The sequence below is a fragment of the Aristolochia californica genome, unplaced genomic scaffold (genome assembly GCF_029961685.1).
Source record: "Aristolochia californica isolate CCGP_79_NKW_82.1479 unplaced genomic scaffold, dmAriCali1.0.hap1 SCAF_6, whole genome shotgun sequence".
Lineage (NCBI taxonomy): Eukaryota > Viridiplantae > Streptophyta > Magnoliopsida > Piperales > Aristolochiaceae > Aristolochia > Aristolochia californica.
Window position 1 is genome coordinate 40,987,747 of NW_027182257.1, and position 560,582 is coordinate 41,548,328.

The window sequence follows — 560,582 nt, forward strand, 5'->3', positions numbered from 1 at the left end:
AAGCAGAGAGTGCTTGACTGATCAAGCTACTCTTTATTTCTCTTTTATAGGAAGCGTCAAAGAAAAAAGTAAAAAAAGGGAAACAAATGTGATTCGTAAGAGTACATTTTATAACCCAACTCCAGTGTTGATCTTAAAACCACCTGTCCTGATGATAAATTTGTTAGGTTTCTCTGGGTTGAGAAGAAGACGGAAGAAGGAACTGAGAGACCGAGACCGACGAGTCCTTTAATTTTTCTAATTTTTCATTCTGACTCTTAGTTTAGGGTTACATAATCTGTATAAACTCTTAGTTTAGGGTTACATAATTTGTATAAATAAGATAAGTGGCCCACTGGACCACACAATAATTTGGATCAAACATAACAATCTCCACCTTGAGCCAAATTGCATCTAAAGCAAACATAACCTAAACAAAGGTAAACATAAAGATACACTAACAACATACTACTAACAAACTGACGTCAAACTTGAGTAAAACTTGAATTTTGTAATTGGAAGACGCTTTGTGAGTATATCGGCTGGATTCGACTCGGTACCAATCTTCTTCACGACAACCTTGCCATCTGAGATCACATCTTAAACAAAATGATACCGAATGTCAATATGCTTTGTCTTCTCATGGTATATGCGGTCCTTTGTCAAATGAATGATGTTTTGGTTGTCACAATGCACCGTAATAGGACCCTCGATAGAAGACATCTCACCAACAAACGCCTTGAGACAAATAACTTCTTTGATAACCTCTGTAATTGCCATGTATTCGGCTTTGGTACTTGAGAGTGCAATGGTGGCTTGAAGTGTAGACTCCAACTAATTACACAATCTCCAAGGGTGAAAACATACCCCGTCAAAGAACGTCTCTTATCTAAATCACCCGCAAAATCCGCATCCACAAAACCCATTAGTGCCTTGTTACCATTTCCAAACTCCAAACGAGCATCAATGGTACCTCGCAAATAGTGAAAAATCTACTTCAGCGCTGCCAAGTGCCCTTTCCCGGGACAAGAGAGATATCTATTTACCACACTAACGGCTTGAATAATGTCGGGTCAAGTACACACCATCCCGATCGTACTCGAATATGGAACCTTTCTCCATATATTTTGACCACAATACCCCTAGATACATATTTCAACTACCAATATAAAACATATTAGTAGTTACCGTTACACGGTGCCTACCATTTATTATGTATTATTCTTTAAAAGTTGAATTTTATATTTGCAATGATATTAATTGCCCATTGTCATTTTAGGGGTATAGACCTGACCTTGCGGATGTCCCTTGCATCACAACTCACTACCACTTGTTCTCTTTTTCATTTTTAAAAAAAATTTCAATGTCAACCTTTTCTGAATGCAATACAGAGTTCTCTTAATGTTTTCCTGTTGTCAACTTGTTAAACTGTATATATCAATTTAATTGAATCAAACGTCCCATTGGCTGCAAACCTCTTGCGTAGTTTATATCACGATTATAGAATCAGTAGAAGCTGTAAATATCTCTTCTTTTTCCAAGCCTGGGCTTTTGGAGAATTCAGAGAGACTCTGGGTGACCCTAGTTACAAAACCAAAACTTGAAACATTCTTTATCTTATTATTGAGTTAGAAAAACACAGAGCTTGCCTCCATCTGAATGGAGTTTTCTTTGATTTCAATACAATCATACACAGTAGTCATTTTTTGCACATCAGCCATTATGTAAAAATTTGTGTTAGTAGACAGTGGATATGGAGCTTCCATGAACAGTGATTGTATGATGATATAACAACAATTCATTTGGGTAGCTCATGTTGTTTCTGTTCTCTTGCAGATTGTGTTGAATAAATTTCATATACACAACAACCAAATTGCTATTCTATTTAGTTCTCGTACTGAATACAAACTTCACAGTGGGCAAATACACATCCACAAAACATAAATACACAGATAGGGTCCACAGATATAGTATTAAACAGAAATCAAACTTGAGAGAAAAATGAACCTCCTTGCTGCGCACAACGACACTATTCAGTAGCAGCGTCGCTTCTCACGCTCTCTATCCAGCAATGACAACGTTGGCTTCTAACCCTGACCTCTTCTGACAACAATCCCGAGTCCCGAGCTTCGGCTCCGGCAACAATAGCAAGAGCCTCCCGGACTCCTCTTTCGTCAACAACGAGAGTCTCTCCAACTCTTCCTCTTCCGGCTACAACGAGAACCTCCCCAGCTCTCTCTCTTATGGCTACAACAAAAACCTCCCCAACTCTCTCTCTTTCGTCAACAAAAGCCTCCCGAGCTCTCTCTCCTTTCTCCCCGATTTTCCCTTTTCTGTTTCTGCTCTCACACCATGCCGCACTGTGCGTCTACGGCTTAAACACACACACAAAAAAAAAGTTGGGCCCATACAGGTTGGGCCCGCTGGTGTTGATTTTCAACACTCCCCCCTCAACACCAGATCTCATGCCAAGATCATGTATTATCAACACGGTCACGCCTCGTGACCTCCTTCTCTTCTGGCTTCCTTTCCCTTGATTTTCTGTCAAACGCATCATCAGAGCCACTATTTTCATGGCCATCAAATAAGTTGGGCTTCTCACTTTTTCTGCCTCTAGTAGCAAATGAAGAATGCCCCCTCTTATCTTGTCTGTCAGAATCCCTACCATCTCCATGTGTCATGGATTTATCTTCCTTGTTATCTTTTTCCCATTCCCTTTTCTGGTTGCTTCGGTCTTCTCTACCATTAGAAGACTTCTCAGTTGCTGCCTCTCTTTCTTGTCTCCCAGCCTTCGAACTCCCATATTGAAGGGGTTTTATTGGATCTAAGTCCCTTAATTTTTCTCCTGGTTTAACAACTTGATTTTTCTCTATCTCCTTAAGATCTCTCACTTCTTTCATGGAGCCTTTATCCCCTTTACCGATGTCTTTTTCCATCTTCTTAACGTTTCTATTTTCCTTACTGTTATCATGGTGTCCAGTAGTCAATTCAGATTTCACAAGGGCTCCTCTAATAGCAGCATCTGAAATAGATTTAAGAGCATTTAATGAGATTTTACCTTGGGAATCTTTACTTGTCTCATCCTCATCCTTCATCTGGCAGTCATCGTAAACTCTAGAGACCCACCTTTATGAGCAAATGGTCCTGCCTCTCCATTATTTACTCTTGATTTTTGGTTTTGTAGGATTCCATTATGACTAACATTGCTTCTCTCACCATTCTCAGACATGTGACTTCCATTAGTCTCCTTGTTCAATGCCTTAGACACATCATCCTTTCTTTGCTCAGTAAACTGAAGTACTCTAGAGCTATGAACCTCATCATCAAATTCATCATTATCTGATGCATAATTCCCAAGACCCAATACATCACCAGGAGAGCTAGAAACAGAATTTCCTTTTGAAGTTTCATCTTCAATAGCATCCTTCACTTACTTAACAGCTGTGACTGAGACTAAAAGCTTTGCTGAAGCCTTTTGTGTGGGGACTGCAGGGGATGATTGAGATGTCGTATGATTTTGATGAAAAACTGTGTTATCAACTTCAATCTCTAGGTCATCCTCTTCATCCCTCTCAAATTCCTCCTCTTCCCCCTTTCTTCAACATAACATCACTTATCTGTTCAATAGTTGTAATAGTGAGGGCTAATTCTTCTTCCCCCATAACCAAGTGTCATTCTTCTTCTTCCATAACAAAATGTGCTTCAATATCCCACTCCTCTTCAATCTTCTCCTGAGATATGTAAGTGGCAGTGTTGCCTTTAACAGACTGTTTCTGGGACCAACAATTTCTCGCTATGTGGCCCATCCTCCCGCAGTTGTAACACTTGACATCAAATTTTCTACTATTTTCATGATTCTTCGAAGCTCCCCCTTAATGAGAGCTACCCTTTTCTTGGTAACTCTTCTAATGAGAGTTTCCCTCTTCTTGATGACTTTTCACCTTGTCACCATCCTTTCTAGACCGTTTGACATTACCTCTACTCTTGCTAATGTAGAGCGCTTTTGCCTCTCCCTTCAACGAGACTTCTCCCATTTGTTTAGCCAAGGTTTCCTGACCAACGAGTAAATTTTCAAACTCAACAAGTGATGGTGGAGTCGGCCATCCCTGTATAGCAGCAATGAATCCTCGATATTCGGGTCTCAGACCATGAGTGATTATCCTCTTCATCCTGGGTTCCCCAATGGGAGCTTTTGGGTCTAATTTTGAAATTTCCCGACATATCAACTTCATCTTGTGAAAATACTCAACAATGGTCATGTCATGTTGTGTCGTTGATAGCAGCTCGTTCTCAAGCAGTTGCAATCTTACATCATTCTTCTTTGAGAACAATGCAGCGTAAGTGTCCCATGCTTCCTTCGGTGTTTTTACATCCTGAATGTGCTCCAATATTTCTTCTTCAACTGTGGTCTTTAAGGCAAGTATTGTTTTGCTTGCTTTAATTTTCCATTTTCGCAAGATCCCATTGGCATCCTCTACCACTGGTTGTGTAGTTTCACTGCCACCAACGACCTCCCACAGGTCTTGACCTTGTAGGTAAGAATCATTACATGTTGACCACGTATTATAGTTTTTGTGGTTGAACTTCTTAACTCCTCCACCCACATAAAGGTCATTTATCATACTGGCACAACTTCACTCTACCCAACAACCTCAGATAGCAGTAACCTTGCAGAGTACCTTACTGCTCACACCTCAAGATAGTTTCACCTAAAAATAACAGTCCTTGATTGTCCCGCTCTGATACCAATTGTTGAATAAATTTCACATACATAACAACCAAATTGCTATTCTATTAAATTCTCGTACTAAATACAAACTTCACAGTAGGCAAATACACATCCATAAAACATAAATACACAAATAGGGTCCACAGATACAGTATTAAGCAGAAATCAAACTTGAGAGAAAAAGGAACCTCTTTGTTGTGCACATTGGTACTATTCAACAGCAACGTCACTTTTCACGCTCTCTGTCCAGCAATGACAACGTTGGCTTCCAACTCTGACCTCTTCCGACAACAATCCCGAGTCCCGAGCTCCGGCTCTGGCAACAACAGCAAGAGCCTTCCGGACTCCTCCTCTTCCGTCAACAGCGAGAGTCTCTCAGCTCTTCCTCTTCTGGCTACAACGAGAACCTCCCCAGCTCTCTCTCTCTTCCGGCAACAGAAGCCTCCCGAGCTCTCTCTCTTTTCTCCCCGATTTTCCCTTTTTTGTTTCTGCTCTCACACCATTCCGCATTGCGTGTCTACGGCTTAAACACAAAAAAAAAAGAAAAAAAAAGTTGGGCCCACTGGTTTTGATTTTCATCCGATTGTGTTCGTGTTGTATCGGTGGCTGTTATGTGACACTGGCCAGCTCTTGGATCAGATTTCTTATCTTTCATTACAATCTGCATTGATTACAGGGGAGGGTGCCTCAAATCTGCGGGACTCCACTCAAGCAGCCATTCGTACTTAAAAAAAAATCAACCAATGACGAAATTTTGCGTTTGAGCGATCTTTTCAAAGTTCAGAAGGGCTTGAAAACAATGGGTATTTGTCCTGTGTGAGCGCTTTGATGGAGCTTTGTGAAGGCATTATTTGCCCAAATAAGAACATGTGCAGCAAATGGTCGATCTCTGTACTCTTGGAACTGTGTCAAGGGCAAGAGCAATTCATTGTAAGAATGAAAAATAAAAATTAAAAAAAATCATTTAAAATTCTCCTTTTGTCCACGTTCAGTGAACTCTCTCGTATCCCACGACTCTCCCGCCTCATGAAGTCATTGACGTGTCGGGTAGCTTTGGCACAGAATCATGCAAAAATCTCAAACATCAATCCGACGGCCAATCAAATTGCCACATTTGACAACCCAAATCATTATTTATTAATTTAAATTCCTCGTCACTGCATTAAACAATAATCACCCAAGTACTCTCTCCTTATCAAGATAATGAATGATTAGCCGCTTAATGCACGATGATGTGTCAGTTTTTACTGCACGGCGAACGGAGGCGGCCGAGGGAGGTGGGGTCCGCCACCCATCGTTATCGGTTTTATACGTATCGGGTGTGCATGCACCACGTGATGCTTTTGAGTTTAATTGCACCTGTGTGCCCTCAGTTAAAAAATTCGGCGCATATTGAGAATTAACTTTCTTAATGGAAATCCTTTTCCGTGTCAAAATCCTCAATAAATTCCGAGAGCGACCACTAACTGGATTTTCTTAGCCGAAAATGTCGCGCGTGGTCCGATTGACCCATATCCCAAGGGTCCAATCTTTTCCACTTGTGGTGCTCCTTGGATATGGATATTCCCTCCCGACACGGAACCCAACCGCTTGGGACCATCTTGACTCATCTCGATCTGAGGTGGGGCCTTTCGATATCTTTAATGGTTAGATGAGTCCATCCACTGAAAGAGAGTGTCGACCTGTGGTTAATTTCTATTGGGTCCATATTACAGAGCTCATCCTAATCCTGTACGGCTTGACCAAAAAGTTGCGGGGTCAATCAATACTCGCAAACACGAGAGGGCCCACACGACTCGCGACCGCGTCAGCACACCACACTCGGTCGTCTGACTCCAAACAAGAAAAACACAGGCGCTTTCCTCTCACCCGCAAAGGAGCTGCCCCGAAGGAGGCGCCACCGAGTTTCCGGACTCGTGCGGGATCCACTTTAAGGACCGTACACGTGTGAGATGGAAATTAGGAAGTCACTGATGGCCAAAGGAAAAAGCGGGGAGATTTCTTAAATGGAATTCCTTGTGAAGGTTCGAGGTCAGGGCAAGTGGTCAACAGTCGGTGGGTGGGATTCTTTTATAATTTTATTCTTTTCTTGGATCTCTCAGTGGCGAGAAAGAAAAGACAAGGAATTCAATTCCTCTTATATTGACAGCTTTTACCTAATGGTTTTGATGGCCAACGATTTGGTCTCATCTCAACGGTCAAGATAAGTGTTCTCCTTCACACATTGACAGATGAGAATATTTCACCCTAAAAGGGCCCCACGTCAGGTCTCTTCCCGTCTTCCCTTCCTTTGAATATTTCTCGTTTTTTCAGGTTGATAATCTTTGTTGTTTTATACAATAATTGTTTTTTTGCCATTTCCACCCTTTCTTTTCTCTTTTTAGAGTCCAGCCCACCGAGCTGCCTATAAATATCAGACCCGTCTCAGCTCTCCTCCCTTCAAAGTACAAAAAGCGCTTCAGCAGCTGGGCGTCTCGTCTTCTTCCTCTAGCTATCCTCTACCTCTGTCTGATCTTCTTGTCTGACATGGGGTTTCCTTCAATTTCTTACGGGGTTATAGTGCCTAAACCGCTGGTAAAACTTGCCGATTTTTGGATCCATATCAAGCTCATGGTCAGGCTGGCTTTCTTCTATCTGGGTCTGTTCGATCCGACTGATGTCAGCACGAATTGGGAAGATCATGGGAGTCGTCGCTCGACGGTTGATACCCACTCGCCTTCTGTATCTATCACGCCCCAGGAGATCAAGAAGAGGCTTCCTATTGTAGAGTTTGCAGATTTTGTTAGATGGTCTGGGGCAGGAGAGTGCGAGGAGGCGGTATGTGCCGTCTGCTTGAGCTGCGTGGAGGAGAGGCACGAGATCAGGGAGCTCGGAAATTGCTCCCATGTTTTCCATGTCGGGTGCTTGGATAAGTGGGTGGATCAGGGCCAGGTTACGTGCCCCATGTGCAGATCTATGTTGCTGCCGCGAGAACATGAGAAGAAGAGAGGTGGGGATTCTTGGGTCGTGGAGAGGATTTCTTATCTATTTGGTGAAGATTTGGTGAGATATTGAGAATGGGGGAATCCTCCGCAGCCATTTGTAACCGGTTTGCCAATAAGAAGAAAACAGGGGAAAGAAGGGGAAAAAGATTACATTAGATAAACATGCCTGATGTACATAGGTTTTTATTCTTTTTTGACAGATTTGCAGCATAAGTGCTTGCAATGTACAAAAACATAACGCTTTCTTCATCGTCTCTTTCGTTTTGTTTGTTCTGCTTGTTACGAACGTGAACGAATGCAAGAAAATTCAAAAGGGGCAACACATAGCAGGCAGCCATTATCCGACAACTCGCTTTGAAAAAGTGGAGACATCTCAGATGAGAAAATTCCAATGCCTGTGATGATTTATAACGGTTATATCTACAGCCAGTGCTGGGTCCTTGTTCATTAAAAGGGGGGATTCTGAGCTGCAAGAACCGTTTGCTATTAATAGAATTGGAAAACTGCAAAAGGAGGTTCAAAGACTAAACCAGATTCTAAAAATGACTGCTTGACTTGAAGAATCTATGCAAATTTGAGTTCAAAATAATTGTTTAGATGTCATATCAGTACAAAATTGAGTTCAAGACAGTTGAGCTTTTCGTTGAATTAAAAAAAGTTTTGACTTTCATATCTTAAATATTATATTATGCGCAGAGAAGGAAGAAAAAACAGAAAAACCCAACGATCATCTGGGGATTTGATTACATATTAAAAGATGAGTATTTAAGAATCTTCTTCTTCAGGTTTGTAGCTATAATATCACCCGAGCATGAAGATTGACTCGAGTAAAATTTGACATTGTCTAGTCTTCAGTGGCTTGCTAATAGAATCAAAAACACTCAACAGCGCTCAAAATTATCCTATGAGGAAGCCTTTGCCTTGGCTAGTTGTTAACGGAAAATCTTTAGGTGCCAGTTCGTTGTCTTTTAGTATTCTCTTGATTATGATGAGGTTCTTGAAGTCGTTTATTCTTGTTTCCCTGTAACGATTTGCTTCTAAAGTATCATTCTGAGAACCAAATCAGGCACAACTTAAGAACCCTAAAATTTCTATATAAATTCTATCACCATTGACGACCTTAGTTTAAGGTCTCATTAACACGAAACCCACATCGAGATAACTCTTTCTCAGGCACCTAGAATTTTACGAAATAAATTAACTATTAAAAATTGTATGATTTTCCACCCAAGGGGATGTAGCTCAGATGGTAGAGCGCTCGCTTAGCATGCGAGAGGTACGGGGATCGATACCCCGCATTTCCAATGCCCATGTTTTTTTAGTTTTGTTTTTTCTGCGGCTGCAAGTAAACGTGTTAGTTTCATTTCCTGTAACGTTTTTTATTTTTTCCTTCCCCAAAATCCCATGTGTTTCTTGGTCACTTGGTGGTGATGTTTCCATGTGGTCCAAACTAGTGTTAGAACACTTAAGCCTCCATGCGGATTTACAAATGATTTTAATGATTTAAAACATAATGATAGTGGTGACTTCACTAATTTGTTTGGATTAGATGGATGAATATGAGGAAAATCTTATTTAACAATATACATAAGAGAAGACTACCACATGCAAATAGAATTATCAAGAGAAAGAGAGAGAAAGAAAAAGGATTAGGAATTAATGAGTATAACATAAAAAAAAATTATCAAATAGATAATTCGGAATAAGCGAACCTTTCTCGTAGAAACCTCACTTTTAGTCGTAGAAGAACTAATCACAATAAAAATAAAAATTGTATGTGCATTCAAAAGATTACTATATTATTTTGCTCAATCATAAAATTTCAGCTATTATTTGAATAAAAAATATTTGAAATTAATCAAAAATAGAAAGGAGAGAGATATTTGTAATGTGTAGATACCTAACATCCCATTATTCAAAAAGTATTATCAGTAAATAGCTATTATACATATTTCATCTGTTTCATTTTGGAAACAATATTAATCACAGTGAAATGGAAAAACGATAAAGCAAGTTGTCATGTTAGATATAAGTATTTCAAACAAAAAAAAAAAACCCTATAGAGAAGATGTACAAAGATGAACATGTTCATATAAGAACTATTAAGGTCTTATTGTACCTCTTTGTTTATGTAGTAACTTCTTTTAAAATGTATATGGTGTAGTCATTCATTTATCTTCTTGCCCCCTTGATATCCTGGTAATGAAAAAATAGTTCTATAAAATGTTGAATTACAATATATTGTAGAGTCATTTTTTATGAAGTTTAAGATTTGCATACCTCAAAATCTACTTTGGAGTTGTTAACATTGAAAATATTTCCTAATAAAACTATTTTCTATTGGGTTTGTTAGCAAGTAATTTATTTAAAATGACAGTGCACATCCGAGCAAGGCATTATTATCACATAACTTAGTCTACTCTTTTTTTTTATTTTTTTATGTTTATTCCTTTTTTTCTATTTATTTTGTCCATTTTATCTTAACAATCGTAAAGGACCAAGAGTTCTTACTGAAGAATATTAAAATACCTTACAAAAGCTTAAAATTATGTTAGTTACTCTCACGACTACTATTGCAACTATAGGTACACCCTCTTTTCTTTCATACTGTTGCTCTCCACCCTGAATTATTGACTTAGATGCTTTTAGAATATATGACCGAAAATATCAGTAAATTAACTAGATTACTCTATGCTTTATAGATAACTTGTAATTATACCAAGTATGTAGTGATTGATTACTTGCAGCGATTCCATCCTTGACAAACAAGTAACAATTGGATGTGCACCAAGTAATAAGCTCGATCTGAGTAATAAATTACCAATAATAAGTTGAACCAAGTGTTGTTGGATTCAAGAGCTACTTCAAGGACTTCTCAAAAGAAGGTAAGATGTCTAACTGCTAGCAGTATGATAATACTCTTCTAATGTAATCAAGAACTCAAATCGAGTTACAAGGTCTATTGCTTCCCCTCGGCAGTTCAAGGAGTTAACCAATGACATTGGTTAAATCCAAAGAGAATTCAGGAGAGCTAAAACACAAACATATATTGAGCGAAGACATCATACTAAGAGCTACAACCCGAGAGCTAGCTATATTAATTTAATTGATTAGAAGCCAATGATATCATGAGAGAAATCAACAGCTGCTTGAGATAGTCTAGATTGCGAAGAAATTTATGCGGCAAAAAAATACACAGGACTATAGCAAGGCACGCCCATAATGTATTCAATTCATGATTAGAGATACCAAAGATATTGATAACCTGAGGTATTAACAAGGCAAACCCATAATATCTTCAATTCATGATTAGCAACGTGACATGTTGCTGATTCACTAGCTAGATACAACAAACCACAAGTAATTAGTTCCAGTTGTTGGAACTTTGCTGAATAATCAGTAATGTGATGGAGTCTCTAGAGGACACACGTAGTAGGTACCAGAACAACAAAGGCACGTAGATGGATTCATATCATCTTCATCATGTTGCCATTAAAAACTCATGTTGATTCACCAGTTAGATAAAAACATCAAGAACAACAACATCACCAAATATATCTCAGTACCAAGTGTATATTTCAATTAAAACAATAGTCATTAATGAAATCACCAAGTGCTAGAGAAGTTTCAACAACATGAAGAGTCATCCTCAATGTGCTGGAATTCAAGAGAGAGCAGAAGGCAACACCTGCTTCTCTTGTCAAAGCTGATTGATAGATTCTGCATTTCTGCTACTAAGATAATTTAAATTGAAACTCTCTTACTCTGTTGCTCCTCTTAGGAATTAGACGCCTTAATTCTAAACTAACGAGAGCAATAATAATAAACGCAGAAGAAGGAAAAAGAGCAAGCACGAGAACAAATACAACAAGACTTATACAAGTCCACCTCAAGGTGAGACTACTTCCTGTCTTCCGCCGTTGTAGTAATCTACTATGAAGATAAAAATAGTTTACAAAAGAAATCGCACACACTTATAGGTGTTTTTTTGTAACATCTCTCGGGCCACAACTCTAAATCCTTCTCCATGATGATGATAAAACCCTAATAGTGGCACCACCCCCAAATAGAAAAGAAAAATTAGGGTAACCTCAATACAATAGTAAAATTCCCAAATTGCCCTTAATGAAATAACAATTAATATATCGTGGACCTTTCGGATGAACCCGCCCCCTTCCAACCCCACGACGACCTTACCACGAAGGTCGATCTGCGTATTAACTTAGCGTAAGCCATTGATTAGGCTCCACAACATAACAACTCTAATGGTTACTGGAAACCAAAGGAAAATAACCGAGAAGAAACCAACTGTTGTTGCTGAAAGAAAAAGATAATCTCTTGATCTCTGTTACTGCCCTTACGTCTCGAAAGAAAAAAGAGAAGAGAACAAGTTCTGTAATTATGGAAGATAAAAAAGATAGCAACATATGTCCAGGTAAAGTTCTCGATTCCAAAACCCAAAAATCTACTGCAACATTACAAGTTATCAAATAATCAATTTGTTTCAAATCTTCCAGTCTCCTCTCTTTTTTATTACTGTATGGTTAGCCTGCAAATATTCTACAAGAGAAACGAAAGAGAGGCAAATCGAGAAGACTTACTAGAGAAGTACACCAAGTGCGGCTCCAACATGTTGTTAATATGTTGTAAGGATTTCTCATAACCAAAGAAGAAACACACATTTTTAATCTGATCCTATATCAGAATCTTGTTATATAGATACTTCTGTAATTTGCAACATTAAATCAAGTAACTAATTTTTTTGGGAAGTTACCATAATTCAGAATAGAAACACTTATTCTCTTTGACAAATAAATCATGAAAAATTTCTAAAAATAAGATGATCTTCTAAAGATTTTTTTTTTCAGATATTGTTAGTTAACAATCAAAAACTTTCCAAGGGTAAATCTTGAGATACTTTCCTGACATTGTTGATCAATAAAAACAACTCAAAAAATGAAGCACAAATTCGGCTTAAATTTGGATCTCTGCCTACAGTAGGATACCTGCATAACTTTTGATTTTTCCAATGCAAAAATCTCCTTCTATATATATATATAACATAGTCCTTGCACACATGGAGTATGAATGATAAAGACAGTCCTTGCTTTCTACCCGTGATAAGTTGCACTATTTCTTCATTCACATGATCAAACTTTATGGCATTAGAATAAATGGACCTCCACCACTCTAGCTTAAGACCATTTATGAAACGACCTACTCAAGTTCTTTCAGACCAATCAACTTGATTTATGAAATTTTGAACTTGTCGTATCAACATGAACTATACTTGTTTGTCGGATGTAAATTTCTATGATTCCATTAGATACAAGTTAAGAAAATGGTAAGAATAGACTTATGATATATGAAGAAGAGAAGAAGAAGGGAAGAAGAGAGAAATTTATTTGATTATTTTAATTGTTTTGTTTCTATATGCATATTTTCATATATAGGAGAATAAATAGAATATAAAAAAATATAAGAGAAATTTTAGAACAAAAAATGTAATTTATTTTAAATTTAGAAGGTACATAAAGTAAGTACTAAAAATTAAGAAAATACAAAAAACCCATAAATTTACTAAATCTTAAATGTACAAAGATATATAATATGTAAAAAAAAGGTGTATAGGCCTTGTATAAATATTTTATATTTTAATAACATCAACTTATTTTAAAATAAATAAAAATTAAATTAAATTCATATATACACAAATAATATAAATTGTAAAAATACATAGATATTTAAATTTTATATAATTTAAAATACTATTTAACAATAGAATGGAGAGGTAAGAGATACCACTTTGTGTGCCATGAAAGTTACTTTATTTGAATATAATTAAGATTAATTAAAGACATCAATTACTAGTTTAAATAAATTAGATTAATTGTATCACTTTGAATCTGCTTCCGTTGTCATCTATGGTGTATTGATATATAAATTTCACAAATGATGCTAGACATAGCTAATCATAACCGCCGTTGAATTAATTAACTTTTTTAATCTCCTAACTGTAACAACGTCCAGGTTGCAGCTTATTTAAAGTGCGCTTGGTTTGATTGTAATTTTCATCATCCTCTCAGAACACTTGGCCGTCTTCCTCCACTACGCAGAGGCGCGCAGGAGGCTGTTCATAAACATCATTACTCCTTTGTTGTAACGTTCATGCAGTAAATGAAGTCGCCGTTGGAGACAAGATACGCTGTATCGACTCCAGCCCACACAGTCGAAGAGTTGCGGAAATTGATGACAATCCAGCGTATACCGTCAAACAGTTTGGTGGCAGGCTCAGAAGCTCTTTAACATGTGGCATAGAACAATAACCTGACGTTAGAGAAGGGAGACAGAGCGGCGGATTTTTCCTTGTTCTTCCTCCTTTTTCCCCTTCCCTTCGACTTCAACGAGAGACACCAAAATCTCCAGGTACGTTTCGGTGACCAACTTCCATTCTCTAGGTCGTTTAGTCAATTTCATTCATGCTCTCGGTTCGGTCGACACCAAAGGTCGAATTAGATTGATCTTTGGGAGGATGAGAATGAGATAGATAATTTATATATGAGAATCTGTTAATATCTTTTGTCTCTCTGTATCTGCTAGTCCTTTGGTGTGTTTCCTTTGAAATTTTAGCTATTCAGTTTGCAGTAAGCGGATACCTGCAGCATACTGAATGGAACCGAACAGGAACGCGAACCCCAATATGAATGCCTCGAACAACAATCCTGACGTAGACCCCAACCCGGATCCCAATGATTGGAGGACTCTTTTCCCTGTCGAAGACAGACAAAGAACAGTCAACGCAGTGTTAGTACATATATTTTAAGTATTATTCATTTCTAGTTTATCTGGTTTTGATGGGGTTCCGTGAGAAAATGTTAGGTTCGAGTATCTAAGAAACTTTTGTGAAGTTTCGTTGGCAGGGGCATGCAGATGTGTACTGTGTGGGACTGTGATCTGGTGTATGTTACTGATCATAGTCCAAAAAACAAAAAAAGATATAGATATAAAATGTTAGAGAAAGCCAAAAATGTTCTTGTTGGAAACATAATTAATTTAGTGCTAACCTCCAAGTGTATCCATAATTTTTGCTATATTTTTAACATAGCCTATTGGATGTAAAATCTTTTGATGATAACTAGACTCGAATGGACACATAACATATTTTAACTTTGGTGTTTCGTTCATGTGATATAACTATGCCGCTCTTATCTAGGTATTGAAAAATAAACAAATTTAAAAAGAAAAATTTACCTATTCTCATAGTCTTATTGCATGGAAGGAAGCCAGGTGCCTACCTCCTTCTCCTTTTCTCTTGTTGCAAATGAAGTTTTGTCTTACTGTGAGAAAGCTAAAAGGAGGTGTTTGCTACACCTTTTTTCACGCAGAAAAAGGAAGGGTGGGCCCACCCCCTCCTTCAAGTATTCCATAAAGTGGAAGAGGCGGAAGTGTCTTCATCCCATCTCCTTTACTTTGTACGTCATACTAAAGAGTAAGGGGAGAAGGGAGAGAGAAATGTCGCTCCTCTTCTCCCACCAAAGACCAACAGGGTGGCAGGGAGGGTTCATCTCTTCTCCAGTTTGCCTTCTATGTCACCTGGAAGAGAAAGGAAAGAAGAGGGAGGTCTTGCTCACTTCCTCCCTTTAAATACTGGGAAGTGGATGTGTTCCCTTTTTCTCCAGTTTCAGAGATGAATGAGAGAGGGAGGTGGCCCTCCATTTTGTATTGGTAGCATGTTTAAATTGAATGAAGAGGTGAAACATGATTATACCGTTGTAGATGGCTTGCTAGGGTTTTCATGGGTATATTTAGAGTGTTGACATATTTCAATGTGTGAAAACTTCTGTAATATTTGGATTAGGTTAAATCATAGGACCATATTTGAGTATTATCATTGATAATGAGAAAGTTGCTTTTCTAAAAAAAAATTATCATTGATAATTAGTCGTTTAACAACGTGCAGGAGATAACAAAATTAATGAAGATTCGTCTTGGAAGTTAAATGAATTTCACTTACAATTCAATGGGTCTATTCTTGGTTGTTCTTCTGTTGTTAGTTTTCTTTTTTATTGATTTTTTTAAGGTATCAGTGAGATCTTGGATGCTCACATCATGAGAGTTCTTTCACAAGAACTTGTGGTGATTGTACTGTTTTTTTGTTTTTAGATTCTTTATCAGTACATGTATTATTTCTATTTTATTTATTATCTATCATTTTTTTTGTTCTTACATCTTAGCCTCATCTTAGCCCCATAACAACTTTTTTATCTCACCATTTTAACAAGAAAGAATAAAGAAAAATGACTGCCACATTTGAGAAAGGTTCTGTGATTGTTACAGGCTTATGTTAAAGTTGAATCATGAGGTATTACTTCTTCTCATGAACCAAAGTTGGTGCCATTTATTTTTGAGATCAGTTAATTCATTTGGGGTGTTATTTCATATTAATCTTTCCTGTTTGTCCATGTGTGTAGATTGGACGCTTATAAAAGCCGCTTGTTCTTCCCTGAGAATGAATTCTCAGGTGACTACTTGTTCAAATATAAGAGGAGCATTGTAGAATTCGAATCTGCAGCTTTTATGGAAGCAGCCAATGAGGCATGTCCTTGACTTTCAATTACTTTGATTTTTGGTAGCTTGTATTTCTGTTTTTTGACTTAATTTACATCAAGTACCTTCTATTTTTAGTTCCTGCTACTTGTAGTATGTGGCTTTCGATATTAATTCATTATAACTCTGTTACTTCAATTGTGCCACATATCTACTTTCAATTATAATGCTGGGACGTTGATGCTTGCACTTCTAGTTTTTCTAAATGGTCACCCATTTCATTGTCACCTCTCAGTGTATTGCAGAATCGCAGTATCGTACTATCTTGAACATTGTGAGCTTAAACAAAGCCCTGTACTGTAACATAGCACAGTCTAGAAGCTATAGGTGGATTGTGATTTAATTCGGGAAACAAAAATAAAAATAAAAATAAAGTGCGAACTGTATTTCAATCTTCAACCTAAGTTACAACAATCTTCTTCAATTTCATATCTAAAATCACCTCCTAGAATTGAGTTTCCTTTTAAAATGCCGCCATAGATGTTAACTAAAGTAACTTTGCTAGCATAAGAGTTTCCTTGGACTTAAATAACTATTTAAAATTTAACTAGGAGTTTTTAACTATCCATCTCATGAATTCCTGTAGCTGGTAGGAAAGAACTTGCTAAAAACAACTTTTCTCATTTTACACTTTCTCCAGACAAACAACTTTTAGAATTTGCCAACCATAACTGATCGGTCTTAATAAGTAGATTCCTCCTCCTGCGGGATCAATTAAACCCAACTTTGATGGAAGTACTTGGGGTTGACTATGGCCTGTTGGGTGTTTCGAGATCATGCTGGCAGTAAGCTTATCCCTTATGCTGGACCTATGGGCATGTCTGATTCTCTTTCTGCTGAGATGCATTGTCTCCTTCATGGTATTCGTATTGCCAAAGCTGAGGTCAACCTGCCGCTAATTGTTGAGGGAGACTGATGTACTGTTGTTTCTTGGTGCAAGAATTGTACTGACCGTTCTTGGAGGCTTGTTCCTCACTTAGAGGAAATTTTCGGTTTGGTGCAGCAGCTAACTATATTGTGGAATCTACCTTGAGATCGGCCAACTCTCTAGCTGATAGTCTCACTCAGGAGGGTTTTTTTCTTAGAATCTGGAAATTAGAAATAAGCTTTTCTCTTGTTGTATGCTGTCTTTATTTTTCTGGAATTTTTTCTTTATAAAGATGTAATTTTTTCATTTTTTAGATGCCACCCCCCTTTGGATTGGCTTCGATGTACTACCCCCCTTCGTATGTTAATGAAACTCCCATTCGCCTTCTCAAAAAGATAAATGAGTCTCCTAAAAAAGACAAGTGCTGACTTGAGAGTGGTGATTGCTGATTTGCCGACTTGCTGTCTTGCCCATTGTTTGACTTCTGACTGATATATACCAATAATAGGCGATCTAAAAGTGATGTTTCTGAGCTGGTTTCTTTCCTTTTCTTAAATATGTTTTCTCATAAAATTATCTCTTCTACATGCTCTACACCAGAATATTAGAGTTTCGAAATACTGGCGTGAAGCCTACTTTTATTGCAGCAGATAGCAATTTCGATGTTGGAATCATCTCCGATTTTAGAAAATCTTAAACACCTTTGAATTCTACTCTCTTATGGGAGACATAAAATAGGTCGTGTTGTTGATAACAATAAGTTTGCATCTCATTATTCCAATTAAAGAACTCCTGAGGTGTTTTTTTATTTGTAATTTTGCCTTTTGTGTCCTGGTCAGATGTCCTGGTCAGATATCTTCTTAGATTGTCCATTTGTTGATCCTATTGGCAAAAGTGAAAAAATTCTTTGAGCCATTAAGAGGAGTGCTTTCACTTTTACTTTTGCTTTTAAAACTTGGAGGTGACCCCTAATATCATTATTTGGGTTATGGAAATGCCAAGGGCTTTTATTAGAGTGATGAGGTTGGTGTGGAGTAGAGTGAACTGGATTTTTATTAACTTCTGCTTAGAGGGAGCTAACAAGTGGTTTGGAGTCAGTTGGATACTCCACTTCCTAGACTCATCTCCTCATATGAAAGTACACATGCATGCGCTACAACTGCCTTTGATCATCTCAAACTCAAACTTGCACATATTACAGGTCTGTTACCCTTTTTTTGATAAAGCAGGTCTGTTACCCTTACCTGCTACCACTTCAACTCACTACTTTTAACTTGTTGAACAACATTCTTCCTTATGTGGAACATGGATACCGATAATGTTAAGAATGGATAAATCATTTTAAAAAACTCTTATATCACACATGCACACCCTTTGCGAGCATACCTTCTAGTAGTGTGGACTAGATGTATAATATGCAAAATTCACTTGAAGCTTCCTTCTCTTGACCAAAAGTAAGTCAATTTCTCTTTTTGAAATGCCTATCAGTCAATTTTGGTATGCTTGGTTTGGTTGTGGTGGAATGGGTTATTTTGAATGCCAACTTCCTTATTCTTTGATGCCATATTTTGATTTGAAGAATAATGAAGTTGAAAGCTTTCTATGAAGTGTTGATAACCTAAAGTTTAGCAAACGACTAGAAAACTCAATCTGAACTCAAAGTTTGATGGATAAAAACTTCAAAGGCAAAATGTAGAATTTGTGTAGCTCTTAAGAAAAATTATGAAGGAAAAAAAAGGAAAATTTTAATTTCACCACAACAGGAATAAATTTCCATCAATAAACAAAAAAATTACTATAAAAATAACTGATGATGTTTTCTCCTTATGTATTTAGGCCTTTCGTTGGCATATAACTAACCAATTTAGGAAATTTCTCTGCTGCTTTATCTTAGGAAATAAACTTTAACAAGTTGTTGTGAAATATATTTCTTACTTTTTATATAAGAAATTGAAAACAGGAAATAACTTCTAGTTTGTAGATTTACTACTTTTAGACTTCACTAGAACTTGCGACTTTTAATAGGAAAGAGAATTACAACTTGCAGTGGACTAAAATGGGCAAGTTATATGTTTTTAATGGTGAAAATTTAACTAAACAGCAAGGTGCTACTATTTTAGATTTATATTTTAGAAATTAAAATTAAAATAGGAAGTTGCAACTTATGAGTCTTTCTAAATTAGTTATTTCTATTCTAAAAATTTAGACCTCAAATAGGAAAGTCAGCTCTCTATAACTTGAAAAACCTTCTTTCATAAACATGAAAGGTTTTTGAGCACTTTCGTGTCTATAGGTTTTGCATCAATCCTTCAATATCATGTCACTATATCATTACAATGGTCAACCTGAAGGGACGTTAGTTTTGTCTCCTAGATGATGAACTAGCAGTCAAATTCAAATAAATTTGTTTGCTTCTTTATCACCACCCTGAGCTTTGGTTATTGCATGAATTGTTTGCTTCTTAGCTGTGCCTAGGGATGAGGTTACCACTTGGGAAGTTTCAATATCCACTTGTACACCTCCTGTTATCTATTACTGCCTGCCTAAGCATTTGAAATGCCTCGTATTCTTAAGTCCTTTCCTGTAGACATATCTTCAAATACCTTTGAAACCTTCTCCATTGGCCATGAATTTGGCATCCTACCTCTGCATAAATTGGCTTATTACCTGTTCATAAATGCAATATTTGCTCTAGTTGAAGAGGGGTGGAGAGAGAGAAATTTGCCCCCTAACCTTTGATTCCTCTGTTGATCTTAAGATAGATCTCGTTTGAATGTTTTCTCTTCCTACTAAGAAAATAGTTGTTTGTTTTCACCCTAACTTTCAGTTTGCAAGTAGGTTAAGAATATCCTTCCTTTAACAAAAATAAATGGCTTTCATAGACTGATTCGTTTAAGTTATAAATAAATAAATTATTTAAGCTCCTTGACTTTAAATTAGTTAGACAAGCTTTCACCTATTTTTTTTTTTTTTTTTGCTTATAGATCTAGAAGATAGTAGTGTTCCTCTCAAAAGAACACATTTACTTTTGCCATTTTCTATTTTTACTGTAAGCTCTCTTGGTTTTCTTGTTTTGTGGTTTACACGTGCTAGCACAACCACTATTTCAACCTACTCAAGCATTGCCTTTCAACGTGTTAAAAAGTCAAGATAATTATGAGTTTATCAAACAGGTGCTTGTCTAGTGGGAATGTTAATGACAAAGCTAAAGCAACTTGGGAAGATATTGATGACAAGAATGTTATCATACTTTGAACAGAAGGCGAGGCTCTTCATAATGGGAAAGGCCTGCTATAACTCAATTGCCATGTTTAGAGCCATCTCTGGGCCATAAGAGTAGAGCTAAATTGACTTACATTGTGTCTATTAGTGCTAATAAGGAAAATAAGGGGACTCAGGCAGAGGAAACCAATGAGATAAATATCTCTCTAACAAAAATGCCATATCATGAATCTAATGAAAAGAAAAGGAAAGTAGTTGACCTCAAGGGTAAGAAAATCTCTTTTCTTCTTCAATTGCTTGGAGTAGTTGAACCACTAATTGAGCAACATAATTTATATATTAAGTAAAGCAACGAGGGTCGAGAGAAAATTGGTGTTCACTAAGTTGGCAACTCCTCTCACCCCCTCAAACTCGGGAGAGAGGAAATGAAGGAGCGAGGAAATACGGGAGAGAAGCTCATATGGCTCATCATCTAATCCCCCCATCTTTCTTCTATCTCACTTTCACTACGACTAGGGTTTCCGCTATCATTTTGTCTTTCTCTCGCTTCCGTTTCTCAGCCATTTAAGGTTTTTCTTTTCGGTTTAGGGCTTATTGTGCCATTGTGATTCAGTAAAAACTCAGGGGAAGCATCATACTTTCAGATGCATTAGCCGTTGGCGGCGTTTCACAATGTAAGAAGAGATGGACCATGAATGGAGATCCAACATAGATCTTGCACTCTGGGTTTGGATTTATTAGAAAAAGTCAAAAGCGAGTCTTGAGCCAAGAAGTGTGTGATGGATTCAGAGTAAAGGTCCCAAAGAGCTACATGGCTCCTACAGTCACCGATAGTGAGGGGGATGTGTAAGGTTGAGGGATCATGGGAGAGGATATCACAGGGGCTAGGCTAAGGGGCCCAATGCAAGGAAGTAACAACAAGTTGCTTTGACACTTTAGTCAGCACCGTAGGTGAGGAGGCCATGGATGCTGCAGTCAGCAACACTGCCATTGTAACAACTTGGAGGTTCTGATAGCATGCAGTCCCATGCCTGCTGGCCCCCTCTCAGGACAGACATTTTCTCTTGTTGTTCGCTGAAATACCCAGAAAAATGGAAATGGAGGGGAACAGACTTCGTAGAAGCATGTCGACCTACAACTTTGTTATAAGGTATTAGCTTGAGGGGATTGGTGTTCTGACTAATACAGGTACAAAGTCAACTCTCGCGCACTGGGTGGGTGTTGGGTAGCAACGAAACAAGTCCAAAGATTTATTTCAAGACATTCATCTTTGAAGAGATGGGAGCATGAGACGTGAAGATTTTGTATTTTAATTTGATGAGAAGTTCTTGATGGGCTTCAAGGGCAAGACTTTCCAAATTTGTTTTCATAAAAGATGATTTTTTGTGGACTAAAACATTAAGATTCATTTGGAGGGAGTTGGAAACCGTGTTTAGAATTCTAATTGGCTCTTTCATGATGTTATTCAGTACGAGATCAGGTTGCAGGATAGAATAGTATGTGAGAGGAAATGAAATTGTGTCTAGTATGACTTTCCTGACCTTTTACCATCAATTTATTATTAATAATTACGATGATTTCCCAGTTTAAGTAGAAAATAACAACAATAATTAACATAACTAAAACATCATGAATGGGGGCTTTTCTTTTTGTATTTTAGTCAAAATTTCCTTTCTAGTCAAATTCCCTTTTATACCTCAAATTGGTACTTAAAGATCATAAAGCCTGCTTGCGATAGTTGGATGCCCACACTTACAGAGCACAAATACCTAACTTCCATAGATAGATGGCAATGGGGGTTAATGCTAAAGCTTTGTAAATATACTTGAAGTTGAATATATGATGATATCTATTGAGTGCAGTTGACTTTGTCCTGTACTATCTCACAAAAAAATTCTTGGAAAAGATTCCAAGAAATAGAAATTCTTGGAAAAGATGCCAAGAAATAGAGATTCCTAGAAAAGATTCCTGGTTGTGTATCACTACCTGAATGTCTACAGGCTTTGCAACTGTCAAACAAGTTCTTTGTCTAGATTCATCAATGCCCCTTATATTGTTAACTTCTCAAGTTGGGGTTTACATAACATCGAGTCATTACTTTAAACCATAACATTATAGATAGTTTCATATTCGACTTCGGTTTATCAAAAAATATTATTCAACTTCGATGCTTCTTGTTCTCAGCATTATGACATAGTATTTAATTGAAGAAATTGCTTAAAACTTTGATGACAGACTAAGTCATCCTAAACCATTGAAGGCAATAACTTACTTCTTAGGAAAGTACTCTTTTTTAGTACTTTCTATCAAGGGAAAGTCAGCAAGTTTCTTGCTTTATTAGTTTCCTAGTTTGTCAACAAGTTCCAATTAGGAGAGTTTTCTTTGGGACAGTTTTTGATTTGTAGTTTCCTTTATTAGTAGTCGAATTTAGGAAAGTGTTGAAGTTTTAAATCCATTAGTGGTAGTTTCTATCTAAGTTAGTTGCTGAAATTCTTTACTATCAAGTGTTTTTCAATTTAGTAACTCACAATTCAGTTGTGATTGGGAGGTTTAGTCCTAGGAAAGTTTGACTTTGATTGGCTTCAAGTGTTTTTGTGGGTTCTAGTGTGCATGCATGGCTTGGACATTGGTGGTGAGATGCACTTGATAGCTGGAATCAAGGTTGCTGTGTTAGGGAGAGGTGGCTGCAGGGACTGTTCTTAGAAGAGTGGGAACATGTAGGGGTGACCCCTGTTCCTTTGTCTACACCTGAAGAAGATAATGACAGAGGAGCAATGAATGGTGGGAACTGCTTGTCCTCTTTTCTACTAACAGCAATGTTGGATAATGTTCCTTGTCGTCTTTGCCCTGCTGTTGGACCTGCTCGAGTTTCAGATGTCTGTTCATTTTGATTGTTCTTTATTAAGTCCTAGCTCATCTCCGTAATTGAAGAGTTTTTGTACATAAGAAAACTTGGTGTTGTTGAGTTGTTCATGGCTCTGTCTCCACTTGTATTTGCCAGCTCGTATTTGAATTTTATCAGTATTAGGAGTCCTCTGAATTTTTTTGGGAAACCTGTCTTCTGTGTCCAACTACAAGTCTGAAAACTCACCAAGCTCAGCTTTTGTCTGTCCTTGTTTCAGTCTGTTATGGAATAGTCCCACATGGATTAGTGAGAAAAAATATGTTGAGTTTATTAGTTGGGAAAGAGGTTTCCTAAGATGGCTAGTCATTTTGGGATAGGACTTGGACCCAACTTCACATGGTATTAGAACAAGTACTCGTATGTGGGCATTCCACCCAAATTATCCATGTGCCTACATGTGAGAACCTCCACCCAAATTATCCACGTGCCTACATGTAAGGGGGAATGTTAAAGGAATAGTCCTACATGGATTAGTGAGAAAAAATATGTTGAGTTTATTAGTTGGGAAAGAGGTTTCTGATAGACCCCAAATTAGGCATTAGGCTACTTACTTTACACGGGTAAACAGAAGGATAATTAGAGGGTGATCAATGGGTCAGGGGCATTTTGGGAATTTGACAATGTTACGTGGTTTCGGGAGGGAATTTAGAGAGGGAGCCGAGGGAGAGGAAGGGGCGTCGTTTAGAGTATTCAGAGGAGCGTGGCTCAGGGAGAGTACTGGTCTCTCGAATACCAGGGTTATCGGTGACTATTTCCGGCGAGTCTTACATCGATTTCGACAGAGGAGTTCCCGTTTCTTGTCGTGGTTCGTATTCGCATCAGGAGTTGTATCTATCGGGGGATCTTCTTGTCGGTTTGGGTGAATTCAGCAAGGGAAGGTTCGTCATTCCTTCTTTTATTTTGTTTTGCTTGAGAATCTTTGTTTCTGTTTTGGGGTATTTCATCTAGTATTAGAGCGAGGTTGGGTTCGCATCTGGAGTTCAGTAGTGAAATAAAGTTTCCATTTTTCGATTTCGATTGCATTCAAGGCATTGTCTTACTGAATCGGAAGTATATCAGATGTTTTGGGAGCAACGTCTGCTCGAAGGTGGTTTCTGTACGATTTTGGCAGTAAGGATATCGGAGCGTCTTCTGTCGGGAGTCGAGGGTGAGTTTCGACTTCGACGATTGGTAGAGAAGAAGAGTAAAAAAAAAAAAAAAAAATCTCATGGTGACTACCAGAATGGAGTCGAGCGTGGAATCGGTGGAATGAATCGTGAGCTTTGTAAGGGAGGGAGTGAGCTCGATGAAAGAAGAGGTTTGGAAGATTCCGGCCATGGAACAAGGGTTGACGGCTCTGATTGGGCGGGTTGAACAACTCCTGCGTACCCAGGAGGAACTCAATCGAAATCTGAATGCACAGAGCGATAACTCGATCCAAAGAGGTATCAGACATGGAAGAGACGGTGGCGAGGTTGATCGGAATAGGCAGAGTCGATATGAAGTGCGACCCAGAAAGTTAGAGTTGCCAATTTTTTAGGGAGAAGACCCAGATGACTGGATTTACAGAGCTGAGCGCTATTTCTTGCTTAACCGGGTATCTCACGGTGAAAAACTGGAAGCTGCCGTAGTATGTCTGGAAGGGGAGGCATTAAAATGGTAAGTATGAAAATAACAGGAGGGAGATCATGAACTGGGAAGAATTTTAGTCCTTATTTCTAAAACGATTCCGAAGTTCCGAGGAAGACTCTCCTTATGAGAAATTTCTAGCATTGCGGCAGGAGACCACCTTGAGAGATTACAGAAGGCGATTTGAGGATTTGACTTCCACGTTGGAAGATATTTTGGAAAAGGTGTTGGAGTCCAACTTTGTTAATGGGCTCAAGCCCAAAATTCGGGCCGAGGTGAGGGTGTTGGAGCCCAATGGGTTGGGAAGGACCATGGAGTTGGCCCAAAAGTTGGAAGAAAAAAATAAAGTTATTAAGCAGACTCGGTTTGGGCTAGGTACTCCAAACCCAGCGGGGACCATAGTTGGGAGTAATGGCAGCACTACAGCCATGTCAGAAACGACGAAACATGGGATGGAGAAGAGCATGCCATTCAGGAAACTCACGGAAGCCGAAATCCAATACCGGAGAGAGCAGGGTTTGTGCTACCGTTGTGATGAAAAATTCTCAGTTGGGCATAGATGTAAAAACAAAGACTTACAAGTGCTGATTTTACAGGAGTTGGAAGATGAAGTTCTGGAGGATAGCGATGACGGCAAGTGTGAACAGTAGGAGGATGAGGTTAGAGAGGCTGCTCAAATAGTGGAGGTGTCGTTGAATTCAGTAGTTGGATTAACACTTCTGCAGACTATCAAGATGGCAAGTTATATTTTTTTAATGGTGAAAATTTAAACTAAACAAGGTACTACTATTTTAAATTTATATTTTAAAATTTAAAATTAAAATAGGAAGTTGCAACTTATGAGTCTTTCTAAATTAGTTATTTTTATTCTAAAAATTTAGGCCTCAAATAGGAAAGTCAGCTCTCTATAACTTGAAACCTTCTTTCATAAACATGAAAGGTCTTTGAGCACTTTCGTGTCTATAGGTTTTGTATCAATCCTTCAATATCTTGTCACTATATCATTACAATGGTCAACCTGAAGGGACCTTAGTTTTGTCTCCTAGATCATAAACTAGCAGTCAAATTCAAATAAATTTGTTTGCTTCTTTATCACCACCCTGAGCTCTAGTTATTGCATGAATTGATTGCTTCTTAGTTGTGCCTATGGATGAGGTTACCACTTGGAAAGTTTTAATAACCACTTGTAGACTTCCTGTTATCTATTACTGCCTGCCTAAGCATTTGAAGTGCCTCGTATTCTTAAGTCCTTTCCCATAGACATATCTTCAAATAACTTTGAAACTTCTCCATTTCCCATGAATTTGGCATCCTGCTTTTGCATAAAATGGCTTACTTCCTGTTCATAAATGCTATAATTGGTCTAGTTGAAGAGGGGAAGAGAGACAAAAATTGGCTCCCTAACCTTTGATTCCTCTGTTGGTCTTAAGATAGATCTCCTTTGAATGTTTTCTTTTCCTAATAAGAAAATAGCTATTTGTTTCCCCCCTAGCATTCAATCTGCAAGTAGGTTAAGAATGTGCTTCCTTTAACAAAAATAGATGGCTTTCTTAGACTAATCCATTTAAGTTCTAAATAAATAAAGTATTTAAGCTCCTTGACTTTAAATTTGTTAGTCAAGAATTCACCTATTTTTTTTTCTTGTAGATCTAGAAGAGAGTAGCGTTCCTGTCAAAAGAACACATTTACTTTTCCCATTTTCTATTTTTACTGTAAGCTCTCTTGGTTTTCTTGTTTTGTGGGTCACACATCGTAGCACTACCACTATATCAACCTACTCAAGCATTGCCTTTCAACGTGTTAAAAAGGCAAGATAATTATGAGTTTATCAAACAAGTGCTTCCTAGTGGGAAAGTTAATTATTCTACATTGAACAGAAGGCAATGCTCTTCATAATGGGAAGGACTGCTAAACTCAATTGTCATGTTTAGAGCTATCTCAGGGCCATAAGAGTAGAATAAGGCAAATATTAGCCAATAAGGAAAATAAGGGGACTCAGTCAGAGGAAACCAATGAGATAAATATCTCTCTAAAAAAATGCCATGTCATGAATCTAATGAAAAGAAATGGAAAGTAGCTGACCTCAAGGGCAATAAAACAATCATCAATTGAGCAATATAATTTATATATTAAGCAAAGCAATGAGGGTCAAGAGTAAATTGGTGTTCACTAAGTTGGCAACTCTTCTCACCCACTCAAACTCTAAGCAAAAGGGAGAGAGAAATTCGGGAGAGAAGCTCATATGGCTCATCATCTAATCCCCCCTTCTCTCTTCTATCTCACTTTCACTACGCCTAGGATTTCCCCTATCATTTTGTTTTTCTCTCACTTATGATTCTCAGTGGTTTAGGGTTTTTCTTTTTTGTCCAGGGCTTATTGTGCCATTGTGATTTAGTAAAAACTCAGGGGAGGCATCATACATACAAATGCATTAGTCGTTGGCGGTGTTCCACAATGTAAGAAGCGATGGACCATGAATGGAGATCCAACAAAAATGTTGCACCTTGGGTTTGGATTTGTTAGAAAAAGTCAAAAGCGAATCTTGAGCCAAGAAGTGTGTGATGGATTTGGAGTGAAGGTCCCAAAGGGGTACATGGCTCTTGTAGTCTCCGATAGTGAGGGGGATGTGTAAGATTGAGGGATCATGGGAGAGGAGATCACAGGGGGATGGGCTAAGGGGCCCAATGCAAGGAATTACCAACAAGTTGCATTGACACTTTAGTCAGCATCATAGCCGAGGAGGCCGTGGGTGCTGCAGTCAGCAACACTGCCATTGTAACAGCTTGGAGTTTCCGATAGCATGCAGTCACATGCCTGAGGAGGCCCTCTTAGGACAGACATTTTCACTTGTTGTTTGATGAAATACCCAGATCAAAATGGAAATGGAGGTGAACAGACTTCCTGAAAGAATGCGACCTACAACATTGTTATAAGATATTAGTTGGAGGGGATTGGGGTTCGGACTAATGCAGGCACAAAGGCAGCTCTCGCACACGCATGGATGGGTGAGTGTTGGGTAGCAACAAACAAGTCCAAAGATTCCTTTGAAGACATTCACCTTTGAAGAGATGGGCGGATGAGAAGTCAAATTTTTGTATTTTAATTTGACGAGAAGATATTGAATGGCTTCAGGGTCTAGACTTTCCAAATTTGTTTTCATAAAAGATGATTTGTTGTGGAATAAAACATTAAGATTCACTTGGAGGGAGTTGGAAACCGTGTTTAGAGTTATAATTGGCTCTTTCATGATGTTATTCAGTACAAAATCAAGTTGTAGGATAGAATAGTATGAGAGAGGAAAGGAAATTGTGTCGAATATGATTTTCCTTACCGTTCACCATCTATTTATTATCAATAATTACAATGCATTCCCAGTTTAAGTAGAAAACGACAACAATAATTAACATAAATAAAACGTCATGAATGAGAACTTTTTCTTTTTGTATTTTAGTCAAAATTTCCTTTCCAGTCAAATTTTCTTTTATATCTCTAATTGGCACTTAAAGATCATAAATGCCTGCTTGCCATAGTTGGATGCCCACACTTACAGAGCACAGATGCCTAACTTCCATAGATAGATGGCAATGGGGGTTAATCTTAAAGCTTTGTAAATATACTTGAAGTCAAATATATGATGATATCTATTGAGTGCAGATGACTTTGTCCTGTACTCTATCTCAGAAAAAAATTCTTGGAAAAGATGCCAGGAAACAGAGATTGCTGGTTGTGTATCGCTGTCTGAATGTCTACAGGGTGTACAACCGTCAAAGAAGTTCTTTGTCTTGATTCATCAATGCCCCTTATACTGTTAACTTCTCAAGTTGGGGTTACATAACGTCGAGTCATTACTTTAAACCATAACGTTATAAATAGTTTCATATTCGACTTCTGTTTATCGAAAATATTATTCAACTTCTATGCTTCTTGTTCTCAGCGTTATGACATAGTATTTAATTGAAGAAATTGCTTAAAACATTGACGAAAGACTAAGTCATCCTAAACCATTGAAGGTTATGAAAGAAGGAAGCAGAAAAGGAAAGAGAGCCTGAAAGGCAATAACTTACTTTTTAGAAAAGTACTCTCTTTTAGTACTTTCTATCGAGGGAAAGTCAGCAAGTTTCTTGTTTTATTAGTTTCCTAGTCTGTCAACACGTTCCAATTAGGAGAGTTTTCTATAGGACAGTTTTTGGTTTGTAGTTTCCTTTATTAGTTGTCAAATTTAGGAAAGTCTGGAAGTTTTAAATCCATTAGTGGTAGTTTCTGTCTAAGTTAGTTTCTGAAATTCTTTACTATCAAGTGATTTCCAATTTTGTAACTCACAATTCAGTTGTAACTGGGAGGTTTAGTCCTAGGAAAGTTTGACTTTGATTGTCTTCAAGTGTTGTTGGAGATTCTAGTGTGCATGCATGGCCTGGACATTGGTGGTGAGATGCACTTGATAGCTGGAATCAAGGTTGCTGTGTTAGGGAGAGGTGGGTGCTGGGACTGTTCTTAGAAGAGTGGGAACACGTAGGGGTGACCCCTTTTCCTTTGTCCACACTTGAAGAAGAAAATGACAGAGGAGCAATGAATGGAAGGAACTGCTTGTCCTCTTTTCTACTAGCAGCGATGTTGGTTAACGTTCCTTGTCCTCTTTGCCCTGCTGCAGGACCTGCTCGAGTTTCAGAAGTCTGTTCAATTTGATTGTTCTTTATTAAGTCCTAGCCCGTCTCCATAATTGAAGAGTTTCTGTACATAAGAAAACTTGGTGTTGTTGAGTTGTTCATGGCTTTGTCTCCAGCTAGTATTTGCCTGCTCGTATTTGAATTTTATCAGTATTAGGAGTCCTCTGAATTTTGTTGGGAAACCTGTTTTCTGTGTCCAACTGCAAGTCTGAAAAGTCACCAAGCTCAGCTTTTGTCTGTCCTTGTTTCAGTCAGCTACTCGTCCAGCCCATGGATGTCTATGTTCAGGTAGAACTTTGGATTAGAAATCTTTATTTCTTCTACATCTTTAATTCCTAACAATTGGTCAGCCTCCATCCCCATTTTGACTCATGTGCCAGCTGTTGGGTATACGACCAAAAGTCCCACATTGGTTAGAAGTGGGGAGGATCTTGGATATATAAGTGTGGACACTATCTCCATTGGAGTGAGGCCTTTTGGGGTAAAGCCTAAAATCAAATCCATGAGGGCTTAGGCCCAAAGTGGACAATATCATACCAATGTGGAGATAAGTTGTGTCCATAGTCCTTACAAGTGGTATCAGAGCTATGCCCCAGAGTTAGCCATGGTGGATGAATCCTTTGAATGCTGAACGAAGGTGGTGGGCCTCAAATTAAATCGTAAAGGGATCCGTGGATGTGCTCTATTGGACAGGTGGTGTGCTCCGGATTCTTCATGGACGTGTCCTGGTCCCAACATGGTGAAGAGGAGTTTATTTGGATAGAGCATGCTCTCGAGACAGGTGGTACTCCATATAAGGCGTGTGCTTCCAACGCATTGGAGTGGAAAATCGGGGTTGGTAGAGAGTGTACAGTTGGATGATTGTTTGAGGGGAGGCTCGGTGGTCCTTTGTTCAAGGGGAGGATTGTTGGGTATACGACCAAAAGTCCCACATTGGTTAGAAGTGGGGAGGATCTTGGATATATAAGTGTGGACACTATCTCCATTGGAGTGAGGCCTTTTGGGGTAAAGCCCAAAATCAAATCCATGAGGGCTTAGGCCCAAAGTGGACAATATCATACCAATGTAGAGATAGGTTGTGTCCATAGTTGTTACACCAGCCACAACAACCATTGTCTTTTTCTTCCTACAGTCCTAGTTGTTTGAACCATAATTTGTTCTTTCTTCAATGTGTGTGGTGGCTACTGGATGTCTAGCTTTCCAGACAGCTGCTGCCTTTGTTGTGGTGGTTTCTGTCTTCCATGGGTTTGTCCCTTCTGCTAGAAAAACAAGGCACTCTTACACTTGTCAATATACGCCTATCTACCAATCTTTTCTAACTCTTTGTTGAACACAATTCCTCTCCTAAAAAAAAAAAAACCACCACAGATTGTTATGCACTTCTGGTTTGTTAGTTTAGATCCTCCCATGAGTTTTTTTTTAAACCTTCTTCCATACTATCTTAGAATTGTGAAGTAGATTCTCTCTTATTTGGTAAAATCAATTCCTTTGGAACTCGTTGTTTTTCTGTGTGAAATATTAAAATACTTTGTGTTGCGAATTTTATACTCAGAAAAATTTTCTTGTGATTTGGGAATTAATTATGCCAATCCTTTTCTTTGAGTTCCTTCGTTGATCTTCTTATTTTAGTATATATGGGCAAATTTTGTCTTTAGTGACTTATTCTCATCTTTAGGGGGTTTTATTATTGCCCTTAGTAATTTCTTGCTTAGTGATTGTTAGCACTATTTTGTGTTAAAATTCATATTGTGTATCGATTTTGAATTTTTTTTAATTATATCACCCTTTTTGTCAAAAAACATTTCTTCATTGTGCCCTCTAATGAGGGTTGGGAGAGTCCTTGTCTTTATTGTTTTTTCTTTTAAGTATTTTATCCACTTGGGTATGTCAAAATGGTCTTTATTTAGAGGGAGAGGGAAGAAGTTGAATGTTGGTGGATCTAGAGTTTCTCATATGTTTGAGGTGGGTTCTTTGTTTCATTGTTCACCTGCTTGAGGGAGATTAATAAAATGGACTAGTGATAATGTTGGTGAAGCCTACAGTGTTGCCAGGTGTTGGCCCATTTTGATGTCTATCCAAGAATTTTCAAGTATAGTTATTAATTAGAGTTATAGAATAGAGTCGAGTTTTCTAAGGCATCAAAGGGGGAGAATGGAAAATGCAATTTGTATTTTGAATCAACAATGAATAGTGGCTGATTGCAAGGCAAGTTGAATTGAGACAAGATGCTGCATCTATGAACTGAGTGAAGAATAATTTTTTTACTTGTAAGATAAGTTACAACCTCCAGTTTGAGGGGGAGTGCTCAAGAATACATATGAGGAAGACTCCAAGAAAGACTCAAAGGGTTATATGTGTGCTTCTTCAGCTAGGTCATATACATATTCAAGAAAGTCATGGAAGTTTCAAAGTCTCACTTGTTGATGAGTGAAGCACACTCTTATTCTTCTTTCTAGGCATGAGTCTAGTTGCTGTTTTTAGAAAGTGTCTGTTTATTGGTCTTTTTAGTGATAGGGAACAAGGTTGGAACATAGAGTTTAGTTGAGAGTTGAAGTCTTTATATGAATTGTATTTGGAAACTTTATTGTAAACAAAACGTGCAGGCTTGAGGGAGAGTAGAAAGTTCCTTTCTCCTCCTCTCCCTTTGTTGTTAGTCTTCTTCTCTCCTACATGTTTCGGTTTATCAATTTTCACAGTACAGTCAGAATTAAAGAGTATATTTAAAACAGAGGAAATTAGAAGAATTGGAAGCCAAGTATTGTATGCATGAAGTATTTGTTGCACATAGTGGAGGATCCAGCAACAAATTGATCATTTATTTCTCATTTGCCTACTGGCCTCACAACTTTATCTCTTTAATCAAGGACTAGGTTGTAATGTATTTCTGGTTGTAATGAATCTGCTGTATTGAATAAGTCCTTCAAGTTCAATACAAATTTTCTCTTTTTGGTTTTGGAGCACCATTGCATCTCTTTTTTTTTCTTCTTAAAATAGTTTCTTTGTGGATTTTCTCTTGTGGTTGTTATTGTTGGTTATAAAACAGCACCTGAAAATTTTAAAGGTCTTCCTTGGAACTTGAAAACCAGAACTTCCTAGAGTTGAGATGGTAGTGGTGGAGTATTTTATATTTCAGACTTATCTATCAACTATATTTTATTAGTATTGCAGCATTAATGAGGCCCAAATGTTGATGGCAACAAAATCAGGGTTGAACTAATAACATGACTTCTTGATATTATGGACATTTCCACTACCTCTTGTACTTGGTCCGATGTTCTTAGGATCAGCCAATTCGGCTGCTGATTTGTGTGCTAAATTGGGTCCCTCCCTGCAATCTCTTGTTGTTGGGGGAGGCCTCACTTGATGTATTATTTATCTTTTCTTCGTAATAAAATCATCACCGTTTACAAAAACTAATAACATGACTTCTGAGTCTTGCTTTTAGAGAATGGGAAAAATGGGGAACTGTTTATCAAGCTATTAAAGTGGTAATTAATTTTCATGATTGTTCTTGTAGGATAGCAATAATAAGATGAGAAGACAAGAAGTACAAAATAGAAACAGAAATTAGAGGCGGAGCTCTGTGGGATAGGTTTGCCTACTTCTGGAGAGGGGAAATTAGAGGGTGACCTCTCCTGGTTTTATAATTCAGTTAACCACATGATAGTATTGCCTTTGGTGGATTTGGGCATTGGCTCAATGACCACATGGGGGGATTTCTACCTATGTGGAAGGGTTTATAAAATTGGTAGCAGGTTAATTTGCCTAAGCTTCTCCATGTAGTAGTTGGGCACCGTCAGTATCTCCATGTTAAGCTTCCTTTATATTCTAATCCATAATCAAGTTTAACCTGGCATTTATATCCTTATTCAAGTTTGTTGCTGTGCTATAAAATTGGTAGCAGGTTAATTTGCCTAAGGTTTTCTACACTGCACAATGTGTGTATTGATGTAATGACAGACTTGTGTATCAATAGATGTGCTACTCATCCGTATAATGGATATGTTTAATTAATGATTTTTAAATCAAAATACCTTAACAGATCCAGTATAAATTTTGATTTTTTACAGTTGCTATTTTTCGCCAACATGGCAAAACACTTTTTAGAGATTAATGTATGAAAGCTATTTTACACCTAATTGCTTTCTTCAGTTAGTGGTTATTACATATTAGTTCTTGTTCAGTAAACTGTTGCTTTAATTAGTGCTTTACATTGTGAGTCTATGGTTCAATACTTTTTTTTGTGATGATTTATACTTTCTGGTTTACCGTTTCTGTTGCTACATGCTTCTTGTATGTTGTTCACTAGTTCCTCAGATTTGTTTGTTTTTAACTGTTCAATTCAGTGTTGGCAACATGTTGGAATCCTTGTTTCCTAAACATTTTAATTTTTTTTTCCCAGAAGGAGTACCTGTGGGGAATATGTTGTAGGATGGATGCGATCATAACAAAACCTTTGTCTGCTACTAGTTCTAGTAACTCCAAACCATCCAATTGTAATGATGGGAAGCAACACCCAGGAGGGGCAGGTAACGAATTAAATGATAGTGATCGTTCGTCTACTTCTGTAATTTATGCTTAATAGGCTGGTGATAGTGCACTGAAAAATGAACTACTTGTGGAAGCAGTAGAAATTACGGGAGAAATGCAGACACTACAGATAATCATTTGGTTTCTTGAAAAGAAAGAAACTACCGATGTATTCCTTCTACCTTATGAAGAAGCTAAAGGAAGATGAAACTTTTGAGCAGTCTCTATTGATTGAGAGAAAAAAAAAACATATACAAGTGTTCCTAATTTTGAAAGTATTAGGAGGAAAGAATGTTATAACTATATCCGAATCTTCGATGGGGTCAGGAAGGATTACCTTTTGGCCTTCTTTATTTTTCACTTATCACGGATTGCCTTGATGCAAGTGACAGTACTGTGGCATATGTCAAGTGACTAATGTAGGGATGATATGAACTTCCCAACAATATGGATGGAGTTTCTGCAAAACAGGATTTCGAAGTACGTTCATCCTAGATGGAAATACTAGACGTAAACTTTAGATGTTTCTCCACCTCTCACAAATTTAGGCCAATTTACTTAACTCATGCCATTCACTAGGGGAGATTTGAGATTGTACTTGTATGACGTCAAATGTGTAAAGTAGCTTATGGAGTGCTTTTGTGGTAGCAAAAAAGATGCAATCTCTTGTTCTTCTTCTTCCTCTTCTTCTTCCACTTTCGAGGGGATTTGAACCAAGAGCTCAAACATAATATTGGTGGCCTGGCTTGGGTAGAACACACAAATTGCTCGAATGCCTCATTCTTCTCTAGATTTGACATGTCTTAAATATATTCATGTTGAGAGGGAAAAAATCCCATAATGAAAAATGATAAGAAATGTTAATGGGTTATATGGTAGAGCAATAAGCTGTTATCGTATATAAGGGACAAAATTGTAAATATCTAATTTTCTAAGGGTATTAGTGTAATTTCTGTTTTAAATCTCTATACCTATGTATCGAACAGAAAATCGAAGGGTTGCTTTGATTCTTCGTTTTCGGAAAATAAACGTGGATTTCGGAAAGATTGTCATAAGCCTCCTAAGTGGCTAGGCATTTTGGGATGGAACCGGTTCAACCAAAAACTCCACATGATATCAAAATAGGTTGTATGTGTGGGCTAAGATCCAGTTTATGCTCTTCAGGTAATTTGTGTCGTTAGCTCTATGAGTTAGGAGTTTGTATGTTGTGGGCTCCATGAGGTACGAGTTTGTATTGTGGGCTCCATGAGGTATGAGCTTGTGTTTTAGGCTCTATGAAGGAGTCTGTCTGTACCATTAGAGGGTTTGTACCCATATCTCAGGCCCGTTATATGTAAGCCTAGACGTGAGGGGAAGTGGCTAGTCATTTTGGGATATAATTGGGCTTTACCCAAAAAACTCAACAATTCAAATGCTACCTACCTACACTTTTCTTTCAGTTTTGGTCCTTTCTTTCTAGTCTCAAGTGAATAATTACATTCCTAGCAAGATTTCTGGACAACCTAGTTAGAGGGCAGTGAAAATTTCACTCTCTATGAAGGCACCTTTTGTCTAAGCTCAACCATTTAAGAAAAAATGGATCAGGCAAAAAAGCCATTTTTGACATATGCTCAATGGTCATATGGGGTTTTCTTTATGTGAGGTCTTGAGCTCAAGCTTCATGAGGTGCTGGATATATTGGGGGTGCTTGTAACTTAATAATTAAAAAAATAGTCTTATATTTGGTGTACAACTGTATCAAAATGTGTGCTTCAATCTCCAAATCGGCTACATCAGGACCTTTTCGGAACCATTGAGATGGTTATGGGGATATGCCTTCCTAAGTTGGGCAAGATAATTCTCTTGGCATGCCTTGCGCATGTCCGATGGTGTATATGACTCGAGCGAAACAACCGGAGATTCAACTCCAAGGCTAGCAACCCGGATAATATAGCTTCTCGGGCAGTGGGCCTTATCTCAAGTTGGCTACATTCTAGGAAGGAGTTTGCTTCTCTATCAGGCATCTCCCTTCGAGAAAATTGGGGCTTGATTGCGCACATGGCGGGCCCCTATAGGAATCCGGTTATGGCCACCTGGGATCCTCCCCCTTCCGACTACACCAAACTCAATTTTGATGGCAATGTTTTAGGCTATCCTGGGCCGGCTGGAGCTGGTGGTGTTTTCAGAGACAACAGTGGAAACCCTATTCTATCCTATGCAGGGCCGGTGGGTATTGCTGATTCAAATACTGCTTAAGTGAGTGCTCTCTATTCGGCCTCCAAATCTTTAAAGAGCGGCTTCGTGGCAAGCTGATTATCCAAGGCGACTCAAAGACTGTCATCAGCTGGTCCTTTGCGTCACTGGCCAATCACTGATTGTATTGCTGACATTGTGTCATCCATTCATTGTAATTGGAACCTCGTTCCTAGATCATCCAATTTTTTGGTTGATAAATTGGCTAAATTCGGAACTTCCCAGCAATCTTTCATTATTTGGGAAGGCTTCCCCTCTTGTAATCTGCTCGTTTGAACTCTCATAATAAAATTCAGTATCATTTAAAAAAAAAAAAACATGTGTGCTTGAATTGTATTGCTTTTATATGTTGGTATATTATGAAGTTTTCAGATAGGAAGTGGAATGAAGTACTGCAGTTATTGGTAATCACTGATAAACAATTGCTAGTCACTGGTCACCATTTAGTAATGTACTGCTAATGTTTATGAGCCATTGGTATTTGATAATATAGACCCGTTTTAAAATGTGATTATTGATTTGTGATTTTGTTGATCAGTACCATTTTTTATTCCCTTTTTGACGTGTTTTGTGATTGATGCAATTGGTAAGGTGCAGGAGGCAAATGATCGTGCAGACCATGCTAAGCAAGTGGAGGCAGCGAGTGGATAGTGATTAAGAAGGTCATTTCGCTTGCCAGGATTGTGTCTATGACATGACTTTTTATAAGGATCATTTCTGTTTTTCTTGTGTTTTGTTTGCTTACTTTGTGAGTCTGTCTTGAGTCATTACTGATGATAGATGTGTTTGGATGGTTTAATCGTGTGAATACTCTTTTTCGCTTTAGGGGTTTTATATGAAGGATGGTTCTGACAATATAGTAGTATGATCCAATATAGCACATGATCATTGCTGCTTCAAATGGTAACTTGGAAATTTAAGTAGCACGATTTTTTTAAAATTATGGTGAAGAGTGGCCGACCACCCCCTAGGAAATGGGTGTGGTGTTAAACATGTAATAGTTGCACTTCATTGGAAAAATTTATAGAATTTTAATACATTTATCATAGAGTTCACTCTAAATGGCCAAACATTCCAATATGAAAAAGATGGGTCCATCAAATTATCTTGCAAGGCATCTAGAGGATTTAGTTTCTTCACAACTGTGTTTTATCTTCTAGACCTTTGTATTCAACTCTCCTTTCTCCCTTTTTGTAGGCAAACTCTTGACTTGTTCCATTCACTTATCTGACTTGTTTTCTTGCCCATCTCTTTGTATCCTGTATGGTTCCTCACTCTATCCTCTACCTTAAAAAATAAAGGACATGATAACCTAAATAATAAACAATTATTTTATCTATTCTGTTGGTTCTTCTACATGGTGTATTCTAGTGAAAAATCTTGATAGGCTGACAATGCATTTTTGTTAAAATTCTAATAAATGCAAAAAGAGAGTATGAATCACCTGATTTTTTGTGGTAGGGAGTCCCATAAATTGCCTTGACTACCTTGAATCCTTGCTATCTCAATCACTTGAGGCCCAAGATTTCCCTCCTCGTTAGCTTAATCCTTCTCTTTTTTTCAAGTATCTACCAAAAAATGGTGCTTATTTGATTGGGTCTCCTCTAGGTTGATTGAGTATCATTCAATTTCCACTTTCCCATTGAATCTTAGGGAAACTCTACCTAATTTGTTATACTTCTCCTTCTTGTCCTCCAAAAACAGGAACCTATTGACTCCCATCACACTGTTTTGCTGCTGTAACCCATCATTTCTATCTCCTTCTTGGCTATTGCCCCTTCCCATCCAATCCTCTTTGGGTCTCCTCAACTTGATTCAAGGAAGATCTTTGGACTTCACTTCTACCCTTTGGTGATAACCTAGACTCTTACCATGGCACCCTAGAGTTCACACTTCATCAATTGGTCATTTTTGAAGTGTATGCACCTTTCCCAAATTGTTGGCTACTTTGTGCTTCACTATCCACATCACCATTGTGCCACCATCGACAAGATCTTGACAACCACCTCATACATCGACAACAAACTACAATGAGAGGGTTCTCAAAGCTCACATTCTCCACATCTATCAATACTCTTGGCATCTCATCCGTAAACACATCCACTTCCATTTTTTCTAGGGCATAAGGCTGAAATGTAGGAAACTATTTGGGTGACATATTCAATACATATACATAATGTTTGGCAAGAAAAAATTCATGACCAAGTTGTTGGCCCAGGTGACTTCTCAAGAGGGGGTGAACAGGGTTGGGAGCCTATTTATAAGTGTTCCAACAAAACTAGCCATTTTTTTCCCGTTTCCATAAATATGTAAAAAACATTGATTGATCACTGAAAATGTATGACCAATCAACCATGTATAACAACTTTGTTTTTTATGTTCTTTAAGCCTATTGATCGATTAACCCATTTCAATTGATCCATCATGCTATATAGCTATATGATCGACCATGTAATAGAGTAAGATCGATCATGCTTTACAATCTCATCTAGTAGCATTCTATATGATCAATCATGCCCGAACGATCTATCATGTTTTATAAATTATGGTATTTTGCATTTTGGATGATCAATCGAACCCATGTAGGTTGAATCATCAAACAGATTGATTGATCATGCCATATGCCAAATGACTATTTTGGCATTTAAGAATGACATAGGCTTTCTAAGGGATTTACCATTGTAAGATATTTATATACATTATGTTAAAACATTGTTTTGAAATATTTCATGCCCTAAAACTCAATAACATATTTGTGTTTAAAGGTCTAAGTTTGGCTGACTATCTACTTACATAGCTAGAGTTCTTGATATTTTTATATTTGAACTTCGACTTTAAGTCTTCAAGTCTTCAAGATTCTTCTTTAGTAAGTTCTTCTTCACAACAACAATCTTTGATGAGTTTTTACTTTGGATATTGACTTAGCAACTTGATTGATCGTTATTTTGTCTTAAGCTTTTGCATAGACTTCATAATGTTTGTGTTGGAAGATATCTAAAATACAATAATAACACCATTAATACTATAATTTTAAGCTACCTATTTTGTTATCATCAAAATAATAAAAGAGCAAATGATTTAATCATTGGCCCAACACAAGTAAGAGAGGAGAACTTTAATGGAGGGTCATCAAGGGTGAGATTTCCAACTAACAAAGTACTTCACACATGTTGGCCACATTATATTTGCTCCTTATTAGTTATAGAACCTATTAATTACCTACTAAAAGAATTATACGAAAATTTGATATTAAAGAAGGTACCATACACGTCTATGACTCTAACTTCCTTTATGATTTCAGGAGTCAAATATACAAATTTTAGAATTAAATTTCCTGATTTTGAATTCTAAAATGAGAGAGGGAGTATGTCTTCCATTTTGGCTCCCTAATCTATTAAGAGAAAAAGGAAGCTCCACAAAAAAAAAAAAAAAAAAAATTCGATGAGATATCTTGGCGAGACGTTGCCTCGCAATGAGGCGTTGTCTCCTTTTTACATTGCGGGGGCATACCAAGGAAATCGATTAAGTGTTTGTTTTCTTTTTATAATACCTAAAATACCCTTATAACATTTTTACTGTTCTCTTTTTAATTCCAAACTTATCTCTTTCATAACATATTAAAGTAAAAAATATACCCTCTATTATGATTGTGCAATATCTGTGTTGATGGAGTTAAGTAAGAAGTTCTTATCAGTCAATTATTGTTTCTAACCACTAGAAGTTCAATGGTTAGTTCAATTGACTATGAGATTATTATATGTAAGTTCAATTAATTTATGATAGTCCATCTTTCCATTCATGTCGAATAATTGATGAATCAACCTATAGAGTCTTATTAGTCTATTTTACTTTTTTTATTATTTGGAATCTAATAGTCAATTAAATTGATTGTTAGGCTCTTATCAAATACTTGTTAAGAGACACCCATGTGTGTAGGGTTGTCATGACTAGTTACTAAAGAGAACTTTCATATAAATGACATAAAATTGTAATTATGCAAATTGGTATATGTCCTTTTATGTCATTTTTCTTTTGAAGCATGCAGCCCTAAATGTATTGTAGTAATTGTAAACACTTTCACACAACTATAAATATAACCTCAAGGCATGGGGTTGAACATTCAAGCCTCTTCCTCTGGGCTCAAATTCGTCCATACACCTCTTTCTTTTCCTCTTCCTTCTCTCTCTTTGTTTCTTCTTTTTTCTCTCCCAAGAGCTAAAATTCATTTCTTCTATCCTTTTTGTGTTTATATCTTGTCCCTATAAATCAATAATACCCGATTAATTGATAATAAGCTATATTTGTAAACTCATGTCTAGTGGGTATCAATTAATAGATGCAATCTTAACAGTCAATTATACATTGTTTCACTACTAGTTGTCCTTAGTCAATTGGATAACCCTTTAGGTTTCTATTGAATAATTTAATAAATTGATAGTAATCTATTTATCAAATCCAGTCTAGTAGGTAATTGAGTTAACAATGGAGTCCAAACTACACATTAGTGCACTCCTAAGTGTTCAATAGTTAGATGAAATAACTATTACCTCAAGTTTGAATTCATAGACATGTTAATATAGATATTTTATTATATACAACATATAAATTATTTTAAAATTAACGCACTAAAATTAAATTAAATACTTGATTAGGTGCAATTAAAAATATTATTTAATTTATTTTAAAAAGTGCCTTTGTACCCCTTTATAATAAAATTAAAATATACCCTTATAAAGTAAAATAATGTAATAGAGCCTTACTGCTTCAATGTTTTTACCTATATAATTTTTTCTAGGATAAAACCACTTCATATATTTGAATTACGAATTTCTTAAATTTAATAAAATTATTAAGATACCCTTACATATAAATTTACCTAATAAATAATCTTATTGGCACAATATTCACAAATAATTTTTTTTGAGTTAAAAAGAATTCATGTGGTCCAATTAAAATTCTTTTTAATGTATTTTCTTTATAATCAAATTACATTTATATATAAATTACATAAATATCTTGATTGTTCAACTTTTGTTAATATAAATGTATATAGTCTAATTACATAAAATAACATCATTAGTTCAATTTTTACTAATATACATGTATATAGTAAATAGATTGAGTTTAGCCTGAGTTGCTAAGTTAGGTCAAGATTCACCACCTTTACATATATAGGGGTGTAAATGGTAACAAACAAAACACGTAATGGGTATTCCATTGCTCATTTCTTTACCCGACACTTATTATGTTACCTATTTCGCCTAAAATGGGAGAAATTATTTCTCTATGTATTTTAAAATTATCAAATTACCCTTTAATAGTTTTAACTAAATTAATTTGATTTTTTTAAAATTTTGTTTGTTTCTATATGCATATTTTCATATATAGGAGAATAAATAAAATATAATTTTTTTTTTAAATATAAAGATAAATTTTATAACGGAAAATCTAATTTAAATTAAATTCTGAAGATAAATTAAGAAAATACAAACAACGTCCAGGCTACAGCTTATTTAAAGTGGATTTGGTTTTATCATAATTTTCATCACCCTCTAGGAACACTTGGCCGTCTTCCTCCACTTCGCAGAGGCGCAGGAGGCTGTTGATAAACATCATCACTCCTTCGTTATAACGTTCATGCAGTAAATGGAGTCGCCGCTAGTGACAAGATACGCTGTGTCGACTCCAGTCCACAGAGTCGAAGAGTTACCGAAATTGATCCTCCACTTCGCAGAGGCGCAGGAGGCTGTTGTTAAACATCATTACTCCTTAGTTGTAACGTTCATGCAGTAAATGGAGTCGCGGCTAGAGAAAAGATACGCTGTGTCAACTCCATCCCTCAGAGTCGAAGAGTTACCGAAATTGATGACAATCCAGCGTATACCGTCAAACTGTTTGGTGGCAGGCTCGGAAGCTCTTTAACATGTGGCAGAGAACGATAATCTGACGGTAGAAAAGGGCGAAAGAGTGGCGGATTTTTCCTTGTTCTTCTTCCTTTTTCCCCTTCCCTTCGACTTCAACGAGAGACACGAAAATCTCCAGGTACGTTTCGGTGACCAACTTCCATTCTCTAGGTCGTTTAGTCAATTTCATTCATGCTCTCGGTTCGGTCGACACCAAAGGTCGAATTAGATTGATCTTTGAGAAGATGAGAATGCGATAGATGATTTATATATGAGAATCTTTTAATATCTTATGTCTCTCTGTATCTGCTAGTCCTTTGGTGTGTTTCCTTTGAAATTTTAGCTATTCAGTTTGCAGTAAGCGGATACCTGCAGCCTACTGAATGGAACCGAACAGGAACGCGAACCCCAATATGAATGCCTCGAACAAGAATTCTGACGTAGACCACCCCAACCTGGACCCCAATGATTGGAGGGCTCTTTTCCCTGTCGAAGACAGACAAAGAACAGTCAAAGCAGTGTTAGTAAATATATTTTAAGTATTATTCATTTCTAGTTTATCTGGTTTTGATGGGGTTCCGTGAGAAAATGTTAGGTTTGAGTATCTAAGAAACTTTTGTGAAGTTTCGCTGGCAGAGGCGTGCAGATGTGTAGTGTGTGGGACTGTGATCTGGTGTATGTTACTGATCATAGTCCAAAAAAAAAAAGATATAGATATAAATGTTAAAGAAAGCCAAAAATGTTCTTGTTGGAAACATAATTAATTTAGTGCTAACCTTCAAGTGTATCCATAAATTTTGCTATATTTTAAACATAGCCTATTGGTTGTAATATCTTTTGATGCTGCATAACTAGACTCGAATGGACACATAACACATTTAACTTTGGTGTTTTGTTCATGTGATATAACTATTCCACTCTTATCTAGGCATTGAAAAATAAACAAATTTAAAAGGAAAATTTTACCTACTTTCATAGTTTTCTTGTATGGAAAGAAGCCAGGAGCCTACCTCCTTCTCCTTTTCTCTTATTGCAATACCATAAGAGAAGCTAAATGGAAGTGTTTACTACCCTTTTTTCACGCAGAAAAAGGAAGGGTGGGCCTATCCCTCTCCTTCAAACATTCCATAAAGTGGAAGAGGCGGAAGTGTCTTCATCCATCTCCTTTGCTTTGTACCTCATACGAAAGAGTAAGGGGAGAAGGGAGAGAGAAAGGAAAGAAGAAGGGAGGTCTTCTCCACTTTGGCTTTTATGTCACATGGAAGAGAAAGGAAAGATGGGGGAGGTCTTGCCCCACTTCCTCCCTCTAAAAACTGAGAAATGGATGTGATCCATTTTCTTCTTGTTTTGGAGATGAATGAGAGAGGGAGGTGGGCCTCCATTTTGTATTGGTGGCATGTTTAAATTGAATGAAGAGATGAAACATGATTATACCATTGTAGATGGCTTGCTAGGGTTTCCATGGCTATATTTAGAGTTTTGACATATTTCAATGTGTGAAAACTTGTGTAATATTTGGATTAAGTTACATCATAGGACCATGTTTGAGTATTATCACTGATAATGAGAAAGTGGCTTTTCTAAAAAAAAAATTATCATTGATAATTAGAGGTTTAACAAAATGCAGGAGAAAGCAAAATTGAGATCAAAATTAATGAAGATTTATCTTGGTGGTTAAATGAATTTCACTTTCAATTCAATGGGCCTATTCTTGGTATTTCTTCTGTTGTAAGTTTTCTTTTTTATTGATTTTTTCAATGCATCTGTGAGATCCTAGATGCCCACATCATGAGAGTACTCTCACAACAACTTGTGGTGATTTTATTGTTCGTTTGTTTTTAGATTCTTTATCATTACATGCATTATTTATGTTTTATTTATTATCTATCATTTTGTTTGTTCTTACATCTTAGTCTCATCTTAGTCCCGTAACAACTTTTTTATCTCTCCATTTTAACAAGAAAGAATAAAGAAAAATGACTGCCACATTTGAGATAAGGTTCTGTGGTTGTACAGGCTTATGTTAAAGTTGAATCATGAGGTATTACTTCTTCTCATGAACCAAAGTTGGTGCCATTATTTTTGAGATCAGTTAATTTATTTGGGGTGTTATTTCATATTAATCTTTCCGGTTTGTTCATGTGTGTAGATTGGATGCTTATAAAAGCCTCTTGTACTTCCCTGAGAATGAGTTCTCGGGTGACTACCTGTACAGATATAAGAGGAGCATCTTAGAATTCGAATCTGCAGCTTTTGTGGAAGCAGCCAATGAGGCATGTCCCTGACTTTCAATTATTTCTATTTTTAGTAGCTTTTATTTCTAGTTTTTGACTTAATTTACATCGAGTACCTTCTATTTTTAGTTTCTGCCAGTTGTAGTATGTGGCTTTCAGTATTAATTCATTATAACTCTGTTACTTCAATTGTGCCACTTATCTTCTTTCGATTAGAATGCTGGGATGTTTATGCTTGCACTTCTAGTTTGTCTAAATGGTTGCCCATTTCATTGTTACCTCTCAGTGTATTGCAGAATCTCAGTATCATACTATCTTGAACATTGTGAGCTTAAACAAAGCCCTGTGCTGGAGCATAGCACAGTCTAGAAGCTATAGGTGGATTGTGATTGAATTCGGCAAACAAAAAAAAAGAAGAAAATAAAGTGCGAACTATATTTCAATCTTCAACCTAAGTTACAACAATCTTCTTCAATCTTACATCTAAAATCACCTCCTAGAACCGAGTTTCCTTTTAAAATACCGCCATAGATGTTAGCTAAAGTAACTTTGCTAGCATAAGAGTTTCCTTGGACTTAACTAACTATTTCAAATTTAACTAGGAATTTTTTAACTATCCATCTCATGAATTCATGTAGCTGGTAGGAAAGAACTTGCTAACAACAGCTTTACTCATTTTACACTTTCTCCGGACAAACAATTTTTTAGAACTTGCTAACCATAACTGATCAGTCTTAATAAGTAGATTCCTCCTCTTACGAAATCAACTAAACTCAACCTCGATGGAAGTGCTTGTGGTTGTCTACGGCCTGCTGGGTGTTTCGAGTTCATGATGGCAGTAAGCTTATCTCTTATGCTGGACCTCTGGGCATGTCTGATTCTCTTTCTGCTGTGATGCATTGTCTCATTCATGGTATTAGTATTGCCAAAGCTGAGGTCAACCTGCTAATTGTTAAGGGAGACTGATGTACTGTTGTTTCTTGGTGCAAGAATTGTACTGACCGTTCTTGGAGGCTTGTTTGGTGCAGCAGCAAACTATATTGTGGAACCTACCTCGAGATCGGCCAACTCTCTAGCTGATAGTCTTACTCAGGAGGGTTTCTTTCTTAGAGATCTGGAAATTAGAAATCAGCTTTTCTCTTGTTATATGCTGTCTTTATTTTTCTGTGTTTTTTTCCTTATAAAGATGTAATTTTTATTTTTTAGATGCCACCCCTCTTTGGATTGGCGTTGGTGTACTACCCTCCTTCATATGTTAAGGAAACTCCCATTCACCTTCTCAAAAAGTAAAAATGACTCTCCTAAAAAAGACAACTGCTGACTTGAGAGTGGGTGGTTGCTGTGTTGCCCATTGTTTGACTTTTTGACTGATACATACCAATGATAGGCGATCTAAAAGTGATGTTTCTGAGCTGGTTTATTTCCTTTTCTTAAATAAGTTTTCTCATAAAAATATATCTTCTACATGCTCCACTCCAGAATATCAGAGTTCCGAAATGCTGGCTTGAAACTTACTTTCGTTGCAGCAGATAGCAATTTCGAAGTTGGAATCATCTCCAATTTTAGAAAATCTTAAACACCGTTGAATTCTATTCTCTTATGGGAAACAAAAAATAGGTCATGCTGTTGATAACATTAAGTTTACATCTCATAATTCCAATTAAAGAACTCCTGAGGAGTTTCTTTCTTTTTTAATTATGCTCTTGCAATCCCTTGAATCCTCAAAATTTTGCTTTTTGTGTCATGGTCAGATATCTTCTTAGATTGCCCATTAGTTGATCCTATTGCCTAAAGTGAAAAAATTATTTGGGCCATTAAGAGTAGTGCTTTCACTTTTACTTTTGCTTTCTAAACCTGGAGGTGACCCTTAATATCATTATTTGGGTTATGGAAATGTCAAAGGCTGGAATAGAGTGAACTGGATTTTTATTAACACCTGCTTAGAGGGAGCTAACAAGTGGTTTGGAGTCAATTGGATACTCCACTTCCTAGACTCATCTCCTCATATGAAAGTACACATGCATGCGCTACAACTTCCTTTGACCCTCTCAAACTCAATCTCACACATATTACAGGTCTGTTACCCCTACCTGCTACCACTTCAACCCACTACTTTTAACTTGTTGGACAACATTCTTCCTTATGTGGAACACGGATACCAATAATGTTCAGAATGGATAAATCATTTTAAAAAACTCTTATATCACACTTGCACACCCTTTGGGAGCATAGCTTCTATCGAATGTGGACTAGATGTATATTATGCAAAATTCACTTGAAGCTTCCTTATCTTGACCAAAAGCGAGTCAATTTCTCTTTTTGAAATGCATGTTAGTCAATTTTGGTATGCTTGGCTTGGTCGTGATGGATTAGGTTATTTGTGATACCAACTTCCTTATTCAATGATGCCACATTTTGATTTGAAGAATTTTGAAGTTAAAAGTTTCCTACGAAGTGTTGATAACCTAAAGTTTAGCAAACGACTAGAAAACTACAATCGGAACTCAAAGTTTGATGGATAAAAACTTCAAGGGCAAAAAGTAGAATCTGTGTAGGTCTTAAGAAAAATTATGAAGGGAAGAAAAGGAAAATTTTAATTTCTCCACTATTGGAATAAATTTCCATGAATAAAAAAATTATTATAAAAATATCCAAAGATTTTTTCTTCTTATGTATTTAGGCCTTTCGTTGGCATATAACTCACCAATATAGGAAATTTCTCCGCTCCTTTATCTTAGGAAATAAACTTTTACAAGTTGTTGTGAAATATATTTCCTACTTTTTATATAAGAAATTGAAAACAGGAAATAACTTCTAATTTATAGACTTGCTACTTTTGGACTTCACTAGAACTTGAGAATTTTAGTAGGAAAGGGAATTACAACTTTCATTGGACTAAAATGGGCAAGTTATATTTTTTAATGGTGATAATTTAAACTAAACAACAAGGTGCTACTATTTTAAATTTATATTTTAAAATTTTAAATTAAAATAGGAAGTAGCAACTTATGAGTCTTTCTAAATTAGTTATTTCTATTCTAAAAATTTAAGCCTCAAATAGGAAAGTCAGCTCTCTATAACTTGAGACCTCCTTTCATAAACATGAAAGGTCTTCGGGCACTTTCGTGTCTATAGGTTTTGCATCAATCCTTCAATATTATGTAACACTATATCATTACACTGGTCAACCTGAAGGGACCTTAGCTTTGTATCCTAGATCATGAACGAGCAGTGAAATTCAAATTTTTTTTTTTTGCTTCTTTGTCTTCACCCTGAGCTCTGATTATTGCACTAATCGATTGCTTCTTAGTTGTGCCTAGGGATGAGGTTACCACTTGGGCAGTTTCAATATCCACTTGTAGACCTCTTGTTATCTATTACATCTTTCCTAGGCATTTGAAATGCATCGTATTCTTAAGTCCTTTCCCGTAGACATATCTTAAAATACTTTTGAAACTTCTCCATTGCCCATGAATTTGGCATCCTGCTTCTGCATAACATGACTTACTACCTGTTCATAAATGCAATATTTGGTCAAGTTGAAGAGGGGGTGGAGAGACAAAAATTGGCCCCCTAACCTTTCATTCCTCTTCTGGTCTTAAGATGCATTTCCTTCAAATGTTTTCTTTTCCTACTAAGAAAATATCTATTTGTTTTCCCCCTAACATTCAATCTGCAAGTAGGTTAAGAATGTGCTTCCTTTAACAAAAATAGATGGCTTTCTTAGACTGATTTGTTTAAGTTCTAAATAAATGAAGTATATCTCCTTGACTTTAAATTTGTTAGTCAAGATTTCGCCTAATTTATTTTGCTCATCGATCTAGAAGAGAGTAATGTTCCTCTGAAAAGAACACATTTACTTTTGCCATTTTCTATTTTTACTGTAAGCTCTCTTAGTTTTCTTGTTTTGTGGGTCACACGTGCTAGCACAACCACTATTTCAAACTACTCACGCATTGCCTTTCAACGTGTTAAAAAGGCAAGATAATTATGAGTTTATCAAACAAGTGCTTGTCTAGTGGGAAGGTTAATGACTAGCTAAAGCAACTTGGGAAGATATTGATGACAAGAATTTTATTCTACATTGAAGAAAAGGCATTGTTCTTCATAATGGGAAGGGGCTTCTATAACTCAATTGCCATGTTTAGAGCCATCTCAGGGCCATAAGAGTAGAATAAGGCAAATACTAGGTAAATTGACTCACATTGTGTCTATTAGTGCTAATATGGAAAATAAGGGGACTCTGTCAGGGGAAACCAATGAGATAAATATCTCTGTAACAAAAATGCCATATCATGAATCTAATGAAATGAAAAGGAAAGTAGCTAACCTCAAAGGCAAAAAACAATCATCAATCTCTTTTCTTCTTCATTTGCTCGGATAAGTTGAACCACTAATTGATCAACATAATTTATATATCAAGCAAAGTAACGAGGGTCAAGAGAAAATTGGTGTTCACTAAGTTGGCAACTCCTCTCGCCCCCTCAAACTCTAAGCAAAAGGGAGAGGAGGGAAATTATGGAAAGAAGCTCATATGGCTCATCATCTAATCCCCCCTTCTCTCTTCTAGCTCCCTTTCACTACGCCTAGGGTTTCCACTATCATTTTGTTTTTCTCTCGCTTTTGATTCTCAACGATTTAGGGTTTTTCTTTTCAGTCCAGGGCTTATTGTGCCATTGTGATTTAGTAAAAACTCAGGGGAGGCATCATACATACAAATGCATTAGCCGTTGGCGGTGTTCCTCAATGTATGAAGTGATGGACCATGAATGGAGATCCAACACAAATCTTGCACCTTGGGTTTGGATTTGTTAGAAAAAGTCAAAAGCGAATCTTGAGCCAAGAAGTGTGTGATGGATTTGGAGTGAAGGTCCCAAAGGGGTACATGGTTCTTGCAGTCACCGATAGTGAGGGGGATGTGCAAGATTGAGGGATCATGGGAGAGGAGATCACAGGGGATGGACTAAGGGGCCCAATGCAAGGAAGTACCAACAAGTTGCATTGACACTTCAGTCAGCACCGTAGGCGCGGAGGCCATGGGTGCTGCAGTCAGCAACACTGCCATTGTAACAACTTAGAGTTCTGATAGCATGCAGTACCATGCTTGCGGGCCCATTCTTAGGATAGACATTTTCGCTTGTTGTTCAATGAAATACCCAGATCAAAATGGAAATGGAGGAGAACAGACTTCCGAATGCATGTCGACCTTCAACTTTGTTATAAGATATTAGCTTGAGGGATTGGGGTTCTGACTAATGCAGGCACAATGGCAACTCTCGCGCACGCATGGATGGGTGGGTGTTGGGTAGCAACAAAACAAGTCCAAAGATTCCTTTCAAGACATTCACCTTTGAAGAGATGGGAGCACGACAAGTGAAGATTTTGTATTTTAATTTGATGAGAAGTTATTGAATGGCTTCAAAGGCTAGACTTTCCAATTTTTGTCTTCATAAAAGATGATTTGTTATGGAGTAAAACATTGAGATTCACTTGGAGGGAGTTGGAAACCGTGTTTAGAGTTATAATTGGCTCTTTCATGATGTTATTCAGTACGAAATCAGGTTATAGGATAGAATTGTATGAGAGAGGAAAGGAAATTGTGTCGAGTATGCTTTTCCTGACCTTTCACCATCTATTTATTATCAATAATTATGATGCTTTGCCAGTTTAAGTAGAACATGACAACAATAATTAACTGAACTAAAACATCATGAATGGGAACTTTTTCTTTTTGTATTTTTGTCAAATTTCCTTTCCAGTCAAATTCCCTTTTATACCTCAAATTAGCACTTAAAGATCATAAATTTCTGATTGCCAAAGTTGAATGCTCACGCTTACAGAGCACAGATTCTTAACTTCCGTAGATAGATGGCAACGGGGGTTAATGCTAAAGCTTTGTAAATATACTTGAAGTCGAATATATGATGATATCTACTGAGTGCAGATGATTTTGTCCTGTACTCTATCTCACAAAAAAATTGTTGGAAAAGATGCCAAGAAATAGAGATTGCTGGTTGTGTATCGCTACCTGAATGTCTACAGGGTTTGCAACTGTCAAAGAAGTTCTTTGTCCAGATTCATCAATGCCCCTTATACTGTTAACTTCTCAAGTTGGGGTTACATAACATCGAGTCATTACTTTAAACCGTAACATTATTAATAGTTTCATATTCTACTTGTGTTTATCAAAAATACTATTCAACTTCTATGCTTCTTGTTCTCAGCATTATGACATAGTATTTAATTGAAGAAATTGCTTAAAACATTGACGACAGACTAAGTCATCCTAAACCATTGAAGGTTATGAAAGAAGGAAGCAGAAAAGGAAAGAGAGCCTGAAAAGGCAATAACTTACTTTTTCAGAAAGTACTTGTTTTTAGTACTTTCTATCAACGGAAAGTCAGCAAGTTTCTTGTTTTATTAGTTTCCTAGTCTGTCAACAAGTTCCAATTAGGAGAGTTTTCTTTAGGACAGTTTTTGGTTTGTAGTTTCTTTTATTAGTAGTCAATTCAGGAAAGTCTGGAGGTTTTAAATCCATTAGTCGTAGTTTCTGTCTAACTTAGTTTCAGAAATTCTTTATTATCAAGCGATTTCCAATTTAGTGACTGACAATTCAGTTGTAATTGGGAGATTTAGTCCTAGGAAAGTTTGACTTTGATTGTCTTCAATTGTTGTTGGAGGTTCTAGTGTGCATGCATGGCTTGGACATTGGTGGTGAGATACACTTGATAGCTGGAATCAAGGTTGCTGTGTTAGGGAGAGGTGGGTGCTGGGACTGTTCTTAGAAGAGTGGGAACACGTAGGGGTGACCCCTGTTCCTTTGTCCACACCTGAAGAAGAAAATGACAGAAGAACAATGTATGGAAGGAACTGCTTGTCCTCTTTTCTACTAGCAGCAATGTTGGATAATGTTCCTTGTCCTCTTTGCCCTGCTGCAGGACCTGCTCGAGTTTCAGAAGTCTGTTCAATTTGATTGTTCTTTATTAAGTCCTAGCCCTTCTCCATAATTGAAGAGTTTCTGTACATGAGAAAACTTGGTGTTGTTGAGTTGTTTGTGGCTCTGTCTCCAGCTCGTATTTGCCAGATTGTATTGCCTTTGGTGGATTTGGGCATTGGCTCAATGACCACATGGGGGGATTTTTATCTATGTGGAAGGGTTTATATTTGGTGGTGTCTTTGGTTCATGCCTCACTAGGGGTATTATGTGTAGTGTTGTGTGTATAATCAGCATTCAGAAAGCAAAAAGTATTGCCTTTATGCTACAATGTGAAGAGAATGACTTCAGCTAATGTCCATTTAAAAAAAAAAAGACTTCTGCTAATGTTTTTATTAAAATATCTCCTAACCAGTCTTTAAATCATTGGAAGTAATGTCTTCCCACTCACTGCCACATCTCTGACAAAAATGGGTGACCAGCTGTTAGAATAATACTAGTAAAAAGATGGTTATCTGGTAAGTACATCCCATCTTTGTTGTGTGGTCAACAGATATACCAAAATATTGTACTAGAGACTTTTAACCACATTATCTCATATGTAATGGAGTAGTAGCTCTATACTTTTCCTGTGGACTAGCTCTAACATTATTGTTAATTTGTTTCTTTATTCCTCCACAGTCAGATTTCCTTCAACAAACGTACAGTACCCAAATATAGATATTGGTTCAGTTTGAGATCCAGCATAACATACTAGTTATACCCATTATATCCAATTGTCATATACTTGTATACCAAACCATCTCATGAGCACTCTTTAATTAGTTCACTATATGGTGTACAGCATCTAATGTACTTGTCTAAGCTTCTCCATGTAGTAGTTAGTTGAACACTCTTTAATTAGTTCACTATATCCAATTGTCTAAGCTGCCTTTATATTTTAATCTTTAATCAAGTGTAAGCTGGCATTTATATCCTTATTCAAGTTAGTTCCTGTGCTAAAAAATTGTTTGCAGGTTAATTTGCCTGAAGGTTTTCTACGCTGCACAATGCGTGTATTGATGTAATGACAGACTTGTGTATCAATAGATGTGCTACTCATCCGTATCATGGATATGTTTAATTAATGATTTTTTAAAGCAAAATACCTTAACAGGTCCAATGTAAAATTTGATTTTTTACATTTGCCGATTTTCGTCAACATGGCAAAACACTTCCCAGAGATTGATGTATGAAATCTATTTCACATCTAATTGATTTCTTCAGTTAATGGTAATTACATATTAGTTCTTGTTCATTAATCTGTTGCTTTAATTTGTGCTTTACATTGTGAGTGTATGGTTCAATACTATTTTTGTGATTTATCTTTCTGTTGCTACATGTTTCTTGTATGTTGTTCACTAGTTCCTCAGATTTGTTTGTTTTCAACTGTTCAATTCAGTGTTGGCAACATGTTGGAATCCTAGTTTCCTAACCATTTTAATTTTTTTTTTCCAGATGGACTACCTGTGCGGAATATGTTGGAGGATGGATGAGATGATGACAAAATCTTCGTCTGCTGCTAGTTCTAGTAACTCCAAACCATTCAATGGTAATGATGGGAAGCAACACCCAGGAGGGGCAGGTAATGAAATAAATGATAGCGATCCTTCGTCTTCTTCTGTAATTTATAATTAATAGGCCCAAACAGATGGACTAAAAGCATGATGATACTGCACTGAAAAATGAACTACTTGTGGAAGCAGTAGAATTTACGGGAGAAATGGAGACAAGTAGTGGTGCATCACCACTGTATAAGAAATCATTTGGTTTCTTGAAAAGAGAGAAACTACTGATGTTTCTTTCTACCTTATGAAGAAGCTAAAGTAAGATGAAACTTTTGAGCAATCACTATTGATTGAGAGAGAAAAAAACATATACAAGTGTTAAGAGCCCTAATTTGGTGAGTATTAGGAGAAAAGAATGTTATAACTATATGCGAATCTTCGATGGGGTTAGGAAGGATTACCTTTTGGCCTTATTTATTTTGCAATTATCATGGATTGCCTTGATGCAAGTGACAGTCCTGTGGCATATGTCAAGTGACTAATGTAGGGATGATATGAACCTCCCAACAATATGGATGGAGATGTTACAAAAAAGGATTTCAAAGTATATTGATCCTAGATGGAAATATTAGATGTAAACTTTAGATGTTTCTCTACCCATCACAGGCCAATTTACTTAACTCATGGCTTTCACTAGGGGAGATTTGAGATTGTACTTGTATGACATCAAATGTGTTAAGTAGCTTATGGAGTGCTTTTGTGATAGCAAAAAAGATGCAATCTCTTGTTCTTGTTCTTGTTCTTGTTCTTCTTCTTCCTCTTCCGAGGGGATTTGAACCAAGAGCTCAAACTTAATATTGGTGGTCTGGCTTGGGTAGAACTCACGAATTGCTTGAAGGCCTCATTCTTCTCTATATTTGACATGTTCGAGCCCTAAATCTGGCATGAATTAAATGTATTCATGTTGAGAGGGAAAAGATCCCATAATGAAAAATGATAAGAAAAGTTCATATGTTATAAAGTAGAGCAGTAGGCATCCTAAGTGGCTAGTCATTTTGGGATGGGACCGGTTCAGCCAAAAACTCCACATGGTATCAGAACCGGTTGTATGTGTGGGCTAAGATCCAGTTTATGCTCTTCATGTAATTTGTGTTGTGGACTCCATGAGGTAGGAATCTGTATGTTGTGGGCTCCATGAGGTAGGAGTTTGTGTGTTGTAGGCTTCATGAAGGAGTCTGTCTGTACCATTAGAGAGTTTGTACCTAAGTCTCAGGCCTGTTATGTGTAAGCCTAGATGTCAGGAGAAGTGTTGTGTTGGAAAATATCTCATATTAAAAAATGAGAAGAAAAGTTAATGGGGTATAAGGTTAAGCAATAGGTCTCCTAAGTGACTAGTTATTTGGGGATATAATTGGGCTCTACCCAAAAAACTCAACAATTCAAAGGCTACCTACATACACTCTTCTTTCAGTTCTGGTCATTTCTTTCTCGTCTCAAGTGAATATTGCATTGCTGGCCAGATTTCTGGACGACTTGAGGGCAGTGAAAACTTCACTCTCTATGAAGATAAACAATTACTAGTCACTGGTCACCATTTAGTAATATACTGCTAATGTTTATGAGCCATTGGTATTTGATAATATAGATCCATTTTAAAATGTGATTATTGATTTGTGAATTTGTTGATCAGTACCATTTTTGTGATTGATGCAATTGGTATAGTGCAGGAGGCAAATGATCGTGCAGACCATGCTAAGCAAGGATAGTGATTAAGAAGGATCGAGTTTGGTAGGGTTGAGTGAAAAGCCAGGTCATTTCGCTTGCCAGGATTGTGTCTATGACATGATTTTTATAAGGATAATTTCTGTTTTTCTTGTGTTTTGTTTGCTTACTTTGTGAGTCTGTCTTGTGTCATTACTGATGATGGATGTGTTTGGATGGTTTAGTTGTTTGAATACTCTTTTTCGCTTTAGGGGTTTTATATGAAGACAATTTAGTAGTATGTTCCAATATAGCACATAATCATTGCTGCTTCAAATGGTAGCCTGGAAATTTAAGTAGCACGATTCAAACGTGGAACATGATTCTAAGAGGTAGTAACCTTGTTATGATAAGCAATGATCTTATTACAAAAGTGTCTGAGCCACTTTGCCAGACTAGAAGGTCCGAAAAGCCTTGAAACGACCACCAGAGAGCATCCCTTCTTACTATAATCGAAGAGCAGTAAAATGCAGAATTTATAATCAAAGAGCTTGATGAAGAGTCTTAAACTCAGCATCTAGGATAGCTCTACCGAAGCTAAGAGACCAAAGCCTTGCGTCAGAATTATCCGCCATGGAATGTGAAACAGAAATACATTGATCTCTCACAAGTTTACTACCAGCCTGTGAAACTATATGAACCGAGTCTGAGTAATCAAGTAATTCTTGGGAAGAGATTTTCATAAGATAAAAACCTCTATGACCTTCGCTCTAATTTCTTTTACTGTACAATGAGTTAATAAAACTCTTAACTGAACATATTGGTGAAATGGATGCAGTATGGCAAGAGACTATGAGGTATAATCCTTTGACCGAAGAAGTTTGGGACACTAAAAGATAGAGTCATGAGCTACAAATGGATCATTCTTACACTCTTTTGGGCTCTGAAATCCAGTCATCGAGGGCTCGAGGTCGTGCCTTAGTGCTCACCTTTCCTTTGAGGACACATGTGCACGGTAATGGTGGTCAATGTTTTTACCTATATAATTTTTTCTAGATAAAACCACTTCATATGTTTGAATTTCAAATTTCTTAAATTGAATAAAATTATTAGTATACCCTTACATATAAATTTACCTAATAAATAATCTTATTGGCACAATTTTCACAAATACCTTTTTTTTGGGTTAAAAAGAATTCATGTGGTCCAATTAAAATTCTTTTTAATGTATTTTCTTTATAATCAAATTACCTTTATATAATAAATTACATAAATTTCTTGATTGTTCGTTTTTTTGTTAATATATATGAATATAGTTTAATTAAAATATACATGTGTATAGTAAATAGATTGAGTTTAGCTACGGTTGCTAAGTTATGTCAAGATTTGCCACCTTTACCGATATGGGAGTGTAAATGGTAACAAACAAAACAAGTAAGGGGTAGTCCATTGCTCATCTCTTTACCCGACAATTATTATATTACCCATTTCACCAAAAATGGGAGAAACTATTTCTCTATATATTTTAAAATTATCAAATTACCCTTTAATAGTTTTAACTAAATTAATTTTATTTTTTTAAATTTTCTTTGTTTCTATATGCATACTTTCATATATAGGAGAATAAAAAATAAATAAATAAATAAATATATATATATATATAAAGATAAATTTTATAACGGAAAATCTAATTTAAATTAAATTCTGAAGGTAAATTAAGAAAATACAAACAACCTCCGGGCTACAGCTTATTGAAAGTGGGTTTGGTTTTATCGTAATTTGCATCACCCTCTCAGAACAGTTGGCCATCTTCCTCCACTTCGCAGAGGCGCAGGAGGCTGTTGATAAACATCATCACTCCTTCGTTGTAACGTTCATGCAGTAAATGGAGTCGCCGCTAGAGACAAGATACGCTGTGTCGACTCCAGCCCACAGAGTCGAAGAGTTACCGAAATTGATCCTCCACTTCGCAGAGGCGCAGGAGGCTGTTGATAAACATCATTACTCCTTAGTTGTAACGTTCATGCAGTAAATGGAGTCGCGGCTAGAGACAAGATACGTTGTGTCGACTCCAGCCCTCAGAGTCGAAAAGTTACCGAAATTGATGACAATCCAGCGTATACCGTCAAACTGTTTGGTGGCAGGCTCGGAAGCTCTTTAACATGTGGCAGAGAACAATAATCTGACGGTAGAGAAGGGAGAAAGAGCGGCGGATTTTTCCTTGTTCTTCTTCCTTTTTCCCCTTCCCTTCGACTTCAACGAGAGACACGAACATCTCCAGGTACGTTTCGGTGACCTTCTTCCATTCTCTTGGTCGTGTAGTCAATTTCATTCATACTCTCGGTTCGATCGATACCAAAGGTCGAATTAGATTGGTCTTTGGGAGGATGAGAATGAGATAGATAATTTAGATAGGAGAATCTGTTAATATCTTATGTTTCTCTGTATCTATTAATCCTTTGGTGTGTTTCCTTTTGAAATTTCAGCTATTCAGTTTACAGGAAGCGGATACCTGCAGCCTACAGAATGGAACCGAACAGGAACCCGAACCCCAATATGAATGCCTCGAACAAGAATCCTGACGCAGACCCCAAACCGGACCCCAATGATTGGAGGACTCTTTTCCCAGTCGAAGACAGACAAAGAGCAGTCAATGCAGTGTTAGTACAGATATTTGAAGTATTATTCATTTCTAGTTTATCTGGTTTTGATGGCGTTCCGTGAGAAAATTTTAGGTTCGTGGATCTAAGAAACTTTTGTGAAGTTTCGCAGGCAGGGGCGTGCAGATGTGTAGTGTGTGGGACTGTGATCTGGTGTATGTTACTGATCATAGTCCCAAAAAAAAGATATAGATATAAATGTTAGAGAAAGCCAAAATGTTCTTGTTGGAAACATAATTAATTTAGTGCTAACCTCCAAGTGTATCCATAAATTTTGCTATATTTTAAACATAACCTATTGGATGTAATATCTTTTGATGCTGCATAACAAGACTCGAATGGACACATAACACATTTTAACTTTGGTGTTTCGTTCTTGTGATATAACTATACCGCTCTTATCTAGGCATTGAAAAATAAACAAATTTAAAAGGAAAAATTTACCTAGTCTCATAGTTTTCTTTTATGGAAAGAAGACAGGAGCCTACCTCCTTCTCCTTTTCTCTTGTTGCAAATGGAGATTTGTCTTACCATGAGAGAAGGTAAAAGGAAGTGTTTGCTACGCTTTTTTCACGCAGAAAAATGAAGGGTGGGCCTACCAACCCCCCCCCCCCCCCCCTTCAAACATTCCATAAAGTGGAAGAGGCAGAAGTGTCTTCATCCCATCTCCTTTACTTTGTACCTCATACAAAAGAGTAAGAGGAGAAGGGAGAGAGAAAGGAAAGAAGAAGGGAGGTGTTCTCCACTTTGGCTTCTATGTCACATGGAAGAGAAAGGAAAGATGGGGAAGGTCTTGCCCCACTTCCTCCCTCTAAAAACTGAGAAGTGGATGTGATCCATTTTCTTCTTGTTTTGGAGATGAATGAGAGAGGGAGGTGGCCCTCCATTTTGTATTGGTGGCATGTTTAAATTGAATGAAGAGATGAAACATGATTATACCATTGTAGATGGCTTGCTAGGGTTTCCATGGGTATATTTAGAGTTTTGACATATTTCAATGTGTGAAAACTTGTGTAATATTTGGATTAGGTTACATCATAGGACCATGTTTGAGTATTATCATTGATAATGAGAAAGTGACTTTTCTAAAAAAAAAATTATCATTGATAATTAGAGGTTTAGCAAAATGCAGGAGATAGCAAAATTGAGATCAAAATTAATGAAGATTCATCTTGGTGGTTAAATAAATTTCACTTTCAATTCAATGGGTATATTCTTTGTTTTTCTTCTGTTGTTAGTTTTCTTTTTTATTGATTTTTTCAATGTATCAGTGTGATCTTAGATGCCCACATCATGAGAGTTGTTTCACAACAACTTGTGGTGATTGTATTGTTTGTTTGTTTTTAGATTCTTTATCAGTACATGCATTATTTTTGTTTTATTTATTATCTATCATTTTGTTTGTTCTTACATCTTAGCCTCATCTTAGCCCTATAACAACTTTTTTATCTCACCATTTTTTTTTTTTTTTGAAATGATGCTGAATTTTATTATGAGAGCTCAAACGAGCAGATTACAAAAGGGGAAACCTTCCCAAACAATAAGAGATTGCTGGGAGGTTACGAATTTAGCCAATTTATCAGCCTAAGAATTGGTTGATCTATGAACGAGGTTCCAATTACAATGAATAAATGACACATTGTCAGCAATATAATCAGTGATTGGCTAGTGGCGTCAAGGAGTGGAGCTATCTTTCGAACACCAGCTGATGACAGTCTTTGAGTCGCCTTCGATAACCAGCTTGCCTTGAAGCCGCTCTTTAAAGATTTGGAGGCCGAATAGAAGAGCACTTACTTCAGCAGTATTTGAATCAACAATACCCACCGACCCTGCATAGGATAGAAAAGGGCCTCCACTGCTGTCTCTGAAAACACCACCAGCTCCAGCCGGCCCAGGACAGCCTAAAGCACTACCTTCAAAATTGAGTTTGGTACAGTCGTAAGGGGAGGATCCTAGGTGGCCATAACCGGATTCCTACGGGGGCCTACCATGTGCGCTATCAAACCCCAATTTTCTCGAAGGGAGACGACCGATAGATAAGCAAACTCCTTTCTAGAATGTAGCCAACTTGAGATAAGGCCCACTGCCCGAGAATCTATATTATCCGGGTTGCTAGCCTTGAAGTTGAATCTTTGGTTGTTTCTCTTGAGCCATATACACCAAGGGACATGCGCAAGGCATGCCAATAGAATTATCTTGCCCAACTTAGGAAGCCATATCCCCATAACCATCTCAACGGTTCCGAAAAGGTCCTGATGCAGCCCCATTTGGAGACCAATCTTTTGAAATATCTTCATCCACACTTACCAAGAAAAGTCACAATGTAAGAGAACATGTTGGACTGTCTCGTCGCACACACCACAAAGGGGACAAGTGAGATCAGGGGCTGTGTAACCTCTTTTATGGAGGTTGTCAGAGGTGAGGATCTGTTCCCTGATGGCCGTCCACATGAAGAATTTGATTTTACTAGGCACTGAGAGCCTCTGTGCCAGGTTTGCCTTGTGCTCATGCATGCTGTAATCTTGTTTTCTAATGTGAGAGTAGGCGGATGCAACTGTGAATCGGCCATTAATGCTGGACTTCCATATCAGTTTATCAACTGCATGCTCACGAATAGAAGTGTTGCTGAGTCTGGAGAGGAGAGAGCAAAAAATCATAGTTTCCTCATCATTTAATCCCCGGTGAAATGTGAGACTCCATGAGCGATCTCTCCAAGAATCAGCCACTGAGCAAGAGAGATCCCTCGCGACCCTAGAGAGCCCTGGGAAATCCTTGGAGAGGGGGCGGGGGCCACACCATTCATCCGACCAAAAGAGGAGGGTCTTTCCGTTGCCTGTGTGAAAGGAAGTTACATCTCTGAATATTGGTATGAACTTCTGAATTGATTTCCATATCGGGGATAGGAGGCGAGTAGCGACATCCTCCCTCCACCAGGCACCCGAAGGTTGAGGATAGAACTTGACCATATCGCCCCATAGGCTGTTATGCTTGATGTTGAAGTTTCATATCCATTTGAGCAAAAGGGCATTGTTCATCTCCATCGTAGGCTGAATGCCTAAACCACCCCAACTGCGGGGCATGCAAATATCCTTCCAACTCACCAAATGATATCTGAATGTGCCCTCTAATCCTCTCTTGAGGAAACGTCGACGGATAGCGTTAATCTTGTTGCAAACGGAGGCCGGACAGTGCATGAATGATAATAAATAGTTTGGCAGTTCTGCCAAACAAGACTTGAAGAGAATGAGTCTCCCAGCAGTAGATAAAAGCTTGCCCCTCCAAGTAGCTAGCCTCTTCTCAACTTTCTCAATGAGGGGGGACCAAAGCGTCGCCGAAGGCCGAGAGTCAAAGAGTGGTAGTCCAAGATATGTAGCTGGCAAATTTTCCATTGAGCACCCCAAATAGTCGGCCATACCTTGAAGCACCGGTGAGTCGATATGATAGCCTAGGAGGGTGGTTTCTTCCAGTTAATATTCTGACTAGAAGCCAGTTCAAATAGTCCCAATACAACACACAGTTTTTGGACCTGATCCATAGTACCAACCCCAAAGCAAATTGTATCGTCTGCAAATTGAAGGATCGACATGTCAAAGGCTGCACAGCCCGTCGTGGGCAGGAGCCAACCCATATTTTTGGTCGAATAGATCAAAGATGATAAGTATTCCACCACCACATTGAAGAGTAAAGGGGAAAGGGGGTTTCCCTGTCTTATCCCCATGGATCCCTTAAAATAACCGCATGCCGTGTCATTGAGAAGAATGAAGTAGCTTGCAGAGGAGATGCAACTTTGAATCCAAAAGCGCCATTTTTTCCCCAAATCCCATCTTTCCCAAAAGAGTGTCCAAAAGCTTCCATTTAACTCTGTCAAAGGCTTTCTCAAAATTAAGCTGTAGGATGAATCTGGGAAGCTTTAAAGCCTTGAAATGGTGGATGAACTTGTGACATGCCATGGCCGAGTCTAATATATTTCTTCCCTTGATAAAAACACTCTTGCCATGATGAATGGCAATAGGGAGAACCGCCCTGAAGCGATTGGCAAGGAGGCGCGCAAGCACCTTGTAGGCACTAGTGGTGAGGCTGATTGGCCGAAAGTCAAAGGGAATTTTTGTCCTTTCTTTTTTAGGGATGAGTGCAATAAACGAAGCTCTGATGCTCCTATATCTGATGCCATGTTGATAGAACGAGTGGACCATGCAGGCAATATCGTCTCTGATGAAGGGCTAGCATCGGCGATAGAATTCCCCATTGAAACCATTTGGGCCCGGAGCACGATCCAAAGGAAGACCCAATGCTGCTTTTTCAATTTCCTTACTGGAGAAAGAGAGCTCAATGAGTCTAGCTACGGCCGAAGGAATAGCCTGGAGATGAACCCTTTCAAAAAAAGGGCGAACTAGCTGGCCATCAGAGTATAATTCTTCAAAAAAGTTCACTAGCGAGTCTGAAATAAGGGAGCAATCTGAGGTACTCACCATTGACGTTGAGCGTGGTGATGCGGTTGACTCTTCTCACCACCACTATCCTCTTCCAGAAGGACTGGATAAAGGAGTCAAAAGAGGGGTCCGCCATCCAAGCATTGTTGAATCTGAAAGGAGGAGGGGGGGTTGGCAACTGCCGAAGTGGGTATCTACCATAATCGGCCAATGATCGGAAACAACTCTATTGAGGACTTTGCCTATGGCATTGCTGTATAACTGAAGCCAATCGTTGTTAGCTAAGAAACGATCAAGCTTGGAGAGGACGGGGAGCTGTCTGCCGTTTGACCAAGTGAAGGTCTTCCTAGATAGGGTAACCAAAGAGGTAGCTGGAATAGAGTCAGCGTTAGTTGTAGGACTAGCTGGTTCAGGATGCCTCTTCTGGGGAGAAGAGGTCGGGGTTGCTACTCTCAATGTGTAGACAGGCTGTGGAGAATCTCTGGATTTAGTTGTAGGACTCGAGGTCACATTGCATATCTGCCAACTCGATACGAAATCCAGAATCGGGCATTATCCATCATGATGCATCGAAAGTAGCGTCCTTCGTAAGGATGAATAGGATTGATGAGGATCCGGGCCTCATCTAGGCGATGCCAGTGCTCAGTAAGGGGGTCCAGAGCAATTATGTCACCAAACTCCGAGATGATGCTCATGAAGACCTCATTGTGCCATAGTTCCGCCGAGAGGCCGGTGACTGTAGCCCATTGCCCAAATTGACTAGAAGGAGTCGAGGGGAGCCATTCTGATATCCCAATGATGCCCAAGGGGGTGTGGGATGTGAGAGCAAGGGCCATAGAAGACTCTTGCTAGGTTTCAAAGTGAACAGGCCAGGAATGGGGGTTGAGATAAGAAATTCTGGGTGTGTAGGGGAGGTGAAGCTCATCAGTCAGCCATTGAAGGATGCTGGATTTGACGATATTGGGGGAGGTGTGGACTAGGATAGAGCGGGTCAGAGATTGTCGCCCTTTATCGAGTAAGTTCGGATGGATTTGGATTTTTCTGAAGGAAGAAGGTGTGTAGGAATATGGTGATCTGAATTCTGCATGGCTGGGTTAAGGGGGTTAGGGAATTTTGAAGGAAGGGGAGGGCTGGTTGGGGGGAGAAATGGGCTTAGAGGAGTGTTTTGTCATTGGTGGGGCTCAGATAAGAGAGGGAGGGGGGGGGGGGGGGGGGGGGGGGGGGGGGGGGTGCTGCTGGATCTGGGGACTCCCCCTGCTAGAGTTTGCGCCGGAGAGAGGCTCTAGATGGCTTCTTCGAACTCCTTCCAGCCAAATCCCGAGTTTGTGGCCTCGGGAATATAGATCTTGGCGAGCACTGTTGAGCCATGCCGATGGACGACACGACACTCTCTTTGTCCCCGAAAGGAGCTCACCGACAGGAAGAAAATCGAATCTTGTGTCCAAAGTTCACGGGTTTGGTTAGCTTCGTTCTTGACTTGTTGGAACTGAAGAGCAAAGCTTGAAGTGGCTTCCATCGGAACACAGATGAAGGACATATTCGATCTGAGATGCGAATCACCTGTCCAGAGCTCCGGGCGTCTTTCTCCACTGTAAATCTGTTTTTTCCGTAGCTGAAACAGAAAGGGGGGTTCCTTTTCTTTCGCTAGGAGATCGTTTTCCAAGTGGCTTTGAAATCTTCCGTAGGAGGTTCTGTTGGCTCGTCGGAGGGAAGATTCAAGGTTTCCGAACGTCTTGCTTGACGTTTTTTTGGTTCAGAATTCTCGGAAAGTCAACCTCTTTCTGTCGATTGGTGTCAGAGAAGGAGTCGGCATCCTTGCCAGAAGTCTGCCGTCGAGGGTTCCGGTCACCGGCCACGGGGATGGCGGTCGGAGAAAGATCTCGGCTCATTTTCGAACAACAGCGCACGATAGCACATTTGAAGCTAACGGTGCACGTTACGCGTAACATTGATTTCTCTCCGAAATCGCTCTTATCTCACCATTTTAACAAGAAATAATAAAGAAAAATGACAGCCACATTTGAGATAAGGTTCTGTGGTTGTACAGGCTTATGTTAAAGTTGAATCATGAGGTATTACTTCTTCTCATGAACCAAAGTTGTTGCCATTTATTTTTTAGATCAGTTAATTTATTTGGGGTGTTATTTCATATTAATCTTTCCTGTTTGTTCATGTGTGTAGATTGGATGCTTATAAAAGCGTCTTGTACTTCCCTGAGAATGAGTTCTCGGGTGACTACCTGTACAGATATAAGAAGAGCATCGTAGAATTCGAATCTGCAGCTTTCATGGAAGCAGCCAATGAGGCATGTCACTGACTTTCAATTACTTCTATTTTTAGTAGCTTTTATTTCTGGTTTTTGACGTAATTTACATCGAGTACCTTCTATTTTTAGTTTCTGCTAGTTGTAGTATGCGGCTTTCGGTATTAATTCATTATAACTCTGTTACTTCAATTGTGCCACTTATCTACTTTCAATTAGAATGCTGGGATGTTTATGATTGCACTTCAAGTTTGTCTAAATGGTTGCCCATTTCATTGTCACCTCTCAGTGTATTGCAGAATCTCAGTATTGTACTATCTTGAACATTGTGAGCTTAAACAAAGCCTTGTGCTGGAACAAAGCACAGTCTAGAAGATATAGGTGGATTGTGATTGAATTTGGCAAACAAAAAAAACGAAGAAAATAAAGTGCGAACTATCTTCAACCTGAGTTACAACAATCTTCTTCAATCTTACATCTAAAATCACCTCCTAGAACTGAGTTTCCTTTTAAAATACTGCCATAGATGTTAGCTAAAGTAACTTTGCTAGCATAAAGTTTCCTTGGACTTAACTAACTATTTAAAATTTAACTAGGAGTTTTTAACTATCCATCTCATGAATTTCTGTAGCTGGTAGGAAAGAACTTGCTAACAACAGCTTTACTCATTTTACACTTTCTCCGGACAAACAACTTTTTAGAACTTGCTAACCGTAACTGATCAGTCTTAATAAGTAGATTCCTCCTCTTACGGAATCAACTAAACTCAACCTCGATGGAAGTGCTTGTGGTGTTCTACGGCCTGCTGGGTGTTTTGAGTTCATGATGGCAGTAAGCTTATCTCTTATGCTGGACCCATGGGCATGTCTGATTCTCTTTCTGCTGTGACGCATTGTCTCATTCACGGTATTAGTAATACCAAAGCTGAGGTCAACTTGCTAATTGTTAAGGGAGACTGATGTACTGTTGTTTCTTGGTGCAAGAATTGTACTGACCGTTCTTGGAGGCTTGTTCCTCACTTAAGAGGAAATTTTCGGTTTGGTGCAGCAGCAAACTATATTGTGGAACCTACCTTGAGATCGGCCAACTCTCTAGCTGATAGTCTCACTCGGGAGGGTTTCTTTCTTAGAGATCTGGAAATTAGAAATCAGCTTTTATCTTGTTGTTTGCTGTCTTTATTTTTCTGGGCATTTTCGTTATAAAGATGTAATTTTTATTTTTTAGATGCCGCCCCTCTTTGGATTGGCTTCATTGTACTATCCCCCTTCATATGTTAAGGAAACTCCCATTCACCTTCTCAAAAAGTAAAAATGACTCTCCTAAAAAAGACAACTGCTGACTTGAGAGTGGGTGGTTGCTGTGTTGCCCTTTGTTTGACTTTCTCACTGATACATACCAATAATAGGCAATCTAAAAGTGATGTTTCTGAGCTGGTTTATTTCCTTTTCTTAAATAAGTTTTCTCATAAAAATATATCTTCTACATGCTCTACACCAGACTATCAGAGTTCCGAAATGCTGGCTTGAAGCCTACTTTCGTTGCAGCAGATAGCAATTTCAAAGTTGGAATCATCTCCAATTTTAGAAAATCTTAAACACCGTTGAATTCTACTCTCTTATGGAAGACAAAAAATAGGTCGTGTTGTTGATAACATTAAGTTTACATCTCATGATTCCAATTAAAGAACTCCTGAGGAGTTTCTTTCTTTTTCAATTATGGTCTTGCAATCCCTTGAATCCTCAAAATTTTGCTTTTTGTGTCGTGGTCAGATATCTTCTTAGATTGTCCATTAGTTCATCCCATTGCCTAAAGTGAAAAACTTCTTTGGGCCATTAAGAGGAGTGTTTTCACTTTTACTTTTGCTTTCTAAACCTGGAGGTGACCCTTAATATCGTTATTTGGGTTATGGAAATGTCAAAGGCTTTTATTAGAGTGAAGAGGTTGGTGTGGAATAGAGTGAACTAGATTTTTATTAACTTCTGCTTAGAGGGAGCTTACAAGTGGTTTGGAGTCAGTTGGATATTCCACTACCTAGACTCATCTCCTCATATGAAAGTACACATGCATGCACTACAACTTCCTTTGACCCTCTCAAACTCAAACTCACACATATTACAGGTTTGTTACCCCTACCCGCTACGACTTCAAGCCGCTACTTTTAACTTGTTGGGCAATATTCTTCCTGATGTGGAACACAGATACCAATAATGTTAAGAACGGATAAATCATTTTAAAAAACTCTTTTTTTTTTAGGAAAAGTGTGAAATATATTACTGAGAGAGAGAGATACAAACCTAACTAAACATGACCTTTCTCCACAAAAAGATGTTGGAGAAAAACACCTGATTTTTTAAACAGGACCTGATTTTTTGCATTTTAAAAAACTCTTATATCACACATGCACACCCTTTGGGAGCATAGCTTCTAGCGAATGTGGACTAGATGTATAATATGCAAAATTCACTTGAAGCTTCCTTATCTTGACCAAATGCGAGTCAATTTCTCTTTTTGAAATGCATGTCAGTCAATTTTGGTATGCTTGGTTTGGTCGTGGTGGATTAGGTTATTTGTGATACCAACTACCTTATTCAATGATGCCACATTTTGATTTGAAGAATATTGAAGTTGAAAGCTTCCTACGAAGTGTTGATAACCTAAAGTTTAGCAAATGACTAGAAACCTACAATCGGAACTCAAAGTTTGATGGATAAAAACTTCAAGGGCAAAAAGTAGAATTTGTTTAGGTTTAGGAAAATTTTAATTTCACCACAACTGGAATAAATTTCCATCAATAAAAAAAATTATTATAAAAATAACAGAAGATGTTTTCTTCTTATGTACTTAGGCCTTTCGTTGGCATATAAGTCACCAATTTAGGAATTTCTCCGCTCCTTTATCGTAGGAAATAAACTTTAACAAGTTGTTGCGAAATATATTTCCTACTTTTTATATAAGAAATTGAAAACAGGAAATAACTTCTAATTTGTAGATTTGCTACTTTTGAACTTCACTAGAACTTGAGACTTTTGGTTGGAAAGGGAATTACAACTTTCATTGGACTAAAATGGGCAAGTTATATTTTTTAAGGGTGATAATTTAAACTAAACAACAAGTTGCTACTATTTTAAATTTATATTTTAAAATTTTAAATTAAAATAGGAAGTAGCAACTTATGAGTCTTCTAAATTAGTTATTTCTATTCTAAAAATTTAAGCCTCAATTAGGAAAGTCAGCTCTCTATAACTTGAAACCTCCTTTCATAAACATGAAAGGTCTTCGGGCTCTTTCGTGTCTATAGGTTTTGCATCAATCCTTCAATATTATGTAACACTATATCATTACATTGGTCAACCTGAAGGGACCTTAGTTTTGTATCCTAGATCATGAACTAGCAATCAAATTCAAATAAATTTTTTTGCTTCTTTGTCATCACCTTGAGCTCTGGTTATTGGACTAATCGATTGCTTCTTAGTTGTGCCTAGGGATGAGGTTCCCACTTGGGTAGTTTCAATATCCACTTGTAGACCTCTTGTTATCTATTACTTCCTTCCTAAGCATTTGAAATGCCTTGTATTCTTAAGTACTTTCCCGTAGACATATCTTCAAATACCTTTGAAACTTCTCCATTGCCCATGAATTTGGTATCCTGCTTCTGCATAGCATGGCTTAGTACCTGTTCATAAATGCAATATTTGGTCTAGTTGAAGAGGGGTGGAGAGACAGAAATTGGCCCCCTAACCTCTCATTCCTCTTCTGGTCTTAAGATAGATCTCCTTCGAATGTTTTCTTTTCCTACTAAGAAAATAGCTATTTGTTTTCCCCCTAACATTCAGTCTGCAAGTATGTTAAGAATGTGTTTTCTTTAACAAAAATAGATGGCTTTCTTAGACTGATTCGTTTAAGTTCTAAATAAATGAAGTATATGAGCTCCTTGACTTTAAATTTGATAGTCAAGATTTCGCCTAATTTATCTTACTTATAGATCTAGAAGAGAGTAGTGTTCCTCTTAAAAGAACACATTTACTTTTGCCAGTTTCTATTTTCACTGTAAGCTCTCTTGGTTTTCTTGTTTTGTGGGTCACACGTGCTAGCACAACCACTATTTCAAACTACTCAAGCATTGCCTTACAACTTGTTAAAAAGGCAAGATAATTATGAGTTTATCAAACAAGTGCTTGTCTAGTGGGAAGGTTAATGACAAGCTAAAGCAACTTGGGAGGATATTCATGACAAGAATTTTATTCTACATTGAACAGAAGGCATTGTTCTTCATAATGGGAAGGGGCTTCTATAACTCAATTGCCATGTTTAGAGCCATCTCAGGGCCATAAGAGTAGAATAAGGCCAATACTAGGTAAATTGACTTACATTGGGTCTATTAGTGCTAATAAGGAAAATAAGGGGACTCTGTCAGGGGTAACCAATGAGATAAATATCTCTGTAACAAAAATGCCATATCATGAATCTAATGAAATGAAAAGGAATGTAGCTAACCTTAAAGGCAAGAAAACAATCATTAATCTCTTTTCTTTTTCAATTGCTCGGAGAAGTTGTACCACTAATTGAGCAACATAATTTATACATTAAGCAAAGTAACGAGGGTCAAGAGAAAATTGGTGTTCACTAAGTTGGCAAATCCTTTCGCCCCCTCAAACTCTAAGCAAAAGGGAGAGGAGGGAAATTCTGGAAAGAAGCTCATATGGCTCATCATCTAATTCCCTCTTCTCTCTTCTAGCTCACTTTCACTATGCCTACGGTTTCCACTATCATTTTTTTTTCTCTCGCTTCTTATTCTCAACGATTTAGGGTTTTTCTTTTCAATCCAGGGCTTATTGTGCCATAGTGATTTAGTAAAAACTCAAGGGATGCCTCATACATGCAGATGCATTAGCTGTTGGCGGTGTTCCACAATGTAAGAAGAGATGGCCCATGAATGGAGATCCATCATAGATCTTGCACCCTGGGTTTGGATTTGTTAGAAAAAGTCAAAAGCGAATCCTAAGCCAAGAAGTGTGTGATGGATTTGGAGTGAAAGTCCCAAAGGGGTACATGGTTCTTGCAGTCGCCGATAGTGAGGGGGATGTGTTAGATTGAGGGATCATGGGAGAGGAGATCACAGGTGATGGGCTGAGGGGCCCAATGCAAGGAAGTACCAACAAGTTGCATTGACACTTCAGTCAGCACCGTAGGCACAGAGGCCATGGGTGCTGCAGTCAGCAACACTGCCATTGTAACAACTTGGAGGTTCTGATAGCATGCAGTCCCATGCTTGCGGGCCCTTCTTAGGATAGACATTTTCTCTTGTTGTTCACCATCTATTTATTATCAATAATTATGATGCTTTCCCTATTTAAGTAGAACACGACAACAATAATTAACTGAACTAAAACATCATGAATGGGAAATTTTTCTTTTTGTATTTTAGTCAAAATTTCCTTTCCAGTCAAATTCCCTTTTATACCTCAAATTAGCACTTAAAGATCATAAATGCCTGATTGCCATAGTTGGATGCCCACGCTTACAGAGCACAGATGCCTAACTTCCGTAGATAGATGACAATGGGGGTTAATGCTAAAGCTTTGTAAATATACTTGAAGTCGAATATATGATGATATCTATTGAATGCAGATGATTTTGTCCTGTACTCTATCCCACAAAAAAATTCTTGGAAAAGATGCCAAGAAATAGAGATTGCTGGTTGTGTATCACTACCTGAATGTCTACAGGGTTTGCAACTGTCAAAGAAGTTCTTTGTCCAGATTCATCAATGCCCCTTATACTGTTAACTTCTCAAGTTGGGGTTACATAACATCGAGTCATTACTTTAAACCATAACATTATTGATAGTTTCATATTCTACTTGTGTTTATCGAAAATATTATTCAACTTCTATGCTTCTTGTCCTCAGCATTATGACATAGTATTTAATTGAAGAAATTGCTTAAAACATTGATGACAGACTAAGTCATCCTAAACCATTGAAGGTTATGAAAGAAGGAAGCAGAAAAGGAAAGAGAGCCTGAAAAGGCAATAACTTACTTTTTCCGAAAGTACTCTTTTTTAGTACTTTCTATCAAGGGAAAGTCAGCAGGTGTCTTGTTTTATTAGTTTCCTAGTTTGTTAACAAGTTCAAATTAGGAGAGTTTTCTTTAGGACAGTTTTTGGTTTGTAGTTTCTTTTATTAGTAGTCAATTTAGGAAAGTCTGGAAGTTTTAAATCCATTATTGGTAGTTTCTGTCTAAGTTAGTTTCTGAAATTCTTTACTATCAAGTGATTTCCAATTTAGTGACTCACAATTCAGTTGTAATTGGGAGCTTTAGTCCTAGGAAAGTTTGACTTTGATTGTCTTCAATTGTTGTTGGAGGTTCTAGTGTGCATGCATGGCTTGGACATTGGTGGTGAGATGCACTTGATAGGAGGAATCAAGGTTGCTGTGTTAGGGAGAGATGGGTGCTGGACTGTTCTTAGAAGAGTGGGAACACGTAGGGGTGACCCCTGTTCCTTTTTCCAGACCTGAAGAAGAAAATGACAGAAGAACAATGAATGAAGGAACTGCTTGTCCTCTTTTCTACTGGCAGCAATGTTGGATAATGTTCCTTGTCCTCTTTGCCCTGCTGCAGGACCTGCTCGAGTTTCAGAAGTCTGTTCAATTTGATTGTTCATTATTAAGTCCTTGCCCTTCTCCATAATTGAAAAGTTTCTGTACAAAAGAAAACTTGGTGTTGTTGAGTTGTTTGTGGCTCTGTCTGCAGCTCGTATTTGCCAGATTGTATTGCCTTTTGTGGATTTGGGCATTGGCTCAATGGCCACATGGGGGGATTTTTATCTATGTGGAAGGGTTTATATTTGGTGGTGTCTTTGGTTCATGCCTCACCAGGGGTATTAGGAGTAGTGTTGTGTGTATAATAAGCGTTCAGAAAGCAAAAAGTATTGCCTTTATGCTACAATGTGAAGAGAATGACTACAGCTAATGTCCATTTAAAAAAAAATGACTTTTGCTAATGTTTTTATTAAAATTCCTCCTAACCAGTCTTTAAATCATTGGAAGTATGTCTTTCCACTCAGTGCCACATCTCTGACAAAAATAGGTGGCCAACTTTAAGAATGATACTAGTAAAAAGATGGTTATCTGGTAAGTACATCCCATCTTTGTTGTGTGGTCTACAGATATACCAAAATATTGTACTAGAGACTTTTAACCACATTACCTCATATGTAATGGAGTAGTAGCTCTATACTTTTCCTGTGGACTAGCTCTAACATTATTGTTAATTTTTTTCTTTATTCTTCCACATAGTCAGATTTCTTTCAACAAATGTACAGTACCCAAATATAGATATTGGTTCAGTTTGAGATCCAGCATAACATACTAGTTATACCCATTATATCCAATTGTCATATAATTGTATAACAAACCGTCTCATGAGCACTCTTTAATTAGTTCACTATATAGTGTACAGCGTCTAATGTACTTGTCTAAGCTTCTCCATGTAGTAGTTACTTGAGCACTCTTTAATTAGTTCACTATATCCAATTGTCTAAGCTGCCTTTATATTTTAATCCGTAATCAAGTTTAACCTGGCATTTATATCCTTATTCAAGTTAGTTCCTGTGCTAAAAAATTGTTAGCAGGTTAATTTGCCTGAAGGTTTTCTACGCTGCACAATGCGTGTATTGATGTAATGACCGATTTGTGTATCAATAGATGTGCTACTCATCCGTATCATGGATATGTTTAATTAATGATTTTTTAAAGCAAAATACCTTATCAGGTCCAATTTAAATTTTGATTTTTTACATTTGCCGATTTTTGTCAACATGGCAAAAGACTTCCCAGAGATTGATGTATGAAATCTATTTCACATCTAATTGCTTTCTTCAGTTAATGGTAATTACATATTAGTTCTTGTTCAGTAATCCGTTGTTTTAATTTGTGCTTTACATTGTGAGTGTATGGTTCAATACTATTTTTTGTGATGATTTATACTTTCAAGTTTATCTTTCTGTTGCTACATGTTTCTTGTATGTTGTTCACTAGTTCCTCAGATTTGTTTGTTTTCAACTGTTCAATTCAGTGTTGGCAACATGTTGGAATCCTAGTTTCCTAACCATTTTAATTTTTTTTTTCCAGATGGACTACCTGTGCGGAATATGTTGGAGGATGGATGCGATGTTGACAAAATCTTCATCTGCTGCTAGTTCTAGTAACTCCAAACCGTCCAATGGTAATGATGGGGAGCAACACCCAGGAGGGGCAGGTAATGAAATAAATGATAGTGATCCTTCGTCTTCTTTTGTAATTTATACTTAATAGGCCCAAACAGATGGACTAAAAGCATGATGATACTGCACTGAAAAATGAATTACTTGTGGAAGTAGTGGAATTTACGGGAGAAATGGAGACAAGTAGTGGTGCATCACCACTGTATAAGAAATCATTTGGTTTCTTGAAAAGAGAGAAACTACCGATGTATTCTTTCTACCATATGAAGAAGCTAAAGTAAGATGAAACTTTTGAGCAGTCACTATTGATTGAGAGAGAAAAAAATATATACAAGTGTTAAGAGCCCTAATTTGGTGAGTATTAGGAGGAAAGAATGTTATAACTATATGCGAATCTTCGATGGGGTTAGGAAGGATTACCTTTTGGTCTTCTTTATTTTGCACTTATCATGGATTGCCTTGATGCAAGTGACAGTCCTGTGACATATGTCAAGTGACTAATGTAGGGATGATATGAACTTCCCAACAATATGGATGGAGCTTTTGCATAAAAGGATTTTGAAGTACATTGATCCTAGATGGAAATATTAGGCATAAACTTTAGATGTTTCTCTTCCTCTCACAAATTTAGGCCAATTTACTTAACTCATGACTTTCACTAGGGGAGATTTGAAATTGTACTTGTATGATGTCAAATGTGTTAAGTAGCTTATGGAGTGCTTTTGTGATAGCAAAAAAGATGCAATCTCTTGTTCTTGTTCTTCCTCTTCTTCTCCCTCTTCCGAGGGGATTTGAACCAAGAGCTCAAACTTAATATCGGTAGTCTAGCTTGGGTAGAACACACGAATTGCTTGAAGGACTCATTCTTCTCTATATTTGACATGTCTGTGCCCTAAATCTGGCATGACTTAAATGTATTCATGTTGAGAGGGAAAAGATCCCTTAATGAAAACTGATAAGAAAATTTAATGGGTTATAAGGTAGAGCAATAGGCATCCTAAGTGGCTATTCATTTTGGGATGGAACCGATTCAACCAAAAACTCCACATGGTATCAGAACCGGTTGTATGTGTAGGCTAAGATCCAGTTTATGCTCTTCATTGTAATTTGTGTTGTGGGATCCATGAGGTAGGAGTCTCTGTATGTTGTGGGCGTCATGAGGTAGGAGTTTGTGTGTTGTATGCTCCATGAAGGAGTCTATCTGTACCATTAGAGAGTTTGTACCTAAGTCTCAGGCCCGTTATGTGTAAACCTAGACGTCAGGAGAAGTGTTGTGTGGGAAAATATCCCACATTAAAAAATGATATGAAAATTTAATGGGTTATAAGGTTAAGCAATAGGTCTCCTAAGTGACTAGTCATTTGGGGATATAATTGGGCTCTACCCAAAAAACTCAACAATTCAAATGCTATCTACATGCACTCTTCCCTCAGTTCTGGTCATTTCTTTCTTGTCTCAAGTGAATATTGCATTCCTGGCCAGATTTCTGGACGACTTAGTCAGAGGGCAGTGAAAACTTCACTCTCTATGAAGACACCAAAAGCCAATTTTGACATATGCTCAATGGTCATATGGGGTTTTCTTTATGTGAGGTCTTGAGCTCAAGCTTCACGAGGTGGTGGACATATTGGGGGTGCATGTAACTTATAATTAAAAAAAACAAATGCTGTCTTATATTTGGTGTACAACTGTATCAACATGTGTGCTTGTATTGTATTGCTTTTATATGTTGGTATAATTATGAAATTTTCAGATAGGAAGTGGAATGAAGTACTGAAGTTATTGCTAGTCACTGGTCACCATTTAGTAATATACTGCTAATGTTGATGAGCCTTTGGTATTTGATAATATAGATCCATTTTAAAATGTGATTATTGATTTGTGAATTTGTTGATCAGTACCATTTTTGTGATTGATGCAATTGGTAAGGTGCAGGAGGCAAATGATCGTGCAGACCATGCTAAGCAAGGATAGTGATTAAGAAGGATCGAGTTTGGTAGGGTAGAGTGAAAAGCCAGGTCTTTTCACTTGGTAGGATTGTGTCTATGACATGACTTTTATAAGGATCATTTCTGTTCTTCATGTGTTTTTTTTGCTTACTTTGTGAGTCTGTCTTGTGTCATTACTGATGATAGACGTGTTTGGATGGTTTAGTCGTATGAATACTCTTTTTCGCTTTAGGGGTTTTATATGAAGGATGGTTCAGACAATTTAGTAGTATGTTCCAATATAGCACATCATCATTGCTGCTTCAAATGATAACCTGGAAATTTAAGTAGCACGATTGATCCGTTAAATAATTGGGAAAACGTGGAACATGATTCTAAGAGGTATGATAAGCAATGATCTTATTACAAAAGTGTCTGAGCCACTTTGCCAGACTAGAAGGTCCGAAAAGCCTTGAAACGACCACCAGAGAGCATCCCTTCTTACTATAATCGAAGAGCAGTAAAATGCAGAATTTATAATCAAAGAGCTTGAAGAAGAGCAGCATCTAGGATAGCTCTACCGAAGCTAAGAGACCAAAGCCTTGGGTCAGAATTCTCCGCCATGAAATGTGAAACAGAAAAACATTGATCTCTCACAAGTTTACTTCCAGCCTGTGAAACTATATGAACCGAGTCTGAGTAATCAAGTAATTCTTGGGAAGAGATTTTCATAAGATAAAAACCTCTATGACCTTTGCTCTAATTTCTTTTACTTTACAATGAGTTACTAAAACTCTTAACTGAACATATTGGTGAAATGGATGCAATATGGCAAGAGACTATGAGGTATAATCCTTTGACTGAAGAAGTTTGGGATACTAAAAGATAGTGTCAAGAGCTATAAATGGCTCGTTCTTATACTCTTTTGGGCCTGAAATCAAGGCATCGAGGGCTTGACTTCGTGCCTTTGTGCTAACCTTTCCTTTTGAGTCCACATGTGCCCATCGTCGAAACTAAAGTAGGAACAAGAAATCAAAGTTATGGTGTTTGCTTTAAACGCAAATGCTAAATTGGGATTAGAGAAGGAAACGGAGGTAGGGGGCATGGTAATTTCATGGCTCTCCTATTGATAAGTGGGTAACCGATTCAGTGATATATGTCCACCATATAGGTAATCCTATATTATTTTTATCCCTTGATAATCTCCTTTTATCTCATCTCTGGTCTTGGCTTATGATCAGTCTTTGTCACCCATTGGAGTCCAAGGAGTACTTACCACTCCACCCATGTCTTTATCATTTGATCTATTATATTCCCTAGTTTTAGTAAGTTTACCATATGAAAAAATTTAATTAGCTTCTATCCTTCATATTGCATTCTTAGGGAACAGGGAACTTAAGACAGAAGATGATTGATGGAGGATATCAGCTTGGAGGCCTATTCAACATGGAAAGTGTTTATGGAGAAACACTTGCGGCAATGAAGAGTTCTTTCACCTTACCAATGGCATTTGAGGCTTAGTCATCCTTCATCAGATGTGCACCATGAGCTCTTTTTTGCTTTGTGTCGATCTTTGTTATGGTTATAATGCGAAACTTGTGAATTGGGAAAGGCCTGTTACTCATCTCCTTTTTAGTTACTCCATTCTATTGTTTGATCTTTGTAGGGTTTCTAATATATTTGAGTTTGAATACTTTGTTTCTTTTTGTGATGGATTTAGAGTATTTGTTTGAGTTTAGATACTTTTCTTTTCATGATGATTTCAATTAGACCATGTAGGTGCATGGTTTTTTATCCAATGGGCGACTTGCAACTTGGCCAGGTTGAACCAGATTTTTAAGGGGTCGAGTCGGATTGGATGGTCAGATAGACTACTTAGATCCTATGGATTTTCAACCCAGTAGGTCAAGCAGTGACTCAACCAGGTCGACTTGGATTTTAAGGGGGTGGAGAGGTTCAAATGGTTGAACGTGCCCTTTCTATTTCAGGTAACTCTTTTTAAACTCACAAATTGGGAGGATATCATTCCCAAAATATTGTTTTCACTAAGTTTTGATGATAACAAACAAATTTGTTTCTTACCGAGTGTTTTCAGTGCAGTTTGGACAAGTTTCTGTTAGGAATTAAACACCCTAATTCCAAACTAGCGAAAAAAATAATAATAAACGCAGAAGAGGGAAAAAACAAGCATGAAAATAACACAAGATTTATATAGGTTCACCTAAAGGTGAAACTTAGTTCTGTCTTCTGTCGCTGCAGTTCCACTATAATGATGAAATAATTTACATGAGAAAGTACTTCTCTAACATCTCTCAACCGCAACAAATGATTCTCCTTGATAATCTTATTCCGAGTGATAAAAACCCTAACAACGGCTCCCCCAAATATAAAGAGAAAATTAGGGCTACTGGATTACAAGTATGAAATCCCTAAACTACCCTTAATAAAACAGTAGTTAATATATCGTAGCAAAATTAGGTCGATCTGCAACAGAGTGTAAGGTGTTAATTAGGCTCCACTACTTACCACTTTCATGCCTTACAAACTTAGAGCATTAAATAAAATAAGTAAATCATTGCAAAAAGTCCCAAAGGGCAGAATTTGAAAGCTGGATGTTATTTGGAAGAAGTATGTTCTAACAAATTATGTCAAGAAGAAAATTCTAGATAAAATTTACTTTAATAAAAATTTACGTTCCAACACATTTTGACAATGGAAAAGGTTTTGGAGCAAAAATATCTGAACAAATCCTTCTATGCAAACAAAATTTTGTCACAAATGGCGATTGAAGTAAAATTTGTTGAAAAAAAAGCAGAGTAGGTGTCCTTGAAGCAAAACTTTGTTTGATTTTTCTAGCAATGCATAAAAGCAGATTTGGGATTCAATCTCAATAGGTCTCCAAAATTTTCAAATGAGCTATTGATGTAATTAACAACAGAAGTTGCACGTTGTAAGTATTTTTTTTTTATGATTTTTATCAAGTATTTAGGGATTTCAAAAAGCACAAAAAGTCACTTCATAAACATATTGGCTCTATTTTGGGACAACAAAGTCTTTCTTAAATTTTTTTTTACCTCATTTCATGATTTAAGTTTACCATAGTGAACACAACCCTTTTCAAAAGCATTTCATACTTTGGAATGAAATTCGGGAGTTTATAAATTCAATCCATGACTTTTTCAAAAGGTTAAGTACTTAAGATTTATTTTAAAAAAATTTATATGTCAATCTAAATTCATGCTAGAATTGATTCCAGCAATTGTTAAATCATATTCCATTTTCTAGCAAATCTAGTTGAGCTATGACTTTCAAGTTTATAATAATTGAGCTGATTTTTATGTGTTTAAGTAACATAAAACCTTTATTTTTAGATCATTAGTTGCTTTGCTTTTAGTTTGTGATAGAATTAATATTTTTAGATTGTAAAAACATTTGTAGTTATCTAAAAAAAACTTTTGTTTTAAAACTTCATATCTCTATTTGATTGAACTACTGTAGAAGAATCAAAATACTATAGAACTCTTAATTTCAAATTTTTATGAGTACTTGAGTGATTTCCAAGTCGATCATGTGCCTAGGGTTTTAAAATTATTAGCATACTTCACAAATTACTACGAACTATTCTTTTGAAAATGGATATTTGCTTTGGTTTAGTTTCTAAATTGAGCTTTTACTTGAAATCTTAATTTGGGTTTGCAAATTATAATTGAACTTTGGAATCAATGAATTGCTTATTACTTTGTGGCTCATTTAGGAGGGTGTAATTTTTGTTATGAATTTGTATTGTAAAATCAACCTAATTGAGAAGCATTGTATATATAAAAGTTGAATTTTAAACAAGTAACCCTTGCATGAAATAGCAAAAGTCTTGACTCAAACCAAGTAAAAAGTCTTACTGGTGGAGGTTGAGTTAGTGAGGAAACCCTTTACGGATCTATGATTGCGTAACGTAGTTTTGCTCTTATAAAAATCCATTTTTGTGTTTATGCATATGTAGCCTATTGTACATTTATAGAGTTCTTTTGTAGGCAAAGTTATCATTGGCTTTGGGGGGCCTTCTTAGTGGATTTAACTCCTGAGTGTAGAGACACTTTGAGAGTAGATGTAGCAACCTAAGCTTGGGTTACAAATCATTATAAATCTAAGTGTGTTAATTGTGTTGATTGCTCTTATTAATATTGAATATTAGTTTCAAATCTCGTGTTGATTGCTCTTAATTGTATTCAACCTAAGTTTGAAATCAAATTGCAAAAAAAATAAAAAAAGTAAAAAAATCTCATCTGAAATGAAGATCATACATTGCCCAACAAAAGAATAAAATATTTGGTATAGATTAGAAACCTAAAACTTATTCACCCATTCTAAATTTGTACCTCAATGGACCTAACTTCTCCATGTCTAACTTTGTACTCTAGGTCACTTGACCTTACCAAATTCACTTGAATTTTAAATGAAGCAGCAAAGGTCAAGCGAAAAAATGCCTCAAATTCCTAAATGGTTTGTACCAATATTTTTGAGGATATATTGAGAATTATATCTCAAAAGAAAGCTTTGTGAGTCTAATTCTATTCCCATATACCGTTTCTCAATCTAATATTTCTAGAGAGAGATATCCACATTGGAAGAATCAAATGTCATGCTGGTATCGTGTTGCATCCGAAAATCCAAATTTAAGCCGAAATGTTTGCTATTGTTTTTTAGTTGCTACTTTTGGTTGAGTTTCCTATTTGTTTTCAAAATCTAGTCATGATTTTACCAACTTGAGTATCTTTCCTTCCTTAAAAGTTTCTTTTGTTTGATCTCTCATTACATTACTTTCTTGAAGAGAAGATTTTCTCATTATGAGTTTAATTTTATTTTGTTAAAGTCTGATAATTTTGAATTAAAAGCCTTGTTTGGTCAGTCTAAATTCCAAATTTTAGTGTCCTAAAACCTCTCTTATTCTAGAATTTATCTTTTGAATATTTTCTTTGCAAATTAGTGAAGTTGTGTTAAAAAGCAAATGCCTTATTAGAGAAGTCTATTTTTAGAAAGTTTCCATTATTAAAAACTTTCTTATTAAAGATTTTTTTAAAGTTTCCTCAATCATCAACTTCATAGAAGAGTTTATTTATTTGTTATCTCCCACTTGAGTCAAACTTGGTCACTTTTGATCCATCTATTGGTCTAAAAGCGTCTCCTTCTTACTTGGATGTATGAAGAATTCCATTATGTGTTTCCTACCATTTGAAGTATGAGAGTTGCTATCTTTTTATTCACACCTTTAATTCCTCAAAATATTTTCTTAAATTTTTATTTTTTAAAATCACTTCAGAGCAATGCCTATAGACCTACTGCCTAAAAGTATAGGAGTGTGCCCAATATCCAACTTGAGTCGAGTCTTATATTCCCACCCAAAGGGTGATTTGTGTTTTAGTTACCCATAAAAAATGAATAGTCTCTTTGTTGTTCTCTAAAGTTGGGTTATTTTTTCGCCTTTGAAATTGACCGGAGTGTGTTTCAGACTATGATCCATTATCTCGTGCAAGTTGGATCTCTTGGTAAAGAACAAAGAGATCCCTAACTTGAGGAGGAGAAGTAAAAGAAAAAGTACAAGATAGAGGTAACCAACAATGAAGAATTTCACATGTTGTGGTAATCAACTTTTATGAGGCTAGAATATTGAAGTAAGGGGGAGACAATATGAGAACAAAATGAAGATTACTAGCAAGATATGAACAAAAACAAAATGACTCAGAGCAAGACAATCAAAATTTCTTTTTCAAATACACAAGTTTCTTGGTCAAGATTATTTGCAAGTGAAGTTACAAACACCAACTTGAGAGGGAGTGTTAAGAGACACCCATGTGTGTAGGGGTGGTATGTCTAGTAAATATGGAGAACTTTCATAGAAATGACATAAAATTGTAATTATGCAAATTGGTGTATATCCCCTTATATTTTTTTTCTTTTTAAAGCATGTAGCCCTAAGGGCATTGTAGTCATTGTAAATACCTTCACATAACTATAAATATAGCCTCAATGCATGGGGTAGATTATTCAAGCCTCTTCCTTTTGGCTCAAATTCGTCTACACACCCCCTCTTTTTCTTCTTTTTACTTCTTTCCCTTGGTTTCTTCTTTCTTCTCTCCCAAGAGCTAGAATTCCTCTCTTCTATCTTTCCCTTGAGATCTGTTGTGTTTATATCTTGTCCCTAAAAATTAATAATACCTAATTAATTGATAACAATCTATATTTGCAAACTCATGTCTAGTAGGTAATTCAGTTAACAGATGCAATCTTAACAGTCAATCATACATTATTTCACTACTAGTTGTCTAATAATCAAATGGATTACCCTGTAGGTTTTTATTAAATAATTTAATAAATTGATAGTAATCTATCTATCAAACCCAGTTTAGTAGGTAAATGAGTTAACAATGGAGTCCAAACTACACATTAGTGCACTACTAAGTGTTCGATAGTTAGATGAATTAACTATTACCTCAAGTTTGAATTCATATACCTGGTAATATAGACATTTTATTATATATACCATATAAATTATTTTAAAATTGACGCACAAAAATTAAATTAAATACATGATCAGGTCCAATTACAATTTATTTTTAATTATTAATAAAAGTGCCTTAGTACCCTTATATTATAAAATTACAATATAACCTTGTGAAGTAAAATTATGTAATAGAGCCTTACTGCTTCAATATTTTACCTATATATATTTTTTCTAGGATAAAAGCACTTCAAATGTTTGAATTACAAATTTATGAAATCTAATAAAAATATTAAGATACCCTTACATATAAATTTACCTAATAAATAATCTTATTGGCCCAACTTTCAGAAATACTTATTTTTGGGTTAAAAAGAATTCATGTGGTCCAATTAAAATTCTTTTGAATGTATTTTCTAAATAATCAGATTACCTTTATATAATAATTTTCATAAATATCTTGATTGTTCAATTTTTTTTAATAAACATGTATATAGTCTAATTACATAAAATAACATCAATAATTCAATTTTTTACTAATATACATGTAGATAGTAAATAGATTGAGTTTAGCTAGGGTTGCTAAGTTAGGCCAAGATTCGACACCTTTACAGATATAGGGGTGTAAATGGTATCAAACAAAACAAGCAATGGGTATTCCATTGGACATTTCTTTACCCGACACTTATTATGTTACCCATTTAGCCTCAAATGGGAGAAACTATTTCTCTATGTATTTTTAAATTATCAAATTTTCCTTTAATAGTTTGAGTAGTCATGTTATACAAAAAAATTATGTTTTAGCGATTTCTTTTAACATTCACATAACTAAATTTATTTGATTATTTTAAATTTTGTTTGTTTCTATAAGCATATTTCATATATAGGAGAATAAATAGAATATAAAATTAAAAAAATTAAAAGATAAATCTTTTAACTAAAAATCTAATTAAAATTAAAATTTGAAGGTACATAAAGTAAGCACTAAAAATTAAGAAAATACAAACAACATCGAGGCTACAGCTTATTTAAAGTGGGCTTGGTTTTATTGTAATTTTCAATCATCCTCTCGGAACACTTGGCCGTCTTCCTCCACTTTCGCAGAGGCACGGGTGGCTGTTCATAAACATCATCACTCCTTCGTTGTAACGTTCATGCAATAAATGGAGTCGCCGCTAGAGACAAGATACGCCGTATCGATTCCAGCCCACAGTGTTGAAGAGTTACCGAAATTGATCCTTCACTTCGCAGAGCCGCAGGAGGCTGTTGATAAATATCATTACTCCTTCGTTGTAACGTTCATGCAGTAAATGGAGACGCCGCTAGAGACAAGATACGCACGCTGTGTCGACTCCAGCCCACAGAGTCGAAGAGTTACCGAAATTTATGACAATCCAGCGTATACCGTCAAACAGTTTGGTGGCAGGCTCGGAAGCTCTTTAACATGTGGCAAAGAACAATAATCTGACGGTAGAGAAGGGTGACAGCGGCGGAATTTTCCTTGTTCTTCTTCCTTTTTCCCCTTCCCTTCGACTTCAACGAGAGACACCAAAATCTCCAGGTACGTTTCGGTGACCTTCTTCCATTCTCTTGGTCGTTTAGTCAATTTCATTCACACTCTCGGTTCGGTCGACACCAAAGGTTGAATTAGATTGATCTTTGGGAGGATGAGAATGAGATAGATTGTTTAGATAGGAGAATCTGTTAATATCTTATGTTTCTCTGTATCTGCTAATCCTTTGGTGTGTTTCCTTTGAAATTTTAGCTATTCAGTTTGCAGTAAGCGGATACCTGCAGCCTACTGAATGGAACCGAACAAGAACCCGAACCCCAATATGAATGCCTCGAACAAGAATACTGACGTAGACCCCAACCCGCACCCCAATGATTGGAGGACTCTTTTCCCGGTCGTAGACAGACAAAGAACAATCATCGCAGTGTTAGTACATATATTTCAAGTATTATTCATTTTAGTTTATCTGGTTTTGATGGCGTTCCGTGAGAAAATTTTAGGTTCGAGAATCTAAGAATCTTTTGTGAAGTTTCGCAGGCAGGGGCGTGCAGATGTGTAGTGTGTGGGACTGTGATCTGGTGTATGTTACTGATCATAGTCCCAAAAAAGAGATATAGACATAAATGTTAGAGAAAGTCAAAAATATTCTTGTTGGAAACATAATTAATTTAGTGCTAACCTCCAAGTGTATCCATAAATTTTGCTATATTTTAAACATAGCCTATTGGATGTAATGTCTTTCGATGCTGCATAACTAGACTCGTATGGACACATAACACATTTTAACTTTGGTGTTTCGTTCATGTCATATAACTATACCGCTCTTATCTAGGCATTGAAAAATAAACAAATTTAAAGGAAAAAATTTACCTACTCTCATAGTTTTCTTGCATGGAAAGAAGCCAGGAGCCTAGCTCCTCCTCCTTTTCTCTTGTTGCAAATGCAGTTTTGTCTTACCGTGAGAGAAGCTAAAAGGAGGTGTTTGCTAGGCATTTTTTCACGCAGAAAAAGGAAGGGTGGACCCACCCTCCTCCTTCAAACATTCCATAAAGTGGAAGAGGCGGAAGTGTCTTCATCCCATCTGCTTTACTTAATACCTCATATGAAAGAGTAAGGGGAGAAGGGAGAGAGAAATGTCGCTCCACTTCTCCCACCAAAGACCAAGAGGGTGGCAGGAGGGTTCATCTCTTCTCCACTTTGGCTTCTATGTCACATGGAAGAGAAAGGAAGGAAGGGGGAGGTCTTGCCCCACTTCCTCCCTCTAAATACTGAGAAGTGGATGTGATCCATTATCTTCCAGTTTTGGAGATGAATGAGAGATGGAGGTGGCCCTCCATTTTGTATTGGTGGCATGTTTAAATTGAATGAAGCGATGAAACAAGAATATACCATTGTAGATGGCTTGCTAGGGTTTTCATGGGTATATTTAGAGTTTTGACATATTTCAATGTGTGAAAACTTGTGTAATTTTTGGATTAGGTTACATCATAGGACCATGTTTGAGTATTATCATTGATAACGAGAAAGTGGCTTTTCTAAAAAAAATTATCATTGATAATTAGTGTTTTAGCAAAATGCAGGAGATAACAAAATTGAGATCAAAATTAATGAAGATTCATCTTGGTGGTTAAATGAATTTCACTTTCAATTCAATGGTCCTATTCTTGGTTTTTCTTCTGTTGTTAGTTTTCTTTTTTATTGTTTTTTTCAATGGATTGGTGAGATCTTAAATGCCCACATCATGAGAGTTCTTTCACAACAACTTGTGGTGATTGTACTGTTTGTTTGTTTTTAGATTCTTTATCAGTACATGTATTATTTCTGTTTTATTTATTATCAATCATTTTGTTTGTTCTTACATCTTAGCCTCATCTTAGCCCCATAACAACTTTTTTATCTCACCATTTTAACAAGAAAGAATAAAGAAAAATGACTGCCACATTTGAGATAAGGTTCTGTGATTGTACAGGCTTATGTTAAAGTTGAATCATGAGGTATTACTTCTTCTCATGAACCAAAGTTGGTGCCATTTATTTTTTACATCAGTTAATTTATTTGGGGTGTTATTTCATATTAATCTTTCCTTTTTGTTCATATGTGTAGATTGTACGCTTATAAAGGCCTCTTGCGCTTCCCTGATAATAAGTTGTCGAGTGACTACTGGTTCAAATATAAGAGGAGCGTTGTAGAATTCGAATCTGCAGCTTTTAAGGAAGCAGCCAATGAGGCATGTCCCTGACATTCAATTACTTTGATTTTTAGTAGCTTTTATTTCTGTTTTTTTACTTAATTTACATCAAGTACCTTCTATTTTTAGTTTCTGCTAGTTGTAGTATGTGGCTTTCAATATTAATTCATTATAACTCTGTTACTTAAATTGTGCCACTTATCTACTTTCAATTAGAATGCTGGGATGTTGATGCTTGCACTTCTAGTTTGTCAAAACTGTCACCCATTTCATTGTCACCTCTCAGTGTATTGCAGAATCTCAGTATCGTACTATCTTGAACATTGTGAGCTTAAACAAAGCCCTGTGCTGGAACAGAGCACAGTCTAGATGATATAAGTGGATAGTGATTGAATTCGGCAAACCAAAAAAAAAGAAGAAAATAAAGTGTGAACTATATTTCAATCTTCATCCTAAGATACAACAATCTTCTTCAATCTCATATCTAAAATCACCTCCTAGAACTGAGTTTCCTTTTGAAATGCAGCCATAGATGTTAACTAAAGTAACTTTGCTAGCATAAGAGTTTCCTTGGACTTAACTAACTATTTAAAATTTAACTAGGAGTTTTTAACTATCCATCTCATGAATTCCTATTGCTGGTAGGAAAGAACTTGCTAACAACAGCTTTACTCATTTTACACTTTCTCGGAGAAACAACTTTTAGAACTTGCTAACCATAACTAATCAGTCTTAATCAGTAGATTACTCCTCTTGTGGGATCAACTAAACTCAACTTTGATAGAAGTGTTTGTGGTTGTCTACGGCCTGCTGGGTGTTTCGAGATCATGATGGCAGTAAGCTTATCTCTTATGCTGGACCTATGGGCATGTCTGATTCTCTTTCTGCTGTGATGCATTGTCTCATTCACGGTATTCGTATTGCCAAAGCTGAGGTCAACCTGCCGCTAATTGTTGAAGGATACTGATGTACTGTTATTTCTTGGTGCAAGAATTGTACTGACCATTGTTGGAGGCTTGTTCCTCATTTAGAGGAAATTTTCGGTTTTGGTGCAGCAGCTAACTATATTGTGGAACCTACCTTGATATCAGCCAACTCTCTAGCTGATAGTCTCACTCAGGAGGGTTTCTTTCTTAGTGATCTGGAAATTAGAAATCAGCTTTTCTCTTGTTGTATGCTGTCTTTATTTTTCAGGGATTTTTTCTTTATAAAGATGTAATTTTTGTTTTTTAGATGCCACCCTCCTTTGGATTGGCTTCGATGTACTACTCCCCTTCGTATGTTAAGGAAACTCCCATTCACCTTCTCAAAAAGAATAAAATGACTCTCCTAAAAAAGACAACTGCTGACTTGAAAGTGGGTGGTTGCTGTCTTGCCCATTGTTTGACTTTCTGATTGATACATACCAATAATAGGCGATCTAAAAGTTTCTGAGCTGGTTTATTTCCTTTTCTTAAATAAGTTTTCTCATAAAAATATCGTCTACATGCTCTACACTAGAATACCAGAGTTCCGAAATGCTGGCGTGAAACCTACTTTTGTTGCAGCAGATAGCAATTTCGATGTTGGAATCATCTCCAATTTTAGAAAATCTTAAACACCGTTGAATTCTACTCTCTTATGGGAGACAAAAAATAGGTCATGCTGTTGATAGATCAACATTAAGTTTACATCTCATAATTCCAATTAAAAAACTCCTGAGGAGTTTCTTTCTTTTTTTGCTCTTGCAATCCCTTGGATCCTCAAAATTTTGCTTTTTGTGTCGTGGTCAGATATCTTCTTAGATTGTCCATTAGTTGATCCTAGTGTCTAAAGTGAAAAAAAAATTCTTTGAGCCATTACTAGGAGTGCTTTTACTTTTACTTTTGCTTTCTAAAGCTGGAGGTGACCCTTAATATCGTTATTTGGGTTATGGAAATGCCAAAGGCTTTTATTAGAGTGAAGAGGTTGGTGTAGAGTAGAGTGAGCTGGATTTTTATTAACTTCTGCTTTGAGGGAGCTAACAAGTGGTTTGGAGTCAATTGGATACTCCACTTCCTATACTCATCTCCTCATATGAAAGTACACATGCATCCCCTACAACTTCCTTTGACCCTGTCAAACTCACACATATTACAGGTCTGTTACCCCCACCTGCTACCACTTCAACCCACTACTATTAACTTGTTGGACAACATTCTTCCTTATGTGGAACACGGATACCAATAATGTTAAGAATGGATAAATCATTTTAAAAAACTCTTATATCACGCATGCACACCCTTTACGAGCATACCTTGTAGCCAATGTGGACTAGATGTATAATGTGCAAAATTCACTTGGAGCTTCCTTATCTTGACCAAAAGTGAGTCAATTTCTCTTTTTGAAATGCCAGTCTGTCAATTTTGGTACGCTTGGCTTGGTCGTGGTGGATTGGGTTATTTGTGATGCCAACTACCTTATTCTTTGATGCCACATTTTGATTTGAAGAATAATGAAGTTGAAAGCTTCCTAGGAAGTGTTTTTTTTTTTTTTTTTTGATAACCTAATTTAGCAAACGACTAGAAAACTACAATCGGAAGTCAACGTTTGATGGATAAAAACTTCTAATTTGTAGATTTGCTACTTTTGGACTTCACTAGAACTTGCAACTTTTAATAGGAAAGGGAATTACAACTTTCATTGGACTACATGCGCAAGTTATATTTTTTTAATGGTGAAAATTTAATCTTAACAACAAGATGCTACTATTTTAGATTTATATTTTAAAAGTTTAAATTAAAATAGGAAGTTGCAACTTATGAGTCTTTCTAAATTTGTTATTTCTATTCTAAAAATTTAGGCCTCCATGGCAAGCTAATTATTGAAGGCGATTCAAAGACTGTCATCAGCTGGTGTTCAAAAGAAAGCTCCCCTCCTTGGCGCCACTGGCCAATCATTGATTGTATTGCTGATATTGTGTCATCCATTTATTGTAATTGGAACCTCGTTCCTAGATCAGCCAATTCTTTGGCTGATAAATTGGCAAAATTCGAAACCTCCCAGCAATCTCTCATTGTTTGGGAAGGCTCCCCCTCGTGTAATTAGCTCGTTTGAGCTCTCATAATAAAATTCAGCGTCATTTAAAAAAAATTAAAAAAAAATTAGGCCTCGAATAGGAAAGTCAGCTCTCTATAGCTTGAAACCTCCTTTCATAAACATGAAAGATCTTCGGGCACTTTTGTGTCTATAGGTTTTGCTTCAATCTTTCAATAACATGTAACACTATATCATTACAATGGTCAACCTGAAGGGACCTTAGTTTTGTCTCCTAGATCATGAACTAGCAGTCAAATTCAAATAAATTTGTTTGCTTCTTTGTCATCACCCTGAGCTCTGGTTATTGAATGAATCAATTGCTTCTTAACTATGCCTAGGGATGAGGTTACCACTTGGGTATTTTCAATATCCACTTGTAGTCCTCTTGTTATCTATTACTTCTTGCCTAAGCATTTGAAATTCCTCGTATTCTTAAGTCCTTTCCCATAGACATATCTTCAAATACCTTTGAAACTTCTCCATTGCCCATGAAATCTTGACTTTAAATTAGTTAGTCAAGATTTCGTCTTTTTTTTCTTATAGAGCTAGAAGAGAGTTGTGTTCCTCTCAAAAGAACACATTTAATTTTCCCATTTTCTATTTTTACTGTAAGCTCTCTTGGTTTTTTTTTTTTTTTGTGGGTCACACGTTGTAGCACTACCACTATTTCAGCTTACACAAGCATTGCCTTTCAACATGTTAAAAAGGCAAGATAATTATGAGTTTATCAAAAAAGTGTTTGTCTAGTGGGAAGGTTAATGACAAGCTAAAGCAATTTGGGATGATATTGATGACAAGAATTTTATTCTACATTGAACAAAAGGCAATGTTCTTCATAATGGGAAGGGGCTTCTATAACTCAATTGTCATGTTTAAAGCCATCTCAGGGCCATAAGAGTTAAATAAGGCAAATACTAGCTAAATTGACTTACATTGTGTCTATTAGTGCTAATAAGGAAAATAAGAGGACTCAGTCAAAGGAAACCAATGAGATAAATATCTCTCTAACAAAAATGTCATATCATGAATCTAATGAAAAGAAAAGGAAACTAGCTGACCTCAAGGGCAAGAAAACAATCATCAATCTCTTTTCTTCTTCAATTGCTCGGAGTAGCTGAACCACTAATTGAGCAACATAATTTATATATTAACCAATGCAACGAGGGTCAAGAGAAAATTGGTGTTCACTAAGTTGGCAACTCCTCTTGCCCCCTCAAACTCTAAGCAAAAAGGAAAAGAGAGAAATTCGGGAGAGAAGCTCATATGGCTCATCATCTAATTCCCCCTTCTCTCTTCTATCTCGCTTTCACTACGCTAGGGTTTCCACTATCATTTTGTTTTTCTCTCGCTACCGATTCTCAGCGATTTAGGGTTTTTCTTTTCGGTCTAGGGCTTATTGTGTCATTGTGATTTAGTAAAAACTCTGGGGAGGCATCATACATCCAGATGCATTAGCCGTTGGCGGTGTTCCACAATGTAAGAAGAGATGGACCATGAATAGAGATCCAACACCGATCTTGCATCATGGGTTTGGATTTGTTAGAAAAAGTCAAAAGCGAGTCCTGAGCCAAGAAGTGTGTGATGGATTTGGAGTGAAGGTCCCAAAGGAGTACATGGCTCTTGCAGTCCGATAGTGAGGGGGATGTGTAAGATTGAGGAATCATGGGAGAGGAGTTCACAGTTGATGGGCTTAGGGGCCCAATGCAAGAAAGTACCATCAAGTTGCATTGACACTTTAGTCAGCACCATTGGCGAGGAGGCCATGGGTGCTGCAATCAGCAACACTGCCATTGTAACAGCTTGGAGGTTCCGATAGCATGCAGTCCCATGTTTGTGGGCCCCTTCTCAGGACAGACATTTTCTCTTGTTGTTCACTGAAATACCCAAATCAAAATGGAAATGGAGGAGAACAGACTTCCTAGAAGCATGTCGACCTACAACTTTGTTATAAGATATTAGCTTGAGGGGATTGGGGTTCTGATTAATGCAGGCACGAAGGCAACTCTCACGCACGCATGAATGGGTGGGTGTTGGATAGCAACAAAACAAGTCCAAAGATTCCTTTCAAGACGAATCCTTTGAAGAGATGGGAGCATGAGAAGTGAAGATTTTGTATTTTAATTTGATGAGAAGTTATGGAATGGCTTCATGGGCAAGACTTTCCAATTTTTTTTTTCATAAAAGATGATTTGTTGTGGAGTAAAATATTAAGATTCACTTGGAGGGAGTTGGAAACCATGTTTAGAGTTATAATTGGCTCTTTCATGACGTTATTTAGTACGAAATCAGGTTGAAGGATAGAGTAGTATGAGAGAGGAAAGGAAATTGTGTCGAGTATGATTTCCTGACCTTTCTCCATCTATTTATTATCAATAATTACGATTCTTTCCCAGTTTAAGTAGAAAACGACAATAATAGTTAACATAACTAAAACATCATGAATGAGAACTTTTTCTTTTTGTATTATAGTCAAAATTTCCTTTCCAGTCTGTTAAGATATTTATATCGGGCCAGTCCTTGTATAAGATCCGTGCGGTTGCTTTCCTAATAGGTTCGAGCCTTTTAGCGCACTGGTTTCAACATGGTATTAGAGCAAGTTGGTCCCGAGTTCGAATCCAGCTCCCGCCGCATTTCCACGGTTGTCCCCGTGCGCTTTCTACGGGTCCCGAATTTCCACGGGTTTCCCCGTGCGGGAGAGTGTTGAGATATTTATATCGGGCCAGTCCTCGTATAAGATCCGTGCGGTTGCTTTCCTAATAGGTTCGAGCCTTTTAGCGCACTGGTTTCAACACAGTCAAATTCCCTTTTATACCTCAATTTGGCACTTCAAGATCATAAATGCCTGCTTGCCCTAGTTGGATGCCCATGCTTATAGAGCACATTGCATATGCCTAACTTCCATAGATAGATGGCAATGGGGGTTAATGCTAAAGCTTTGTAAATATACTTGAAGTCGAATATATGATGATATCTATTGAGTGGAGATGACTTTGTCCTGTACTCTATATCACAAAAAAATTCTTGGAAAAGATGCCAAGAAATAGAGATTGCTGGTTGTGTATGGCTACCTGAATGTCTACAGGGTTTGCATCTGTCAAAGAAGTTCTTTGTCCAGATTCATCAATGCCCCTTAATACTGTTAACTTCTCAAGTTGGGGTTACATAACATCGAGTCATTGCTTTCAACCATAACATTATAGATAGTTTCATATTCGACTTCTGTTTATCGAAAATATTATTCAACTGCTATGCTTCCTGTTCTCAGCATAGTATTTAATTGAAGAAATTGCTTAAAACTTTGATGACATACTAAGTCATCCTAAACCATTGAAAGTTATGAAAGAAAAAAACAGAAAAGGAAAGAGAACCTGAAAAGGCAATAACTTACTTTTTTGGAAAGTACTCTTTTTTAGTACTTTCTATCAAGGGAAAGTCAGCGAGTTTCTTGTTTTATTAGTTTCCTAGTTTGTCAAAAAGTTTCAATTAGGAGTGTTTTCTTTAGGACAGTTTTTGGTTTGTAGTTTCCTTTATTAGTAGTCAAATTTAGGAATGTCTGGAAGTTTTAAATCCATTAGTGGTAGTTTCTATCTAAGTTAGTTGCTGAAATTCTTTACTATCAAGTGATTTTCAATTTAGTAACTCACAATTCAGTTGTGATTGGGAGGTTTAGTCCTAGGAAAGTTTGACTTTGATTGGCTTCAAGTGTTGTTGGAGGTTCTAGTATGCATGCATGACTTGGACATTGGTGGTGAGATGCACTTGATAGCTGGAATCAAGGTTGCTGTGTTAGGGAGAGGTGGGTGCTGGCAGTGTTCTTAGAAGAGTGGGAACACGTAGGGGTGACCCTTGTTCCTTTGTCCACACCTGAAGAAGAAAATGACAGAGGAGCGATGACTGGAAGAAACTTCTTGTCCTCTTTTCTACTAACAGCAATGTTGGTTAATGTTCCTTGTCTTCTTTGCCCTGCTGCAGGACCTGCTCGAGTTTCAGAAGTCTTTTCAATTTGATTGTTCTTTATTAAGTCCTATCACATCTCTATAATTTAAGAGTTTCTTTACATAAGAAAACTTGGTGTTGTTGAGTTGTTCATGGCTCTGTCTCCACTTGTATTTGCCAGCTCGTATTTGAATTTTATCAGTATTAGGAGTCCTCTGAATTTTGCTGGGAAACCTGTCTTCTGTATCCAACTACTAGTCTGAAAAGTCACCAAGCTCAGCTTGTCTGTCCTTGTTTCAGTCAGCTACTCGTCCAGCCCATGAATGTTTACGTTCAGGTAGAATTTGGATTAGAAATCTTTATTTCTTCTACATCTTCAATTCCTAACAATTTGTCACCTTCCATCCCCATTTTGACTCCACTGCCAGCCAAAACAACCAGTGTCTTTTTCTTCCTAGAGTCCCAGTTGTTTGAACCATAATTAGTTCTTTCTTCAATGTGTGTGGTGGCTACTGGATGTCTAGATTTCCAGGCTGCTGCTGGCTTTGTTGTGGTGGTTGCTGTCTTCCTTGGGTTTGTCCCTTCTGCTAGAACAACAAGGCACTCTTACACTTGTCAATTTGTGCCTATGTACCAATCTTTTCTAGCTCTTTGTCGAACACAATTCCTCTCCTAAAAATAAAAACAAACACCACAGATTGTTATGCACTTCTGGTTAGTTAGTTTACATCCTCCCATGAGTTTTTTTTTAAACCTTCTTCCATACTATCTTAGAATTGTGAAGTGGACTCTCTCTCTTATTTGGTAAAATCAACTCCTTATATTTTCTTTAAAACTCGTTGTTTTTCTGTGTGAAATATTAAAATACTTTATGTGCTGCGAATTTTATACTAGGAAATTTTTTCTTGTGCTTTGGGAATTAATTATGTCAATCCTTTTGTTTGAGTTCCATCGTTGATCTTCTTATTTTAGTATATATGGGTAAATTTTGTCCTTAGTGACTTATTCTCGCCTTTAGGAGTTTTATTATTGCCCATAGTAACTGGTTTTTCTTGCTTAGTGATTGTTAGCACTATTTTGTGTTAGAATTCATATTGTGTGTCGATTTTGAATTTTTTTTATCTATATCTCCCATTTTTGTCAAAAAGAATTCTTCATTGTGCTCTCTAGTTAGGGTTGGGTGAGTCCTTGTCTTTATTGTTTTTTCTTTTGAGTGTTTTATCCCATTTGAGTATGTCAAAGTGGTCTTTATTTAGAAGGAGAGGGAAGAAGTTGAGTGTCAAAGGATCTAGAGTTTCTCATATGTTTGAGGTGGGTTCTTTGTTTCATGGTTCACCTGCTGGAGGGGGAGTAGTAAAATGGACTAGTGATGATGTTGGTGAAGCCTACAGTGTTGCCAGGTGTTGGCCCATTTTTTATGCATATCCAAGAATTTTCAAGTATAGTTATTAATTAGAGTTATAGAATAGAGTCAAGTTTTTTGAGACATCAAAAGGGGAGAATGGAAAATGCAATTTGTATTTCGAATCAACAATGAATAGCGGCTGATTGCGAGGCAAGTTGAATTGAGACAAGATGCTGCATCTATGAACTGAGTGAAGAATAAATTATTTGTTTTTACTTGTAAGCTGAAGTTACAACCTCCAGTTTGAGGGGGAGGAGAGTTCAAGAATACATGTGAGGAAGACTCCAAGAAAGACTCAAAAGTGTTATGTGTGTTTCTCCAGCTAGGTCATACACATATTCAAGAAAGTCATGGAAGTTTCCATGTCTCACTTGTTGATGAGTGAAGCACACTCTTTTTCTTCTTTCTAGGCATGAGTCTAGTTGCTGTTTTTAGAAAGTGGCTGTTTTTTGTTATTTTTAGTGATAGGGAACAAGGTTGGAACATAGAGTTTAGTTGAGAGTTGAAGTCTTAATATGAATTGTAGTTGGAAACTTTATTATAAACAAAACGTGCAGGCTTGAGGGAGAGTAGAAAGCTCCTTTCTCTCCTCTCCCTTTGTTGTTAGTCTTCTTCTCTCCTACATGTTTCGGTTTATCAATTTTCACAGTACAGTCAGAATTAAAGAGTATATTTAAAGCAGAGGAAATTAGAAGAATAGGAAGCCAAGTATTGTATGCATGAGTCATTTGTTGCACATAGTGGAGGATCCAGCACCAAATTGATCATTTATTTCTCATTTGCCTATTGGCTCACAACTTTATCTCTTTAATCAAGGACTAGGTTGTAATGTATTTCTGGTTGTAATGAATCTGCAAGTAGTCTCATGTTCAATACAAATTTTCTCTTTTGGTTGCTGGAGCACCAGTGTATCTCTTTTTTTTTTTTTTTTTCATAAAATAGTTTCTTATTGGATTTTCTCTTGTGCTTGTTATTGTTGGTTATAAAACAGCACCTGAAAATTTTAATGTTCTTCCTTGGAACTTGAAAACCAGAACTTCCTAGAGTTGAGAAGGTAGTGGTTGAGTATTTTATATTCCAGCCTTGTATATCAACTATATTTATTAGTATTGCAGCATTAATGAGGCCCAAAAGTTGATGGCAACAAAATCGGGGTTGAACTAATAACATGACTTCTTGATATTATGGATATTGTTTCCACTACCTCTTGTAGTTGGTCCTATGTTCTTAGATCAGCCAATTCGGCTGCTGATTTGTGTGCTAAATTGAGTCCCTCCTTGCAATCTCTTTTTGTTAGGGGAGGCCTCCCTTGATGTATTCTTTTGCTTTTCTTCGTAATAAAATCATCACCGTTTCAAAAAAACTAATAACATGACTTCTGAGTCTTGCTTTTAGAGAATGGGAAAAATGGCAAACTGTTTATCAAACATTTAAAGTGGTACTTAATTTTCATGATGGTTCTTGTAGGATAACAATAATAAGATGAAAAGACAAGAAGTACAAAATAGAAATAGAAATTAGAGGCAGAGCTCTGTGGGAGATGTTTGCCTACTTCTGGAGAGAGGAAATTAGAGAGTGACCTCTCCTGGTTTTATAATTCAGTTAACCTCATAATAGAACAAACTAAAACTATGCCCTGAAGTTTCAAACACAAATAAAATACTTTGAATCATCAGATAGCCTTTGATGGATTTGGGCATTGGCTCAATGACCACATGGGGGGATTTTTATCTATGTGGAAGGGTTTATATCAGGTGGTGTCTTTGGTTCATGCCTCACTAGGAGTATTAGGTGTAGTGTTATGTGTATAATCAGCATTCAGAAAACAATAAGCATTGCCTTTATGCTACAATGTGAAGAGATGACTTCAGCTAATGTCCGTTTAAAAAAAAATGATTTCAGCTATTGTTTTTTATGAAAATACCTACTAACCAATCTTTAAATATTTGGAAGTAATGTCTTTCCACTCACTACCACATCTCTGACAAAAATGGGTGGCCTACTTTTAAGAATAATACTAATAAAAAAGATGGTTATCTGGTAAGTACATCCCATCTTTGTTGGGTGGTCAACAGATAAACCAAAAAATTGTACTAGAGACTTTTAACCACATTACCTCATATGTGGCGGAGTAGTAGCTCTATACTTTTTCTGTGGACTAGATCTAACATTATTGTTAATTTGTTTCTTTATTCTTCCACATAGTCAGATTTCTTTCAACAAATGTACAGTACCCAAATATAGATACTGGTTCAGTCTGAGATCCAGTATAACCTACTAGTTATACTCATTATATCCAATTGTCATATACTTGTATACCAAACCATATCATGTGCTCTCTTTAATTAGTTCACTATATGGAGTATAGCATCTAATGTACTTGTCTAAGCTTCTCTATGTAGTAGTTGGGCACCATTAGTATCTCCATGTTAAGCTGCCTTTATATTTTAATCCATAATCAAGTTTAATCTGGCATTTATATCCTTAATCAAGTTAGTTCCAGTGCTATAAAATTGGTAGCAGGTTAATTTTCCTGAAGGTTTTCTATGCTGCACAATGCGTGTATTGATGTAATGGCAGACTTGTGTATCAATAGATGTGCTACTCATCCGTATCATGGATATTTTTAATTAATGATTTTTAAAGCAAAATACCTTAACAGGTCCAATGTAAATTTTGATTTTTTACATTTTCTATTTTTCGTCAAAATGGAAAAACACTTCCTAGAGATTGATGTATGAAAGCTATTTCACATCTAATTGCTTTCTTCTGTTAATGGTAATTACATATTAGTTCTTGTTCAGTAATCTGTTGCTTTAATTAGTGCTTTACTTTGTGAGTCTATGGTCCAATACTATTTTTTGTGAGGATTTATACTTTCTGGTTTATCTTTTTGTTGCTACATGCTTCTTGTTCGTTGTTCACTAGTTCTACAGATTTGTTTGTTTTTAACTGTTCAATTCAGTGTTGGCAACATGTTGGAATCCTTGTTTCCTAAACATTTTAATTTTTTTTTCCAGACGGACTACCTGTCCGGAATATTTCGGAGGATGGATGCGATGATGACAAAATATTTGTCTGCTGCTAGATCTAGTAACTCCAAACCATCCAAAGGTAATGATGGAAGCAACACCCAGGAGGGGCAGGTAATGAAATAAATGATAGTGATCCTTCGTCTACTTTTGTAATTTATGCTTAATAGGCTAGTGATACTGCACTGAAAAATGAACTACTTGTGGAAGCAGTAGAAATTACGGGAGAAATGGAGACAAGTAGTGGTGCATCACCACTGTATAAGAAACCATTTGGTTTCTTGAAAAGAGAGAAACTACAGATGTATTCTTTCTACCTTATGATGAAGCTAAAGGAAGATGAAACTTTTGAGCAGTCTCTTTTGGTTGAGAGAAAAAAACATATAGAAGTGTTTTTGTGAGTATTAGGAGGAAAGAATGTTATAACTATATGCGAATCTTCGATGAGGTTAGGAAGGATTACTTTTTGGCCTTCTTTATTTTGCACTTATCATGGATTGCCTTGATGCAAGTGACTAATGTAGGAATGATAGGAACTTCCCTAACAATATGGAAGGAACTTCTGCAAAAAAAGGATTCTGAAGTACGTTGATCCTAGATGGAAATACTAGGCGTAAACTTTAGATGTCTCTTTACCTCTTAGAAATTTAGGTCAATTTACTTAACTCATGCCATTCACTAGGGGATGTGTAATGTAGCTTATGGAGTGCTTTTGTGGTAGCAAAAAAGATGCAATCTCTTGCTCTCCTTCTTCCTCTTCTTCTTCCACTTTCGAGGGGATTTGAACCAAGAGCTCAAACTTAATATTGGTGGCTTGGCTTGGGTAGAACACACGAATTGCGTGAAGGGCTCTTTCTTCTCTAGATTTGACATGTCTTAAATGTATTCTTTTTGAGAGGGAAAAAATCCCATAAAGAAAAATGTTAAGAAAAGTTAATGGGTTATAAGTTAGAGCAATAGGCCTCCTAAGTGGCTAGTCATTTTGGGATGGAACTGGTTCAACCAAAAACTCCACATGATATCAGAACAGGTTGTATGTGTGGGCTAAGATCCAGTTTATTCTCTTCAGGTAATTTGTGTTGTGGGCTTTATGAGGTAAGAGTCTGTATGTTGTGGGCTCCATGAGGTACGAGTTTGTGTTGTGGGCTCCATGAGGTACAAGTTTGTGTATAGGCTCCATGAACGAGTTTGTCTGTACCATTAGAGGGTTTGTACCCATGTCTTAGGCCTGTTATATGTAAGCCTAGACATGAGGGGAAGTGGCTAGTCATTTTGGGATATAATTGGGCTTTACCCAAAAAACTCCACAATTAAAATGCTACCTACCTACACTCTTCTTTCAGTTTTGGTCATTTCTTTCTTGTCTCAAGTGAATATTTGCATTCCTGGCCAGATTTCTGGATGACCGAGTCAGAGGGCAGTGAAAACTTCACTCTCTATGAAGGCTCCTTTTGACTGAGCTCAACCATTTAAGAAAAATTGGATCTGGCAAAAAAGCCAATTTTGGCATATGCTCAATGGTCATATGGGGTTTTCTTTATGTGAGGTCTTGAGCTTAAGCTTCCTGAAGTGCTGGATATATTGGGGGTCCATGTAACTTTGGTGAATTCCCTACTTCTACTTGTTTCACATAAGTCATTAACTTTGATCAATTTGAATTTGATGAAGAATGTGACCTAAGAGCTAACGCTCAAACCGGTTTCTTCATTACGAATTCCCACATTATATATGACTATATATTCATCATAAATCTCAAATATGGTTCATCAAACTAAGTTTATATTCATTCTAGCTTCCACTATAGAAAACACATTTCAATCAATCTTATTTTTACCCTTGGTTCCAAAAATGAAGCAACAATCATCAACAAATTGCATTTAGCCGAATACTTCTCAAATTTACTTTTCATTTTACTAACTATTGTATGAATGAAAACATTTTCGTTCATAGAATGAAAATTCAAAACTTCGTTTACCCTATATATCTCATTGAGGTACAAATTAGAAGTAAGGTAGTCACTCCCAAAAATGATATTAGTGACTGCATTAAAAACTTCTAGAATCTCACACACCGTTTCAACCCTTTTCCCATTCATCAAGACTTGGCAAAAAATTATAAGTTGATTCTCTATTTTGAAATCTAGGAGATACATGTTTGGATTTTAATGTACAAGATAACATGTCATACGTAGAGCTCCAACGAGTTAGGCAATAAATGACCAACCTATTTGCACCTAGTTGTAATTACTGGACAATTTCAAAAAAAACATAAAGTCTTGCCTCAAACTGATTAATAAATTTGACACTTTCACACACATTCTCAATGATATCCTTAATTTCAAAAGACCATCTTGGACTAATAAATTTAGAATATGAACACAAAAATGTACATAAAACAACTTCCCACCACAAAGCAATTTCCTATTTTTTGAAAAATCATTTTTCAGATTTCTCAAACAAACATCATTATACGTAGTATTATCAACTGAGATACTAAATACTTTATTTCCAACTTCCAAAATTTTCAAACACTTGTAAATAATATCTACTACATTAACATTACAACGAGGAGGAGGAACGTGCACAAAATTCAAGATTCATTTTTGTAGCTTCCAATTACAATCAATGAAATGTTTAGTAGTGACCATGTATTCGATTTTTTTATTTTGAGACTTTCAAAGATTTGTGGTAAGGTTAATCTTTTTATTCTTTTTTAATAAAATTTCAATTTCTTTTTCTCTACCTCATACACATCCACACACACCTTTTTAATGTCTATATGGAATACTTTTCCATAATTCACATTTGTCATCTTTGTTAAAAAATTAAATCCTTCCTCTTCTACTAATGCATAAGAATCCAATGAGCAATCAGTATTGTCATTCTAGCTTGATTATATTTACCTCCAACATCCATAAAAGGAAGGGCAAATGAACTATGATCAACATTAGATCCCACTAGTTGAAAATTTATGGTTTTTTACTTTCGTATTCTCACTTTTCTACTAAGACAACGTTTCAAATGTCGACTCATATATGAAGTCACTCTACTACTACTAATATTTAAATTGGTTTTATAATGAACACATTGAGCCTTTTTTGCACCACCTAGAAGTGAGATTTCGTTGGATTCCAACCACACATGAGACTTTTTTTGTCTTTTTGTACTCTTGATAAAATCAACTTCTTCCTCATTTAGGTAACTTCATCTAGGCTCCCTTCCATTGCATTAGTAGTTTGAGGGGGACAAGACTTTGGTAGAGTTGTGTTATGGTCTTGGGTTAAGTATTTGGCTTTCCGCTACCAAACAGGCCAGTTTTTTTGTATGTATTGGCTAGGTGTTTAACATTTGGTATCAGAGCAGGCGCTACATCGCGAGTTCGACTCCCGGCGTGGGTGATCGCGTCGACCCAAATTTCGTCAACCATGTAACAGTAGACCGTGTTGCAAGTGTTAAGCTATTGTGGTCATCGGCTCGTGAAGGTGGGTGTGATGTTATGGTCCTGGGTTAAGTACTTGGCTTTCCAGTACCAAACAGGCCGGTTTTTTGGTATGTATTGGCTAGGTGCTTAACAAATTGACTCATTATTTACGGCCACACTAGAACTAGTGTTAGCTACAGATGTCAAATAATCACAAGATGTTGACATTCCTACTGGCTACTTCCACAAAAAATAAAATAAAAATAAAAATAGCAATCCTAACAACAAAGACAAATCCAAAAAAAAAAAAAAAGATGAATAAATAGAGGGACCTGACACTATTTGATAAGAGGTACTTATTAGCGAAATGTATCAATATTGCCCCCAACATATCTGTAAAGTTGGGTCCAAGGCCTATCCCAAAATGACTAGTCAACTTAGAAAACCTCTTTACCAACTAATAAACTCAAGATCTTTGTACTCACTAATCTATGTGGGACTATTCCTTAACACTCCCCCTCACGTATAGACCCTCTTTTGTGACTCTACAAGTGGATAATTTAGGAGTAGGCAGTTTAGGTGTAGGCCCTCTTTTGTGGCTCTACAAGTGGATAGTTTTAGGTGCAAGCCCTTTTTTGTGGCTCTACAAGTAGATAGTTTAGGTGCAGGCCCACATATGAGTACCCGCTCTGATACCATGTAAAGTTGGGTCCAAGGCCTATCCTAAAATGACTAGTCAACTTAGGAAACCTCTTTACCAACTAATAAACTCAAGATCTTTGTACTTACTAATCTATGTGGGACTATTCCTTAACAATATCTAGTTTTTGCACTAAATTAGGTGTTACCCTAAGTAACTAAGATCTGAAAAGAAATAAAGTAAATCGAAGCATATTGAACAACACTAATATATCCCACCTAGTGTGTGAAATAATATACCCACCATGAAAATCTAGTTTCTACCCTCATTGTGGGGGTTCCTGACCATCTAGAGTTAAATCTCTACAAAAATACATGTTACTTGTATTGAAATTTATCTGCTTTATCAGTATATTGGTGTTACAACAAGCGTTAAATTAAAAAAATATTGTACTTTTCAATAACAAATACAGTATGATAAATAGTCATTCAATAAGAAAATTAGGGCACTTTTTTGTCTTATCATTGTAACTATACAACTCAATCAAAAGAATCACGAATAAGTGATCAGTAAGCATTGAGACATATATTTTTTTCCAACTTTTAAATAAATAATACATGAGTGCACTCCCATTTTCTTGGATACTCAAAACTTCAACAATTTTAATTAGAAGTGGTTTTATTTTGAAATATTTTACTTGTTTGACAGTAAAATGTCCAAATGCTAACAAACAAAGTTTTTAATTCAGATAACATGTACAGGATGAATGTCAGAGACAGCACAAACATAATAAGACATGCACCAATTGAAGTGGTGTTGTTAATTTTTCTCTCTTCACTTTCATCCCCCATAAAAAAAAAATATCTTGGCAGAATCCATGAGATCAAAATAGTTAAAACACCACTTTAATTGGGATAGTATATTTAACTTAGCAGCAATTCACAATATAATAATATGTTAGAAAATATGGAATCTTTATCTCTGAAGATGATGCTTTCAAAAGAATGATCATTTACAAGAACATGCAAAGTATTGTCCAATGAGAAATGCTTAACAACATCATAGTAAAAAAATTTAAAAATTGGAGACAGAATCACAGCTCAACATGTAAGAACTTGGAGAAGTCCCAAAATACCAAACAATTTTCACAATTTTTTTATAGATTTAAGTCAAAATTCTTAGGCAATATGGAGAAGGAAATTTAAATCTTAATCAGAAAGGGGACCCTTACTTCCTTGAACATTGATCTTTGACACCTTCAATAAATTCTTGCGAAGTTTTGTCAATAAAAAGTAGACAATAAATATTAGAAAAAAAAGTTATCTTAACTTTTGTTCGAATCCAACTTAACTGAAAATATAACAAAACCACAAAAGAAAAGCAGATAGAATGGAAGATGAAAAGAACGTGACTAGGAAAACTAATCAGCATTCAGAAAACAATAAGCATTGCCTTTATGCTACAATGTGAAGAGATGACTTCACCTAACGTCCGTTTAAAAAAAATGATTTCAGCTATTGTTTTTTTATGAAAATACCTCCTAACCTGTCTTTAAATCTTTGGAAGTAATGTCTTTCCACTCACTGCCACATCTCTGACAAAAATGGGTGGCCTACTTTTAAGAATAATACTAATAAAAAAGATGGTTATCTGGTAAGTACATCCCATCTTTGTTGGGTGGTCAACAGATAAACCAAAAAATTGTACTAAAGACTTTTAATGACATTACCTCATATGTAGAGGAGTAGTAGCTCAATACTTTTCCTGTGGACTAGATCTAACATTATTGTTAATTTGTTTCTTTATTCTTCCACATAGTCAGATTTCTTTCAACAAATGTACAGTACCCAAATATAGATATTGGTTCAGTCTGAGATCCAGCATAACCTTACTAGTTATACCCATTATATCCAATTGTCATATACTTGTATACCAAACCTTTTCATAATCACTTTTTAATTAGTTCACTATATGGAGTATAGCATCTAATGTACTTGTCTAAGCTACTCCATGTGGTAGTTGGGCACTGTTAGTATCTCCATGTTAAGCTGCCTTTATATTTTAATCCTTAATCAAGTTTAACCTGGCATTTATATCCTTAATCAAGTTAATTCCAGTGCTATAAAATTGGTAGCAGGTTAATTTTCCTGAAGGTTTTCTATGCTGCACAATGCGTGTATTGATGTAATGGCAGACTTGTGTATCAATAGATGTGCTACTCATCCGTATCATGGATATGTTTAATTAATGATTTTTAAAGCAAAATACCTTAACAGGTCCAATGTAAATTTTGATTTTTTACATTTCCTATTTTTCGTCAAAATGGAAAAACACTTCCTAGAGATTGATGTATGAAAGCTATTTCACATCTAATTGCTTTCTTCAGTTAATGGTAATTACATATTAGTTCTTGTTCAGTAATCTGTTGCTTTAATTAGTGCTTTACATTGTGAGTCTATGGTCCAATGCTATTTTTTTGTGATGATTTATACTTTCTGGTTTATCTTTTTGTTGCTACATGCTTCTTGTTTGTTGTTCACTAGTTCTTCAGATTTGTTTGTTTTTAACTGTTCAATTCAGTGTTGGCAACATGTTGGAATCCTTGTTTCCTAAACATTTTAATTTTTTTTTTTTCCAGACGGTCTTCCTGTCCAGAATATTTCGGTGGATGGATGCGATGATGACAAAACATTTGTCTGCTGCTAGATCTAGTAACTCCAAACCATCCAATGGTAATGATGGAAGCAACACCCAGGAGGGGCAGGTAATGAAATAAATGATAGTGATCCTTCGTCTACTTTTGTAATTTATGCTTAATAGGCTGGTGATACTGCACTGAAAAATGAACTACTTGTGGAAGCAGTAGAAATTACGGGAGAAATGGAGACGAGTAGTGGTGCATCACCACTGTATAAGAAACCATTTGGTTTCTTGAAAAGAGAGAAACTACAGATGTATTCTTTCTACCTTATGAAGAAGCTAAGGAAGATGAAACTTTTGAGCAGTCTCTTTTGGTTGAGAGAAAAAAACATATAGAAGTGTTTTTATGTGAGTATTAAGAGGAAAGAATGTTATAACTATATGCGAATCTTCAATGAGGTTAGGAAGGATTACCTTTTGGCCTTCTTTATTTTGCACTTATCATGGATTGCCTTGATGCAAGTAACTAATGTAGGAATGATATGAACTTCCCTAACAATATGGATGGAATTTCTGCAAAAAAAGGATTTTGAAGTACGTTGATCCTAGATGGAAATACTAGGCGTAAACTTTAGATGTTTCTCTACCTCTTACAAATTTAGGTCAATTTACTTAACTCATGCCATTCACTAGGGGATGTGTAAAGCAGTTCATGGAGTGCTTTTGTGGTAGCAAAAAAGATGCAATCTCTTGTTCTTCTTCTTCCTCTTCTTCTTCCACTTTCGAGGGGATTTGAACCAAGAGCTCAAACTTAATATTGGTGGCTTCGCTTGGGTAGAACACACGAATTCTTGAAGGGCTCATTCTTCTCTAGATATGACATGTCTTAAATGTATTCTTGTTGAGAGGGGGAAAATCCCATAATGAAAAATGTTAAGAAAAGTTAAATGGGTTATAAGTTAGAGCAATAGGCCTCCTAAGTAGCTAGTCATTTTGGGATGGAAACCGGTTCAACCAAAAACTCCACATGATATCAGAACAGGTTGTATGTGTGGGCTAAGATCCAGTTTATTCTCTTCAGGTAATTTGTGTCGTGGGCTCTATGAAGTAAGAGTCTGTATGTTGTGGGCTCCATGAGGTACGAGTTTGTGTTGTGGCTCCATGAAGGAGTTTGTTTGTACCATTAGAGGGTTTGTATCCATGTCTTAGGCCTGTTATATGTAAGACTTGATATAATTGGGATTTACCCAAAAAACTCAACAATTCAAATGCTACCTACCTACACTCTTGATTCAGTTCTGGTCATTTCTTTCTCGTCTCAAGTGAATAATTGCATTCCTGGCCAGATTTCAGGACGACCTAGTTAGAAGGCAGTGAAAACTTCACTCTCTATGAAGGCACCTTTTGTCTGAGCTCAACCATTTAAGCAAAATTGGATCCGGCAAGAAAGCCAATTTTGACATATGCTCAATGGTCATTATGGGGTTTTCTTTATGTGAGGTCTTGAGCTGAAGCTTCATGAGGTGCTGGATATATTGGGGGTGCATGTAACTTAATAATTAAAAAAAATGTTGTCTTACATTTGGTATACAACTGTATCAACATGTGTGCTTGAATTGTATTGCTTTTATATGTTGGTATAATTATGAAATTTTCAGATAGGAAGTGGAATGAAGTACTGCAGTTATTGGTAATCACTGAGAAACATTTACTAGTCACTGGTCACCATTTAGTAATATACTGCTAATGTTTATGAGCCATTGGTATTTGATAATATAGATCCATTTTAAAATGTGATAATTGATTTGTGAATATGTTGGTCAGTACCATTTTTTATTCCCTTTTTGACGTGTTTTGTGATTGATACAATTGGTAAGGTGCAGGAGGCAAATGATCGTGGAGACCATGCTAAAGACCATGCTAAGCAAGTGGAGGCAAATGACCTTGGAGACCATGCTAAGCAAGTGGAGGCAAATGACCTTGGAGACCATGCTAAGCAAGTGGAGGCAAATGACCTTGGAGACCATGCTAAGCAAGTGGAGGCAAATGACCTTGGAGACCATGCTAAGCAAGTGGAGGCAAATGACCGTGGAGACCATGCTAAGCAAGTGGAGGCAAATGACCTTGGAGACCATGCTAAGCAAGTGGAGGCAAATGACCTTGCAAATGACCTTGGAGACCATGCTAAGCAAGTGGAGGCAAATGACCGTGGAGACCATGCTAAGCAAGTGGAGGCAAATGACCTTGCAAATGACCTTGGAGACCATGCTAAGCAAGTGGAGGCAAATGACCGTGGAGACCATGCTAAGCAAGTGGAGGCAAATGACCTTGGAGACCATGCTAAGCAAGTGGAGGCAAATGACCGTGGAGACCATGCTAAGCAAGTGGAGGCAAATGACCGTGGAGACCATGCTAAGCAAGTGGAGGCAAATGACCTTGCAAATGACCTTGGAGACCATGCTAAGCAAGTGGAGGCAAATGACCGTGGAGACCATGCTAAGCAAGTGGAGGCAAATGACCTTGCAAATGACCTTGGAGACCATGCTAAGCAAGTGGAGGCAAATGACCTTGGAGACCATGCTAAGCAAGTGGAGGCAAATGACCGTGGAGACCATGCTAAGCAAGTGGAGGCAAATGATCGTGGAGACCATGCTAAGCAAGTGGAGGCCTCGAGTGATTAAGAAGGTCATTTCGCTCGCCAGGATTGTGTCTATGACATGACTTTTATAAGGATCATTTCTGTTTTTCTTGTGTTTTGTTTGCTTACTTTGTTAGTCTGTCTTGAGTCATTACTGATGATAGATGTGTTTGGATGGTTTAATCGTGTGAATACTCTTTTTCGCTGTAGGGGTTTTATATGAAGGATGATTCAGACAATTTAGTAGTATGTTCCCATATAGCACATGATCATTGCTGCTTCAAATGGTAACTTGGAAATTTAACTAGCACGATTTTTTTAAAATTATGGTGAAGAGAACTCCCACGAAAATACATGAACATAAAGCTCCAGACTTGGCTAATTGATCCGTTAAATGATTGGGAAAACGTGGAACATGATTCTGGGAAGTACATGTGCCAAAGCTATGGTGTTTGCTTTAAACAAAAATGTTAAATTGGGATTAGAGAAGGAAATGGAGGTAGGGGGCACGGTAATGGTGGTCGTGACCAAGGAAGTGGCTATCAGAAGTGTGTCTACCAGAAGCTATTTGCTTAGTTTTATAGCCGTCCCAAGGTATCATTTCCATTTCCATTTCTGATAGATGTTGGGATAAATTTGACAAACTTATATAAACTTAACAAAATATCTCAGAGAACATTCAAATAACTGAAAATGAAGCAGAAGAAGACATGTTAAAGTTAATGCAAAAATTTGGAACTACTTTCTAAGATACAACTTGGCCTTGTAGTTAGCCTAGCTTGTCCTCTACAAGTGCTACTCTCTTACTACGATACAATATAATTTCATGGCTCTCCTATTGATAAGTGGGTAACTGATTCAGAGGTAAGGTAATCCCATATTGTTTTTATCCCTTGATAATCTCCTTTTATCTCATCTCTCGCCTTGGCTTATGATCAGTCTTTGTCACCCATTGGAGTCCAAGGAGTACTTACCAGTTACCACTCCATCCATTGATTGAACTACTTCAGAGGAATCCAAATACTATAGAACTCTTATTTTCAATTTTTTATGAGTACTAAAAGAGTGATTTCCAAGTTGATCATGTGCCTAGGGTTTTAAAATTATGAGCATAGTTCACAAATTGTTCCCTAGAAACACTGTAAAAAAATGGACTTATGCCAATAAAATTTTCACTAACAGAAGTCCCAACTTTCGTTGGAAATTTTCCCAATGAAAATTCACTGCTAGAATTTGTTTGCGTCTTTCCATTGGTAGTATTAATTCACATTTATTTAGATATCTATTCCGTCCCTTTGCCAATTTTATCTTTTAAAGAAGTTTTTAATGTGAAATTTATTTATGTAGCTATCTGGTTAGTTCCATTTGCAATTTACATTTGTACCGGGAAATTCACGAGGCATGTATGGTAATCCCACAGCAAAGCTTCCGGGGAGTCTTTCCATTGTGAAGATCATTTTCTGTTTGATTAACAAAGTTGTAATTGGATGAAAATTCGAAGATGTTTAGTTTACCATCAATCATCTGTTCATATTCAGTTCATTCAGCCATATTTCCCTCTGTTCTTCCATTCGACGATGCTTTCCTCAGATAATTGTCGTGTCCCCTTTACGTAGAAGTCGCCGTCCCTCTTCACCGGACTTCATCTCTCTCTCTCTCTCTCGTTCTGGGTCACCTCGTGCTGCAACCTTTTTCCCAGTCTCTTCTTCTTGACTTGTAAATTTCATATCCGTTTCTCACAATTCAGTCCAAGAACTCGAATGGGTTGAGATTCACTTTCATTACAGCCTCTTCTGCTATGCGGCCCTGCCACGCGTTAACCATCAATGCGTTTCCAGAAAGGACGCCGTGAGATGAAAACAGGAAACATGGACGACATCGACCTTCATCAAATATCTGACCGGACATTACTTATTTAAATAAAAAAGGATATGAGCTACGATCTTAGCCACTGACACGGGCAAGCGCCTACTTACTTCCACTGTTTCCCGTTACAGAGACGCAACAGCTCCTTCTCATCCGTCAACTCTGTTTCTCCTGGTTTCTTTGTCTCTTCTTAGAATCGTCACTGTTTTCCGAGTAATGGGTTCAGTGAGCAAGGGGGGAACCATCGCCCTGTCAGTGGTATCCGGCGTCACCCTCGTCGCGGTCGTGTTGGAGCTGCTTTACCTGTTATGGTCGAGACGGTGGCGGAATGACGACGACGGCGGGTCTCGGTCCCAGAAGCGCTCCGCCGAGGAGATGGAAGCGGAGCTCACGTGGCGAAGGAGCACTACCACGCACTGGGGTCTCCTTGGGGTGCTGTTTGCCATCAAGGAAGAGAGCGGAGACGAGTTGGCGGAGTCGGACGATGGCAAGGGAAGGGGAGACAGGCAACAGAGAAGTCGTCAGTTCTCCGGTGAAGGGAGTCAGGACTCCGGTGGAGGGATACCCTCCACCGGGACAACACCTTTTATTACCCCTCCCGCGTCGCCGCCTCCAGGGTCGCCCCCGACCGTGGCCGGAGACAAGGTATGATAAAAAAAAAACAAAAAATAAAAAAAATGCAGTAACCACCCCCACTTTTTCCTGCTCACGGGAGCAGAGTTGATACAGATGAGCAGATGGCGATGTCGCAGGTCACCTCCACATCAGAGGTGGCTTCGATGGCAGAAGAAAGAACGGATGAACTGAAATGCAGTAACCACCTCACTTTTTCCTGCTCACGGGGGCAGAGTTGATACAGATGAGCAGATGGCGATGTCGCAGGTCACCTCCACCTCAGAGGTGGCTCCGATGGCAGAAGAAAGAACGGATGAACTGTTGTTTTGTTTTTGTTTCAGCTTTCAATCACACTGAAACGCCTGTGATTATACATGCAGATATGAATTTAAAACTACTTTTCAATCAAAGCATGTTCTGGAGCAGTCTCTTTCCGCATGTGATTAATCTTGGCTTTAACAATGAGGCATAATATTGAGCCTTGTAACTCAAACTTAGTTTTTTTGCGGAGATTACTCTTTGCTGCAGAGGCTCCCAATCGTAAATGACTCCTTTCACCTACGTATGAGAGATCTTCAACTTCATTTTTTGAAAAATTTTGAAGTTTTTCCATGGCGGGTGAATTCACCACTTCCACTTGTTTCACATAAGTCATTAGGTTTTATCAATTTGAATTTGATGAAGAATGTGACCTCAAGAGTTAACACTCAAATTGGTTTCTTCATTACGAATTCCCACATTATATATGACTATATATTTATCATAAATCTCAAACAAGGTTCATCTAACTAAGTTTATATTCATTCTAGTTTCCACTTTGGAAAACACATTTCAATCAATCTTAATTTTACCCTTTGGTTCTAAAAATGAAGCAACAATCATCAACAAATTGTATTTAGCTGAATACTTCTCAAATTTACTTTTCATTTGACTAACTATTGCATTAATGAAAACATTTTCGTTCATAAAATGAAAATTCAAAACTTCGTTTACCCTATATATATATCTCACTGAGGTACAAATTAAAAGTAAGGTAATCATTCCCAGAAATTATATTAATAATTACATTAAAAACTTCTAGAATCTCTCTATTTTGAAATCTAGGAAATACGTGTTTGGATTTTAATGTACAAGATAACATGTCATACGTAGTGTTCCAATGAGTTAGGCAATAAATGGCCAACCTTTTTGCACCTAGTTGTAATTACAGAACAATTTAAAAAAAAAACCGTAAAGTATTGTCTCAAACTGATTAATAAATTTGACACTTTTACACACATTCTCAATGATATCCTTAATTTTGAAATATCATCTTAGACTAATAAATTTAGAATATGAGTACAAAAATGTACATAAAACAACTTCCCACCACAAAGCAATTTCCTATTTTTTGAAAAATCATTTTTCATTACCCTCAAACAACATCATTATACGCAGTATCACCAACTAAGATACTAAATACTTTATTTATAATTTCCAAATCTTTCAAACACTTACAAATAATATCTACTATATTAACACTACAACGAGGAGGAATGTGCACAAAATTCAAGATTCATTTTTGTAGCTTCTAATTATAATCAATGAAATGCTCAGTAGGGACCATATATTCGATTTTTTTATTGTGAGACTTTCAAAGATTTGTGGTAAGGTTAATCTTTTTATTCTCTTTTAAAAAAAAATTCAATTTCCTTTTCTCTACCTAATACACATCCACACACCTTCTTAATGTCTATATGAAATATTTTTCCATAATTCACATTTGTCATCTTTGTTAAAAGATTAAATCGCTCCTCTTCTACTAATACATAAGAATCCAATGAACAATAAGAATTGTCATTCCATAAAATGAAGGGCAAATGAACTATGATCAACATTAGATTCCACTAGTTGAAAATTTATGGTTTTTTATTTTCGTATTCTCACTTTTCTACTAAGACAATGTTTCAAATATTGACTCATATATGAAGTCACTCTACTACTACTAATATTTAAATTGGTTTTATAATGAACACATTGAGCCTTTTTTGCACCACCTAGAAGTGAGATTTCTTTGGATTCCAACCACACATGAGACTTTTTTTTATCTTATTGTACTCTAGATAAAGTCAATTCTTCCATATTTGGTGAACTTCATCTAGGCTCCCTTCCATTGCATTAGTACTTTGAGGGAGACAAAACTTTGGTAGAGTTGAGTCATTATTTATAGCCACACTAGAACTAATGTTAGCTACAGATATCAAATAATCAAAATATGTTGACCTACTAGCTACTTCCACAAAAAAACAAAAGATGAATAAATAAAGGTACTTATTAGCAAAATGTATCAATATTGACCATTATATCTAGTTTTTGCACTAAATTAGGTGTCACAGTAAGTAACTAAGATCTGAAAAGAAATAAAGTAAATCGAAGCATATTGAACAATACTAATATATCCCACCTAGTGTGTGAAATAATATACGCACCATGAAAATCTAGTTTCTACCCTCAATGTGGGGATTCCTGACCATCTAGAGTTAAATCTCTACAAAAATACATGTAACTTGTTTTGAAATTTATCTACTTTATCAGTATATTGATGTTACAACAAGCATTAAATTAAAAAAAAATGTACTTTTAAATAAAAAAATATAGTATGATAAATAGTTATTCAATAAGAAAATTAGGGCACTTTTTTGCCTTATCATTGTAACTATACAACTCAATCAAAGAATCACGAACAAGTGATCAGTAAGCATTGAGACAACATTTCCTTTAGAATATCGACCATTGAAGTTCGACCACGACCAAGAACAGATTCGGATAATTGAATCTTATAGTCCACATCCTGATTACAGATTTCTTCATGTGCAAAACCTACCACTCACATCGCATTACACGGCTCTCCTTTTCTGATCCATTCAAGCCTCCGATACCCTTTGTTTAGGATTCGGGAGCACCACCAGTCCATCTTCCTCCCCTTGAACCAAATGCCACAGCGCGATGTTTCCGGTCATCAACAACATCTCCTCCAGTTCTTCCACCCCGTTTCCTGATATCTTCTTCCTCGCCGCTCTTTCTCTCCATCTCCTCATCAAGACTCCCTCTTCGACGCGCCGCTGCCGCCTCTTCCTTCGGAACACCACCCCCGTCACTTCCGCTTCCATGGCCTCCAGAGGCTCCAAGCCCCTTCACTTTCCCTCCCCGAAGTCTCTCTCCGACTGGTTGAAACCCCGTCTCCCCTCCGATTCGCTTTCTGCCTGGGGTCTTTCTCCCGGCACCAAAAACCTCCACAACCTCTGGCTGGAGCTCTCACAGGGTGAGACTTCCCTCAATGACTCTTCCCCTCCCATTCGCACCGTTCACGTCGCCACTATCCGCATCCTCTCTCCCACCAACGCCACCGAGATTCTTATTGAGTCTCACCAGGAGCTCTCCGATGGCTCCGTCCGCCAGCGCCGCCGGCCCCTCTCCGAGAAGATGAAGCCGGGAGAGGGGATTGAGGAAGCCGCCCGACGCGCCGTCCGGGAAGAGCTTGGATCCCTCGTGCCGGATAATGATGAAAGCGTCAGGATTCTGCCCGGATCGTATTGGGAGAGGGTGGAGGAAAGGGTCTCCGCCTCCTACCCAGGTCTGCCGGCGCGCTACGTTTTGCACTCGGTGGATGCCTGGGTTGATGGGTTGCCCCATGGGGAATTCTCCACGGAAGAGCGCGGCGAATATGAGGATACTGAAGACGTGAGAGTTGCAGACAGGGCTGTTTTCGTGAAGAAGCATTACTGGAAGTGGGTGACAGCCGATGATTCTGCTGTTTGATTACTTGTTGATTTGAGTCTGGAGATCTCGGACTTGCCTCACCCATATGGGATTTTTGTTTCGATTTCTTTCACTCTTCTTTTTCTTTTTTGTCAATGTCTATTCCGCGGCAATTATTGTGAGCAGAGACCAGAGATCTTAGCTCCGTGTCCTTGTAATTGAGATCATATGAAATGAATGAATACAAATACAAACTAAATTATTTGCTTTGTACCTTTTGTTCTATAGAAAACTGAGAATAAACCTCTATCAAGAGCTCTATTCAAAAGACTGCTCCCTTTGTGAAGCTTGAAACTTGAACAACCTGCTGGCATTTCTGTGCATCCATGACCTTGGGCCAGATAGAAGATAGTTACCACTTTAGAGGGGAACTTCTTTCGTAGCACCATTCTCTAATTACTAAACAAGCAATCATCATTAGGAAGGATGAAACAGATCACAGAACACACCAAGCTTTTCTTTCGAGTTCAAACAACATGAAGTTAGAAAAGTGCATAATCTATTAAGTTGTTTCATTGAATAATCTGAGAATGTACAGCAATGAATTCAATGCATATACTACTTACAGGTATTATATTACAGTAAACAGGTCAGGTAGATCCTCAAATCTCAATGAAACCATTCTATGCTGTTTCTTTTGACAAAAAAACTCTCACTATAATTCCATGGCTGATTGACAGGTGCAGGAAGCTAGCTAATCAAATTGGTAGTTGTGCTTCCAAACCTCACAGGGGCAGAACCTGTGACTCCAAAATCTTTTTTTAAAATCCACCAACATGAACTCCCTCATTCATGAACTCCTGATAAACATCATGGCCTTGCCTCTCCATGAACTAAGATATTAATTTCCATGGACAGTTGACAATAAAGAGTTCCTTGTTTTTGTGAGATCAACTAATTCGAAAGTAAACCTTAGATGTTGCAGTTTGTACAGCAATGTAATGAGATATCTTGCATTCTCCTGACAATAAACTGCAAAAAGTTCGACAAAAATGACATAAAAATTGTGGCAGAGGTAAGTTTTGGAAGAAAAGGAACTAAGAGAAGAAAGAATTGCAACAAGATACTTGACTTGTCACTGTCAAACTCAAATCTTAGTGAAAGCATTCGAATTTAATTTTACACTCAATTCAGGTTGCAAGATAGTCTGCATGGAAGCACATTCTGAAAGAGAGGACCATTGAATCAGCCACAGAAAGAGACTTCCTTGTGCTAGATATTGAGTGTTTAAACCAGATTAAGAAGTACTGGCAGGACTCCAACAGTGGCCTCTGTGAAAATTTTAGGCAACCCAAATCCTAGACTACTTAAGTTTAAAAAATAAAGAAAGAAAATCCTAGGAGTACTTGACTGCATACTTAATTCACTCAAACACTCATTCTTAAACAAAAAGTAGCATATTGAATAATCAATGAAACTGGATGGAAGTCTTACTTTAGCATTACTATGACCTCTGAATGACTACCTACTTCCAAATGGTTGAAAAGCATTACTGCTTAATACTCTCCTTTGCCTCCAATTACGATCAAAGCCTGAGGATAGGGATCAATTTGTAATTGCAAGTGATCAAATCAAAATTTCATACATCTCTACTGCTCATGAGCCCTGTGGAGCATTTGATTCGAAACAAATTCTGCTTCTTTCTGAAAATTCTGTTTTTCATATGATTCAAAAGCAACTTTCAAATCTTTCAAGCAACTTAAAGGAGGTTGGAGTCCTCTTTCTGTCATCAAGTAGAACAGAGAGAAGGCTTCAGCAGCCTTGCTGGTTTCACAAAGGCCTGTAGTGATCGTGCTACAAAGTTGCTAGTCCAGATCTTGATCATCTGCCAAAATAAACAGCAAAATTTCTTGTGCCTCTGTAAATTTTCGTTTATCATAAAGAAAATATATTGATTTTTTCCATTTTCCATGAATACCCATTACTGTAAATCTACCTAACAATCTCAAATGAATTATCCTTTAGGCCAAGCTTGAAAAGAAGTATAACTGTCTCGGTGGAGACATTGATATTTTGACGAACTTTCTTCTGTAACATCAGTGTTAGAAGGCTTGCAGCATCCAGAGCACCACTATGTTTTATTAGCCCATCCAGAATGGAGTGAAATAGAGTGGTTTTGGGTGTATGAAGGCTCTTCAACATCTTTTCCAAAGTTTACAAGCAAAAGCTGGGTTTTTCTCATGCAAAAACCCATCAACAAAAGAACTACATGCCTCTATATCTGGGACGAACTCTCTCCTCAACATTAATACCAGAATCTCAAACCGATCTCGAAATATGCTTTCTCTACCGTGCCCCTTGATCAGGGTCTTGAATGCTGTTGGATCCTGTGTGCCTCTCTTCATGAGATGTCCAAACACTTTCTCGGCCTTTTTGGTCTTCCCTTGATTGCAGAAGTAGTCAGTAGTCAAGCATCGGATTATAAGCTCCAACAAGGGGGGACATTCCCCTCCCTGAGAAGAAGGATCTGCTTCTTAGCGAGCTCATAAAAAAGTAACTCTGCCCTCTCAAATTCCCCTATTCTTTACAGACTTCTAATAAGGAGACTATAGGTTGCAGCATCGAGTTCCACTTCCAGCTCTGAAATTTTGTCAAATATAGTCATGGCTTCATCTAAATTTCCAGTATTGCAAAGAGAGTATTGAAAGTGCAAGCATCCGGTTTGATTTCTCCACAGCCCAGAAAAATCTCCTTAATCTTATCCACCATTCCAGCCTCACAGAGACCTTGAATGAGATTATTATATGTAATCTTATTCGATTTTAGCCCACAAGCAACCTTTTCTTCAAAGAGATCCAAAGCATTCGAACCAGCAGTTTCTCACAGTATCCTCTGATCGAAGTAGTGTCTACTTCAAGTCTGCTGTTTCTTAAACATACCCTTTACAGGATTGTGCGCAATCTTCACCTTCCCAACTCTAGAAAGACCATCCACGACTGTGTGGTAAGTAATTATATCTGGAGAACAGATGAATCGTGACGTTTCCTTGAAAAACCAGAATCCTTCGTCCACCATTGAGTTAAGACAAAATCTCTGATCAGAGTACTGAACATATACGCATATCCGGTGAATCACACATGTCGTATAATAGATCCTTCGTCATGTTAGTCCGTCCTCGGCTGAGGAGGATAGAGATGCGAGAATTGAACGAGTAGATGGAGAACGACACAACGTGGCCCTTCAGGCTCTTGAACAACGTAATAGACACGTTCACCTAGCCAGTGCGGCCATAGGCGCGGACGAGAGAATTGAAGAAGCTGTCATGGAGGGCGACGGCGCCGCAGGAGAATTTGGGTATGGAGGGAAGGAAATTGCGGGTGCGGGTCAGGATAATGACCCATTCCCGCCTTGCCCGTCCCCGGAAATCCGCTCCATAAGATAATGACCCATTAAAAATTTATAAACCTATTAAATAAAAAATTTACAAAAATTTCAATAGTGCATACAAATCTCACAATATCAATTTATTCGCGCATCTCCCACCCTCGGGGTGAAAGGTAAAACCCATCCCCGCGTTTTCAGGTAAGATCCGGTCGAATTCCCTATGAAACTAGACCCGATGCCCACCTCTATTCGTAATTGGTGGATACAATTTTTGCTGCTGGAAAGCTAGATCAGAGAAGGGAAGATCAGATTGGGCACTTGACTCCCCCATCTCAATCATGGTGCAATTTTTTTCAGCTTCAGAAACAGGAGGGGCAGTCACACCTTTTCTCTCTAACGAAGCCTGTTCTCTGGGTTTGCTACCTCCTAACATGTTCTAAACGAGCAGACCGTGGTTCATGAAATGCTTAAGATGGTGGCTGTGGCAGGGAAAGAAGAAGACAGATCTCAAGCAGAATGTTGAAATGTATAGCTATATAGCGTGATCGGAGGAAACTGTATAGCGTGATTGTTTCCTCCGATCCCGTGATTATATTCTTGATTCTATTCCTTGATTTTAGGATCTAAATTGATCCTAAAATCAACTTGTAATGTATTATAAATACCTCCTAAACGAAGAAGAATAAATCATCGGAAAACCATTCGTTCAACCTCTGTTCTTATTTTTCGGTTCTCTGTTTTACATGGTATCAGAGCAGGAGAATTTTCCTCTCTTTTCCGTCGCAGAAATTCGAAGCTAAGTGCTCCTGTAATCGCCGAAGGAGGAAGCCAGAGGAATGAAAAATCCGTCGGAGTTGCAGAACTCTGTTTTTCCTGCAACTCCATATTCCGGCTGTCCCGACGCCAAAAGAACGTCGCCAACGCCGACGACGGCACCACCACACTGTTACGACTGAAGCCGACGCTCCACTGCCGTTTCCGAAGACGAAGGCTGCCGTTGCCGACGACGAAGACTGCCGTTGCCGAAGACGAAGGCTGTCGTTGCCGAAGACGGAGCGTTTTACGTAGTCGGAATCACGTCGCCGACAAGTTCCGACGATCGCCGACGAGCTCCAACGACGGCATCACCACCCTTTTTCCGACTAAAGCTGACGCTCCGCTGCCGTTGCCGAAGACGACGGTATTTTTTTTTAAACTTAGGTACTGTTGATTTATTTTTTCTGTTGACCCAGACCGGCGGGTCGACCGAATCGGACCGAACCGGTCTAAACTCGAACCGGATCGGACCAGAATTGAATCCGCCCAGATCGTACCGAACCGGACCAGATCGAACCGGATCGGACTGAACCGAACCGGACCGGATTAAAAAAAAAAAAATCAGATCGATGGCCACCCCTACAGGCGCATCTACCGACCTTATCCCATCACCACAGATTATAGTCCACCAAGATAATTCTCCGTTTCCAACTGGAATTATCCTCGATGAGACCAATTGTTCATTATGGTCCCAACTCATGGAGATGCGAATTGGCGCACGCAACAAAGCTGGATACCTCACCGGCGAAACAAAAAAGCCAGCATCTGGTGATGCGAATCTTGGAGCATGGATTACTGAAAATCAAAGAGTTAAAAGTTGGCTTATTGACTCCATGAGTCCATTGCTCATGCAGCGATTTATTCGCCTCTCCACTGCCAAGGAGATATGGGAAGCAGTATCAAAAACATTCTATGATGGATCCGATGAAACTTGTATATTTGAGCTGAACCAGAGATCTTTTTCTACCAAACAAAATGGTAGACCGTTATCCACATACTACAATGAACTGGTTGCTATTTTCCAAGAGATTGATCATAGAACTATATCTCAGGAAGGAACAGTCGAAGGGCTAATCCAGTTGCACTCTGCAATGGCTAGACTTCGGGTTCATATTTTTCTCAGTGGGCTTGACTCCGAATTTGATCAAGTTCGTGGAGAAATTTTGCGAAAAGATCCCAAACTTGATTTGGAAAGTACATATGCTTATGTCAGACGCGAATATCAACAGAGACAGACAATGGGGAGCTATCGCCCAGTCTCCGAGAACTCGGCGATGTTGGTCAACCAAAGCCGACAAGGATCATCAAACAGTCGGCACCCTCAATCCTCTGGCAAAGGTAACAATCGTGTATGTATTCACTGCGGGAAAAAAGGACATTCACAACACCGGTGTTATGAGATTATTGGCTATCCGGAGTGGTGGGATTTCTCGAAAAATCCCCGTAACAAGACTGCTGGGAAAGCTATGGTGACATCCATGGAAGAGAATCGGGAGCTACCTACTGCAAATGTTGCCCATCCAGGTATTCTCGATAATGCATTAGTATTTTCTGTATATTCTAAGAATAGACCTTGGATTATTGATACAGGTGCATCCGATCACATGACAAGGGATCCCAGTCAGTTACAATCCATCCTACCTTCTCCACAATCTGTTATTTCAACAGCCAATGGTAGTACCTCTCCTATTACTGGGGAAAGATCTGTTATCTTATCCAATAATCTGACATTAGATACTGTCCTTGTGGTTCCCTCTCTTGAATATAACTTTTTGTCTGTTAGCCAAATTACTTCCACTCTTGCTTGTACTGTAACTTTTTGGCCCTCATTTTGTGTCTTTCAGGACATTCTAACCCAGAAGATTCTTGGTTATGGTGTTAGACGGGGCAAACTCAACTATTTGGAGTTGACAGAAAACGGGGGATCGACAATCAGTCAGACAAATCAAGCTAGCAGTGAAGATAATGCTCAAACAACTGTATGGTTATGGCACCGACGATTAGGCCACCTTTCCTTTGGTTATCTTAAGAAATTGCGGCCTCAACTTTTTTCAGGTTTGACTGATGTGCATTTTCATTGTGACACATGTGAATTGGCTAAAAGCCACCGTATTGCTTATTTCCCGAGTTTGAATAAAAGTTTCGAACCTTTTGCGGTTATTCATTCTGATGTTTGGGGTCCAGCCAAGATTCCCTCTATTTCTAGAGCTCGTTACTTTGCGACTTTTATTGATGAATGCACTAGAATGACTTGGGTCTCTCTGCTTATCCACAAAAGTGATGTGAGTCTAGCATTTCAGAAATTTCATACCATGATACATACTCAATACCAAAAGCAGATTCGTGTTTTGCAATCTAACAATGGTACTGAGTTTGTTAATGCTTCTCTCGAAACTTTTCTGACCACTCATGGAATTCGTCACCAGACTTCTTGCACCTATACTCCCCAACAGAATGGATTGGCAGAAAGAAAGAATAGACAACTTTTGGAAATAGTACGTGCCTCTCTCTTTGGCATGAACATGCCTCGATTTTATTGGGGTGAAGCTATCACATCTGCTGCCTACCTCATCAATCGAACACCTTCTAAAGTACTGGATTTTCAAACTCCTCTACATAAGCTCCAATCCCTGATTTCAATTCCCCATCTTCCAAATCTTGAACCCCGAATTTTTGGGTGTACCGCTTATGTTCATATCCCAAAGATCTTGCGAAATAAACTTGATCCATGTGCCAAGCGATGTGTATTTGTTGGCTACTCTGATCTTCAAAAAGGATATTGGTGTTATGATCCACACACCAACAAGCTCCATGTGACTTTAGATGTCTCATTCCATGAATCAGTCCCTTATTATTCAGGGGGAGTTTCTTGGACATCTCTTCAGGGGGAGAGTTCAAATGAAGAGAATGTTCCACATGAAGCTAACAGAGATGTTGAAAGAGGTGCCAAATTTATTGAGTTAGAAGCGGTGAATGAATTTTTTAAGTGTCATGATGTGCAACAAGACTGTGATTCAGTAATTTCACCTGAAGAACCCCCAGAGTTGCCCCCGTCTGCACCAACAACTGAAGAATCAACCCAGAATGTTCCTCCTCAGGTAAATACGAATCCTATGTTTGATGAGTCTACTAAAACATGTCTTCCTACAGAAAACATAACCTCTAGATATCCACAAAGATTGAATAGGGGAGCTTCAAAAAAACAGTATGAACCTGATCTTGAAGCAAAGACCAAATACTCAATCAATAACTATGTGTCCTCCCATAGGTTGACTAAATCATATGCATTTACTATTGATCAATTATCCAGGGTTTCTATTCCTAGTAATGTGCAGGATGCATTAGCTTATCCAAAATGGAAAAAAGCGATGAACGAAGAGATGGAAGCTCTACAAAAAAATGCCACTTGGGTACTTGTTCCCCAACCTAAAGGAGTAAAAACAATTGGATGTCGATGGGTGTTCACATTGAAACTCAAACCGGATGGAAGCATTGACAGATATAAAGTTCGGCTAGTTGCAAAAGGATATACGCAAAGGTATGGGATAGACTATCAGGATACTTTTGCACCAGTAGCTAAGATCAATACAATTCGTATTCTTATATCTATAGCAGCAAATCGAGACTGGCCTCTGCAACAATTTGACGTTAAAAATGTTTTCCTCAATGGAGACTTAGAAGAAGAAGTCTACATGGAACTACCACCAGGTGTAAAAAGTGGTTCTTTGTCTCAAGGTAAAGTTTGTAAATTGCAGAAGTCATTGTATGGGCTGAAACAGTCACCTAGAGCATGGTTTGGGAGATTCTCGGCTACAATGAAGGAGTTTGGGTATAAACAAAGTAACTCAGATCATACTTTGTTTATAAAATACAAAGAAGGAAAGGTAACAACATTAATTGTATATGTTGATGATATGGTCGTGACAGGAGATGACACAGGAGAAATGCAAGCTTTACAGGAGTATTTAGCTACTAAATTCGAAATGAAGGATCTCGGACAACTTAAATATTTTATGGGTATTGAAGTTGCAAGATCGAAACATGGAGTCTTCCTTTCACAGCGAAAATATGTGTTGGATCTTCTAGCCGAAACCGGAATGCTTGACTGTAAACCAATAGAGACACCGATGGAAATGCATCATAAACTCGGAATTTTTCCAGATCAAATTCCAGCAAACAAAGGGCATTATCAGCGATTAGTTGGAAGATTAATCTACCTATCCCACACAAGGCCCGATGTAGCATATGCAGTAAGCGTTGTGAGCCAGTTCATGCATGCGCCAAGTGAAGAACATATGGAAGCCGTCTATCGGATCTTGAGATACTTAAAGAGTGCTCCAGGAAAAGGTTTGTTATTCTTAAAAAATGGTATCTCTAGTATTGAAGGGTATACAGACTCTGATTGGGCAGGTGATCAGACAACCAGAAGATCCACGTCGGGTTACTTTACTTTTGTGGAAGGGAATCTTGTCACTTGGAAAAGCAAAAAACAGAAGGTAGTATCAAGTTCAAGTGCTGAAGCTGAATTTTGAGGTATGGCTCATGGTGTATGCGAGTTGTTATGGATACGGAATATACTGAGAGACTTAGGGATTGAATACGACAAACCTATGAATCTTCACTGTGATAACAAGGCAGCTATCGCAATTGCACACAATCCAGTTCAACATGATCGCACTAAACATGTTGAAGTTGATCGTCATTTCATCAAAGAGAACCTCGATGCAAAGATTATACAATTCCCCTTTATTCAATCTGCGAGTCAAATGGCTGATATGCTCACGAAGGCAGTATTAGGGAAAGCATTTCATGGTATAATTGACAAGTTGGGTTTGACTGATATCTATGCACCAACTTGAGGGGGAGTGTTGAAATATATAGCTGTATAGCGTGATCGGAGGAAACTGTATAGCGTGATTGTTTCCTCCGATCCCGTGATTATATTCTTGATTTTATTCCTTGATTTTAGGATCTAAATTGATCCTAAAATCAACTTGTAATGTATTATAAATACCTCCTAAACGGAGAAGAATAAATCATTGGAAAACCATTCGTTCAACCTCTGTTCTTATTTTTCGGTTCTCTGTTTTACACAGAAAGGGCCCCGCGATGGCCAGAAAAAGACCAGGTGTTTCTCTTAGATGAATAATTAAAGGGACGAGTAACATGGAAATACGAAGATCCCTTACTCAGAGATGAAAGCAACTGCACTCCCCAGTCCCCGCTCTTTATTTTTCTTCATAACAGGAATCTCATCATCAACTCCTTTCTCCACAGAACCAAAGTAAGAAACGTCTCATCCTCACTTTCAAATTCAAATATACGAATTTAGATACAGTCGCACCATACGTTCTCAGCTCAAACGTATCACTCAAAAAGGAAGAAGAGAGAAGAAAGGTAGAAACACTTTTAAGTGAAGTTGCACAATCACCTTTCTGCACTCTTTATTCTTACAAGAACTTTGGTCACAATCTCATAATTAAAATACAAAGAGAAGCAGCAAGAGCAATGCCCACTTTCTTTTATCTCCCTGGTTATACAGTACTGCCAACTGAACTCAATCGATTGTAAACTGCAAATCACCAATCAAAATTCAAAGCAGACTTGCTAGACACTGATGGGCAGCGAGGGATTATTCATCACAGATCAATAGAACACTGGACTCCTTGCTTGGAAGAAGAACTAGTCAGGGAAGCAGAGACTGCGTTGGGACCAAGAGCCATGGCTGCCAGGCAATCGACATTGAAATGGTAGTGACCGGAGACCCAACTGCCCACGTTCCACCGAAGCTGGCCGTTCAGCTTCAGATTCAAAATCATTCTCCCTTCCAGTTGATCCCTGCTCACTTCGTCACCGAAAGACGGAGCTACAGGGACCAAGTTGCCGGACAAAAGAGCACTTAAAATATTGCTCTCTTCGTGGCCTTGATGGAAAGGAGGAAGAGGAGCGTCAAGTGTTATCTTCTGCCCTTTATAAGAAGCATAAACTTGAAGCCGGTCATAATAGATCCCTACTCTCCGGTTCGGGTTCTTGGAGACCAAAGTGATTTGAATCGTGGAGTTCAGAAGATGGGGACCGGAGAGGTTGAGCTGGTAGAGATCGGACTCTTTGAGATAGAAGTGAGGCTTGGAGAGAGGGTGGACGAGCCATACAACAAACACCAGGGAGAGGAGGGAGAGAACCAAAGTGGAGATGATGTAGAACAGCTTTTTGTAAAATTTCTCTACATTCAATCCTTGTTTGGCGCAGTGTTTCGGAGATCTTATGGGGAGCTGAGACATTTGCAGTAGGGGAAGGAGTCTGAAGAAACAGAGCAGAAGGGAGTCGAGGGGGAGGAGGGAATACAAGGCCGAGAAGAAGGCTGATGGGTTTAATAAAAATATATAAAAAAAGGCTCCATGAACAAAGCAGCAATTATTTCTGCAGAGGAGCTAGCTTTTGACCGGCAACCATGAATGGAGTGATTAGTAGTCCTAAAGCGGCTTCATTAGCCATTGATCAGTCTTGATTTTTTTCTGGTAAACCGCCTTAATCAAGCTGAAACCACTAATCTATCTACTCATACTTCTACCCTATTGTATGCAGTTGACTCTTCAAATGCCCACCTTCCTAAATATATAAACCACCCCAAGCAGAAAGAATTTTTGGAAATGTTAAGCAACTTCAGCTTAATTGTTTTGGGATAAATTTAAAACCAACTTTAATATATCTTCAGAGTAACAAAAGCATCATGGACTCAGCTTCACTCCACTTAGATGTCCATTTGTTCATAAGAAAACATATTTAGAGCCACATTAAAAACAAATGTGAAATTTTATAGTCCACTAATTTTGGTGATGAAGTTCCCAGGTCGCTCCTCTGGGTATTTAAGTTTCTTTTGGAGGAAGAGATCAGGAGCAGATACTATAGAGATTCGTCAAAGTTTATACCAAGATATACAAGGGATATCTGAGGCGGAGCAAGGTCAGGGAGGACAGCTTTTGGAATAATTGAGTAGCATGGCTAGCCTTTACAGAGATTGGAGAAAAATGGAGCAGAAAAGCAAGAAACAGTTGGCATCTGAAGGGATGGCTCTTAACTCGCTCCATAAGCTTCTAGACCTTAATTTAGTGATTTTAATAACGAGAACAGAATCAACAGAAATCCCTTTACTACTGTTCTATTTATTACAAGATGCGGGTCCTCTTCAGCTTATTGTTATTGTCAGTAGAAGAAGCGAAAAGATGAAGAATCTCCACGGTTCTGCCGCCGAGACCAAGATCTTGTAGTCTTCAAATGTTAGTTTTTGTTTCTTTGCCTCTCCCCGTCTGGCTGCTGCGGATGTTCAGGTTTTCAGTAAAGCTGCGGATGTCCAGGTTTTAATGTCCGTGTTAGGAGAATACGCAAGTATACCCATATGTACTAATGATAGTGTATAAAGGAAATTGGAAAGGTAGAATGAGTAGGTTATTACTCTTGTGTTGGATGAGACCTTTGATTAATGTTCTATACAAGATGATATGGACTTCACTTGGGACAAGTGGGCAATCAAGATCACTTACGGGATGCTAATTGAGGGTTGTGGACTAGCCAATATTATGTTTATGGATCCATTGAGTCCAACTCTAGAACATCTGTAGGAATGAATAAGGACCTTATTGTGATAACCAATAAGGGTATGTGTGTATGTGTAGAACAATCACTACATGAGGAATAAGGACCCTATTGGAAAACCGATATGGGAATGTGTAAGTGGAACTGCTATTACACAAGAAATAAGGACCTTATTGGGGAAACCAATAAGGGTATATATGTGTGTGTGTAAAATAATCACTACATGAGAAATAAATGACCATATTGAAAAATCGATATGGGTATGTATGTAGAAGGCAACCATAAGGACCTTGTTGGGAGACCAACAAGGGTGTGTGTGAGGCATCCATAAGGACCTTCTTGGGGGGCCAACAAGGATATGTGTGTGTAAGGCAACCATAATGACCTCATTGGGAGACCAACAAGGGTATGTGTGATTAAGGCAACTCGAAGGACCTAGTTGGATGATCAACAAGGACAGAACAAATGACATGTCATGCCTGAATTTTTAGACTCGCTTATCTATGAGGCTTTAATTATGTGATTTTCATCCAGTTAATTTGTTTATATCGTTCTTGAACCAAAAATTCTTTTTCAATTGAATCCTACTAATATTGCCTTGGGCGAGCTAAGCAAATCTTCAATCCTGCTGAATTAATGCACTAACAACTTATGATCTTTTACCTTTGCCTAACGAAAAAAAAGAACAAAGAGTATCCCCACCCACCCTTTCAACTGATGTTCCTAGGGGTTTCAATTCTCTTCCATTTGTATGAATATTTTGATGATTGTACTTATTTTTAGGGGTGGCATGGAACCAAGCCAATTCACAAATAGTTCGAGCTCGGTTCGGTCTCATTTGCATCAACAGCATTTTGTTATCTTCCATTTACTTATTTTCTACTTCTTGGTAAGCTTTAGATCTAAAGAGCATGTTGGCTGATTTTCTTTCCATAATTCCCAATGAATAGTATGTATGTAAACTGGTATGTCAGCATGCTTATTGTTTTTTATGAATTCTGAAAAGGATTATACCGATGCATTTGTCTTAGTAGATGCAATTGAGCTCTCATTTCAAGACCCAATTATGTTGAAGTCTACATGTGAGCTGCCATATATCAATTTGCTTCTAAGTTCATTCCAGAAGCTCTGATGCAATGCAGTGGGAAACTCCATAAACTGGAATTGCTGCTCATTGAAATCTATCATCTTTTTTGGGATTAGGTGGTCTGGTATGGAGAATACCCCTATGATGTCTTGAATGAATTCCACCTGATCTTTATCCCACACAATTACCATTCCACCTACTGAGCCTATGGTATTTTACACTGTCCATTTTGCGTTTCTTTTATACCAGATGTTCTTAAACTCTGTCACAAACTGAACTTTCTTTTCCTTCTGTAATACTACTATGATTGTATGCTTTTCGAGATGCTCTCTAATTATTGCTCTTTACGGGGAGATCTTGTCTGTTGCATTTCATGACATGAGATTCAAGGACATGGCTCACTTGTGGTGAACATGGAAATAAGACTAGTTTGGTGTGTAATTTGTGAATTGCTTCTTTGGAGCACCTGATGGCGGCTCCCAAGTTGGCCAGCCATCGTAGTAAGTTTCTTACAAGTATTCTAAATTGGGTTTGAGACTTGCTCTTTTGATTCTTGGTTAGGCAAGTGTTGTAGTTAACAGGTTGAGGAGGTTGCATCAAGCCCTTAAGAGATCTGTTGGAAGATTTGCTTTTTCAGGCAAACAAAAACTGACCAAAGCTTTGAATTCTCTCAGTCTGGAGGTTTTAAAGACTTTGGATTTTCCATTTCAGCAGGGTTGAAGTTTGGGAGCATGGTTCTTTTGTTGAGGGCTAGTGAAAGCCCATTCTTCTACAACCCTTCTTTTTGGATTTTCACATCATTGTGCCATGTTTCCCAATGGTTTTGGCTATTACTCTAGTAGCTTGGTACTCAAAACAATATACCTTCAAGGAGAGAGGAATTTAATGGGCATGATGGACAATTGAATCAGGTTTTGAGCTCTGCTGGCTGGGTTCTAAGGCTTGCTTGTTTGCTTTCGTCCATCTTCACATAGCATGATTGAAGTCACCCCATTGGTTTGTTGCCTCATTGTCAATTGTTTCTCCAAAAATATTTTCAAATAAATCTGAAAATTTCCTTGCACCATAGATGTAGAGGAATGCCACGAATAGTTATCCAACAGTTTTCTTCGTTCCTTTTTTCTCTGGGTGCAATTCCAGAATTTCAGAGAGGTATGGGCCCAATGCTGTCTTCTATGTTTTTCCTTCACTGTAGCAAGGAGATGAGCCAAGAGTTCAGGCCTAGATGGGGTGTACCACAAGTTTTTCTACTGTTTTTCAATACTCAAGAGTGTTGGTTTTCAACACAGTCCAATTCCATGTCTTCCGGCTAGCCTCCTCATCAGTGACATTCAACTATTAAAAACTCATGCTATCCCCCCGAAAAGGGAGAGATTAATCACAGATACGGATAGGTCAACTACTGATTTTTTAGACATGGATCATCTCTCCCACCAGGATTTAGGATCATTCAATTGGTCACCCTTATGTTGGAGCATGCAACCCAAACCATGAAATTAATGCCTAATCTTTCTACTAAAAGTTTTTCTTACAATTCCAGAAATTGATCTTAATTTTTTTTGTAACATTAATGCATGTTCTACTCTTAAGTTCTGGTTGCTATTTTTTATTTATGTTTTTATTTTATTTTTTAGAAGTTAGTAGAAATATTAACATCTTCTACTCATTTGACGTCCATAGCTAAGACTAGTTTTGGTATAGCCATAGATAATGACTCAAGTCCATCAAAGTCTTGTCCCCCTCAAATGACTAATGTGATGGAAGGAAATCAAGACAAAGGTGCCCCAAATGAGGAACAAGTTGACCAGAGTACAAAAAGACAAATAGGGTCCCATGTGTGGTTGGAATTCAAAACAAAATCACTTCTAGATGGTGCAAAAAATGCTCTGTGTGCTAATTGTAAAACCAATTTGAGTATTATTAATAGTAGAGTGACCTCACATATAAGTTGACATTTGAAATATTGTCCTGGTAGAAAAGTGACAATACGAAAGCAAAAAAACATAAACTTTTAACCAGTGGGGTCAAATGTTGATCATAGTTCATCTGGCCTTCCTTTGATAGATTTTGGAGGCAAATATGATCAAGCTAAAATGAGAATGTTTATTTCTTATTGGATTCTTATGCATGAGCATCTGTTCATAATATTAGAAGAGGAGGGATTTAATTTTGTAATAAAGATGGAAAATATAAATTATGAAAAAATATCTTATAAGACCATTAAAAAGGAGTGTATGGAGGTGTATAAGGTAGAGAAAAAAAATAAAACTTTACGACAACAGATTAAGAAGATTAGTCATACCACGGATCTTTGGAAGTCCCAAAGTCAAAATATCGAATTCAAGATTATTACTGGACATTTTATTGATAGTAATTAGAAACTAAAAAAATGAGTCTTGAATTTTGTGCATGTTCCTCCTCCTTGTCACGGTGTTGACATAGTAGATGTTATTTAAAAGTATTTGAGATATTTTAAAACAAAAAATAAATTATTTGGTATGTTAGTTGATAATATTGCATATAATGATGTTTGCTTGAGAGTTTTGAAAGATGATTTTTCAAGAAATAGGAAATTAGTTTGTGGTGGGAAGTTATTTCATGTGCATTGTTATGCTAATATTCTAAACTTATTAGTCCAAAATAGTTTTGTTGAAATTAAGGATATCATTGAGAATGTGAGTGAGAGTGTCGAATTCATTAATCAATTTGAAGCTAGACTTCACACATTTTCTAAAATTGTGCAACAACTACAACTAGGAGCAAAAAGGTTGGTTATTGATTGTCCAATTTGTTAGAATTCTACTAATGATCTGTTATCTTCTGCATTAAAATTCAAAGATGAATTTCCTAGATTTCGAGATAGAGAGCCAACTTATGATTGTTTGTCAAGTCTTGATGAATGAAAAAAATTGAAATAGTGTGTGAGATTCTAAAAGTATTTAATGCAGTTCCAAATATCATTTTTGGGAGTAACTACCCTACTTCTAGTTTGTACTTTAGTGAGGTATATAGGGTAAAAAAAAAATTAAATCTTTATTCTACAAATGAAAATGTTTTCATTAGGATAATGGTTGGTAAAATGAAATAGAAATTTGACAAAGACAGGGGTGAATGCAAATTTTTTTATAGTTGTTGGTTCAGTTTTTTATCCAAGGTTCAAATTAAGATTAATTGAAATGTGTTTTCCATAGATATATTTTGAGGTGGAAGCTAGAATGAACATAAACTTAGTTCGACGGACCTTATTTGAGATCTATGATGAATATATAGCCATGCGTAATGTGGAAACTAGTAATGAAGAAATTGTTTCAAGTATTAACTCTACGGGTGTTTCTACAAGTTGTAGTTCACATTCCTCATCAAGTTCAGGTTGATCAAAATTAATAACTTATTTAAAATAAGTGGAAGTAGTGAGTTTACCAAAGTTAGAATTGGAAAATTATTTTGAAGACAGTGTATATATTTGTAAGGCAATTTCACAATATGATTTTGATGTTTTAGAATGGTAAAAAGTGAATAAATTAAAATTTTGGGTATTATCTAAGCTGGCAGTAGACATCCTTGTAATTCTCATATCTACAGTAATCTCAGAGTCTCCCTTGGATGCTAGTGGTAGAGTAATAGACCCATATCGTTCTTCCTAGGCACCAAATACATTTCAAGCTTTGATTTGTGGCGGTGATTGGGTTCAGGTTCTTCATGGTGTCAAGAAAAATCAAAAGGTGAACTACTTTTGATTAATTATTTATTATGATATTTTTAGTAAAAAGATAGTTTTATTTATTAATTTTTTGTTTGATGATTGTAGCCTATGGAGATAATGCAACTATTTACTTGATTTTTCATGTTTTTCTCATCTTGGTAATTTTAATATTTTGTACTACATTAAGTAATTGGTAATGGAAGAGTATTTTTTATCAGACAATAATAAGTTTTATTCTTTTATTTTTAGCATAGGTAGAGATTTTGCTCATACAAGTGGGGACTTAGCATATTGTTTCCTATCACAAAGAGCAAGAGTTGGAGTTTATAAATTTATACTGGATTTATATTTTGTGTTTGGGTGATTGTAAATTTGACAGAGATATTTCATTTAAATTTTTTTGTTTGGTAATTGAACGAAGTTTATGCATAATATTATGCAGTGCTTATGAACAATTTTATGCAGAGTGTATAGACAATTTTATATAGAGTTTATGTATAATATTTATGTAAAATTTTATGTAGATGTCATGCACAATTTTAAGTAAAATTTATGCATAATTGTATGTATAGTTTATTTGACATGTATTTTATGCAAATTTTTAAATATAGGTTGGAGCACAAACTCGGCTGGAGCTCAAGCTTAAACTTGGTTAAAATTTATAAGCTCGAGCTCAATTTAAACTTTAGGTTTGAGGGTGAGCACGAGTTCAAAGTATTCGGATGAAGCCCAGTTCAAACATATAAGCTCGGCTAGACTCGATGCCACCCCTACTAATTTTATAAGAATATTTTATTTTATCCATTTATTTACTTGTTTACCCAATTATTTACGAATAATCTGATAAACAAATGGATATTTTATTTCGGTCAAAACGAGTAATAGGATAAATATAAGAGAAATGGAACTAAGTAGCACAATATTCCTTACCCTTTTTCATTATTGACCATTTACAACCCTAGCTGTCCGTTATCCATTCAAAAAATCACTAGTGCGCATGTCCCACTGTTCATAAAATTCTCCTCGCCATTAATTTAATCACTCAAACCTTGGACAGACCCTTCCTCCGATCCTATTATACTCACTGTAATTGACTGAATTAGTTTATAAATTGGACGATCTTTGAAAATAGATCTACCTGTTTTCTATTCCTTTCTTCACAGAAAATGCGGAAGAATAGATACTGCTTTCTCTTTTCCTTTTTTTCGTGCTTCGGCCTTTAAAGCCTACTGTTGGATCGATAAGGAACCAGGCTTTTTCTTAGACCCACTTTCCTCGCGACCAAATTCTTCAAGTGGCTGTGAAGTTTTCATTTGTTCTCTTTGATTTAACCGCTGGAACTGGTTCTAATTACAGACCACAGTAGCGAACAAAAATGAAACAACCGAAACATGTGGCTTATTCCTGAAGGAAACGTGGATTCTTCACGAAGAAACTTCCAATTATTTTTTATGTTCGAAGTTGACACCTTACATCAGTTCGTCGGCAGCGTATTGCAAAGGTGGAAGAAACGTAAACAGGAGATGAACAGCAAGAACAAGAGGGACCTCTTCTCTTTGCTGAATTCTTCATTTATACTATATGTACTCCCTTACATGCCTTTTGATTGTTCTTCTCTTCAAAGAGAGTATTTGAAACAAGAAAGAAGAAAGAAGAAAAGAAGATCACCATGATGTGAAATGTTTACAAACTGTTTAAACCCTATGAAAAAAGAAAAAGAACAAAGAAAATTAATCACAGAGAAAAACTCAAACATCGACACTGCAATCTGGAGCTCCAAGCAAGGGGGCTTGGCCTGCAATCCCTTTTTTCAACCCTAGCATCATATCACATTTCACGTAAAGCCCATATCGCCCGGTTTTGATAGCTCCCGCCTTCCATCTCAACCGCCCCAGGAAAACCAGCCTCAGTCCCATCACCCCATACGCCTCGTCAGTCACCAGTCCATTCGCCACATGCTGTGCCACCGGCACCGCCGACCCACTCAGCATGGGCGACATCGATACCGTCGCCCGGTGCCCTAGAACCAGCGGCGGCAGCGGCAGGGGAGGCGTGATGGCCTGGTTCTTGTAGGAGACGAAGACAGTGAGGCGGTCGTAGTAGATGGTGACCCGGTCGTTCGGATTATGGACGAGGACGGTGAACTGCATGGTGGTGGAGATGACGACGGGGGAAGACGTGTTCAGGTCGTAGATGGCGGCTCCCACCACGCTGAAGTGAGGACGGTGAGGACGGTAAATGAGCCAGACGACGAGAACAGTGATCCCGGCGAGGAGGAGGAAGATGGTGAGGGAAATTAGAAGCATGCGGCGACGGCTGTGGTAGTGTTCAGTCATGGCTTTGTGTATATGATGCTCTCTGGGAGGGGAGGTCTCGGTCATCTTACTAGGCTATTATTCTTCTGCCACAGGAGAAGCTGTGAGAGAAGTGGTAAGGCTTATATGGAGGATGGAGAGGGAAAAGGTGTCCAGTAAAGGGAAGAGGTTGGTGGAGGGATGGAAAAATGGCTGAAGAAGAGAATCTGTTCGACATTTGGAAGAGGTAGAGGAAAAAGGAGAGGAGAGAAGAATCGAGCGTATAAAGTTAGTTTTGTGAGACGGAATTGGGTTTCTCTTTTCTTTTTCTTTTTGTGAGTTCATACTTTCTTTCTGTTTTTCTAAATGTAGCTCAAGGATATGGGACAAAACCACTACCCTTCATTTACAGTTTCACTTACAGTCTTCATTGTGAAGTTTTATCACTCAGGCTGACTTAAAGAGTCATTCATGCCATCTAGGTTTAGATGTTTTTTTACTAAGCACTTACGCGTACATCCCCCCAGGGCAGAATTTTTCCAATTTTGGTAAAATCGCCGAGTGTTCTTCATCAAAGAAAGAAACGAACGAGGATAAACACAGAAAGAGAAGAATCTCTGACAAATCTCCGTCCCATGGACAAGGAGTTCCATTGGAGACTGTAGAAGAAGCTTTTGAGGGTGTGAGAGACTGTAGGAGAAGCTGCTTTTTCTTCTTTATAAACAGAGGAAAGTTGAAAAAAGTCATTTGGATTTTAAACGGGGTGGCGATGAGCTTTGGAGAAAAAGAGAGGAGCTCGCCGACAAACGGATAAGAACTTTGACTCGTGCATGCATGGAAAAACGACGTGGGAAGCTTTGAGAATGGCCTCTGCTTCGTTGTCGCCCAGTCAGAATGTTGGAGAGGGGGCCCCACGAAGTTTGGATTATCTGCTTTTGTTCTTCCTGTTTTATTGTCTTCATTGCCCATTATATAAGTCTATTCCTTAACAATTACCTATATTTTTTCTATTTTTTCTCTTCCCTCCTCCTTACATCCTCGGCCTGAATGCATTCATTGGTTCAGCCATCTACAGTCGCCAAAAATCATGACAAGAATCCATGTTGCAGACTGAGAGACCAAAATCAGAATCACATAACAGTATTAAATTTCAAAAATCTCATTTCTCTCTATTCGGATTGGGGTACAGGCCGGAGTGGAGAGTTGGGATTTATCAGAAGTATCTCAGCTTCCAGTACTACAAACAAATAATTCCAAGGTGAAAAACAACCTGGACATTATAGGCTTTTAACGCCGTAATGACACTCCTGCAGATGTATATTCACATACAGAAAAAATTAACAATGGATCCTTGAATTTGGTAGATATACATGTATCAACAGTTAGCCGATAACAACAGGTTAATAGTGCCTCCAACATATCAAGGGTAACTCTTCTGAGATCCTTCCGTCTCTATTGACTGCTCTTGGCAGAGCAGTGGGTTAAAGAACTCCTGTCTACTATCTCAGGTACTCCACTGTAAGTCAGTTCGTTTCAACAATGTCCTTGATTTTGAATTTGAACCAATATAAACACCAGTGTCCCAAAAATTCACATGTCAAGAATCAGACTGTACTTGACGAACAAACTGCCCTTTCACTCGAGGCCTTTGCTCTGCAAGTCTTTTCCTGCTCTGATATCGAACCTGTCATGCAATTCTACATTAAAACCATACATTCCAACAACTACAACTACTACAAAAACAACAGCACTATAACAAGAAGAATTAACTATAATAATAACAAGAAGAATAATACGAAGGAGAAGAAAAGCAACAAGCATTTTCTGCCACTTTAAGGCATGAAATCCCTGAATCTAGGTGAGGTGATGACAGGGAACAGCAACTACTATTTTGCTTCTCAACTTGACCAGACAATCGCAAAACTTGTGCTATCCAGCACATGAAAACAATCACTGTTTACCAAAAGAGAGGCACTTATCCTGCATGTATTTTTTTTTTTTTTCTGGCACAGTTTAAAGAAGAAACAAGTCCTTATTTATAGCAATGTCAATACCTTCTTTTCAAAGCAGCGATCCTTCCTCTTCAACCGGAACTTGATTAAGGCTGCCTCCCTTTGGGAAGACCTGTAATCAACAACCCTGAATCCATCATTTGTGAATGGACCTTCATCAGTCCCACTTTCCACGACTGTTGCATGAGTTATATTCCTGTTACTGCCATTACATTCACTCCCAAATGCACTACTATTGATATAGCTTTTACTCCCATTGCATATTCCACTACTCCCGCTCTGAGCATTGAAGGAAGCACCATGTCTCGTACCATCTGATTCTAATTGATCATGCCTGGGCACAGGCTTGTAGATAGATTTACAGGTGTTTTGATCATGTAGATAATGACTCTCCTCAGCATGGTGGGCTTCTTGATCAGATTGATTTGAATTCTCATGAAACCCTTCCGACTGGTTGACAGGATTTGCAGACCATAAGGGTGGGCGTGGATGTCCATAAAACACAGGTTGTAGTAAAGCACCATACCCTGCATTTAATCCATCATAACCTGTGCCTCTGATTGGAACAGGAACAAGAGTCACCCCAACTCTAGGACAATCAGTGGCATCGAGAGGATCTTTGTTGAACAAGGGACTGTGAGGCCCACAGCTGGATTCTCTTGGTTCACTGTTGTAATTGGTTGTTTGGACTTGCTTGAGCATAGTCCGGTTATGTGGCCGTGTTATCTTATTGTTGTACCTGTAGAATAACATATGATTCAAACTATCTTCAGGAAAAATGGCAATAAACCTTTCAGAACAACATAATGTATAATTCTTCTACAGAGGATGGTTTGGAAGGCTCACCATGAAAAAGCTGAGGCATTTGAATGGTTCCAGAAAGCTCCTCCAGTAGCAGGATGCTTTCTCTCAACCTCATTGTTTCCCGATGCACATGGCTGAGGCCGCATAAGAGAAAGTTCAAGAAATGGCAAAGAAGTTGACTTGGAACAAAAGTTCTTTGCTTCTGAAAAATGTTCTTCATTCACACAATTCTGCACATTGTCATCTTCTCGGACATAAGTTGGCTCAAAATGCATATAATTGCATTGTGATCGATTATCTATTGCTCCAATGAAGTCAATGGCTTCTCTACATGGTTCAGAAATTTTTCTTAGGTCCTCATCAGAAGCACCCTTATCCAATGGTTTTCCTTCTATGCTCATCTCAATTGAACCCATCACTTGATTGCAAGAAGCTGCTTCGGATGTCAACTTCACTGATATATTTGAAATAAAAACAACTTTTTGTAAGAACCTATTAAGATATATATGCCAACTGCCATGGAAAGAATAGCATGATGAGACAGAGTATCAAGTGTTGCTCACCTTTAGCCTTCTCAGATATTGATAATGTGCTATTCAACTTCCCACATTCTTCGAAATTATGCCCTTCTTTGACAGGAGCAAGGGGCACTAGATCCTCCCGCATATTCTGCGTGTATGGACTTTCAACGTCTGCGTCCGGCTTTGCACACGAGCTCTGCACAAGTGATGTGTAAAAGTTCATGCAATTGTTGTCAGCAACTTGTGTCATGCAGTGACTTCTATAAAAGATTTGTCAGCTATCATTTTATGAGGTGTTTTTCCCATAGGAAGTCCAGATATGTTTGTAAGAGGATGCTCCAAAATTTGTCTTGATCTTGGGAGACAGAATTCTACTTAAAAAATCCATTCACTCTGATACTCGGAAAAATTTGAAGTTTATCACAAAATCAAACAAGTTCAGTTAATCCAACTCTCCAAAAGAGCGGATTTCCAAAAAGAAATAAAACATTATAACAAAATAAAGAATTGACCCCCCAATCAACAATCCGCTGAATATTGTATGAAAACCTACATATCTCTACTGTTATATTCTATTTTCTTTTCTTTGTTAGAATATTGATTACACCTCAAGCCTCAGTGAGGACCAACCCAAGACATCACATTACGAAACCCCCATGCAGCAATTGACCCACAGGATCAATCCACTAAATTATGTTCTCTAACTCTAGCTTTGCATATAGCTTTGCATAAAAAGACCAAAATAGCCTTACAAAATGTTATTGTGATTTTTGGAACTACACATGACTTATTTAAGATGGGGTCACTCTAATGATTTAAGACCGACTTAGAAACCATGTATTGGAATAACCACAGCCGTTGATATAGATTTTTAGGTGAGTCCTATATAAGTTGTGTCAATGCACAATCATGAGTGATTCACCTGCAATATACAATAGTACTTTGGGGGAAATATTTTTGCCTTTTTTATACCACAAATAGAGTAAACTAACAAAATCTAATAGAAGAAAAAACCACATATTTTTTTAATGATGTAGAAGATATAAGTATTACTCGGAAATAAGGGATTTATGCAATATCTCAGAGGTGCATAAGTAATTAGCCCTTAATCAAAAACAGAGAGACAATTCCCAAAAGGCAAGATAATGGGGAGACAGTAAGAATACTTACTTGACTGTCACTCCTTGTGTCACTGGATTCCATTTTCTTCTTTGTACAGACCACATTATCACTTGAGTGGTTACTTGCAGCATTATTTTCGGAAACAGCATCCAACTTCTTCTGTGGAGGAAAGTTCCCATCTTCTTGTTCTTTTAGAACACCAGTTGACTGTAGACAAAAGTACATGTTTGGTTTAAACTCAAAAAGATGGATAATGAGATAATCATTTATCTGGATGATTTAAGAAACACTATGATCAAGCAACCCAAATTAAACTAACATATTTTTTTCAGGAAGTACATAAACATACAGATTGCCTCCTCCAAACGTGCTGCCACAAGTTCCTGAGCTCATTTCTTCTAATAGGCTTGACAAGGAAGTCTGCAGCACCTCTCATCATGCAATTGAGTACCATACTAATGCAATCTTGTGAGGACATCACTGCAGGAATGACACAGTATGGTATGGCTGGTAAGACAAAATATGGATCTCCGGAAGTTCTTTCAAAAACAGGGAAAAGATTTCCTCACAATAAAACATACTTATGACAGGTATATCTTTGCATGCCTCATGTTCCATTATCATGGTGAGAAGGCAAAATCCAGTGACTGAGGGAAGTTCAACTTCAGTCAAGACAAGATCAATCTGACAAGCTTTCTCCTGCAGTGTTTCCCAAGCTTTTAAACCATCAGCCACTGCCACCACTGCTCAAATATTTCAAGAAGACCTTGTCAGTTTAAATTTATAACATTATGAGTTACAGAAACTGTCATCTATTAATATTATATGCTAGTTTCATCATTTCAGATAAATTAAAGAGGGCATTATGCGGGCACTTTGCCAAATACTTTGTCAATGGCTGGGTAGGCGAACAAAATAAAAGTAAACTGAACTCAAGTAGTCTGGACATATATGTTATAAGTCCAGATACAGTAGAACAAGTGGAAGAAAATTTCTAATGCATAACAACTGCAAGTCAATAATATATATCCCTTATCCAAAAATAATCATACTGAATATATGTTTCTCTTCATTAATTTTATCAATCCATTTTGCCTCAGTTACCATAATTTAGTGTGTCAGCTACTGTAATTTAATGTTTCCGCTCTAAATACACTTAAATCAACAGTCTAAAATTTGGAGAAGCACCTTTAGTTGAGTGAGAGCTTGTACATCCAAATAGGTCTCTGCTGTTTCTCTTCTCATAGATTAGAGATCATATTGTGAAAAGGAGACCATTGTAGCAATTCATCAAAAAGTCATTTTTGCTGTTTTGTTCATCCACGACATAGACCAATTGACTAGTCAGCACACACTCGCCCAGGATAGACCCAGTTGTTTTGCTTCTGAATCTATCAGATGAATCCTAGGTGCACATTGCACCCAGAATTCTCCACCACTACGACCCAATTATTTTTCTCATACACCATTAATGACCAATTTTCTCGCGTTAATTTTACTTTCTTTTTTTTTTTTTTTTTTTTTTGAGAAAGTTATTTTTACTGTAATTGGGTCTTATAATTTTGTTTGTTTTTTGCATGATCAACCAATTCAGTAGTTGTATTGTCCCTCATACACAGGCATCCTCTAAGACTATATAGCCAGCTGAACAAAACTGAAACCTAAAGTTGTTTTTGTATTTAAAATTCAAATATTGGTGTAAATTTTACTTAGACACAACCAACAATTGCTTTACTACAAAAGCCACTAACATAAAAAGCACAACTTGGACAAGCCCCTTATCAGAATTCTTTTACAGAAGAGAATAAACCACCAGATTATCTCCTTTTACACAAGAATGAAAGAGTGACGAAGCTGCAATTATACGAGGATGAATTTACTGCATAGTAGTGGATGCATTTCTGACTTTTCCTGGATTAAATTTTTAGAAAAAATGATAGAGATACTAGCAAAAAATCAGTTAAAAGTGAGTTTTCCAATACTTCGAATCCCGACACCTCCTCTTCCGCAAAGGCACTGACCGATCACCATAGAAGAGGCTCAGACGTCAATTCCAGTAACCAACCTCCCAGCTCCGCTACCTAAGGTACTATCGGAAAAATCCAAGTGTGCACAGCCCCAAAAGAAAACTGTAGACATTGCCAAACTAGTCCAACAGTTGAAAGCTTTCTGAAATCGCAAGCATCGGACCACCCATAGTCCGTTCTCAACAAAAGCAGAAATCTATGAAAAACGAAAACTGCAAGAAGAAGAAGAAGAAGAAGAAAAGGAGAAAAAAACATCTATTTCCTGCATGGCTAGAATTTTGACAAATACAGTCAAACCCCCACCAGAAAAAAAAACAGAAATCAATACCACGCAAAATAAGAAAATAGGAAAACAAAAGACACGAGCTCACCTTTGTAATTACATTTCCTCAACAACGCAGAAATGATCTGCCTAGTGGAATCGTCACCTTCAATCAAAAGAACTCGAAGAAACATGTGACGCATAAAGTTCTCCAACCTCACCGCCGGCATCTCGAATGGTCGGCCTCCTTCCACTTCCTTAACACCATCCGCGCTCGCAGCCACTTCGCCCATTTTTTTCTCCCCCTTCTAAAAGCCCTCCAGACGTCCAAGGAAACGAGCCAAGAACATCCTTCAGCTCGACCTCAGCTACTCTCTCTTCAATCCAATTTCCAATGTCTCCCCCACTTTCTCTCCCTCTCTCCACTCAAAATATCTACTCCGCTAAAATGCGCTGCGAGCACGAATATCTTACGACGGCGAGGGATCTTGGCTCGCGCCAAACGAGAGGTCACCGTCCGCGCTTCGCAAGGGCAGCGCGAAGCCACCAACCAAAACATCTAGAAGACAAAACCTTCGGCTTACAACCCCCGCGAATAAGTTAGTGGGCCCCGCTAGAGTTTACTGACGTGTCGCTCCACCCGTCCACTGGTTTGGATATTTTTGGGGGGCGAGGAAGCTCGCCCATCCAGTGCGGTTCTTCTGGGGCCCACAATGGAAAACGTGTTTGCTGCTGCGGCGAGTTCGGTTAGATATTTTCCCGAATCCGCTGTCAAGTTCCTGGATATGCGTTCCGGGATTTTCCACGTGTCACGTTTTGGAAGGTTATTCGTACTTTTTTTATTCTTTTGCCCATTATTTCGCCGGGGCCGGGACTCGAGGAGAGAAATGAAATTCAATTCTATCACATTCTGATGACGTGGCACAGTTTCTTCTCCACTTGTACGCAAGTCAAAAACATTGACCAAAATCATGACCACAGTTGATCGGAGTAAATCAATGGACAGGAATCATCAAGGGCGGGCCCAGGGAAAACGTGGCGGACAGAGGAACCTTGTATGAAGGAAAGAAATGGCGGAGGAACGAGGAGTGACGCAGCAGTAGGGAAGATATCACGTGAGGACGTTGGAAGACCGTGGGCTTGCCACGTGGTGGGTCATCCATCTCAGGTGATTTTTTTATGAAAGAAAAGAAAGATATTTTACCTAGCTGGGTGGTCGTGCTTTCTATGATAAAAAATAAGATAATAGTAATGTTGTAAATAAGCAAGCCACATTATGTGATAATTTGTAAACACCTTCACTTTTATTTTTATTTTTTCTTATTTTAATTTTGAAATAATTTTATTATTAATTTAATTTTGAAATTATATTACTTTTTATTTAAAATATAATATTAATTTTATGTTAATTTAATTACTATGGTTATTAAAAAAATTGATCACTATATTAAAATAAAATAAAAAAATTTCCTTTAAATTAAAAAAATTCTAATTAATGTAGTTATATTTAAATATTAATTTGATATTTAGATTATAAAATTATAAATAAAAATTAATTATAATTAAGACTATAGATATAAATCACTAATGTTCAACATTTTAACTAGGATTTCCTTTCTAAAACTTGAGTTGTTTGAAGAAATTCTTTGATCATTGATTGACTCTTCACTCCAATTGTTCTCATTAATTCACTTTTTAATTGGTTGATAGTTATTTTTATTTACCTCAAAACCTCAAAGATGATCGATCGTTCAGTTCTTTTGAATCCATCAACATATAATATTATTGTTTAAATACTATTGATGGAGTTGTTTGCTCTTTTTTTCAAGTCTATTAAGCTGGTTATTATACATTAGTATGTTCCATTGTAAAATATTAAACTCCTATGTGATAACTTGAAGTTAAATGGTACCGAGTTCATCACAATATTTTCTTTATTTTTTATATTTTTTATATTTTTTATATTTTTTTTATAGTTTTAAATTTAGGTTGAAACTCGAACTCTAATTTGAGATCGAACATATGTAGGTTCAAGCTTAGCTCAGATCCATGCCAACCCTAGTCTAGTATTAAAAATGACAAAAAATTTATAATAATTTTCATTGCTGGGGTTGTAGAAACCCTTCCCACCTTGAACCGGTACAGGGACTTTTCCCACGCCTGCCCCCTACTATGAGAGGTAAGAGGAGGGTTACCCTGTCCTTACGTCGGATCAAATTGGATCACGTTCCCAACTTTCAGACTTGCTGGAAAAATATTACACGAGTACCTGGGGAATCAGACCGCAAATGCCCAAGGCTGCAATTCTCCCTTCATCTCACGCCTCCAGACTCTTAACTGTATCCACCACGACTGAAAGCCTCTCGAATCTCATCTCTAGTCTCAACACCTGCATCTCTTCTATCCATCTCCGATGTTTCCATGCTAAAATTCTGAAGACCCGTTACTCAGCTGATGTCTTTCTCCTTACTCGCCTTGCCCACGCCTATCTCCGTTCCAATGAACTCTCTTCTGCAACGCGAATTCTCACTAAAGTCCTCCAAAGGCCACCACTTTTCCTGTGGAACGAAGTCATTAAAGCTTACCAGCACAATGGACTGTTTAACGATTCAATTGATCTTTATGATGCTATGACCGGGAGTGGAGTAAGACCCAACGAGTTCACATTCACGTTTGTGTTGCCAGCATGTGCGGCTGCGAGGTCGGTTTGGCATGGAAGAAGAATTCACGAAGACGTGCGGAGGAGGAGCTGCGAGAGAAATGTTTTCGTAGCGACGGCTCTCATCGATATGTATGGGAAATGCGGGGAACTTGGTCTAGCCAGGGAGGTGTTCGATGGGATGCCTGAGAGAGGAACCGCGAGCTTCAATGCAATGATTTCAGGGTAAGAAAGTGGAAGAGATGAACAATGAATTGCACAAGGAATATTTTTGTTTGTTCATTAGTTGCTACATATTGGAGATGTCTGGCAGTCAGGAGTCCGTGATTTTGCTTCACTGTGAGATCTGGCTGGTTGTTTGATCTCCTGCTGAAAGGGTAGCCTGAAGAAGTGTCAAGGCGATGCCCTTTCCCAATATTGAACAAATATACTACTACTATGAATGATATATTCATCAAATTGTGTAAATTAAAGTCTCTAGTTTTACAGGTATGTGATGAATGGTGAATGTGATGATGCAGTGTCCATCTTTAACCAGATGCAAAAATCTGGAATCCAACCAGATAAGATGACAATGGTGAGTGTCCTGCAAGCTTGTGCTTCTCTAGGAGCTCTGCAACAGGGAAGGTGGCTCCATGAACAAATGGTGCGGAGTCAGATGGAAATTAATGTCTACATAGGTGCTGCTCTTATCAACATGTATGCGAGGTGTGGAAGTATGGAGGAAGCCCAAAGAGTTTTCGACCAAATGCCTCAAAAGGATTTAATCTCTTGGACTTCAATCATCTCTGGCTATGGAATGCACGGACTCGTTGAAGCTGCAGAGTCATTGTTCACTCGCATGGTGGATTCGGGTGTTAGACCTGATGCAGTGACATTTGTTGGTGTCTTGTCTGGTTTCAGCCATGGAGGGAAGGTTGACAAGGGCTGGGAGTATTTCAACAAAATGATAAAGGAATTCAAGCTGAAGCCTACCTTAGAGCATTATAGTTGTATGGTGGACATGCTTGGCAGAGCAGGGAGGCTAGAAGATGCGGAAAAACTCATAAGGACAATGGCAATCTCACCAGATTCTGGTGTCTGGGGTGGGCTGCTTAATGCTTGCAAGATTCATAAAAATGTTTTGATTGGTGAAAGAGTTATTAAGGAGTTACTGAAACTAGAACCCACTAATGCTGGATGGTATGTGCTCATGTCAAATATCTATGCTTCAGCTAAGATGTGGGACGGGGTGTCGAGAATGCGTTTGATGATGAAAGAAAAGAAGGTTCCAAAACCTCCAGCGTGGAGTTCAATTGAAATTGGTGGTCAAGTTCATAGTTTTGTCGCGTTTGATCGAACTCATCTGAGATCAGATGCAATATATAAACTTTTGAAAGATTTGGAGGAGAGAATGAGATTGGAAGGGTATGTAGCAGAAACAAGCTGCGTATTGGGAAATCTGGATGATGATATGAAGGAAGAGATGCTGTGTGGGCACAGTGAGAGATTGGCAATTGCTCTTGGGCTACTTAGCACAGGAGAAGGAGAGGTTTTGAGGGTGATGAAAAACTTGAGAGTGTGTTTGGATTGCCATAATGCTACCAAATTGATTTCTAAAATTACACAGAGAGAGATTATTGTCAGGGACTCTAATAGATTCCATCACTTCAGAGAAGGTGTTTGCTCTTGTGGAGATTATTGGTGAAGCCACACACCCTGGGAATGATTTCCCAGCAACTAATCCATGGACTACAGAAGACAAAAACAGCCAACAATATGGGGAAGGAGATGGTTGCCCAAGAACACAAGGTCCTGTGTGAACCAAAAGCTGAGTTTCATTGAATGCAAGGAGAGAACAGGTTGAACTACAACTTCTTTTGCAGTTTCTTTTACCATTTTGTCAGCCAATTACATGCCATAAAACTGATATTCTGAAAGTACGAGTAAGATATACTACACATATAGCATCCACTTCCAAGTCTTATCTACTCTACAGAAGATGTTTCTTTTGATAAATCCACCACTACTTGTTCGACCTTTTCCACTTTGCCATCACTCTTAGGAATTATCAGTCCATAGCCTCCTCCTTTTCTCTTATACAGGATATTTATCTCACCTGCAATAACGAGGATATAGAAACCTCGGTGAAAGAATGTATTGTTTGTGCAAATTTAATTGAAAGAAACTAAAAGAGAGTTAGGTCTTTTACCAGTTTCATCATTTCTAAAGCCATAGAAGTCATGATGAACATTCTCTATCTGCTCAAGTGCTTCATTGACAGTCAATGGTGGCATGTCGAAGTACTTTGTTCGAACAATCTAAAGAAGTCCAGTACATTGGATGAGAACTTCCACTGAATAACTAAGAATCATCAAACAGTTGAGAGAGAGAGAGAGAGAGAGAGAGAGAGAGAGAGAGAGAGATGAACAAGAATGCACTACTTGGTATTTTACTGCATAAGCATGAAAACATACAAACACAATCTTCAGAAAAGTGAAAAGGGATCCCAAGCATTGACAGACATGATTCCATTGGAAAAATATGGTATGTTGCCTAGAATGAACTGTCTCGCTAGTTGCAGTGACATTTGGCTGTATAAATCAAAATTAAATACTAGTTGTCCATAGTGAAATCTGCTAGATGGAAATGAAGTGAGAGAAACAACTTCAAGAGATGCACTATAATGAAGAAGATCCGGAACCAAGTTACAGAGAAGAACAACTATAGAGAGGGAGTGGTTGACACAGAAATCAGTACCCATACGTTGAAAACTAGGATAAAAAAATTCCAAGAGACAGACCTCATCCACAATATCTCTATCTCCTGCTTCAGAAACCGGCTCTGGCTCCTGATCTTTTGGTGCCGCTTCAACTGGTACCTCTGGTTCTCGAACCTTGAGCCGATTGAAACCTTTCATGTGCCGCCCGTGGTCGGAATCCTTCTCCTTAATTTTTCGCAATTTTCTCTGTACAATCGAAGAAACCATGTCTATGCTCTCATAGAGTGTGTCAGCTTCTTCTTCTGCACGAACAATCCCATGCTTTTTGGTAAAAAGAGTCACCTACACAGCAGAGCACTTCACATTTACCAAAAACAGATACATTTGCAGAGAAATAAGAATCGAATAAGAAGAAGAAGTGGTCCAGACGCAAAAGAAATAAAACTTAGGGGCTCTGTTCCACCTCACATCTACGAAGATTAGGACCTTTTAGCCCAAACTCGCCGCCACGAGCAGATAATCTAACATCAACTTCCCGCACTAGATGACTGTGCTTCTGTATTGCCTTCCCAAGCTTATCCTCAACGTGCTTCTTCACCGTGTCCGTCAGCTGTAATCATAAGAGAAGAGATTAATATGATAAAAGGCACCAACAATTGACTGAGTTCCACAATGGCATCCTTACATATAGGTTTTTCCCCTGAATTGCCAGTCGAACGGACGACAGAGCACCATCCCAGGACATTCGGACAAGACACTTGTTCTTTGGGGCATCTTTAGGTCTGGTTGGAAAGGACAGGTAGAGGGACACCGACTGACCGAGAAAATTAGAACGATATGAAGGAAGTATAGAACGCCCTAGGGTTTTGGCAGCCCAAACATGCTGAAATGAGGACGCAGAAGAATGTTGGGAAGAAGAAGACGACGACGTAGAGGAGCAGGAGGAGCAAGCGAGATGAGGATGAAGGAGGGCTTGCCCAGCAGCCCATGAAACCGCTGTAACCATTTTCAAAAGAGATTGGAGATAGAGATTTCTGGGGTTTAAAGAAATTTGAGGTCGCTTGTAGGATCAATGTGGGGAGATTTCTAGCTCTATGGTTTTCACTAACGTAGAGGATAATGGTGGGAACCGGGAACGATGAAGATCTCAGAGACGAGGGGGAGATTATTATCTGAGGAGAATTTTATAAATTATTTTGCAATGTCTGGCTGCTGGCGTGGCACCTCATCCATATCCTGCAATTTCAGACAGCGATATCAAGTGAGAGTGAACGAATATGGCGAAAACGGAAAACGTCAACTACAGACGAGAGGAGCCCCGACCATCGCCATTCCTCTCCCTTTCAGGAAGGACTGGAAGAAGGGTGCCACCCCCTTTATTTGGAAGGCTCTACTGCCTTACATAGCTTAAATCGACCTTTGCGGAGTAAAAGAAATCCTGTTTCTGAAACTTCCAACTATGAAAACGATGTGGTCGAATGGGAAAACTGCTACATCCATCTTAGATTTGTAGAGAGATTGGTCATTGCCAAACGTAAATCTTTATTACCAGACGTTTGTGTTCACGAACTTCTTGGGGATCCATAAAAGCCGTAAACAGATGCACTGATGAAATTCCATAGCTGTTACATAAATTGCTATAGGACAATAGAATTCATTATACTATTAAATCATCAGTACAGTGGAAAAGCTAATAAATCTGATCATTTTGCATCAAAAGACATTCTAAAGTCTTGCCTCAGTTCCTTCGACAATTGAGGGAGCTTCTCCCTCGGAGACACCATAACAGCAACGAACAGTTCCATAAAACACTGTAACCCAAGGGTTTTTGGTCCCCAACAACTTAAACGGCATGAGGAAATCCATGGAATACAAAACACCAACGAAGACAAAGTTAAGCCTATTTGAAAAGATCAGCATTCAACCAATCCCTGAAAACGTTGCAGATATAAAAAAATATATATAAGAATCTGATGGCTTTTCAGCAAATGAATGGAAAGTAGAAGCAAATAATAAAACTCACTTGCTAATGTCATCAAGGTGATCATCAAAGTCGACTATATCTTGCCATTTCTCTGTTGAGATATAGTCTAACAAGACCACATTTGCTGAGGGCTCTTTCAAGGTCAACTGACTACTTGAATCGGATCCGATTTGCCGCCAACTTTTAGATGCATCCCTTGTGTGAAGCTGTTCCATATCGAGGAAGCATGATTAGTATATGATGTAGTCAAATCTCCAGGAAGACACATCCGAACATGTCCCAAATATAAGGCCACATGCTCACTGGTTGTGGATACAAATTCATTATTTCCTGTGTTGTCTAAATCGGGGCATTGGAGAACACTATCAAACTTGTGCATGTTTCCACTACAAACTACCACAAAGTCCCAGGGTTCTGGACTGCCAAGATTTCATCATGTCATCTCAAGATAGTAATTTCAGAAACAGTTATCATGTTCCAACCTTTTGGGTAAATTAATCAGTAGCTAGAAATCATTTGTTCACAACTCACACAAAAAACCTGTCAAACATCAACAAATTTCATACATATTGAAATTTGGGGAGGGGGTTTGTATATTTACTTAGTCGGTATGCAAGAGTACTGCAGCATCAATCAACCAATTAGAAGAACATAAAACTTTGCAACAGCATGCAGGAACATAATGGACAACAACCGTGACAAGCATTTTATGACTTCTATTCCATTTTCTATAGTTGGCATAAATTCCGCCTTAGAATCTGCATTCATGGCTCCGGAACTTTGATAGAGCTATTTACTCAAATTCTCCTACATAGAAGAGGCCCTGGTAGTTTTACAATCTCTCTGGAGCATATTTAACTTGGGTGTAAAGTAATTGAGAGACAAAAATATTTACTGATACCGCACTGATGGTACTCACAGCAGGCAACAAACCGCTTTGGAGTCCAACAATCATGCTGCCTAAAAGCTATCTAGTCTTGAGCTATGTAGTATGCATTACTAAATTTTGAAAATCCTGTGCTCAGTAAAATGATGCTATCGGCATGTGTCAGTTTTGACACATGGGGGATTTGGAATGAACGGAATAGGAGGCGGTTCAAGGCTAAATTTGAATCTGAGAAAAATGTAGTGGACAAAGTGATGGGCCAAATATCCACCTGGCTCCTAACAAAAAAACCTTTTTGCTCTTTCAAGTGCACTTTTATTCGTGAAAACTGGAGCAATCTAGCAAGGATGCATTTGGGGACCAAGATTCAAGTTATGAAAGAGTGGGCGCCCCCAGAGGTTGGATACTTAAAATTGAATTTTGATGGTTCTTCTCTCGGTAATCCGGGGATCGCAGGTTTCGGAGGTGTGATTTCAGACTCATTAGGCAATCAGTAGTTTTCTTATGCGGGTCCATTAGGCATCTCTGACTCAACGTCTGCAGAGCTTCATGGTCTTCTCAACAGGCTCCGGATTTTCAAAGATAAATGTAGTGGCCCAATTCACATTGAAGGGGATTCCAAGGTAGTCATTGGATGGGGCCGTGGCACTTCCTTTCCGCCATGGAGGCATTGGGAAATTTTCCAGGAGATTTTAGAGATTACCTCATTATTTTCTTGTATTTGGTCTCACACTCCGAGATCTGCAAATTCGGCAGCAGATGTGCTTGCCAAACAGGGAGCATCTCTTCAACATCTTGTTGTTAGGGATCTGCTCCCTATCTCTTTGTAATTTTTTGCCTTTTTAATGGATTACATCTTTATCAAAAAAACAAAAAAAACTAAATTTTGAAAATCCCCATTTTAGAAAAAATTTTCATGTCTTCAATAATGGCGCAAAAAAGGATGACAAAAAACAGACTAGAAAAAGAAAGCTGGAGGCAATCCGAACAAATGAGAGCAAATGTCCTTGCCATCCCCAGATACAAAAAATAAGCCTATTCAATAGTGACCTTGAACCTGTCTTCAAACAATATAGTGACCTTGAACTCCACTGATAGTGTTTTACAACCTTTTTCTGATTTGATCTAGTACAAGTGGTGTACTACACCATCTTATCTGGCCCATCTGGAAAGTGTTAATCACAAAGGAGAAAAGTTAATCACTAGCAAAACAGGCTCCTCGAGAAAATAGCAAGACTGCTATATTGTTAAGAACTTGCTTTTCTTTTCTCTGTCTCTGTTTCTCCCTCTCTCTCTATTTAAACAAGAAAGAACACCATGGTGACCTGAAAGAGGTGCCTTAGGATTTGACTTGTCCTTCTTGAAAAGAAACACAACCGGTTATATAGTTTAAGATGATAAATTAATGGCAAAAATAATCTAAAGTTGAGAGTATCTTGATCTTTAAACTAGGGTTAAGATTACTGTTTCATTAGACCAATAAGATGACAGCCATGATCAGAAGATGTTTTAAGAAAGCTACAAACTTTTCTTTTGATTGGTTTTTCTTTTCTTCTAAAATAAGCTACAAACTGGATTTGCAGAGGTCATAACTCCAAAAACCATTTAAACATCCAAAGAAACACAATGATGACAACAGTGAAGGAGAGCAATTTAATGTGGTTCTGACCATGATGCAATGACTTGCCGAGTCAACTTGCAACTTGGGCAAGTTGTCTCGAAAAATCACAATGAGGTTTGGGTTTTGGAGGTGGCATGGCCCCTCCTATTTTTGGTGATTCCCCCCCCCCCCCCCACCCTAATTGCCCAGAGTCTAACTTGAACTCTTGTAACCCATCCCAACTCGGGCTGGTCTGATTTGGATTTCCAAATTATTGAATTGGTTCATGAGTCCAAGTGGTACAACCACAGTTCAGGTAACACATGGGAAGACCCCAATGTTTGACTAGGCTTTGTTACAAACTTCCTATGCACAGAGGAAGGAACCAGATTTCCATTCATATCAAGTACAAGAATTTCGGAAGGCAAATTAGTGTAGGATGTGAATGGGTGGGATATGCACAGGACAAAGACTTGGACATATCCAAACTACTCTCCAACTACTCTTTGAATGATTCAGGTACGAACCATAGACAGTTGATTGCAGCATCACCACTATCTGAATTATTACAGGAATAGCTCAATACTAGTTCATGCTATTATACATTTGCTTTACCCAAGCATACTTGTTCTAGTTCATATTTGCATTTAAGACTGTTGAACGAGTATGATCATCTTCAATGATTCAGGATAAAGAAGATAACTTTTAGAAACTTCTCCAGCATTTTTTTTTCTTTCTTTTAATGGTTTCACATTTACATATCTTTACTTGCAAGGAAGAGACAAAATTCATTTGAATCAAAAGATTTTGGTATGTATCCCATCCGTTACCAATTATTGCTTGATAAAAACATGATCCCTCAAGAACATACTTTTCAAAGAACACTACAAAAGATAGTTACTGAGAACTTCACGGTAAATGCACCAGCTGGTAAGCAGAGGGCAACAGATCTACAGTCATTGACATCTAGCATTTAAACTGAAATGCTTTTCAATCTTATCTCAGATTTGAACTACAAACAGAAAATATGATCTGAAAATACTGATGTAATGGTTTACTTTCTCCAGCTCATATTCATACATTACAGTGCAACATAAAAGAGGCATGCTATGAAACAGTAAATGAAGCATGAACTCGCTGGTTGTTGTCATACATAGAGTAGAACGAAGCAGCAAACTGACAACAAAAGTTCATTGTGAATAAGTCAAAACTAAGTCAGCATGATCAATGACATAAGCAAACTTAACTGAAAATTTTGACCTAATAATCACAAAAACTGGCATAGAACATAAGTTGGTCCTACCAATTTCTCCTGGTAATGTCTCTCCACGACCAGAAAAGCTCTTCTCAGGCAAAAGTGCAAAATTTCCTAGGACTTGCCATTTTGCTAAAGTTTCTCCTTTATCTAGTTTTTTTGCACTAATTAACTAAGCATTTCCAGTGACAACCTCTGCATCTTTCGAAGCTGTGATACAACACTAGCGTAAAGCAAGCGCAATCTTAGTTTTGAAATTAATAATACACAGCATCGGATAGCAGTACACCTCCCAAGAAGAGACCACAGGATAATAAAACGGCCACTGAATTCTTTACTTCCTAATCTTCAGGCGGGGAAAAGGCTACGACTAAGAAACAACGGCCAATTAAACAAAATACACAATAAATTGAGGAATAGAAGTACTGACCTGTACAACAGGATTCCTGTCATTTCGTTTCTGCAAGGCTTCGAGCTTTTTGTTGTCTAACTGCACAAAAGTGAGATTTTTATTAGACTAACAAAATCAAATAATTAGATTAAAAATTAAGAGTTTAATTAAGAGCGATTAAGAAACTAACCAAAAGGATAGCGGCCTGTGGGAAGTAACGGAAAATTTGATCTCCGATCTTCTTCGGGACGTTGCCGAGCTCCGAGTCGTCGTATCTTTCATTAGCATGATAGTACCCGACGACGATCAGACCCTCAGACTTGAAATACTCCTCCACCTGGTTCACTTCAGACAATGGTTAGAGAAGAAGTTTAAAGCATATTTAACCTAATTAAGGGGGAAGAGAAGAAGAGACAGACCTGAAGAAGAGAGATTTCAAGAGTAGGAAGAAGAGGGACTAGGGTATGAGAGAGAGGGACGGCATCTGAGATCTCGACCAAGTTGTCATTGAGAAGACGACCGATGAGGATGCCGTTGACGGAAGAAGCCTTATGCTTGAGCGCATGAAGGACGAGCTTTACGTAAGCGCTCTGACGAATCTCGTACTGGCACTCGCTGCCCATCGGAGACTGTCGAATCTCGAACTGGCACAAGCTACGCTTTTTCTCTCGCAGAAGAGGAGGACGGAGAGACGGGAACTACGCGTCGCCAATCACAAAAGACAGCTTACTGTCCACTAATGCTTATATTGAAATAGTTAATCAAATTATTATTTTTAATATCTAAATTTTCACTCCTAGTAATTAAATATAATATTAATCATCAAATGAATGAATTCTTTATTAGCCTCCGGCGTCCCCTACAGATTGCTCATGGGAAGTAACAATGAAGGCCAGCCAGCTGCTGATCGACAAAGGAGAAATTTTAGGTTTGAAGCTAAAGAAACAGGTACCCTCCGTCAAACCAAAACTTTATTTTACAAGGGAGCTTTTAAAACGAACCAGATTAATTTCCCTTGACACCATTTATTTTCTTGCAAGGCAATTGAATTTGCTCTACACTTCCTTACCCCTTCATAAGAGTGATATATCAATCAATGGATATCAGAATTTACAGAATTCAGCAATCGCCTGCAGCCGCCTCTTTCACTATCAGATTTATACCGCGAACCCAGAGATCCAAACCAGCAGCGCAGCTTACTTCAAAATGTACTTCTCTTCCTGTCACAGGCACCACGCTGAAAATAATGCCTTCTCCCTTGTTGCTCTTTCTCCTATTTCTGCAGAAACTAGCACTAGGCCCCATTACTGCTTCCCTGCAAACCACATTCCTCCTCTTTGACTTACCCCAAGTCAGTATTCCAGATTTGAGCATCTGTACCATCTTCGGGTGAGGCTTACCTCGTCCCCCACGCGTATGCTTGCTTATCTTCTCTCCTGATAACACATGGGACCGAGCCAAGAAATCAAGTATGATTCCTTCAGCAGCCTTGAACTTGAGGTTTCTCCTAGCCAAAGACAATGCTGTCTCTCCTCGCCCGTTGTATTGTCCGCAGTTAGCCCCTCCTTGTCGTAATAAAAGCTTACAAGCATCGGCATGGCCTTCTCTGGCTGCAAGCATGAGGGGAGAATAGCCATCTTCATCTAGAAAATTAACTTGGACTCCCATTTTCAAAAGCCGGGCTATAGCACACAAATCTCCACTCTTAGCTGCAAAGTGAAGTGCTTTAAAGTGTGAGTAATCTGCGAGTACATTAGCTAACACGGCATCAAGTAAGATTTGTTCGAGTTCATCTCTATCACTATCTGAAGCTTGGAACTTCAAGATGGAATGTACTGTTTCTCCATCTCGACCTTTTACACCAATATCCGCTCCAGCCATGACAAGAAGCTTGAAAGTTTTGGTGTTACCAGCTTTTGCTGCAAGAATTACAGGTGTAGAACCAGATGCATCTTGCTTATTTAGACAAGTATACACTTCTTTTTTCTGGAGAAGTATTTGTAGAGGTTCAGCAGTATTCATGCTGGAAGCAAAATGTAATGGGGAGAAAACATCAAGATTGCTGGAGAAAATGTCTTTCCTAAAAATAATGGCCTTGGAAAGAATATCATCAAGATCAGACTGAAAACAACTTTTTGCCAATTGGATAGCATTGTCCCCAGAGCTATTGATGAGACCCAAGTCAGCACCTGCAGAAACTAGTGCAAGAAAACAATCAGGCTTGCCAGCTCTAGCAGTCATCATCACTGCAGTCTCACCAGATTCATTTCTTGCATCAATTTCACATCCATGCAGAATCAATTGTTGTAGAGCAGGAAGACAACCCAGTCTAGCAGCCAAGTGAATAGGAAGACATTCATGGCCTTCATTGGTCTTTATGGGGAAGTTTGCATTAGCACCATTATAAAGTAGAATATGCACTGCTTCAGAGTTGTGACAGAGAATGGCATGGCAGAGAAGGGTTCGCCCACAACGTTGGACTTTAACAAGAGAGGGTTGATGCTGAATCAAGAGTTTTAAGATCTCACCACTTGATTCATAGTACTCAACTGCACACCATGCTTCTGTGTAAGGCTCTCCCATGCATGGGCCTACTCTTAATTCTTCACCCGATACCATATCCCAGGACCAGGCCCCCAATTGAACCTGGAACCCTGTCTTAGCACCACTCTGCAATCAGACTTAATCTGATTGACATCAGTTGACAAATCACCAAAAAAAAAACATACAAATCATATATATATACACTGCACATGCTCAATTACCCACTGAAACCATACGGGATGTGAATAAATCTGCAAAGCATATGATGCAGATTAGGAAGTGCATCTGCATGGGCTAATGAATTTCAGGTTCATGAAACATTTACAAAAACAAAAATGAAGAAGAAGAAGAAGAATGTAGCAGTCGAGCATTGGTGAGAACAGAAGTTTTCCATAACAATTATACAGCATAATACTTCAAATCTACACCATCACGCCTGGTTAAAATTTCAAAATAAAAATAAAATTTGATCTGGCAATTAACATGAATTGATGGTGCCTGTTTCTTTAGATTCAAAGCTAAAATTAGGGTTTATGTAGCATTTACGTAAATATATTTTTTTTAAAAGAAAAAGAAGAAGAAACAGCAATCAAGACATAGAAGAACTTTTCAAGAAAAATGTACTTCACAAGATTTTCTCTTTCCTCGATATTCAGAAGTGAACCTTGTGAGGAACTCATACCAGATCAGAATCAGATTTAAAGAATGCCCACAAAAGGAGTAGCACCCCGAACATTGGAAATAAATGTGTTTCCGTAAAAAAACCATTCTGTTTTCTGCTTTATATATTTTATTCTTTTCTTCTTTTAGTAAACCTGGACTTGGAACAAATAAAAAGTAATCGATTGAAAACATAAATATCAGGCATATGCAAAGTACTTGAGACAAATTTTGATGCTTCGAGCATCAGAACGAAAGTTTCTCCACAAACTCTGACGTACATTATTATTTATAGTAATGAAAACACGTTTCACATGCTCATGAAAAAAATGTAAATAATCACCTCCAGCAAAGTCTTGACAACAGCAAGTTGGCGGCTGACAATTGATGCAACCAAAGGTGTGCAATCCACATTTGCATGTAACATTGGCTTCACTGAGTCCAAGAGAACCCTGTCCTTACAATTTACATCTACCCCACTCTGAAAGATATTAAGATTTCCGTAAACAATTGAAGATTAATGCTATGTACTTTCATACAATTGAAGATGAATGAAATAACAAACCTTAATTAAGGTGGTGACTACATCAACAAAGCCTCGGCAACTTGCATACATGAGTGCGTGCACTGACGCATCAGGCCTTATCATTTCGGAATAGGTAAGAAGTTCTACAGCTTCAGCTTGACCACAAAGGCTAGCTTCAAGCAAAGCTTCTTCACAAGCAGATTGAGATGCACAAGCTTTCAGAAGCATGCCAAGGACACCAATGTTGCCTCCACTAGCAGCAGCAGTTATTGCATAGCCCCGAAATAGTTCCTGGTTAACATCAGCTCCTGCTGACTGATGAAAAGGTGAAAAGTTAAAAATGATGTAGAGAGATTCTGTGGTTGCTTTACAGAAACCTTAACAAGTAATTATGTGTACCTTGTAGAGTATGGCCATTGCAACAGACGTTTTTGGAAGTTAAGTCATGAGAAAGTTCACAGAATTAACACCTAAAATTTACATGAATTAGCATTTTAAATGTGAATTAAGGCCATTTGGATCTTGCTTCAGTAACTATTTCAAATTTTGAAGTAGAATCACATTAAGAGACAAAAATATGTAAGTTAAATGATTAGAGGATACTACTTAGGAGATAAGTTTGGCCCTGGCTTTATCGTCTAGCAGAATACCATGAGGCCCTTCCCTGCCCAGCCAACAAAATTTGAACTGTAAATGAATCTAACTACTTCTGATAACCCGGTTATTCAACTGATAACAATATGACAGTCAAAGCAGAACAATAAGAGGTCCAATTTGCTGGACATCGCGGATCCAATAAACAGGAGTTTTGCTTGATAGGCTTTCCGTAGTGCTTCAATCAGTACATAAAAGGCATAAAGGGACAAAGAATTAAGAATCTTCTTCTCTCCCATGGCTTTGTATCAGTCAAGTGTTTTGCACTTAATAATCAACTTTCAGAATCAGAGACCAATAGTCAATAAATAACCAACCCACTTTCGGATTCACAAAAATTATGCAAGCAACAATGAGTCTATGACGAACCAATTCAAAGTTCAAAGAAAATAGCAATATCAACCAAAACAACGACAAACAGAATCCATTGAAGTGGTTACCACTTACCAGCAACTTCCGAGCAATTTCAAAGCTGCCGGTATGCGCTGCAGCGAAAAGAGCAGTCACATCCATTCTGAACTCTTGGTGCTCGATCTTCACTTCATTCGCTTCCTCTTCGTGAAGAACAATTTCCGAGCGTTTCAACCTCAAATTTGCAACACCAACGTAATTCACATCCACCGAACTGTCTCTCAACATCTCCCCCACCCGGCGTGGATCGCCATCAAGCACCGCATCAATGAGCCCCTGCGAAGCCAATGCGAGCCCATCACTGGTACGCCAAGCCATTGTAAAACCCTAGGAATTCCACTTCTCGACGAACCCAATTCAGAACTGGAGCTCCGGAGCTCGAAAAATGGGTTCATGTACGTGCAAAGACTATTAAGACAAAGACAGAGGCGACGTAATAGCAGAGGAATCCGAGGGCGGACGCAGAATGAACAATGAACAGCTTCATAAAGAAATGCAGACTGCCCACTGTTCACTTGATGAGGTGACGCGGATGAAGCAACGCTAATTGCGCAACGGTCTGATAATCCGCTCCCTCCAACGGCATTACCAGGAAATTAGTAAAAGAATGGGGACGAAAGCTACTCCTCCCTTTCCACGGTAGTCCACACGTAAGAGGGGAAAAGAGCAGTAAGAGAAAATTCACTGTACCTGTAAAAGTTGTTGAGATTAAAAGAGGGGCAGTGAAGTGGGATCGTGGGATCGGGATGGCGATAAGCAGGACACGAGTGCGGATCTACGAGGAAGGCGGTCAATCAATGAGAGATCTAGATAGTATGATTGGTTTTGGCTATTTAACCATTGGATGGACGTTGAGTGGAAGGGTATTACGCTGCAGCGCCTGTTACGCCGTAATTACTTGAACAAAGTTAGCTTTATCTGAGAACTTCATTAGATTGTATATCTAATATAAAATTTAAAATATCATGTTGGACTAGTTAAATATTTTCAAAGGCAGCTAGATCACAATAAGTTTCGTTTTCATTAAAATAATGATGATGAGTATGAATGGCAAATAGAGTAAAATAAAATTTCATCGGTTCCTTTCTCTACAAACAGTTAGTATTATAAAACCTGAACCTGATCAGTTGATCGAACTGCTTTCAATTGAAACTGGTCTGTACCGGACTGATCCAACCAGGTGGTGGTGCGGTGGCGGCGAACGGAGGAAGTGTGAAAGAAACGGCAAAAATATTCTTTTTTTAGTTACTTTTCCGCTTCAGCAGTGCTGTCGCCGTACTTAAGATGTTGGAGTATTCAATTCTCGCCATTTTTTAATGAGTCTTCCGAGTGGGTGGCATCTAGCCGAGCCCGAACCTACCTATGTTCGAGTCGAGCTTGATTTAAATATTTCGAGCCGAGCTTCGAGCCGAGCCTCGTCTCAAGCCTAAAATTGTTATCGAGCTCGAGCCCAACGAGTTCGAGCCGAGCTTCGAGCCGAGCTCGAGCCTCAACATACATTTCAAACTTTTTAAAAAATATATATCGAATAAAATATATATAAAATTATGCATACATTTTATATAAAATTGGGCATGACCTCTACATAAAATTGGGCATAACTTATATATATAATATGTGTATAAGATTGGGCATAATCTCTACTTAAAATTGAGCATAATCTATATATATAATACTTGTATAAAATTTGGCATGACCTTTACTTAAAATTGGGCATAATCAATATACATAATACCTTCATAAACACTCCATAAACACTCCATAAAATTGTTTATGCATTCCATAAACACTTCATGAAATTGTTTTATACACTCCATAAAATAATCTAAACACTCCATACACTGCATAACATTATAAATAAACTCCATACAATAAACAAACACAACAAAATTAAATAAAATATCATTATCAATTTACAATTACTCAAATAAAAACTATAAATTCTTTAAATAAAATCATATTACTATTACATACTTACTAGAAAATTACAAGAAATATTTTAAATTTTTCTTAGGAAAATTAAATGGACCCCTTATTGCCTTTTCTAAGGAAATAAATAAAAATTAATAATTAATCTAATATATTATTATACTTATCGATAAAATTTTAATCACATAAAATATTAAACACAAAATTACTATGAAAATTGCCTCATGCTCAAAGTATTATATCATCAACTGTCAAATACTTATTCAAAATTTTTCTATATGGTTTTCTAAACCATCTTGGCAAAAAAATCTTACTTGAAAAATTATAGGATTTTTTAAAAAGAATTTATAATTAGGAAAATATTTTGAAAAAATACGAGGCACTAATGGTCCCTATATTTCTATTAAAAATGTTTTTTCAACATTTATTGAAAAAAACTAGTCTCTGGAAACGTATTTCTACTAAAATATCTTTTCAATTTATTTAAGAGCCATGAGGAAGGGACAAAGAGTTTTTTTTTCCTTGTTTATGATCTCGCACGTAGGGGTGGCTTTGAATAAATTATATATAAAATTATGCATACATTTTTAAAAAATATAATGATAGGGGAGGATCAGGATTGAATTTCAATAATGGATTAAAATGCACCAATATTAATATTTTTTACTCTAATTGTTGTCTAGCTTGTTTTGTAATTTTTGAATTTGGCCATAATTTATTATGGCCTCCTTAGTGCCCCTAGATAAAAATTTATATTCTAGGAAAAACTAAAAATATTTTTCCTATGATACATATTCCCAAAAAAACCTTTAAATAAAATCTTATTACTATTAGTGACTTATTAGAAAATTATAGGAAATATTTTAAAATTTTCTTAGGAAAGTTAAATTGACCTTTTATTGTCTCTTCTAGGGAAATAAATAAAAATTAATAATCAATCTAATATATTATTATACTTATCGATAAATTTTTAATTAAATAAAATATCAAACACAAAATTGCAATGAAAATTATTTCATGCTAAAAGTATTACAGCATCAACTGTTAAATACTTATTCAAAAATTTTCTATACAGTTTTCTACCCCGTCTTGGTACAAAAAATCTTACTTTGAAAATTATATGATTTTTAATAAAAACTTTCAATTAGAAAAGTGTTTAAAAAAACATGAGACACTAATAGTTTATAGAAAATTATTTCTATAAAATTTATTTTTAATTTTTTCCAGAGGAAAAAGTTTTTTTTTTTATTTTATGATCTCGCACGTGCTAAATCGCACGTGCGAGATCATCTTCTCGCGAGGAAGGGGGAGATTATTTCTCCCCTGTTCTGGTTTTCCGCCGAGACGACCCCGAGGGAAGGGGCTTACGGCGCCGGGGAGGATTTATCGTCGGAGATGACGGCCACGACGGAATCGGCGGCGACGGAATCGGCGGTGACGGAAGCGGCGGCGACGGAAACAGAGGCGACGGCGAGGAGAGGAAGAAATCGAACGGACGGACACAGAGGCGGCCGGCGAGCTGCTGCGACGGCGGTATAGACGCCGGAGAACAGCTACGACGGCGGTAGAGGCGGCGACAACAACCGATGGGAGGGGTCGGCGGTGACGAGGGGGGAGGAAAAATTTTTCCCCCTCTCGTTCTCGCTCCCGCTCCCGCTCCCCCGCTCGCTCGCAATCCCGTACCGATTCATGCCGATCCGACTCATTTCGAGCCGGCTCGCGAGCCAACGAACCGAACCTAGCTTCGGTTGAGCTCGGCTCGTTAAGGTAAACGAGCCGATTTCGGTGTTCGAGCTCGGCTCGAGCTCGAAAAATGACGAATCGAACCGAGCCGATACCGAGCCGAACCGAACCGGCTCGCGAACCGGCTCGGCTCGAAGCCACCCCTACTTCTTACCCTGCCAATTTGTTAAGGCAGCCCCGTCCATTCAAACGAAACAGCCCATGTGAATCGCTTGGGTTTTTCTATAATTGTCTACATATGCGTCACAAGTCGTCGAAAGCGTATAATTTTCATTTTGATAATTGTCGAAGAAGTTACATAAATGATTAAATGTACAATTGCGGGTCTCCTTTATAAGAAAATGGTTCTTCTCCAAAAAATCTCGTCAATATTGTCTGCAATGGTTTTATTCAGACAAATGAAGCACATCGGAAGCTCTGCCTGTTATGAATTGTAGCTGATAGACTCGTAATGAAGATTCTCCACCAACCCAGAAGCGCAAACGCTCGCAATCTCTCGACGCATCATTGCTGGACCACAAACCAGGACTCCTGTACTAGATCCTTCGAACTGGAGCAGCATCTCTGTAGGGTTACAAAGCATTTAAGCAAGTTAGTTTCTAAATGAGAAATAAAGACGTTTTATATTCATGCGACAAGATGTGGAAATGGAAAACTTACTTTCGAGATTTGGCCTTTCTCCGTAGTGAACCTTCGTTCGTTCTACAATGGATTGGTCAGGGAGGCTCTCCAGCTCTCTATCGGGGTTCTGGAGCCACGCACTTGGTGAGCCTGTGGAGTTCGCAAGCTCAATGCTTTGGACGCGACTAGCTTGCTGAGAATATCTTCTCTTGTTGAAGAGAACCGCCATTGTTGCGGTGATGATTATAGAGACACAGAAGAACAGCGCGTTGAGAGCAGCTCTGTTCGTCCATGAGTAGACCATATTAGTTCCCTTGTCTTTAGGATATATGTAGAAATGGCCGAGGAGTCCGCTGAAGATGAGAAACATTACGAAGGAGCTTATGATTATAGCCCCAAGCCAGATCCAACCGTAGGAACCTAACGCGGCCGAGAAGGGCTCGTCTGATGGGTGAGTTTTAAACCAAATTGTTTTGATATTGTTATTCTGCTCAATCGAAGCAGGGCCTTTCTCTCTGGTAACAAACGCTTCAATCTCGATGTCGAGTTGGGTAATATCCAGTGACGTTCCTGTGACTGGGAGGATGAGATTGAGCAAGGAGAGGTCTACAGAGTTTTTGAAGGCGCATATAAGAACGACTCGAGGCGTTGGACATCCAACTTTCGTCTTCCTGAAGATGAGTTCCCGAATGATAGTGATCATAGGTGCAATGCCACTGCCCCCTGCTACCAGTACTAACGTTTCATACCTGCAATCATCACAATCCTTCCGTTAATAATCGAGACTTGAACTGATCTCATGTAAAAAATCAATGGGGTTACCATTACAGACCTTAAAAAGTCGGTTGAAGCGGGTCCATAAGGTCCTTCCATGGAAACTTCCAAACGATCTGGTGGAGACGAAGAGGCAAGTTTCTCCACCAGCTTTCGCGACCAACTTCCATCCCTCTTGACGATAACACTAATCCTATCGGGCTCCAGGCTGCTATTGGAGCTGACGGTGAAAGGGTGCCATTGCATTGAAGAAATTGAAGGCACGTTGATGCTCACGAAGCTTGTGGTAGTGTATTCCAATGCTGTCAAAAACAATCAAATGTTATGTTTTTAGTTCATCATCAACAGCCATCGGCTGATAGTCTTTCGAGTGAAAATTTATTATCAGTTTGGCGGATCAACCAGAAGATAGCTTACCCAAGCTCTTAGAGAAGTTGAGCTCAACGGTTTCGCATGGCAAAATACGAGCAGAAACTAGTCGGACCCTTTGACGAGATTGTAAGAACCTCAAGTACCGATCGATCAAGAAGAGGTAAAAGCCAGGGAAAACCATGAAGATGAAGTAGAATCCAGTGTGGAGCATGTAGAAGAACATGAAGGGAATGTAGAGCTGATGTGTGTAGAAGAAGAGCTCAAACATTTTGCGTCTTATCCGAGGATGCACTGTAACCCATATAGCAAGTCCGAAGAGAATAGCGATCTCCCCAGGTACGTTTGAGTTTGAGTTATGATCCCATATCAGCATCTGAAAAATCGTAGCAAATATTTTAAAGTTTAGAAGGATTCATCTTTGATAAGGTACGAAGAAAAGACTAGTGAGAATTCATGAAGATACCTCTTTCAGATCATTGACGATAGCCCAATACACGACGAACATTAAACTATGCATGGTGAAGAAGAACATCACTATGTGGCCAATCCAGGTATGGTATTTGATGCTCCCCTCGGCGTTAAGCCCCAGAAGCGCCAGAATCGACGACCCTCTTGTCACTGGGTAGAAGAGGAACGAACAGCAGAAGTTCCCGGCAATCGACATGAAGAAAGCTGTGCTACGCAGATTCTTCTGCCACCTGCGACCAAAAGCAGAAATCTGTTAGGGGAAGATGATACGGAGAAGCTTTTATAACGCGATGATTGATTAACCGAGTGAAGATTCCTTACATTTTATCATTTGCGTGTCTGCTGTTTTGGCGGGCGTTCATGTTACCCACGACTGGGGTTGCGACGTTGCCGTGGACGAAGATCCAGACAATAAGTGCAATAAACAAGAAGAATAAGATGAGCTCCATGGATGAAACCACTCCGAGGGGTCCTCTTATCAGCATCGGCCTTCTCAATCTAGCTATTGGACCATTACTTCTCGTTCTGTTAAAAAATTAAAACCTAGATTAGTTTACTGCATGTAATTTACTAGTAGAAAGAGAAACTGAACTGGATCCAAAGACCAAGTATATGGGACTCGTACTTGGCTGAATAATTGCGAGCATTCCTCGTCAGATGAAGATAAACACAACCAAGAACAGCGATGAGAAGAATCGGGACTGTATAAAGCAACATGAATGTTCCTGCGAGGACAAACGTAAGGTTAATTCGTAAGCCGTAAGAAAACATGAATATGACTAAATTTTAACAGGAATAAAATTCAGAGAACTGCTTCACACCTTGTGTTCCAAATGCCTTGGTATTAGTCTCCATCAACATCGTAAAGAGCCATGAATTCATCCACACCTTCAATGGAAGAATAATCCAGGTCACCATATACCCAAGAAAGATCAGGGCGGCTAGCAGCAATATCGCTCTTGGAAGCAGCATTTTGATCATCCTCTCCTTCTCTGCTTCTCTGCTTCTCTGCTTCTCTCCGTTCAACCAACTTCAGCGAAAGCGAGTCCGCTTGCAGTATCTGATGAATGGGGTCTGCGGTTCGTGCGAGGAGATTTATAGCCGGAAGCTCAATAATTCCGTTTCCTCATTGCTTTGACTTGACCCATCAGGTTTGAGTGCGCGCGCCCACCTTGACCTTTCGTCAGAGAAGGGAAATGTTCAATATTACGGAGGAAGGAGGGAGCCTCTTTCTGGCAGGTGGTAGCAACGCGGAAATGAATTGAAATTCAAAATCTACTACTTCCACTAGATTTCCAACCAGTTTTAACTGCTTAGTTCAGGAAAGAGAGGAGGTAAATGTCGCCGAAAGACCAGACTGAGCAGTAATCTAAAGAGTAAATCGTCTCTTCATAGGAAGCATGGGCTAGTTTTCTCATCCGCGGATAGGGTGATGGCGGAGGAATCAGCCCACTGGCAGGTCAACTTCATAAATGTACCTTGCGTATGTGGCAGAGCACTCCACCGCCATATTATTTCGAGCTGCGACTACATCGTGGAGATGCTGGAGCTTGTCGGCCCTGGTCAAGTTGAGTGGTCGAGATTCCACGCCGTCTCTCACGCAACTACTACATATGCCACTAACGGTTGAGACCGATTAATTCAGAATTAAGAGACCTGATCCACTACATATTAGTCTGACCGGGTAAATGGGTAAATAAGTAAAAATTATCTAATAAATGGCAGAGGAAAAACCGGTCCAGTCAAGCTCTGTTGGCTGGATCACTGCTACGACACATGCAGAAATGCGACTGAGAGCATAATTCAGGGAAAAACGAGAATCTGAGCAGTCATAAAAAAAACTGTAGGTGGGAACTGTTAAATTATACAAAATTCGTGAAAGTCTGAATGAGGCGGCGGTCAGAGATGGAATCGAATATATGCTGAGAAACTTTCGCGTGATGAATTACGTTTATTTAAAAGAAAACAAAAGAAGCTCAGCGGAAACGACACTAATCTACTATGAACCAGACAAAAAGGATAAGATTTCTTCTGTTTATATTGTTTTTTTAGTATACAAGACTCCAGACTCGTGTCTGCTTCAATTCATTATCCTTATTTTATTGTTGTCTTTGTTCTATTTGGTGGTTCAGAAAGACGGAAAAAATTATAAATTTGATAAGGATATGCTACTGACATCCTCAAGAAATCTTCTCACTGTAGGGAAAGATTGATTTACCTGCTTTGGTAGTGTGATGTTCATAAATTATAGAATGGTGGAAGACTAATCTACCTTATGGTAAGCTTTGAATCTTGGCAAAATTAAAATTTTGTTTCAGGTCAAGTATTTTCTTCTCTACGGCTACCATAAGCATCCTTCTCTTCTCTATCAACTTAAGCTACCATGGCAGAAGAATCGAGATCATCTGAAAATTGGCAATCGCAGTAAGAAAATAGTGAGAAGATCTAATACCCGTCAATAGAAGCTTTGTGAACTGTATTGTGATTGTAGTTAAGATGATGATAAGTATGTACATCTTGTTGAGAATGTTGGGTCTTGATTCTTATTAAGATAATTTTGATGATAACAAACATAACGATGTGCATTAAGTATATTGTGAAGCTCAATAAGTGCCAAAAGGAGATTTTTAGCAGCATATCCGTTTGAACCATTTGTTTCATCTCAATGGTCCACACGAGAAGGGAACAAGTAATTTATGTCAGAAAGCACACCATCCAAACTACCTAATAATACTATTTTCCCAAATAAGCGGAAGAAGAACCATTTTTACAAAAGAAAGAAGCAAGCTAACCAATAAAAGACAAGAAGAGTAAAACAAGTAAATGAAAAAAGTCAAATGAAGTGCCAAAGACTGAAGGAGACAAACTCATTCATAGAAGTCAAACACATTAATGAAAATTAAGTCTTGAAGTGAAAAGACAAAATGAGGAAAAGGTATGGTAAAAAAGAAGCAAAAGGAGTTAACCCCTATTAAAGGATTTGAACTTTTATCTTGACAAAGAGAGTAATAGGATAACGTGCAGAAAAATAGAAAGTTAAAAAAAAAAAAGAGGTGTAAAACCCTTGCAAAGAGTAGATTCCAGTAAGAGGTGTAAAAGCCACTAGGAAGATTAGAGACCATTTGAGCAAGGGGATTCAAACCCATTTGGGTGAAAAATAACAAAAAGAATGTGAATCCTAGTTATAAAAACTTTTGAAATTAAAAATGGATTTGAACCCCATAGGTAGGATTCAAATCCTTAGTTTAGGATTTGAGCCCTGTTTGTAGAAATTCAAGTATGTTATATTTTGGATTCAATTTCGGGTATTATAAGTCTCCAAATTTTGTAAGTGAACTGTTGTTGTGTTCAACACATCAAAAATAGTATTTAATGAATATTATTTTTGACTTATCTGGCCTATTTTTACTAGAAGACAAAAACATCACTTCTAGTTTTAACAACTTGTTTTTTACCACCAAAATGCCTTCTATTTAAGCCAAACTTTCCTCAAATGAATTTCTTTCTTGACCAAAACATTTTCCAACCCTCCTAAGCCTTCACACATGATATGTCAGGTTTAGATGCTGATAAGTTGTCATGGTTTAGCGATAGATGTTGGAAAGTGGTTGTGGCTAAAGAATATAAGTTGACAACTGTCATTATCTATTATGAGCCACAACACCATGTGTAGGCAGGCGGTTCTAAAAATCCCTTTTGTGGGTCTATGCTAGTATGTCTAGTAAGCTATTGAAACTCTCGTGTAGGTCTAAACTTGAGTAACTTAGTGAGTTACTAGAAAATCCTATTGTGGGTCTAGGCTAGTATGCCTAGTTAGCTGTTATAACCTAAGTGAGAGTTTGCTATTGTAAATTGGTTAATGTGGCCAATTGAGTGGTGTAAGTTGTTGTATGGACAACATTGTATTTGACTTTAATGGCAATTTGTTGTAGATGTGGTAAGCAATACAAACTTATTGGAGCTTCAAGGTGTTGAAAACATTTTTGGGGGTGGACTAACAATTCGCAAAAGGATTATGGACCACCTAAAAATCTTTAGTATACTTAATATGTCATTGTTTTACTTATACTTTGATTATTATGCGTAAACATAAATTGTAAGATTGATCTTGCATTTATATTAATTAAACAGATATATACATGTCCACAATGATTATCCCAAAGAGGTTAAAATTAACAACAAAAGTAAGATTGCTCTTCACTAGACCTTATAAGTGGTATCAGAGCTAATGTACTTTGAAAGCTTGGATCCCAATTGAATATTAAAGATCCTTAGTAAGGTACACAACAACAAAATTAGTTTTGTTATATTAGAAGTTCACACAGATATGGAGGATGATGAGATGATCAAATTCTTGGAGGGCCATGAGACTCCAGGTAAAGGAAATAAAAAATGGCCGCTTTGCTATGTTCTCCATGTTCGGATTTTTTGTCCAAGTCATCGTCATCGGCAAGGGCCCTCTTGAGAACCTCTTGGACCACCTGGACAACCTTGTTGCTAACAATGCTTAGGTCTACGCCACCAAATTTGTCCCAGGGTCTTAGAGTGGATCCTCCCCATCTTCTCTTCACTTTTTGAGAGCCAGAAAAAATGGTTAGGTAGTAGTCAAACCCTTGTGTACATCATGTTAATTACTTGCCAACACATCTCTTGTAATATTTACTAAGGAAGAATGATGTCATTCTTGCCAGTATTGTTATCATTCTCCGAGAGCTAGAAAAAATAGTTAGATTGTGGTCGATTGATCTCTTGTTACATGATTTTTCATGTTTTTCTCAACATGGTAATTTTAATATTTTTAACTACATTAAGTAACTAGTAGTGAAAGAGTAATTTTTTATCTGAAAATAATAAGTTTTATTTTTTTGTTTTTGTCATAGGTGGAGATTTTGCTCAGGCGGGGACTTAGTATATTTTTTTCTAGCATGAAGAGAAAGAGCTATAGTTTATAAATTTATACTGGATTTATATTTTTTATTTGGGTGGTTGTAAATTGATATTGATTTTTTTTTTTTTGTGTTTGATTATTGTATAGAGTTTATTCATAATATTATGCAGTGTTTATAGAGTGTATAGACAATTTTATGCAGGTATTATGTACATAGGTTATGCCCAATTTTAAGTAGAGGTTATGTCCAATTTTTAAGTAGAGGTCATGCCCAATTTTATGTAAAATGTATGCTTAATTTTATATACAATTTATTTGACATGTATTTTTTGAAAAGTTTAAATGTATGGTGGAGCTCGAACTCGATACATGTATTTTTTGAAAAATTTTAAATATATGTTAAAGCTCGAACTCAATTAAAATTATTGGGCTCTAGCTCGATAATAATTTTAGGCTCGAGGAGACAAGAGGGTGAGATGGAGAGAGAGAAAGAAAGTGGAGGATTGGTGTATCTAGATAGAGGGCAGCAGTTAAGGAAGTAATTACATTGCTCTTCGTCTTCTTCCCTTTTCAAGGCAGCAGTTAATGTATGAATATGCCAAAGTTTTCCTCAAATTTCAATATTTTTTAACTCCGACTAATTTATTCTGAGACTCCTTTTAAGTTGTATGTAGTAGTAGTCCAACTTGCTAGAAAACCCATAATAAACTCTAGTCCTCTGAAGTCTTCAACCTCCTCGATCCATCACCTTTACTTTCCTTCACATACAGCTTGATAAGGGATTCAATTAATGAGCTTGTGTACCCTTCGAATCTTCCTTTCTTGTCAAAGCATGGCAGTTTCGATCTCTCGTGCTCACGAAAACGCCATTCTTGAAGTCCAAGGGATAAAGAAAACCAGTCGGTTGACCGACTTCTATAGAGGTCGGTTGCCGGTATTCTGCCCATAGAAAAGAAATAAAATAGTCATCTCGATAAGAAAAGCGTGTTAACTCAAATGCCCTAAAAGAATACGGCGTCGTTTCTTTAATTTCGTCGTTCCACGCGGTTCATTCTATTAAAAACCAGTAAGTCAAGAATGCATATATAAGGAGTTGTTTCGAAATCGCCGAGTTCATAAAAAAATATTTATAATACGATCGCCAACAACAAATGTTTATTAAGGCTATAGATTCAGATCCAAGAATCAATGTGCATATAAATAAACAAAATGGTATAGCAGATACATGCATATTTGTTTTTCTAATTCCTTATCAAAAATCGGTTTAGAACAAGGAAGCATGGCTGCTGTGATTGCGACTTTACCGTCAGTATTATCTTTACCTAACGTGCTCGACTGCTGGTTCAAAATGATCTACGTCTGGGATACCGACTTGCATGAGTTTTATTTTCGTTTTGGAGTCGGTTCTCCATATCCTCATCGTCCTGTTAATGGCGACAAGAAGCTCAGTCAAGCTTCGTTTTGTACAAAGAAATCGATTCTGAATAGGACCAAGGGTGTTAATTTGCAGTTAATCGGTAGCTGGCCAATTGAACGACTTGGCTTTGATCAAAGCAACGAGAAACAAGGGAATTGATACAACTTCAAATGCTAGCCATGAAAAAGAAGAGTTCCGTGAGCCAGAAAATAGCAAAAATGGCTCTGCAAAATCGTTAAACAGAATACAGAAGAGCCATTCCATGACTGAACTCACCCTTGGCAACGCTAATGCTGACTTTAACTTCAGTAACGACAAGTGCATGTTTGAGAGTTTAAGCAAGTCGCAGGACCCGTCCAACCACTTTGCCAAGTGAGAAAAGGTCCGGTTCCATTCACACCTGAACAAGTGGTGCATGAATCAGTCTAGCAAATTCCAGCTCCATGAAGAGGTCCCATCCAAGGCTTCAAGTGATTCAAAAGAACCATCCTCTGCTGCTCAGAAGTGCAAAGGCTTGAAATCCAGATCCAGTCGTACCAGCATAGAACGTGGATAGGTTGTACTGTTGCAGAATTTTAACCTGGCTCCTGGATCAATGAAACAAATGGGAGTTTATTCAAATTTTGATTAAACAAAATTTTCTTTTTTCAAAATGTATCTACAGATCTGAGTTTATTCAAATCTCAAACAAACTTGTTATCTTCAACATATGTCAGAGCTGACGATCCCCAACAACATCTGCCTTCTTGTTCACGGAGAAACAAATCTCTCTCTCCCTCCAACGCCGTCATGTTGTTGAATGAAGATACGAGACGCGGATCCACGATAACTGACTCCGTTTCAGAGATATTATAAACTTTTTTTCTTTTCTCCAGAGCATTAGTAAACGAGCCAACAACTACCTTCTTACTTCTTATCTGTTGATGCAATTGTTGTAATCTTCTACTCTCGTGATTGCTGAAACGGTAAAAATAGAACAGCTGCTAGGTCTGGTCCTGGCGGCTTTCATGATCAGGTCTCATTCCATAAGATAGTCAAAGTAATCGGGAACGAATTACAGTCAGGGCGAACATGATTGAACATAAACAAATGATAACTTGAATGGAAGAAAGGCTGCTTACAGTCACGATGCCCTAAGCCAAACGGGATGTCAGGAGAGAATGAGATGTCAGGAGAGAATGAAAGGGAAGTGCTGTCTCATTTACTGCCCGTGGAAATATGCGTAACGAAATGCCCGTTATCTTCGAGTCAAATGCTCTGCTTCTTTCTGTTTGGGCTAGATGAGGAATAGTATCGGTGGCACTTCAACGCCAACCAGGTCAAACAAGGACTGGGACTTGGTCTGTGAATTATTGTTTATACTCTCCGAGATCTAAAATTATTTGCAGCGTTCATATATAGGATTTTCATGTCGAAGCTCCCGTTCCTCCCAAGGTGTAACAAAACCAGGAGTTACTTACACATACAGGCGTAGAACAAAGTGTTTCTTCTCCCAAATGGTAAAAATGCTGCTTCCAAGGGCGATATTGCTGCTAGCCACCCTGATCTTTCTTGGGTATTTGACGACCTGGATTCTTCTACCATTGAAGGACTGGTTCCTTAAGTGGATTCCTACATTGATTCAGAAAACTAGTACAAAGGAATTTGGACCACAAGGTGAGAACTAGTTCTCTGAATTTTATCCCAGTTAAAAATTTTGTAAGATCATTCATGTTTTTTTACAGTTTACCAACCTTACTTTTGTCCTGCAGGAACTTTCATGTTGATTTATACAGTCCCAATTCTTCTCATCGCTGTTCTTGGATGTGTTTATCTTCATCTGACGAGGAATGCTCGCAACTATACAGACAAGTACAACTACTTCGACTTCGGATCTAGTTTAGTTCTTTCTCTTTACCGGTAATAGATTTAAACTAACCTTGGTTTTAATGTTTTGGTTGTATCAGAATCAGAAGTACTGATCCAATTGCTAAATTGAGAAGGCCGATGCTAGTGAGAGGACCCCTTGGAGTGGTTTCAGCCATGGAGCTCTTCTTTATATTCTCCTTCATTGCACTTCTTGTCTGGATATTCGCCTATGCCAACAGCGTACTCCCAGTCGTGTATAACATGAACGATCGGCAAAACCAGAGACACGCTGACGATAAAATGTATCATCTTCACTCGATTAATCGATCATCGCCGTCATGAAGCTTAACTATACGATCATCTTCTCCTAATATCATGATGTGTTTGCTCACAGGTGGCAGAAGAAGCTGCGCAGCACGGCTTTCTACATGGCGATTGTGGGGAACTTCTGCTGCGCGTTCCTCTTCTATCCCGTCACAAGAGGGTCGTCGATTCTGCCGCTTGTGGGGCTTACGTCGGAAGGGAGCATCAAATACCATATATGGCTCGGAAATTTAGCGATGTTCTTCTTCACCATGCATAGTATAATGTTCATTGTGTATTGGGCTATTGTCAATGACCTGAAGGAGGTAGGGTTCATGAATTTTAATCCACTTTAACCACCGTTCTGTTCTGCCTTTGTTCTCAAAGACCAATCCTTCTAAACGTTAAGCTACTTGCTACGATTTGCAGATGCTGATATGGGATCATAATTCAAACTCAAACATACCAGGGGAGATTGCTATACTCTTTGGACTTGCTTTATGGGTTACAGGGCATCCTCGCATAAGGCGGAAAATGTTCGAGCTCTTCTTTTACACACATCAGCTCTACATTCCCTTCATGTTCTTCTTCATGCTTCACACTGGATTCTACTTCATCTTCATGAGTTTTCCTGGCTTTTACCTCTTCTTGATCGATCGGTACTTGAGGTTCTTACAATCTCGTCAAAAGGTCCGATTAGTCTCTGCTCGTATTCTGCCATGCGAAACCGTTGAGCTCAACTTCTCTAAGAGCTTAGGTTAGCTTCTGCTGGTCCCAACAAACTGATAATACATTCTCATAAAAATAAATAAATAAATAAACCTTTCAGCAAATGGATCTTGATTATAAACAAAACATTTGTTTTTCTTTTGTCAGCATTGGATTACACTACTACAAGTTTCGTGAGCATCAACGTGCCTGCAATTTCTTCCCTGCAATGGCACCCGTTCACGGTCAGCTCCAATAGCAGCCTGGAGCCCCATAGAATTAGTGTTATCATCAAGAGGGATGGAAGCTGGTCGCGAAAGCTGATCGAGAAACTTGCTTCTTCGTCTCCACTTGATCGTTTGGAAGTTTCCATGGAAGGACCTTATGGACCTACTTCGACCGACTTTTTAAGGTTTTGCAGTAGTAACCCTACACTGGTTTTAGATCGATTAGTTTAAGTTTCATCTTCAAATAAATCCATTAACGCAAGCGTTGTAATGAGTGCAGGCATGAAACATTAGTGATGGTGGCAGGAGGCAGTGGCATTTCACCGATGATCTCGATCATCCGTGAAATCATCTTCAGGAAAGCCAACATTGGTTGCAGAACGCCTCGTCTCTCGTTCTTATATGCGCCTTCAAGCACTCTGTAGACCTCACCTTGCTCAATCTCATCCTCCCTCTTAATGGAACGTCACTGGATATGTCTCAGCTCCAGATTGAGATTGAAGCGTTTGTTACAAGAGACAAAGGACCCGCCCTTAGCGAGAACAACCAAATGAAGACTATTATTTTCAGGCCTCACCCATCGGATAAGCCCTTCTCTGCAACCTTGGGTTCCCACGGTTGGCTTTGGCTTGGAGCTATAATCTTAAGTTCCTTCGTAATTTTTCTTATTCTCTCCGGACTCGTCGGCCGTTTCTATGTTTATCCAAAAGACAAGAATACCAACAAGATCTACTCGTGGACGGCCAGAGCTTCACTTAACGCTCTATTCGCCTGTGTCTCTCTATTCACAACTGCAACCATTGCAGTTCTCTTGAGCAAGAGAAGATATGCTCGGCAAGCTAGTCGGATCCAAAGCATTGAGCTTACAAGCCCTACAAGCTCGCCAGACAGAGAACTGGAGAGCCTCCCTGATCAATCCATTATTGAGAATACAAAGGTTCACTATGGTGCGAGGCCAACCCTCGACAGTAAGTTCCCTTGCCCCTGTTTCTTCACTGGTTAACGTACTCCGTTCCTGTTCCTGCTATTAAACATACTTCAATGGTGGCTTTCCCATGCAGAGATGCTTCTCGACTACGAAGGATCCAGTATAGGTGTCCTGGTTTGTGGTCCGGCACTTATGCGTCATGAGGTTGCAAAAATTTGCTCATCTGGGTTGAACAATATTTATTACGAGTCCATTAGCTACAGTTCCTGAGGCAGAAAACTACAGCAGTCGCATTGCCTACTCTCATATGTTTATAGACTTTGTTATACAGAGTAGAAGCCATATTTCGCACGGGAATTCAATGGAAAACAAAGATCCTAAGAAAATAACATTGCAGAGAGCAGCAACTTACATAGACTACATTTCATGAAAATTATGAGAACTATTTGTTAAAATATTAATATCAAGGATAGGAAAGTTTGCGTTTAATAAATCTAAGGTGAAGACGAAAGTTGATTCTCTTCTACAGCTAGTATAATCGATCTATTACGAAGAGAGACTTTGGAACAATCAAATTATTACAGCAACAAAAATGTTCATGGATTTGAGCTGCTCGCCAACATATTCTGCTCGGTGAAGAAGATTACTTCTATTGACATCTAGATGATACCTAGAAAAACAAGACCCGGATTTGGAAACAACAAAACTTATTGCTTTCAGCATCATGTGCAGGTTTTCGCTCAGGCAGAAATTACCATCCGCATTTCTCTGTCCAGGCACATGAATAGATAAACACTCTATAAATATTCTTCGTACCATTGAAAGACTTAATGCGATCGAGAAAGTTTGATAGGTTCTCCACAGAGACTCTCCAAGTCAGTTTCTAGCAGGGGCAACAAACTTGCTTTTGTCCTCCTATAAACCCAAGTTTGAGATGATTGATCCCAATCGAACCGAAATGGCCCACTGCATAATAGAAAGTTAAACACTAACATCAGATAAACAGAGAACAAAACATGATATGTCATGCAATGCAATATTAACTGAAGATTTCTCAGATATCATAGAAGAATGCTATCAAACGTATCCTTGTTAGCTTCTCAACGGGAATGCTTATCTTCTTTTAGGAGCCTTTCCTTTCACTGTAATAACTATGAATGTTGCAGAGAAGAACTGACAATGTGCCTTTTCAGTAGCAGGTATTCACAACAGAGAGAAAATCAATAGTCCTCTCAATGCTACGGGTTGATTTTTTTTTTTCATTGAATGGTCAGTTGAATCGGATTCTGAGCAACTGAGACAATAACGAAAAGAAGGTAAATCATTGCCCCTTTTCAGCTAACCCATCTCAATAATAATATTAGCCTTCAAGACTACAAAGCATGCCTCTTTTTTCCCCAAAAAGTAGTGCATGCTTTTCTGTACCTACTTTTTGCAACAGGAAAGAGACTAAAAGATGGTCTTGACACAGCTGCAAACAGCTGAACATCATCCCATGCTATAGAAGCTTAACCGTTTTTTAGACCAGTCCATGCACTCATGAAAATAATGAAGAAACACTGCTCATCCTACCTAGAATGCAATTTTGAGCAATTTAAATCCTCATGTGCATATTAAAAGAATCAAATACCTCATTCGGTAATTAAAAGTTGATTTAAGATGCACCGCCAAATGAACACAGCTACACGGTCTTTAGAGAAATAGAGAGCAAAAACAAGAAATTACTGGTTCCTATCAATCAATTTGACATACTACTGTTTTATTCTTGAATCAATTACGCAAAAAGGTGGGAAAATGGTGATCCAGCTAAAACTTTTCCAGTACCTAAAACCAAACCAGTACTAAATGGACTCAATATTAACTTTCTGGCTAAACTAAAACTAAAAAAAATCAACACAAGCTACACAATTCATATCCAAACAAAAAGATTCAAAAAGCATATCAGTAACAGGTCAAAGAAAAAAAAAACATGGAACAAAGACGAATGACATACCTATAATCAATCACAGCAGGTCCTTGCTTGTCATCAAGATCCAAAGAACGTGAGGAAAAAAACCTAGAAATGGAGGGTGACTTTCTCTCCATAAAGTCAGAAAACATCAAAGGCTTAACAACTGGACAACAAGGAAAGAACAGAGAAGAACGAAACATAGATAATTGATTCAATAGTCTTCTTCTGATCAGAGATCTTGTAAACAAGCAAGTCATTTTATTCGATCAGTAGTGTTGAGTTTCCTGGACAGGGGTAATGAAAATAAATTGTGTAGAAAGCTCCAGGACCACAAGAAACATCCCAAAAGGTCCAAAAGCTACCCCTTCTTAAAATCTAGCCCTTGAAAACTTAACCCTCCAATTGGTGATCAGCAAATGGCCTACACAATTAGCTCCAAACTGATGCCAGTGGAGTCTCCTGAAATCAATAACAAAACATAGTGATCACTAGTTTGGTCAAGAGATTGTTGACATCAAAAGACAAATGGTACAATTTATTTTGATTAGATGGAAGCTATAGTTCTTTTCTTTTTTTCACGCTTTCATTTGTACTAGTTTTTTTCTTTTTCTGAATGTTGATTAGTCATGAAGACTGTAACCGTTTCCCCACATGATATTTGAACTCGAGATCTCACACTAGAAATTCCCCATATGACCATTGGGCCATTGAGCCACGGATCCAATCCATGATCATACAATTCTCCATCCCACAACACACAAATAACTTGAGGAGCACAAACTGGACCTTAACTCACACATACAACCTACTTTAATACCATGTTGAGTTTTTTTGGGTTGAGGCTGGTTCCATCTCAAAATGACTGGCCACTTAGGAGGCCTATTGTTCAATGTTATAACCCATTGACTTTTTTTCTCACTTTTCAATGTGGAATTCTTTCCCACTCAATAGTAATCTTTTGGAATCTAGAGAAACAAGGTATACTACAAAAGTGCAATTTGAGGACAGGAGAACAACCACACCTTTGAGTCCAAAACTGTACAACGAGAGAGAGAGAGAGAGAGAGAGAGTATGGAGCCATGAAGTTTTAATTTCTACAGTTATTGTTTATGACTATTTTAGTTATTAGAGAGAGAGAGTATGGAGCCATTATTATAAAGTTTTAATTTCTATAGTTATTGTTTATGACTATTTTAGTTATTATTATAGCAGTGATCTTTTAAAGAGAGAGAGAGAGAGAGAGAGAGAGAGTATGGAGCCATTATTATGAAGTTTTAATCTCTACAGTTATTGTTTATGACTATTTTAGTTATTGTTATAGCAGTGATCTTTTAAAGAGAGAGAGAGAGAGAGAGAGTATGGAGCCATTATTATGAAGTTTTAATTTCTACAGTTATTGTTTATGACTATTTTAGTTATTGTTATAGCAGTGATCTTTTAAAGTCTTGTTTCAGTTTCTATTTTAGTCTATGAAAAAAAATGGTATATAGGTTGGAAACTACTGGTTGCAGGCAATTGGCTCGAAGAGATCTTCCTTGAAAGTTTAGCATACTCTATACGTTGGAAGAATCATTACCGGTTGTCACAAAGCCACGTACCAAGAATTAATAAGAAGTAATTTAGGTTTAACTATTTAGACTTAGAAAGTAGACCCCCTTAAAAGATTGGTATCAAAGCAAGGTTTAGAAACAGAAGGCTTCAGGACTTTAGATTATTTAGATCTTAGAATTCCTTCAAAATCAGACACAAAATATATAGGAGCAAATAGGATAGTTTGTAATTTTAATTCTAAAGAACATCTTTTTCATAGTACAAACCCTCAGTTAAATACTATAGTTGACCTTATCATAAACTTTTCTCAACATTTTCACAATAGACAACGAATTAGACCAAACTCTTAGAACAATCTTAGACCAAGAGAAGAAAAGACAACAAAAACTAGATCAAGTATTAGAACATCTTGATTTCATAAAATCAAAGAAACCAAGTAATTATCAAAACTTAGAAAAAGAAGATAATATAATATCCAAACTAAAAAAACATTAAAATAGGAACTACTGAGGTAAAACCTTTAAAGCCAAAACAAAAATTGTTCTTCTACCAAGACGTTGCAGAACCCTCTCAGAAGTAGGAAGTTCATCCAAAACAAGGACCATGTTAGATAGAATTATAGAAAGAAACAATATTGATCAAAGAGATATTCAATTAGACGAAATCATAAATATTGAACAAGCTATTACACTATTCAGTAATAATCAGTTAAATATGTTAAATCCTAGAAAACTATACAGTACAGGAAACTTTACATTAAATACTGGGTTATTTAGACAATTATAGAGAAATTCAAGTTAGTTGTATAGGACAAGATTCCTTAAATATAAACCTAATAGCTGAACAAGTTTTTAAGGAATTAAAAAAGACATATAAGTTAATGCATTTAGGATTAATTATTATAGGAATTAAAGGATTTGGAAGAATACATTTAGGAACAAAGACTTTACTTAGCATATAAGATGATAGATAGTCAGATCCTAAAAAGGCCATGTTAAGAATTACTGAGATAGATATGAATCATAACGGAGGAATATTTTATTGTTCTCCAGATTTCCTTATTACTATTCCAGATTTCAAAAAATATATGAAAATAGGAATCCAGACAAAAGGATACGATTCCTTTATAGGTGATAACCTGTTAATATGAATAGGTTTCCTTGGAAGATGTACTACCACAAGCACAACGAAATTTAAAATCAAAATAGATGATGTAGTAAATCTTATAGGAAACAAAGGAGTTAAATTATTAAAACCAATAAAATTTTCTCTAGAAGATTTAGCAGGACTAGAATGGAATCTGAATAAATTTAGAGAAAAAGTGTATTGAATCCTGAGAGTAGTCTTATGTATACTGACAGACAAGGAAATACTAATGTAAGATTCAACGATTATGACCAAAAAGGAATTGATTCAAAATCAAAATCTATAGCAAACGAAGATTTAAGCTTAGTACACATAGAAGAATACACCTTTGTAGAAAACGAAATAACATATTACATAATATATCCTAAAGAATTACAATTAAAATTATCAGAAAGAGAATTGCTTCATCTAGAAGAATATTTAATTAAAAACCAAAAAAATTAGAAGAAAATTATTTATACTATGATAAAGAGGAAAATATTAGGGTAGGAAAAATGGCATTAGAACCTATTCCAGAAACAGAAACAAAATTAGAAACACAGCATAAAAGAGTTTATGGAAGGAGAATTGAGTTCTGTAACAAATCCTATTATAAGCACACCAACATATAGTACAGGAAATATACCCAGATATCCTTATACCCAACCAATAGATCTACCATACAAAGTAAAACCCAAGGGAAAAAGAAAGGATTTAGAAAAAACCCATAAAATTCCAAGAAACAGGAAAAGGAAAATTTTTGAACATTTCTATACATGATTCCCAAGAATGGATTACAGTCCTAAATTTATGGAAAATCAAGTAGTTTTAGACTTTATACAAAACTTTTAATCCTTAGATACAGAAGAAATGTATAGATACTTAGAAACCTTTCTTAGAGAAAGTGTTAAAGCATTATGAGAAAGTTATAAAAGAGAACATCAAGAAGAACTAAATCAGATAATAGATTTAGGACCCAATCTTTATAATTTTGTTAATAAAGTTTATAACTTAGTCACTGAAGATAATCCAAATTCTGGATACCTTAATCTCCAAAATGATGCAGTAATTCACTTAGAACAACTAAGTCTGTATAATTACAAATATGTTAAAAAAAATCTTCAAGATTATTTTTATTATACTTGTATATCTAGTAATGCATTTAATAAGACTTAGGGACAAAATTATTTAGAAAACTTCCAGGAGCATTAGGAAAAGAAATAACTGAAAAATGACAAGAAATAGAAACAAAAAACCCTCAAGCAGTTTATTCCATAGGACAAAGAACAAAATTTATATTGACAATTTTACAAGAAAAAATGTACAGATATACAAATCCAAAGACAACTAAAAGGAGATGATTTTGGGTTTTGCAAACAAATCTATACAACTCAAGCTTATGGATTAAAAGATTCAGATGATAAACCTAAAAGATCAAGAAGAAAAATATATAAGAAAATATATTTTATTAGAAAATAAAAAAGTAGAAAACCTTTTCTTAACCAAGAAAGACATGTTAGGAGATTTAATCCTAAAAGAACATATAAAAATAAACTTAGTTGTTACATACGTGGAAATAAAGAACACCTAGCTAATACATGTCCCAAAAGACAAAATTCAAATACAAAAAGATCTTCATTAGTAGAAAATGTTCAACAAGTTCTAATAGAAGTAGATGAATATATGTCAGATTAATAATCTATTTATAATATAGTCAGCATAAATAATTACACAGTAGAAAATTCAGACTCAGATGATGATTTCATCAATGAACTTGCTTGCATAACTACAAGATGTAGCTTTTTAAACTTAATGGATATACACCAAACATGCTCACATGAATGGATCTGGCACACAGGATTAGACAGTAATCCTTGCTTTAAATGCAATTGGTATCCTAGTAAGAAAAATAGGGCTAAATGCGAACATTGCTTTTTAGAAACTTGTAATCAATGCTTGAGACTTCTAGGATTCCAATATGAAGACACCTCATCAACATCACAGATCCAAAAAACAAGATTTGACATTTTATCCCAAAAAATAGAAAACTATGAGGATGAAATCACCCTACTAAAAAATAGATTAGATACTTTAGAAAAAAGATGCTTATGACGACATTACTATTGAACCGCATAATCCAGAAACTACTTATGTATGTAACCAAGATAAAACATTTTCTAATATTATAGTTAGGTCCCAACTTACATTCCTAGATAAATATTCAATTATTTTACGTGCCTTTTTTTTAAAAAAAATTACTTTAGTTGCCTTGGTAGATTCTGGTTGTACAAAGCGTATAATTCATAATAGATTAATTCCACCTAAATATTACAAGAAGAAAATATTTTAAGCCAACAGATAGATGGAACTTATAATCCTTATGATATGTACATAGACAATGCCAAAATTCAGTTTTTTACCTATTGTTCTACCTTTTCTTCTACTTATTCCTTACCACTCACCTGGATTAGAGATCTCCGTATTAAAGTAGATTTTATCCTAGGTTTAAATTTAATGGCTCCCTACTCATTACCATAGATTATTTACATTTCACCAAGAACAGTAGTCTCATTCCAGTCCACACCACCTCTACACCATCTCTTATATCAGAGTCTGCCACGGAGCATGGTGAACCAAAATTAGATAACAACAACTGTACATGTCAAATACTAGGAAGCTGTTAAAAACAAAGTTGTCAAAATCATCCTATTCATCAGAGCTTAATAAAATTAGATAACAAACTCTTATGTTATGAATCTCCTCTACCCACGTAACCAATTCATTAACAAAACAGGCTAATGAAAATAAGTGCAAACGCCTAACACAAGTCTCCATGGTTTGGTCCCACATGGGACTGCAGCCAAAGGTGGGCAAGATATAATATTTGGGTTATCGAATGTGGATTCTGAAATGCAACAAGTGGAATTTTTTTAGGGAGTACCAATGGTAGGGTGGTTAATGAGTCCGGAAGCACTGAAAAGAGAAGTTGTGCAACAAAAATGAAGGTGACAAGGGCAGACTTGGGACCTTAATTGGCAGTCATTCAGATTCTTAAGTATGCGAAGGATAAGGATAGGTTGCTACTATCCCTCGACAACATCACCAGTTTGCAAATCCATCCTCTTCGTACTCTATCAAAACCCTAACTGTGAACTCCCTGTTTGCATCAACACCTGAGCAAACCAACTTCATAAATACATTACTGGAAAAACAAAAAATTTAATTAAAGATGCAACTTTAAACTGGGAAAAACATAACTTACCTACTTGAACTTACTATGCAGAGTGCCATAACTAAAGCTAACGTGGAACCAATTATTTTCACCTCAAAGAACGTCACAAATACTGCCTTCCACATCTTAAGACTCGTCTCCCTAAAGTGCCAGTTATATACAGAATAGATATTGCATTGTTGTTATTTTGACCATTTTTTCAAACCAATACAGGCTGACAAAAAATACATGACAATTACTTAAAATAAGGATTTAACAACAATAAATCCTAAATATGAAAAGATTACAAAAAACCAATGACAAAATAACTAAACAAATAGCAAATAAAGAAGAAGATATTGGGGGGGTTAGTGCACTTTGTAAGTGTTGGGGAAAGTGAGAGGGAAAGTGAAAGTACTTTCCCTAGTGAAAGTGAAAGTGAATCACTTGTTTGTGTTAGTGTGCGTAATGGAAAGTGTAGTGTAAAGTACTTGTTTGTGTTAGTGTACACGATGTAAAGTGTAGTGTAAAGTGTTAGTGCCTAGCCAAGTGTTCCCAACAGACCGGTCTAAAAAACCGGCCCGGTAGGAACTTCCCGAAAAGCTAGCGCACCCCCCGAAATCTGTCACCAACAGTTCACGTTCCTAATTCCCCCTACTTGCTGGTCCGGGGATTCGAACGCCGAACCTGGCGCCCAGCTCTGATACCATTTGTTAGTGCCTAGCCAAGTGTTCCCAACAGACCGGTCTTAAATTTGTTATTTGGGTGTCTTAAATGGATACCCGAATACCCGAGTACCTGCTCTGAGTTCATGTACCCGATTACCCGATTATGGACCCGTGTATGTTACCCGATTAAATGATTTAATCGGGATCTCTCCGTCGGGAGAGTTTTTGAGTTGAGACTTACGGGAAGGGGATTTTTCGTCGGGGAAGATGGTTTCGTCGAGAGGAAGAGGGTTTTTCCGGGAAGAGGGCTTCATTGGGAGAAATCGGTGTTCGATTTGTATGCTTGGAGCCGAAAAGCTCTCTTCTTCGCTCTACTTAGTGGAATCATTGTCATCTCTTGTGGAGTAGCCTGTTGCTGAACCACGTAACCCTTGTCTCTTCTCCTTTTGTGTTAATTTACTGATTTTCTGATCATATTTGCTTTCTCTCTTAGATTATATACTTTGTGGTTAGTTATTCTCGGTTTATTATGCTTGGATTTGTGTCTTCGTTATAACATAAAGTATTTGTTTGTGTTAGTGTGCACAATGGAAATTGCGGTGTATCTTGCTGGCAGCTATTTGCAGCTAATAGCAAAAAGCCACCAGAAATTGTAAGCATCTTCATTGCTAACAGGAGCAAGCTTCTTGGCTTCTACAGTTGACTTTAAGATGGACAAAGGTAAAAAAATAATGAAACATCTTTGTTCATTTAACAGCCCAAATCTACATTTATCACATTTCCGTCATTTAGTTTTCTGGCATTGCTCTTTGTTTTTATAATTCTTTGAAAGGCTTTGATTTCACATGCCTTTGAATATGAGGGTAAGGATTCAAAGATCTTGAACTCTACTTTTGCCCTGAAATAAACTATTATGATACATGGACAATAATAAAAAAAATCAAAGTGTGCAATAACTGAAATACTACGAAAAAATTAAAAGAGAAGTTACTGTAACCGAAGTGTGCAAAATTAAAAGAGAAACACTGTAACTGATGCTGAACGCAGAGGATAAGGCAACCAAATCAGGAAGAACAAACCTTCGATTTCCAGGAATAAGGGTTTACCCTAATTTATGTCGAATCGAACAAGAGGGGTTGCAGAGGCAGAGGAACGATTCCGAAAATTAAAATGAGAGACAAAGGAATGATTCAGAAACAAAAAGAAGACTAACCTTCGATTTCCAGGAAGAAGGGTTTACCCTAGTTTCTTTCGAATCGAGCTAGAGAGGTTGCAGAGGGAGGGAAGAAGTCGCTGAAGGTCGTCGGTGCTGGGGACAGCGAGAGGAAAAGAGGTTCGCAAGCGCTGGGGAGAGCTTGCCAAAAAAAAAAATTCTCCAACTTCGTTCGATAGCCCGACCCGACAACTTGATGTTATTGACCGAGAGAAAGTGAATTCAGAGCTCGACCCGAGTGAATTCACTTTCCCTCGGGTTAGAAAGTGTAGTTACATTTGTAATTTACTTTCCCTTTAAACTTACCGTTGCACTAACGGGTTTTTTATTGCATTTTACCTAATGTAAATGAAATACATTTCATTAGGCCATTAGAAGGCCATTAGAAGGTTCATTAAGATGAACTAAAATCTTAACTTCATTTCAAGTTCATTGTAAGCTGACCTCCCCTAACCCGAAAGAATACGTTTGCAAAGGAAGGAAACTTATGCTTCTCATGGAGGAGAACATCTCAACAAGAAGATTAAAGATAGACGAAACCTACATAAAGAATCAGAGACAGAGAAGAATAATCAAAGTATACTAACAGGAGAATTAGAACAAATAAGGAACAGGGGAAAGCCTATAGCAATAGGAAGAACCAGCTAAAGCATTAGAGCGAAAGCGAGAGATTGACCTTTGTGGCAGCGACGACTGGGACTGATCAAACAAGCAAGAGAGCGTAGAGGATGGGGTGTAGGGGTGGCTTCGAACCGAGCCACCAAGTGAGCAGCTCGAGCTCGACTCGGTTCGATTCAGTATACCTGGATCTCGAGCCGAGTTCAAGATCCAGGATTTGCTCATTTAAATTAACGAAGCCGAGCTTGACTGAATCAAGGTTCGCTAGAAAGCTTGGAAGCCGGCTCGTTAATTTAACAAGAGACGTGGGATTCAGGGGATTTGGGGGAGTCGGGACCAGGGAGCAGGAGCGAGAACGAGGGGGGAAAAATTCTTGCCGAGGAGAAGGAAGAATTTTTCCCCCCTCGCCTCCCGCTAGATTCCCCTTTCCTCTGATTTCTTCACCTCTGTTTTCTGTCGCCACCACCTTCGTCGCCGAAGAAAAGTCCTCGCTGGCATCGCTAGACCCCCTTCACTCCGCGTCGTCTCGGCGGAAACTAGAGTTCCCCCCCCACCCACCCACCCACACACGCACCCACACACACCAACATGCGCAAAGACGATTGTCACGTGCAAGATCATAAACAAGAAAAAAAAAATCTTTGTCCCTTCCTCATGGCTCTTGAAAAAATTGAAAATATATTTTACTAGAAATACGTTTCTAGAGATTATTAGTGATTTTTTTTAAAATGTTAAAAAAACATTTTTAGTAGAAATACGTTTCTAGGGGCTATTAGTGCTTCACGTTTTTTGGAAACATTTTTCTAATTAGAATTTTTTATTAAAAAATCATATAATTTTCTAAGTAAGATTTTCCCTAGATGGGCTAGAAAACTGTATAAACAAATTTTGAATAAGTATTTGACTGTTGATAGTATAATACTTTTAGCATAAGGCAATTTTCATAGTAATTTTTTGTTTGACATTTTATTTTATTAAAAATTTATCGATAAGTATAGTAATATATTAATTTTTATTTATTTCCCTAGAAGAGGCAATAAGAGGTCCATTTAACTTTCCCAAGAAAATTTTAAAATATTTCTTGTAATTTTTTAGTAAGTCTCTAATAGTAATAGGATTTTATTTAAAGTTTTTTTTTTTGGAAATATGTATCATGCTTTTCTTATAATATAAATTTTCAACCAAGAGCACTAAGGCCATAGATAGTAAATTTATGGCCAAATTAAAAAATTACAAAATAAACTAGACAATATTTGGGGTAAAACAGATTAATATTGGTGGGTTCTAATCCATTATAGAGATTCAATCCTGAACCTCTCCTATCATTTTTTTAAAATGTATGCATAATTTTATAAATAATTTATTTGGCATATATTTTATGTAGAGTATTAAATGTAGGTTAACCTCGAACTCGGCTAGAGCTTGAGCTTGAGCTCGAGCTCGATTACAATTTTAGGCTTGAAGCTAGGACGACTTGAGTTCAAGTTCGATAGGAAGGTTCAGACTCAACTGGATTTGATGCACCTTTATGCCCATTTTTAAGTAGAGGTCATGCCCAAATTTATGTAAAATGTATGCCCAATTTTATGTAAAATATATGCATAATTTTATATATAATTTATTTGACATGTATTTTTTGAAAAAATTTAAATGTATATTGGAACTCAAATTCGAGACATAATTTTTGGAAATTTTTAAATGAATGTTGAAGTTCGAAAATTTTTAAATAATTGTTAAAACTTGATTTCAGCTCGAATTCGATAATAATTTTAGGCTCGAGGCTAGGCTTAGTTCGATGCCCTTTAAAACGCAAATAAAGACGTGATGTCACCGCTATTAGAAGAGGTGAGTCTAATATTCTAACTTAACCCATCGTGTATAAAACCGAGTAGATTCCCGAGTCGTGGGTCACCTCGACGTACATATTTATTACAGCGACCCTGAAACGTCCAACAGTTCAAGCATACAGCCGTCTCCATTTCCTGGACTGCACACCTCCCGATATAGGGTCCATCGAGGACGTTCGTCTTTCAGCCTTCAGGCTTCAGCTCGTCAACCCCATTTCAGCAACCCTCTGGCGCACATTAGATGGGTAGCCTCTTTCCATTGTCGCCCACCATGAACTTTTTCCCTCTTCTGCGAATCCTCACCTACTCCGCCACTGGCTAAACCATGATTCCTCTCACCTCTCCTGCACTGCTCTCTTCCCCTTCTTTTCCTTCATCAAGATTGCTTCTGCATCCCCACCTTCAATCCCAGCTCCGTCTTCGTCGACTGATCGATTGGAAAAGCAAGACTGTCAAGGTGGAATAATTGGAGAGCTGGTCTTTTTTTTTTTTTTTTGTAGCGGAAAATTGTTGTTATATTTTTTGTATTGCTATTTTCTTCTTAACTACTTCATGGCGCTTTGTTTCTGGTGGCAGCAGAGAAAGAAAAGATGCGGGATATGCAAAGCGGAGCTTTCCCTGGATGCTCCTTTCGCCGCTGCTATTGGTGCTTGTGTCCTCAATTCGCTGATTTTCCCGATTTCTGATGATTCTGCCGAATATGGTGATGACGGCGGATCGTCGATTGATTCTACTGATGCAAGGTTTGCAGTTATGGCTGTGTTGAGCTTCATCCCTTACTTCAATTGGCTGGTAAATTTTTCTGTCTTTAGTTACCTTGAGCAAGTGGTTTTGCTGTTGTCATGTTGGTTTTGAGAACGTGGTTTAATTTGGTGTCGTTCTGGCAGAGTTGGATATTTGCGTGGCTTGATACAGGGAAGCAGCGGTATCTTGTGTATTCGATTGTGTACTTGGCTCCTTACATAAGGTATAAACTTCGAACTGCTGTTCTGCCATTGTTTTCCATCTTCCTTTTTTCTCTCTTTCCTTTTTCGTTTTTTTCTCAATTAAAAGCTCATTTTTTTCCTGTTGATAAACAAACCATAAATGTTAAGAAAGAGAGAGTGTGGATAAATTACTTGTGATGTTGATTTGGGACATTCAAAGCTGCTGCTGTAATTGTAGTTCCATCATAAGGTTGCCTGGAAATGATTGTTTTAACTCTGAATGGTTTTCAAGCTGGTTAGAGATGTAAAATACAGTCATGGTTTTGATATCTATTGTTTTTTTTTTTGTTTAGCCGATGACCATGAGTGTTCTTTGTGCTGTCATAAGTATAACAAAATGACAAGGAAGTCTTTTTCCCTTTTACTAATTTTTTCATTAGAGAATTTTCTTACTGAAAAAACTTCCTGTTACCAGTTTTCCTGTGTTTGTGCTGCCCTAGGAAACAACAGGATATTAATTATAGTGTGTCTCTACATTTGAAGCAAAGTAAAAACTTTTATAAATAATAAAATGCTAGGTGGAGTTCAGAGGTAAGTGGTCAAGGACCATTTTAATGCTTCTTGGTTTTCCTATGGTTTCTTATGTTTTCTTATTGGAGTAATATGGGACTCATTTTCCTATTCATTTAACATCTTGAAGGTGTAGAGAATCAAGCAGAAAGTTCTTTCCATTCGCAAAAATCAGCACAAACACCAGAAAATATTGGTCAAATGGAAATTTTTGCTCTAGTCATTTTTCCCTATGGTTTCCTGGTGGCAAAGACACATCCTAAGAATGAAACTAGTATTTTCTGAATCCAATTACAGCTTTTCAAGTGTGTTTGGCAAAACTGTGCAGAAGCACCAAACTGTTGTTTATGTTTGTCAATGTGGGATCATTTTTTTTAGAAAAAATGGTGACAACTATTTACAGCTATTCTGCGTGAGGGAATTGAGTCCTGAGTGTAGCTAAGCAATTCATCAACTAAATTGTACATATAGCAATCAATATATACTTGTCTTGTTAGGTGCTTTGATCATCAATCATTTTGTAAACAGGAATGCAATTGATGAGGTTCTAAAAAACAAGGGATATAATTTGAAGGTTGACTTGTTTTCTAAATGTAGAAGTGTTTTTCCCCTCAACCATCTAATGCAGGTCAAGCAATGAAATTTAGAATCCAAAATTTCATGTTTAATATACTGCAGACATCTGTAGTTTGAGTCTTTTGATTGAGTGACCAAATAAGTTTTTTTTTAAATTTTGTTTAATACTAGTTTTCCATCTAGTCTTTTTCTTCGTTTCTTCGTTTTTAATTTGGTCATTTTTTTCCCTCAAAATGAGTTTACAGGACAAACTTGTCACTGTCTCCGGATGAGAGCTGGCTACCTATTGCTAGCATTGTCTTCTGTATTATTCACATCCAGGTAATGGAGTTGCAAAATTGTTGCCTCTGTTTCAGTGAACCGAATCATCCATTGTTGAGTTAACTTATTTGCAAATGTAGCTTGAAGCAAGTATAAGAAATGGAGACATCAAGCCCTTAAATATATTTGGGAATACGCCAAATGTTCCTCCTTCACTCAACAAAAAGAAAGAATCAGATCCTAATGAGAGTCATGGAATTTATGACAAGGTATTTATCCTTCTATTGATCCAAAGTTAAGCAAAAGTAATTCAATCATGAATTTTCTTCTAGGACAACTGTTACTGATTAAATGATTCTTGAACTACAAATACTCAGGGAAAGGAAAGTGGCGGAAAACTTCCTTCTGCAAGAGAAAAGCTACAAAACCGGATTCGAGGATTTGGGATACCAAAGAAGCCTGTGGACAATTCTGTTCACCTTAATGACAAGGAGGATAACAAATGAAAGAAAGGGTTCATTAGATAAAACAGAACTTTGAGGTATAGAGGTCTATCAAATCAGAAGAAGCTTCATTTCTGAATTCTTTTTAATTTGGAAAATTGGTTAAAGTATCTCGATGAGAATTTGAAGCAGCTTATCTTGCTTCTGGATGGATTTGGTAACAGTTGTTGCTAAGTAGGAATTCGATGACCTCTATGTTGTTAGCTGTCTTATGGAGAAGCCGAGAGTTGACTCTACTACTTTCCTCTACAGGGGTTCATGTATTCAGATTAAAATAGAAGTCTGAAGTTTTTCTCTTTTCTATAAATTTAACACTTTATTATCGATGTTAATATCATAACAGGTAAAGACTTTATTCTTGTGAAGTTAATGTCTTCATGCATTCTACAAATTGACTCGGATGTTGGCTTATTCAAAATTATCTTTGAAAGACTTTGAAGTAAATCCATCGCGGCCATGGCAGACGTAATTGCACTCTTTTGAAGTTCGACTTCAATGAAATCAGAAGGGAGCTTTGCACAATCGATCTTCACGGAGGAATTGACAAGAGTAATAAGAGGAAAAATATAAGAAGCCAGTTCAAGAACTAACAAGCTGAATTTGAAATTCATAAATTAAATTTATTATATGTAATAAGCCTGCGTCCGAGTTTTAACTCGAGTCAGACTCCAAACTAAATTGAACCCAGCGTTTTTTCAAGTGAGTTCAAGCGACTTACAAATCGCATTGGCTCAGGGCCACCCCTACTCGTCCCCTGGTTTGCTTCTATCGTACGACAACGTCCACATATATACGTCCCCTTACGCATAAAGAGTTTCCCTTTCTCCTCCAACCGTACCGTTTTTCCTCAGGGGGAGCTTTTTATGCAGGTTCTGAGACTTATCTTTTCCGGACCGGTGTCTCTTCTGTCGAAACCACGGCCGGAGGGAATAGAGATATAAGGAAGCGACCATGCGCGACTCTCACATTCAGACGCAGTTCCTGAAAGAACTGGTGAGTTGCGCCGTGGGCGCCGTCTTCAGCATAGCGGTGCTATGGTTCGGTATGCGCCAGTTGGACCCTAATCGGACCGCCGCTAAAAAATCCCAGGAGCTGAGGAAGGATATTGCCAAGCGGTTGGGACGCCCTTTGATACAAACTAATTCTTACGAGGTCCGCTCTCCCCTTTTCTCAGCTTGTAGAATTTTTCATGTTTGTTGCAGTGACTCTATGTTGTTTCCTTTAATTAATTCTGTCTGCTTGACGCGCTCTGCAGACTTGTACCTCGAAATGGGTTTTGTTCCTTATCTTTTCGGTTTGCTCTGCTCACGCTTTTGGGTTCTAACTTCTAATAAATGACAAGTTTTCCGTTTCGCCACTGCATTTTATTATAAACATACAAGAAGACTGATGAATAATTTCATTTGTTATACAAAAAGAGTCAAATTTATAATACATAAACTCAAACTCGTTATCAGATCTAAATACATGAAATGAAGCACCAAGTTAACTTTTTATTTCTTTGTAAAAAATTAGAAATACATTAAACACTTTGAATTTCTCAAGTGGGAGATAGACCCTTGTGAACTTACTAAAATCATCAATAAATGAAACAAAATTTTGATAATTAAAAATACTAGGTACTCGATAAGGGCCTCATACATTTGAATGGACCTACTTCAAATAAACGTGTACTTCTATGACTCTAACTGGATGGGAATGATGCTTGACAGTGCTTCCCTAGCTATCACGATTCACTTTGGAATGATATTTATTTTTGCTTTAATTTTATTTTCCTTTTTTAATAGCTTATACATCTTCATTAAAAAGATATTATTTATCTTAACATTTAGATGTAATATGGTAGCCTTGGGGAAATATTAGTATTTGGTGTTTGGTGTTTGGCTGGGACTTCATGTGATTTTTGGGTTCAAGAAGAAGAGTTCGTCGGCTGTTTAGCTTAGGATATTTTCTGATGTTGAGTGCTGACAAGGATCTCAGAACCTCGGCTGAATGTTTTATAACTGGTTTTTATATCTAATCTGTGTTTTGCCTCATTTACAGTTCTGTAGTTTCTTTCTAGTTTTCTTTTAAATTCTAGTTTATTCTTGTGAAGATTATATACTTGTAATATTTCTGCCCTATGGAAAGTAAATGTAGTAGGAAATGTGCTTCTGTTTTTCAAGCACCATTGTGCTGATTAATTGTGTTTCTCATATTCTTTTACCTGTATGTGGAGTTCTTTCATCATGGAGACCACTAATATAACTGTTTCAGACCCTAAATCCTTGGATTATAACAGGGTTGCATCCATTGCCAAACAAAGCAGTGGAGCCCTAGAATTCACTTGAACACAGCAATCATTTGTTGTTGTTTTTGTTCTTTTTTTGTGTGCAGAGAATGTTTAGTTTGCTTAATTTATATTATTTTCATTAGCAGAAGTATGCTCCATGCAATTGTTTCTGTTCTGTTATTTATTTATTTTTAATGCAGAACTGTTTCTGTTCTTACTGAGTTGTAACTACTCTACAGGATGTAATAGCATGTGATGTTATAAATCCTGATCACATTGATGTGGAGTTTGATTCTATTGGTGGTTTGGAAGCTGTGAAGCAAGCCTTGATTGAACTTGTTATCCTTCCTCTAAAGAGACCAGAACTCTTTGCTGGGAAGCTTCTTAGTCCCCAGAAAGGAGTATTGTTGTATGGTCCTCCTGGAACTGGAAAAACCATGCTAGCCAAGGCTATCGCAAAAGAATCAGGGGCAGTCTTTATTAATGTCCGTGTTTCTAATTTGATGAGTAAATGGTTCGGTGATGCACAAAAGCTTGGTAAGCAATGGTTGCCTTGTACAATTCATTGGTCCTTTTTTCTTCCCCCTTTTTAATTGGTGATTTATTAACTAATTTGGTGAGCAAGAATGTAGAAAGGTTTATTTCTGCATTTCCCTGATAATTGTGTGTTTACATGTAATTTTCTTGTTCCAGCTGTTCTAGAAAGAACTATTATTTGATGCATCAGTATAATTTGTCTGGTTCCTTTTCAAGTGTTCAAAAGAATTCCATTTCTTGCTTGAAATGGTTATTGCTTCTTTTTATTTAGATAATATCTTAGTGAATGCTAATCACAATTTATTGGTGGATAAATATTTGGGAAACTGATTTTAAGTATGAAGGTGTTTGACTGTCATTGCCAAAATTGAGATCAATTTCACGAAATTCTAGATATGTTCAAATCTCTACCCTCATCCTTTATGGCAAGAAGAAGCAAAGAGGAGAGGAGTGACAAACAGAGTAGAGGAAAATAATGGCGACGAAGACACGATGTAGAGGAAAGAGTAAAGGTTACTGGACTCAGGGACCGATGGAGCAATGATGGACGATGCAGGGATAACAATACCAACACCCTGAACTAAGGAAACAGACCCATTAGCTAAATTTACTTGTTTTATATGTGATGAATCTTTCAAGTTAGAAAACAAGGATGACATACTTGACATGTGAGCAGTAGCTTCAGAATCGATAACCCAAGTAGGAGAAGAGTACACATGAAGGGCAAACATACCTGAATAGCCAAAGTAGTAGTAGTAGTAGGAGCATGAACCAACTGATAACTGAGTTAGATGCTGCATAATCTATTGTTGTTGTACATCATTAGCTCAATTGAGGGGATAGAAGCAACAACCTCTGAGATTATTCCACTAGTCTCATGGTTGGTAGAGTTTGCCCATGCAGGTTTTCCAAATTTTATCCAACGCCTATTAGAGTAATGGTTATTTTGTCTACAATGGACACACTTCCTCTCGGACTTGCCATCACCTCTACCTAGACCTCTACCTCTACCTTGCCCAGAACCTGTCTGACCTCAAGATGAGTCTATTGGGCAAGGACTAGGGCCCAAAGTATTAATTGCAGCAACATCTGTAACCTTACCTCCTTTTTCTTCTTTGGATACCAAAGTTGTTTCTACCCTCGCAATTCTGTTGAAAGTAGTGGATAATGAAGGTACCTCTTCTGAAGCTAAGATCTATGCCTTAATGCTGTCAAACTTCCCACCTAGGCCATCAAGAAACTTTGCTACCAATAATTGGTTTTGTTGTTTTCTCAATCCCTACTCATTTGTAGTGAATGGATGATATACATTAATTTCCTGCCAGAGTCCCACAAATGCATTGTAATATTGTGTAACAGTCTTGTTATCCCTTTTTAAACCAAAGAAATTGGTGTACAATTCATAAACTCTGGATAAATTGCTCTCTTGAGCATACAGATACTCCAAAGAAACCCACATAGCCTTTGTTGTTTCACAATGCATCACTTGATTCCTTAATGTTGAATCCATATCGTTGACAATCCAAGTCATAACTTGGTTGTCTTCGGCTTCCCAATCATCAGTCGTTGGGATTAGAGGATCATCTTTGATGTACTTTGTCTTCTTTCCCGTAAAGAACATTTTCACTGACCTGGCCCAGTTAAGATAATTCGGTCCTGTTAACTTCTCAGATGTCATAAACACTACATCTTTGCCATTAGATCCACCCATATTGCTAGATGGTACATAGACTTCACCCAAATCAGCCATAAAGTAAGTATAAAGTCACCAAAAATATTCAATTTCAATATCCAACTACTTTTTCAAATTCCAAGATGTGTTTCCCACTTCTTAAAAATTAGGGTTATAGCAGGGATGAGATGTGTGCAAGTGATATATGCTTAAATCAACACCATATATCAAATAGATAGAAAATCCTTCAAGAATAAGCCACAATTAGGGCCGATGTCAGCTTGCAAACTGATGATGCAAACACAGATCTAGGGATAGGGATAGTTGATGCACATCCTAAGATCTCTCAAAAAAGAGTCTCTTTTGGGCAATCAAAGCATGAATAACCCTTTAAAGGATGATAGAACCAGTAACCCTAAGGTTATGGCAGAAGAAAAGAGAGAAAAATTGAATTTTTACCAACTAGTCTCCGAGGAGATTTGAAAAACCTTGATTTTGTGAAGATGTCTAGATAAAGAGAAGGTTTTCTGGCTAAGTATGAAAAAAGGAGAGAGATTACTGCTCTGATACCATGTGAAAAGTATTAAAAATCTAGAGAAAGAGAGAGAAGAGAGAGAAAAGAGGCAAAAGCGCTGAATGAGCTGCATTGGGGGTTGTGTACGACCCCCAATACTGTTTATTATGTATTGTCGTAAATTACAGAAATAACAAAAAATGCCCCTCATACATAGAAAACACTTATTCCCTTATAACTCCCATTCTACTCTTCCTATGAATATAAAAATTTGTACACTGGCTAAATCAAACATGCTGAATAAGATAGTGCCATAATATAAAATATCTGATTGTGTCAAATGACCAAAATACCCTTGAGCTGATTGTCTCACACAATCTTTATCAGTGGCGGCGCTTGTGGATATTTCAGTGGCTCTAGGGGGCTTAGACAAGGTGACCCTATCTCTCCCTTACTTTTGAACATTGTCGCTGAAGGCCTCACAAGCCACTTCCGGCGCACTATGGAGATGGGTTGGTTTAACCCAGTCTTTATGGATGGTTCTCTTGACATTCCCATGGTACAGTTCACTGATGACATGGTTATTTTCAGCAAAGGGGCATTAGAGCAGGTTGGATGTGATGTGTTTAAGCTCTTCTCCATATATTTGAAATCATTTCTGGGCTGAAGATAATTGGCATAAAACATGGTTATATGGCTTCAACATGGATTGTGCCACTTTGAATACTCTTATCTCTCGCCTTGGTTGCTGCCTTGGTGTTCTTCTTGGAAAATATCTTGGTCTTCCTCTCTTTGTGGTAAGAGTTGATCATGCTCTCTTTGAACCCAGTCATTGAGAAGCTCACCAGACGTTTATCTACTTGGAAAGGAAAGCTTATTTGAAAAGCGGGTCGGCTTGCCCTTCTCAAATCCTACCTCTTCGGTATTCCCTCCTACTTCCTTTCATTTCTGCATCACCCGGCAGCTTGGTCAAAATCATTGAAAGAATCAGGAAATGTGTCCTCTGGAAGGGTGCCTTGGGGAATTTTAAGCATCACTTGGTTAAATGGAATTCTATTTGCTTGCCTAAGCTGTGCAGGGGTTTGGGAATCAGGAACATCAGCCTCACTAACCGTACTCATCTCACCAAGTGGTGCTGGAAGCTGAATGCCTACCTGCATCTGCCTTGGGTGAAGTTTGTGAAGAAGAAATTGGGTCATCCTTGCAGTTTTTGGCATATAGGGGAGGATGTCTCGCATCAGCTTTCTGTAGCTTGGCGCTATATCTCTGAGAATTTTGAATTTGTGGCTCAGAATTCACTTCTTCATTCTGGGGATGGAACCAGAGTTTATTTGTGGTTGGATAAATGGTGTCTCCACAAGCCCCTGAAGGTGGCTTCCCACGTCTCTTCCAGCTTACTTGTCAGCAAGACGCCTTTACCAGAAATTACATTGCTAACGACAGTCTGCAAACTATTGATTTGTCTCTCCATTTCCTTCTGACTGATGATGAAGCTTTGAAATTCAGCAATCTCATCTCACTCCTTAATGCCTTTTATATCAAGCATTCCAGAAATGATAGATCATTTGGTGCACTGACCTGGACGGCTCCTTCACGGTGGCATCTTGTTACAGTCAAATATTGGCAACCAGCAACATCTCTTATCTTACTGCCTCAGCTTGGTCTCTCTCAGCCCTCCCAAAATTAAATTCTTTCTTTGGAGCCCTCTGCACAACAAGATTCTAACCAGGCCAAATCTTATCTGCCAGGGCTCCCCTCTGTCTAGTGTGGCCTGCCCCTTTATTCCTTGGGGTCTTTGGCTTGAACAAAATCAAAGAATTTTCAATCAAACATATTCCCCTTGGTGTTCGCTTGCTGCTCGTATCTTTAATCACATCATTGCTTGACTCTTGTCTCTTGATACTTTGAAGAAATCCCTTGTGTTTGCCTTAGAAACAATTGGGCTCAAGTTGCTTTTCTCTCTCAACCAGCTAAAGTTCCACCTATGATTGCATGGACCCCTCCTGATGTTGGTTATATCAAACTTAATTTTGATGGCTCCTCCATTGGTAATCCCTTCGGGTTTTGGTGGCCTTTTTAGAGATGCTGTGAGAGAAATCCTTGTTACCTCACAATGACTTAAGATTTTTACTCTAAAAAAAAGAAATCCTTGATACCTATGCTGGCCCTCTTGGTACTTTTGATTCCAGTTATACTGCATTACTTGCCCTTAAGAATGGTTAGAAAATATTCCAGAGCAAGTTTAATTGTCTGATGTTGAAGGTGACTCAAGTAACGTCATTTCTTGGTACTCCGGCACCAAGGAACCCCCTTGGTGGTGTTGGTCTACCTTTTTTGACATTCAATATCTCTCTTTGGGCATGTTTATAATTGGACTGACGTCCATAGATTTGCTTATTGTATTGCTGATTTCCTTGGTAAGGAGAGGGTTTCTCGCCAGTTACTCATGTTTTGCCTTCGGGCCTTTTAATGAAAGCACCCTAAGGGAAAAACAAAAAGAAAAAAAGTATGGGGGTGTTTAATATCAATGGTTGAGCTAGAATGTCAGATGCTGCAAAGTTTGGGCATGGCAGGTTGTTGTGTGAGTAAAATTAAAGGTTTGAACTCATGGTAAGTATATTTTGTGTTTGAATATGATCGGGGACCAATGTGTAAGAAAGTAATGAATTTCCTTGCTTTTTGTATTTTTTTTCCTCTTCAAATGAATCTGTCAACAGAAGTAACTTGTTCCATTGTGTCTGATTTGGTGATGGTGTGGGGGTACTATATTATATGTGTGCACTTCCCTGACACTTATTCACGATTTTTTCTTCTGTTTTTGCAGTCGCTGCTTTGTTTAGTTTGGCTTACAAACTGCAACCTGCTATCATATTTATTGATGAAGTTGATAGTTTCTTGGGACAGCGCCGTAATACAGAAAATGAGGCAATGGTCAATATGAAGACAGAGTTCATGGCGTTGTGGGATGGTTTTACGACTGATAGTGAGTTCTAAATTGATTTTTTTTTTTTGGTTTCTGCTTTTTTTAATCCACTCTCAACCATTTTTACTAACATTCTAAATTAAAAAGATCTTACTCTTTAGTCCACTCTTTATTACTTAGGAAATGCGCAGGTAATGGTCCTTGCTGCAACTAACCGTCCTGCTGAACTAGATGAGGCAATATTGCGGCGTCTACCTCAAACATTTGAAATTGGTATACCTGATCAGGATGAGAGAGTCAAGATACTTCAAGTGATTTTGAAAGGCGAAAAAGTAGAAGAGGAAATTGATATCAGTCATATAGCTAGACTATCTGAGGGTTTCACCGGTTCCGACCTGTTTGAGCTCTGCAAGCAAGCAGCTTACTTTCCCATCAGGGACCTATTAAATGCTGAGAGACGAGGCCAAGCATCTAAAGTAAGTAAATTTTACAATTTTTTATCTTCTGTTCATGAGGAAGCCTATTTTAGCTGATTAGCCCCTTCTACTGTTTTACGTGTCCTATTATAATAATGGTGCCATTCCTGTTTAAGAATTGGGTGAGATAATCCATAGTTTTTTTTTATTAAATCAAATAGATATCAATAAAAGGCATTATGTATCTAATCACTTAGTGTGAGCGTAATATAGCAGTTTCATCCCCACCTAAGATGGTATAGTTGTTTTTTTTTAGTTTGTGTAATGGATGGATGACTTATTTCCGGAAGAGATGTTGCTCAAATAAGTTATATGTCCCATTAATGCCTACAGACTTGGATAAGTTTATTTTTATATTCATTGTTTTTTCCTTTTTTGAAGATCTTATTGGTTATTAAATCAACTTTGCTGTTTATGATCACATGTTGGCAATCATGCAAGATAACTGAGTTTCAGGGAAAAAAGTAAGATAGCTGAATATCTCAGAACTGGTAATTGGATTACAGGATAAATATATGATAAGGGAAACAGGTAATGGAATAACCCTTTCATGTTATGGAATGACCCTATCTGGAACAGCTGTTTGTACTTTCTCCTCTTTTTATTTTCTAAATTTAGTTTTTCCTTCCCCAACCTTCATCTTTCTCCTAGGTCCTTGTGCAAAAAATATGGTTCAACTGCACACGTATTGGTATGTATGTGACTTCCCAAAAAAATTATTAACACGACTCCAAATCTGCCTCTCTTCCTTCACAAAAGGAGGAGATAGTGCTGGCCTCATTTACCTGGCCTTGACTGAATGGAGATAGCTACAAAATATTTACTCAGTTAAATGGGAAATGGACTCAAGTATGGTGATGGGTGGATAAGGGCATTTTTTTTTTTTTTTTTTACCTTGGAGATTAGGCTCCATATTTGATGAAGTTTCAGATCTTTCCTCAAGTTGGCAAATTACTTGGAGGCATGTTCCTAGGTTGGCAAGTTCTCTCTCTGACCAGCTAGCTAAGGAGGGGGTTTCAAGGAGATCTCAAGCAAAGCTCTCAATATTAGCGAAAAGAAAAAAAGGAAACAGACTAGTACCACACTTATACTGTCATCCAGCTATGTTTGGCTGTACAAAAACCGTGGTTGGGGGGTTTGTTGATATTTTATTAAAGGACTGCAACTGGCAAGAAATAGACGACTGTGAACCACATGGATGGAAGAGGTAACCAATGACTTGAGGGAGGCCAATCAGGCAAATGAACTAGCAAATGATAGGCAGAGTCGTGGATCATTCACGTGGCCATCATTGTCCTTGTCAGGGGCCTGATGATGCTTGAAAGAAATGAACCTTCTTCATCATTGTCCTTGTCAGGGGCCTGATGATGCTTGAAAGAAATGAACCTTCTTTTTATTCTTTATTATTTTTAACTTATAATTTTCTGTGCTGAACCAAATGAACCATATGCATCCTGCTTTGTTTGTTTTCTTGAAATAGAATGATTTCCTCTTTTGCGTCTCTCTCTCCCTCTCTATCTCTCGTGCACTTTGATGGTTAGAAAAAAATAACAGAGTTACAGGTGCTGAACTTTGCATTTTTTTCCTGCTTTGGAGCACATGCAAAGATTTGTTGTAAAAAGAGCACCTTTTGCCAAGTCTTGGGAACACTGGTTTGCACAAAGAAGTTGCTTACTTGAATGTTTACATCACACACTTTTTACATGTTCTCCAAGCTATTAATGGATTGACCCTAAAGACATTTATTGGCTGTTTGCAGGGACCAAGGGGTCTAAGACAGAGCGACTTGGAGGCAGCTTTTTCGACCTCTAAAAAGGCCAAAGCTGCAGGTGCATATAGACACATGTCCCAAACAGGCCCAGGGCAGGATGATTATCAGGTCCAGATTGCTCTCTCAGAGCTCTCTAAGCTTTTTTCTCAGGGAGTCGATAATCAGCCTGAAACTCATGAATCTTGAGACAGGTTTTCCTCTATTTTGATTGCATTTCACATGGGTATCCTACTGTATCAAGGACTTAAAACGTGTGCTCAATATCTACTTACAGGGCTCCTAACATTTGTTGAAGTAGCTGATTGCTAAGCCGCTACCGCCACTCTCACAGGCCATACGAGCAAAGCAGCTGCAGTTTTGCTGCTTTTGAAGGAATTGTGAGGCGTGTACAACTAAGCGAATTCTTCCTGTGTTATTTACAGTGTTGAAAACATCTAAGCGAAAGACTACGAGAATGGATTTCAGATAAGAATTCTTTTTCTGAATTAGGTGTAATGCTTTAATCATCTTTTAAATATATTGTTTGAAAATTGCTCCCGCACTGGAAATCCAATGAACATGAAGGAGCATTATCAACTTAAAAAAATTGTTTTTCTTACGAATCGCGGAAACTATACTACATCTACGTTGACGTTTCAATATTTTTAGGAAAGGTTTGGGATGATCATATCCTATTTTTATGTCCAACGGAAATGTCACTTGTTTGTGACCCCTGTAAATTGTCTTTCCTGAATGTTGAACAAAGTTTAAAATGATGATCTCAGGCGAACCCTGAGTTTGAGAAATCTAAATACTTTGTATACAGCAAGGGATATGTGAAGAACTTTCAAGCTAGATTTTAGTAACTTGTATGACTATAAAGAGATCTGTTTCAAATCGACAGAATTCTGAACGACATGGAACTGCTTGTTAGACTAATATAACCTTGTTTGAAGTTTGTGGAATACATTAGTGATACAGAGGGTGAATAGAACATGTATGAACTTCAGGAATTCTGAACTACTAAAGATATCCATATTTTGAAAAAACCATCCAATTAAGAGGGGATAGCCAGGGAATTCTGTCTTCTGCCTGGACTATTCCTGTTGAAAGGAAACAGAGTTACTGATTTAATGGCAACTTCTCTGTGGCTGCTGGAGACTAAGTTGGTTCCATTTCTACTAACCCATCAATACCCATTTAACGATCTACTAAGGAGTTCCAGTCAGATCCCCTTTTGACCTTACAGCTGGTTAACGGGCTGGTTGTTAAGACTTCTCAGTCAGTTCTTCCATGATCGTCCTCACCTTCTTTGAACCTTGGATTATCTCTATCCTGTTTGTGCTTTTTCTGTGAATATTTCGCATAAGCAGCTTCAAGGGCTGATTTCACTGACATACTTGGCTCTTCCCCTGGTTTGGTTATAACAGTCTCTTCCTCTTTCCCCACTTCCACAGCATCATCCTCCTTCCCCTGCTGGGAAGTTTCTGTCATTGGGGTAGGTCGGCTAGACACAACTCGCTTGAATGGTTCATGAAATGTATCATACAACCGTTTTACCTACAATACATTAGATCCCTGCATTAAAAGTGGCTTATCCTACAGAACAAGTAAACAGAACATGAAGTTTGTTCCAGGAAACAGAATTAAAGAGAAATGCATGTGCAGTAATTGTGGAAACAAGATATCAAAGAAAAAAACACAAAGTACCTTGCGATCACCTATCCCAGGGCAGCATGCTAGGTCATCCATTGACGCATCCATAATATTAGCAAGAGACTGCATTGCACACAGATAAACGGAGCATCGGTATATCAAATGTAAATACGGAGAAATTCAACATGCATTGGTGCATAGTCAAAACAGTATAAAATTAGAGAAAGCTAAACTGACACCAGAAAATAGAGATGAGATGAACAGATGGTATCCACTCTGATATAAGAAAGAAAGTTTAAGAAAATTGATCCCCATCATATGAGACCTGGGAGTGGGGCTTGGACAATGGTCATTCTAAACCATTTCTATGAAATTAGTTACACCAACAATATGTTTTCTTGGATATGACTTTCTGCTAAGAAAATTTAATATGTCACGAATGCTCCTGTTCAAACTTGACAACAATTTAAGCCACACAATCAATATGTCAATTCAGCCCAACACCCAATCTGGAAGCATAAGTACTAGAAACAAAAATTCTTTTTAAATGAGTAATTCAAAAAATAAAAATAAAGATGCATTGACTTACTCCAAAAGCAGAACCAAGAGTAACTACATCACTCTTATTAACATGGCGGACAGATGTAAGCGCGTGGTTCAGCTTCACAAGAATGAAGAAACAGGAGTACAACAATTTAGTCAACCATGGCCAAATGTCTAGCATTGCATACATCATGAAGCCTCTAACCAACAATACATACCCGTGACATATAGTCTGTGTCCATGCGCTCCCTTATAATGTCAGCAGACTTATTTTCATATACTTTAATTGTCTCCAAGTAACGCCCACATTCCTCCAAACTGAAAGAACCAAAATGCCATCATTAGAGAAACATGAGTGTTTGCTTATGAATGACCAAGAAAACCCTTACCTACAGGTTCCATTGAGCACCCAAATAGGAACTTGAACAGGTTATTTTGATATGCAAATAACAAGTTCTTAACATGTTAGGATCTTGTGAAGTGCTCACTTTCCAGGATTTCTAATCAATCAGGTTACTGATCTCTCCACATGCATTATGTACCATCCATTTAGAAGGCCTTTTAATTTAACAGGTTAGTGACTGTTCTGGTTGCAGTGAACTGCAAAAAAATTGTTCAATTTGGGAGGGGTTCTGCTGCACCATAGTCAAACAAACTCTCATGGTTCCAAAATAAAATAGTTTGTGGTAAGAACATTATATGTTCTAAACAAGAGAACATTATACTGTAGAAAAGATCCTCTGAACATTATATGCTTTCAGATATCAAATGAAATGGAATTACCTCCACCCACATAAAAGGGTACAATCATGAAGTAGAGCTGTTCTTGTAACCTCAAGTAAAGGCTTAACTACATCCTCCTGAAATAAAATCCAAAAAAGTAACTTCAGAGTAACACTATAATCAGTTAAAAAATGTATCTAGTAGATACTTCCACACAAATTAGGAGATTTAACTTACAACATCAACATGGCACAGAACAACACGGAGCTTAAAATTCTTCTGTAATTCTTTTATGCGATAATATAAGTAATCTGGGTGAAGAAGATGGTACCGTAGGCTGCATTCAACACCAACTCAAATAACAATCAATCCGGGTAAGAGACAAATGCATAAACCCTCAGCAACATAAAGAAAAATGTTAATGGAGGTTTTAACTAGATATAGAACCACAAGCCGCGATAAAGAACTAAGAGATACTAATACCCTCAAAATTTTCAGAGCAACAATACTGCAATACCTCAAGTACACAGCACAAGAACTTTGCCCCAGTATGTAGTCAGAAACAACATCGGCGAACATCCACTTCACATTTCTTATATGCTTAAGCAGCGGATTCCCTTTCTGCTTCAAAGGAGAGTAAACTCGGTAGCTAGTGGTTGTGGGTGTCTAATGGGAAAATATCAAGAACAAAAATATAAAAAAAATAAAAACTGAAAACTTGTCACTGTGCTTTTGTAGCCAATCGTTCAACGTGAGTCAGCAATGAAAACCCTTCAAAGTATGAGAATTTAAAGCTTAAATATATGGGAAAATGCAAAGATCAGTTACCTGCCTATGGCTAACAAGGATTGAAGTACGACTTTGAAGAGAGGAATAAGGCGACTGTGCCAAAGAAGAAGCAGAGGCAGCAGCAGAAGTAGAAGTAGAAGCAGAAGCAGAACCAAGAGCGGATGAAGAAACCTCAACCTGCCTGAAAGGTAAATCCCACAACATTAAATTCAATTTCGTGACTAAATAAAATTCTATTTCCCTCTTTTATTTCATCAATCGACAAATTTCCCATATGTTTTCGAAGGCAATGGCATGATTTTAAATGTCTCCAACAAGAATGAACTGGGCTCACCTCAAGGAACTCTCCGGCCTGGGAGGATTAGACTCCGAATGGGTCTCGCTGGCTTTAATGCCGGACAAGGCTTCAGAGAAAGAAGAAGATGGACGGAAGAGAGAGGGTGGAGGATTGGATAGTGAACTGTCGAAAACTTCATCGTAGGTTGGGATCTTGATAAAGCTCCTTTTGCGATTCTCGGACTCGTTTTGCCGCTGCTGTTCATCCATCCGCCACAAGCGCTGTTTTCTTCTTCGTCGCGGTGATTTCAGAAACCAAAGCACCCGGTTTTAGGAATCTCACTTGCAGCCTCGCATGATGTCAATTGCCCCGACTGTCAAATCCAAGTTTGGTCCCAATCGATCTCGTGATATGGATCCGACTCCATATACAATTATCCGGATCTCTATCGGACCGGAACTCGCTCGCTTTCGGGGGCTTTCGATATTTTAATATGCATTTTATCTTCAACGGCTATTTATGTTTATTAATCTAAGGACTAGACCAGGAGACGCCATGTCTGCGACAGATTTTCTTTCCTACCGAGCTACTAGTTCCGAACATTTTCTGACAAAGACAACTGAAATTCAACAAATACCGAGCGCAGTTTCTGAGACGAAGCTTCTAAATCACGTTCCTTTATCATTATTCGGTTTTTGCGCGTTGCGCAATCAAGAGGAGATCCGAAGAGAGAGAGACGCCTAAAATGAAGGACCTTCTCTCTGGTATGGTCGATAAATGAGTGGAAGAGAACAGAGTTTTGTTCGATGGGTTAGACAGGCTACGCAGAGGTTTGAAAGGGCGAGGAAGGCGCTTTTGGAGATCGAGAGGCAGGAAAAGGAAGCTGAGCAGTTGAGGAGTTACGTTCGAATACTTGAAAGTAGAGAATCTGAGGTCCGTCGATATTTATCTTTTATTTTTTCATTTTCGTGATCAGTAGTATGATGGTAACTTGCTGTCTAGCCCTTTTCATCAAACTAGTGCGTATGAATTGCTTGCTCGAGGATAAGTAGTGAATTTTCAACTTTCTTCAGATGATGTGAGTGGGTTTAAATTCATATGCTTGAATGTAGATATCTACTATTTCTAAAATATACTTCCTTCGGAGCACTTTCAATTGCCAACCAGAGTGACGTTTGACAAACGGCCTAAAAATATCGGAGACTAAAGTTAACAAGAAAAAAGCCCAAGTGAACTTCTCAAGCTCCTGGATTGTGCTCAAATCATTTGGAATTTGCTGCCTTTCAAAGTGTCCTAACACACAGCGGCCAAGGCAAGAGTGATTACTTGGGAGGGCCCAGGTTTACACTTTGTAAGAGCCATCAAGGAGTATTGTCAATGCAGGAATTGATATTCGTGAGAAACTAAAAAGTACTAGAAGTTTTTAGACCAAGACTGGAACTTTATAGTGCTGGAGAAGTGTATAGGCTCTTATGAACCCAGATTGTGGAGGTGAATGCTGGGCAATGAAGCAATTCAGTTGCCAGCATCGCAAAATACCTTTTATATATACCCATTCCATGCATTAGACCAATTTTTGAACCTTAAGATGTTAAATTTTATTTCAGTGTAAGTCATGCTCATAAAAATCATCTCAAAGATTTGCTCAACCATGTGGAGTCTGGTCAGAAAATCCTCCTCCTCGTTCTGCTTGATCCTTTGATGCAACCTGCCTTCTTCAAGTTTTTTTAATGCACCTATTCGCCTTCCTCAATTTCAACCTGGTCCCTCAAATGGAGAAAACTCTGTACCACTAGATTTCTGCAGGACATGCCAAGACCGTCTCAAATGACTCCCTTATCTTTGTCATCTATTTTTAACAACCTTCTTACTACTCATACATGCTAGATTAAAACTTTGGTGTACTTACTGTATTTCTTTAATTCTTCTGAATGCCAATGAGAACATTTAGAAGCAAGAGGTATGGTTGAAGAAGCTGAGCTCACACTCTAATCAAACATGTCCAACATCAGTGCCGCAGCTGCTTTGAAGACAATGAAGTTTAGGGACTGACAAACAGCTAGAGAGATTTGAATCTGTAAAAGCAGCAGCAGTTTCTGCTATAGTTGGAACACTCGCTGGGACCTTACTTTTGTTATCTGAAGTGCCCACAGGGGCTTAACTGTTTCTTCATTTAGGAGTCATACTTGTTAGTTGTGCTCTGTTTGGGGTTACCTTTCGGTAATAAGAAGACATCTGGACAATATTCAGCTTAAGACTGGAACCCTTCCACAGCTTTGGGTCTTATTAAAGGTATTTTTGGATTCTAATGTCGCAACACTATGTAGTATTTCCATTTCCGTTGTGCCGCTGGAGTTTCTGTGGCTTCATAATTGTGATATAATCAAGTTAAAAAAATGACTTGTGTTCAACACCCTGGGCAGGATGAATTGGAGGCAAAAACCTCTCTGGAACTCAGTAGTGGGAGCTTTTTGGCACATGTTCTTGATGGTGCATCATATGCGTCTCAGAGTCTTCTGATCTTTCTTTTTGCAGCTATTGGTTTAGATTATTGTTTTAAACTGGGCATCATCAGCCCCTTTCACATTGAAAGTCAGTTGAAGAAACCAAGTGACCATTGAAATCACTTGTTATGAAAGAGAATGTCCTTTGAAAGATGTCTGTAAAATTTTTGTAAATGATTCAATGTGAGCTCAAGCAATTGAAGACAGAATTGATGGATGTCTCTGTGCATGCGCTCGAGCAGGCATATTAGTAATTGAAAAGATTAATATCTGTACATTCAAATGTCTCTTTTCATGCTCAATCTGTTTGTTGTTTTAGACAAATTTTGAGTGACAGAATAGTCTCTTGAAAGGCTTGTATATTCAAACTGGTCTTTTCACACTCGATCTGTTTGTAGTTTTAGACAAATTTTAAGTGACAGAATAGTCTCTTGAGAGGCCTGTATGTTCAAATTGGTCATTCATGCTCTATCTGTCTGTTGTTTTAGACAAATTTTGGGTGACAGAATAGTCTCCTGAAAGGCAGCTGGTAGAAATGACTACCGAAATTACAGAGCAGGTTCTCTGATTCTTTTACATTGACTGTGTCATTGAAGACTCTACCCAAATTTAAAAATGGGTAACTAAGGTGCCATGTGAATATACAAAAAAGAACTAAGGTGCCTTGTGAAATATACAAGAAAAACAAACACTATATTGAAAGCTTCTATTCAGTAACAAAGATAACCTGAGCTCCCATCAAATGAAGTCTTTGAAGTTTCTGAAACTGTAGAATATAACTGCAGGCTAAGAGTTAGTATTAATGCTAGTAAAGAAGAAATTTTAACAGACTCTCAAAGCAGAATATTAGAGTTCATCTCATTATCCAGTTAATATTGACTATGAATTGAATCGTCATCACTGTCAAACAACTCCAATACATCGCCCTCTTCATCTGTGAACTTTCTTATCCCCAGCTTCTGATTCGAACCTACAAAAACCAGCTTTTGAGTCTTATCAATATTGCTCTGTGACCGACTTCTTGAACACACTTCGTTGAATATTGACCTGTTCCATGCAAACCCAGTCGTTGTTGCTTGGAGAAAAATCAATCTGGTTGCCACCTTTTTCAACACCGCGAAATCAGTCAAGTAGATTTCCCATACCAGTCGACTCCCACTAGGGTTTATCACTCTCAGCTTCCCTGTCACAGAATCTCTTTCTTTCGCTTGAACTGCTTTGGCATAAACAGGATCTAGCCCTTCCATCCTCCATCTCATTAACTCCATTAAAGCAATTGGAGCTTCCTCCTTTGGAATCATTCTTGTGATTGTCTTCACTACATCTTTTTCCTGCTCAAGGGTAAGGAATTTAAAAGGTGGTAGATACCTCCCACTACTATCTTCCACCAGATTCATGGGATCAAGAACAAAACTTGCTGACCATGATTGATTATAGTTCTTTGAGAATCTCCTATCCACCACCTCCATGACAGATTTTTCCTCGGCAGGAAAATTACGACACCAGCACTTGATTCTATTCTTTGCTCCTTCCCATAAAGGAAGACACTGGCCTAAACATGGTCTTTCCTCTTTGATCTCCTGTGTTGTTCTTTTGATAAACTTTGTGAGTGAGATAACTGCATTCAAGTCTTCCCAGAACTTTGAATCGTGAATAATCTTGTAGATTTCTTTGCTGGTGGGATCACCTCGAATCCCATCAGGAAGAGTCTCTCGCAATTGATTTGAAGACTGGGCAACACTTTCCAGAATGGATAAGGCAATTTCAGGGCGGCAAGAGGAAAGGTTTGTACTGGGAAACCATTTGAAATATTGGGTAATTTTGTGGCAAAGGGTAGTTGTGGAGGTGAATAAAGGGAGGTTTCTAAAGAAATCTTTCTGAAGCTTGAAGAAAGCATTTGATTGGCATGTCAGGTTCACCATCCAGTGGTTCTGGGACTCCAGTTCACGTAACACTTGGGAGTTACAGTTACCAATATCAGAAATAATTCCGACACAGCGAAGAACACACTCACCCGAAATTTCTGTGATGACTGACCATAATAGCTCTCTAACATAGTCTGCAGGAGGTTTTCTGGATTCAATGACTAATACTTTATGGAAGAGGCTGCTTCCATTTGGAAGGTTGGAAACAACATTCAGATAAGTGTTAGTGGCACCTTGATAGGTCACACTTACCTCCTTTTTCCATCCTTCTATGGACAGCTGAAAAAACATTGCATCTCTGAGCTTGTTTTCAAATACAAGCTTAGTATCCAAATACTTGGAGTTGAGTTTTTCACTAGCAAGACATGCTTTGGACAGCTGTGGGAGGCCTATCTGTTGAAGGAAAGCTTTGAACTTTGGGTGATGAAGGGAGGAGAAAGACAGACAGGAATCATAGAACCAATCTGCGAGCAGATCTAATGCTCCATTTATCTGCTCTTCAGTTTGTAGGGGCTTACTCATGCTGATAGGTAAAGGCTCAGTTGAACTTTGGGCTACTTGTTCTATAGAACAAGGGGCTGGAATCATGGCAAGAGGAGCAACAGGTAAGGCCAACTGCCTGTGCTCTCCAAATCTTGGCAAGGCCTCGTTGGAGCTGTAGAAAGTACTATAGGCCCCTCTGTTGAGGTTGGGGCAGGTCCGACGTTTGAGATGTTCTGTGGCAGTTCGAGAAGGATTGGAAGCTGAGAAGAGAGCACTGCAAAGGGCGCAGCGGAGTCTGATGGCTTTAGCTGACCCCGTCTCTTGGTTCTGGAATAAGATAGGTTCAAGGTGGGACCAGTACCAAGCCCCTTTCCCCTTGATGGCTTTCATTCTAACGGTTAAGAGCCCATTGTATCTCTTCTTCAGATTCTTTGAGAACAGATCTTCTTCTTGAGCATGGCAGGTTGCTGCCATGGTGGAAGATTCTGTTTGTCAACTCTTGTTGGTATTTGTTTTCTTGACTTCTGCAACTTCTATCAAGAGTTTTACTTCCTATAGAATGGGGTAAGGAGTAGTTCAGGAATTGGTGAGGCGGATGATTGGGATTCAGAGTGGCTGATGAGGTGTTAGTATACGGGTTTTGGTCAGCCTGTAGGAAGCAACAGACGTGAGAAGATTGCAGGGTTTCAGACCAAAGGTTTAGCTGAAAGTTTTGGAGAGTCTGGAGTAAATGAAGGCTGACAGAAAGAAGAAACCGAAAGCACCTAACATACATAAAATTCACTTCACATACCACCAGAGTGAAAAATAGAAATGGACAGGAAGAAGAGCACCAAAGTCGTGAAGTGTCACACGCTATTTAGTGAAAAAGAAGCAGAAAACATAAAGAGAGCTAAAAATATACCCTGAAAGCCTCTCCAATTTAAAGCGAAATCCTATAGGTTTGCTTGAAACTCTCTCTGGATGGACCATAAACACTTATTTATTGATAGAAGTAGGAAGGAAGAAGAATATTAAGTGAAGGAGGCGGTTATGATTGGGCAGCTTTACATTTACAGTGTTTGAGAAATTGAAATGGAGGTAGTTAGCAGCTTTTGATTAGATAAGAAAAGAAAAGTGTAAGGTGAGTGGTGGGGCTCTCATTTGGTGCAGTGGGTGGTGTGACAGAAAAAGATGTCGCAATGGCAAAGCACGGATTAATAATTGAGTGTTGGTTGGTGACAAGCAAGTCAGTTCTTTAATCAACTGTGAGACCCACTTGGATTATGATAGGTCATGTAAAAGTAAATTTATCTTTGCATATTGTGCTCTTTCAAACGTATTGCTACAGAAAATGCATCTTTTCAGGAGAGAGAAATGCTTACAGAATTACTCAAATTATGTCCTTATTTATATTCAAGATTCATAACAGGAAACTCAAGAAATCAAGTCCTTGAGCACCTCCTCAAGCCAACAGCTGATCTGCAAATACCAGGGGCCCCTGAAGAAGAAAGCTGTTCTATTACAAAAAGTGGAAAACAGACTTCCTTCTTGCATGTTTCCCATACAAATATTACAGTGAATCCTCATGTTCCAGTGTCCAAATGACAGAATAGAAGAATTCCAGAATTTTTTTTCTTATTTTGAGATTTCACTACGTTCTTTTACAAACTTTTACTGAACTGCAATTCCAGAACCTAGACAGGTTCTGCAGTCTGCACTACAGCTTTAAATTATTAATCATGTCTGTTAATGCACTCCTCTTAGACTGGAGAAACTGCGAAAGTGCAACCCAGAAAGATTTATATGAAAGCAGCTTTAATTATTCGCAGTGGTTGTATACTTGCTGCAAAATAGAGAGTGGATGATTTCATGGTGATGTCATGCCTATACTGTCATTATATTTTCTCATAGTTGGGCCTTTAATGACTGAAGTGCAAGGTAGATCTACACTCATTTCTCTCAGATTTCTGATGCTGGTGATGCGGGTCTGATGCCTTTGCAATGCCTTTGGCATCCAATGTTGTAAAAGCAACGTGGGCATCATCAGCTTCTCTGGGGCATCATCTGCCCACTCATCAGCCTCAGCACCAAACGATGATACATAAAAACCAAGATTTCTCTGCAGAGAAAAACCATAAGAAGAGTAGGCAAGCTGCATTTTCTGAGCTCAAAATCGAAATAAGGCTCGTTAAGTATACTCAAAATGTTGGTTAATGGACACATTGGACAAAATTTTAGAAAAAAAAAAAGTTGCTTAATTATAAAATATGAAGTGGTTAAGACGTTTACCAGGTTTGGTATCTAAAACTCATGATTAAGATTTCAAATTAGATTTGACAAACACGTGGACAAATGATGTAGCATGTGGAGGTGGTGAGTGGAGTGCACATTCAATTAATTAATAAAGAGGTAACACTGTTATATTTCTCATGGTGTGACAAGTGAAGGTAGAAAATGAAACAATCATGATGTCTTTTTTAACCTTAGAATATGTACCAATTCATATAGTATTTATTGCAATTGAGTAGGTTTTTATTTTTATGTGCAGGTCATATTAGCATCAAGTCCTTTTTGTCTTCCTCACATTACTCGATGTTACCATATATCTAACAAGAATAAATGTCACATAAGATATTTATTGTGTCACACCCGAGGCTACTCAAATGCTAGCCGCATTTACAAAAATGGGTTCTACCCTGACCCATTAGGTCATTTTGAACTATCTTCCTCCATGATCAAGAAAGACTGGATGGCAGCCTCCCCCTTGCTTCTCTATTTTAAGGGGGAAAAAATTGGAATAAATGAGGGTGATATGAGAGTTTAGAGATTTCCATGGATAATTTTTATCCAATTGATTCTTGTAAATTGTATATAAATACCATTCTTAAATCAATGCAAATGCGAAGATGCGGTTCAGTTCAGCCACACCAACCTAACCCTGCATTTCTATGAACAGGAATTCAAAACTATTAGACACCACTACTCCTTTTGATAATTGGATGTCAACCACACGGCCACTCGATCACATAACGTTAAACCTTCAATTCTTGATGGTTTCAGCCACAAGCAACTGGGTCCAAATAGTGATTGTTGTGGCTGCCATTAAAGCAGCTGGTGGGACTCACTGATGCTCACTTGAGGCGTCAGCGCACAATTTAAAAATCTCTGAAAGCATCTCTTACGAGCTCCAAGAAGCAAATGAAAGTGATATTGAGAGTGGGATTCCTCTTGCCTTCCTTCTCGACTCACCAGCCACCATGAATTTCAGAATAATTTAAACTTTGAACTGCTGAGGCAACCTTAAACTAGTAATCTTGTTCACTTCTTCGAATCCATCCAAAACGAAGGTACGAACCCAGTTATTCTTTTCTAATTTTTTTTAAAAAAAGGAGTAAGTTTTCTTGGTTTTTTGAAAGGCCACCCATTTCTCCCTGTAGTTTTCTTATCCAAATGCAAAACTAAAGAAAATTTTCTATCCTTGAAACAACATTTGCAGTGACGTCCTCAAATTTTGAAGGGTATAAGATATCTGTAAATAGGATGGTGCAACTGCTGAAATTGTGGCCTTTGCTTGCATGAAACTACAAGAAGAAGGGCTGGAAAAAAAGTAGTGATAGAGCCATTGACATTAACTGCTAGGAAAAAGTTGGTTTTAGAAAACAAAATGAAAAGGGAACCATACCTTCCCATGGCTCTTTTACTTTCAGCATGGCTGACCCACATAAAAGCTCTTCTTTTTGGAATTTTCATTACCGAAAGTGGCGGTGTAAAGACGGAAGAAGAGAAAGTTTGTAGCAGAAGCTTCAGTCAATTTGACGATTTTTAAAAAAAATCCGTGGCTAATCAAATACCCACCTGTTAGATAAAAACGAATATCGAGTGTGATTTTTGTGTTGTCTGGGTAAGGTTGTACTTTTGTACAGTGTTATTTCCAGAGGTTCTAGTTCTTGCGTGGATAATGTTGAATCTTCATGAACTGCGTGGATGGTGTTGATCACTAACAGAGGCTGACTTGGCTTGATCGCTAACACCACCCAATTCTTCCTTCTTGTCTGTTTGGACTACAAAAAAATGAAATAAAATTTGACCATTATTATTCAAGACCTCCCTACCTTCACCAATCGCGGGGAAGAACAAGTGATTAGATGATGTTAAAAGAAGCATTTGTCAAAGTGAAAAGAGATAACTTTAACAAGTGAAAAGCTTCACCAGATTGAAAACTTGAGCCACTAATGAATGCTTTACGATTAATTAATCTTTCTTTTTCTAATGTCATCAAAATTCAAAATGCGGCCACCCACTTAACCCTGTTTTTCCTTTTCCTCAAAAGTAAAAAAGACCGAACAACTTACCGAGTTTACCTGCAAAAATTCGGTGAGTCAACTCGGTGTTGAAGAAGCTGGTTAAATAAAATTAATTTATTTTTTAATTAGAAAATAATTCGATTCCCCATTATCCTCCACCGCATCTCCAATCGACGGCCTCCATCGTCCCAATTGGTTTTCTTTTTAATAAAATTATTTTAAAATTATAAATTGCTTTTTTTTCCTTCTAATCTCTACGCAGTTGCACTTCCACAAGTGAAGTCGATATCATCGCCAATGATGAGATCTGTACAGTGTGGGTCCCACTCCACGGACCTTTCACAGTAGACGCTACAATCCAATCTGACGTCTCGTTATCACCCAACCACTTTTTCAGTCCTTTTTACGCCCTTTTTCTCCTCTCGGGATTTGGAGCTCGGTGCGCATTACGCGTCCTCCTCGTCACTCTTACCGTGACCCGCGGGAGGCATTTAAAGAGTGTCATTTCTCACGGGTCGGATCTTTGCCAGGTCAAAACGAATGGCTGCAAGTCAACACCCACTCAGCCCTCCGGTGGTCCACAGGATTATCAACAATTAATGAAGAAGAAAAAATTAAATAAAAAGAGGCCATTTTTGAATCTTTACTATTTACTGATTTTCTCGGGCTAATATTGTAAATTTACAGGGTTTCCTACGCTTACATTACATGAAATATTAAAATACAAGGCATTATCCGCCTCCAAAAAAAATAGTAAATTGGAATTAATTTTTTTTAAAATAATGGATAGAAATTTAGAATTCTACTTCTACCCCTACACGACCTGGTCTCCACGAATTACTGAAAAAGAGCTGTACCGGTATGTCTTGGCACCGGTACGCAACGGAGACTGTTACGTTTTCACGATGCCTCCTTGTCGAGCTCGAAGGACGCGTTTTTCCGGCTACCGCTGCTCTTCATCTTCAACAGCCCATACAACCGCCGGAATTCCCTCACGGTGTGAACGCTCTCCCGGCACACCACCGCCGATGTATCCTCGGGATCGTCCGACCGTTCGTTGACGGACCCGCTCTCGCTAAGCCGCCGCACCGTTTTGGTACCCACTCCGCCGGCTGCGGCTGCAGCGGTGGTGTTACTCGACTGTAGTGCGTTGATGACGGACTTGAGCGCCCGGCTGGGGGAGCTCCGGTTCACTATCAAAATTTCCCCGATTTCTGCAGGACTGAGTTTGCCGCCGGCCTGGAACACCTCCTCCACCTGCGGAAACAGCTTGTGGTCCTTCACCCCGAGGTAGCTGGTCGCCAGCGTCTTGAAGGCCGGGAAGTCGCAGAGAGGAAAGTAAATGTGGACGTCCAGCCTTCCTGGGCGGAGAAGCGAGGGATCGACGTTGTCCCGGCTGTTCATGGTGAAGACCATCACCCGCTCCTCCCCGCAACAGGAGAAGACGCCGTCTGTGAAGTTAAGAATACCGGAGATGCTCACGTTCCCGGATTTCTCCGCTAGGAATCGGTCGAGATCTTCCACCAGGATCACCGACTTCCCACTCGTCTGTAAAAGCAGAGATTTCAGATCGGAATCGTCCTTAACACGGCCCAGGTCCACTTCGTAGAGATCGTAGCTGAGGAACTTGGCCATGGCCGCTACGAAGCTCGTTTTCCCCGTCCCGGCTGGCCCGTAGAGAAGGTAGCTTCGCTTCCACACTCTCCCTAGCCGGTGGTAGTATTGTTTTCCCTTCACGAACGATTCGAGATCGGATCGCAACTTGTTCTTCAGATCCGCGTCCATGGCGATCGATTCCAGCGTTGCCGGGTGGGTAAACGCGACAGACCGCCATCGCCCGACGGCCTCCGTTCCGCCATTCGTGTATAGCTTTACCTCTCTCCTTTTTAGATCCATTTCATCGGCAACGGTTTGAATGTGCTGGAGGTACGGGCGGAGGATGCGGCGCTTATCTTGTTTCCGAATCCTTAAGACGAATGACTTACGACCGCTGCTGGATTCGTTTCGCCATGAGACCTTAGCGCCGAGGAAAGAGTCGCGGACGACCTGATTCGGGTCTAGCTGGAGGAAGATCTCGTTCGGTTTCTTTCCGGCGAAGAGGTTTGCGTAATCGGAATCCTCGAGCGACGCCAAAGAGCCCAGATAAACAGAAACTTTCTTATAAAGCTGATTCTCCTGGAAATTCTCATTGTATTCTGGGATTCTGTAGAACTGATAAACGTAACACCATTCCTCCATCAATCCCCACAATCTTCTAACAAAATTTATCAGCACAGACCAAAGGAAAACAATTCTGAACACCACGAGGCCGCCGGCAACGGCGCCAACAACCATAAACAAATTCATCCTTCCTTCTATTGATTCTACTTCGTATCCGCTTCCAGAAAAAAAAAAAATCCAAAATATAAGCAAAATGTTTACCAGATTCGAGGGCAGGCAATCTCATAAATCATCACCGCGACAGGCGTTTTTTTGCTTTTCGAAGCAGAAATCACCATCTTTTCCCCATGCCGAAATCAGATTTCCAGGTGAGAAATCACAACGAAAACCGAGTGGCTTAAGGAAGAAACCCGACTGCGGAGGCGGAATCCGGAGAAGATCCCAATAATCTCAATCTGCAATTCCATTTCTTGAAAGAAACGCAAATGGAGAAGACAGAGGGAGAGACAATTTGGAAACGTGGGAGTAGGGTGACGTCGCGGTTTTCAAGGGAGGATTTGAATTTTCTTTTGAAGATAGAGAGGAGAGGAGGGGAGGGGAGAAATAGTTGAAGACGGAAGCTGGCCCGTGACTGGCCGGCGGACCGGTCAAAGGCGGAGAAACAAAAGAGAGAAGAAAGGATTTGTTCTTCTGTTAAACTTCGTTTCTCTCTCCTGAGAACTGGAACACGGGGGCCATGGAGCGAGGCGAGCTATAATGCTAGATCTTGTTTTCTCAAAGGCTAAATATATTACGTGTTTGCCGAAGCTGGGATGTCGATTACCTGACGCCAACCTTGTTCAGGAAGCCAGCACGCAATCCAGATTAAAGAGATTCCATTAAGACGGAAATACCCTCAGTCCCGCAAGGCAGCCGACTTTGTAAACTGCTGTCCGCTGCCAGCGGACTAATAATTAATTTAAGTTAGGTAATAAAGTATTATTAAATTAAGATCCTTCAAAGAAATGGCCCCACCTAGTTGGTTCCGATTCGCGGGTTTGGTCTAGATTTCGTCCACCTACAGGCTACTACCTTACTAATAAACAGGGTTCGCTGAATCCAGGTCCGATCTTTATTCTTTATTCTTTATTCTTTATTCTTTCTTCTTTCTTCTTATCTTGATATCTACTACTACTAATCCTATTTTATTTAAGAATGACCTACCCGGGCCGATATTTGAACCGGGTGAAATCTAATTCAGGGTCGACCGAAAATCAAAACCTGGACCATCAACAAAGACCATGGACTTCTTCAACCCAGCCGGGTAAAGACCAAAATTGTGGGCTGGGCGGTAGTGAACAAGACTCGTTCAATACTCGAATCTTTTCAACTAATTAATACTTCCGACTCTCTCAGTCTCTCTTTCAAACCTACCCAAGGGTCAAGAGATTAATCGGTCGGTAACGTCACACTGACCATATTAAAAAAGTCCAAACCCGTTTCAATTTTTCAAATGCATTTTTTGTCGCGTCCGGAGTCAAGGGGTTGAACACGGGTTACGGCCGCTGGCGTCAGGGGTTTGAAGTTTGAACGGAGTTCGCAGTTTCCAACCGCCAACCCATGCATGGGATGCATGGGGGGGGGGGGGGGGGGGGGGGCTTCAAAAAGCGGATTTCTTTCGAATAAGAATTTATTAAAGGGACAAAATTGGTTCCTCTTTGAAAATTAGATTCCAATTTCGAAGGATATATTTATAAATAGAAAGTTTGATTAAGGAAATCTCGTAACCCCATGGACACCAATTATTGTACGCGTTTGTCACACGGACGGCGGGGGACAAATAATGCACCTAAGACCATCGGAATATCATACGAGTACGTGGTGTTATAAAATAGTAAATGTGTGTACTAGAGAAATGATTAAAGATTAAGGAAGGTGGTAATGAGTGGATTTGAAATCGGAGGGGGGCACATGGGGATGGAGACGTAATAATTGATTCATTTAATGGAGGGATGGAATAATGCAGATTAGGAAGTGGACGGGCAGCTTCGGTTGGGCGTCCCACGTGGGAGTCAAGGTGGACCCCTTCCCACTTACCATGTATTCATATAGATGTTAATTTTAGACTTTTATTATTATTTTTTATTATCTTATTAAGTTTGGATGGGTTGCATGAAACGTTTCGACCCGACCCGACTCGGATAGAGGGGGTGTGACTGGTGGGCCCGTAGTTGCTCACACACACTACATCAAATGCGTTTTTAGCGCCGAATCAGAGCTAGAAATGTTCGCGGTTCGAAGCTGCACTCAGAGGCTACGCGTCTACGTCCGAACACCACCATCTTCTACTGCCATGGCATCACCCGTTAGGGCATCTGTATTCTCGACTGCCTCTCCTGGTCATTCTATCAGGACAGTCGGCACCCATAATGGCAGCTTTCATTGCGACGAAGCTCTTGGATGCTTCATGATCCGTCTGACTGATAAGTTCGCCGGCGCAGAAATTGTCCGGACTAGGGACCCCAAGGTACTACTTGTTGTTTCTTATCTTCTCGAGTAGTTTCGAAAGTTGTTTTTCTTTTCTTCTCTTGCTATTGTTTATTCTATGTTCCGGAGTAATTTAATACGCTCAGTGATTTTGCATTTGGTGGTGGTTAGCTTTCAAGTATTCTATGAGATGGTATTAAGCCAAGTGGGGAAGTTTTATCTGATAGAGAGAGTATAATTGTCGATGACAAATGTCAGATGGATGCAGATTTTGTTTCATTTGCTTTTAGGTCGTTTTCCTTTTTCTTTTTTTTTTCTCTTTTTTTTTTTTGGAGTCTTTGGACATTATTTTGTTTTAGGTTTGGCGACTTGAAAATGTTACTTGATGTCGTGGTGGTTGCAAAAGTCTGGTTTAGGCTAGCAATAGCCAATGCTGGCTTAATGAGAGTGACTTTGTGTGATTATGGATATTAACTACAGGTATAGAGAGAATGGAGCGGTTGTCCAGCACCATGGTTTACCGTATCATGTATTGTTGATACAGGTTGGATATTGAGGTCACTAGTAACTAGTCATTCCGGCTTAACTGTATTGGGTTTCTTGGTATCTAACAACTGTGCCACAAAATATTCTCTGCCCATTTTTTTACTTTTTTTCCGAGACATAGCACCACAAAATGTCTCCTGGAACTCTTCTGTCCTTGGAATTTTCTGTGCTAAAGATTGTTGCATGTTTCTCATATTTTCATATTCTCTGACCATTTTTTTACATTTTTTTCCGAAACATAGCACCACAAAATGTCTCCTGGAACTCTTCTATGCTTGAAATTTTCTGTGCTAAATAATGCTTCACGTTTCTCATATTTTATTGCTCCTTAATTTTTTTTTTTCTAGCAAATCTTGGATAGTTCTTGGTTGATACTGGTTGGGTTGTAAGTAACAGCAAATTTAAGCTCATGCATGTTAGGTACTGGACACTCTTGATGCAGTTCTTGATGTTGGTGGTGTGTATGATCCTGAGCATGATCGCTATGATCATCACCAGAAAGGTTTTGAGGGGGTTTTTGGTCATGGATTTACTACCAAACTGAGTAGTGCTGGTCTTGTTTATAAGGTAATTTTATGATCCTTTTGACCTTTGTGCACTAAGCCATTGTATTAATATATCTTATTTTTTGTATTGTTAGAATACTGGTGTATGGGCATTTTGAAATAGTTTCGACCATCTCATATGGGTCTCATCTGGTTACAGCAAGCTAGACTACTTATTAGGACTTTACATTTCAAGTTTCATTCAATTCTGATATGTATTTTTGAAGTTATAAGTGTTTTTGTACTAAGGGGCAGAATTGTCCTTTCATGTTAAACCCACTTAAGTGAATAGATAAGAGGAAGGGGTCGATCTTTTTGAACCCTGATTGACACAGCTCTTCAAGGCTGCTTCTCCATCTTCTTATCTCTCTATTTTCTCTCTTTTTTCCCCTTCTATTCCTCTCAATCTTGCAATTTCACATGGTATCAGAGCGATAGAAGACGATCCTGTGCAATTCCTCTACAGTTCTTGAGCAGTAGAAGTCCTCTACAATTCAGCACTGTGGCGATTAAGTTTGGTTTATATAGAAGTCTTTGTGATTATTCTCTGTCTTTGCTGAAAAGGAAGACTAATATTGTTGTTTTGGTTGTTTATGTTGATGACATTGTCTTATCTTGGTATTGAAGTGGCTCAAATTAAACAAGGTGGTGTTCTCTCTCAAAGGAAGTACATTGTAAATATGTTGCTGGAATATGGTGTCTTGGGTACAAGACTAGTGGATACTCCCATGGAAGTTAATGCTTGCCTTCATGACTATCATCGCCCCGTACTCAAGGACAAGACACAACATAGACACCTAGTGGGATTTTTTTTATGCTACAGTCACTAGACCTATTATATCATTTGCATTGGGAGTAGTGAGTTAATTCACGGAAAACACAAGAAAAATACATTTAGAAGCTGTTTAGAGGATTCTAAATTATTTGAAAGGTGCTCTTGGGAAAGGTTTGCTTTACACTCGGAATGATGTGTTTGGATATTCTGATGCAGACAATGCTGGATGCAAGATGGATAGGAGGTCCACCACTGTTACTGTTGCTTTGTTGGGGGTAATTTGGTGAGTTAGAAGAGTAAAAAACAAGTTGTAGTGGTTTAATCAAGTGCTGAGATAGAGTATAGGGCAATGACTCACACAATTAGTGAGTTTATATGGGTGAAGTCGGTTCTTTTTGTGTTTGGATTTGCCATTCCAGAGCACATAGTTATGAAGTGTGACAATTAGGATGCCATATTCATTGCAAGTAACCAAGTAATCCATGAAAGAACTAAACACAGATAAATTAATTGCTATTTCATTAGAGATTGTGTTATGCTGGGAAAGGTGTCTCCATATGGGAAGTCCTCAGAACAACTTGGAGATGTGTTTAGAAAACCCTTTGGAAGGTGTGAACATCTAGTGTGTTCTGATAAGTTGGGACTGTTTGACATTTACTCTCCAACTTGAGGGAGAGTGTTAGAATACTGGTGTAGGGGTATTTTGGTCTTTTCACCATCTCATATGGGTCTATCTGGTTATGGCAAGCTGGATTACTTAGTAGGACTTTATATTTCAAGTTTCATTTAATTCTGATATGCATTTATGAAATTATTGTATTAAGGAGCATAATTTTCCTTTCATGTTAAATTCACTTTAAGTGAATAGATAAGAGGAAGGGCTCGATCTTTTTGTGAAATAAGGTAATAAAGAGGATTGAGACCAAACATAATCTGCTTATGAGAATATGCTTCTATCTTCAGGTGATCATGAAGCTTAAAGAGCAGTTCTTTTGCAATTGAACCCTTTAAATATCTTAATATCCTCTGAACAACTTTGAGATGTACGTTTCATGGGCGATACATGAATTGATTGGCCACATTGATTGAGAATGATATATCAAGATGTACAACTGTAGCATAGATCAATTTCCTAACTAACCTGCAATATAGTATTGTCCTTGACTTCATCTCTGTTCTCACTGTGAAGATCATGATCAACTTCCATAGGGGTCTCACTGGCTTCGCCCTTGATAGTCCATACTCCTGTAACATATCAGTGACATATCTTCTCTGTGTGAGTACGAGTCTTGCCGTGCTTCTAGCTACTTCATTTCCAAGAAAATATTTGAACGAACCCAAGTTTTTAGTCTGAAAATGCTTTGAGAGATGCATATTTGTTTCTTCAATACCCTTTGTATCACTCCCTGATAAAATGATATCATCCTCATATCCTAACTGGGCAATAACTCCTGACGAGCTCTTAATGACAAGTAGAGAATGGTCACAGTGACTATAAGATAACTCATAAGATATAAGGGCTATGATAACAATGTGAAATAAGGTTATAAAGAGGGTTGAGAGAGAGAGAGGAAGAGAAGGAGAAGAGAGAAAAGGAGAGAGGGGGCTGCTGGTGCAAGAGAGTAAGAAGAGCTCTCATTTGGGTTCTAAATCGACCTCTAACTCACTTATATAGCTTAAGTGCAAAACAAGTACAAAGACTAATATAGCCTCATACACTTAATCTCTTATAACTCCTGCATTGTACCTCCAAATTACATGGAACTTGAACTACTTAAACATTCAAGCATGTTGAACAAGATAGGACTAAATCTAGGTGTATACTATGTTAAATTACCAAACTACACTTCACATTGTTTTCTAACTATTTTTGAGCCCTGATTGATGCAGCTCTTTAAGGCTGCTTCTCAATCTATGTCTTCTCTCTCTATTCTCCTCCTTTCTTCCCTTCTAATCCTCTCAATCTTGCAATTTTACATGTATACTTGTGTTTTTTGTGTGATTCACTTTATTAGTTAATCAGGAAGGTGACCACTTATTGTGACACATCTGGTTGCAGCACTATGGTCTGGAGATAATCGCAAAGGAGCTTCAGCTTGATCCAAGTCACCCAGATGTACATAGATTGTTTCTAGCTGTATATAAAAGCTTCATGGAGGTAAGCGATCAGTGTTACTTTTGTTATTTTGAAATGCACATATATGTGTCTATCGCTGTGTCTGTGTCTATGTACACCCCTTTCTGGAACCTCTTTTATGTAATTGCTTTTAGATTATGTTCACTGTTTGGCTCTTTTGAGTATTTGAGTTCTCACAAGGAATCCACGAGATATACTGTAACGTGCTACTAATATGTTTTATATTTTTTTGGTTGATATTTACGACAACAGAAAACAATGGGAACCATTTGTTATAATCAATTTTGGCTTGTTTGACCGACTATGCATGGTCAGAGACACTGAGGATGTAAAGATAATCAAGATCATCTGTTATAATCTAGAATTGATTCAAGCCTCTTTAATGGCATGAAAGTCTCTTTACTCTGCTCCAGATTGGTTAGTTATTTAGTCTTTTTAAGTCATAACAATCTTATAAATAATAGTTCCTCTGGGCTTTTAAAAAAGAATAGTGGAATTTGACCTTTGTTCGTGGTGTAACTCAGGGTTCTATGTCATTTTGTTATTTGATGTTTTTCCTTTTTTTTTTTTTGAATGAAGCAGAAATTGTGTTAATAGAAAAATAAAAAAATACAAAAGATAGGCTTGGAAGCCCATACTATCTACACAAGCTATTTACAGTATTTTTTCTTAATTGTAACAGGCAATTGATGCTATTGACAATGGAATTAACCAGTACGACACAGATAAGCCTCCCAGATATGTTAATAACACTGGCCTGTCTTCCAGAGTTGGATGATTTAATTTAGACTGGATGGATTCTGATCAGTCCTCTGAAAAGGAAGATGAAGCCTTTCACCGTGCAATGGCACTTGCTGGAAGTGAATTTTTGGAGGTCAGTTGTTGATATTTGATATAGGATGATGAACTGTTTTTGCAACATTTCATAGTTTGAAATTAAACACTTTTGGTGCTGCTAAATATATTGTTAATATATTTTTTCAGAATGTAAGGTTTCATGCCCAATCATGGTTACCTGCACGGACTATTGTCATGGAGTGTCTAGCAGAACGTGAAAATATTGATCCTAGTGGAGAAATCATAACTTTGAAGAGGTTTTGCCCAGTAAGTTTATGTTTCTACTTTCTGTAAGCTTGTTTCTATTAGTTTATGCATTTTTTACTTGGTTAAAGTGGCATTCATTTTGATAGTCGGTTCTAGGTTGTTAAAGAACTAGGCAACTTTCATAAAGAAGAAAAACAAGAACTAGGCAGGGGTTCTTGGGTACATTATGTCACTGCTGGTCCATCTATCTGACCCTGCAGAAGAACAACCCATAATGCATATGATAAGCTTGCAAAAGAACAGCCATATGAAAGTAAAAGTTAGAAATATTGAAAAAAGACAAGCTAGGGTTGGATTCCTATTATAAAATTCTTGAGTTTCAGTTTAGTTGATGGAAAAAATGCATTCAAGAAAAACCTGGGGCTTTTAGTATTTTGGGTAAACACTTTTTATTATAAAAAAAAATATGGCGTATGCAATATCTTAGAGTTGAGTGTTATCTAGGTAATTTTACTATAATGTATTATGCTTGATGTTCTAGTTAGCAAGATGTTAATTATGGAAGTCCAATGATGTAGTTTTTATCATTTTTATTACTGTTGCATTGCTGTAAGTGGCGTAAGTGTTGTTAGAAAAGCTACTGAGGGGTATTTCGGTCATTTTGTATCAAAAGATATTACAGATTTCTATGTCATCTTATTCTAATTTAACATGTTTTATTATGTCTCTAGACTTAGTTTCATGTTATTTGGTTTTGTAGAGTGGGAGATATAAGGGTTTATGTGATTTAAGTATGTAAGGGGCATTTTTTAAATTAATTAATCTCACTTATTAAAATAGAAGGGGGGTCGAGCTTGACCCCCAACGAGACTCATTTTTTAGATCTTTTTTCTCCCTCTTTTCTTTCCTTCTCAATTTCTCTCTTTTCTCTCCTCAATATATTTTTTTGAAAGAATTCTCTCCTCAATATTCACTTTTCACAAGTGTAATTGGGGCAATATGGACTTTTTTTTTGTAATTCACTTAACCTGTCTAATAAAAAAGATTAGGGGTTGACTAGACACCTTAACGAGACTGAATTCATCAATCTCTTTTTTCCTCTTTCTTCTCCTCATCTCTTCTCTTTAATCATTTTTTTTAGTTTTCATGGTATCAGAATAGTGAATCCGCTTGAGGCACATTGTATTAGAGATTCGTCCTTTAAGTATGGAGTTCTCTCCTGGGAAAGTTTCAATTTTTTCTGCTGATTGACCTAAAAGCAGGATCTTTTCATCACTTTGTGGGCTAGAACCTACAAGGTGATAGTGTGTGCTGCAAATTAGGCAGCTTTATGTGTTTCAGTGCTCCAAAGGGTTGTTTTAAGGTCTTCTTTTATGCCAATACCTGCGCACCCCTTCAGGTCTCACTGTTTTATGTTTGGATCATTAATATTATGCCTGTGTTAGCATATTATTAGTTGGAAATTATCTTGGATGCATTGATGATCAAAGATTGGTCCTTTTCTGTATGTACTGAGGTTGTGGAGCCCTAGGTGCATTAGTGTGTGGCTCACTAGTGGATGTGTAATTATAAGTGTTTGGAGTGATAAAGTGTGGTTATGTGGTGTTGAAATTGGTGATTTTTTGCAACTATTGATAGTCCTGGATTGGAATTCGTAGAGGGATATCAAAGGCTGACGCTAGTGAAGTTGTTACACCTTTCAAGGGCTCAGTTAATTCAGATTCTAAGGAGTCTCATACCATTCAAATAACGTCTACTAAGCTAAATGGATAGAATTACATTAATTGGTCAGATCTATGAAAATATTTCTTAAGGCCCAAAAAAAATGAAGTTCCTTAGTGAAGTTCCTCCACCCTCTATTGATGACTGGGAGGTAAAAGACAACTAAGTTATGACTTAGCTAGTAAATTGTATGGAGGAAAGTTTAAATGATCAGGTTGTGTGTTATAATACATCAAAGGAGATTTTGGACACTCTAAAATCTATTTTTCCCCAATAAACTAATCTATCCAAAATTTATGTGTTATATTCAAAGTATTTTTAGTATGTCTAAGGGTGATAGAATAGTGATTCAATACTTTACAGAAATGAGAGGTGTTTTGTAAGAGATCAGTACATTCCATCCTTTTACTACATATGCTACTGAGTTTAGGAAGGGGAAAAATCAGATTCAGGTTGCATGGTTTCTTGATGGGTTGGGGATGGAGTTTGATGCTGTCCGTCCCCAAATTCTGCTGATGAGGGAGATCATATGTTGGAGAAAGCTTATAATCAAGTTCTTTGTCCTGAAGGAGCAGCAAGAAATGGTAAAGCTTCTACAGGTTCTGATGCTGCCCTTAATATCTTCTCTTCTACTTCTTGATCTGAATCTTCTAGAGGAAGACGGGGAAGCATTGGAGGTAAGGGATGTCGCAATGATGGTAATGGTAGAGGTAAAGGCTGTGGAGATAGAAAGTGCGTGCATTGTGGCATGTCTAATCACTTCTTGGATAAGGGCTAGGATTAATTTGGGAAGCCTACTTAGGTTAATTCTTGTGTATTGATAGAAGATGGAGAGGTGTTTAGTGAGGAGATTGAGTCCTCTGGTGGCACCTAGGAGATGCTTTAGAAGATACTTTTGCAGTTAGGTCAGTTAGCAATGACCGCTATTTCAGCATCTTAGGCACCTCCTACTCCAATAGTTAATACCACAATGGCAAGCTCAGGTATGTCTGTACTGATGTACCCTTTTCTTCTTCTTGGTGCATAGATTCTAGAACCTCTAGCCACTTGTAAAGTTTTTTCAAATGTATCATCATCTTCTTCACATAAATTGGTTACCTTAATTGAAGGCTCTATTTTGTTTTTTCTGTGGTGAATGGAATGTTTGCCCTTCATCTGGACTTTCGTTAACCTCAGTACTGGATATCCCAAAATGTCCTTTCAAGTTATTGTCTGTTAGCAAACTTACCAAGTCACTCAATTGCTCAGTCACATCTTTTTTCTTCTCATTGTGTATTTTAGGACTTATAGACTAAGAGGAAGATTGGTTCGAGGCATGAAAGTGATGGGTTGTATTACCTTGATATTGTTCCTGAGAACAAGTCATGTGCATTGAAAGCTGCGTCCTCTATTTACCTGTGCATGTACGCTTGAGATAACAATCAACTCATTTCTACCTTACCCCAAAATACTTCGTTCGAATGTCAGTTTTGTCAACTAGGGAAGCATGATTGAAAGAAGGGAGACAATCTTACTGCTTTTCTCTGTCAAATGTGTTTTATGGTGTTTAAGAGTTAACAGAAATCTTAACACTTTTCAGATAATTTTATAATGAAAATTTGATATTTGTTTCCATAAATTGGCATATGGAGCGGATATAGACTATGGAAGCAGAAGATTTTTTTTTTGGAACCATTTTGTACTAGTGGTCCCTCTAAATAGTTTCATCTGTTTCTGCAATATATTTTTACTCTTTCTGAGTGATTTGACACTAAAAGTCCTTTTACCAGTAAGAACAAAGTTTTTAAGTATTACAAAAAGAATGTACATTTAATGTAGCTAATGTTCTTGGCTGTGGATAGATATGCTTCATGTTCACTGGAGACATTGTCTTGAGACGAAAGTGCTTCAGGAGACCTGGACGTGCATCAGTTTATTTGTTTGTCTGTGGTGCATGATATGTTATTTTTTTATAGCTGCAAATTCATAAGATTCTTACGAAGTGGAATTCATCTGGCAGTGGAAGCTTCATTTGTTTGAGCTTGAACAAGAGATGAAAATTGATCCTCCAATCAAATATGTTCTTTATCAGGTAATACATCCATCTTCTGTGTTTAAAGGTTTTGTTATTTATAAAAAATAAGTTAGTCAACCAAGTAGGCAAATAAATAACTTATCCTAGTAAATGCAGAAGTGGAGATTAAGTGAAAAAACTTCTGAAAATGAAGATCAGAAAAATGACACCAACCCTATTGAGGGTAACTTGCTTCAGAAACACTAAAATAGAAAGGTTTTAGCCGCTGAAATGAGATGTGTTGGTACTAGCTGTCCACTGTTCCTTCATGTACGTAATTAGGCAGTCTCTGCAGCTTACTGATATGTCGCCTACACTCTTGATTTACAGGATGACAGAAGCAAAAACTGGCGAGTCCAAGCTGTTGCTGTATCTCCAGATAAATTCGAAAGCCGACGGCCCCTCCCAGCTGCATGGAGGGGTTTGAGAGATGATGAACTGTCCAAGGAATCTGGTATTCCTGGTTGTGTTTTTGTTCATATGAGTGGCTTTATTGGTGGGAACCAAAGTTACGAGGGAGCTCTGGCCATGGCAAAAGCTGGTCTGAAGCTGTAACTCCGTGGAATGATTCATGTAGTTGGGATTTTGGGAGGTTTGCTTCCCCTTTCCCTTTAGTTTCTATTCAATTTTGACCTATGATGTAGGCTTTTGAAAGCCTCTGAGAGTAACAGATCACCACATTTCTTAACGCAAACTGGTTTACTGTATGCACATCTCTGTTTGCTTTCAAACTCCTTAAAGACTCCTTAATATTGTGCAAGGAACGCTCTAGTCTATCTGAGCTTTTTATCTGTTATTAAAAGGAAAAAAATGAAAAAAAAAACAGGTGAAACAATTTTTTTTTTGTTTTTGGAAAGTGGGATGGGGTGGTGATTGTGGCGGGTGTCGGAGAAGCCATCAACCCCATGATCTTTATAATTTCTCTTTCACTGTCTTTATAAATTAAGAAATTAGGAGTGATTTTTCAAATTACTCATCTTAGTTTCTTTGTTATTATCTCAATCTTTTCCCCCGTCGTGTACAAATTCTCATCAGATTACAAATGTTTCTTCTCCATGAAAAACATTTTTTACTGTTTTAATATGGTATAAGAGTATTAAGTTTCTCTCGCAGAATAAGTGAGAAACAATTGTAGCAAAACTCGAAACAGGCTATGTTTCATCGTGCTTTGTAACTGATATCTTAAATGTTGTAAGAACAGATGAATCAAGTTGGGAGAAATTGTTATTCATGCCAAGCAAAAACATTGTCTGGCACCGAAAGTACAACTTCCATTTCCACACATCACTCCTTTCGGTGTCTTCACTGATTCTTCTGTAGCAGTATTCAACTTTCAATGTTCCAAAATACAACTCCCCACGATAGGGAAGTCTTTCTAGCAAAACAATTTCAGTTTTCCTAGTGAATCTGTACAAAAATGGAGAGATCGGAGAGAAACTTTGTCAGGGACAAAAGGAAAACTGTGCCTTGAGGGATTACTCTTCCGAAACTGTAGGCAAGCCTTCCTTGAACCAGTTGTAGAGCCCACCTTCCATGTGATAGACGTTCTTATATCCATTAAGAACCAGCAAGTAAGCTGCAATCAGAGACCTATACAGAAGAAATGAGCCATAGCAACTGACCAACCTCGGTCATGTTATGAAATAAATAGGCCAATGAAGAGGATTAAGCCAGTACTTACAATTTGGGACTGCAAACCTTTTATAAAGTTAATGAACAAAAGGATATGTTTCAGCAAAATACCTCGACTGCTGGCCTTCAGGAAGATTTTGTGATGGTTTCATTGTTCCACCAGATGAACAAGTCACTATTATTTTCGAGTCTTTATCAAGTTTTGATTCCACCACTGGTAATAGGATGCCGTTTTACTTGAATCAGGAAAAGGAAACCTGAGCCTAATACATCCAAGAAGGCAAGATGAAAGGGTGTGTAAAGATCACTTACGTTGCATAAACTCGGGGTTCTCTTCGGTTCCACTGAATATACCAAAAAATGCAAATGCAGCTCGCCTGGCGATATCCCAAGCTGTCCACTCTTTTATAAGTCTATAGATTTGTACATTGATGGCTCCAGGAGGATGAGCCTACAAAGACGGGGTAAGAAATGTGAAGAGATGTAATTCTTTGCTGCTTGATAACCTGATCAAGTACATAGATATATTTCTTCCTTCTACAAAAGCAAAAGATTTTTAAAGACACCTAAACGAATGCCAGCAGCGCTAACCTTTTCAGTTATTATAGCGAAAACAAGAGTTTCAGAAGTAGCACAGCACAATGTCAGAACTCTCAAATGCCATGTAACTATTTTATGACAGAATAATGAGAGGTCACTGATGCAAAACTGCTTCGGAGAACTCAATTACAATAATAGTGCCACATTGAGGAAGTTATAGAAATTCACATCCCTCAATATTTGTTTAGTAACCGATAACCTGTTGTCTGAAGCAGTTTCTGAAACTATGTCTTACCAAAAGACTTTCTTATGGAGGCACTAAATTTATGGGCAGTGTTTGGAACAATTTGTGGAAACATTAAAGAACTGATTTGAAGTTCAGCCGTCAATACCATCTATAATAAACCAATGATGAGTTAAGGTACTTAATAAAACAAGGGGCAACATGTTGAAGACTCATGTTGAACTGCAAACTTAGACTAATGATGTCTTTAATGTGAAACAAAATTTTCCTAATGATGGAGAGCACAGGAGTGAAAACTCAGGGATGATATCTCTTCCGAGAGGGGAGACTGATGCAGTGCAACATAATGTTGAAAAGTTTGCTCAACAATAACTATGGAGAATAGGCCACCTGAGATGGCTTTGCATTTATTGAAGAAGGAAGGAGGACCAAGTTAAAAAAGAGATGATTGCCTTATTTTAATCTCAAGTTTCCAAAATAAGAAGCCTGGATAAGTGGAAACCTCCTATTTTGATTGAAAGTGTAAAAAACAGGTAGAAAACCTCAAAAGCAAAAGAAATCTTTTTCAAGAAAAAAAAAAAAAAAAAAAAAAACCTCAAAAGCAATAGTTCAATTACTGGCAACTAAGTTGTTTTAGTTGGAAGCTTTAGTCATTCCCATATAAGTAATAGTTTGTTGTTTTAGTTGGAAGTTAAAGAAGTGGTAATTACAAATGTTCTAATTTTAGTTAGAAGGTCTTCCTGCAATATATAGTATTCATAAATGCTAATGAGAGTCTTATTGGAGAATTACTTCCCCAAATAGGATACCAAAAGATTTTACTGAATCAGTTTCCCTATGCACTAAGATAGGCCTTATATGAAAGAAAAAAAGGCATCTTGCTGAATAAAGTTCTTATTGTATTGCCTGTAATGTTGAAATGTTTTTTCTATTATCCAGTTTCCTATTTTTTATTGACCAGCAAAACTCCTACTTCGTATCCTTCAATGTTTTCTCTTGTGGTCTAAGAACTCTTAAGTTGTCCACATTCCAGGACTTTCAACTTAAATTAAACCACTGAACGTCTGTACCATGTCAAGATTCACGAGGCTATTGCCAAGACATTAGATTCTAAACTAAGGCAACTTCTGCAAGCAGACTTGATCAGTTTCCAGAAAAAAAGTTTTTTTTTTTTCCTTTCATTGGCAATGTTCAGCCTCATACTCTGGTGAGACTTAGAATTCAAGACCTCATATTAGTAAGCCCCTATAAAGCCATTGAAACAAAGCCCCAATCTACAAGAAAGAAGAAAAAACATGAGAGGATCGTTTACTTCTCCCAACCATTTTTACTGTGCAGTATGCACAGAATTATACAACTTTACACATCCAGGTGTCTAAAATGTTATGCATATGAGTTGACCTCACAAATTTGAGCTTAGCTTCTCTGAAAGCATTGAAAATTACAAATTCTCTTGTCCAGTGGTTGGCAATTTGGTTTGTAATGGTAACTTAATCATTTTTATTTAGTGCTTGTAACCAGGACTTGAACCCATAAGTTATTAGGGCTAGGGAGTTAAAAGTTGTCCCCACTCTGAGTCCAGGCCTAATGAGATATATGTAATATTGAGTGGAATCTGATAACAGATGCGATTAGCTTGCCAACAAATCAGCCCCTGAGTAAGGCCATTTTCAATTTTCATTCATCATTCCTTCTATGCGACAACTTGTTTTGCAGATTTATAGTCTCCACGATAACCATCTACTAATGGGGATTAGCTGAAATTAGAATTTGAAGCTCCATTGTAATTTCTTACATTTTGTGTTCGATATGTACAATTGATATTAAATGCATTATATATTTTTTACGTAAATGTATTATATTATTTTGAACTTAAATGCATTATCTTTAAAGGACAAAACTAATAAAGAACTTATGAAGTACTTCTCATAAAGGAAATTTAGGGTAACAGACACACTGTCGTGTGCATTTGCTATTTAATTGATTTATGAAAGCCAAAGAATTTCCTTTCTGTTACCAGAAAACCTTAGAAGCTAACCTCTTTAAACTCTGCCTCTGGGCGTACGTCCAGAATCACAAAGTTGTTTTCTTGTTGAAGGCGCAAAGCTTCCTTCACATCAACACTACGTACCTGCAATATAGGGTGGCATTTTGGTTTAAAGATAACATGAAACAATTAGGGATTCTTGACATAATAGATTAGAAAGATCAACATCCGAAAAAAAAATCAGACACCAAAAGGCAATTTTCCAGCATCAGTGTGATTATGGGAGACTCGATCTTTTCAATTTTATGTCTAGCTTTACATTCATGCATAAAATTTCAATAAACAAGGTTTCCACATTGTGCTAGGCATAAAGAAATTTTAGAAGACACCCCAAGATTCACATAAATGCAAACAGAGGTTCATGACTACTTCTCTAACCAATGCACTGTTTTCACAATTCCCCCCAGCTGTTCAGCCCCATAGTCAGGAGCCATAAGCAGTTACAAGCTAGAAATAAACAAACTGCATAATCAACAGTTACAACAATCCCCATGGTTCACATCATCCAAGTGCATCCATTGCAACTAAGAGCAGAACAGATAGTTTAAATATGGAGAAAGGGTCTGTATGATTTATCTTTTTTTGTTGAAGGAAGCATGAAACAATTTGATTAAAGAAGAGAAAATTCATGGAAGAAAAGGGGGCAGACCAAGTGGCAGACAGTGTGAATATGTGCAGAGTACTTAAGGGGTGTGGAAATTGGAAAGCTTGAGAGGAGTGGACACCGACTGGGTTGGGGTTGGACTAGCTTAAAAGTTTATAGACACCAAGCAAGATGATCTTGTGGTATGCGTTTTCTTTATTAATATTACATCAATTAGCACCAATAGAACTTGCAAGCACCTGACAACCTCTAACAAAGCTCTGGATGAAGCCACCGAGCCGAGGATCAATACCCACACATCAAGGTGCATAGATTCAGCTGTCGTGTAGTAAAATAATAAGATAGAACGAGTACCAGCTAGACAGCTCAAGTACAAACTCCAAGCGAAAAAAAAATCTCCAACAATGAATAAAAGGAGAATAAAATAATATACCCTTTTCTGGAGCAAATATTCCCGCTTGGTCTTCCAGTCTTCCTCCGCTGGAACAAAATAAAAGAGCGTCAAAGTTTCAAACAAAACCCACTTCCATACATAATCTCCAGAGCTAAAATCAAGCTCCACTACAAAAAGTTACATAAAATTCTTGTCCAGGAACTGGGATGAAACTGACACACCGGGTGTTTTGGCCGGTTTAGTCGCGGCGCTCCTGATTTTAAGCAAACCATTCGTGCGCGGAAACGAACTACACTTGGAGACCCAGATCCCAGCGACTGGAGAGTAACGAAAACCAGGATAAGAATTAGAAGAAGAAAATGGCAAAATCGGGTTCAACGAAGAATAGGAACACGACGGCACTAGCAGTAACGCAACCATTTTACAGGCACAGATCAAGGCGCAGCTATTCAAAAACAGCTTCAGCAGAAGCAAAAGCTAACTAATAATGAACTCATCTCTCAGAGTCTACTTCTACATCCCAATTTTCTTACTTCACTCCAAAACACAAAAAAATTAATGAAAGTGAAAACAAAGAACTCAAGTGGAGATATTTTCACCTCATCGCACGCCATCGTGATTTTTCCTGCAAGAAGAGATTTCACGTGGGCCATGAATCCAATTCCCGTGGTGGAGCTGCCATATCTCGGGTTCCAAACGGATTTCGTGACTTGTCCCGCGCATTTGCAAACCTACGCCGGAGTATCTAAATTGCGCACAATATAACCAGTCCGTACTTCGCTAACGTGCGCGTAAGATTTCAATGTCCATAAATGGGGGGTCAGTGCCCCAAATGGATTCTTGAAGATCAAGTTCATGTCCAACATGAAGATCATGTCAGTCATGTACATGAAGATCATCTTCGCATTTGGTGTTAGTGTTGATAACTTTATGTGCACTAGAAAACAGTTTCCAGTGTTAGTGCCCCAACATCAGAAAAACATAAAAAACAAGAGAATCTCTAAACCTTTACAATACACTTAATTACAATATAATCTTTAAATTCCAAATTAGGTAAAACAACCATTATTACTACACGAATAAATTATTTAATGTATAATTAAATATATTAATATATTTATTAATTGAATTAGATATATAATTATGCATTAATATGGTAATTATATGAGCCAATGAAATACGCACATGATTAATTACAAATAATAAATAAATAATGTGGAGTTATTAATAACGTTATAAATAAAAAAAATGAAAGTAATACGTGAAGTTATTAATAACATATGATATACTTTAACCTAAAAATAAATAATTTAAGAGAAAAAATTGATCTAATCATAAATTTAACACACTATATATTTGTATATAATATATTTTATGTATTATTAATTAATAATATATTATCACAAAATTTAAAACCATTGGTTTAATTAACTATAGCAATTGGATAATTATGCCAAGATAATTTATCAAATATTTATTTTAAAAATATTTTAATTATGACTATTAAATCACTATTTTTAATATAGTAATTATAAAATAAATGTATTAAATAAATAAAAATAATTATTTTATAAATAATTTTTATAAATTAATGACGATAGTTTTAAACTATCGTCGTCTTCCTCAAGATCGTCGTCTTTGTCAGGGGCAAGCCAGCGGGCAACGGCGACAGTGGCGGGCAACGCCGATAGAGGCGGCGCTCCGACGATACGCAGAGAGGGAGAAGAGAGGGAGGCCGAGAAGTCCAAATGTCAAAATCGAAGAAAAACGAAACTGAAACAAGGGAAATCGCAAGAAATTGGAAGGTCTTTTGGGGGAAAAAATGATAGCGTGAGGGAGAAGGGAGTGAGATGCCGAAAGGGAGAAGAGAGGGAGAAGAGACAGAGAGATAAGAAAGAGGGAGAAGCGAGCGGGAGGTTCAGAGGGAGAGCGAGTCCGAGAAAGAGAAGGACGTCGGAAGAACGTTTGCAGTGAGAGATGGAGGCAGTAGAGAGGGAGACCGGAGAGGGACGGCGGAGACGAGAGAGCGAGTAGAGAGCTCGGGCTTCACAGAGACGACAGAGGGCTGCGGGAACGAGAGTGTCTGTGCGGGAACGAAACGAGCGAAATGAAAAAAAAAAGAGCGAGATGGTCGAGCCAGAGAGAGCCCGCGCAAGAGAATCAAGTGGATGATTCTCAAAATCTGGCGGAAAACACTTTCCGCCCGTTACTCTTGAGACATGAACTCTTGATTCATGCATATTCATGTACATGACATGAATTTCGGCGCCCCCTAACGACATCAGGACATGAACTGCATAATGCGCATGGAGATCATGTCCTGAGTCATGTGCACTAACCCCCCAAAAATCTCTTAGGTGTGAAAAATACGAAATGATTATTTCAGCCATCCGATCATGATTTCTAATTAGATTTTTATATTTATTTGGATTGCCCGAGTTTTTTTGTAGAATTCAAAAAAATTAAAGGTAAATTTATCACTAAATTTTAAAATTATTTTTAAAAATTCAAATATGTTGGAAGATATGCTAGTAATTATGACATAATGTAAATTACTTTTAATTTTGTCTTTTTTTCTTTTTTCGTAGGGTAAAAGGTAAATGATGTAATTATTGATTCTCTTATTATTAAAATATATTGAGGGGCAGGATTAGGATGTCACTTAACCTAATCCACCTTCCCTCCTCTCTTACTCTCTTATCGAACTCCCTCTCCTCTCTTTCTCTTTCTTCTTCTTCTTCTCCAATTCGTTCTTATTCTTTCTCTCACTCGATGCCTTCTTCTCTAGTAACCCGGTTCCTTCACTATGATCTTTATGTTATTCTAAAGCTAACATGGTATCAAAACATTAGGTTTAGGATCCCGAAATTATGTTGTTGGATTAACCAAGCTCTTCGTCAAGATCTTTAGGTAAAAGTATGTTGTTGAACAAAGGTTTTTTTTTCTTCTTGAGATAACTACTATTATGGCTCTGAGAAAATAGGATGATTATTGATATGATTCGTCCATAATTTTTTTGAATCATCTCACCTTACGAATTAAGTTCTTGATTGGTTATCTTCGATATGCTCAATTCATGCTTCTTTCGAAAAATAATCAATTTGTTGTGATTAATGTTGCTGTGAAGCTTGGTTAATTTTTTGTGTGGTTCAAAGCATGTTATTCTATAGCTACTACGTCAATGCATTGATTCTTTATACGGGAGAAATTTCAAGCTGATATTTGATCTCTTAGACATGTTTCATCTTAAGGACAGGTAAGTTGGGTATTTACGATATTTTCTCTACCCCAACGTGAAGGGGAGTATTGGAAGATAAGCTCGTAGTAGTGGCATGATATAAATTACTTTTGGTTTTTCTCCAATTTTCTCTCATTAGGGTAAATGATAAATGATGTAATTATTAACTCTCTCACTATTATAAATACATTGAGTAGAAAAATTAGGACATCACTCTTTTAAGCCAAGCTCCCTAATCCTCTCTTTATCCTTCTTTCTCCCACTCATTATCTCTCTTTCTCTCACTCATTCGTTAAGATAGAAGAGCCTTATTGTCTCTGATGATCTACGCCGCTAATTGGTAACATCTACGGTCTAGATCATCTAGTTTGCCAGGTGTTTCTTTCTTCGGCATTTCAAAGTGACACCCATTTTCCCAGTTCTCACTCCCATACCCAAACCCAAAATCCTTATCTTTCCCCTCGCTGTAGCCATGGCAGCGGCCTGCAGCAACTCCATCATCTTCAACCTCAAGAAGCCTCTGGCCTCTCCATCTCTTTCTCCCATCAGAACCCCCGAGTGGTCTCCTGGTCCCTCCCGATTAAAGTCCCCTTGTCTTCTTCTAAGGTCGAATCGAACTCTCAACAACTTCACCCCCAAATCATTGTCCTCCGACCTCTCCGTCGCCCCCGATGGTCCAATCTCCTCCCGGCCCAACACCCTCAAATCCCGTCTTGCACATGGCGAGACCCTTTACGGCATCTTCCTCCTCGGCTTCTCGCCGACCTTCGCCGAGATCGCCGGCCTTGCCGGCTACGATTTCGCCGTCGTTGACATGGAGCATGGCCCCGGAGGTATCTCAGACGCCCTGCCCTGCATCCGCGCCCTCGCTGCCTCTGGCACTCCTGCTATTCTCCGACTGCCTGAGTCCTCCGCCGATTGGACCAAGAAGGCCCTCGATCTTGGCCCTGAAGGGATCATGTTCCCGATGATCGAATCCCCCAAGGCCGCGAAGAAGGCCGTCTCTTATTGCCGTTTCCCTCCCGACGGCGTCCGGGGATCAGCTCACACGGTGGTGCGGGCGTCCAGGTACGGGATAGATGACGGGTATTTGGAGAATTATAAGAATGAATTATTGATAATGTGCCAGGTCGAGACGAAAGAAGGAGTGGAGAAGATCGAGGAGATTGCGAAGGTGGAAGGGGTGGATTGCTTGCAGATGGGTCCTCTGGATTTGAGCGCGAGCCTGGGGTATCTGTGGGATCCGGGGAACAAGAAGGTGAGAGAGGTGTTGAGGGCAGCGGAAAAGGGTGTTCTGGGGACGAAGAAGGCGTATCTGTGCGGCTTCGCTATGCCCCACGACCCGCCGGAGGCGCAGCGTTCCAGAGGATATCATATGGTTTCGGGTGCTGTGGATTTGGGGCTGTTTCGAGCTGCGGTGGTGGAGGATGTCAGGAAGTTCAAGAGCGGGAAGGATGCTCCATCCGACGACGAGAAAGACACAGACAAAGACAAAGACGAGAAGTACTGGAGCGAATAAAAATATAGAACTGAAGCAGGAAGTTCAGTCAAGTTTTCCTCCAGAGAAAAATTCTCTCAGATGTAAAAACTTAGAAAGAGTGAGTGAGCTTTTAGATTGATTTTTAGCTTTTACCACATGTCAAGAATTCCGTGAATTAGTGTTTTTCTTTTCACATTCTTCTTCTTATAAGTTGTTTAAATTAAGATTTTAGACTGAAAATTAGGTTTCGAGCAATGTCTTCTTTTGTTTTTGCCGCTGACAGATTTATTTTCTTACTCCATTGCCGGCGTAAGCTTTGGTAAGTTTCAAGGAGGTTTCACAACAGTTTCTGCAACTTCATGAACCGAAGAAACAAGCTGATACTATCCTTGACGATGTCATTTCGATTAATGTAAAGTGAAAGTAAAAATGAAAGTGAATCAAAACTTATTTGGTGTTAGTGCGGTAGATAGAAAGTGTATTGGATCAAAACTTATTTTTAGGGTCTCCTCACTCCTGCTTCCCACCGGGGCGTGGCAGAAGAAAGGGTTTCTGCAATGCACTTGAAAATTCAACGGAGTGATCCTTGAGGGCATAAAAAATGACATCGACATATGAAAGAAATGGGATCATGGGTCCCAGATTTCTCTCTCCATTTGGGTTTCCAAAGACACGCACTAGTTGTTCGTCTGGGGGCAGTAGCTAGATAGTCGTGCTAGTATTCGGTGATTTTCCGGTTGGAGTATTACCTCAGATATCTAGTGCGGGAGAGAAGGCAGAGAAAAATCGGAAAGGGAGACGCAGAGCTGCTACGGGCCGAGAGCAAGAGGGAGATGGGACAGAAAAAACGAAGAGAGGGTCGAGAGCGAGAGGGAGATGGGAGAGAGAGAGGGCAAGAGGGAGCCGAGACGCGAGAGAAAGGGATGAACCAAGATTTCGGTGAGAATACTGATTCACCCACTACTCAGGGGCGAGTTCAAGTGGATGAGGAGGGATGAACCAGTTCATCCACTTGAATCGAACTCGCCCCCCCATTTTCACTTGACTCGCAGCCGAGTCGGTCTGGGTTTTATAACACTGGTAAAGACGATTCGAGCCATTAAAAGGAAAATAAATAACGAAAATCAGCCCAAACGTGTGGGACCATCTATGTGAAGTCAACAAGTGGGACCCATCCGCAGATCCACCGACAAGTTAAGATTACTGGAGTTTTTGTCTAAAGGCCATGTCCCTCCTAAATAGTATATAAAAGGATTGAGAAGAAATGGGTTTGGTTATGGGAGGAATGAGAAGCTTATAACAGTCTCTCTCCTTCTCGCAGAAAAAGAATTCTTCTCCAGGGCCTGAATCTTGATCTCTTCTGCGACAATGGAGGCTGCCTACTATCTCGTTTTCGGAGCTTTGGTTGTCGTGGTTGCGGCGCTCGAGTTCAGCAAGAACAACAAGGAGCGCATCAACACCTCCTCAGCTTTCAATTCGTTTAAGAATAATTACCTTGTTGTGTACTCGCTCATGATGGGTATGCTAGATCTCACCCTTTCGATGCGTAAATTATCATTTGGGGTCTGTGTTTGGGTTTAAGAGTCGTTAATTCGGCTCCTGCTTGTGGTTCTCTGATCTCGTTCAGATCTGGGTGTGTGTTGCCCAATGTGATTCTTTAACTTTTTTGAGGACTTGAGCCATTGTTTGAATCTGTTCTGTTTTAGTTTCTTGGAGAGGTTTTTCTTGGTGTTCTGATCGTTTGGCGTTAGGCTTTTCGGCGTCACAGTGTGCTTGTCGGTTGAGATCCACTTTTGCTATTTTCTTTTACAACCAAGGGGTTTGATCTGGGAAGACTGACATTTGAGAGGATTTTGATGGTAGATGTCCCTCGTGCATCTCGGCAGTGAAAGAGTCAGTTCTCACTGGTTGGATAAGCAAGTATTTGGCCAGTAGATCTGGTTGATTTTGAAGCTTTTTTGCTTCTTGGATTTTCGTTCCAAATGTTCCAATGCTCTGGCCTTGTCCTTTTTTTAATGATGCTGGGCGTGGGCCGACGAGTCTTTCAGCTCTCACTAGCCTACGAAGAGAAAAAAAGAAACTCTTCAGTTACTAGATCCCCTTTCATGGGACTACGTTGCGTACAAAAGTGGAATTATCCGTTTATTCATTCCTGTCATTTATAATTGATTTTTCTATTTTCTTTTTACTGCTATGCTTTTGAGTTTGTCTGTTTATTTGAATGTAACCTTCTTGGCATTTTTTTTTTTTTTTTGGCTGTAGCTGGGGATTGGTTGCAGGGTCCATATGTCTACTACCTCTACAGCACTTACGGTTTTGGAAAGGGGGAAATCGGCCAGCTCTTTATTGCTGGATTTGGGTCGTCAATGCTGTTCGGAACAATTGTTGGATCTCTGGCAGACAAACAGTATGATCTTTTATCAAACAACAAATTTCTGAGTTTTCTTGCGATTAGTTTCTATATTTATTCCTTTTTCTTTCTCTTATTTAGGGGTCGGAAGAGGGCTTGTGTAACCTATTGCATTACTTACATTCTGAGCTGTATTACCAAGCATTCTCCGCAGTTTAAAATCTTGATGATAGGTCGTATATTGGGAGGAATTGCAACCTCCCTTTTGTTTTCAGCGTTTGAGTCATGGCTGGTTGCAGAGCACAATAAGGTGAAGGGTTATACTTCTGTCTCCGTTCCATTTTTATATGTTTGTTTATACATTTCAAAGAAATGTTTTCTGATGGTCCTTATCCTGGTTGATGCAGAGGGGTTTTGAACAACAATGGCTGTCAATAACTTTCTCCAAAGCAATATTTCTTGGAAATGGTCTTGTTGCCATTCTGGCTGGGTTGTTTGGAAACTTGTTGACCGATACATTAGGGTTTGGCCCAGTTGCACCCTTCGATGCTGCTTCCTGCTTTCTTTCAATAGGCATGGCAATCATCTTGACATCATGGAGTGAAAACTATGGAGACCCTTCTGAGAGCAAGGATTTGCTGACCCAGTTTAGGGGTGCTGCAGTAGCCATTGCTTCTGGTAGGTTTCTTGCTTCCTTTTGGTTGTGATCTGTTCATTTTGTCTGTAAAGTCTTCTGATTTATTTTCCTCTCTACAATGTTGGACAATCAGATGAAAAAATTGCTCTGCTGGGTGCCATACAATCCCTCTTTGAAGGTTCTATGTATACCTTTGTGTTCCTCTGGACTCCTGCTTTGAGTCCAAACGAAGAAGATATTCCTCATGGCTTCATTTTTGCCACCTTTATGCTATCATCAATGTTGGGGAGCTCTATTGCCTCACGTCTAATGGCCCGGCCAAATTTGAAAGTTGAAGGTTATATGCAGATTGTGTTTATAATTTCTGCTGCCACATTCCTTCTACCTATTCTCTCTACTGTAGGTTTTCCCAACCTTTTCTCTGCAATCTGGTCTTTTAGTTCTAGTTACTTTCTACTAAAAATCTGGATCCTTGCTTACATGAATGCTAATCTGAAACAGTTCATGGTGGCACCCACAAGTGTCAGAGGAGGAAGTCTTCCATTTTCTGGGTGGATCCAGCTGTTTGGCTTTTGCATATTTGAGGCATGTGTAGGGATATTTTGGCCTGCAATCATGAAGATGCGGTCACAGTACCTTCCTGAGGAGTCCAGAAGCACAATCATGAACTTCTTCCGAATTCCCCTCAACATATTTGTGTGTGTCGTTCTCTACAATGTAAGTTTGGTTATTTCCTTTAAATATGATATGTGTAACCCGGTGAAAGATGGCTGTATGCGCTGGGGTTATGACTTGGAAATCATAGCGTAACATCTCATATATAGCTGTTTCCATCCTTGTAGCCTGAATTGTCTACACTGTTGTTTGTTTTAATAATCTTTTGAACTCAAATCATTAATTTTTTTTTCTTTACCATTTAACAGTTTATTGTCACTTTGTGTTTCAGGTTAATGCTTTCCCCATCACGGTCATGTTTAGCATGTGTTCAATCTTTCTCTTTATAGCCTCAATCCTGCAAAGGCGGTTGATGAATGTTGCTGAAAACCACAAGTCAAGTAAGTTTAGTCTGTGTTTTTACCTTTTAGTGCATGCTATCTTTCTATATGCTGGAGCTTTACACTTACAAATGGCGGCATCATGTACATTTACAGGGTCACAAGACTGGACCATGAAGGAGAGGGGCACAGAGGCGGAACCACTAAACATCTAAACTGTGACACTAATCAACAAAACTGCAAAATCGGGAAGAGTACTTCTATTACCATCTTCCAACGTGAATAAAGGGGGAGAACTTTGCCGTTGGTGAAGTGGGTTTGGAGGGTGATGTGTCTCATAGTTGGGTGAAGAAGTATCAAATATAAAAAATCTTACAGAGAGACAACTGGCTTAGTCTCTAGTCTCCATTTCATTCATTGGATATACCCAAGCAAGGATTAGCACCATGTTCTCCTCTAATTGTGGGAGACGATTTATGCACTATTATGTAGCTTGTCACATTTTTGTGTTTTTTTTCCCCCTTTATAGTGAAGTTGGCTTGCAATGCAGCGTTGATTTGTTTGTGTCTGGAAATACAGAAAACAGGAGATCTCAATTGTAGAAATTCCCATATTTTCAAATCTATGAATGAGCCAATGCTCTCCTCTTATTGAACTCTCCCTCTCGTCCACACCCTTTAAGAACTATATTCAAATTTCAATCACCTACTACATGTTTCATTACAAAAACACAATCCCTATGGGACAGACTTTGAAGCAAAATGTCAAACACCTCTCGGCTCTCCTACGTATTGTTTTGTCGGACTTTGGTGCATTTACAGTCTTGCCGACAGATGTGAAACAGCAGCAGTTTATGGGCGGTGGTTGTTTGTTTAAGCAGGAACGGATATGACTCTCCATCCTGAGGAGGAATCGAGTTAATTGCAAGAGACAAAATCAAACAGAAAAAAAAACGGATGGGAAAAGCCAAGGTGTTAAACATAGAATAATCTTTATGAAACCTGCCTCACTTATCATCTCTATCTATCAGTAACCCACCATAGAGAGACCAAAGCTTTTTCTGGGTTTTATGTTAACCGGCTTGATTGACGGGTCTTCTTACACCTCTACCCATTTATGCGATCTCAGGTATAATATGATTAGCTCGGTTCAATACGCTTAAGGACTCGTTAGATAAAACGCTTCTTCCACTCGCGATTTTTCCCAGATTTCCCCACCCCGTGGCTGATTTTCACCCTTGCCGTCATGCAAGTATAGGAAAAACTAGAGTTCCCTCTGGGTGGCTGAGAATGATGGACTGGTTCCTTCACCGCAGAACTATCTGATGCTGACTTCTTCGCTTCCATAGCAAGCAAAAATCATAATTCCTCTTTCAAAGTTGGAATTGCAAACATATTAGCATCAGATATATACTATACTGCTCCTAGTGTCAGAAACAGATGATCCAGAATGTACCTAAAATCAGAGCCTGCTACAAGATCCCTCTACCATCGGAGATGCCATCAGTCATCCTCCACATATTTCTCTGTTCGGGAACTAAGGCAACTAGGGTCAATCTTCTGAATTGCTAACTAAATGAATGCCAAAAGTGATATCTGGTTGTGCTTGCAGCAAAAGTTATTTCTTGGAATTTGAATAAAAACAGGAAATTTCATGTGACAAAAATGACCTAGATAGAAGCGATACAGGGCATAATATCCATTTTCTGTCAGTAATAAATTAAGCCAGTAACCTGATCAAAGAACAGCAAAAACAGGGAAGATAACACCCTTTTCACATGGGCGGTTGATTAGCCCCAAGTAGCTGTCCAACCAAGTTAGTCACCTGAAAAAGGCAAAAGATAAGGATATTGAACATAAAATCTCTTAAAAATAAGCATGAATAAAAGGTAGTGGACACAAGAAAGTAGAGTTACAAAGAGAAGGGGTAAGGATTATTAGTTTAAATTGTTTTTCCAACATGCAATACAAAAAGAAACTGTTAACAACAGCACTTCTAACCTGAAAATATTTTGAAGCACAACGGTCAATGCAACTGTTTTCAGCCATGTTTAGTTCAGCTTCCTTGTACCTAAAAATTGGAAATCAGTCAAAAAGACTCTTTGCGCAACTGCTTTTCTTTTCTCTTTCTCTCTGAATGATGAGACTTTACTAAAATTGTTAGAAAGGATGCACTCGGCACGCTAGCCGATAAGGTAAAGATATACAGTTATGAGGATGTTATGATCCTGGGGTTAAGTACTTGGCTTTCCGCTACCTAACAGGCCGGTCTTTTGGGTAGTATTGGCTAGGTGATTAACATTTTGGTATCAGAGCCGCCGTCCACGGCAGCTCACTCTAGTGGCCCATTCTAGTGGCCCACTCTAGCGACACTGGCCCGACTCACTTTTTGAGACTACCAGTAATTTTAATCTGGCATCTAGGTCGCCTCCTCTAGGTCACCCCTTCTAGGTCGCCCCTTCCGGGATTCGAACCCGCCACATGGTGCCTGCTCTAATACCAAATAAGCACCTAACCAATACTATGCAAAAGACCAGCCTGTTAGGTAGTGGAAAGCCAAGTACTTAACCCCAGGATCATAACAATAATGTTAAGCACCTAACCAATACTACCCAAAAGACCGGCCTGTTAGGTAGCAAAAAACCAAGTACTTAACCCCAGGATCATAACAATACTCCCGCCATTATGAGCCGACGCCTATGGCGGCCCACTCTAGCGACATTGGCCCGACTCACTTTTTGAGACTACCAATAATTTTAATCTGGCCTCTAGGTCGCCCCCTCCGGGATTCGAAACCGCAACGTGGTGCCTACTCTGATACCAAATGTTAAGCACCTAGTTAATACTACCCAAAAGACCGGCCTGTTAGGTAGCAGAAAACAAACTGGGAGGACCATGCAGAACAAGAAGTGGGATGTCAGCCCCTTCATTAGCTATTCTATGCTTAAAAATTGACTGAACAAAGAGAACAAGTACAAGTGGTAGTGTGATTTTCAGTGATATCTTGAGTTTCTCTGAGGAGGTGTTATGCACAACAGTTAAAACAACATGGACTGCCATCCTAAATGTCCTCTGTATGTTAATATTTCTTGACTTAGAGAGGGGTACAGGAATTCCTCAACCACCAATATTCAATTGGCATCAATTAAGAAGAAAATAGAAAGAGGACAACACATGGAAAGAAAGCCAATATAAAGTAGAGCTGTTAATGTACCTTTTCTCAATACATTTATCAAAACAAGTCTGTGTGAGCCTAAAACAAACACAAAAGCAGTCAGATGGACATGAAATAAAAAAACAAGAGGCACCTGCTAAATGTAAAACACAAAGAACGCTTATTTAACCAATTAACAGAACCCTAGGAAGAAACAATCTCAGATAATAGAAAAAAATTGATCACATATGGTGAAAAACAATCTATGATGACTTACTTGTTGAACATTTCCACTTTGTATTCCATTTCTGTCAATGCTAACCCCAACACCTGGAAGTAGAAGAAAATTCCATGAGATTATTTTTAAAACACTGATATAGTATTAATAAATAAACAGAATGCTAGAACATCAAAAGCCAAATGAAGCTACTTAAACTGAAATTTGGCTATTAAGAGAAACAAGAGAAATTGTGTCAACAGTGCAGTTGCCAATTATAACAACTCCAACGATGAATTTGACGGCTTCCATCTTATAGTGTCTAAATATGTTAAATTCAAGACCATCAATCAGACATCTTGCAATCTTCAATACCAAAACAATTCCTCCATGCTCCTCACTCGCATCAGACTCTACTCTCAAAGATTCTCCTCCTCGAAAAATTATTCAGGGTGATTCCTCCCATGTTATTGGCTGACTATCCAAAAGACTCCCCTCCCCCGTGGAGGCTTTGCCAAATCTATGATGAAATTCTCAGCATCAGTTCCCTGCTACAAGTAAAGTGGCAGCACACCCTTCGATCTGCCAATTGTATTTCTGATAGTCTAGCTAAAGATGGTGTCTCAAAGAATTATGTAACTATTGGGGTCTCATTCCCTCTTGAGAATTAAGGCCTTCCCTCCCTTTGTATTGCTCTCATTCTTTGACAATAAAATTGAATCAATGATCAGTTAAAAAGAAAAAAGAAAAGAAAAAAACTCTGCTGGTTCTAGTTCAATAGCTGAAGAGATTGTACTCACGCAGACTTCCAAAATATGTTCTACAAGTAACAAACAACATGAAATAGAGAACTCAATCCATCCAGCATATATCACTTTTAAGGTTGTCCATACGTCCTAAATATTGTTTCCAAACTAGAAGCAACTAGTTTTCATAAATACAAAAACATACCTGTTCAGTGCTAGGTCCGCTTGCTGCACCACTGTTACCAGCCATTAGAAAATATCACTGACAGAAAATTCATCAATAATTAGCTAAACCCACAAAAAAAAAAAAAAAAAATGATCCAAGTTTCCTAACTGACACATATGCAGAAGCAAATAACAAACAACACTCAAACTAAATGGAATAGATGAAACAAAAAAGACAGAGAAATAGTATGCTTAAACCAATGCATGAAATACAGGGAAAAGGGCAAATCGGAAATTTTCTAATAGAACAACGGCCCCAGTCAAGTGCTCCCAATAGATTCAAAAGGAACGACCTTGATTGTACCACTTACCCTACATCACGAAAATAATTTCCTCCCAAAAAAGGTTAAGAAAAGGAAAAAAGTACACATAACTGTATCTCTACTTTCAAGTTTCAACAAATGAGTGGAAGAGGATATGACACAGGCGAAGTAACCATTCAACCCTCCACCATTTTCAAATCTACAGCTTCAAAGAGAAACAAGGGCAGAAGAGATCTTACCAACAGAAGTGCTCGTCAAGAGACGGCAGCGAAACGGGTAGAGGGTAATGCTCCGGCGGCTTCTGCTTGCTCGTTTTAAAAAGTGAAAGACACCTTACCGATCGGGCTAATCGACGGAACCTTTTCTTCGGTGTTGGTTCTTTTCTTATATAGGTTTAAGGTCAAATTAGACGCATGGTTAAATTAAATCTTCTTCACAGCTCAAGTATGCTAATGAAATATGTAAGTAAAAGCATTTCTTTTACAAAATAGCAGACTTAGAGTAGAAGACTGAGGCTCACCACTCCCAATCCAAGTAACAAATACGTTGTTAAGGGAAACACACGGTGTATAAAGAAAGACAGTGAAAAAAAACTGTTAAGCCTATGGATCAATTATGGCAGTTTTCTCACGCAAATTGAGCGACTGAGTGTTAAGTACCTAGTCAATACTATCCAAAAGACCGGCCTGTTACGAGCAGAAGACATAGGTACTTAACCCAGGACCATAACATTGATGAAGCTACTAGTTTTTAAAATTGAGTGGAATTTACCTCATATACATCATCAGTCCTCAATATCAAGTCCTAGGATCGGCTCAAACAACTATGTTGTGTGAATACGTAATACTCCTTTGATTAAGTATTTTATCCTTGTTAGCTTAGAGAATATTTATCTTTATTTTATTTATATTATAATCTGAATTTGCAATAAACAAGATTGATGAATTTTTATATGCTGTAATTTGCAATATTTAATTTTATTACAAGTGGCTAATGCAATTGCAAGGCCTAGACTTTTAACTAGTTTTTCATTATATGTGCAGGTTTGAAGCCAATGGAAGCCCCTGAAAAATGGGAACATATTACGTAAGCTTGAGAAAGCAAGCTTTTTCATCATATATTTGTAAATACTTCTAAAATTGTTTTATAATTTTTGCCTACGTTGATATTTTTGCTAAGTGTATGTTTTTGTTAGGATAATAAACAAGATTGATGAGTTTTCAGATGCTACAGTTTGAAGTACTTAATTTTTTCACAAGTGTCTATTACAGGGCCTAGAGTTGACTATTTTCTTTGCAAGTACCTTGAGATGTTAGATGTATATATAACTAGTTGGATTGAGTTGTTAGGTGTATATATAATTGGTTGCCTTGAGTTGTATACTAGTTGCATTGTTTCTATTATATTGAGAAAACTATGGTTTAACAGCTTGGCTCCAGGCAATTCGTGATCTGGGTTCAAATCCCAATAGAGTCATATTACTCTTATTGTGTACTTGACTTTTTTTAGTTTTCTTGGTTAGCCATTTGGTGATATATGTTTGAGCTTTCAAGCATAGATTTTTTTTTTACTTATTGTTTATTTTATTATTGTTTTAAGTGCGTTTATTGAAAACAAATGTAATTTGCATAACTTTGCTTGCTATGGTATAGAAATGTGTCTTGCTAGTATAAGGCCATCGAAGATCGAATACTACAAATGATGATATTTGTTTTTTGTTACCCCCTCATCTACCAATATAGCAAAATATTAGTTTAAGAGAGCAATGGGAAGCTAACATTGGAGGGGTGGGGATAGCTCCAAATTCATGCAAAATAACTACACTTTTGGAGGTATATATAATTTGATTGGGAGAGTTATTGACAAAACCCTTTATCATATTTTTCTTCGAGGCACATATATATATAGGTTAAATTTGTTTAAATCAATCCAATTTGTGCATCTATTTAAAACTGATTGAATCAAGTCAAAGAGTACATATGAAATGACAAAGATCTGAAATTACTATACTCAAGTTACATCAGTTTACAATGCTTAAATTACATCTGAAATTGCAATGTTTGAATTACATTTATTTAAACCACATAAAAGTATTACATCTGAAATTGCAAAAACACATTTTTGCGATACAATTCATAGCATAAAGATATTTCATAGTACAAATGACAAATAATAATAAGCTTCAAAACTTACAAAATTTTCATCCTCGAAATTTCTGATAATCAGCCTTGCTCTTCAACATCTTTGACTCAACTTGTATAGCCCAACATCTATCTAAAAGTTCAATGAATACCAGCAAAATAATTAAAATTATCAATGTATTCCTGTAAACTTTGATTCTAAGCTCACAATCTAAAAGGTCGAGTAACCTAAATTTCTTTGTAGCAGATCACAATCTTCTGATCTAGCTCATAGTAATAAACCATCTTTTTCAATGGCTTCATAAACTTGCAAATAATTAAAGTAATATCAACTTTTCTGATTCATGTATCACCATACCAAAATATATATACTTATAATGCTCATAAAACCGTTTGGATAAGAATAACTTTAACACTCACCATTGTTTGCATTTGTTGTTGAAGCTTGAGACTCATGCAAGGAATGTCCCTCTACTGATATGGATGTTTCACTTAAAAAAACAAAGCGAGGAAATGAGCTTAATATACAAGTACATAAAAATACAAAATAAATTATTATAAACATAACTAAATAAGTAATTAATTACCTTTTCTTCAACTTAAGACAATTTCGCTTATCACTGTGTGCTAGCTCATGACAACCACGACACAACCTTTTGATTCAAAAAACTTCTTCCAGTGCTTTCTCTTTACCTCCCTTCAATCTCTTACGACTACCTTTTGTTTTAGAAATCTCACGAGGATAGATTAAAGTATTATCTTTACTTTTCTCTTTCCCAAATTCATTTTCCACTTGTTCAGGTAATTGGAACTCAAGTAATTGCTGGTGAAGGGCAACTATTCTCTCTTTTGCAAATTCATATGCTCCATTGGAACAACTTGCTATACATTAGCAATCATCCCAAATAAGTCCCAACTCCCTCATTCTATTAGGTGTTGAGGACACTACATCACCTCGAAGCTCACAGTTACTATGATCTAAACTAACAATTATACTCTGTGTCCATCTCTTCATGATGTAATGCTCAGGAAGTTCATCAATATACTCATTTCTTAAAACAATAAGAATGTGCCTAAAGGGATACCTTTTGAGGAAGATCCTACCCCAAGAAATTTTACCCAATGTATTGTTGAATTTCCCTCCCTCTATGAACCAAAGTTCAAACTCTCTTTTAATTCTTTTTGAAACTTTAAAAATATGGACCTTGAGTAGGCTTTTGCTATTTGCTTCTCAACGTTGAATTAGGTAATCATATGAGGCTTGGTATATGATGTGTCATGATCGGTATTCTTCATTTGTTGCCTTTGTTTCCTTATGGCTGCTTCATAGTTGTGAATGAATTCAACTAATGATTTCCTTTTACTGAAGTAAGAGTCAAAGAAAGAATTCATAATTTAACTCCTTTGGGTGGTCCGCATTCCAACCATAAATATGTGTTTGCAATATGCAGGAACCCATTGACTCCGTTCGCTAAAGAGTTTGTGTAACCAATCATTATGGTCTAACTAAAATATTTTACTAATACATAACCATTTTACTTCAAATTCTTCTGGTGTGTCAGAGTTTCACACACAATCTACAAAACCACGCTGGAATTTTTCATCACGAGCAATAGAACCAACTCTCTCACCAACCTTATTCAGTATATACCACATACAATACCTGTGAAAAGCCTTTGAAAATACAATTTTGATTGTATGTGCTATACTAGGATCTTGATCTGTTACAATGGCACAAGGGTATTGGTTTGACATAGCGTTAAGATATTGCTTAAATAGCTAAACAAATGAATCACCCTTTAATAACCCACAACCAAATGTTGTAGACTGTCCATGATGATTGATTCCAGTAAAATGCGCAAGAATAAGATTGTATTGGTTAGAATCATAAGTAGTATCAAAAGCCACTACTTCACCAAAATGGTAATATGCCTTCCTAACTTCTCCGTTCACCCAAAAAATAGTGAGTTAACTTCTTTATTAAAAGCTCAGCACAGTTGGAAGCACATGTCATCTATAGATTAGGCGAAAAGTTCCCTTCATCGGGCAAGAACAAAAGAGGACAGTGAGAACCGGTAGGAAAGAATGAGAGGTTTCAGGCGGCGGAAACAGGGGGTTTCGAAGGAGGTACGAAAGGGAAGTTTTCTCTCAGTCTCCCTTCGAATTCTTTTTCCCTTTTCAGAGAAGTTGAATCGTAGAAAAAAAAATAAAAAACAAATTTCTCTATGACTTACGCAAATTAGACTCCTCCCAACGGCAAATCTGCAACAACCGAGAGGACGATGGGCAATCACTGAAGCGGCAAGAAAATCTGGAACTTGGCTAGAGGTTCTGGTCGTAATAGGAGCAAGAACGATGCAATCGGAAGAGGAGAGGTTGCGTCAAGAGCAATCTCTTCACGGTAGAGGCGAGAACGAGGGGTTTGGGCGGGAAAGGAAGGGACACGAAAATGGGAATAAGGGACAATTGGTTTCCTTTCTCTCATTACCTGTTAATCATAATCAAATATTCAATTAATCAGGTATGAAATAACTTTTACCTACGCTAGCCCCAAAATTGGATTAAATATGACGTTCGCAATTTAATACTTGCATTCGCCTCAGATAGGTAGTGTGCAGTAAACATACAAAACAAATCTTCTTGCAATTTTTATTTCTGATGGCATTCTCCTGGGTTTGCAAGAATGTACTAAAAAACAATTCTGAAATGAAGTGTAAATATATAAAACAGTTAAGCACCGGTCTTGTTGATATTCTCCAGGGAAATGATCGCACCGGAGCCACTCTTATCAGATGAGTGAGAATGAGACGTCAGAATATACAAAACCCAGAAATGAAGGCATATAAGATAAACAACTGCCCACACCTGAGCCTTAGGGTTCTTCCTTATGAACAAAGCCCCTGCAGAGAAAATGGAATCCAACTGAATAAGAATTGATCCCAATTGCCTTCCTCCAGATCGGATCTTATGCTGCAGCAGAGGTCTCAGTTTCAGATTTTGAGGATCTAGTGACCCAGCTTCTAAATCATCTCTGTCCAGCCGACCCCCTGAATCAGTTGAAGGGGCAGAAGAATGGTGTTCATCCAGCAATCTTGTGAGTATCTGTATGAGGGAGATGCTATTAGATCTCAAGGAAGTAACACACTTGTAAATAACAATATAGTGCAGCTCCTTACCTCCAGTCTGAATAACAGTGTTGCTTTCTCTGATGCAAGGGACTCAACCTAGTAAACAGGAAAGCATTTTCTGATTAAGCTTTCATATATGGAAGAACAAAGAGTTCAAAAAGGGCAAGTGGACTAAAAATTGAAAAGATGATTTGACAATGACTGAGATAAAATAAAAGCATAAAAATGAGCATATTTACTCTAGGAAACTAATGATAAAGACAGCCACATTTGCTAATACAGCCCAGGAATTCTTATTAATTATTGAGACCACGTAACTGATTCTCAACTGAGATGAAAGTTGAGACAGCAAATAGCAACTAGCAATTGCCTTGACAAAATGTTAACAAACTTACCACTGATGAGCACTCCTGATCCTAAGTGTTGCAAGAATCTAGTATTTTTTTTATAATATCAATGAGAAAAGAGGATTCATTACTTCCGAGGGAGAAGGGTACAGATAAACAAAATATAGCAAGAAAAGAAGTGCTAAAAACCAAATAGAAAATAAAATGCCCAAAGGGGAAGAGTGGTGCTGACAATGAGATGCTGCTTTGCTAAAAACCCTTCCCTAGAGCATATCAGCCATGCTCTAGAAGATGATTCAGTAGTTAACTGAATATTAAGTGTTGAGAAAGACGTTTATTATAGTGATGTTTAAAAAATAAAGAAACATTGGAAAGAGGGTAAGAAAGGAAGGAGGAGGAGGCCCCCTCTCCCTGTTTTTTAAAACCTGTCATGATCCCACCCTGCTGCCATACCTCTGTCCTTCAATTGTGTGTCACACGTAATATGTCAGTGTCCTGTTTGAATCAAAACTGAACAAGATCCCCCTTATTAGACCAAATATGTCTCGAATTATCGAGTCAACTTTCAGAGGAGATCTGAACCATAACTACCATACTATGTTTCCAACTTCATACTCACAAAAACATTGAACATACTCTTGTCTGTCACTCCTCTGACCATCAAAGCTCCCACAGACCCCAAGGTAGCCCAGGAAAAGAACATCCATCACTCAGTGAATTTCTCACTTGATGTGGTCAAGGTCACTCATGATGAGGCCAACATCAATGGGTAAGGATCTTAAGGGGACAGTGAAGGAGATTTGTGGACAGTGAATTTCTCACTTGTATTGAAGATGGAAAAAATACCACTGATCGAGATGTAGAGGTTCTAATGAAGTAAGTGTTCGTGGAATAATTCTACATAGATTAAGTGTTAAGAAAAGTTGTTGGTTTATAAGGTTGAACAATAGGTCTCCTAAATAACTAGTCATTTTGTGATGGAACTGGGGTCAATCTTAACATGGTATTAGAGTAAGATGTCCGCCTGGATTTTGGCCCAGCGCTTGTGCCATTGAGTTTGTATCTTGTTTGTGTTGTCCACATCTCAGGCTCAATATCTGTATGTGTAAACTAGGACATGACGGGAGTGTTTGCAGGAATAGTCCCACATAAATGTGTTAGAAAAAGTTGTTGGTTTCTAAGATTTAACGGTAGGTCTCTAAGTGGCTCAATCATTTTGGGATAGAAACGGGCTCAATCTTAACAAAGAGAATGATATTTCTGTCTTTGTTCACTTATTAGCTTGATTTTCCTTTTCACATTACCTTTTTATTTATACTTGGATTCTTGTTACTTATAATCGTTCAATTTGATTGTTCATAAGTTTTAAGTTTCAGACTCTTCCTAAGGAAAGTACCTTTCTGAACCAATCAAGGAACAAGACACAGGTAGGAAAGACAGTTAAAAGCGAAAAACAGCTTAGCAACAGAAGTGTGAGCCAAGCAATTTTTCTTTTCTTGTAAAACAAAAAGAAAAACTGGGATTGAGAGATGAACCTGTGCTTGTTTCTGTATCAAATGGTCAGTGAGCATTGCAAGCCTTTTCTTTAGTTCAATTTCTACTTCAGTTGGATCTTCCATGTCTTTCCTTATCATCTCGATGCCCTGTTCCAGCATCATAGCCTAAATAATATCAAAGCAAAAGTCACATAATAAGTTTGAGGCAGCAAAGGACAAGAATTCCCTGTTTGAAGATCACTATTTCAAAAGTTACAAACATCATTAAAAGGACCAAGTCTTGCACTTGCTGTAGCAGAAAGAAATCAAAAGCGTACATGGGAGAACAGCTGAAACAACCGAATGGATCTAAATGTTTGCAGTACATGCTTAATAATTGTGATCCCTCCTAAATCGTGAATAGTCCTACACTGGTTACAGGCATGAGTGATTCTGAGTTTATTAGCTGGGAAGCAGCCTCCTTACTTGGCTATCACTAAGGAAGAGACTAGGACTTCTACAAATTCAATATATTAGTTTGTTATCCCTCCTAACTTACATCTATTACACGTTTTATGAAATCTTATTAAAATAAAACACAAGCAACTCCTGCCTTGAGAGAAACAAATGTGCCATGTGGACCAAATGGTCTGGATTGCATTTCCACACTTCCCTTGTCTTTCTAAACAATGACAAATAGGTGCAGTATTGCCTCAAGAATAGCTGGTAAAGAATCAAGATATACTTCCAACTTCTACTTCAATAGATAGTATCCCTCTTAAAAGAAAAGATCACTTATTTTCTACCATTGAAATTTACCTATAGTTCTAACCATCTGTCACAACGATTAACACTTAAATAATAAGGTTGAGAAGTATACATCACTTGGTTTCACATTGCGAACCAAGCAGGTGGTCATTCAGAATAAATAACTAAATAAAGCTTGTTACAGAAAATTTAAATAGAACTTCCACCCATCATGTAAAGATAACATAAATGCTTAGACAAGTAAATTCAGACAAACAATACCAAGAAAAACATGGGTACAGCACTAAAAAATATTGAATTCCAAGTTCCTGACATGCAGAAGCTGCATGAGAAACTATTGCAAAATATAAAGACACTCAGGTCTAAAGAAAACTTGGAGCAAAAGGATTTTAGTCTCTCCAATCTAAAACCAGAATTCAGTGTTACCTTCTCTTGCAATTGTGTAATTTTTTCACATGTGAAAGAGTACTCTGCCTCAAGTATCTCTCGCTCCAATTTGACTTGTTTTGAAGTTTCTATCTATAAAATGTGTAGCAGAAATCATCTTTATCAGTAATTAATAAATTCTCAGCACATAATAAAAAAAAAAAAAAAACAAAGAGTGTCAAGGAATAACTGTCTAAAAGGAAAGATCTATTTCACAAGGTGATACTACTCACAAGCATGAATATTCTCAAACAAATTGCGGAGACTTACAAGACTTGTGGATGATGCATTTTTATGAAGTTTGGACATTCTTCTTCTGAGTTCTGCATAGTAGGGAAAGAGATGCACATTAACTTCGGTTAAAGAATGAACACAAATCTCAAGCAGTAGGATTGGGTCTTTAGCTCAATGGCCACATAGGGGTATATGTATGTGTGTGTGTGTGTGTGTGTGTGCTGGTTGTGGGGGGGAGGCTGGGGTTGTTCTAGATTCAAGTCTCACCAATGCATGAGGTTCAACAATGAATAAAGAAAAAAACCGAACCAGGATATGCCTCAATTGGTGATATGTTCAATAAGTTATTGGTGGAAATTTTCACAATTTAATGCTTAAAATACACTCCATCGGCCAGTAGGTGCACAGTCAGAAAACTTGTAAACCGGATATTTTCACATTGTGAACAGTGTGATGCAGTCTACTCCCTAATTTGCTCCTATGTTTATTGTTTACATGGACTAATTTAGGGTGCAAGAATCATTTACTACATCACAGGGAATTTCTGACATATATATCAGCATGCGCATAGCTCTATTATCACGAGAAGCAAATACAGGTATTTTAGTTTCGTAATACTTGACACAAAATGATCTTTCAGTATAACATAAGATAATACCTTCAAGAGCCATGTCCTTCGTTTCAATCTGTTGTCGAAATTCTGAAACTCTGTTGAGCTTTTTCATTCCCAGAAGAAAAACGAAATTAGAAAGCAATAGAAAATGAAAAATATGCAAAATAAATTGTCCTTCTCGATCTTTTTTATTGACAGAGGCTACAAAGCTCAATTCTTCTATAAAACCACATGGAAAGCCAATTTTTCTCTAAATTTCTAATTCTGCTGTAACAAACTGGCTCAAAAGAGTTTTTAGAATTTAAAGTTCACAGTCAATAATGTAACCTAAACACTAGCTAATATTGTTAGTTTAGGAAAGCTTTTGGACAACTTATTTTATTGAGCACAAGAGTATTCAGGCAGATCCAATAACCAAATTCAGATTGAAGGAAGTGACAACTCACTTCCAGGAAAGGGAAAAGGTTCATATACCTCAATTTCAAAACTACGTTGCATGGTTGCTAGTGATCTTGCGAGCTCCACATTTGTAGTCTGCAGCAATGTTTAACCTTCAGTGAGGACATGAGATAAGCTAAATAGAGAAGGATCAACGTAGCCTGACCAAATATAGTTGGGTTAACGCTCTCATGATAGTCCAATTCTTTCTCTCTTTTTTTTTCCCTTCCCTTATTTTTATTTTTCAAATTTAATTAGAGATAGTTTACACAGACAGTCCAGATGCTACGGGGATTTGAATCCACAACCTAAAATAAAGAAATGCAGGATACACCAGTTAGCCAAACATTCAATCCCCCCATATGACCCGACCTTAGAACCTATGAGAATTGAGAAAGACCTCAAGTTTAGCCAACCGTGACAGGGCTTCCATTCTGGTACTGCTATGTTTCTGCTTCTCTAATTCCACAGCTTCCATTGTTTCCATCATGTTTGCCTGCAGCTTTGCAGCCTGAACCAGAAAGCCAGTAGACAAGATAAAATAATTACATAACGAAACCTGACAGATGGTTAGATGTCAAGGCAAATATGTTTCTCTAGGATACATAATTCAGTGCATACAGCAGATAAATTTTAAAGGAAAGGCAAGAGGAAGATGAAATCCCCCTTCCTCCCATGTAATCTCTTCTGTTTTCCACAATGACCTAATAGTTCAATATTTTAGCTTGAATAAAGAATTTGTGTTAATATCATATAGAGATCATATTAATTGGTTGGAATCCACTGAATTTTTTAAGTCAGGCAAAAGCAGTTAGTATTGTGAAACTGCACACACCCAGCTATAAAACGTATCAGAGACAGAAATATTTATTAGCAGAGGACAACATGATACTCAACCATAACACCCCTAAGAGAAAAAAAGAGAAATAAGTTAATCGAAAAACTTTAAACCGTTAACTTATTTCTCTTTTTTTTTTTCTCCTTCTTGATTTTTTCCTACTGCACCGCTGTTTGGAAACAGAAGCTAACAACTTCCAATGTGAGCAGGAACAGACGTTTCAGGCACTTCTGTGACCAACCATGAAGTTGGAAAATGCACAAAGTTCACACTTTGAGGACAATAAATCCTTGACAGAGTGATCACATAAGTTTTCTTTTAAAAAGTTTATCATCTAGGTCTATAATGTCTATGAAATGCTAGATCCCTTGCTAAGAAGCATATAAATTTCATTATAAGTTTTACATTTCAGACTGACAGATTGCATTTAAACTTACATGAAGTTTCAAGTTCATGTACAAGTGAAACGGTGATGGTTTCAAACAAATAGGTAAAACATACCAAATGATTCACTGCAGCATAGGTAGAAAAAGCATTTAGATAGAGATCAATGAGTTTCTTGTTGGATTGTCAAGTATGGGGTCAGCATTCAATTACAAAATGAGGAAAAAGGTTTAGTGGGATGCTTTTCAACCAAATTCCTTTGTGATGATTGTTAGTCTTATAGAAGTTATACCAATGGAACTCCATAAACTTCAATAGAACTCGTCCAAACATAACAGGACAATAGCAAATATAAGCACTCAGATTCAATCTGGTGACCCAGATGGATTCCCACAAACATAAAACAAAACTGACATCCCTATTTTTCATTTCACAAGTAAATTGAGCTTTTTAGCATTCATAACCAAACATAGTAAGACCCCTTCTTCATTGACATGATTGCATAAAAAATTAGGAACTTATCCTTAAACATTCAATATAAGAGGTTAATGAAAAGATAAGTAGCATAAGTAAGACCTCTTGCGCTTGTTGTTTTTCTCGTTCATCCAATATTTTCTCCAAACTCTGCTTTTCTCCTTCCAATCTTGCAACAATATTCTCTCGCTCTCTGATTGCCTCTGCAGCTTTAGCAGCCCTTTCCTCAGCCAAAATCTGCTCCCTTTTCTTTCTCCTTTTCTCTCTCCTTTCCTTCTCATTTTCTGAATCAGATGATGAAGCTGAACCTGATTCTGAATCGGACCTCCCGTCACTCCCAGAAGATTCAGTATTCCTAGCCTTAACATTTGTAGATTTTCCAAGATTTCCTTCCTCTTCTCTTTTGAAATCGGTAAATGCATCTGTAGTACTTGAAACTGCTTCTCCATCTTGGGAGATAAATTCATTTTTTTTGAGGTTACTTTCTTCATGGTAAATCTCTAACTTTCCCTTTGCCTCATCCGCCAAATTTACATTTGCATCTTTTTTCTGTTCCAGTAAGTGATTATCTCCATTTTCTAATGGTGCAGCAGTTTCATTAGGTTTCTTCTGCACCAAATTAGACTTGTCCAATCCACCATACACTTCTTCAGTCAGAGATTTTCTGTTACTGAGACGAGCATCGGAGATCACTTTCTTCTCCGAGACAAGATCAGATCTTTTTACACCATTTGACCTTTTATCCCTCCGAGGAGAACCCAGAGTTGCAATGCCACCTTTCCTCAGATCATTTTGTGTCCGTAGAGTTAAAATTCCACTAGGACGCTCATTAGGCGAGATTGGACTGGAGGTGCTAAGGAGTTCAGTCCAATCACTGTCTGCGACAGTGGATGTACGGCTGGAAGAAGGACCCTCCACGGCATTGAGCTTATTTCCCCGTGGATGTGTATGCGAATCGATATCTGGCACAACCTTTTCTGGCGCTTTCTTCTTCAACTGATCTTTCAAAGAGACGGATCCGGATTTTACTGGGAAGCCATCATCAAAGGACTCGGACTTTGGTTTCTCCGACTTTCCAAGCGATTCGGCTGCTTGTTGATCAATCTGAACTTGAAACGCCACAAAATTCAATTCATAATTTCACAGATCCAAAAGAGAGCGAATTGATGAAATTAACGTGATCCTAAACTTAACGTCTAATCATGGGAAGACATGGAGATGGAAAACATGTTAGGAACAAAAAAAATGATAAATATAGGTTAAGATAATCTTGCCTGCTGAAGGAAGGTCTCAGCAACTTTGAGCTTCGACGAAATCCATCCGGCCATGATTCCCTCAAATTAGCTCAAACTGCGCATATTAATCGTTTGCATAGGAGCATACAGAAGAATTTTTTTTTGGCTAGACTGATCACAAACATAGAGTAGAGAAAATAGCCATCGCAGCAGCGAGCCAAAGTATACTAGTGATTTTACCGTTCAGGCTTTAGGAATGACGAAAGGAGGAAGACGGTGTCTAACGTACCACCGTAACACGCGACGCCGTGGCACGCTCTCTCAAGTCTCAACTGACTGAGAGAAGCCTGAACTCACGGCTTATCTGCCTTTGTAACTCGTGAGTTAGTGACTCCCCTGGCGTCGATGCGTACCGACTGATTTGAATCAAACGCCCATTGATTTAAACCCAACCGTCTCCTATGGGTATCTAGGGGGTGCAAATATTCGAGTTTAATTTAATCCGAATATTTTGAAATCTGAGTTCAAGTTTAAAATTAGAATCTATCTCAACTCCAAAAAATTTAACCGAGTTTGTGCTCAAACTTGAGCTGAGTTCAAGTTTTAACCTATATTTAAAATCATAAAAATTAAAAAAATGAATAAAATATCATGGTGAACTTAATACTATTGAATTATAAGCTATCACAGAGGAATCCAAAACTTTAGAATGGAACATACTAATATATAATAACCAATTTAATAAACCTAAAAGAAATATCAAACACCTCCATCTATAGTAATTATATCATTGACAAATAACAATATTAGATGTTGAGTGACCCAAAATAGCAAAATGATCGATCATCTTTGAGGATTGAAGTAAATAATAGCAACGATCAACCAGAGGGAATTGACAAGAATAGTTAGAGTGAAAAATATTTTTCATAAAAAAAATATATATTAACGAGTCGGTTCACTAGTGAGTAAGCTGAACTTGACTCACGAATTTGAACGGTTTGCAAACTGGTTTGGTTTGGTACCACACCTGTGGGCATGCATATCAGTTTTTTGTATACATATTGGTCGATTTAGTTGATATATCAAATTAATTCAATGCCTTCATTGCTATTACAGGGGGTAAAGATTTTGGAGAATTAGAAAAAGAAGAATGCAGCGAAGAAAGAAAGATTGGTATTAATGGAATTAGTTCATTCTATGGGAATAAAATTCACTTATAATAAGTTTTTTATATCATAGTCTTAATTAACAAACAGGAGTCCTCACAAATAATTGTATTTAAGTGTTAACCTAATGACAATGTTAGCATGCTAAGAACACTAATTTTAAATGCTTATTCTCATATAGGAATTTAGGTCTCATAAATTTACATGAATTTCAGAAAAGAAACTAGAATTTTATATCAAAGTGGAGTCTTCTTTAATAATTAATCATTAATATAATTAATAATAAATTAATGACTCTCAAGTCCTCCAATAAATGAAAATTTTCCAATTTTTTTTATCTCGTCATTTTTTAAGAGAAAAAAATCCTTATTTTTAACTTTTTTTATTTTAAACATAAATCCCACCTCTGGTGTGCCACCCATAATTCCGTCGTCCTGTCCCTGTCTAGGGGAAGGAGACCATTGACTGCACAACAGGGGGAGGAGGCGGAGGCCCCTTCACTCCACCGGAGGGGACCGTTCAACGGTAGAAACTCTTCTTCAAGAACTTAAAGATTAAGAAATCTCTTCTTCAAGAACTTCAAATCTGATTTGACTCGCCCAAGTCTTTCCATATCCTTAATTTTCTGTTTGGCAGCTATTTTTGCGAACACTTCCTTCCCAAGCTTAGCAGTAGCTTTGTCGTCTGCTTCTTGTTTTTCTGTGTGAGTGACCTTTTTAGTTTTCTTCCAGTCTCCGTTACCTCTTTCCGGTTATCTTTCGTATACTATTCTCTGAGCTGGAGCTGTCGCCTTCATAAGCAGAGTCTGCAACTTGGTCAAAGCGGGACCTTTCTCGAGGGGTTCATGAATAACATCAGATTCATAATTTTCATGGGACTACTGACGCTGAAACAAAAGAAAAACCTACGTTGCATGTGTAGATTATTGAGGGGCAGATGGTGATCAACCGGGGGATTTCTACTTCTGCTTGGTCTTCTCACAGACGGATGAATCTTACCAATACGTTCAGAACGATCACAGAATCGAGAAGAGAAATCATGAAATATGCGTTACGATGAAATCTTACAATTTGGGATTTAAGTGCAAGGATCACAAGGTCGAACTCATCAAAGTTAATGATTCTTGAAGGTTCACAAAATTAGAATAGCGAAATTACAGAGGCTAAAATCGAAGCGGGAAATAGAAAGTTGGTAATGGTTAGAAAATGATTCTTGAAGGTTCAAGAAATTAGAGGAGAGAAATTAAGAAGCTGAAAATCGAGACAGAGAATCGAAGGTTGGATCATAGTTATTTAAGCGGCATTAAAGAGAGAGAAACAAACTTGACGGAGAGAACTGGGTTTCGGGTTGCTTGTTTTCTTACCACCCTTACTTTCGAGAAATGATCGTTTTCTTTCTTTGAAACTCATTGCCATTCTTCAGCGGATATCCAAGAAGCCTGAGAAGATAGCATCACAAGAAGCGATTGATGAAACTGGAGTGATTCAGAATTAACAACAGAATCATGTATTGAGATGAAATCTTACCTTTAAATTCGAAGCCGGAACAAAAATAGGCGGCGTTGACGAAAGAAAAACAAATTTCAAGGAGCCGATTGGCCCTCAGATCTGTTGTTTATCTTGCAAGAAAACGAAACCGTTACTCTCAAGAACTCCTTCGAGAACAATTTCCTTCTTGCGAGTAAACAACAAATCCGACGACCAACTGACCCATACAAGCTTGCACGCGAGCTCAAACTTTCGCTTCAAACCGATAGAAATCGACTTGTTGAAATGCTTTCTGCTTCATGGCAGCCCGGTGAAGCCGATCAAACCAGAAGAAACCGAATTGTCTGCTATATCACGAGCCATTTCTTTCCAATTTCTAACTCAGGGCACTTCTGCAGGAGATCTCACCTCTGGTTTGGGGAATTGGCTTCTCGGGTTACGGGTGGGTTTTCATGGAAATTATTTATGATTAAAATTCAGTAGACAAATATGACAGTTGATAAATCAGGTGAAATGATAAAGTACTCTTTTATTACATTTAAATAAAATTAATAACTTAATATTAAAAATATTTATTGATTTTAATTGGTTTCCAATCCTGAAAATTAGGAGAGTAGGAAAGAGAACACACCACAAACCTAAGGGAAACAAAACTGGATAACCTGGCCAACTTTTGGGATTCAACTGTTCAACTAACGGGATCAACTGAAGCAGTTTTTAAATAACAAAAATCAGTAAACTTCTTTATTATTCTCTTTCATGTGCTAAAGGAAAAGGGAAGTAGTGGAGCTTGCTCTCCCCTTTCCCCCTTGTAGAACCGATGTGGAGAAATCACTTACTCAACCAACCACCAGATTTTAGCAGTTAAAACCAATTGGATCCATTCTGATCACCTTTCTGTGTTGATGGCTAGAGCAAGTTTTAATAACATTGGCGATGAGAAAGAAATCTGAACATATTTTAAGTTCAAGTAAAAAAAGTAAAAAATGATTGTGTCATGCATGCTAGAGCAAAAATTTCATGTTGGTACCAAAAGTACCATCTACTCTTGTTGTACTGGCTCCCTGATGACAAGACCATACACAAAACTACATATAAACTACCATATCTAAAAAAAATTCAAATGGGAATTTATTTACTTTTTCGTTTGTATAGTTTACAGACATGGTAATCCATCAATTGAAAGGCAGCACTTTTACTTTGGTAACCATTAGTTTCATTTATTTTTTATTGCTTTTATTTGTGATTGCAAGTTACCTTTCATTGGAAGCAATGACAAATACCTAATGCTTTGATTTTCTAATCAACCATTGAACATCTGCTCAAAGTGTCATGTAGAAAAGCTAGTTGGACTATTTCTTTTCAGGAAGCTTTTCCAGCAGCTCCGGTATTGCCTCAAATAGATCAGCTACAAGCCCGTAATCTGCTACCTGAAAAACCAACACAAAGGGAATTAACAACACAAGGTTATGCACTATAGAACATGCAGTCAAATCTGCAGTGCATTCAGGAAAGAAAGATATCCACGATCAAAAAGTCAGGTTTTCCTTGAAAACCATTTAAAAAAGAAAGAAACTCCGCTCCCAATATCTCAATCAAACAATAAAAAGAGAATAAATGCACCAAACACCTATAATATTATGTAGAACATCATAGTAAATCAAGTTTTATACCAAGAAACCTGCTTCCACGAAAGCAGAGCATTAGCAACACTACCATTTTAACGTCCATGTCAATAGTTTACCACAGATAATCTTCCATCCAAACGTCATATGTAGACCCTGCAGTGAATCAGTTGTCCCAAGCATGCATTGACTTGCAAGTTACGGAGATTGTCATTTCAGGGTACTCAAAATAAATGCCATTCGAGTTCCTCAACAAAAAGGCTACAATTTTCATCAAACCCTTTACTACCGAAGCTATTACTGGAGCCTATTTATCTATGCACCTCCAAGAATGGCGCAAACAACTATATATCCCAATTGTATTACCAAAATTACTTATATACCCTACTTTTAATTCCATCAGTTCTAAGTTCCGACCATCACATGGAAAAGACAAGAAAATGCCCTCAGAGAACAATTATATGCCTGTTCAATACAGGTCCACACGAACGATGTGGGACCAACAGAATATGCATGCAGTAAAGAGAGTCAACAATTTCAGTATGGGCTGTAATGTTGGTACCACATTAGTCTTATGGGGGCATACTGAACGAGTAAAACATAGGCTCACATCAAAGATGAGTCATAATATCAATTTTTTATGGCATTTTTCTTTTCTATGCCGTGATTGAGTTTACTGAATATAAAATCACGGTTATGTAGCTATTTTTTAGCAATGTTACTAGGGTATTTAGTAAATTTGAACTTCAGGGTGTGCAGGTATCTATCAGATAATTCAGGCCATGCAGTTAATTAACACGAAATAAATGAAGAGGTCCATTCACCTGAAAAATAGGAGCATCTCCATCTTTATTTACAGCCACAATGACCCTGGAATCTCTCATTCCAGCCAAATGCTGGATAGCTCCTGAAACCCCAAATGCCATATACAACTGTGGTGCAACTATTTTTCCAGTTTGACCCACCTAAGGAAAAAGGACAGCAAAGGAGATTCATAAAAACTCATGATATATTAAAAACTAAATAGATCCTTCAATCCGACTAGTACTTAAGAACTTGTCAACCAAGAGGGGCTATGGAGAAAGAAAGCACTAACCTGAAGCTCATTTGGAACAAATTCCGCATCAACAGCAGCCCTAGTAGCACCCACTAGGTAACAAGAAAGTGAGTAATGTTACAACTTAGATTAATGAAACTAAATAGAAGAAAAGAGAGACAATATTTTTTATTTGTTAAACAGTCAACTGGAGTATGACCAAAAGAGAGAACTTTACAAAACTTACTTTTTTTCAAGAAGGGTGAGATTTTATTTAGTGTTGAAAGGGATGCTAGCTTTGCTAACAACACTTACTATTTGTAACACAGAAGAATGAACTCTGTTGGGTCGAGAGGGAGCTCTCTCTCTCTCTCTCTCTCTCTAAATAAAAATTTCAGATACAGAGACAGACAACACCTCAGTAAGGCAAGTCCTTGTTGCTTCCTGTAGTCTGACCATCAAAAGTCTTTATGGACTGCAATGCTTCTTAATCTCTGATGGTATCAGATCATGGACATAACAGTTCAATGGATAGTAGAGGATAATGTCTAGTAAAGAACATTCTAAGTGCACATACCTGCAGCTCCAAGCTTTTCTGCCAACTTCTCTATTAATTTAAAGTTCTCTGCACTTTTTAGCCCACGGCCACCAGTGACTACAACACGTGCATTCCCCAAATCTGGACGTTCCATATCCTGAGATGTACGTTTTAACCATCTTGACTTAATTTGAGTCCCTACACAAGGTATCAAGCAATCATGATACATTTGCAGTGATCTGAACATAGTTCATGGCGCACCCCGAAATTTGTTGTACTTGGGTAAAGTGCTCAATGCAGTTACCTCTCATAAGGCAATCAGTAAGTTCAGACAAACAAGAGGAAGATAATTTTAAAAATTATAATAAAAGCATTTGAAAGAAATTTCTCGTAGAAAAGAAAGCAAGGGTATATGTAAGTGGATAATCAAAGGAAATACTAAGGAAACATAGTTTAAAATCTCTAGAACAAACAGGGTGCAGCACAGTGCAAGGCATACCTTCATAAAAGGTTGAGAGATCAACTTGGGAAATTGGTGCTGCCTGAGACTTTGGGTGATCCACAGGGAAAGGAAATGATGTTGATCTAATGGTCAGCATACAAGGATCTGAACCAGCATACCGAACAGTACAGAGAGCATTTCCGGCATAAATTGGCCTGTCACGTATGATTATATCCATCACAACTCAAGAACAAGTTAAGTGTTATTAGCAACAAACACCCACTTTTCCACTTTGAAACTCCTTTCTCTTGCTTAAGGGTGTGTTTTGAGGGTCACAATGCAAATGCAAAGAGTCCGAGATAATATAAGGGGCCAAGGATATTGATTTGCTCATACTTATGTGCATAATAAAGACCAAAAGTTTCAGAAAAATAACCTGACAAATAACTGAGGTCCAGAGATCTCAATGACATCAGTAATAGGAGAAACATCCAAGAGAGCTGCTGCTCGTGGTAATAAATTCTTCCCAAAGGAATTAGAAGCAGTAACTATGTGTGAATGGCCACCTCTTTGCTGAACCAAACGAACTAATTCAGCCCATGGTTCAGCAAGAGGGTGCTTCAATAAATCTGAATCTGCAACAAGCACCTGGATGAAAAAGCAAGTCATGAATATCAGATAGATCTAAGTAAAAATGTTACACTGCTGAATTCAGTATAATGAAAAATAAAACAAAACTTACACAAAGCAGCCAACCTGCAAACTGAAGGAAAGAGAAGATGGAAGTTACCTGTGAAACTGAAGGATGACTTGATGCAGCGTGAGAAGCAGCTTCTTGAAGAGATGGACCTGACCCAGCCAATAATACAGAAATGGAATTTCCCTCACCTATGGCCGCTGCAGCTGCTAGTGCACTCAAAGATGAAGACTTTATTGAGCCACATTCATGTTCAGCAACAACCAATGTGCTAATCTGCATAATAAAATTGGAGAGGAGAAGCAGAAGAAGCAGCATTATATTTGTATGCACTTAGCCCCAAAAGCTTAAAGACACCAAAATCTATAAGCATTTGAAAGACGGTGCACCTCCCTTCAGAAAAAAAGAACATCATACTTTGTCAAACATCATATAAGACTACAACTTTTTACAAAAAAATTTGGATATCATAAAATTTCTCCCAGGAAAAAGTCTCATTGTTTTCTTGCAGAAGAACAAAGACCAAATTCACGACTTGGATTGCCTTTTTTTTTATATTTTCATGGTATTTAAATCCTTTTCTTTGAACACAATGAGAAGTAAAATATATGAAGAAAGAAAGGTACAAGAAACTATTAAGGAAGAACAGTGTACAAAGATGAAGTTATAATTAGAAAAAAGAAAAACAGAAAAAGATTACACCTAGAAAACACAACTCTGAACAAAGATATATAACAGAAAATATAACTAATCAAGAGGTAGTGCATTGCCCACAACAGAGTGTTGATGGGAAGCTGCTTTTAGTCGAAGAACGAGCTGAGCAATTAGCACTTCTTGAACCAACAAAGGTGCAAGTAGAATATAAGGCTATCCATCTAGGTCCTTAGTCTCGTCAAAGAGTGCCCTGGGGAGCGTTCTTCCTTGAGACCCAGCTGATGGCAACAGCCAAGTACTCCCCAACCGGAAGAAACTCCAACGCAACCCGGCGGGGGAAAGCCAGGATAAAAAATCACAAATTCACAAAATGAAGGATTCAAGGCTAACCGACTCTACTATTCTCACCAATCGCAGCAATCGGAGCAAGTTGCAAGTACTTACGAATCGTGAGATAGGGGCAACAGCCGAAACTCTCCATACAGATCGATTTCGGAGAGCTCTGAGCGTCAGAAGAGTTGTCATTTTCCTCATCCAGTTGGGGTTTACAGATTGGGCGGCTTATCTTTAACCACTTAGTACCTGGAGCTTCCTGATTGTCTTCCGATTAAATAATAGCAGACAATTTCTCAGCTATTGAAATGCAAAAGCTACCAGCGCAAAAACATCCTCATCCCGAAGCGATTCGCAAAAGGAGAAATAAACATGACAACCTTCCTCAAACCGTTCTCCAACTTGATCTCATAGCAAAAATTTGTTTTGAAATTAAACTATTGACATGAGGTGATCATGCACTGGTAGCAATTCCTCAGCAATGCTAGATTTGTTAAAACACTGAAACCAAAATTATACGCCGGTCTTGCAGTAAAGATAGGCAAATGTGAATAAAAATGAAAAACAGCGGTTCCGTGTCAACTCTTTCCTTCTCCAGCTTCAAGAAAAGATAAACACCGGTGGTTGTGGCAGATATTGGAAGAGAAGACGCAGTTACTTAAATGCCGAGCCGGGGTCGAACCGAGCTTGAGCTATTCACGAACCAGATCGGTTCCATGCCACTCCTTCGTAACGTTACGTGTATTAAACATTAGGAAAAACGTGTCTTAGACGAGACATGGAGCAGAGACTTCATAAACTTTATTGGAAATGGATCAAATATTTCACTAACAACACTTTTTCATGGCAGATGCAGAGAAAGGTATAAGAAAAACATCTCGATCTGTATCATCTGCTTCCTTTATTCTTCACTTTGGATCCATTCGAGGCTTATTGCAAGTAGAAGGCGATGAATGACAGGAGGGATGCCCCAACAAAAGCAGTGGCGGCGGCGCCGGTGGTGGTAGCACTGCTCGCCAACGCAGGACCAGGTGCTGGAGCTTCATTTGCATGAACCGCAGTGGCAGCAACAGCTACAATGAGCAGAGCAAAGCAGATGTTCTTCATATCCATGGTGGTCGCCGGAGATTTGGTGATGACCTCGAAAAACAAAGAGGAGGAAATCACCAAATTAAGACGAGAATGGATTAAGAAGAACTGCACCAGTTTTTGTCTTTTTCCCTTCTTCTTCTTTAAGCCTGGGGAAGAAGTAAGAAGGTGAAGGCTTTTTATAGTCAAGAATATGGGAATTCACGCAGGTATCTGTTACGAGATCTTCCATTTTTTTAGGACAGAAATTTTCCCTGGTAAAGTTGTTTTTAGCAAGGGGTTAGGAAGAAAGAGTCATATGCTAATTCTAGGTAAGCTAATTGCTTGTTTTGAGGGACTAAAGATGCTCGTTCATTAATTAGAGGCATGGGAAGACAACTATGACATTTTTTTAAAAAAAAATTCGTCGTTTTCTTCCGCAAAGTTGATGGGTGGAGAGGGTTTTTGACACAAAGAGATGATTTTTTGACACTGATATACTTCACTTATACCATGGATAAGAAAAAATCTTATCTGAATCAAGTGTCAACCGATTGGTGGGGTTTTATTTACTCAAAAAAACTTTTTATATTTCACATTCTTGTTCCTCATAAATTTCTTGATGAATTAACTCCGTAGAGCAGACAATCCCTTCATCCTCCGGGAGTCGCTGGGTTCTCATTCACGTCAGCTCTCTTTCCTACCATGGAGGCCATCTCTGCTTCGGTTTCCACTCTCAGAGTCTCCTCTCTAACCCCCTCCAACACCCGTGAGAGCTCTCTCTTTAAGCCACCACTAACCCCTCAAGCTTTTCTTTCGCGCACACGAAACCCGTCCCTCTCTCTACCCCACAGGCTTTCCTCTTCTTCTTTCCCCGACAAATACTCCCGCTTTTCTTTCCTTCCCATCAATTTACCATCTTCCCAACCAGCCCTCTTCCACAAGACGGCCGCCAGCGGCTATGCGGCGGCGCTCCTTGACGTGGCTCAAAGCAGCAACTCGCTGCGGAAGGTGGAACGGGATGTCAGGAGGTTCTCGAGGCTGATGAGGAGCGAGGATCTTCGCAGTGTCAAGGAGGAGAAGAGAGGGGAGGTGTTGAAGGAGGTTGCGGAGAGAGGGGGATTTGAGAAACATTTTGTGGCTTTGCTTAGATTGATAATTGGGAAGGGGAAAGTGGGGTTGGTGGAGGAGGTTTTGGAGGAGTTTGCCAGGATTTACGATCAGCTGAGTGGGACTAGAGTGGTTCTGGTTTCTTCAGCGAGGAAGATGCCGGAGGAGCAGTTGATGGGTATTGCGGTGGATGTGCAGAGGAAGAGCGGCGCTAAGACCGTGAAAATCAGGCATTTGGTAGATGAAAGGTTACCCAACGCTGTTGTCTAATTCTTCTTTTCATCGGTGAGGTTAACAAATTTATGCATTGTCAATGCCATGAACAGTTAATGCACTGTGAATTAGGTGTTTTAAGGGGAAAAAAAAGCATGACCAGATTACTACGAGAATTAATGGCTCAGCTCTTTTGTGTTTGATTTCAGAAGAACCCTCTTCTTCTATTTGTCTTTTCTTCATGAAACCTCTAATTCCAAAGACTCTATTGGCTTTGTTGTGATACTAGACTGTAACAGTGTATTGAACCCACGATAACATTTCAGAACTAACAACATTGGCATTTATACTTACAGTAATAGTAATTTTTAAAGCTGGAATGGTGTGAATTCCGAAGAGCAGCAGCCTCAAGTTCCCATTGAAGGCCTGCTTGCTCCCAGGTAAACTGCTCGGTGGACAAACATTGAGCCTTGCAAGAAACATCCATCGACTACTCCTTCACTATGCGGGCAAATCAACATAATACCTGTAATTGTAAGATGAAGCCTGAACAATGGTGACACTCACATTCGAGTGACTTATATATATGTACTGCTTTTGTAGTCTTGAACCAGAGTATTAGCACAGGCGGAAGTTGGAAAAGGGTAACCCAGAATTAATGATGAAGAAGGTGACTGGCAGCAAATCATCTCTTCTTCCCCTCCTCTTACTCATTGCCTGTACCTCCTGTCTTGGTTCTCAGGCACAGGGATGCAAACCCAGTGGTAAATTGCAGGGGACGAAACCACCTCCAGGAGAGTGCAGGCAGCAAAATGACTCTGATTGCTGCATTGAAGGCCAGGTTTACACAACATAATCATACAACGAGAGGAATTTTCCCTTATATCCAAATCAAAGAATCCAGTTAGCTGACATTATGCTATATTAACCAATAACTACACATTGAATTTGCTACTAACTAAGAGAAGCAAAAAGAATCTTAATTCTGTGAAATAGTGGAAAGAATTCCACTAAGAGGAAAACGAACTTCAAAGGTATGCTGACATAGAGCAACTGTTGTAATGTCTGAGCAGATTTATGCAATTTTTGCAGCCAATATTTTGACAACCAACACCTCAGATAAGCTTTCTGTTTCTTTCCCTTGCTAAAGTTTTTGCAAGTTGAAAACTTAGTAGTGTTGATGCTGAACAATGATCCAAATGGCCTTACTTTATTCATTGACTCACCTAAACATTTGTATACTGAAAATAGAACACCATACTTATCTTGATCCCCAACTCTTCTTTCCTTCCACCTTTTTTACTTAAAAGCAATGGCAGGAGATAATGTTGCATCTCTTCAGTTTATGGAAGTTAAAATATTCATACTTCTATTGGATGCAGAATGTTAGAGTTTGAAGTATGAAGGAGATTGTTAGATTTTGATAGACTTGCAACTACTATTTTGTCATGTAACATCAAAACCTTTCAAACATGTGAATTGTATAATGAAGTAATGAAGATTCCAGAACTTGATAATCATGCCAAGATGCAGACAATAATTTTCATTTTCTTATTGAGAGTTCTACTAGAACAATTGCTTTCACGATTGCGTTCCTTAAGATTGAGCAATGGCGGATGATAAAAACAAATAACTAATTAAGCCATAAAAATTTTAATACTTCACTTAGTTGTAAATTTTAGGTAGTTGATGCTGTGATGATGAATGTGTTGAACTGTGTATGGATAATGATATACATGTTAAATAAGATAAATGATCAGTTGAGAAGTGTAGGATATCGAAAAGGGGAAATTTGTATTTTTTTACGGTGATGGATGTCTTATGCTCTTCATGTCTTTTTAGAGTTAATTAGATTAACTGAGGACTAAAGTCCAACCCGAAATCGAATTTTCCCATTCAGAGGTTTTGAAAAGTAGGGATAAAGCTAAGCAACTTGTGGAGTGAGAGCAAATGAGAGATTTACTTGTAATGAGTAGCTCTTTTTAGAATTCACTTGGATTTCTAGAGAGAATGGAGGATGGCACTCAGTTTACTTCATTAGAAAAGATTTTGTAAGGGATTCCTTGCTTTTCCCAAGCAATAAAGTCACATTTTACCAAAAAAAAAAAAACTCTAGTGTTAGTGCCTAGCCAAATGGTATCAAAGCACCCCTCGAAATCTATCACCATCAGTTCACGTTCCTAATCCCCCCCCCACTTGCTGGTCCGGGGATTTGAATGCCGAACTTGGCACCCAACTCTGATACCATTTGGCTAGGCACTAACATCTAGTAAGGTGTCTTTTGCTTTTTTTATCATTGAAATTATGAATTTTATTGATAGCACACAAGAAGGGAGTACAAGGGTGGGATGACAAAAACCACCAAGTCCTGCAGCTCAATAACAAGCTTAAAATTACCTTCGACAGTAAAAGGCAGGTTAAAGTTTAGCACATAATGACCGCTTCAAGTGAACTGAGTAAGAGGACTATTGCATTTTGAGAGTTTCAACGAGGATAGACTGATGAAGATTTCACAAAAATTATATCCCCTAGAAACCAACACATCCATTTCTTCATCGATAGCTCGTTTCAACTCTGGTGACCATATCATCCTGCACTAAACTAGGTATAGGACACAAATAAAAATGAGGCAAAAGATTTGTATGAAAAGTATCAAAAGACACATATTTAGACATAGGACGTGTGAAGTACATGACCTGTTACCTTTTTGAAGACCAATTGACAAATCTAAATTAGAGGCAAATGGATTTACAAGCTAAGAGGCTCACAAACTAAGATCTCATGAGTGAGTGAAGCTCCTGACGTTGTAAATAAGCTGCAAGATCACTTGCTATACATTTGTAGTGACTAAGAGGAAGTTGCACTTGGAGCATCCACAACACCCATTTTTTTTTTTTTTTTTTTATAGAAAAAATGGATTAGATGCTGTTTAAGATTGAGTAGATGATACATAATATGAAATATTCTAAAAAAATATCACATCAATAAATATATGTCTTGTGGTTAATAGGATTATAACATTCACCTCAATAAATATATGTCTTGCGGTTAATAGGATTATAACATTTATATCATTTTTTATGACTATTTTTGATGACGTGAATAACCTGAACAAACATATTTAATAAAATGAAGAGATAATTTTTTTGTTTACCAACTCCATTTTGTTGAAAGTAAAGGATGACAACTTATGAGTAATACCATGAAGATTAGAGAAGTAAATTTGTTATTTAGAAAATCAAGTCTATTGTCTATACGAAAGATATGAACATTGGTACCAAATTGAATTTTTATCTCACTAAAAAATTTCAAAAATACATAAAAAACCTCTAACTTTTTCCTTAGAAGATACACCAATGTATCTCTACTAAAATATCTATAAAAAAATAAAATACTTGAAAATAAAAAAAACTAAGAAATCGACATGGGCCCCATACATTAGAGTGGACTAATTCAAAGACTTAAAAAATATGACTTGAATTGGTGAGAAAACCATCTTGAATGATGTTTCTCACAAATGATTGACAAAGCTTAGTTGACGATGGACGTCCCAAACGCAAGTGCCACATGAACAAAGAATCTTTAGTTGTAAGAGCTATTGCCTTCGGAATAAATACATCATCTAGAAAGTCGAATCCACCTTCCTCATGTCTTGAACCAATTGTCCTCTTCATTTGTAAATCTTGAAAAAACACAAGAAATGGGAGAAAAAGTTACAAAAGGATTGAGAGATTTAGCAACATTACAAACAAACAAAAGATTTATAGAAAAGTTTAGAACAAATAGCATTGAGTGCAAGGACTAAAGAAAAGATTCATCAAAAGATCTCTCATAACTTTGTAAATACATATAAGAATTGAATAAAAACTGAAACATAGAATTCTAATATAAAGCCTAGCTTATTGCATCCTTATGAGAAATATATGACTATAGGAAATGACCAAAATACCCCCATATAAACATTCTAACAATTTGCTTAAACTTTCTCCCTTTTAAACACGAGTTAGAGAAAATGAATAAATCCATAAAAGATTTCTTTTTTACTTTCTTTAGAAAGAGTTTATACAAAAATGTGGTAGCATGCTATCATCTTTAAGTTCAACCTAAGATTTGAATGAAAAGATTGTGTCCTAAAAAAATTTAGTTGCACTTTATGCATGCTCACAATAAAGCAGAAGAACACATTTTCTAAAAAAATAGATCAGCCTAAAATGAACTTTTACTTTCTCTTTCCCAAGTGTGATATACTTTATTTGTGCATTGATACTACCTTAGAATGAAAGAGTTCAAGTCCATTGTAGAGGGATCAATTTTCACCTTGTGTGTGTGTGTGACTTTTACTTTCTCTTTCCCTGTGTGATATACTTTATTTGTGCATTAATACTACCTTAGAATAAGAGAGTTCAAGTCCATTATAGAGGGATTAACTTTCACCTTTTGTGTGTGTGGGGGGGGGGGTGGGGGTAGATTACCCTAGAACGGACTTTCTCTCTTTCCCTATGTGATATATTTTCTTTGTGTTCAAAGACTAGCTTAAAAGTCCATTCTACAATGGTTCCAGAAAAAAAAGAGTTTTTTTTTTGTGCGAGCATATGAAAAGTGAACTAAAATGCCTATGGTCATTCCCCCCCCCCCCCCCTTCAAATATGAGGATTTGATTCAAAATGACATCATACGACCCTTATCTAACTCTCTCTCTCTCTCTCTCTATATATATATATATATATATCTATCTATCTATCTCTTTCTATCCCCTTTGGATTTGTCCATGAATTTTCTAGTTATAGCGGATTCCACCCACTTTCCAAGTGCTGTAAATTGTTTTCAGAAAAATCTCTAGGTTATTTTCCTTGAACTAGGACAAGCACAGAAGAGGCCAAATATGACTTTGCAAAGCCAGGTACACAGCTGCAAGCACACCCAGTCTAGAAAACTTGTAATACAAAAATGGACAATATGCCAGAATTTAAAACTACCACTGGCATTTCACTTGGTCAGGTATGTGGCAGAAAATGCAGAATAGCAGTCAGTTTATCTGAACTCCATGCCTCGTAAATAGATAAACAATTGGCCCATGGCTAACAAAAATTTAGTTATTCAAGTAACCATGCCAAACAACAATCGAAAAGATAAATGAAATTACAAAGTGGCAGTAAAAGAATAACCAAATTGAACACTAGTAACAACAATCAGAGGCAAAATCTGCAAAACAATGTCAGTGGCTATCACAAATAAGGTATCTATAATCCTAAATGAAGCTCTGACTGGGGATATGTCCCACACTTGTAGGGTATTAAAAACCGGAGAAGACTGATAGGGTACCTACTGCAGCTTGAACAAGAAAGCTCAACTCCAATTGATGCTCTCACTTTCTCTTATAAAGGATTTAAAGAAGTCAGTCTAATATCCCATCCAGTTTCCTCAGAAATAAAGCTCAGGTCCCTAAGAATGGTCAAAGCCAATAACTTATTTTTCTACCAGCAATAGTAATAGTTGTGTGGAACACCATAAACACAAATTCTTGGGCTGAGATGGAGTTGTCAGCCATGGAGTTTGGAAGCAGTATAGGGCTTGGTTTTGAACATAGGCTTCGCCAAACAATTACTTGTCCAGAACTGAACAATCTAATTACCACCATTTTCCCCAGAAAGTGCATATGAGACTGAACTATTTGTCAGAGGTTTCTCTTTCACATAATTCTTCCTTCTTTTATACTTCCTCTCTATACCCTGAGGATGATTTATTTTGGGCCTTATTTCTCCCCTAATAGTTGCAAGAAACTGGAAAGCAACAATTCCCAGATGCTGAATTTTCCTGAACAATGCTTTAGTTCTTCTCTTGGCTTACCGATGGCCGTTTGGTCTAGTGGTATTCTTCTTACATTAGGTGCATCAGGTCACGAGTTCGAATTGTGCCATGCCACTCTAAAAAAAAAAAGGTAAATTTTCTTCAGTTTAACAAAAACTAAAATGGATTACAATGCCACTTCATAAACCATACTGTTTGGTTCCCTAAAGAGGTTAACAGATAACAAATACTATTGACAGGATAGAAATTAGAAAAATTGTATGATTATTTGGAAGGTTTTAGTAATGAAAACAGAAAACATCATGAAGCAAGAATTGAACTAGCTAATTATTAAAGTGCAAAACCTCTTGGCTTTTCCATATCTTGGCTTCTTCACATAACTCAACCTTAGTTTCGCCTCCTCTTTCTAGCCATTTTCTCTGGCAGAGTCTCCCTCTTCTTCTCTTTCTTCTTAGTCTTAGGCTTTTTCAAATACCTTGGATGGACCCTATACACTATTGATTCCGCTGGCAATTTCTTCCTAACAGCTACACGAAAAACTGCATTGGCGCTATCTGTAAGGCCTTGAGTTGCTAGCTTCTCAATCAATAATCCATACGTTTTTATCCCAAGCAGACATCCATCCCTTTTCATCATTGCATGCTCAATACGTTCAATCCCACACAAAATTTTAATAAACCCATAATATGCTTTCTTATCAAGAGACTTCTCAAATCATGCAGATTTCATTCAATCAATATATTCATCCCCCTCACCAATCCTATCAGCCTGATAAAGACTACTTATGAGAAGAATATATGTGGTGACAAAAGGAGAGCAACCACACTCATGCATTCTGTCAAACACCTTCAGTGCATCTTCAGTCTTCAGAATCTTAGCTAGCTTAACTGCTAATTAGCACATTGAATGTCCCTACATTCATTGCATGCTCAACACGTTCAATCCCACACAAAATTTTAATAAACCCATAATATGCTTTCTTATCAAGAAACTTCTCAAATCATGCAGATTTCATCCAATCAATATATTCCTCCCCTTCACCAATCCTAGCAGCCTGATAAAGAATACTTATGAGAAGAATATATGTGGTCGCATCCGGAGAGCAACCACACTCATGCATTCTGTCAAACAGCTTCAGTGCATCTTCAGTCTTCCGAATCTTAGCTTAACTGCTAATTAGCACATTGAATGTCCCTACATTCATTGGAATCCCTTTGATATCCATTTCAAGAAGAACCTTTTCAGCCTCTGACTGCAACCGAAAAGGATCTTTCTTCCGACATAGTTTACATACACAGTCCAGAATGGAATTGTACGCGGAAGTTCCCAAGTCGAATCCTCCTTGAGTGATCTCACCAACTAGCCTCTGGGCTTCATCTAGATTCCCTTCAGCAGATCACCCTCTTAACAAGTGTATCACAAATCATTTCGCCGGGGAAGAACTCGTCCGCCATCTTCTTCACAAAACGCTCAGCATGACCTGTAAAACCATTAACGCAGAGAGAGGAGACGACAACAGACATTTTCCCACTGTCTCTAGCAATCCCATAATCTTTCTCCATCTTCTCAAAGAACTGGACGACTTGGGTGGGTCGTCCAGCTCGTGCCAGGCGGTCGATCGCAGCAGCAAAACACTTCTCCCCAGCAATGCCACGCCCGGCCGTGAGAAGATCGTGAATAGCCTTGAAGTCATTATTTCGGCCCAAGTACTCGACGAAATTACTCACAAAGTTATCATCCGTTTTCGCGCGATAGCCAACCTCTGAAAGTAAGGACGTTGCCGCCTGCGTCGGCTGAGAGACTGAGGACTCGCTGCACAAGGGAGTGATCGAATGCCACGTGAGAGAAATGGGCATCGAGACGTTGAGATAGAGAGGGCAGTTGCTCTCCACTCGTCGCCTCTGGCTGGCGGAGGTGATGGGCGACAGACTGGGCAATCACTGTTCGATCGGGGGTCGCGTGGAGGTTCCGGGCAGAGGAGAACGGCAAGAAGAAAGAAGGTCGACGAGAGATAGACGAGGAAGTAGGAAATGGAAGAGGAAGGTTTAGGGTTCTGAAAGGGGAAGACGGATTTTTAGAAGCGAAGAAGCGCCGGTAGAGGAGACGACAGAGCTACAATGGTGGCGGTCTGGCGGAGGTTTTGGCATTTTTGGACCGAAGCCTTCCTGTTCTCGACTCCGACCGAAGATAGAGAGAGACTCGCAGTTGCAGGGTTAACCCTCTTCCGTCTACACTAGTCGAAGCAAAGCTGCGGAGTCCACACTCGTGGGGCCCGATAGTTGAACGGCTAAGATCATCCACTGTTTCAGATTTGACTTGCACGTGCCAGTTAGCTCGTGCTTTCAGTCAGTCCAGTGACGACGGAAGGATAGAGGCTGCCAAGCTTCAAGCTGTGGTCTCTGAAGCGGAGTCGACCATGGAGGCTCTCAAGGCGTGGAGAGCTTCGTCTCCTTCGGTGAAGTCATTCGTCCTTTTAGCCACCGCCAGAAGGGTCGCTACGGCCAGGTGCTGCTTTGCAACAACCACTTCCAATCCCAATACCCGCCGTTCCTCTTCTTCTTCGTCTTCCTCTTCATCCTCGTCCACTTCCGACAAAGACGCCGTTCGGGCCATTCGTTTAAAAAAGGTGAACCCAAGTCCGTACTAATGCAATAAGTCCTCCCTGTTTAGTCGTTAACCGTAGAATTGGAGGAAAGCAGAGAACTTGCTGCTGGTCTTCGTGGTTTACTGCAGTGGCATTATCGGATTTTTTTCATTTCCATGTTCTATTCATATGTTGATTATTGATAGCTTTTCTGAGAAGATTTCGAATCGCTTTATTCCCCAAAACAAACAGGTGGATTGTCATTCTTCTTCTCCTTCTTATTTCTTCGAGATGAAAGAATTTAAATTTATTGCTTCCTTAAGGTCTCCTTGATAGACATTGCCTCCAGATTGCTTCTTAATATGATTTTATTGATGTTTAGTTAGAGAGCTCTTCAGAGGGAAGACCTATCGCTTACCGGTGTAGGGGCAAGTCATGATATTTTTCATTAATATTTTCCACGATTACTCGTTTGTTAACGTATATTCAATACCCTGTATTCTCTTCAGGTGGAAGATTTGAGGAGTAGCGGTTATGAGCCCTATGCCTATAAATGGGATAAGACACATACTGCGAGAGAGCTCCATGATAGATATGAGCATCTCGGAAATGGTGAAGAGTCGAGCAGTGAGAAGGATTTGGTATCTGTAGCTGGAAGAATTCTTGCTCGTAGAGTGTTTGGAAAGCTTGCTTTCTTGACTCTGAGAGATCAGTCAGGGACAATTCAGGTTTTTTTATTTGTCAATGCGGATCTTTGCCCGTTAGATCTCAAATAACTCACAAATCTTCATTGTAGTCTCAAGATGTAAAATGTCTATATTTAGCCAATATTTTTTAAAAATTCCCATGACTGAATTTCCCTTACCAAATGAAACCAACAATCATTTTGGATTAAAGGTTGGAATATTTTTTTTGCTCTCTAAGTCATACTTGGTCTGATTTAAATATAATTTATTGCTTCATTCCAGGAGCCACAAATCTGTGAGTTTTCTTGATCATTTTTCCTCACATCTCAGGAGAGTTTTCATTAAAATTGTTAACTGATGCACAACTTTGTTATAAGCTCTTTCTAGTCACCCAAACTCTCTAGTTTGTCAAATTTGGCGTTCATTTTTCTATGCATCTTTTGAGAAAGGTGTTGTTCTAATGTTGAATCATTCTAATTGCAGCTTTATTGTGAGAAGGAGAAACTTCCGGAGGATCAATTTCAGAAGCTTAAGACCCTTGTTGATATTGGTGACATAGTAGGTGCTTGTGGTTCAATAAAGAGAACAGAAAAAGGTGTTTATTTTATGTTCTTGAAATTTTAAACAAACTCATTGCATCTGGTAGCAAAAAATAGGAGGCTTAATGTAGTGGAAGAAACTGTCAAATAGAAAAAAGAAAGAATTCCGTACTGCATTAGAGCCATACAATGGATTGGAGGTCAGCATGTGAATTGGCTCATATGAGAATACTGGGCCAAGAATTCATGCCCAAGATTGTAATTGTACTTCGAAGAAACCATTTTCTTTAGCTAAAACATTCATTGTGAACTAAGGGAGCATTTGGCATCACCTGGTCATGAAGATGTATTTTACAAATTTATTATGATTATTTTGATTTCCCCTTCTAAATACAACTTCTTTTAAAGATGATATCAATACTTCTTTGTATGAATAAAAAGTTTGCTTGTAATGAATGTGAAGTGATGCATGTTGGCCAAGCCACGTTGCATGTCTAAGAGATGGATGTGCCTATAATGAAGATTAAAATCTCGTGTTCTACTTGCCTCAGTGGGCAAACGCTGGGATCAAGGATAATTTCATTGATCTACGCGACTTTTCTTTGATTATTGTCATTGACTATGTATCCTTCTGGTAGTCAAGCCATAAATCATTTTTTTTTCTTTTTCTTTGGCACCAAAATCTTAGTATACTTACAATCTAAATGCCTCTTTCCTAAGAAGCAGGTTTTCTCCTGAACACAGACAAATTTATTTTGAACATTAGTATCTTTTAATTTTTTCCTTGATTTCAGCTCTTGATTAATCGTTTGCAGCATTCTGTTTTTCAGGTGAGCTTTCTGTCAAAGTGAAGGCTTTTGAAATTCTGACAAAATCCCTTCTCCCACTGCCAGATAAATTTCATGGACTAACTGATGTGGATAAACGTTACCGTCAAAGGTACATCACCTCTATTTGCAGGATCCTTGCATGTTTTTTAAGTGATTAATCTTTCAGAATGCTTTTTTAGGGTCTTTGAAATTCTTTGTTTTGATGACCTTTGATTTGATGTTGAGTTGTTAGTTGGAACCTGGAGCCAACTAAGCTATATAATTTGAAGAAAAAAAACACAAAATTTCTATTCATAACATGGGAACAGGAAGTTTGGAACTTCTTTAGTTAGTCTTTGGTGAAGCCCAGATTGAAAGCTTGTATCAGTTAAGGCATGGGTATGGTTGGAAGTTGGGGGAAGTTGTGACTATGTTCATGGCTAGGATTGTACCTTGGGATAAGATCTAGGGTGAGGTTGCAACGGCTGTCTTCAAAGAGGCTCCACCCAAACCCAGTTGCAGTTGCTTCTGGGATGTAGATCTGGTCCATTATCCTATCTGCATGGCATTAGACTATCTTGCACTCCCATTTTTCTTTGTATTAGAAGACACAGAAGTTGAAAACTAACCTTCCAGTCCACAGTTCTGTTGTTCTAGCTCCCACATGGTGCTATTGGGTGGTGTGAATTGCTTAATGAAGTTGGCACAGGCAACCATCAGCATGCTGATGAAAGATCTCTTTTAGCCATTTCGTCCTGGTTGTTCTTTCCTCCATGGTGATCACAGTGCTTCCATTACGTGTATGAGAAGTAATTTTGTTTTCCCTTCTTCCCATCATTGCTTTTTTTGGCACTCTTTCGCTGAACTTCCTGCCATTCTCTGCCTTGCTCAAGCTGATTGGTAGTCTCTAGATCATCCTCTCTAGCCTCACCCTCTACCCTCCTTTCGCCACTTTGCTTCTCTGGATGTTGCCGATGACACACCGGCGTTGGCTTCCTCTCCTCTCTTCTGCTCCTTCCTCGGTCCAGCAGGTCACTATGACTCGGATGAAGCAGAAATCAAGGCACTTGTCAGAGGAAAGACTGGTCGAAGTGGAAGGAGACTTGGCCATTATGATAAGCTTGCTCTAAGAATAATATGTCCCTCCTTGGAGACTTAGATGCCTTTACAATGAAATTCTAGAACTATGTTTTTCATTGCTGATCATGTGGCAGCACACAGTATATCACATTGTTTAGCTAAAGACTGGTGTCTCCCATCATTCTGTCACAGTAGGGGATTCTTCCCCTCCAGGGTTGAGGCTTCACCTCTTCCTCTTTGTTGTTATTTTTTAATTATTTTAATATAAATGGACAGTTCAAAAAAAAAAAAACAAAAACAAAAACCAAGCTCTTTAAGTTTGTGATCTAAACTTTATTCTCTCATAAAACATTCCAGTCTTTGTCCAAACCAAATTAGGAGGGTCCATCTTGGTTAACCTGTGTAAAATTCGAGGCTTCAAAGCTATTCAAGAACATCAAATATCCAAGTTTTATTCAGGGTTGTTTGGGCTAAATGGGGAATCAAATTTCTACTAGGGTTTTACTCGTGCAATATAATGAACCTTATCTGAGCTGTCTATGCTAATTGTTCAGGTACATTGACATGATAGCAAATCCAGAGGTGGCTGATGTTTTTCGTGTTAGAGCTAAGGTGGAAAATCATGGCTCTTCTCCTAATTTGTGTTTATTGTTTGATGATTATTTATTTTGTTTGTAACAAATCAAATGAGAGCTAATCCAAGCTTTGATATTTTGAATTGTCCTTAAATTGGATGTTTCTATTAAAAAATCCAATTTAATTGACATAGTTAAAAATTCAGAGGTTGGATTAGCTCTAATTTAACTCATCTGAGTCAACAGTATGTTGGTCGAACCAAGAGGAAAGGCTTTGCCATATATATAGTAATAGAACGGAAATAAATTAAAAACATATAAATTGCAAGGACTAAAGAAAATTCAAGAAATCTGGATGGAGATACTATAGTATATCTGTGGATAACAAAATTAAATTCTGTTGAGAGTAATCTACCTACATTGGAAGGGGCTATGCTAGATGATCTACTTATTGTAACGTTGGAATGAGAGTGTTGCAAGAGAGAGGTGAGGTAATAGGAGGGAAGATAGAAGAGAAAAAAGAGAGATAGCTCTTCAATCACATGACTCCCTGTCAGCTCTGACATCTATACAAATGGAGCATGCGTTTTGCTCGGCATGAAGTATTTAATACTTATTTCATTTTCAATAAATTTATACTTTGAGAATAATTTCATTCAAGTCTAAGTCATTTTCTAAAGAGTAGAACATATTTCAATAGAGAGAAAAAAAGAAAGACTTATCACTAGACTGATGAACCACTAGCTTGATCTTAACAACTTGAAGTATGCTGTAGTCAATGAATGTGTTATCTGATGAAATAAAAACTGTTAATATCTATAAGCCAAAAACTGCATGTTAAAATATCAAACATGAGCTCTGGACTTTATGTTTAGTAATTATACTATGAATTTGTCCTGTTCATTATAACAAGTACATGTTACAGTGCAATTATTTGGAGTGACTACTCTAAGAAACTAGGTTGCAAGTCTTGGTAATTGAATTGTACCTTTCTAAGAAAGACAGTTCGCCAGAGTTTAGACAAAGCAGGTCATCAACGTCTTTTAGCTGGAAAAGTATCACTAATGGTTTCTTAATGCTTGATTTATTTATTATCACATTGGACTAAGTTTAATTGTTGTTATCTGTTATTTAGTAATTATTTTTATTTTTTATGACATGGTATTTAATCACTTTCTTCATGTAGGTTGTCTCAGAGATAAGAAAAACCGTCGAGTCTTTGGGCTTCATTGAAGTGGACACTCCAGTTCTGCAGGTATTCTTCATTTAATCATTTGAAAGGTTTCAAGCATCATTATTAAGGGCTTGTTTAGACTTTCAATAAATGTTTCTGACACTTGCTGCTTTACTTGAACAGTTTCTAAGAAAAGCTTAAGATTCTCATATCATTTGTTGTTTGTAACAAAGCAAATCCTAAGGTTTAAATAAACATCAAGTGGTAATGGCTAGGTAGATGATAAATCTTAGTTTCTGGTTGCGTATAAAAATTGTGAGTCACCAAGTAATCCCTTTTAACAAGCTGTTGCACACTCTGAAACTGCATGCTGTCACCAGACAATTCTCTTGAGGCACGTGTCCATGTTTTCAAGTTTCTAAAGAGACCACACTGGCAAGGGTCGGAGTTAATAAGTGAGAAGGTATTTGCTAAAATATCTTTGATGTTTTATGCAGCATTATATCTCATGATTTTTCTGTTACTTTTAAGTTGTTTAACGGTTGTTATGTGTTGTGCAACATTCTATCTCTTCAAAATATTTCTCATTGTTTAAAAAAATCTTTTGTTTTTTCTCCTGAGGTTGTCTTCTGCTGATTTGTAGTTGGCAACTTCTTCCCTTCGAAGCTTCCTTATTCCTCCCAACAGGCATTCAACACAGAATTAAGTGAATTTAATCAAAGTACAAGTGGGAAAGGTTTCATTGCTTCACTATGTCAAACCTTTATCTCCCTGTTTCCTGCTTGTGTTTGTCATTGCTGCTTTGGAGTCTCATAGTATTTGACCAGCATCTTGGACAGCTAAAACCTGGTTGTATATGATGATCTATGCTAATCAGGCTTGCCACACATAAATCTTTTTCCTTTTTTTTTTTTTTTTTTTGAAAAACATATAGATCTCTTCCGTGCTATCTATTCCTTATGCAGAATCTGGGTTGTTTACGAGTTATGGCTGCATGTACATAGCCCTGGCTTTCTTTTGGCCTCTACTTTATTTCAACTTATTCTCTTTTTTAATATGTTGTATTTGGCACAAGTTTGGAGTTAATTGTTCAGTGTTTGTGACTGTTGGATTGGTTGACCAGGGAGAAGTTGGTGGGGCTGAAGCAAGACCATTTGTCACATACCATAATTCCCTAGGAAGAAATCTTTATTTGAGAATTGCGACAGAGCTCCACTTAAAGAGAATGCTGGTAAGGGTTTCTTATTGATTGACAGTTGCCTATAGTTCTGCATGTCTTCCTTTTCGTTGTCAATCCTTCTATTGTAAAAATCCTAGGGATTTAAAACTTGAAGCCCATAATTCAACTTATTGCTCCCTCAGTTTATTTTTTAATTGAATCTTATTTGTCAGTTGTCTGTGATTTGATCCATGAGTTCTTTGTGAGGTTGAATCCTGTCTCAAGACTCAATTTAGGCTGCTATCTGTGGTAATCTATTTACGTTGAAAAATTTGTTATTAAAAATGCAAGAAGCTCAAGAACATCTTCATTTCCATGGTCACTTATTTGGTTGATTAGTTGCATTCAACCTGCAAGCTCAGGGTCATGTTGTCTTAGCTTATTAAGCTTTAAAAGGGTTACATACACAAACCTCCAGTTGTGGTATTTCATTACACTCGACCCTTGTCTTTTTATTTTCCTAAATAGACAAAACTACTCTTACTATAAGCTCATGATGTCTTAGGTTGCACATACTTTATGTGGGATGTAAAAATTATTAATAGGAAAGAGAAAAAAGAGTGAAAGAAAAGAAAGAGGTGCAGGAAGAAGATGGAGATGAGTGCCAAAAAAGAGAGCACTTGTTGGGGCTGGAAATCAATCCCTCTCTGTATTATATACTCGCTTAAGTAAAAATAACATCAAATTACAATAATGCCTCTTCACACATAAACCCTTATAACCCTCTAAATACAACTCAGGGTAAAATGGAAATTGAAACATAGAACTCTAACATGAAGACCAACTTACTACTATCTTATGAGGACATACAACCATAAAAAATGACCAAAATACCCAACACATGAATATCAACATGGGACTTACCTGATATAATCCACTTTTCAAAGATCTTATGATAAAGTCTCAGGTTGCCTATTATTTGTCTATTAAGAATAGTTATGCACGAAGCCATGAGTAGAAAGATCTTGCGTTTGTAGTTCATAAAGTGAATTTCTACCTTATCTAGTCATTGTGGGATGGACTTATACCCAAATATCTCAGGTTGCCTATCATTTGTCTATTAAGAATAGTTATGCACAAATCCATGAGTAGAAAGATCTTGCGTTTATAGTTCACAAAGTGGATTTCTACCTTGTCTAGTCATTGTGGTATGGACTTATACCCAAATTTAACATAATATAAGAACAAGTGGTTGCATGTTGGCCTCTGCTCAAACTGTCCGCATACAACAGCTACAAAGGAGGCCCATATGTGAGGGGGAGTGTCTAAGAATTGTTTCACATGGATCAACACATAGAAATAGATCTTGGACGGGAAAGAGGATTCCTAACTTGACTTATTTTGGGATAGACCTAAACCCTAACTTTTACAAGGTCCTTGGTCACTGAATCTAATCCCAACCACTTATTTTCTTGTCTGCATTAGCATCATGCTTTGTATGTGTACGCTATGTATTTATTTTGCAATTAAAGGGGTAGAGTAAATTGCTTGTGTCCAAGTGACAGGTCGGAGGCCTGGAGAAAGTTTACGAGATAGGGAGAATATTCAGAAATGAAGGCATCTCCACTCGCCACAATCCTGAATTTACCACCATTGAGGTGAAATTTTTGTTTGTTTGAGTTTGTTCTGAAAACCCCATGAGTGTATATTTATTCAGCATATATTAACGTTAACTAGGGATCACAGATGTATGAAGCATATACAGACTATCATGGTATGATGAACATGACAGAAGAAATTGTCACCAAATGTGCTTTGGCGGTTCATGGAAAGCTTACCATTGATTACCAGGTAATGTTGTCAGTCACCTTTTTTATTATTCACTGTACCTCATTTAAAATTTTTAAGTGGAGTGACGTTTGCTACTTTTTGAATATGGTCAAGCAAGATCAACTTTGATTTCCTGATATCCACCTGAATAAGCTTCAGTTTCCATATTAGTCAACTAGATTATGTAATGCAAGTTTGTCCCTGCCTTTAGTTTATGCAATCCAACTCTGCCTCTTTGGAAACAGGTGGGTATGAGGAACTATACAACCTGGCTGGGATATATAAAATGTTTAGCTAATTTACTTATTTGCAGGGAACAGAAATATGCCTAGAACGGCCATGGAGGAGAGAAACTATGCATAATCTTGTCAAAGAAGCCATTGGAATAGACTTCAGTCAGTTTGGGGATGATGTGAAAGCTGCTAAAGATGCCGTTGCTACAGCTCTTCAAAATGGCCTTGGTGAGAAGCAAGAAATATCCGTTAAGACATGTCCATCTGTTGGACATATCCTAAATGAGGTAAAGCTCACTGATATTTCCAGTTTCCATGGATAGAATTTTTCTGTTTTGTTGCATCCTCACTTTCAATTTTTTCTAGTTGAAGTTATGACAGAGGTTTAGTCCATTTCTTAAGAGTCTTTAGTATTCCTCTGTCACTTCTCTTGATATGCTTACTTGTGTATAGACACGCTAATCATGAGGGAGTGGATGGCTCAAGTGCTTTTGTGTTCCTTCTCTTATGTAACACTTGGGGCCTAGTTTTATTGTTTTTCTTGGGCTTCTTTCAGCTTCATTATACACCACTTTTGTCATTAAAATCATCTAAAGGCTATGATTTTCATTTTGTCCACCATTAAATGTCCGTACTTGGTACAAAAGATGTAAACTATGGATGTGAATGTCTGTTCTGCTCACTGATATCCTTGAAAGATATAACATAAGAAACATGTATGATCAGCAGTGACCAACAAATGTTGTTTCTCAGTGTTAGCTTTGAACTTCTATGTTAGCTTAAGAAGGGTTGAGCCTTCAATTTTTCATTGTCAGAGGCCCCTGTTCTTAGCGGCCTGAGTTCCTTGCACTCAGACTTAATAAAACTGCTCTTTTCCAAAAAGAAAATAAAATCCTATGCTAGTCCTTATAAGGTTTAAAAGATTATAGTCTAGTTGTAAGGATATATGTTATTTTTCCTTTATTTGCTGTTAAGATATAGCAGTTGGTTTAATTGGTATAGTGAAATATTATGTATAAACACTTCTCAAGTTGTAGAATGACAAAGCAGTGTTACCAGGATAAAAGATTGAAATTTTGGCATCTGGAATTCTTTTGAATATCCATTTAAAAGAAAACCATTACACATTGTTTGTGGAAATAGTCCTACATACATAAGTTCTAAGAAAAGTTGTTGGTTTTATAAGGTTGAACAATAGGCCTCGTAAGTGGTTAGTCATTTTGAGATGCTGCACTCAGTCTTGACAAATATCATGTTGAGCATTATTTTTGTGAGCATAGTTTTCAATGTAATTTTCATTGTCTGCAATCTTTTACTGATATTACATGATCCTGTAAATGTTAAATTACTTTGTGCTCGTCCTTGTAACATATATAACTAGAAATCACTAGAATTCCTTCCTTGTAGATTTTGCTGGAATTTGATTTCTACTTCAGGTTCAATTGATTTTCTCAGCCTGTCTTAATTTTGATATAGTTGATTTTTTTTTTTTTTTTTTGGAGTGGCGGGATAGCTACACGAAGAAAGCAGCAGCAAAATGAAATAGAAAACAAAATGCAGAAAAGGAAAATCCAAAAAGAAATAAGATACAAAGATAATTAAGAGCTGATGAAGGGATGTTCCACCTATAGCATGAGAATCTGCAATAGTTTTGGCTGTAAGTATGACGTGCTGCCAGGTAACTTGCCAATTATGAGCCAAGTCATACATGCGCTGAAAATGGTACTAGAACCACCATGGAGAGTCAGCTTCTTTACTAGCCCAGGTAATAACATTTTTCGAGGACCCTTCAATAGTAAGGGGTCCAAAGGAGTTGATGTAAATGATGATACCTTGGAGAAGATTCCTAGTGGCCAGAGTGTAAGTAGTAGAGTTTTACCCTCTCAGTCCTGAAGACACCACCAATGCCTCCCACCGCTGGATTACACTTTTGGACTTCCATTGAAGTTCAGTTTCAAAATGCCATTGGAGTGTGGCTGCCAAGTCTGATTTCCAGAATTTTTTTCTGGAGCACTAAGTTTTAATAAACATAAGGGGATTGTAATCCTCTACAAATGGTATGGTATTTTGTTTGTTACATGAGAGAGTACCTCCAATGCTACTACTAGAGATAAGGATTAGTAAATAGAGTTTATACCATTGTCTTCTTCGTATTTTTATTATATCAGTAGCAGCTTTGCACTGCTGTTATCTTTTAACTTCTTAGTCCTTTTTTAGTACAATTGAGCGACAAGATATTTTGCTCTTTCAGCTCCACTTGATGTTCTCATATTAACTGCTATAGTTTATTGCTTTAGGTGTTTGAGACTATTGTAGAGCCGAGATTAGTTCAACCCACATTTGTCTTGGACTATCCTATCGAGATATCTCCACTTGCGAAGCTTCACAGAAGGTAAACTCCTTCCTAGTGTCGCAATTTCTTATAAAAGGCTGACATATTCAATGTAGGCTGTTGTGTCAAATTGTTTTTTTTTTTTTTTTGGGTCTCTGAATTTGCATTTATGAAAAGAGTTAGATTTTGTACAGAAATCTCAAGCTGTTACTTGGTTCCTCTTATGCTTCAAGTTTGACAGCCAAAAGAAGATGCAATTATGTCTAAATGAAATATTATTCACTTTCTTTTTCTAACCTGTCCAGTCTGTTCATGTTTGTTGGTCACTCTTTTGTTCCTTCTCTTTCAGACATGCAGGGTTGACTGAGCGGTTTGAACTATTTATATGTGGTCGTGAACTTGCTAATGCCTTCTCTGAATTGACAGATCCCATGGACCAGGTAATCATTGTGCTGCTTGCCTTTTGTCTATCATGTTATTTGGCAAAGGTTCATGATTGTAGATTGTTCAGGATATTGAATCTCCATAGTCCCATGTCTAGTTTAAAGAGGGCAATGTATTTCTCCAAAATGTTGAATTTCATAAGTTAAGACAGTTACGTCTGTGAAATCTTCTCATCAAGCATGTATACCCACATCTCCTTCAAGAGGTGCTTGAACTAGTTAATGCATGAACTATCTTAGTAACAGTTTATGTCATGGTCTTTAAAAAAGTCAAACTATATCTCTAAACATTTTCTATTCTCCTTTTGGTAATGAACTATGGTTACAGAGGGCACGCTTAGAAGATCAAATAAGACAGCATGATAGGAAGAGAGCAGCACTTGAGCATGAAACTAAATCAGCAGATGAGAAGGAAAAGAAAGATGAAGACATCTCATATGAAGTGACTTTGGATGAAGACTTCTTAACAGCTCTGGAATACGGAATGCCTCCAGCTTCAGGAATGGTAAGCTCATTAATATGCTCTATTGTAAAACATTATGGATATCAGTGTGCTTTGCAGCAAGTAGTTGAGTCAAAACACAACACATACAGTAAAACATTTACTATCAATTGATTGTGATTAGTCTTGATGCTACATGATCTTTTGATTGCTTTGATGTTTTTGGTATAAATTTAAATTTTAGAAGCTCTAGAACTATTAGATAACTCTAATGGTAAATCCAACTTGTATTCTATAGTGGCTCCCATGCACGGTGTGCTTTATAGTGGACCTTCGTGAGTGTGGTATTGTTGGTGTGATATAACAAGGATTAAAGAGGTTAGTTATAATGTTCCAAAAATATATTTCCTTGGGAGAAGAGAGATTACACAACAACGTAGAGGGTCATGTGGAGGGGGCATTCTGAAAGATAGACAAGTATATCATAATATATCAATGAACTTGTTGCATGTCAACATCTTCTGTGTTTGCACCTATGACTTATGTGTAACTCCTGCAGTCAATGATTTTTTTGTGGAATATATTCACTCAACAGTTTACTGGTAATAAATATTCAAGAATATTTAAACTTGTAAAATTTTATTAAAACAGAAGCAATCATACTTGATTAAGAGGTTCTTCTAATTTTCTAGAACTGGTTAGAGAACGTTTTGGTGAAATGACATGGTTATTGATTATGAACAAAAGATTTTGAAACCTATAAACTGTGTAAACATAGCAATAGGCAAGCTGCTAAAACACCTTCCAAGAGATAAATAGCTTGATAGGTATCAAGTGATCAGCTGACATGTTTGTTTAGTTGCTCCAAAGTCGTGTCCAAAATAAAATAAAATAAAATAAAAAGTCTTGTAGCTCTGCTTGAGCTGGTTCATAGATTTTCTTAGAGACTGAGCTCAGCTACAGTTTTAATGTAAAGCACATTATTTTGGGAGGAGCAATTTTTGTTTCATAGTATTATGCTTTCCTTGGTTTTTTCTTAACAATAATTCATATATCATACTCTAATGGATTGCAATATTAACAGGGAATGGGGATTGATCGACTAGTGATGCTTCTAACAAATTCTGCCAGTATCCGTGATGTTATTGCTTTTCCTGTCCTCAAGTTGCAGCAATAGTATTCACCTTTTTCTCTGTATTGAGTAAACCAAGAAATTCCTTGTTAGAGCGGATATCCTGCAAGTTTTCCTTGCAAGTGGGTGAAAGCTTTTACATCCATGGAGGTCAGTTTTTAACCAGGGCTGTCTGCTGCAGATTTTGTTCATTATCATTTATTCATAGTCTTCAACTTATTTGACCGGGAAGTTTGCTTCTCACTGCAAAATGATTTTTTTTGTTTCATATTTGTAGCCTGCAAGAAACAGGCAATGTTAGTCTACAGCATACTGTTCTATTGTCCTATCCTACATATGGATGGTTTCTGTTTAATAATAATTTCTTGTAGATAAAGCCCGATACATGTATTGTATCAGTTTATACATATCAGATTTGAAGGTTACCAAGATGAGACGTGACCACCCCTGCATTCAACTGCACCAGTACAAGAACAGCTGGGGCCCTCTAGTACTCTTCCTCCTGGCTTTCTTTCTTGGTCCATGTTTTCAGAGCCTATTTCACATGGGTGATCGATCTATAGAAGAATCTCGCCTGCACAAGTATACCCTTTCGTTAAAGTACGCAGTGTCTTAGTTCTGATCTAATCCTTAGTATTTACCTACTTCAATTTCATCGAGATGATACTCCAACAGGGCTGTTAAAACCTTGATAGTCTGATCGGATAACCATGGTTAGAACAAACATTCAGATTAGCCTCGATCATTTTCATTTTCATCCACACAATTCAAATTTGAGCACATTCGCTAAACTTTAATTAGATTAGCATTTAAACATGCACTAACCATTATTTTATGCTATAAACAGAGGTTCATGAAACAAGGAGATCTGTTCTTATTTCGCTTTTCCTCTCCAATAATTTAAAATAACCTCTACTGCCCCAAACTGCAATGGTGCAGAGGGGAGTAACAGGATTCTTTCTAGCTTACAGATGGCAGCCAGGAAACATGTGAAATGGAGCTGCTTTTTGACGAACAGAATCTGTTCTGTTTACAGGGACGACCAAAGAAAAGACTGAATCTTACCCCAAAAGCAATTGGCTCCAGAACATGTGACAAATCTAGTTTCCGATTTTGATCACCACAGCCTTAAACTCTGCTTTATATCTTCTCTTGGCACAACCAGGAGTGGGTTAAGTCAATCCTTATTCCTCACCATCTGATGGTCCCTCCCGGCAATGGAATCGATCTTCAATCAATCCTGTCCTCGGAAGTCGTACAATCAGATTATGTAAGTTAACCCATCATGGATCATGACACACCCCATCATTCTCCTGAACTTGTTATGCAAAATGGCTTTGCTTCAGTTCTACAGATGTTCGATAAAATGACTGAGTATTACCTCCACGTCTTAAAATCTGTGATGTTGCCGAGGATTATCAACACGTGCATTTGCGGCATGGAGAGATGTCATGGGGCTATCATCTCATCCTACAGTTTCTCCACTAAGCATTATTGTAAGGAATTACAGTACAAAGTGGGATTCCATGGTAGAGATGATGATTCTGGTTCCATATGCCGAGTAATCATAATGTCCTTGGACTTGGCGAAAGAGATAATGAAGCTGTTACAAACACAACCCATTGGTTGATATTCTAATATGTGTGTGATTCCTTCCTTGACTTTTGCTTGCTATTTATTCACCTGGGAAGGACGCATTTCATCCTGCACAAGCTCGAGTTGCAGCAAAGAGGAGCTCGTGGAGAAGACGACATGGCGTGATGTTGGTTCGGTTCAACTCTTTGTGGTTGAGTGACACAGAGACGAGCCGAATCAATATCACTCTTGTACTCTTTCTTCGTCACTCAACACACTCAGCTAGAGAGTGCCTCTTCGTCCTATCTTCAAGTTTATGGGTGACTGCTTCATGATAGTATCACTGTGTGCTCGTGTTCTTTAGACGGAGTTCTTGGAGAAACGAAACGCAGTTGGTAAGTAGAGAGATATATGGCACATCTAACGTGGATTTGTTTTCTCAGAACAAGGAGGAGAAGCTCCTGGGGTGGCATATAGGACCCAGATTATCGGTTTAATCTTTACTAGCTAAGTTGATCTTTACCAAAATCAGAGCTCACCCCATTCCTTTTATAAGATCTTAATAGCAGATCTCAGAGAGATGTGTAGCCATGGTTGAGATTAGATGAGTTTCATAATTTTCACAGTGTCTACTTGTTTGGCCTGATAAGATGTTCACATGACACTCTTATCTCATTTTAGAAAGAAAAAAGAAAAGAAAAAACCTTCAAGACTCTCCCCCTTTCCCCCTCTCCCCAGTGTTTCCCATTACTGTCAAGAAGAACTTCAAGCTTTTTATTTTTACTTTTATCATCTTTCAATCTCCTATCCCTTTCTCTCTCTCTTTCTGTGTGCCAAACAACAGCCTTTTAAATTCGGCCACTAAGTAGTTCTTAGTAAGTAAGATTTAGTGTTTATGGTATCTGGCATAAAAAGAAATATTTTTAAAAGGAAAAGTTTTAACTTTTATAAACAACATGTGAATTTTAAGCATGGATATAACAAAGAATATTATGAAAACAATTACAATTTTACTTGGGACTTGCATTTTTTTCTTTTTTTTTATCTTTATCTTCTCCATCATATCTCTTCTTTCTTCTTTCTTTCCTTTGTCCAGGGATCCTAAGATGTTTTAATGGAGAGAGGAGTTGAAAGTATGGTTCATCTGAAGGCTTTTGCATGAGGAAGGCTTTTACATTAATTTTTAATAAATTTTAAAAATTATTTAAATGAAAGGGAGGGAACACATCCTTTGCCTTCCTTTCCCCCAATGTCAAGAGAAAAGGGGAGTAGGGTTTGTCCCCTTCCACCATTCCATCTCCCTTCTTTCCTAGACTACATTAGGGGAAGGTAGAGTTAATCCCCCTCTCTCTGTTCTTTAGGGAAAGAATAAAGGTTGATGTATGGACTAGACTCTAGACTCCTCTCTTTTCTTCTTCATAGGCCGCCTTCCACTATTGCTTATTTAAATATGCTAACATGAGGTAGAAGATTTTTTGTTTTATCATAATGAAATATTCCATGGCAAGTAAGTTTACTTATTATCCCATGCATTCAGGGTTGTTGGTCATTTGGATTGTTTTCATTTTTTGTATAATAAAAATGGAGGTATGCATTGCTATAAGTATAACAAAAATAAATGAAGTTCATAAAAATATTTTAAATCTTGCAAGGAAAAATCAAAGTTAAGTGCAAACATGGTTGGTATGGATTTAGGGGTGAGCATGGATCAGGTTTCTCGAAACCCACACCCGACCCCTATTTGATCACCGTTCCCACAAGTTCTAGGGGTGGCCTCGAGTCGAGCTAAGCCAAACCCACATATGTTCGAGTTTGGATTGATTGAATACTTCGAATTCGAGTTTAACCTTGAGTTTAAAATTAGAATCGAGTTCGAACCCAAAAATTTAAACCGAGTTTGAGCTCAAGCTCGAGCTAGGTTCAAACTCTAACCTATATTAAAAACTACAAAATGAAAAAAATTATAAAAAATAAAAAAATATTGTGATTAACTTAGTACCATTGAATTGCAAGCTATTACAGAGGAGTCAAAAATTTTGCAATGAAACATACTAATGTATAATAACCAATTTAATAAACCTAAAAGAAAGAGCAAATACCTCCATCAATAGTGTTTATTTTATTGGCAACCAACAACATTAGATGTTGAAGGACCCAAAAGGGTTGAATGATCGATCGTCTTTGAGGTAAATAAAAGCAACTATCAACCAATTAAAGAGCGAATTGATGAGAGCAATTAGAATTAAGGGTATTCTTGTAAAAAATTATATATTAACAAGTTGAACTTGAAAAATCTCAAGTTTGGCTTGTTATACTTAACCAGCTTTATTTCAATTTTGAGCTCAAGTCGAACTCAAATAAAAATCAAACTAAGTCGAGTTTTTTTCGTGTCAAGCTTGAAAGTTGGCGAGCCAATTTAGCTTGGTGCCACCCCTACCCATCTCCAACCCGTTTGATATCCTTGTCTAGTCTCTACTGGCCGAATTTGGGAAAACCCATCCCTGACCGAAAACCCAACATTTTGTTTTTCCGTCCCATCCCTAACCCACGGTGTGAAACAAACATAACCTAATGTCCACCCCTAACTTGGATTTGAGTTCAACATTCTTTCTCTTAATTTGTAAAACGTCGTTACTTATGTTTCCTGCAATCATACGAAGAAGAAAATGAGACTCATTTCTCCATATAAATAAAATTTTCTTCATCTTCTCTATGTGATTAACCTGTAAACCCATTATTTGTATATATACTAGCAAATCTGAACTCACCCCACTCTACACATTTATTCTCCTCTTTCCCCTACCATGCTTCGCACTGGCATGTCCTTTCCCACAAAACACACTTCACAAATTCGATCTGCCATTCTCATGGCCAGTTCCCTCCTCCCCCTCTCTAATTATTGGAAAACGTCGAGATCCCAGGGAGCCTCATGAGGAGTGCGCGTCAGCCTTGTGCATTCCTTCACGTTATATCACATGATGCTTCGCCCAGTCCATGGAAATAATTTAATACAAGGCCCCCACTGGTTTCATTTGTATCTCAACTTTCCTGCCTGTAAACAACTGTCCCATGTGCCGCCTCTGCCTCCAGGAATTCACGAAAATTTTTGTGTGAAAAATGATCTCTTCTTCCATATCAGTTAGATTTCTAGCTGATTGAGCAATTGGGTGGATCTACCTTTCTCCTTTCTCCTGTACAACTAGACATCTCACTTCTGATTAGGAAATGGGTTTACTTTCGTGATTTCATTGTTCCAAGTGGAGCTTTTTTTTTCTCCTTTCATGAAGAGGCAGATGCAGTAATTTGTTTTGACATTGGAAAACAGTGATAAAATAGTGACAATGGTGAATAAGATGGATATAGTATAAGATGTCTCATGTCTGAAAAGAAGAGCAGTTCTCCAGCTTTCAGATTGCCTATCATAAAGCTGCTTGCAGGCTCTCTTTCGTTCCCTGCACTTCTCCTTTGAGTGAGAGAGAGTGATGGCTTCAGCCACAAAAGTAGGATACCTCATCTTTGGTGTCTTTCAATTTCTTGGGCTTTTGCAAACTGGAGTGCTGTGCTATCAAAATCAGGTGGGAGATTTGGATGCTTGGGGCATACCCACTTCAGCAAATCCTCAAGTCTACATTAACTGGTCAAAGAAACATCATTTCCAGATCGGAGACTCGCTCTGTAAGCTTCCGCTGTCATCGTTTCCACACTGAAGAAGATTGGAAAAAAGTTTCTCTTTTATCTTTTCTTTTCCTTCTCTGCACTTTCAGCTTTAATTCTGCACTCAAAGAGGAAATGCAAGACACCCTTCTTTAATTTTATTTCTCTCTTCTGCAGTGTTCCTTTATCCTCCAAGTCAAGATTCAGTAATCCAAGTGACGGAGCAAGATTTCAACACCTGCAAAATTTCAGAACCAGTTCTAAAAATGGGGGACGGAAACTCACTCTTCAACATCACCGCACCGGGCAAGTATTATTTCACAAGTGGAGAGCCTGGCCATTGCGAGAAAAAGCAGAAACTTGAAATTTCAGTGCTATCCGCTAATGGGTCCGATTCAGCTCCTTCGTTCGGTCCAGCCATGTTGCCTGCAACTTCGCCAGCCTACCCTACTGTTTTTGGATCGATCCCGTCAGCTTCTTCAGCTTTCTCAAGCGTATCGGCTTCGGCTACTTGTACAATAGCATCGGCAATTCTTACTCTTCTTAGCTGCTTATAGATAGATCACAATTCCGGACTCGTAGTTCAGCCTCCAAGATTTGATAAAGTGGTTTCAAGAGATGATTCAACTGGAAGTAAATCACTGCTGATTGATTCTTTTGATGTAATTGTACCCTCCATATTATTCTTTTTCGACTTCAAGATAATAAAATCATCATTCATCTCGTCGAGAAGATGTTATTGGAAATAAATTTGGAATTGTTTTGTTTGAATAAATTTCTCCCATGATTGGTAAAACGCCTGAAAGAAGCATTGTGAACTCTTACAGTTAGGCTGACTGATGGGGATCTCTTTTAGGAAGCTTTTGCTTCAGTTTGGATTCTAGAAAGGCTCGACGGCCTTTGGAACGAGTTCTTCGTCTTCTGTTCTGCTTCCTGCTTTACTATTTTTCCGCTCAATTTAACTGGAAGCCGCAGTGAAGAAGAGGTTAAGCTACTGCTAAAATGAGTTCTTCGTCTCCACCCTTTGATTGCATCTTACTTAATATCCATGATTGAATCGAAACCAGTTATAATCTCACTTGTCGGCAACAATCTCTCAATGAAATTACAACTGAATTATTCAAGAAATGGAAGACTTATATACACTGGAATGAGGAGAGTTCATTTGATTGGTCGGAGTTCTCCGGTAAGTAAAGCAAATTTCCGGTGTTGTGACAGGATTGAATGCTTGGTAACTTCTCTGACTCTGGTCTCCAAATCCTCACTATTGATATTCTCAAGTTGACTGGCTGCATGAAGTATAGTTTGCAGAATTTGTAGGGGATCTCCATGGCTGACGATCAAGATGGTGCATCTGCAGCATGAAGAGACTCCCAAAACAGATTAGGAGATTGGACAAAATACAACTTACATTAGCAGAAATTTTTACTAGAATGATCCTTTGTCCAGCTAAATTTACCATAAACAAACAGGACAATTCCTTACATAACTTTCCCAAAAACCATAAAGGTCTTCAGATATATTGTGCTGAATGTTAACAGTGAAGAGAATTTGCATATTGCCCTGCTTCTCGACATAAACATCAATTTTGAGGGTGCACTTAGTAATGACATAATAGAATGGATCTAAACCTCAGCTAATATAAAATTGACTATTTTTTTGCCAAAATAACTTATTTATTTACAATTTCTACAATACTTGATAGATAAATTTGTAATTCGATGAGCATATGCAACCATGCAACACACCTCCTATGATTTCTTCTTATACATCTCAGCTGAATAAATTAAAGATTATTTTACCAAAATAACTTATTTATTCACAGTTGTTACAGTACTAATAGAGAAATTTTTAAATTCGATGAGCATTTGTGACCATGTAATAGACCTCCAAATATTTCTTCTCATACATCTCTTTCCGACTTTTTGGGTATGTTATAAACAGAAATGCTCAGGAATCATGACAACCTTGTGGTGGTTTAGCAGCAAGAAAATACCAAACAGGGCCCTTTTTCATTAAGATGCACTGATTCTTCATTTTACATGAATATTGGATGGCACATGATACAAAACCCCAACTATCTTAGTTCAGATGGTCAAAACAGTTGAAAATCAACACTATTTGCAATACTTGCAATACTATCTTCAGTGTGGGATGGTCATTTCTGCATATGAGATCTATGCTTACAGTTAGTAGATAAGCCGAAGAAAAAATCTAAGAGCCCTTTTACCTCCAGAGCCTACATTTCTTTATCTGTCAACACAACAGAGTTGCATGAAACTCTGGGATGGTGGTTCATTTTAATACAAATGAAAGAGCCTTTATTCAATAGAAAAGAAAATATAAAATAGATATATACAGACGGTGATTGCCGTCTTTGACCTTGCTCACCAACCCAAAAGCAGGAAGCCATGTGTTCCACTTATTGAACAGGTCATCTATTATAATTTTATAATAATCACCCCCTCTCCACCGGTGATATTCTGAAATTTTTATAAACTTTCTGTAATTGCTAACAGGTTTTAGGCCACTTCTTTTCAAACTTATGTTGCATCTGCTCGCTTTCAAAAAATTGACATACACATAATTTTAAGAGATCTAGACTTTTTTTTTCATTTGTTCCAATTTTTATCTAAATCTGAGTGTCCACTAAAATATAAATTCTAATATTTCTTCTTAAGATGCCATCTAGCCTTATGGGGTGCTCTTAGGATAAGTATTAAAACTATCTGGGATTTTATTATATTTTCCATTCCTAATCTATATAAATACCCCATCCATTTATATCTATATCAATTTTGTATTTATCTCTTTAAAAAAAATTTAGTCAGGTCGATCTGCATCTCATCTGTCTAATAGGTACAATCGATAGTGTCATTAAAACATAAACAGGTACAGCCTACCACCTCAGGGTGAACAAGTCATTCATGTAGTTCTACCATATGGTCACGATTTTAAGGCAGTCACTGCTTAGTTAGGAAGAACTAGATGACCAAGGGGAGGCCACTTGAGAGGTTGAGCATGCAAAAAATTGGGACCTGATTGTTCATAGCCACCAGAAGAACCAGAGGACCAGGATGAATCTACTCGAAAACATTATTCTAGCTCCAATCTGAGACCTGCTGGTTGTGGAGGTGTTTTCACAAACTGCTAGTGGACCCTCCTTAATCATTCTAGGCCTTTGGGAATTGTGGATTCTAATGAAGTAGAAATTTGATGCATACTAACTGGCTTAAAGGTTTTCAGGCAGCATTTTTTTTTTTTTAAATGATGCTTTTCAGGCATCATTTTAAAAATAACAAGCTTCTTCTTGAAGGCGAGATTCAGCATTAGTTATTGGTTGGTGTGAAGATACAAGTACAGTTCTATCCTAGATCAAATTTAGAGTTTTGTGATTGTAATCAGATTTCCTGATCTCATCTGTTAAGGTCTGCCAGTGGCTTGGAAGATAAGCTCATGAAAAGGGCTCCTTGCTCCTCCATCTTGTTGTGAATGGTTGCCCTTACTAAGCTATTGTAACATTTTTCTGGTTTTAATAAAAAAATTTAACGTAACTTTCAACTTAAGATTTGCCGTCACTTGACTTCAAATATTATTTAAAACTAGGAATTTCTAACTTAAGTAGATCAATTTACAACTTTAACTTAACTAACCAAAAGACACTCCCCTAAGATTAAGAATTACACATTTGACAAAAAGTCAGGCAGATTAATATATTCTACAAACACTTTTATCCATTGTAAGTATACAAATCTCATATGAATCCCTACCTCTAATAGCATATAATCACATCTAATGGAAGCCTTCCACTATCAAACACCAAGATGCTCATTTAAACTATTCATGTCTCTATAGAATTTCATTGCATGAGAAGCCAAAAAATCAGTTAAATGAAATAATTGACTTACATACGCCATTCAATGTATCTAAACCAAATACAACCTACAATAAATTAAGAAAAAGTAACGAACATAATTTACCCTTCAAACTCTGCCTCCAAGCTCTCCAGAGCATCTGCAAGTCTTGAAACAACATTTGCAACACTTTCTCCACCATCCGGAGGCAAAAATGGATCCTTCTCATCAAGGGCCCATATGTCTGCATACTGTTTATAAAGTCATCATCAGTTTAATACTGTTCCATCAGCACCAAGTATAAGTCAAAAAATATCAGATAAGTAAGCACACTACAACTGGAATCTAGTGTGACCCTCTCACTTATTCTCAAGAGAATCCCCTTTTAATTATCAGAGTCCAAATCAGGGCATTCTATTTATATTTTATCACAAGATTACTGATTAAAAACACACTCTTAATTTCAAATAAATAGACATGCAAAAGGTAAATAGAATTTAAAAGAAAACCAGTAATGGTCCTGCCAAAGTGCAGGTGTAACAAACAATTCCATAGCTTATTCTCTCATACACCATTAGCAACGAATGTAGCCTTAAATTGTCTAAATATCAATCAGCATCTTATCTACAACATAGAGGTACTGACCTTGGTTTATTCCTGCTATGACCACAAATCAACAAAAGATAGACTTGAAGCCATTTCATCATTTATGTCTTCTCTCTGAAGATCTGACTAAGAAGAGACATTACCTTACTATAGGACTTTGGGATCATTCTCCAACTCTTAGTGGAGACAAGCTTCCCTAAAGAACCTTGGCTTCTGACAAGGAGAACTCTCTCCTTCCTTTCTGAGGTAAAATTCACTAGGACATGACTTCTCCAGTGCTCACATGGATTGTTTTCTCAAGAAGGAATAAGAGATACATTTGGGGGAGAGTCAGGGGCAGAGCGGGCTATGTCCAGAGAGAATGCTACAGATCGGCCCGGTCGTTTAAATCATTAGGAGGATATATGTTTTGAGCCAGGTTCTTAAATTTTTCAATGAGCTCAATGATTTCCACCACTGAGTAGTAGATTAAAAGACAGCTGCATGGTAATCCTTTGACCTGTAAATTCTGTTAGTAGGTCACAGACACAACTAAAAAAATTTTGTATACTCTGGCACTCCTTCGGCATTGAGGGAGGACTTTCCTGAAGCTGGAGTTGTCCTCAATTGGGTCTTATTGTCAGTAGGACATTTTAATTAAGATATTGAAGGTCACTTAGCCACTAGAAAAGCAGGTTTCTTAAAAGATAAAGGCCCTCACAGGTAGAAACTTTGAGGAAGCTACCGCTTTTCAGATTACTTACAAATAAAGGTACTTCTTTGGAACATCTGTTTTGTCTCCCATTTTGAAAGTGGCCTTCTCTCCTGGTTGGACCATAGTCTCTTAAAAAAAATTATTTCTTAGGTGTAAAATTTACCCCTTTTAGCATTCAAAACAGAAAAGATAGCCACTACCATTTCACTTCTAGTGTCAGTCATGAGTTTATTGACTAAAAGCAAATGTAGACTGATTTAAAGCAACTCACCTTGTCATGTGAAAGCAGCTCAAAACTGGGCCCAAAGTATCGCTCTCGAAGGTTTTCAATTACCTGCAAGTGATATCTAATTCATCATGAACCACATAAAGTAAAGAAATAAAAAAAGAAAAGTTTTTTTTCTGAAAAGGTGGAAATATTTTAATAAAAAAGAAAAGGAGCAGCAGGCACATAAAACTTGGGTTTCACGAGAGGACCAAAAAGTAGAGTCAAATGAACATGATAACCGAGTAAAACATTACCACAACTTGGTGACTTTTCTCAGATAATATGCATTGCAGAGTAGTTTACCTTACATTGAGGACTTTCAAAAGGAAGATTTAACACATTTGCGACCGTTTTGGCAGTTTGAGTTGTTCTTGAAAATGGAGAATAGCAAATCCGGATAGTATCAAGTGGTGTATTAGTCAACTCAAGCTCCTACAGACATAGAGGAAATACTAATCACCAGAAGATAAAATTATACAGTCATAAAATTTGTTATCTAAAGCTCACAGTAACAACAACAACATCAATGACAATAACTACTCAACATAAGTCTGAAATTGTTTCCAAGAAGTAACTAATCCACACTTTTAGTTTTGATAAATTTAACTAATCCAAACTAAAAGTTACATTTCAAAAAGTATCTAGGGTAATGGATACCTTATGCAGTAACTCTCCAGCTAGTTGTGCTTGACTAACACCTTCTGGAGCCAACCCATATTCTTCAAGTATCCCTTTCTCCTGCCAAGACATTTGTTACTCACTGGCCTAGTAACGGTAACCGGTTTAATTGCTTCCATTAAATGCAAGTTAAATCTTTTTGGTGAACTAAGCACTAGTTTATGCACATAACTACCATCCATAGAAAAAATATTGAAGAATCATGTAACTGCCATAATTCAAACTAATAAAATCTCCCAAAAATACTCCAGTATAGCTATTTAATTGTTTCCTCTCCCTTTTTTACGTATATATTGACAAGAATGAGGTAGGCACCCTTTGGTGTAAACTAAGTTTCCTAAGAGAATCAACCAAAAAAGAAATCTGCTTAACAAAGAAAATGACCACTCTAACTTCGCATTAGAGCACCAATCCAGAAACCAAACCACCCTGAACATTCTTTCAGCAAAGGAACGGTCATGTTGTTGCTCAGATTCAGACAGAACAAGGCAGATGTTGCTTTAGAGTTCTTTCTTCAAAATCCTCAAAGATAAAGTCCATCATTAGCATAAATTAAGCTGCAGTCATCACATATGGACAACTCTAACTTGTATTTACCATGATCACCATTCAGTTATTTTTATTGTGTATCTTGCTAATATTAGCTACCGTTTTCTGCTCCTCCTCGGTAGGTGGAGAAAGGTCCAATACAGGTTGCAATGTGCATGGAAGCTATAGAGCTTGAAAACAGCATGGTGAACTCAGTAAAAACTAGAAAAAATAATAAATAAATAAAATAAAATATTGCAAAGAAACTGAAACCAACAAAGTATTGCAGTGTAGAAGATAGAAAAATAGTGCTGTCTATGACAAACAAAAAGAACACCAAAGGTTCAGAAAGAACAAGAAGAGAAACTACATTCATCAAGTCCGACGACCAGAGGTATGCACTGGTCCAGCACAAAATGATAATTTGAAGCTTGCTTGCCAGATATTTATGTCAAATCGGAGGTACAATTCAACTCCGCAAAAACATTTTTAGACAAATAACCAATTTTTTTTTACAGAGTTCACTGCCAAAGTAAAGTAAGCATCAACTAAAATTAAGTCCCCAGATGAAGTCCCAAAACATTGCAGTGAACACCATTCACGAAATCAAGACACTCTAGTTCGAGTTCAATGCTCGGATCCTTTTTCTAAATATTGCTAAGTGTGAAATTATCAACAATTTCGTGAAATCACATAAACTATCTTCATCGTAAAGAAACCACTAGAAAGCTTAAACAACAATGACGTTTATTAACATTTCACTTTCAAAACGAAACCGGTATGTAAAACGCTAAATAAGAAAGATACGGAAAAGCAAACTAACCACAGAAGAAACAATAAGGCCACTTTCATTGGGAATGCTTTTGCCATGTCGGAGAATCCAATATTTATTACGAAGAAATGATAAAGTCGACATCTTCACAGCAGCGAATGTGGGAAAGCAGAATGCTTTTGCTTCACAGAACCCGTCAGGAGTCTTCTCTATCTGTTCATTCGAAGAAAATGAATGCTTCGTCGCATGAAGATTGTCGCTATTCAGCGACTGAAACCAGAGCTTATAGTTCGTTAGAAACGGAAGCCAGATTTTTGGGAGCTTTGGAGGTGTGTGTGCCTAATCCGGCGAGTATAATTAACAATTTAACATGACTAAAATATAAAAAATAATTATATAAATAATAGTAATGATAATAATAATAATAATAATAATAATTATTATTATTATTAATAATAAAATCGATTTGATAATCTAAGACCAGACCAGGACCGGCTCATTAACTTATACTAAATAACAGTGACAATTTGATAAGACATAATCTTATTTTAAATTACTATTTTTATTTGAATATTATGTAGGAAGAATTGAGGCGCTGTGTTGAAGCTAAGCTTTGAAGAACTAAAGCTATGGATGTAATAAGTACTATGAATGGAAAGAGAATGGAAGGAAATTGATGTTCGACCAGAATTCTTTCCTGAGAGTTGGGCGATCCTCTATGCTGGAGTGGAAAAATTGTCTACCTTGAAAGATTCGATAGAATAGTTAAGAGTATGATGTAGACAATAATGGAAGAGAGGGTCTCCAGACCCCCTTCTTCATCCCAATGCACGTTGGAGCAAGAGGCCTCCTATTGGTCTATTTTGGGTCATGGATCTCCTCCACCACCACCATTATTACCCACTCCAAGCAACCTTCCACCTCAAAAAATTTCACTGAGTCCTCATCCTGGACATGCTACATGTTGGAGTTATTTTTTGCCTACAATAGGACAGAGGAGGACCAAAGAGTTCTATTGGCTTCATTCCATCTTGAAGGAGAGGTACATAGGTGGTTTTCAGCGGCATAATTGGACCAACCCCTTCCTATCTTGATTGAGCTTCATACAAGCTCTGTGTCAGATTCAGACCTACTCACTACCATGATTTTGATTCATTTCTAGCTAAGTTGAAGCAAACTGATTCGGTTAAGGAATATCAAACTGAATTTGAAAGGATTGCTAATAATGTTCAGTAGCTGGAGCACATCCAGGCGGGGAGCTTCATTGGAGGACTTAAGGCCGAATTGGCAGCTGAGGCAATGGTGCTTCATCCCAAGTCCCTTTTATTGTCCTTTGGATTGACCAATGGCCTCATTTCAATGCCTAATGAATGACATCTTTCAGCCTTATTTGCGGAGGAATGTGTTGGTGTTTCTTTATGACATTCTGGTTTATAGTAGGATTCTTGAAGAGCACCTCCATCACTTGCAAATTGTATTCAATACTCTTGAACCCGGTGCATATAGTGCTTTCAACCTCTCCCTAGCCCTTGCAATTTTCAAGACATCAAGTCCGCATACTCTCATGATTCACACACACACAAGCCATCTTGATGAAGGTACGAATTAAAATAGAAAAGATATAGGGTAAAGCCTTTTAATAGATTACATGAATGAATAAAGACAAAAGTTTCACATAAACTTACAAGTTCTTCACTAGTAACAAAGAACTCCGTGAGAAAAATATGGAGCTACCTCTGTTTTTTTTCTTCCTATTATACTGAAACAGAACTGCTGCTACCACCTAGTCCCATTTTTTGCCCCAGTAGTGTGAGCTGCTCAACGAACTCCACTCCAGTAAGGACCTCCGTGGTGCCATATATGACATGCTTACTTGGCTGCTGCCTCTGAACCATCTCCTGCAAGCTACTGTATTCCACATAATTCCCCCCACCTATCATAAACACTATTGCCTCCTTAAATGGACCTCGAGCTCCATTTGCCCTTGACCCTGACTTAGGAGTCCGTGGATCAAACACAAGATAAGAATCCACTTCAGGGTTTGGCTTCCCTTCCATCAAAGCCTCCACTGTCCTAGTCAGAGCTAGCTGTCTCCCTCCTGACAAGAGACTCTTCATACCTGCTGTAACTGCACTAATAGACTGCCCATAGAGTTTCTCAGCCCAATCAACGATATTACTCTTGCCTGAAGAATTAGCTGAAGCCAAAGAAGTGTTCAAAGATTTAATTTTCTTAACATACTGGAATGCACATAAATCCACCTCAGACTCCCTCAAAGCTGTCTCAATGGCCTCTACTTCTGATTGAGGTGTTGACTCGGCAGAGAGGAGATAAATGATAGCAAACCTTAGCTTATCAGTTTTTGTGCCATTCCCTCTTAGTGCACCAAGCAATGCATTTCGATCAATGCTTCCTTTAACCAACAAATCATTTTCAAGGGTACAGTAAGTGTCCAAAGTCCTTTCTTTAATCCTATCTAATAAGACAGATAATAGATACATATGTTTATCAATCAGCTTCTTTCTTTCTGTGAGCTCAGGAAGGGAATTCACAGCATTCATAAGATGTTTAGTATTTCCAATCAACTCTGTACCATCAAATTCTGCCCCATCCTGTGCCCCTGTCTTGCGGTTTACCTCGTCTACATTTTGCTTATATTTTCTAACTGGGCTTGTATTTCTTCTGCAACTTTTGGAAATGGTGAAGATGCATTGGCCACCCAAAATTGATCAGAGTCATCTAACTCGTAAGATCTTGTTCCACCCTTCTCTCCTGAAACTGTCAGCCTGTTTAGCTTCAGATCTAGTACATCATGCACAAGTGGGCGGTATGTCCACTCGTGCTGAACTGCTACTGAAGGCTCAAAGTTACGATCGAAGATACAAAGAATTGGTCTCTGGAAAGAGCTCCCTAGATTACCACCTTCCGAGAACATATTATTCTTCGTTAGCAAGTGATCCCGTAACTTCGCATCCAATGCAGACGCAACCATTTCTGCAGACCCTCCCCGTGCGCAGCGAAGAACTGGAACAACCCCGAGAGTTGTCAGAACGCAGAACAACCCATTTACAATCTTCTCCACAATCTCCTCGATCTCTCGCTCCCCCGCCTTGGGGTCGTTAAGCTGAACATAGGTCGAGGGCTGCGCTAGTGAGAACATATTTTCTTCAAGGGTTATAAACTCCAGATACTGATCATAGATTTTTCCAATCCGATGGGCGGAGTCGGACCTGAGCAACCCCGTCGCGAGATTCTCAAGCAGAGGGCGAGGGAGAGAAGTGGAGAAATTAAGGTGGAAAGTATCGTATAGTGACCGAGAGGCATCGGAAATAATCCGGGCAATGTTGGTCGGATTGGCTTGAAGGAAGTAGATGGCGGGGACATCAGGAACCGTTTGCCGTTCCTTCTCAATCAAGAAACACAGAGTAATACCATGCTTGCGAAGATCTTTGACGTGTATAATCGGCGATAATACGTCACGGCAAAATTTATCAAAAATCAAGATTTTATACATTTCTTCAGAGGAATTCGCCCCCCCAGTGTTGGCATTTTGAGGTAGCTTCAGATTTAGCATTCGAATTATGCAATCTGAGCAGACAGATCAGATTAAAAACCTAATAAATTCGACGTTTTCGCTTTCCATTCTTTTCTAAAGAAGCAGAAGTAACGGATGTACCTGTTTGCCGCTGCCGAAGATTGAGCGCCATCTTTGCTAACAACTTGCTTGTTTTACGGTGAAGAGCGCGACCGCATAGATAATTTTGCAGTTGCCGCAAGTAAACGAAATGGGGAAGGCTCAAGATGTCAAGATCAGATAATTTTGCTGAAGAACTCAAGCGAGCTCCTCAGGTTGGAACTGTGATTCAGACAGACATGTCAACGTGACGACCCGATTATAACCCGATACACTCCGAATACCCGTCCAAAACTGAAATAGAATAAAAACAGAATAATTTTTTTCTTATTTATTAAATAGAACAAAATTAGGTAATCACTATACTTATCTGTTTTAACTCCCGGAAACTTAGATGCATCCAGTAACTAAATCTAGTCTAAGGCGACGGCGATCTCAAATTGGCCATCTTATTGGCCAGCACTGCTCGGACCTACCAGTTTTCGTGACAAATATGACGTGGCAGATGCTGCTGTATTAAACCTTGGTAAAAGTAAAGTTTGGAAAGACCGGGTAAAAAATCTGACAGTTGGGACTCTAGCGGGGGACGACCGCGTCTTAAATAGGGGAGGAGAAGACCGTAAGAGAGCCACGACTCCTCCAGTCTACGAATTTTTTTCCCACAGCTCTCTGTAGCTGGCGGCTGCCGTCGTCGCTGCGGGAGGAAGACAAGAGCGTGAGCTTCGTTCTTCCCGAATTTTCGCTGAATTTTCTTCTCTTTCTACCGGGGCCAGGTACTTATGTTCTCGGGCTACGGAGCTTTGAGAATTTTTTAAAGATTTTCTTTGGAGTTCCGTCCGTTTAATTTTCATGATGGTTTGTGCGGGTGTTACAGTCTGACTTTAAACGAATGGAAGAAGGCCATACGGAGTTAGTTTACTCTTTTTGAAGGTCTGCAGGGAAGATACTGTCACATTGCAGTGTCTGGATGAGTTTTGATTCATTTTGTTGAATTTGGTGTGGGTTGTTTTGCTTCGTGCTTGAAGTAGTTTATAAAGTGGTTGCACTAATTTTTTTATTTTTTTTATTTTTTTTAGTGTGCGATTGTTGGAACTGCTGGTGATTTTGTTTGACTAAGGACCCTCACGGTCTGTAACTAATTTACCTGTAAAAGGACTCGCTTCTCACTTACGAGATTCTTTAAGTATTTTGGTTTGAGGTACTCCTGTTTCGTAGTAGTTTGAACTGACAGCTGAGTGAAACATTTTTTTAGTCCGTATTGAATTGGCTTTACGCAGCATTTGAGAAGGCTGGATGGAGAATTTGACGCGTCCTGGCGTGACGATGAAGTTCTGCGAAGATTTCTTGTTTTTTGGCATCTGATGTTTTGCGGTCTAAAACTGGCCACCCTTTCTGGAGATATACTGTCGAACATACAAAATTTGCTGTGCAGGGTTCAATATCAGTTACTGATATGTCTTCTGTAGGTGATATGATTGTCAATGTATCACTTGTGCCAGTTTCGGAAATCATTTCGGAGATGATAGAAGAAATAAGTGCAACTATAACTGCTGCTAAGGATGTGTTAATAGAGCAACAGAACTTTGCTGAAGTCTCAAGTTACTTGGAAAGACTTGTACCTGTTTTGAAAGAATTAACTAAAAAGAATATTCACAATTATGATAGTGTAAACAAAGCAATTGATATTCTGCGTAGGGAGATCAAAGATGCAAGGCAGCTAACTCTGGAGTGTTGCAGGAGAAAAAGGGTTTATCTCTTAGTCAATTGCAGGAGGATTGTTAAGAGCTTACAGGACACTACGAGAGAAATTAGCCGAGCTCTAAGTTTAATTCCTTTGGCCTCACTGGATCTCTCATCTAGTGTAAACAATGAAATTAACAAGCTTAGTGATACTATGCTGAAAGCCGAGTTCAGGGCAGCTGTGATGGAGGAAAACATCATTGAAAAAATTGAATCAGGAATACAGGAGAGGAATGCAGATAGATCTTATGCTAATAATTTGCTGGTTCTCATTGCAAAGGCAGTTGGAATCTCAGCTGAACAATCGGAGTTAAAGAAGTTACTGGATGAGTTGAAGAGTGAAATAGAAGATGCAAAAGTTAAGAAGGACCAGGCGGAGGCTATACAAATGGATCAGATTATTGCTTTGCTTGGAAGTGCAGATGCAGCTCTGTCGCAGAGAGAAAGAGAAGTGAAGTACTACACAAAGCGAAATTCTTTAGGGAACCAACCACTGGAACCACTAAAATCTTTTTCTTGCCCAATAACAGGGGAAGTTATGGTGGACCCTGTTGAGACTTCATCTGGACAGACGTTTGAGCGAGATGCAATTAAGAAGTGGTTAACAGATGGGCACACAACATGCCCATTAACCATGATCCCTTTAAACAGAGACATATTGCGGCCTAATATTACTCTACGGAAGTCAATTGAAGAATGGAAGGACCGAAATACCATGATTACAATTGCATCCATGAGATCCAAACTTTCTTCAGGTGAGGAGCAGGAAATACTTGATTGTCTGGATCAGTTGAAGGGGCTCTGTGAAGAAAGAGAATCACATAGGGAGTGGGTAGTGCTGGATAATTACATAGAATATTTAGCAAACTTCCTGGGTCGAAAGAATCCTCAGATCAGGACTCGGGTCTTGGTCATCCTCTGTTTGTTGGCAAAGGATAGTGATGATAATAAGGTGTGTTTTCATTTCTAATTAGTATTTCCCTTGCATTTGCTATTTACCCTATAATAGATCTAATTGATGGCAAAAACAGGCATGTGGATTCTCTCACAGACTTTTAAAAAAAGGGTCTCTCACTGACATGCATCTTTCTTGAACATTGATTACACATGTATACATCTAAATACCCAGTCACCCTGGTGGCTTGGCCCAAGACAGATTAAGAAAACCCCAGCCCTGTCCATCTCGAGTGAAAGACTCAGTCCACTCAAGAAACACAAATCGTGAGATAGAAAAGCCTCGTGTGTACAGTGTTTTCATATCCTGTCATCTATAAGACCCTATTGTTTATTATGTTTTGGCTCCCCTAATCTTCTGGAACGGTAATCTAGTCATCCTAGTTTCTGCTTTAGGTGATTGCTAGTTTTTGGGAAATACTATGTTACATTTTAGATAGTAAAATGGTCAACTTTTTAGAACATGATGGTTATGGGACTGTTTCATGTAAGAAATTCCTTATGCATGCTTGCTACTTTATTTATTTTTTTCGTTTTTGTTTTCGAGCAAGTCAAGATATCATTTCTTTACATGCATGGTTGCAAATTGAAATGCAGATTACGCCCGCCGCGCCCCCCCCCCCCCCCCCCCCCCCCCCCCAACACACCCTCACACACCACTTGTAGGATAACTAGGTCAGATTACTAAGCTGGGATGGGCTTGAGTCATCAAACCAAGAAAAGATTTGCGGAGGCAGCAAGAGTACACTGATGTCACATATGCATCTGGAACCAGGATAATGTTCTCCAGATAGGTGCCTTCAGAGATTTGTAGTATCAGTTGCTGCACTATGAGTGGCTAAATTCGCAGCACATAAGTAATCTCATTCTCTAATGTTCCTGAACTAATTGGTTTTGTATTTTCAGGAAAAAATTGCCAGATTGGATAGCTCCATTGAGTCCATTGTTAAATCCCTTGCAAAAAGTATTGTGGAGGCAAAATTAGCACTAGCATTGCTATTGGAACTGTCAAAGCATGACATGGTTCGTAATCGTATTGGTCAAATCAAGGGTTGCATACTCCTTTTAGTGACTCTTTTAAACAACGATGACACTCAGGCTACTACAGATGCAATGAAACTTCTAAAAAATCTTTCTATCCTCGATCAAAATGTTGTACAGATGGCCAAGGCGAATTATTTTGAACCTTTATTGGAGAGACTTTCTTCAGGTTGGTACTTCAATCAACCCTTCCATCATATTTTCTAGTTGAAATTTGCATGGTGAGTTCTGATGCTTACCTGACAAGTCGATTAAGATCATTATGAATATTTGTTGAGCCTTTCCTTAATCCTGACAACTCATCTGTTGCTTCAAATGATTCTGTTAAAATACTTGTATAAGGGTATTTTAGTCATTTCACATTCTCATATCGATCTCATTAAGTTATAGCAAGCTAGATTCATATTAAGACTAGTTTTCAAATTTCATTCAATTTTGACTTGTATTTATGAAATTATTAGTATGTTTCTAATGAAGGGCAGAATTGTCCTTTCTTTGTAGTTTTTACTTAAGTGAGATAATTAAAAGAGAGGGCTCAATTGCTGAGCCCTCATTCAACGCAACCTCCAGTGCTACTTCTTCTTCTCTCTTGTCTCTTTATATTCTTCCTTTCTTCTCCTTTAATTCATTCTATATTGCAACTCTACATGGTATCAAAGCAATAGAAGTTGATTTTGGGAGGTTCTTCTATACTTCTTAGATTCTCTCCATGGTTTTGTAATGTTGAAAACTAGATACAAAGGTGTCATTTCACTTTATTCCAATTCATATATCTTGATTTAATCTTATTCTTCATGTTGAATTATGTCTATGGTCAAATTTTCATGTATATAGGACATGTAGAATAGGAGATTAGGGTTTCACTTAAGTGAGGGGCATATATGTAATATTTTATCCCCCATCTTAATTAATAGGTTGGGGTGGGTTGTGCACGACCCCCAATGCAGATCACTCTTTGGAGTTCCTCTTCTTCACTTTCTCTCTCTCTTATTCACTCTCTCCAACTCTCTCTCCTTACTTTTTTCATGTATTCCCTACGGAAGATTCTTCAAACAATCTCTCTACTGGTACGGTAAAGATCAGACTTTTTCCTTCTTTTTGTCTACCTAACCATTTGGTTGATGACTTCTACTACTAATTAAGCGGTTATTATGTCTTACTGCCTCTAGAGGGTTCTATATTGGATTTTATGCTCATCCATTCCTGTGTTGCCTTCACTGTGCTTGCATCAGCTTTGTTGTTGATGTTTTAGACTGAATTGTGATAAGTTGTGATTGTTATTGCTCATTGTGGTTGTGTCTTAATTCGAAAGTGTGGAGCTCACTTGACATGCGAAGGGTGGAGTTTGTTTTCATTTTTTTTTTTGGATTAAGTGTCATGCGTCACTTTCACTGTACTTGTGTCAGCTTTCTTGTTGATGTTTTGGACTGAATTGTGGTGATTTCAAGTATAATAGGAAGTTGTAATTGTTATCGCTCATTGTGATTGTTGTCGTGATGTCCTAATTTGAAAGAGGGGGGCCCACTCAGCATAAATACCACATCTCCCCCTTCCTTTGCTCCGCCCCCCTCGCAACCATGAAGCCGAATACCAACCCTCAGACCAAATCACCCAGTGAATCCACTACCACCCCCTTCAAGTTCAACTACTCTTGGTGAAAAGGCAAGCAAAAAGATAAAGATATCACCCCTGCGGAGTTTAATGAATCCAGAAACATTCCTTCTGCCCCTTTGTCTTCCCCTATTTCTGGGTAACCGAAGATGTCTCACAACGAGTGCACGAGGAACTTCATCAAGGCCCTCATACCTGAGAGCTCAAAATACCCCCCACACGAATGGGAGATGATGAAGGAGTTGGCATCAAACTTCTGTCTATACTATGACGGCCAATTATGCTATGAAGAAGAGCAACTCATTCCCATTCCCTTGATACAATCATCATATCACGGAATATAAGAGGAATTGGTTCGCGCTCTAAGCGTGCATCAGTCAAAGCAGTTCTTTTTTAGTGTAAGCCAAATATTGTAATTTTTCATGAAACAAAACTGCAATCCCATGATATTTCTATCATTCGTGATATTTGGTACTCCTTGGACCCAGAATGGGCAGTTGTGGATGTTGTTTGGCCATTCCGGCGGCATCCTTGTCATCTAGAACCCAAATTCAGTTGAAACCACTCTCGTTGCCCCCACTCCTTTCTCTATTGGCATCCACTTTCGCAATAGATTATTGGGCCACGTTTGGGCCCTTACAAGCATATACGGGCCAACTCGCCACAAAAAAGGTGCACCTTTTTGGGAGGAAATCCTTCTTCTTGTTCAAAATTGGGACTTACCTTGGCTACTCGCGGGAGATTTCAACGCCGTTCGTCTATGCTCTGAAAAATCCCTTCCCTCTAGAAAAATTACCTCACCCATGTGTGCCTTCACAAACCTATCAATAGCCTTGCCCTCTCCGAAATTCCTCTATCTTGAAAAAAGTTCACTTGGTCCAATGGACAATCTCCCCTGATTTTATCCAAGCTTGACAAATTCTTAGCTAATCCTGATTGACTTCTGTTATATGGCAACTCTTCTAGTCAAGTCCTCAATCGTGCGTGCTCTGATCATTGGTCGATCCAAATTAATATTCATCCCCCAGCTTGGGGCTGATCCCCTTCCGTTTTGAGAACTCCTGGATTTGTGAGGATAGCTTTGCTACTAATTTCCCTCTCTGGTGGCAAGAAATCCCCAACAACCCTAACCCCGGGTGGTCCTTCCCGACGAAGCTAACAGTCCTGAAGGCTAAGATGCATAATTGGTCCAACATTCACCACGTTGCTGCTGCTCACCGGAAAAATTTTGTCCGCTGCCAGGTCACAGAGCTCGATTTACTTGAGGAGCAAAAGTCTCTCTCTCTCTCCCTCAGCTTATTCTTAGAAATCAATTAAATAGAGATTTTTATGCTTTACTGAGCAATGAGACTACTCATTGGAAGCAACGGGCCAAATTCCGCTGCCTGACCGACGGTGATGGAAATACAAAACTTTTCCATGCCATCACCTCGGCAAGACGGAGAGCTAACCGTATCACCTCCCTCCTAACATTCTTGTTAAGTATTTCATAAATCTCTACACCGAGGAGTCCTTCAACCGGCCAATTCTTCACCAACTTCAATTCTGCCGCATATCTAGCTTGGCTGCTGACTGAAGTGCCCCTTCACCGCTAAGGAAATCGACCAGGCTGCGCTTGGAATGCCTAAGGACCGGGCCCCAGGGCCAGACGGTTTTAACGGAGAATTCTACAACCACTATTGGGAAACCATCAGGGATGATGTCCATGCCTTTGCCAATAATTCCCATCAATGCGGTATCACACATCGTGCCATTGGCGCATCTTTCATAGCTTGATCCCCAAGAAAAATAATCCAGTCCAACCTCAAGATTTCAGACCCATTAACTTTACCACCATCTCTTACAAAATTATTGCCGTTATCCTTGCCAACCGCCTTCGTACCACCCTCCCTCAAATTGTTAGCCATTGCCAAAGTGCCTTTATTTTTTATTTTTTGAAATGACCTTTATTAAAGGTTGAAATATTTTGGACTTGGCTATGGCTGCCCATGAGTTGTTGGATTCCTTCAAAAGGTCAAACTTACTCAAAATCGTCATCAAACTTGACTTTGAAAAGGCTTTCGACCGAGTTAGCGAGAAACTACTTGACCATCTTTTCGGCCAGATGGGTTTTGGCACTTGATGACGTTTTTGGATGCAAAGCTGTATTTCTAATGGTTTCTTCTCCCTCCTAATTAATGACATATCATGCGGGCATTTTCGTAGCACGAGGGGGATCTGTCAGAGTGACCCTCTGTCTCCCTTCCTCTTCACTCTCGTTGTTGAATATTTGTCCTCTGTGGTCAGTTATGCAAAGCACTCTGGATGGCTCAGCGCCATCTCCTCTGATCCAGCCCAAGACATTGCTCTTTTGCAATATGCTGATGACACAATTTTTTTTGGCGAGGGCATACTAGAACAAGTTACACACAGTAAAGCTCTTCTCAATTTTTTTGAGCTCTCCATTGGGCAAAAGTTAAGTTGGGCCAAATCCTCCATCTCTGGATTCAACATTGACTAGTCGGTCTTGGCCTCGATGGCTGATTACTTGGGTTGTAAAATTACCATCACCCCTCCCCCCAATACCTACCTGGGCCTTGCGTTGACATCTGACATGCCCTCCAAAAGCAGATGGAACTCTGTGATTGAGCGAATGGAGGGGCATCTGGCCACTTGGAGGGGATAATTTCTCTCGAAGACTGGTAAGTTGACTCTCATAAAATCTTGTATGCATGGCAGTACCAGTTACTATCTCTCCCTTTTCCATTGTCCTGCTTCCTTTAGAAACCATATCAAGTGTCCCAAGAGAAGATTTTTGTGGGGTGGGCCCAATGGGGAGAAAAAGTACCACCTTGTCAAGTGGGCCAATGTATGTAAGCCTATCCAATTAGACGGTCTCAGAGTTCGAGGTATTGATACGACCAATTCCGCCTTCCTCATGAAGTGGATTTGGCGCGGTTCAATACATCTCCGGACCTAATCTGGTGGGCCCTCGTTGCTGCCAAAGCCAATATTTCAAATGGTTGGTGGACTGGTGGAGGCTGTCACAATATAACACATTCTTCCCATGCTTGAGACCTAATTTTTCCTAGAAATACTGCAACCATACCATCTCTTTGCTAGCTTCGGTCACGGCGACATATTCTGCCTTAGTAGTGGAAAGAGCAACTATCTTTTGCAACTTAGAAACCCAACTAATTACTTTTCAATAACTGGACTCCAAAGATGACTTCCTGGCCTAGAATCAAAAAGAGGAAGGCCCAAGTATGAAGAAGGGATAGTAATCATTAAGCATCCAATTTGAGAAGCCATGTAAGATAGATCATCATTAGCAATATGGTATCCCATTACAGTAGATTTTTGCCAATTTATCTTTTGGCCAAAGGTTATTTCAAACAAGCCAATGAGGGTTTTAATTTTCCGAATTTCTTCAATAGTACCATGTTAAAAAATAAGAGTATCATCAGCAAATTGCAAAATAGGAACATCAATTTCTTGTTGAGTTGAAACTGAATGTAACCAACCTGTTTGTCTAGCACCATATATAATTGATGATAAATATTCAGCCACAATATTAAATAAGAGTGGAGACAATGGGTCCCCTTGTCTTAATCCTCTAGAACTTTTGAAATAACCACAAGTTGTATCATTTATAAGAAAGGAATATGATGCAGATGATATGCAACTTCTTATCCAAGACCTCCATTTATGTCCAAATCGCATTTGGTGCAATAAGCTATCAAGAAGATTCAAATTAACCCTATCAAAAGCTTTTTCAAGATCCAATTTGAGAATGAAGGTTGGACTTCTTGATTTCAAGGATACTTCTACCTTTGATAAAGACTGATTGACCTTGATGAACTATACCATGGTTCAGACGAAAGACATCAATTTTTTTTTTATTTATAAATTTCAATCCATTCTCAGTGCGAAAAAAATGAAGAGATGCATCAAACAGGGTTTTCATTTCATTATAAAAATTTTGAAATATATCAAACACTTCTGATTTCTCCCGTAGGAGATACACCTAAGTAGTGCAACTAAAGTCATTGCTGAAAGAAATAAAATACTTATATCCAAAGACACCAGAAACATGACACAATCCCCATATATTAGAATGAACAATCTCAGACAACTTGTTACTCTTTTTTGGACTTAAAGGAAAAATTGTCCGATGGTGCTTGCCCAGTTGACACGATTCACATTGAAATGATAGACTTGAAGGAAAAATAGGAAATAGTTGGACCAACTTCATTGGAGAAAGGGTGACCTAGTCGTAAAAGCCACTGGAAGAGAGAAACTACAACATGAAGGGCAGGTGAAGACAGCTGTGGAGAGCCTTCCAAGTGGTATATTCCTCTCTCACACATGGAGCCAGTCATCCTCATCATCATGAGACCTAAAACAAACAATGAGAGGGTTAGAAGTCACTAAACAGTTCGTAGACTTGGTAAGTTGACTAATAGACAACAAATTAAGAAGAAATTTAGGCATGAACAACACAGATTTAAGTGACATGAATGGGATAGGTGTAATATTATCCACTCCCTGAACAAAGGACAAATACCCGTCAACAAGTTTAACATGTTTAACAAAAATAAGGATGGCATACCTAACTTATGAGTGGAGGATCTTGAGTCAATTACCCAGCAAGATATAGGACACACGTGTAAGGCAGATGTACCTGAATCAGCAAAGGTAGCTGTAGGAAGTGTAGGCTGAGTTACAGATGCAGAGGAAACTTGAGGTCAGCTGACCAATATGCTAGGCAAGCTGTAGGAAGTGTAAGTTGTCTCCTTCTTTTCTCTTTTTCTTCTCCTTTAATCAACAGAGAGAGCTCTATTTCTTAACCCTCATTCAACGCAGCCTCCAGTGCTGTTTCTTCCTCTCTCTTGTCTCCTTTTCTCCCTTTCTTCTCCTTTAATCCATTTTATATTGCAACTTTACAAATTCTTTAATGAAAAGTCATAACTAGATTATCACAATCTATTGTCAGCCACTTCTTTATAAATATAGTTATGTTCTTCTACTTGCCATGGAACTTGTGATCCTTCACATGGAAGCTTTGTTGTTCTTTTAGCTTGAGTTATTGTTTTAAGACAAACCAAATAGGATTTAACAGTGTGAAATGTTTGTTCATGTGCTTGGTGAAGACTCTCTATGAACGAAAAAAAGCTTAGAATGCTAAAAAAAATCAGCTATAAGAAGAAAAAAAGAGAGGGATCATTAGTAGGAGAAAAAGAGAAGGGCCAAGGAGAGGAAAGAAGACCAATTTTCCAGAAATTGACCTCTCCTCTAATTCACTTACCTTAAGAGGAGGAAATTCATCATCCGCCATGGCAATTTGACTTCGTACAATATGGCACTTTTCATTTAGTTCTTGCAGAAAACTTTGACACAGTCTTCCCTTGGCTTCTTCATCTTTTCTGCATCAGGAGTTATGGGAAGATACATATGGAGCTCTTCAAAAATGGCATGTAAGTATCTGAAAGATTCAGTAAGGCTCTTGTCACCCAGTTATAACAGATGAAACATTCATGAAGATCATAGACCCTTACCATATTTTCACTCTTTCCATAAGTATCTTGGGCAACCATCCACAAATCCCTGGCTGTTTCATAAAACATAAATGTGGCTTCTACATGTGGTTCTATACTATTTAATAATCAGGCAATTAACAAACTTTAGGAGAGGCATTATCTACTAGAGACAATCAACATGCGTTTCTTTATGACCCATGTCTTAGATTTCATCTTATTACAAGAGGCATTATCTACTGGGGTATAGCTAACTTTATCATGAGCTGTTAAATATATATGAACAGATTGTTCCCCCAACAAAAAGTTGCTAATAATATCCCTGCTACTGTTCTTCAGGCTATAAACCTGATCAAAGATATTTTAGTAGTCAGTACGAGAAACAAGGGTTTCCTGCTTGATATGGTTACTTCAAATGTAAATCTCTGGCCTTTGTTTTATTAGCCATTCTCTTAGGCCCCTGTAGTATGAGTGTAGAATGTTTATATCACTCTTATAGTATAGAGGAATGGTTGATTGTAATTCATTCCAAGGTCTTGTGTGAAAATTGTAATTGGGCTCATTAGGGACAAGGATCGGAGACAAAATGAGACAGGAAAATACCATTAATATTGTGAGAACTGATCAAGAGATGTGTTCCTCTTGACTTTATCTTTTTATATTATTTGTAATAAAAAGATTCACCTTTGAATCAATTGTTGACCTTTAGGATACAGTTCTGAGCTGCTGATGAGGTGGAGTCTGATCTTTTGACAATAACATGCATTCAATTAACAACAATGACCTGGCTGACTATTTGTTTTATTTCTCAAACATCTCAAAAGGACAAGTTCATATCACTGCCTTCTTTATCTTTTACATGTTAAACATAAGAATGCAATTATGTATTGCATAATTCATAACTTGAAATGCAGGGTCTGACAACATGAAAAGGATAATGGCAGCAGCGTTGGCAGAAATAGAATTGACTGATATTGGTAAATCCACTCTTGTGGAGCAAGGAGTGCTGGGTTCACTTCTTAGTTTAATTTCTGATGGTGATACCGAAGCAAGGCTGTCTGCTGTTAAAGCTCTCTATAACCTCTCTACTTTACATTGCAATGGCTTAAGGATGACAAGAGAAGGGGCAATTGGTTCACTTCTCCATTTACTCTATTTCCATGGTGCATCACCATCACCGACTCTGAGAGAACTGGTGGCAGCCACGATTATGAACATATCAATGTCAGCCACAACTAGGGAATCGTGTGATTTGTTCATCCAAGTGCTAGATTCTGACATCATGAAGCTGTTGTCTTTAGTAAACATGACAGGGCCGGGGGTCCAAAGAAGCATTCTAAGGACCTTTCATGCCTTGTGCAAACATCCATCTGCTATTGAGATGAGGACAAAGCTAAGACAGGTAGTCCTTTTTCTCTTCTTTATGGTACCTTTTTCGCATTTTTCTTTCCACATTTTTAATAAAAAAATGATTTATTGCCTATTCTAAAGATTCTTCTTCTTTCAATTTGTACAGTGTTCTCTAGTTCCCCTGTTGATTCAACTGTTTGAACAATATGAGCAAGTTGACCAAACCATACGAGCAGATGCTCTGAAGCTTTTCTATTGCTTGATAAAAGATGATGACGGTGGGCTGTTACAGGAACATGTTGGACAAAAGTTTTTGGAACGTTTGCTTCGGATCATGGAAGTGTCAGAGGATGAGGAAGAGAAAACTGCTGCAATGGGTATTATCTCTAACATCCCCAGGGACCTCAGCCACATCACTCGGTGGCTTCTGGATGCTGGGGCACTACAAATTGTGGTTAAATATTTGACATATGCCCAGCAGAATGGTGCATCTAAGAGTCAGCTGATAGAAAATTCTGTTGGAGTTTTATGCCGCTTCACTGTCTCAACAAACGAGGAATGGCAGAGTAAAGCAGCTGAAGCTGGGATTATTCCATTGCTGGTCCAATTACTGGAATCAGGCTCCCCTCTGACTAAGAAACATGCAGCAAGTTCGCTTGCACAATTTTCCCGCAATTCCCTTAGACTAAGTAGGAAAGTAGAGAAAAAAAGGGTCCTTTGGTGTTTCTCTGCTTCATCTGAAGGTATCTGCCCTGTTCATATGGGTTTGTGTTCAGTAGAGCTGTCATTTTGCATAGTGGAGGCAGATGCAGTGCAGCCCTTGGTCAGAGTGCTTGGAGATCCAGACATAGGAGCTTGTGAGTCGGCTTTAGTGGCACTTTCTACACTTATTGAGGATGAAAGGCTGCAGAGTGGTAGCAAGCTAATCTCAGAGGCATATGGCATTTCAGCAATCATAAGGTTACTTAGTTCCTCTTCTACTGAATTGCTGGAGAAAGCGCTTTCTGTTTTAGAGAGGATTTTCAGGCTTCAAGAATACAAGAGTAAATACGGAGCTTCAGCTCGGATGCCCTTAGTTGAATTAACACAAAGGGGAACTGTCTCTATCAAGCCTCTGGCGGCAAAAATACTTCAACATTTGAATTTGCTGCCTGATCAATCTTCATATTTCTCATGAAAAATAAAGAAAAAGAAAAACCTTGATCAGCAGCATTTGTTTTGATTTTAGGAAGAAGAAGCATAAAAGTGGGGAAGAAAAGGAGGAGAAGATGAAGGAGAAACAAGGTAATGAGAGAGGAAGAGAAGTCAATGTCATCATATATGACTATCAAGTGCTTTTACTAAAACGGAAACAGAAGGATTCAAATGCCCTTGGACCTGTAATATTTTTTGCTGAAAAAATGTGTCAAATATGTTTTTAACATTTACAAGGGCAGGAGGGTCTCCAGTTCAATTTATTCGGTTCTGGAACTATACATTACTGGTGCCAAGATGGATGGCCAACGTCTGATTCTCCTTCCAAGCTCTGAACTTTTTATAGTAGTAGGATCTTCCAGTTGTTGCTGAGTTAAAATCTGCTTCAGCCGCAGAGAGCCCAGGGTAGTCATAGTATATATGCTTTTTCAAGTCTGGAGTCATGTTGTGGAGGATCTAGAAGGATGTTCTGGTTTGAACTTTCATTCTGAGCATATTTCTTTGTGGGGTTCACATTTGAAGAAATATATATAGGTGAAGTCATCTGCCTTGAGGAGGCAAAGCAATAACGCATTTTACTCCATCATGAACAAGGTTTCTTGCTGTCTTCCTGACATGAACATGATCTGAAGGATGAACATCGGCTATTTCTCTCCAGAATCCTACCAATTCCAGTCTAACATTATGGAGCCTGCAGTTAACGAAACGTTTCAGTTTCATAACACTTCTTTGATAGACTACTTTAAAACTGTGAAATATTTCACATTGAAATATTTGTTTCTGGGAACGTTCATTCTCAATGTCTAGACTCTGTGACACTCTGGTTCTCCAGGAGACGATATCCATTCTGAAACCTGAAAGAAGCTGTCTAAAGTGTTCCTGCTTGCGAGTGCACGCTGGGTGCCCTCCCTGTCTGTATATTTTCTGTGAAGTTCTTGTTCTCTGTAATTCATAACTTTCATATCATGTATCTTTCCTCTCAAACAAATTTGTATTTAACAGCATGATTTAGGCCATCAACTGTTCACTTACTGCGAACTACCAACGACTAAGATTTACCTTCTGATGGCCTGCTGATTAGTCACATTAGTAGCCTAGTCAACTTTCCTTAGCTTAACCTAACCCGACTCCCCGGAGCAATGAGATCATGATTGATTTTTAGGAATTATTTTTAGGAATAATAATGGTCAAATTCTGATTTTTCTTTTTTTTTCTATAGGTTTTAAACGCACCCATATGATAAAAAGAAAAATTTTCCATCCGAATGTTAAATATAAATTCTATGCATTTTCCCCTACATTCCAGGGTGAATATCCATTTGCAGTGACTCAGTAAGCTGGGCAGCCGGCGGCAGAAACACCCGTCCCAGTAGGACAAGAAGCCAAGGGGCACCCGTCTAAGTCGTTTCCCCACCAATTCAAGCTGATACCCTGCAACCCCAAGCAGAAATACAAAAGCACAGCCATGAAGGCCAGACCAGCATCAAGAGCACCGGATAGCACATAATTGTACTGCTTATACCAGCCTGGCCGGTACCGGTAAATGACAAACCCAGAAATGAATCCCACAATGACCCAACTGGTGTAATTGACGGCAGTCGCCGGCGGCATATTTCCCGTTGCACCAATGAGGACAGGCATGTTGATGAAGCGGATCCATTCTTGCTCAGGAAAGGCCTTGGTAGCTAACCAGACCAGGAGAGGTGCAATGGCGCCGACGAGGAAAAACCAGTTGACGGCCGCGTATGTCCCAAGATCCCCAAATATCCTGCGCGGCCCAATTAATCCCCAGATAACTGATGCGTCATAGAAAACATGGTCGGACGGACAGGTCCATGGGTTGTCTGAGGAGAGGAATGCAGTCTCGCAAATGTCAGGGATGGTCTCCATGAGCCACCATGCAGTTCCCAAGTAAACTAATGATGCTATGAAGGTTCCCAGCACCTGTCGCGGTTAATTTAGGCGTTCATCAACAACCCACAGGCCACAAGGTAATGATAGAAACTAATATGAGAATTTGATCTAACCTGTGCCATGAACATGGTTCGTGGAGGTATCTTCATGTAATGACCAAGCTTGAAGTCTTGCAGAAATGTGAGAGCCTGTGACATGCTTATGTAACCATAAACCTTGAAGCAGATGTTAGCCACAGGCCGGCCGGGGTATATGTATCCAATGATATACTCTGTGATGATATTCAAGCCTGGTGTCTGTCGAAGAAAAAACAAAAAAAAAATGACTTCATTGTTCTCAGATTTGCACATAAAGCATGGAAAGCAGAGAGGTTGAAGGGAGGAGCTATACCTGGTTAGTGGTGGCAGTGATGATTCCAATGGGGAGGGTGAAGAACAAGGCGATGCCGCAAGCCAGCAAAACACCCCACCATGGAAGCTGAAGCTGGTCATTGTAGTACTCACAGGCAAAGATGGTGGCAGCTATATTCGCTGCAAGAATCGACAGAAACCACCACTCAGGAACTTGCTTGTATCTACTCATCAGCCTCGTGTGCACGTCCATTCTCTTCTCTCGGAAAGCCGATGCACTCAGTTGCCAGATTTCGCTATGTCAAGTTCCAACAAGACTCTTTGGTTAGCTACAGCATTTGATGTTTCTCACAATCACAAAATCATCTATAGTTCACCATTAAAATTGGGACGATTCCTCCCAAAAATGACTAAGCCAAAACTGGGAGGCTTCTTTCAATCTAACAATAAGCATACTAGCCTGAGACATCAAATGCTTGCAAATGGTTGGAAGAGCTTACCGGCCATGGAAGAGGAGAACATGAGCGACAGTAGCAGTCAAAGCAGCAAAGCCTACTCCGTAAGTCATGGCAAAGAAGGTGCTGAGGTAGAGAGGACCGTTTTTCTCATAAGCTCCAATGTCAAGGTGGAAGTCGGAGTCTATAATGCTTGTTATGTTGTAGACTTGTCCAGTGGAAGAGAAGAGCTCATCAGAGAATATAGGGAAGGTTTTGGCCTTGTAAACGTTGAACCAGTAGAAAATTGGTGTCAAGATATACATGACTAAAACAAATCCGGCAGCCACATTGGCCGTGGCAAACCAAGGGCTAGCGAGGGGGCTCCCAAGGTAGGAGGAGACGGTAGACCAGTCAAGCCCCACCACGCCAAGGCCAAGACCGTAGAGGCCGGAGCCAAGCTGTTGAGCTAAAACTGATTTAGGGAAGATCCAGCATATCCATGAGAGGGAGGTGAGCATAGAGAAGAGGTAGCCTGGGAAGGCGTAGTATGCAAAGCTGCAGATGAAGGCAATGAGGAAGAACTGGTTGCGAGAGAGACCACCCTTGGGCCCCATTTCCTTCTCATGCAAGGCCCTGTGATAGGAAGAGAAAATGAAGTCATTTCCTTCTCATGCAAGACCACCCTTGACCTCATTTCTCATACAAAATGATGGATCCAAGACCACCCAGCTCGGGCTTTTAAACCTTTAGACCCGGTCCAGATCCTTTTCGGTGGGTTTGGATTCTGGATTCCCAGAATCTTTGACCGTGAATAATTTCAATATTCATGGCGGGTAAAGGTAATAGATTCAGTAAAACAGTCGAACGAATCCAACAAAAGATTCCATTCTCCAAAAAGTTAAAAATAGCAATCAAGACGGAAGAATAATAATGACGTGACTGCCTCGGGCTGAAAAGATTGGCGGATTCTTCACCGGAAAAATGAAGGGCAACGGAACGGCCACGCACCTGAAAAGAGAGACCTGCACCATATTCACCGGCCACCACATCGCCGCCGGCTCCACCAGATACCGCCGGAATATCCCCGCCCACCCGAAACCCAGAATCTGTTCCTCCATCGCGACCAACAAGCAGTACGTTTAATCACAGAGAAGCACCACGTAAACGCTTAATTTTGCAGCTCTAAGATGAACCAAAGAAATTGAAGAGGAATGCAAAGATAAGGATCACCTGGGTGGTGAGGACGACGAGCAGAGAGACGAAGAATGTGATATTCTTCTTGTAGAAAACGTTCACCGCGGTGACAATGTGTATGGCATAGACAGTTCCGGCGCCGGAATTGGCGAAGATGGTGATGAGAACATGCTCTTTGACATTGAAGGGGCCTGGGTTGAGCGTGAACTCCCATCTCGTTCCTTTGAGGAACACCTTCTCGGTAAGCGTCCGCGCCATAAGATGGCCGAGTGGCACCACGGCGATCTGGGCGGAGATGGCGGTGATGGAAAGGGGTTCCTTCCGATACCAGAAGAACTGGTTAAGGAAGGAGAGAAGGATACATGAGAGAGTGCCGAGGACCCACATGCGGAAGGTGAGGACGGGGAGGGTATGGTCGTCAGTGGTGGAGACGGTCGCGGCGACTTGCTCGATGGGGGAGTTCTCCTCTGCTGGGACGTTTTTTTCCGGTGAGTCTCCTCGGGCCATGAGCGATGATTCCGGTCGCTCCGTATGTACTGTGTGTCAAAGAAAGGAGAACAGATTAAACGTACATAAGAGCGAAAAGAAGCCATGAAGGAAGAAAGGTAGAGATTCTTCTCACGCAGTGACGCCGTGATTTGCTCCGACGAATCCATGGCGTCTCGATATGTGTGTTTCCTATAAAAAAAATTCTCAAGACTTAAATTACAGGAAATCGAAATAGGGAGGTGGTCTATTTAAATTTTAACGTGAAAGAAATCGACAACTTGTGGGTCGTACCAGGTGGCGACTGCGGATCAAGACAGTTGGGTAGGTTATTGAGGGTCGCGTCTGTGGAAGAACTGCATTTCGTGCTTTCCCAGTCTGTCTTCCGTATAACTGGGAGACTTGGTGAGAAGTTTAATTCTCAGTAATTCCAGTCAGGGAAGTCATTCGGGCACCTCAGAGCCGTCAATCGACCATCATAATTGCGTTAAACTCTAAACTTCTCCACTGAGCGTGGAAAGCGACAAAAGTGCTGCATCTTTATCAAAACTTTTTATGAGAGGGGTTTTTGCCGTATTACCAATTTTTTAGAAATTTCTTATTGATAAAATATATAAACAATATAAATATTGATCAGAATTAGGTTTTTGAAACTAGTGAATCTTTTTTTATGCTCAGGATGAGTGCTGAAGATTTGAAGAATCGTTGCAGAACAATAAAGAGAACAAGGACGACGATCAGGAGAAGAGACGAAAGACTGAGAGGAAGGGTGAAATCACAAAGAAATCCGCGTCAAAAACAAAGAGTGGTAAGTTGAAAAGCTCTTTTCATCTTCTCTGTAGTTCTTCCATTAGTTTATCACCTAGCATTCAACCAGAAATGGCGGTGATCGGAAGAATTCAACTCGGATCAATATGCATTTTGAAAACTTTAAAGAATTGAAAAGCGGCTGATTCCTTCTTGAACGGCAAAAATCCTTGACATTTCATTTGTTTGATGTCGCATCGTCCAACGCCTTTTTTTTTTCTTTTTGCGTAAAGAGACTAAGATTAGGATTAATATAATTATTCAAACGCTTACTACTTCCCCCCTCCTGCTTCGCTCCGACATCCGAAAAAGTTGGTGGCAGGGGTACCTCCGCCAGTCCCCGTCTGCCGGTGGTGGATCCAGCTTCGTGCCTGGTTGGCACTTTCTGTCTTATTTGTTTATTTGATCAGGCCAGACTTTTGCCAAATAGTGGAATCCGTAATTTGACAAATATTTTTTATTTGGGTAATATGACAAAAATCTCTTGCTTAAATTCAACCAGTATTTGCGGCTCAATCAGCAAACCACACAAACCCAGTTTCAGATTGAATTGGCTTCCTTCCCCCTTTTCCTCTTTGACGACAGAAACAAGGGAACAGTCTCATTTGTATTTGCAGAGCCCCTCCGTCCTCTCCGCTACCATAAACAAAGCCCTGCCCTCTCCGTATTGGTAGGGGAAATGCCTCTCCTATCAGAGAAAGAAAAAGGGTAAAGCGAGGCAGCACCTTCCCACCTCCATGGCCTCTTTGCTTAACAAAGGCCAGCAATAAGGGTAAAGAGAGAACTTATGAGAGGGAGGGGGACTCCACCTTGCTCTTCCTCTTTCCTTTAGGGTTATTCACCATCCAGCTTTGGTCTAGGGAGATCAACATCCTCTTTCTAATCTATCTTTTCTTTTAAAAAAATTTATGATGCCAATTGGGCTTAAAATTTATGATACCATCCAGCTTTCGACTCCCTCGAGTTCCTGCTTTCTTAGCAGCATAGCAGAGGTCGGAAACTCTGTTCTGCGGTGACTATCAACAATGTCCATTGACACCAATCTCAGTCAAAAATGGGACTCAGAGCAGTTGTCGTTTTGTCAACGAAAGTAAACTCTTGTTCATGAACTTTTCAACTTGTAACATATTATCTAAATTTACTTGCTCCTGTGCTTGCTCCCATCAACAATTAACAGAGCAGCTATCGTTTATTTGCAGTGAGTCAGAAATGCCCATGAACTTTCAGAAAACAAGGCAGCCTTCTACCTGAATGCCCTTCTCAGTAGGACAAGAAGCCAAAGGGCAACCATCTAAGTTATTTCCCCACCAACTGAGACTAGCATTCTCCAAACCCAAGCAGAAATACAACAAGACTGCCATGAAGGCCAAACCAGCGTCGAGGGCACCTGATAACACGTAATTATATTGCGTCCACCACTCCCTCTGGTACCTGTAAATCACAAAGCCAGAAATAAATCCAGCAAGTATCCAACTGGTGAAGTTGACGGCCGTTGCTGGAGGCATGTTGAAGGTAGCACCAATGAGGATGGGCATGTTGATGAGCCGAATCCACTCTTGTTTGGGGAAGGCCTTGTGAGCTAGCCAGACAAGCAATGGAGCGATGGCCCCAACTAAGAAGAACCAGTTGACTGCAGAGTAGGCTCCAAGGTCCCCAAAGATCCTACGCGGACCGATTAGTCCCCAAATGACTGATGCTCCATAGAACACATGATCTCCAGGGCAGGTCCACGGGCTGTCTTGGGGTAGAACTGCAGTTTCACAGATGTTGGGAATGGTCTCTATCAGCCACCATGCAGTAGCCAAGTATACAACTGATGCTATGAGGGTACCCAACACCTGAAAATAGTTTGTCTTCGTCATCATCTTATTCATTGCTTTGCTTTATACAAGTTGACTGATCATTTACAAAATCACAACAAAACAAATGATTCAGAAGTTTGAATTGTAGTTATGAATCATGTTATGGAGCACATAGTTATTACATATGAAATTTTACGATGTTTGAGAACGCAGTTTCGAAAAACAGACCTGAGCCATGAACATGGTCCTAGGAGGTATCTTCATATAATGCCCCAGTTTGAAGTCTTGTAGGAAGGTGATTGCCTGAGTCATGCTGTTGCACCCATATACCTTGAAGCATATGTTAGCCACAGGGCGCCCCGGATACAAGTACCCAATGACATACTCTGTAATGATGTTCAACCCTGGGGTCTGGCATTCCAAGAGCAAAGCAGAGTAACAGATGTAGATATTAAAATGGTAACTGGAAATTTTTGTCAGGTAGATGAGTGCCTTGTACACAGGAGAAAATATTACCTGGTTAGTAGTTGCAGTGATGATCCCAATAGGGAGGGTGAAGAAAAAGGCAAGCCCACAAGCCATCAAAACGCCCCACCATGGCAATTGAAGTTGGTCATTGTAGTATTCACATGCAAATACAGCAGTAGCTATGCTCACCATCAAAATGCACAAGAACCACCACTCGGGCACTTGTTTGTACTTTCTCATCAATCTTGAATGCACATCCATAGTCTTCTCATGGAACGTTGATTTGCTCAACAGCCATATTTCTCTGTTCCCAAGTTTGAAGAAATTGCTTAAGAACTCTGAAATAATACGAGTGATACACTTGAGGAGATTAAATTTTTTTTTCTGTGTTCTGAATTACAAAAGGTACCTTCCATGGAAGAGGAAGACATGGACCACAATGGCAGTCAGTGCTGCAAATCCAACACCATAGTATGTCATACCGAAGAAGGTGCTAAGGAAGAGTGGACCGTTTTTCTCATAAGCCTCGATGTCAAGGTGAAAATTAGAGTCAATAATGCTGGAGATGTTGTATAGTTGTCCAGTGGAAGTGAAGAGACTCTCAGAGAAGATGGGGAAGGTCTTGGCTTTGTAAATATTGAGCCAGTAAGTGATCGGTGTCAAGACATACATGACAATGAAAAACCCAACGGCAACGTTGGCAGTGGCATACCAAGGGCTAGCAAGGGGACTTCCAAGGTAGGAGGAGACGGTAGACCAGTCGAGACCGACGGCACCGATGCCGAGCCCAAGCAGACCTGAACCCAACTGATGTGCTAAAACAGAGTTGGGGAAGATCCAACATATCCATGACAGAGAAGTGAGCATGGAGAAGAGGTAACCAGGGAAGAGGTAGTAGGCGAAGCTGCATATGAAGGCAATGAGGAAAAACTGGTTCTTTGTGAGTCCACCTTTGGCTCTCTCTTCTTTCTCATGGAGGGCCCTGCAGCACTGTGAAAAGTCATCCTCACAACAACAGATCAATGGGAACATTCAAACTTGAGAGGAAATTATGTACTGACACTTCATGCTAAGAAATGAGATGGAGCAGATAAGCTCTAACAGTTGAACACTCACATTAACAGATATAAATCAGGTCTTGCTGTAGATATTATATTTTTGAAAGAGTTTTAAACTTGTGCTTCAAGTTTTACTGGTTGAGTTTGGTAAAACCCGTCCCTACCTCCAACCCACATAGGTTTTTCCACGAGGTGAAATTTAAAACCTATCCATGGGATTTTCTGGTTAGTTGGGTCAAATTCTCTACAAAATCTGATAAGATGCCCACCTTTAGGTTTGGGGTCAAATTTGTGAGTCAGGTTTGAATTTTAAAAAATCCAAATCCGTCCCTAGTCAATGGTTCATTGTTAAACACCTAGCCAATACTACGACGGCCCACTCTAGCGACACTGACTGGACCGGGATTAACACACGTAGCCTACCAGTAATTTTAATCTAGCCTCTAGGTCACCCCCTCCGCTAAGTTTGCTCACGTCGGGATTCGAACTCGCGACGTGGGAGCCCGCTCTGATACCAAATGTTAAGCACTTAGCTAATACTATCTAAAAAACCGGCCTGTTAGGAGCAGAAGGCATAGGTACTTAATCCAGAACCATAACATTAATACTATGTTTTAACGGTCCAACCTGATCTGTGCCCACCCCCTACCCAAACCATGCTTGGGAATTAGTAGACCCAGCCTATGAGTCATCGGTCTGTACTATGTTTTTATACGGTTCAGACCATTCGTCACCCAGCCCACGTGAAAATCGTGCCAGAATCTAGGGAAAATTCTCGCACCCCACGTGAGTCGCGTGGAGCTGTATTGAGAGAGTGGGAGTTTGGTACCAGGGCTCGTTCTTTATTCGAGTTTACAAAATTTCAAGTTAGTGGACCAGACCCAACTAGGTTCGTACCTGAAAAGGGAGACTTGAACCAGATTGTACGGCCACCACATAGCCGCCGGCTCCACCAGATACCGCCGGAATATTCCTGCCCACCCGAATCCCAGTACCTGCAGTTTATGTTTACAACATTTATTAGATTCATCCATTCGAAATCTCGACAGAGACCCAACTGTTTTAATAGTCGTTTATGAAATTTGAAAAGAAAATGCTCAAGGATTTGCTCTTACAGCAGCGAAGGAAGCCATTAATTCGTATTGGCTCACCTGGGAAGTCAACACAATTAGCAGGAAGACGAAGAAGCTGATGTTTAGCTTGTAGAACACCTTCACCGCCGTAACCAGGTTTATGGCATAAACGGCCCCGGCTCCGGAATTCGCAAAAATGGTGACCAGGACGTGCTCTTTGACATTAAACGGCCCGGGATTGAGTGTGAACTCCCACCTCGTCCCTCTGAAAAACACCCTCTCCGTTACCGCCCTCGCCATGAGGTGGCCGAGTGGTACCACCACTATCTGGGCAGAGATCGACGTTATGGATAGAGGCTCCTTTCTGTACGCAAAGAACTGGTTCAAGAAGGAGAGAAGCACGCAAGAGAGGGTGCCCAGTACCCACATCCGGAAGGTGAGGACCGGCAGAGTAGGGTCGTCGGAGGTGGGAACGGTGAGTGCAACTTGCTCGATAGGGGAATTGTCGGAGACGTCTGGTTCCTGCGGCTTCCCGAGAGATGAGGGTAAAGATGCTGATGGATCACTTTGAACTGCAAAGATAATTGGAGAATGAGAATTAAGCGTTAGAGCTGTGGAAAGAAAGAGAAGATCGAGAGAAGAGCTTTACGAAGAGGAGATGTGATTTGCTGATTAGTTGATTCCATTTTTTCCACGTCCAAGTTTTTCCCCGACTTCCAGGGGTCAGATTGAGCTTGAAAAAATCTCAGAACTAAATCAAGTATGACCAAGGATCAGGAGGAACTACTGAATTGCTTTTTCTCTGATTCAAAAAATAATAATGTAAAGAATGTAGAATGAGGATACATTTTTTCACTTTTACTTGCATGATTCAAAACTAAAATTTATTATATTTTAGAAATATAATAAAATATTTCTTTCTTTCATGCTATGAAGATCAAATCTGGGACACACGCGGCAGCGGCTCGGTGATGACTATCTGTCCCGGCGGATCCGGGCCTAGTCCGGTTTGCTGCGTGAAATTGGACCCCGCCGACAGGAAAGCTTACGTTTATGACTCGAGGAAGATGGCGGCGCCGCTTGTGGTCTTCTCCCGCCACCGGAAAACTATGACGTACGTGCGGTTCATCAGAGGCGACGCGCTAGTCTCGGCGGCGACAGACAGGCGCCTGAAGCAATGGACGCTACAAGACGCACGTGAACGTGAGGCGCTTCATTGGGTTATCGGCGAGGAGGAGTGGCGGGTTACTCGCGTGTGTGTGCGAGAGTTAAGAGGTGTACGAGTATGATAAAAGGTGGGGACGGTCGCCGGTTATAGGGGAAAAGTGGGCCTGACAACGAGCAAGGATTTGTGAGCAGGCATGTGACAATGAATGCACTCGCGTGGCAGACAGCGTCTGGCAGGTTTTTGTGGGCCATAGGAAGCCAATTTCGAAATAATTTGAACTGATTAGAGTACAAACTTGCTAATTAGAGCCACTGAGCATAATTATCAAACACCCCAAAAGAGCTCTCTAACCAAAGAGATAATTGCTGTGATTGAAGAAGGAGGCAAGGTCAGCTTTTCTCATAGGCACCAACTTAAAAAACAGGGCAGCCTTCTACGTGAACGCCCTTCTCAGTAGGACAAGACGCCAAGGAGCATCCATCTAAGTCATTTCCCCACGAACTGAAGCTAACATGCCCCAAACCCAAGACCGCCATGAAGGCCAAACCAGCAGTCCCTTCGGTACCTGTAAATCACAAAGCCGAAAATGAATCCAGCAAGAATCCAACTGGTGAAGTTGACGGCCGTTGCTGGGAGGCATGTTGGAGGTAGCACCAATGAGGATGGGCATGTTGATGAGCCGAATCAACTCTTGTTTGGGGAAGGCCTTGTGAGCTAGCCAAACAAGCAATGGAGGTAGTAGGCAAAGCTACAGATGAAGGCAAGGAGGAAGAACTGGTTTCTTGTCAGTCCACCTTTGTCTCTCTCTTCTTTCTCATGGAGGACCCTGCAAACCTATCGGAAGTAAGCCTCAAAACAATAGAACAAATGGGCAGATTCAAATGTACGTTGTCATCCAATTTGAGAGGAAACAAGATGTTTTGACGCTTAGAGAGTGTTCATGTTAATGGGAAATCATATAAAAGAAGAGTAATCAAATTATTTGGACAAAATTTTCTGAACTTTGTGCTGAAGAAGAAAAGTTTTTTGCCTCAAATCGTCTTGTTGCACAAAAAATTAAAATAGGTAGAAAATGAGTTTACGATTACTCTAAAAAGAAGATAATAGGAATTAATAGATACCTTGTACATTATAGAACCAAAAAAACTTTCCATGTCCTTAACCCGCCTCTTCGTGCATGAGAGATGGGAACGCGAAGACAAGAAAACCAGAACGGGAGCGCTTTGGAAGAAATATAATCTGAGCGTCATATCAAAGCGCACGAGATTTTTTTACCCTTGATAGAACTCATGAGAATTCTTAATATGTCAACAAGGAGTTTCTAATATAATGGAATTTTAGACATGTCCATATAAAAGAAATGTAAGTCCTACCTTCTGGTATTAGAGGCTTACTTTCCATTGATATAAGTTTGGTTTCTTATCTCTCCTTTACAGCAGCAGCCCCTTGCTCTTATTCATACTGATGGGTAGAAAATAAGCTTAACATATATTGATTCCACTTAATAACCAATAAGACTCAAACTTAAAACACAGGGCAGCCTTCTACCTGAACACCCTTCTCAGTAGGACAAGAAGCCAAGGGGCATCCATCTAAGTCATTTCCCCACCAACTGAAACTAACATGCCCCAAACCCAAGCAGAAATACAACAAGACTGCCATGAAGGCCAAACCAGCATCAAGGGCACCTGATAACACGTAGTTATACTGCTTCCACCACTCCCTCCGGTACCTGTAAATCACAAAGCCAAAAATGAATCCAGCAAGAATCCAACTGGTGAAGTTGACGGCCGTTGCTGGAGGCATGTTGAAGGTAGCACCAATGAGGATGGGCATGTTGATGAGCCGAATCCACTCTTGTTTGGGGAAGGCCTTGTGAGCTAGCCAGACAAGCAATGGAGCAATGGCCCCAACTAAGAAGAACCAATTGACTGCAGAGTAGGCACCAAGGTCCCCAAAGATCCTACGCGGACCGATTAGTCCCCAAATGACTGATGCTCCATAGAACACATGATCTCCAGGGCAGCTCCACGGGCTGTCTGGGGGTAGAACTGCTGTTTCACAGATGTTGGGAATGGTCTCTATCAGCCACCATGCAGTACCCAAGTATACTAGTGACGATATAAGAGTACCCAACACCTGCAAAGAGTTGGTGTTTGGCTCATTTCACAGAATCACAAAAAAAAAAAAAAAAAAGTTTTTAAGTTCAGAAGTTTGAATTATACTCATAAATACTGTTATGGAGGACAAAATTTATACAAATAACATTTTACAATGTCTGAGAAGATTATTGCAAGAAACAGACCTGAGCCATGAACATGGTCCTAGGAGGTATCTTCATATAATGCCCCAGTTTGAAATCTTGTAGAAAGGTGATTGCCTGAGTCATGCTGTGGTACCCATATACCTTGAAGCATATGTTAGCCACAGGACGGCCCGGATATAAGTATCCAATGATATACTCAGTAATGATGTTCAGTCCTGGAGTCTGCCAATTCCATTAATTAATCCCTAGACAGTGAATTAGACTATAATGTTTAAGAGCAAAGCAGAGTAGATGTAGATGTTCAAATGGTACAAAGTGGAATAGTGTGTCCCAGTAGAGGTGGTGTGCCTTTTGTAGAGATTAGTAAACAGGAGAGAAAATATTACCTGGTTAGTAGTTGCAGTGATGATCCCAATAGGGAGGGTAAAGAAAAAGGCAAGCCCGCAAGACATGAGTACTCCCCACCATGGCAATTGAAGTTGGTTATTGTAGTACTCACATGCAAAAACAGCAGCAGCTATGTTCACCATCAAAATGCACAAGAACCACCATTCAGGTACTTGTTTGTATCTGCTCATCAATCTAGAGTGCACATCCATTGTCCTTTCATGGAACGCTGACTTGCTCAACAGCCATATTTCTCTGTTCCAAGTTTGAAGAAGTCGCTTAAGAACTCTAAAACAGTACAACTAGTTATGGTTTTCAAAAAGGTACCTGCCATGAAAGAGGAAGACATGGACCACAATGGCAGTCAGTGCTGCAAATCCAACACCATAGTATGTCATACCGAAGAAGGTGCTGAGGAAGAGTGGACCGCTTTTCTCATAAGCCTCGATGTCAAGGTGGAAATTAGAGTCTATAATGCTCGAGATGTTGTATATCTGTCCATTGGAAGTGAAGAGACTCTCAGAGAAGATGGGGAAGGTCTTGGCATTGTAAACATTGAGCCAGTAAGCGATTGGTGTCAGGACATACATGACAAAGAAAAACCCGACGGCAACGTTGGCAGTGGCAAACCAAGGGCTAGCAAGGGGACTTCCAAGGTAGGAGGAGATGGAAGACCAGTCGAGACCGACAACACCAATGCCAAGCCCATGCAGACCTGAACCCAATTGATGTGCCAAAACAGAGTAGGGGAAGATCCAACATATCCAAGAGAGAGAAGTGAGCATGGAGAAAAGGTAGCCAGGGAAGAGGTAGTAGGCAAAGCTGCAGATGAAGGCAATGACGAAGAACTGGTTTCTTGTCAGGCCACCTTTGGCTCTCTCTTCTTTCTCATGGAGGGCCCTGCAATGCTATCGAAAGTAAGCCTCAAAACAGCAGAACAAATTCAAATGTACATTGTCATCCAATTTGAGAGGAAACAAGATGCTTTGACGCTTAGAGGGTGTTTATGTTAAGGGGGAATCATATAAAAGAAGAGTAATCAAATTATTTGGACAAATTTTTCTGATCTTTGAGCTGAAGATGAAAATTGGTCAAATAGATAATAATTTATCTACGGAAATTGTTCGTTATTTAAAATTACCAAACGCCAGGTACTGGACCAGACCAAATTTTTTACGTAAGGTTGAACCGGGCTAAAGATCAGTTCAAGGGATAAACAAAATTTCCGCGGGAAGAAGACGACACGACGATGCGGACCTATGCCAGTGTGCGCTGTACGGATCCTACCTGAAAAGGGAGACCTGAACCAGATTGTAGGGCCACCACATCGCCGCCGGCTCCACCAGATACCGCCGGAATATCCCTGCCCATCCAAACCCCAGTACCTGCAGTTTATGCATGTCAGAGTTATTCTATTCAGCCATTCAAAATCTCAACAGAGACACAACTCTCTGATCGTCCTTGGGTGAATTGGGGAAGAAATGTTCAGGGATTCCATCAGCGATAGTTGAAGAAGCATTGAATTTGATCTGCTGCAGAAAAGGAATCCATAATTTAAAGCTTTGACCTTAAATATTCAAGTCCACAAACCTGGGTAGTCAACACAATCAGCAGGGAGACGAAAAAGGTAATCCTCTGCTTGTAGAACACCTTCACTGCCGTAACCAGATGTATGGCATAAACACTCCCAGCTCCAGAATTCGCAAAAATGGTGATCAGAACATGCTCTTTGACATTAAACGGCCCGGGATTGAGCGTAAACTCCCACCTCGTCCCTCTGAAAAACACCCTCTCTGTTATAGTCCTCGCCATGACATGGCCGAGTGGCACCACCGCTATCTGGGCGGAAATGGCCGTGATGGATAGAGGCTCCTTTCGGTACCAGAAGAACTGCTTCAAAAACGAGAGAAGCACGCAGGAGAGAGTGCCCAGCACCCACATCCGGAACGTAAGGACCGGTAGTGTCGGGTCGTCGGAGGTGGGAACGGTGAGGGCAACTTGCTCGATAGGGGAATTGTCGGAGACCTCGAATTCCGGCGGCTTCCGTTTAGAGGAGGGTAGAGATGTTGATGGGTCATTTTGGACTGTAAAAACAGGAGGAAACGAGTCAAGAATCAGAGTTCTGGGCTGAAAGAGAAGAAGGATTACAGAGAGAGAGAGACTTACGTAGAGGAGCTGTGATTTGGTGAGTTGATTCCATGTTTCCTCCTCGTATTTTTTCCCCGTCTTCGAGGGGTTCGCAGAACAAGTCAGCAAAATGTTATAACTATCAACAACGTGAAGCATGAGCAAGGATGCTTTTCTTCTGATTCAAAGCAAAAAAAATTCTATAAAAAAATGTTGAAGTAGAATAGGAAACTACAAAAAAGGTTTGCGTGAAGATTCAATAAGGAAGTGAAAGTGCACTCGCGTGGGATCCCGTCCAGTTACATGGAAGACCAGCGTGGTTTCTGAAAAACATATAATATGCAATTGTACGCTGGTGCTGTCCAGACAGTAACGGGAGCTAGCTGCTTCACCAACCGATCAGTGAGGGGCCTTGCGGTTGGATGGATGGAGTCCATTGAGAGGAGGGTCTCTCGTCGAGTCTTGACACCCGAACCAAATGAAATTTGGATTTGATTGTGACAGAAACTTTGATGGTGGAGGAAGTCTCCCCCAACAGTTGGACACAAGGGACGACAGTAGAAGCTCCTCCTCTTCATCCCTTTCCATCTACGCAGGAGTCCCAGTCGTTAAATCGCAAATTTGACAAAGAGCGAGGACTAAAGAGCGTGGTTTCAGAATGTGAAGTAAGCAACGTGTAGGAAGTAATAATGGCCATGAAGACTTGCTGTAATCAATCTTTGGAGCTCAAATTTTGTTGACGGAACCCAAAACAAGAAAAAAGAGAGCGCAAATTATCATTCCAAATAGCACCTTCAGGGATTGGTTTATATAGTTTACAAGAGTTTTAAAAATGGATTCTTGTCTATAAATAACACAAATGAGTCTAAATAATCAGCCTTGTTTGACGACGAAAGCAAACTTGTAAAAGAATCAATGCTTCCAAGTAGCTTATATAAATAACCTTTACCTCCGGGCTGTAAGAAGTTGAAGCAAAATAAGATAACTGAGTTAGAAAACTAACATGTCTGGATTCCTTTGTGACAAGCCTCACTTCTTTGAAACCCACAAAAGAGCCAAAAATATCTGCATATCCAAGTACAGGAACACCAATGGAAGAAAGGCAGAAGGTTAAGAAGGTAATCAGTAACAATCAAATTCATCAAGAACAAGGAACTTGTGAAATGTGTTGTCACATTGGACATGTGTATAACAACCAAGACTTCTCAAATAGAAATGAAAAGGTACATCAAATAAGAGACAAAACATTTCACGGAAAAAAAAGGAAAAAAAAAACACCCTCAGGTTTGAGTTTACCTCTAAATGCTTATATTTCCATGAGGCATAAAGGATATGGCAGGAAGACCCTCTACAAACAGGGTGTTATCCGGATCCAAAGCCTCAGCTAAGGTGACATCGAATCAAACAAAGCTTGATTTAAATATTTTAAACTCGAACTCAGCCTAACCTCTAACCTAAAATTGTAATCGAACTCGAGCCCAATTAGAATACATAAAATGACCTTGTTAAAATATTTGAATAACCTCAAGTATGAAATTTTCATATTAAAAAATCTCATATTCTCCAATATATTTCCATTAGAATTTCTCATATTTCATCTAGGTCTATTCCACATATCCGCCATCATCACCACAAAGCAATCAATCTTAGTTTCCAAACTGCAAACTTTGCACCATTAAGTAGAAATTGCCTCAAATCAAGTTAAATTGCACATCATTCACATAGTAAAAGTTTTCTCCCATATCCCACCAGGCCACCACCACAAATGGTGGAGAAAGTTATCATTAAATAACGGAGTAAAATTGTCAACCCTAAACTTCCATTCTCAATCAGACCACACCTGTTCATTTAAAATATATATATATATATATATATGACCTGCATAATGTATTACATTCTATTGACCTTAATACTGTATCCACACTTGAGGGCCATATTTGGATATTAATCCTAGTTAGGCTGGCTGTCAATGTACATGTTCCACTCAAAACTAATGAGAGACTAGAAGCCAAGGTCAATCAAAATTGACAGAAACTGATAAAACATTTGTATCTATTAAACTTTTATCTTTTCTCTCACTATGTCAGTAAGAGAGACTTTGAAAACAGATACAAATTTCTTGACATTGAAAGATCCTTCTCTTTTTTGAGCTCATCAGATCCAGAGCCTCCCAGTCATTCCAGCATGAGTTTCACTTCACATCCGAGCTTTTATGCAGTTTTCCATTTTCGAGCTTGGAATCTTTGCCTCCTTCCAATGAATTTGAGAATCTCATCAAGCAGCACTACTGGTACAGAGAGCAAAATCACTATGATCCACTCGTTCCAACTCAGGGGAACAATACCAAACACACCAGCCAAGACGGGGACATATAGAATAAGAAAATGGAGGCCAAACGACACAGACATTGCAACTAAAAGCCATGGGTTCCTCCACGGGGGCATTCGCACCAAACTACAGTCTTCAGACAGAGCATTAAGAGAATTGAACATCTCGATTGCAACCAAAACAGACAGTGACAGAGTCATTGCCTTTACTTTTCCAATGGAGAAATAGTCGCACGGATTTGAAAAGGTTATGACACGGCCTCCAGCCAAAAATGGAGCAGGGGAGAAGTCTTTCCATGTAGGGCACTCATCCCAAGAACGAAGTTGGGAGAGGGTCACTAATGTGTGACCATCACTCGCAAGATTGATGCCCAAGAATGAAGGTTGTGTATACCAGAGAACAAAGACACCAACAGTTGCTATGCCAACATAAGAACCAATCACCTGCAATCAGCACAGCACATGAATAAGTGAACATTCTTGCAATCAATTCTTAACAATCCTGCTTCAAAATGGCACCTCTGTAGTAGTGCTCGTACATTCACTCCCAACTCTTTGTTGAGGATCCATGACTTGAAACAGCATTATGCAAGAATATGAGTGGTTTACATTCTTAAGATTTCATTGATCAGCTATTTAACCACTTTAGGATCTTTCAAATCTCAATTAGTGAGTAAGATTGTGCTTGTTCTCCTAGGAGATTCAACATGATAATCACTACCTAATCCAGTAAAGAACAACAGAGAGATAAGTGCAAAATTTCAATACTTCCAACCATGGAGTGATAACATCAGATCAAGGGAAGCAGCTAGCTCACCATGTACCGGAAGAATACCCAATAACTAATAAGTGGGTCATTGCTCTTGCGAGGTTGTTTCCTCATGATATCAACATCTGCAGGGTTAAACCCTAAAGCAGTAGCAGGTGGGCCATCTGTGACCAAATTGACCCAAAGCAGCTGGACAGGTATCAAGCATTCAGGTATGCCCAACGCGGCAGCCAGAAAAATAGAGATGACTTCTCCAACGTTAGATGATATCATGTATCTGTAGTTGGAGGAGAACAATGTCAATACGTCTTGGGCAACCAAAATAATCATGACAAAAGTTGTTCACAGAATTACCTGATAAAAGCTTTCATATTATTATAAATGGACCGCCCTTCTGCAACAGCTGATACAATTGTACTAAAATTATCATCAGCTAGCACCATGTCTGAAGCTTCTTTTGCCACCTGATATTGATGGAGAAAAGTTAAAAGAAAGCGCTCATGATAGAGGATTTCATTGAGACTGAGAAGGCAAGACCAAGTCAGTTGGAAATGTAGACATACATACCTCGGTTCCAGTGATCCCCATGGCAATTCCAATGTCTGCTAGTTTAAGTGCTGGTGCATCATTCACACCATCTCCAGTCATAGCAACAATTTCACCATACTCCTTTAACATCCTCACTATTTCTTGCTTGTGCCTAGGCTCAGCACGTGAGAAAACAGCCCCACCAGGTTTTGACAAGATTTCCCTCTGTTGGATGGAGGAAAGAGCCATAAACTCTTTGCCTGTAAAACTTATCCTTCTGACATCTTCATGCTCTGAAAACAATTTAATTTCCCGACAAACAGCTTCTGCTGTGGATTTATTATCCCCAGTGATTACCATCACTTTAATACCAGCTTCTCTACAATCTTCAATTGCTTTATGAACTTCATCTCGAGGAGGGTCCTGTTTTTTTTTTTTTTTCCAAAGAAAAAATTGAAGAGTTATTATGTTTGCAGAATGCTTTTGGTACACATTAAAATAACAGGCTGAAGGAATACCCTGAGGCCAACAACACCAACAAACACAAGATGACTCTCAATGGCAGAGTAGTTTGCAGGATCAAGCAACTTCTTGTGTGCAGGATGGGTTTCTGCATAGTAGTCTGCAAATTCTCCCATGTCATCTTTATATGCAAAGCCCAAGCACCTTAACCCCTTTGAACTCATCTCATAGAGTTTTAGAAGTAATAACTGTCTGCATGTTTCATCTATTGGAACAACTGATCCATCTGCAAGCTGCACATGTGAACACCTCTCCACTATACTCTCAACAGCACCCTGTCAATCCAAAAGTCCATATCATTGTTCTAATCATACGAAGTTACTCATAAAGTACTGTGAACATCAGCAACCCAAATACTCCAAAATACAGATATTTCACTGAAATAAATGACATGGAAAACAGTTTGCCGTGCCCAAAAAACATTTATTTAAATTTCATGGTAACACATGACACAAGCACAAACTAAAATTGAAAATAAAAAGAAAAGTTTCTTAATATTAATCACCTTGACAAGAAGTCGGTTGTGCCCAGTTGGCTCACGAACAATTACACTCATTGACTTACGAACTCGATCAAACTCTAATGTGGCTATTTTTTTAGATCTTTTATTCCACCAGTCACAACAACCTGCCACAACAGGTGATAAATAAGAATCTAAATTAGAAAATTGATTGGAAAAGTGAGTTGGGCTTTTGCTCACCTAATTTGACTGTGTTGCTATCAATTAAGTAGCCTGCAGCAAGCTGTGCATCACGAATTTTATTCCTTGCTTTAACATCAGGCACCCCCATTTTTTCAACCAAAACCTTCAACAGAAACAGAAAACTCAGAATTCCTTCAACAAAAACTAAAAGCAAATAATTAGATCATGATGAATCCTTCATGCAACAGGAAGAGAAAGGACAGAAAATTTTGAACATAAGTTTTTAATATAGTTCATTGGGTGGTGCATTAAATTAAATGTTAACAAGATAAGCACAACCTTGAGAGCTGCCTCAGTAGGTAAACCTGTAGCTCGAAACAGGTGCCCATTAGAATAAATTCCAGCATCATTGCATACCGCACAAATCTCAGCCAAAGCCAGCAAGTTTGCGTCCAAATTATAGTAAGTCCAGTCTACGATACCCCCATCCTTCGGATTATATGTTGTTCCTTCCACATGGAACACACGAGACATTGTTTTCTTTCCACCCAAAGTGAAAAATTCATTCACTGACATCTGATTAGTAGTAAGCGTCCCTGTCTTATCTGAGCAAATCACAGTAGTACAACCCAAGGTTTCCACACTAGGTAGTTTTCGCACAATTGCATTCTTTTGTGCCATTTTTTTGGTACCTAAAGCCAAACATGTAGTAATTACAGCAGGAAGACCTTCAGGAATAGCAGCAACTGCTAGTGCCACAGCAATCTTGAAATAGTAGGTGCACTTTTCAAAAGAAAACTGGAAATTTGAGGGCCATCCATCTTCAAGCTCCCAAGTGAGAAAATACTTATAGTTAATTACCCAAACCACAAGACAGATTAACCCTATAGCAGTAGTTAGTCTCCCACCAAATTCATCAAGTTTCTTCTTCAGAGGAGTATCACTTTCTTCCAATGAGGCTTCATGAATTTGAGTCTGGATTTTCCCCATCTCAGTCCTCATACCAGTGTTAACAACAACACAGACACAACTACCATTAGCCACGGTTGTTCCAGCGAAAACCATGCATTCTTTTGCCTGCAGTTCACAGTCATCTAAGAACACAGGGGCCGTGCTTTTCATCACCGGCATACTCTCCCCAGTTAATGAACTTTGTTCCACTCTCAAAGTGGAAGTCTTCAATAATGCCACCCTCATGTCAGCTGGGACCTTATCTCCAATCCTTAACTCCACTATGTCTCCCGGAACAAGTTCTCGCGCAGGTAAATCGGGGACATAGTATCCATCTCTAAGAACTTTAGCAGTTGCACATTGGATCTCCTTGAGTGCTTCCAGAGCCTTCTCGGCATTGCTCTCTTGCCAAACTCCAACAATAGCATTTAGCACAAGGATTAGAACGATAACAAAGGGTTCCACATATGCTTCAAAACCTGCATCTCCAGTTTCATTGCCATGCAAATAAGCAAGCGCAAATGAGATAAAGGCTGCAACAAGAAGGATTTTTACAAGCATATCATCGAACTGTTCCAAGACTAGTCTCCACAATGGCTTTCCCTTCTCTTTGTCGAGCTCATTCCAGCCATACCTTCCACGCCTTTTCTCAACTTCACAGGAGGCTAAGCCCTTTTCTAATTTAACATTGTATTCCTTCAAGCACTGCTCAACAGACCAAGACCAAGCAGGAAATGGTTTTTCTTCCATTTTGCAATTTAAACTCCTACGATGGCTTTCCTACATGAACAGCATGAAATCCATTAAAATCCCTGAAAAAAGAAAACGACACAGTAATTAGATACATTGAGCAAATCATAAACGCCCAACATTGAAAAATCTTAAGTGTGTTGAGACGAGGGGAAAAAATTATAGGCCTGAAGTACCAATAAAACTATAATAATACCAAAAATAGAAACACTAGATCAAACATATAAAATCAATTTCATACTTTTACCTTTCTCCGCCCACATTTTTCTGTATTTTTCATTTCATTTTTTTTAATAAGCAACAATAATCACTCGTTTTTTCCGCTGATTCCCACTCGTCATGTCTTATTTCACTGACGGAGTGATCACCTTGAAAACTTTAGATTCTAGACCCAACGAAAAACCCTGTTCCTAAGTAAGGTTCAAAAGTGAACACTAAGAAATAAAACGAAAATACAAACACCACTTTTATTCTCGAAAAAGCAACAAATACAGTAATTTTTTTCGAACTAAAAGGAAATAATAATAATAACTACTCTCTTCTGTCTTCTCCCGCATGAACTACACAAGCAAAACCCGCATGAAGAAAAAAATGAAATAAAAGAAACTTTCATGCAAAAGAACTAAACCACCATTAAACCAGAATAGAAGACTCGTTCCACATCAATCTTTCCATTTCCAACGAGAGCTTCAACCACCCAAACCAGTAAACAGAACACCCACAAACAAACACTGCCACACGCTCAGAGTTTCCCCACAACTCGATCACAAGACAAACGAAGAAGACAGTAGAAAAAAGCGAGACGCCACAACCAATGCCTCCTTCAAAACCGTACCTGAAAAGAAATAGAACACAGAGATGGCTTGTAGATAACGCAAAGAAGAGAAAATTCGCTCTCTTTAATCTCCGACCGGTAATATTCCTGGAGGGTCTTCTGCTCTGAATGGAAAAACAAAAAGAATTCGGTTCTTTGTCTATTGAACGGTCGCCTACTCGTCCTTCGTGGTTACTTCCGAGCGCCAACCGATCCTTTATAATTTCAACAAACAGCATATTCAACGCATACACAACATTACCCCCCACTATATCTTCATAAACTACGGATTTGCCACGCTGTACGGCTGCTGACATCCGTGGCCACGGCTACCGAGGCTGTCCGATTAGTTACAGTGAACCCCCCGCTTTTGCCTCCTATTATACGTTCTTTTAGGAAGTTTCCTCGTAATTTCTTAACCGTTTTTTTTTTTATTGATTTACAACCCAGGTGGGTTGACTCGTGACTCGGGGCAGAACCACTTTTATTTAATACGCGTTGAAAGAAGCGGGCTACCGAATTATAATTAGCAGGATGCGTAGTGAGCACCCGAAGGAGTTGTTTAATAATAAATCCCAATAATGAGGAGACTTGAGCGATTTGGCTTTTCGAAATCCCAATAACTCCGGATTCCGTGGTCAATGTGGAAGCCTCTTATAAGCTTCTCACGAATAGGTTTCTCAGACCTTCAAATACGGAGTAACTGCTACAATCAATGTACGTGCCTTTCCAGGAAGCTTCTCATCTGGTCTACATTTCACCTAAATAAGGCCCACCCGTGTCAGAACTCAGATCACGGGTTCAATAACGGCAGTGGCATTTTTGTATATTTATATAAATAGTAAACCTAGTGACGGAAGAACCGCAGGGCGTAGGGCGGGAAACAAGTTCCGCATTGAGCATTCAGCGTTTCGGAAATCGGGCATGTTAAACCGTTACGTACCGGAGAGGGAGAAGCGTAAGAGAGTAGGAACTTTGGAATGTCCAAGGATAAAAGAAAGAGTATTTTTGGGATTTAAATAATTTTTTAATGAAAATATTTTAGAAAAACAAAATAATAGATAAATTATTTTTTCTTTAACCAATATTCTTTAATTTATTATATTATATTTAATTTATATTTTAGAAAAAACTAAAAATATTTTTCCTAGGATATATATTGCCAATAAACTTTCTGATATCCTATTAGTACCTTACTAAGAAATTACACGGGAAAAATTAAATAGACATGTGAGTGCCTTTTTTAGGGAAATAAATAATAATTAATAATTAATCTTATACATTACCATACTTATTCAATAAAATTTCGATAAAATAATATATCAAATACAAAACGGCCATGAAAAATTACCTTGTGGTAGAAAATCAATTATAAAATAAATTGCCAAATACTTATTCAAAAATTGTCATATAGTTTTGCAGCCCATCTTGGCTGGAAAATCTTACCTGAAAAATTATATGATTTTATTGGTAAGAAACCAACTAGAAAAAGTGTTTCAAGTAAAGATGAGGCAGTAATGGTCCCAAAAATGTATTTCTACTAGAAATGCATTTCTATTGTTTCATGGAAAAGAGACTAAAAGGTGTAGGGATGACATCGAGTCAAGCCAAGATTGAACCTGTATATGTTCGAGTTTGGCTTGATCTGAATACTTCGAACTTGAGGTCAGCCTCAAGCCTAAAATTGGAATCGAGCTCGAGCTAGGTTTGAGCTCCAACCTACTTTTAAAACTACAAAAATAAATAAAGAGAATATATTGATGGGCTTAGTGTCATAGAACTGCATGTTATTGCAGAGGAGTCCAAGACTTTTGATAGAGCATACTAACATGAAATAACCAACTTAATAGACCTAATAGAAAAAACAAACCCCTCCATCAATAGTGTTTGTTTTATTGGCATCCAACAATATTAGATGTTGAAGGACTCAAAAAGGTTGAACGACTAATCGTCTTTGAGTTTTGAAATAAGAGCAATCATCAACCAACTAAAGAGGAAATTGACAAGAGCAATTAAAGTAAAAAGTATTTTCGTTAACAAATCTATACTAGAGTCAGTTCACGAGCTAACTAGCCAAGTTTGGTTTATTATACTTGATGAGTCTTATTTCAAGTGAGCTCGAGCCAAACTCAAGTAAAAACTAAACTGAACCGAGCATTTTTCGAGCCGAGCTCGAACGGTTTGGGAACCGGTTTGGCTTGGTGCCAACCTTAGTAACAGGGCCTAAAAAAATCTCAAAATGAACAAAACAGAAGGAACAAGACAAGACAATGCAAAAGTATGTAGAAATATTTATTTTTATTTTTTTGAAATAGATATAGATAGAATTTTGAGTTACGAATACTTGGACTGAAGACAGATAAAACCTTCTATAGGCATGGAATGCATCAACACAAAAGAAAAAGTACCTTGCTTGGTTATCACTAGCAATGAAACTCCACATGCTTGTACTTCTACTAAAATAACTAGAGGCAGTGAGAGAGAGAGAGAGGTATCTAGGGTTGAAATACACTAACAGTTGAATGCATGAGGTCAAACTGTAATACTAATTCAATGAAAAATCTATTTGTAGGAACTCTAGAGAACCTATGAATATGATCAATAGAATAATCTTTTCCAAATCCAAGAAACAAAAGAGCACATAATTTTTTTTTTACATTTATTTAGTATGAAATAGTATTCTTAGCTTATCAATAACTCCTGCACAGAAATAGACAGCCTGTTGAACAACCATACCAGCAAGATCCATAGACTCGATTTAAATTTGAAAGAAGGGTAAATGAGAAAGCAGCTAGTTCCTTCCCCACAGAAATAAACACGGGGACTAAATGTTGGCAATTGCACATCTACTATCGGTTCCTCTTAGAAGCATGTTCTGGCAGCAAAATCAGCTTCTGTTAAAGCAGCTCCTTACAGCCCTTGAACAAAGAACACACTTCTGTATGATACCTGGGGTAGATTTCTTTGAATGGTGTGACAAGATACAGCTTCCTTACTGGTGAATGATTCCTCTCAGAAACTAACCTATGCCAGGTCCTTGATCAAATCCTTTCCCGTGAATCCCAACTGAAGAATTTGATAATTTATCTAAATCTGGGAATATGTTTGAATGTTCAAATTCGGAGATTATTAGCAAGAAATCAAAGACTATCCAAATTCTAACAGATGACAAAGCTTTTATTGCTTTTGTACACACTATTCTATCACAGAGCAAGATCCTGGGTTACTTTTCCTCTGCTATGTAAGATATTCTGTCATAAAAAATTCACGAATATAATCAGAACAATAGTTGAAAGGGGCCAGATAGGGTTTTTCCTAATACCTCTTTCCTAGAATATTCAGATTGGATAAGGTGGCCACTGAAGCTTGACTTGTTTGGTAGCTTAGATAGGCTAAATGTTCAAATTCGTATTTAGCATAATTGGTACATGGAAACTACTTGGTTAGAAAAAGTAGCCAACCTCAAGTAAGAAAACAAGTTATTCATCTTCAATGTTTCATGTCTGAAAGCTTGCTACTGTTAAATGATGCTTTCATAACAGTTTTTAGTGATCAGTCTCGTTCACAAAATTATTTCCAACAGCAGTTTCACTCACTTCCTGAAACCAAATTTCAGGTATTGTGGACCGAAGATTTGGAAAGCTTTCAAAACGAAAACATGCAAATAATTATTACTATAAATAAAAGCACACAAATTTCAAATATAAAGTACAAACCTTAATGTTACATTGGCTCTGTAGATAAAAACGAAATTATCGAGATCATGCTCCCATAACATTTGATCAGAAAAATTGCAGCTCATATAATAATAAACAAATGAAAGAAAGCAGGATGACATGTCAGAAAAACTCAAGGTTGCTTGAAATAGATTATTCCGCTTGATATCTTTGTACGTTTGGCTTGAAATCAGCAATTGAACCCATTTCACTGAAGCTAGAACTGAATTCAAACAAGGGGCAGTTTCTACCACTCCATATCGCTAACATTACAAAATAAGAAATGTCATACAATACATTCAAAGGAGCTGAGAGATCACGAAGATTACACGTCTAAGCCTGCAGCTCCTGTGATTCCAACGGAAGCCCAAGCCCCGTCGGCACCGCCTCGACAACCTTGGGCACATTCTTTGCCGTAATGGGCAACGCTGTAAAGGTCTTGGTTTTGCTGATGGGTCTGCTTTTCTCCAGCTGAACCAAATCTCCGACCTTGAACTGATTGTCCGGGTCATGCGCCTGGTACTTCTTCTTCTTTCGAACTCGACGCTTGTACTTGGGGTGCGGCGCCAGGCGCACCACTTCCACGGCGACCGTCTTGTCGTTGGTGGCGCAGACAACTCGACCTTGCATGTTCTTCATCGCTTGAATTTTGGGAAGAATAGAGGGTGGGGAGGGAGAGAGTGGAGCTGGTTTGGTGGGAGGCGCGAGAGAAAAAAAGCCATTGAGAAAGGTTTTGGAAGGTTTGGAGAGAGAAAACTGGAGAAAGGATGATTGAAGGAGAGAAACCATGTTGGAGAATGGGGCGGGAGACGACACAGAGCAAGTCTGCGCTCCCTACGCTGCTAAATCTTATCGCTGAGGATCAGATTAAGAGTCTCCCCAGTTGGAGGACAAATTCCAATCTACTGGCCCATAAACGCCCATTTCTAACAGCCCATAAGGCATGGGCTGAAATTGAAATGCAAAAGTAGGAAGATTCATGATTTTAATATTATATTTGAGTTTTAATTTAAGAGTGAGAATTTTGATTTACAAAAGTAATAATTTTTTAAGAATTTGGATATTATAAAATTAATTATTTGTTTGAATTAATAACGATTTAAAATTATTTTTAAATTTATTTATTAATTTAAAAAGCTTACAATTTATTTATTTTTAGTCAAATTAAAATATCTAAAATAAAATTTAAATCTATTAAATTAATTTATAATAAAATACCTATTTTTTATATAAATTCCCTTTTTTAATATTATATCTAATGACTACTTTAAGAGTGAGAATTTAGATATTGTAAAGTAACAATTTTATTAATATTTGGATATTATACAAGTAAATATTTGTTTAATCATTTTATTTTTATATATTAAATTAAATTAAATAATCTTAATTTACTTTTAATTATTTATTAATTTAAAACAAGATAAAATATGTTTTAGTTTAGTTAAATAAAACTATCTTATAAATAAAATTTTAATTTTTAATATTACATTTAATTAATATTTAAATTTTAAAATTTTCAACAAAAAATCATACCCGGTACTAGTGGTTAGGCGTAGGACTCGTATTGATCACTGTAGAAATGGCCCCACAGGTTAGATCACCTCGATACGGCCCCATTTAAACGTCTCAGAATTCAATCGGAAAGGTACCAAACTTTTTCAGTTCCGTTCGGAAAGGTTTGAAACATTTAGTCTCGCCAGGACCCGATCGTGAGTTTCTTTAATGGGATCGTTAAAAGCCTCATCTCTACCCCATTTCTTCTCCTCCCAAAATCTCTTTTCGCGCTCTATTCCTCTCTCACCCTCGCTCTCTCCGATCGGCCGGAAATCTGCTGCGCGGCCCCGAGCGGCTGGAACCTCCAGAAGACGTCGACCTCGTAGTCGCCGGAAACTTCGGCGTTTGTCGCCCAACCTGGGTATATTAGTTCCTTCGTTGGAGGGGGACAAGGCAAAACTACTTGAACCGACGGGACTTCGCGATATGACATCCTATGAACACTCTAGAAACGCTGGTAGTTTTTCTTGTTTCTGGTGTTTAACTTGAAGATGGAAAAATAGTATTACTTTTCTTTTTTTGCTCGAAGAATGCTGTCAGGAGTTGATGTTGAAAGAATTTGAGGAGGGATAAGATCGCGTATAACATATTTTTTTGGAAGGGAGTAGATTGATTTATGAGTTTTAAGTCTGAACACATCAACGGAGAACAAAATCGAATTTGGTTTATGCTGCAGTCACCCGTGGTCTCTGCTATGCGTATCAATAGATTGGGATTGAGAAGTGGGATTTGCCTCCTGAGTGTGTAGATATATTGCAGGATATGCAATAGAAGTTTAACTTCTCGCTGTCACCGTTAATTCAGTAGTGTCTAGAAACTAGATATATGGTACTTGTTACGAAGCATGGAGTCGGATAAGGAACTCTGGTACAGCTCACCTGGTTTTGAACAAGAAATTACTGACCGTATAGATTTTGTCTGATTCAAATTAGTAACCAAGGGTTGTCACAGTAAGGGAGGAGCTTCAGCAATTGATTATCTTGCGCTTTTACAAATTTGTCCTTCTTTTGGACTATTCGATACTACTCAAAATGCATCCTTCAGGTTTTCTGTCGTCCAACTGCTTGTCTTCAATAATCACTTGGTTTATCAGTTACCAGCCACTTTGTTTGAAATGTCTTTTAGGACGTGAGCTTTTTTTATTGTATCATATTTTAAAATCACCCCTTTGTAATAATCATGTTGGAGTATATTACTCAAAGTCTCAAACTTCTTATTTATGCACCTACTTATTTAGGAATCACTTATCTTAGTTGATGTTGTTTAAGTTAATTAAATGAAATTTGAACTTTCTGTAGTATCTATCTAGTGAATCTCATAACTCAAGTGTCATATGTTGAGATTCATTAATCTTGACAGTTCCTTTGTCTCTTAATTTCTCTGTTCTCTCCCATTCTGTTTTTTTTTTTTTCCTTTCTCTGTATCCCCTTTTGTGAAATTCTAACAAATCGCTTTTGTCACTGCTAGGAAATCCCCCCTTTGGTTGATTTTTGAATTTTACACAGACTCTGAAGCAGGATGTTTGGTCACCTCTTTGACCTATGTTTAACAATCTTTTGTATCCTTTTACTGATGGCAGTCTCACTTACTGGGTTTGACTTGCTATTTACTGACTGATGCAGGTGACAGGGAATCAAAGCTAGTTTCAGAAAATGGGGAACCATTAACACGAGATATTGAAGGGGAAAGTTCTCAATTCAACAAAAATGGTCCCCATAAAACCAGGTCTTTAATTGGTTCTATAAAATGTTTTGGAGTTGACTTGTCTCCAGACAATATTGCTGTTGCCATGGTCTATTTTGTTCAAGGAGTTTTAGGGCTTTCTAGGCTGGCTGTCAGCTTTTACTTGAAAGATGATCTACATCTTGATCCAGCAGAGGTACTTGTCCCAATCTATATTAGTTAGCAGGTGTTAAGTTATATCTTTTTTTTTTTTTTTTTTTTTGTTTCTTTCCTTTTTATTGATGTGCTTGTTTGTTTACATGTATGTGAAAAATAAGAAGCTTTATATAAGAGAAACATGTACTTGTGGATGTTTTTGCATGAAATATGCATGGCTTGCACTTGGATCTTCACTACAAAGGAAATCATGCCCTTTTTCTTGCTATTCTAATGACTCTCTTTGACTTTCTGTGTCTTAAAGAAATTGATATAGCAGAAACTGACAAACTTTATGCCATCACTGTAGACAGCTGTGGTATCTGGTTTCTCTGCATTACCTTGGCTTGTCAAGCCTCTTTACGGTTTTATCAGGTGTGGGATCATTTGTCAGTACTGAGTTATTATGGTCATTTGCTATGTTGCTGTCTAATAAGTTTTTATCTGTTGCAGTGATTCTTTCCCTCTACTTGGTTATCGGAGAAGGTCATATCTTGTTTTATCAGGATTGCTTGGAGCATTTTCATGGAGTTTGATGGCTACCTTTGTTGACAGCAAGTATGGTGCTGCCTTCTGTATTCTTCTTGGGTCTCTTTCGGTGGCCTTCTCAGATGTAGTAAGTATAAAAAATTTCCTAGGAGTATCTATGAGATTCCTTTTGTTGGTTCTTGACCTTTCTGTGAGTCTGCAAGTGTTTTTAAACGTGGGCTGGCCATAGGACATTTGGGATTCTGGATGTGCTAACAATGTTGAGGTCTTTGAAGGCATTTCATCAGACTATATGTTGAAATTAATGAACCGATGAATTTTTAAGCAATTTTTTTGAGTATCTTATTCGTTTTTTTGCTGCAGTGGTATTTCTGTTCTAAAAATACCTGTACTGTTGCATTGTTTTCAATCCTTGATAAGTTTCAGTAATTATGTAACTCAGTTTTATCATTTCTGCAATTACATTAGTGCTTGGCTGTTGATCCATTGCTTACTGAACTCAACAATGTCAGCTATTTCTCACCACTCTAACATATATCTCCATGAATAATGTTTGAGCACTGCAGGATGTAGCAAAATATTTCAACTTTCATCGTTTTCTTTACTCGGAAAACTGAAAGCATAAGTGCAGGTGGTAGATTCTATGGTTGTTGAAAGGGCTCGTGGTGAATCACGCAGCACGTCTGGGTCTCTTCAGTCTCTCTGTTGGGGTTCTTCGGCTTTTGGGGGTATTGTGAGTGCTTATTTCAGTGGGTCTCTGGTGGGTACTTATGGTGTAAGGCAGGTTGCTTAACCTTGAATTTCAATCAGGCAACGTTGCCAAGAAGTATCTAGAATTCAACATATAATGTTTATCCACTGTGTTCAAATGCAGGTTTGTTTTTGGTGTTACAGCTTTTCTTCCTCTACTTACATCTGCAGTTGCAGTTCTTGTAAAAGAACAGTCAGTATCAATGGGGCGAAATCTCTCTCTGTCATCTCCTGGCTTCATTGAATCATCCAAGCAAAATATATTGCAGTTATGGGATGCTGTCAGGCAGCCTAACATCTTTTTGCCCACCTTATTTATATTTTTGTGGCAAGCAACACCTCAATCAGACTCTGCCATGTTCTACTTTACGTAAGTTTTCATCCTTATAATGGCTTTGATGCCTGAGTTCTGTTGATGTGCTAGGCCACTTTGCCACTTTGCCACTTTGATGCGGATTATGCAAGACATAAGATGGATAGGAGGTCCACAACAAGTTACGGTTGCTAAATCTTCTTAGTTGGACGAGTAAAAAACAAAATGTAGTGGCCAGATCCATTGTTGAAGTCAAGTGTGAATAAAATCTGTTTTGGTTGAATTAGGTTTTCACACCTATGGTTATGAAGTGTGATAATTTGACAACAATTTTTATAGCAAATAATCCGTTTTTTCATGAGAGAACTAAACATATTGAGGTAGACTAACATCTTATCAAAGATGCGCTAATGCAAGGAAAGGTTGTTACACCATATGTGAAGTCATCTGACCAGCTTGGTGATATATGTAGCAAACCTCTTGAAAGACGTGAGCATCATTTATTCTGTGACAGTTGGGGTTATTTGATATTTATGCTCCAACTTGAGGGAGAGTGTTGAAATTGTTGAAGTACATATGAAAGGATATTTTAGTCATTTCCTATTTGTGCGTGTCTCCGACTAAGTGTTGTAATGAGTTAGTCAACATGATAGGAGTCTACGTTTCTAGTTTAAGTAATTCTGATAAGTATTTAGGGAGTTGCTGAATTTTTTGTAATGAGGGAAGTTATTATGATTTGTCTGACTTGTACTTAGGTGAGTTCATGAAATAGAGAGGGCTGGAGCTTCAGCCCTAACATGTGTTTGTTCGACAGCTCTTTCTCTCTTCTTCCTCCTTTCTCTCTTCTTCTTTGCTATTTCTCAATTTTAATAGAGGAGAAGGATTAACTAAGCCAACTCAGCTTAGTTGGAATGTAGCTTTGATGAAGATAGTGATTGCAATGTTTTCTTTTCTTTCTTTTCTCGAATACTGCAATTATGGCTACATCTGATTATGACTTGACCGACCTATGCAAGTAACATTTCTTTGCACTTTTTGAGACAAAATACTCAAATTTAAAAAAGAAAAAAAACATCTAGCAAATTTCTGTCAATTTAAGAAATAATTGCATAAAGCTTATAGACCATTTGGGAATCATCAATTTGTGCCATTTAATAAATAATTCGAATTTCATATCATGTCTGTTGAGATTGTCTTCTTCGATTTGCAGCACAAATATGCTCCATTTCACTCCAGAGTTTCTTGGGCGAGTCAAGCTTGTCACTTCTGTGGCATCATTACTAGGTGTGGCACTGTATAATGGATGTCTGAAGGAAGTTCCTTTGCGGAAGATTTTCTTCTTGACTACCATCCTAGGTTCCGCTCTTGGGTTAACACAGGTACTTGTTACGCAAGTACTTCACTTCACTGTTGTGTGTAAATTGGTATTTGATTCTTCTAACAATGACATGTTGCATATTGTCACTCAGCTTATCCTTGTGACGGGGCTAAATAGAGAATTTGGTTTAAGTGATGAGTGGTTTGCCATTGGAGATTCCCTTATTATAACTGTCCTTGGTCAGGTAATTCTTTGTAGCTCGAATTATATCATGTTTATTCATGTCTTAACAGAGAGAAGACACTTCTAAACTATGCACAATGGGGATGATAATATATTTAATATTCCCCATCTGCTATAGTCACCATAAAGATGGTATTTATGTGGAATGTTATCATGATGGTTACATATTCCCAATGTGCTTCATGTTCACCATAAAGATGGTGTATATGCGAGTAATGTTATCCTGATGGTGATGGCATCGGTGGATATGACAAGCATGTTTGAACAATTTCACTGAAAAAGTACTCCAATAATTTATGAGATGGCCTGCAGGGCAGCCAGGCGAAAAGGTGGATAAAAAAAATCTTTGATAGTCAACCAAAATATAGTCATTGTTGTCTGTTTATGGAATTCTTGTCTTTAATTCTCACTGTCATCCTTCCATTATGGGACCCTTAAGATTTCAGATTGTTATTCAGATTATTTGGTATTTTAGAGCTTCATAGATTAAAGAGAAAGAACACTGGTAGAAGAAAGTTTGTCCAGAATGGTATGAAGCTTGGTTAGGGTTAAAAATAGAGACAGTTGAAGAAGTGGAAATGGAGAGAAGGTAGGACAGAAGGTCAAAAGAAGAAAGCAGAGTATGTCTCAGCTTGATCCTCTTTTCTCCATTAATTAAGAGAACCACAGTATGTAAATTGGATATTTGTTCCTGGTAATGACGACAAGAAACAGGGATTGGAAAATAATATTCATGGAAAGCTTTATTACGTTTGTCCCCTTTTCCCTTAAAAAATTGTACCCTTATCTTCAAAGATAGATTAAAAATAAGCCAAATTAGTCAAAGCCTTACCTTGTTTCAAACATGAAAAGAAGCTGACCATAGTACTAGAACCATGTGACATGTAGTGTTTGCAATAAAATTCAATATACCTTAGCTACCTCACTTAAATTGACTAGAGATCAATTACAGTACTTTCCAGTATGTGTATATTTGGTTGTTACTATCCACCATGTTGTAGGCTAGTTTTTTTATGCCCTTCGTGAGTGGGAATAATCTCACATTGGTAAGTGGTAAGAAGTGTTGTCAATAAATAAAGTTGAGCAAGAGGCCTTCTAAATGGCTACTTATTTTAGGATGGAATCCCGTTCAATCTAACAGTAGTATCAGAGCAGGATTTCTTCTTGGGCCTTTGTTGAATTTGTGCTCCATGTGTGTTGTCCATGTTTTAGGCCCGTCATGTGTAAGCTTGGATGATAGAGAGTGTTGATTGTGAATAATCCCACATTCAGAAGTGGTTTGAAATGGTATTAGTTTATAAAGTTGAACAATAGGCCTCACTGTGCCATAAAATATGCAAGAGTTCCTTTAGTATGAATCTTCTGTCAAAACCCAAAAATGAAAAATGAATTCTAAACCAAAAAAAAAATTAGTATGAATGCAGTTCTCGCTCTTCATATGTACATTGGCTGATGTTAGTTTCACCCACTAGTTACATGTCAAAAGAAGGGTCAGAGCCTAACCTTCAGTTTTCTGTTGTACTTTGTTACTTACTGAAATCGCTTATTGTTAGAGAAAGTATCAGTGTTATGTTTGATTTCTAATGTTGTCTTTAATCTGATATACAAAAGACAAAAAATGTTGTCTTTATTTTTAAACTTTAGGAATACTTCTCTTCCTCTCACACGAATAACAGTTTGAATCTGTCTCAAGTATATTTGTATTAAATCTGTTAGGAGGCTTCACCGTCAATTTCATTTTATTTGAGCTGTATAGTGAGCCTTATCAAATGAATGGATCAAACAAGTTTGTTATTTCTCTCCCTTCTGCTTGTAGAATTGTTAGATGGATTGAGATCATGAAAGATGTTTGATCAATTATGTGTTTTCTAGCAGGCTTCATTCATGCCTGTTTTGGTGTTAGCGGCAAGAATTTGTCCAGAAGGAATTGAAGCTACACTTTTTGCGACCCTCATGTCCATATCAAATGCTGGAGGTCTTACTGGAGGACTACTGGGTGCTGGTCTTACTCAGATTTTTGGTGTCACAAAAGACAACTTCGATCATTTAGGTTTGTTGATTCTTATCTGCAATCTCAGTTCCTTACTTCCTCTACCACTCCTTCGACTACTGCCTAGCGAGAGTGCAGAAACTGCATCAATGAGAAACACTGATCTTGAAGAGACAAAGTTGAGGTAAACACTATGTGATCATACCTGATGATGAATCATACATGAGAAATGTTTTCCTGTTGCAGCACTGTCTTGTGCTTGTATCTCCCAATGCGGCTTTCCTCTCGTTGTGACCTTCTACGGAAGAACAAGAAATTTCAATGAAAAGAGGGAATCGAGAAGATCCTGAACATCCACACTTGTTATTAAGATATATTTAATATAATTTAGAGCAAATAAATTAAGATGTAATGATAAAATGGATTTAATTTTTAACAAAAAATTAAATTAAATATTTATCGATCCCTCTCAAGCTCTTCGTATACTTTTCAGTATGACGGCGAATCATAATCAAATATTATAAAAAACGATATGGTCAGTGAGATGAATTGATCTGAATCGACCTGGTTTGACAGAAACTCTGAAATCGAGTGACTTCTGGTGAGCAGCCGGGATCGGAAAAGCCCAAGGGGAAGCGCTCCGCCGATGGTGCTGCTGTACTTCCTGAACCCTGTGGCCTCAGATTTAGAGCATTAGGGAGACTGGGAGAGAAAAAGCGGCTAGAAGACGCTGCGCAGAAACCAAAGACCCAAAATCGAGTCAAAACCCAGTTAGCCGTTCAATGGATGAACCGGCCGATTTCAGCGCTCACTTCCGGCTCAGCAAGAGAACGCCGAATTGGCTCGATTATCCTCCCCATCTGTGGCCCTAGATCTAGGCACGCATTAACAATTGGACACCTGTCACCGCAATTCCACTGTGGCCCCACACTAAGACTTTAGCAAAATATCTTCGTAGCAGGCCTCACCCGTTATTCTCTCTTCGGCCCCGTCTTGCTATTTAAGGCCGTCTGTTCTGGCCTCTAGCGTTTTAGGGTTTTCGTTTTCTATCTTCAAAGGGACGCCTGGACGCCTTCTTCCGCACCGAAGTGGACTCGTGTCATTGGTAAGGTTACGCCTCTCTTCCGTCAAGCCGCTGAAACACCGGCGGAATTCTTGCGATTTGATTTCTTCTCTGTTTCTTTACTCTGTTCCTGTCTAAACTTTTCGAAATTTGGGAGACAGGTTGCTGCGGAGAGATTTACAAGAATGAAGCCCCTTTTCTGCGGGAATTTTGACCACGAGACGCGTCAGTCGGACTTGGATAGACTCTTCACCAAATTTGGGCGTGTGGACCGCATAGATATGAAATCGGGTAAAAATTGTATTTCTGTCGAGGAGCCGAACTTTCTTGCAATCGACTTCTGTATGAAAGAACGCATCTGTTTATTTTCGTCCTTTAACGTTCGGCCACCGAATAAGTGGTTTGTATGTTTTGATGTGATATTTTGTCCTTTAGTATCTGAGATTCTTTGGGTAGCATGTAATTAGGTTTGAATTAAGCTTGAAAATTGATTCAGTTTTGTTCTTTCACATAACTTTTTGGTGTTTTTCTTTTACGATTTAGTGTATCCCTTTTTTCTTAATCTTTTTTAATGCTATTTAGTTCGGTGTTTATGAACTTCTACTACAAGTTTTTGTTTGTTGTGAAACTTGAAGTTGGATGTATATCAGGGGAAACCATTATTCGAAGCTTCCCCTAAGTTTCGAGGGTTTTTGATGAATCAAAGTCTGTTCGCTTGTTTCTGCGCAGTGTCTATGCTCATACTTTTTGACAAGATGTTTTCTATGGTTTTTTCAACCAAAGTACGTTGTAGATCTAGTATCCCCTAGAAAAATCTTTTCCTGTACCTTAAGGGTGGTCTGTTTGATAAAAAAAAATGCGACAAAACAGTGTTATAGTTTCTATTGAAGGGAGACAGTGGTATTTAAATATTTGTTTTGTCGCAGGGATCATTAAAGGGCTCTCACCACCTTCACTGCTTAAAACCTTCCATGTGAAAGGACATTTTCCTGCCAGCAATCCTTCATCTCCTTCCATTGACAAATGGCATTTCTGCATTTCCTTCTTACAATCATCTGTTACTCTCTTCTTCATTGCCGCCATTTGACGAAGTATGATCCTTTGAGGAACCAATTCATCATAGCGTGCGATTGCACTATTGCTCCTTCACATGGCGAAGCATGCTCAGCAATGACTTCACTCAGTTCTGACTATGGTTTAGCTTTCATCTTGAATTAGTCATCATGCAAGGCCTTCCATTATTGATCATCATCTTTATGTTCACCAGGACTTCACATATCTGCAGGTGTTGTACTCTTTGTTTCACGAAGACAAAATGAACCCTGATTTAGCTGCCGTACACTAGAGTGATCAATAGAAGTGTTGCAAATTCTCATGCTGATACTAATATCTAATATGAGATACTTTTATATTTTCAGGATTTGCATTTGTTTATTTTGATGATGAGCGTGATGCTGAGGATGCCATTCGAGGTCTGGATGACACACCCTTTGGATATAATAAAAGGAAAATATCTGTGGAGTGGTCAAGGGTATGTTGTTTTTTGTGTATTCATATTAATGTTTCTTATGGTGAATGGCCAAGAAGTATGATGTACTAATGCCTTAATTGTCAATGTCCAGCAAGCTGATCGAGGACAGCGTCGTCGGGAAGGTTCGAGGGCAGTTGCCAACCAGAAGCCTGCAAAGACACTGTTTGTGATTAATTTTGATCCAGTCAACACAAGGATTAAAGACATTGAAAGACATTTTGAGCCCTATGGCAATGTTTTGCATGTGAGGATCCGGAGGAACTTTGCATTCGTTCAGTTTGAAACTCAAGAAGAGGCTACAAAAGCCCTTGAAAGCACTCATATGAGGTTGGTTTTTGTCCTTTATTTATTTATGTTATTTTTGTCGCTGCGGAGGTTGGAATATGATGTTGGTGGGAAATTGAACTGATTTGTGTATGGTTACGACGAATCTGTTTTCAGCAAGATAATGGACAGTGGTTTCTGTTGAATATGCGCTGAGGGATGATGGGGAACGGGAAGGGAGACGGGACAGTCCCAGAAGAGGCAGACGGGGAGGAAGCCCTTATGGACGGTCAGTCAGCCCTGTGCAACGGGGGCGGCGAGGGAGTCCTGATTATGGTCGTGCACCTAGTCCCGTTTATGATAGGTATGATGGACACGCTTATGACCGGGACAGAAGCCCCGAGCATGGGAGGTATAGAAGGTGAGGATGGTAATTTTAGATGTTACAAGCTTTGGTGAATTTTTACATTTGTGAGCGATGTCTAACTCCTTTTTTTTATTTCTTCCATTATTCGTTGAGCAGCCGCTCACCTGTTCGGAGATCAAGGTCATGAAGGGTTTTTAAGAGGAGGGATAGTGTGGTGTTTTTTAGATGTAATGACGGTGATATATCCACTTTTGGAGGTGATAGTTGGATGTTATGTTTTTGTGGAAAGACGGTGATGTTTGTGTTTGTGTTTATGTTTGTTTTTTTTTGGCCAACTCACGAGATGAGACTTTACCATCTATAAAAAAAAAAAAAAAAAAAAAAAAAGCTCTATAAAGCCCTGGAGTTATAATCTTCCTGTTAACGATTGTGACAACTTTTATTAGATATGTAACAACACCAAGGGGTGAGATGAGCTTTTGGGGAGCTACAGTAATTACAAGTATGAGATACCATCGTGACTTGACACATTGTGAGCACATTGCATACTTTTCTGGTATCTAAACCCTCTCAATGCAAGTTGCTCGTGAAAGTGTCAAACTTTTCAACGTCATTAATGAAGGTACTTTTAATTTGGTGTAGAGCACTCCACAAGTCTGGTTGGAGGAGATCTGGTGATAGTTTCATTTTGTAAAATATATTTATAGGGTTAAATGGTAATCAACATCTTAATATCCAGCCTATCAGAAACTGATGATCTAACAAAATGTTCTAATTTTATTTCTTTATAGGGCACTCCCACCTTTGGGCCCAGCGCCGCTGGTGTCCCCACCCATGCGCGGAACCTCCCCCAACTTTCCCTGTGCAGAAACATTTGAAAAAATTTGTGTACTTGTCGGCGGCAGCAAAGAGAAGCAGAAGCAGCAGGAAAATGAGGGAGAAAAAAGAATAGAACGATTAAAAGTTTATTAAAATTTTAATTGCATACTTTGCTAATCTATATTATTAATTATTATCCAATTAATTATATTATAAATTTTATTTAAGAAAAAATCTTTAAATTGATTATGTACTGAATTATGTAATTGACTAGAGAATTTAATTAATTCGAATAGTTAAATAATTGACTATAAAATATAATCATTTGACTGCTTAATTAATTACAAGATTAAGTACTCAATTAGTTAATTACTTAATTATATAATTAACTACCTGATTAATTACTTCACCAAATGGTTAATTAGTTACTTAAATGTTTCAATTGATTAACGATCTTTTCTATTAAATTAATTAATAGAACAAGGGGGAGAAGGGAAAAAGTACAGGGAAATTAAAAAAATATTTTCTTAGCGAATTTCAAAATTCGTTAGGAAAATTTAAATTTCTATCTTTTTCTATTTGATTCTCTTCTCTCGAGGGAAAAAGGGAGAATAAGAGAAAAAACAAGGGAAGAGATAAGAAAAGAAAAAAACAACAAAGGAAACAAAACTTTTTCATAGAGAAATAAATTTCCAACTTTTCTAATTTAGTTCTCTTTTTTGCACAAGGACAAATGAGAAGAAAAAAAAGAGAGAAAGAAAATGAGGACAAATGAGAAGAAAAAAAGAGGGTAATTAGATTTGTATGAATTTTGTTTTAAAATATCAATTAATATTAATTTTAATCATATATAATTTTCATATATAGATACATTCCCGAGAAATTGTCGAAAACGTTAGAAAATAAAATCTTTGACATACCACAGAATCAAAATCTTTTATGCTTATCAGAGGGTAGATGTTATGTATGTTTAATTTGGAGTATATTTTAATTCAAATATACTACTATTCTAACATGTTTACATGCATGTGTCCTTATAAATGTGTAAGGTACATATTACTTTGATATTGACTAATTTTGGTTTACTCATTGGTTCCATGAAGGCTAGTGGACTCCCAAATCTGAAAAAAAAATATGTAAGTATAACTTTCTTGCAAATATTCTTTTTAAGCTTGAATAATTAAAAATTACCTCTCGTTATTTTTTCATAGAAGGAGAACCGGTGGCTAGTTGAGAGGCATAAGAGGTTGGTGAACGCTGATTAATCAATAATTGCATATTAATTGATCAATCAGAATTGCACAGATTGTACTATAAAACATGATTGATTATCCACCCTTGGACTGATCAATTATACTTATCTAGGCATACATAATTTGCAAAACATGATCAATCATATATTGTAGCAATGATCGACCAAATAGAACAATGCCGTTTGGGGATACAAAGCATGATCGATCAACATCCTTACATTGATTAATCATACTTGTATTGGACGACCAAAAATTGCAAAGTATGAACGATTAGTCATTATAGCACTGATCGATCAATTAAGTTTTGCAAACGAAAAAAAAAACCTAACTAGTTTGAAGGGAATGACAGTGGGAGCTGGTCCAAGTGAAAGGCAAAGATTTGAATTTATTTCATGTTACACTCATCAACTCCCTTGGGTCCCATTGATGAAGTTGGAGGTGGGCCCGGAATAGGTCCGGGTTAGTTCGGGTTTGAAGCAGTCAAGCGTCAAAATTGAAAAAATGGGAACGCAACGACGGAAGGTAGGAAAAGAGAGGACCGACGTTGAAAGAGAGCTGTGGATGAGCTGAACGCTTTCCAAAATGATATTTTCACAGAGATTGGTGAATTGGATTTCTTAGACCGCATTTTCTGCGGGAAGAAGATGACCGAAGCTGAAACGTGGTTTTGTCGGAAACAGTAAAGGAAGCAAGGATGGGCCGTACAGGTGTCGTTGGAGTAAAAGATGGCGGTGATCAGATATATTATAAGGAGCCGCCTGCGACGTTCTCTATTTCCCAATCTACCCATTTAGAAACGTGTCTGGAACCTTGAGTTTTCTATTCTCCAGCCGCCCTCCTCAGCAAGAAGAACTAACCTCCGTCAAACTCTTACCAAAAGTACAAATATACAGGAAAACGCTGAAACTCTGGAAGAAAATGATTCGTTAGGCTCAAATTGGATTTGTAGGTCGTAATTAATACGTAAAAGTCTCCTGACTAATCTTGAATCCAGCTTCTAGCTTCTAAATGATAAACCAGAGGCAACTTGGACTGCGATTGAAAATTCAGTTTTCTAGAACTTGGGTCGAGCTTCTTTATAGAACGACGAAGGGAAAAACAGAGAGTAATTGCATTTTTTTACAGAGTTGGAGTTCATCCATGCTTAATCATATACCTTATCAATCAAATGACCCTAGATGGTTCATGAAACACATTATTTTAGTATATCTAACCGTCCAAAAAATATCAATTTCTACCTACCCGTGTTTAACCATAAGCGTAACAACAATGGCAGTCCCTACCTGCCTTAGGCCGCCTCTTCTTTTGTCTCACGCAGAGAAATGGATGAGAAAAGTTAAGGGGGGAGGTGGCACGCCAAATTAAGAGAACAGATACCAGTCGACATCATACTCCTATGATCCTAATCAGTCACGTTACGGGAGGAAGTGTTATAACTGAGGCACTTTTTGAGCTAAGAAAATGGTAGAAAAGAAAAAATACAAACTTGAGACCATCTTCTTGATCTTCTGTCAACCCTCTCATGGCTACAGTTGAATGAGACCGAATCAAACACGAATTATCTCCACGTGAGGTCAGAGCAATTTTTTTTTTAAATTATTAAAAAGCTTTGGCTGCTCTCTGAATTTCTACTTTTCTTTTGTATCAATTCCAGATATGATGGCAGCTCAAGGAAATTCAAATCTATTCTTCATGCCGCCATGGCTGGATTCGTAGTTCTAGATATTCAAACATTTCAGCTGGAAACCGCAAGGATGCTTCGATGTCGACACGGCTGATGCATTTATATACCTGACCAACTCCTAACTCCTAACTCCTAACCTCTGTCCGATAAGCTGCCGTCTCCCTTCTTTCTTCCCTTATCGATTTCCGCGGAAGGGAGGAAACAAGAACAGAGAGTTGAAGAGGAGAAAAAGCTCCTTGTGGTATTTCTGGGTTCCATCGGCAGAGATAGTCCGTTAGTCTTTCTGGGTTTCAAGTTGCAGAGGTAGCAGATATCAGTACTGAGACTCGTTTCGTACTGGTTTTTGGGTTTGATTGGTCTTCACCAATGGACACCAGCGATATTTATCGAGTGGGAAGCTTGCGCCGAAATGGCTCTACAATGTGGCGAAGTAATACTGCAGGAAGCGTCTTCTCCCGTTCTTCTCATGATGAAGATGATGAAGATGCACTAAAGTGGGCGGCTCTTGAGAAACTACCCACATATGATCGGATCAGAAAGGGTATACTCACCGGATCCACCGGAGAGTACCGTCAAGTTGAGATTGGGAAGCTTGGGATTCACGACAGACAGCATCTGGTGGATAGATTGTTGCACACCACTGATTCAGACAATGAAAAATTTCTACTCAAGCTCAAGGAGCGGATGGATCGGTAACCCCACCTTCCTGCCGGCTTGAAGCTTCTTCTTCCATGGTTCTCTTAATTTTCATAGCTTAATTTCCTCTGTCTTTGCGATTTTCTCAGAGTTGGGATCGAGAATCCGACAATAGAAGTTAGGTTCCAGCATTTGAATATCGAAGCAAGTGCATACGTTGGTAGCAGAGCATTGCCGACCGTTCTCAACTTCACTTACAACATTTTTGAGGTAATTGATCAGTATCATTTTGTTTCAATCTTACTGTAAAACCATCACCACCAACTCTCTTCTCTTTATTTACTATTAAGCTCACGCATTTCTCTTTTTTCTGACTGCAAAGGGGTTCTTGAATTATATCCACCTTCTTCCAAATCGAAAACGATCACTGAGGATTCTTCAGGACGTCAGTGGAATCATCAAACCTCGCCGGTAATAATAGCTTTTTAATCAGTTTGATTGAGAACGATCGGGATGGCCGATCCTCGTTTAATGAAAACTCACATCTGACGGATTTCTGCAGAATGACCTTGCTGTTGGGACCCCCAGGCTCAGGGAAGACGACGTTGCTCTTAGCATTGGCCGGAAAGCTTGAAAAAGAACTCAAGGTAACGAGTTTCAGGATATGAAATTACACGGATGCCCCCCATATTATAGGGAGAAATTCAAATCTTATAATAACTTATTAAAACAAATTCGGATTTTTATCTGTAAAATGACGCCTCTTTAAATATAATTAATGCTTATTTTTCTTCCTAAAATATGTTGATGAATTATTTGTCTCGTCTAGAAGCCTAGGGTATATTTGTAATTTCGGAAGGCGTTATTTATCTTACCTGCAATGTGAAACAGGTTTCCGGTGAAATAACATACAACGGCCATGGAATGAACGAGTTCGTTCCTCGGAGAACCTCTGCGTATATCAGCCAGCATGATCTTCACATCGGGGAAATGACGGTGAGGGAAACCTTGGCTTTCTCCGCCAGATGTCAAGGTGTTGGTGCAAGTTACGGTGAGTAGAGCGGATTGGTTACTCTCAACTTTAAACCGGAGTGATTGAGATTTTTCGAGCTTTGCTAATGGTTTCTGTTTGTTGTGAAAATCTACAGATATGTTAATGGAGCTCTCTAGAAGAGAAGCAGCAGCTAAGATAAAGCCAGACCCTGATATCGATGTGTATATGAAGGCAAGAATTGATTCTCTGAAGTTTCGTCTGTACTTAGATAAAGCAGACCTTTTTCTTTCAATTTACGATTTTTGTGTTCTTGCAGGCCGCATCTCTGGAAGGCCAGAAGGAAAGCGTAGTTACAGACTACATTTTGAAGGTATGCAATTTGACTGATGCAAATTTGTTGTTGCCAAGGATACAGTGAATTTTTAATTCGTTAGTCTGAATTCTATTTTTGGTGCTTGAAAAAACAGATTTTAGGATTGGATATTTGTGCGGACACCATGGTGGGGGATCAAATGCTAAGGGGCATTTCTGGGGGGCAAAAGAAACGAGTAACAACAGGTTAGATCTTTCTCACAGAAGGAACTCCCATGGACCGTTCCTTGGCGTTGTAATTAGTTCAGCTCTGTTTCTGTAAAGAATTATGTCCTGATAGTCGAAAAATTCTGATCCATACAGGTGAAATGCTTGTTGGACCTGCCAAGGCACTCTTCATGGATGAAATATCCACCGGACTAGACAGCTCCACAACTTACCAAATTGTCAATTCTCTCAGACAGTCCGTTCACATCCTCGGAGGAACAGCAGTGATTGCCCTGCTTCAGCCAGCCCCAGAGACCTACGACCTGTTTGATGATATTGTTCTTCTAACTGACGGGCAGATTGTATATCAAGGTCCACGCGAAGACGTGCTCGACTTCTTCGAATCCATGGGCTTCAAATGTCCAGAAAGGAAGGGTGTTGCAGACTTCTTGCAGGAAGTAAGTCACATTCTCGCTCATAACGGCTTCCATTCTGATGAAGAAAATTAAATCCAAACCAATGCTAATTTTTTGCATTCACAGGTTACTTCAAAAAAGGACCAGAAGCAGTATTGGGTTCGCAGACATGAGCCGTACCGCTTCATTGCTGCCAAGGAATTCGCAGACGCATTTCAGTCGTTCCACGTTGGTCGAAAACTAAGAGAAGAGCTTAGCACTCCATTCGACAAGAGCAAAAGTCACCCTGCTGCTTTGACGACCAGCAAGTACGGGATCAGTAAGAAAGAGTTGTTGAAAGCTTGCATTTCAAGGGAGTGGCTGCTAATGAAGAGGAACTCCTTTGTTTACACTTTTAAGATGGTTCAAGTGAGTATAATTTTTGTCACCACAACCTCCAGTTCTGTTGCGGATAGATTTCCGAATGCCCGAACTCACATTACGCTGATTTCAGATTGCTATCATTGCCTTGATTGGAATGACCGTATTCTTCCGGACCAAGATGCCCAGGGGATCAGTAGAAGATGGAGGAATTTACACGGGCGCACTGTTTTTTGGCATCACCACTGTCATGTTCAACGGAATGTCAGAGGTTGCCATGACCATTGCGAAGCTTCCTGTTTTCTACAAGCAAAGAGATCTCCTGTTCTTTCCCTCGTGGACATACGCACTGCCTTCCTGGATCCTCAAGATTCCCATATCCATTATGGAAGTTGCCCTCTGGGTTGGAATGACTTACTATGTTATAGGATTCGATCCAAATGCTGGAAGGTGAGCAGAAGAAAAACTATGACATTTTTAACAATTTCAAGAATTACTAAACCATGCATCTTCTCTGTCGGTTTCTGATGGAATACTCATAAACTTTATTCTGTTATTCACAGGCTGTTCAAGCAGTTTCTGCTCTTCTTGGTGCTTCATCAGGTGGCTTCAGGCCTATTCCGTTCTATTGCCGCAGTGGGTAGGAACATGATCGTCTCAAATACATTTGGGTCTTTCGCACTTGTTGCAATTATGGTGCTTGGAGGATTTGTTGTGTCCCGAGGTACTGTATAATTAGCTAAATCATCCTTCTTTTGTTTCTTATCTTCTTAAAGAAATCTATGGAGCAACTCATTGAGGGAAAAATATCAATTTTGGTTGCAGAGGATGTAAAGAAATGGTGGATCTGGGGTTATTGGTCATCGCCAATGATGTACGCACAGAATGCAATTGGCGCTAATGAATTTCTTGGGAGAAGTTGGCAAAAAGTGAGTAATTAATTTAGTGTTAGAAGACAGGAAAATTAATGCCATAGTTAGCTGTGTAAAGGAAATCATCTTATGTTTAATTATTGTTTATCTGCTGCAGTATGTCAATGGATCAACGGAGACTTTGGGATTACAAGTACTGGAGTCTCGTGGAGTATTCCCCGAGTCCTACTGGTATTGGATTGGAGTGGCTGCACTTGTTGGATTTACTTTCCTCTTCAATGGCCTTTACACCTTGGCTCTTGATATATTTGATCGTGAGTAGTTCTGTGACTAATTTTCCTTCATGAATATCTAAAATGCTTTTTGTCAGCATCGACTGTTTCTCACGATGAGATTTTTTCTATAAATCAGCATTTGGGAAAAACCAAGCAGCCGTAGCTGAGGAGACCGAGGAGCAACAGGTTGACGCAGCCAGAGTAATTGAAGGTAATTTTGCTTCTGTATCTTTCTGCCTCTGTTTCTCCTTACTTATAATGGAAGTGTCCTAAAGCAATTGAGATGATTGCTGAAACAGGTAGCAGTATTTCACACAATGGAGATGCAATCGATGCTAATAAGAGCAAGAAAGGAATGGTTCTTCCATTTTCACCTCTCTCCATCACCTTCGAGGATGTCATATACTCTGTTGACATGCCACAGGTTAGCTTCCTTCCCCAAGTTTCAGTGAATTAACCACCTGTCCAAGTTAGACTGGTACAAAAACTAAAAATTGAAAGTCTGAACTTTACAGGAAATGAAAGCACAAGGCATTCCAGAAGACAAACTAGTACTCCTGAAGGGAGTGAGTGGTGCTTTCAGACCAGGCGTGCTTACAGCATTGATGGGTGTTAGTGGAGCTGGTAAGACCACTCTAATGGACGTCTTAGCTGGAAGAAAAACTGGAGGATATATCGAGGGAAACATCAGGATATCTGGTTATCCCAAGAAACAAGAAACTTTTGCTCGGATTTCTGGGTACTGTGAACAGAACGATATCCACTCCCCTCATGTTAGTGTCTACGAGTCTCTGGTATACTCTGCCTGGCTTCGGCTGCCAGCTGAAGTTAACTCTGAGACTAGAAAGGTTAGTCATTAGTGAGCCTTTTCTGGTTTCTATTTGCTTGATGCTATTGGTTATTAGAATTGTGTAATAGATTGTATACCGCACTGCAGATGTTCATTGAGGAGGTCATGGAGCTTGTTGAGCTCGACACATTGAGGGAGGCACTCGTTGGATTGCCTGGTGTCAATGGGCTCTCAACTGAGCAGAGAAAAAGGCTAACTATTGCCGTTGAGCTAGTTGCGAACCCATCTATAATCTTCATGGATGAGCCTACCTCAGGGTTGGATGCTAGAGCTGCAGCTATTGTCATGAGAACCGTGAGAAACACTGTGGACACTGGAAGAACTGTCGTCTGCACAATTCACCAGCCTAGCATTGATATCTTTGAAGCTTTCGATGAGGTAAGATTTGATCAACTTGTAGTTGAACAGACTCATCGATTTTGCTATTTTTTTTCTGTAATTATCTCCCAGTGGGACAGCTTCGTTCAATTGAATTGGTTTTCCTCCTTTGCAGTTGTTTCTCATGAAAAGAGGAGGAGAAGAGATATACGTTGGGCCATTAGGACACAATTCTTTACATTTGATCAAATACTTTGAGGTGAATTCACAAACTGCAATTGACATGTTTTTATCCTGCTCCATTGACATCGTATCCTGATTGAGTTGCTTATATTCTCGTCCAGGACCTCGATGGCGTCGGTAAGATTAAAAACGGCTATAACCCTGCTACATGGATGCTGGAGGTTACAAGTACTTCACAAGAAGAGACCACGGGCGTAAACTTTGCAGAAATATACAAGAACTCAGATCTTTATCGGTGAGTTAAACACATATTAGTCTCCCGGAGGTGATGAATCCCTCAACCATTATCTGATATACTGAGGTTATTGCAGGAGAAACAAAGCTCTGATTACAGAACTGAGCACACCTCCACCGGGGTCGAAGGATCTTTACTTCCCAACTACTTACTCACGACCCTTCATCACCCAATGCATCGCTTGCCTCTGGAAGCAGCGCATGTCTTACTGGAGGAACCCACCTTACACTGCTGTGCGGTTTCTCTTCACCATCTTCATCGCCTTGATGTTCGGAACCATCTTCTGGGACTTGGGGACTAAAACGTATGCTACTTGGTGCTTCTTTTTGTATGAATCCAGTGTTTTTTTTTTATATCAATCCCTGGCTCTTTTAACACTGGTAAGGATAAATTTTCAGGAGGACACAACAGGACCTGTTGAATGCAATGGGGTCAATGTATTCTGCAGTTCTCTTCCTCGGTGTCCAAAATGCCTCATCAGTCCAGCCAGTGGTGTCTGTGGAGCGAACAGTTTTCTACAGAGAACGAGCTGCCGGAATGTACTCAGCTTTACCTTACGCATTTGCACAGGTAATCCCGGCATTCTACATCTTTTTGACGTATCTATCTTAACACTAGCCTGTCATATTCTCACATCAATTCCGACTTTCAATGGAACTTCAGGTTGCTGTCGAGGTCCCTTACGTTCTAGTCCAAACTCTGGCATATGGGATTATCGTCTATGCCATGATCGCATTCGAGTGGACAGCCGCAAAGTTCTTCTGGTATATATTCTTCATGTTCTTTACCTTGCTCTACTTCACCTTCTACGGGATGATGGCAGTGGGCCTAACCCCAAATCAAGACGTCGCTGCAATCGTCTCTGCTGCATTTTATGCAATCTGGAATCTCTTTGCAGGCTTCATCGTCCCCAGACCTGTAAGTGAAAACAATCCACTCGAAGCCTTTTTATGCTGCATTATGAATAGAACTAATAAAAGTAATCTGTGACTCCATTGCAGAGGATTCCCATTTGGTGGAGATGGTACTACTGGGCTTGCCCTGTTGCATGGACCTTGTATGGTCTGGCTGGTTCGCAGTTCGGGGACATCACACTTGATATGGAAGACAGAGACCAAACTGTGAAAGAATTTATGAGCGAATACTTCGGCATGAAACATGATTTTGTCGGAGTGATATCTGCAGGAGTTATTGGATTTGCTGTGCTTTTCGCGTTTATCTTTGCTTTCTCAATTAAGGTGCTGAACTTCCAGAGGAGATAAAAGAGGGTTTTGATCTATCCCTCCCTGCCTTGCAGGCCGCTGCATTATTACTATTTATTTTTTATTCGTTTGTTAATAACGGGCGGTGAATGTAATCTAAACACTTTGCTCAAAGTTATGCTATCATAGATTTTGTCATCTCTTTCAATTATCTCATTTCATATACTCGGATACCATATTAGATATTGAATTAAACCACGACTCTATTTACAATTGAGTAATATTGGTATTTATACAATTTAAAATAGAGAAATAAAGATAAATATAACATGGATCACGATGATCTGAGCGTTTTATTCCGTACAGTTGAACCCACCTTACAAACGATCCAGATCATCCCACTTGTGAAAAGAACAGCTGGCCCACCTGCCTAATTATTTGGGAACGGAATTGGTGAACTGCCCAACACTATAAATTCAACCGAATTGTCAACTCCTTGCTTCGTAATCGCTAAAGGCGGCTCGTCTGCCAGTCGCCAAATTTGGTTGGTGGTTTCGTCTCGGTCTCGGTTTTGGTCTCGGTCTCTCTTCTCCGGAGAAGTCTATAGACTTTGGCGGCACTCTTCTGAAATCTGAACATGCCCGGAATCACTGTAAACGCCTAGGTTTGTTCGAGTCTGTAAACCTATTTCTTGCTGTGTGGTGTGATTTTAGGATCTTTCATCTTATAAAAGAAACTCCTTTGATTCTCTATGAAGCGTTGGTAGAATCCCCGATTCCTTGCATGTAAATCTTATGGTTCAACTTAACCATGTCGAACTTGGCTTTGTAATTGTTTTATTTATAAGTTAACTTGTGGTAACATTTTAATAGTCGAATAACATAATCAATGTGGAGTTTATTGTCTATAGCTCGGATCGTCTTCCAGGTCCCTTAAAAACACTTGAGATGATTTATGGATTTTATTCACTTCCTTACGTCAATTTTGTTATTTTTTGGGGAACAAATTGTTTTTCTCTGGTACTGGTGTTCTTTACTTTTTTCCCACCAACCCCGTCCTTGTCAGCATGGAGGCTTTTTGTATGATAACTCCAGGAACTTTAATCAATCATCAACTATTTTATATTTGTTTTCGTCTTGTGACTATTTTTTTTTTTTTTTTTAATCTTTGATCGGTCATACCTTGTTTCGGCTTTTGATTCCTTGAGACAGAATTTGAGGGGAAGAGCGGTGAAGCACTGACCGATTTGTGAGTTGGTAAGAGACAACTAAGGAAGAACAAAGTTACTTTTTCTTCTTGAACACCATTCCTTTGAGTTTTTTTTTTTTTTTTTTTAGAGGGATTCTTCAATTGGGATTTTGATTTTTTTGTCTTTCTTCTTTCCTTATGTGTTTCTGGTGCTTGTAATCACTCCCGGGTTGCGCGCAAGAATTTGGTTTCGGGGAACAAAGGACGGGTAGACTTTGATTTTGCGATGGCTGAGTTGATCGGGCCTAGATTATACAGTTGCTGCTATTGCCGAAACCATGTTTGCCTTCATGATGATGTTATTTCTAAAGCATTTCAGGTGAAGTTTCTACCCAAATTTTTGCCTAAAAATTCTACTCCAGTTATTTAAGAAACTTTGAGATAAGTGTTAACTCTTTTTTTCTTTTTTCAAGTTTTCTCTTGAACCAGTTTAAAAACAACTTTGGGTGATACCAGTTGATACTTGCTAAAAAACACTGGATGGTTATGGACGAGTCAAGTGATGAAATCTTAATTTGCTAAAAACCAACTTTGATTTTATTACCTCTATATGGACGAGTTAAGTGATGAAATCTTATATGCAAACTGCATCCCCCCACCCCCCAACACACACACACCAACCAAAAACAAAAAAACAAAAAAGAATGAAAAGAGATGATGGGCATGTGAAAGGACCTGGTTGTGAAAAATGTTGGAAACTTTTAGTCTGGTTAAACTGATTTTTATACTGAGCAGAAGAGAATTAAATGAACCATTTTGTTCTCTGGAACTCTTGTACTGAATTTACATATGTTTAATTCATACCTATGATTTTGCTACCGCAAATACCATTGTTAGCAATGTACCTCATCTTATTTTAAAGATTCTATGAATGTGGTTTGCTGTAGGGGAGAAATGGTCGAGCCTTTCTCTTTGCCCATGCAATGAATATAATAGTGGGGCCTAAAGAGGACAGGCAGCTTTTGACGGGGCTTCACACGGTTGCTGATATCTACTGTAGTGATTGCCGTGAAGTGTTGGGTTGGAAGTACGAGAGAGCTTACGAGGAAACTCAGAAGTACAAAGAAGGGAAATTCATATTTGAAAAGTCAAAAATTATGAAGGAGAACTGGTAGCTTTCAGTGACGTGGGATCGGTAACTCTGGTTTTGTAAGTGTCCGGTTCCCTAGTGATGGGGTAAGTGTGCTCATTCTTCCTATGTTTCTCTTGTACATAAGTCTCAATCATTTGAGATATTTAATGCGAGGGCATGTTTGGAAGCTGCATCATGGAGACACCATTAATTTCTGTGGAGGAATTGTGTATATGTTCTCTTTCAACTCATTTTCTATTTGTGATTCAGTGACAATTGTTGTTACACTGTTCTGTCATGTTCTTCCTTGTTTATTTATAAATCCTGATTCTGAGCATCTTGTCATTTCACTTGAAGGCCATGAAGAAAAAGCATGTCATTGTTGATTTGATTATCAACCTTGCCAAGAGACTACCTTGGTGTGTTTATAGAGTGAAAAAACCTGCCACTACTTTATGAATCCCATTTGCAGACACAAAACTAGGTTGAAAGGACTTCTGCTCACTTATGTCAAAAGAATTAAACAAAGTGCTACAGTTCTCTAGGAGAGAGAACGTAAAATGGTGGACAAAACTTAAAACCATTCCGAATATGCACACTCAAGCCTAACTTAGCTGTAGTAAAAGCAAGAAAAGAGCAGAAAATTTATGAAACTTCAGTTGGAGGTTACAGAATTGTGGTTTCTTTCATTATTATTACAAACAGAAGGAAGAAAAATAGTTGGGATTTCTTTTCCTTGGTGGTTTGGAGATCGTCTACAGAGCTCTGTTCTCTTCTAAATTGAAACATGTAAATTTTCAAAGCATAAAAAGCAGCACTCAATAAAATATGTCAGGTGGAGGCTGTTTTTGTGATAGGATTGGAAAGAAGGCAACGGAGATCACTGTGAGATCTCCCCAGCAAGAGGCCAATATTCAATTTGGGAAGATTAATAACTTAAATTAGTACCAATATTATAGCTTTTGAACTCCTAGCCAAGCTCTAGTTGCACCCAATGTTCTTGTCTTTCTTCCTTTGACACAGAGTACTAATCTGTACATTCAGGTTATCTTTTCTATGCTGAAGAATCCTCTGGTTTTACTTAGAATATGAAATGTGCTTTGTGATTTTGAAGAGTTCTGATGTTGGATTTAAGGCAGAAAGCGTTTGAAGCTCTTAGATTCTTCATCCTTCGATTCAGGAGTATTTTGTGAGATAGAAACCAAAACTGGCATCATCTTTGTTCTGTGTTGTTTTTCCTTGGGGAAAAAGGAAAAGACCCAAAGCCGTTTCTGTTACTAGCAGGTCGAGTTCTGCTGCTGTCACATTTACTCAGATACAATAGGGGTCAAACTTCACTAATCCTTCTCGTTCCAAGAGGGTGCTCTTTCTACCATGGCACTGTGATTGTAATTAAGAAGGCAAATGCGAAGGCTTAGCCATGGCCATGGCAAAAGGCGTTGATGCGGGAGGACTAACGAGTTCCCTTTTGTTTTGTCTTCCACCTCATCCACTCCTTAATTTCCTAAAATTTGATATGGTTTATATAGTTATTCCGTATAAATAATTAAACAATTTTTTATTTAATGCATTCATTTAAATTAAGATAATCTAATAATTATATTATATAAATAATTCATTTAAATTATTAATTTAATAAATAGCATGTAATTTTAAATAAATATTGTAAAAGATTTGGTATCAATTTCTTTAACATGTAATTTTAATAATAAAGATTCTATAGCATCCAGAGAATCTACTGTTCTTTGTGCTTAAGAGTATTTTCAGTGTGTAATTACAAGGCTCTGAAAAGAAGATGGAGTTCTGCCCCAACTGTGCCAACTTACTTCAAGTGGAACAGACTAATCCTTTCAGGCTTTTCTGTCCAACATGTCCATATGTCTGTGAAATCAAGAACAAAATTGTCAAAAAGCAGTTCCTTGTCCAAAAGGAGGTGGAGTCCATCTTCAGTGGCCAAGACTCTCTGAAGAATGCACCCAAAACTGAAGGTGATGTACCCATCTTTCTCTTCTCTTTCTTTCTTGGTGGAAATTCTGATGAGTACTAGCTCATCAAAATGGATCTTCTGTTGTCTGTCTTCCTATGTTCTCCTACTCTTTTTTGTCTCTCTAACTTGAGCCAGTTGAAAACTTGTATTTGATAAGCAATTCCATTACAAAGTAGGGAGATAATGTGGTAAAGATTCAAATGGAAAAAAGCAAAATCTGATAGAGCTGAACAATTTAGAACTTATGGAACTTGAAGTTTTAGGTCTTGGTTTTGTCATTTGTATCCTTGACGTTTTACCCAAATTATGTTGGGAAGGATCACATGCAAAACTATAAAATCTGCATTCTGAAGTTCTTGTAACATTCTCAAAAGAAAAGAAAAAAAATCTCGAAAAATATCATTTACATATTGAGACTCAGCTATCCTGTGTAGAATTTGTTTTCATACTTTGTGATTGCAATGTTTGTCAATCCTATGATTTGTTTGAGTGAGGCCTTGCATTCAAAATAACCCAAAATAAGTTTTTGTAGATGGGTGTTTTGAACGCAAGGAGTAGTTGAGTTAAAAAATTCTTACTTTAGAGTGTGGTAACTTCAACTTCTGTAAACAACCAAAATACTACATTCTGAACTCAAGTGCAATGGGTAAAACTTGGAGAGCAAAAGGTAAGATTGTTGCAGCTATTAAGGAAAATATCAATTAGGAAGAGGAAAGAGATCCTCTGGAGTTACAACTTATAGTTTTCCCTCTTCACTAATTAGAGACTCAGGACTCTCTTTTAAAGTAGGAAGCTACTACTTGCATTGATCCTTTCAGCTAAAATTGGAAGTTAGTTACAATTCAAAAAAAAAAAGTGCAGCAGAAAATGGCTTTTCAATAAAAATTTCAACTTCTCAGCATGTTTCCACTATTTTAAATTTTCATCTGAAACCCAACCTACTAGACTTTCTCTTTTAGGAGTTTCTACTTCAAAAACTTGAGCCTGAATAAAAAAAGTTTTTGCTCTCTTTAATTTGAGTCTCCTTGTTCCTTCTTATCTAAACATGAATGTATTCTTAAGCCAATTCTTCAATATTTTGGTGTATTGCAATATATGATGCTAAGAAATTTTGAATTCAAATTCTCATAGTTATGAAGCACTCGGATAGTGGATCGAGTCTCCAGCTCAATGGCCATATGGAGTGTGGGAAGGGAGATTGCTCTATTGTGAGCTCTTGGGTACAAGATTCCAAAAAAATAAAAAAAGCAACTTTTTGTATCAAATAAAGCTCTCTTTCATTTCAGAAAGCAACTTTTTGTATCAAATAATTCCTATCAATTATGCAAATTAAAAAAAAAACAAACAAAAAAGCGTTGCTTGTTTTTGCAAACAACAAAAAAAATAGGTATAGATCTAAGCAGTGGTTAGTTTCTTCTTAAGCATCCACCTTTTTCTTGCACCTTCTATGGCTTCCTCTCGTCTCCTCAATAATTCTTGAACCATATGCTGATGTCGAGTTTCAATCACAACAAGCTCCATCTTCAATTCATCATCTTGATCTTTGTCATCTACAGACGAAGATGAAGAATTGCTAACCATACTAGCAACACAATCACAAGAGTGATTCAAGAGAGGGCTCTCATACGAGTTCCTTGTGGAAGAGATTATCATTGAGTTTTCACCGGAATTGGTCTCATTCCTTCCTTTTTTGTAGCCAACACACTCTGAACCTCCTAAGAAGACTTCAGAAACATCATCACTCAGCCCCCTCTGAGAACATCTAGGACCATATTCGACAGATATATCATGTATTGAAGCATATTCAGCCAATACCTCAGATATCACTGTAACATGTGAATCTTGATCTATGCTGACTAAACTGGACGAAGAAGTAACCTCCACAACTTTCTTTACCGAACTTTCAAGTGAGCCTCCAACGATTGACTGAGATAAGACTTGCTGTTCAGCCATTTCCTTGGCAGGAAAATCACCACTTGATGAATCCCAAAGATAATCAATTACCATTTCATGCACTCGAGAGCTCCGATAAATGTTTCTTTCTTGACTTGAATGATGAACAACTGAAGGTTTCCAGCCAGGTACAAGTTTCATGATCAAGAAATCAATGAACTCTGATATAAAGATCACATCTTGATCGGATAAATCAAGTTGCTCAACCATTTCAGTAGCAACCGAGGAAGCAGTATCACTGTCCAGGTAAAAGTCAAAATGGATATTTCGCACTTTACCTAAAATTCAAGCACTAAGGAGGTTCAGAAATACATCCATGACAAACCACCCAACATACAATGAAAGCTCGAGATCGCTTACCACATGAATCAGCAATGCGCAAGACCAATGATACTGAGTTATCATCCCTCTTCTCTCCTTTCAACCGGAATTCTTTATCCTTATTCATCCTAATAAATTCTAAGATCAAATGGCTTTCATTGGATTGGTTTGTGCTACCACTTACTGGAAACTGCTTGTAGTCAGAGTCGATCTCCATGGACAAGGGTCCAGAATGGGGAACATTCACAACATTACAGAGAACAATAGGAGGCCGAAGAGAGTCACGGATGGGCTCTTTTAGATCACACTGGAGGAATGGATATCTCAAGAGTTCCGTGGCTGACAATCTTTCAGAAACCGGAACCAAACATTTTTCAATAAATTGCTTCACTTGAGGATCTTTTACTTTACTGAGTGAAAGAGGCTTTGTTCCCTGCATATCAAGCAATTACACAATTGAGGGGATTATTTCACCCAACTGAAGATCAAAAGCCATGCACCACCAGAAATGTTGATAACTAGACTTACATTAATCACTTTCTTATAAATTTGGGCAGGATTTTTGCATTCACTGTACGGATATTCAAAGGTAACCATCTCCAACATGCACATGCCAAAAGAGTAAATGTCAACTAGTTCGTTGTACTCCTCTTCATAAAGCTCTGGAGCCATAAATTCAGGCGTACCTAAGAACAGTTTCAGAAATACATTAATTTGTGTTTTTGCTTCTTTAAGAATTTTTTTTGCTCTACTTGTCTCTCTTTTTATAAATAGCTTTTGCTCAAGTTTTATTGATGCGAAAAAATAAACAACATTAAAGAAAAAACCAGCAAAGCAAAGAAAGTCAAACTACTCAACAAAGAATAAATCCTACCAATGACACTACGAGCAGTAGGTTGTTGCATGATAACAGCCAAACCAAGGTCCCCTATTTTTACTTCTCCATGGTTACCATTAATGAAGATGTTGTCGCACTTCAAGTCTCGATGAATAATGGGCGGATCATGACTGTGAAGATACTGCAAACCTCTAAGTACCTGCCTCACCCAGCTCTTTAAGGCTTTTGTATCAACATTTTTGTGCTTCTTGCGGTAACTAATGACAAATGAACATGAATAAAAGTCAAATAGCCTACCAGAAAGGAAACCAAAAAGTCAATGCAAAATACAGCAAAATAGAATAGAAACATGAGGCAAAAACTTTACAGCCTCAAACTCCCAGAAGTGAATAGCTCAGTAATGATGTTGACAGTCTTCTTCTTATCATCCACCCATGAGTTATAAAATTTCATTATACTTTCATGGTTCAAGGCCTTTAGCAGATGAACTTCTGAATATAATCTTTCAAGGTCTTGAGATGACTGCAGAACATCATCAATTTTCACTCGGTTCCATGCTACCTCAATCCCATCAACTTGATCAAATCCCTTGTAACTGCATTGAATTGCCAAAAAAAAAATTGCTGTAAGAAATTACAAGAAGAGAATATTTTCTTTCATTTGCCATCAAACTAAAAAGAAGTCAAAATAATATATAAGAAATCACTTTACTACAAAAAAAGAAAAAAGAAAAAGAAACAAGAGGGTAGAAGTGTTTGAAGTATACACAGTCTTGAAGGCTCCTTTTCCCAAGACTTCCTTGTACTGATCAGAAAAAATTATAAGTGGTCATCAGAAAACACTGTGGAACAAGAAAAACGGTAATAAAAAGACAAGGAGCTGGGAGAGAGAATATGATTGTAAAAATGAGGAAAAAATAAGATAATAAACATAACATAAGACAAACAAACTTCTGCAGCTCTGCTGAATGAAATATATACCAGGCAGTAGAAACACAAGAATGGTTCCTGCCCAAGTATTTTAATTTTTTCTTTTAAAAACTGTAAACAGGGATGATACTTTTTTGCAAGGTGATCCACTTTTTCATCTCAGTTATAGAAAAATATGGGAAACATTGGGCCACAGAAGCCTCTCAATTAAATAAATGAATGTGATATTACCACCACCTCACCAGAGCATTCAACTTTCTGGAAGGGTCTCATAAACATGTCAATGCACTTTCTACCAACATTCCTCTAAATAGATTCTCGACCAGAAAGCTGATAATTTACACTAGGTTCTTCCTTATTAACTTTGAACAAATATCAGTATCTCCAATAAAGTAAAACACAAGGAGATGGCAACAATGATTGACTAACATCATTTTTAATTTTTTTGGAGAGAAAAGCTGATAGCAAAATCACTATAACCTGACATACTGTCTACGTCCGGCGAATTACAATTTGATAAAAGCGATCCTAAACAATAGATACAGAATGTCAAATACAGAACTACGACATTTTAGGTAGAGATCAATCATCCAAAGCATATCCCAAATGAGCAACTTGAGGGTGTAATTTCCAAATAACAATTCAAGGAAAGTTGAGGAAAGCAGAGTCTAAGACCAGAAAACCTAGAGCACAACCCAGTGGAATAAATCCGGGTCATGAAGAACAACAAATACTTACCCGAATGTACCGGCCCGTGGGATCAGACTCAACCCAGTCCGCGTCGGAGTTCTCCATTGTACCAATAGAGAATCCCGTGTCCATCCACAGAGCCAATTCAGGAACGGTGTCACAGAAAGAGCAAAAAGGCAGAGGAAGGAAAACCCAAGTAGATGGGCCTCCTTCAAAGAACCCTGATGACCCTTCCTACAGCAATCAGATTACCCTTTTTTTCAGAAAAAGCTTCCGAAGCAACAGAAAACGCATCGAACGCCAACCACACAGGGAACCGGCATTCGATCAGGAAGACTTCCCCCGACCCAAAATCCCTTCCTCTTCCGATCACCCGAAAACCTCTCATCTCTCAGGCCACCCAATACCGAGATCCTGAATAACATTTCTAGCAAATCCAGTCCCTCACTGGATTTGAAATGAATGTAAAGATTAAAGAAAGGAAAAGGAAAAAAAATGGAAATTGAAACGAGAATACCTAGAAAAAGCAAAAGAAAAAAAGAAAAAAAGGAGGTTGCGAGGGCTGCAACAAGAATAAGATTGGAAGAACCTAGGAGAAAAGAAAACCAAACGAAGAGAGCGTCTGATCGCTACGGCGGCGACATTTGGGCAAGCCGCGGAAGGGAAGGGTCAATCAGACATTTGTTCGATCGAAAGTCGAAACAGGGTGAGTCTAATTTGGGAAATAAAAGAAAAACGAGAAGCAGCAACCGCCTGACACAGTGAGTCCGGATGCAATTCGTCATTTTCATATAGTAATATTTTATTTTATTCTATCCCTCTACAAATAATTTTATCGGTTCTTATTTAATTATAAAAAATCTGTACCCACTTCCAAAAAATAAAATCCAATCATAAGATATTTAAATTATTTATTAATATTTATATAATATTTATTAAAAAATTCTACCGAAATAATGAATTTTTCTTGTGTTTTTGCCACTATAGAATTTGAAAGGGCTACATTTAAAATTTGGCCTCTAAGAATCAGGCCAAATACAACTTAAATAGTTTAATTGGTTTGGATCAAATGGAGCATAAATTAACCTAAACCCTAAATCAACTGATAAGTAGGCCAACTTATTGACAGAAAAGTTGAAAAGCAAGAACAGAATCATTGACAGAAACAGAGACCATACTCTCCCATTGCTGCTAGTGATTCACATGACATGTTTCTCCAGGATGGACAATTTCAGAGGCACACTTGTTTGCAGTTTATCCGAACCCCTTATATATTCAACTAAAACTTCATTCTGCTCCCTCTGCTTCACTGTATATGTGAAAAAATGTGAAAACAAAAGAGAAGCAGAGGCCAATAAGAAAGAAAATCAAAATTTATGAAAGAAACATGGAGATCAAACAGTTCAACTACGTGATTATGATTACCCATTATACTCTTGCTAGAATCAGTAACCTGCAGTAAACATGAGATTCTGATGAAACATAAATATGCCATTAGTGGCAGGATTAAATGTTATCCTCTCTCTCTCTTGCTTTCACCATTACCCATCTCTTTCCCTCTTTCTTCCTCTTCTTTCTCTCTTCCCAATTCCACTGCTTGCCCCTAGGGGTGTCAACAGGTCGGAATCTGACCCGTTAAGCAAATATCTATTAAATGTAGCATAGGGGGCAACTTGGTCATTTTACATGATCTGTATATTTCAACATTGCTCCTACTTTAAGTGTTTAGTTTAGGAAAAGAGTAAATTGAGAAAGAAACTGAGATGGAGGACCTGCACATCCCCTAACTTCTATTTATAGTTTAGGATTGAGCGGTTTATTTACAATTTACAACATTGCTCCTACTTTAAGTGTTTAGTTTAGTTCCAAAAACAAAACTGGCAAGTAAATTCTGGAACAAACAAAGGAATATGCTAGTGTTTATCTGTTGAGAGACATTTCAACTTTTCTTATTCACTCATAATTAAAATGAATCTACCTAGTGCAGATTGCTTGAAAAAATTTAGAATAGATAAGCTGTATTTGTATCTAAATATGGCATTCACGGAGTTGGTAGTTGATGTAAGTTCTGTGTTAAGTAGAGACACCATGGCTTTTCCATAACACTTGGATGTATGTGGATGCTGTTGGACTTGTTAGAATCATAATATCCTGTTTTCTGCTACCCTTTTCTGTCTTTCAAAGGTGATATATCTCAAAATATATTTCATGCATCTCACTTTCGAGCCCTCAACATTCTTAAGAAGTTGATGAACCTATTTCTAGACCTTTGGTGTATCTGTTAGGTTATAGCTGTGAGCTCCTTAGGCAACCAACTAGATAGAGAATGACTACCATTTTAGGGTAGACTCATAACTAGACAGGATGAGTCAACGGTCACAAAAAAGTATAACCCATTTTCGATTCAGATTAGATTGGTCTTTGCTTTTATTCTTCTTCTTTTTTCTTCGTGAGATTATCCCACTGATGGCCGGGTTTTATTGTTTTGTTGTGTAGTGCACATGGAAAATAGGAGACTTTTGGTAGGTGTACAAAAGCAGGGGAGGAAGGGGAAGCAATGCTGCCATGTGCTTCTAGTTCTTCTCTCTCTCTCTGCACTCAAAATCCTTTTAGGAGGGAGTGGGGGTTGATGCCAAACCCCCCCAGGGTTTTAGGTTTTGCTTGCTTTGAGGTTGAGTCCTTTCGCTTTCTTCCTTCCTTCTGCCCTTTATTGTACCCTTCATTTAGATATTCTTATTGCCCTTCTTTTCCTTATGGTTTCATTAGCCAACCAAATTTTCTGACTAGTGACTATTACCATTTTATTGTTTGACATTTTGCTTGTTTAATTCAGGAGGTGTCTATTTTGGACAAGGACAACTATACATTAGAACAGCTCTTGGATGAGGATGAAATCATTCAAGAATGCAAAACCCTCCATGGCCACCTTATCAAGACAGTTACTAGTCTGCAAAAGAAAACTGGTTTTTTTATTTTTTCTATTATAATCTTCTAAGAAAACAAATAAGCTATAAAAACTTGCATCTGAAAGTAGAAAATAATTTTCTATAAAATAGATACCCTTGAAAACATATCAGAGAAGTAAATAAGGAATCAAATTTTTATTAAAGGTCTTATAAATGGTAGCATTAAGGGTATTTTATTATACAATAAGAAAAATAGCCATAAATTGGGTTTCTCATATTATAGCCATATAAGATCTCCATTCTCCAATAATTTCCCCACTAATAGTAACTGCTCAGTTTATTTGAATAAAAATTCGGAAAAATGAATAAGTTTTACCTCCAGTGCACCTTGAACAAGGATTGCATGTGGGATTTGGCCTCCTCTTCTATCCCCATGTCCTGTTGCAAACTTTCAAACCACTTCCTGCCTGCACGAATTTGTTTGAGGTAATTCGTGGTCTCCTGTTTTAAGGGAAGTCTCTTCAACTTCGGACATTTCACTACTACAATGCTTTCCAAGAGAGGAAAACATGGAAATATCTCCACATTGCATACACCCCTCAGCTCAGGGAGGCTTTCTAAAGACAGATGCGTAAGCCTAGGGAGGACAACGTCCTGGAGTTCAAACTCCTCTTCTTGGTTCTTCACAAGTATGACTTCCATCAGCTTACAGTGATGTATATATAGACTTTTGAGTTTCCTCAGAGTACACAGAGCTACATTGATTGCAAACAAATTCCTCAAGACATTGCAATGGCTTATGTATAGCAGTTGAAGGTTTTGGAAAACAGTTCTTGTAACAAATTCAACTGGAAACAACCCACGTAACACTTCTTTAATCTTGTTCATACCAACAATATGCAATGTTTCCAAATTCTGGAACACATTTGGTGAGATTGATGTTCCCTCTAGGTTTAGAAGCACTTGCATTTCATCAATTCCTTCCAAGTGGATTATCTCTAGAATCTCCAGGTTTTGCAACTGACTACATGAAAACACATCTTTTGTCATTTGCTTACAATTTTGTATCCTTATCACTTGCAGATTTGTCAGAAATCTGGATGGAAGGGGCCCATGACATAACTTCTTTATCTTCTTCATGTTTCTAAGGGTTAACTTCTTCAAACACACTAGTATATTGGCTGACAGATGTTGAGCTTCCGTTGTCCGTATAAGATGTTCCATTTCATGACATCCATCTATAGTGAGAGTCTCTAATGATCTTAGAGCTTCTATATGATCCAACTGGAAGATTAGTTTCTCACAGGAGCGCACCTCTAATACTTGCAAATCCCTGAGGAATTCACTAGGAAGCAGACCATGGCAGATTTTCTCCAACTTCACCATCTTACGAAGGTATACTTCTTTCAAACTTGCAAGGCCTTTGGAATCAGTTTCCTCTGCATTTATGAGATGTTCCATTTCATCACAAAAACCAATTTGGAGGTATGCCAAACAACTATTATCGGTAACAAAAGAAGGAAGACTCTTGAGATTAGCACATCTGGCTAATAAAAGCACCTCTGTCCTCTCTATTAGGTAGTTAACCCAATTTGGAAATGGGTGTAAGAGATCAAATAGATGCAGAGTCTTACTGTAGGTAGCAAAAAATTGTGCGTTATCATAGTATGGAATCATTAGATTGCCTCCCTTGTTCTTTACCCCATCCACCATCACCACATTAAATCTTTCGACAGCCGGCCAAGGATTAGCTATGTATAAAAAGTTTGAATTTGCTATAGACAAGTACAAATCAGTCAAAGAATGCAAGGAAGCAACCTCCATGAAACTAGCATTTTTGGATCCTCCCTTCCCTTGAGCATCCCATTTAACAAAACTATCCCACATGTACAATACTTGCAAGTTGACCATACTGGATAACACACTTGGTGCCGCTCTCTTGAGATGATAATTTCCCCTTAGATCCAAAAACTTCAGATTGGTCAACTCCGCTAATTCTTTTTGAAGCTGTTTGATACCAGTATATTTTACAGACAGTATTTCAAGCCGTCTTAAGCTTCCAACAATGGATATGTCACTTATACCCATACAATTATCAAGAACTAGAGTTTGTAAGTTCCTTAGGGGCGTCAAGGAAGGTGGAAGCATCTTCAGATTGGTACAACTCAGATCTAAATTAACTAGATCTGGCATCCCCTTAAAGAAAGTGTTTGGAATATCTTCAAGACAAAAGTTCTCCTGAAGCAATAGAGTTCGAAGTTTTGGGCACTCTGGCTGCTCAGATAGTCGAGTGATTTCATTGTGCATTAGTGATACATACAGACAATCTTGTGGCTTCTCCACTATAGGACACTTGGATAGACCAAGTCCTGCTCTAAAAACAAACCCAAGTTCATTGTTTTGTGCAATTAATTTGCTTGTTTCTCTAACAACATCATGTAATCTTACATGTTTTGGATATTCGCTGTCTAACAATAGGTTATGGTTTTTGAGGTTTTCAACATAGAATTCCAACAATTTCCAACATTCGCTCAAGTTTTCTTTGTGGCTTTTGAGAAAGCCTTCCCCAACCCCATAAATCTGCAATTTCTGCAATGGAATATCGTAGTCTCCAGGAAACAAACAACAAAACAAGAAACACTTTCTCATCTTTTCATCCCTTAAATGGTCATAACTAATCCTGATGATCCGCATAACTTGACCCATGATCACTTCTTGATCAGATGGTTCTGGGCTTTGCAATTTGATTAATGTCCCATGCCACATGGTGACATCCTTATGCCCTCTCAAAACTGACCCAATTGTCACAATAGCCAATGGTGACCCTTTACATTTGCTAACAATTTGCTTCGCAAAAGGTAATAGATCTGGATTTGAAGCCACTCCACCTGTCTTGGATGTGAACAAATTCCGTTGAATCCATTTCAGAGAGAACCTCCATCCCCAAAACTTTTTCCATACCCGTTTGTTGGCACACAGTTTTAATTCTAGTAGTGATAATAATCTTGCAACACATGCATTCATCAGCTTTAGGAATTCCCAATTCATATATCTCAAACTGTTCCCATACATCATCCAATATTATCAACACTCTCTGCTGCCCTTTCAAAGCCATAACCAATTGATTTGCTCTTCTATTGACACATTCATGGTCAAGCATTATGTCCAATCTATCAGCAATTTGTTGTTGAATACGCCTCACATCTAGATTTCTTGAAACATTCACCATTACCACTTTGTTAAACAGTTGAGTTCCTTGAAGCTTGTTATTGAGGCTTTTCACCAGGGTGGTTTTGCCAATCCCACCCATTCCATGAACACCTATGGATCTGATGTCATTACAATATAGCACCTCCATAATCTCCTCCAAAAGGAATTTACCCCTCTGTAACTCCTCCGCATTGTCAAGAGTGCGGATAGGTTCAACAACTGGTGTGGATGGACTATATGACACTCTATTAATTAAGTCTCCTCTATGTTTTAACCTCTGAACAACGGCTAGTGTTCTTGCCGATTTTCTTCCTAGCTGGTACCACCAACTCAAATTTGGACATTGTCCCATTAGACATGTCCTATTTTCATTTGCTTTTTCTTCTAGTCCCTCCACTACAAACGCAATTCGGGCAACCTTTTCCATCCAGTCATTGACATGTTCGAGAATCTCTTCATGTCGTCGCTGTGCCTCGTTAATCAAAAGCTGTACATTTATCTTCGTCATCATTAGACCTTCTTTTTTAGCTTTTAATTCCACAATGTTTCTTTTACAATGAAGCAGATAACCGCAATGGTGCTTAATAGGACGGATTAAGTATTTCCCCACTTCGAAAACAACGGATGGCAAGGCGTCCATGTTTTTCTCTTTTACTCTTTTCTCTTACTACCGGGAAGAGGAGGTATGGAATAAAGAGTTGGCTAAAACTCACTGCTCTGATAATGTTCTTTTTGTTCTTTAGAGGATACGAGCGATGAAATAGCGTTGATAGTCAAGGATGATCATGATCATGATCAGATAATAACTGTTACGACCCAAAATTGAGAGGCTGAAACTGATAGCAGGTAGTAGAACGAGGAAAATAACAGAAAACATAGTAATCTAGAAGTTGGAGAAAAAGAAGCCTACCTCTCTTCTTCTTCTTCTTCCAACCAAAACTAAAACAAGCTTTCGGCGTTAGCAAGCACAGAAGAAATCCTCACTGGCTTATCCCTGAATATTTAATAATAAGAATTTGTATGTGGTTTATAATATTGCTTAGATAAATTACTTCTCTTTTTATAATATTTATTATTACTTTTCTATTTTTATTTTATTTATTAAGTTTTCTTTTATTTATTCAGGCTTTATCTATAGTCGCAAGAAAGGTCCCCGTTCCCCTGGAAGTGAACAATGGAGCTCCGGCCTGCAGATATCTATAGTGGGCGCTTGACGTCTTCCTCTCTGACCATACGGCTTCCCTTCGTTCCGGGAAATTGGAGACCAACGGAAAAACCGCCACTTTTCTTGGTTAAGTCGGCGAAGGGTAGTATCGAGACGTCGAAAGGGTTTCAAAGGGAGTCTAAAAAGAAACTTTCCCACATTTTAATAGCCGAAGCTGCGGTAAGAAATATAGAGAGGAAAGCGAGTGCCACTTCGAAGCTGTCTAATCTTTGGCCCAAGGCAGTTCTGGATGCTTTGGATGAGTCGATACAGAGTAAGCAATGGCAGTCTGCTCTGAAGGTCCGTGGATTTACGTTGAGTTTTTTGTGCTCTTTTGCTTCTGCCCATTCTCCGTCGAGTTCAATTCTTCGAGTTAAATTTGTTGTTTAGTGATATATGAGGTGAAACCTCTTCAATTTTGCTACTCTATGAGCAAGAAAACTGCTTAGTTGAGCAGTGAAACAACTCTCAAAAAATGTGGTGCTTATTTACTCTTCATTGAAAAATTCTTTTTTAGTACTTACGGTTAGCTTTCTGACTGCAGAAAGTGTTTGCTTTGCGTTTACTGGATTCTCGTTTTGTTCAGCTGATGTAAACTCAATATGTATATCTTTAATCACAAAACAAGATCATTGGTTGGCACGTCTAATGGATTTTTGGACAGTTTTTGCTCTTGAAGTGTAGAAATTTGATTTCTTTCTATAAAAATGAATACGTCGGAAACAGTTTGTCCCATTCATTGTGGTTTGAGCTACTGTTTTATAGATCTCTTGCAATTGTGCGCCAGCATTTCGTGGACTAACTCCATTGTTCTCAAATTTTCTTTTAGATATCTAGCTATATCGAGAAATAGAAATCTTTCCTGCTTGTTTCATGACATATATTTAAGTTCATGTTCATCTATTGTCTGTAGATTTTCAAATTGCTACGGAAGCAGCAGTGGTATGTTCCAAAATGTCAAACATATGCTAAACTATTAACCATGCTCGGGAAGTCCAAGCAACCAGAACATGCAATCTCCCTCTTCCGAACCATGCTGTCTGAGGGTCTCGAGCCAACCTTGGATGTTTACACGTCTCTTGTGGGGGTTTATGGCATGAGTGGTCTTTTTGATGAGGCATTCCTTACTATTGATGAGATGAAGTCTGTTTCTGGATGCATACCTGATGTTTTCACATACACAATTCTCATTAATACCTGTTGTAAGCACCAGCGATTTGATCTATTCAGAAAAATTCTAAATGATATGTCATATTTGGGGATTGAATGTAGTGCTGTTACATTCAATACTATAATTGATGGGTATGGTAAGGCAGGTTTTTTTGAACTGATGGAGAATTCTCTTTCTGATATGCTTGAAAGTGGGCAGTGCCTTCCTGATGTTTTCACATTGAACTCTTTCATTTGGGCTTATGGAAGTAGTGGAGAGATTGAGAAAATGGAAAAATGGTATGATGAATTTCAGCACATGGGGGTCACACCAGATATAAAGACATTCAATATCTTGATAAAGTCATATGGCAGAGTGGGTATGTTTGATAAAATATATTCAGTTCTGAAGTTTATGAAGAAAAGATTTTTTTCCCCAACTATTGTTACATACAACATTATTATTGAGGCTTATGGGAAAGCCGGCAACATTGAAACGATGGATTACTTTTTCCGACTAATGAAGCATCAAGGAATGAAGCCAAACTCTATTACTTTTTGTTCACTTGTTAGTGGATATAGTAAAGCAGGGCTCTTGGCAAGGATTAGCTCAATCAGGAGGCAAATTGAGAACTCTGATGTGGTCTTGGACACACCATTTTTTAATTGCATCATTAGTGCCTATGGACAGGCTGGTCAAGTGGAAAAGATGGAGGAGATGCTTACTTATATGAAGGAATGTAAATGCAACCCCGATACCATTACTTTTGCAACTATGCGCCATGCATACAACGGCCAAGGCATGGTAGAGGCCATTAAGGAATTGGAGCTCATGTATCAGGTAAGTTGGTGTTTTAATTTATTTTTTTTCTTCTGAAATCTATAGTCTGATTTACAACTCGTTGATGTCTGATGGTTAACCATGTTTTTTTATTTTTATTGCAAACCATAATCTTTTCTTTATAGGTTCCAGTCTGAATCTTGTCATGATACTTAGACTCAGGATGACATAGTTGAGAATCTTGTTAAATTAGAGCTGTAGCAAAACCGCAAAAGACAAAAAATTATTTCTGAATGCCTTAGAAAATTTAAGAGGACACCAAGTGATGGAAAAATGAGGGAATCGTTTCAAGTTGTTTTGCTGTATTCTACTGAGACTTATGCCCCAGTTAGGAGGCCTTTGTCAAAGTTGTTTGCAGGATTAACAAGAGATAGATAGACCGAAAATGAAACGTATCAAGGGGTTAAGAAAAATTGGAGAAGCCTGTCCTGGCAATTGAGGTATCAAATGATTTAGCAGAATGCAGGAAGGGATGTGTGGCTAAACCTAATAGAGTTGGGACAAGAGTATGATGAGGATAATGGCACTCTAAAGCTTCAAAAGATTTAAGCACAGATGAATGATGTTTTGATATGTAGCATAAACTTTAGCTCCTAATGCAGCTTCTCTGGACATGTGAGAGATACATTTGCTGATCAGAAATGTTGATATAATTGGCCTCTATATGTGGGCCACAGACTCACCATAAGGGAAGTCCTGTGAGAATGTACAATTTGTCTTTTCTGGGAAAAATAGATGACAAGTTGCAAAACATCATTCTGTTTTAGTGCAAGAGCACTTTTAGTGATTAATGGCTGCTCAGCTGTTGCTCTTAATTCTTTCTTGTTCTTGCAGGAACTAGTTAATGAGAAAAAATTGACATAATTAGCTGCAATTGGAAAGTGAAATTGAGAAATCTACCATGTGCTTTGGTAGTTGCAAACCAAGGATTTTCATCTCCATACTGTGTTACTCTGATGGTGGTTGAATCTTGAAAAGACATAATGATGAGATGATCTATATCAATTTGGGTCTCAATTTGAAAAAGGTAAATACCGTTCTCTTTATCAATAGCCATTTTTCCTAAAGGTTTTTCTAATGTGTTAAGACAAAACTGGATTGTTTGGCAAGGTCTAGTAAGCCTCTCTCCCCGGCCATCTGCTCCAACACCCTAAACCTGTGTTATGGAAGGCTGGCATGAATCATCTTGAACCAAAAAAAATAACTGGAGTTCTACTCTTTTGCAGAATGGTTGGCCACTGTGCTAGGGCAGAATGTTAAAGCATAGAGAGAAGTCTGAAAGGAGCATTTAAGAAAAGATATTGAAAATAGAGGTAGTTTCATGAGGTGGTTAAACCGAGCTCATACTTATGTACCCACTTATCTCAGCACCAATACTACATCCTTCTTTATCTTCTATTACATTTCAGAGGATCTCCTGTCTGCTCAGCGAATCTTATCTACTTAAGTGAGTGACAACCACCCAAGAAGTGCAGATGGAACCAAATGCTAGTGCTGTTTTGACTTTGAGTTGCTTCTGTAGAAAAAAAAAAAAAAAAAAAAAAACTATTAAAGTGAAAGATTAGTAGAAGCGTTTTCTTGATCACAACCAGATAACAGCTTGGAAGGAAGGAAATGAGGCGTTTTGCTCTTTCAGGGCAGAATGGTTGCAGAGCCATTCCATGTGATGTATTTGCAAAGTGACGATGCTCTGATGTCTTCCTATGTGCACCAGAAGAGGTGGCTTCAGCTGTACTATTGGGCCGATTCCGCTCCTATGAAGATGCCAAACGGTTCAGCAACACATAAAATGACAAATTTCCAAAGTGGACTGCAGCTTCTTCTCTTCTTCCATTTCTCAAGTTCAAGCCACATGAAGCCTGCAGATGGGATTCAGTCTCCATTCTCTCACTAATCAACCTCTTAGCTGTCCATGCTTGACTTTCAATGGATCATATTTTGTTTTAACTAGGTTTTGCTATAATTTCAGTATAATACCTTCCAGTTTCCTGCCATAGTTGGTTTTCTCCGAATCATTTGTATTCTGCTTGCTCTTCTTATTTTATAGTACTTTTGGATGGACAAGTCAGTTTCAATCATGAACCTGGTAAGGTGGGTTGCTGGGGGTCTAGAAAGAAGTTTTAAAACTGGTGGTTGGGTTTTAACAAATTGCATTGCATCCTGGCTGCATATTTGTTTCTGTTTTCAGTTGAAAAGACTTTCCTGTAATTAGAACCTTTTTTGTGTTATTTATTTAGGTTTATGTCTTCTCAAAAAGAACAAAAATGGAATCATGGATGATTTTCTTCTCAAGATTTCATGTGGATTGTGAACTAATAAGGTCTAAATTACGTTTGAATTATTTTTAATTTATAGCTACTAAATGCTTCATTTCAATAAAAAAAAAAAACCTTAATTTATTTCCTAAAACTTATGTAAATTTATTGAGCTTTTCAGAGATAATTTTAGACAAATTAATAAACTATAATTTCTCTTATAAATAATTTTCAGTACATATTTATCTTTAATAAATTTACATAAGTTTTAGGAAATAAATTAAGGTTAGCTTTTAAAATTAAATTTTACATATAAGATCAATTTAATACATAATGGTTAAAAATTAATAATTTTATATTACAATAAATTTTCAGCTTCTGGTGTCATCGTGCAGTTGGTTATCACGTCAGTCTAACACTCTGAAGGTCTCCGGTTCGAGTCCGGGCGACGCCAATTTTGCGTACAATTTGTTCAAGAAAAGAAGAACAGTCGAGGATTTCAATTTTCAACTCGGTGACTCTTTTATTTTGCCGTCACCCGTGAATCCTCTGGTTCCAGGTTTGTTCGTCTGGTTGGAGTGACTATGAAAGTAATGATTTAAAAGCTTCGGGAGCATATTCTAATGCTAAATTTCACTTTTCCAGTGCCAGTGCGGTGCAATTTCCATAATGGCACCTAAAGTTAGGTTGTTGTTGGTCCCCCCATAGAACCCAAAGACGCCCAACATAGCTGTGAGTAGGGGTTGGCATTGGGCCGAGTCAAGTTTGAACCTCATATCTTTGAGTTTAGTTTTATCCAAATGCTTCGAACTCAAGTTCGGGTTTAAATTTGGAAGGAATTAATGAATTTTGAACTTACATATGTTCGAGTTTGGTTTTATCCAAATACTTTAAACTTAAACTCGGGTTTAAATTTGGAAGGAATTAATGAAAATAATTAGAGTAAAATGTAAATATATGCTAACGAATCGAGCTCGACAGTTTTACAAACCAGTTTGACTTTGAGCGATTTGGAAGCTGAAGACCCCCCTAGGCACCCAGCTGACTGCCTTTTTTCCCATAATTTCCTCTTTTCGTAGTGAGATGCACTACGGACAACTTTCATCATCCTCCTCCACCATAGGATCCTCACCCGAGTTGGACTGGACCACTCAGTCGCCTTTAGCATGCTTTGAAAAAGACCCAAATTATGGGATTAAGCTCTGAGAAACTCTTTTGAACAACATTAACATCACTGAAATCTGTTCCAGGTTCATCAAATGCCCTCAGTTTATACGAGTGATCAAGAATCAAGAAATTTCAGATCACAGCATCACATTGAAACTACGATCAATGTATTCTGCCGACTACTCGATGAAGTATACGGACCACATCTTGATGGCGCCTCTCCGCCTCTGCATTGATTGTACTTATTCTTCTGTGTATCCCCATGATTTGAAAAAAATCAAAATCTTGGTGAGGATGGTAAACTAAACATCACGCTTCGTAATCTCCGACTCCCCCTTTTCGATTATTATACTAACCTTGTTCAACACTCCTACATTTTTTTTTTTTTGTAAAAGATTGCAGAAATACAATATTCGTACGTGAATATATTTAATTAATACTGGAATAGTTCCATGCCGATCAGCCAATCAACCAGGAGCAAGTTTTGCATATAAAAATAGACGCCCATCACTTGGTAAACAGTGGGTGCGGCAGTCAGCTTAGCAGGTAAAGAGTTTGAAGAATGCATTACCAGTTCGTCTCATCTGCCACGAACACTGAAATTTTGTTTGTTCTTTTTGCAAATACGTTATGAACCTACAGAGGAATTTCTTGGCTGTTTCCTTGTCTTTGGGCTTCACTTGTGTTATTTTTGTCGGTGGTTGAATTGAAGGGAGAGTGAAGAGAATTTGGTGATGGGTTTCCTCTCGAACAAAGTGGAGAGAGACCAGATCAAGGCCGGTGACCATATCTACTCGTGGAGAGCTATCTATGCTTACTCGCACCACGGTAATGCAGTTCCTTCTTCATCGTTAGAATCCGACTTCCCTTTTTCCTTCTTACCTGTTATGTCCTTTCTTTTGTTTTTCTTCCTTTTTTTTTCTGAAATTACAGCAGATGTTCATGTAACAAAGTGATGATCATGCCAGCATTGGCTTGGGTTTCTACGTCAATTGCTGAAATCATATTGGATTTGCTAAAAATGTAATGAGTGAACTGAACCACCTGTCCTACGCTTTCCCTGACGAGGTTATTGTACTTGGTTTTTTATTGTTTCTGTTGTTTTTATGAACAAGATCAGGATAAAAGGGTTTCCTTGATCTGATATCTTCCATCGAGAGATTATTATTTTCTTTTTAAAAATTGTTAACCGAGAGATGGTTGATTCCTTTCTTAAATTTAGTTGCTTGCAAACCTGAAACATGTCGATCGCTTGAGAAGGGTAGTAAAAAAGGTCTGGACAATGAACTCAGGAAGTTTGTAGGAATCCAAAATTGCCAACTAAATTGGCAAAAGTTCGCAAGTTCTGTGTGGTTTTCTGTTGGGTGAAAAGTAGTGATTAATTATGGTGAAGGGGATAACTTGCTAAGTTTCACTTTTACAAAGTCTTTGGTAGTATCAATGTCAATAGTTGTGCAGCTATTGTTGTTTTCTCAGTAGGAAGAAAACAAGAAGATAGTTATGAACTGAGTAGGGTCGCACTAAGATGAGACTTAAACTCCAGATTTTTTCCAGTAATACATCTGCCATGTTTATTACGAGTTGTCAGAGGCAGTGCAGATCCTGTAAAGATTCATGGCTTCTGTAGCATGTATATGTCATATTGAAGCTCATTTATCCAAATCTGCATCTCAACATTGCTTTTATCCCTTACTATATATGTCAATTTCTTCATTGTTAACCTTCAAATTATTGCCGGTGACAATTTTTTCATTCTTGACCTTTGCTATGAGCAGTTTCTTAATGATTTTTTACAAAGTTTATAGCTGTGTAGTACATCTCTGTGGTTTAGCTTTTAATACTATAAATTGTTTACAAGTGACAATACCACAGTTATCACTCAATCATCTACTTCTTAATTTTTCAAATAGAATAATATGTGGATTGACAGGTTTTTAGAGTGAGGTTGTATGTTCATGTCTTACCAGGGGTATTAGGTGTTGTTTGTAAACAACATTCAAAAAACAGAGCAAAACGGGGTTTCAAACATCAGGTTTGAATAACTATTGCCAGTTTATAAGATTTTCAGTAGCTTACATGATATTAACTTTAATCTGATAGTCTGCATCTTCTTCCTTTCTTCAAGTCTAGAAGAGACCAGAAGAACCAGGCCAGTAGGAGCTCAGATAGTTCATATACCAAACTGGCTGGATTCTGGCCTGGTGCTTGGAGGAAAGAGAGTATTGTTGGTTTTGAGTATTCTGCTCGAACTCTGCTGTAACCTGAGTCCAGCCTGGCTTCATGAAAACTTGCAGAACTGGTTTACTTATGTGTTGCTTCAATTGCATACCATGAACTAAATTTAATCCTTCCCAACCCCCTCTTCTGTGTAAAAACCTATTAGTACCGTTTGCACCCAAGTGCATAGATTCATAAAGTTTTGTTGCTGAGAAGAAGACTAGTTGGATAAATTATCTCTATATCTAATCCGTTCAGGAGTCAAGTCAAATTCATTCCACCATGCGGAACAGTGAATTATAAGTAAATTTAAGGCTGCGCATGCATTTGTTGAACAAAAAGTGCACTATAAATAGCTTTAATGTTATGCACTCTTGAATTTGCAACAGGTATTTATGTCGGGGGCTCTAAAGTTGTTCACTTCAGACGCAAGAAGGATATGACTTCACTGACTGGTACTTCAATAGACTCTTCTGGTTCTTCAAGTGAGAAATCCTTGTCAATCTGTGAGATTTTCCCAGACTGCGGATTCAGCCTACCAGACAGCGGGGTTGTCCTCACCTGCTTGGACTGCTTCCTTGATGGCGGCTCTCTCTACTGCTTCGAATATGGAGCAGCTCCATCCATTTTTCTTGCTAAACTCCGGGGAGGAACCTGTACAACCGCAGAATCAGACCCACCAGAAACAGTAGTCCACAGAGCTATGTATCTGCTTCAGAAAGGGTTTGGAAACTATGATGTATTTCAGAACAACTGTGAGGACTTTGCACTTTACTGCAAAACAGGTCTACTGGTTCTTGACAAGTCCGGGACGGGAATGAGTGGTCAAGCTTCTTCCTTCATGGGGGTCCCAGTAGCAGCTCTTGTTTCATCACCTTTGAAGTTATTAATACCAGGTCCCGTTGGTGTGGCCACAGTGACTGCTGGAATGTATTGCATGAGCAGGTATGCCACTGATATTGGAGTTAGAACAGACGTCGTCAAGGTGCCAGTTGAGGAGATGGCAACGAGCCTAAGCTTGGCAGAAACGGAACAGGATTCATCTGAAGAAGAGGATACTGAAGAAAAGGCCCAAAGTAAAGAACCTCCACAGAAGAAATCCAGGTAGCATAGCTTAGGTGCAGCGTGGTGTGTGGTTGAGTAAATTGAAGTGCTTCATTGGGTTTAGTTTGGCTTTGATTCGGTTGTCCTAATAAGTTGGTAATAAGTAGATTTCTGGGTTGTCTTGATTGTAGTGCTGTTGTTCCCATGACAAATTTGTACATGGTTTAGTTCTCAATTTAGATACATTTGGTGAATCAACAACTGTTTTCTGCACTTAGCTTGTGTTTGCTAGTCTTTCTTACTTTTAAATGCTTCCTAATTAACTCTAGTTCTAATCGTAAACAACAGGTAGAGGAGAAAAAATATTTGAGTACTTTTGTCTCAATTCCTGTAAGAGAGCGATACCTAGTTCAACGATCAATTGCAGGTGCCAGTGCTAGCAATTCTAGTCATCAGGATAATCTGATTTCCACCTCCATTTCAGACTGGTACTAATAACAGAGCTCAAGCCAAGACTGGTACTAATCATTTTTCCCCACAGTTGAGGAAGATATTGCTCAGTTCTTCCTGAATGAGCACAAGCTGTAGTGGTTTCCATAATCTTACCCATGTTTCTACGTGTGATTCCTAATATCAAAACTTGTGTCCCTCTACTGATTCAACCCATTTCGCCAGAACGATCGAAGGCCAAAAGGCGTTGCAATAAGGAAACTTTATGGCATATCCACAGGTTCCAAGATGTCTCAAACTCCTTGAACAACCTCCAAACATCTTAATACGCTAACAGCTTTAAATGAAAATTTATACTTCTAATATCTCTGTAGACCATGGTGATAGATTCACCAAGGGAAAATGGCATTTTTCCAACTCCGGTTACAGAGAAGGTTTTCTTGAGTATCATCAAAGTAACCCTTTTATACAAGGCAGGGATCAATTTCATGCCATCCTATTTAAGGGAAAGAAAAAACAGAAAAGGAAAGGACGATTAGATCCTTTTCAGTTACCACATTACCTTTTCCCTCATAAATCCACCTCCACAAATAGGCTTGCCTGTGGATGCAAACCTGCATCCTTCAGTGAAAGTGGAAGCTTTTCTGGGCCATAGACAACCCTAGGAAAGTTTGACACCAGACTGTATTTCTCAGCTTTCAAGCAGTCCAATGAATCGACAAATTCATAGAGAGATTGCACAGTGACCGTACTATGAAATCTTCTCTCTTTGCGCTCTCCAGTGGGGAACCGCACAAGTACCTGATAGGACAAACGACATCATTAACTAATTAACATTCTAATAAAATAAGACTTCACGAAATGAGGTTTTGATAATCAATAACAAAGCAGTAGCTTAAAAAGATCACTATTGAAGTAATGAAATTACAAATATCCAAAAGAAAGCTACTAAATACAAATAGAAAAGCCCCACAAACAAGACATCTGTACCATTACATCTTCCTCTTGTCACTTTGCCACAGCTGGAAAATAAAGAAAGTGTAGAGCCTTTTCATACTTTTTTTTTTTTTAAATGTAGAGCCGTTTCATACTACCAGCCAGTGATACTAAAACCAGCTCATACGCCGTTTCAGATAGAAAAATAAATAAATAAATAAAAAGAAAAAGAAGAAGCTCATATCGCATATAAAGCCCAGCAGTTCCAACTACTACATGACAGAAATCATGAATAAGCTGGATTAAATACACATTTTAGTAAGCAATTCAAGCTACCGTTATTTCATATGATAAAAAGGGTCTGAGCTTTAACACAATTTGACAGGTGATTTTCACACATAAAATCACCATATACCTTTTAAAAAAATTGACCATAACAACATACCACAGAGCTTAAATCATTTGAGAAGGATATGCTTGTATGGATTCAACCACAAGAAGCAAGAAGAATGCTCGACAAAGGGACATTTCAAACAGAGGAAGATGGCTGTGTGGTAGGAGAAGAGTTCCATAATAGACAAAGGAAAGGCTTACCTTGTTGAAATTCAGTCTTGGAAATGTAAAAAGCATGAAAAATGTGTTCAAAATAAATAATGAGAAATTATTGCATTTGGTGGCAAAAACAAGAAAGTAGGCTAGTCGGACGACCCACATAATATAAAACATATTGAAATTTGACATGGACCTATATGGAGCAAATGAAGATGTCTAAAAGGATGTAATATAAACAGAAACTGACATATAACGTGGTTGGTTCTACTCTGAAGCCATTTCCTAGTTGATTTGGAATCATTTCCTTCTTCAGCACTACCAACCGTATGTGCACATCAGTTCACTCAAATATCTAGGGAACTGCTAAATATTTACATGACACTGTCTATTTCATATGCGATGCGTCAAAAAACCAAATTTCTATCAACATTCAGAGTTTATGAGCATAATATATAGAGATAGTATTGTTTGGTACTGAAAAGGAAAAGAATATATATATATATGAAAATTGAACTACCTCTACCATTCGAAAAAGGAGTTAGCACTGGCTTGACGTACCTGTGTAACATTGGGCCCCTTGTCAGGCTCAACACCCAATGACATAGCTTTTTCCTGCCGCCTTCTTGCTAGTGTGGCTTCCTTCTCAGCAGCTTCCCGCACAGCTCTTTCTTGAGCTTCTTCCTCCTCCTTTCTTTTCCTTTCAGCTTCTACGGCTTCTCTTTCCAATCGCTCCTGTTCTTCTTTTCTCTGCCGTTCTCTAGCCTGTTGACATTACATATCAAGCACCACATACATCATGAGAATTAGAAGATATACCAGTAACTGCTGTGCTTCTTTCTTTTATCCTTTCCTAGGAAAGAAGACAGCAGAAAAACCGCAAGGAAATCTTCCCAATTGCAATTCAGAACTACATCCAAAGCAAAGAGGGAATAAAAGTTGAAGATATAATGCACCTGATCAGCTTCAAGTGCAGCTCTATATGCTGCATCTTGCTCCTCTCTTAAGCGCATGTTACTCTGTCTTTCTTCTGCTTCAAGCCTAGCAGCCACAAGTACAGGAGCACTGTCTTCAACCACTTTTTGAAGAATTGTAAGCATTTGTTCAGGAGATCGTGGACCTTCGATCTAGGAGGTAAAAAAAAAAAAAAAAAAGATTGTTGACAACAAATTATATCTTTAGTTCCCACAAGAAAACAAAATGAGAAAAGGAAAAGAGGAAGGATGACATTTTGCAACATAAACAAGATCGCATGGTAATTCAAGACATGAATTCACGTATCACCTGAGTCTTACAAGTCTTCTGTGGTAAAATAAATTTTATAAAAAAGAAGTAACCAATTAATGAAATCCTTCCTCTATATCTGAGTTACTGAAATACTTTTATTCATCCAGATGTTATTTTTGTGAAAGAAAAGAAAGCAAAGAAGAAGATTTCCGGCATCTCTCTGTCCAGCTCAGTGATATGGAGATGTTGTTCACTAGTTGCTAATTTCAGAGATGCCTCTCCAACGATGTCCCCTCCTCAGCCTCAACCTCCAGGAGGTAGCTTAAAACTAAACTTTTACAGAAGTTCAATGTAGAACTCCATGGCAGAAACCATTAGTTGTGTTATTTGCAACCATTCAAAGTCAGTGCTGCAGGCATTCAGTGGGCCAGCAGGTCCTAGTGACTCAGCAATGTAGAGCCCGGTGCTTTGTTTTAAAGGGCTAAGCTATATTGCAAAGTTTCCCCAGTGCAGTTATGATAGAAGGGAATTCTTCCACTGTCATCTCTTGGATTTCTAAGAATAAAGCCCTCTTTGGCCAGCTACGGCACATTTATGATAAAGCCAAGGCTTCCTCCCTGGATGTCTCATGGCAGCCAATCTTAAGGTCAGTAGATTCAGTCTCAGACTCAACAGAGGAAGGAGCCTCCTAAAGTCATATCGTAATAAGCAAGGACATCCCCTATTGTATCTGAAGCTTGAGTTGCTCTGTCCCTAGCATGTTGGGCTAAGACACCTATTGCTACCCAGCTGCAATTTTCTAAATTCTTTTAAACAAAAACTTTCAACATTTCTGAAAAAAAAAAAAAACAGTAAACAAGAAAGAGGGCTGAAGAAGATGACACACAGCTACTTAAAAAGAGTGGAACAAAATGCTTCAAATTCTGGTGGGTTTATCAGGCTTTCTTAATGAACACCATCCAAACATGTATACATGTATGCTGACATCAACACCCACTGAATGGGGGAAACTGTTTTCATGTGTCTCTCCTAAGAACTCATTTTCTTTCATTCTTTTTTTTGAAGCATTATAGGGACTCTCTTTAGTCTACATGTTTTGGAAGTACATCCTGAAAGCCTCTTCATGCCATTCTAAGTGCAGTTGACATAAAAATGGGAGCTGGTTTTTTTCAATTTACTTAATGCAACTGAACAGAGAATTTTCTTATGGAGCAAGAAGCACAAAAGGAGAAAAGAAAATAGAAGATACAGTATAAATCAAACAAAACAAAACAAGAAAGAAGTGTCAGTGGAAGAAGGGAGAAATGAGACTCCAATAAGATGTTGATGTCCCGATTTTAGAGAGCATTGGCTTCATGCAGGGTGTGCATCCAAGTTGCATCAACTGGGAAGCAATGTCCATGATGCCATTAAAAACCCTGTTGAGACACTACTGAGAGGCAGAGCCACCCAAAGCCCCATCTAAGCACTGCACTGGAGTGATACCTTTTTATCAATTTTATGAATACTGGTGACACTGTCATTAGCAGTGAGACCAATGGACCATTAAAGAGACAACTTCTGTCAATTTTAAGAACCATTATAGATAGTTCAGAGTATGTGAACCTTGCAGTCTTTCCAAATTTAAAGTTCCATGTTATAGAATGCTCCAATGGCCACATATTGGTACCCGTTACCATATAGGTACACAGAGTCTAACCGGGGCTAATTGTACAACTGTGTTGGTCTATAGCCCCTTACATAACTGATACAGAACATATTACGAGACATCAATTCCTTTTCAAAGTACATCGATCGTCATTCAATTTCTTGTCTTTTCCAAATAAAAAATGATTTTTTTTTAGAAGTACCAAGTTATGGCTGTTATCCCCAACCCTTCCCTTCCGTTTTGAAGTGCAAAAGGACAAAAGAACACGATAACAACCACAAACTAGATTTCAGAAGAAATTGCCCAAAACATTTAATTACCTGCTGAAGTAATGCAATCCTCTGATTAGAAGCCGCCATAACGACAGCACAGAAAGGAAACCTTGAAGCCTTCAAGCTATTACTCATTTTGAAGCCCTCGCTAGCCCGAATACTCCCTCCCCACGAAACAAGATTCTCATTTATAAAAGCCACCACAGGGTCAGAACACAAGCTTCCTCCACAAAAGGCTGGCGTGTCCGGATGATCCGGTGAGTGAAGATACACGAACAGGAGCTTAAACGATTGTCTAGACCTCTGCAAAGCATCCATGAAGCCTTCCGTCACGAAACCCGGGTGAGACGACCCATATTCCCTCTCGAACGCAGCAACAAAATCCAACGCCTCAGAAGCTACTGCAGAAATAGACGTCAACGGGGACGAGTCATCGCCGGCCGCCCCACCAGAAGGCGAGCGCCGACCCAGCATGCTCATGGAGTAGTTGAGAACTCCTCCAGCGACCCAAAATCCGAGTCCCACCGCACCGGAAATCAAACCCAGGCTGCCGGAGATGACAGTAAAAGGCAGGGTAATGAGTTTCCACGCCACTCCCGGAGACTGAGCCACGGGCATGTCACCAGGCTCCCTCCCCGATGCATCCACATCCCGCCGCTCCCCGGAATTCGGCGGCCCACTACTCCCGGCAGCGCCAGACACTCCAGCACTCGAGGACGTGGACGTTATAGCCGAGACGGCAAGCTCGAGATCCCAACCATGCGCAGCTAAGATTTCAGCGCAGAGATCCCTATCCTCCAAGCCAGTAACGGCCTGGAAGTACGCCAATTTGTCGTTCGAATCGGCGCCGAAATCCACCATCTCTCCCTCCCCCCGAGTTAGCCGCAGAAGGGGGCACGAAACGCCGAATCGAGAGGGTTAGGGTTTGAGCCAATGGAAATTCAAACCTGCAAGCAAAGACGGAGACGATGAAGTAGGTCGTAGAAGGGAGATTGGGGGAATGAGAATTGAAATCTTTCCGGAAAATTCTATCATTTAAGACCCTATTTTAAAATTCATTTGTTGATGCATGTGTTGGCTTCAGTTGGTTGGGCTGCAGGACTAAGAAAAGTCATGGCCCGGGGACGACAGTTGTTATAAAATAAAGAACCCTTACAGAGCGAAGACCTTTACAATTGAGGAGGTGGAATGTACATTTCGCTAGCCAGCTTTTAAATAGACGTCATAAGCCTATTTGGGCTTAATTGGGTAAAATTAAGAAACAAACCACTAATTTACATACATCCCTACCGTTCCCTACATGCCCTTGGCTCACCTCAACATTGGCTTTGTCTTAGGTTTTCCACATACTTTTCGGAAAAACCTCTTTATCTTTGTCATTTCGCAGTAGATCATTTTTCCAAGATGACTCATTTTATCCTTTGAACTAAAACTTTTGATGTATTCAAAGTCTCTCAATTATTCCTTGATGAGATTGTCAAGCTAAATGATTTTCTACATACCATAGTTTTCGATAGGGATATTCGCTTTATAAGCTATTTTTGGAAAACTTTGTGGCACTTAGTGGGTACACGATTGAAATTTTTGACTATCTACCATCCACAGACTGAAGGACATGCCCCTGGCAAGACCTGAACATTCTTCTTTATCTTTGTCATGTCACGGTAGATCATTTTTCCAAGATGACTCACTTTATCCTTTGAACTAAAATTTTTTATGTATTCAAAGTCTCTCAATTATCCTTTGATGAGATTGTCAAGTTATATGGTTTTCTTCGTACCATAGTTTTTGATACAGATGTTCACTTTATAAACTATTTTTGGAAAACTTTGTGGGTACACTATTGAAATTTTCGACTATCTACCATCCACATATTGATGGTCAGACTCAAGTCGTTAATCGGAGTTTAGGGAACTTATTTCGGTGCCTTGTTGGTGGCTTAATTCTTCTAACTACTCAATTTGCATATAATAACTCGGTGAATAGGTTAATAGGTATGAGTCTATTTCAAGTTGTCCATGGTATTAGACTCAAAAACCTTTAGATGTCATACCTATGTTTCCTCGTGCTAGGGTTTTTTAGCTTAGCATTTTATTTGCACATAAAGTCCTAGAATTGCATGTTGAAGTTAATAAATGCATTCATGCAAAATAATGCCTAGAACAAAATTCATGCCGATATGCACAAACATGCTACATAATTTATTGAAGGTGACAATATCATGGTTCAGATTCACACTTAAAAGTTGTAAGCTTGTAGTGCAACACTATTTAAGGTGCTCAAAAGAGTATCATCTAATGCCTATGTTGTCAATTTACTCTACTTTTAACATTTAAGGTGCTCAAAAGAGTATCATCTAATGCCTATATTGTCAATTTACTCTACTTTTAACATTGAAGATCTGAAAATATACAAGGGTAGTTCATCTATTCCTGATAATCCTTTTTTGGCTCTACTACTCCGTCAGATACAATGCTTATCCCTACCAAGTTTCTTTGCATCCTGCCGTTTTTCCCATCCCACCAACAACAAAAAATTATATTGATGCTATTTTAGACAAACAAGTGGATTTTACTAGGACCGGTAAAGTCCAATGTTTCTTAGTGCGTTGGGTGGGACGTCTAAACTGAGACAACACTTGGATTTCTCATGAAACATTGCTACATATGGGGACCTGAATTTATTGGAGCCACCAGGAGTTACACTCGACATGGTCAAGATTCCCTTACCCTCAAGAGAGTTGGTGGGGACACCAATATGTCACTTATCACCCGTGTATACTCATAGGTATAGGGCCCCATGAGGACCCACCACATTGTGGTGGGGTGATTCCCCGTTTTCATATTTATTTTCATCTTCCTTGATTTTATGAGATTTATCGGTTATTGATTTTATCTCTCTTTGAATTTTCAATTTTAATTTATTTTTTTATTAATTGATTGTAAAAAAAAATTCCTCTCCTGCTCTCTCTTTCTTCCTGTCCGTTCCTCTTCTTATTCTTCTCGATTCCTCTTTTCTCTCTTCCTTTCTATTCCCAACTCCACAATCGGAACCTACAATTTAAAACGATGTACCCGTCCCTCATCACCTTCGATTCAGAGAATTTCGTCAATTGGGTCGTGAAGAACGAGGTCCCCGGCCTTCAGTATCTCGGGCAACATTGGTTTCTTTTCATCAAAACCAGAAGCCGCGGAAGTCCTGATAAGTAATCCATAAAGCTCTTGCTCCGAAGGTCGCAGTTTGAAACCGTAGCTTAGACGGGTCTTCGTCGAGAGGCTTTGAAGCAACAGAAATCGGGTAGAAAGAAGGTGAGACGCAGAATGCTGTCCATTCTGTATTCGATCACAGCGAGCGCGCAGATGAATTATCAAAATAATCGAGGGTAAATCGGTCATCTAAAAATATACTTAATATAAATATAAAAGAGTGGCCGTAGCATAACACCAGTTCTCTCGTAGCCCGTCTGGTTTTGAGCCGGGACACTTGATGTGTGGGTTTCGACTTCGAGGATTGGTGGAGAAGAAAAAAAGAGCAAAAAAAAAACAGAGGTATTTCAAAATACCTCGACTTTTATGGATAGAATATTTAATTTTAATTTTATGAATTTAATATTTTGATTTTTAATAGAATAAAAGAATCAAGTCATTAAACCTACATTAATTATTTTGGACGAACGAGGGCAAAGAAGGCGCTTTGAAGCAAATGAAAGCGAAAGGGTAAATTGGTCATCAAAATAAGTACAAAAATAAATAAGAGGTTAACGCATGACACCGATCCTCTTGGAGACCTTTGGTTTCAGGATGTGAAATTCACTAATGAATTCGGGTTCGAGGATTGGTGGAGGAGAGAGAGAGAAAAGAAGAAAGAGGTATTCTAAAATACCTTTATTTTTTTTACATTTGATTTTCGAGGGTTTCTACCCCCAATGATTAATTTAATGTAGTATTAAAATATATTAATTGATTAAATAAGATATTTTATTAATAAATTAAGATAGATTATAATTTTATTTAAATTAATACAATAATTACATGTGACAATTAATTTGTGTACTAATTAATTATAAAAAAATAGATAAATAAAAAGAAAAAAAGTAATAAATAAATAAGAATAAATGTTATTAATGACATAAGAAATATTTTTAATAATATAGTTCCAAAAAATTAGAAATCATTAGTTTAATTAATGATAAAAATAGGATAATAAAAACAAAAATATGTGATCAATTGTTTACATTAACAATATTTTAATTACCACTCTTAAATCACTAATTTAATATAGTAATAAAAATAATGAATATATAAATAAATATTTTATTAATAACATAAGATAGATTTTTATGTAGTATAAATTAATAATATATTTTTAAAAAATTAAAATTATTAGTTTAATTAATGATAAAAAAATAGGATAATAAAAAAAATAGTTGATCAATTGTTTACTTTAACAATATTTTAATTATCACTCTTAAATCACTAATTTAATATAGTAATAAAAATAATTAATATAACAAATAAATAAATATAATATTTTATTGATAACATAAGAAAGATTTTTATGTAGTATAAATTAATAATATATTTCTACAAATTTAAAAAATATTAGTTTAATTAATTATATAAAATAAAATAATTTAAAATAATGCTTAATAATGAGCAAGGACGAGAGGGAATCCACTCTCGCGAGCCGCAAGGGCATGGTGAGAGTACTCGTCGTCAAGTATAACACCTGAATGACCAGCCAACATCAGCTTTGGGATCACTCTCTAAGGTCTGAAACGTCAACAAACAGCTACTATTCTAACTTTTTCAATGGCAAGGAGGGGGGATAGCCACGTTTCATCAGAAATTAAGAACTCATTCAATCGCAGCTGGTACAATATGCTCCTGGCAGCCAAGAAATGCTCTTTAGATAGCCACGTTTCTTCAAGTAGCAGCAGCACTTGTGCGCACCTATCTGTGAAGATGTTGAGCTTTCTACTGATTCTGGAGGCTTCGTTTGGGATTTTCGACGAAACCTAATCTTTGGACTGCAATAGCTGCAGCAACGTTTTCTTTGTACATCAGCATTTAAAAGAAACTTCCCCCTCTCCTATGGTAAATGCTGGCAGCGAGCTAAGTGGAATCCTTCAATTAATTGAGACTTCAAACGGACTTTTTTTTTTCTCTTGGTAGAGACATTTGTTTTCAATCTTTTGATCGATCAATTTAAGCTGGCTCAAGCACAAAGTAAATGATCTTCCTTGCAAGTTCGAATAATGGGCTTACAAAATAATTGATTACATTTTTGAGAAAAACTGGCTAAAATAAAAATATGTTAAAAGGAGTAAAGATATGCTATCACACAACGCGTCTCCCATCTTCAACAAGTAACGCCAGATTTAGATCATCAAACAAGCAGACTGAGAAACCACAAAAAGATTCCGAGAAACAACACAAACAACTCTCTGAGGCAAAATCAGTTCCCCTTCATATCCCTCAACTATGCAGAACATTTTGTACACATAAGCGAAAAAGAGAGGACGGGCAGGCCTCTTGGTTTGTAACCGACCACCGCACCCATCAATGATCCCCGAAGGCAGTCCGTTTTTCAAGCCATCCTCATGATTGAGATTTCAAACAGAAAGGAAGACCTTCTCGCTTGCAAGCAGAACCAATTCCTCATCCAACTAGTCTTCAGGATTTGATATCCACATCATAAACCAGGAGGGAAATTGTTGATCTGTCCTTGCTCCAGGACCTCCTGGTTATTTACTTTGTAAGCTATCCTAACACGCATGGCCAGTGCTTTCTGAAATACAATAAGAGATATATGACAATGTCATAAAGCTTGGATAGAGGAGTCAAAATTAGCAAAGAAAGCATGCACTAAGAAGCTTATATTTATCACTGAAATATAATGCAAGGTATATGCTGCATTGGATCATTTCCAGTTCGTTTTACAGCTTGAAAAATGGAGAGCTGCTTCTACGCACATTTAAACTCTTTCTTATACAGGTACAGGTCTTGGCATTTCAGGCACTTGAGATGACGAGACTTTTTTTCTAAATGTTTTTATGTCATAAGACACCAAAAGGGGATTAAATGATACAAAGAAGCTGAAGCAATGACACTCCTATGATCATCATTTCACAGTTACCATCCTCTCCACAAATCCATTTTTTAGTGAAAAGCTACAAAAAAAGACTGAATCTCGTTTATGTTGCAATGAAGACTGAATAGGCCCCCTTCCAGAGGTCTCACAAACATCTTGATAACAACAGCAAGGTTACATGATAAGGAAGAATTCTACATGCCCTGGTTAGAGATTTAACATTGAAACAATTGAATGCTCAACATTTTGTGTTATATGGGCATTAAACTACGACCAGCAAAAGAAAATGGCTATATTATTGGCCCTCATGAAGCATTTTCACAATATGACGACGAAGACTACACATTTTCAAAAAAGACTATAAAGGCTCCTTCATAAATGGCATAGGATTTCCATCAAAACAGATGCTCCTAAAGTTAATGATGCTAAAATGACTGAAAAGAAAAAGCCTATGTAGGAAAACGCTTAAAAGAAACAACCAGAAAAAAGAGGATAGTACCCTAAAGAAAATAGATGAAAAGCTTACATACTCAAAGCACAGAACACAACACTGGGACCTGGGTACGAAAAGAACAAAAGAGCCTGTATACCTGCCCATGTTGACTATTGGTGACGGTCAAACTCTGTCTTATGGACCCATTACCACTGACAGGGAGAACATTGCTACTAGCTGGATCCAAGTGTAGTTGGATAAACTGCAGAGAACATAGTGATGACATGTCAACAACTGCAAGTGACAGGAAATGTGATAATAAAACAAGTACATGCAACAGTAACATTAAGACAAATCAAACAAAAAAGCAGAAGCCAGTCCAAATAACGAAAATGTAATAGAATCTAACGAGGAAAGGTTGCCTAGGACATAAATCTAACACCTGCATCTATAGAACAAGATGAGAAGATATAGCATAGAGAAGACAACAAGCATTTTACTAACACGAGCTCTGATTTTACTAACAATAAGATGCATGCTTTACAAAGATTGGAGTCTATCAAAATTCCCTTGCTTTGTTGTAGTTACTGACGACATTCACAACTTGGGCTCCTCAAGTTGATCTCTTTAAGAAAAATAAAATAAATCATACAAGCAAAACCAAAGTAAAATGACATTCATGTAATATATTGAGCGAGTATTTTTTAAAAAGAAACAACTCACATAGTGTAGAAAATAGACAGATCATTGTGACATGTAATCAAATTTACCTTGGGAACAGCTGCTTGAAAAATAAAATCTGTGTAAACATTAGATGACAAATTTGTGAAAGTAGCCTGGATTTGCATAGCCTGAGGTTTCTCCGGGAGCTTGGAAAAGCTGAACATGATCTTCAAGTTGTTACTTTGAAAAGCAACAATTGATGGGAAAGTTGGATTTTGTGCTGGGAGAAAAGAATATCATTATTAACCACACTTAAAGAATTATATGAGATTGTGTGTAAACAAAAGCCAAGACATGGAAATCTTATACCTGACGTAGGTGTATTTGAAGACACATCCAACAAATCCACCACAGGTGCAGGCCCTGCCATAGATTTTGTTGGTCCTGCAATTCCTTTAGGAAAATTTGCCAGAGAAGCTTCTGATGTTTGAGTGGAAAGGGCAGGAGAAGAATTAAGTGACAGTGAATCCAATGGTGAAACTGAAGGTAAGTTGTCCAGAGTTGTGGACATGACATTAGGCATCGACTGATTGTTCTGCGGAGAAGTAGTTCCAATTGACAAGAGATCCATTAGAATGTCTGCACCACTCGTTGGTACCTGGTTTACACCTACACATAGATATCATAAGAGCAGTGCCATCAGTTTGATCAAATAGGCGACAAACTTATCACATGCATTTCAGTGTATATCTAGGAAATGCAAATTACAAAGGCATTCAATTTTGTGTATACCACCAGCAGCCATACCCAAAACCTTAGAGAAACACAAGATTTCTTTCTTAGAGAACTGTGAAACACAAGATTAGAAATTAAATCCTGAGTTACAGACAGATAAGCATGATAACAATAGACCATTTTCTTTTCTTTTTTTAATAAAAGTGATGATAGCAATAAACCATTCAGAATACCTTTCATGTCACAACTTCTGAATGAGGCCATAAAAATGCCGAATTACAATAAGAAGATATCCCCAGATAATCAAATGTCACATGGTAACATCTGTCAGTAACTCTGGTGCTCATAAACTGATTTGGAAACTTGACACAGCAGGGCACTTTTCCATCTCTTCATTGTACAAACAACGCCTAGGCTTGCACTGATGTGAACAAAGGCCGGTTTTACTCTGTTACATTGTGGGACCCACCATGGTTGCACGAGCTGGTGGAACCCACCATGAGGACATAGGCTGGTTTTACTCCGTTACAATGTGGGACCCACCATGAGAACATGGGATGCCAAGAAGAGTCCTCATAAGGAGTTAGAATTTTAGTTATATTAGATCTCTAGTAGATTTTGTTATCTTTTCAGGATATTCTTATCTTAGAGAGTTAAAGTTTGAGTTATGTTAGATTTCTAGTTTACATTGAGTTATATTATCATGATAGGTTTATCTTTAAGAATTAGAGTTTGAATATAATTAGGACTCTACCATGTCCTCCGCTATAAATAGAGGACCTTGTACACGGATTAAAAAAAGTTTTTGATGATTATTGATATTGTGAGTTATTCACTTTTCCGAACTTATCAAGGTTTCCTTGTGGTGTTCAAAACCGACTTATCAAACGGATTTTCCATACCCGTTTGTGACGTCTTCACCATACCAAGATTCTTGCTTTGCTAAGCAACTGGTTGCGGTTTCCATCAAACTTGAAAGATCTTGGGGACGATTTCTAGATTTGGTATCGGGTTTCGTCACGGGTTGACGTGGTTCATATCATGCACTCAAATGAAACAGCCCAGAAGATATCACTCTCTTGGAAGTTGGTAGGCCCTCATAAAACTCTTTACTTCATTGGGACTCCAACTCATAAAAAGATCCTCCGATGTGAGGAATTACAAAAGAGAGAAGGGGCAAAAGTTAATTCTTTCTGCAAATTTTGCAATGACCAGGAGAAATCCATCAATCATTTGCTACTGCAATGCCCTTTTAACTTCACTATATTTCTTTTTAAAAAGGTTTAGCTTCACTATACAGGATTCTGTTTTCAATATGTTTGGAGTTCAACTTTGTTTCCAGGATTCCATAAACAGTGCTATTCTTGGAAGTTACAGGCCGCAAGCATGAGCCAAGTAGAGCAACTATAACAACAGCACCCTGACTCCAATAGAAGGAGCAGAATAGTGGAACATTCAATGGAGATCCCTCCTTGGTTGGAAGGCTAATTTAGAAGCTGATTCATGAAATCCTATCCTGTGTCAGCACATAAAAAGGGCTCCCCCACTGCGTCTTTCGGTCATAAAGAATCATTGGAAGCTTGAGGCCAGTTTCTCCTCTAGAGTGCCACCTTAGCCTATCAGCTGGCAGTCCCAGCAGCTTGGAAACCCAAGATCATCTGATATTGAACGAGTTATTCAGGATCATAAGAATCACGAGTTATTCAGGATCATGAGAATCGTATCTTGCTATCCTTTTCTGGCCCTATTGGAACTAGCTGCAGTCAAGGCCCTTTTGCAAGGAATTAAGCTGTACAAACAGAATTTCCCACTTCCACAAGTGATAGACTGTGACTAGGCAATAGTAATCAGCTGGATGAAGGGTCACTCTCGGTGGAGATTCGGCTGCGTCTGTGAAAAAACTAAAGATCTATGTGCATCTTTGGATGCATCTTGGCAGCACATATTGAGAGCTGCTAACAATACTTCTGATGTCCAAGCCAAAAAAGTGGTTGACTGTCCTGCTCTCTTGATTGGGAAATCCTTCCCCATTGTATCCTAACTGCATTATTGTTTAATTATTTTTCTTTTTCACTAGTAAAAGATAACCACGATTTCAGAAAGAAAAAAAAGGCAGCTGGCATAGGTCTCACTTAAGACTGCTATGGCAACATTTTTATACGGAACACAATTGGGGTGGAGCTTCAGCTCTCTGGAGGCATCTCAGTCAGAATTACCAAGGGACCTCTATTTCTCAGGTGGCAGCAACTCCATAACACAATCAATTAGAAGAAGGGTTCCTTGACCTCTAATTTTGCAGAAATACATGAAGAGACTTAAAAGTACTAGAGCATCCTTCAGTTATTAGCTGAAAGCAGGCCCTCACCAAGCCAACACTTAAAAAGTTCACTTCTCATAAATGATAAATTGCTCAACAATGCCCTTGAATCATGAATACCTTCAGAATCTTGTTTTTCTTGAACCTCCTCATGTTTCTTTCTTTAGTGAGTCATTATCCAAATAATGGTTAATTACCTTACCTACTCCTGTCCTAGAAATCAACTCTCTTATTAACACCTTGTTGTGGGAAACTCTCCTCTGGTGGACTAGTTTGCTGTTCATTTTCTTCTGCACTAACATAGCTTTTCTCTTTTCAGTAGATTTTCATGTTTAATCTTTTCCTTTTAGCAGATTGTCTAGTATGTTCTCACTCCAGTAGCACTCAGAAGAAAACAATAATAAATGTCGGGTTTATTGCACACACATGCACAACTACAAAATTATAAAATTATTGCACAATGCACCCCCTGAAATGTTCATACTTAAATATCCCTAAGTTGATAATTCATAATGTTTCACCTCCACAACCTTATCTATTTCGCCTGTCAAGTCCCTAACTAGGATTGCAAGATGTCCTTGTTTAGCATTCCATTATAATTAATAGCTGCATCTGTTAGCTAACCTAACCGTTGCAGCTAAAATTCACGATATTACTTTTTTAATACTCTTATCATCAAATTTTAGTATCATCTAACCACACTGCCTCTAGTAACACTTTCAGTAAGGACACCCCCAATGAGCAAATAAACAAGGCAAAAGTACATTTCAGTCCCATATAAGCTAAAAGAATTATCAATGAGAGCAAAAGATAAAAACTTACCTGATACTGACGGATTTGTTGTCAAACCTCCTCCCAGTAGATCATTCAGAAAATCACTGGTAGAAGAAGCAGATGCAGGGACATCATCTGAAGACAAATCAAGCAAATCTATGAGGGGAGTCGCAGGAGCAGACTTGGCTACACCATTTGGAAGATTAAGACCATTTGCTGGGCGGGTAGTTTTGCTGGTCTTTTCCAAATGCACAGTAGCTTGTGCAGAACCGGCTCTCTTTCCAGTATAAGTAGCCTCATCCAACACTGGCATACGTTCAACCAAAGCAGACCTGAATACAGCCAAGCCACACTTTGAAGTTCATAAATGGCATAAAGATATTTTTCTAGAAATGCAAATAGCATAAATATATGGTTTACTATCTGAAAGGATAAAGAATAGTAGTGAAATGCATGAGGCAAGAAGTACCCACTTGATATTTTCATGTTTCTGAATGATAGAATTGAATTCAATTGATCTCTGCTGCAACTCCAAAATAAGATTTCCTTTTTGTTGAATAACTATTTCCCTTATCCTCCTACAGCATCAGCAAGGATTGGGGCAAAAGACAGATCCTTAGCAATGAGAACCAGACTGAGGCAAATAAACAATTTATCTAAACCAGGAAAGTAAAAAATTAAGTGCCCATTCATATTCCACAAACACAAGAATGTTTGAACTCTCCTACTTATTGTCCTCTTTTCCTATTCTTTTTATACACATCCCCAGTTGCCGGAACGTTTTGTCGTGGTCAGAGTAAGAGGTTTAGACCCCATTTACTTGTTTAATACTTTATCAAGGTCAAGGAAGAAGGTTGAGGCTTATTAGTTCAAAATCCCCATCATACAAGAGTACAAGTACTAGACAACAGCTAATAGTAGATCATTAAAAGTACATGTAGACTTTGAGCAGAGCCTTAATGTTTTAGGAAACAAGAAAATGATGAAGAGTGCTAAAAGGAGGAAGCATAAAAAAAACAAAACAAAAAAAGGAACTTACTGTGAGCAATGAGGAAAACGAGAAGAAAGTTTCAGAAGAGCAATGAGAGACATTGCCTGAGTAGTAACATCTGATGTGTGGTGTTTAAGTGCAGACTCTACAACAACGATAGCATCTGATTCAGATACCTGCCATTGAAAATCACAATCCGTTATGCCTTCTTAGGAATTTATACAGTGAAAATCCCTTTTGAAAAAGAACAAAAAATAGAAAAAAATTGAAACACTATATTACTACGTCAGGCTCTAAATTTTCCCACATGTAGCATTCCGTTAATAGGAGATGTCCTAAATTTTTCAAAATTTTCATACATCATAGAATTTTTCCAAAAAACTAGCCTAGTCATGAAATCAGATTGTGATACTTCCATTCTTATGAAAACAAACAATAAAGTAGCAATTCCATAAACATATAAAACCCCTGGTGTAAGCCTGCTCTTTTTTTTTCTATGAAAATTGCATTTTTTTTCCTTTATCTAGAAGTTATAGATGAGCTTATGCGTACATCAACCAAGCCAATCTGCCTCTTCTATTAAAAGTCAAGAACAAGCTCATAAGCACTCAATAAAACAAGTGAAAAATACAAATCACTTCGCGTCAATGAAGTTATCAAAATTAATCAACATAGTAAGAGTCCCACAGAGCAAACTCTTAATAAAAACAAAGTGAAAGTGGTTACAGCTTATCTTCCAGATGACCGACTACTCTGGTATTCAGATACCGGGGTCGTCACTCTTTTTGGGACGAGATTTCTGGCCTTCTGCCGCTTTGGCCCATTCCTTGGCTCCTTGCCGGGGATTTCAATGCAACCCATTTTTGTAATGAGAAGCCCCCCCCCCCCCCCCTACCTCCCGGATTACCTCAACCACAAGGCAATTTGCTGACTTTATCAGCACTTTTGAGCTGGAAGAAATCAACCTCTCTAGCAAGAAGTTTACTTGGTTCAATGGTCAGAGACCTCCCATCCTTTCCAAGCTTGATCAGTTCCTTGCCACCGGTGACTAGCTCAGGATCTACGGCAACACCTGTGGGTCGAGCCGTGCTGGCCTCGACCACTGGCCTATTTAGATTGATACCAAACTTGATAAATGGGGGTCTACCCCCATTCAGGTTTGATAATTCTTGGTTGTTGGACAAACACTTCGCCAGCAACGTCACCTCATGGTGGGAAACCTTTGGGGACCCTAACTATGATGGCTAGTCTCTCCCCCTCAAGTTGAAGCGTCTCAAAGTAAAGCTCAAATCATGGTCCTCGGAGTGTCGCCTTGCTGCCTCCTCTAAAAAATCGTCTCTCCAATCTCAGATTGCTGCCCTTGATACGGTTGAGGAGCAAAGATGTCTTATTCATGCTGAGTTTTCTACCCGCATCTCTCTTCAATGTAATTTTCAATCTATTTTACACTCTGAAAGGGTTCAATGGAAGCAAAAAGCCCACTTCAAGTGGTTGGCCGAGGGGATGCTAACACAAAGTTCTTCCATGGCATTGCCTCGGCCGCAAGAGGACTAATCGGGTCATCTCTTTTGTCTATTGACAACAAGGTTACCTTGGATAGGACCTCCATTATTGATGTTTTTCTCAGTTTCTTTGCAAATCTTTACACAGAGCACCACCACCACCGGCCCAGGCTCCCTAGCCTTCACTTCTCCGCAATTTCCCCTATTCTAGCAAGTTTCATTGCGCTTCCTTTCTCTGACTTGGAAGTTGAGGATGTTGTACTGGGACTCCCCCGAGATAGGGCCCCGAGGCCTGACAGATTCAACGGGGAATTCTACAAGGCTTGTTGGCTCGCTGTGAGGTCGGACATCATTTCCATGGTCCGAAGCTTCTATGATCATGGAATCACCTTTAAGAGCGTGGGTATTTCTCTTATTGTTCTGGTCCCCAAGAAAACTAGTGTGGAGCACCCTCAGGATTATCGACCGATCAGTCTCGTTTCAAGTTCCACAAGATCATTGCCCGCATCCTAGCTCGTCGTCTCAAGGTTGTTCTACCTACCATCATCCACCAGGGCCAGAGTGCTTTTATCACAAGCCGTGACATACTTGACTCAGCTATGGCCACGCATGAAATTGTGGATCATTTTGCCAAGATGGGTTGGTCACGGTTTGTCCTTAAGTTGGACCTCGAGAAGGCTTTCGACCGAGTTAGTTGGTCCCTCCTGAACGACATTATGCAGTGTATAGGTTTCAGAGACAAATGGAGGTTTTGGATCCGCAATTGTATCTTTTCAACCTCTTACTCCTTGCACCTCAATGGCACGGTCTGTGGCTTCTTCCAAGGCACTCGAGGCATTCGTCAAGGAGACCCCCTCTACCCACTCTTCAAAAATCATTGAAGAGTACTTATCCTCTATGTTCTACTTTGCCCGCAGCATTGGTTGGTTAGAGGCCATCTCCGAACAGAGTTGCTTTGAGATCCCCCTGCTCCAGTTCACAGATGACACCATTTGCTTCGGCGTTAGCACACTGTACCAGGTCTGCAACATTAAGGCCCTTCTCGGCCTTTTTAAGATCACTTCAGGTCAGAACATTAACTAGGGAAAGTCAACCATCATGGGTTATCACATGGATCCCCCCTTGCTTCAGATTATGGCAAAGACTCTAGGATGTCCCATTGCGAGTGCTCCCACATACTACTTGGGTCTCCCTCTTACTAACGATGGACCCCGGATGGGTCTCTAGGCTCCTGTGATAGAGCGGCTTGAGAGACGTCTGTCCTCTTGGAAGGGTAGGATGCTTTCCAAGGCTGGTAAATTGATCCTCTTAAACTCATGCCACACGGGTATTCCCAACTATTTCTTCTCTTTCCTAGCTTGCCCCGCCTCTATTAGTCGGTGCATTGACATGATCAAGAGACATTTTCTGTGGTGTGGCACTGGAAATGAGTTTCTTTATCACCTTGTCAGTTGGGATGAAGTGTGTAAGCCAAAATCTTTCGGTGGGCTTAGGATCAAGCACACCAAGGCAATAGGACATGCTCTATTGCTCAAGTGGTTTTGGAAGCTCAACTCTTCCTCGGGGGCTTCGTGGAAGCCAATGGTTGCCTTCAAGCATTGGTGTCTTGGTGATAGATGGATCACTAGTGCAAACTATCGTCATCTCTCCCCCATCTGAAGGCCATGTTTCATTTTTTCTCCTCTTTCCGCACTGCCATTCAGTTCTTTGTTGGAGATGGCTCCAGTCTGCATTTCTCGAGGGATTTGTTGCCTCGTCTTACCTACCACTGCTTCAGCTCACCACCAGCCGCGACTTATCTATCTCTGACGCTTGGCGGAATGGCTCATGGAATCTCTGCCTTAGACACGACCTTACTGATGAGGAAGCCATTTTTGTTTGTGGTTTGATTGATAGTGTCGGTAGTGTTATGGTTCGCCCTCAAACGGCTGACCAGATGATTTGGCTCCCAGATGATAGCAAGTGATTCCCGATCTCCTCGGCCTAACGTCATCTTATGGGATGGACCCGGCCTCTCGCCCCACATTTGGTTGCTCTTGCCTGGTGCCTCTCGGCCCCGCCCAAGGTGAAGTTTTTCCTTTGGAGTGTCTACCGCAACAAGCCTTACTGCAAACAACTTTATTAGGCATGGCAACATCACTCCATATCCTCTCTGCCCCTTCTGCGGGACGGCGGCTGAAACTGTGAATCACCTCCTCCTCCACTGTGACTTCACTTGGAAGGTCTAGACCTACATGATTGACAACATGAGACTCAGCTTCTGCATCCCGCTTGACCTAAGCACCATGTGTCGTTTCTCTTCTGGAACTCGCCTGCCCAGCCCAGGCAAGCTTTTATTGGCTGCCTGCATTGCTTTAATTCCTTGGTGCCTCTGGAAGGAAAGGAACTCCATATTGTACTTTCCGCTCTGCTGCTAAGGTTTCTTTCACCGCCACTGGTCTCATATCTACCTAAATTTACACCCGAAAAGAGTTTGACTGCCTCTCTTCTACCCTGGTCCACTCAGATGTTTGTCCCCACTGTCCCCCACCAAGTTGTTGTTTGGGAGCCTCCTCCCTCTGGATATTATAAGCTAAACTTTAATCGTAGCGCCTTTGGGAACCTGGGTTTGGCTGGGTTTGGTGAGGTGATTTTTTTATCCAGGGGGCACTGCCATCCTCTCTTACTCTAGCCCTTTCAAAATTGCTAACTCAACCACTGCTGAGCTCTCCGGTCTCCTTCACGGCTTATGAATTTTTTAGAACTGCTTCAGTGGTCCCCTTATCGTGGAGGGACACTTCAAGATTGTCATCAGATGGTGTTCCACCTCATCCTTCCCCCTATGGCGTCATTGGCAGATTTTTCTTGATATTTTGGACATTGTATCCACCATTTCTTGTACTTGGTCTCATGTACTTAGATCAGCCAATTCGGCTGCTGATGTTGTGCGCTAAATTAGCACACACACACACACACACCCCCCCCCCTGCCTTTTCAATCTCTAGTTGTTAGGGGAGGTCTCCCTTGATGTATCTTCCCTTTCTTTGAAATAAAATTATCAACATTTCAAAAAAAAAAAAATCTATGGCATCTATCCAATAAAATGAGATTAGAGAACAGTACCGACACAACTATGACAGTAGAGTTCTATTTGTTTTATGAAGTTGTTATCCATCTTTGAAGAAACAGGCATTTTACCCAATTTAAAGATCAAATTCAGTACCAATCTCTGTAGAGACTAACACATTCATTTGTAATTTCATTGTACTTGAATTGAATTAACGTAATGACTTTTCTTTTCTTGACAATAGCTTAATAATGACTTTATGACCTTTTAGTATTGGTTAGACTAAGGACACTCCAAACATGTGTAAGGCTCAAACTCAATATTGCACACCAGTTTAACTTTTCATGATGTTTGTATCAAAGTTCTAGTGTGTTTTAAGAGTTCATCACCTGGCTCATAATAAATTTAAACAATAAAACTTACAGTCATTGGTTCCTCCCCCACCAATACTCCAGTGCTATTAACCAGCAAGTCACCATATTCACCAATGCACCAGACTGCAACTCGAACAAGACTTTCCTACATATTCACCTCGAAGAAGAACCTTTTAGCAGAGAAAGAAGCGTCAAACATCCCAGTGAATCTTGGTTCTAAAATTTTAGAGCTGAGTACCTGTTCACCTGAAGATTGGAGTGCCCGATAAAGGGACCGTACCGTATATCCATGAAGGTCTGGTGCATTGCTTATCACCACTATAAGGGTATGCCATACTTCATCTTTTACATAATTACCAGCCTATATGTTATAATAAAATTAAATTAATAACTCCCAAAGACAAGTAATATACATCAGCTAAAGGAACACATCTAGAGGGAGTAAGTGACAGCGCAAATAACGGACACAATTTACATAACAAAATTATATTACACTTACACCAAGATAAAAAACTGATGCCCAGTTACCTACCTCAGATAAAACTTTGAGCATCTGATCAGTAAACCATAACTTATCCGAAGAAAACCTGTACATAGAAAGAAAAGGAACATACTGAAGCAGTGTGATGATAATCACAGAAAAAGATTGAGAGAAGTTAGCATGAAATACAATAGAGCCAAAATTCACTGAGGTGTTGGTGTTTCTTTTTCTTTTCCATACTCTTTTTCTTTTCTTTTTTATCTTTATTCTTTTCCTTATTCATGGGAAATCTTTGACTGGCTCAATCAAAAAAGCTCTTGTAAAGCACCTTGGATATTAACGTGGTCCAACACACATATACAAGAGTTATAAGAGGCAAATGAAATAGATGTTCTAGCAAGAAGTATTAGACACAAAGATTGATTGAAAAAACAAAGGCAGTAGGTGTTCAAAAGTTACATGCCATGACAAATATGTGCCAATGATAGAGTTAACTTCCACAAAGGAATTTAGTTCTCCTATAAGAAATATTAGAAAATAACAGTTGGTCACAACTTAGGGCAATATAGTCCGTAGTGTCTTTTCTATAAGAACAATTTACACTTGCTTCTACTTATGTCTATAAGCAAGTTCTAAATGTGTATAATGTACAAGAAAATCCAGTATATATACATACATACATACATACATACATATATATATATATGCAACTTTTTAGGAAATATAAGGTTCATACTCCATTTCCAATTCATATTTCATCACTTTTGCCTTTTCAGCATTCTATTTGAATCCAGATCAATTTGATGTTCTGCAGATCTTTTTTATGCATTTCCTATTCCAGTGTCCAATTTAAATTTCTCTTTCTTTTCTGAGTTGGTAAACACTCTACCATTTGACCAAGGTCTCAGAACTTGCACTAGGTTCCCAAAGTCATATGAACTTGCTTTGACACTATTAGAGGTGACTGGCCATTAGAGTCACAACCATGAAAATCATAAATCAGTTATTTAATTATAAGAATGGCAGGGCAATCAATCAGTTATTCATGAGAAAACCTCATCTCTTTCTCAAAAAAAAAAAAAAAAATTAAACGCCTCATCTCCCATGTTTTTCCAGAATAAAAAACTTGACATGACAGAGAAAAGCACAAGATGATCATTGCCAGAACATTGAAGCAAACATCTGGATATTGCTTCCCTCACTACAGAAAAAAAAAAATGCAGAATCTACAACAGAACTATTCACAATGCTCAAAGTGGAGCACTTCAACTTTTTATTTAGGATATGTCCTTTCATGGACTCATAGAAACACCTTTGTCGTTCTTCCCTTTGGATAAGAAATTAGTCTCATCATAAACAAGTTAAATGCTATCATTGTAGGGTTTTTTTAAATTTATCCTATTCCTCCAACCATCATCTCCTGATCTTCTTCAGGCTCTCAGCTGGTTTCATTTGGAGTTCTTTTGACAATTGACAATTTATTGAAAAGAAAAAAGTTACATGTAGGAAAGGTTGGAGGAAACCAGGACAATAAAAGATGAAGAACATTTTGAATAGTCTTTCTCATTGTCTTCAAAACTAAAAATTTCAAATTCCAAACCCTCGATACTGCGAAGACAATCAAATGAACTAACAGCAACATCATGTGTAACAACTGAAACTAAAACACCAAAATTTGTACATGTGTATGCAAATAGGCTGAATAAATGTCGCAATTCACAAAATATACCAAGCAAAGTAACCCAGGCATTTTCAAATCTCAAAGAAAAATAAAGCCGATCAAATCATTTCATGTTTTCCACTTACGTCTCAACAATTGAGCAAATCTTATCAGTAAGATCTCCCTTGAAGTCTGGATCACTAACTTCAAGATATTCAATCAGCTCTTTTGTCAATGGTTTCACATTGTTCTCACTCACCAGAAGGAAAACAAGTTCAAGCGCCCTTTTCCTAATTGATGCATCAGAATCCTGTGTAATAACAAATGTCACTTATTATTGGACTTCCTTATCAAGGAATTAATATCATGGTTAGAAAAAAAAAATGAATTTTATAATAGTTATCAAAATTTCATCATTATACAAAACAAATTAAACAAAACACTTGACTTTGAGCAAACAACCACTCCAAAGTGATTAGATAAATCAAATAACTAACTTGAAATATCATTTCACTCCAAAAGAACCATACATCTGATACAAGAGCCAAGTGGATTCCAAAGATCAAAGAAAGCTAGACAGGAATGTTACTGGGCTCATAGGCTCGAGGTCCACCTAAGCAAATGGACAACATTCTCCAAAAATTATGGTTCCCACTTGGATGAGTTTCTTTGAAAAAATACTGGGGTCATAGGCTTGAGGTCCACCTAAACCACACATCAAATATGTGAAAAATAAATTAACCCTCACAATGGGATCATTCAAAGACCTTTGGTTGGTCTAGAATTTTTCTCCTGTTTGCTTAAGGACATTAACGTTACCCCTTAAACACATTCCTGAATGAGTACAACCCCATGAATTTAGAGTAACAAATTTCATGTTTAATAATAGTAAAACTAAGAAAGCTAAATTAAGTTTCATAATGAAAGTAAATTAGAAGATAATTTAAAAAATAAAAAATCAATTTTTCTCAATGAATTCGTCATTTTCGGAAGAAAAAAAAATGAAACCATGTACCTGTTGATGTTATTTTCATCAATTACAAGGCTGCTTTCAGCCTTATATAATAAGTATCATTCTTGTTCTCTGTGCTACTGGCAGTTAGTAGGAATAATAAATAGGTTACTGTCTAGAAGAATTTTGCGGTTATCAGTATAGACACCAAATCCTAACTTCAGCTAGCCATTTTAGGATAGATTTGAATCCACCTATAATACTGCCTAGATTGTTACATGTCATATTTATGTTGTATAACATAATTTATAGGAAAATATTGACGAGGGGTTTCTTGTATCTGAGCAATTTTTCAGCAATGAAACATCTGAAAAAATCAAAGAGTACCTTCACACACTCCAAAATTGTTGCCCTGTGCCTCTGCACTGCTTGAGTATCTACTGAAACTGCCTTCATTAACATGTTCAATGCAACATATCTGGGAAAGGAGATAGGTGTCATTTTTCTAGGTGATAAGAGTTTGTCTAACACAATTACCACCCAGTGATGATAGATTAAAGTTTCAGATCAAATATGACAAACGCAAAGGGATATTCCTTTAACAACCCAAACAGCATACAATGGGCAATCAAAAGAAATATGAAAAAAGCATGACAACTGATTCTGTGCTAATCAGCCTAAGGCAGTCTGAAAAAAATAATAATAAAAAACCACAAAAATATATGGATTATGAAAATTCATATAAGTAGCACAAGGTTGGTGTACTCCTACACAAGTTAATCAGTAATGCATTCTCAACATTTGGAATGAATTAGATCTCAATAAGAAAAATAAATTACAATATTAGAATAGGAACTTTTAATTCTCCGGAACATAGCAGCATTGTGGATCCCAGGAAAACATAAATTAGCAACAAATTGTTTTGCTCCTTCATTCCTATGAACAAAAAGGAACTGTATGTGAGACCACTTTTTTCTTTGAGAAAGGGCGCATTTTATTCAAAGAAAGGAGCATTTTCGAGAAAGGGCGTATGTGAGAACACTTGTAAGAAGATTTAGGGGAATGGTGAAATACGACAGCGGGACTGAAAAAGATGGTGGATCAATTCCATTAAGCAACAAATAAGAATACATTAGATACCAATTTCCAAAAATAACCTGTGAGGGTTTGGGGAAAGAAATGTATAAATAAAAGATTAAAAAACACTCTCAGTGAACAAAACAAACATTACAAAATTAAACAGACTAAAGAGATGTCAGCCAAAGGCTACAATGACAGCCCCTTCTCTTGCAAGTAGCAAGGATTTCTGCAGCCTTCTCTACTTAGCTACAGGATGCGAGAATGCAACTTAAGAGAAAAACCTGTGCCTCATATGTTATTTAATCCTCTTCTTTTTTTTTGGCTTAGTGACAATATAGATATACACCATGGACCAGTTCATATCAATATCCCTAAAAAATTTAGATACTTATGTTTGCCATCCTATAATCTAACACTCTCACTAGTAAGCAGACTGCATTTTCTCTGTACATGTATAAAACCATATCAGGAAAATCAAGCCCAGGACTAAAAACTACAATAAAAAAGTTCACCTGATATTGTTGTCGCGATTTGACAAGAATCTTCCTAAGATATTAATAGCCAGTACACGCAAGCCACTAGTAGCTTCAATGCCCATAATAGTTGCAACACATTCATAAAGAATAGCATTCCCTGCATTCTTATTTGACTCTGTTTTTGCTGCTACCTGCCGCAACAATCCAGAATGACCAATAGTATTTCAATTATCTTCCAAATGCAGATCAGATTTTATTATGTTAGATAAACAAAGTCATGAAGAAAGGAAAACACAGCATAACAATAATCCTCTCCATGTACAACCAAAGCAGAAAGAAATGCCCAATTCTTAGCACTAGTTCCTTCTATCAAGGGCAAGGTATTGCAAAAATGATTTTCCAAAAGATGTTTAGCTGTTACTGACATTTACTGAAGTTAAACAACCACCTTTTGCTTCTTATTCTTTATTTTCCTAAAAGAAGTAATTAAAGTGTGTTCCAAAAAATTTACTAAAAATAAAAAAGACATTAGAGTTCTTTTTCCTAAATTTCACATAAAATAAGTGAAAATTGTAATGTTTATACTTTATCTACAAAATGAATAATACATTAATGTTCTTTTTCCTAATTTTCTCATAAAATAAGTGAAAACTGTAATGTTTATCTACAAATATTTCCACATAACAAATTTTAAATAACTAATAAAATTTGGTGCAATACCGAAATGAGGGATGATGAGCTCCACAAGGAGATTTCTTTAACATATATTAAATAATGAGATATTTTATCAATGACGCACAATAATACAAAGCGTGTGGGAGAGAAAGATCCTCAAGCTCAAGGAACAATCGAAAGAGAGGCCATGGCAAAATGTTGTTTGCAGACTCCCACTTTAGCAGAGCGATCAGCAGTACAATTAGCATCCCTAACAGTGTATGCCATCAGCAGATGGAGAAAAACATAGAAGGGGTTAGAGAGAGAGAGGGTAAATCTCTCTTACTTGGCCAAACAAACATGAAAACTATATGTACTTGACATATTTATATATATATGGAGAGAGTTTGATCGTGTCAATCTGTCTGCAAGCCTATGTATATGAACACGATGAATGAAGAAAGCCTTTGAATACAAGTAACAGTTAAAGAAGAAACAAAATGGGACAACTGACCTGTGCAAGAATATCATTCATACAATCACTAGAATCTGGATCCCCATGTCCAAACATCCGAAGGAGCTTAAGCATGCGTATCTGAAGAAAAGGATCTGTGATCCCGGCAATGTCATATTCTGGTGAATATGGACTACTCATGAGATCCTTCAAAACTCGAACCACCCCTTCCGTATACTATTAAAACCATGTCAAAAGTAAGTCTATGTCATGCAACCAGCAAAAAGCGTATAACAAATTTTTTAGCAAAATTTTAAATGTAAAATGGCAAGGCAAAGTTCATTATCTATCACTTATACCTTTCTCAAGTGGTCAAGAGCCTCAGCACTAGCTTTGCATAACTCTGTGCAGAGCTGAATCCCAGTAATTAGCACACCATGATGCTTTTCTTTGAGTAAAGCAGCAGCAGGACTCATAAAATTTTCTGCCAAGTCTGGTACTTTCCTGATAATCCTTATTGAGCACAATGCAGCCTAGTAACACAGAAAAGTGATCAAAGGATAAATTCAAAACAGAGAAGGTAGAACTAATAGAAACAAAAACAAAACAAAAAAAGGTACAGACAACGAATATGGCTGGTATCTTATAGCTCTTTTATGGCAGTTCTAGTCATGGCTATCCCAGTTTCACTGGTCTACAAGGTGAAAAAACAACAGTACTTTATCCACCATCCCCTCTTCAAAAATGACAGTAAAAGAGTATTACCACCCACCATAGAATGTTCCATGATAAGTTGGTATAAGGATATTAAAGCTGGGCCATGCACGACAGAACACATGGTTGTGCCGTGCATCAGAAAATAAAAAAACAGAACTATTTAACAGTTAAATTCATTGAAAATTCATCTATCGCGATTTACACTAAATTTTATTAATATAATCCAAAAATAAGAGTGTTCACACTAACTAAAATTCAGAGTTCCATTCCCATACTCTGGCTAAGTGCAAATGGCTGAAATGTTGTTCAATTTGGGCTCCCTCCTGTGCTTAATTAGTCAAACAACTTTCTGACTAAGGTAACAAATGAGTTCATACACGGTTTGCAGTACAGGAAATAAAGCCCATCCTAAAGTATGAAAATTTATTAGCAACTACAAGAACATTAACTTGATAGACCATGAAGATACATTAAATGAGAGAGGGCTATTTCACCGGATCAAGACAATACCTTTTTTTTAATGTTTTGGTCTCTACTTTGAAGTAATCTTTCCACTTCAGGTGCAAGATCACGTGCCATTTCCGCCGAACATATGTTACCTAAAGCACAAAGAGCGAGTCCCACAATATATTGATTTGAGTGGTTGAGATCTCTGTACAAATGTTAAGGTTCTTTCGGACAACACATACACAAGATGACACAAACAATATGACAGTAGTTAAATATGTTAAAACATTAACATAATCTGCTTAGATCATTGGATACTGCTTTAAGGAGTTCGTAACCAACATGAGTACTTCTTGCCTTTCATCAAGAAGCAACATGAGGCCAAGATATCCTATCCTCTTCTCAGGAAATCCAGAAGATGCTATCAATTTGAGGCATTCCATTTGACCAAAATGAGTGGGATAGCCAAGCATGTGAATGAACATGAGTTTTGCCAGGTTACGATGCCTGTAATCTTGGTCATTTTCACTAACAGCAGCACGTATAGCAGCACACTCTTTTCTTACAACAGCACGCTCCTCTGCAGCTGTTTTGCTGGCTCTAATGGCCCGAATCATGTCCCTGCATTTAAGAACAACTAGATCACTATTTTAAGGATCTTATATGGAATCATAGATCTCCGCAGCATTGAAAATAAGCAAATTTTATTAAAAAACTTCAAAGACAACAATCACACAAATGAAATAAATCAGTTTCGTATCTACTTACTCCCTTCATGTTGATTCTTCTTAACTTTTCTTACTTAGGATAACTCTTCAAATTTGACTCAGCCTTGACATTAAATTTGAAATTCAGCAAATTAATAAGGTTCCATCCAAAGGAGGCACCAATTATCTGTCATGGGCTTAGTCTTTTCAGGGATTCTTTTATGACCAATGATATTCATGACCAAGAAACTCAAATAATAAGTGTTTACAAGAAGCTGACAAAGTGAATTTGGAAAGTTCACCTGGTTTTGCCATTCTGAGCACAATATCAAATTGAAGAAATATAAGATTGAGCTTGACAGATAGAAGGATAATCCCCACTTAGAGATAAAGATATATTACTTTTTTGCCTCCAATCAATATGCTGAAACCTTCACTAAAGCCTAGGATGAGTGCCACGACTTTTGATTTGTTCCTAGCTGGGCAATTTTCTAATCCAGCTCCAAGGGGAGACTGTTAAAGTAATCTCCATTTAGCTTCAGCTTTCGAATCTATATGCAACAGGGACAGACTCTCCCATTTCTGTTGGAGAATTTTTCTTTTCTTCTCACACGTATTCTGTCGCTGACCACCCCATCCTTTCCCTCTTCTTTTTATTCTTTTAGTTCTCCATCCTCTTTCTCATCCTCTACCTCTTTCTCCATCTGTTTTCTATTTCTCCATCCTTATCAATATTTGTATGATTGACAGATGTAACCACATATGCAACTGAGACACAATAGTACCTCGCATAGAATTCTCTTAGCCTTGTTATCTTAATAATATGACTTCAGCACTATATCTGCTCTTGAACTTCACCTCTAATTTTAGAATGTTTTTGAGACATGTCATCGCAAGGACATGAATTTAGCTGATATATCACTTTTTACCAAATCCTAGTACAGAAGAAAGATTACCAAATCCTCAGTTTATCTAGAATGATGACTTGAACAAAAATATTGAAACAAAAAAGAAAAGCAGCACAGCAGGCATCTTTGTAAAAATTCAATAACAAGCAAATTTTGAAAAGGTCCCAATTCTTCTTTAGACACTCAAATATCACAATGACCCCAAAACTCTCACTGTGGCCATTGAGCTCCAGTCTCAATCCACATGATGCACTATTACGTTAGAAAACATGCAAACTCAAAGCCCTCAGGCACAAATATATACAACACAGATTCTTGACCAGAATCCAGAACAATGAAACATTAGCTTAATAAGACCAAATCCCGAAAAAAAAATACCTGTTGGCGGTCAAACGCCAGGTTTTGATAAAGACAGTGTATAACTTTATCAGATAGAAGGCAAAAAAGGGAAGAGTACGCAATCATTAACACGTCACATAATTTTAAACGGAAAGATTTCAACAAAGATATCAAGTTGCTCAACAATTTCCATAGCACCAAGAGCGTTTAACATCGTACTAATTCTACTCATTATAACACTCGTATTTTTGCTGCTAAGATCAAAACAAAAACAATAAAAAGCATAAATTTAAATGGAGCAAATAGAAAATTAGAAAACAACAATTAAAAAGCAGATTGGTTCTGATAATGGTTTAATTTTTAAAAACTAAGATGCATTCAAGCTTGCCAGGGAAACTTTACCATTCCGGAAGTTGGAATAGTAAGGAAAAATAAAAGAAGAAGGTGCTACTGCGATCTAGTAACTCGATCTTCCCACATCAAAAAAAAATTTCCTTTTCAGAGAATACCACTCAAATCAATATCTTACCTCAACCGAGTACCCGACGAGAAAGGATTCATGATTGAATCCGTCGTAAATCGTCAACAAGTCACACGCCCCAATGAGATCCGGCTATAACAAGCAGAAGGACGGACGCATCCAGCGACGGAGGAAGAAAGTTAGTCGAATTAAAACAAGAGAAGATCGGGATCTAGAGAGAGAAATAGATGGATCTGTGGAGAGTGAAAAGAAATGAAATTAAGCAGAATCAGCACTACGGGAAATCAGTCAAAATGGGATCATAAGAAAAGCCTGTCGGAAAGATTACTGAACCTAACATCTACGCTCGAAATACAGAATGCCAGAGGCCAGTGTCTATGGCAAGAAAAAAGAAATACGGAAATCGGGTCGGATTTCGCGCCAGATCAGAAAACCCAGGGTATGGGTTTAGATTTCACCCATGGGTCTGGAAGAGGGGAAGAAATAAACCCGTAAGTTGACATGAGTGGAGCCAAGCTCCAAATCTGCATATGCTATGGGTTTTGCTTGATTTGTATATTTCAAACTCTAATTCTAACTCAGCCTAAAATTGGAATAGAACTCGAACCCAAAAACTTTAACCGACTTTGAGCTCGAGTTCGAGGTTGAGGTCAAACCCCAACCTATATTTAAAACTATAAAAATAATAAAAATTTAAAAAAATAAAAAATATTGTAATGATGAAATTAGTACGGTTGAACAAGTCGATCTAAAAGAAAGACCAAATACCTCCAATAGTATTTATTTTATTGGCAAAAAATAATATTAGATATTGATGAACCCAAATGGATTAAATAATCAATCATCTTTGAGGTTTGATGTAAATAAGATCAACTATCAATCAACTAAAAAGATAATTGATGAGAACAACTAGAGTGAAGGGAATTTTCGTAAAAAAAAAATAATGCTAATGAGTTGACTTATGCCCTAAACCCACAATCTAACAAGCCGAGCTTGAAAAAACTCGATCTCGCTTGTTATACTTAATAAGCCTTATTTCAAATTTGAACTCAAACCGAGCTCAAGTAAAAATTGAACTGAGCCAAGTTTTGTTTTTAGCCAAACTCGAATTGTTTGTGAGCTAGTTTGCCTTGTTGCCACCCCTACTCATAATGTTTTGATTCAAGGACAAAATTCCACAAATTTAACTGACAGAGATGAGGGACGTAAATTGAACTTGAGTTTATGTTAGGTTTATAAGGATAGGTCATGTTTAAATTAAGTTTATAGGGCCAAGGTGATAACGGGATTGTAAGGATAATGATCAGGTTAGAGTAGATTATTATTATTATTATTATTATTTTATATAATAAATTTAAATTATTATATATACAATAGATTTCATAAAATTATATGTAAGGAAAACTCTATGTTCCCAGTATTTTTTTTTTTCAAATTGGTGCCTTAAATGAATTTTTGTTCAGCGTTGGCTATGGAAATTGCTTTTAGATTTATCAGATAGGTTGGAGTGGTTGGTCTTAGAATTATTTTTTCATTTTAGTCTAGAAGAGAATAAAGAAGAAACAAGTGTGGATTGGAGAAAGTGAAAGTACATATGGGAATAGTTGTAGATTCTAGCTATAAAAACAGGTTCAAAATGAGGTTTGTGTAACTTTAATTAGTTCCATATTATTTTAATGACCCATTTGATTTTTAAGATAATATTCGAATTGTTTAATATGGTTCCAAACTTTTATATTATTATGTCTTAATTTGTGATAAGAACAATTATCAACTAACAACGAACGATCGTCTTTGAGGTTTGAGGTAAATAAAAACAATTATCAACCAACTCAAGAGGAAATTAACTAGACCAATTAGTGTGAAAGGTATTTTCATAAAAAAAATATATACTAAAGAGTTATACTAAACGAGCCCTATTTCAAGTTTTGATCTCGAACCGAATTCAAATAAAAACTGAACCGAACCAAGTTTTTTACGAGTTGAGTTTTTGCGAGCCTATTTGGCTTGGTGCCACCCCAACAAACAACAAACAATGCTATTACGCTCATGCCTAAGAGGCTGATAAACTCTGTGACTTAGGGTACCCTCATTCTCAAAACCTACCATGGTACCTCATTTTTTGCTGAAGCTAGAAGTTGTACAGTAATGGTGTCATCGGGTATAAGCAGATCCAGTGAATCATGCAGCATTGAGGTCCTCTGCTGTGTTTGGAAGCAAACTAGACAGTATAGGCTTGTTCGAGTGAGAACAACAAAATCCTCAGTAAACAAGATCAAATGAAAATCGAACTCAAAATGAACGACGTCGGTTATCACATTTCTTCAATAAAAAGAGAGGGAATTGTTCAAAACAAAGGAATTATTTAAATATATCCCGGCATCCCGGTGATAACATCTAACTATTAATCGGATGATAATATTCACGAAGCCGTTCCCGATCCACCACAACAATTGCATAAACGGCATAGATGATTCCAGGGACATAACCCAGCATCGTCAAAAGCAAACAAATGCAGAACTGCGCCTGCAATGAAAATCAATAAAGCCAAGTTTTTAAAACGTAGATTAGATGGACAAAAGGCAAGAGGGAGTGGAAGACGCGTACACTGCAGCAGCCATGGCTGAGAAAAACACCTAAAGGCGGAAGCAAGATGGCGATGAGGACTTCAAAAAAGGTGGCAGTTCTATCCGGACCCATTTGCGATTTTGCTCGAACAGAGGAATTTCAAGGCTCCGCTTCTCTCTCGGAGCTTCAGCAGCTCTACTCCTGTGGTGGCAATCGCAAGCCTGCAAGTCTTGCAAACCCGTCGCTGGTTATCTCCTTCAAGAATTTGGGTGCCTATATGAGCTATTCAATTGCCCTCCTCTTGCGGCTCCACAATTTACGAACGAACTAACTACCCCTCTTTCGGAAATTTAAAGGAAGGCTTAGTAAAATTCCAACAAACAGTCACAAGAGTAAGGAGCTAATCTAGGCTAAATATTGCACATATCCCCTTAACTCGAACTATGTAAAAATTTGCAAGCATTTAAGTGTTGACCAAGGTGGCTAGTAAAAATTCACAAACCACAATTGAACAAGAAATAATTTGTTATCAATGTTCTTGCATTTGGTATTTATCATCCAAGTACCCGTGTTTGAAAAATTAAACAAATAGTTGTTCTATCGGCTTGACTCTCTTTCAAACCACGTGTATGCTCAAATATAATTTAATCTCCCCGTAAGTTCCTCCAAGACATTGAAACACTGAAAACTCACTTTTATGGATACAACAGTAGGATGCCTCTTTGTGGATTCTGGAGCCTGCAACAAATCAAAGTTCTTGTTTCATATATCGTCTTTAAGCATGTTAGCATTCTTGCGAACAATATACTGATTACAGTCACAGATTTTAGAAACAAAGTTTCGAACAAACCCTCACCCGGATTCCAGTTCGGGGGCGGCAAGACCAACACCGGGAACCTTCCGCATGACCGTAACCATATCGTCGATAATTTTCTGAATCCTTCTCGGACCCGATTTCATCAATGGCAACATCAGGAGCTGGCTTGGCTCATGGAGAACACTGTCCCCAGCCCTCACGATTTCGGGTTTCCTCTTACCGAGACCCAAAAACCAATCTGCAGAAGACGCGGAAGAACGACCATGAAGCTCTTTGTCCGAAGGAGGAGGTTGCAGAATGCGTTGCGTAGGGTTTGAAGCAACGAGAAATCGTAAAGAGAATGGAAGGGTGAATTGGTCATCAAATTAATGTATTTCAGGTAGAAAAGAGGATTGAAGATGCCAATCCATCGAGGGTCAGATGGCCAAAGATGTGCATTTGACCGTAAGGTTCCGAGTTCAAGGAGTGTGGTGAGGCATAGAGGTGAAGAGGATGATGATGAAATGAGGTATTTCAAAATACCTTTAATTTTGTGGATAAATTTTATTAATGAACTTTATATGATTTTGACATTTTATACAAAATATAAAAGTGTAGTTGCTATAATTTTAATATTTTAGAGATAAAACTAAAAAAAATTATTCTATGTGAATTTAAGAGTGGTATGAATTAAGGTAAATTACATTTTTGCCCTGTTAGGGTACTATGTAAGTGAAAGTGAATTCACTTTTATTGAAAAAAATGACCCCAAAAGCGTTAGCGCGTTGCGTAAGTGGTGAGTGAAAGTGAAATCCGTCCATGAGGCTAGTGAATTCATCGAGGGTCAGATGGCCAAAGATGTGCATTTGACCGTAAGGTTCCGAGTTCAAGGAGTGTGGTGAGGCATAGAGGTGAAGAGGATGATGATGAAATGAGGTATTTCAAAATACCTTTAATTTTGTGGATAAATTTTATTAATGAACTTTATATGATTTTGACATTTTATACAAAATATAAAAGTGTAGTTGCTATAATTTTAATATTTTAGAGATAAAACTAAAAAAAATTATTCTATGTGAATTTAAGAGTGGTATGAATTAAGGTAAATTACATTTTTGCCCTGTTAGGGTACTATGTAAGTGAAAGTGAATTCACTTTTATCGAAAAAAATGACCCCAAAAGCGTTAGCGCGTTGCGTAAGTGGTGAGTGAAAGTGAAATCCGTCCATGAGGCTAGTGAATTCACTTTTACTCACCCCTCAATGGGTTCCTCGCTCCTAGGATCATTGCTTGTTGTTGCTCTCACTCTCCTTCTTTCTTGTGCTTGATGCCCGTCGATCTGCTCGTTGTTAGTTGCCTCTCCTTTTCCTGCTAATCCTCTCTCCAGTTCTCCTATGCGTCCTCGTCTCTCCTCTGCTTCTCTTCCTCTCTATTTTAATTGTCTCTTTCTCTATCCTTCTATTGTGCCCCTTCATATCACCTCTGTCAGTGTCTCTCTTTTCTTTGTTTTCCTTAGCCGGTGTCTCTCTTTGTTTATTTCACCGCCTTTTCTCTCGTTCCCACTCTCTCAGAGCGTAACCTTAAATTTCTCTCATCTCAACCTCGCGGTCCCTCTCTCAAACCCAAACCCTAATTTCTCTCATCTCTTCCTTGTCACCCCCTAAAAGAATAGAGGGAGGGCGGGAGGGAGCAAAAAAAAAAGAAAAAGAGTAAGGGGGGAGGGGAGGCAAACCGAGGGGGGGGGGTGTGAAGAGAAAGAAGAAAAAAGGGAGAGGGGGGTAATTACTATTTAAATTTTATATAATAAATATTTTTTATATAAATTAATGGTGGTTAAAATTATATTTAATTACAAATTTAAGAATGATCAGTTACATAGTGCAAAATAACAATTTGATTGACTAATTTGATATTATAAAAGTAAGCATTTTTTATTTTTATTTATTAAATTGTTTCAAGTTAAAATCTAATATTTTAGTTTATTAATAAAAAAATTCAATAAAAGTTATAAAAGTTAAATCTATCAAAATATTTTATTAATAAAATTCTCTATGCACTAGTTGATCATTTAATTGCTTAACTACTTAATATTCAATAAATAAAATAAAATATTATTTAATTATCTAAATATTAAATGAAATTGTACTATTTTTAATAATTTTTTATATTTAATATTTTTAAATTAATTACAGTATTTTATTTTCAATTTTAATTAAAATATTATATTTTCAATTTATTTTATTATATTATTTTAAAATACTATTTATATTAATGTAAAAAGCTCAAATATTTAAATTTTGCCCATTGATCAATTACGGGATTCATCTCGGGTGACTTTTTCCTTTTCCCTCTATTTTTTCTCCTTATTTTTTCCTTCCCTCTTCTTTTCCTTCATTATCTTTCTTTTTTCTTTTTTCTCTCCCACTCGCCTTGCCTAAAGTCTTGTTGCATTATCTAATCAGTTATTTAGTTAAATAGTTGCTTAATCACATATTCTAATCATTTATTCAACTATCAATTGATTAATTATTATTATTATTTAATTATTTAGTTGATAAATTTGAAGTAAAATTATTTTTAACAATTTAATATGAGTTACTTAATATTTATATTTATTTTTAATTTAAATAAAAATTCCTATTATATTTTTAGTGAAACATTTTTATATTTATGATTTTAATTTACAAAAAAATCAATTTTAGAAAATTCTATTTATTATTATTTATATTTTTTATTATTTAAGTTTTTATTTTTTATTATTATTACTTTTTATTGAAGTCCAGTTGTAACCTTCAAACAGATAAACAAACAACAAAAAATGATGAACATCTTGGTTGTTTCACTTCTCATTGCCACCCTCTCTGTCGTTATTGTCTAGTCTCCGCCACCATAAGAGCAAGAATATCCCAAGGAAAACCTGATTGCCAAGGAAGGCCACTGTAAAATAGTTGTCGAGTACGAGAGAGAAGGTGTTTGAAAACCCGATTCAGAGAAATCGGTGCAGGAGTTGTCCAATGAAGGCTCTTCTCTTCCGTCCAGAATCGTAGAAGAGTTACGAGAAAAACTCAGAGAGAATTTCTGTTCTTCCTTATCTCTATGAGGGTCTATCCACTCTGGGTGTTGCCTCATCTCTGCCTTCTTTTTTTAATTTATTTATTTACACCGAGTTGCCCCTGCTTGCGACTCGGTTGTCGAGTTGGAACGACGAGTTGACTTAGCACTTATTTACAAATAAACCTTATAACTTTAATTTTTATTTTTTCTACGTGGGAGGTCGTCTTCAACCTCCAGCCCTACGCAAAAAATTTGTTCGTCGGCATTCCTAAACGTCGTCGATGCCGGCAAACCTGTCGGAAAGGTCGTCGGCGCTGGCTCCGACGTGTGACGACGATGCCAAAGAGCCGTGGACTGTCGCTGCAGGAAGCTCACAAAGAGCTTACGACAAGCAATCAGTGGCGCTATGTTGTACGTTGTCGACACCGACAAACCATGTGGAATGGGCGCCGACGTAGTGCTCTGACACTGGTCGTTGCCGATGCAAGAGCCCACGGTTCCTCATGCAGAGAGCTCATAATTTGTTGTAAAAAACAAAGTGTTCTCATAACTAAAACAGAGAGCTTAAACTCAAAGCTCAAATGGAACCAATACGAAGGATCAAAGGTCTATTCTGATACCAACTGTTAGCCTATCATGAATTTCTAAATAACAGTATAAAATTCATTCAATAAGAATTAAACGGAAGCCCAAAATCTTACCTCTATCCATTCGATCAAATTCCGTAAACTTCACCGGAGTTCTCTGCGTCTGGCTCTTCCGCTCTTTGATCACTCTCTGTGATGGTGTAAACTGAAGGTTTGTACAAGTGAACAAGATTGGGGACCAAACCTCTATTTATAAGCCAAACTCCCATCATGCTCATCGGCTTCTGTAACTGCCGATGGGAGGACGTGGGTCTTAAACCTCCATGGACGTGGGAACATGGTCTTTCGAAACAGCACCTCCATGAAAGACGTTGGCCCATTGCTTCCGAAACTGAAAGGAAGTTGGACCAACCTCTGTAGTTAACACATCATACCCAAGATCCCACTCCAGAATCCAGAGACGTCCCCTACTCTCGTATGGACGAAAAGCCTCTCTAGGAGAAGCTTGAAGACCTGAAGCCGAGGGCCGAATAAATCGGTCCGTCGAGTCCCTCCAGACTCCTGCACTCCCATTGTTGGCTGCTCATTTAATAAACAAGTTGGCTCGCGAGCTTGCGAACCGCCGTTCATTCGCGTTGAGCCCGTTTACTTAAACGAGTCAAAAACCGATCACAAATTTGATTCGAGATCAGGATTATTCGAATCGAGCCAAGTTGAGCTCAAGCTATTCACAAACCAGCTCGGTTCGACGTCACCCCTATCTATGTGAGTTTAGGCTTCTATAGCCTAATTAGCAACTAGAAAATCCCTGGGGGTCTAAGATATCTGCCTAGTTTGTTGTTGTTAAATTTATGTGAAGGTGTTTATTGTAAGTTGGCTATTATGGTTAATTGAATGGCGTAAGTCCCTATGTAAGAATATTTTAATTGACTTTAGAGGCAATTTAATGTAAGTACCACTTGGCAACCCTAAATGGTGGAACTTTAAGGTGTAAAATACCTTTGGAGTGGATTAACAATTCGTAGATAAGGTAAACCACTGGAAACCATTGTGTTTGTTGTGTGTTTATTATTTACATTATTACTTGTGCCTAAACCTTGATTGTAAAAACAATTTTGTAATTGATCATCCAAAATTATAAACACACATTAGCTTAAAAAAAATATTTCTCTCATAACAACCTTCCTCTATAATGTGTTTTTCTTCTATTTAATTGTTGGAATAAAGTGCATCAGATCCAAAAAGAATAGAAACCCAAGAAGGATATGAGCATGAAGAAACTCAAATTTTAGAAGATAGATAGAGAAAAGGAAAAGATAGGTAATCTCTGAATTCTCAAATTAAACATAGATTCACTACTAATCTATAGAAATCATTTCCTAACATTAGTTTGTTATCTCACAGTAATATTTTTTTGTTCTTTGTGTATTTACTAATAGAAGAAAATGAAGTGTTGTGCAATTATTTTCTAGCAAAATGATATTTCCTACTGAAAAAAAAACTGAGTTAAAACTCAAAACCAACTTGGTCATGCTTTATTTGGGAGCTCTATAAGTGATTATACATGCATTTATGCATGGCAAAGAGATTATATTCTCTACTATCATGCAGCTTCAATAAAGAAGAATTTAAGATTTAGTGATTTACAACAATTAGTTGCCAAATAGCAGGCAACAGCACATTAATCAACTGTACTATTTACAGTGCAAGTTGTTCCCTTTTCTTCTTGTTTGATAAAGCTGTGAAAAGAACCAAGTAAAGCTCAGACCAGTTGAATGGCCCTCACTGCATCATCTTGTTCTTGCTGCTTTGGAGGAAGATTGCTGACAGGTTGGTTCTTTTTGGGCTTTTCATCATTGGCAAGGTTAAAGCTGGCAAGGTCTGCTAGCTCCTCAATTGCACTTACAACTGCTTCAACCCTTGCTGCAATTTCCAATAATAAAGATGAAATTGTTACAAGTGGAAGAACCTCAAAGAGGGGCACAGTGGTTGAAAGTGGCTGCATTGCCTCTTCTTTAGCTTCCAATTGAGGTGTTTGTTCTTGTTGGTGTGTAAGATGGTCTGGAAGGGACTTCAAGGTATTTCTGAGATCTTCTACAGTGCTTTTCATCTCTTCAACTGAGAAATCTATGCTGGATGATTTTGTCATTGTCTTTGTGGTCCTGGCTAGTTCTTTCAAGACACTGGAGCACTGAGAACTCAATTTTGAGCATGTAACACTGAGATACTTCTTTGCGGATTCTGGGGCCTGCAACAAATCAAAGTTCCGGTTTCATTTCTTCTCCCTTATGCTATACAAACACTAATCAGAACTGAAGAATTTTACTCCATACAAATTTATTAGCTAGTTAGAGCACTACAGAAATTTCCCTTAGGCATGAGAGGATCTGTTAACTTACTTTAATTTCTGAATTGATGGAAGCATTAAGTGCTTCTATACAACAAGCGCAATAACGCAATGTGGTTCCAATCTTGAGATATTGCTTCCATGGATGCCAGAAGCCAAATTGGCCATGGGCAGGTTCCCATCTAGCAAAGTTGGCCTGTGCAGATGAACACAATCAGGTTTGTGGAAAGAAACATTTCTCTTCCAAGAACAACATAATTTACAGTTTTTCTTGGTCAGCTTAATTAGATATGCACAAAAAGTTATATTCATAATAATAAAATTACTCGTTCTTTGTCAATTTCAGTGACTTACTAGTGATTCTTCAGTCGCCTTTGAATTTAGCACGCATTTATAAGCTTGTAACTTTTTGCAGGGTTCATCATCACCTGTATCATCTTCACCCTCACTGAAATACTCGACCATGGATCCTAAATTTAGATGAAGACAGAAAAAGAAAGCATTTAGCTAGGGATTTATTCAGAAAAATCATAACCGACTGTCTATAAATATAGATGTTTTTTAGGTGAATGCAGTGGACAGCATACCATGTAAAGAGTCCCCAAGCTTTTCTATGTTTCGAGTGATGAGGAGATGGAGATCTTCCCCAGCCCAAACAGGGAAGACTAGCATACTGACGATCATGCACATGGAACCTCCTATAGCAATTGTAGATAGACGCTGGTGTGCCATCTCTACCAACTTCTCCACACGAAAACCCGAAACAGTAACCAGGCTAAATGTCAGGATGAAAATGGTAATACCATAGTCGAACCTCCTTTTTATTGTCGGAATGAATCTAGAAAAGGTTGCTGATGAAGCTGCAGAAGAACATAGATGATTAGCACAAAAAGCATAAGAGCTTAGTCTCAAAGATTGCAACTAGAAAGGAAGGAATTCATTACCTGTTAGAAAGACTGCAATGACAAGAACCACAGGCTCTGTTTTTTCTCCAAACTGACTTGCAACTGAATGAACCCCAAGAGCTAGAGAACCAGCTAACAGAGTTGCCATCCCTCTGTTCAACCCTTTTGACAGTGTTGCACCTAACAGTGAAAAAATGGAATTAAAGCAAAGGTCTAAATGAACACAGATTTAGCTGTAGGTTTAAGCCTTCTTACCGACTGAGAATTCAAAGACAACAACAACCGTCATCACAGCCCACATGGCAGTTCCTCCAATGCCATTATACAAGGGCCTCACGTAGTAAAAGAGTGACACAACAGAAAGTGCAATCCCAACCTTCAGACCGTGAACAGCTCTCCTTGGATCATCAGCACCCAGCTTCCATATCTTCTCAATGGAGTTCCAAATCATCAATTTCAATGTTATGGCCAGGCCGTGCACCCACAGCCACACTCTGTAAATTTTGCTTCTATCCGGTGCTAGCGCCTCTGAGGATCCATCAGAAACTGTCAACCTCCACTCCAACCCACCGCAGTTCTCTTTCTGTGTAGACATTGTAGAAAGGGTTAAATGAGTAGAGCTGCAGAAGATAGAAATTCGCTCACGTATTTGGGTTTGGGTACGTTCCCACAAAACAGAAAAGCCTTGGAAGGAAGGAGGAGAATGCTGGGTGAAAGCCAACTGCCATGTACTGTTGGATTGGGCTTGTGGCGCTTCTTCAAATATATACAAGGCTGCATGTTCGCGTGGGTTGCTTAAACTATTCATTTGAAATCCAATCTTACATTTGATCTCTTCTTGATTTTTCTGCATTCTTTCTCCACTACATGAAAGCAGCCACCCACTCTGTAGAGTTGCATTAAAATCTATACTATCTTACTGAGATCACATCAGCATAAAGTTTAAAAAAGCATTCTAGTGGTCTAGCACCAGAAAGGAAGCTCGGATAGTTATCCATGACAGATATAAAATAAGCAAGATGATGCTGTGAGCGTGTGGCTATCTTCTGACCTAAAAACAAGATCCTGCTGAGGCAAAGTCATGACAAGAGTAAGGAAAAGTCTGAGACACCACAAACGTAGGAGATAATGTTCTGTCATTCAGTGCTACCTCATATAGAAGTCATCAAGCACAATCAGAGATTAATGTTCTTCCAGCTTAAAATAGTTTTGCTGAAAGACACTTTGCATCCTCCTCTTTAGAGAGAGAATTTGTTGTGTTGCAGTCATACAACACATAGTTGATTGTGTATAGAATATGATTGTATCAATATGTTGTATTCGATTGAACTGTTGAGTCAATTTATACTGAAAAATGGGTATCCACGTTGCCCAATCTGGGGCATTTCATGTTAGGTCTACAAGGTGGTGGAGAAAAGGCTTATCTGGAATGATCTTGGCTAAACTTAAACCTGATAAACCACAAAGAATTAGCTCTTTCTGCAGCAGTCAGGAGCATTGGTTCACAGTGCAAAATAATTCTGAAGCAGCAAGTAAAAAATCTCAAAGCATAACCAGGTAGCTACCTAATTTTGGGTCTTTCCTTAGTGGGATTGTTAATTAGTGGAAGAACCACTATGAGGCACACTAGTTTCAGTGGTGGAATTTGGAAATGACATCTGCTTTTTCTGTTTAACAAACTCCCAGCTTATCACTCATGATGACCATCTTTTCTGTGGAGATTATATTGCACATCAGCCCTCCAATTCCATGCTCAAATTAGGTCATGCTCAGATTAGGGCTTCTTTTACCCTTTTTTATAATACATGAATGAGGATTCCACATGTGTTCATTAACATGAAAACATACTCCACTTATCAACAACATTAGCTTATATTTGCAAATGGGTTACCTACTTTATTAAGGTTAATATTTTAAATGGGTGGTCCTTTAAAACCCTCATTTCAACTTTTTTTTAATCTCCTGTCTCTTTTTTTTTTTTTTTTTTGGGCTTAGTTGGAGGTTTAGGGTTTGGGTTTTCATCACCACTGTCCTAAACAATGCAATTGTGAAGAGTCATTTTCTTTAAGATTTATTTCTTACAATTTGTTTAAAACTAAGAAGGTTATTAGCCCTAAATTAATATTTTATAAAACATTTGCAAATTATAATTATTTTTAACTGTGTGACAGATTGTGGTTAAGAAATGATTACTTTATTGGAAAATATATTCTTTTTCTCATTCAAATGGGGGAAATTCGAAGAGTTAGGGATTTATGTTACAGAAATGGCAATTCTGAAGTGATGAGCATTGTCTCTTAGTGTTTGGCCCATTATTGCTATGCTTTTCACATAAATACTATCCTTTAAGGCTGACACTTAGCCGAATCGGCATGCAAACAGTTCCAGCTCTGCTCGAAAAAATTCGTTCAGTTCAGTTTTTACTTGAGCTTGACTTGAACTTAAACTTGAAATAAAACTCATTAAGTATAACAAACCAAACTCAAGATTTTCCAAACTTGGCTTGTAAGCTCGTGGATCGACTCGTTAAAATAGTTTTTTTACGAAAGTACTTTTTACTCTAATTACTCGCATCAATTCCCTCTTTAGTTAGTTGATAATTGCTCTTATTTACTTCAAACCTTAAAGACGATCGATCGTTCAACTCTTTTGGGTTCCTCAACATTTAATGTTGTTGTTTGTCGGTGGAATACACACTATTGATGGAGGTGTTTTAAGCTGTTATTATACATTAGTATGCTCTATTACAAAGTCTTTGATACCTTTGTGATACCTTCCAATTCAATGGTACCAAGGTTATCACAATATTCTTTTTATTTATTTTTATATATTTTTTTAAATTTTAAATATAGGTTGAAGCTTGAACCTGACTTGAGTTTGAGTTTAAACTCAGTTAAAAGTTTTGGGCTTGAGCTCGATTCCAATTTTGGGCTCAAGGTTAAGTTTGAGTTCAAAGTATTTAAATCAAGCCAAACCCAAACATATACAAGTTCGACCTTAGCTCGCTTGATGCCACACCTAACAAAATGGCCCACGACAAATAACCAACAAGTTAGTCCTATTGCAAGTATCTACCCAAAATAAGCAGGCACTGTGTACCCCTCCATCCGCAGCCCACCTGGCCGAGTTGCGGGTCACACACCACGAATTATACTCGAGTTCTGTCGCGACTCCTCCCCGAAGTTTCGTCCGCAACGCACCTGCATTCGATTAACCGCTGTCGCGCCCACTTTTTGCATTCTTAACAGCTATAATGGTCAATCTTTTGATAGCCACCGCGGCACCTTCCGTCACCCCTGATTTCATCTCTCACAACGACTTCCCTGCATTCTGCTCCCATCCAAATACTGAACTCGCACCATCGCTTTCCCTATCTGCTATCCGAGTCCATCGGTCAGCAAATACAAACCAAAAGGACCTCTCCCTCGAAAATCCTCATAACCCGCCTCATGGACCCGTCACCTCGGGAGATTACGCCGCTCTCATCGACTCCTGTAACTCTCTTAGCTTTGGTCGGCAAATTCATGGCCACGTCCTCAAAAAAGGGTTTGGCGGGCACGAGTTTCTGGGGACTAAACTACTGCAAATGTATGGGAGGTGTGGAAGTGTGGCTGACGCAGTTTTGCTGTTCGACAAAATGGCCATTAGAAATGTTTACGCTTGGGCTGGTATTTTTACGGTATGTACTACCTCCGGGGACTTTGATAGAGCTGCTGTCCTCTTTCGAGAAATGCTTTTAGAAGCAATTGAGTTAGACTTCTTCGTATTTCCTGTCATTCTGAAAGCTTGCAGTGGTTTGAATGCGCTAGAGTTTGGGAAGCAGTTACATGCATTACTGATAAAAAGACAATTTGTAACAAATATCTACGTGGGTAATGCCTTGATTAACATGTATGGTAAGTGTGGGTGCCTGGATGATGGTAGAAAGGTTCTAGAAAAGATGCCTGAGAAAGATACTGTCTCATGGAATTCGGTAATCACTGGATGTGCAGCGAATGGAATGGTTCATGAGGCGCTAGAGTACTTGGAAACCATGAGATTATCGGCTAATCTCACTCCTAACCTCGTCACATGGAGTGGAGCAATTGGAGGGTTTGCACAAAATGGGTATGACAGAGAAGCTCTTGAGTTGCTATATCTTATGCAGGAAGCTGGAGTTAAGCCAAGTTACAGGACCTTTGCTAGTATATTGCCTGCTTGTGCTAGGTTACAGAATCCAAGCATTGGCAAAGCTATGCATGGGTACATAGTGAGACATGAATATAAGTCAAACAGCTATGTTGTTAATGGTTTGGTTGATGTATATAGGAGGTGCGGTGATATGTCTGCTGCCTCCAAAATCTTTTCCAAATTCTCAACTAGGAACGTGGTCTCCTTCAATACCATGATTGTTGGCTACTGTGAGATTGGTGAGGTAAGAAAAGCCAAGGAGCTTTTTGATCAGATGAAACTTTTTGGGGTCAAGAAGGATACTATTTCATGGAATTCAATGATTTCAGGGTATGTAGATAATGGGCAGTTCAATGAAGCTTTACTGTTGTTCAGAGACATGGGGAAGGAAGAAACTGTGGCTGATTCCTTTACCATAGGAAGCATTCTTACTGCTTGTGCAAACATGGATACAATTGAATCTGGCAAGCAAATACATTCTTATGCAATCACTAGTGGATTCCATAGAAACAGTTTTGTGGGTGGTGCCCTTGTGGAGTTATACTGTACGTTTGGAGATCTTGCAGCTGCTCAAGCAGCTTTTAGTGGCATCAGTGAAAGGGATGTTGCAAACTGGAATGTACTAATCTCTGGATACTCAAATAATAACCAAATGGAGGTTGTTCACCAGCTTCTTGATAAGATGCAAGCAGATGGGTTGGATCCAAATATTTACTCTTGGAATGGAATAATTGCAGGTCTTCTGGAGAATGGCAAGTATAAATTGGCACTACAACACTTCTCGGAGATGCAAACTGGGGATATGAAACCTGATATATATACAATAGGAATGGCCCTGCATGCATGTTCAAAGCTGTCAACAATTGAACCAGGAAAACAGATACATGCCTATTCAGTGAGATGTGGCTATGACAAAAACAGCCATGTTGGGTCAACTCTTGTGGACATGTATGCCAAATGTGGGACGATCAAATATGCAGATGCAGCATATAACAGAATATCACAGCAAAGTGTGGTTTCACAAAATACTATGCTGACTGGGTATGCCATGCACAGGCTATGGAAAGAAGGCATATCCCTCTTTCACCAAATGCTGGCAGCTGGAATAAGACCTGATGCAGTTACCTTTCTGGCTGTATTAGCTCTCTGTGCTCATGCGGGTGCAGTAAACGAAGGTCAGGAGTACTTCAGCTTGATGGGGAATTACGACATAAATCCCACCTTAAAACACTATTCCTGTATGGTCGATCTATATAGCCGAGCTGGGCTTCTCAATGAAGCAAATGATCTGATCAAGGAAATGCCAGAGGAACCTGATGCAATTGTATGGGGCTCTTTGCTCAACGGCTGTGTCATACACAGGAACATTGAATTGGGTGAAACTGCAGCAAAGAGGCTTATTGAATTGGACAACAGTAACACTGGAAATTATATAATGTTGGCAAACTTGTATGCTTCTGCAGAGAGATGGACTGATTTGGCTAGGACATGGTTGATGATTAAAGACAACGGAATGCAGAAGAGCCCTGGGTGCAGTTGGATTGAGGACATGAATCAGATTCATGTGTTTCGTGCAAGTGAGACATCCCACAAGCAGACTAACGAAATATATTCAACTTTGGACAACTTGACCCTGCACATGAGGCAAGAAGGTTACCAGATTCAGAACTATCTCTGACCTAATCACAGCGATTATAAAGAGTTACTAGCAATTTGAGACATTGTGGCGTTCATAAAGCTGTACTGCCTAAAAAATACCATGATTGAACTACTTCACATAGTCACAGCTATCTATACAGCTGGAAAATACAATAACTTGAAAATATGAACTTAGCCAAAACAGTTTGTAATATAATTCTTATACAAATGACAGAAGCTTGTAAACCCATTTTCTAGCATCTCCACTGCACATATTGCACTGCCCAATGCTTGTAGCATGGCATCTCTTCAGCAACGATAGGGCATCTTTTTCAGCTCAAGTTTGAATCAGTGAGGACTGACTGTCATGGCCTCAAAAAGCTTCAGGATTATAAAGCTTAAAACATACTGCACTACTTTGATGCTCCGAATTCTCTCTGGAGCTCCAAGCATTCGAAATCCTGCAGAGCTTGGATATACAGAGCAGTCTGTCTTTGTTCGGGATTTTCCGCACCTTCATTGCCTTGAGTTGATAAACAGAGCGACACTAACCCCACTAAGCAAGTAGCTATCCATTTCAGCGTCCATTGCCGGATTCGTTTTCTGAATGGGCTCCACATAAAAAAATCCCACCAAGATTGACAACTTAGTTGCCTTCAGATTTTTTATTTTAAATAAGATGTATAAACTATGAAAAAGAGAAAAAAAAATACAAATAAACCTAGTTAAGCAGGTCTTCCTCCACAACAAGGTGTTAGAGCAAAATACCTAACTTAGCTGGATATCTGCCAAATGATTGGTAGAAGGAAGAGTGTGTTTTTAATTATAATTTAAATAAAAAATTAAATTAAAAATATCAAAATACATATCCCAATGTTGCTAAGGAGGTCGGATTGACTTTGCACACCAATCAATGACAGTTTTTTAGTCCCCTTCGATGTAGAGGGGACTCATGAGTTGGCTTGTGAAGATTTGAATCCTGTTAACTAGTCCAGAGAGTTTTGCAGTGTAGTTTCAACTCCAAGTGGTCTAGTGAAAGAGAAGAGGAGACAACCGTTTACATCGTAATCACTGCTATTTATACAAGATTGCTACATTAGCAAAGAAGCGGAGCATTGTCCTTTGCTCTCCTTTGGCATGGGAGCTCTATCAAGAGGGCTAAGGGGGAGATTTCTCTCCCTACTCAACTACCAATGAGGGGGAGAGCCTTTCCTCCCAATAGCATAAAAGGAGGCAAGAGCCTTTACTCCTTCTAACTTGTAACACATGAAAGTTCAATCATCAAAATTAGGACCCTGATCAACGGTCCAAAAATTATCAACATCGATCAATAGTTGAGATTCGAGAAGCTTGATCGTTAGTCAACTGTTGATCAAAGATAAAATTATCAAAAGTCAAAATTTGGAGGATTAGTCAAAAAGTCGATCAATGATTAGAGTCGAATATCAAGAGATCAAGGTCCAATCGATGGAAAGATGAAACAGATTATGTGAGGCCATGACGAAGATCAAATCAAAAGGAGACAACACTTAACCACCACCTAAGGGTTACATGAGCATCAAGGTGGCATAAAAGGTGACACATGTTGTCACAAGAAAGTTCCATCAAAGCAAGAAGGGTGACACATGATTGACATGTGGCATCATAAGAAGACTCCACTTAAAGCAAAGGTGGCAAAGTATAAGGTGATGTGTCACATTCTCATCAGATAAGGAATAAGTTTTGCCATGTGACCTCTCTTCTTGTATGTGTACCTTGTCAAGGAGAGGAAGAAAGATTAGGATAAAAAAATTACTGGGGAACTTGAACCCCCCCTCGGCCCCCTCGGCCCTTCCCCTATAAATAGAGTTCCCCATTATGGAAAAGGGGGAGAGAAAGTTTTTGAAAGAACTTTGAGAGAGAAATTACCAGAGAATTTGTCCAAATTTCAAGTGAGTGAAACTATGTTTGCCAAAATAAAAGTTTGAATTGTACTCTTAATGCCCTAAATTTCAAGTTAACTCGAAGATCTGTCGGATTTGTAACAACAAGCAATCTTCTTTTTTGCTATTCTATCACTATCCTTGAAGATGCTACATGCGATATGAGGTTAAATCTTTTCGTTAAACATAAAAAAGAATGTTAGCTATAAATCAAGGCTAATTAACAAAAGAAGTTCTAATTTGTTTGTCGGATTAGACAAGACCGAATTCAAGTTCGTGTTCGAAGATCGAATTAGAGGATTAAATAAGAGGTTAAACCCTATATCATCTCAAATAGAACTTTGATGTTGACACACTCGATCTCGGCCGTAAAAACGACCAAATATATCTTTTTCAATGTGGGCCGGTGCTAACCTGAGCGGGGGAGGTCCCTCGATGGAGACAATTCGTCACAGACCGCTATCGCACACCACCTTTCGCCTTCATTGATTACGTCCGCATGGCATCATTGACATGTGCCCCTCATCATCACTGCGCAGAGCCGACGTGGCCGAGCACTGCAATCCAGTCGGGACCACACTGTCCCCGTGGACCCCGCTCCTGAAAAGCGTACGGCTCACTGTCCCCTTCAGCGACGACACGCGCCTCAGGCGACTGCCCCGTTTGGGAAACCCACGTGGCGGGAGCGAGGGAATTTTTAGTTTGCATCGGCGTGCCGTGCACGTGTCGGGAATCGAGGGGCTGGAAGCAGAGGAGAGGGCAAATCGAGGGCCGAGTTGGGCCCGGATTCGATCGGGTTCTAAGTCGACATTCTCTGTCGCGTCGGTCCTCTCCAGTCTCCAGTCTCCTCCCGCGACTGGGAAAACGACTGTGGTCAGAAAGGTGGGGCCCGGAATGATGGACCCCACTAATATGGGGGACGGCCATCATGATTGGGTAATTACTGCGGAGATGCCCCTTTCAAGCTCAAAATGTTCCCATCTTTCGCTAATAAATGCGGGGGGACGTTACATTGGACATAATTTTCTCTTGCAGATAAGTAAGTGAGATTTACCATTCAGGAATCAAAATTTCTAGACTGTGGCCGCCCCATCAATGGTGAGCTTCCCCATCACTTAGGTCAGTGTCATGTGCCCACTCTTCCTGTTGCTCTTGCCCCATTATTGTTTTGGCCTTTTTCCTGTTGTTTCTCTTTCACCCACCCAAGCGTAATGTAAACTCAATGTCCAGCTAGGGAAAATAAAAAAGAAAAAGTCTGTGATCTCCATTTGTGCCTCTTCTGTGTCAATACATTTCACATTTTTAGCTTTTTCTACTCTTTCTTTTCTAGCTCTTTCTACTGCAAAAGGTGAGAAGATTCCCCAAGTTTGGACTAACTCTGAATATGATACAGAGACATGGTTCCTCTTGTTTTGAAGTTTACAAGTGTATGCAGCATTCTGTACTTTAATTTCCATTAACTAAGACACCCTGATGAGAGGATCTGTTTAAAAAATAACAAGTTGGTGGATTACAAGTGGAGAGTTTGTAAGACAAGAAACAACAAAGTTTGAATTTCTAAGTGATTAAACTACTGCTCACATAAAGTTATCATGCTTTAAGCTAATATGTTAAGGAATATTGAAGAACTATAGCGTTATCCAGTAAAGATAAGAGCTTGGGATAGTGTGGTCCACCTGAGAACGGTGGCCGGATTCTCTCCAGCTTCTAGATCTGATCAATCCATTTACCTGTGGGGAAATGACAGGGTTCGCTTCTTTCATTCTTCCTCATCTCAAAAACTGGGTTGTCTGCAAAAGTTCTTATCCTCGGTTCATAATGCATGAAGTAGCAGTAGCAGAGACAGAAAAGAGAGAAAAGAAGAGAAAAAACATTCTTCTTTTTCGTCCTTTCTGTCAAGTTGTTGTAGCCAAAGGTGTTAGCTACTGAATGGTTGAGAATCCACAACTCAAAGATGGCAATCATGGCTCCAAAGGAGGCATGAAAATTCCCATCATTGCATATTACAGCTGCTAATTACTCGTAAGGAATGAATGTAAAGCAGCAAATAAGTCTGAAAAATCTTTCTTTATTTCACCAGGGCAAAAACTAAGTGTGAGATTGCTTGTTAATGGCATTGACTGAGCTGAGGATGGACATTGTATGATGAGGTGAAGGCTCTGTGTTGTCTAAGGAGACAAAATCATCGGCTTTACCCATGTAGAAATAAAAGGCTGTGATGTCAAGAATAACGGGGACACCTCTGTGTTTTTTCACAAGTGGTGGGTCATTCCTTGCCCTTTTGTCATGCTCCCTTCTCATTATTTCTTCCTCAGCTTTACCAACCCACCGAGCTCGTAAAAGGGCTGCTCAGTCCCACATCTGTTTGCTTATTATTAACAAACAAACAAACAAACAAACAAGATTTCATTTGGTGGACTCCATTCTCAATCATAAGCACACAAGGATGATTGGGTTAGCAAAAGAACACAATAAACCAGTTGGTCCATGACTTTCAACTGTTGAAAACAAGTAAAGATTAACACTAAAGATTGATTATCACAGTCAAAATATTAGTTTTTAACTTGAAGAAAAACAAGTCCAATGTTCAAAGATTGAGACTCCTCTTGGTGGAGTTAGAATTTGGCTCACTCATAGTTGTGGGGAATGTCAACGTTATACAATCAATTGGAACTGTTTTTGTGTAGGGTATGTCTCCTAGGGTGGTCCCAAATGGAAGGTTTGGTCAGATATGAGCAAAGTCATGGGTGGGTCTCGTTAATGAATCTGCCTTTAAAAGGGGCTGCTTGAGAATTCACAAAAAAGGAAAGACAAAAGGCATAAAGATTAGATTTGGGAGTCGATATATAGCCCTAAGTCAAGATTCTCACACTAGGTGTTTGTGTTTGGGAGATGGGGCCACCCTGCCACTTTGTGTTTTGTAGGTGGGTGGACTATTGGCTTCTTCAATTATGGAGAATGATGGAGGGTGCCTCCTGGACTTTAGGGCATGGCCTTTGGATACCCTACACAACCCTAGTCTTCAGTACATTGCTCTTGGATGCACTACACACCCTCTCTCGTGACATCTTGAAAGCTAGTTGATAGTAGCGTTACAATGAAGATATTGAGGATGTGTGACCACATATGGAATCATGGCTTCTTTTAGGGTTTCATCTCTTCTTATGACTTCTGACAAGTCAAAATTACATGAACTTACTAAAGTCTTTTTAGATAAGAACCAAAAGCTCCTCCTTTCATCAAAGGGTTTCAACATGCCAAAGACAAAGGGCAATTAAGCTGTTTCACAAACTTTTCATCTTTCTTTATATCCAGTGAAGGGGAGGGTAGAAATCCCTTAGGGTCTATTTAGAACCCCAATAAAATAAAATAAAATGAGAATTTGACTATTATTATTCCAAAAAAATAGTTAGTGAAAACAATCAAATTCTCTTTTTTACTAATTATTTTTGAGAATAATAATGATTAAAATTTTATTTTATTTTATTTTATTTTCTACGGGTTCCAAACAGACCCTTAGAAACTGTGTTATATCAAACTGTACAGGTTTAGAAGTACAAAATGAAAACAACTCAATTCTACTTCCGACATTAGTAGCAGAGTTGCCTTGTATTATTCGCATTAAAAACCTGGATTTCTGATAGAATCCCTACATTTATCACCTTTACGTGCATGGATTTCATAAATTTGAGAAAATCCACGTAAAATCTCGCAAGTCCGATATTCGCCAGCCTTTTTTCTTTTGAGAAATAAATTTTCTTCCAATTTTAGCCTCCGCACATTATTGTATACCAAATTAGAACTTATGGATATTGAGTAAAATTTTCTATTTTGACGGCTTGTTATTATTGAAATAAAGTATTCTGGGTCGACGGTTCGATGGGGGAGGCAGTTCCGCACTGGCAGTCGGTCGGTTCAGAAGCTGACCCCTACAAACCCTACCGGGGGACCACCCCGGTTTAGTCCGGTCACGATATCTCGTCTTTCGGCGGAAAATTTTCCCCTTCATTTACTTCTCGCAAGATCTCTCGGCACGAGAAGGTCTGGGGCTAAACTGCACCGGTGGCCGCTTGTGCCTGCCGACTACGCTGCTGGAGCCGTGCCCGGTTTGGCACTGAAGTGCGTCTGACAGCCGGGCGCCGCGGCCGCTGGCGCAGGTTAGATTTGCCTTTCGGAATTCAATGCAGGGCTGTAATGGTGTAATGATAATGGTGCGCCGCGATGCGACATCTTGTTGTAAGCGAGAAATTGGATTTTTCGAGCACGAGATGATGATAGTGCATTTACAAAAAAATGATTATTGGACATAATGGATATACTTTACTGAAAAGTCTAATCATCTAATTAATATTAATTTAATTATAAAAAATTCATATCTTAATTTTAATTACCCATTTAAACTATAAATGATTAAGCATAATTAATTTAAATGATTTTTTTTATCAAATCCTGATTTATATGTTATATCTAAATTGTATTTATCGTTTAACGAGATGTATTAAATTATCGTGGGACGCGAAAATGGTAGAAAGAGACATAGTCATCAACTCCAGACAAAAAAAAATCACCTGTCAGTGACCGCCGTTAGCCGGTTAAAACGAGGGCAGTAACCGGCCGAGGGAGATCCTCCCGCAAGATTTTGACCCTAAATAGCGAGGATTTTACTTCCCTTCATTTCCGGAACATCGGATCTTCGTCTAGCCCAACCGAAACCGCTCCGCCTCCTCCCCTTATAGAGCGCCTCTTTTCCTCCCATAAAACCGCCTTCCGGCAGCATCTCGTTCACGACACAGCCACCGCCGCCCCGAAGAAATCGATATTTTTCGGCGTTGGAGAATCTTCCTCGCTCAATAAGACTGCTGGTCGTCTTTCGGGCACGGAAGTCGTTTCTGAAGACCGCCGTTTTTTTACAGTTGCCGCGGTTGAAGGGGGGAGCGCAGCTAGAGGAAACCGCTGATTGCGCTTCGTTGTTGGAGGAGAACTGCCTTTCTTTTCGGTCTTCAAGTGGTTTCTGGTCGTAGGAAATCGCTTCGAGGGTGTTCCTTGTTGTTCAGAAAGCTACTGAAAAATGGCTTTTCTTTTCCTTGTTTGGTTCAGCTGTCGGATGTCTGCTTTTTCCTCGCTGCATGCAGCGGAACCGCCTTTTGTCTTCCTGCAGCTTTAGAAAACTGCTCTTTCTTTTATCGTCGACTGCTCATTTCCGACTGTCGTAAAACCGCTGTTCGTTGCAAAAGTCGATTTTTTTTGTCCTCGATTGTATCGTTTCTGCCATCGTTGCTCGCTGCTCCGGCTTGAGAAAACCGGTTTCGGAGACGAATGCTCCATTGTGAACCGTGAATAACCGACTTCTCTACCGTCGCTTTTTGTAAACTGTAGTGGTTGGGTTTTTTTTTTCACTGGAAATTATCTGTAGCGTCTGGGAAACCGGTTTCAGTTTGGGCTGGGAGCCAAAAAAACTGTTTTGGAGAGGCGATAAACTGATCGCCGAAGTTAGTTCCCCGGACTGGTCCTCTTTCTCGGTTAATGGAAAGAACGGATCTGTTGCTTCAGAGTTCTGAGCCGCCGAAGAAACGGAACGGAGATCTGCGAAGGAAGCAAGCAGGCAGGGGATCTTGCCGTGGGAGCTAGAACTACAAGTATCTATTTCATTTATATGGTTTTCTCCTAAATCTGGTCAAGTTCGGGAGAAGAAATGGGATTCCAGCTGAAGGAGTTGCTTCGTACCCTTTGCTGCAATAATGAATGGTTGTATGGAATTCTCTGGCGAGCCAGAAGCCGAGACTCCATGTAAGCTACTGCTACATTTTGCTGGAAAAAATATATTTTTTCACTTGTTTTCGTTATCTTGCTATAACGATCTTTCTGTGTTTTAGTTTTTTTCCGGAATATCGATCGTTTTTGGCTTCTTATGTTGACATGTTTCTTCATGGATTTGTTTTCATTTTTGTTCTTTCCGTCGGTTGTTTTATGTTTTTTCCTGGTAAGCTTGACGTAGAGACGGAGCTGCCTGAGACTAAAGATAGACCATCTTGTGTATTATTTTGTTATGCAATTTTTTATACTGTTATTTTGTTTTTATCTTGAAGTCAGCTAATGGTATATAGATCTGTATGCTTCTGTCGTTTTGTCTCTCGTAATGGTTCTGAAGGATAGGTCTTCGTTCCAGTGTTCGATTTTTTATTTCGACATCATAGCCCTCCTTTCTTTTCTTCACTGATCGCTAAAACGCTTTCATTTTGTATTCATGCGGTTCATTTCTGCTGCATCATTTTGATGATTTGCCCTTAAAAGAGGTATCTATGACTCTGTTTCGCGTTGGTTGGTTCAACTGTACCTTAAGTACAGTAAATAGACGATTATCAGAAGGTATTTGGTAAAATTCCAGTGGGATTTGCAGTAGAATGCTATTTTTCTCTACATGTTCGTTTGCCTTCAAGGGACGATTGTCCTAATTAACAATTTCTGCACAATCAAGTTACTCATGGAGCTTGAATTGAGGGTATTTCTCTTCTCTTTTTCCTGGATTCACTTTCTGATATTTGGCTGCTTATTGTAATAGGTTGTTGGTGCCTGAAGAAGCTTATTGCGATGAGCATATTGCAGTGGTGATCGAGAAAATGCTTCATCAAGTTCATGTGCTGGGAGAGGGGTATGTGAACTTCTTTAGGCCAGAGTCTTGGGCCTTCGGCTACTCTCTCTCTTCCTTTATAAATGTTGAGAAAACCTTCCCCCCTTCAACCTCCCCCAGTAGTAGATGGCAGAAGTATTTATCAGGCTATATGGAACTGTCGGACATTTCATAATCTTCTTTTTGATCCTTCACAACTACTTTCTGTGTTATATACGTTTATGGATGATTCCGAATTATGAATTCCTAATGTTCGTTTCTTTCTCTTATAAAAAAAGAAAAAAAAGGTTATGGCTGTTAGTCTTCTAATTGTGTACTTTTTATTTGATGTTAGAATTATTGGACAAGTTGCATACAGCGGGAAGCATCGGTGGATTTTCTCAGACACCTACCGTGCAGATATGAATCAAGAAGACCTTGTTAATAATCATGCAGGCTTTCAGGTAGTAATAAATCCTCCGCAAATTGCCTAGAATTCTCTGTTTTCCTTAATATACTCTAATGATATGAGCTAGTATCTGGAGATTTTGTGTGCTCCATTTGCAAAAGAGCTTGTCAAATGTTTAAGACTTGTATTTGTCGAGAAACCATACTCATGTTTAGTTGCCAATAATGTTTGGTACTCATCTATTTAACACTACAGTACTCCTTAAAAAATGACATGAGTTCAGAAAAGATAAAAACCTTCCAGGTACTAAATGGCTGTATCATTGACTTATTTAAATATCCTCTGTTTTGCCAGGATACAGCAGAATGGAATCAACAATTTTTAGCTGGAATGAAGGTGTGTCTGCCGTATTTGTTAGTTGTATTTGATTAAAGGTTATTTTCCATAAAATGAGAAAAGTACTGATCAAGGGTCTTCATCTTGCAGACAATTGCATTAATACCTGTTTCACCACAGAGTGTGCTTCAGTTTGGATCCCACCAAAAGGTTTGTAATTTGAAACTTGCCTACATGCCGATGAATGAGTACTTTCATGAACATTCTCTATTATCTGGGCACATTGTCATATTGCACATATAAAATTAGGTTGCCCTTGCAGTAAAACTGCAAATATTTCAAACTGGAAAACTTAAAAAATCAAATTCAAGAGCTAGTCAAGTTGTGTCTTCATGTTTCTCTCTCTCTCTCTCTCTGTGTCTGTCTTTGTCTATATATTAAATAATAAAAGAGAAATAGTTTAGCAGACACTACAACTGCAACTTATTAATCAGTGTTACTTTTTGTTTGTGAAACAGATAGGTGAGACGTTGGAGTTTGTACATCATACTAAAAACATGTTCCTGCAGCTTGAAAGCTTACGTGAACCTTTCCTTTCTGGGACTCACTACAAAGCCTATAATAGTTCATATGATGGACTAGATGAGAGCTTTGCTTCAATAATTGCAACAACCAATGCTTCCACTAGTTATCAAGATATTAAACTACAATATCCACCTACTTTGTCTTCCGGTGCACTTCCATCGGGGTTGCCCCATGAGAGCATGAAGACATGTGCATCAGCTCAAGTTATATTACAATCACCTAATATGCATTCACCTCAAATTGTGCAAGAATCTAGATCTGATGCTAATCACTTGGGGCCAAGTTCTCCCACCTCGAACACAAGGAGTAGTGCAGTTTCATCCTTGGTATCTATTGAGCAGCAACTTCTAACCAGTATTAGTTTTCATGGACCCCCAAGTGTAGCAGCAACAAGCTCAATTGCCATTGGTCCTTTCCAGAACGCTATGTCCAATTTCTCAGTGTTACCAAGCAGACCAATTGATACAGTTTGCAATGCGACAAGGAACGCAGGCCTTGGAGTAATGGAACTGGTTAATGAAGGTCAGACTCAGTTTCAAGAGGAATCAACTAGCTTCCAATCAATACAAGAACGCTCTAAATTACAAGAACCTACACTAGTTAATCACCACACTAACAAGACGCCACAGTGGACTCCATCAGTTCAAGTGAATAGCTGTTTGACTATTCCACATGATGGTGATATTTTACAGGCTCTAGGTGTTTCATCTGTATCTTCTGAGTTTGCAAGACTGGATTCTATTAGTGCCACCATGGATCAGGTTGTGAAGAAACCTTCTTTCTCCAACTCAGTAAATCCCCTTGCTGAAATTTATGATGGGAAGGAGGTGTCTGATAACTTATTTGAAAGTCTAGGAGATCTTAGCAACTGTCAGCAATTGGAGGGTTGGGATGATATTCCACTACCCATAGGGAGTAACAACCTCTCAAGTGTGAGTGCTTGTGTATCAGAATGTATCTCAGAGTTGGATGTAGGTACAGCAAATGATTCATGCAAAGGGTTCTTGCGGGGTTTTGGTGTTGAACACCTATTAGACGCTGTGGTGACTCACGTTAACCCTGCTCCTAAACATAATTCAGACAATCATTCATCCATATCTACAATTGCTAAAGCAGGAAGTAGCTCTGGTTATCAAAATCCTGTTCCATTGCCAGGGTTTTGTGGCTTGAGTGGGAGTCTGGACAGTTTCCGGCCTCAGTGCAGTTCTGAGAAAGCTCCATATACATGTCAAAAGGATGCACTTTCAAAGTCCTTTGTCAGCTCATGGATCAGTAGCAGTTATAGTGACAGTGGAGTGACGATGCAGCCTAAGCGTTCCGAAGAACCTGCCAAAAGCATGAGGAAAAGAGCTCGGCCAGGGGAAAGCACTCGCCCTAGGCCAAAAGATCGACAGCAGATCCAAGATCGGGTCAAAGAGCTGCGGGAGATTGTGCCTAATGGTGCAAAGGTACTTACATCTCTTGATTTCTAAGTGGTTGCTATCCCCAATTATTTTGAACAAAGAATTCACTCTTGCAATATTAAATCTTGCAGTGTAGCATTGATGCTCTGTTGGACCGCACAATTAAACACATGCTCTTCTTGCAAAGTGTAACAAAGTATGCTGATAAGCTAAAACAAGCTGATGAGCCCAAGGTAAATGTTCTCATACTTTAACAGATTAGTCGAGTGAATATTCAATCATTTAAAAGTAGGAAAATTACTTACATATTAAGAAATACACTGGTGTTGTCGAACAGATGATAAACAAGGAGAATGGCGTAGTCTTAAAAGATAACTCAAGTGGCAGTAGTGGTGGAGCTACCTGGGCATTTGAGGTAGGCGGTCAGACCATGGTTTGTCCCATAATAGTTGAGGACCTCAACCCTCCAGGCCAGATGCTTGTAGAGGTAGGATCTGCTTCTCTGATTTATGAAAAGCAATCAAATGTAACCCATGTTCATTTAAAATGATCTGTTCCTTAATTTGTTTTAGATGCTTTGCGAGAAAAGGGGATTCTTCCTTGAGATAGCTGAAATAATCCGAGGCTTTGGCCTGACCATCTTGAAGGGAGTTGTGGAAGCCCGTGATGACAAGATATGGGCACGGTTTGTTGTCGAGGTAAATGTCCCTCCAACCGAATGAGTAAAATCCTCTGCTTCCCTTATCGTCTTTTCCAGTGTTTTGAACAACTAGAGTTCAAACTCTTCTGCAGGCCAACAAGGAGGTCACAAGGATGGATATATTTCTGTCTCTGGTTCAACTTCTACAACAAACAACAACGAGCAGCATCAGCTCAGCCAGTCAGCCAACTAAGGGTCCTGATAGTGGAGACCCCGTTTTCACCACTGCTCATCAGCAATGTCCAGTGACTCTTCCAGTTAGTGTAGCTGATAGACTTCAATGAAGTGGTGTACAAATTTGGCCTGGAGCTGCCAAGAGTGGGCCAAAGCATCGAATGCCTGCTATGACTGGATTTCCAGGCACCGAAGCATTAAGACATGTTTCTAGTTATTTTTAGATAATAGAGTGGGGGGTGTACATATGCAAGGGCATATATTTCTATTGTGTTTAGCAATCGAACCTGTCCATGAGGGAAATATTTTTCAAAGGAGAAGCTGGGGCTTTCTTTTGAACATTTTTTTTTGTTTTATAATGAACTTATTGGGTGACTGGTTATGCTCTTTTTTGTTTTTTTCAATTTTTATAAGCTGTTTATAGTAGGCACTGACGATTTAAATCCTAGTTGTCGGCTTATTTGTCATGGCCGTTTGGTCTACTGATAGGTTTATTCTTTCTAGTAAAGAATTGATACGTTCATCTCTAATGGCTGTCCTTTACTGGCATAGACTTGGCAACAGAAGGTGCACGTTTTTCGATATTCGTCTCGCCAAATCACGTCGAGAGTGTACACTGCTGCAGTGAAACTTTTCCAGGAATAAATGGCTCCAGTTACAGAAACTCTAACATAACTACAGTTCACCAGTGAGTGGTTCAATCATAATTTTTCGTACAGAAATAGCATTCAGAACAGAACTGAGCAAGTAAGTGAGAACCACAGTAAATAACATTCATACAAATATAAAACTAGGAAAAGAACTTACCCAAACTGAGCCATCTCTTTGATAGACAACGTTACGATTCATAGCTCAAATAATCCTTGAAATCGCTAAATTGTCCTTGCCAAAAGATGTTGGACAGCAAAATACAATGAACTCGAGTCATGTTGTGTTAACAGATCCAAACTGGCGCTTATCATCCTTTAAATATAACACAATTTAGTTCACCAGATTAGGAATAGGTAAAGGCCAATTTAAAGAGTTCAGAAACATTAATTTCTTCCCTCACATTGGGAGATATCTTCTTATGTCAATGGTTTCATTCACTTTTACAAACCAGCCAATTTCATGGACTAACACATACCTTTAACCCCTAATGTGTGAGACAGCTAGAAATGGCATATTCCCCAAACTAATCATGAGAGGGACTCAACAACACTTATTTGTACAGCCCCTTTTTGATTGGCACTTGGGAAAGACTATCCACTTGTATCAACCAGTGCTAGAAAAGAAAATAAATAAATTGTATGACATAATTGCCTTGTGTCTCCAATTACTTACAATATATAACTCTTCCTTTTATCTGAGAGAACAATCTGCAATTCCTCTGTTTAGGCAGTTCAGATTGCAAATCTGCAGAAAATATAACCACGCAGTATGGTGTATCTATGAACTCATGGCCAGGTTAAGTGACTGCCTCAGGTGCAGAATTGCAGTATGGTGTATGTAAACAAACTATTCTAGTTGATGTTAAACACATGCTAGCAAATCCTAGTCCCATGAGAAGACCATATAAACTCCTCTTCGTATCCAGTCTCAGAGCCCTCTTAAATATGCTTCCATAGCAAGGTAAAAGAGCACCACATGCAAGGACCATCCAATTATCAAGTCCGCTGTAGTCGATCCCAGAAAATATTGCTCCAATAGCAGATGCAGGACTGGCAAAGCCGGTAATAGTTGCAGCAGCAAGGGCCAAGCGCCAGCTATCTGTAGCCCCAAAGATGCAGCTCGCAACAGCAGCCCCTCGTGGTAGTCCATGAAGTGAAACTGGAAGAAGCATGTGCTGCCCCAGTCCATAAGCTTTGGGAGCAGCAACACCCAGAGCAAGCCCCTCAGCAACGGCATGAAAAGCAACCGCACCACATGCAAAAAATGACTGTAGAGTCACAGTGGTAACAGTAATTGCTGAGGACGTAAGGATGCCGGCAGATGTTTTCTTGTGGCTGGAAAATCTTAGGATGTTATGCGTCAAAAAGTGGGAACAGAGAACACCTACTGATAGAAGCAATAATGTGGCCCAGAAGCCCATTTTGGAAGTTGCAACTAGCTGTAGAGGGCGCCACATTGCCAGTACTAAAGCAATCCCAGAAGACACACTAGTGAGGAAGGGCTGTCGGAAACTGAAGGCAAGGGCAAAGGAAACAAGAATAATGCCACCAAGCAAAGGCCCAAGACCAAAAAGCAGCGAGACCAAAAAGCCTGAAGTGACATCTGAGCTGCAGTAAGACATAGAACTATGTTAGTGCATTATATTGACACAAGACATCCAGAAACACATGGATGTTAGTATGCAACTTTTTAATTACTAACACCCAGATGACAGAACCATAAAATGTCCAGTCGCATCAATAGCATTTTGTCATTTATGTTGATGAGTTTTAATAATTGGGGGTCCAGGAGTTTTAAAATCAAGGAATGGAGATAAAAATGAGTCTCCCCATAAGTTTAATGATAAAATTTGGAATTAAACTGTAGCATAGCAGTATTTATGAGAAAAGGGAGCTAACCTGTAGTCAAGACTGAAAAACTGGAGAACTGTGCTCAGAGTTTCCATAAAAGCCACGGCCAAAGTAGCGGCGGATGCTACATGCGATGAAGTGGCTTCCTAAAATTCAAAAGACAGGAGTTACATCTTGCAAGAACAATAGGATCCCAAACCTATTTCAAGGAACATACGAAAATATCCTGATGTGGTTGGATCAAACCACATCTATTCAAACCAGATGATTCCTTCATTCATTATGTACCTTGAATGCATCTGGAAGGACTTCTGCTATTACCATCCAGATCATACAGCCAGCAGCAAAGCCAGTACTGAAAGGCAGGACCTTGTGGAATGCATCAGCACAAATGAATGATGGGACTGCAACTATTGGCTACAAGAAATACAAAAGACAACTAAGTATAGGTTGATGAAAAACATGATTGAGAAATAAAGAACTAAAATGATGGTCTCTCACACATTTAACTTTATTGGCTCAGGTGAAGGAACACACATTACAAATTTCCAACAGAAACAATCACTACATTACAAGATCAAGCACAGGGCATATCCTGCTGCATATGTCAACATATATTTTAGGATGTGCTTTCTAACCAACCAAATGAAGTCTTCAGCTGCCCAGTCATTCACTTTCCCAAAATCAACAAAGACCATGGAAAATTTCCTTCATGAAAACACCTCCAAAACAACTTTTTAGGGTTGGCAGCACCCACACCACTTTTTTCAAAAAAATTTCAGCTGCCTCAGTTACTGCAACTCCGAACTGTTGGGCAATTATAAAAATCATACTTTTTTTTTTTTTGTATGAAATGGTGAAGCTTTATTGAACTTGAAGAAAGAATATGACAAAGGAGCCCCCCTAAATAATAGGGAAGAAACTCCCAGTTACAATAGAAGGGCGAGAGAACAAATATAATAAGTATGATATAAAAAATCCAATAATATATTAACATATTACTCAAAGTTTATGTACGTGACTGCTACTCAATTATCTATATTATTTTTTAAAATGGATTAACTTTGAATATTGTTTAAAATATGAATTAAGTACATGTTATACTTTGTGTATAGTAACATATTGGTTCTTACCTTGCTGGCACTCTTAATATTTAAGAAGAAAAGCACTCTATTGAATTATATTTAACTGCTCCTTTATGACTAGCACAACTTCCCCCCCTTCCCCAATTCCCAAATAAGCTAATATGCATAAGTACGAATTTTTAAACATATTTTTTAAAGGGAAAGTTTTAAACTTTTGCAATAGAGTTATTTACTTTGTACATATAAATTTTCAAAAAGGAAATACACATACCTGGGGTAAAGAAGTAATTACACTCCACAACATAGCATTTTGAGGGGAAACACCTCTTGATGCAAGAACCATGCTGACAGCTAATCCTTCAGGAATGTTGTGCACTGCTATGGCCAAGGTTACTAAAAGACCCTGGGGAAGTCCTTTCGACCCAGCAAAGGAAACTCCAACACCAGAGCCTTCCCCAAAAGAATGAAGAGTCATTATTCCAATAACAAGGACCACTTTATGCGCATCAGCACCCTTTATGTCCAACATGCTTACTTCTCCGAATCTTTCAAGGAACTGAGAAAAATTCAGGATGATATGACATAAGCAGCTTTTATATATATCAATAAAAAAATTAATAAAGAAAACTAGTAATTGAACTACTAAATAAATGCAGACAGTGAAGACACAGTTTCAGAGAAAAATGAGCCTTAATCCATTTGAATGGTTCATAATTCGTCTAGTTATGTTTGTACTACTAAAATTGTTCTAAATAGTAATTAAAAATTTGTATAAATAGTCATCTGAGAGAGAGAGAGAGAGAGAGAGCATTATACAGCCAGGCCAATTTCAGCCTTTTAAGGAACTAACTATTCCAACTTGATGCTGTACTGCTAACTCTCAATTCAGTAATTAAAATCCAGATACACAAGCATCATCTTACAAAATTTCTTGTTTGGAAATCTAAAGTTTCATATAAGTTACCTAAGAATAACTCAGCAGAAGATCCCTTTTTATTAGTCTAACAACAAATGACTGGGCCAGTCTACTGATTGATGAATTACTCACTTTTAGATATTACAGTCTTTCCTTGTGGACATGTGAATTGATTACATTATTTTAGTCAGGGATGGAATACATCTCACTTGAACTGGTCACTACTAACAATTAAAGGTTACCCAAATCTTGCCAACTTAATGTGATCCCTACTCTACAAAAAAAAATAACTAGAAAAATTTTAGAAGCACTCACCAAATCTAGATATGAGTTAGGCAATAGAGAGTGAAAATTGGGGATGTGCACCTTAACACTATATACATGTCCTCCAAAACATCCCAACTAAAAAGGTTTTTTTCTTAAGCATGTTATTTGAGAAATGAAAACGTAAAATACAATCCAGAATATAAAAATAAAAGGGATTAACACATGCATATGAAAGAGAAAAACAATGGCAACAACAAGAACTTTTCTGACACACAAATGGTAGATATCAAAAGAATGTAATGCTTCCAATGTAATGCTTCCCAGAATAAATGGTGGTAGAATTTTAAGTTGATGAAAAAAAAATTTATGGGAACTTCACCTTCTTACAGAGCCAAATGAAAATGGCTCCACTAAGGATTCCAATAACAACCAAGCTGTCCCCACCATATGTCTTGCCCTCCTGCACAAGGTCAAAGCTTGCAGCCAACATGACCCCAGCAGCCATTCCATTGCACACTCCAGCCCATTGTGGCTCTAAATCCACAAAGAAGAAGGGCACAGCACCCAGTCCTGTGGCAGCAGCCATTGCAATGGTAAACCAGGCCACAGTTGAAACAGAAACTCTACTACCATGATCTTCCATCTCATTGAACTCATGCAAGTAAGCCCCATCACCACTTCCATCTATAACAGTCCCTTCTAAATTCCTATGAGGAGCAGTCCTTATGTGGCCTTGTGTAGCTTCAACTTTGCTGTTGGCTTTGGCTGGGCCATTTAATGAAATTAGGATAACCAGGAAAAGAAGGAGAGACTTAACCATTCCCATTCACATGAAAATTAAAAGAAATCAACAAATACAATCTAAATTCCTCCAACTATCTGAAGTCAGACTCATAAGTCAAGCCTACAGCCATAGTTAACAAAGCCAGCCGGGCCCTCTGGGAGTTCCGCCAAAGCCTGACCTCTGATAATTGCTTCTTCAAAACTTCAACCAACAAGACGGATCATCAAAGATCAGAGTCCCTCCAATAAAGTATTTGCACACTTGAATATTTCTTTTTGTGAGGGTCTAAGTATGACCAATGGCCCAGACCAATGGCCCAAGTTCATTAAACTCAACTTTATAGAGCAGTGGCACGGAAAGAGATAGCCATACAAAGCACCTGCAAAATAAACATAGGCTCAAATACAATTCTCTCTGTGGACAGGCTAGTGATGGTCAGAAGATCAGGGAACACTAACTGCTATGTTGTATTCATAAAAATATCAACAGGTAAAAATGAAAGGCCAGATCCAGGAGACAAGATTCAGACGTTCCAGTATGATCTTCTAGTGATCTTGTACACAGGAAGTAAGCTACATTTGTAAGAAAGAATGTCCTTAAAATTTTACAAATTAATAAAAGGACTACATCAATAAATAAAAATCACATGTTGAAGGCTATCTGGTCAACAAAGAGAGCTCTGAACAACTGAATTTTAACAGAAAAAAACTCAAACAGCTCTGAAGACTAAGACTTCGTCAAAACCCCTAACAAATCCTACCAGACGGGCAAGGAAGAAAGAAACACAAATTACCTAAGTTTCGATTGCACCAACCAATCGTGTCCCCGGAGGACACTAATTTCCTCCGCGAGATCGAACTTCTCCCACAACGGAACAGATTGTCCGGGTGAAAACCCATCCATATATCCAATTAGACATAAACCCAAAAAAGACAATTTGCGAACGAGCAAAAAATAACAGTCAGCATTAGCATGACGTGTCTTCGACGAGGTTTTGAAAGAGAGAGGCATTCAGAAAACCAACAGCCGAGTATGCAGAGAGAAATTATCACCTGGTACGAGGGAGCCGTCTATACGTTCCACCAGCCGAAAACCGGATTTCTGCAGTCTGACTGTGGGCGGAAAAGCGGTTTTCCGACGGAACTCCCAAGGAGAAGAGACTGGCCGCGGACGGATCAAACCCTTTCTAGTCCATCGTGGTTCAAAATCTAATTTATCTATTCTATGAAATGGCGAAACTACCCGGTGGAGACGGAAGGAAAAGTTGTGCAATCATCCCATTATTCATTATTATACAGGCAAAATATAACCCAGGTTGTCGAAAGATTGGTTAAAAGATGCGCAACCGCTGGTGCCGTGTGAATGCAGTCATGGAAATTGAAGTCGATCAACTCAATTATCCCCTTGTCTGCCTGGCCGATGAGTCCTAGACCATTTCACCATTACAAAGTCAATTATAACGCAACCCAACCCAATTGGGCTTTGAGATGGGAGAAAGCCCAAAGGAGTGTCCATATCCGTGTAGATTATACGGGGAAGCCGGCCTACTCCGGTCTTACCAATGTAATCTTTGAGGCTATTAGGTTCAATTATATATATATATATATATATATATATATGAAGGAAAAGTATTTTTAAATATAATCGTATATAAATATGATCCCTCAAGGTTAATAAAACAACATTATTAATTAAGTTATATGCAAAATAAAATAATAATTATAATTATCAGAATAAGTTAAAAATTATTTGAGTAACATGATTGCAGGTTCTCTTCAGAATTTTTTATTTCATAAAAAAGAATGTCTGCAAAATCAGGCAGGACGATGCAAAGAATACATTGCTGCTTCAAAATGGACAAACTTACGAATATGGACAGCAAGAATGATACTACTCTCATCTTGCTTCAATTCTTCGCCAATAAACAGATTGGAACTCCACAAATAGTTGAATTGATCAGAATCATCAGTTCCGGTGGATGTAAACTGTAGACAGTATCTTAAAATTTCGTGTGTGTACTTGTCAACATTCAGACAAAATCTTCTTAGGTCCAGTTCTGGAGCAATTTCAAGGTACTGTTTCAGTCTTTAGCTCACAAAGATTGCAGGGCAGACCTGACTTGACCAGCTTTTCCAGATTTGGCTTTGTTAATCCAAGTTTTCTTCAAGTTCATAGGCTGCAGATTAAGATAACAACTTCCAGTTTTGGTGCTGCTGGAATCAGAAAAGTAACAGCATATAAAACTCATCCTCAGGTCAGAAACATCCATAGAAAACAAAAAAGGGAGAACACTGACGTAATATTTTGTGCTTCTCTCTCAGTACATTTCTTGACGTAATAGTTTTGCTGCTACCTTCCCCCTATAAGATGGAATGTCGACCTGAAATATGTAATTATTGCCATAAGTATTCAGGAAGAATTAGTTAAACTCTTTAAACAACATTTCTTGATAAGAGAAGTCAAAAGTACCTTGTGGACAAAACCAAGTGGAATATTGTGAGACAAACAATCCATGTACAATATAACAAATACCCCACAATCATACCTGTCTTACATAGCCAACGATCATTTTTTTTTATCAACTACATAACTAATTTAGAGATAAAGAACATGATCAAACGATTAGACGAATAGTTTACCCATTTGCTTGTTTAGGGCAATTTAGAATGAAATGTAATGGCCATTCATGCGCATCCGAAAAACCATGCCTCATTCTTAAGTAGTCTCTGAAAAAGTTAGCCTGTCATCCATTCCATTCATTTCAGTAAGATTAAAAATTATGAGTAGTTTGGCCATAATTGGAGCTTAGACACTTAAACTTACAATTTTAGTGGTATAACTTTTATGTTTTCGGTTAGGCAATGAGTCGTATGCATTGAAGCTTTTCTTAGACAAATCAATGACAAGAAGATGCCAGTGACATTCACTACATAGTGGGATGAACACAAGTTGAGACTCGGCTAATGTTTCAGTTGTAAGTTTCACTAAACATGACTCCACCTTGTCGTATTCCTTTCTTGAGATCTTCACCTACATGGATAGGATACACACAATTGTTATATAGCAACAATTACTAAACTACCTGTAACGGTAATGCTATCTGTAACAGAAATCAGTATATCATCTGGGCACTTACATGAACCCAAGGAGAAACATATTGGCACTTAAGTAAAACCATGTTCTTATGCCATACCCTTTGCTTGAGCAGGTTACTGAAACAACTGATAACCTACATAACATCCTACTCATTGAAATCTTAATCATGAACAAAATACACATTTGCTAATTCATCTTGGAACAGAAAATTGGTAACTTACAGGATCACTAAGTACATGCTCCGTTTTCAACAAATTTAGCACATCTGCTCTAGTTATATGATTATCTTCACTCGCCCATACAATCTTGCTGTTTCAACTGAAGGATTAGTTCAAAGAACGACTACAATGCATGGAGGACTTTAAATGTGTAATGTTACCAATCTTGGTCCACCCTCTTCAAAAACTCCTCCACCACTAACTTGTCATCCTGATCCAGCTTTCCTCTACCAGCATAATTCTATTAAAGTTGCTCAAGTTAAAATTGTTTATACATAAAAAATACATACACTTGTTGCCACATAATATGAAAAAATTACATTCGGATTAGGTTTACCGCACACTTATTATATAATGTTATCAAAGTTGCTCAGATTTAACTTGTTTATACATAAAAATACATACACTTGTTATCACATAATAGGGAAAAATTACCTCCAGAGTAGGTTTACCAGAACACTTCTTATGGGCCATGCCACTATAAAGCGGGATGTTTGGTGATGAGATACTAGGCCTTTTGGCGATAGTCTTTCTTTCTGCAAGTTCCTCACCATCTGAGGATAAATCTATAATTGAACATGATCCACTTTTTGGTTCAGTTGGTAGGTTCTCAGATTGGTCCAACAAAGGTCTCACAACAACACTATCAAAGTCCTGTTTGACAAAGAAACATTTTTCTTTCATCGCTTGCATTTCCTTTTCCAACTTGGCAATCCCAATTTTACAATTCTCCATCTGTTTTCCAATCGAAGGTCGTCTTTCATGCAAAAGTGCAATACGTCTATCCAACACTTCTATTTTCCTGTCAATGTTACAGATGTGAGTGCAAAGTCTTTTGCTTTCCTGCTCCTGTTCTAGGATCTTTAGTCCTAGCAGAGCTACATGAGTCTCAGATTCGTCCTGTATCTTTTTCAGTTTAATCATCTGAAGAAGGTGAACACGTACTAGTTTCACATCGAAGCCATGGGACTCCAAATCCACAAGAACCTTCAATCTATCCTCGAAAGAACTTACAGGATCATCAAATTTTGATTTTCGCAAGTTTTCTATCAAACTGGCGAACGTGACCATCTTCCCAATAGCCAAACCCTCACGGCTTTCTTTGATGAGACAATCTAATGGACGGAAATGTGGACATGTAGGTAATTTGTTAAACACTTCCATGGATTCGAGTGTTTTCCACAGAGACTGTGTCTTTGCAAAAGGTAATTGTTCAACATGGTCACCAAAGGTTTGTAGATTTCGTTTAGAATGATCTTTACCTCCTGCGTTGCTACATTGAAGAGAATAAGGGACAACGACCTGTTTGGCATTCCCTTTATTGTCTACTAGTTCTGCAACATGAGTATGACTATGCTGGCATATAGAAGTTCCTGAACAGAGGAAACAAGATGATCATAAAACCTATGTAAATAATTATAACCTACTGCAGACGTAAAAGCATTCTACCACATTCCTCTCTGACATGAGTAGAACATTCATCATATATCCCCTCAATTAAACTAAAAGCCTCCACATCTGACACCAACGAGGCATCTAAGTAAATATTTTTGGATGCACTTGTTTCAAATGAACACTGCTCAATGCACATATATATTGAACATCTTCTGGAGGAAAGCCTGCAGAAAGGTGGAGTTAACATACCGCCACTCGTTTCATCATCCCCGTTCCACAGTACTCTACTCCCCTTGTCCTTCAAGCAAGTATCTTTATTCGACGCTCCCACCGAGGGAACTTCAGTGTCCTGAAAATCGTCCTTGCCGACTCTGCCCACTGACATGTCTATCTGTCGAGGAGTCGTCTTCAGCTTCTTTCTCCCTCGTACTTCCCGTTGCAAATCCAACTATGACAAGAAAAAACCATCCACTCGGATCAGATACTTACTTGAGGAAGATTATGAAAATGAAGAACAATGATTAGAGTTACGTCACAAATCGAGGCTGGCACAGAAGATTCCAACTCGCTGCGGCCTTCAGAGAATTCAACATCACTCGTTTCCTCCTTGTAGCAAACGGAGCGTCGCTTCTCATGTTCCCTAGGAAATGTAGTCGGTGACTGGGAACCAACCCCAGTCGAAGCCCAATTCGCCTCTGATAATTTCGACGGCGAATACCTCCACGGCCGAGGTTTCGCTGGCCGCGGCCACATCCCTGCTCCAGAGCTCTGCTGGAATCGTTGAAGTGAAGCCGTGAAGCCGAGAAGAGGATGGGAGAGTTACGAGGAGGGTAACCCTGAACTGTGGAAGCAGTATAACTATCTTAAATATGACTAAAATACAAAAAAGTCCTCCCTCGGAGTTGCACTAGGGGCCCATCTCCAAAGGGTAGAAACTAGAATGGGTGTTTAATGGGCCCCATAGATAAGAGTTGTCTCTAATATCTATATGGGCCCCATAGATAAGACTTGTGGCTAATATCTATATGGGCCCACGCAGGCGTATTCTCGTGATAATTCATTTTCTCTCCGATCACTCTCAGGATCACTTCAGTTACTGTTTCTTTTGTGTGTTCTTGTCGCAGCTTCTTGGCTATCATCAATCCAAATTATATACTCCCACTTTGCAGAAGTGGGATGCCGGTCAACTGGCTTCATCTCCTCCCGCATCATCATGTGAAATCGGAGAAAGAATTCTCTTCCCTCGCGGTCTTTGAATTTATTACTTTACTGTTCTCTGCTAATTCTTACCTGATTATATTAGAAGTGTCGTGCGAACTGTTACCGTGGATTAAGTTTGTTGGGTACCCTTTTCCCGATGAAAAAAAAGATTAAAGAAAGGTGTTCGACAACCTTAATTCTTTGGTATGCAGCAGATGGCATTTTCTCATCGAGACGTTCAGAAACGCATATAGTTCCAACGAAATGCGATACCCAGAAAGACAAACACCGACTTATCGACCGTTCCCATGATTTCCATCTCTAATCTTGTATAAAAAATTGACGGTTTGATTTCTCTCAGACCCTCCTTTGTTCTTTTTTAGCATGTTTCTGTATTTGTTCTCACTTCCCCCCGGTCCCCATTTGCAGCTTCGGAAAATCTCCTCGACCGGCAAGTTTTGCAGGTAAGGAGCATCTTGAACTTATCTGGATCGTCTTGGGTTGTGGTTAACTTGTTTGCTTATTCCGCAAGTTGCTGCTATCTTTTAGTGGTTTTGATTCATATCTTTTTTTCTCTACGAATTTTTTTTATCAAGTCTCTGATTTTACTCATGTAGCTGTTTTGAAATTGGCTGATTCTTGGAACCTGAAATTTGAATATGATTGTTTTACACGATGGAGGACGATTGTGTTGAGTTGTTTTCTCTATTCTGAACCTTTTTTTTTTTCTTTACGATTACATTCCTGGTTCAGTTTGGTGCGGCTGTGCTAGTGGCTTGTTTCTATCTGCATTTCTAGTATTTCTTCATTTGTTTAATTCGAGGATTTTGGAAATTGAGTTGCCCAACGAGTAGGTCCATCTGCTGAATCACCACTTCCAAAACCTTATTTGATTTAGGATTTCCGATGACTCTAGAATTTGTGTTTCAAGAGAGGTGGACTGGAACCACCTCTGACACCCACCCCACCCCTTACAACTCCTTGTAGGATTCGAAGGCGGGACATGCCAAACTTGGCTCTGATACCATGCCGATATTTGTTTCCGACAATGAACTATCCCACGGAACACTGGTCTTCACGGAGATGGATTGCGTTGGACAGGCTAACGGCACAACGAGCTCACAACTCCTACGGTGGTGGACAAAACCACCACTATCTCACGGGACTGACAGAACAGTCCAAACCACCAAACGAGAAAGAGCGTTGAGCTCTTTGGTTTCTCGGCAAAGACAACGAACACGAGAGACGAAAGATAAATTCTTCCCGTTGGGGTTTTTCCCCCTTTCATTATGTATTTAAGCTTTAGGTTTTCCTGTTACAAAATGACCCATTGGCCCAATACAATGTCACCCATCCCATTAAGCCTAATCTAATAACCCTATGTACATAACCAAATTATACTACAATTATGAACATAAATTATATCTAATATACATTTTAAGATATTGTAACATCCCCCCTCAAATTGATGCTGGTGAGTCAACCAACAACAATTTGCCAACCAAAAAATTATGTCGGGATTGAGACAATGTTTTGGTGAAGACATCAACCACTTGAAGATCCGAAGAAATGTACGGAAGAGATATTACTCGGCGCTCCAAAGTGTCGCAGATAGAGTGACAGTCAACCTCAATATGCTTGGTACGCTCATGGAAAACTGGATTGGCCGCAATCTGGATAACACTTGTATTATCTGCAAGAAGCGGTGTAGATGAGGGTTGAGGAAACTGGAGCTCAGCAAGAAGACCGCGAAGCCAAATAACTTTAGAACACGCAGTAGACATAGCACGATACTCGGCCTCGGTAGATGACTTGGACACCCGGTTTTGTTTCTTACATTTCCAAGAAATCAGTGCATCCCCTAAAAACATACACCAGCCTGTAGTAGAGCGGCGGGTATCGGGGCACCCTGCCCAATCAGCATCACTGTAGGCAACCAGACGTAATGCGGAGCCGGTAGGAAAGAATAAGCCACAAGCAGGGGAACCGCACAGATAGCGGATGATGCGCTGAACTGTCGCAAGATGAAGGTGCCGAGGAGATGACATAAACTGACTGACCTGATGAACAACATAGGAGATGTCTGGGCGAGTAGTAGTCAAGTATATGAGACTCCTGACCAGTCGTTGAAAGATAGTCGGATCATCAAGGATAGTCCCTTCATCTTTCCTATATTTGACATTGACCTCCATCGGGTAGCCATCGAAGATGTGTCCTCCAACCCAGTGAGAGTAATAAGATCTTGAATATACTTGTGCTGGTTTAAGAAAATACCTTTGGGTGTGTGATGTACTTCCAGCCCTAAGAAGTATGTGAGTTTTCCAAGATCATTCATATAAAAAGTGGCACGCAACACCTTCTGAAGCTTGGTAATCAGTCCAAAGTCAGTGCCAGTAATGATGATGTCATCCACATAAACCAAGAGAATGACTATGCCCGCGGTAGACTTATGATAGAAGAGAGATGAATCATACTGACTCTGGGTAAACTTTTGGAGGATAAGTGTGCCGTGAAACTTCTCAAACCAAGCCCCGATGACTTGTTTAAGCCCATACAAAGGACGACGTAGCTTGCAGACATGATCAGGAGAGGATGTAGACATACCCGAGGGAAACTTTTTGTCGACATCTTCTTGCAGATCACCGTGGAGAAAGACATTCTTCACATCCATCTGATGCAATGGCCAGGATTGAGATTGCTCGGTCACATCTAATGCAAAAAGACCAAATTCCGAGAAACACGAACTTGACGCGCCTGGGGATCATAGCAAACATAACCATTTTGAGAACCGGCATACCCAAGAAATGCACACATAACCGATTGGGTTGTAAGCTTATGCTGTTCATGATCAGATAGATGCACAAAACAAACACAACCGAACGTCCGAAGATCAATGTAGGACGGAGAATAATCAAATAATTTAACAAAAGGAGAGACATGATGCAAGATAGGCGAGGGCAGGCGGTTGATTAAATGAATGGAGGTAGAGAGAGCTTCGCACCAAAGCCTAGGAGGAAAGGATGATTCAATGAGAAGGGTGTGGACCATATCAAGAAGGTGATGATTTTTCCACTCAGCAACACCATTTTGTTGTGGTGTCGAGGGACAAGAACGCTGAGAGATAATGCCTTTGCTTTGAAGAAATTCCTGGAATTCCGCCGACATGTACTCGCATCCAGAGTCAGAGCGGAGTACTTTAAGGTGAGTAGAGAACTGTGTTTCAATGAGTACAAGAAATCTCTTAAAAACGACAAAAACTTCAGACTTAGCCGTAAGAAGTAGAGTCAGGTAAATCGACTAAAGTCATCAATAAAGGCGACAAAGTACTTAATTTGTGCATGCGAGACAACAAGAGCAATTCCCCAGACATCACTATGAATAAGGTCAAAGCAGTGGGAAACATCCGAGACATGATGCGGAAATGGTAGAGCTTTACTTTTGCCAAGTTTACATGATGAACAGTCAAAATAAGTATCAAGAGAAGTGCAGTCTTGATTGCCTAATAAACCCGATTTAAACAATGTACGAAGTACAACTGAGTTTGGGTGGCCTAGACGTCTACGCCACATCGTAGTGCCAGACCCAACAACATTACAAGCAAAAGAAAGTACAGGTGAACGTGGAATAACAGTGGATAGAAAGACTTTAAGTGGAAATAGCCTGCCCACTTTAGGCCCCTTCACGATCACCTTCCCCGACGCTTGATCTTGCACAACACAGCCAGAGCGAGAAAATTGAACATTACAGTTTTTATCAACCAATTGACCAACAGACAAAATGTTTGTTGATAGGTCAGGAGACACTAAGACATTAGCTAAAGACGGAGAGAGATCACCAACAACACTGATAGGCAGAGTGCTGCCGCCATCAACAGTGTTGATGTGCAGGTTGCCATCATACTTTCTGACATTCAGAAAAAGATACAACATTGTTGGTTATGTGGTTAGAGGCACCAGAATCAAAATACCATGGTTGAGTCAAGAGTTTCTGCTTACCTGAGATACCAAAAGTAGAAAAGGCAGATATGATCATCTGTTATACCATTTCAGGAGTGAGGGTGGTTGAACTTGCAGGTGCTGGAGGAACTGGAATGGTAGTGACTGGGACGGCAGGCGGCAATGCTGCAAAACTCGAAGTACTAGTGGAGGCATGATAAGCTGTATTCTTCCTCCTTTCAGGGCGTGTAGGACAAACTGCGATGAAATGACCCAACTTCTTGTAGTAGCTAAAAGACCTCTTGGGGCATTACCGAGCAAAGTGACCATATGCCTTGTAGTGGAAGCACTGAACAGAACTCGTGTCCCGACCCTTATTTCTTCCTTGTGCTACATAAGCTACAGGAGCCGAGATATCAGCCTGGACTCGATGTTCCATGCCAGCCTGAGTAGCAATGCACTGCTCCTCCCTGAGAAGTTCACTCAAATAGGCATCCAGTGACGGCACTGGATGACGATTCATCAGATGTGACCGAGCAATCTCAAATTCTGGACGGAGCTTCATCAAGAATTGATCCCTTTTACTGGTTTCATGTACGTCTTGCACAACAAAGAGAGCAGCAACAAGGACATCCTCATAAACAATGTCAGTGTAGTCAGCCCACAGATTTTGGAAGCCCGAGAAATATTCTTCAATGGAACGACTGCCTTGCGTGAAATTTGCCATTTCATATTCAACTTGAAATCGACAGGCCGTGCTGGTTTGACGATAAACCTTGTGGAGGTAATTCCACATATCTGCTGCAGTTTTGTAGGACCTCGGATTAAGGACTAGATGAGGCTCAATGGATCCAAGTATCCAGGTCATGACTCTAGCATCCAGGATGACCCATTTTGACAATGTGTCATCACTGCCAGGTGTCGGATCACTCCCATCAATAACCGGAACTGAAATTCCCAAGCACCGTAGTTTTTGCCCGTGAACCGAATAGGAGATAAATCTAACTTGTCTCCTGACATGATCAGATCGGATCCAACAAAATTCCCCATCTACCCCCGCAATATCAGAAATTCCAAATAGACCCCCACACCTTCAGAAATTCAAGATCTGCCCCCAAACTATCAGAAATTCGAAATATACCCCCACACCTTCAGAAATTCCAGATCTACCCCCAAAATATCAGAAATTCTAAATTTACCCCAAAACCTTCAGAAATTCCAAATCGGCCCCCAAGGTTTCTGAAAATTTCAGAACGACCTTATGCAAATAATTTTCCTCTTAATTGTATGTGAACAGAGGGCGGAAAAAAAAAACGAACCTTTTCTTTTCCCCTTCCAACGAGAACTCCTTTCCCGGCAACAAAACCACCCGTTGGAGCTTTTCCGACGACTTCTCCGAGCTCAGACGGTGTTTTCTAACAACCCCCAAAAGCGCTGCTGAACTCAGAGTTGTCGGACAGCGCAGGTCGTCGGACAGGGATACTTCGGGCGGAAAACCTTCGGACGGAGATGCTTTGTCACTCTTCGGACGAATCCAGCTCTAATACCATGTCAAGAGGCTGGCCAATACAACGTAAAAGACTAGTTGTTTAAATACGGAAAGCCAACCTAATCAAGAGAGGTGGACCGGAACCACCTCTGACAGTTACTGAGATTTATGCCTCCTTCATTATGGTTGGGTAAGCATATTCAGCTGAAACAACAGCTTAACACTGTCTTCAATTACATGCACTTAGTTTGGAAAAAGAAAGTAGATTTCATTTATACACTGCTTGAAGTTTCTTGGGAATTATTCTTCTTCTGAGAGAAGAAAGGAGAACATGAGAGAGACGAAAACTGTGTCACCTCTAGGACTCATTGAGGGGTCTGGAATTCGACCCTTCCTTATTAACCCTCACTTGATGTCATAATGTGTCAAAACTATATAAATGTCCCTCTATACCTAACTGATGTAACCCGATAACAGTAATAAGAAAGAAAACGATGAACCTTCAATGCCGAAATCGATAGAACTACACCAACCTTGAGCAGCCGATGTATCCCCGATAGCGTTGATATACCTCCAATAGCAGTAATCAACTTTGTGCGAATGCAATAGAAGTAAAAACGGAAAGTCCACTGTCGAAATCACTGAAATTAATCGAACATAGCCACTGGTATTCGAGAGACCAGCACTCTCCTTGAGCAAGGTTTTAAAGACAAATCAAGAATCCCCCTTCTCTCTCTTTGCTGTCCCTCCACATCCCCCCACGATCCCCGTAACCACTTAAAATTGTAAATTTCCAAAAATACCCCTGTCCTCATTAATCAACTGTTAATTCTTCTAATTATCCTTCAGCTGTTGCTTAATCCTTCTAGAGTAAGTAAAACGAATTTGGGGTCTATCATTAACCCCCGCCCAAACTTTCACCTTGTCCTCAAGGTGAAAAGCTGGAAATTGGAGCCTCATTGCTTCAAAATCCTCCCAAGTGGCTTCAAACTCTGGTAGGTCCTTCCATTGCACCAAAACCTCCAACTGCTGCTGCCCATTTTTTTCCACTCTTCGTATATTCAAAATGGCAGCAGGTTCAACCAACATTTCTAATTCAGCAGTCAATTGTGGAGGGACAATTGAAGATAAATGTGATATTCCTTTTGCTCGATGAAGTTGGGAGACATGAAACACCGGATGCACGGAGGACCCTGGTGGGAGTTGCAGTTTGTAAGCAACTCTTCTAACTCGTGACACCACCTCAAAAGGGCCATAAAAACGTGCTGCCAACTTCTCATTGCGCAGAGTGGTCAAGGAGCGTTGTTGATAGGGCCTGAGTTTTAAAAACACACGATCCCCAACCTGAAACTCTTCATCCCTCCTTTCAAGATTAGTCGTGGCCTTCATTCTCTGCCGAGCCCGCAGTAATTGCATCTTCAAATTGTCAAGATTCGCATCCCGTTCCTCTAAAATATGTTCGACTTCAGAAATTGTAGCTGTCTCGAACTTATAGTGCAATAAGGACGGAGGGTCACGTCCATATAAGACTCGGAATGGAGTGGTACCCATAGAAGAATGAAAGCTGGTGTTATACCAATATTCCACCCAGGACAACCATTTCGCCCAAGTTTTTGGTCTGTCAGAAGCGAAACATCGAAGATAGGTCTCCAAACACCTGTTAACCATTTCAAATTGACCATCTGTTTGAGGGTGGTAGGCGGTGTTGTGTCTCAAATCAGTCCCTTGGAGATAAAAGAGTTCCTGCCATAAATGACTCATAAACACCTTGTCCCAATCCGAAATAATAGACTTGGGCACCCCATGCAATCGAATCACCTGTCTCACAAATAGATCAACTACAGTTTTGGCTGTAAATGGGTGCCTCAACACAAAAAAATGAGCATACTTGCTCAACCTATCCACCACCATCATAATAGTATCAACGCCCTCTGACCTTGGCAACCCTTCAATAAAGTCCATGGTCAAATCCTCCCAAACCAGCTCTGGTAAGTCAATAGGCTGTAGAAGACCAGCTGAGGACCTTGCCAAGTGTTTGTTCTTTTGGCAAACCTCACAATTCTGAACGAATTCAGTCACTTTTTTTTTCATTCCCGGCCAATATAAGTTATCAGCCATTCTTCTATATATTTTAATCTCTCCCGAATGATCCCCAATAGGTGTGCAAGTGGTATTCATGCAATAAGGTTGGAATTAAGGAAGAAGTCACAAATAAAACCAACCTACCATTGTAAAAGAGTTGCCCATGGTCAACTTGAAACCCTACTACCTTGTCACCAGCTGCCAACTGTGTGAGAATTTGTTGTAAGAACGAGTCCGCTTCCACTTCTTGTTGTAAAACATCCATATCTAGCCATTTCACCCCAGAAACTACAGCTATACTCATCATGTCAAGTTTGCGAGAGAGTGCATCCGCCACTCTATTACTTGCCCTTCGGCAATATTGAATGTCAAAGTCATAGCTCATCAATTTCACCAACCAGCGTTGATATTCAACACTTACGAGACGCTGTTCTAGCAAGAATTTTAAACTTTGCTGGTCAGTGCACACCAAAAACCGCTTTCCAAGCAGATAAGGACGCCATTTTTGAATAGCCAACACAATGACCATTAGCTCTTTTTCATAAATAGATTTCAGTTGGGCTCGTTCACTCTATACTTGACTAAAAAATGCAATCAGCCGTTGATCTTGCAATAGAACAGCCCCTAGCCCATATCCAGAAGCGTCAGTCTCCACAATAAATAACTTCAAAAAATCAGGTAGAGCCAAAACTGGTACCGTAGTCATGGCTTCCTTCAAACACTCAAACGCCTCGGTTGCGTCATCCGACCACCTAAATCTATCTTTTTTTAATTGATCTGTCAAGGGTCTAGCAATATCTCCATAACCTGAAACAAATTTCCGATAGTATCCTGTAAGACCAAGGGAACCCCTTAATTCCTTAAGTGTGGTTGGTGCTGGCCAATCAACCATAGCCTGTATCTTACTAGGATCAACTGATACCCCCTCTCTAGAGATGATATGTCCCAAGTATTCTATCTGTTCTCTCCCAAAAGAACACTTCATAGAATTAGCATACAACCTGTGTTCTTTTAATTTCTCCAAAACAGCCACTAAATAATCACAGTGAGCACTCCAACTTGGACTATATATCAGAATATCATCAAAGAATGCCAATACAAATCGCCGGAGAAAAGGTTTGAATACTCATTCATAAGGGATTGAAATGTAGCCGGTGCATTGGTAAGCCCAAAAGGCATGACCAAGAATTCGTAGTGTCCTTCATGAGTTCGGAAAGCTGTCTTGTGCACATCAGCTGTTTTCATTTTGATTTGGTGGTATCTTGACTTCAAGTCCAGCTTCGAAAAAACTTGTGCTCCATAATGCTCATCTAACAACTCATCGATCACTGGAATGGGAAACTTATCCGGAATAGTTTCCTTGTTAAGGGCTTTATAGTCTACACAAAATCTCCAGCTTCCATCTTTCTTCTTGACTAATAGCACGGGACTTGAAAAGGGCCTAGTGCTAAGCTGTATTATTCCAGTAGCCAACATTTCTCCTACCAATCTCTCTATTTCATCTTTTTGTATTTGGGGGTACCGATATGGACGAACACTCACCGGTGAAGCTCCATCCTTCAAAGTTATGGAATGTTCCTTTTCCCCGTTTTGGTGGTAACTCTTGGGGCATAGCAAAAACATCCCCAAACTTCGTCAAAACTCTCATCACCATCGTTGTCGTGTCCTCCTTCGGTTGTGACGATGCCACTGTGGTACTTCCCAACTCCACAAGAATCGTATGTCCCTCATGCTTGATAGTACGCATCATTACCTTGAGTGAAACCAAAGTTTTGTGTAAGGAGGGATCTCCCTGTAACACCACCGTCTCATTACCCAATCTAAACTTCATAACATGGGTTTTCCAATTCGTATACGTTCCTCCTAAGGTCTCCAACCATTGTACACCCAAAATAACATCGGTGCTTCCCAATTCCAAAGGCAGAAAATCCTCCACGATCTCTATTCCTTGAAGAGTTAATTGAACCCCTTTACAAATTCCTTCCCTGGGTAGTGCCGCACCTGTGCCCAATTGAATGTCATACTTTGTTGTTGGAGATAAAAGTAGGTGCAGTTTTTCTACCACTGTAGTGGAAATAAAATTATGGGTTGCTCCTCCATCAATGAGCACGATGACTGGTTGTTCTCTGATGCTTCCCGCAATTTTGATGGTCTTAGGAAGGGTTAATCCAACTACCGAATTCAACGACACCACCACTATTTGAGCAGCAGCCCTAACCTCTTCTTCCTACAGTTCACACTTTCTGTCGTCGCCATCCTCCATATCCTCTTCTTCCAGCACTTGTAGATCCTTTTTTTTACATCTATGCCCAACTGAGAATTTTTCATCACAACCTGTAGCACAAACCCTGCTCTCTCCGGTATTGGATTTCGGCTTCCGTGAGTTTCCTGAATGACGCCCTCTTCTCCATCCCATGTTTCGTCATTTCTGTCATTGTCGTGGTCCTCCCATTACCCCCAACTATGGTCCCCACTGGTTTTGAAGTAACCAGCCCAAACCGAGTCTGCTTAATAACTTTATTTTTCTCTTCCAACTTTTGGGCCAACTCCATGGTCCTTCCCAACCCATTGGGCTCCAACACCCTCACCTCGGCCCGAATTTCTGGCTTAAGCCCATTAACCAAGTTGAACTCCAACACCTTCTCTGGAATATCTTCCAACGAGGAAGCCAAATCCTCAAATCACCTTCTGTAATCTCTCACGGTGGTCTCTTGCTTCAACGCCAATCTTCGGAACTTCGAAACCGTCTTAGCAATAAGGATTGAAATTCTTCCCAGTTCATGATCTCCCTCCTATTATTTTCATACTTGAACCATTTTAACTCCTCCCCTTCCAGACATACTACGGCAACTTCCAGTTTTTCACCGTGAGATACTCGGTTTAGCGAGAAATAGCGTTCAGCTCTGTAAATCCAGTCATCGGGGTCTTCTCCCTGAAAAACTGGCAACTCTAACCTTTTGGGTCGCACTTCAAATTGGCTCTGCATATTCTGGTCAACCTCGTCACCGTCTCTTCCGTTTCCGCTACCTCTCTGGATCGAGTTATCGCCCACTGCCGAGTTCAGCCCCTGTCTCGCCATCGCCGACTTACTCTGTGCAGCCAGATTCCGGGTGAATTCCTCTTGGGTACGCAAGAGTTGTTCAACTCGCCCTATTAGCGTCATCAACCCTTGCTCCATGGCCGGAAACTTCCAAACCTCCTCCTTCATCGAGCTCACCTCCTCCCTTACTGAATTCACGCTTCTCTCCACTGAATCCACTCTCGACTCCATTCTGGTAGTAGCCATGAGGATCGACTAGATGCTCTGATACCAGATGATGTAACCCGATAATAGTAATAAAATTCGAGCAAAAGGGAAAGAAAACGATGGACCTTCAGTGCCGAAATCGATAGAACTACACCAACCTTGAGCAGCCGATGTATCCTCGATAGCGCTGATATACCTCCGATAACAGTAATCAACTTTGTGCGAATGCAATAGAAGTAAAAACGGAAAGTCCACTGTCGAAATTACTGAAATTAATCAAACATAACCACTGGTATTCAAGAGACCAGCACTCTCCCTGAGCAAGGCTCTAAAGACAAATCACGAATCCCCCTTCTCTCTCTGTTGTCCCTCCATATCCCCCCACGATCCCCGTAACCACTTAAAACTGTAAAATTCCAAAAATACCCCTGTCCTCATTAATCAACTGTTAATTCTTCTAATTATCCTTCAGCTGCTGCTTACTCCTTCTAGAGTAAGTAAAATGAATTTGGGGTCTATCACTAACCCACCATAACTCCTCAATTACAACTCAAAAATCAACTAAAAATTGAACCATACGACACACACTCCAAAACAAACTAACTCTAATATAGAAGGATATTCCGACAAATGTGAAATGATTAAACTACCTTTTTTATATAATTCAATACTCCTCCTCAAACTAGAGCATATATATCTAGAAGTTTCATCTTGTTACAAAATTTTCAAAATTCTTTTTTCCCCAGGCCTTAGTAAACACATCAACAAGCTGATTTACAGATTTAACATATGGAGTAATCATTGCACCAGTCATTACAACATCACAAATAAAATGACAAGGTAGAAGGTAAAGCTGGAGATTTATGAACTTGGTTGGGGAGGGATGTGGATAGTGTCACTAGAAGGGTGATACATCTGCTTGGAGTGCCAAAGATGATTGTACGGAAGAGCCTTCTGAGTAGTAAATAGCTTTACTTTCATGGCCTGAACTAATTGTCCTCCTCGTTTGAAGGTCTCAAAACACACAAAGAGTACAAAAGAAGATTACCTAACAATTTAATGATGTTGTAACTTGACTAACAGACAACAAGTTAATATGAAATTTAGGAACAAACAAAATGAACTTTACAGATAAAGATTAAGTAAGCTAAATTTTACCCACTCTACTAATAGGAAAGAAGGAGCCATCAGCAAGGGCGATATGTCTAAATAGGGATGATTGATTGAGAGAAGTAAATATGGAAGATATACTTAACATGTGCGAAGATGCACGAGAACCAATCACCCATGATGTGGTAGGAGATGCATAGACAGCAAACATACCTGAACTAGCCATGGTGGTTGTAGTTGTGCACGTCAAATCACTGAGCATCATGGATATGGTGGATGAGGTCAACTATGCCATTCTCTAAGCCAATTGTTGAAGTTCATCTAAAGCTCCAGGAATAATATCTACTACATGGCCTGGTGAAGTTTCATCACCTTCTGAAACACTAGAATGGCCCAAACAGGTTTTCGAAACTTGCCCAACACTTACCTAAGAAGTGATTACTATGCCCACAATGGACACACTTTCTATCACTTTTACCATCACCACGGCCTCTACAACTACCAGAACTATCCCGTCCTCATCTTTTACACCTTCTCTATATTTTTTTATGGAAACAAAAAATTCTACACCTTCTCTTCATTCACACGGTGCCTTTGAACAACTCGATGTACACTGAATATTGAGGGCAGCAGCTTTTACCCATTTATTTTCCTTGTTGCCCTATGAAGCAACAAGTATCTCGGCTCAAATTACTTAATTAAAAGCTTTCTTCAATATGGTTATATCATCAGAATATTTAAGCCTGAATTACATCATATTTAGGAACTAACCAATCAAAAAAATTGGTCACATGAATCTGCCATATTGCTTCCAAAGCTCTTTCTCTTCTGTTGTAAAAGGGTGGTATATGCTAATCTTAGTTGGTACACTTCGCAAGTGACTAAAGTAATCAATCATAGTGCTATCCCCTTGTTTCAGATTAAAGAACTTCGCATGAAGTTCATAAACCCTTGACACATTATTTTCCTAATCGTAGAGATTTTCAAGAGATATCAAAATCTCTTTTGCTATCTTACAATTTATGACTTGCCTTCATAATCAGGATTCCATGTTGTTAACAAGTCATGCCATAATTTGTTTATGTTCAACCTCCTAGTCATTTGTCATGGAGTGGGAGGGTCATCCCTATGGACACTAATCTTTTTTTTTGGCTTTAAGATACATCCGGACAGATTTGGACCAACCTAGATAATTTTGTACATTCAACTTTGTTCAGTAGTAATCACCATAACATCCTTACCTTCAAAATTTCTACTCTTTGGTAGGAGTAATAACTTCATCCAAATCATCCATAATTTACCACAAAAAACTAGTTAATTCAAACACCAATCAATCTGAGGCAAATTAACACACCAACTAGCACAGTAAAATTCACCAAAAACATAGTAAACTACTTGCACATACAAGGTGGGGCGACAATGGATACGATTAGGCATCCAAACTTCAAGCTAAACCACTAGTACCCATGTACCCTCTTAATGGTAATAGTTCAAGACAATAGCAAGAATCACCAATAACATAGATGTGTCAACATCCAGAGGATGATGCAGGCAACATGCACAAGTTTGGAAACCAGCACAAACCAGGGCTGGACAAATCGCTACATACAATCCTTGCAGGGCATAAATAACTAATAGAACTGCTCAATTGGTAGTACAAGCCATCGACTCTAGGGTTATGACACAAAGAAAAAAGGAAAAATCTAACCTTGAACTTCAATCAACATACCCTTTGTTGGAGTAATCACAAACTTAGGGAGATGAGTGAAGATTGCTGGGAACTCTATGCAACAGGATCCTAGTGCTCTAATACCGTGTAGAAGTGGAAAATTGAGAAGAAATAGAGAGAGAGAGAGAGAGAGAGAGAGAGAGAGAGAGAGAGAGAGAGAGACTCCAACACCCATTCAAGGGGTTGGAATTCGATCCCTACTCACCATAACTCCGTAATTACAACTCAGAGTCAACTAAAAATTGAACCATATGACACACAGTCCAAGACAAACTTACTCCTAACACAGAGGGACAACCTGACAATGTGAAATGAACAAACTACCTTTTTCATACAATTCAACAGCTTCTACTGTTTAAGGGCAAGTGCATTAAAAAATCAGGGGAGGTTTTTAAGCCAGATGATGCCATTATAAGTAGAGATCTCTTTATTCTTCATATTTGTAAACCAAATGTATTGAGAGAAGTTACAACATGTACAAAATGTCAAAACAGCAGAGACGAGAGTATTAAAATTAACATTTGGTGAAAAAAATGAAAAGTATGTGGACGTTAATCTTTAGCAGTAGCATAATGAGACACTCATTTGAAATGGTTTGGATAGGTTGTATGAAATTTAATGATGGATCAGAAATAGGTTGGAGAAGTCTGAAACAGACATGGATGAGGAGAATTTCAAGGAGTTTGACCAAACAATGGAGATGAAAAATGATAGAGGTGAAGAGAAGAATTCATGTATGCAGATGCATTAAAGTTGGGAGGAAGGTTGGAATATACTAATGGAAATAATCTAACATAGCTTAAAGTTAGGAAAAATCTTATGGTTGTTAGTTATGAAAAGACTTTTTCACTTTCGTTAGTCATTTTGAGATAGACTGACACCCAACTTTAATTTGGTATGAAAGAAGGGTATCTGCTTTGTTGGACCTAGTCTATTTACTCTTTAATTTGTAACCTGCTTATATTGTCTACGTCTTTTCTTTGGCCTGTTGTACATTTGTTTAGGCTTGGATTCGAGAGGTAGTGATAGTGGAATAATAGCAAACTGGTTAAACTTCAAAAAAATCCTAAGTTTGGTTAGTCATCCTAGGATGAACCTAGACCTAACTTTAATAGAAGATAACAATGATTATCATTAAATGATGTAATGGTCATTTTAGGCCCATTATGGGCTCTTGAGTATTTAAAGGGATAACAACCATTAGGCATAGGATTGGTGGTTCGGAGCATGGCATGCCATTCTCACTACCTCACAGATACTCTTGGTTATAAGGACTGATGCATAGCTGTAGGTCGTATCGATTCATTGCAGGACGTCCTGGATGGACAACAGTTGAATGTTTTATATAACTTTATATTAATTCAATTTAATACTCTAGTTCTTGTTGAGGGCCCACTTATCTAGCTTTCAGATATTCAGTCCTTGTAGTCGGGTTGCTTTCATGTACAATAGGTATTGGTGTAAGATTTGGAATGATAATGGTGCAGATAATTGGGCAAAAATCTGTTGTTGGAGTAAACACTTTGGAGTTAAGGTTATGCCAGTGAAATAAAAAAAAGAAATCTGTGGATGTTTTTTACTTAATATGCTGATAGGTTTCACATAAAAAAATCTTTAAATTTCAAATAAAATTTTTAAATTTCTAGATATTGTGCATTTTTGTTTGCGTATTCATCAAGCCTTATGGTTGAGACAGTGATAATGAATGCAGAATGACATGTCATATACTGTATCTGTACAGCTCCAAGTCTGGACTCTGGCAGTGAGCTTTTACACATGTTGTGTTTACTTGCTACTTTATTATTGCTGAATCATTTTAGCTTCAAAGTATCACCAGCCAACTAATAAAAGTGTATGGTCTGCTCTTCAGTTTTTAATGATTGCAAGATATCTGAGTTTCCGAGTATAAAACATGAATCTTGGAAAACATGGACAGACGAAAGTGACTGGGATTTACATATTTGGTGATCAGACCACAAGTGACATTACTGTCCGTCTGCGAAATTATGACAGTAGGCCTGAATGGTTCTACTGCCACTCTGCTGTCCTGGTCAGGAAGAGCAATTTTTTTGGAAGGCAGCTTTCTGACCAACACACTAAATGCATTGAGATATACTGTTCACATTCCACCTATGATCATCATGTACATCTCTTGAAACTCCTTTATCTGTCACAAGATTTGGTTTTGGAGTCATGGGAATCTGTGAGAACTGCTCTTGGGGTTCTGCACGCAGCAATTGCTCTAGGGTGTGAAGAAATTATAGAGAGCGGCATAAAGTACTTGGAATTTGTTCCCTGGGAGGAGAAAGAAGAGGAAGAAATTATAAAACTTGTATCTAGCTTGGGTCCTGTAGCCATGCCTGTATTAGCCAGGGTTCAACCTGTTGGTCTAGATGCTGTTAAGAAAGTCTTCATATCTGCAGTTCAATTTGCAACCTCCAATACTGATTCTTGCCTTGCTTTTGGGGATGAACTGAAAACATCGGCTCAAGAACAGGTAGAATACATGCTTAAAGAAGATATAGATACTCCTTTGGTGGCAGCTGACGAAGAAGTAAAATCTGAGATAAAAGCTGGTCTTTCCAAAATAGTTTCTACATTTCAGCTTAAATTGAATAAGCTCTCAACAGAGTTGGACTGCTTGTCTGAGGCAACGGAGAAGGAAGTTCTCCAGAGTTTGATGGATCTCAATTGGATGTGTAACATACTTCCCAAGATGGACTTGATGAAGGAGTTTGTGCTCTGTTGGGAGAATGTTTCAAGTTTTATAATAACTATAGTGCAAGACCAAAAGCTCAGTTCAAGTATCTGGGGTGTGAAGCTAAAGCTACTTGAAGTGGTTGGAAAGGTTTTGGATGCTGTGGGTTATGGAAATGTTATTCTTCAGACTACTTCTCGGGTTGAGTTGCTTAAGCTTTGGCTTCCATTCATAAGAGCTATTAAGCCTTTATTGGATTCAAAGGCACTCGAGGACGAGATGTTTGAACACAAACTGGATGAAGAAACTTGTCAGAATATGGAACATTCAATTATTTCTTTGGTGTTGGCGTTGCCATCCAATGATCAAGCCGATATATTGACAGAGTGGATGAAAACAGAACAAGAGAGGTTTCCGGATCTGAGTGAGGCTTTTGAGGTATGGTGCTTCAGGACCAAAGCTGCTAGGAGGAGGTTGGTTGTAGGATTTAGCAATGTAGAGAATCCAACACTGGGCCTAGAATGAATACAGGTGGTAAAGTTTTTAGTTTTAGTACTATACCTGAAGAAGTGTTCTGTTCTGTTTGGATCACAAAACGAATTTAGGTATTGATCGGATGCAACTCTTTCATCTCTGAAACCTTGATACCAATGTATGGTGAGTAGAGTTGTTCATTTGCTGCAAAATGAAAACAAATGTGGAATTGAGTTTTTTGGAAGTGTTGCTTACAACTCTCCACTGAAAACTTGGGACTTCATTCTTTTTATAGCTTCTGAATCTAGTTCTACTTTCTTCAGAAAACCCTTGAAAGTAAAAGATGATTTCTGTTCTGGGCATGTGCACTGGTGTTGGGTCTTCAAGTCATGATGATGGCAGAGTCAACAGGTCCAGAAAAGTTGCAGTGGGAAGACACCGGTTAGGTTGGCCCTAATCCTGGCCTCCCTCTGCAACTTTAAAACGATTCAGCAGCAGCCTCAGAAACATGGTTGAAAGGGAGCAGGGCTTGCTTACCTCTGATCGAGTGCTTAAAAATGATCCCAAGTAATAAAGGGACAATTTTCTTGCTTAAAGTAATTATGGGATATTTTCTAATACCAAATTTCAGGTTTGAATTGAGAAGAGAGTGGATTGAATGATTCTCCTTGTGCATTAAGAAGAAGAAAAAGCTAAAAGAAAGGAGTCAATCAAGTGGGATTTCCAATTCCGTATTGGAAAAACATGATCAGGAGTGTAAGAAAAATTCTGATCCACTTGAAAGCTTAATTGATAAAAACAAGCAAAAGATATACAGGAAATATCGTAGGAAAATCGGCAGTGCGTTTCATCTTTTTTTCTCTTCTGGGTTCAGATTCCGCTGGTACGACTCGTAAGCAGCCATCCACTGGTGCGGACTGCGGGGGGCGCATCCAGCTGACGTGTGTCGCACCACGGTACGTGGGATCCACGTCGGAAAAGCTTTCCGGCCTACGTCACTCCCGTCTGTCACCATCACACATACCCTCCTGGATTCTTTGCTTGATTCGCTACGAAAACCCCAAAAAGACCACGCGCACGCGGGCCCCGCCAGCCCTTTCCTGCTCTTTCTCGCGTACCCAAATATTCCGTCCCTTCAGGTCATCATAGACGTGGTGATTGCTCTATGGCGGATAAGAGTGGCCCCTTTGTACCGCCGCTCGTCCTCTAGTCGGTTCAGTTTAGAAGCGCATACACGGGAGACTGGGTGTATGTTCGCGTGGGATTATGGATTAATGGGATAATTTGGATAAATATGGGACGACCTAAAAAAGGGATAAATATATGCCTTGTAGTTTGTACGGTTTTTCTTTTTACGGATAAAAATGAGTGGGGTGGGGCCAGTGGACACCAACAAAAGCGAAGGAGTGCACGAACTTCACATGGGTGTTTGTCACCTTTCTCTTGACGTGACCTCATCGATATGAATTCGGTTTTCGACGTGGGAATCCGGTGTTTGTCACCTGAATTCGTTTTGTGATCAAAACAGAAGAGAAAACTTCTTTCAGGTATGGTACTAAAACTAAAAACTTAACCACCTGTATTCATTCTAAGCCCAGTGTTGGATTCTCTACACTGCTAAATCCTACAACCAACCTCCTCCTAGCAGCTTTGGTCCTGAAGCACCATACCTCAAAAGCCTCACTCAGATCCGGAAACCTCTCTTGTTCTGTTTTCATCCACTCTGTCAATATATCGGCTTGATCATTGGATGGCAATGTCAACACCAAAGAAATAATTGAATGTTCCATATTCTGACAAGTTTCTTCATCCAGTTTGTGTTCAAACATCTTGTCCTCGAGTGCTTTTGAATCCAATATAGGCTTAATAGCTCTTATGAATGGAAGCCAAATCTTAAGCAACCCAACCCGAGAAGTAGTCTGAAGAATAACATTTCCATAACCCACAGCATCCAAAACCTTTCCAACCACTTCAAGTAGCTTTAGCTTCACACCCCAGATACTTGAACTGAGCTTTTGGTCTTGCACTATAGTTATTATAAAACTTGAGACATTCTCCCAACAGAGCACAAACTCCTTCATCAAGTCCATCTTGGGAAGTATGTTACACATCCAATTGAGATCTATCAAACTCTGGAGAACTTCCTTCTCCGTTGCCTCAGACAAGCAGTCCAACTCTGCTGAGAGCTTATTCAATTTAAGCTGAAATGTAGAAACTATTTTGGAAAGACCAGCTTTTATCTCAGATTTTACTTCTTCGTCAGCTGCCACCAAAGGAGTATCTATATCTTCTTTAAGCATGTATTCTACCTGTTCTTGAGCCGATGTTTTCAGTTCATCCCCAAAAGCAAGGCAAGAATCAGTATTGGAGGTTGCAAATTGAACTGCAGAGATGAAGACTTTCTTAACAGCATCTAGACCAACAGGTTGAACCTTGGCTAATACAGGCATGGCTACAGGACCCAAGCTAGATACAAGTTTTATAATTTCTTCCTCTTCTTTCTCCTCCCAGGGAACAAATTCCAAGTACTTTATGCCGCTCTCTATAATTTCTTCACACCCTAGAGCAATTGCTGCGTGCAGAACCCCAAGAGCAGTTCTCACAGATTCCCATGACTCCAAAACCAAATCTTGTGACAGATAAAGGAGTTTCAAGAGATGTACATGATGATCATAGGTGGAATGTGAACAGTATATCTCAATGCATTTAGTGTGTTGGTCAGAAAGCTGCCTTGCAAAAAAATTGCTCTTCCTGACCAGGACAGCAGAGTGGCAGTAGAACCATTCAGGCCTATTGTCATAATTTCGCAGACGGACAGTAATGTCACTTGTGGTCTGATCACCAAATATGTAAATCCCAGTCACTTTCGTCTGTCCATGTTTTCCAAGATTCATGTTTTATACTCGGACACTCAGATATCTTGCAATCATTAAAAACTGAAGAGCAGACCATACACTTTTATTAGTTGGCTGGTGATACTTTGAAGCTAAAATGATTCAGCAATAATAAAGTAGCAAGTAAACTCAACATGTGTAGAAGCTCACTGCCAGAGTCCAGACTTGGAGTTGTACAGATACAGTATATGACATGTCTTTCAGCATTTATTATCACTGTCTCAACCATAAGGCTAGATGCATATGCAAAAAAAAAAATGCACAATATCTAGAAATTTAAAAATTTTATTTGAAATTTAAAGTTTTTTTTATGTGAAACCTATCAGCATATTAAGTAAAAAACATCCACAGATTTCTTTTTTATTTCACTGGCACAACCTTAACTCCAAAGTGTTTACTCCAACAACAGATATTTGCCCAATTATCTGCACCATTATCCTTCCAAATCTTACACTAATACCTATTGTACATGAAAGCAACCCGGCTACAAGGACTGGCTATCTGAAAGCTAGATAAGTGGACCCTCAACAAGAACTAGAGTATTAAATTGAATTAATATAAAGTTATATAAAACATTCAACTATTGTCCATCCAGGACATCCTGCAATGAATCGATACAGCCTACAACTATGCATTAGTCCTTATAACCAAGAGTATCTATGAGGTAGTGAGAACGGCATTCCATGCTCCGAACCACCAATCCTATGCCTAATGGTTGTTATCCCTTTAAATACTCAAGAGCCCATAATGGGCCTAAAATGACCATTACATCATTTAATGACAATCATTGTTATCTTCTATTAAAGTTAGGTCTAGGTTCATCCTAGGATGACTAACCGAACTTAAGGATTTTTTTTAAGTTTAACCAGTTTGCTATTATTCCCACTATCACTACCTCTTGAATCCAAGCCTAAACAAATGTACAACAGGCCAAAGAAAACACATAGACAATATAAGCAGTTACAAATTAAAGAACAAATAGACTAGGTCCAACAAAGCAGATACCCTTCTTTCATACCAAATTAAAGTTGGGTGTAAGTCTATCTCAAAATGACTAGCTAAAGTGAAAAAGTTTTTTCATAACTAACAACCATAAGATTTTTCCTAACTTTAGGCTATGTTAGATTATTTCCATTAGCATATTCCAACCTTCCACCCAACTTTAATGCATCTGCATACATGAATTCTTCTCTTCACCTCTATAATTTTTCATCTCCCTTGGTTGGTCAAACTCCTTGAAATCCTCCTCATCCATGTCTGTTTTAGCCTTCTCCTACCTATTTCTGATCCATCATTACATTTCATTCAACCTGTCCAAACCATTTCAAATGAGTGTCTCATCATGCTACTGCTAAAGATTAACGTCCAAATACTTCTCATTTTTTTACCAAATGTTAATTTTAGTACTCTCATCTCTGCTGCTTTGACATTGTGTACATGTTGCCGCTACTCTCAACACAACTGGTTTACAAATATGAAGAAAATGGCATCATCTGGCTTAAAAACCTCCCCTGATTTTTTAATGCACTTGACCTTAAACAGTAGAAGTTGTTGACTTATATGAAAAAGTTAATTTGTTCATTTCACATTTGTCAGATTGTCCCTGTGTTAGGAGTAAGATTGTCTTGGACTGTGTCATATGGTTCAATTTTTAGTTGACTCTGAGTTGTAATTAGGGAGTTATGGTGAGTGGGGATCGAATTCCAAACCCTTGAATGAGTGTTGGAGTCTCTCTCTCTCTCTCTCTCTCTCTCTCTCTCTCTCTCTCTCTCTCTCTCTCTCTCTCTCTCTATATATATATATATATATATATATATATATATATATATTTCTTCTCAATTTTCCACTTTTACATGGTATTAGAGCACTAGAATCCTATTGCATGGAGTTCCCAGCAATCTTCACTCATCTCCCTAAGTTTGTGATTACTCCTAGAAAGGGTTTGTTGATTGAAGTTCAAGGTTAAATTTTTCCTTTTTTCTGTGTCATAACCCTAGGGTTGATGGCTTGTACTGCCGATTGAGCAGTTCTATTAGTTATTTATGCCCAGCAAGGATTGTATGTTGCGATTTGTCCAACCCTGGTTTGTGCCGGTTTCCAAACTTGTGCTTGTTACCTGTATCATCCTCTGGATGCTGACACATCTATGTTACTGGTGATTCTTGCTATTTTGTGTTGAACTATTACCATTAAGATGGTACATGGGTACTGGTGGTTTTTGGATGCCCTAATTGCACTACGATTGATTACTTTAGTCACTTGCGAAGTGTACCAACTAAGATTAGCATATACCATCCTTTTACAACAGATGAGAAAGAGTTTTGGAGGCAATATGGCAGATTCATGTGCCCAAATTTTTTGATTGGTTAGTTCCTTAAAATGATGTAATTCAGGCCTAAATATTCTGATGATATGCCTTCATTGAGGAAAGCTTTTATTTAAGTAATTTGAGCTGAGATACATGTTGTTTCACAGGGCAACAAGGAAAATAAATGGGTAAAAGCTGCTGCCCTCAATATTCAGTTTACAATGAGTTGTTCAGAGGCACCGTGTGAATGTAGCGAAGGTGTAGAATTATTTTTTTCCATTAAAAAATGTAGAGAAGGTATAGAAGATGAGATCGGGTTAGTTCTGGCAGTTGTAGAGGTTGTGGTGATGGTAAAAGTGATAAAAGGTGTGTCCATTGTGGGCATAGTAATCACTCCTTAGATAAGTGTTGGGCAAGTTTGGAAAACCTGTTTGGGCCATTCTAGCATTTCAGAAGGTGATGAGACTTCACCAGGCCATGTAGTAGGTATTATTCCTGGTGCTTTAGATGAACTTCAACAATTGGCTCAGAGGATGGCATAGTTGACCTCATCCACCATATCCATGATGCTCAATGATTCAACATGCACAACTACAACCACCATCGATAGTTCAGGTATGTTTTCTTTCTATGCATCTCCTACCACATCATGGGTGATTGGTTCTCATGCATCTTCGAACATGTTAGGTATATCTTTCATATTTACTTCTCTCAGTCAATCATCCCTGTCTAGACATGTCACCTTTGCTGATGGCTCCTTCTTTCCTATTAGTAGAGTGGGTAAAGTTTAGCTTACTTCATCTTTATCTGTAAAGTTCACTTTGCTTGTTCCTAAATTTCATATTAACTTGTTGTATGTTAGTCAAGTTACAACATCATTAAATTGTTAGGTAACCTTCTTTCGTACTCTTTGTGTGTTTTGAGACCTTCAAACGAGGAGGATAATTAGTTCAGGCTGTGAAAGTGAAGGTATTTACTACTCGGAAGGCTCGTCCGTACAATCATCTTTGGCACTCCAAGCAGATGTATCACCCTTCTAGTGACACTAGCCATCTAGGACATCCCTCCCCAACCAAGTTCATAAATCTCCAGCTTTACCTTCTAACTTGTCATTTTATTTTTGATGTCGTAATGAGTGGTGCAGTGATCACTGCATATGTTAAATCTGTAAATCAGCTTGTTGATGTGTTAACTAAGGCCTTGGGAAAAGAGAATTTAGAAATTTTTGTAACAAGATAAAACTTCTAGATATATATGCTCCAATTTGAGGGGGAATTTTGAATTATATAAAAAAGGTAGTTTAATCATTTCACATTTGTCAGATTATCCTTCTATATTAGAATTAGTTTGTTTTGGAGTATGTGTCGAATGGTTCAATTTTTAGTTGATTCTGAGTTGTAATTGAGTTATGGTGGGTTAGGTATGGAGGGGCATTTATATAGTTTTGACACATTATGACTTAAAGTGAGGGTTAATAAGGAAGGGTAGAATTCCAGACCCCTCAATGAGTCCTAGAGGTGACACAGTCTTCCTCTCTCTCATGTTCTCCTTTATTCTCTCACAAGAAGAAGAATTCCCGGGAAACTTCAAGCAATGTGTAAATGAAATCTACTTTCTTTTTCCAACCTAAGTACACGTAATTGAAGACAGTGTTAAGCTGCGGTGCCAGCTGAATATGCTTACCCAACCATAGTCAAGGAGGCATAAATCTCTGACGCAATAATTATACCAGCAAGCAGCCGAGGAAACACAAATTCTAGAGTCATCGGGAATCCTAAATCAAATAAGTTTTAAGAAGTGGTAATTCAGCAGTCTGATGGACCTACTCGCTGGGCAACTCAAATTCCAAAATCTTCGAGGTAAACAAATGAAAGAAATACTAGAAATGCAGATAGAAACAAGCCACAAGCACAGCCGCACCAAACTGAACCAAGAATGTAATCGTAAAGAAAAAAAAAGTTCGGAATAGAGAAAACTACTCAACACAATCGTCTTTCCATCATATAAAACAATCAAGAATCAGCCAATTTCAAAACAGCTGAATGAGTAAAATCAGAGACTTGATAAAAAATTCGTAGAGAAAAAAAGATACGAATCAAAACCACTAAAAGATAGCAGCAACTTGCGGTATAAGCAAACAAGCTAACCACAACCCAAGACGACCCAGACAAGTTTAAGATGCTCATTACCTGCAAATCTTGCCGGTCGAGGAGACTTTCCGAAGCTGCAAATGGGGACCGCGGGGAAGAGAGAACAAATACAGAAACATGCTAAAAAAGAACAAAGGAGGGTCTAAAGATAAATCAAACCGTCAATTTTTTATACAAGATTAGAGATGGAAATCATGGGAACGGTCGATCAGTCGGTGTTTGTCTTTCTGGGTATCGCATTTCGTTGGAACTATATGCGTTTCTGAACGTCTCGATGAGAAAATGCCATCTGCTGCAAACCAAAGAATTAAGGTTGTCGAGCACCTTTCTTTAATCTTTTTTTTTCATCGGGAAAAGGGTACCCAACAAACTTAATCCATGGTAACAGTTCGCACGACACTTGTCTAATATAATCAGGTAAGACTCAGCAGAGAACAGTAAAGTAATAAATTCAAAAACGAGAGTTCCTTCTCCGATCGGTTAGTCCACAATAACTTTGAATTGAATTGAAATAAAATAAATTGATTCAAGTTTAACTCATATTTGGGTGTTAGTATAAACAAGTTAAAGTGATTGGAAAACAGATTCCAGTATTAGTGCCCCCAAATGAAAAATATGATATAAATAAGAAAATGAGTAACCTTTTATAATATATTTAAATAGAACATATACTTAAATATATAATTAACAAAAATAAACATGATTACTACAATTGTGATTTAACGTGTAGTATTAGAATATATTAATATCCTAATTAATGAAAAACTATATTATATTACTTAATAATTATAGTTTATTATAAATTAAACAATAATTACGTGTGACTAGAATAAATTATACAAAATTAATAAAAAATTAAAAAATAACACAATAAATAAATCTAATTGTTTAATTAATTATAAAAATTGGATAATTAAACCAATTAATGATTACAGTTTATTATAAATTAATATACTAATTACGTGTTACTAGAATAAATTATTTAAAATAAATAAAAAAGTTAAAAATAACATAAGTGAATATAATAAATAAATAAATTATTTTTTAATAACATAAGATATAGTTTAACGTTAAAACTCACTATTTTAATACAAAATAAAAAATACATAATAAATAAATAAATATATTAATTTATCAATAACATAATATATATTTTACATATTAGTAATTAATAATACATTAACAAAAAATGAAAAACTAACGGTTTAATTAATTGGATAATTAAACCAATTATGACGAAGGTTTAATTTTTCCTAACTTAGGAAAAATTAAACATCGTCTTCGTCTTCCTTAGCGACGGGCCAACGGCCAACGGCGACGCTCTAACGGTACGCCGAGAGGGAGAAAATAGGGAGGTCAAGGGGCTCTGCGACAGAGGCTCGGCCTCCCGTGCTCTGCGACGGAGGTCGAGAGGGAGAGGAGAGGGCGGCCGACGGGAGGGGGGGCGAGGGGCTTTGCGACGAAGGTCGAGAGGGAGAGGAGAGGAAGGCTGATGGGGGTGGGGGAAGAGGGAGGAGAAAAAAAACACTTTGTTGAAGGATCGCAGAGGGAGCAGAGATCGTCGGGAGACGAAGGCCGAAGAGAGGAGAGGAGAATTCGCAATGAAGAGCATATATGACACTTTTTTACTTTTTTTAATGAGAAATAGCTCCTATTATCTTCTTTTAATGATCGTATTTTAGTAATTATATGAAGTTATAAGCAAATCTAATGAAGGAACATGACAACTCTTAACCATAAGTTGTGTATGGACACTTTCATCTACACTTAAAGGGAAGAAATATCCAACAAGTAAATCAAAGATTAACCAAACTCACTTCACTCGGGACCCAACTCAAATAATTCAACAATTCTTGGCAAGAAGGAGAAGACTTTGAAGCACTTCTTACCAAAAGAAAGAAGAGACGTGGAAGAAATTCTCTTAGAAAAAACACATGTGATTCAAAGAGACAAAAAAGATTGTAGAGAAAAAATTGGTTCTTAAGAAGATTTAACTCCTATCACAACCTAAAATAAAGGAGAAAGATAAAGTGGCAATTCAAAACATTGCCAAAAGCTGATTCATTGACTTTCTAAGATAAATTCTTGTAAGGTTTATAAAGAGTCTGTATAAATAATAAGAAGTTGTGATGTATCTGTTAGAAAATACATTCAGGGGTATTTTGGTTATTTTACCACTAAAGTGATTAATTTTTATTATGTAATCTCCTTTCTCTCTCAATTTTCTCCTATTTCTTCACCCAAATCTTAATTTTTACAATATCAATCAACAAAAAAATCATACGATTTTTTCATTACAAAGCTTTCAAATTTTGAAATATTGATTTCAGAGCTTACGATATGATCCTCAATCAATTAGCCGCCTCAATCATTCAAAGACAGCCTATACAAATTCTCTCCCTCCCTAAAACGCTCTCTCCAAATTTCACAAAACAACAACCATCCTCTGCTTTCTCCTCTTTCACGTTTCCTCATGGCTTCTCCCACTTCAACAACTGACAAATCTACACAACCACAAATGTCTGCCACTTCTCTTATAGCCTTAGTCTCTATTATATTATCTTTCAAAAACTATGTTGTGGAGAAGCCAATGGCTTCGGGTTCTTTACTCTCAATGACTCCAAGGTTTAATTCATGGTTTATCTCTTCTTCCAACTAGATTTCTTGACTCAACTCAGTCCACCATCAATCCAGCACATGAAGAATGGGAAACCAGATCAGCTTTTACTATGTTGGCTCAATGCAATCATGGTAGGGGAGGCTCTCAGCAATGTTGTTGACCTCCAGTACTCCTTAGGAGGTCAAAGACAAACCAATCTCATTTCACTCTGGGCCCACTCAAATCTATACCATTCGTATTTATTGGTTTTCATGATGAATATAGGGGTTACAATTGGTTTTTGTCCTTGTCTTAAGTAAAAATTTATTTGAGACATGTACACTTTGATGAATCGTGTTTTTCCTACACACTATCACAAAATTTTCACCTCACTCTTAAAGCTCATCTCATTTTAATCGACTTCATGGCTGAAATTTGTCAAAATGTTCATAAAACTTCACAACCTTTTCCCAATCCGCCTTTCTCAAGATCTCAAGATCATCTTTATATTCCCAACCCACCTCCTTTTTAATCCTACCCCTTTATCACCCACACCATCTTCCACCTTATACACCTTGTTCCCTCCTCAACAACCTCCTTCCACCTCTCCAGGTGGACACAGAAATAGTTCTACCTCTTTTTTCATCGCAGACAACACAAATTTCATCCTTTATGTTGAAGAGTATATATGAAAGTCTTACAAAGCCAAATTTATTATGAAAGAGTCTTACAGAGCCAAAGTTATTATTAAAGGAGGTCTCACAGAAGAATTTAATTAAAAGGTGTTCTAGTTATGTTAATCTTCTATTTATGTTGAGTTATTTAATTATGTTAGGATTTTATCTTTAAGTGTTAAGACTTTGTATGTAATTGGGATAATGATAGTTTAATTGTAATTGGACTTTACTACTTTCTTCTATTATAAATAGGGGCTCATGTACTCAATGTACATTACATTAGTGAAGTTTTTCTCTTTTCAAGAAATTCAACACGGTATTAGAGCCGACAAAGATAATGTGATCCTTTTCTTATTTATCATCCCTAGTAGTTTAGGTTTGTATTCTATCTTTTTTTTCTCTTTTCAATCCCAATACCCGTTATTTTCTTGGCATTTTAACCTATATAATGAGATTTTCATATTTCAAATTATATATTTAATGAAATATATTTCAGTCTACTTTCTAACGCAAAAATAAATTTGGCAATCGAAGTTTTCTACAAAGAAAATTTGATATTTGAAGCAACAAAGGTCAGACAACAATAGAGGTTCGAGCAGCAGCAGAAAGTTTCAACTTTTGAGTTGTTTTATGCCATCAAGAACGAGACTTTATATTGAGAATTGTATATCAAATGAAATATCTGTAAGTACATTTTCTTACCTATTCAACCAATTCTCAATCTAAGTTTTTTAGAGGGAGATATCAATCCTAAAAGAGTTAATGGTTATACTGGCAAAAGAAGAAAGTGTACTTAGTTCAACCAGATTATAGAGTACAAAATCTATCATATTCTTTTTCTCAAAAGAAATATATTTTATGAAGATAAATTATACTTGGATGAAAGTTAATGAAGTCTAGTTTAATAAGGAAAAAAATTCATATCAACCTGATCTATATTTAAGGAGATATTTGCACGGGAGTCAACAAGGGTCAAACTACAAAATGAAGATAATCAAGAGGTCATAAAAAATTCAAGAATGAATCTTTTTGTGTCAAATTAGGTATCAAATTAAAGCTTTTGGATTCTAGTTTATTTAGGAATAAACCATTTGTGATTCTAAGCTATATTTTTTAAGATAATGATATCAGAAATACCAAAGGTCAATTATGTAAAACAACTCTTTTTTTCCCCTGTTTTCTCTCCTATTATCTCTTTTGACATGAATTGAGTTTCATTTTCTCCTAAAATCTGAGTTTTTTCTGCCCAAATTGTCTTCTAATTAGAGAGTTTGGGTTTGGCTTCACATAATATCTTCTTTTTTGAAGCCTCTTTGATCCCATAAATCTCTTATCTTTGGAAAATCTAATTTAGGAAAGTGTTGCTAATTTAGGAAAATCTATCATTGGAAAGTTTATATTTTGATTATACAAAATCTGGATAGGAATTCGTTGAGTATTTGATTAGAAACTTCCCTTATATGGACTGATCGATTTGGAAACAAAAACTAGTAAGTTAAGTTATGAAACTATCAGAGTTTTCAAAGTCAATGTTGTCTTCAAGTTTTGTGTTTTTGTTACTTGGTTGTATATTCTGCATCGTCAACTCCAAAAAACTTGCTCACCCTCATGAAATTATCTTGAGGTCATACTTGGTCAAATTTTTTAATTTATTTTTGTATCATTACAATCTTCTTCTTATTATCAAGGTGGTTCTTTTTTCCTTCGTGACACTCCCCACATACCCCTTTTTATCGGTTACCTTTCTCCTACCATCATTTTTTTACTCTCACACACCCCTTTGAGTCAACCTCTTGTGCGTTACTTCGGTTGGTTTCTCCATTTATATACATATGGGTGTTTTAAGTCCGTTGAGAATTTTGTACAGGTACCCTTAAGTCGGTTTTTATCGTTGTCCTTTGAGCACTAGGTGTTATCCTTTTTAGTGATTATTATCACTATTTTTATTTGAAATCCTATGAGGTTGGTTTCAAATTTTTTTATACATAAATCACCCATCTTATCTTTTTAGAGTCTGTGTCCGATTGAGTTCTTATCCTCGGGACATCTTGATTAAGGAGATAATAAATACAATTATGTTTTTGTTTCAAGTTGAAATTACATAGATACCTTCCAGCTTGAAGTAGAAAAAGTACTAGAAAGAAGTATTTTATTCAATATGTTGTGATAATTTTTATGTGACCAAAATATTCAAGAAAATAGGAGCACAAAAGATGAAGTTTTTTAATTTATGAAGAATTGCATTTGTGAAGATTTTTTTTGGCAAAAGAAAATTGAAGACCAATGATCCTTTTTTATTACAAACTAAAGTTATAAACTCCAACTTGAGGGGGAATGTTGAAGAGCATATATGAAAAAGTCTCACATGACTCTCACAATAAGAAGTTTTACAAAGACACAATTATTATAGATGGAGGTCTCATAGAAGAGTTTCAGTTAAAAGGTGTTTTAGTTATGTTAATCTTCTATTTATGTTGAATTATTTAATTATACTAGGATTTATCTTTAAGTGTTAGACTTTAGTTGTAATTGGACTCTACTACTTTCGTCTATTATAAATAGGAGTTCATGTACTAAGATTACATAAAGTGAGTGAAGTTTTTCTCTTCTCCAAAAATTCAACACTCCACTAACATCCACTCTTATGTTGACCAAAGATATGAGTAAAGTTGTTGCAAGTATCAATCTGATGGTGCTATTTATAAATACAAAGCTCGATTTGTTGCATAGGGTCAATTACCAGGAATAAACTTTGACCAAACATGAAGTCCGATTGTTTGCACTCAAACCATTAGAGTCGTTCTCATTGTATCACAATTGCACCTTATACCAATTTGATGTTAACAATTCCTTCTTACATTATCTTTTTCAAGAGAAGGTTTACATGCACCAACCACCAGGTTTTGAAGACTTTCTTAACCAACTCATGTTCATAAACTTAAAAAGGATATATATTCTCTAATTTAGTCAACCAAAGTATCATACCAACATACTTCATCATGCCAGAATCCACTCATTGGCTACAAATCTACATTGAACTCAACATTGTAATTAACCTCTTTTAGCTTCTTTTTTTAGGTTCAAAGATGTTTGAGTGTGGTTCTTCACCCTCTTTGTCTGTTAAACTTTGTTTTATTCGAAAAAAGCAACAGAGATAGGAAAAGAGAGATAAATTCTTCTCTGAAAATATAAGACCCATCATGTCAATTATTAGGACCTGGGGTTTCTCCAGCTGCATCTCAGCATGTATTAGAATTAGGATACAAATGAATCTCGAATAATTTCATGCTTGAAGCAATATCCTAACTCATAAATTATCAGTTAAAAGTTTTTGTTCTTGGGATTAGAAATAAAACTAAAAATTCTAGGCAACTCCAGATTTGATCTATTGACTTCAGTTTCTTTCCTTCATTATATAGCTGACTTCAATTACAGAGCCGTGTTAAACAACATCTTCCATATCCATGATTGTCACTGGTCCTTCGGTTCCTTCCTCTAACGACGTCCATTCAGAAAGCATCTCTGCAATTTTCCCCACGTCGTAAATCACTTTTCCGATAAGCGTTTGGCCGAGTGTATATATACCAAACCAGTCTTCCAAAAATTTTTTATTTTTGTTTTTGTTTTTTCCACCTTCACGGCCATTGACAACAAGAGAGAGGAATAAAACATTGAAAATAAAGAATCAACGAGGACAAGAACGAGCTTTAAAGTTATAAAAAATCTTGTAATTTACCCATAAAATATAGTACTTAAACGAACGATTTCTGATGCCGGAAGAGGAGTAATAGTTGGACCTCTCAAATGGGGAAATCTCTTCTAACTTTATAGATTTCTGAATGTTTTTCTCTTGTAGTTTTCAACCCAGAAGAGATACTGTAATAGATACACATTCTCCCTTTTCTGACTTTCTTCTCATTTGGTTGTATGACTTATTGTGCTTGTTACTTTCTCTGGGTTGACATAAGCAATGGCGATGAGCTTCCTTTCAGAACAAGGATTCCAGTTTCAAACTTATATTCGAGTGCAACGAGCTTGTAAATTATATATTCAGAGCTTCACATATACTAAAGTTGATCTGTAAGAGCTTTATAAGTTGTCTTGCATGGCCAAAAAGTGAGAAAATAAAATAATACAAGTGAAGGAAAGGTAAAAGGGTTCTCCTCTAAACTTTTATTTTATTTCAAGATTAAAACTAATAAACATTTATTTATAACGCTAACCCAAGATTAAGCCTGTCTTCTATGTGATAAATTGTATTAATATTACTCTTAATCAATGCAAAGATGAGGTTCATTTGGAGTCACCATCTGCCTAAGATCGAATCCACTATATCAGGATCGTTTTCTTCATAACACTACATGTGGGCAGTGGTCGATCAATCCCAATCGGTATATAGTGGCTGGCACTTGAAATATTCTGGACCCAAGGAGTCACAACTCATCCTGCACTTTCTCGTGGATCTCCAGACATAGAAGAAGATTGATATGACAGTATGAGAGCTCTCTTCTTGACCCCCATTTGGCTTTGTTTAAAGCATAACCAAACAAAGAAACACGATGTCGCCAACTAAAAAGTGGGACGACTGGAATAATTGCACCACTCGATCCTTCTTATTTATATCAAAGCAATGTAGCTAATGCATCATTAATGCGAATGATATGATCTCTTTGCATGCTTGGTTTGCATTCTGCACATCATTAGCCCGTAACCACGCAATTCATTAAATTTTTTACAGGATTGAAACCGTGTGGATAAAGCTGAGTTCTCTCTCTTATGTGGATTAAATGCATCATAATCAAGAGAGATTAACGATGACTTGATTTGGTTTTCTAATATTTATATGCATGACATTGTGACTCTCTAACCAGGACTCGATCATCTAAGGCTTTCTAGACTCGAGAGACTTGACCCTTGCGGAGGCTAGTTCAAAGATCGGTGCTACAATGTTTGGTTGGTGTTATTAAGGTACTAAGTTTTGCATTGATTTAAGAGTTGTATTTATACACAATTACCACATAAATTTCTTTATCTGAAAGGATAAATACAATTTGAAAGAGAAAACTTATCTCTTTATACCCCCTTCAAGATAGGTCATGGTTAGAGAGGTCAATCTTGTCTTGTAGCAACTGAAACAGTGAACGTGGCGATGACTTTGTAAAGATCAAAGGTTAGTCAACAGAATCAATATGAGCAACATGAACTAGACCAGATTGAACCTGATTAAAGTGATCCTACAAAAAGAAAAAAAAAATGGAGAACACCTACAAAACCCTAAAAGTTTATATCATATAAGACATGAATTATTCTATGTAACACATCATATCTCTTGTTGCATTTATGTATAATGGGACCAAATAGGACTAGACAATCCAACCCAATATCATCCTTCAACAATGGTGACTACGGTAATTAAAAGTTAAAACAAGAGAAAACATTTTCCACCACCGAGCCGAGCCGTCGAGCTGGTCCAGGAAACATGCGGCTGGGAGTCGCCGACCGCCATTACCTTCGTCGCTGTCGAATTTCCTTCGTCCGAAATCGTCCTCTCAATCTTGGCCGTTTCGACAAAACAAAAAATAATATTAATAATTAAAAAAAATGTTATTTTTGTTTTTCAAGTTTTCCAGCGCCCTGGCGCACTAAATGGGGCCCACGATTTCTTTTGTCGGCTACCGGACACTTTGTCCAGTCAGCGTTCCACGTGGGACCCATGGAACAGCAGCCTGAACTTAAATTCCGTTCGCTCTCCGCTAAACAAAAGAGGAGGAAGAATCCTGACTTCTCCCCTCTTATGGTCAGAAAAGACGAGCCACCTCTGTTATTTAATCATTTTAAAATATTCCCATCTCCCACCTCACAAAAAAGAATTTTCGATAATTATGAAGAGAGTTTTTATACCGACACGAGAGAATCGGGGATCAAGGGAAAGAAAAAATATTACTAGTGCAGTCTTTTAGTATTCTAAGCTGAGTATAACATCTATTTCTCCCTCTCTCTCTCTCTCTCTCTCATCTGGAGATATACACAGTCGCATAGGGTATGCCCAAGATATTGAAAACGGGTAGATTTCTCATCCTTCGCCGGCAAGAGAGAGCTCTCCGAACGAGGATCTGATAGCTTTCTCGAAGAACAAGACGCGCTTGCATGGATACTGCTCAATGGCCACAGGTAATTTAAGGAGGAGATCTGGTATCCGGGGTTTGATTCATGGATGTTTTTTTTTTTTTTTTTTTTTTTTTTTTTGTGACGGAATTTGAGATGGGGTTGATTCTAACTGGGTTGTGCGAGATCTTCTTCTGCGGACCGGTGTTGGGCAGTCCCTAGCTAGTACTTTTTATCTTTATTGTTTATGTTCGCGGAATTCTGTTTGATCTCTCAAACGTGATCTGCTTTTGCTTTTTTCTTCTCTTTCTTTTGTGTGGTCATCTTCTTGCAGTGGTTGTAGATATACTAGCTTTTGATGGCGTGATCTAGGTCCTTTGTTTGGTTTGTCTGTTTGTTTGCTTTTTGGGAATTCTTTTAGTTTGAGTCAAGAGGTTGTAAGCTTGTTGAGATTGTTTCTGGTGATCATGGCTTTATGGTTAGATCTTTGAATTTTGTGGGTTTGTTGTCTGTCTGTAGGTCTTTATATCTTTCTTTTGCTTTTTATCTTTCTGGGTTTCAGGAAATGGGATTGGTGAAGCCCATGGAAGAGATACTGCCTAGCACATGTTCCAGGCCACTAATGGAGAGGAGGACAAGGCCTCAGAAAGAGCAAGCCTTGAACTGCCCCAGGTGCAATTCAACAAACACTAAGTTCTGTTACTACAACAACTACAGCCTCACCCAACCCAGGTACTTCTGCAAGACCTGTAGAAGGTATTGGACCGAAGGTGGTTCCCTCAGAAACGTCCCCGTCGGAGGAGGTTCAAGGAAGAACAAGCGGACATCGTCGACTACTTCTGCCTCAGCTTCCGCTAAAAAGGCTTCTGATCTCACTCCTCCCACCATCTCACAACCCACTTCTCAGAACCCTAAAATCCATGAAGGGCAGGATCTCAATCTAGCATTCCAGACCACCCAGGAGTACCACAACATGTCTGAATTTGTTGAACTGTCCAATGTTGACAACAATAACCGCAACCACAACAACTGTACTAACCACCCCCCTTCAGCTGCTACCACCAGTACAAGTTCTCTTTCGGCTCTTGAACTGCTCAGGAGCGGGATGGCTTCAAGGGGTCTGAATTCTTTCATGCCGATACCGATTCCAGAATCGGGCACAGTGTATCCATCTGGGTTCGCAATGCATGAGTTCAAGCCCACGACTAATTTTCCTCTGGAAGGACTCGGTGGTGCATATGGGAATATGCAAGGGGTTCAAGAGCCAAGTGGGAGGCTTCTGTTTCCTTTTGAGGATCTCAAACCAGTTTCCAACTCAGATTTTGATCAGCAGCAGAATAGGGGACAAGGAGATTCGTCTGGGTACTGGAATGGGATGCTAGGAGGAGGCTCATGGTAGAAGCAGAAGAAGATTTTTCGTGTGTTATTTTCTCTCATGGTGGGGTGACTTGTTTGGACTTGTTCAGAACTAACTGATAGGATACATGGAGCTCTCTCTCTTCTTCTTCTTTCTTTCTTTCTTTTTTTTTTCTTTTATTATTACTGTGGACATTGAAGCTTATTTTAGGTCGGCTTCAAAAGGGTGTCAATGAAAAGTGGATTCTGGCTGTGGGTGAGAGAAAGAAAGGGGGAGATATATGCTTGAGATAGATAAAAAAGCCCGGGTTTTTGCAAGGGCAACATCTTGAAGAAGCTCACTGGGCTGCACCATGGCCTTATTCATGAGCTTCTGTCTCGGAAAAGAGATAGAAGAACGTCACCCAGTGTCATATGTCTTGGTGGTTTGAAAATAATGTGAAATGGTAGCCAGTGGTCGTGGAATGTGGCAGTTTGTAATAGACAAAAAACCTGTTTTTATTTTCTTTTTCTTTCAGTTAAAAATGGAGGCGATTGAATTGAGTTTGTGATGATGGCCTGAATTCCTTTGAGCAGTTCTATTCTTAAAGAAAGCAGGTCTGGCAAATGTCAGATCTCACTGGCCACCATCGACAAGATTCTTCCAGCCATGAGAGCACCTTCCTGAAGCTGCAGCTGGGAAGATAACTGGGTTAGAAACCAAACATCCAACTTGATCCTAGTAATCTTTTCATACCCACAATGTCATTCCATTTGACTAGCTCATACATATTATATTATGAAAAACTATCTCCTCTAACTTGATGAGATGAACTCAACAAAGCCAAAACCAGTTCACCTGCCACAGCATAAAGCTTACCTAATGATTTCTATATCCAGGCATCCCTTCCATTTTCATGTATGATTGCTTCCAGCCCATGTTTCTCTTTTTAATCTGCCAAGGACACCCCTCCTGGTCTTCCTCTCTTTGTCAGAGGGGGTGAGACCCACAAAACATTCCCCTCGGCATGAGTGCTAGGGAATACAAGTCATCACTTCCCCTCTGTACTGGCTCAACCAAATATAGACCCTCCCATTTATTATATTCTGTTCTTCATTCATCACTGGGGTTTTCTCCGGTGTCTCCCAGTTCAGAGAAATCTTAATCCTTTAAAAAAATCTCAGTGCACCATTTAAATAGTTTACTGGGCGGTGCTTGTCATCTTCAATTCTACCCTTTCCAGTAACAACCTGTCAATATTATATCTGCAAAATACGGTGAATCTCTAACTTGAAGATCTGCCTTCAACTTGGACATGTTACACCTGCAACCCACTTCAGCCATCCCTTCTTCTCCTTTTCATAAACTGAAACATGGGAGAGAGGATCAGAGAGAGAGTACTAAATATATATGCAGTGATTGCTCATAAGAAATCCTTTTCTAGCTAAGACAAAAATGTATACAGCAAACATCGAAGGCTGCGGATTAGAATGACTAACAAGAACGAGAGTTACAACTTGGATACCGGATTTCTTCACTTTCTACTCGTTCTTTAGCATCTTTCTGCTTTACAAGCCGCGGCTATCTGTACACGAGTGGCATAGAGAGGAAGAAGATGAAGAAGACGATTGAAGAAACCATGTAGAAAACCAAACCTGCTCAACTTTCTAGGCTGATGCATACTCCATTACCATCGAATATCTACTCTTTTACTTTCTCTTTTTTAAGCTCGATAACAGGAGATTAACATATAGATCCTGAGCTAAAGTCGTAGCAGGTCCGAGATGTCTGACTCTGATCTCGAAAAAAAGTCAAACCAAACCCCACTAAAACAAGATCAAAACGCCAAAATTGATTCCTTTGAGAACCACGCAAGAGAAACCTGTAAGTAAGACTCTTTTTTGCTCGCCAGAACCTTTTCTCTGATATGCTCCGTGCAACTAATCCACGACATCCATTAACGGCAAGACGCTATCTTTATCAAATCACCGAAAGTGCGAAAAGGTGCGGTAGTTTAAGCTTTAAGTCAATGCAGGGGCGGCGTTGGTCATTCATAGGTATGATTTCTATGAAGTGATTCAAACAGGCAAACCAGGATCTGAATCACCCGTCTTTATGGTTCTTGTGAATTTGCAGGTCGACCTCGTTACCAACTTCTATGGAGAAGTGACATGACAGTTACGGGAGACGAAGAAGAGTAGCTAAGAAAGGTGATGTTCAACTTCGGTTGGATCAGAATCAGTATGCCACTGCGTCGTCACCAAGAAATAGACTGCTGTGCTTATTGTGAATAGCAACGGGCAGTAGACTTGCATGAGAGCGGTTGCAATATGAACAGAGGATATCGATCCAACAATTTTCTCTGATTAGTAGAAGAGAAAAGGGTTTGGACAGTACGATATGACAACCATTATGATTGGGATTTAAGGCTGCTGGAGAGAGCAGCGGGAGAGGCGGGGGGAGGAGGGTGAGAAAAACCCTCGAGCTTTGAGCCTTGTACAAGGAGAGAGTTAATAAAGGGCTTTCGAAGATCAGAGATTATTGAGATGTAATGAAGGGCGTTACTATTGGAGCACCAATGAGAACAGACTAACGAGGACACCTGTACAACAGAGATTTAATACACTTATTATGTTATCTAAAAACAAACATAAAAAACCTGTGACAACAATCCACAAAATATTCTCACGTTATCACAAAAAACAAAAAAGGGAGTTCATTTCAGTTCATTAGCTATAACGCTGCTGTACATAAGACTTATAACGGAAGCTGCCGATCACTCTGTAGCGACTTGCCTCTCTCATGTGTCTCCATTAATGCCAAAGATGCGGACTTTGTGCATGTTAGGAAACTTTGCTACCACCAGCACAAACACTGAGAGAGTGTTGAAAAAGAGCATAGGGTGTTGATAGTCAGTCGTATGCGAAGCTATCAAGTACCTGCAAACATACAAACAAAGAAATTTCCATCAAAGAACTGTACTAACAAATCTAGTTCCAACTTAAAACGTGGGACAATTAGAAACCTGGTAATGCTCTAGAATCCAGTAGCAGAAGGATCTCTTTACTAGTAAATACTAAATATGCAGTTGAAATTGACACGTTATAGTCACTCTGCTGGAACCTAACCCTCCCTGTACATGTTAAGCCGATGTTTTACTAGGAACGGATTTCATCACATGAAAATTTCCAACTTGATTTCTCTACTTCAGTGGTTTGCCATATCAACATCCAGTTCCCCAAAATGGCAACTTCTGAAGCATCAGGTCTGATAAAAAATTTCAGCCTATTGCAACAGCAATCTCAGAAAACAGTTGTTGGCCTTCATAATAAGACCACATATTTCTTATCTTTCAAAAAAAGGCTATATGGCATGAAAAAGAAGCATCAGGCATAAAAGCTTATGATGAATTAAACACCTGTGGTCATGGCCTTTGGGTCAATGGCTAATAAATAGGTTTCTCTCGTAAAGTGAACTCGTGTTCAAATCCCACCAAAGGTTTTGGGCATAGTGTGTGCTCTACGAGTGCAATCAACATTCCAAAAAAAAAAAAAAAATGAAAAAGAGGACCTAAAAACTTATGGTAAATTAAATTGCCTAATTCATGATACAATTTAAAATTACTGCAAAGGAACCATACTTTATCATTTATTATGTACCCAAATCACATCCTAACAGCTAAAAACCAATTTCAAATGCTTCACAACTAAACAACTGTTATTCCACCAAGTTATTTGGTCGTATATTCAATTCTTTCCTTTGAATTACAGACCACACCAACCCTGATGGGACTTGAACACAAGATCTATCACTAGAAACCCCCTCGTGGCCATTGAGACACATATACAAGTTAATAAACAGAAATCAAACTACTTACTATCTTTTATTTGTTGATAACTTCTTGTTTTTTTAGGAAGTTTAATGATCAACTTATGTTTGAAAGGTTAGGTGATATTTAAAGAAGATGCATTTCAAAAATGATATATAGCTCATTCAAAATCATTAATAATGGATGGGAGATGTACATACAGGACTACAGGTACCACAGTCAAGAACTTCCTATTTCGAGTAAGCTGCTTGCCGTTGTCCATCTGCTCCCACCATGTCAAACCATTATAGATACCTTGGTCTTCAGCAAAGGGAGTTCCCTTCTTCCAATGAAAGCAGTGATAAGTTACCTGGAAAAAAAGGTCAATTAACTACCACCAAAAAGTTGATATGCATTAGAAGAAAAAAAAAGGATTTAAGCAAAACTTTGAAAAACTAGGGTGATTTAAATATTCTCAGAACTGCCATCTTGCAGTTTATCTACAAAGGGCTTAATCAGATCAGGACTATTCATACTCATGCAGAAAATTTTGAGGCAGAAAAAAGAAACACGAATTGGACGCGCCCACCGATAGATAAGAGAAAAAGCCAAAGAGAGAGACTAGCAGTCACATGCCAACAACATATTACAGTCACTTGCACAAAAGTAGCATAACTTTTGTTAACAAGGTATAATCAGTTTTTGAAGCTCAAATTACACCTAAAAACGTCAAAAGAGCATAGAAAAATAATGAAAAATAAAATAAAATATGATATACATATTTAACTCAACTAATTGAACTTCTCTAATCACAGGAAACAAAAAGGACACAAGTACACTGCATCAGCCATAGAATCCTTTTAAGCAGTTCTCCTGCACTGCCAACCTTTATAAGTCCTTCAATGTGTGCCTTACACAGATCTCACTCCCATTCAATTTAAGATAACAATATCTTTAAGAATCTCCCAGAAAAATAGCAGTCTTCCCTCCATCTCTTCAGAAAAGCTCCCCAAGACCATGGAGGTCTAGATTTTTGAAACAAAATTATGGAGCCACAAGAGAAAAAAGCACTGTAAAAGAGCTTGCACAGACATTTATAGATCGGTCTCGAGCTTACAAATTGCAGTAGATGTCCCACCTTACAAATAGAAGAATTACTCAACCGAAAACGAAATCAAATCATGTGATTAGTGTTGTGCTTGTAACTGTTTAAATTGGGTAACATGGCCTTCCATAAATATATACTCAATGTAGTTGATGCATATTGGATAGGTGGCTACTAGAGCCAACACAATATTCTCCATCTCAAATATTCTAGTCCCACTTATTTTTCAGTAGAGATTTTTAAGGGAATACCAATGTACAGATTACTACTGAAGCCAGGGGAAACTTCCGGTCACAATTAATTCTTCACCTTGCATTACGAGTATGTGGACAAGCAGGTTCCACTGGAAATGACAATCAAAAACCCTTGTGTTGCCATTATCTCTTTTCACTCATTTCATCCTCCATAGCCTTCACAAAGGTCCTTTTCCCTTTTTTCATACACACTCTAGCCCCTTCCACCTTTCTTTCTTCTTTTTTAGAAAATTCCTCCCACCTTCCACCTGTAAGCAGTACATGCTCCTATATAGATTCTTCTACAATGATTGCGTCAGCTTTTTCCAACACGTATTACTTCAAGTTTGATCATCACTATGTATGTATCCCTCTCACAGTTACCCTCTCATTAGTATCCTTGCTGACACATAAAACTTTAGGAAGACAAGGCCCAGTCACTTGCTTCCAGCTAAAAAACAGAGTGGTCCTTGCATGGCAAGGAACCATTATTTACAACCCAAAGAACTACTGCTATCAGTTATTTTAAAACCTAAGACACCTTCTTCTATCCTATTAATACAAAATATACAAGAGGAGAACTTCGAACTATATATATGCTAGATACATCTTGATATGCGTGCTCCTGAGCAATACATGAATGTCACATACTCTTTCCAATATTAGATGGCAAATTCATCACACAATTTCAGACAAGGAGAACCTCTAACAGCAGATTTTCACTCCTGTTACCCAAGTATTGAAACAGAAATAATGTGGTGATCAGTAGAAAGAGCAAATGACACTCCCTAAAATTTCTTCAACATTTTTATCAAGTTGTAAATGCATAGAAAGCATATGGTTCACCTTCAGTTTTGAAAGCAGCCAACAAGAAAAGGGATGACATACAATGATTCCAAAAAATCAGAAACATGGTTTGCCATAATAGGTTGAACATTGAGGATTTTGAGAAGTTTAACAAGAGGAAGAGGCCAATAGATTAAGAAATATAAATGCCCAATACCCAGTGGCAGACCATGATCTGAAGTTCAGCAACTCAAACTCTTATCTTAAGTTAGATTATCTTAAATAATTGAAGTTACAAAAGGATTGTCTTCAGTAACTAAGGGTGCATTTGGCATACTCTTTGGAGTAAAAAAACAGCTCTCTCGTCAAAGAGCTACTTCTGCATTCAAATTAAGTTTTTCCAAAGAGAAGATTTTTCCTTCTGGAAAACGGAGACATAAAAACTCATCAGACAAATACACCCTTATCACTCTAATGTGGCTCCAAACATCTGACATGGAACCCGCTCAATAAATGTAACACTAAGAAATGCTGCCCACCTAATGTGAGCCTACACATTAAACATGGCCCACTTAATAAGTCAAGTAATACATCAAGATTTAGCTTTTGTTATACCTTGCATGTCTGACAATAGATCTATTTATTATAAACTAGTAGGTCCAATTAATACTATCCCACTCAATTGATGTGAGTGCATTTAATGTGTGGTAATAGATTTGAGCTGGTACTTAAATAAGCAATCAGTGAAGTTATGACCCACTTTTTTTTACTCCTTACATCTAACAAAAACGTATCTTAATAGTCTAAAACAGTGAACCACTTAATCTAGTTTTACGCTATTGATGTGGATCTTACTTACGAAGACCTATATACATGATATAAACCCAAACAAAAAGTAGTGCACTGAAGCCATGTTCTGTTGTTAATTACAGATTATGAAACCCACCAAATCTTACAAAATGGTGGGCCCATAATCTAGCTTTTAAATAAGTTATGTAATTCAATATACTTATTATATAATCCCATGAAATAAGCTCTTCAAAATAGCTGTAGGCAAAATACACTTCCTGTTAGGAAAAGGTCGACCAAATGCAATCTAAGCTTCTAAGACTCCTTGAAATAAGTTGCAAGCTTCTACATTGAAAACCGACATCCTAGGTAATGCCCCTCTTTCCTACCAGGCTCTTAAAATAGCACATCAAGAGGTAGTTTACTAACTATCATGTTTCTATACAACTGACACATACATAAATTATTCTCAATTTCTCAGACGATAGAAATGAAATATTATTTAGCTTGATGCCTATGAATCATCATCAGTTGGTGTACCTAAAATTTTGCACAAGGTAGCAATAGAAAGGCTTTCCTTAGCTTCTACCTCGTTTACCATTATCCCTTTCCTTAAGGTCTCTCTTTTCCTATTTGTAACCAGTCTCCTAAGCTCAAAAGCCACCACAATAGTCTTAAGAAAAACTAAAGGCGTACCTTGACAAAAAGCTAAGATTTACAACAGAGGACTTGATGTTTAAAACATAATCGTCATCATCGTCATTAGAGCCTTTTTCCAACCTCTTTGAAACTGTTTAGAACTCAAAAATCACTCACAATAGGCAAGCCAAAGAAGACACCTATGGTTCACAAACATGCCGCATGGATCCAATGAGCCTTAACATCGCTTCTTTTGATTTTTTCTCTCTACTAGTTTATAAACACATCAATTTCTGCCTTCCATTAAATAAAGACATCAAATACCGAAACCAATATCCTAATCTTAACATCCAATCACTAGTCAGATCTTATTCCATCAATAAGCCTGTCTGGCAAATTATGCACATTCTCAATAACGACGATTTTAAATTCAGATCAACCTACAATCAAATATCTCCCCACAATCAATACTCGAAACCAATAACCAAATACCAAAAAATCGTATCCGATCCCAAACGGCCGATGCAAATAAAATTGCAACACAAAAAAACCATCACGACACAAAGCTTTCAAAAGATAAGAAAAAAAAAAAAAAAAAGTGGACTTAAAAAACTTACCGCGAAATGGCAGAGATTTACAATGGTCCAAGCCATGCCAGAAGTGCAGCCGAAGACGGACAAAACAATCAGCCACGCGAAGAACAGAATCAAAATATAAGTGGTCCAAACGCCCGGGTACGTGAACCATTCTGTGTTCTTATTCATATCCGGAGGAGGCACAGTCGGCACGTAGAGCTTCGCCATTCCCGAGGAGGATCTCAGTCCATGCACCCACAGAACCAAGGGGAGTGCCTCAATGAAGCAGGTCAACCTGTCCAGTGATTTCGCCCTAATCCGCCGATCGAGTCCCAACCGAGTCCCGACGGACCGAGTTGCAGGCGGAGGAAGGAAAACGCGAAAAAGGAGAGAGATCGAGCGATCGAGCGATCGAGCGAAGAGGAGGACAGAGCGAAGCGATCGAGCAAGAATGAGGAACCCACAGATATTTATGTTCTCCAAGTAGGCAGAGTTACCGAAAGTTCCCTCCTCTTTTACGAAATTGTCATACGTGTTCTTAGTGGGCCCCGTTCAGAAGGATCCATCCTGACCGTTGATGGAGTAGCTCATGCGGGCATAGAATCATCCTGATGGTCAGTTGATTAATCAGGAAGTTTTGAAACACAAATTGCACTCTCCAACTCTCACGCGTATGGAGATAGGGGGGCCCACCAGACCCGTGACAAATTAGTTGGCCGCGACGTCACGGGTCTGCACCGACTGGTTGGACGGCTGCCTGAATACAACTCCGTTGGTTTGGTTAGAGAAGTTGGGATCTGAATTAGCGTTCTAACGTCTAATTAATATGCCAGTTTTCCTTGGAAGTCATGATTAGTGGTGCTCATCGATCTTAATGTCATCTAATTACTTTTTATTTTTTAATCCAGACCGTCCTCAGAGGTTGGTGGCCACCAAACAACCGATCGGATGATTCCACTGCTCCGAGACGTGGATATAATTATTCCTTCAGATCGTTTGTTGTTTCCCGCCCCTCTTCACGGACCTGTGCAAATATTTTCGGAGTTATAGTTGCCGCAAAGGTAACTCCTCGATTCCCCTTCCCTTTCTGCTTTTTTTCGTGGTTTGTTTTTCTTATTTGCGCGTGTGTTGCTTTCCCGAGTGTTTTCGGTTGGTTATCAAGTTAAATTAAAGTTATTGTCTCTGGAGATAGTTCCGTTCTTTCGATATCGAGTTCAATACTGAATTGCTTGTTTGGTTTGAGAGGAAGCAAACTGGTAGTAACGTTTAATGTCTGTCAGGAAGTAAACTCTTGTTGCCAATTTATATGCTTGTTTTGGCCCGCTAGTCTTGAGCTCTCTGGTATAGAGTTTGGCACCCAATGTAGCAATTTTGCCTGGTCGGACCCTTTATGGAGCCTCTTTTCAACTGCCAATTTTTTCTCTTAAAAAAATCTCAATTCTTGAGGTGGTAATGTGTGCGATTTGTTGTTCTCTTTATTTTGTTCTGAATCTGTTTCCGTGTGTTTATCTAGGCGTTGCTATATGTATTTGGACAAGTATGGGACGAATTGCTGACCATGAAAACAACAATAATGAGAACACCGACAACCATTTTACAAATATCGATGTTTTGACTCCACCTACAAGGCGGAGGAGGTTAACAACTGCAGTTTGGGATGGCTTTTCGAAGATTTCCACCAAAAATGGGGAAAAAGCATCGTGTAACTACTGCAAGAAGCTATTTACATGTACCAGCTCAAGTGGAACCAGCCACCCAATCTGGAGTCGATAAGAAACTATCATTTACTTACCCTTGAAGAAACAGAGGAAGTCTCCAACCACCAAGCTTGAACCTGTCATCTTCAACCAAGAACGCAGTAATCTAGCCCTAGCCAGGATGATAATATTGCATGGATATCCAATGGACATGGTAGAGCACATAGGCTTCATAAATTTTGTAAGGAGTCTCCAATCCCAGTATGAGATGATGCCATGAGATGCTGTCATGGGTTATTGTTTGGGGATTATCCGAGAAGAAAAACAGATATTGAGAAGCTTGTTGGACAAGACAATTGGACAAATTGGTCTCACCTTGAACTTTTGGAATCCTGAGCAGGGCCCTCGATATCTGATCATTGTTGCACAGTTTATTGATAATGATTGGAAGTTACAAACAAAAGTCCTTAGTTTTAAGATTTTTCACATGATCCCCTCATTTCATGTAGAAAGTGCCTTTATGGATTCTGTTGTGATGTGTCTTTCTTGAATGGAATATTGAGGAAAGAATATCTACCATATCTATGGAAAGCTGTTGTACACATGATACATTAAGTGAACAGCTCAAGGAATAATTCACTAAAAAGAATATACCTTTGCTGAACGGTCAGTTATTCCTTGTGAAATGCTCTTCCCATGTCCTCAATCTCATGGTGGACGAAGAATCATATAACATTCATGATGTCTTCGACAATGTTCACAAAGCTGTAGAATATGTGCATGCATCAGAGGACCAACAATAGAAGTTTGAACTTGACCAACAAGAGTCGAGAAAAAATTGTTTGTACTTGGATGCTGAAACACAATGGAACTCAACATATCTCATGCTACGAGTTGTGTTAGACATGAAGCAAACAATTTGTGATATAGGCATATTTGATCCAAACTATAAGAGTGCATCATCTGAGGATGATTGGAAGAAGGTTGAAACTCTCTATATTTTCCTGAAAGCTTTTAATGATGCTTCAAAAAATTTCAGGGAGACCAAGTACCTGACTTCCAACTTATACTTTCACGAGGCATGGATGATCCTATCATTCTTGGCTCAGCAGTCCAAGAATCCAAATGTCATAATTAGCACAATGTCCAAGAGGATGCAACAAAGGTTTGAGCAGCATTGGAAAGGATGTAGTTTACTCATGACTATGGCCGTTGTTATGAACCCTCGGTCTAAGATGCAGTTAGTGATTGATTGCTTTTCAGAGTTTTATGGAAATGAGGCCCAAATCCACAAAACACTCCTCGATCAGAACCTCCATGATCTTTATAGTGATTACGTCGCCCGTGCAAGATTGCCTAGTGGAGAACATGGTATTGTTGAATATATTGAATTTAGCAATGTTGATGCACTGCCAGGATAGGACCAGTTAGACCAAAGTACTACTCTTCAACAGATGAAGTTTGAGTTAGATCAATATTTAAGTGAACCTGTCTGTAACCACAACCAAGAGTTTGACATTTTGGATTGGTGAAAAATTAATACCCACAAGTATCCTACACTTTCTAGGATGACACGAGATATTCTAGCAACGCCCATGTCCACTGTTGAGTCAGAACTAACATTGAGGAACGGAGGTAGAGTATTTGAGCAGTACAGAAGTTCATTATTAACAGAGACTATTGAGGCTTTGATTTGCACACAAAATTGGTTGCTGAGTGAATTGGACATCCACTATGAGGGCACATCTATGTATGAGCTCCAGGTCTCTTCCTGCACTAGTAGACCAGCACTGCTTTGATTTTTTCTTCCCATTCTACAATTTTTGTATTTCGATATGCGCCCCATTGTAAATAGGAATTGTGGGTTCAAGTCAGGTCAGCCTTTTTAAGTGGAGACCAGTGCCAACAAAGGTAAATGTTTAGCTCTAATGATTGATTTTACAAATGTAAAGGTAGATAATGTGATTTATCTAACTTAGATACTTATATACCTAGCACAAATCAATTTAATTTGATGTAAAGAAAGCGAATATCAACTATTTAGTTTCAAAGTTGCTTCTCAAAATCTGTAATATGTTTTTATTTTCTATTTATTTATTCTTGTACTATTGTTAAAAGGTTGAGGTTCATGTAGATTTGTTGGAAATAGACCCATTAGTTTTGGTCATGCTCATGCCTTGCTCGCCATAACCCTAATATAGGTATGGTCTACCTGAAGTGTAGACACTTGGAATGGGCAGGATGTATTGATTACAATGTTACTTTTGTGGCCAATATGTTTTTGCTTCCAGTTATTGTTGATTTATGGCTGAGTCATGGTATGATCTGTCAATCTCTCTTTAATGGACACTCCTTGCATCAGGGAAGACTTTTGCATTGTGAACAATTGAGCATTTCTCATCCATATAATTTCATTTCTGACTTATATTGCAAAAGTGTTGTCATCATACTCCTTGAGTATCTAAATAGTCTAGGCCAAGTCAGTTTTCTGTTTTTTGTTTGATTATTTTCTTACAACAGTTTTATACCTAGACATACAAGCAAGGCACAAACCCAAGACCTAGTAGAATCCTCCCCATGGGACCATTGAGCAACAGCCGAAGTCTTGAACCAAGTCAGGTGTTAAAGCCACTTGTACACTGAAATTCACATGGCAATTTGTAAAAGAAAATATATGATGTGGTATTATTGGTCAAGAAACTTGTGACATATGAAAAATAGGAAGAGATAGAGGAAGAAAGAAGAAGAAAAAGAGAGGAGAAGTTGGAAGGAGGCCACGTTTAAAGAGCAGCAGCCAATGGGGAATCAAAAAGAGTTAAATGTCCTTCTATACTCAAATTCCTATATCCCCCAAATTTAACAAAAAATAGTTTTTGCATGAAGACAATCTAACAACTATATTAAGAGGGATATACAATCATGAGAAATAACTAAAATACATTTTTACATATATTTCAACAAAATTGATATATTCGATTATGATATCGACACTCTTGACTTTAGCCACATGGCGAATCAACCAAAATGGAGTATAGTTATTGTGAACTCAAAACAGATTTGGAGTGAAAACTAGATAGGTCTCTTTACACTCTAAATATGTACGAGTGGCAGTTAACAAATCCACCACCACTTCCCAGGATCCTTTGGGTATTTGTTATACCATTGCTTGCATTCCTGTATTGGTCATTTTAATATGCCCATTAATTTCTCATTTCTATTTATGTAACATGAAGAGCCTTCTTGGATAGATAAGATTGTTGATTGAGGCGGGGCAAGGAGGGGACCAGGCTAGAGTAAGTAATGAAAACAAAGGTTGGGATATAATTAAAATAATATCACCGCCCCTCCCCCCTTGTTCCTTATGTGTCATAGATGGCCAGCTTGGAATAAATAGAATGAAATAATCTTGTAGTAATTGCTTTTTTAGTAACTTGGTGTTGAGAGGTGACATGTTCAAGATATATAATGTTAGCCAACAAAGTTTTGTTGGATGAAATGACCGCCAATCTCAATATGCTTTGTTCTTTCATGGAGGATTGAATTGGAGGCAACATGTATAGCATTTTGGTTAGCACAATGAAGTTTCATTGGAGTGTCTTTATAGAATTCGAGCTCAAAGCGAAGATACTTCATCAACATCTCATTGATTGCATGTGACATTGATTTATATTTTACTTTTACACTAGATTTGGCAAATACATTTTGCTTTATAGATTACCTCTAACAAAAGTACACTAGCCTGAGGTAGATTTCATGTCATCTAGTGAGCTAGTTCAATCAACAATTGCAAATCTTTTAATGTTAACATGTCCATGACACTTGTACAAATGGCTTGTCCTAAGACTTTTTCAAATTCCAACATATTCTTTCTAATGCTTGCCACTGGGAAACTTGAGGTCTATGAATATATTATCCGACAACACTTACAACAAAGGAAATGTCAGTTGTGCTAAGAGTAAGATAAATTAACTCACCTATCAATCTTCAAGACTTTCCAACATCTACATCCTCTCTAGAACCAACACATAACTTCACATTAGGATTCATTAAAATATATTTAGGTCGACATCCCAACATGTTTGTTTCTTTAAGTACATCAAGTACATATTTCCATTGAGATAAAATGATGTCATACCTAGACTAGTACCTCAATTCTAAGGAAATATTTAAGTAGTTTCAAGTATTTAGTCTAAAATTTTCTACATAATCCATCTTTTATTTTTTGAATACCAATCGAATCACTTTTTATAAAAACAATATTATTTACATACATTACAAGAAGTATGACTTCATTACTAGTGTATTTCACAAACATAGAATGATCCATTACACACCTTTTTAAACCAAATCTAACCATCATCAAACTATGTTCTAGGTGATTGTTTTAGCACATACAAAGATTTCTTAAACTTGTACACCCTCCCTCAACCACAAAACCGAGTGGTTGGTTCATATAGACCTCTTCCTGCAAATCTCTACTGAGAAATGCATTTTTGGCATTGAGCTGATGAAGGTGCCATTAAAATTTAGTAGCAAATGAGATAATAACATTACCAAATTTAAGTTTGGCTATTGGAGAGAATGATTCTTCACGATGAATACCCTATCATTGTGTATATTCTACGGGTATAAACCTTGCCTTCAGTCTAGTAACATTGCCATCAACAATGTGTTTAACTGTGAACACCCACTTGTATCCTATAATCTTCTTTTGAGCCAGAATGAGAACCATCTTCCAAGTCTGATGGTATCTAGAGCAACCATCTCTTCTTCCATGGTTGCTCCCTATCCTAGATGCTTAAGGGACTCTTTATATGATTAAGGAATTGACAGAAAGGAACTTACTAGAAGACAAATACTCACACATCTAGGAGACAATAGATGAGAGAACATAAAATTTAAGATTGGATGAGAAGTGAAGTGTTGTGGAGTGCAATTTTGTAGGTCTTTAAAAATAACTATGGGTCTTGTATCAAAATAAAGACCAAACATAGTTGGAGGAGAATAAAAATTAGGAGTACGCACCTTAGAAGAATCTGTCAACTTCATAGGAGAGTGATCAGAACATAAGTTTCAAGTGAAGGATGTTGTGGCAAGAAGCATGACACATCTTTGAGAGGATCTTCTAGTGGCATAATAAGCTTGGGCATATTTGTAAAAGATGGAACACTTGGAGTACAATTGAGTCGATAAAATGGTCGGTATGTAATATAAGTTACATTAATTGACACAAACTTCTTCAATGAAGGATTGTAGCATACATAGCCTTTTTTGAGTTTTAGAATATGCAAGAATATATACATTAGTGTAGAGATATATCATGAACAAAACACATGTCAACAAAAAACCTTATGATGAAGAGGGAAATGATGTTCATCAGGAAAAAGTATGGAGTAAAGAGAACGACCTCCAAGAACTGATAAAGACATACAATTAATAAGGTAGCAAGCAATAAAAACAACATGTAGCTAGTAAAATTGTGGAATATTCATATAATGTAGCGATGATTTGGCAACTTCAAGTAAATATCTTTTTTTTTTTGTTTTACAACACCATTCTGTTGTAGAGTATTGGTATGCAATGTCTATGAAGAATGCCATGATGATTATAGAATAATTGGAACTCAGAAGATATGTATTCTTTTGCATTATTGGATGAAAAATTAAAGTTTAGCATTGAACTTGGTGGAAACCATAATGCAAAATGACTGAAATATTGGTAACATTTTAGATCTCTCTTTCATTAAAAATAACCAAATGACTTTTATTCAATTATCAACTAATATAATAAAATAATTTAAGTGAGAAACATTGAAAGCTTGAATGAGTCCCCAGACATCAGAATGTACCAGAGAAAGAGTTTTACTAACATTCTCAGAATGTGATTGTAAACAACTTCAATGATAGTTGCTCAAATGACAACTTTCACTAGATAAACCGAAGGCTATGTTTAAAGCATGTACTAGTGACTGTAAAGAAGATAGAGAAGGGTGTCCTAGTCTATCACTTGTTTAATCTACAAATCCTAGAAAATATAATTAGTTGGATTACATGTTATGTAATAGTTAAAAATTTTATTAGTTGACTAACATATAAAAGAGTCAAATGAAATTTTGGAACAAAAAGGATATCAAAAAGCTTAAACGAGGGTTGGTGGAGCAAGGATTCAAAGTTGATAAATGACTATGTTCCCAATCAAATTCTTAGAGGCCCTAGAGTTGATAATCCAAGGAGACGAGAGTTGAGAAATAAGAGAAAATATACTTGTAGCAGTAGCATGAGAGGAACATGGGGTGGTGGTAGATTGGAACATAGTTTTAAGTTTTCAAAGAACTTCAAAGTCCTCTTCGACATTAACGGTGGCTTGATTGACAGTTGCCCATTTTGACTTTCCATGTGAGAAATGATGAGAGAGGATGAAGAATGAGAACTGGAATTTTGCTTCCCCTTTCATTCATTTGTTCATTTGCTTCTATTTATAATAATTTTCAAGTAAAAACTTACAGTAAAGCCACTAGGATGAATAGGTAATGTAGATAGAGCTAGAATACAACTACAATTGCACCTCAGTCTCTTTAATTCTTCAACTGTGGAGATCCCGAAGAGTCCATCAATTAACACGAGGTACAGTTTTTCCTCAGCTGTTTGGACTTTAGTATCCTCTTTACATGAATGATAAGTGCTTGGTTTTGTATCAAGAAGATCTGGCTTTGTTGGATCTCTGATCAGTGAGATGCTACGGCAGGGAAGTGTATTTCTCAATCTATAATTGATTGGTGAGCACAAGCAAGGTCTAGGAAGGAAGAGTTGTTTGAACAGATGTAACGATTAGGTCTCCTTGGAAACGTTCTGAGCTTGCTTTGATCAGCTCAGAAAAGAAAAAGGAAAAAAACGGAAAGAGAAGTCAGTACCTAAGGCGTGAAAACATCTGCTTGGGTGTTTGAATTGGTGGTTTATGGTCCAAGGATGAAAATTGACAGGAGGGAAAAAATACAGTAGTTTCGTATCAGAAAAGGAACAACGTATCGAATATTATCATAAATAAAACCAGTCAATCAAATAATGTCAATGAAGATAATATACAGGATATGGATTCTTAAAGCAAAGTCAGCTTTAATGGTGGGCGGTAAAAATTACGGTAACTTCATTGCATTTTTGGAGCCCTCTGCCTTGACCTTTTACACAGCCTTCTTTTGTGATTTCTCATAATTATCTCTTTCTTTAGAAGAACCTGATATAAAACGGTTGTTTCGATTCGAAACGAAGAAGACAAAATTGTTTTAAAAAAAAAACAAAAGTGGAAAAAAACTTCCAAAATCAAATCAAATAAATCCCTAAAAAGCACTGCCTTGAAATCAAAGTCGTCCTGATGCCAACCAACTTGAGAGTTGGCAACTGTTGAACCAGTCCAGGCCTTTTCTGCCAGGTCTCCATTACTAGGAAGGTAGGAACACGAGCAAGGAAGAATCTTAGAGCCCCATCATGCCCTCCCCTGACCGCAGCTTTTGGGAAGCCGCAATGAAATGTCTGCCCGTCGTGTCATGAATACGATTCATTGGAAACCGAAACGTGACAAAGGGGATAATTGTTTTGACTCTTGACTGAGAAGATGGCCGCTTCCCAATTTACGTTTTTGCCCGTGCATTCCCGGAGCCGGAAAGTCTGAATTCCCAGAATGGAGGATTAAGAGAAGTACTACACGGCATGTAAGTTGTAACCTTTGCGTTTGGGAAATTCTAATTCTAATTATAAAGATTCTTTTTCTACGAATGGAAACGTTTCTGTAACAACGACGGGGCCATGGAATGAATGGTCTAAGGTATGCAGGACGATTGCTGTCTCAGCATGCTCCATATGATCATTATCATCCCTTCAGAATGAGCATGGCAAGTGGAGAGTAAGAGTTGTAAGGGTCAAAAACCAGTAGCTGGTAAACCCTAGCCAAATACAAAAGTGACCAAGTCTCTTTCTCAGCTTCAATAAATGAAGAAAAATGCTTGCAGATGTTTTCCGAGAGGTTAAGTTGCTCCTTCTTGGTTTCATGCACGAGACTCTCCTGATATATCCTGTCCAAGAAGGGTTTCTTCCATTAAGGCTCCGGTGCCGTGGCTGTTCCATCTCCTCTCTTTCCTTCTTCCAACAACCGATTACGTACAGAAGTTACTGGGTCTTTCTTCCCACTTCTGATCTTGTTTCTCTATTAAGTTCTTAATTTGTTTGGTAAACCCATTTTATTGTTCGCTTCTGTTGCTCAATTCAAGCTTCTGTAATATTCTTTCAGATTCGTTCGTTCTTCTTGGCTTTTACTTTCCTTCAGATTCATTCATTGATTCTTCTTGGCTTTTTAATTTCCTTCAGCAAATTAGGAGAAGAAAATAAGAAACGATGGATGGTTTTGAGGTTCCTTCTTTTTTCATCTGCCCCATCTCGTTAGAGATCATGAAGGATCCTGTCACTCTCTCAACGGGCATGACATTTGACCGGGAGAGCATCCAACGTTGGTTGTTTGTTTATGGTCGTAGAACCTGTCCGATCACCAAGCAGCCTCTGGCAGATGTATTCCTCACCCCCAACTCTACCCTCCTCAGATTGATTCAGCAATGGCATGTCAACCATTCCTCTAAAGTGGTGATTACCAGAACCAACAGTACCCTACATCCCACTTTCGATCTGGCAATCCTTCCGAAGTTGATTAAAGAGGTGAAGGAACACGAAACCAGGATTAAATCTCTCAAAAGGATCAAATTGTTAATCCAGGAGAATGACAGCAACAGGAGGTGTATCGAAGAAGCCGGTCTGTTTCTTGTTATAGCTTCTCTTATTTCTGAAATGGATCCACAAAGGATTTGCTCACGGTATAATGATGATCCGTTGATGGCTGAAGAAGCCATTAACATTTTGCACCTTCTAAAGCCCTCTCCGGACGTGTTAAAGAAGGTAGCTGAAGCTAACGATGGAAATACTATCCGATCCTTAGCTGTAATACTGCAAAGAGGAAGCTATCAAGGTAGATTTCACTCCATGCTTCTGTTGAAGTCAATTTTCAAGGTGGTAGACGAAAAGTACAAATGCGAATTACAGAAAGAGTTTTTCGAAGCCATGGTTGAGATACTAAAGGATCAGAATTCCAACCGCGCAACGATGGCGGTCTTGTCGATTCTAGTCGAAGTAGCTCCGTGCGGGAGCAACAGAATCAAGGCAGTCGACGAGGGCATGGTGGGTGTCTTGGTGGAATTGCTCGCGGAGAGCAACGACAAGAGAAGCAGTGAGCTAATGTTGGCAGTGTTGGAGATACTGTGTGCGAGGGCTGAAGGGCGTTCAGCATTCGTCCCCCACGCGGTGAGCCTGGCAGCTATAGTGGGGAAGATTCTGACGGTTTCGCAGGTTGGAAACGATTTGGCTGTGAAGATCTTGTTTCATGTGTGCAGCTTGTCCGCCAGTAACACGGTAGTGCAAGAGATGATGGAGGTCGGTGGGGTGGTGAGGCTGTGTATGGTGGTGCAGGCCGAGGGCAGCAAGAAGACGAAGCACAAAGCCGAGCAGATTCTGGCCTTGCATTTGAAGGCCTGGAGCAAGTCACCTTGTTTTCCCGTGATTAAAAGCTCTTGAAGGCATGGAAGTATTTGATGACAGAAGACAACATTGATGTTACAATGAACTGTAAATATCTATATACTGATTCTTTATAGAAATTCTTTCAAAAAATCATCTCCTTGCAATCTTTTTGATTTGGCTTTTCAACTCTTTGTTAATCCACGTTGAAGATCAGGAAAAAGATTACTAAAGTGATAAAAGCTTGTTTTTTATTTAATGGAAGAGTCCAGAGAATTAAGTTATTATAATCTGATTAATTAGGGCTTGTGCATTTTGAACAGTAATTACCAACACAGAGAGAGAGAGAGAGAGAGAGAGAGACTCTGAATTAGTCTCTCATGAAACGCAAGATGGTATTCATCCTCTCTATGAATTCGTTATGACAAAGTGATCTAATGCTGCTCTAGCGGATAAAGATGGTTTTTATGGTATTCTTGAAGCTGAACGGCAGCCGAGATTACGTGGAGTTTAAATGTAGATGAATCCCAGATTTATCTCAAGTTTAATAGCAGGTAAAGCCATCTTCTTCAGATATATACTTGGGTTTCGGATTATAATGCTTGAACTCTGTTCCTAATTTTCTTTCATTCACTACTATTGTATTACAAGAGGAGGGCACGGGGTCAGGAGTCATGAGGAACCCTATCGGATCCGTCCTGAATAACCCTAGTTAGGGTTTTTGGTTTCACCTCGCGGATTGCAGACAGGGAGAGAAAAAAACCCGATGGATTTCAAGTTGGAGATGGGTTTCCCTAAACTCGACCTACAGGGACGAGGTGGGGATTTGAAATGGGGTAGGGATAGGTCAGGTTTATAGGAACGGGGCAGGGATGGGGAGGGATGAGTCGGGCTTAAGTTGGGTTTATGGGGATGAGGCGGAGATGGGGCTGCAGGCATGATGATCAGTTCGGTATCGGGTTTGAGGTATCAGATTTTTTTTTTAGATTTTTTTAGGGCTTGGTTTTGGGGTTGGGGTTTAGTTCAGGTTGAGTTTCAAGAAATCCAACTGGGATCCAACCTGTATCACCCCTACTATTGTGTTGGTCTAATGTAAGTGTATTAAAGATAGAACTGTTATCGCAAGAACTTCATTGCACAGTGCACAACAGAAGCCACTACAAAAGTGGAGAGAGTTGGAGGAGGAGAAAACGAGTAACGCAACCACTTTCGCTGAATAGAAGACGAGGACGTCAAGAAACGCATACCAAGATCAACCCACCTCTCGCTTCTTAACCAAGTCTAAAACCATGTTCTCCACTGGTAACATAACATCATTTCGTCGTTTCCGTTTGTTTCTTTAAGACGCTTAGAATCAATTAGAAGAACCTTTAGAACGGAGTTTCAGAGCAACGAGTTCAAAGTCTCCTGAGTCCAGATTCAAAGTTGAACGGAGTCGTAGGTTCCAGACTCATAGCGGTCAGCCTCTGCATTTTCGTATGGCAGAAGTAGGCAACGAACTCACGAGGTTGAAATTTGAAAAGTTCCCTCCGTAGCAGGTGGTGAGATTTGAGAAGACGAGAGACTGTTGGACGTGTAAATCAACCCTACATGGCAAGCTTTTTTTTAATAAAAACTTAAAATCAAGGCATTTCTTTGTTGCCACCAATAGAAGGTAAATTAAAAGGAGGCGGTCTTTATTAAAGGCAGCATTTGAATGCAACCTCTTTTATGCACTTTAGATGTGGCATATAATGTTTTTCTTTGTTTTCTTTATCTTCACTATATTTCTCTTTCATTTTATCTCTCGTTTTTCACGAGCATCTAAATAAGAGAAAAAAAACTTTTTTTATTTTTATTTATTTTTTCTCTTTTTTTCTTTTCGCTCCACTTTCTATGTTCTAAACACAACCTAAGTGAAAATTGTTTCCACTTCGTGTTTTACGGGCGGCATTTCAATGCATCCATTTTGGTTATCTATTAAAGGAAACAAGGTTGGTGAGCAAGATATATTAGCAAACCCTCTCTACTCATGCATGTGCTCCCTCTTCCCTCCTCAATTACCTTAATTTCCAACCTAGCTTAACCACAATTTCTCTCACACACCCCTTTGTGACAATCAACCTTCCACTACTATCCAATTTCATGAGAATTTGTTCAAATATCACTTTTTTCAAATGATTAGACACAAAAAGTGAAATACTTAAAATATATACATACATAGAAATTAACACTACAATTCAATTAAAACTTGAAACATAAAAATTAAAAGTCTAATTTAATACATACACACTTCAAACATTAACACTTTATAGAAATATGTCTCATGTTTATACAATGGCATAACATTCGAACGAGTTTTTTTTATTGCATCTCATCCTACCACATTTTTGTAACTTTTCTTTTTCTCTTAATCTTTCTGCTTATCAACACTCTTTAAACAAATTTTTAGTTGAGTGCACTTCTTCGTCAATCTCTTGCTCCATCAGCTCTTGATCAACCTCCTTAATAAGATCTCTAGGCTTGGATCAATCCCCATAAGATAGTTGTGAAATAATATATGTTGTTAATACAATATCTGCCTCAATTTTAATTAAATAATTAGGTTTTGTATTCAAAATGGGAAATATTTTCTTCAATACACTAAGTGTCATTTTAATTGCATTATGCAACTGAGAATGTCTATGATTAAAACATCTCTTCAAAACTCTCAACAGCACAAATTAAATAGTCCTTGGTGTAATAGCTGTTGCCTAGATATGATGCAAGAAAGCTAACTCTCAAGATAAACCCCCCATCCACTATATAAAAGTTACTTGAGGGAAAAATAATTAAGTTATTACAATTAATGTAATAAAAAAATCTTTTTATTGCTTAAAAATTATCTTTAGGTACAATCAATTTGTCTACTTCTCTTGTCAATGCATTATTCAAAATCCTTGAATCAGATGTTGACCCTTAACAACAAGCCAAATTTATGCAATCAAAACATTTTGTGTTGGATGCTCCTTTCGTCCTCGATACGTTGATATATCTTCTATTGGCCCTTTCATATGAACATGTGTCCATTAATAGCTCATAACAATCCTTAAAGTACAACTAAAACTTATTGTTGTTTTTTTTTTATTATTATTTGACAAATTGTTTAAAAAAATTATCTTTCAAGGATGCGATTGCTGAGAGGACTTGATAGAAGTGACGACTAACAATTTTTTTCTAGAATGAAAGAAGTTGAATTTCACTAGATGGTTGTTCCAAATATGGCCAACTATATTGAAGAAAATTTCCACTTGCTCCTCTATGGTACTATACAAAATATCCTTAAAGATGACCCGTTTCCCTTAAGATGTTAACAAATTTTCCAAATGCATCAACTCCCATGCATAGTTGCTCTCGACAATCTATACCATTTGAATAGGTAAGCCACTCCATTAGTGCTCTTCTACCATTATAACTTCCTTCCAAGATCGATATATCAACAAATTTTTATAATACCATATTGTTGCATGACATTCAACATATGTCACACTTATGACTCCATAAACAACTACAACCTTTCTTTTTATATTTTTGTTCTTTATTATTCATCCTTTAGGAAATCATAATTAGCAAATGACAGAACAAAATACAAGTATGCATTAGAATAAGGTAACTTGGAAATTGTAAGCGAAAAAACAACCTAGCATTGATTCTAGGAAGTGAAAAAAAAATCTTACTTTTGAAATATCATGCATATTTTGCATTTCCATACAATTCACCACAACATTTATGCTAGATAATGGAACTTAATCAAATTTAGAATGATCTACAACATTAATTGACTGATGAGACATGATAGAAGAAGGGTAATAAATTGTATAGAGTAAACAAAAAAAGCTAGTCACTTGAGTATCAAGTTGCTAGACTATCCTAACAATTCAATTCTGTGGGTTCTCTCATTTTAGCCCAGCCCAGCCAACTATGGTGCACTTCACAGTTTGCTTTCGCTTCCATGGTCGGGTCGAAATTTCGCGCCAAAATCCTACTCCCGCGAAGCCAAAGTAGCGCGGGAAAATCCTAGTCTCCTTCTCTATGATTTATGGAAAAACAACCCCAGCCCCTCTGTGGAGAATCGATTCTCTGCAACAATGGTTGCTAGAAATTCCTTCAGGCGAAGAACCCAAGCTCCAAGACCCGTCTCTCTGGCCGGCGACGATGTCGATGGTATCTCTTGTGAAAAATGTGGATCTGGTGATCGTGAAGACGAGCTTCTCCTCTGCGATAAGTGTGATAGAGGGTATCACCTCTTCTGCCTCCGTCCTATCCTCGTTTGTGTTCCCAAAGGAACATGGTTTTGCTCGTCCTGCTCTAACGCCAAGAAGCTCAAGAGTATAACTCGATCTTTTTTTTGTTGTTTCGTTTGTCAGTTGTTGTTGTTGTTGGAACTTTTTTTTGCCCTTATCTATTCGTTTTTTTAATTGATACAAAGGGTTTTTGATGAATTACAGGGTTTCCTCTGATTCAAACCAAAATTGTTGATTTTTTCCGAATTCAACGATCACCCGATTTTGATCGGAAGCCGTTTCAGGGTGAGGGCAAGTTGATTTATACGTTTTTTTTTTCTCATCTCGTATTGGTTCGATTTCATTTGATCTAACTTGACGTTTTAGCAGATAATAAGAAAAATAAACGTAGATTGGGAGGATTGATAATGTCGAAGAAGAAAAGAAAGCTGTTGCCATTTAGTCCAAGTGAAGACTCGAGGAGGAGATTAGAACAAATGGCATCTTTAGCAACGGCTCTCATGGCTACAGGGACGAAGTTCAGCGACGAGCTTACTTACATGCCAGGCATGGCTCGCAGGTCTGCAAATCAAGCCTCTCTTGAGCCAGGGGGTATGCAGGTAAAAGAAAAAACGGAGATATTTTCTTGAAAAATACTAGCTGGGCTAATTTTTAAATTAGTGAAAAGTTTCCTTGTCCACAAAATCGCAATAGACTGTCGCATCATGTCCTTACCGCACAATCTCCCTGCATTTGTGGCCTTGGCTAGATGGTTTCTGTATGGATGAACCAAGCCACCCACTCTCAGAAAAAATGGAAATATCTTAAAATTGTAGTTGCCATTCATTGAAAAGGATTTGATGTTTGAGCCATGGATGACCCTTACATCTGTATAGCATCCCACCAGCAACAGCCACATGGTGTCGTGTTTGAGCCACAGAAATCTTTGTTGTTGATAGCTGGGTTTGTTTCCGTCGTCTACATCTATGTCAGGGCAATCATGTGCAATGGTCTACTTCAAATATTAGGGCTATCATGTGTCATGGTCTAACTTTGTAGCAAGGCCACCAAGTGACTTAAAAATATTCCAAATAAACCCATCCTTGAATCACTAGTTTGCTGTCTTGGTCTTCTGATGTTTCTTGTTAACATTTTTGGATCTTGGTCCAGGTCTTATCCAGAGAAGATTCTAAGACATTGGAGCAGTGCAAAGACATGATGAAGAAAGGGCAATGGCCTCCGTTAATGGTTGTTTTTGATTCATGTGAAGGGTGTGTTAACAAATTCTTTTCATCTTCTTTAGTTTTTTCAATTTCTGCTTTTCTTTTTCCCTCCAAGTCTATTGAATGATGGTATGAAATGGATTGGAACAGGTTCACAGTGCATGCAGATAGATTCATAAAGGACTTAACTATAATAACAGAATATACAGGAGATGTTGACTATTTGAAGAACCGGCAACAAGATGATGGTGATAGCATGATGACCCTAATTTCTGCTTCAGATCCTTCAAACAGCCTTGTTATATGTCCTGATAAGCATGGAAACATTGCACGTTTCATTAGTGGCATCAACAACCATACACAGTAATCTCTCTTCGATACTAATTTATTTTCCACTGAAAGTCTTTTTTTCATTAAGAGGTGCTGGAACCAAAAATGTGGCATAGCATTGTTGTCACAAGCAAAGTTAAACAGGTCATATAGAGTGACTTGAATGTAGTCCACCCTGTTTAAGGGATTGGAGGCGGCATCCTGTACATCACATTGCTGGAATGTAGACATTTGCATGGTCCTCTAGTTATAGGCTAAGCATCCAGAAGCAGTATGTAATGAAACATCTGTAGCAGGTTAGGATCTAAATATGATCTAAGCACAAAGGGTTTCTATCTTGTACATATATAATTAAGGCAAGGGGATACCCATAATGAGATATGCAAGGTATACACAATAGGATCTTCATTCTTTATTTGGTTGTATGAGTTGGATTATTTTAATTCAAGCTATCTTATAGATGAATAATGACCTGTTTTGTCGCATTTAGACTGACCTTATTTACTCGAAACAGGAAAGGGAAGAAGAAACAAAACCTAAAATGTGTAAGATTCAATGTGGATGGAGAGAGCCGTGTCTTACTAATTGCAATCAGAGACATATCCAAGGGAGAGAGGTTGTACTATGATTATAATGGGCACGAACAGGAATATCCCACTCAACACTTTGTATGAACTTCTATCAGTGTCTCAGGAGAACATGTAAACCTTGGGAAGAATGTAACAGGGGTTTCTTTTTCATCTCAGAAATGATCTCAATAGTGTGACAGGTTGCGAAAACAAGCTTTGGTGAATACCACCCATAGCCACATATACATGATTAAGGATTTTTTACAAAAAGATGAACTCACTTTCTGACATATGTTGTTTCGTTCAATACCACAGCCGGCTCCTTGATAGACAACAGCAGTTTTTTCTCTTTATTCTGGTCTGGGAGCTTGACTGATGAACTTGTATCATGATGTGTAGTGTCAACGTCGCCATCACAGATGATCAAATGAATCTTCATTGGAAAGGACTATGCGTGGTACAGAACGAGACAGAAGGGTCTATCCTTTGGTTTCTGGAAATTTTTTGAGGTGAAAACACTTTCATATGTGGACTCCAAGATGCCACGTGTTGTTCATTTACTATGTTTGGTCGGTCTGTATGACTTAAAATAGATTTGATAAAGGAGCCTTTATAACAAATTCATCTTTGGGTACATTGGATATAAATCCTTGTCTTTCTATTACTTGATAAAGAATCATGTCTCCGTGAATCAGTCAAGAAAAGCCTGCTGAGTGAGTGGAGGGAACTGTTTCCTGTTATGAGTCCAATCATGGTTGGTGGCAGCAATAGAAGACTGTCTTTTCCTAGCAGGGTATATAGTTGTGTGGCTATTCTTTATCATTATCAGAAGGAAAAAGAATGATGGAACATGGGTGTTTGACTGGCTCAAATTCCCATGTATATCTATCCAATTTCATTCTATATAATTTTGCAGAGACATGTTCTAGATCTGGTAGAGTGGCATATTGATCAGTTGAACTATAAAAATCAGCTCATTCCAGGGCACTTTCTTTGAGAACTCCAAGAAACTCTGTAGAGTTTTTACTCAAATGTATCTGAGTGGATTCATTGCTTGTGAATTGTGATATCCAGAAAAAAATAGCAAAATTTGAAATTCTAAGTAGGGTCACCTGCAGGGAAATCCATGCATAGCATATCATTCAACTAGTGTATTCAGCTTCTCTTTTCAGGGTTTCATGACCTATGAGAAGATTATTCTTGCTTTGGAATCAGTGTTAGTACCAATTCTTAGGTGGTAGGTTAAAATACATTTAACAATGGATGCCCAAACTTTCTTGTTTTTGTGTTTTCTATTAAGCTCTAGAGGAATAAAAACAGGTTATTGGTGGGATGGAAAGGTTATTTATATAATAAAATAAACATGTTTAAACCTTTTTCTATTTTGCAATAGCTTCCAAATGAATTTTTTAGTTGGCGTTTTCCTCCATTTTGGAATAAGCCTAAGTACCTGTTCATAGGGTCCCATATCCTGCATCGTATGAATACACAAATTGATTTGAGAGAACTCCTCATCTTACTAAACAATTCCACCACACCTAACTACAAGAATGGGCACCCTTAATTGGCTACAACAGTACCATACTGCATTAACCAGCCATTGAATTGTTTAAACCGGCAGATAAGTCGGTGGCAGTGGCGGTGGGGGACGGTGGTGGTTCTTGAAGATGAATCCCCCTGATGTGCACCTCTAGAGCAGAGAGTCATTGTCAATGTGCTGTGAAGGTTATCTAGACAACTAAAAAGAGGGTGTCAACAGTTTGATTGGGTGGTTCATATGGCTTCTCAGCAAATTTGCATGTCCATGATGAGTTCCATCTCACTGAGCATTTACTGCCAAAGATGGCCCATTTGGGCTCTCTTATAGCTCACAAGTACAACATTCCTTTGTAGTCTCACTATCAACCTTTGGAAAAGAGTACAATAATTATTCCACCAACTTTCTTCCTCACTTGGTCAGTAGGTCAAGATATTGATCTGATGCATTGCCCCTTCTCTTACTTGTTTATCCCTTTATAGCTTTGGAAACTTCTTATTACTCAATTCATCTCCCATCTCCCTCTCTCTCTCTCTTACAAGTATACTATCTTGTTTTGACTCTGAAGTAAAAGACAAACAAGATTCCCATCCTTAAAAAAATTATTTCCTCAGGAATCTCTTGGGATGTGTTACCTCCACAAATTCCTGCTCAAACTGACTTCTTCCAAAATTCAATGCAAACAAGTGGCTGAAATTAGATTTCAAACCAGGTACTCTTTGATCTAATGAAAATAATGAATCCACTAATGAAAGAATTATGAATGCAGTCAGGGGCTTAACCGTGGAAATTCAACTTCAAAGACTTTACAGTGATTTGTTGGGGACAATTTGGATGAAAAATCTGGTCTCCTTTTATGAAGTCACCTGCCCACCACTATGCATTATCCATATAGAATCATTCATGGGCAAGTATGTACCCGTGCCAATTGGAGCTGTGGCCAGGTGATGAGGTAGGGGAGAAGTAAATGTGTTTTGGACCATCCATGTCCTATGAGCAGCACAGACATAGTTTTGTAGGATGTGCAGCAAGTGGGTGGTGGTTCCCACCTTCTTTTCCTCTTCTTTCTGATATTAGGTGAGCAAAGGATGGTTGAAGGGAAGGGACATTAATGACAGCATTGTCTTTTTATTGGTTTAGACTTTTAGAGGGGGGGAATTGAAAGGAAAAGGAAAGAGATGAAATTCTGTAATTCCTCACTTAGGTTTTGCTTCAATAATTTCTCCTTGGGTGACCAGCCTGTGTTCTACAGTTCATGTGTTGGCTTGATTTTGATGGGCTGCATAAATGCAGTCTTTGGGGCAGTTTCCTCTGTTTCACAAAACTTGACTAGACCTCCTTGACCAATGAATAGTAGAAAGAGGAAAGTGAAACCATGGTCCTCCGATTCAGACTCAATAATACTCTTGGTTGAGTCTTTTGAGTCCAGGGCAAGTTGACCGAGTACCAACCCACCTTCTCTCAAAATCTGGGTCAACCCAGTGAATCAGATTTTTTGGGTACCAAGTCGAGGTAAAGAAGCTCAGTGGAAAGAAGAAAGTAAAACAGTGGGAGATAGTGACCGGTTTGACCACATCATGTGAGTTTAAGTCTTATCTGGGTCCATATTTACTCTTCAGGAAAACACCCAGGAGGCCCATTATAGTTGGCCCAGACAGCGGTTCAGGCCAATAAAGGCGAGTCAGGTTCCTATTCCCACAAAGGCTATGAAGCTAATTTGTCAATCTCAATCCGATTGTCCGTATGCAGAAAGGAGTGTGGACCCCGGCTGCTAAACGACATCGGTACCAACTATCCTTGGTGGTGCCCAAAGATGCATTAATCCACATTTCACCTCAATGACCTCACTTTCTTGAAAATCCCAACCATATCCTCTTCCCCGACATTTAGGGACTATTTAGAACTCTTAGAGACGCAGGAGAGATAGGAGGCTCATGGGAATCAGTAAATTAATTCATCTTCTCTTCCGATGAGAACATGTTTGCAGAGTATGGTCTTGAGGTGGTGAAGAAACACGCGCGCGCCTCTCACGAATAATATAACAAAGCCTTCACAGACTCACAGCATGGCTTGAGAGTGAGGATTAAGCCCCCAGGTCAAACAATAAGATAATCACCGTTCACGAACCCGGACGGGACGACGGGGAATTTGCTGCGAAGGAAGTCGACAAGCCCGAGAACAACGACTCTGGTTTTTTTTTCTTTTCCTTTCTAATGGAGGTTTTAGTTGTTTAGTTTAATGGACGTTAGTCGTCTGGTCTTGGGTGTGGTGAATCGAAGGATAATTTACTGTTCGGATTGCTGCATCAACATGTGTTTGGTTTTACCTGCCACTGAATGTGGGCATGTTCTGGTTTGGGTAGATGGAGCCCCTGCACGGCTTAATTCTACTTTAATGGAGTTTTGAAGCTAAAAAAGAAGCTTCCATTGCATGAAAACTGAGAACACCTTGAGCCACCACCTGGTTTTCGACGGAAACCACAGCCATGATTTGCTCAGTTATCCACATTTACTTGGGAAATTAGACTAAGAAGATGATGGGTGTAAGCATTTCTTTATCAAACTCGTCTAGTTTGAGATCAAAACTGCTCTGAGCCACCTGGTTTTCAATCGAAACTACAATTCATCCACAGTTACTTGAGAAACGGGTTTTGAAGTATTCAATTAGAGCCCCCTGCATGGATGGGTTTGAAAGGATCCATTCTTTTGGGTTTTGTGACTTTTTTCCAACTTTACCAAAAGGTTTTGTTAATGGAGGGGCCCTATACCCTAAAATTGACCTTCACATTATAATATTGGGAAAGGGACATTTGCCGACTTGCCCACCCGCGCACTTCCGCCCCGCCCCCGCTTGAACGGCCCACCGCCATGACGTTGATCGGTCTCCCACCGCTTATTAAGCCGGGGACACCCAAAACAGGTGCCGTGAGTCGTGACAGCCGACGCCTGTGAGAATAATCCAAGCCGTTGACTTGATCTCAATCGGACGGATCAGGAGCTTGGACATTAGTTTAGCTAACTTTTACTCCTGTTTCGCCTTTTTCCTCTTTATTCATCAGTAATTACCGGCAATAATTGTCATTTACCAGCTCAAATAATGATTAGTGAGGACATAATGTTGTCCTGTCGTGCAGGGTCCCGGCCACGGGGGGACAAGATTCCCGGAATATTCCGGCGTTCGTACCGGTTGTCGGAGCTTTCTTACGAGCTACCTCATCACTCACCGGGTGGCCGTAACTCAAAAACGGGAAAAAGAAAAGAAAAATGATCCAGTCGGGCCCACCCGCGCAGGACGGTGGACCCTTATAAACGGGATGACGACAAAGTCGGGGAAATTAGTCGGATTGAACGTTTAACGCTTCAACGGAGTCGCCGGGAACCCGGCGGCCGTCAATAACGACGAGCTGTCACGGTCACGGTCAGACTCCCGGCGTTGACTTCCTATAAAACTAAAAAAGAGTAAAAAATACCCCTCATTGTGGAGAAAATCACCTAACGCCCATGAGTGGAAAAATTACCCGAATTGCCCTCTCATGATTGCGGTGGGGGTCTCGTTCACGTGATCTGGACATATTCTCCGGTTCGTTTTGTCTCGGCTTAACATGTACAAAAGTGGGAATATATCTGGTTTTTAATATATAAAAATCAAGAAAAAACGACCGACAAGACGTTGTTACTCCTAGTTGTCAATAGCAACCATTGTTGGCCGTATAAAAGCTTTTTTTTAACAGAAAAAGTATATTATATAAAATATATAATATGGTTTTATTTAAATATAGAATATAACCTAACTTTATTGTGGTTAGTTCGGCCTCCTTCGAAAGTATCGTCCGTAAGCCGGTGAGTTTTTAACGGTTGTGCGAAGGCTCGGTTCCATGGGCATTAAGGGGATTCCGCTCATCCGGCGGGTATATTATTAAAGCTAACGGAACATTAGTGAGACCTCTGCCAACTGGCACGTGGGAGTATCTTTGAGGGACAGAGATGTCTTTGAGTTATTTCACGAGACTGTTTTGGTAATTCTGTTGTGTCGCACCGGCAGGGGACTCTGTCCTCGGTCTCACGAGCAGTAACGCAGAATAAAAAACACAAAAGGAGAAGAGAAAAAAGACGGGGAAAAGATGTGAGAGGGGTGCTTTGGTAATTATGATAAGGGGGGTTATTTGGATGAGAAATGGGAGCAGAGGGAGGAGGGAGCGAGGGGCAGCAGCCACGGCAAAGGAAGTCGTACGCACATACATACACGCAGCCTTGGCAATCTCGTTCCTCGGGGCCATTTCCCGTCGCCAAAATCGAGACGTTTCTTTTACTTTCTCTGAGTATTTTGGATATTTTTTAATTGTTTTGGGGGAGAGCTGGAGGCTCCTCTACCGGACAGAGGAGGCGAAGAAAATAAAAAGGGTAGAAAAGGAGGAAAGAGAGAGGAGAGAGGAGAGAGGGTGAGGAACTCGTGCAATTTGGATCGATTTGCAGAGCTGGAAATCCCTATGGATGAATGGGCGTCTTGGGGTTGACGGTGTTTTTCATGGAAACCCAGGTGAGGGGAAACTAAATATTAGAGAAAATTAATGAAAAGAAAAACCCTAGTGCGGTAGGACGCACGCTTTGTTTTGTCTTGGTTTATTTTATTTGTTTTGAGCGCTTGCCTCTTTGTGGTGGACTTTTTGCGTGTTCATTTTGCGAGATCGATTTTGGGAGTTTGTTTGTTCGTTTCGTTCTTCTTGGTTTCAGATTCGTGATTTGGGGTTGTGGGACTGAATGTTGGGGATCGAGGGGGTTTACTGGAAAACGGGGTGGAATTGCCTTAGAAAATGTTTTAATTTGTTGATTGTGGGTTACTTCATCAAAGGTCAGGTTCAATGAGCTTTCAGTTGGGATCTGTGCTGATTGACTATTTTTGGATTAGGTTTGATGCTTATTTCCCATTTATCCTGGAGAGAGTTTAGGGCATTGCTCACGCTTCAAAAGGGACTTCCTCTCTGACATTTTTTTCATGGGTTGAACCGAGTGAAGGATGGGTTGTGACTCCGAAGAAGAGGATCATTTCTTTGATACACTAGAGGACGTCTCCTCCGTCTCTGACTTGGCTTCTGACTGCGGGGACACGGGTGATTCTCATCCCAGATTTCTCGACTGGGTCTCCATTAATTCCCGATATGAGGTTTGGATTCAGAACCCTGAAAGTGTCCATGAGCGCCGGGATAAGTTCTTGAAGTTGATGGGCTTAGACTTGGATCACGCTCAACCAAGAGACTCCTGTGATCTTTCTGGTGAGATCTCAGTTGATGTTGATAGAATCACCGAAACCAGCGGAGCTGTTTTGAGGAACTCTACCTGCAATGATGAATTTTCCTCCAGCAGGTCATCCATGTCTACATGGTCTAATGAGGGTCATGCTCTTTCTGAAGACGGAGTTTCAGAGGATAAAATCCAATGCAGAATTAGGAATTTGGATGATGGTACTGAGTTCATTGTGGATGAACTAGGCAACGATGGTAACTTGAGCAGACTGCGTGAGGTGAGGTCTAATCGTCTGTATACTGTTGATGAGTTCCAGAGAACCCTTGGGTTATCCTCATTAGTACAACAGTGTATGCGAAGAGAAGAGTCAGAGAGTAACAATTTGGATGGGTCTGTAAAGAAAAGACAAAAGAAGAGCTGGTTGAGGAGGTTAGGTGCTATGACTTGTCTTGTTGATAGAGAGGGGGAAGAAGGGAATTTGGGGTCGAATGACCTGGAATTGAGCAAAAGGAGTAGTTCTTGTAAAGTTCGGGTTCGTTCCTATAAGAAACATTCCAAAGAATTCTCTGCCCTTTACAGGGGACAAGAGATTGAAGCCCATCAAGGTCCCATCTTGACTATGAAGTTTAGTCCTGATGGGAAGTACTTGGCAAGTGCAGGTGAAGACGGTGTTGTGCGGGTATGGCTGGTGACAGAGTGTGAGAGAAATGCACAGGATCACATTCCTGTTTCGGACCCTTCATGTGTCTACTTTATGGTGAATCAATCATCGGAAGTAACTCCACTAATTGTTGATAAAGAGAAAATGGGCAAAATAAAGAGTATAAGGAAGAGTTCTGATTCAGCCTGTGTCATATTGCCACCAACAGTGTTTCAGCTATCAGAAAAACCAGTACATGAGTTCCATGGGCACAATGGCGATGTGTTGGATCTATCATGGTCCAAGACCAAGGTTGTTGTATTTTTTTGACACAATTTCCAGTTGTCTGTTTTCTACTTTTCTTGGGGAAAAGTTCAAGCAAGATAATAAAATACCAATGCTTTTGCAGTATCTTCTGTCATCATCTACAGACAATACAGTTCGCCTATGGCAAGTTGGCCATGATAGATGCCTGAAAGTTTTTTCTCATAATAACTATGGTATGTTCTTAACTTCTTCTCAGTTTCCATAAGCTAAACTCGTTTATCACTGGTTTATGTCTCTTTCTCAATGATTTTCTTTTCTTTGTTTTCCTGTTCGATGCAGTTACATGTGTTCAGTTTAATCCACTTGATGAAAACTATTTCATCAGTGGCTCAATTGATGGGAAAGTCCGCATCTGGGCTATTTCTGGTTGTCATGTTGTTGACTGGACAGATATTAGCGAGATTGTCACTGCCGTATGTTATCGGCCCGATGGGCAGGTTTGTTTTGTTTGCAGAAATTTGGTGGTTTTTCTTTGAAATTCTTTATTACGCTTATGACACTTGAAGCACATTTTATGCAGGCAGGAATAGTGGGTTCCATTACAGGCAAATGCCGCTTCTATGATGCTTCAGGTAAACTTGCTTTGCGGTTTCATTTTTTTGCAGTGGTTTTTTTTGTAGCTCTTAGAAATGCCACAAATGGACAACTGTTGTATTATTGCTGTGTGCTACATGAGTTGCTGGTGATCTTTATTTATGCTTGAAATCCTGAGATGTATTCTCCTTTATAAAGTTTATTTCCTTTATGTGAAGTGGAAAGATCTTTGTTTCATTTGCTTCTTTTGTACTCCCGTTGGTAGTTATCTTATGGTGTTCTACATTGTACACAAGGCGGTAGTGGTGTATGTCTTAGGTTTTCTCTGTTTCTCTGTACCCTAGGAAACTTTCAAGACTGTACCTAGTTTAATCTGCAGCTATGAGTAGTGGTATGTCTTAGGTTTTCTCTGTTTCTGTGTACCCTAGAAAATTTTCAAGTCTGTGCCTAGTTTAATCTGCAGTTGCAACCAGGTACTGGTGTTCCTGGTCTTTAAAGCAACCATATTGGTCCTCCTCTTCTTGCTAACCAGTCATATGCATACTGATAGATGAATTAGACTCTTTTTGGAGTTTAGGGTTTGGTCGTTTATAGTGGTCCAAACATCTTAAGCTAACACAGTTTGAAAGACTAGTTCCAATTTTATTTTTTCATTACAGTATGCTAGGTTTTGTCGTAGACTAAAGTTGTTTTAATGTCTAATTGATATTTCGGGCCGGCATGGCATGGATTTCCCAGTTATTATTGCAAGTGCGTTTCAGGAGTTAAGGTCGTGTAATATTATGCATGTTGTTTTATGTCTGTCAGAAAATGTTGATACTGCCCAAAGTTCACCCACCCACCCACCTGAAAAAGCCGTCATGTTTAGAAGCAGAAGCATTGGTCCATAGAAGATCAGGGTCTGATAGGACTTGTATCATCTTTATGCTATTTGTTTTTCTGAACAATGTGATTTTTTATTTTTGAAAGATACATTGTGGTTGACAACCAATTCATGGAAGATATCCAAAATGTTAGACATTTTTGGTGCGGACAGTGGTGGTTGTTTGTGTTGTGTTTTATCTCCCATGAACATCAGAATCCATGCTATCCAATTTTTTTCAGTCACTTGACTTTTTTGTTGTCTTCATGTGATGTAAGGTATTTGTTTATTTGATTGACTGGAATAAGCTGTAGTAAGTTGAGTTGAATATCCTGTAGATACCCTAGGATATGACAGCTGTAGTAGGTAGGATAAATGTGAAGACTTGGTTTCTCTTACAAGTCAGTGTTTAGTTAATTGAAGTGTTTGATACAAAAGATTTGCTGTCCCACAATAATGAAATGTTGCAACAGCAGCACACTTATCAGTTTTTGTGTGTGGAGCAGGGAATCATCTGCAATTAGATGCTGAAATATGCTTACAGGGTAAAAAGAAGTCCCCTTGTAAAAGGATAACTGGTGTTCAGGTACTGGGAACCTTTTTCTTATTCATGTTTCCTTCATTAAGTTCTGTTGGTATCCTAAGAAATCTGTGAGGATCTAACTTGTTTGTTCTCCAGTTTTGTCCTAGTGATCCAAGAAAGGTGATGGTCACATCAGCTGATTCCCAAGTTCGGATCATTGATGGCTTTGAGGTTATCTGCAAATACAGAGGTAATATTTGTTCTCAACAGACTGAAGATGATTTCTCTACTTCCTATCAAGGTTTTTGACCTTGGGGCTCTTTATTTTCAGGTCTTCGTAATACAGGAAGTCAAATATATGCATCTTTTACTTCAGATGGCAAGCACATTGTCTCTGCTAGTGAAGATTCTAATGTCTATGTCTGGAATTGCTGCTCTCCTGACGGGCCTACTCCTACTCAGCCAAAAAGCATTTGGTCTTGTGAGCGTTTCATTTCCTGCAACGCATCAGTTGCGATACCTTGGTTGGGCTTTAAATCTGAGAACTCAAACTCACTTAGATCAGAAACTCTTGAAACGCACAGCCAAATTTTCAGGGACTTGGCTATGCATTGTGAAAGTGATTGTAACTGTGACTCAGATACTTCACACAAGAATCCTACAGATCGATTCTCTCTTAACCATGGATTCTTCTCAGAGGTTGTGCCCAAAGGATCTGCAACTTGGCCAGAGGAGAAGCTTCCCTCTTCAAACTCTCTTACCGTCTCTTCAGCCACCTATAAATCCCATTTCAAGTTTCTCAAGACTTCTTGCCAGAATTCAGTTACTTCTCATGCATGGGGTCTGGTGATCGTGACTGCTGGATGGGATGGACGGATTAGATCATTCCTCAATTATGGATTGCCTATTCGGTTTTGATTTTCATCCTTGTCAAAGATTGCTTGCAAGCATTTACATAGCCAATTTTGGCTAATTTGTGATGCTGCTGATACAGTGGAGCCCCTTTCAAATGGGAAGGTGCCCCATGAGTGTAAAGAGACTGCTGCATCAGCAGCTGCAGCAGCTGGATTTTGAAGTCCAACTGCCTTGTGCATATGTAGATGGAAAGATCGGGTGGGTTCTTGTTTTGGGACCGGCATAGGACTCTGAGAGGTGTAAAGTCCAGTCTAGCTCTGACAGATGTCAGCAATTTGGTGGTCTACTGCTTCATGATTGGACGGCAGCTTTCAGAGGTTTGGTGGATTGGAGGTCCCATAAAACTATATCATTCTTTTATTTGTTTACTTTAGATGATCATGGCGAGCCTGCTGATGGAAAAGAAAGATGGCACTCATTCGGGGCGACAATGGGCGGTCGACCTGTACCTTTCAGATGTCTGCGGTGGGCCTTGAGGTTTTCTATCTTCTATGAAGTGCAGAATTGTTGTGGTGGAACTTTATTCACTGATGACAGTAGTGTTTGTGATGGCCCATTACTACTGAAGATATGCTCGGCTGCATGAATTGTGGCTCTCCCAGCATCATCTGTTTGCTTCTAGAAGGCAAACTGCAAAGGCGTCTAACACCCACTTTCTGGAAGTATAATTCCTGATTTGATTTCTTACGGGGGGGGGGGGGGGGGGGGAATCTTATCTATCCTTGTAATTTTTTATTTTAATTTATATTTTCCCATTTTCCTCATAGCTTGAAGGAAGATGTGGAGTGCCCGAGAGGAATTTTCAGATTCAAGCTATCACTAAACTTTCGTCCCCTTGAAAAAAAAAAAAAAAAAACAGAGAATTGGCTGGTACTCTTTTTACCTGTAAAATTGACTTGCTTGAGTGGAAGGGTAAGAATTTTGAAGTTGATGGTTGTGGAAGAAAGAGCGTCAGGAGGGTTTGGATAATGGGGAGAAGAGGTAACTATTGCCAGAGGGGGATTTCTATTATCTGGCACACAGCTTGCTCAGGGGCCGCTTACGTTTGGAACATCTTTTCAACAAAATCATTTTGTGAATTCCAATATCCTTGAATATATTCTCAGAAATTTTAGAAAACATTTTTCAAACATCTATCTAGCACTTGATAGAAGCCCATGAATTTTATAACATCAATAACAATACATGGTTTAAATTACAAACTGAAACACGTGACTCATCAATAACTTGATTAGTTGCTAATTAACAGTTTTAGTAAAAGAGGAGTTGACATAAAACACTTAGGTCATAAAGAGAGAAAATCCAATCCCATTAGGTTGTTCAATTGATTTGGTCTTGAAAAATGTAAACCAATTACCTCCATATATGATCCTAGCTAACAATTCAAGAAAAATAGTGGGGATAGTGTATCAAAATCGAATTACTCTAGATAAGTGAAACTCTTATGTAATTAGCTAATCAGACCATACTAGATGATATTTATAAGTGTTTGAAAAATTATAAAATAAAAAGTAAAGTATTTAGTATCTCACTTGATAATATTGCATACAATGATGTTTATTTAAGAGTTTTGAAAGATGAATTTTCATAAAATAGAAAATTGCTCATATTCTAAACTTACTAGTCCAAGATAGTCTTGTTGAAATTAAGAATATACGTGAGGGTGTCAAATTGATTAATTAGTCTGAGGCTAAATTTCACACTTTTTTTGAAATTGTGCAGTAACTGCAATTAGGTGCAAAAAAGTTGGTTATTGATTGTCAAAATCATTGGAACTTTTGGTTATGATATATTGTCTTTTGCATTAAAATTCAAAGATTCATTTATTAGATTTCAAGATAAAGAACCAACTTATGATTGTTTGTTAAGTATTGATGAATGAGAAAAAAAAGGTTAGAAAGATGTGTGAGATTCTAGAAGTTTTTAATACAATCACTAATATCATTTCTAAGAGTGACCACCCCACTTATAATTCGTACCTTAGTGAGGTATATAGGGTAAAAGTTTTTGAATTTTCATTCTATGAATGAAAATGTTTTCATTAGGACAATGATTAGTAAAATGAAAGAAAATTTTGAGAAGTACTAGGGTGAATGTAATTTGTCAATGGTTGTTGCTTCAGTTTTGGATCCATGGGTTAAATTAAGATTGATTAAAATGTGTTTTCCAGAGATATATTCTGATGTGGAAGCTAGAATGAATATAGACTTAGTTTGACGAACTTTATTTGAGGTTTATGATGAAAATATAACCATGTGTATTGTGGAAATTAGTAATAAAGATATTATCTCAAGTATTAGCTCTACAGGTGTTTCAACAAGTTCTAGATCGCATTCTTTATCAAGTTAAGGTTGGTCAATGTTAATGACTTATGTGAAACATGTGGAAGTAGTGAATTTACTAAAGTTGAAATTGGATAATTATTTTAAAGGTGTGTATATTCTTGAGTAAACTTTACAATATGATTTTGATGTTTTAGAATGGTAGAAAATAAATAATTTTAAATTTTGGGTACTATATAGAATGACAGTAGACATTTTTTCAATTCTCATATCTACAGTAATATCAGATTCTACCTTGAGTGTTGGTGGTAGAGTAACGACCCATGTCGTTTTTCCTTCGTACCAAGTTTTGTGTAAGCTTTGATGATTGGATTCAAACTCTTCATGCTATCAAGAAAAATCAAAAGGGGAACTATTTTTGAATAAATATTTGTTATGATATTTTTATTAAATTTTAGTTTTATTTATTAGATTTTATTTGATGATTGAAGCCTGAGAAGAAGCCTCTAGAGATAATGCTACTAGTTACTTGATTTTTTTAATCTTTTTCCCATCTTAGTCATTTTAATATTTTTCATTACAACAACTAATTAGTGGAAGAGTATATTTTTTATTAGACAATAATAAGTTTTATTCTTTTGTTTTTGTCAAAGGTGGAGATTTTGCTCATGCAAATGGGGACTTAGCATATTGTTTTCTAGCATGAAGAAAACGAGCTAGAGTTTATCATTTTTTTAAGGAATGATTTTCCGTTGTTAAAACCATTTAACTTTTGTGATTGTGAATAACAAAATTAAAAAATTGAACTTAATATTTGGTTTATAATTTTTATCTGACTAATCTAAATTTATATTGGATTTATAATTTTTGTTTGGATGATGATAAATTAAATAATGTTATTTTTTTTTTGTTTGATTATTGAACAAAATTTATGCATAATTTCATATAGTGTTTATGAACAATTTTATGCATAGTGTATGGACAAGTTTATGTAGAGTTTATGTACAATATTTATGTAGAGTGTTTGGAATTAGACGCCCTAATTCCAAACTAACGATATCAATAATAATAAACGCGAAAGAAAGGAAAATCAAGCACGAAAAACAACAAGATTTATACAGGTTCACCTCAAAGTGAGACTACGTCCTTTCTTTCACTGCTGTAGTAATCCACTATAAAGATGAAATAGTTTACAAGAGAAATCGCACACACTTACAGGTGTTTTCTCTAACCTCTCTCGTTCTACAACTCCAGCTCCTTCTCGGTGATGATAAAACCCTAACAACGATACCCCTCAATTATAAAGAGAAAATTAGGGCAATCGTGATACAAGAGTAAAATTTCTAAACTGCACTTAATGAAACAATAGTTAATATATCGTGGACCGGGTGCCCCCACACCCCTAGGAGGGGGCGGGAACCCCACGACGACCTTACCGCAAAGGTCGATCTGCGTAGGGCGTTGATTAGGCTTCACAACTTAACATAGAGGTGATGCATAATTTCATGTAGAGTTTATGCACAACTTTACGTACAGTTAATTTGACATGTTTTTATACAAAGTTTTAAAAATAAGTTGGAGCTCGAATCCGACTCCAATTCGGGCTTAAACTTTGTTAAAATTCTTGAGTTCGAGCTCGATTCCAATTTGAGACTCAAGACTGAGCTCGAGCTCAAGCTCGAATTCAAAATATTCAGATCAAGCTGAACTCAAACATATGTACGTTTGAGCTTGGCTCAACTCGATGCCACCACTATCGGTGAGATACATCAATTCTTCCATTAGCTATGGGCAAAGAAAAATAAGCTTTCATTAGGTCCCCTCCCAAGTGATGTGTTCTTATATATTTTTTATATGTATAATTTGTTCTTATAAATTTTGTAGATTTTTAAAATTAATTTTATATTTATTATTATAAATAAATATTTTTGTTTCATTGTGTGTAGTTTAATATTTTTTGTATTTGTATGTTTATTTGACATGAGAATATAAAATTTAATATTTAAAAAACTAAATGCACCTTTGGTCAACCAAAATATGATTTTGCTGACAGAGAATTTCAATATTTGCCCAGTGAAATTGAACATATTTGTTGGCAGAGAATTTAGTTTTTGCCAATGACATCTAATTTTCACTAGGAAAGACTAATTTTTTTGCCAATGAAATCAAAATTTTCACTTTGCCAGCTAATTACAATTTCACTAGCAAAAATTACAATGGAAACGTAACAACGAACTCTATAGAAATCCTTTTATTTTCTATAGTGGTATAAGTGACCTTGCCAGACACTTGCACATAGAGGTGGCATCGAGCCGAGCCGAGGCCGAACTTGCCTATGTTCGAACCGAGTTTGATTTAAATATTTCGAACTCGAGCTTGTGCCGAGCCCAACCTCGAGCCTAAAATTGTTATCAAGTTCGAGCTCAATAATTTTAACTGAGCTCGAGCTTCAACATTCATTTAAAACTTTTCAAAAAATATATGTCACGAGTTCGAGCTCCAACATACATTTAAATTTTTTCAAAAAATGCATGTCAAATAAATTGTATATAAAATTATGCATACATTTTACATAAAATTGGGCATACATTTTACATAAAATTGAGCATGACCTCTACTTAAAATTGGGCATAAGGGTGGCATCGAATCAAGCTGAGCTCGAACCTTCCTATGTTCGAGCCGAGCAGGATTTAAATATTTCAAACTCCTGCTCAAGGCGACCCTAGCCTTGAGCCTAAAATTGTAACCAAACTCGAGCCTAATAATTTTAACCAAGTTCAAGTTTAACCTACATTTAATACTCTACATAAAATATATGTCAAATAAATTATATATAAAATTATGCATACATTTTTAAAAAGAATGATAGGGGATGTTCGGGATTGAATCTCGATAATGGATTAGAACTCACCAATAGTAATCTTTTTTAACCCAAATGATGTCTAGCTTATTTTGTAATTTTTGAATATGGCCATAAATTTACTATGGCCTCCTTGGTGCCCCCGGTTGAAAATTTATATTCTAGGAAAAACTAGAAATGTTTTTCCTAGGATACATATTTCCAAAAAAACCTTTTACGTAAAATCCTATTACTATTAATGACTTACTAGTAAATTACAAGAAATATTTTAAAATTTTCTTAAGAAAGTTAAATGGACCTTTTATTGCCTCTTCTAGGGATATAAATAAAATTTAATAATCAATCTAATATATTACTATACTTATCGATAAATTTTTAATCAAATAAAATATCAAACACAAAATTTCTATGAAAATTACGTCATGCTAAAAGTATTACAACATCAACTATCAAATACTTATTCAAAAAATTTTTATACGATTTTCTTGCCCATCTTGGAAGTAAAATCTTACTTAGAAAATTATATGGATTTTTTAATCAAAATTTCCAATTAGAAAAATGTTTCAAAAAAACATGAGGCACTAATATTCCCTAGAAACATATTTCAACTAAAATGTCTTTTCAATATTTCTTGAAAAAACTACTAATAGTCCCTAAACACGTATTTCTATTAAAAATATTTTTTCAACATTTCTTGAAAAAACCGCTAATAGTCCCTAGAAAGAGTTTTTTTTTTTTCACTTGCTTAATATCTTGCACGTGCGAAATCGTCTTCAGCGGGGGGTAGACGAGGGGAGAAAGAAATCTAACCGAGCAGTTGTTGATGGCAACAAAGGCGCCCCCCTAGCTCTCGCTCCTGGTCTTTACTCTTGAGCCACTCGCGAACCGGTTCGGTTCGATGCTACCCCTACTTGCACACATACATAAGGCATTCCTTCATATGTGTGACATAAGTGGGTTCAAGTGATGGTTCTCCCTTACATATGAGTCTAAAAAATCTCATTGTCACCAATAGTTACAGATATTACCAAGATTAAAATAGGGAATTTTACCAAAATACCGGTTTTAAACAACTTATTTATGAAAATAACGAAGACCACAAATTATTTACAAAACTACCGAACTTTGACCGGTCCACTGTATATGTGGACAGTCAAAGGTGCCACGTAAGCTTTGACTGCTTACGTGTCGCTCCATCATCAGAGCGATACTGTAGATGAACACATAGACTGCCACGTCATTATTATTGACACGTCATTTGCCACGTCATTACATGATAAAATTTTGAATAAATTTAAAAAAATTAAAAAATCACATACACTTTTTATTACCTTATACCTAAAATAAAAAATTATTTAAAAAATTTAATAAACAATTAAAAAATTAACTCTTACTTATTTAACACCATTTAATATCAATTAAAATATTTATTAATTAAAAAAATTATCGTTACACTTTTTATTTCTTCATATTTTACAAAATAAAATAAAATAAGTAAATTAATTAGATTTAAAATATTTATAAATTAAAAAAATACAAAAAAAATATTGTAGAGTTTAAAAATACAATTTATTTGTATATTTTTATCACCTTATTTACGAAATAATAATATTTACAAAATTTAAATATTTATAAATTTAAAAAATCTTACTCTTAAGTCTTACCCATATATTATCGATTTAAAATATTTAAAATTTTTAAAAAATATACAAAAAAACTATTTTAGAGTTTAAAAATATAATTTATTTGTATATATTTATCACCTTATTTATAAAATAATATTTAGACATTTTAAATATTTATAAATAAAATAATCTAACTCTTACCCATTTACTATGGATTTAAAATATTTATAAATAATTTTTTTTATTTTTAAGTCTTACCCATATATTATCTATTTAAAATATTTATAAATAGAAAAAAAATTACTCTTAAATCTTACCCATATATTATCCATTTAAAATATTTATAAATTAAAAAAAATATACAAAAAAGTTGTTTTAGATTTTAAAAATATAATTTATTTGTATACTTTTTATCACCTGATTTACAAAATAATAAATTATTAAAAAATATATTATTTAATTAAAAATCTTACAAAACTTTACAATAATTTTAATTTGGCAAAATTTTTATTAACATAAAATCAAAAATTAAACAGTAAATCACATAAAAATCAATACAGTAATTAAACACCTAAATTCAAATTACCATTATAATTAAATACAATAATTCTATTCAATTAACAAAAACCCCAAAAAATCACCCCAAGGTTTCAAGAGAAGGGCCGGCGAGACGACGAACAAAGGGGAACAGAGAGAAAGAAAGTCGGCGGCGAGAGGATGAACAGAGGGGAACGGAGAAAAAGAACGAGAGATAAGGTTGAGACGAAGAGAGAGTGGTTGAGCGGAGGGCGTCGAGGGCAAGGCCGAGCGGCGGCAATAGGGGCGAGGTCGAGGCCGAGGCAGAGCAGCGGCCGCAGGCGAGCGGCGGCAGCGGGGACGAGGCCGAGGCAGAGCAGCGGCCGCAGGCGAGCGGCCGAGGCCGAGTGGCGGCAACAGGGGAGGTGAGCGGCAGCAGGGGAGGCGGCAGAAGGCGAGCGAGGAGAGGAGACAGCCGAGACGAGAGGCGAGGAGAAAATCGTGGAAGAGAGAATTAAAAACATATGTGAGGGCTGACATGGCACATGCTAACGTGGCCATTGATGACATGGCAAAAAGAAAATATTAAAAATCACATGATAAGTTACGTGGCAATGATGTGTCAATAATGATGATGTGGCAGACTGAGATTTTACTTTGATGACGAGGCAACACGTAAGCAGTCAAAGCTTACGTGTCGCCTTTGACTATCCATGTATACACTGGACCGATCAAAGTTCGGTAGTTTTGTAAATAATTTGTGATCTTTGTTATTTTCATAAATAAGTTGTTTAAAACCGGTATTTTGGTAAAATTCCCATTAAAATATCAAGTAAAGGTTCTCACTTACATAAGAGTCTTAAAAATTTTATTGTCACCAATATTTACAGATATTGTCAAGATCAGAATATCCAATTTGTTGGATTATTCGATCCATTATTGTGGTTCATGAAATTATTTTCTCTAATAAAATACGAAGAATCAGAAAAGGTTTTGTTGAATTCGTATACTGGGATCTATTTCCTCTTGCGATAACCCATGTCCCCTATGATCAATTCCATGGTTATAAATGGTGAAAAGTATACCACCGATATAGAAACACGTCCTGCGATTCCACTATATCATTTTAATGGCGACTCTCTGCATCACCAGTTAAAGCTGATTGCCTCATAATGAAGATTGCCTGCAGAAGAAGACGAACAAATAACTGCAACTTCATGGCGCATCTCGCTCGGACCACTGACCAGGACTCCGGTGCTGGATCCTTCGTACTCGAGCAGCATCTCTGTTGAGACAGGAAAGAAGATTTTAGTATTAGCAAGAAATGATCCCCCAAAATCCAAGCAATGGAGTCTTATTGATCAGGCAGATTTGCGGCTTACTTTTGAGATCCGGCCTTAAACCAAAATGAACTTGGGTGTTTTGCATGAGAGAGTTGTGCTGTTGTGGGAAGCTTTCCAGCTCTATGTCATTGTCGTTCGCCCAAGAACTCAAAGAGGTTGTGGGTGTTGGTGCATCGATGTTCTGTATCTGTTTTCCTTCTCTTGCATTCTGCCTCTTATTCCAGAGAGTAGCGATGCTAGCAATTCCGATTATAACTGCACAGATGACTAGCATATTGAGTACTGCTCTTGACGAGGTAGAGAAAACCTCATATGTGTTCTTATCAATGGGGTATATATAGTAACGTCCAATAATCCCCATGATTATGAGAAATAAGACAAAGGAGGTGGAGATTATAGCTCCTAGCCAGAGCCAAGAATGAGGACCCAACACAGCCGAGAATGGCATATCTGTTGGTTTGGGCTTGAAGCAGATCGTCCGCACTTGATTCTTATAACCCATGGAGGGTTCCTTCTCCCTTGTTACGAAAGCCTTGATCTCAAGCTGAAGTTGGACAATGTTGATGGGAACTCCGCTAGCAGGTAGAAGGAGCTCAAGCATGGTGAGATCTGCGCTGTGTTTGAAGGCGCAGAGGAGGAGGATACGAGGCGTGGGGCAGTTCAAAGTTGCCTTTCTGAAGATGAGTTCCCTGATGATGGACATCATTGGTGTAATGCCGCTGCCTCCAGCAACCATGACCAAGGAATCATGCCTGGATTGTTAAAAACTACCAAATTAGTTTGGGTCTTGAGTCAAGATGGAGGAACTATCGACTGAAATGGAACAAATTAACCTTAGGAAGTCGACTGAAACGGGGCCATAGGGTCCCTCAAGAGAAACCTCCAGACGATCAACTGTGGAAGGGGAAGCAAGTATCTCATAAAGCTTTGCAGTCCAGGTCCCTTCCTTCTTGATGACGACGCTGAGCTTATCAGCTTCCAAGTTGCTGTTGGAGTTGATAGTGAAAGGGTGCCATTGCAAGGAAGAAATAGAAGGCACATTGATGAACACGATACTGGAAGGACAGTAGTTCAGCCCTGAAAAAAAAAAAAATACATTATATGATTTCATCATCTTTTAAGGGAAAGTCGATTCGTTCAGAGATCCAGACACTTGGATTAATTACCCGGGCTCTTTGAGAAGTTGAGTTCGAGTGTCTCGCATGGCAGAAGACGAGCAGAGACCAGTCGGACCTTTTGTCGAGATTGTAAGAACCTTAAGTAGCGGTCAATCAAGAAGAGATAAAAGCCAGGAAGTACGACGGTGAAGCCTGTAAACCCAGTGTGTAGAATGTAGAAGAACATGAAAAGAGCGTAGAGCTGATGGGTGTAGAAGAAGAGCTCAAACATTTTACGTCTTAATCTAGGGATTGCTGTGATCCACAAGGCAAGTCCGAAGACTAATGCTATCTCGCCTGCCACATTTGAAATTTCAGTCTTGTCCCATTTCAGAACCTGTAACATAGCAGAAACAAGAATTAAACAATTCCCTGTAAAATATTGGCATTTTGGCATTCAAATTTTAGAGCTCCAAAATTGGAGGAAAAGGAACACATCCATCAACCTCGCGTATTTAATAGAGAATAGAGCAAATAAATATATGGTAAGCGTACCTCCACCAAATCGTTAGTTATAGCCCAATAGAGCAAGAAAGTTAGGCCGTGAGCAGTGAAGAAGATCATCGTGATGTGTCCGACCCATATATGATACTTGATGCTTCCCTCCGACGTGAGCCCTACGAGCGGCAGAATCGACGATCCTCTGGTAACTGGGTAGAAGAGAAAACCGCAGCTGATGTTACCCACAACCCCCAAGTACAAACCAAAGCCCCGGAGCTTCTGCACCCATCTGCAAAGCCACAGACAAAGGCTCCCATAAGAGACATTGGTAACTGGAGAAATTAGGTTTCTTAACGGATTGTTTTGGCGAAAAATCACTACCTTCGTCCGTCGGAGTCGACCGTGACGACCCCTTTCTCGATCTCCTGGTAGTCGTTGCTGAGGTAATTGGAGAAACACCAGACGAGGAGTGCGAGGAACATGGAAAGAAAGATCAGCTCCAAGGTCGAAACTACTCCGAGTGATCCTTTCAGCAGCACCGGCCTTTTCCATGCCGCTAGGCGTTTTCGTTCAGCTCTTCTGCGATAAAATCAACAGTTGATAAGTGACTCCGATTTGCTTCTTCGTTCCAAAGGTAATTGAGATTCGGTTGATGCTTACTTGCTCGGGTACTTCCCACCATTCTTCGTCAAATGAAGATAAAGACAAGCAAAAACGGCAATTAACAGAACAGGAAACGTATAAATCAACATGTACACACCTGCAACAGCAAAGAAAATCAAAATCAGTTAACTGAAGCAGATCATGAATGTGCTTGAAGCTTAATAACTAGCGCAGAATTTAGAAATTTGGTTCTGACCTTGCCATCCGAAATATTTGGTATCAGTTCGAGCGTGCAATACGAGTACCCAATTCGTGCACCAAAGATGTGTCGGCGTCAGAACCCAGATAATCAAGTACCCAAGAAAGATTAGACCCAGCATCGTCTTAACTGCCCAGGGAATCACCATTGTGTCTTCTGACGAAGAACCCAAATCCCTGCACGGCCGTCGGAAGCAGTGAGCTTTCCAGGGATTTATTTCTAACATAAATGGAGATTTCGTCAAGCTCTTGGAAAATAATGTATTCAAATAATGTGGGTCAAGGTATCGTACATTTCCCTTCTTTTATCTTGGCTTCATATGCTGTCATGTCAACGTCGATCTTTGTCGTCTGCTGGTTGCTTCTTGCTTCTCTTGTAGAAAGAAGAGCACGAGGGCGGCAGTGAGTCAGTGAATCTCAGTCTACGAAGCAATTTGGACCGCCAGTTCTGTATCTAGATTTCGGCATCTGGACAAGGAACCTACCAGATTTTTTTAAAGTGAAACTCGGAGACAAACGGATGGCTCTTCGTTAATGGAACAATTCACACGGGATGGATTGGTTCCACTGGTACTGGTCACATCGTTAATTACCCTTATTAGTTTTATTTAAAATCTATCTTATTTTAGTTTTGTTACTTGTAAATATATTTGTCTTCTCCTCGGTAGGCGAGGGAGAAACGGAGAGGTGGAGGGCCCTTCTCCCTCCCGGGGCTTCGATGATGCCCTTAGTGGTTCTGGAGACCTGCTTAAACCGATCTAATCTTGTCAAATGCTAGTGTTCAACCTCTGCAGCAGGAATCGATATAATCACCTCTACCGAGTTCCCAAGCACAGGGAGTGAGGGCCCTAGCACAATACCACTTCGATAGTAAGAGAGACCACCTGTGAGGCTGTTTCAAGTAAGTAAATTTCTCTTTGGCACCGGCTACGTTACTGTCTTCCCTCTGCTTCCAATTACCCCCATGGCTATGATAAATAAGGCGAACGAAGTGGAGACTATAGCACCTTGCCATAGCCAAAGCATGAGGACCCAGCAGTGCTGATACTGAAATATCTGCTGGGTTGGGCTTGAACCAGATTGTCCGCACTTGATTCTTATCACCTGCGGAGGGCTCTAATCGATGGAACAAACCCGGGGAAGTCTGCTGAAATGGGGCCATAGGGTCCTTCAAGAGAAATCTCCAGACGATCAACTGGGGTACGGGAGAGGCAAGTGTCTTATAAAGCTTGGCTTTCCAGTTTCCTTCCTTCTTGATGACGACGCTGAGCCTTTCTGGTTCCAAGTTGTTGTTAGAGCTGACAGTGAATGGGTGCCATTGCATGGAAGAAATGGCAGGCACGTTGATGAACACGATACTAGTAGAAGCGTACTTCAGCCCTGAAAGAAAACCATTCCATCAATATTTATCATCTTTTATCGGAAATTCGATTCGTTCAGAATCCGGACTTTGATTAATAACTACTTTGATCCATCGGTTTCGTGGCCGAGGTCAGCGACGATGGCGACCCCTTTCTCGATCTCGCGGAAGTTGATGGCGAGACGAGTGGAGTAGAACCAGAGGAGGAGAGAGAGGAACATGAAGAGAAAGGTCAGCTCCAAGGCCGAAACTACTCCCAGTGGTCCTTTTGACGCCATCGGCCTTCTCCATGGCGCTGGGAGTCTTCTTTCGGCTCTGCTGCCGCAATATTAACAGTTGAAAATGATTCCAGTTTGCTTCTTCAGTCGAAACTCGAAACATTATTGATATTCGGCGTACTTGGTTCTGTAGTTCCCATCCTTGTTCCTCAAATGAACATAAGACGCAAGCAAAAACAGCAATTAACAGAATGGGAAACGTATAAATCAACAGGTACGCACCTGCAACAGAAACGGAAATCATAACTTTAAGGAGATCTACGAGTGCATCACGACTGTGCTTAAACTTTACTGACGCAGAATTTAGAAAAGTAACTCGACCTTGTAACCCAAAATATCTGGAATCAGTTTGAACGCTCATTTCAATCAACCAATTCTTCCTCCGAAGATTCGTGGGGGTGGGCGTCAGAACCCAGCTCATCCGAGTACCCAAGAAATATCACACAGCACCACATTAATGATAGAGATAGATATATTGTCTTTCAACTGAAAACTTTATAGTCAGGTATACTTGTAACTCTACCTTTACGTACATCTTTTTATCATTTTGTAACTATAAATATATGTATCAATAAAAATAATATCATTAGAAAATATACTTTTATCTTCTTCTATATGGTATCAGAGCTAAAGATCCGATTTCTTTCTCTCTGCCCCATCGTCGATAACTGCCACCTGAGTCTCGACCTCCCGACACCAAGCTCAGCCTCTAGCGATCTCTGGTCTCTCTCTGTCTATCTCTACAGCCCCTCTGCTCCTGTTGTCGTAGACATTACTGTGAGCCTCTTTGGTCCCGCTACCTCCACTACTACCTCTCGTCCCCGCTCGATGTCACTCGCCGTCGCCAAATAGCCGTCGTACACCGCCGCGGCGAGCCAGAGTTCCAACACTCTGTTTTGACGGGCCTGTGCTCGCGTCACTGTCGAAAATCGTTGCCGCACACCATCGCCACAAGCCACCGTACACCGTTGCCGCACTCCACTACAACGAACCAGAGGTATTCTTCTTCCCGTTTCTTTTTTCCAACAACCTTCGGTTTAATTTGAGGTTTGAGTAAATTTCGGGAAGAAGAAGACTCGCACATGTGACCTTCACACGTACGCGTGGGATTTTTGGATTTTCCACACATGCGAAACAAAAAAAAAATTACTCATGGCTTTTGAAAATTCTCGTATTACTATTCCCAATGCTCATTACCCAACCACACCGCTGACAATACTCCACATCCACAACTCGTTTAAACTCACCTTTACAAATTATTTTAATTGGAAAACTCAGATAGTGGCTATTCTTTTTTGTTATGATCTTCTTAAGTTCGTTGATGGTTCTTATTCTCGGCTGCTTGCCACAAAGATGATCAATATTCATGTCGTTCCAAATCTCAAACACACTACGTGCCTTCGTCAGGATAAGTTTATTTTTGGTGTTCTTATTGGTATTCTCATGCCAACTATTATTCCACTTGTCACTCACTCAAGTACCTCTCATGAAGCCTGGACTATTTTGGCCAATACATATGCTCGGCCCTCACGAGGTCACATCAAATAGATCAAGGAGCAACTCGAACATACCGCAAAGGGATCTCAAACGATTTTCGAGTATATGCAGTATAATAAAACGCGAGCTGATGAACTTGCAGCCCTAGGAAAACCCATGGATCAAAAGGATCTCACTGAGACAATTTTAGATGGGCTCGATGATGAGTACAAACCACTTATTGATAATATCAATGGTAGTAACACGCCAATCTCTTTTAATGCGCCGCATGAAAAACTCATCAACAAAGAAATCTCGCTACGTGTTCAACAAGCTCACTCCTCTCCATTTCCAGCATCTGCAAATCCTGCCAATACTAGGTCCAACTCCGGTAAGACCGTTAATCATAATCACCGACAGCAAGGGCGCCCTCATCATGCTCACAGCCAGGTACTACATTTGATTTTCATAATATCGTCACTCCTGATGGTCGATCTCAACCTCGACCTTATCTAGGCCATTGCCAGTTGTGTCGGGAAAAAGGACACAACGTTCCACAGTGTCTTGTCTTTCGCCAGATTTAACAGTATCTACCACCTCCCCAGGCTCCTCGTCTTGCGACATCATGACAACCACATGCTCATCTTTCAACCACCGTTGCTTCTACTGGTTCTCCTTGGCTTCTGGATAGTGGAGCATCGCACCATGTCACCACTGACGAGTAATCTCTCTCTGCATACTCTTTATGACGGTACTGATGACATTATGATTGGTGATGACACGGGTCTTCCTATTACTCACACTGGTTACAAATCTCTCTCTACACCTTCTCATACATTTTTATTAAATAATGTTCTTCGTGTTCCCACCATGCAAAAGAATCTTATTTCTATTTCTCAATTTTGTCAAACTAATCATGCTTCCATTGAATTTTTACCCACTTCTTTTCGTGTAAAGGATCTTCGTATGGAGTAACACTTTTGCAGGGTCGAACAAAGGATGGTGTGTACGAATGGTCATTGTTCCCAGTCCAATCTCCAACAATAATTGCTTTCTCTAGTGTCAAGACCACTTCGTTTACATGACATCATCGTTTAGGTCATCCATCATCTTAGATTCTACGGTATATCGTATCCAATTTTCAGTTAGACTTGTCTCAATCTCTAAATTATAATTTTACTTGCAATTCTTGTCAGTGCAATAAGAGTCACAAATTACCTTTTTCCCACTCCACAGTTGTCACTTCTTCTTGATATTATATTTTCGGATGTTTGGACCTCTCCAATTTATTCTACTGATAAATTTAAGTATTATATCATTTTTGTGGATCATTTTACAAAGTATATCTGGTTTTATCCTCTCAAACGTACTTAATACCTTTATTCGACTTAAATTTATAGTTAAAAATTTCTTTGGTAAACATATTAAGACACTCTACTCTCATAATGGGGGGGGGGGGGATACTAAACAATGTCTTCTTTTCTAGCGACCAATGGTATCTCTCATCATACGTCTCCTCCTCATACACCTGAACACAATGGTATTCTGAATGACGACATCGTTACATTGTAGAAGCGGGTTTGTCTCTTCTTTCTCATGCCTCTAAACATCTCTCTTACTGGTTCTATGCTTTCTCCACTGCTATCTATCTCATCAATCAGCTTCCCACACCCACATTAAGTCTTCTTTCGCCCTATGCCAAACTTTTTTGGCAATCCTCCTAACTATTCTAAACTACGCAGTTTTGGTTGTCTATGTTTTTCGTGGCTCCGGCCATACTCTTCTCACAAAATCACTCCTCGTTCCTCTCCGTGTGTCTTTTTAGGGTATTCTACTACTCAAAATGTCTATCTATGTCTTTATCCCACTACATCTTATATTTATGTGTAGCGTCATGTTAAATTTGTTGAGTCTATTTTCCCCTTCACTTCACTTCACTCTCATCTTGACCACCCCTCATCTGACACTCTCCCACTGGTGTTCCTTTGTGTCCCTCCCGACTACTGGCACATCATCTGCAACTTCGATCCCTGTGCCCCCGGCCAGCCCTGTTCACAATCCCCCTCCTCAGCCCTCTCCATCACCACTCCCCACTCCAAACCACAGTCCCACTTCAGTTGACCCGCACCCATCATCCCTATCTACTCCCCTCCCCCCCCTTCTTACCTCATGTTATTGTCACCAGATCCAAGAACAACATTCACAAACCTATCCAAAAACTAAACCTCACAGCCCAAGTTCCCGCATCTGCCAACAGTGAACCCACAACTGTAACTCAAGCTCTCATCAATCCAGAATGGTGTCAGGCTATGTCTGATGAGTATGATGCTCTTGTTCGGAATGGTACATTGAAACTTGTTCCCTTGAATCCCTCGTAGAATCTGGTTGGTTGCAAATGGATTTTTTGTACTAAATATCTTTCTGATGGCTCCATTGACAGGTACAAGGCTCGTTTAGTTGCCAAAGGGTTTCACCAATACCCTGAGTTGATTATCATGAAACATTTAGTGCTATTATCAAGCCTACCACTATTCGCATTGTTTTTAGCCTTGTAGTAAGTCTGCAGTCATATACACTTGTAACTCTACATTCAAGTACATCCTTTTATCATTTTGTAACTATAAATACATGTATCAATGAAAGTAATACCATCGTGAAACATTCTTTTATCTTCTTCTATATGGTATCAGAGCTAAAGATTTGATTTATTTCTCTCTGCCCCACTACCGACGACTGCCACCTGAGTCTCGACCTCCCGACACCGAGCTCAGCCTCTATTGACCTTTGGTCCCTCTCTACGGGAAACATTCTTTTATCTTCTTCTATACTTAATTGCCCAGGAAATCACCATTTTTCCTTCTTAAGAACTCTTATTTCTCTGTAAATCGGTGTCACAAAACTTGAATTAAATGGGACGCGGTTCCTTGTTTAAATTAATGAGGAATGAGACTCAGGAATAGGCCAAAGCAGGGTGAACCAGGGATGAGGGTTCTATTTTCTTGTTCATTTCTTGTTCGTTGATTACAAGTTTCGAAATGGTTTACTTATCTTTCTTCAATCCATTGAAGAACCGGTTGAAGAATGATCAATCCATTTGAATTTTTTGAAAACGACTGAATGGTGATTACTCGGAAGCTTCATCCTCACAGGAGCAACAAAAACGAATTAATTTCCTCCAAAGTTTTTCCCTTGTACTGTAGTTTTATAAACTCTTTGGTTTATCTTCTAAATAATAATGAAGCCAAAAGTTGTGGTTAGTTCAATATGTTCGCGTGTTATTTTCTGTCTTTGTTTTTATTTGTTGTTCATTGTTTGCATAACAAGAGAGCAGACAGTGAGATTGTGTAGTTGTGAAGCTTTCTGATGTTTTATTTGGTAAGGGAGGGATTCAGATTTCATCTGCTATATAAAGACAGACCCATTGGGGCCCCTTTGATTAATTACATTCAAAATCCTTTTTTTTAAAAAAATATTATTATCTAGCTTTGCTTAGTTTTTTAAATAGTCTTGTACAAGTGTTTGTTCAGATTATTAGTGAATAAGTTATTTCCTCTATAAAAAACTCCTTTCAAATGATTATAATTTTTAATTAATGTTATTAAATTTGACTCAGTCACTTACCCAATTAAACTCAGTGACAGGTTCTAGTTAAACTCAGTTCAATTGGGTTTATTACCGGTTTGTATATTTGAAACTAAAATCATCAATAAAGAAAATCATAATGGTTGGGGAAAAATTATCCCAACCTTGGGAAGGATAAATCCTTCATCCATACGCAAGAGAGAGTGGGAGGGTGGAAGTTTCTTATTCTATTCCCCATTTATTTTCTTTAGGGTGTATTTGGAACACATAAAGTGGAGAAAAAAGAAAAAGAAACAGAAACAGAAAAAGAAAAGAAAATAAGTTTATTTTCTCTTGTTTGGATACCCATAGAAAATGAAAAGAAAAAAACGAAAGAGAAATATAGTTTTTCTTGTTTGGATATACGTGGAAAAGAAAAAGGGGGAAATTAGTAAATTTTAAAATTTTGATGATTAAAATTTTCTCTCAATTTTCTATTTCTTTTCATTTCTCCCCAAATTCCACCATTTTGTGAGAGAAAATTTATTAAATAATTTTCTCTTTTATTTTCTTTTCTCTGAATGATTCTAATGCTAAACAATAGAAAATATTTTCTCTCCCCTTTTCTTTTCTTTTCTTTTCTTTTCTTTTTTGTGGGTTCCTAATAGGCCCTCAGTAACTTTGAGAGGGATTCACCTCTGCGAGTGCAGAGGTGTAGCTGAAAAGTTTTGAATGTTGTGAATGAGGAGGGATATACAAGGGGCACAAGGGAAAGGAGACTGGGAAGGGAGATGGTGTAAATGTGGGAAGAGATGAGCAAATTGTACAAAGAGCAAGGGGAAAAGGAGAAGAGCAAGGGACACATAAATTTTGTGGGAAGGTGGCAATCTTGAAGAAAAGAAGCTAAATATAGAGAAGGGGGAGGGAGGGACTCTTTGATACCTTTGATTTCATTTCTGTATTTATTTCAGTCATTATGTGAAGCTTTTTTTATATAAGGTGCTTGCTTTTATTGCTTAAATGATGTAATTGGGGGCTTATTGTAAATAGTGGTAAGTATATAATTTATCTTGATTTATGAAATAAAAATAACATCCCTAGCATGTGGGAGGCAGACTTCCTATTCCTGAAAATTTTCATTTTGGGAGATACAACATTAATTTGTATCATTTAATATCTCAGCAAACAAATCTTTGGATTGCGGGAGATGTAAGTAAGAGGTGGTAACACAAAGAGGAGGGATAAAATACTACAAGAAAAAAACCTATGCAAGTAAATACTTCTACTAGCGAAAATAAAATCACCATCGAACTTACCTCTAACAGTGAAAATTAAAAAATACTGGCCGATATTCGGACTTTAGCAGCAAATTTCTTCTTTACTACTATAGTCAAAACTCTAACAACGTAATTGAATTTTATAGTTTCTTGGGAAATTTTTCTACTGCCAGGAAACATTTTTTGCAATAATTTTTTTTATTTTTCACGAGGTCAAAAATTAATTGTTTGGTAATATTGTAACAACGAGTTTTGAAATTTGTCGAAAGAAAATAGTTTATTCCAATAAATTTGAAAATTTGTTGCAATAGAGTTCTAAAATTGTTCGTTGGAATAGATTTCTTTATTTGTTCAATTGAAGTTTTAATTTTTTTTGGAATATATTTTAAAAAAATTTCAAACAACTTTTAAAATTTATTGGAAGAAGTTCTTTAAAGGGTTAAAACCTTAATATGCTTCTTCTCCCATCTCCCCTGCTTCTCCCTACCGTCGTTTGACATTGTTGCATCCTGTGTCACCAAGCCCTTGCCGCTACCCCCTACGACTGCCATGCCATTAAAAAAGAAAAAGAAGATTTTTTTTTTATTTTTTTTTGCACTTAACTATGTTAGTTTATGTCTAATTATTTATTTCAAATTCGATGGTGTTACTGTCTTTCTATTAATACACACAATTGTGCCAACAATGAAGATGAGGTACAAGTAGAAGAAGTTGATATTATGAAAATACTATGCATGTCGTCTTATATCATGCCTCCTAGTCTTTGATAGATCCTACAACTTGATGTATGTAATTTTGATCTTGTTATTGTATATGCAAGCCTATTAAAGAGAAAAGCTTAAGCTCTACCTAAAACAAGAAATCCTTACATTATAAATCTAACTTATTAGCCTATAAAACGATAAGTTGATTGAAAGCTAAAAATCCCTCTACAGGTCTAGGTTAGTGTACCTAGTTGTTACTGATTGAAAATCCCTTAGTGAACATGTATTGTAACTTGGACCTTTGTAGTCATTTGCAATAGATATCATCGGGCTAAAGAATACAATGAATTAACTCTTAGATGTAAATACCTTGGGAGTGGATTATCAACCGGAGTTTGGGTTATGAACTACTATAAATCTCCGAGTGTTTGCGATTAAATTATCTTGCTTGAAGTTTTGTTTTCTCTCTAAAAAGTGCATTTTGGTGTTGTTAAATGAAGGAATGAGCACTCTAATTTGACAAACATACTCACCCCTGTATGCTCGTGGGACCTAATAAGTGGTTTCAGGAAGGCCAAGTTTATTGTAAGTACCTGGTTTGAAACCTTAAAAGAGTAAAAAGAAAGCAGGGCCCCTCCACTACGGAGCTTTATGCAGAGGACGCGCGGTGCTTCCTCCTTCCTTCAATGTGCTAATTATCATTCATTCTCTCTCTTTGCCTTTACAACTGTTTGCTTCTGGTTAGTGCGATCCCCACAGTTGGGGATGTCAAACTGAATGATGATGATTTCTGGCGTCGTCCACCACTCAGTAAAATCTTCGAACACATTATCCATAGTACCGCATTGGCGGTTCCAGTGAGACCTCCACTGTCCTTTTACCCTTGGAGTTCTACTAATAAGGTCAATCTGATTGAATAATAAAATCGATCAAAGGAAATGGTAATATCGATTAAAGAATCAGGAGAGTCCGTCGGCTACGACAGATTTTCCACAAGAACCCCCACGGGATGAAAGACCAAAAGCCTTGACTCCGAGTCTTCTTGTTCGTAGTTTCTAAGTGGTTTACTCTTCCACCCGCTCCGCAAGCTGCTCCACCCTTCAGTTTCCATGGCAAATCGTTCTCGTCTTACTATCATCTGCTTCTTCTTGCTTCAGTTTCTCTCAATTTCATCTGCTTCGGATGATTTCCGCATAGACTGTGGTTCAAACGAGTCAACGATCTCTGAGAATCGCCTGTTCATGGCGGATTCCGATCGCGGCGGCTTTTCTATCCCTACAACTTCTATCCTCTATTTCGAAGACAAGAACCCCCCCACAGAATTGCCTCCCCCTTACCGAACTGCCAGGATTTTCGAGGAGCCATCTTCCTACCAGTTCGAGATAAAAGAAAAAGGTACTCATATCGTACGACTTCATTTCTTCGCCTTCTCTTCGGAAAGTTACAAAAGCTTCCTACCTTTCTCTTCCGTGAACTACGACCTTTCTTCCGCTGTCTTTGATGTGTCTGCTATGGGATCACCGCTTTTGAAAGATTTCACTGTTGACAAGGTTGAACAGGTGAAAGAGTTCATAATCAATATAGATGCCGAAACATTCGATCTCTTCTTTGCTCCCTCCAAAATGAACAATTCGCCCCACCCTTTTGCATTTATAAATGCAATCGAAGTTCTTTCTGCTCCCACCAATTTTATTCCCGACTCTGTACGCTACCTGACTCCGAGAGGATTCAAACAGTTCGATAAAATGTCCGAGAAGAGGCTAGAAATTGTTTCGCGCATCAATGTTGGAGGCCCCAATATCTCTGCTTCTAATGATACACAGGGTAGGAAGTGGATAACAGACGACGATTTCCTTCTCGTCGTTGAGTCAGGCAACCCCTTCAAGTTCAACGGCACAATCAACTATCAATCCCGACACGGACTGTCGACTCCAGAAATAGCTCCCGTTGGTGTCTACAACACTGCCCGTCAAATGCCAAACTTAAACCTCCAACGCCAAGTCTTCAACATCACCTGGATCTTTCCTGTGCCTCTCGATCGTCAACACTTTATCAGATTGCATTTCTGCGATATTGTTAGTAAATCGCCTGGGGATTTAGTCTTCAACGTTTTCATTAACGGCCAGTTGGCAGAGAAAAACCTTCAGCCTGGCAATGTCACGAATCAAGTCCTCGCCTCACCCTTTTACAAAGATTTCGTTGCTGATGCCGGTGCTGCTAAAAGTATTCGTGTATCTGTCGGATTTTCCGATATGGTCCCCAACCCCTCAAGATCAAATGGAATACTGAATGGCGTGGAAATCATGGCAATAACTGATTCAAGTACTCGTTCTAAGAATAGCAGAAAGCTGCTAATTCTGATTCCTTCCATCGTTGGAGGCTGTGTTTGTGTAGCGTTACTGGCCTTGACAGTGCTGGTATTTGTTAAGCGGCGAAAGCAGCCGTCGCCTAAGAAGGAGACGGCGTCGAGATGGAAGCCATCCACACCATTCAGAGGGAGTTCACATGGCCTTGCGACTAATCTAACCAAGGGATCTTCTTCTCCTAATAGACATCTCTGTCTGCAAATCTCTTTTGCTGAGCTGAAGTTAGCGACTAACAATTTCGATGAGAAATCCGTTGTTGGGACCGGTGGATTTGGTAAGGTCTACAAGGGAGTGTTGAGAGATGGAACAAAAGTTGCAGTGAAGCGCTCTGTGCCCGGGTCGAATCAAGGCCTCACAGAGTTCCAAGCAGAGATAATCATCCTATCAAAAATTCGCCACCGGCACCTTGTTTCCTTAGTTGGGTACTGTGAAGAAGAGTCGGAAATGATACTCGTTTATGAATTCGTGGAGAAAGGTCCTCTGAAGAAACATCTGTATGGATCAGACTTTACCTGTTTGTCGTGGGAACAGAGGCTGGAAATCTGTATCGGTGCTGCTCGCGGCCTTCACTACCTCCACACAGGCTCCTCCCAGGCAATTATACACAGAGATGTCAAATCTTCCAACATTCTGCTCGATGAAGATAACCTGGCTATGGTTGCAGATTTTGGGCTCTCCAAAGTCGGACCAACCTTCAGTCAAACTCATGTGAGCACAGCGGTTAAAGGCAGTTTTGGATATCTCGACCCTGAGTACTACAAGCGACACCAGCTCACTGAGAAATCAGACGTCTACTCCTTCGGAGTCGTGCTACTGGAAGTCTTATGCGCCAGACCTGTGGTAGACTCCACTCTCTCCAACGACACCCATGGCCTGGCAGAATGGGCATTGAAATTGCAGAAAAAGGGTATGTTGGAGACGATCGTGGATGCGCGAATCAAAGCCCAAATCAACTCGAATTCGCTGCGGAAGTTTGGGGAGACAGCTGCGAGGTGTTTGGCAGATCACGGGGTGGATAGACCCACAATGGGGGAGGTGCTGTGGAACCTGGAGTATGTCATGCAGCTTCAGAGAACTGTCATTCGAAGAGAACCCCACGAAGACAGCAATGCCGTCGACATTGAAATGCCAAATGTTCCCAGCGTGCCTTCTACGAATGTCAGGGCTGCGGAACAGGTGAGCGACGAAATTACAGATTTCAGTACAAGGTTGGTTTTCTCGCAGTTAGTGAGTAACGAAGGAAGATGATTCAACTCCCTTTGCAATTATCTTCCAAAAGGAATTTCACAACTCTTAAGCCCTAAATTTCTGGCTAATTCACTCAAATGAAGCTGTAACATTTGGAACCTACTGGATAGAATCGAGCATAAACACTTGATTTGTTAGTATTCAATGCTCCCATTGTAAACAAAATCTCCTGACAAATCACTTTGAGTCTCAAAAATATGGAATGTTCTTCGAAAGAACAATATCATTACATTCGTTGTAGAAAAATGCTTGTCAGTGACATTTATTTGGTATGTAAATCTCCAAACCTCAAGAAACCTTCTATGCTTAAAATTATATGAGGTAGACTACTTAATCTAGTGAAACAGTGTGTAAAACTTGTTCACAATTGTGGCAGCTAGTTGCATGAATAAAAGAGAGAGAAAGAGGCACAACTGTCCAAGCCAATTCTATCTATGACGAATTGTATTTTCCCCATTACCAGGTATTCAGGATTATGTTTTGAGAATGATAATTTGGAATAGTTTCCAACAAATCAATTGAGATTCACAAATTATTGTCATCATTTTAGCATTTGCAGTTCACATAACTTTATTTCTTTGATGCGTTCAGGACTCGCATCATTATATCCAAAATTTCTAGGGTGCCACCCGTTTCCTGCCATTTCAGTTGCAGACTCATTCCATGTAGTATAGGTAATTGTTCTTCGTTCGAGTTCATCAAGTACCCAAGAAATATCAAACCCAACAGCACCTTAATTGCCCAGGAAATCACCATTTTTCTTTCTTAAAAACTCTTATTTCTCTGCAAATTGGTGTCACAAAACTTGAACTATATGGGACGCGGTTCCTTGTTTAAATTAATGAGGAATGAGACTCATTCCTCATGAATAGGCCAAAACAAGGCGAACTAGGGATGAGGGTTCTATTTTCTTGTTCATTTCTTGTTCGTTGATTACAAGTTTCAAAATGGTTTACTCTTATCTTTCTTCAAGCCATCGAAGAACGAGTTGAAGAACAATCAATCCATTTGAATTTTTTGAAAATGACTGAATGGTGATCACTCGGAAGCTTCCTCCTCACAGGAGCAACAAAAATGAATTAATTTCCTCCAAAAATTTTCCCTTTGTACTTGTAAGGACTATGGACACCACCTATCTCCACATTGGTATGATATTGTCCATTTTGGGCCTAAGCCCTCATGGATTTGTTCTTATGCTTTTACCCCAAAAGGCATCATACCAATAGAGATAGTGTCCACACTTATATCTCCATGATCCTCCCCACTTCTAGTCAATGTGGGACTTTAGTTGTATACCCAACAATCCTCCCCTCGAACAAAGGACCACTAAGCAATCATCAATTCGTCCACTCTCTACCAACCCTAAAACCCTAAACAATCATCCATCCGTCCACTCTCTACCAACCCGGATTTTTCACTCCAATGTGTTGGAAGCACATGCCTTACATGGAGTACCACCTGTCTCGAGAGCATGCTCTATCTAGATCAACTCCTCTTCACCGTGTTGGGACCTGGACACGTCCATGAAGAATTTGAAGTACACCACCTGTCCAATAAAGCACATCCACGGATCCCTCCGCGATCTAATTTGAGGCCCACCACCTTCGTTTGGCATTCAGAGGATCTCATCCATCATGGCTAACTCCGAGCCATGGCCCTGATACCATTTGTAAGAACTATGGACACCACCTATCTCTACATTGGTATGATATTGTCCACTTTGGGCCTAAGCCCTCATGGATTTGCTCTTGAGGCCATTTGGGGTAAAAATCCAAGAGCAAATCCATGAGGGCTTAGGCCTAAAGTGGACAATATCATACCAATGTGGAGATAGGTGGTGTCCATAGTCCTTGCAATACTGTAGTTTTATAAGCTCTTTGATTTGTCTTCTATATAAGAATGAAGCCAAAAGTTGTGGTTAGTGGTAATTATGTAATTTTTCTTGATTTATGAAATAAAAATAACATCTCTAGCATGTGGGAGGCAGACTTCCTATTCCTAAAAATTTTTATTCTATTTACAATACATAGCAGACCTAATCCTTCTATTTCGATTTCTTAACTTATTGTCCCTTGATTTAGAAATGTTAATTGGGAGATACAACATTAATTTGTATCATTTAATATCTGAGCAAATGAATCTTTGGATTGTGGGAGATGTATGTAAGAGGTGGTAACACAAAGAGGAGGGATCAAATACTACAAGAAAAAAATTCTATGCAAATAAATACTTCTACTAGCGAAAATAAATTCACTATCGAAATTACCTCTAACAGTGAAAATTAAAATCTATTGTCCGATATTCGGACTTTAGCAGCAAATTTCTTTTTCGCTACTATAGTCAAAACTCTAACAATGAAATTGAATTTTATAGTTTCCTAGGAAAATTTTCTACTCCCAGGAAACTTTTTTGCAATAAATTTTTTTATTTTTCACCAGGTCAAAATTTAATTGTCTAGTAATATTGTAACAACGAGTTTTGAAATTTGTTGAAAGAAAATAGTTTATTCCAATAAATTTGAAAATTTGTTGCAATAGAGTTCTAAAATTGTTCATTGGAATAGATTTCTTTAATTGTTCAATTGAATTTTTAAAAATTTTTGGAATAAATTTTAAAACTTGTTCAAACAACTTTTAAAATTCATTGGTAGTCCTTTAAAGGGTTAAAACCCTAATATGCTTCTTCTCCCATCTCCCCTGCTTCTCCCTACCGTCATTTGACATTATTGCATCATGTGCCACCAAGCCCTTGCCGCTTACCCCTATGACCGCCATGCTATTAAAAAAGAAAAAGAAGAGTTTTTTTTTTGTAGTTTTATGTCTAATTATTTATTTCAAATTCGATGGTGTTATCGTCTTTCTATTGATACATACAATTGTGCCAACAATGAAGATGTGGTACAGGTAGAAGAAGTTGTTGATATTAAGAAAATACTGTGCATGTCATCTTATATCATGCCTCCTGGTCTTTGATAGATCCTCCAACTTGATGTAATTAATTTTGATCTTGTTATTGTTTATGCAAGCCTATTAAAGAGAAAAGCTTAAGCTCTACCTAGAACAAGAAATCCTTACATTGTAAATCTAACTTATTAGCCTATAAAACGATAAGTTGATTGAAAGCCAAAAATCCCTCTACAGGTCTAGGTTAGTGTACCTAGTTGTTACTGATTGAAAATCCCTAGTGAACATGTATTGTAACTTGGACCTCTGTAGTCATTTGCAATAGATATCATCGGGCTAAAGAACACAATGAATTAACTCTTAGATGTAAATACCTTGGGAGTAAATTATCAACCGGAGTTTGGGTTATGAACTACTATAAATCTCCGAGTGCTTGCAATTAACTTGTCTTGCTTGAAGTTTTGTTTTCTCTTTAAAAAGTGCATTTTGGTGTTGTTAAATTAAGAAATGAGCATTCTAATTTCACAAACATATTCACCCCTGTATGCTCGTGGGACCTAATAAGTGGTTTCAGCCCATAGCAGGGCAAGTTTATTATAAATACCTGGTTTGACACCTTAAAGAGTAAAAAGAAAGCAGGGCCCCTCCACTTCGGAGCTTTATGCAGAGGACGCGTGGTGCTTCCTCCTTCCTCCAAGCCCTGTTAGTACCCAACGTAAGTGAAATGTATTTCACTTATGCTTGATAAAAGTAGATAAAAGTTGTTAGTGTCCAGCATAAGTGCAGGGGGAAAGCGAAATACATTTTTAGGCATAATGGCAGGGAAAGTGAATTAAGAGAGATCGAGTTTTGAATTCACTTTCCCTCCCTCAATTACATCAGGCTCGGGCTGTCGGGAAGGAAGGCGTTGACGAACGAGGGCTTCAGAGAAAAAAAAATTCTCTCTCGCTCGCGACCGACCTTCGGCGATTTCAATCGCCCTCTATGCGACCTCTCTCTAGCACTCGACTCCCTTCCTCTCGTCATCCCCAGCACCGACGACCTTCAACGACATATCTCCCATCTCTGCAACCTCTCCGGCTCCTCCCTCACTCGCGACTATCGGCGATTTCAATCGCCCCCTCTGCAACCTCTCCTTGGCGCTTGACTCTCTTCCTCTCGTCGTCCCCAGCACTGACGACCGTTGACGACTTCTCTCCCCTCTCTGCAACCTCTCTGGTTTTGTTGTTTAATCAATTCTTTTGTATGCAATTGTTACTTTCTTTGAATTTGTGAAGTATTAGTTAGTTCCAAAGTTGTTGTATATGGGTGAATGCATTTGTTGGGATCTTTGTACGAAAACTTGGAATTGAAATGTAATATATGAAATAGTTATTTTTTTTTCTCTTGACTAGTACTCCTTTGAGGGTTCTTGGGTTCTTGGAAAAAGGTCACTTGAAGTGTAAAATTCCAGAGAATCCATTTTTTTTTCCAGAACTTCTCTCCATTTTCATGTGTTATGACATATTAGATGGCATTATCCTTAATACCCTATTAGTTGTTTGTTATGTGTTATTTTGATTGTTCCTCGGCCTCTTGTCTATTTATTTGATGTCTTTTAAGTGTTTTAAGTATCAGGGCATCGACATGGGTCTTGTAAAAATTTGTGCAATGTCTATGGATCAAATCAGAGGGTCCATATTATTTATTTAACATGAAAAACCAACATTTGAGTCATTCCTTCACTCATTTTCAGGTTATAGGTAGTTTATTGAGATGAAATTGATATCTCCTGCTTTATTTTTTCTTTAAGAAACATGAAAGATCTTTAGAGATATACTGATGTCTATCTCACAAGACTTCAAAAGTCTTTCTAACTTTATTATTATAATGTTTGTATAGTACGCTATATAGTTCGATATTTGTATAATTATTTCATATTTAGATATTACAAAATTAAAATTTAATTACAATTTTAACAATATAAAAGTAAATATTTGTTTTATTATTATATTTAATATACTTTATTTACTAACTAATATTAATTTAATTTTCTGAAAGTGAAATATATCCAAATATTATCTGGACTTTACATGACATTTTTCATTATGGATACTAACACAAACAAGTATTTTATACGGCATTTCCATTGCATACATTAACACAAAAAACAATTACTTTACAGTTCAATCTCATTCTCTCTCTCTTTACGTTTACAACTGTTTGCTTCTGGTTAGTGCGATCCCCACAGTAGGGGATGTCAAACTGAATGATGATGATTTCTGGCGTCGTCAACCACTCAGTAAAATCTTCGAACACATTATCCACAGTACGGCATTGGTGGTTCCAGTGAGACCTCCACTGTCCCTTTACCCTTGGAGTTCTACTAATGAGGTCAATCTGATTGAATAATAAAATCGATCAAAGAATCAGGAGAGTCCGTCGGCTACGACAGATTTTCCACAAGAACCTCCACGGGATGAAAGACCAAAAGCCTTGACTCCGAGTCTTCTTGTTCGTAGTTTCTAAGTGGTTTACTCTTCCACCCGCTCCGCAAGCTGCTCCACCCTTCAGTTTCCATGGCAAATCGTTCTCGTCTTACTATCATCTGCTTCTTCTTGCTTCAGTTTCTCTCAATTTCATCTGCTTCGGATGATTTCCGCATAGACTGTGGTTCAAACGAGTCAACGATCTCTGAGAAACGCCGGTTCATGGCGGATTCCGATGGCGGCGGCCTTTCTCTCTCTACAACTTCTATCCTGTATTTTGAAGACAAGAACCCCCCCACAGAATTGCCTCCCACTTACCGAACTGCCAGGATTTTCGGGGAGCCATCTTCCTACAAGTTCGAGATAAAAGAAAAAGGTACTCATATTGTACGACTTCATTTCTTCGCCTTCTCTTCGGAAAGGTACAAAAGCTTCCTACCTTTCTCTTCCGTGAACTACGACCTTTCTTCCGCTGTCTTTGATGTGTCTGCTATGGGCTCACCGCTTTTGAAAGATTTCACTGTTGACAAGGCTAAACAGGTGAAAGAGTTCATAATCAATATAGATGCTGAAACATTCGATCTCTTCTTTGCTCCCTCCAAAATGAACAATTCGCCCCACCCTTTGGCGTTTATCAATGCAATCGAAGTTCTTTCTGCTCCCACCAATTTTATTCCCGACTCTGTACACTACCTGACTCCGAGAGGATTCAAACAGTTCGATAAAATGTCCGAGAAGAGGCTAGAAATTGTTTCGCGCATCAATGTTGGAGGCCCCAATATCTCTGCTTCTAATGATACACAGGGTAGGAAGTGGATTCCAGACGACGATTTCCTTCTCTTCGATGAATCAGGCAACCCCTTCAAGTTCAACGGCACAATCAACTATCAATCGGGACACGGACTGTCGACTCAAGAAATAGCTCCCGCTGGTGTCTACAACACTGCCCGTCAAATGCCAAACTTAAACCTCCAACGCCAAGTTTTCAACATCACCTGGATCTTTCCTGTGCCTCTCGATCGTCAATACTTTATCAGATTGCATTTCTGCGATATTATTAGTAAATCGCCTGAGGATCTAGTCTTCAACGTTTTCATTAACGGCCAGTTGGCAGAGAAAAGCCTTCAGCCCGGCAATGTCACGAATCAAGTCCTCGCCTCACCCTTTTACAGAGATTTCGTTGCTGATACCGGTGCTGCTAAAAGTATTCGTGTATCTGTCGGATTTTCCGATATGGTCCCCAACCCCTCAAGATCAAATGGAATACTGAATGGCGTGGAAATCATGGCAATAACTGATTCGAGAACTCATTCTAAGAATAGCAGAAAGCTGCTAATTCTGATTCCTTCCATCGTTGGAGGCTGTCTTTGTGTAGCGTTACTGGCCTTAACAGTGCTGGTATTTGTTAAGCGGCGAAAGCAGCCGTCGCGTAAGAAGGAGACCGCGTCGACATGGAAGCCATCCACACCATTCAGAGGGAGTTCACATGGCCTTGCGACTAATCTAACCAAGGGATCTTCTTCTCCTAATAGACATCTCTGTCTGCAAATCTCTTTTGCTGAGCTGAAGTTAGCGACTAACAATTTCGATGAGAAATCCGTTGTTGGGACCGGTGGATTTGGTAAGGTCTACAAGGGAGTGTTGAGAGATGGAACAAAAGTTGCAGTGAAGCGCTCTGTGCCCGGGTCGAATCAAGGCCTCACAGAGTTCCAAGCAGAGATAATCATCCTATCAAAAATTCGCCACCGGCACCTTGTTTCCTTAGTTGGGTACTGTGAAGAAGAGTCGGAAATGATACTCGTTTATGAATTCGTGGAGAAAGGTCCTCTGAAGAAACATCTGTATGGATCAGACTTTACCTGTTTGTCATGGGAACAGAGGCTGGAAATCTGTATCGGTGCTGCTCGCGGCCTTCACTACCTCCACACAGGCTCCTCCCAGGCAATTATACACAGAGATGTCAAATCTTCCAACATTCTGCTCGATGAAGATAACCTGGCTATGGTTGCAGATTTTGGGCTCTCCAAAGTCGGACCAACCTTCAGTCAAACTCATGTGAGCACAGCGGTTAAAGGCAGTTTTGGATATCTCGACCCTGAGTACTACAAGCGACACCAGCTCACTGAGAAATCAGACGTCTACTCCTTCGGAGTCGTGCTTCTGGAAGTCTTATGCGCCAGACCTGTGGTAGACTCCACTCTCTCCAACGACACCCATGGCCTAGCAGAATGGGCATTGAAATTGCAGAAAAAGGGTATGTTGGAGACGATCGTGGATGCGCGAATCAAAGCCCAAATCAACTCGAATTCGCTGCGGAAGTTTGGGGAGACAGCTGCGAGGTGTTTGGCAGATCAAGGGGTGGATAGACCCACAATGGGGGAGGTGCTGTGGAACCTGGAGTATGTCATGCAGCTTCAGAGAACTGTCATTCGAAGAGAACCCCACGAAGACAGCAATGCCGTCGAC

The 560,582-nt window shown here is 38.4% G+C and overlaps 62 protein-coding genes, 1 long non-coding RNA gene, 1 other non-coding gene and 3 pseudogenes across 95 annotated transcripts in view; 34 read left to right on the forward strand and 33 right to left on the reverse strand.

Annotated features, from left to right (window-relative positions):
• Positions 1-7,165: 7,165 nt before the first annotated feature.
• Positions 7,166-7,941, forward strand: LOC137935075 (brassinosteroid-responsive RING protein 1-like). The gene has a single exon (XM_068779720.1). The coding sequence runs from the start codon at positions 7,235-7,237 to the stop codon at positions 7,760-7,762; it is 528 nt and encodes a 175-aa protein (XP_068635821.1). The 5' UTR covers positions 7,166-7,234; the 3' UTR covers positions 7,763-7,941.
• A 982-nt stretch (positions 7,942-8,923) lies between these two features.
• On the forward strand, positions 8,924-8,996 carry TRNAA-AGC (transfer RNA alanine (anticodon AGC)). The gene has a single exon. It is a non-coding gene; the product is annotated as a tRNA-Ala (tRNA).
• A 4,787-nt stretch (positions 8,997-13,783) lies between these two features.
• On the forward strand, positions 13,784-37,183 carry LOC137935122 (mediator of RNA polymerase II transcription subunit 15a-like). 4 transcript variants are annotated; one of them, XM_068779782.1, is made up of 5 exons: positions 13,784-14,118; positions 14,331-14,496; positions 16,164-16,287; positions 33,969-34,095; positions 36,920-37,183. In XM_068779782.1, the coding sequence occupies exons 2-5, from the start codon at positions 14,363-14,365 to the stop codon at positions 36,934-36,936; spliced, it is 402 nt and encodes a 133-aa protein (XP_068635883.1). In that variant the 5' UTR covers positions 13,784-14,118; positions 14,331-14,362; the 3' UTR covers positions 36,937-37,183. The 4 variants fall into 4 exon arrangements, with proteins under 4 accessions (XP_068635883.1, XP_068635885.1, XP_068635884.1 ...); XM_068779784.1 differs by having other exon boundaries at positions 36,926-37,183; XM_068779783.1 differs by having other exon boundaries at positions 14,338-14,496.
• A 4,748-nt stretch (positions 37,184-41,931) lies between these two features.
• On the forward strand, positions 41,932-54,945 carry LOC137935093 (uncharacterized). Of its 4 annotated transcripts, none has more exons than XM_068779750.1 (5): positions 41,932-42,370; positions 42,583-42,751; positions 44,381-44,504; positions 52,897-53,023; positions 54,669-54,945. In XM_068779750.1, exons 2-5 carry the CDS (start codon positions 42,615-42,617, stop codon positions 54,710-54,712), a joined length of 432 nt encoding a protein of 143 aa, XP_068635851.1. In that variant the 5' UTR covers positions 41,932-42,370; positions 42,583-42,614; the 3' UTR covers positions 54,713-54,945. The 4 variants fall into 4 exon arrangements, with proteins under 4 accessions (XP_068635851.1, XP_068635854.1, XP_068635852.1 ...); XM_068779753.1 differs by having other exon boundaries at positions 54,674-54,945; XM_068779751.1 differs by having other exon boundaries at positions 42,590-42,751.
• A 1,592-nt stretch (positions 54,946-56,537) lies between these two features.
• LOC137935198 (mediator of RNA polymerase II transcription subunit 15a-like) lies at positions 56,538-74,425 on the forward strand. Of its 2 annotated transcripts, XM_068779889.1 has the most exons (5): positions 56,538-56,928; positions 57,134-57,307; positions 63,919-64,042; positions 72,132-72,258; positions 74,159-74,425. In XM_068779889.1, exons 2-5 carry the CDS (start codon positions 57,174-57,176, stop codon positions 74,167-74,169), a joined length of 396 nt encoding a protein of 131 aa, XP_068635990.1. In that variant the 5' UTR covers positions 56,538-56,928; positions 57,134-57,173; the 3' UTR covers positions 74,170-74,425. The 2 variants fall into 2 exon arrangements, with proteins under 2 accessions (XP_068635990.1, XP_068635991.1); XM_068779890.1 differs by lacking the exons at positions 56,538-56,928; positions 57,134-57,307 and adding an exon at positions 63,732-63,809.
• A 7,369-nt stretch (positions 74,426-81,794) lies between these two features.
• On the forward strand, positions 81,795-105,342 carry LOC137934517 (DEK domain-containing chromatin-associated protein 4-like). 3 transcript variants are annotated; one of them, XM_068778909.1, is made up of 6 exons: positions 81,795-82,205; positions 82,410-82,583; positions 84,261-84,384; positions 95,764-95,889; positions 102,474-102,599; positions 104,353-105,342. In XM_068778909.1, the coding sequence occupies exons 2-6, from the start codon at positions 82,450-82,452 to the stop codon at positions 105,154-105,156; spliced, it is 1,314 nt and encodes a 437-aa protein (XP_068635010.1). In that variant the 5' UTR covers positions 81,795-82,205; positions 82,410-82,449; the 3' UTR covers positions 105,157-105,342. The 3 variants fall into 3 exon arrangements, with proteins under 3 accessions (XP_068635010.1, XP_068635012.1, XP_068635011.1); XM_068778911.1 differs by having other exon boundaries at positions 104,359-105,342; XM_068778910.1 differs by having other exon boundaries at positions 82,418-82,583.
• Positions 105,343-110,465: 5,123 nt separating this feature from the next.
• LOC137935069 (uncharacterized) lies at positions 110,466-111,574 on the forward strand. The gene has a single exon (XM_068779713.1). It carries the CDS (start codon positions 110,580-110,582, stop codon positions 111,390-111,392), a length of 813 nt encoding a protein of 270 aa, XP_068635814.1. The 5' UTR covers positions 110,466-110,579; the 3' UTR covers positions 111,393-111,574.
• A 9,597-nt stretch (positions 111,575-121,171) lies between these two features.
• Positions 121,172-121,813, reverse strand: LOC137967080 (NDR1/HIN1-like protein 26). The gene has a single exon (XM_068813504.1). The coding sequence runs from the start codon at positions 121,811-121,813 to the stop codon at positions 121,172-121,174; it is 642 nt and encodes a 213-aa protein (XP_068669605.1).
• A 7,655-nt stretch (positions 121,814-129,468) lies between these two features.
• Positions 129,469-130,363, reverse strand: LOC137935150 (NDR1/HIN1-like protein 1). The gene has a single exon (XM_068779820.1). It carries the CDS (start codon positions 130,294-130,296, stop codon positions 129,664-129,666), a length of 633 nt encoding a protein of 210 aa, XP_068635921.1. The 5' UTR covers positions 130,297-130,363; the 3' UTR covers positions 129,469-129,663.
• Positions 130,364-131,539: 1,176 nt separating this feature from the next.
• On the reverse strand, positions 131,540-137,366 carry LOC137934943 (two-component response regulator-like PRR95). 2 transcript variants are annotated; one of them, XM_068779540.1, is made up of 8 exons: positions 137,067-137,366; positions 135,250-135,411; positions 135,018-135,148; positions 134,717-134,875; positions 133,589-133,742; positions 133,068-133,479; positions 132,264-132,960; positions 131,540-131,893 (listed from the first exon to the last, which is right to left on the reverse strand). In XM_068779540.1, exons 1-8 carry the CDS (start codon positions 137,248-137,250, stop codon positions 131,807-131,809), a joined length of 1,986 nt encoding a protein of 661 aa, XP_068635641.1. In that variant the 5' UTR covers positions 137,251-137,366; the 3' UTR covers positions 131,540-131,806. The 2 variants fall into 2 exon arrangements, with proteins under 2 accessions (XP_068635641.1, XP_068635642.1); XM_068779541.1 differs by lacking the exon at positions 137,067-137,366 and adding an exon at positions 136,651-137,058.
• Positions 137,367-139,186: 1,820 nt separating this feature from the next.
• Positions 139,187-141,402, forward strand: LOC137967219 (putative pentatricopeptide repeat-containing protein At3g13770, mitochondrial). Its single transcript, XM_068813732.1, has 2 exons — positions 139,187-139,841; positions 140,106-141,402. The coding sequence occupies exons 1-2, from the start codon at positions 139,246-139,248 to the stop codon at positions 141,301-141,303; spliced, it is 1,794 nt and encodes a 597-aa protein (XP_068669833.1). The 5' UTR covers positions 139,187-139,245; the 3' UTR covers positions 141,304-141,402.
• Positions 141,403-141,406: 4 nt separating this feature from the next.
• On the reverse strand, positions 141,407-143,683 carry LOC137967221 (ribosome-binding factor PSRP1, chloroplastic). The gene is made up of 5 exons (XM_068813733.1): positions 143,003-143,683; positions 142,781-142,927; positions 142,399-142,659; positions 141,808-141,916; positions 141,407-141,714 (listed from the first exon to the last, which is right to left on the reverse strand). The coding sequence occupies exons 1-5, from the start codon at positions 143,321-143,323 to the stop codon at positions 141,584-141,586; spliced, it is 969 nt and encodes a 322-aa protein (XP_068669834.1). The 5' UTR covers positions 143,324-143,683; the 3' UTR covers positions 141,407-141,583.
• A 214-nt stretch (positions 143,684-143,897) lies between these two features.
• LOC137967222 (ER membrane protein complex subunit 8/9 homolog) lies at positions 143,898-149,137 on the reverse strand. Its single transcript, XM_068813734.1, has 5 exons — positions 148,853-149,137; positions 148,624-148,770; positions 148,473-148,532; positions 144,341-144,507; positions 143,898-144,248 (listed from the first exon to the last, which is right to left on the reverse strand). The coding sequence occupies exons 1-5, from the start codon at positions 149,054-149,056 to the stop codon at positions 144,218-144,220; spliced, it is 609 nt and encodes a 202-aa protein (XP_068669835.1). The 5' UTR covers positions 149,057-149,137; the 3' UTR covers positions 143,898-144,217.
• A 177-nt stretch (positions 149,138-149,314) lies between these two features.
• LOC137967218 (uncharacterized) lies at positions 149,315-153,667 on the reverse strand. Of its 2 annotated transcripts, XM_068813731.1 has the most exons (5): positions 153,265-153,326; positions 152,563-152,827; positions 152,203-152,478; positions 151,981-152,118; positions 149,315-151,103 (listed from the first exon to the last, which is right to left on the reverse strand). In XM_068813731.1, the coding sequence occupies exons 2-5, from the start codon at positions 152,578-152,580 to the stop codon at positions 149,553-149,555; spliced, it is 1,983 nt and encodes a 660-aa protein (XP_068669832.1). In that variant the 5' UTR covers positions 152,581-152,827; positions 153,265-153,326; the 3' UTR covers positions 149,315-149,552. The 2 variants fall into 2 exon arrangements, with proteins under 2 accessions (XP_068669832.1, XP_068669831.1); XM_068813730.1 differs by lacking the exon at positions 152,563-152,827 and having other exon boundaries at positions 153,265-153,667.
• A 3,657-nt stretch (positions 153,668-157,324) lies between these two features.
• Positions 157,325-166,231, reverse strand: LOC137935413 (ferric reduction oxidase 2-like). Its single transcript, XM_068780070.1, has 11 exons — positions 166,134-166,231; positions 165,926-166,027; positions 165,717-165,840; positions 160,024-160,195; positions 159,761-159,860; positions 159,457-159,660; positions 159,131-159,365; positions 158,713-159,040; positions 158,354-158,597; positions 157,561-158,270; positions 157,325-157,464 (listed from the first exon to the last, which is right to left on the reverse strand). The coding sequence occupies exons 1-11, from the start codon at positions 166,229-166,231 to the stop codon at positions 157,325-157,327; spliced, it is 2,457 nt and encodes an 818-aa protein (XP_068636171.1).
• Positions 166,232-166,945: 714 nt separating this feature from the next.
• Positions 166,946-169,724, forward strand: LOC137935414 (ferric reduction oxidase 2-like). Its single transcript, XM_068780071.1, has 8 exons — positions 166,946-167,096; positions 167,192-167,339; positions 167,387-167,590; positions 167,683-167,917; positions 168,021-168,348; positions 168,468-168,736; positions 168,885-169,494; positions 169,588-169,724. Exons 1-8 carry the CDS (start codon positions 166,946-166,948, stop codon positions 169,722-169,724), a joined length of 2,082 nt encoding a protein of 693 aa, XP_068636172.1.
• A 12,041-nt stretch (positions 169,725-181,765) lies between these two features.
• LOC137934859 (uncharacterized) lies at positions 181,766-184,839 on the forward strand. Of its 2 annotated transcripts, none has more exons than XM_068779412.1 (6): positions 181,766-182,095; positions 182,215-182,430; positions 182,526-182,605; positions 183,956-184,031; positions 184,112-184,240; positions 184,349-184,839. In XM_068779412.1, the coding sequence occupies exons 1-6, from the start codon at positions 181,964-181,966 to the stop codon at positions 184,475-184,477; spliced, it is 762 nt and encodes a 253-aa protein (XP_068635513.1). In that variant the 5' UTR covers positions 181,766-181,963; the 3' UTR covers positions 184,478-184,839. The 2 variants fall into 2 exon arrangements, with proteins under 2 accessions (XP_068635513.1, XP_068635514.1); XM_068779413.1 differs by having other exon boundaries at positions 182,218-182,430.
• A 473-nt stretch (positions 184,840-185,312) lies between these two features.
• LOC137934029 (uncharacterized) lies at positions 185,313-195,180 on the forward strand. 2 transcript variants are annotated; one of them, XM_068778215.1, is made up of 6 exons: positions 185,313-185,626; positions 186,986-187,283; positions 192,294-192,452; positions 192,573-192,868; positions 194,628-194,830; positions 194,914-195,180. In XM_068778215.1, the coding sequence occupies exons 1-5, from the start codon at positions 185,426-185,428 to the stop codon at positions 194,823-194,825; spliced, it is 1,152 nt and encodes a 383-aa protein (XP_068634316.1). In that variant the 5' UTR covers positions 185,313-185,425; the 3' UTR covers positions 194,826-194,830; positions 194,914-195,180. The 2 variants fall into 2 exon arrangements, with proteins under 2 accessions (XP_068634316.1, XP_068634317.1); XM_068778216.1 differs by having other exon boundaries at positions 194,628-194,747.
• A 269-nt stretch (positions 195,181-195,449) lies between these two features.
• LOC137934028 (DNA excision repair protein ERCC-1) lies at positions 195,450-198,942 on the reverse strand. Of its 2 annotated transcripts, none has more exons than XM_068778212.1 (9): positions 198,664-198,942; positions 198,369-198,510; positions 198,058-198,161; positions 197,778-197,877; positions 197,601-197,677; positions 197,036-197,135; positions 196,864-196,935; positions 196,329-196,397; positions 195,450-196,178 (listed from the first exon to the last, which is right to left on the reverse strand). In XM_068778212.1, the coding sequence occupies exons 1-9, from the start codon at positions 198,873-198,875 to the stop codon at positions 195,897-195,899; spliced, it is 1,158 nt and encodes a 385-aa protein (XP_068634313.1). In that variant the 5' UTR covers positions 198,876-198,942; the 3' UTR covers positions 195,450-195,896. The 2 variants fall into 2 exon arrangements, with proteins under 2 accessions (XP_068634313.1, XP_068634314.1); XM_068778213.1 differs by having other exon boundaries at positions 195,939-196,105.
• A 213-nt stretch (positions 198,943-199,155) lies between these two features.
• On the forward strand, positions 199,156-201,136 carry LOC137967181 (uncharacterized). The gene is made up of 3 exons (XR_011116504.1): positions 199,156-199,539; positions 200,558-200,898; positions 201,030-201,136. It is a non-coding gene; the product is annotated as an uncharacterized lncRNA (long non-coding RNA).
• An 843-nt stretch (positions 201,137-201,979) lies between these two features.
• Positions 201,980-203,992, reverse strand: LOC137935415 (uncharacterized). The gene has a single exon (XM_068780072.1). The coding sequence runs from the start codon at positions 203,990-203,992 to the stop codon at positions 201,980-201,982; it is 2,013 nt and encodes a 670-aa protein (XP_068636173.1).
• A 4,459-nt stretch (positions 203,993-208,451) lies between these two features.
• Positions 208,452-210,783, reverse strand: LOC137967180 (AAA-ATPase At2g46620-like). The gene has a single exon (XM_068813656.1). It carries the CDS (start codon positions 210,148-210,150, stop codon positions 208,705-208,707), a length of 1,446 nt encoding a protein of 481 aa, XP_068669757.1. The 5' UTR covers positions 210,151-210,783; the 3' UTR covers positions 208,452-208,704.
• Positions 210,784-212,242: 1,459 nt separating this feature from the next.
• On the forward strand, positions 212,243-222,043 carry LOC137934816 (uncharacterized). Of its 2 annotated transcripts, none has more exons than XM_068779351.1 (7): positions 212,243-212,470; positions 213,397-213,543; positions 216,356-216,454; positions 217,116-217,307; positions 217,418-217,537; positions 221,199-221,270; positions 221,583-222,043. In XM_068779351.1, exons 4-7 carry the CDS (start codon positions 217,227-217,229, stop codon positions 221,805-221,807), a joined length of 498 nt encoding a protein of 165 aa, XP_068635452.1. In that variant the 5' UTR covers positions 212,243-212,470; positions 213,397-213,543; positions 216,356-216,454; positions 217,116-217,226; the 3' UTR covers positions 221,808-222,043. Both variants share the same exon structure in this region; 1 of them encodes a protein (XP_068635452.1).
• Positions 222,044-222,454: 411 nt separating this feature from the next.
• Positions 222,455-227,253, reverse strand: LOC137934784 (rhodanese-like domain-containing protein 14, chloroplastic). Its single transcript, XM_068779310.1, has 6 exons — positions 226,935-227,253; positions 226,753-226,799; positions 225,707-225,799; positions 223,197-223,335; positions 222,996-223,098; positions 222,455-222,842 (listed from the first exon to the last, which is right to left on the reverse strand). The coding sequence occupies exons 1-6, from the start codon at positions 227,131-227,133 to the stop codon at positions 222,728-222,730; spliced, it is 696 nt and encodes a 231-aa protein (XP_068635411.1). The 5' UTR covers positions 227,134-227,253; the 3' UTR covers positions 222,455-222,727.
• A 3,018-nt stretch (positions 227,254-230,271) lies between these two features.
• LOC137934537 (uncharacterized) lies at positions 230,272-231,626 on the forward strand. Its single transcript, XM_068778940.1, has one exon. The coding sequence runs from the start codon at positions 230,424-230,426 to the stop codon at positions 231,468-231,470; it is 1,047 nt and encodes a 348-aa protein (XP_068635041.1). The 5' UTR covers positions 230,272-230,423; the 3' UTR covers positions 231,471-231,626.
• Positions 231,627-232,695: 1,069 nt separating this feature from the next.
• On the forward strand, positions 232,696-235,969 carry LOC137934463 (uncharacterized). Its single transcript, XM_068778804.1, has 8 exons — positions 232,696-232,950; positions 233,694-233,838; positions 233,923-234,091; positions 234,189-234,459; positions 234,552-234,817; positions 234,920-235,135; positions 235,365-235,473; positions 235,570-235,969. Exons 1-8 carry the CDS (start codon positions 232,800-232,802, stop codon positions 235,626-235,628), a joined length of 1,386 nt encoding a protein of 461 aa, XP_068634905.1. The 5' UTR covers positions 232,696-232,799; the 3' UTR covers positions 235,629-235,969.
• Positions 235,970-237,002: 1,033 nt separating this feature from the next.
• On the reverse strand, positions 237,003-240,390 carry LOC137935116 (mitochondrial import inner membrane translocase subunit TIM10-like). Its single transcript, XM_068779776.1, has 6 exons — positions 240,257-240,390; positions 239,735-239,791; positions 238,844-238,896; positions 238,627-238,665; positions 237,414-237,483; positions 237,003-237,237 (listed from the first exon to the last, which is right to left on the reverse strand). The coding sequence occupies exons 2-6, from the start codon at positions 239,777-239,779 to the stop codon at positions 237,187-237,189; spliced, it is 258 nt and encodes an 85-aa protein (XP_068635877.1). The 5' UTR covers positions 239,780-239,791; positions 240,257-240,390; the 3' UTR covers positions 237,003-237,186.
• Positions 240,391-244,762: 4,372 nt separating this feature from the next.
• On the reverse strand, positions 244,763-252,814 carry LOC137935076 (golgin candidate 2). The gene is made up of 10 exons (XM_068779721.1): positions 252,558-252,814; positions 251,386-252,387; positions 249,988-250,098; positions 249,624-249,683; positions 249,195-249,252; positions 248,573-248,625; positions 248,303-248,395; positions 247,169-247,294; positions 245,335-245,382; positions 244,763-245,260 (listed from the first exon to the last, which is right to left on the reverse strand). Exons 1-10 carry the CDS (start codon positions 252,609-252,611, stop codon positions 244,889-244,891), a joined length of 1,977 nt encoding a protein of 658 aa, XP_068635822.1. The 5' UTR covers positions 252,612-252,814; the 3' UTR covers positions 244,763-244,888.
• Positions 252,815-256,302: 3,488 nt separating this feature from the next.
• LOC137935012 (electron transfer flavoprotein subunit alpha, mitochondrial) lies at positions 256,303-261,083 on the reverse strand. Its single transcript, XM_068779634.1, has 8 exons — positions 260,608-261,083; positions 259,603-259,785; positions 259,249-259,460; positions 258,870-259,027; positions 258,410-258,568; positions 257,893-257,945; positions 257,621-257,761; positions 256,303-256,601 (listed from the first exon to the last, which is right to left on the reverse strand). Exons 1-8 carry the CDS (start codon positions 260,695-260,697, stop codon positions 256,524-256,526), a joined length of 1,074 nt encoding a protein of 357 aa, XP_068635735.1. The 5' UTR covers positions 260,698-261,083; the 3' UTR covers positions 256,303-256,523.
• A 696-nt stretch (positions 261,084-261,779) lies between these two features.
• LOC137934730 (ATP synthase delta chain, chloroplastic) lies at positions 261,780-263,190 on the forward strand. The gene is made up of 2 exons (XM_068779234.1): positions 261,780-261,794; positions 262,209-263,190. Exon 2 carries the CDS (start codon positions 262,270-262,272, stop codon positions 262,942-262,944), a length of 675 nt encoding a protein of 224 aa, XP_068635335.1. The 5' UTR covers positions 261,780-261,794; positions 262,209-262,269; the 3' UTR covers positions 262,945-263,190.
• A 2,964-nt stretch (positions 263,191-266,154) lies between these two features.
• Positions 266,155-270,992, reverse strand: LOC137935416 (small ribosomal subunit protein mL104 (rPPR9)-like; annotated as a pseudogene).
• Positions 270,993-271,099: 107 nt separating this feature from the next.
• LOC137934615 (lysine--tRNA ligase, chloroplastic/mitochondrial) lies at positions 271,100-284,085 on the forward strand. Of its 2 annotated transcripts, none has more exons than XM_068779056.1 (14): positions 271,100-271,321; positions 271,789-272,007; positions 272,449-272,560; positions 273,335-273,443; positions 274,948-275,005; positions 276,155-276,223; positions 277,266-277,373; positions 278,867-278,959; positions 279,039-279,152; positions 279,445-279,651; positions 281,662-281,756; positions 282,046-282,136; positions 282,468-282,644; positions 283,666-284,085. In XM_068779056.1, exons 1-14 carry the CDS (start codon positions 271,112-271,114, stop codon positions 283,756-283,758), a joined length of 1,755 nt encoding a protein of 584 aa, XP_068635157.1. In that variant the 5' UTR covers positions 271,100-271,111; the 3' UTR covers positions 283,759-284,085. The 2 variants fall into 2 exon arrangements, with proteins under 2 accessions (XP_068635157.1, XP_068635158.1); XM_068779057.1 differs by having other exon boundaries at positions 279,048-279,152.
• A 4,575-nt stretch (positions 284,086-288,660) lies between these two features.
• On the forward strand, positions 288,661-289,580 carry LOC137934877 (early nodulin-like protein 8). Its single transcript, XM_068779436.1, has 2 exons — positions 288,661-288,963; positions 289,120-289,580. Exons 1-2 carry the CDS (start codon positions 288,771-288,773, stop codon positions 289,497-289,499), a joined length of 573 nt encoding a protein of 190 aa, XP_068635537.1. The 5' UTR covers positions 288,661-288,770; the 3' UTR covers positions 289,500-289,580.
• Positions 289,581-289,946: 366 nt separating this feature from the next.
• LOC137967164 (metal-independent phosphoserine phosphatase) lies at positions 289,947-296,653 on the reverse strand. The gene is made up of 6 exons (XM_068813633.1): positions 296,394-296,653; positions 295,022-295,102; positions 294,668-294,796; positions 294,368-294,430; positions 292,923-293,047; positions 289,947-290,296 (listed from the first exon to the last, which is right to left on the reverse strand). Exons 1-6 carry the CDS (start codon positions 296,484-296,486, stop codon positions 290,104-290,106), a joined length of 684 nt encoding a protein of 227 aa, XP_068669734.1. The 5' UTR covers positions 296,487-296,653; the 3' UTR covers positions 289,947-290,103.
• Positions 296,654-297,966: 1,313 nt separating this feature from the next.
• On the reverse strand, positions 297,967-300,200 carry LOC137967163 (SEC1 family transport protein SLY1-like; annotated as a pseudogene).
• A 430-nt stretch (positions 300,201-300,630) lies between these two features.
• LOC137967162 (U-box domain-containing protein 44-like) lies at positions 300,631-314,420 on the forward strand. Of its 3 annotated transcripts, none has more exons than XM_068813630.1 (5): positions 300,631-300,749; positions 300,851-302,668; positions 303,577-303,880; positions 311,753-312,240; positions 312,355-314,420. In XM_068813630.1, the coding sequence occupies exons 2-5, from the start codon at positions 301,430-301,432 to the stop codon at positions 313,363-313,365; spliced, it is 3,042 nt and encodes a 1,013-aa protein (XP_068669731.1). In that variant the 5' UTR covers positions 300,631-300,749; positions 300,851-301,429; the 3' UTR covers positions 313,366-314,420. The 3 variants fall into 3 exon arrangements, with proteins under 3 accessions (XP_068669731.1, XP_068669732.1, XP_068669733.1); XM_068813631.1 differs by having other exon boundaries at positions 301,053-302,668; XM_068813632.1 differs by having other exon boundaries at positions 301,254-302,668.
• A 202-nt stretch (positions 314,421-314,622) lies between these two features.
• LOC137934077 (oligopeptide transporter 7-like) lies at positions 314,623-318,105 on the reverse strand. The gene is made up of 8 exons (XM_068778292.1): positions 318,057-318,105; positions 317,899-317,954; positions 317,313-317,812; positions 317,091-317,188; positions 316,146-316,715; positions 315,686-315,941; positions 315,409-315,591; positions 314,623-315,325 (listed from the first exon to the last, which is right to left on the reverse strand). The coding sequence occupies exons 2-8, from the start codon at positions 317,930-317,932 to the stop codon at positions 314,711-314,713; spliced, it is 2,256 nt and encodes a 751-aa protein (XP_068634393.1). The 5' UTR covers positions 317,933-317,954; positions 318,057-318,105; the 3' UTR covers positions 314,623-314,710.
• A 1,601-nt stretch (positions 318,106-319,706) lies between these two features.
• Positions 319,707-324,126, reverse strand: LOC137934714 (oligopeptide transporter 7-like). Its single transcript, XM_068779216.1, has 8 exons — positions 324,020-324,126; positions 323,620-323,772; positions 323,049-323,542; positions 322,795-322,892; positions 321,249-321,821; positions 320,888-321,143; positions 320,600-320,782; positions 319,707-320,407 (listed from the first exon to the last, which is right to left on the reverse strand). The coding sequence occupies exons 2-8, from the start codon at positions 323,654-323,656 to the stop codon at positions 319,793-319,795; spliced, it is 2,256 nt and encodes a 751-aa protein (XP_068635317.1). The 5' UTR covers positions 323,657-323,772; positions 324,020-324,126; the 3' UTR covers positions 319,707-319,792.
• Positions 324,127-325,605: 1,479 nt separating this feature from the next.
• On the reverse strand, positions 325,606-328,991 carry LOC137935418 (oligopeptide transporter 7-like). Its single transcript, XM_068780073.1, has 7 exons — positions 328,958-328,991; positions 328,382-328,875; positions 328,079-328,176; positions 327,119-327,691; positions 326,791-327,046; positions 326,444-326,626; positions 325,606-326,277 (listed from the first exon to the last, which is right to left on the reverse strand). The coding sequence occupies exons 1-7, from the start codon at positions 328,989-328,991 to the stop codon at positions 325,663-325,665; spliced, it is 2,253 nt and encodes a 750-aa protein (XP_068636174.1). The 3' UTR covers positions 325,606-325,662.
• A 1,744-nt stretch (positions 328,992-330,735) lies between these two features.
• On the reverse strand, positions 330,736-336,391 carry LOC137934805 (calcium-transporting ATPase, endoplasmic reticulum-type-like). 4 transcript variants are annotated; one of them, XM_068779341.1, is made up of 9 exons: positions 336,244-336,391; positions 334,047-335,438; positions 333,765-333,870; positions 333,570-333,691; positions 333,061-333,339; positions 332,582-332,965; positions 332,369-332,478; positions 332,063-332,291; positions 330,736-331,689 (listed from the first exon to the last, which is right to left on the reverse strand). In XM_068779341.1, the coding sequence occupies exons 2-9, from the start codon at positions 335,406-335,408 to the stop codon at positions 331,129-331,131; spliced, it is 3,153 nt and encodes a 1,050-aa protein (XP_068635442.1). In that variant the 5' UTR covers positions 335,409-335,438; positions 336,244-336,391; the 3' UTR covers positions 330,736-331,128. The 4 variants fall into 4 exon arrangements, with proteins under 4 accessions (XP_068635442.1, XP_068635439.1, XP_068635440.1 ...); XM_068779338.1 differs by having other exon boundaries at positions 334,047-335,470; XM_068779339.1 differs by lacking the exon at positions 336,244-336,391 and adding an exon at positions 336,040-336,119 and having other exon boundaries at positions 334,047-335,470.
• Positions 336,392-339,933: 3,542 nt separating this feature from the next.
• LOC137935017 (small ribosomal subunit protein uS17c-like) lies at positions 339,934-340,783 on the reverse strand. Its single transcript, XM_068779640.1, has one exon. It carries the CDS (start codon positions 340,725-340,727, stop codon positions 340,272-340,274), a length of 456 nt encoding a protein of 151 aa, XP_068635741.1. The 5' UTR covers positions 340,728-340,783; the 3' UTR covers positions 339,934-340,271.
• An 830-nt stretch (positions 340,784-341,613) lies between these two features.
• LOC137934535 (folate-biopterin transporter 1, chloroplastic) lies at positions 341,614-348,826 on the forward strand. The gene is made up of 9 exons (XM_068778939.1): positions 341,614-341,949; positions 343,115-343,371; positions 343,681-343,745; positions 343,824-343,986; positions 344,491-344,639; positions 344,734-344,979; positions 346,133-346,301; positions 346,392-346,484; positions 348,359-348,826. The coding sequence occupies exons 1-9, from the start codon at positions 341,661-341,663 to the stop codon at positions 348,659-348,661; spliced, it is 1,734 nt and encodes a 577-aa protein (XP_068635040.1). The 5' UTR covers positions 341,614-341,660; the 3' UTR covers positions 348,662-348,826.
• A 670-nt stretch (positions 348,827-349,496) lies between these two features.
• Positions 349,497-352,385, forward strand: LOC137934089 (serine/arginine-rich splicing factor RS31-like; annotated as a pseudogene).
• A 3,279-nt stretch (positions 352,386-355,664) lies between these two features.
• On the forward strand, positions 355,665-362,564 carry LOC137933956 (pleiotropic drug resistance protein TUR2-like). The gene is made up of 24 exons (XM_068778098.1): positions 355,665-356,146; positions 356,240-356,360; positions 356,473-356,561; positions 356,653-356,737; positions 356,982-357,141; positions 357,239-357,315; positions 357,401-357,454; positions 357,552-357,642; positions 357,760-358,061; positions 358,146-358,427; positions 358,513-358,829; positions 358,943-359,103; positions 359,205-359,308; positions 359,409-359,565; positions 359,663-359,737; positions 359,826-359,950; positions 360,042-360,374; positions 360,464-360,754; positions 360,870-360,953; positions 361,039-361,172; positions 361,249-361,476; positions 361,571-361,742; positions 361,836-362,090; positions 362,174-362,564. Exons 1-24 carry the CDS (start codon positions 355,821-355,823, stop codon positions 362,432-362,434), a joined length of 4,284 nt encoding a protein of 1,427 aa, XP_068634199.1. The 5' UTR covers positions 355,665-355,820; the 3' UTR covers positions 362,435-362,564.
• Positions 362,565-362,896: 332 nt separating this feature from the next.
• Positions 362,897-365,046, forward strand: LOC137934489 (protein yippee-like At4g27745). Of its 3 annotated transcripts, XM_068778860.1 has the most exons (4): positions 362,897-363,038; positions 363,586-363,630; positions 363,804-363,941; positions 364,510-365,046. In XM_068778860.1, exons 3-4 carry the CDS (start codon positions 363,849-363,851, stop codon positions 364,735-364,737), a joined length of 321 nt encoding a protein of 106 aa, XP_068634961.1. In that variant the 5' UTR covers positions 362,897-363,038; positions 363,586-363,630; positions 363,804-363,848; the 3' UTR covers positions 364,738-365,046. The 3 variants fall into 3 exon arrangements, with proteins under 3 accessions (XP_068634961.1, XP_068634963.1, XP_068634962.1); XM_068778862.1 differs by lacking the exon at positions 362,897-363,038 and having other exon boundaries at positions 363,549-363,630; XM_068778861.1 differs by lacking the exon at positions 362,897-363,038 and having other exon boundaries at positions 363,553-363,941.
• A 2,873-nt stretch (positions 365,047-367,919) lies between these two features.
• LOC137967066 (probable serine/threonine-protein kinase WNK6) lies at positions 367,920-372,093 on the reverse strand. Its single transcript, XM_068813491.1, has 7 exons — positions 371,461-372,093; positions 370,560-370,597; positions 370,161-370,388; positions 369,830-370,050; positions 369,484-369,641; positions 368,995-369,388; positions 367,920-368,912 (listed from the first exon to the last, which is right to left on the reverse strand). The coding sequence occupies exons 1-7, from the start codon at positions 371,542-371,544 to the stop codon at positions 368,077-368,079; spliced, it is 1,959 nt and encodes a 652-aa protein (XP_068669592.1). The 5' UTR covers positions 371,545-372,093; the 3' UTR covers positions 367,920-368,076.
• A 391-nt stretch (positions 372,094-372,484) lies between these two features.
• On the reverse strand, positions 372,485-378,036 carry LOC137935419 (probable disease resistance protein At4g27220). Its single transcript, XM_068780074.1, has 3 exons — positions 377,354-378,036; positions 374,695-377,322; positions 372,485-372,721 (listed from the first exon to the last, which is right to left on the reverse strand). The coding sequence occupies exons 1-3, from the start codon at positions 378,034-378,036 to the stop codon at positions 372,700-372,702; spliced, it is 3,333 nt and encodes a 1,110-aa protein (XP_068636175.1). The 3' UTR covers positions 372,485-372,699.
• A 666-nt stretch (positions 378,037-378,702) lies between these two features.
• On the forward strand, positions 378,703-382,882 carry LOC137935420 (pentatricopeptide repeat-containing protein At3g53170). Its single transcript, XM_068780075.1, has 4 exons — positions 378,703-379,032; positions 379,646-380,722; positions 381,557-381,749; positions 381,949-382,882. Exons 1-3 carry the CDS (start codon positions 378,703-378,705, stop codon positions 381,584-381,586), a joined length of 1,437 nt encoding a protein of 478 aa, XP_068636176.1. The 3' UTR covers positions 381,587-381,749; positions 381,949-382,882.
• Positions 382,883-384,535: 1,653 nt separating this feature from the next.
• LOC137934390 (protein LEAD-SENSITIVE 1-like) lies at positions 384,536-387,778 on the forward strand. 2 transcript variants are annotated; one of them, XM_068778678.1, is made up of 3 exons: positions 384,536-384,690; positions 384,787-384,972; positions 386,751-387,778. In XM_068778678.1, exons 2-3 carry the CDS (start codon positions 384,879-384,881, stop codon positions 387,467-387,469), a joined length of 813 nt encoding a protein of 270 aa, XP_068634779.1. In that variant the 5' UTR covers positions 384,536-384,690; positions 384,787-384,878; the 3' UTR covers positions 387,470-387,778. The 2 variants fall into 2 exon arrangements, with proteins under 2 accessions (XP_068634779.1, XP_068634780.1); XM_068778679.1 differs by having other exon boundaries at positions 384,540-384,690; positions 384,857-384,972.
• A 557-nt stretch (positions 387,779-388,335) lies between these two features.
• On the reverse strand, positions 388,336-393,616 carry LOC137934125 (plant UBX domain-containing protein 10-like). Its single transcript, XM_068778364.1, has 4 exons — positions 392,536-393,616; positions 390,297-390,467; positions 389,902-390,105; positions 388,336-388,656 (listed from the first exon to the last, which is right to left on the reverse strand). Exons 1-4 carry the CDS (start codon positions 393,346-393,348, stop codon positions 388,426-388,428), a joined length of 1,419 nt encoding a protein of 472 aa, XP_068634465.1. The 5' UTR covers positions 393,349-393,616; the 3' UTR covers positions 388,336-388,425.
• A 4,291-nt stretch (positions 393,617-397,907) lies between these two features.
• Positions 397,908-419,237, reverse strand: LOC137933948 (AP-1 complex subunit gamma-2-like). The gene is made up of 18 exons (XM_068778088.1): positions 418,820-419,237; positions 416,655-416,957; positions 416,400-416,541; positions 415,532-415,705; positions 415,233-415,409; positions 414,101-414,255; positions 412,896-412,986; positions 411,703-411,866; positions 409,948-410,002; positions 409,654-409,776; positions 409,465-409,560; positions 404,542-404,669; positions 403,976-404,080; positions 403,551-403,834; positions 400,046-400,345; positions 399,784-399,956; positions 399,171-399,275; positions 397,908-398,277 (listed from the first exon to the last, which is right to left on the reverse strand). Exons 1-18 carry the CDS (start codon positions 418,849-418,851, stop codon positions 398,182-398,184), a joined length of 2,703 nt encoding a protein of 900 aa, XP_068634189.1. The 5' UTR covers positions 418,852-419,237; the 3' UTR covers positions 397,908-398,181.
• A 1,878-nt stretch (positions 419,238-421,115) lies between these two features.
• On the reverse strand, positions 421,116-422,489 carry LOC137934711 (hydrophobic protein OSR8-like). Its single transcript, XM_068779213.1, has 4 exons — positions 422,196-422,489; positions 422,033-422,077; positions 421,379-421,568; positions 421,116-421,297 (listed from the first exon to the last, which is right to left on the reverse strand). Exons 3-4 carry the CDS (start codon positions 421,469-421,471, stop codon positions 421,169-421,171), a joined length of 222 nt encoding a protein of 73 aa, XP_068635314.1. The 5' UTR covers positions 421,472-421,568; positions 422,033-422,077; positions 422,196-422,489; the 3' UTR covers positions 421,116-421,168.
• A 5,048-nt stretch (positions 422,490-427,537) lies between these two features.
• On the reverse strand, positions 427,538-429,622 carry LOC137935421 (aluminum-activated malate transporter 10-like). The gene is made up of 6 exons (XM_068780076.1): positions 429,283-429,622; positions 429,067-429,207; positions 428,710-428,982; positions 428,477-428,592; positions 428,175-428,318; positions 427,538-428,023 (listed from the first exon to the last, which is right to left on the reverse strand). Exons 1-6 carry the CDS (start codon positions 429,620-429,622, stop codon positions 427,538-427,540), a joined length of 1,500 nt encoding a protein of 499 aa, XP_068636177.1.
• A 2,636-nt stretch (positions 429,623-432,258) lies between these two features.
• Positions 432,259-435,153, forward strand: LOC137934911 (pentatricopeptide repeat-containing protein At2g13600-like). The gene has a single exon (XM_068779496.1). It carries the CDS (start codon positions 432,281-432,283, stop codon positions 434,873-434,875), a length of 2,595 nt encoding a protein of 864 aa, XP_068635597.1. The 5' UTR covers positions 432,259-432,280; the 3' UTR covers positions 434,876-435,153.
• Positions 435,154-441,523: 6,370 nt separating this feature from the next.
• LOC137934324 (transcription factor LHW-like) lies at positions 441,524-447,513 on the forward strand. The gene is made up of 10 exons (XM_068778605.1): positions 441,524-442,544; positions 443,317-443,406; positions 443,720-443,828; positions 444,128-444,169; positions 444,260-444,319; positions 444,628-446,142; positions 446,229-446,330; positions 446,435-446,584; positions 446,670-446,795; positions 446,890-447,513. Exons 1-10 carry the CDS (start codon positions 442,450-442,452, stop codon positions 447,079-447,081), a joined length of 2,481 nt encoding a protein of 826 aa, XP_068634706.1. The 5' UTR covers positions 441,524-442,449; the 3' UTR covers positions 447,082-447,513.
• A 723-nt stretch (positions 447,514-448,236) lies between these two features.
• On the reverse strand, positions 448,237-453,924 carry LOC137934023 (putative zinc transporter At3g08650). The gene is made up of 6 exons (XM_068778206.1): positions 453,577-453,924; positions 452,120-452,903; positions 450,829-451,113; positions 449,761-449,889; positions 449,521-449,618; positions 448,237-449,229 (listed from the first exon to the last, which is right to left on the reverse strand). The coding sequence occupies exons 2-6, from the start codon at positions 452,564-452,566 to the stop codon at positions 448,419-448,421; spliced, it is 1,770 nt and encodes a 589-aa protein (XP_068634307.1). The 5' UTR covers positions 452,567-452,903; positions 453,577-453,924; the 3' UTR covers positions 448,237-448,418.
• A 414-nt stretch (positions 453,925-454,338) lies between these two features.
• LOC137934480 (uncharacterized) lies at positions 454,339-458,053 on the reverse strand. Of its 5 annotated transcripts, none has more exons than XM_068778844.1 (12): positions 457,765-458,053; positions 457,483-457,681; positions 457,288-457,356; positions 456,274-457,211; positions 456,000-456,079; positions 455,842-455,929; positions 455,661-455,753; positions 455,348-455,554; positions 455,164-455,264; positions 454,994-455,069; positions 454,821-454,904; positions 454,339-454,734 (listed from the first exon to the last, which is right to left on the reverse strand). In XM_068778844.1, the coding sequence occupies exons 1-11, from the start codon at positions 457,984-457,986 to the stop codon at positions 454,842-454,844; spliced, it is 2,136 nt and encodes a 711-aa protein (XP_068634945.1). In that variant the 5' UTR covers positions 457,987-458,053; the 3' UTR covers positions 454,339-454,734; positions 454,821-454,841. The 5 variants fall into 5 exon arrangements, with proteins under 5 accessions (XP_068634945.1, XP_068634946.1, XP_068634947.1 ...); XM_068778845.1 differs by having other exon boundaries at positions 454,339-454,737; XM_068778846.1 differs by lacking the exon at positions 457,288-457,356.
• Positions 458,054-458,322: 269 nt separating this feature from the next.
• LOC137934739 (BTB/POZ domain-containing protein At3g05675-like) lies at positions 458,323-475,797 on the forward strand. Its single transcript, XM_068779255.1, has 3 exons — positions 458,323-458,778; positions 458,863-458,897; positions 473,896-475,797. Exon 3 carries the CDS (start codon positions 473,938-473,940, stop codon positions 475,246-475,248), a length of 1,311 nt encoding a protein of 436 aa, XP_068635356.1. The 5' UTR covers positions 458,323-458,778; positions 458,863-458,897; positions 473,896-473,937; the 3' UTR covers positions 475,249-475,797.
• Positions 475,798-476,779: 982 nt separating this feature from the next.
• Positions 476,780-478,040, reverse strand: LOC137935422 (BTB/POZ domain-containing protein At3g05675-like; the record flags this gene model as incomplete). The annotated part of the gene is made up of 1 exon (XM_068780077.1): positions 476,780-478,040. A coding segment is annotated over one exon (1,260 nt), but the record flags the coding sequence as incomplete, so codon positions are not given.
• A 13,716-nt stretch (positions 478,041-491,756) lies between these two features.
• Positions 491,757-493,849, forward strand: LOC137934113 (dof zinc finger protein DOF4.6-like). The gene is made up of 2 exons (XM_068778348.1): positions 491,757-491,996; positions 492,493-493,849. The coding sequence occupies exons 1-2, from the start codon at positions 491,973-491,975 to the stop codon at positions 493,327-493,329; spliced, it is 861 nt and encodes a 286-aa protein (XP_068634449.1). The 5' UTR covers positions 491,757-491,972; the 3' UTR covers positions 493,330-493,849.
• A 1,955-nt stretch (positions 493,850-495,804) lies between these two features.
• LOC137934759 (uncharacterized) lies at positions 495,805-501,645 on the reverse strand. The gene is made up of 3 exons (XM_068779283.1): positions 501,244-501,645; positions 497,296-497,444; positions 495,805-496,205 (listed from the first exon to the last, which is right to left on the reverse strand). Exons 1-3 carry the CDS (start codon positions 501,427-501,429, stop codon positions 496,067-496,069), a joined length of 474 nt encoding a protein of 157 aa, XP_068635384.1. The 5' UTR covers positions 501,430-501,645; the 3' UTR covers positions 495,805-496,066.
• Positions 501,646-511,282: 9,637 nt separating this feature from the next.
• Positions 511,283-512,506, forward strand: LOC137967070 (E3 ubiquitin-protein ligase PUB23-like). Its single transcript, XM_068813495.1, has one exon. The coding sequence runs from the start codon at positions 511,283-511,285 to the stop codon at positions 512,504-512,506; it is 1,224 nt and encodes a 407-aa protein (XP_068669596.1).
• A 3,934-nt stretch (positions 512,507-516,440) lies between these two features.
• Positions 516,441-519,638, forward strand: LOC137934579 (histone-lysine N-methyltransferase ATXR6-like). Of its 2 annotated transcripts, none has more exons than XM_068779005.1 (6): positions 516,441-516,796; positions 516,916-516,996; positions 517,081-517,310; positions 517,861-517,961; positions 518,064-518,276; positions 519,212-519,638. In XM_068779005.1, the coding sequence occupies exons 1-6, from the start codon at positions 516,556-516,558 to the stop codon at positions 519,318-519,320; spliced, it is 975 nt and encodes a 324-aa protein (XP_068635106.1). In that variant the 5' UTR covers positions 516,441-516,555; the 3' UTR covers positions 519,321-519,638. The 2 variants fall into 2 exon arrangements, with proteins under 2 accessions (XP_068635106.1, XP_068635105.1); XM_068779004.1 differs by lacking the exon at positions 519,212-519,638 and adding an exon at positions 518,758-519,057.
• A 4,885-nt stretch (positions 519,639-524,523) lies between these two features.
• LOC137934266 (uncharacterized) lies at positions 524,524-530,076 on the forward strand. 2 transcript variants are annotated; one of them, XM_068778547.1, is made up of 8 exons: positions 524,524-524,885; positions 525,255-526,541; positions 526,639-526,729; positions 526,836-526,993; positions 527,077-527,128; positions 528,459-528,538; positions 528,632-528,725; positions 528,807-530,076. In XM_068778547.1, the coding sequence occupies exons 2-8, from the start codon at positions 525,363-525,365 to the stop codon at positions 529,391-529,393; spliced, it is 2,241 nt and encodes a 746-aa protein (XP_068634648.1). In that variant the 5' UTR covers positions 524,524-524,885; positions 525,255-525,362; the 3' UTR covers positions 529,394-530,076. The 2 variants fall into 2 exon arrangements, with proteins under 2 accessions (XP_068634648.1, XP_068634647.1); XM_068778546.1 differs by having other exon boundaries at positions 524,524-526,541.
• A 7,444-nt stretch (positions 530,077-537,520) lies between these two features.
• LOC137934585 (ferric reduction oxidase 2-like) lies at positions 537,521-540,679 on the reverse strand. Of its 2 annotated transcripts, none has more exons than XM_068779014.1 (8): positions 540,474-540,679; positions 540,275-540,374; positions 539,996-540,190; positions 539,669-539,903; positions 539,183-539,510; positions 538,850-539,093; positions 538,056-538,768; positions 537,521-537,958 (listed from the first exon to the last, which is right to left on the reverse strand). In XM_068779014.1, exons 1-8 carry the CDS (start codon positions 540,622-540,624, stop codon positions 537,819-537,821), a joined length of 2,106 nt encoding a protein of 701 aa, XP_068635115.1. In that variant the 5' UTR covers positions 540,625-540,679; the 3' UTR covers positions 537,521-537,818. The 2 variants fall into 2 exon arrangements, with proteins under 2 accessions (XP_068635115.1, XP_068635114.1); XM_068779013.1 differs by having other exon boundaries at positions 539,996-540,193.
• A 9,469-nt stretch (positions 540,680-550,148) lies between these two features.
• LOC137967204 (probable receptor-like protein kinase At5g24010) lies at positions 550,149-553,117 on the forward strand. The gene has a single exon (XM_068813687.1). It carries the CDS (start codon positions 550,241-550,243, stop codon positions 552,743-552,745), a length of 2,505 nt encoding a protein of 834 aa, XP_068669788.1. The 5' UTR covers positions 550,149-550,240; the 3' UTR covers positions 552,746-553,117.
• A 4,965-nt stretch (positions 553,118-558,082) lies between these two features.
• Positions 558,083-560,582, forward strand: part of LOC137934756 (probable receptor-like protein kinase At5g24010) — a 2,808-nt gene continuing 308 nt past the window's right edge. Inside the window, exon 1 of the mRNA XM_068779280.1 lies at positions 558,083-560,582. This exon is cut by the window's right edge and continues 308 nt beyond it. Coding sequence (XP_068635381.1) covers positions 558,207-560,582 — 2,376 coding nt within the window. The 5' untranslated portion in view covers positions 558,083-558,206.

Bases quoted from the DNA above. Each gene is read 5' to 3' on its own strand.
- LOC137934711 (XM_068779213.1), bottom strand. From the start codon at position 421,471: ATGGGTCCGGATAGAACTGCCACCTTTTTTGAAGTCCTCATCGCCATC. The intron at 421,298-421,378 runs GTACGCGTCTTC...TTTTCATTGCAG, and splicing joins TCAGCCATGGCTGCTGCAGT to GCGCAGTTCTGCATTTGTTT.
- LOC137934077 (XM_068778292.1), bottom strand. From the start codon at position 317,932: ATGGATTCGTCGGAGCAAATCACGGCGTCACTGC. The intron at 317,189-317,312 runs GTGATCCTTATC...ATGGAGGAACAG, and splicing joins TCGTCGTCCTCACCACCCAG to ATTCTGGGTTTCGGGTGGGC. The intron at 316,716-317,090 runs GTGCGTGGCCGT...TTCCTATCACAG, and splicing joins GTGCAGGTCTCTCTTTTCAG to GGCCTTGCATGAGAAGGAAA.
- LOC137934579 (XM_068779004.1), top strand. From the start codon at position 516,556: ATGGTTGCTAGAAATTCCTTCAGGCGAAGAACCCAAGCTCCAAGACCC. The intron at 516,797-516,915 runs GTATAACTCGAT...GATGAATTACAG, and splicing joins TAACGCCAAGAAGCTCAAGA to GGTTTCCTCTGATTCAAACC. The intron at 517,962-518,063 runs GTGTGTTAACAA...GGATTGGAACAG, and splicing joins GTTTTTGATTCATGTGAAGG to GTTCACAGTGCATGCAGATA.
- LOC137935012 (XM_068779634.1), bottom strand. From the start codon at position 260,697: ATGAGGAAAATGACAACTCTTCTGACGCTCAGAGCTCTCCGAAATCGA. The intron at 257,946-258,409 runs GTATGTGCACTT...CTTGTTACCTAG, and splicing joins AGAAAAGCTTGGAGCTGCAG to TGGGTGCTACTAGGGCTGCT. The intron at 257,762-257,892 runs GTTAGTGCTTTC...CTTTTTCCTTAG, and splicing joins TTGTTCCAAATGAGCTTCAG to GTGGGTCAAACTGGAAAAAT.
- LOC137934714 (XM_068779216.1), bottom strand. From the start codon at position 323,656: ATGGAATCAACTAATCAGCAAATCACATCTCCTCTTC. The intron at 322,893-323,048 runs GTGAGCCAATAC...CATAAACTGCAG, and splicing joins TAATTGTGTTGACTTCCCAG to GTACTGGGATTCGGGTGGGC. The intron at 321,822-322,794 runs GTACGAACCTAG...ACAGTGCTGCAG, and splicing joins GTTCAAGTCTCCCTTTTCAG to GGCCCTCCATGAGAAAGAAG.
- LOC137967162 (XM_068813630.1), top strand. From the start codon at position 301,430: ATGTCTTCTGTAGGTGATATGATTGTCAATGTATCACTTGTGCCAGTT. The intron at 302,669-303,576 runs GTGTGTTTTCAT...TTGTATTTTCAG, and splicing joins AGGATAGTGATGATAATAAG to GAAAAAATTGCCAGATTGGA. The intron at 303,881-311,752 runs GTTGGTACTTCA...CTTGAAATGCAG, and splicing joins ATTGGAGAGACTTTCTTCAG to GGTCTGACAACATGAAAAGG.
- LOC137934911 (XM_068779496.1), top strand. From the start codon at position 432,281: ATGGTCAATCTTTTGATAGCCACCGCGGCACCTTCCGTCACCCCTGAT.
- LOC137935093 (XM_068779750.1), top strand. From the start codon at position 42,615: ATGGAACCGAACAGGAACGCGAACCCCAATATGAATGCCTCGAACAAG. The intron at 42,752-44,380 runs GTTAGTAAATAT...TCATGTGTGTAG, and splicing joins CAAAGAACAGTCAAAGCAGT to ATTGGATGCTTATAAAAGCC. The intron at 44,505-52,896 runs GCATGTCCCTGA...TTTTTTTTCCAG, and splicing joins TTGTGGAAGCAGCCAATGAG to ATGGACTACCTGTGCGGAAT.
- LOC137935150 (XM_068779820.1), bottom strand. From the start codon at position 130,296: ATGACCGAGACCTCCCCTCCCAGAGAGCATCATATACACAAAGCCATG.
- LOC137935419 (XM_068780074.1), bottom strand. From the start codon at position 378,036: ATGACGAAGATAAATGTACAGCTTTTGATTAACGAGGCACAGCGACGA. The intron at 377,323-377,353 runs TCCTAAAGCTGA...ATGTGTTGCAAG, and splicing joins GAGATATATGAATTGGGAAT to ATTATTATCACTACTAGAAT. The intron at 372,722-374,694 runs GTAAAACTTATT...TCACATATACAG, and splicing joins TTGTTCAAGGTGCACTGGAG to TGAAGCAGAGGGAGCAGAAT.
- LOC137967164 (XM_068813633.1), bottom strand. From the start codon at position 296,486: ATGTCGACTTTATCATTTCTTCGTAATAAATATTGGATTCTCCGACAT. The intron at 294,797-295,021 runs GTATCCATTACC...CTATGTCTGTAG, and splicing joins CTGGAGAGTTACTGCATAAG to GAGCTTGAGTTGACTAATAC. The intron at 293,048-294,367 runs GTGAGTTGCTTT...CTTTATAAACAG, and splicing joins AGCTGCTTTCACATGACAAG to TATGCAGACATATGGGCCCT.
- LOC137934028 (XM_068778212.1), bottom strand. From the start codon at position 198,875: ATGGATGAACAGCAGCGGCAAAACGAGTCCGAGAATCGCAAAAGGAGC. The intron at 197,878-198,057 runs GTATTGCAGTAT...TGTTGAATGCAG, and splicing joins TCTTGTGCTGTGTACTTGAG to CCTACGGTACCATCTTCTTC. The intron at 196,398-196,863 runs GTAAGTCAATGC...TGTGCAATGCAG, and splicing joins CTCTTGGTTCTGCTTTTGGA to TCTCTTGCTAATATTATGGA.
- LOC137934390 (XM_068778678.1), top strand. From the start codon at position 384,879: ATGGGTTTCCTCTCGAACAAAGTGGAGAGAGACCAGATCAAGGCCGGT. The intron at 384,973-386,750 runs GTAATGCAGTTC...AATTTGCAACAG, and splicing joins CTATGCTTACTCGCACCACG to GTATTTATGTCGGGGGCTCT.
- LOC137934517 (XM_068778909.1), top strand. From the start codon at position 82,450: ATGGAACCGAACAAGAACCCGAACCCCAATATGAATGCCTCGAACAAG. The intron at 84,385-95,763 runs GCATGTCCCTGA...TTTTTTTTCCAG, and splicing joins TTAAGGAAGCAGCCAATGAG to ACGGACTACCTGTCCGGAAT. The intron at 95,890-102,473 runs GTAATGAAATAA...TTTTTTTTCCAG, and splicing joins GCAACACCCAGGAGGGGCAG to ACGGTCTTCCTGTCCAGAAT.
- LOC137935418 (XM_068780073.1), bottom strand. From the start codon at position 328,991: ATGGAATCAACTCACCAAATCACAGCTCCTCTAC. The intron at 327,047-327,118 runs GTACCTTTTTGA...AACTTGGAACAG, and splicing joins GTCTTCCTCTTTCATGGCAG to AGAAATATGGCTGTTGAGCA. The intron at 326,627-326,790 runs GTAATATTTTCT...TGGAATTGGCAG, and splicing joins TCACTGCAACTACTAACCAG to ACTCCAGGACTGAACATCAT.
- LOC137934489 (XM_068778860.1), top strand. From the start codon at position 363,849: ATGGCTGAGTTGATCGGGCCTAGATTATACAGTTGCTGCTATTGCCGA. The intron at 363,942-364,509 runs GTGAAGTTTCTA...GGTTTGCTGTAG, and splicing joins TTATTTCTAAAGCATTTCAG to GGGAGAAATGGTCGAGCCTT.
- LOC137934585 (XM_068779013.1), bottom strand. From the start codon at position 540,624: ATGGTGATTCCCTGGGCAGTTAAGACGATGCTGGGTCTAATCTTTCTT. The intron at 540,194-540,274 runs GTAAGCATCAAC...ATTTTATCGCAG, and splicing joins GGTGGGAAGTACCCGAGCAA to AAGAGCTGAACGAAAACGCC. The intron at 539,904-539,995 runs GTAGTGATTTTT...GTGGCTTTGCAG, and splicing joins GTCGACTCCGACGGACGAAG to ATGGGTGCAGAAGCTCCGGG.
- LOC137935122 (XM_068779782.1), top strand. From the start codon at position 14,363: ATGGAACCGAACAGGAACGCGAACCCCAATATGAATGCCTCGAACAAC. The intron at 14,497-16,163 runs GTTAGTACATAT...CCATGTGTGTAG, and splicing joins CAAAGAACAGTCAACGCAGT to ATTGGACGCTTATAAAAGCC. The intron at 16,288-33,968 runs GCATGTCCTTGA...TTTTTTTCCCAG, and splicing joins TTATGGAAGCAGCCAATGAG to AAGGAGTACCTGTGGGGAAT.
- LOC137967221 (XM_068813733.1), bottom strand. From the start codon at position 143,323: ATGGTTACAGCGGTTTCATGGGCTGCTGGGCAAGCCCTCCTTCATCCT. The intron at 141,917-142,398 runs GTCTGTCTCTTG...GGACTTCTTTAG, and splicing joins ATAGAGATATTGTGGATGAG to ATTGTTCGAACAAAGTACTT. The intron at 141,715-141,807 runs GTAAAAGACCTA...TCGTTATTGCAG, and splicing joins CTTTAGAAATGATGAAACTG to GTGAGATAAATATCCTGTAT.
- LOC137935414 (XM_068780071.1), top strand. From the start codon at position 166,946: ATGCTGCTTCCAAGGGCGATATTGCTGCTAGCCACCCTGATCTTTCTT. The intron at 167,340-167,386 runs GTAATAGATTTA...TGGTTGTATCAG, and splicing joins TTAGTTCTTTCTCTTTACCG to AATCAGAAGTACTGATCCAA. The intron at 168,737-168,884 runs GTTTTAGATCGA...AATCATCTTCAG, and splicing joins GCAGTAGTAACCCTACACTG to GAAAGCCAACATTGGTTGCA.
- LOC137934023 (XM_068778206.1), bottom strand. From the start codon at position 452,566: ATGGGAATGGTTAAGTCTCTCCTTCTTTTCCTGGTTATCCTAATTTCA. The intron at 449,890-450,828 runs GTATGTGTATTT...TATTTCTTGTAG, and splicing joins TAATTACTTCTTTACCCCAG to CCAATAGTTGCAGTCCCATC. The intron at 449,230-449,520 runs GTTAGCTCCCTT...GTCTTACTGCAG, and splicing joins TTTTTCAGTCTTGACTACAG to CTCAGATGTCACTTCAGGCT.
- LOC137934859 (XM_068779412.1), top strand. From the start codon at position 181,964: ATGATTCCTCTCACCTCTCCTGCACTGCTCTCTTCCCCTTCTTTTCCT. The intron at 182,096-182,214 runs GTGGAATAATTG...TTCTGGTGGCAG, and splicing joins GGAAAAGCAAGACTGTCAAG to CAGAGAAAGAAAAGATGCGG. The intron at 184,241-184,348 runs GTATTTATCCTT...ACAAATACTCAG, and splicing joins GTCATGGAATTTATGACAAG to GGAAAGGAAAGTGGCGGAAA.
- LOC137934537 (XM_068778940.1), top strand. From the start codon at position 230,424: ATGGCAGCGGCCTGCAGCAACTCCATCATCTTCAACCTCAAGAAGCCT.
- LOC137934324 (XM_068778605.1), top strand. From the start codon at position 442,450: ATGGGATTCCAGCTGAAGGAGTTGCTTCGTACCCTTTGCTGCAATAAT. The intron at 442,545-443,316 runs GTAAGCTACTGC...TTATTGTAATAG, and splicing joins GCCAGAAGCCGAGACTCCAT to GTTGTTGGTGCCTGAAGAAG. The intron at 446,796-446,889 runs GTAAATGTCCCT...ACTCTTCTGCAG, and splicing joins GGGCACGGTTTGTTGTCGAG to GCCAACAAGGAGGTCACAAG.
- LOC137935075 (XM_068779720.1), top strand. From the start codon at position 7,235: ATGGGGTTTCCTTCAATTTCTTACGGGGTTATAGTGCCTAAACCGCTG.
- LOC137934816 (XM_068779351.1), top strand. From the start codon at position 217,227: ATGGATTCTGATCAGTCCTCTGAAAAGGAAGATGAAGCCTTTCACCGT. The intron at 217,308-217,417 runs GTCAGTTGTTGA...ATATTTTTTCAG, and splicing joins CTGGAAGTGAATTTTTGGAG to AATGTAAGGTTTCATGCCCA. The intron at 217,538-221,198 runs GTAAGTTTATGT...TTCATCTGGCAG, and splicing joins CTTTGAAGAGGTTTTGCCCA to TGGAAGCTTCATTTGTTTGA.
- LOC137934784 (XM_068779310.1), bottom strand. From the start codon at position 227,133: ATGGTTGCGTTACTGCTAGTGCCGTCGTGTTCCTATTCTTCGTTGAAC. The intron at 225,800-226,752 runs GTATATTATTTT...CCTATATTGCAG, and splicing joins AATATTTGCTCCAGAAAAGG to GTACGTAGTGTTGATGTGAA. The intron at 223,336-225,706 runs GTTAGCTTCTAA...CCGTCTTTGTAG, and splicing joins CAGAGGCAGAGTTTAAAGAG to GCTCATCCTCCTGGAGCCAT.
- LOC137934480 (XM_068778844.1), bottom strand. From the start codon at position 457,986: ATGTGGCCGCGGCCAGCGAAACCTCGGCCGTGGAGGTATTCGCCGTCG. The intron at 455,930-455,999 runs GTAACATTACAC...CAGTTGAAACAG, and splicing joins AAGAGGGTGGACCAAGATTG to CAAGATTGTATGGGCGAGTG. The intron at 455,265-455,347 runs GTAAGTTTAAGT...AATGGATGACAG, and splicing joins AAAGTTATACCACTAAAATT to GCTAACTTTTTCAGAGACTA.
- LOC137933948 (XM_068778088.1), bottom strand. From the start codon at position 418,851: ATGAATCCTTTCTCGTCGGGTACTCGGTTGAG. The intron at 400,346-403,550 runs GTAAGTTTTTAT...ATCTATGTGTAG, and splicing joins AACAAATCCGTCAGTATCAG to GTGTAAACCAGGTACCAACG. The intron at 399,276-399,783 runs GTAAATTTGATT...TGTTCTCTGCAG, and splicing joins TTCAAGCAGCTGTTCCCAAG to TTTATCCAACTACACTTGGA.
- LOC137934125 (XM_068778364.1), bottom strand. From the start codon at position 393,348: ATGGTGGATTTCGGCGCCGATTCGAACGACAAATTGGCGTACTTCCAG. The intron at 390,468-392,535 runs GTAATTAAATGT...TTTACCTCCTAG, and splicing joins GGATTGCATTACTTCAGCAG to ATCGAAGGTCCACGATCTCC. The intron at 388,657-389,901 runs GTACGTCAAGCC...TTGTCCTATCAG, and splicing joins AGGGGCCCAATGTTACACAG to GTACTTGTGCGGTTCCCCAC.
- LOC137935069 (XM_068779713.1), top strand. From the start codon at position 110,580: ATGTTTCCGGTCATCAACAACATCTCCTCCAGTTCTTCCACCCCGTTT.
- LOC137933956 (XM_068778098.1), top strand. From the start codon at position 355,821: ATGGACACCAGCGATATTTATCGAGTGGGAAGCTTGCGCCGAAATGGC. The intron at 359,738-359,825 runs GTAATTTTGCTT...TTGCTGAAACAG, and splicing joins CGCAGCCAGAGTAATTGAAG to GTAGCAGTATTTCACACAAT. The intron at 361,743-361,835 runs GTAATCCCGGCA...ATGGAACTTCAG, and splicing joins TACCTTACGCATTTGCACAG to GTTGCTGTCGAGGTCCCTTA.
- LOC137934805 (XM_068779341.1), bottom strand. From the start codon at position 335,408: ATGGAAGAAAAACCATTTCCTGCTTGGTCTTGGTCTGTTGAGCAGTGC. The intron at 333,871-334,046 runs GTTGTGCTTATC...TTTCTGTTGAAG, and splicing joins CTACTGAGGCAGCTCTCAAG to GTTTTGGTTGAAAAAATGGG. The intron at 331,690-332,062 runs GTGAGCTAGCTG...TGCTGATTGCAG, and splicing joins GGGTATTCTTCCGGTACATG to GTGATTGGTTCTTATGTTGG.
- LOC137934113 (XM_068778348.1), top strand. From the start codon at position 491,973: ATGGATACTGCTCAATGGCCACAG. The intron at 491,997-492,492 runs GTAATTTAAGGA...TCTGGGTTTCAG, and splicing joins ATACTGCTCAATGGCCACAG to GAAATGGGATTGGTGAAGCC.
- LOC137935198 (XM_068779889.1), top strand. From the start codon at position 57,174: ATGGAACCGAACAGGAACCCGAACCCCAATATGAATGCCTCGAACAAG. The intron at 57,308-63,918 runs GTTAGTACAGAT...TCATGTGTGTAG, and splicing joins CAAAGAGCAGTCAATGCAGT to ATTGGATGCTTATAAAAGCG. The intron at 64,043-72,131 runs GCATGTCACTGA...TTTTTTTTCCAG, and splicing joins TCATGGAAGCAGCCAATGAG to ATGGACTACCTGTGCGGAAT.
- LOC137935421 (XM_068780076.1), bottom strand. From the start codon at position 429,622: ATGTCTACACAGAAAGAGAACTGCGGTGGGTTGGAGTGGAGGTTGACA. The intron at 429,208-429,282 runs GTAAGAAGGCTT...TTTCACTGTTAG, and splicing joins TGTCTTTGAATTCTCAGTCG to GTGCAACACTGTCAAAAGGG. The intron at 428,983-429,066 runs GTAATGAATTCC...GTTCTTCTGCAG, and splicing joins CATTGCAGTCTTTCTAACAG to CTTCATCAGCAACCTTTTCT.
- LOC137967066 (XM_068813491.1), bottom strand. From the start codon at position 371,544: ATGGACACGGGATTCTCTATTGGTACAATGGAGAACTCCGACGCGGAC. The intron at 370,051-370,160 runs GTAAAGTTTTTG...ATTTGTCATTAG, and splicing joins ACTTCTGGGAGTTTGAGGCT to TTACCGCAAGAAGCACAAAA. The intron at 369,642-369,829 runs GTAGGATTTATT...AACTGTTCTTAG, and splicing joins TACTGCTCGTAGTGTCATTG to GTACGCCTGAATTTATGGCT.
- LOC137935076 (XM_068779721.1), bottom strand. From the start codon at position 252,611: ATGGCCGGATGGATTTCGTCGAAGCTCAAAGTTGCTGAGACCTTCCTT. The intron at 248,396-248,572 runs GTAAGTCTCCGC...CACATTTTATAG, and splicing joins ATGCATCATCCACAAGTCTT to ATAGAAACTTCAAAACAAGT. The intron at 245,383-247,168 runs GTTCATCTCTCA...CCTGTTTACTAG, and splicing joins TGATACAGAAACAAGCACAG to GTTGAGTCCCTTGCATCAGA.
- LOC137935413 (XM_068780070.1), bottom strand. From the start codon at position 166,231: ATGACGGCGTTGGAGGGAGAGAGAGATTTGTTTCTCCGTGAACAAGAA. The intron at 159,366-159,456 runs GTAAGGAATCTT...TTTTGGTCGCAG, and splicing joins AGACACGCAAATGATAAAAT to GTGGCAGAAGAATCTGCGTA. The intron at 157,465-157,560 runs GTAAGTTTTCCA...GTAACCCTACAG, and splicing joins AGAAAGGCCAAATCTCGAAA to AGATGCTGCTCCAGTTCGAA.
- LOC137934759 (XM_068779283.1), bottom strand. From the start codon at position 501,429: ATGGCGAAGCTCTACGTGCCGACTGTGCCTCCTCCGGATATGAATAAG. The intron at 497,445-501,243 runs GTAAGTTTTTTA...CTTTTTTTCCAG, and splicing joins TAAATCTCTGCCATTTCGCG to GTAACTTATCACTGCTTTCA. The intron at 496,206-497,295 runs GTATGTACATCT...GTATGTTTGCAG, and splicing joins ACTGTGGTACCTGTAGTCCT to GTACTTGATAGCTTCGCATA.
- LOC137967218 (XM_068813730.1), bottom strand. From the start codon at position 153,546: ATGGCTTGGCGTACCAGTGATGGGCTCGCATTGGCTTCGCAGGGGCTC. The intron at 152,119-152,202 runs GTTTGTTATTTC...AATATCTTTCAG, and splicing joins TAGTCACCACCTTAATTAAG to AGTGGGGTAGATGTAAATTG. The intron at 151,104-151,980 runs GTGATTATTTAC...GTCTGATTGCAG, and splicing joins TTGTCAAGACTTTGCTGGAG to AGTGGTGCTAAGACAGGGTT.
- LOC137934266 (XM_068778546.1), top strand. From the start codon at position 525,363: ATGGGTTGTGACTCCGAAGAAGAGGATCATTTCTTTGATACACTAGAG. The intron at 526,730-526,835 runs GTATGTTCTTAA...TGTTCGATGCAG, and splicing joins TTTTTCTCATAATAACTATG to TTACATGTGTTCAGTTTAAT. The intron at 528,539-528,631 runs GTACTGGGAACC...TTTGTTCTCCAG, and splicing joins AAAGGATAACTGGTGTTCAG to TTTTGTCCTAGTGATCCAAG.
- LOC137935017 (XM_068779640.1), bottom strand. From the start codon at position 340,727: ATGGTTTCTCTCCTTCAATCATCCTTTCTCCAGTTTTCTCTCTCCAAA.
- LOC137934730 (XM_068779234.1), top strand. From the start codon at position 262,270: ATGGAGGCCATCTCTGCTTCGGTTTCCACTCTCAGAGTCTCCTCTCTA.
- LOC137967080 (XM_068813504.1), bottom strand. From the start codon at position 121,813: ATGTCTCAGCTCCCCATAAGATCTCCGAAACACTGCGCCAAACAAGGA.
- LOC137934943 (XM_068779540.1), bottom strand. From the start codon at position 137,250: ATGGGCGAAGTGGCTGCGAGCGCGGATGGTGTTAAGGAAGTGGAAGGA. The intron at 133,743-134,716 runs GTAAGTATTCTT...TCACTTGTGCAG, and splicing joins ACACAAGGAGTGACAGTCAA to AGCTCGTGTGCAAAGCCGGA. The intron at 132,961-133,067 runs GTGAGCCTTCCA...GTTATTCTACAG, and splicing joins AATGCCTCAGCTTTTTCATG to GTACAACAATAAGATAACAC.
- LOC137934877 (XM_068779436.1), top strand. From the start codon at position 288,771: ATGGCTTCAGCCACAAAAGTAGGATACCTCATCTTTGGTGTCTTTCAA. The intron at 288,964-289,119 runs GTAAGCTTCCGC...TCTCTTCTGCAG, and splicing joins CCAGATCGGAGACTCGCTCT to TGTTCCTTTATCCTCCAAGT.
- LOC137967180 (XM_068813656.1), bottom strand. From the start codon at position 210,150: ATGAATTTGTTTATGGTTGTTGGCGCCGTTGCCGGCGGCCTCGTGGTG.
- LOC137934739 (XM_068779255.1), top strand. From the start codon at position 473,938: ATGAATCTTGGAAAACATGGACAGACGAAAGTGACTGGGATTTACATA.
- LOC137934463 (XM_068778804.1), top strand. From the start codon at position 232,800: ATGGAGGCTGCCTACTATCTCGTTTTCGGAGCTTTGGTTGTCGTGGTT. The intron at 234,818-234,919 runs GTAGGTTTTCCC...AATCTGAAACAG, and splicing joins TTCTACCTATTCTCTCTACT to TTCATGGTGGCACCCACAAG. The intron at 235,136-235,364 runs GTAAGTTTGGTT...TTTGTGTTTCAG, and splicing joins TGTGTGTCGTTCTCTACAAT to GTTAATGCTTTCCCCATCAC.
- LOC137934029 (XM_068778215.1), top strand. From the start codon at position 185,426: ATGCGCGACTCTCACATTCAGACGCAGTTCCTGAAAGAACTGGTGAGT. The intron at 185,627-186,985 runs GTCCGCTCTCCC...ACTACTCTACAG, and splicing joins TACAAACTAATTCTTACGAG to GATGTAATAGCATGTGATGT. The intron at 192,453-192,572 runs GTGAGTTCTAAA...TTTATTACTTAG, and splicing joins GGATGGTTTTACGACTGATA to GAAATGCGCAGGTAATGGTC.
- LOC137935420 (XM_068780075.1), top strand. From the start codon at position 378,703: ATGGAGCTCCGGCCTGCAGATATCTATAGTGGGCGCTTGACGTCTTCC. The intron at 379,033-379,645 runs GTCCGTGGATTT...TATTGTCTGTAG, and splicing joins AATGGCAGTCTGCTCTGAAG to ATTTTCAAATTGCTACGGAA. The intron at 380,723-381,556 runs GTAAGTTGGTGT...TTGTTCTTGCAG, and splicing joins AATTGGAGCTCATGTATCAG to GAACTAGTTAATGAGAAAAA.
- LOC137935116 (XM_068779776.1), bottom strand. From the start codon at position 239,779: ATGGCTGGTAACAGTGGTGCAGCAAGCGGACCTAGCACTGAACAG. The intron at 238,897-239,734 runs GTATGTTTTTGT...TTCTACTTCCAG, and splicing joins GCGGACCTAGCACTGAACAG to GTGTTGGGGTTAGCATTGAC. The intron at 237,484-238,626 runs GTACATTAACAG...TCCAATTTTTAG, and splicing joins GATAAATGTATTGAGAAAAG to GTACAAGGAAGCTGAACTAA.
- LOC137967219 (XM_068813732.1), top strand. From the start codon at position 139,246: ATGCCCAAGGCTGCAATTCTCCCTTCATCTCACGCCTCCAGACTCTTA. The intron at 139,842-140,105 runs GTAAGAAAGTGG...CTAGTTTTACAG, and splicing joins TTCAATGCAATGATTTCAGG to GTATGTGATGAATGGTGAAT.
- LOC137934615 (XM_068779056.1), top strand. From the start codon at position 271,112: ATGGAGGCTCTCAAGGCGTGGAGAGCTTCGTCTCCTTCGGTGAAGTCA. The intron at 281,757-282,045 runs GTAAACTCCTTC...CTTCTCTTTCAG, and splicing joins CTTGCGAAGCTTCACAGAAG to ACATGCAGGGTTGACTGAGC. The intron at 282,645-283,665 runs GTAAGCTCATTA...CAATATTAACAG, and splicing joins TGCCTCCAGCTTCAGGAATG to GGAATGGGGATTGATCGACT.
- LOC137935415 (XM_068780072.1), bottom strand. From the start codon at position 203,992: ATGGCAGCAACCTGCCATGCTCAAGAAGAAGATCTGTTCTCAAAGAAT.
- LOC137967204 (XM_068813687.1), top strand. From the start codon at position 550,241: ATGGCAAATCGTTCTCGTCTTACTATCATCTGCTTCTTCTTGCTTCAG.
- LOC137967070 (XM_068813495.1), top strand. From the start codon at position 511,283: ATGGATGGTTTTGAGGTTCCTTCTTTTTTCATCTGCCCCATCTCGTTA.
- LOC137934535 (XM_068778939.1), top strand. From the start codon at position 341,661: ATGGGATCGTTAAAAGCCTCATCTCTACCCCATTTCTTCTCCTCCCAA. The intron at 343,746-343,823 runs GTGTGGGATCAT...TATCTGTTGCAG, and splicing joins CCTCTTTACGGTTTTATCAG to TGATTCTTTCCCTCTACTTG. The intron at 343,987-344,490 runs GTAAGTATAAAA...GCATAAGTGCAG, and splicing joins CGGTGGCCTTCTCAGATGTA to GTGGTAGATTCTATGGTTGT.
- LOC137967222 (XM_068813734.1), bottom strand. From the start codon at position 149,056: ATGGGCAGCGAGTGCCAGTACGAGATTCGTCAGAGCGCTTACGTAAAG. The intron at 148,771-148,852 runs GTCTGTCTCTTC...GAAGTGAACCAG, and splicing joins TTGAAATCTCTCTTCTTCAG to GTGGAGGAGTATTTCAAGTC. The intron at 144,508-148,472 runs GTCAGTACTTCT...GATATGGAACAG, and splicing joins ACAGGAATCCTGTTGTACAG to CTTCACACAAGGGATGCATC.